At 39.5% G+C, this 576,716-nt stretch overlaps 11 protein-coding genes and 3 long non-coding RNA genes across 29 annotated transcripts; 6 read left to right on the plus strand and 8 right to left on the minus strand.

The window, feature by feature from the left end:
* Positions 1-3,183: 3,183 nt before the first annotated feature.
* On the minus strand, positions 3,184-5,809 carry LOC134217225 (uncharacterized). Its single transcript, XM_062695997.1, has 3 exons — positions 4,778-5,809; positions 3,822-4,286; positions 3,184-3,752 (listed from the first exon to the last, which is right to left on the minus strand). The coding sequence occupies exons 1-3, from the start codon at positions 5,686-5,688 to the stop codon at positions 3,362-3,364; spliced, it is 1,767 nt and encodes a 588-aa protein (XP_062551981.1). The 5' UTR covers positions 5,689-5,809; the 3' UTR covers positions 3,184-3,361.
* A 911-nt stretch (positions 5,810-6,720) lies between these two features.
* On the minus strand, positions 6,721-12,196 carry LOC134217226 (FACT complex subunit Ssrp1-like). 3 transcript variants are annotated; one of them, XM_062696001.1, is made up of 3 exons: positions 11,887-12,196; positions 8,778-9,708; positions 6,721-7,604 (listed from the first exon to the last, which is right to left on the minus strand). In XM_062696001.1, the coding sequence occupies exons 2-3, from the start codon at positions 9,007-9,009 to the stop codon at positions 7,342-7,344; spliced, it is 495 nt and encodes a 164-aa protein (XP_062551985.1). In that variant the 5' UTR covers positions 9,010-9,708; positions 11,887-12,196; the 3' UTR covers positions 6,721-7,341. The 3 variants fall into 3 exon arrangements, with proteins under 3 accessions (XP_062551985.1, XP_062551982.1, XP_062551984.1); XM_062695998.1 differs by lacking the exon at positions 11,887-12,196 and having other exon boundaries at positions 6,726-7,604; positions 8,778-9,963; XM_062696000.1 differs by lacking the exons at positions 8,778-9,708; positions 11,887-12,196 and adding an exon at positions 7,778-7,797 and having other exon boundaries at positions 6,726-7,604.
* Positions 9,580-19,796, minus strand: LOC134210109 (FACT complex subunit Ssrp1-like). Its single transcript, XM_062686129.1, has 4 exons — positions 19,622-19,796; positions 12,449-13,092; positions 11,936-12,135; positions 9,580-9,708 (listed from the first exon to the last, which is right to left on the minus strand). The coding sequence occupies exons 2-4, from the start codon at positions 12,858-12,860 to the stop codon at positions 9,580-9,582; spliced, it is 741 nt and encodes a 246-aa protein (XP_062542113.1). The 5' UTR covers positions 12,861-13,092; positions 19,622-19,796.
* A 7,209-nt stretch (positions 19,797-27,005) lies between these two features.
* Positions 27,006-27,683, minus strand: LOC134210110 (uncharacterized). Its single transcript, XM_062686130.1, has one exon. It carries the CDS (start codon positions 27,681-27,683, stop codon positions 27,006-27,008), a length of 678 nt encoding a protein of 225 aa, XP_062542114.1.
* A 6,645-nt stretch (positions 27,684-34,328) lies between these two features.
* Positions 34,329-36,073, plus strand: LOC134213066 (phosphatidylinositol glycan anchor biosynthesis class U protein). Its single transcript, XM_062691599.1, has 4 exons — positions 34,329-34,639; positions 34,698-35,331; positions 35,418-35,689; positions 35,755-36,073. The coding sequence occupies exons 1-4, from the start codon at positions 34,513-34,515 to the stop codon at positions 36,006-36,008; spliced, it is 1,287 nt and encodes a 428-aa protein (XP_062547583.1). The 5' UTR covers positions 34,329-34,512; the 3' UTR covers positions 36,009-36,073.
* LOC134210111 (immunoglobulin-binding protein 1) lies at positions 36,053-38,179 on the minus strand (the record flags this gene model as incomplete). Its single annotated transcript, XM_062686131.1, has 4 exons — positions 36,053-36,356; positions 36,418-37,033; positions 37,684-37,892; positions 37,985-38,179. Coding segments are annotated over 4 exons (1,131 nt in total), but the record flags the coding sequence as incomplete, so codon positions are not given.
* A 10,968-nt stretch (positions 38,180-49,147) lies between these two features.
* Positions 49,148-50,342, plus strand: LOC134217227 (uncharacterized). The gene is made up of 3 exons (XR_009980954.1): positions 49,148-49,223; positions 49,586-49,945; positions 50,006-50,342. It is a non-coding gene; the product is annotated as an uncharacterized LOC134217227 (long non-coding RNA).
* A 1,441-nt stretch (positions 50,343-51,783) lies between these two features.
* LOC134217228 (uncharacterized) lies at positions 51,784-52,440 on the minus strand. Its single transcript, XR_009980955.1, has 3 exons — positions 52,184-52,440; positions 52,032-52,122; positions 51,784-51,956 (listed from the first exon to the last, which is right to left on the minus strand). It is a non-coding gene; the product is annotated as an uncharacterized LOC134217228 (long non-coding RNA).
* A 2,345-nt stretch (positions 52,441-54,785) lies between these two features.
* Positions 54,786-55,307, plus strand: LOC134210112 (uncharacterized protein K02A2.6-like). Its single transcript, XM_062686132.1, has one exon. The coding sequence runs from the start codon at positions 54,786-54,788 to the stop codon at positions 55,305-55,307; it is 522 nt and encodes a 173-aa protein (XP_062542116.1).
* A 2,265-nt stretch (positions 55,308-57,572) lies between these two features.
* LOC134213074 (dolichyl-phosphate beta-glucosyltransferase) lies at positions 57,573-59,560 on the plus strand. Its single transcript, XM_062691630.1, has 3 exons — positions 57,573-57,917; positions 58,171-58,345; positions 58,404-59,560. The coding sequence occupies exons 1-3, from the start codon at positions 57,846-57,848 to the stop codon at positions 59,138-59,140; spliced, it is 984 nt and encodes a 327-aa protein (XP_062547614.1). The 5' UTR covers positions 57,573-57,845; the 3' UTR covers positions 59,141-59,560.
* Positions 59,561-71,990: 12,430 nt separating this feature from the next.
* On the plus strand, positions 71,991-409,853 carry LOC134213073 (tyrosine-protein kinase Btk). 6 transcript variants are annotated; one of them, XM_062691623.1, is made up of 15 exons: positions 71,991-72,519; positions 88,004-88,427; positions 146,097-146,192; positions 146,284-146,416; positions 146,482-146,625; positions 384,218-384,594; positions 395,377-395,499; positions 396,127-396,207; positions 396,277-396,536; positions 396,601-396,794; positions 396,850-397,021; positions 397,091-397,259; positions 397,333-397,570; positions 397,643-397,776; positions 407,087-409,853. In XM_062691623.1, the coding sequence occupies exons 2-15, from the start codon at positions 88,275-88,277 to the stop codon at positions 407,183-407,185; spliced, it is 2,373 nt and encodes a 790-aa protein (XP_062547607.1). In that variant the 5' UTR covers positions 71,991-72,519; positions 88,004-88,274; the 3' UTR covers positions 407,186-409,853. The 6 variants fall into 6 exon arrangements, with proteins under 6 accessions (XP_062547607.1, XP_062547608.1, XP_062547611.1 ...); XM_062691624.1 differs by having other exon boundaries at positions 71,991-72,319; XM_062691627.1 differs by lacking the exons at positions 71,991-72,519; positions 88,004-88,427; positions 146,097-146,192; positions 146,284-146,416; positions 146,482-146,625 and adding exons at positions 206,384-207,128; positions 263,741-264,817; positions 265,389-266,076.
* On the minus strand, positions 120,565-121,684 carry LOC134217229 (trypsin-1-like). The gene is made up of 3 exons (XM_062696002.1): positions 121,586-121,684; positions 121,066-121,523; positions 120,565-121,003 (listed from the first exon to the last, which is right to left on the minus strand). The coding sequence occupies exons 1-3, from the start codon at positions 121,650-121,652 to the stop codon at positions 120,722-120,724; spliced, it is 807 nt and encodes a 268-aa protein (XP_062551986.1). The 5' UTR covers positions 121,653-121,684; the 3' UTR covers positions 120,565-120,721.
* Positions 359,884-367,498, minus strand: LOC134217230 (uncharacterized). Its single transcript, XR_009980956.1, has 3 exons — positions 367,080-367,498; positions 360,159-360,304; positions 359,884-360,024 (listed from the first exon to the last, which is right to left on the minus strand). It is a non-coding gene; the product is annotated as an uncharacterized LOC134217230 (long non-coding RNA).
* Positions 409,854-450,230: 40,377 nt separating the features above from the next.
* On the plus strand, positions 450,231-556,176 carry LOC134213071 (uncharacterized). 9 transcript variants are annotated; one of them, XM_062691616.1, is made up of 12 exons: positions 450,231-450,485; positions 450,578-450,774; positions 506,335-506,382; positions 506,489-506,702; positions 508,262-508,564; positions 524,486-524,584; positions 524,648-524,950; positions 525,060-527,024; positions 527,119-527,217; positions 539,763-539,861; positions 540,088-540,792; positions 556,039-556,176. In XM_062691616.1, the coding sequence occupies exons 3-11, from the start codon at positions 506,380-506,382 to the stop codon at positions 540,516-540,518; spliced, it is 3,516 nt and encodes a 1,171-aa protein (XP_062547600.1). In that variant the 5' UTR covers positions 450,231-450,485; positions 450,578-450,774; positions 506,335-506,379; the 3' UTR covers positions 540,519-540,792; positions 556,039-556,176. The 9 variants fall into 9 exon arrangements, with proteins under 9 accessions (XP_062547600.1, XP_062547601.1, XP_062547598.1 ...); XM_062691617.1 differs by having other exon boundaries at positions 450,745-450,774; XM_062691615.1 differs by having other exon boundaries at positions 450,277-450,315; positions 450,409-450,774.
* The last annotated feature ends 20,540 nt before the right edge of the window (positions 556,177-576,716 follow it).

A 576,716-nucleotide genomic window follows, 5' to 3' on the forward strand; every position in this document is an offset into this window, starting at 1 on the left:
AGTGACGGACGAGAAAAATGTTGCTAGGAGTCGAATGCTAGTGGCTCGTACCCGTTCCAACAGAGAGCGGTACAGTGTAGCAAGGGCAAAAGAGAAACGAATCCACCGCAGAAAAAAGGCAACACGAAGAGAGTGTGATAGCTGAAGCGCAGGAGAACATGGATAGAAACGATATGCAGAGGTTTTACGCAACTGTCAATGGTTTTCGAGCGAAAAGGGTTGCGTACAATACAAACGCATGAATCATGAGCTGTAGTATCAAGCATACAAAGAAGAAAATATTGTGAATCGTATAAAATACGGCAGACTTCAGTGGGCACTTAGTGCGAATGTCGAAAGAAAGAATAGCGAAAACAATGTTCAACAGAGATCTGGAAGGCCACAAACACGCTGCACGCGGTGGAATCGGACCTGGGGACCCTGAACGTATTTATTCATTAATACATTTTTCTCAAGCAATTTTACTATTTGAGACAAAGAACTAAATTATTAAACTTTAGTTGAACTTGAAGTAGACGCCTTGATGTTGTTTCTAATCCTGCTTGCAACGAGCACACATCATTGGCTTGTGGTGAAAAAAGACGCACTGGTAGCAATACATTACATACTTGTAGGTAGTCCGGTAGAACAGTAGAAGCGAAAGTTATTCGAATGGCTGGTAAGGCTTTGTCTCTAACGGGATTGGTCGATCGCTTGTTGAGGCTGGCATATTTTTATCTTTGTAAATGCCGGCGCATAAAGGTAGAACGATGACTGTAAAAAAGATGCAGATAGCAGGGAATCGTTGACTTCTTTCCGATTATCGAATGTAATCTGAATTTTATCTTCGTTGTGATATTTTGTTTCACTCACAGATTTATAACTAGAGTTAAGAAAATCAGCAATTTCGAACGGATTGGGTGGACAATCCACTCGTCGTACATACACTATATAAGGGCCAAGAGTCATTTTCGGATATATTTTATTTCGTTTTACTGATGGAGATACTTTTTCCATTGTTGGAAATAATGTTCACAAGAACCACGTAAGCTACAAGAGCGGCAACGCCGGTAGAGGTTATGGACGGCCCATAGCTTGTGGGGGCTTTGAACCGCAAACGCGATGGGCTTTCGGCCTTCGAGGTGGTAACGGAACAGCTGAACGCCATCATTGACTTTGCGTCATCGAAGCATAATATCAGTAAGGACCTCAAGAGGAGCTTGTTGAAACTTCGAAAGTCGATGTTGGACACCAAGCTGGAGAGGGCAGTCGGGAAGGCGAAGTGTAAACCCGTGAAATCCGTGGAGTCGAGGTCTACCCAGACTGAGGCCCAAGGATTCGCGGACTCGGGCAAGATCGAATCGACGTATTCGCGGGCACGTCGGGGGTGATTGCTCCAACGGAGCAGACACAAAAACGGGGGAGACAGTCTCCAGGGGATGAGCTCCCTGGGGGGCGCTCCAAAACGCGGAGGGTTACTACCCCGAACAAAGGTAGTGCGGCTGGGAAGCTGAACCCCGGCCAGGTACCTCCAAAACCGGGGGAGGAAGGACCTGGAAAGGTACATCCACCCAGGAAAGACGGTGGTAAGGGGTTACTGCAGGCTGAGAGCTCTCAGCCGCACCAGACCAGGGAAATAGAGGGGGATGACGCCTCCTGGACCCTGGTCAAGAACTAGAGGAAACCGAAGACGTCAAGGGCCGAAAAGAAGGCCCAGGCGAATGAGGGTAGCAAGAAGTCTAGGGTAGGCGTCAATCGCTCCAGGGGCGATGCCCTAGTCATCACGACGGACGAGGCTAAGTACTCGGACGTCTTGAAGGCGATGAGGAGTGACGTCAAGCTCGGTGAACTCGGCGCCGACGTACGTCGAATGAGACGTACCCGGATGGGCGAGATGATCCTCGAGCTGAAGCGGGGCGTCTCGCAAAAGGGCGCCGCTTACAAGAAGTTGGCGGAGGAAGACCTAGGCGAGACGGTTAAGGTGAGGGCACTAACGGCGGAGGTGAATCTAAGGGTTAAAGACCTGGACGAGATCACCGAAGTCGAAGAGCTCATCACGGCACTGCGGCGACAGTGTGAAGTGGAGACGCCCACCGCAGCCATTCGGCTACGGAAGGGTCCGGCAGGGACGCAGGTAGCATTGGTTCGGCTATCTGCAGCGGACGCTTCCAAGGTAGTTAAGATAGGAAGCGTCAATGTGGGATGGTCGGTGTGCCCTGAGGGCATATACGAGCAACCCGAAGTTTGCTTCAAGTGCCTGGAACCGGGGCACAAGGAATGGGACTACCGACGCTGCGGATTGGAGGGACATAAGGCACAATGCTGCACGAACCCTCCCAATTGTTTGATTTGTTCCAGCAAAGCTGTGAACAGCAAGCACCCCATAGGGGGTTCGAAGTGCCCGGCGTTTAAGCGTGCTGCAAAATCACAGTGCAGGAAACGCAGTGTTTGGTGTGCGCAGGTCTAGAGGAAACGGCGGAACACGTGTTGTTCGTGTGCCCACGTTTTCGCGCAATGCGTGACCACATGCTTGCCACATGTGGTCTGGACACTACCCCGATCCTTTTATCAAACAAGTGGCCGCGCGAAGAACAACATGGTATCGTCGCTTTCGCGGCGTTGGTCAACCGGGCAGGTTCCGAGCCCGAGAACGGAAAGGGGTCCTCGTCAAAGCTGGGGCAGGCGTAGGCAAGTCCCTCTGTGTGTTGACGAATAGACCCTATCGCAGAGTGGTCAATTTGGGGTGCACGAGGCATCATTATACCAGTCGTGCAGAGGGAAGCAGGCGCGAAATCGACCCTTCCCACCTTCCGAGGACATAGGGTGTGGTAAGGCCACCTGGAAAGCCGGCAATGCGCTGGCTCAATACCATGGTGTTCTTCTAATGGAAACGGTTTAGCGGGTCAGGATGTAGTCCTGCCTCCCTCGTTTGCTGTTGGAGGTGGCCCCTAACCCCACACTTCCTGGACAACCCATGATGTCTGTTGAGCAGATTCCCTCTCCATAAAAATAAGGCTGCAAAATTTCGTTCAAATTGTATGCGGGTGGAATGAAGGTCATTAGGCTTAAAACAACGAATTCTATATAAACTGTAAAAAGTTTTGTGCAGCAGCTGATGCCGAACCCGTTACGTTACAACTATCGAACCGGTCACACCCCAAACCAACCTACTGTGTGCTTTTCGGAAGCGAAAACAAAACAAAATTTCAACAGTAAGTAATCTATTTCTCAGAAACATCTATTAACGTGATCTCTTCGTATGCAGCAACAAGTATATGACTCATATTCACATACTAAACGAATTCATCTCAATTAAACATAAATCAATAAGGAGTATTTAAAAACAAACTAATCCGAGCTCTCCACCTACCTCTTGCCCCATCTAAGTCTCGAGCGGTTGCACCCCAAAACGGAACCGTAAGACAGAGTTCGAGTAGTAGCCTGGATCGGCTAACAGGCGCTTACGTTCCATGAAGCTGTGCCAACCATACCCGGCATCGATGGTATCGAACGTACTCTCCGTGCACTGGATCACGTTCTTCTTGGGATCGGTGTGCAGCAGTTCGATGAAGTAGCGACACTTGGTGCGTGTTCCCTTTCGCATCACCACAAACACCTTCAGATTATTGTCCTGCAGGGTGAGCGCAAAAGGGTACACCCGAAGACACCACTGGCGCTCCATTTGGTCCACCAGATCGGGGGAATGGGTGGGATCGGGCGTTTTCTTCGGTACCTTCGAGACGCACATGTTGAAGTACATGATGCAGTATTTGCTGAAAGTTATTTAAAGTGTTTGAATTAGATCGCGCTTGAGGTAGGTATATTGAGAAGGTTATTTTTACCAATGAATATCTTTTCCGGTAACAGTCACCTGTTTTTCCAGATTGGCAACGGTGTCTCTGACCTTTTTGTAACGATTCTTGAGAAACCGATTCTCGGTGATAGCATTCAGAGGTCGCAGTCCAATCTTGATCGCAATTTCATTGTTATTGCAGATGAAATTCTCCACCTTTAACTGATCAATCGTGACGATCTCTTCCTCCTTGGGCGGACCATGAACGGTAAATGTCTTAGTAACAGTTTTGCGGATGTCTTTCGGGTGGGGAATTTCCACTAACATTTTATACGGATGTTCTGCCACGTCTTTTTCGTCCGGTGTGACCTTCACGAAGAGGGATTCATTTTTACGAATAAAAATGTTCCACATTGTATCACATGACGAGTTCATGTGTAATGGCCATCCAGCAAATGTCCCGTCAAAATTAGATATCGTGAACTTCTCCATCTGGTATGACGGCACCAACTCGCTAAAACGGATTGGATTAGTGTAATACATTAGTCAAACAAAACATTAAAAATAGAAAGTGTTATACGAGGAAGTTCGGGTAAACCATTTCGCGGTTGTTCTACACTGAATGAACCGAACAAAAGCGTGAATTTGAAGACGGCAAACCCCAATCGTTTCCGCGAATATTGTGCATATTGTCTGCAAAATGGGGCAAACCACCAAATAGTAAACCGCGGAATGGATTACCGCTAGATATCATACAACTGTATGGAATCAGTTTCAAGAAATTTGATTAACTACATACTTAGCATATTGTCTTTAATATAATGAATAGCATTAACCGTGAGTTAGTGCATGTTTCATATAGAATATTATAGATGGTTGAGATCATTCCTATAAGTCCTTGCGGCATCGTTTAGTAAATTTTTAAGCATCAATTCTTGTAGGAATAGTGACAATTATAATTATAATAAGATAAAAAGCTAATAATTCATCAAATTGGTGTCTTACCATCCAACATCTTCGAATTTTAGCACATTGAACCCTTTCGGTGAACATTCGGACATCAGCTCAGCGCACTGCTTGTAGACTGCCGGTTGGTGTTGGAAGAACTCCGCTGGACCCATTTTATCGACCATTGCCTGAAGAGCTGTTGTTAGTTTTTTCTTCTTGGCAGGAAACCCTGCCCGAGCCTCCAGTTTCCTCTTCCGATTGGTGGTCAAACGGGAGACGCTCATCTTTGCCTCCTCGCAAATGGCATCGATTTCGGCCAGAACGGCCTTCTCTGCGGACTGTATCAAGGCCAGATTCGTCTCGCACTGCAAAGCCTCCCGCTGTAGGACGCCCACTGTTTCCTCCAGGTGGACCAGCTTTTGCTGCGTTTCCAGGCGCTTCTCACGGAACACCGTCTCGAGGAAATCGATTTGGTGGCGCATGTGATCCGCACCGGTCAGAAAACAGTCCCCACAGATTATTACATTGCAGTTTAAGCAGTACAAGTTCATTTCCTTATTGTGCGACCAGCAGCGCTCTTGCTTCACCTTCATGGCTGCCGGATTTACCATTAATTGCGACTTACTTGGTTTGACATCCGGAAGCGCTTCGTTGGAACTAACGACGCTATTTTGATCACCGGGCTCAGAACTTTCTTGAACGTCATCAACGCTGATAACTTCCGGGATATCATCGGAGCAACACTCCACGATGTCATCAGATTTGGTGCAACTGGAGCAGATTCGAATTGACAGTAGCGACACAACGCTCACAAATTTTTTGACGCTATCTTCGGAAGAGGAGGCATCGGGATTCGGCTGAAAGCCAAAGCATTTTCCGCAAAAAATCCGCAAACAGTCCGAGCAGGAAACCGATAAAGAGGCCGACTTTTTACAGCCAAAACAAACTGGAACCGGTATAAGAGACATAGCTTCGGATATTATCGTAAATTCGCACAACTTTTCCTGATTTTTGAAAACCGTTGTTCAAAAATTGCCACAAACGCGATTCGCACGTGAAAAAATCAAAGATCGTTGAAGAGATCGACTGCGTACTTTGTTTACGAAGTACAAACACGCTCAGATCAAGCAAATCAAAATTAGGTATTTCGTTTTAAAACGAATTCGCGAAGTCGAAGCAAAATTCTTCATGAAAACAAATCCTACACGGAACCGCGAAACAACTCAATTTACGGTTCCTTTCACGGTTAGATGACTTTACCCATTAATGGGTACTGTGTTATTGTTGATATTATTCCGCCGTGAAAAAATTCACCCATTTTCTTCAAAAGCGCCACTACTCATTAAAATGGGTAGTGGCACTTTTTCAAGAAAATGGGTGAATTTTCACGGTGAATAATATCAACAATAGCACAGTACCCATTAATGGTAAACTCATCTAACCGTGTTCACTCAAATCCGCCCTTGCGTGCGAGAAGCCAAAAATAAGTAAAATGCTAAAAAATCCGTTGAGTACTTTCTCATTGAAAAACAATACAATTTATTGAAACATCACTATAAAACGCAATAAATTTACAATAGATTTTATTGTAAATGAGATAATAGAAATACATTAGAATGTATTGTTATGAACCATCCCGCTCGGAAATTTGTTCTAGACATCTCCGCGATATCTCTGAGACAAATGTTGAGTCTCCTAGATATTTTCTTCGATGTCTAGAACCTGTCACACCTCAAATCCGCCTCAAATGCAACAACCGTTTAAACCGGTGTCTACTTCAAATTTTAGACGAGTAAACCGTTTGAACCGAAAGGGATTTGACATATCAGTTCTCTTAGATAACGCAGAGAAATCTAAAAGACATGGGTACCACAGTTCTCTTAGATTTTCACTAGACATTATGGAGATACGGATCCCTCGATTCTTCTTATTTTTTTTATAAATATGTTTATATTACATTTCGAATTTGTAAAAAAAAAACATATTTAAAATGCATACATACAAAAAATATAATTGAAAAATTTCATTTTTTCTCTTTACATTTATTTTAGAAATAATAATATACATATATATATCGAGAATTGTGAGCGCTCGCATCTGGGAATCGCTGCATCATGTTCAATCAAATTGGTTATCCAGTTCCGGTACTCCGGTTCCATGGAAGGTGGACTGATTGTCTGGAACAGCGTAACCAGAAAGTGGTACCGAGTTTGAACTTGCTTGATCGGTGGGTCCAACGAAATGACAAAGAACATCTGTCGATTATCCTTGTGTGGAAGCAGGAAGAACCGCAACACCGGTGACGTGGGAATTTTGAAATCGTGTGTTTTACCGTGCAGCTTACCGGAAACTGGAACACCTTAATGTCATGGCGACCACGCGGCGTAAGACAATGAATCTCCCGGAAGATAACAATGGCATCGTAAGTGGCGGAAATGACCGAAGCTTGCTTCATGACCTGGTCCGGGGATACCTCGACCGGATCCGTTTCAGCCGACTCCGTCATAGGAATGTGGAAGCGCATCTCCATTAGGCTGACCGGTGCATCATCGTTCCGATGGAACTCCACGGTCACCTCGTTCTTGCCACTGTTGCACTGGGAAACGTGGCTCAGCGGAATCTCAATGTTGGTTCTGCTTTCCACATCGAATGACAGCACACTGCCCTTGAAGTGAATCGTTCCCCAATTCCAGCCTTGCGTTGGCAGTTCCTTCTCCAGCATGTCCAATCGGAAATTCATTCTTCATAAACACTCTCGATCCGTAGCTTCCCACAAATTTCAGTAGTTCAGGTCGATATCTAATGCGTTGATGTGCTCCACCTTTCCGGGTTTCTCGTTCTTGAATACGATGGCCGTGTCGGTCATCTTCTGCTTGCCGGGACACTGCAAAAATGAAAATCATGGGCATTGAATAAATTACAACTATTGATATTTAGAAAAATGACTGCTCTGGTTTTATTTTGATGACGGTTAATTTTCTTCCCCAATTTTGTTCAAATAATTTAATTTGGCCTAAACATTCTGAACATATGAGTGATAAAAGCAATATGGGTCACCTAATCGTTCCGAAAAGCGCTGAAAAGCTCCAAAATTTGCCATTTAAATGTGGTTGACTTATACTAAAGAGTGTTATCTTTCATATTACGTCGATGAATGATGAAAAATGTGTTTAAAAATTGTTGAAATGAACTTTTGAAAATGTGTTGTTTATAATGTGTGTTCTCGACTATACGGGGCAATCTTCTTCTTCTTCTTCTTCTTCTTATTGGCATTACATCCCCACACTGGGACAGAGCCGCCTCACAGCTTAGTGTTCATTAAGCACTTCCACAGTTATTAACTGCGAGGTTTCTAAGCCAGGTTACCATTTTTGCATTCATATATCATGAGGCTAACACGATGATACTTTTTTATGCCCAGGGAAGTCGAGACAATTTCCAATCCGAAAATTGCCTAGACCGGCACCGGGAATCGAACCCAGCCACCCTCAGCATGGTCTTGCTTTGTAGCCGCGCGTCTTACCGCACGGCTAAGGAGGGCCCCATACGGGGCAATATAGGCCACTAATTGAGGCAGTATGGACCACCCATCCAAAACGTTCTTTTGGGAGAGATCTCTCCCAAGACCTGAAACTTTGGAAGAAATTCTAGATTGAACCCAAAACAAATTTTAATTGGATACCCAGTTGGATTTTAAAATGTATCCTGACATGCCTTCAGAAATAATCGCGAAACCTATCTCTAATTCGGCACCAACATTTCAAAAGGGCAAAATTGCTTTTGTAAACAAGAGCTTTTTATGTGGCTGGTGGGCTAACTTGCGCTCACCTAAACGCAATTCAGCGCCATTTAATGAAAGAGGAGGATTCGAGTGCAGCAGCGACGTGAGAAGCTATTGTTTACAGAAACAGCTTCGCCCTTTTGAAATGTTGGTGCCGAATTCTAACATATACATTTACTATAAACATCCTAGCTATAAACTAAGAGTCTTATAAGACGCTTCGCCTTAAGTTCGGATTGAGTGAGTCCTTGTAATCCCATCCGATTCCAAACTTACCAATGAATGTTCCCGAACCCGTCATCTTCCTGTTGTTGATCACCTTCACCTTCACCAGCACTTCGTACACCGGCCCGGACAAGTGTGTCAGTGTGTCCTCATACTTTTCTTTCATCTCATCCTCCGGTAACTCAATACCTGCTTCCTCTTCCATATGTAACAGCGTAATCAGAAAGTTGTACTGAGTTTGACCTTGCTTGATCAGTGGGTCCAATGAAATGACAAAGAACATCAGTCGATTGTCTTTGTGCGGAAGCAGGAACAACCGGAACACCGATGACGTGGGAATTTTAAAATCGTGTGTTTTACCGTGCAGCTTACCGGAAACTGGAACACCTTAATGTCATGGCGACCACGCGGCGTAAGACAATGAATCTCCCGGAAGATGGCAATGGCATCGCAAGTGGCGGAAATGACCGAAGCTTGCTTCATGACCTGGTCCAGGGATACCTCGACCGGATCCGTTTCAGCCGACTCCGTCATAGGAATGTGGAAGCGCATCTCCATTAGACTGACCGGTGCATCATCATTCTGATAGAACTCCACGGTCACCTCGTACTTGCCACTGTTGCACTGGGAAACGTGACTCAGCGGAATCTCTATGTTGGTTCTACTTTCCACATCGAATGACAGCACACTGCCCTTGAAGTGAATCGTTCCCCAATTCCAGCCTCGCGTTGCCAGTTCCTTCTCCAGCATGTCCAATCGGAAATTCGGACATTCTTAACAAAGTCCGCAATTATCTGTTCGTCTCCCGTGAACCCAATAAACCTGTGCAGTAACTCATTCTTCATAAACACTCTCAATCCGTAGCTTCCCACAAATTTCTGTAGTTCAGGTCGATATCCGATGCGTTGATCTGCTGCACATTTCCGGGTTTCTCGTTCTTGAATACGATGGCCGCGTCGGTCATCTTCTGCTTGCCGGGACACTGCAAAAATGAAAATCATGGGTATTGAATAAATTACAACTATTGATATTTGGAAAAAAATTAAGGCTTTGGTTTTATTTTGATGACGGTTAATTTTCTTCCCCCAATTTTGTTCAAATAATTTAATTTGGCCTAAACATTCTGAACATATGATCCGAGACAAAAACTCAAATTAATTCACCTAGTAGCGTGATACTATCTTTTACGTGTCTTTGGCCAAGGTGCCTACTAGCCTGGTTTCTGGGTTGAACCACTTTCGAACGCAATTAGCAATCAGATAGGCCAAGCCCCTGTCAACTGCCACTTTTTGCGAGAAAGTCGAAACGATGACTAATGTTTTTATTAGCTTTTGTTTGCGCACACTGTAGGACTACGTTCAGATTATGAGCTATATCACTTGATATAGAGCATCTTGACATCAGTGTTTGTACATCTAGTTTTCACTGGAAATAATGCATATGGCATCTCATGTCAAGATTCGCTATATCAAGTGATATAGCTCATAATCTGAACGTACTATAGGGGTGATAAAAGCAATATGGGTCACCTAATCGTTCCGAAAAGCGCTGAAAAGCTCCAAAAATTGCCATTCAAATGTGGTTGACTTATACTAAAGAGTGTTATCTTTCATATTACGTCGATGAATGATGAAAAATGTGTTTAAAAATGGTTGAAATGAACTTTTGAAAATGTGTTGTTTATAATGTGTGTTCTCGACTATACGGGGCAATATAGGCCACTAATTGAGGCAGTATGGACCACCCATCCAAAACGTTATTTTGGGAGAGATCTCTCCCAAGACCTGAAACTTTGGAAGAAATTCTAGATTGAACCCAAAACAAATTTTAATTGGATACCCAGTTGGATTTTAAAATGTATCCTGACATGCCATCAGAAATAATCGCGAAACCTATCTCTAATTCGGCAAAATTGCTTTTGTAAACAAGAGCTTCTTATGTGGCTGGTGGGCTAACTTGCGCTCATCTATATGCAATTCAGCGCCATTTAATGAAAGAGGAGGATTCGAGTGCAGCAGCGACGTGAGAAGCTATTGTTTACAGAAACAGTTTCGCCCTTTTGAAATGTTGGTGCCGAATTCTAACATATACACTCAGAAATAGAAAAAACCTATAATAGTATAAAAATTAATCTTTTTTTATATTTGCAAAGTTTATTCTAGGCTTAGTTTAAAAAGTAATCTATTCAAAAATATAATATAATCTACCACCGAATAAGGCAACACTATTTTACTAATGCATTGATCGCCTTGTGATATTTATTGAAAGAGGTTGAAAGCACATTTTTTCCATCTACTGCAAACAATTGTTCATGTTCCTTCATCATTTAAAGTGGCGTTGGCTGGACCCGGATCTGTTCCCACATTATCAACTGCCACCGAATCAACGATAACCCACCATCTTTTGATATGTTTGATATACGATGTTTTAGAAGACGCAAAATAAAGGTAAGCTCAAAATGGTTTTCGACGAAATTATCGCTTATAGTGCTTATTTTTAGAAAACGACGCTTCCGGCACGTTGTTCGTTCCAATACGTTTCCGGTGGATCCGTAAGAACTAACTATGAAAAGGTTACGCTAAGTCACCAACGAAGGGTCAGGGAACATCTAACGCCAACCAGAAATGATCGTGGTGCCATCGGGTGCGATGCCAGCAGTCAGAAAATGGATCTGCGGCACTTTGACCAGAAAAATATAAATCGATCTTTTGTTTTGTTGCGTTGCCCACTCGGTTGCTCATATCGCCTCGAAACATTTTTTGTTTAAAAGTTTTAAGTATATAGTACATATTTTTGTATATCCTTGAATAATAAAATTTTTCTGAAATGTTTCAAAGCTGTTTGTTATTTTTGTAAACAGTAAAAAGTTCAAAACAAAAATAAAATTAGGCCGGCAAATACTAGTTTTAATATACTCGCTTTATACTATTGTCTTATAAATGAAAGTTATACTAATCAAGTATAGCCTGCACTTAAACGAAGACGGGGTCAACCAGGCGAATAGCGATTTAGAATGACTTTGAATCTATTTAGTATAGATTTTTCTCAGAGTGTACATTTACTATAAACATCCTAACTATAAACTAAGAGTCTTATAAGACGCTTCGCTTTAAGTTCGGATTGAGTGAGTCCTTGTAATCCCATCCGATTCCAAACTTACCAATGAATGTTCCCGAACCCGTCATCTTTCTGTTGTTGATCACCTTCACCTTCACCAGCACTTCGTACACCGGCCCGGACAAGTGTGTCAGTATGTCCTCATACTTTTCTTTCATCTCATCCTCCGAGAACGGTAACTCAATACATGTTTCCTCTTCCATATGTAACTGCGTAACCAGAAAGTGGTACTGAGTTTGACCTTGCTTGATCAGTGGGTCCAATGAAATGACAAAGAACATCAGTCGATTGTCTTTGTGCGGAAGCAGGAACAACCGGAACACCGATGACGTGGGAATTTTAAAATCGTGTGTTTAACCACAGACAAACAGACGTAACACTAGAGAAAATGCCATCGACCATGACTTCAACGATCAATTCGAATTTGATTGATTACGCAATTCACAACTAGAGGCGCCAGTGTCGTAATCCTTCGGGTTTGACATTTCACTCCAGCGCCTTCTGGTGACGATGTCATACGAAACATCGTTTCGTGTAACATGTTCGCCAGATGGTGGTAGATGAGTTGAGCGATGGATTTTTCAGAAAAAAGTTCAAGCTGTTACGTCTGTTTGTCTGTGGTTTAACCGTGCAGCTTACCGGAAACTGGAACACCTTAATGTCATGGCGACCACGCGGCGTAAGACAATGAATCTCCCGGAAGATAGCAATGGCATCGCAAGTGGCGGAAATGACCGAAGCTTGCTTCATGACCTGGTCCGGGGATACCTCGACCGGATCCGTTTCAGCCGACTCCGTCATAGGAATGTGGAAGCGCATCTCCATTAGACTGACCGGTGCATCATCGTTCTGATAGAACTCCACGGTCACCTCGTACTTGCCACTGTTGCACTGGGAAACGTGACTCAGCGGAATCTCAATGTTGGTTCTACTTTCCACATCGAATGACAGCACACTGCCCTTGAAGTGAATCGTTCCCCAATTCCAGCCTCGCGTTGGCAGTTCCTTCTCCAGCATGTCCAATCGGAAATTCGGATATTCTTAACAAAGTCCGCAATTATCTGTTCGTCTCCCGTGAACCCAATAAACCTGTACAGCAACTCATTCTTCATAAACACTCTCAATCCGTAGCTTCCAACAAATTTCTGTAGTTCAGGTCGATATCCGATGCGTTGGTCTGCTCCACCTTGCCGGGTTGCTCGTTCTTGAATACAATGGCCGCGTCGGTCATCTTCTGCTTGCCGGGACACTGCAAAATGAAAATCATGGGTATTGAATAAATTACAACTATTGATATTTGGAAAAAAAATAAGGCTTTGGTTTTATTTTGATGATGGTTAATTTTCTTCCCCCAATTTTGTTCAAATAATTTAATTTGGCCTAAACATTCTGAACATATGATCCGAGACAAAAACTCAAATTAATTCACCTAGTAGTATAATACTATCTTTCACGTGTCCTTGGCCAAGGTGCCTACTTGCCTGGTTTCTGGTTTGCACCACTTTCGAACGCAATTGGCAATCAAAATTGCCATTCAAATGTGGTTGACTTATACTAGAGAGTGTTATCTTTCATATTACGTCGATGAATGATGTAAAATGCGTTTAAAAATTGTTGGAATGCACTTTTGAAAATGTGTTGTTTATAATGTATATTCTCGACTTTACGGGAAAATATGGGCCACCAATTGGGGCAGTATGGACCACCCATTCAAAACGTTTTTTCGGGAGAGATCTCTCCCAAGACCTGAAACTTTAGAAGAAATTCCAGATTGAACTCAAAACAAATTTTAATTGGCTACCCAGTTGGATTTTAAAAAGTATCCTGATACGCCTTCAGAAATAACCGCGATATCTCTAATTCGGCACCAACATTTCAAAAGGGCAAAATTGCTTTTGTAAATAAGAGCTTCTTATGTGACTGGTGGGCTAATTTGCGCCCACCTATACGCAATTCAGCGCCATTTGATGAAAGAGGAGGATGCGAGTCCAGCAGCGACGTGAGAAGCTATTGTTTACAGAAACAGTTTCGCCCTTTTGAAATGTTGGTGCCGAATTCTAAGGGGCCCCATACACGCTCCGACATGTTGTACAACTTTGACTTCGCCTCCAGGAAATTTGGTTCGGTCGGAGTGAAGTCGGACCGTTTGTGGACAAGTTGTACGACTGTTGGATAGTGGTTCTTGCATAAAGCATTCAGTGCGAATTAGTGTTGCTTGATTTTGTAATGAGCGCGAGTGGTTCTCGCATAAAGTATTCAGTGTGACTTGGTGTTGCTTGAATTTGAAACGAGCGCGAGTGGTTCTTGCATAAAGCACTCAGTGCGAATTAGTGTTGCTTGATTTTGTAATGAGCGCGAGTGCTGCTCGCATAAATGGTCAGTGCGAATTAGTGTTGCTTGATTTTGTAATGAGCGCGAGTGCTGCTCGCATAAAGTATTCAGTGCGACTTGGTGTTGCTTGAATTTGAAACGAGCGCGAGTGGTTCTTGCATAAAGTGCTCAATGCGAATTAGTGTTGCTTGATTTTAAAACGAGCGCGAGTGGTCCTTGCACAAAGTATTCAGTGCGACTCAGTGTTGCTTGAATTTGAAACGAGCACGAGTGGTGCTCGCATAAAGTGCTCAATGCGAATTAGTGTTGCTTGATTTTAAAACGAGCGCGAGTGGTTCTTGCATAAAGTATTCAGTGCGACTTGGTGTTACTTGAATTTGAAACGAGCGCGAGTGGTTCTTGCATAAAGCACTCAGTGCGAATTAGTGTTGCTTGATTTTGTAATGAGCGCGAGTGGTTCTTGCATAAAGCACTCAGTGCGACTTAGTGTTGCTTGATTTTAAAATGAGCGCAAGTGGTTTTTGCATAAAAAAATCAGTGTGACTTGGTGTTGCTTGAATTTGAAACGAGCGCGAGTGGTTCTTGCATAAAGCACTCAGTGCGAATTAGTGTTGCTTGTATTTGTAATGAGCGCGAGTGCTGCTCGCATAAATGGTCAGTGCGAATTAGTGTTGCTTGATTTTAAAACGAGCGCGAGTGGTTCTTGCATAAAGTATTCAGTGTGACTTGGTGCTTGAATTTGAAACGAGCGCGAGTGTTTTTTGTATAAAGTATTCAGTGCAACTTGGTGTTGCTTGAATTTGAAACGAGCGCGAGTGGTTCTTGCATAAAGCACTCAGTGCGAATTAGTGTTGCTTGAATTTGAAACGAGCACGAGTGGTTCTTGTATAAAGCACTCAGTGCGAATTAGTGTTGCTTGATTTTAAAACGAGCGCAAGTGGTTCTTGCATAAAGTATTCAGTCAGACTTGGTGTTGCTTGAATTTGAAACGAGCGCGAGTGGTTCTTGCATAAAGTGCTCAATGCGAATTAGTGTTGCTTGATTTTAAAACGAGCGCGAGTGGTCCTTGCACAAAGTATTCAGTGCGACTTGGTGTTGCTTGAATTTGAAACGAGCGCGAGTGGTTCTTGCATAAAGCACTCAGTGCGAATTAGTGTTGCTTGTATTTGTAATGAGCGCGAGTGGTTCTTGCATAAAGTATTCAGTCCGACTTGGTGATGCTTGAATTTGAAACGTGCGCGAGTGGTTCTTGCATAAAGAGCTCAATGCGAATTAGTGTTGCTTGATTTTAAAACGAGCGCGACTGGTTTTTGCATAAAAAATTCAGTGTGACTTGGTGTTGCTTGAATTTGAAACGTGCGCGAGTGGTTCTTGCATAAAGAGCTCAATGCGAATTAGTGTTGCTTGATTTTAAAACGAGCGCGAGTGGTTTTTGCATAAAGTATTCAGTGTGACTTGGTGTTGCTTGATTTTAAAACGAGCGCGAGTGGTTCTTGCATAAAGTGCTCAATGCGAATTAGTGTTGCTTGATTTTAAAACGAGCGCGAGTGGTCCTTGCACAAAGTATTCAGTGCGACTTAGTGTTGCTTGAATTTGAAACGAGCGCAAGTGGTTCTTGCATAAAGTATTCAGTCTGACTTGGTGTTGCTTGAATTTGAAACGAGCGCGAGTGGTTCTTGCATAAAGAGCTCAATGCGAATTAGTGTTGCTTGATTTTAAAACGAGCGCGAGTGGTTTTTGTATAAAGTATTCAGTGCAACTTGGTGTTGCTTGAATTTGAAACGAGCGCGAGTGGTTCTTGCATAAAGTGCTCAATGCGAATTAGTGTTGCTTGATTTTAAAACGAGCGCAAGTGGTTCTTGCATAAAGTATTCAGTCTGACTTGGTGTTGCTTGAATTTGAAACGAGCGCGAGTGGTTCTTGCATAAAGCACTCAGTGCGAATTAGTGTTGCTTGATTTTGTAATGAGCGCGAGTGCTGCTCGCATAAAGTATTCAGCGTGACTTGGTGTTGCTTGAATTTGAAACGAGCGCGAGTGATTCTTGCATAAAGCACTCAGTGAGAATTAGTGTTGCTTGATTTTGTAATGAGCGCGAGTGCTGCTCGCATAAAGTATTCAGTGCGACTTGGTGTTGCTTGAATTTGAAACGAGCGCGAGTGGTTCTTACATAAAGTGCTCAATGCGAATTAGTGTGGCTTGATTTTAAAACGAGCGCGAGTGGTCCTTGCACAAAGTATTCAGTCCGACTTGGTGTTGCTTGAATTTGAAACGAGCACGAGTGGTGCTCGCATAAAGTGCTCAATGCGAATTAGTGTTGCTTGATTTTAAAACGAGCGCGAGTGGTTCTTGCATATAGTATTCAGTGTGACTTGGTGGTGCTTGAATTTGATACGAGCGCGAGTGGTTCTTGCATAAAGTGCTCAATGCGAATTAGTGTTACGCGAGTGGTTCTTGCATAAAGCATTCAGTGCGAATTAGTGTTGCTTGATTTTGTAATGAGCGCGAGTGCTGCTCGCATAAATGGTCAGTGCGAATTAGTGTTGCTTGATTTTGTAATGAGCGCGAGTGCTGCTCGCATAAATGCACAGAAAGAAAAATCATTAATAACATTAAAAAAACCATTGGTAATTTTAAAAATTTGCGTTGGTTCTTTTTCGCAGAGAGTTGCATAGGTTCAAAATAAAAGTACGCCAACTTTTGCAACAATCATGGTTCAAAAGTGACATGCCGCTCTAAAATTAAAAGTTTGAACATTCAAAACTAAATTGCCGAACTGTCAAATGAAAATGTTTACACTAATTCAGAAAAGACTCGTACCCTTTATCCCTCCATTTTAAAAACAAATAAATAAATCGCAATGATAAACTTATAGTTTTTATAACCCATTTTATAGAAAGCTCAAATGACAGGAGACCTAACACTAATAAATAAAGGAAATTCGTTCTAGCTATCAATTTTTCTGGCGTATATATTACTTTGCACATGGAACAACTCTTAATTGAAGTAGCCAGTATTCTTACTGCTCAATTCCTTGAAATCCATTCTTATGAAAGAACTTACCTATATATTCAGCGACATTCACTCAATTTAGCCAAAACAATTGGCTCAAGGATGTTGGAAACAACGACGAACAAAGTACCTAGCCTAGACCAACTGCATTTGGTGCTGATGCTCGTTAAAAAGCGCAACGTCAAAAGGGCAATTTGGGCACATCCTAAACATCCTACGGGGTTTCAGTTGAACGTCCGATGAACACCCTATTTCCATCTTTGCTTGTTTCGATTAAACTAAAATCCACCGAAGGTTTCGTATGCTGTAAGACAGCATGACAGCGGAAAACCGCTTCCTCCAGAGGACCAGGCATGTTAATCGACATTGGACTTTTCGTATAGACCATATATTTATCGAACGCATCCAGTCCCACTTCAAATGCGTAAGGTTTCACCTGCCGGTTGGTCATGGCCCTTGGTCCTTTACAGCTTGTCTGCGCCAATCTGGGACAGGAAGAAGGTTGATCTTTTATGCCATTTACGCCGACCAACAGGCGATTTATTCGTTCCTGTTGTACGTACTGCTCCCAGAAACGGTTCAAGGACACTTGTCCACAGGGACGATCGGCGTATAGTGACCAATTTGCAATGCGGCGGCTTCCACTTTTTTCGCGGGTAGAAACGGTTGAACACTCGCGATCGTGATGAGATTTTTTCTTTTATTTATCACAATCGAAGGATGCGAAAACAAAACGAAAAAATTGCTGTCATATTTTTGATTCCGTCCGAACTATGGGAATGTGTTAAATAACCTCGTGACCAAAAACCAAAATAACTAAATTAAAAATAAATAATAATAAATGAAAAATAAATAATTTCTTTATCTAAATGAACCATTATTGATCAAATTAAATCCAAAACTTTTAGATTTGTTGGTCAAGGTGGATTTAATGTCGAGCCGTAACGCCGTGACGAATCCTGACTTTGCCAGTGAAGCGAATTGTAACAGTTCAAAATAAATATGTCAACCAAATGCTTTACATGCACAATTGGAACGAGCTGAAATATTTTAAAACAGCATTTCCGTTTGCTGATTTTTTCATATATATTTGATCAATAAGGCAACCATGTTAATTAATGCCTTATTTTGTAGAAACAAAATGCTCAATACTTTAGATTTTTCCCAGCATATGTTGCTACTTAAAATATTAAGAATAAAATGAAAGGTTTTTGCCACTTATTATACCAATGTCCCTGCGATGTTAAAAAAGTAAGTGTTTGGTGGACCGATTTGATAATTTGATTTCTACAATTATTGTTTTGAAAAGAAGAACTTTTAAATTTACAATCTGGATCGGAGAGAATGAGTTTCAGTAAAATATTTTACTTTTGTTTTTAAGAAAAAAAAAATGCACTTTTTAAACACAAAGTGCATTCTATTTGATGAAACAACGTTTGTTTTTTCTGTGTAGGATTGCTACTCCTAGACTTCATCTCATAGTTGTTGATGATTCTTATGTTTGTGATTTTTTCTGCAGTAAGCATGCATCTTAGGGAGATGGTAATGTTTTTATTTTAACAGTTCAAGTTTTTCCATACAATCATCAGTCAATTATGAAAAAACCCTGATTAATCGACCTAGCGGTAAGGGTGGCTTGCGCGTGCAATATAGAGATAGTATTTTGGCCATTACTCTTGAGCCCATAGTCCGATCTGGCCAATTTTCAATAGGAAACAATGGTAGAGTATTCTGCGTCGAATGCAACTTGTTGCGAGTAAATCGGTTAAGGATATGTGCCTAAAAATGAGTGACATTTTTTACTCAATTTTTCTATAAAAAGTAGTATTTTGGCCATAACTTTGAGCCCATAGTCCGATCTGACCAATTTTCAATAGGAAACAATGGCAGAGTATCGAGTCGAATGCAACTTGTTGCGAGTAAATCGATTAAGGATAAGTGCATGAAAAATGAGTGACATTTTTTTCTGTGAAAAAGTGGTATTTTGGCCATAACTTCCGAGCCCATAGTCCGATCTGACCAATTTTCAATAGGAAACAATGGCAGAATGTCCTGCGTCGAATGCAACTTGTAAATGTGAGTAAATCGGTGCTTGAAAAATGAGAGACATTTTTTTTAGGGTGGGTGCGCACAGACACACGAACATCACCTCAATTCGTCGAGCTGAGTCGATCGGTATATAACACTATGGGTCTCCGGGCCTTCTATAAAAAGTTTGTTTTTGGAGCGATCATATAGCCTTTACCGTATACTTAGTATACGAGAAAGGCAAAACCTGAACTTTAACTGTTTCCAACAACTAGTTTTCGAGAAATGAAGGTTTTAAAATAGGTGGGCGAAAACTGGGGGGAGGGCGATTTCTGGGTGTCTTACCCTACGCTTTTTCTACCGAAGTTAATTTTTTCTTGCGTGAGCGTTTTAGTAAAAAGTTACTAACCTTGCTTTTGAGCTTGTGCAGGAAAATGGACAAAAAATACAATTCGTAACTTTCCACTTTGCGATTATAAATATTATTTTTCACGCGAATTTTACACTACCGTTCACTTTTTTTCCCGAACACGCGCGACCGAAGCGAGTCAAACAGAAGAAAGTAATGATGGCGGCCGTGGCAATTGAACAGCCTTTGAACCGCACAGCAGTGCCAGTATTAGAGTGTACCGGTAGATACACACACACACAAGATGAAATTGAAGCTTGGCTAAGATGGTTTGCCTCTTATTCAGGTAGATTCCTGTTCGCTTTTAGACTTCCTTCCGTGCGGGATTCATTAAATTGTAAATGAAGTTTTCGCATTAGAACGTACGGGTTGTTAAGTATCGTAACTATACAAAATCTGAGATTTTTTCATACACTTTTTTTTGTCAAACAATAGAGTGTATCGTAAATATATTGTTGAAACAGCCGAAGAAAACCGTTCAAATTACATTAGATTGAATTGTATTTTTATAGTAAAACAATACGATATTGGATTTCTTAATTATGACGGCTTTACCGTTCAACAATGGAATTTTAAGAAAAATAATGCATATTGGCGGCAATGGGATAAATATTGTTATATTGCTTATATGCAATTTGAACAAAATTTTCAGAAGTTATCAATGATTAAAATTTATGCACTAAATGTTCTAAAAACAATTGGAAGTATTGTTACATTAGAGAACTATGTTGACGTATTATATCCACGGTGTTGATACAATATGGACAACCATCAAGAAACTATATATCCTATTGTAAACCGTAGACCGTATGGTAATTCAACTGTTTACACTGTTGAGCCTATGGTACACTTTTATCCGGGTTGCCTTGACTCCCGTGTTGAATTTTCAGCCACTATGAAGTTTCACCAACTCAAATTTATGTTATTTTTACTCACCCGGAACTATGGTGAAAACAAATCAAAATTTGGCTTCTTCCACGGAACAGCACACGTTGAGTCGATGTAGCTCTCTTTGTTTATAATAACATTCAAAAGAGAGAGTGAGAAAGCTACCTACTATTGAGTTAAAAATTTAAACTTCGAACTCAAAGTTGAGTTTTTAAAAACTTTTGACGTAGGACTTACGTCTCTCTTTACTATACCGGGTGTCATTTCAAAATATTCAAATCGACCGCGTTACGCTGTGTTGAAAGATTTTAAACGTTAATAGCGTTCGTCTCAGTGAACGAATTTCTACGGTAAGCTCCTCAATTGACAGATTTCAAGTATGCCTTTCGGGTCCATGCTTGAAAAGATCCGAAAAACTTGTTTCAATAGGCATAAAACTGTTTTCAATGATAATATTGAGTTCGAGGGAACCTATAAATATGGGTACCGCATTATTCTTGCATCATTCCATTACCACGTTCTGATTGGTGCAGACACCACCGAATGAGCTGCCGCTGGGTCTGCCGAGAAGCCATAAAATAGCGCAACGCGATTTTTTCCTTTCATTCTGACCGAGACAAGCGAAGCAACCGCATCATCGATTGAACAGCACTCACACCTTTTAGCAGGGAATGAAGTCTACACCGACCGCTTTTTCGGCTCGACACCATCGAAGCCACCATCATCAGCCGAAACCTAGCCAGTACAGCAGCAGTCCACCCTACAGACCCGACAAAGCAGCAATGCTGAGCAGATACCGGCAGCAGCAGCAGCAGAGTCGAGCCGAGACCGGCCGGCATCGGTGCTGAGCCGAGACAGGCTGAAGAAAAGCCACATGATGCAGCATGTATGTCCAAAAAACAAACGGTTCTTCAGAGAGCCAATAATAGAGATCAATATCAAAGCTTTCAATACCCTTCGGGATAGAAATTGTACTTGGGTGCCAAATCCAATATTCTAGAGATAAAATTTTATGCGTGATTTTCATAAATAGCATCAAAACTAACAGTGGATAATTTTTCTGATTTAACCGCGAAGTGGACCGAAGTGGAATGCCTAAAAAAATATAGGATGTCCAAATCTCTCACATAATCTTATTTGGATAAAAAAAATACACGGATAACAGCTCAAACATTAATAAACTATCAATAGATTTTTCATCAAATGTTCGATTTTTTGGCATTATTCAAGAAATATCTAGATAAACATTGTTTGATACTGACCGCACACAAAGCGAACGTGACTGAATGATCGTCCCATGTTACCAATTCTAAATCTTATCACCCGAAATCCCTTGTCCGGGTGTTTTCTTCCATCTACTACTAACAATGTTGTCTCAGAAAAGAACACGTACTTCCCACCTGAACTGCAATTCTAAGCTCGCTTGCCCGTCTTATTGGCCTGTATCTAGCGAAAAGTCCCGTTAGGAAATGACGCCAGCAGCGAGCAACAAGGGTAAAAAAGAAGATGCCCTTCTCGAACGCGTTGATTATGATGACGCTTTGGCTGACAAAGAAGCGGGATACAAGAGATTAGCTGATTGGCCCACCAATTGGGAAGCAGAGAAGATTCAAAATAAGGTATAAAAGAAAAGTGTATTCGCTTGCAGAGCATTCAGTCTTTTTTATACCATCACTAGAAATTCGCGGTTATTTGAAAAGAAGCAAACAGCCTTTTTCAAGGCTCTAAGAGTTAAAAATAATGTTCTCCTTCAGTCGCTATCGCACGGATTAGAGATACAGTCTACATCCCCTGCTGAGCCAACTTGTAGTTTATTTCAGGCAGTCCTTCAATATGAAGGTTGCCACTGTCGAGGCTAATATTTCGTGACCGGACAGATACTTCCTGAATTTTTTTTTGATGATTCAAGGTAGATTTGATTTCTGTGTCGGTTTGATGAGAAGATTTTGTCAAGGAATGGTATGCAACGCCGATTATTTATCCAAAATAGTTGATGTGAGAAATTTGGACATAATGTATCTTAAAGGCATGGTCAAGTCAAGTCCTACGTCCACTTAGCGGTTATGTCACAGACATTGCCCACTGTTCGTTTTTTAAGTTTTTTAGTTTTTCTGTGTATCCTTTCCGTGCGCGAGCAAGAGAAAGGTGATTAAACGTCAGATAGCCTTAGAGCTTAGAGCGCTGCTATTTGATAAACTGTCAACTGTCAAACGTCACCGACTGGGTGGTGCGGATAGAATCGATTTGGTTGTCAAACTGAAGCCAAAATTTTCTATTGTGCCGGAGTCAAACATTGAAGATTGTGGTTATGTTCGTTTCTGATCTAATATTGAGAAGTATTGTTATTATTTGGGGAGAAAATAAAAATAAATTATATAAACATATTCTCACATTATATTTCGAGTGGAAAATTAGTAGGAATGCAACTAAAAAGTACTCACGAAATTTCACGAGATTCAGCAGCTGATTGGAGCACGAATGTATGTAAACAATCGTAAAGTCATGTAGAGTCTAGCGCATTTGTAAGCCCTCATGCAGCGTGGAAAGAGAAATTCGAAGAGCGGGAAATGTTTGACAGCCAAGTAACTGCAAAATAATTTTGTTTATGGGAGTGATTTCAAAATATCCCATTACTCGCTTGAGCGCAGAAAAGCGGCTCGAGGTCACCGATACGGAATACAGCAACCAAATTGAGAGCCGAAAATATATAGTGACCGATACGGAAACGAGTGACGAAACTAAAACTGAAAGCGCTGCGCGGGTGATTAAAATGCTCGCGACCGATAATGATAATAGAGGTAATAAACTATAGAGGAAGATTGTCGCTGTCGTCACTGGCGAAACATCTTTTGCTGGCGAAGATAGGGCACTAAATGTCAACGAAGGAAAAATCAGTACGTTTTGACAGATAGGTACCCAACATGTTTGGGAACGATAACAAAGGGAACCGCAGCGACAATCGTCCTCTATAGTTTATTACCTCTATTATAATGATGCTCTGAGTGAATATGAAATATTGCCGTCTCTTTTTTTCTCACTGAAATCTCACTCATTTTTCGTAAAAAGTGAAGCTATCCAGCATTTTACGTGCACTAATGGCCGCCACAATTTAACTCATGTTCTGGTAGGGTGCAATCGATTTGACGTTTGGCTTGTGTCGTTTGACATCGCAACAATCATCATCATAATGATTCAATCATTTTGATGATGCAAACTTATCGTTTTTGTGTCAAACGACACAAGCCTGAAACTTCAAACTGTTTCCATCCTACCAAAAACTGAGCTTGATTGTGGCGGCCATTATCCGAATAAAAAAGTCCAATAGAATTACAATAGAAATTATTGTAATAATACGATAAATTCAATTGTAATTACAATAAACTCTATTGCTGTTCACAATAAAATAACTGATGAGAGTCAGTAAAAGACGTCTGCTTCGATTAAACGTTAGACAAAGAATGATTTTATTATACTCCATTAATAACTACTAATTAATATCATGGCATGCTACTTCCGTTGCTACTTCATCACTCCTCCTCAACGTGAAGTCCGAGCTTACTCCGAAAATACTCAAATTTTACACGACCAAGTGGTTTGGTAAGGATGTCAGCAACCATTTTGTTCGTTGGAATATATACAACATCGATAGTTCCATTTTGGTATAGATCCTTGATGAAGTGATATTTAGTATCCACATGTTTAGACCGTTGCCTAATAGAATCTTGTGTGAACTGTTTCATGCAACTTTGATTGTCTTCTCCTATTACCACCGGATATTTCACTTCTTGATAAATTGATTTAAAAGTTTCAAAATCCAGAGTAGCTCCTGTCCACTTTCCGCAAGAGAAATGTATTCCGCTTCTGTACTTGAAAGTGCTACACATAACTGCTTTCTCGGTGCCCAAGTAATTGGTGCTCCACCAAACAAGAAAAAAAGCCGGTATTAGACTTTCTGTCGTTCGCATTGCCTGCCCAATCTGCATCGGCGAAACTAGTCAGTTTGTCATTGGTTCAAGTCGTAGCTTCATCTTGCATGTCATATTTAAATAGCGCAACGTACGCTTAGCTTCATTCCAATCCGCAATAGTTGGACTACTTACTTTTCTTCCAAGAATCGATGCAGAAATAGCTATATCTGGTCGAGTATTGACTGCGATGTACAGCAGACCACCAATCAAACTTTGGTATTTGTCTTTGGATGGTAATTGTTCGCTCTCGTTCTTTGCGGAAGCAGTGAATACGGCCAACTATTTGCAAAATCTGCTTCCTACAGCTGTTATAAGTCAAACACCATATGAACTCTAGAACAACAGGAAACCCGATTTGGCGCATTTGGAAATATTCGGAAGTCCAGCTTCTGTTCTTGTTCACAAAGAGAAAAGGACGAAGTTGCAGCCCAAAGCAGTAAAGATGATTTTTGTTGGATACTCGAACTATCACAAAGGGATACCGCTTAATTGATGCAAAGTCTCATAAATTGGTAGTAAGTCGTGATGTAAGATTTGTTCCGGATGAAACGATATGTACAGATGAAGATGAGGTCATTGTCGAAGACCAGTTTCAAGAATCACCAAATCCTGAGCAAAATGATTATAATTATGTGGATAATACTGAAGAAGAATCTCAGAGCGTCATATCAGATCTAGAAGAAGAGTATTTCGATCTTTCCAGTGGGAACAATACAATAACAATGGAGGATACAACAGATGAAGAAGATACTGCTGTCCAGAGAGATATTCAGGAGGAGCAGGAGGATGTAATAGAAAATCCGGAAAGCAGTTTGAGGCGTTCGTTGAGAAGCAACAAAGGTATTCTGCCATCTCGATACCGTGACGCGGCATTAGCAGCACATTTAAAAGATCCACGTACCATCGCGGAAGCTAAGAACAGTCCACATTGGAGGGAGTGGAGAGCTGCAATGGAGGATGAAATGAATTCTCTAAGAAGTAACAAGACTTGGAGTATGATGAACTTGCCAGCTGGAAAACGAGTCGTAGGGTGCAAATGGATTTTCAAAACAAAGGAAAATGATCTAGGTGAAGTTGTACGTTATAAGGCGCGCTTAGTGGCACAAGGATATACTCAGAAATACGGCTGTGATTATGATGAAGTGTTTGCACCTGTTGCAAAGCAAGTTACTCTGAGCTACTATTAACAGTTGCTGGAAGACAGAACTTATTGGTGAAGCACGTAGATGTCAAGACAGCGTATCTCTATGGTGAATTAGATGAGACGATTTTCATGCAGGAGCCTCCAGGTTTTGAAACTAACACTGGACAAGTTTGCTGCCTCAAGAAAAGCATATACGGTCTCAAGCAATCTGCGAGAATGTGGAATAGGAAGATTGATTCTATTTTTCGTCGAATAGGATTCAAACCATCAATTGCTGACCCATGTTTGTATGTGCGCCAGGAGGGTGGAAAAACCAGTTACATTCTATTGTATGTGGACGATATGCTGTTAATTACCCCTAGTCAAGAAGAATACGACGAGCTACTATCATACCTCGAACAACAATTCGCTCTGACGGTGCTTGGAGATGTGAAACTTTTTCTTGGGATACAAATCGAGCGCACTGCAAGAGGTTTTTCGTTGAGCCAGGAGAACTATATAAAGAAAATAGCGAATCGTTTCGGCTTAAATGATGCAAAACCTTCGAAAGTGCCGATGGAACCTGGCTTTATTCAGCAGAAGGAGGAGAGCGAACAATTACCATCCAAAGACAAATACCAAAGTTACTATCATCACTATTACCAACGATCGATTTTTCCGTTCCGCGACTCCGTTCTGTTGAGGAGTGTATGCAGTCGTAAACTGTTGTTGTATGCCTTCAGATTTGCAAAACGATTCCATTTCAAAGCTCTTGAATTCTCCCCCTTGATCGGATCGCAGAATTTTCGGTTTCCTTCCTAAACGATTCTCCACAGCGCGGACGAATTGCTTGAAATAATCAATAACCTCTGATTTCTGCTTCAAAAAATATACCGTCGTGTATCTACTGAAATCATCTATCAGCGTTAAGAAATACCGGCATCCTCCAGGAGTTTGAGTATTCATTGGGCCACATACATCGCTGTGTATTAAGTCCAAAATAGCCTTCGATTTACGCTTTGCTTTCACTGGAAACGGCAATCTCGTCATCTTTCCTTCAATACAACATTCGCACGTACTTCTGCTTAAATTACAATCACGGATTCTGATACCAGATGCAAGTTCGTACTTTTCCAGTTTCAGTATGGCCTTGTTGTCTCGATGTCCTAACTTCCTATGCCAACTATGCAGGCAGTCAGACTGATGACAAACCTTCATGGCCTTCGCCGCAGTGTGAATGTTATTCACGTAATATAAACCGCCTCTCGTGGTAGCTGTTGCCGCAATCAAACCCCCCTTCTCGATGACACATCCGTCGGTTTCAAAGATAACCTTACCCCTTCACTTGTGAGCTTCTGAGCTGACAACAAGTTGACTTCTAGGTCCGGCATTAACAAAGTTTCGCTTAACTTGAGTGAGTTTGTGTTTCCTTTTCATCCATCGATTCCATCAAGCATGTCCCAATACCTTTCGATTTGATTTGCTTTCCATCAGCTAAAGTCACTTCTACGACAACACTTGAATCAATATCTAGAAACTTGGATTCTTCGTTACACATGTGGCAGGATGCACCAGAATCAATTATCCATTGTGGCTTTCTGTATTTGCTATCTCCAGGTCTAGATAAAAATGCAAACTCTTTGCTACCTTTCTCCGCTACTTTTGCTTTTTGCAGATTTCTCGATTTCTGGACAAATTTTTCATTTACTTCCACCGCTTTTTGCTGTTCCATCCACTGACGACAATCTTTGCGCTTGTGTCCAGGTTTCTGACAGAAATGGCATAATATTGGTTTTCTCTTAAACTCCGTTTTCAATGCTGATTCTGCTCCACTTGAGCTTCTTCGTCGAGTAGCTTCATCTACTAGCTTACCACGCACGAATTCCATCGTTAAATCAGCATCTGGATGACCCTCCAAAGCAGTGATCAGAGTAGCGAACGAATCCGGTAGACTACTGAGCACAATGTTCACCTTCAGATCCTTACCAAGCTCTTGACCAGCGATCGCGAGTTTCTCGAAATGATCTTCCATCTGGCTAACATAGGTCCCAATATCTTCACCTTCGACGTACTGCATTCGCATTATTTTTCTGAGTATCGTAGTTTTGCTTGTACGTCCCTGCTTCTCATGAGCGCCACGGATTGATTCCCAAGCTTCCTTTGCGGTCTTCGTCTTCTTAATGAGGATGTACTGTAGACTCAACTAGTAAACCGATCGTGGCTCTTGCTCGTTTGTCTCCGTCATCCCATTCGGCGATATCCGCTTCATTGCCTTGAGCCATCGCTGTCGTAGGTCGCTCAACAGGTCGCATACCAGGTTCAACAAACTTCCATAGCTTCTCGCGGACAAGTAGAAGTTCTACTTCAAACTTCCAGTCAGAATAATTGGTGTCATTCAATTTTCGTACTCCAATTTTCTCCATATTCTTTTTGCCTGTCAATTTCTTTCAATGCAGACTTGATGCTTCCAGGCCCATAACCTGATGAGAGTCAGTAAAAGACGTCTGCTTCGATTAAACGTTAGAGAAAGAATCATTTTATTATACTCCATTAATAACTACTAATTAATATCATGGCATGCTACTTCCGTTGCTACTTCATCAATAACAATAAAGGATATTGTTTTCCACCATAAATCTTATTGTAAATAGAAATTTTACAATAGGAAATAGGGGTTGTTAGTTACCGTAACAATAAAAAAAATCGTTTATTTCTCGAATAAATTTTTGCCATTACAATAGAATTTATTGTAATTCTATTGTCAAAATTTTTTTGTCAATAGATTTTATTGTACGTTTATTAGAACAACAATAAGGCAATTTAATTGGTACAATAGATTAACTATAGAAATGAATGTTCATCAATAAAATGTATTGTAATTTTATGATATTTTAATGTAATTCTATTGTATTTTCTATTCGGGTATTTAATGCTACACTCCAAATAATCTAAACGTTGTTTCCACCTGAATTTTCAGGTACATTTTACGTGCACACGTAGCTGCAAATGCTTCAGAAAATTCAGGTGAAACTTACGTGTCCGGTGAATTCTATCCAAAACTCAGGTAGAACTTACCTGATTTTCACGTAGAATGAGAATTCTATCAAAAAGTCAGGTAAAAGTTACGTGAATTTCAGGTGGAAAAAATCTACGTACTTTTTCAGGTGGAAACAACGTGCAGATTTTTTTGGGTGTGGATTCAAAATTTGAGTAGCTCCACTTTTTACGAAAAATGAGTAAGATTTCAGTGCGAAAAAAAAAGACAATACAATTTCACTCAGTGTCTGAGTGATTTGAAACGGGTGTGTAAAGGCCACCTTACACCTCGGGAAAATTTTCCGCCGGTTTTTGGTCCCCGTGCATTTTAAATGGGGCCGGGATTTTGATTTTCCGTGCCCAAATCCCGAAAACATCGCATATGTAAAAATGCATGGGGCAAAATCCGCTTATCAAATTCCCGAGGTGTGAGGCTACCTTAAGATGAGGGTCACTTTGACCAGGGGGGGAGTACGCCTGTCATCCACGAACAAATCAAGCCTATACCTAAGATGTGTTATCCGGGCCTCGCCGCTTGGGAAAGGCTGCCTTACACCTCAGGAAAATTTTCCGCCGGAATTTGGTCCCCGTGTATTTTAAAGGGGGCCGGGATTTTTATTTTCCGTTGCCAAATTTCGAAAACATCGCATATGCAAAAATACATGAGGATAAAATCCGCGGACCAAATTCCCGAGGTGTACACTACTAAAAATCCACACATATTTATTGGCAAAAATCCATAGATTTAACTTATGATATATATCAGCGCACACATAACCATTCTTCACGAGAACCACTTATAAAATATATATTCAAATAAACTTTATGTGTGGTCTCGAATTAGCAATTATTTAATTTATGTGTGGTTCTATATCGATTATATTAGGATGGAGCTATTGCAAAAATTTATAACGGCGACACATATATCTTATATAGATATTTTTGGCAGTGTAGGGTGGCCTGAAAGGCAGGCCACCTAGGCCACCCTGCTTGGCAAGTGTAACATTTTTCGAACTGGAATCTTGTAGGATATTGGTTAACCTACATTACTGCTGACTAACGAAAAAATTGTGGGATTGTTTATTGCCGATTTCACCAATTTGAAGAGTTATGTGTAGATTGTGATTTGCCCGCTTCTTTATCTCACACTCACTCTCATTTCGGGTTGATCGATTTTTGTTACTGAAATTTACCTAATTATAACCCATTACTCGTTAGTCACATGTAAGCGTGTACACTAAATCGATTCCCGCCATGATTTGACGTCTATTTGTTTTCAGATTGAGCACTCACACACAAATATTATACACGGAAAATCAAACTTTTTTGAGTGTATTGAGTGAGAGAAAAAGATGACTGTGAGAAAAAAAATCTCGCAATACTCTTATAAAGCGCAATATTTACATTTGCTTCATACTTCATGCAGAGGAGGCGCGATGCACCGCATATTACCCCCCAATAGAGGTAATAAACTATAGAGGACGATTGTCGCTGCGGTGCCCTTTGTTATCATCCCCAAACATGTTGGGTACCTATCTGTCAAAACGTTCTGATTTTTCCTTTGTTGACATTTAGTGCCCTATCCTCGCCAGCAAAAGATGTTTCACCAGTGACGACAGCGACAAGCGTCCTCTACACAGTTAGAAAAAAGTACCTAATTTTAGGTACTTTTTTCTCTTGCATCTCCCCCCTCTTCCTTTTGTTGTCATAAAATGAAGAGCAAAACCACTCAACAAGGGCATTAAAGTGTGGGAACCCAACGTTGAGTAATCTCATGTTTACAAAAGTTGAGTGAAATTTACCTAACTTTTGGTTAGTTTCTATTTAAAATTAAGTATATTTTACTTAATATTAAGTGAATTTTATTTAATTTCAAGAAAAAATACTTAATTTTGGGTTCCCACACTGAACCCCCGATTTGAGTGAAAAGTACCTAATATTAAGTACTTTTTTCTAACCGTGTATGGATGTGTTGAAACCAATGGGCCTTTTCACGAGACGTTTAAAAACAGCTGATTTTATCGTCAATTGATAGTTCTTCTATGAAAGTGACAGCTTCGGACTTGCAGGCCTGTTCAGCGGTTGTACACAGAAAAAAAAAGAACCTAAAAAAAAAGTTTAAAGAACTCAACTTTGAGTACGAAGTTCAAATTTTTAACTCAATATTAGGTAGTTTTCTCACTCCTTCTCATGAATGTTATTATAAACAAAGAGAGCTGCATCGACCCAACGTGTGCTGTTCCGTGGAAGAAGCCAAATTTGAGTTGTTTTCACCATAGTCTCGAGTGAGTGAAAATAACATAAATTTGAGTTGGTGAAACTTCATAGTGGGTGAAAATTCAACACGGGAGTAAACACGTAAAAAATAACCTTATATGTTATGGCAAAAACCCATTCGAAAATGCTTATACTCTTCATTATGCCACCTAATGAGTGATCCCATATCAAAAAGCTAATAACATTCATAAGTTAATGAAAAGTATAAGTTTCCGAATGTATGTGACTAATGCGATGTATAAGTTTTTTCTTATACATGTCATTAAACGCTTGCTTTGGCAAAAAAGTATTAGAAATATTAATAATAAACAACATTAATTTTTTTTACGTGAAGGCAAAGTACTCACCGGATTTTTTTTCGCATTTTACTTATTTCTAGATTGCTTTGAGAATAGGTCGTATGTGCAAAAGAGAGATTCTCTTTGATCACGCTCTCTTTCGGTAATATTTCGGCTAGTTTTGCATGCTTTGCTACATTTCCACTTCAGCATGATAGACAAAACTATTGTCTTTGGATTTCTGCCAAGAAATTCGAAGTGAACTTTTGTATAGTTTCGTAATAATCGAAAGAGAATAGATCCAAAGAGAGACTCTCTTTTGCACATACGACCTATTTTCAAAGCACTCTAGATTTTTGGCTTTTTCCACGCAAGGTCGGATTTGAGTGAAAGGAACCGTCAAGTGAGTTGTTTCGCGGTTCCGTGTAAACAAGTGCAGTCTCGGCAGTGTCTGAGACGAGACCTGCAAAGAGGAAAAAATGTAACTTCAGCTGCTGCCAGTCAACTGCTGTCACGAACTGTCAGGTGCAACCAGCAGCTTTTTGAGTGAAAGTATTGGTATCCCAAATAAAATATTCCACATCATTTTTGCTTTACCATGACTTTTTTACTTTAACGAGTATTCCAAACCTTCCGTTTAGCTTGTTAATAATCAGTAATAAACCTGTGTTTTGTTCCCGGTATAAAAATCCTTATGAAAATGAATTAACATATTTCGTGAATTGGATACACTTTTATTGTGCTCAGAACCCGGATAAAAATGTACTATTGGTTCAATAGTGTAAACAATTGAATTACCATAAAATGTACGGTATACAATAGGATACATTGTTTCTTGATGGTTGCACAGATTGTATCAACACTGAGGATACAATACATCAACATATTTCTCTAATGTAACTATACTTGCAATTGTTTTTGGAACGTTTTCGTACATAAGTTTCATACATTGATAATTTTTTAAACGTTTCTTTACATTGGATATAAACTATATAACAATATTTGCCTCATAGCGCCAAATATGCATTTTTTCCCTTTAAATTGCATTGTGAAACAGTACACTAATAAAAATCCACACATTTTTATTGGCAAAAATCTAAAGAAATTTCCAAATAAATTTTATGTGTGCGTTAATAACCACCCGCTATATGAGAATCCACATAAAGTTTATTAGTTAATAACGGTTATGTGTCTTTCCACATACAGTGAACGTTCGCTAATTGGGGGTTTTCTAGTTGGGGCGCTTTTTAGTTGGGGGTTCGCTAATTGGGGCGAAGTAATTGGGTTAAGCAGCTAAACGTCAGAATGTGATGTCAAAAACGCGTTGACGTTTTGTTTCCGTGTTTGGCGGGATCGATATTTTCTGGCGCGTAAAATTTTCCTTTGTTCAATTTTTGCATTGTAAACAACATTGACGCTTGTCAAAAGGCCGAATTAGCGAACGACATTCGCTAGTTGGGGTGAGGTCATGCCCCAATTAGCGAACGATCACTGTATATGCTATGCGAATTCACATAGCCGTTATGTGGGAAATGCTATAGTCAAAATTTATGTGTGCCACACATAATGGATATGATTGGATTTTTGTCAGTGTAAAGCTGTCACAACTGAGAAATTTAAAATCGTATTGTTTTACTATACAAATACAATACAATCCATTGTATTTTGAACAGTTTTGTTCGGATATTTCAACAATATATTAACCATACACTCTATTGTGTGACGAAAAAAATGTATGGAAAAATCTCAGATTTTGTATAGTTACGATACTTAACAACCCGTACATTCTATTGCGTAAACTTCATTTACGTTTGAGTAAATGGTTCATAACAATGCATTCTAATGTATTTCTATGGTTTCATTTACAATATAATCTACACAGTAACTTTTGATAACCGAACTCGGTAAAATTTTACTGAGTTTTTGAACAGCTGACTTAAGTCGGTAATTAGTTCAATTACTGAAAACTCGGTAATACAAAATTGGTCCGGAATTGTCAAAAAGTACCGATAAAGTCAGTACATGTTATTACTGAGTTATTCGGTAAACTTTTTGTTTACTTTTCGTTTGCTGAATTTTTCAGTAAAAAATATTTCTAAATTATGATCCAAAATTAAAAAAGAAAAATGTTTCGAAACTTGAAAAAATCTATAGAGCATTAATTTGATAGCGAATTTAGAAACGCAGCGCAATGAAAAGATGTTTGAAAAGTTTTCCCTGGTATTTATAATTTTTTTCACTGAGCAATTGAGGTTATGTTAAATTAGTTTTAAGTTCTGGGCCCCAAACAGGAGTCCCAGAATAACAAAAAAAAACTCCTCCCAAAAAAGCTCTTCGCAGCAATATTCCGGTGCGCTATCCTATAGCAGATTCCACTGGTATATAACTTTCTGACTTTCTTGCCAAACAATGAAGAGCAGATGAATAATCCCAAATTGGCTAAATTCTTTCGTTCCAGTAGCGTTGATAAACTGTGAAACATGATGCCATCGTGATGAACTTCGAAACGCGCTAAAAATGTTTTGATCGAAATTGTCATTCTTTTTTGATGAAAACTCAGTAAAAAATTGTATATGTCGGAAATTCAGTACTTCTTTTTACTGACTCCTGATGAAATGTCAGTAAATAACAAGCATTACCGAAACCCAGTACTAAAAATTACTGTAGACTGTAAACAATTACAGAAAATCAGTCATATCCAATGGAACTGCTGATTTTCTCGGTAATTTTTCTGGTTTACGGAGCAAAACCGTAAAAAAAAATACCGAACACGAGATTCGAGAATAAGTGTGTATTGCCAATTTAATGTTATTAATAGTAGTGTTACAATAAATTGTATTGTAATTCTACTGTATTTTTTATTCGGGAAGGGTCCACCTGGGGCTTAGGTGAAACAGTCAAGTAAACAGTTGAAACTCGATGGTCAACTGTGATGAAAAGAAGAACAAGTGTCAAAACAAGAGAAAAGAAGCAGCGTCTTTGCAGGTCTCGTCTCAGGGCAGTGTCATATGAAAAGGCCTATTACCTCTATTTACCCCCTGACTTTGACCTAATTCTGGGTAGATTCAGGTTAGCGTTAATATTTTATTTTGGAAACTTCAAGTTCAGCGTGTTTTGGCTGCGTACCAAATTCATGACATCTTGTTCTTGTCAGATATTTTCAAAACAAAACCATTTTTACATTGATTTTGTATTATTTAGCAAACATAAATTAAAAGTTATGTAGTTTCGCTTTAAAAAGCTTATTATAAGAGACCAAAAACATAAGCATTGAAAACGTAACAAACCAAAGACTGAATAAGACAAGTTGCAGCTATATCGATGATGAAATGGATGACGACTGTTATTCTGGGCGCCGCCCTGCGGTATTTGCTTATGAACTCGCACTACAGTGGCACGATTCAGAATCGAGTTGAAGTGGCCACTCCGCTTAATTCGTGGAAGCGAGGTAAATTCAATTCAATTTTTTTTAATGAAACGTTATTTCATCTTAACAATATTTTCAGCAATTGAAGGCGCGTTCTTGTACGCCAAAGGAATTAATCCGTACGACGGAGATCTGTACCACCAAAATCCGTTCGTTCTTGTTTCTGTGTGGTTTGTGAGGGAGAAACTATCCGCTTTCGTCAGTGCTTTGTTCATCCTCTTGGAGGTGGGAACGATTGTTATGCTAAAAAGCACTGCCGGAATTTTCCTTCGAAAGCTTTATGACCTTCAAAGAGCGCGGATCGCTGGATTTGCCAAAGGAACGAAGGAGTTGCAGATTTCACCGGATGACGTGCGGTCAATTCCGTATTATGTGGCTCTGGCATACATGTTCAATCCTTACTCGATATTGAACTGCGTGGGACAAACTACCACAGTGCTCAGCAATTTCCTGTTGGCGCTTTTTCTGTTGGGAATGGCACGCCGGTCGCGACTTGTGGCTTGCGTGCCCCTAGCTCTAGAAACGCAGATAAACATCTATCCGTGCGTACTCATAATTCCGGCAGCATTATACATCGCCCAAGACGATAAACAGAAGACAAGCAGCATATTCTTCACATGCGGAATGTTTCTGATGACATTCTTGGGAGTGAATTATGCCGCATACGTTATTATTGGAGACTGGGGCTTCCTAGACGCCACTTATGGATTCATGTAAATTCACTTTTTATTCTATATCAATGACATGTTAAACAGTATTCCCTCAAATTTATCAAAAAAAAATCATTTTTATTTTACAGATTAAACTGCCGTGATTTGCAGCCGAACATTGGTCTGTTTTGGTACTTTTTCACCGAAATGTTCGACCACTTTCGGACACTATTTCTATATACATTCCAAATCAACGCCACTCTGCTGTACTTATTTCCCTTGACGTTCAAGTTGCATAAGGAACCACTCATGTTACTGACCATGCTGCTGGCTTTGGGGGTCGTTTTCCGACCCTATCCTTGCGTAGGAGACATCAGCTTGTATCTAGCGCTGCTCCCTTTGTGGAAATCGATTTCAAAGTGTAATACATCAATTCGAATATCATTGCATACGTATATGTATATCGGTTTCTTTTTCAATTTTCAGTCATGGGCCATAATTTCATCGTGGGAGCAACGATGCTGGTGACGAGCATTCTAGGACCCACCGTTTGGCACCTGTGGATTTACTCCAACTCGGCAAATGCTAATTTCTACTTCGGGATGACTCTAGTCTTCTGCACAGCGCAGATTTTCCTCATCACCGACTTATTCTTTGCCTACATTAAACGTGAGTTTTGTCTCAAGCATGGAATGAACATCATGATAGACGGGAAGGAAGCGAGAATCGCGCTAGAGTGAAAAGAGTGGAATGAATTCTAATTGTAATTGGGACTGAATAAACATTCTTTTTTCTGAGCGCTTAATCTTTATTTAATATTATTTCAGTATCTTCAAAGCCCTACTCAGTTTTGTTTCACGATTTTTACTAACACGCAGTTAAAAGTCACGCATGAATTTACCAATCAGTTCGTGCTTGCATTGATGATGATGATAATTTCATCTTTGATAAAGTATAAACCCATCAAAATAAATAATTTAGCTGCGATTGTGGCGATTACCGTAGCCCCGGCGATGGTCGTCCTTGAACTCATCCTTTGCACGCTGCCTGGCTAGATATTCTTCATCGTCCTCCTCAACCAGTTTTTCCTTGAAATAATTGTAATTCAAATGATTCATCGCTCCGCAAGATAACTAATAACCATGGTACCTTTTCTTCATCTTCCTTATCCTGCTCCGCTGCATTGTCCTGATAGACGCGATTCATCAGACTGTTTTTGTTAATTTCCTTCATCCGCTCGGCATCGGGGAAAATTCCTTCAGCAACACGCTGCTCGTAAAACTCTGCCACTGTCATCGTCGGCAAACTTGGATAACCCAATCCGTAGACGGCCTTCTGTAGCGCATCCTTCGTAATGATGATCGGTTTCAGTGGTCTCGGTGCTGGGCCCTTCGGCGGGTGCATCTTCGACTCCTCTCCCCCGCTGGCCCTCCGCATCACAGCAAGGTGATCCAGGATCTGTTTCTCTTGGCTAATACTGACCAGCTCCTCATGTGCCTCAATGATGCAGGAACTTAACAATTTTAGGTAAAAATCTCTCTTGATCTCATCGTCCACATGTTCCTTTTCCATTGCTATCTTTAACTTTTTGATTTGATCATCCAGCTCCTTCTTCTCTTGGTACTTTCTCAGCTTTGCATTCCGCTCCTGTGCCATTCTCGTCAACTCCTGGAACTTATCTCCCTCGTGACCGCTGTGGTCTTCCACCAACACTGCGTTTGGTTTATCGCACAGCTTGTAGTCTTCACAGCGTCTCAAAAAATCGCTGGAAAACACATTATGGGCTTGTAGCATGTAGTTGAATAAGCTTTTCTTTTAACGAAATTTAAATAAAATCGATTGAAGTCAAGTATGTACCAGACAACGATGACATTCTTGCAAACTTGTCTAACATAAATAACATGTTTCAACTAAGATCTATGTTCTCTTTTAAAATGATTCTAATTGTGACATCTCGATCATGTATGCTATTTGTACAACACTAGTAAAGACAATAAAATAAAATGGATGCATTATGCCTAGTGAGTGAGAATGTCAGTCCTAAAGTATTAGAAGAAATGATGAAACAGCACAGTTGTGAAGATGTCCTTTAGAGAACAGCTTCCAAAAAGGATTCGTTTCTAAATTTCAATCTGGCGTTGCTAAATAGGAACATTAAATGAAATGACAGAACAAGTTCAATAGGAATTGTCATGCAAGATGAATCCGCTAACTGACCACATGTCTCGAAAAAATTTCGGGGCAGGACAACGTTCTGCTGTCAACGTTCTTCCATACAAGCATCAGTCAATTATGAAAAAAACCTGTAACTGTTTCCAACAACTAGTTTTCGAGAAATGAAGGTTTTAAAATAGGTGGGCGAAAACTGGGGGGAGGGCGATTTCTGGGTGTTTCACACTAACGACAGAAACATACTTGTAATAAATCTCCGCCACCTCAACAATCTCCTTCCGCTCGGCATTGCACAACTTCAGCGTCAACTGTGCCAGAAAGAACGGCAGCAAAAAATAGCGCAAGTTGTCCGTGGCCACTTCATCGTGCGTTTCGTTCCTGCTGAACAGGCCACACAAGCTCACCAGACGGGTAGAATCCTCGAACAAAGCGATGCACTTTTTGATCTTGGCCTGCAACCATTCAGAGGTGAACATTCCCGATTCAATTATTAGGAAAATAAAACTCAAATTAAACAGGTCCCAATTCAAAACTTTTAACCTACCTGAACCTCGGGGCTGTTAGTTGGATCGTAGCAGGTGTCCAGGGTGCCCATCAGGGCGTACGCCTCCTGGAATATCTCGGACAATTTGCGATCGATCGGAATTTCCTGAGTCTCGGCCATCTTTTTGTTTACAAATAAAACAATGACTTTTACGCCGCTAACAATTTGCCCGCCTTGCCAGAGTGGCCAGATTATTTTTTGATGAATCGGTCATTCATCGAATCGGTAAAAATAAAAAAATTTAGGCTGTGAACCATTCCACCGATTCGTTGAATTAAAATCGAATTAAACTTAGGCTTTGGTCCGATTCGCGAATTAAAATCAAAAACTTAAACTAAAAATGACAGTTCAGTAATTTCCAAATAACCCTGCCCGCAGAGCAAGCTTACTTTTGACAGATGTTGAATCATTTTTGTTAGATGTTCTGTTGTTCTTGCTGGGTAGCACCAGCCATTCTTATGAGCGGGGGATTTAATAATTTCTGAACTGTCACTTTGAAGTTGAATTTGATTTTAATTCGCGAATCAGACCAAAGTCTTAAAAAGTGGCAATAAGGAAATTATGAAATCCCTCGCTCATAAGAATGGCTGATGCTACCCAGCAAGACCAACAAAACATCTATCAAAAATGATTTAATATCTGTCAAAAGTCAAAAGTAATCTTGCTCTGCAAGCAGGGTTATTTGTAAATTTTTGAACTGTCACTTTTAAGTTTAATTCGATTTTGATTCATGAATCGGACCAGTGATTTTAGCCTTAGTGATTTTTTATATTTAAACTTAGCTTTGTATGAAATTATAGATAGTATTTAGTAGAATCTATAGATGAGCGAAAGCATGGCTGAGTCGATGAGCCGTGCACACGCGCATATGACGTCACAGCCCTTAACGTTTCTATTGAAATCGTGATGCTCGTTTGGAGACACGTTTGACAGTTCGTTTGGAGACAGAGGATTTATCTTTGCTCATCTATATATTCCACTATCTATATATGAAATGTATCCAGTTTTCCGCGAGCGGTAATGGACGCCAGCTTGTCTGCGGGTTAGTCTCTGATTTGACGTTTCTGGAGGTCAACTGTACCCACCATTCGAGCATTTTGATCAATGTGGTATATAAGAAGGCTTGAATTCATTGAATCAGCACCTTCTTATATGCAACATTGGTCAGAATTTTCGGAGCGGTGGGTGCAGTTGACCTCCAGAAACGTCAAATCAGAGACTACACTGTAAACCCTACAATACTCTTTAAAGAGTAAAAATAAACACTTTTTACCGATATAGGTGTAGGAAATAGAATAGCATAAAAAACATAGTAAATTCATTCATGACACTAATAGAATATAACATTAAAACATTTTATATGGTTGCACATTTCAAATATATTTGATAAATTATTAGGGTGTCAGTGGAAAAAGCTAAACGAGTTGTAGAAACCCGTCGGGAGAGCAAAAGATAATTGAGAGGAGAGTGGAGAAAATTATCCTCTTGTGCTCTTCATTCAGCGTTGGAAGCAACGCATTCAGTTTTGTGACGAACGTAGTTGCGGATGGATGTGTGATATGTAAAAGAAAAAAAAAAGAAAGTAACCAATAGAAGTGAATGTTTCAATCCAATTCCCTAGTGCTGATATCTGTGTTAAAATTTGAAAGAAATCCCGACAATGGCATAGTCGGTATTAATTTTACGCTCCCTAAGTGTTTGTTTTTGGTGAAGTGAAAAAGTGCCTGTGCTTTGTTGCCATTTTGATTTCATTTGCTATTGAGTGATGCTCCGGAACACTTCGTCAGAATTTTCTTCTGCCACATCATTTACGTAAGTATTGTCATTTCCTTTTGCCGGATTGTGATGAATGAAAAAAGGGCATAGAGAAAAAAAAACTGAGAGTTTCATTTGTTGTTATGTTGTTATGCTTTGGGCTAACAGCGAGTTGAAAGTTGTATAAGCAGACGCGCGGTACAGGGTTGGTTACGAATATTATTGAATGTGAAAACAAAGGGCTGTTTGAGACCGTTGTTGTTATTTCCTTCTTGGTAATACCGTGTTGATATTTTAATGTACAACATTTGGGTTAAAAATTTATGAGATTTTGTAAGATTTTTATGACATCTGTTGCAAAGTTGTTCGGAAAGTCGAATACGTCATATTAAATATTAGTTCGGTTCAGAATTACCCACTTGGCGGCGCTAGAGTAAATAGAGTTGTCATCTATTTACTCGATAATGGGATGTTTAATGAAAAAGATAGAAATTGTTGATCAAGTTTGGAATTCTAGAGCATTTTGTCAAAAATATACAAGGGAATTGTTATTATATCAATACCTTTTATTCTAACCAGATGGTTAGACTGTTCTTCATGACTTCATGAACAAGAACAGAATTCAGTAAAGTCAGAAAGTGTAAATTGAGATGTTCTTTTGAGTATTTTCCTGGTTGGAAACGCTTGTTGTATTTATAACGTTTTGAGTAGATGATATGGAAAAATCCAATCTCCGAGTGGGTTGGTGCGTCTCTGAGAAGACGTTTGATCCGGGTGGATCACATGGAAAAAGTCCAATCTCTGCACAGAGAAAAAAAAGTTGGGATTCTAACATTTTTCTAATTTCATTTTAAAGTAAGGGAAATTTGGTATTTTTAAGAGCTAAAACTTTCCACTCAAATGTTAAATTGATAGATTTGAAAGTTTTTCTTTCAATATTGAATTCTGATTCTGACAGTGAAACTCTTAAATCAAAATTTTAAAAATAGTCGAACAAGCTTCGAAATTTCACTTTTCTGGCCGCACTGACAGGCAGAAACAATGTAACTGGCAGCCCACGACCATGTCAGTTCAGTTGCAGTTGAAGAAAAAATGAAGCAAGTGCTAGCGGCAAGAAGCGTTTTCTTTTCACTTGATCAGGTATTTACTTAGACAATTTGTTTAAAAGGCAAGTAATTTAATAAAACGTGTTATGTAATTTTCAGTACTGCACTCCGTCATGCCTCAGTTTATATTCCCGACATCCCAAATGGCTTCCCGGTGGAAGTGAAGATGCCCAATAAGACACAGAACAGCATAATCGAACGCAACTCAGCATCACAAATACGATCCCCATAAAGATGATGTTTTCATCGACGAATACGGTTTCTATGGAATCGGCGAAGGTGGCAGCAAACTTGGCTATGGTCGAGGGAAAGATCGTAGTCCTAGTGGAAAAGTAGATCGATAATCCACATGAAGTAACAGCAACGGAACGATGTCAACGATGCTTTCGGAGGGGTATCGGTCGTTAAATGAGTGGCATGAAAGTAATAGACGAAGTCCCATGTAAATAAATCTAAATTAGGAAAATGAAAATAAAATATAGAATTTCACACACATAACCTTGTACAAAATAATTTCATTTGATTATTTTACAATTTTATTCACAAAATTTAGGCTTAAAATGAATTTTCCCATCTTGTTGATTTGAGAGCATAACTTGTTGAAATAAATAGATAAAACGCATTTAAATTTGAGAGGAAAACTTTTATTTTAAATAACAGTTGGGTTCTGGCAAATTAACGTTTTTTGCATTGGTAAATTTAACAATCCTATACTTTCTACTGAAAATCACTAACTCATTTTCTTAATTTTACCAACGATTCTTTTAATTTTACCAACGATTTTTTTTTGTGTGTGGTAAGCTTTGCGCATGACTGCATAAACAAGATCAGCTATTGCGTTATGAATTGAGTTAGAAAGTGTAAACTGAGATGAACTGAGAATATTGAAGGATTGTTCCTGGTTTTGATGCAAGATTGACTTTCTAGAGCCTGGTAAGCTTTGCTCATGACTGCATGAACAAAATCCGCTTTTGAGTTGTGTTTAGTTAAAAGTGTAAACCGAGATGAACTGAGAAAATTGAAGGATTCTTTCTGGTTTTGATGCAAGATTGACTGCATGAACAAGATCAGCTTTTGAGTTGTGTTGAGCTAGAAAGTAAAAACTGAGAATATTTATGGATTGTTTCTGGTTTTGATGCAAGATTGACTTTCTAGAGCCTGGTAAGCTTTGCTCATGACTGCGCATGAACAAGATCAGCTTTTGAGTTGTGTTTAGTTAGAAAGTGTAAACTGAGATGAACTGAGAATATTGAAGGATTGTTCCTGGTTTTGATGCAAGATTGACTTTCTAGAGCCTGGTAAGCTCTGCTCATGACTGCATGAACAAGATCAGCTTTTGAGTTGTGTTGAGTTAGGAAGTGTAAATTGAGATGTTTTTGAGTATTTTGATATTTTCCTGGTTGGAAATACTTCAAGACAAAATTTTCAAAACGACTTATCTGCTTTTGTAAACAAAGATACAAACGTCGATTTGACGAATATGATAGCACTTCCCCGCAAACCAACACCATCAATAGGTAGTAAAGGTCTTGGCCTTCATGTTGGTGGTGTTGGTTTGCGTGGAAGTGCTATCAGATTCGTCGAATAGACGTTTGAAATCTTTGTTTACAAAAGCAGATAAGTCATTTTGAAAAATTTTGTCTTGACTTGTTGTATTTATAGCTTTTGAGTAGATGATATGAAAAAAATCCAATCTCCGAGTGGGTTGGTGCGTCTCTGAGAAGACGTTTGATCCGGGTGGATCACATGAAAAAAAGTCCAATCTCTGAGTGGATTGGTGCGTCGCTAAGAAGACGTTTGGTCCGGGTGGATTACATGTAAGAAAGTCCAATCTCCGAGTGGATTGGTGCGATCCGGTGAGGTCGTTTGATCCTGGTATATCCTAGAAAAGCAAATTTGATCTCCGCTTTATAAGTTATGAACAGAGTGTATTGATGGATTGTTTCTGGTTTTGATGCAAGATTGACTTTTTAGAGCCTGGTAAGCTTTGCGCATAACTGCATGAATAAGATCAGCTTTTGAGTTGTGTTGAATTAGAAAGTGTAAACTGAGATGAACTGAGAAAATTGAAGGATTCTTTCTGGTTTTGATGCAAGATTGACTTTCTAGAGCCTGGTAAGCTTTGCTCATGACTGCATGAACAAGATCAGCTTTTGAATTGTGTAGTTAGAAAGTGTAAACTGAGATGAACTGAGAAAATTTAAGGATTGTTTCTGGTTTTGATGCAAGATTGACTTTCTAGAGCCGGGTAAGCTCTGCTCATGACTGCATGAACAAGATCAGCTTTTGAGTTGTGTTGAGTTAGAAAGTGTAAACTGAGAATATTTATGGATTGTTTCTGGTTTTGATGCATTTTGATGCTTTGCTCATGACTGCATGAACAAGATCAGCTTTTAAATTTTGTAGGGTTAGAAAGTGTAAACTTAGATGAACTGAGAAAATTGAAGGATTGTTTCTGGTTTTGATACAAGATTGACTTTCTAGAGCCTGGTAAGCTCTGCTCATGACTGCATGAACAAGATCAGCTTTTGAGTTGTGTTTAGTTAGAAAGTGTAAACTGAGATGAACTGAGAAAATTGAAGGATTCTTTCTGGTTTTGATGCTAGATTGACTGCATGAACAAGATCAGCTTTTGAGTTGTGTTGAGTTAGAAAGTGTAAATTTAGATGTTTTTTGAGTATTTTTGATATTTTCCTGGTTGGAAATACTTGTTGTATTTATAGCGTTTGAGTAGATGATATGAAAAAAAAATCCAATCTCCGAGTGGGTTGGTGCGTCTCTGAGAAGACGTTTGATCCGGGTGGATCACATGAAAAAAAAAGTCCAATCTTTGAGTGGATTGGTGCGTCGCTGAGAAGATGATGTGAAATGTGAGAAAGTCCAATCTCCGAGTGGATTGTTGCGATCCGGTGAGGTCGTTTGATCTGGGTATATACTAGAAGAAGCAAATTTAATCTCCGCTTTATAAGTTATGAACAGAGTGTATTTATGTATTCTTTCTGGTTTTGATATAAGATTGACTTTCTAGAGCCCCACAGATAAAAAAAAAGTTGGGATTCTTACATTTTTATAATTTCATTTTAAAAGTAAGGGAAATTTGGTATTTTTAAAAGCTAAAGCTTTCCACTCAAATGTTAAATTGAAAGATTTGAAAGTTTTTCTTTTAATATTGAATTTTGATTCTGACAGTGAAACTCTTAAATCAAAATTTTAAAAATAGTCAAACAAGCTTCGAAATTTCACTTTTCTGGCCGCACTGACAGGCAGAAACAATGTAACTGGCAGCCCACGACCATGTCAGTTCAATTGCAGTTGAAGAAAAAATGAAGCAATTGCTAGCGGCATGAAACGTTTTCTTTTCACTTGATCAGGTATTTACATAGATAATTTGTTTAAAAGGCAAGTAATTTAATAAAACGTGTTATGTAATTTTCAGTACTGCACTGCGCCATGCTGCCGTTTATATTCCCGACATCCCAGATTGCTTCCCCGTGGAACTGAAGATGGCTAATACGACACAGAACGGCATAATTGAACGCAACTCAGCATCACAAATACGATCCCCATAAAGATGATGTTTTCTTCGACGAATACGGTTTCTATGGAATCGGCGAAGATGACAGCGAACTTGGCTATGGTCGTGGGAAAGATCGTAGTCCTGGTGGAATAGTAGATCGATAATCCACATGAAGTAACATATCAACGGAACGATGTCAACGATGCTTTCGGAGGGGTATCGGTCGTTAAAGGAGTGGCATGAAAGTAATAGACGAAGTCCCATGTAAATAAATCTAAATTAGGAAAATGAAAATAAAAGATAGAATTTCACACACATAACCTTGTACAAAATAATTTCATTTGATTATTTTACAATTTTATTCACAAAATTTAGGCTTAAAATGAATTTTCCCATCTTGTTGATTTGAGAGCATAACTTGTTGAAATAAATAGATAAAACGCATTTAAATTTGAGAGGAAAACTTTTATTTTAAATAACAGTTGGGTTCTGGCAAATTAACGTTTTTGCATTGGTAAAATTAACAATCGTATGCTTTCTACTGAAAATCACTTACTCATTTTCTTAATTTTACCAACGATTCTTTTAATTTTACCAACGATTTTTTTTTGTGTGGTAAGCTTTGCGCATGACTGCATAAACAAGATCAGCTATTGCGTTATGAATTGAGTTAGAAAGTGTAAACTGAGATGAACTGAGAATATTGAAGGATTGTTCCTGGTTTTATGCAAGATTGACTTTCTAGAGCCTGGTAAGCTTTGCTAATGACTGCATGAACAAGATCAGCTTTTGAGTTGTGTTTAGTTAAAAGTGTAAACCGAGATGAACTGAGAAAATTGAAGGATTCTTTCTGGTTTTGATGCAAGATTGACTGCATGAACAAGATCAGCTTTTTGAGTTGTGTTGAGCTAGAAAGTAAAAACTGAGAATATTTATGGATTGTTTCTGGTTTTGATGCAAGATTGACTTTCTAGAGCCTGGTAAGCTTTGCTCATGACTGCATGAACAAGATCAGCTTTTGAGTTGTGTTTAGTTAGAAAGTGTAAACTGAGATGAACTGAGAATATTGAAGGATCGTTCCTGGTTTTGATGCAAGATTGACTTTCTAGAGCCTGGTAAGCTCTGCTCATGACTGCATGAACAAGATCAGCTTTTGAGTTGTGTAGAGTTAGAAAGTGTAAATTGAGATGTTTTTTGAATATTTTTGATATTTTCCTGGTTGGAAATACTTAAGACAAAATTTTCAAAACGACTTATCTGCTTTTGTAAACACAGATTCAAACGTCGATTTGACGAATCTGATAGCACTCCCACGCAAACCAACACCATCAATAGGTAGCTGAAGGTCTCTGCTAACTGTTGGTGGTGTTGGTTTGCTTGGGGGTGCTATCATATTCGTCAAATCGACGTTTGGATCTTTGCTTACCAAAGCAGATAAGTCGTTTTGAAAATTTTGTCTTGACTTGTTGTATTTATAGCGTTTGAGTAGATGATATGAAAAATCCAATATCCGAGTGGGTTGGTGCGTCTCTGAGAAGACGTTTGATCCGGGTGGATCACATGAAAAAAAGTCCAATCTCTGAGTGGATTGGTGCGTCGCTGAGAAGACGTTTGGTCCGGGTGGATCACATGTAAGAAAGTCCAATCTCCGAGTGGATTGGTGCGATTCGGTGAGGTCGTTTGATCCTGGTACATCCTAGAAAAGCAAATTTGATCTCCGCTTTATAAGTTATGAACTGAGAAAATTGAAGGATTCTTTCTGGTTTTGATGCAAGATTGACTTTCTAGAGCCTGGTAAGCTCTGCTCATGACTGCATGAACAAGATCAGCTTTTGAGTTGTGTTGAGTTAGAAAGTGTAAACTGAGATGAACTGAGAAAATTGAAGGATTCTTTCTGGTTTTGATGCAAGATTGACTGCATGAACAAGATCAGCTTTTGAGTTGTGTTTAGTTAAAAAGTGTAAACTGAGATGAACTGAGAAAATTGAAGGATTCTTTCTGGTTTTGATGCAAGATTGACTGCATGAACAAGATCAGCTTTTGAGTTGTGTTGAGTTAGAAAGTGTAAACTGAGAATATTTATGGATTCTTTCTGGTTTTGATGCAAGATTGACTTTCTAGAGCCTGGAAAGCTTTGCGCATAACTGCATGAATAAGATCAGCTTTTGAGTTGTGTTTAGTTAGAAAGTGTAAACTGAGATGAACTGAGAAAATTGAAGGATTCTTTCTGGTTTTGATGCAAGATTGACTGCATGAACAAGATCAGCTTTTGAGTTGTGTTTAGTTAGAAAGTGTAAACTGAGAATATTTATGGATTGTTTCTGGTTTTGATGCAAGATTGACTTTCTAGAGCCTGGTAAGCTTTGCTCATGACTGCATGAACAAGATCAGCTTTTGAGTTGTGTTTAGTTAAAAAGTGTAAACTGAGATGAACTGAGAAAATTGAAGGATTCTTTCTGGTTTTGATGCAAGATTGACTGCATGAACAAGATCAGCTTTTGAGTTGTGTTTAGTTAGAAAGTGTAAACTGAGAATATTTATGGATTGTGGTAAGCTTTGCTCATGACTGCATGAACAAGATCAGCTTTTGAGTTGTGTTTAGTTAAAAAGTGTAAACTGAGATGAACTGAGAAAATTGAAGGATTCTTTCTGGTTTTGATGCAAGATTGACTGCATGAACAAGATCAGCTTTTGAGTTGTGTTGAGTTAGAAAGTGTAAACTGAGATGAACTGAGAATATTGAAGGATCGTTCCTGGTTTTGATGCAAGATTGACTTTCTAGAGCCTGGTAAGCTCTGCTCATGACTGCATGAACAAGATCAGCTTTTGAGTTGTGTAGAGTTAGAAAGTGTAAACTGAGATGAACTGAGAAAATTGAAGGATTCTTTCTGGTTTTGATGCAAGATTGACTGCATGAACAAGATCAGCTTCTGAGTTGTGTTGAGTTAGAAAGTGTAAATTGAGATGAATTGAGAATATTGAAGGATAGAAACTTCTGGTTTTGATGCAAGATTGACTTTCTAGAGCCTGGTAAGCTCTGCTCATGACTGCATGAACAAGATCAGCTTTTGAGTTGTGTTGAGTTAGAAAGTGTAAATTGAGATGTTTTTTGAGTATTTTTGATATTTTCCTTGTTGGAAATACTTGTTGTATTTATAGCGTTTGAGTAGATGATATGAAAAATCCAATCCCTGAGAGGTTTGGTGCGTCTCTGAGAGGACGTTGGATCCGGGTGGATCACATGAAAAAGTCCAACCTCCGAGTGGATTGGTGCGTCGCTGAGAAGACATTTGGTCCGGTGGATCACATGGAAGAAAGTCCAATCTCCGAGTGGATTGGTGCGATCCGGTGAGGTCGTTTGATTCAGGTATATCCTAGAAAAGCAAATTTGATCTCCGCTTTATAAGTTATGAACAGAGTGTATTGATGGATTGTTTCTGGTTTTGATGCAAGATTGACTTTTTAGAGCCTGGTAAGCTTTGCTCATGACTGCATGAACAAAATCAGCTTTTGAGTTGTGTTTAGTTAAAAAGTGTAAACTGAGATGAACTGTGAATTTTGAAGGATTATTCCTGGTTTTGATGCAAGATTGATTTTCTAGAGCCTGATGAGCTCTGCCCATGACTGCATGAACAAGATCTGCTTTTGAGTTGTGTTGAGTTAGAAAGTGTAAACTGGGACGAACTTTGGAAATTATTGGCATTTTCCTGATTTAATAGAACTGCTGTATTTGAATCGTTCAACAAGAGCCTCGGTTAGTACGCTGGGTGATTTCTATGGAAGCAAATTTATTCTTCGATTTGTAAGTTCTCTCCGTGATTACATGGCAAGATCAAATGTTACATTGTGTGCAGAATTCGAATGTGTAAGATAAAATGAGAATATGGTTGGAATTTTTCATGTTTTGATACAAGATTCATACCCTTGAGCCTGTGAAATGTTACCAATGACAGCATAATACAAGATCAGCATTCAATGAGTGTCTCATCAATCGTCAGCTCTTGCTGTGTCACAACCTTTTTACTTTGATATTGATATTTTTATGCTGGTTTGTAATATAAATTTAGTATCCTTTAGTACATTAAAAAAATCAGCGATTTGTTTGTTCGTATATTTAGCATTGTCTTAAATGCTTTGAAGCTTGATGCATGTATGGTGTAATTGGTAAGTCTCGTTTCAAATAAATTTTATTATACATGATGCTAATGATTCTTCTCTTTTCAGAAATATCCAATTCAATATGGCGAATATATTAAATCTATCTTCGTATCCAATAAACTGTTACTGCCATGTGATTTTTTTTGAAACGTCAAGAGTAGAGGAGAAGAAGGATGTAGGAAATAGAATAGCAAAAAAAATATGATAAATTCATTCCTGACACTAATAGAATATAACATTAAAACATTTTATATGGTTGCACATTTCAAATATATTTGATAAATTATTAGGGTGTCAGTGGAAAAAGCTAAACGAGTTGTAGAAACCCGTCGGGAGAGCAAAAGATAATTGAGAGAAGAGTGGAGAAAATTATCCTCTTGTGCTCTTCATTCAGCGTTGGAAGCAACGCATTCAGTTTTGTGACGAACGTAGTTGCGGATGGATGTGTGGTATGTAAAAGAAAAAAATGAAAGTAGCCAATAGAAGTGAATGTTTCAATCCAATTCCCTAGTGCTGATATCTGTGTTAAAATTTGAAAGAAATCCCGACAATAGGGAGCTGTCAAAATAATGGGTAATTTATTTTTCAAAATAATGAGCATTTTGTGCCCATTTTCATGTTGCCTGTTTTTACCCATTAGTGGGTGAAAAACAAGTTAAATTACAAATAAACAAACGATTTAGAAGCTCTTGGCGGAGGAATGGTAAGAGTTTTGTTTTTACTATTAATATATTAATATACCTGTCATAAGACGAGTTTGAACAATCCCATTGAATTCCACCACTTAATTGTATCCTGACAGATACGTATTTCGACCTCAACAGTAAGGCCGTCTTCAGTGTCTTGTACTTGACTCGACTCGAAGTCGAGTCAAGTACAAGACACTGAAGACGGCCTTACTGTTGAGGTCGAAATACGTATCTGTCAAGATACAATTAAGTGGTGGAATTCAATGGGATTGTTCAAACTCGTCTTATGACAGGTGATATCCACTAAAAAGCTCAAAATAATTTTCTTATATTAATATATTTAAAATGATCGAAAAATTAATTGATTCTTTTTTAGTTCACAAACGCCTTGTCTCGTTCCCGAAACGAAAAGTCGAAGTATCAGTCGTCGGACTCGGGATTATTCTGGAGATGCTGATTTCCTTTGATGTACACTCTCCGCAGAAGAAGTCACGGATTGGGGTGGACTACGTAGCCAGTATGTCCCAAGGGAAACAAACAAAAGTTCGATTGTCGCGGAAAACCAACTTGCGCAACATAGCGCTATTGAAATACTCCATCCTCAGGTCAACATTATGCTGCATACATCATGCCCGTCGTCCACCAAATGGAACCGAATCAGGCGGTCTAGCGCGGTGCTGATTCCCTCCGTCGGCAGCTTCCGGTAATTCAAATTTAGGAGGAGGAATTGTAAAAGGTAAATTGGATACTTCCAAATAAATGCTTTTCTAGTCTAACTGTTTTTTTTTTACCGTAGCACTAAAATAACATCGGATCGTGCGCTGACCACTATTGTATGAAAAGCCATCGATTGCAGGATTGAATTCTGAGGCTGCTGCTGGAAGTACTTCCATTCTGATAGATCCAGTGGTGGATTCGGTGGATTTATCTACGACGAGAACTAAATGCAATCTGGTACGTGATTCGGCAAAGCAGCAAAAAAGTCCGTCGACTCTGTATTTTCACTATTGATAAATTATAAATAAAGAACAACTATTCCATAAGCCCCATATAAATGCGTTGCTTGTTTTAATATTTTAGTAAATTAATTATTATATTTTTTTGTATTGCCATCAAGAGTAAAAAATACTCATTTTTGGGGATTCAATTTTTCGCATAATGAGTAAAAATTACTCCTGAATCTGACGTACAGGCCTATTACTCATTAATGAGTAAACGCTGTTTACTCTTTTAATGAGTTGAACTATTTAACTTCATAATGGGTACTTTTTTACCCATTAAAGAGTACTTTGGTGGCACAGTGTAACCCGCAGGCAAGCTGGCGGCCATTACCGCTCGCGGAAAACTGGATACTATCAAATATTGCGCATGAGCCCCAAAATTTTATTCCCACCTTTGGGCTTCCGCGCCGAGCACTCAGCGCCAGACTCGGCGACAAGGTAATAGTCGCCAAGTTGGTACAGTGAACGCTCGCTAATTGGGTTTTTTCTAGTTGGGGCGCTTTTTAGTTGGGGGTTCGCTAATAGGGGCGAAACCCAATTAAAAAGCAGCTAAACGTCAGAATGTGATGTCAAAAACGCGTTGACGTTTTGCTTCCGTGTTTGGCGGGATCGATATTTTCTGGCGCGTAAAATTTTCCTTTGTTCAATGCAAAAAGTAAACAACATTGACGCTTGTCAAAACGCCCCAATTAGCGAACGACATTCGCTAGTTGGGGTGAGGTCGTGCCCCAATTAGCGAACGATCACTGTACTCCTGATTTTTTGACAACTGATGTCGATTGGTTGTGTGAGTGCACCGGTGTCAAAAAATAGAGCTTTTACACACAAAAAAAAATCGTTGGTAAAATTAAAAGAATCGTTGGTAAAATTAAGAAAATGAGTTAGTGATTTTCAGTAGAAAGTATAGGATTGTTAAATTTACCAATGCAAAAAATGTTACTGTGACAAACCCCAACTATTATTTAAAAATAAAAAATTTCCTCTCAAATTAAAATGTGTTGCTATCTATTCATTTCAACAAGTTATGCTCTCAAAACAACAAGATGGGAAAATTCATTTTAAGCCTAAATTTTGTGAATAAAATTGTAAAATAATCAAATGAAATTATTTTGTACAAGGTTATGTGTGTGAAATTCTATATTTTATTTTCATTTTCCTAATTTAGATTTATTTACATCCCGCATAATCCTGAACCGTAAGTGGATTATTTCTCAAATAATTCATGATTATAACAAACTTTGACTCTACTATTCTGTTTATTGTACATATTTAAGATACACCCACCTCTCCATAAATGGTATTTACCGTATGGTTTGTTGTTATTGGTAAATCGACCATATGAGTAATAGGCGGTTAAGTATAATTACTGTATAAAAAAGGATATTTTTCAGTACATTATTTTCGTGATACATCATGTGGTATGGTCCATTTATAATCCGTGTTTCAAATAAGAACAGTAGGGGTTGTTATTTGTTAACCATAGAATGATATATGAAAAAATGACGCACCGTATCCCTTATCTTTCATCAGAAGGAAACATTTGTAAATTACTCCACATATTAAATGAAAACACTTGTATTTTACACTCACATTGTATATTTCCACATTAAATTCATGTTTTCCGTGAAAAATTATGTTAATTTTACGTATAATTTAACATTTATATCAGCGAGTTCTGCATCGTTTATGGTTTTTCTCGAGCATCCGGGCCCGGGAAGCCGCATCGGAGGAGAATACGATACTGACCTGCAGAATACACAGAAGAGCAACCACTGGATATTAAATATGAAGAGCATATCTAATAAATGTAAAAATACTTACCAAATCATGTCCAAGAAAAATTGAGTCGGTTCCTTGGTCGGTTCTCCAAAAGGTATTTGCTTCCATTTTCTTCCGCAATAGCTGTTGAGAACTGTTGAAACATTTTATTATGCAACAGTATTTGAACACAATATGCAATTTTCATTACTTACCCCTGTTTTTCAGCACGAGAAATTATTTAAAACTGGAGAAACAATGATTCAAAATCAATCTGGTTCTAGTCAACCAGTTTTTTTTTCACAACAAAAACAAAGGCAAAAACACGGAAAAATGATTCTGCGGGATATAAAAATCTGAACACTCCACTCATCATAACGTTTATCGCGTTTGTATCATTGGAGGATATTATTTCTAATATATGTGCGGAAAAGCAAGGAAACAAAGCTAAATTTAGATGATACATAATTATTTCACAGCAATATTTAATATTGTTGATATTATCAGTTATAAGTCTTTCACAGTATATTATCGTTTTTCATCGAAAGGATGGAAGATAAAGTAGTATAAATAAACAATGAATTATGAGATTATTGCATATGGTATTGTAGATTAAACATGATGTATAGTATTTATTCTACTTCAACATATAGTTACATTGTAAAGCTACTATTATACAATTAGTAACAGTATTCCTTAATGAAGATGAACAGTAACAAGAGTACTGTAAATCGTTTTTAATTATGCGGGATGGGACTTCGTCTATTACTTTCATGCCACTCATTTAACGACCGATACCCCTCCGAAAGCATCGTTGACATCGTTCCGTTGCTGTTACTTCATGTGGATTATCGATCTACTTTTCCACTAGGACTACGATCTTTCCCTCGACCATAGCCAAGTTTGCTGCCACCTTCGCCGATTCCATAGAAACCGTATTCGTCGATGAAAACATCATCTTTATGGGGATCGTATTTGTGATGCTGAGTTGCGTTCGATTATGCTGTTCTGTGTCTTATTGGGCATCTTCACTTCCACCGGGAAGCCATTTGGGATGTCGGGAATATAAACTGAGGCATGACGGAGTGCAGTACTGAAAATTACATAACACGTTTTATTAAATTACTTGCCTTTTAAACAAATTGTCTAAGTAAATACCTGATCAAGTGAAAAGAAAACGTTTCTTGCCGCTAGCACATGCTTCATTTTTTCTTCAACTGCAACTGAACTGACATGGTCGTGGGCTGCCAGTAAATTGTTTCTGCCTGTCAGTGCGGTCAGAAAAGTGAAATTTCGAAGCTTGTTTAACTATTTTTTTAATTTTGATCTAAGAGTTTCACTGTCAGAATCAAAATTCAATATTGAAAGAAAAACTTTCAAATCTATCAATTTAACATTTGAGTGGAAAGTTTTAGCTCTTAAAAATACCAAATTTCCCTTACTTTTAAAATGAAATTAGAAAAATGTTAGAATCCCAACTTTTTTTTTCTCTGTGTATGTAAAATTAGCAAACCATGTTTTGTTTTCTTTGTAAACATCAATTAGGAAGTAGCTGATCGAAAACGGAAAGGAATCATAAGCAACCAAGGCCCTTCACGTCAATCAAAGTTTCTCCGTCATTCCTCTCGACCGGTTTACAAAATTGATGAACACAATAGTGAACCAGAAAGCGAAGACCTTCCAGTGTATAATGTGGGAGAGACCGATGAATTGATTACATGTTGCATTGGGGGCGTAGACATTACTATGCTCATCGATTCAGGATCGAAGCATAATTTAATCGATGACACAACATGGGAGATTATGAAGTTACAAGATGTAAAAATACGAAATCAAAGGTTCGATAACAGCAAGCGGTTTTTGGCTTATGGTCGAGTTCCGTTAAAGCTAGTTACAGTGTTCGACGCTGATCTAGAGATTAATGACGGGGGAAAATTGCTGAAAACTACTACTTCTTTTTACGTTATCGAGAGAGGACAGCAACCGCTACTTGGAAAAATAACTGCACAACAAGTTGGGGTGCTGCAAATTGGCTTACCTAGTTCGAGAAATACATTGGTTCGCAGAGTGGATTTGATTAAAGGGTCATTTCCAAAAATGAAAGGAATATCGCTGAGTTTACCCATAGATAGATCAGTTTCGCCCGTCATTCAACCTCTTCGCCGCTGCCCCATACCGCTTTTAAAGCAAGTTGAAGCTAAACTGAATGAACTATTGCAGCTTGACATTATTGAAAAAGTCACTAAACCAACATCATGGGTCTCCCCGTTGGTACCGATTTTAAGGACAATGGCGAATTGCGCCTTTGTATAGATATGCGTAGAGCGAACCAGGCCATTAAGAGACTCAATCATCCACTGCCAGTATTCGACGATATGCTCCCTAGATTTCGAAACGCCAAGCTGTTTACATCGTTGGATATAAAACAGGCATTCCATCAGGTGGAGCTTTCGGAAGACTGTCGCGACATTACTACATTTATTACGAATTGGGGACTGTTTCGCTATAAAAGACTACTCTTTGGTGTGAATTGCGCTCCGGAGCTGTTCCAAAACTTGATGGAGAGCCTTCTCGCAGAGTGTGAAAACACTGTAGTGTTTATCGACGACATCATGATATTTGGATCTACTGAGGAAGAACACGATAAAGCAGTAAAACATACACTGAGTGTTCTGAACCGCTATGGTATTCTACTGAATATTCATAAATGTAAGTTCAAACAAACAGAGATATCATTCTTAGGGCACATGCTTTCACCAGATGGAGTAGCTACCTGATCGCCCATGGATCGATATAGCGATAGATTTCCTTGGACCAATGCCATCCGCTGAGTATATTCTAGTGGTTATCGACTACTACAGTCGCTATATGGAGTTAGAAGTGATGAATAAGATTACCGCTCAGGAGACAATCAAAAGATTGAAACGAATTTTTCGTATCTGGGGGCCACCAAGAACGATCACTTTGGACAATGCTAAACAGTTCGTATCTAGTGAATTGGAAGAGTATTGTAAAACAAATGGCATTTACCTAAATCACACGTCTCCATACTGGCCACAAGCAAATGGCGAGGTCGAACGCCAAAATAGATCATTATTGAAAAGAATGAAAATAGCTAACGCTCTGTATGACAATTGGAAGGCTGAACTTGACAACTACCTGGATCTCTACAATAATACTCCGCATACAATTACTGGCAAGGCGCCTAGTGAGCTTTTACAAAACCGGAAGTTGCGCACAAAACTCCCTTGTGTCGACGACATCGAAACCATGCCCCCAGTACCGATTTCCGAAATCAGGATCACGAGAAAAATGTCATGCAAAACAGTGGGAGGATGAGAAGCGTAGAGCAAAACCAAGTTCTATTTTACCTGGCGATACAGTCCTCATGAGGAATCTCTGCCCGACGAACAAACTGTCCACTAATTTCTACAAGGAGAAATTTACAGTTGTTGACAGACAAGGATCGAACGTCACCGTTCAATCTCAGGAAACAGGAAAAACGTACGATCGTAACTCGTCTCACCTCAAACCCATTTCTGACCCTGTACTCGTTGAGGATAGCACAGGTAACAGAGATCGTAGTGGTTACTCTATACCAGCAATGTCTGAACAATCACCGGTTGATGGAGAATCGCTGGAGATCGCTGTGGATCCTGATGCTCCAGAGTCGGGAGATTTGCCACTACCACAAAGGCAACCTAGACGGTCAACGCGAACACACAAGCCTAAGGTAATGTACAGTCCATAATGCTATATTTCCTCATAAGTTTAAATAGTTGAAAATACAACATGAAAAAGGAATAATAATAACTCCATTATTCGAAAGAAAAGGGGATGTGGTACTATGGTATGAACAACTGTTACGTATGTATTGGTGTGGATCCAAGAGGTTCACCCTGATCTCTTGAGAGTCGTTGCAGTCAGTCATACTCGGTTCGTCGTCGTGTGTAGTTCACCTTGCGTGTTAGTCCATACTCTTGCGTGCTAGTTACCACACTATCTATACGCAAATATACACCTTGTAGTCGAATATTACCTTGATGGTTTTCATCGAAATCTATCGCTTTCCGGCATCATTTGTCCGTTTGGCTACTAATGCTGGTGGCCGTTACTGATGTCAGTGACCGTATATCGAAGCCGGAGGAAACCGGATAATGTTGATTCACAGGCATAGGATCATTACACTGTATGGACGAGAAGCTGGACCTGGAAGTCTTCAAACCTTGTACAAATTGTGCACAGTAGAGGACACCGTACATTGTTGATGGAGGCAAAACTAAAGGACTTGTTGAGTTGTTTCCGCTTTCGGAGGTCTTCGGAGTGCCTTGGTCGAATCGATTGAATTACCGAATTCATGCACAGGCAGTTGTTTTCAGATTTTCAGTCATCCTTCTAACATTCCAGTTGTTGTAATGTTGCTGAAATAGATATTAGAAGGAAATAATTTAGAATTCGTAATTATTGTCGATTTCACCAATTTGAAGAGTTATGTGTAGATTGTGATTTGGCCGCTTCTTTTTCTCACACTCACTCTCATTTCGGGTTGATCGATTTTCGTTACTGAAATTTACCCAATTATAACCCATTACTCGTTAGTCACATGTAAGCGTGTACACTAAATCGATTCCCGCCATGATTTGACGTCTATTTGTTTTCAGATTGAGCACTCACACACAAATATTATACACGGAAAATCAAACTTTTATGAGTGTATTGAGTGTGAGAAAAAGATGACTGTGAGAAAAAATCTCGCAAAACTCTTATGAAGTGCAAAAAGCGCAATATTTCAGTCGAAATAAACTCACATTGATGGCGTGGAAAAAATGCAACCAGAAGTGAGCCATTTTTTGCTAGCTGTCAAGATGGTCAGGATGAACGCTGTAATGAACAGGGTTTGTTCATAAGAATACCTTATGAAAAGTTTACACAAAGTATGAATTTCATAAGGCAAACTTATGATTCCCATTGGCACCTTATGAAATGAAAATATAATGAATTCATATGGTTTCATAAGGCAAGACTTATACTAATGACACACTGGTGGTATTCGTACCATGGTACAAGTTGTACCACTAGTGTGTCACCTTGTACCATGCTGGTACAACGTGGAAAACCATGGTACAATATGTACTAGGGTATATAACCGTGGTACTTGTACCACCAGTGTGTCTTTAGTATTATGAAAATCAAAATGTTTTTTCTACCAGTGCACGAATCGGACCAAAAGCCTAAAAAAAGATATTTTAGTTACTAGATAAAGATTGTCGCTGTCGTCGCTGTCCGAAACATCTTTTGCTGGCGAGGATAGGGGAGCTAAATGTCAAAGAAGGAAAATCCATACGATTTGACAGGTATGTACCACACATGTTTCGGACAGCAGAACAAAGGGAACCGAAGCGACAATCTTTATCTAGTAACTAAAATATCTTTTGCCTAAAAAGATCAAAATTTAAACTATTTGCGTTTATTTTAAATTCTGAGTGTAGTTTGAGTGTGTGAATCGGTGATTCAAAAATCGGTAGGTTTGGCCACCTTGCATAAAACTCGCCGAGTCTGAAAAGGCTCATTAGCTCTGTCTCTTTTTGTTTTTGGCATCTGCCGTTCTCTCAACTGTCGATGTGTCCGGGCAGACGTTCCCATGTTTTCATTTTAACTTCTAATCTGTTTGTGTACCCGGAACACAATATCCAGATTGAATACGTGTTTAAAGCTAGTGAAACTGGACAAAAATACAAATTTATCATTACTAAAAACTTTTGAATTACCGAAAACACTATTAGGTACTTAGAACAAAAGTTTGTTAACAATCTGAGAAAAGTTTCAATTGCCACGACGGTGGTGCGGATTCTGCTAACCAGCGAATCCACAAACACGATGTCGGTTACGGAGTATGTCCAGCTGGCACTATTATTCGGCTCCGGCTTCATATTTTTCCTATTGATTGTGGTAAGTATGTAACAGTTTTTGCCTTCGTAAAAGTTCAAAATACCCGAATTATTAATGAAGTAAAATGTTTGCCATGTATCGAAAATAATTGCACAATATTGTGGTTGGTGCTAACCAGCGTGCATTTTTTATGCAAAACTTTTGAACCCTTTGAAGCTATTAATCATTTTTGTTTTCGAATCATATTTAAATGAAACATGCATAAAATACTACTATTGAAACTATTGTTAATAATATTACTTTATTTTGATAGGTAGGAATCATCCTAAAGGTAACAACCACACCTTTTCCGCACATTGTCCGTCACAAAGAGGAGGAGCATTTCTTAGACTCAGTCACGGATGAAAAGAAACGCTTCCCTTCGCTTGAAGATCAACCAACCTTAGAACTTAGCGTGATTGTCCCTGCGTTCGATGAAGAAAAACGACGTTGGTTGAACCTTTCAACTTATTGTAACAATGGTCATTAATTCTTTCCCACTTTCAGTACCGGTGATGCTGGACGAATGCCTTGAATATCTTGAATCAAAAACCAAATCGAAGAAATCATTTTCCTACGAGGTGATTGTTGTCAGCGATGGCAGCCGAGACAAAACCGTCGAAGTTGCACAAAAATATTCCGCAAAGTATGGATCTGATAAGGTTCGGGTGATGGCTCTGGTACAGAACCGTGGCAAAGGTGGAGCTGTTCGAATGGGGATGCTCAGTGCTCGGGGTCGATTTCTTCTGTTTGCCGATGCGGACGGGGCGACAAAGTTTCCCGATTACGCCAAACTTGAGCAGAGTATGGTGGAACTGTGCGGGAACGACCACACCAAAGATGCCATCGCCATCGGTTCCCGCGCTCATTTGGAGCAGGAGGCTACCGCTCAACGAACCCTCTTCCGGACGATACTAATGCATGGGTTTCACTTTCTGGTATGGGCATTCGCCGTCAAACGAATTCGCGACACGCAGTGTGGCTTCAAGCTGCTGACCAGGTCATCCGCACGGAAGGTATTCTCCGTGATGCATGTCGAGCGGTGGGCATTCGACGTGGAGCTTCTCTTCATTGCACAAACGTACAACATTCCGATTGACGAGATTGCGGTTCGCTGGACCGAGATCGAGGGGTCGAAGTTAACACCGTTCTGGTCGTGGCTACAGATGGGGCGGGATTTGATTTTTATCTGGTTCCGCTATGCGATCGGAGCGTGGCAGCTGCGGAAAGAACACGTAAACTGAATGATCTCATTTTATTCCCGATTGGCTTTAGACCGATGAATGCTGCGAGTGGTTTTACTTAAAATTGCATTTATCTTTTTTAATATATGAAACTTGCATCGAAAAAAAAACTCCCAACAAATTTATCCCGCACGATTTTTATTTTATTGGTGAAATCAAGATAAAAATCGTGTTGCAATTAGGATTGTTTTTATCATAAAGTGCATTTATCCCTATCGTCGAGCAACAGTGCTCACTTCGTTTACACCATTTGCGCTGTTTTCCGTTGGATAGAATTAGCGCACATCATGGTATTCCTATTGGAGATGATGCTTATGATAAAAGAACTACATTATTGGACATATATTCTAATTATTAAAATAACAAGAATAAGTGTTGTAAGTGAATATTGAAGTACAGAACAGTGTTTAAACTGAAAAATATGACTTAATTTTTCGAAAGAAAATTCATTTTTGAAAAATATTTAAACCTGATAAAAATGTAGCAAGCGTCAGAAGTGAGTAGAAGTAAGCACTGTAATAATATACTTACCTAGATAGTATTCCTACGCCTAGTACACATAATATGAACTGCGATCATTTTCTTTAAGTCGAGTCAAGTACGAGACACTGAATACGGCCTTATTATTGAGGTCGAAATACGTATCTGTCAAATTTACAATCAAGTGATATAATTAGATGGGATAATACGAAATCGTCTTATGACAAGTGAAGACATTCCACTAAAAGTTCCAAATAATTTCAAAATGTAGCATTGTATAAACATTATACAATAAAATTTATTATTTAAATGTTCATTATTTATGTCAGGATGCTGGAAAATATTCGGCTTTTGTAGGTTCATCACATTCAAAGTTAATTGCCTATATGCCGGGTATTAAGCCACCCGGTGTGGAAATTAATTACTATGTCTGAAACTTGGAATTCTGAGCTGCGGGGCTGAGGAGTATGCGAAACGATTTGTAATTAATCAAAACTGCAGCACGAAAAATTGGACAAAAAAAAAGGGATGGTTTTTTCAATGGCGCTTAACCAATTGGTGCGATTTAGCAGGACACCGACCACATGTAGAACGTATAGGGGTAACGGCTCAAACCTTGGCCCATTATGCTACGGTTGAGCACATTATCGTTATAAATCCTCATATATTGCATTTCCAACCAGAATTATTTCAATAGCCAGCTTGCTTACATTTGGTTTTGACGCCAAATAGCAAAAAACGACAATGAATGTCCGCAATATATCATTTTAACCAGCGAAAGTCTCGAGAGAAATGGACAAAAGGTCGGCATCCTTGTCCCAATCAGGTGGATAATTTTTCAGCCCACTTGGGACGAGTGATTGTTGATTTCGAACATACGAGAGATAAAGATGGGTTGCTGTTTATAGTACCAGTCATTTTGCTTGCGTTGAACAAAGGCAGCATGCAAACAAATAGAGAAAAGCAAATCATCTTATTGAGCATGAATTCTAATTGGTTGCATGTAAAATACTACCACATTGATTGTGAGAGTGGGTTTCAGATTCCCCCAATAGCGCGCTTACCAAGGACATGCTAACGAAAATACTGTTATATTATTATTATTATTATTTAATCAGACTAAGGCCGAAGTGGCCTGTGCGGTATATAAGAGTCTTCTCCATTCGGCTCGGTCCATGGCTACACGTCGCCAACCACGCAGTCTACGGAGGGTCCGCAAGTCATCTTCCACCTGATCGATCCACCTTGCCCGCTGCGCACCTCGCCTTCTTGTGCCCGTCGGATCGTTGTCGAGAACCATTTTCACCGGGTTACTGTCCGACATTCTGGCTACGTGCCCGGCCCATCGCAGTCGTCCGATTTTCGCGGTGTGAACGATGGATGGTTCTCCCAACAGCTGATGCAATTCGTGGTTCATTCGCCTCCTCCACGTACCGTCCGCCATCCTGTACTGGTCCTGTTGTTTACAGACGACTTTATTTTAATTTTGAGATTCTTCTATGATTCTTTGGATTTTCTGATCGATAATTACCTAAACTTATCGATAATTACCAATATTTGAATGCGGAATGTACAGAATGTCTTCAACAACGTGCAATATGCAGATTTAATTTGGATAAAAAAAATCTAAGTCCGAAACGTAAACAACAGGACCAGTACCTGTCAAAATAGTGAGGTTAGGTTTGCCGCGCGCAATGACCTGTTGAAACCATGGCAGTTGTGTTGCTCTCGCTCTCGCGATACTCTCAAAGAAACTTGTTTCCAAAACGTAAACAATGGTTTAGTTGGGGATGATGCATAACGCACTACTGAAGAATGCCAATTGTAAAACTTATTCTAGACAATTCCTTGCTTTGTATTGTGCATAAACAGTTATAACTGTGCCAACTACCTAATATTATTACACAATTATTCATAAATACAATTATTGGATGCTTGTTTTTAACTCTGCCTGCATTGAAGTTTTATGATTGGTACGTGCGTTTGATTCCACTCCTCTCTATATCGATCAGCTGTTGTGAATCCTCTCAAAACTCTCACGTGTTTCAACTTCCCGAGTTGAAAAGAATACTTTTTCGGTAACATTTTACAGATCAAAATACTTTTTGCTAGCAATAATAAATCTAAATTATGATGAAGGTATTTGTCACGTAATTTGACTTGAAATTATTCACATGAAATGACGTTGAAAGTTTATCTAATGAAACATACGATCCATTGTATCTTTCCATTATTAAATGAGAAAATGTTTGTAGGATTCGTGCGAAAGATGATAAAAATAAATATTACACTAATTGAATTATTTATTTGCGAAATTATGAAGAAAATGGGGTATCGAACCACGAAAGGTTGATGCTTGAATCGCTTTTGCTTGAATAGTGTTGAAAGCCGTAAGGTAGGCAATTATTTTTGGTATGTTCTGCGAATTGAAGCGAATATATCATGATACGAGAAAAGCATCATGAGGGCCCATTTACAAACTACATGATGTTTTAGGTTGTGGAGGGGGGGGGGGGTACTTGTCTGAACGTTAAGGACTTTATAAATTTCAGAACCCTACCATACATGAAGCATTACTAGAGGCTTGGTGTGGGTTGAGTTTTGCGTTATGTAATTTGCGAATGAAACTTAACCGCTGAGTGGATTAACCTGTTTTTACAAAAATTCTATCTGCAGCTTTCGGTTATTTTCTCCAGTACGGGTTATTGGTGAGAATGTTTTGATTTTAGAGTTTCACCTATACTAACGTTGTGCTACAAATCGAAAGCGCATGCCACCATTTGGCTACGGGTGCCCCCAGTATTGTCCAAAAAAGTTTTGGTTAATTATGTCGCTATACTAATAGAAATTGTGAAATAAAAATGATAGCTGACATAGTGTGGTTGTTATCCATTCATCTGATATGCGAAAGCAGGTATGTTCATTCAGAAAACTCTTTTATTGGGCAAAAGAAAAACTCTAGCACAGCCAGCCTGCATAAGTCAATGAAACATGGCTGCTAAAAAAGTGATTTTTTATGCAAGATAATTGCTTTTAATAGTTTAAGAAGTGTATAAATCTAGAGTTATGAAGCAGATATACTGCCGCTAACCGCAAGTCGAGCACATCTGTATATGGACGCCCATATACAGATGTGCTCGACTTGCGGTTAGCGGCAGTATATGTTTGATACACTTTTCTAAAGAAGCAGTGGGTAGTATCTCCCTACAAATCGACGTATTATCGCTGAAATATTGATTAATTTGCGTGATGAGCCAATGTTACATCCAGGGCCAACATTACCGCCGGTTACCCTAGGTTTGTTGTTCTTGATTATTGAAATTTGAGATAAAGCTTGAATTGTACTTCCTTAATGAAATTGCGCAAAGTTTTTTTTTAATTTTTTTTTGTGGCATAATCGTATACAGGTTGCTCCTGAATCGATTTCAAAGTCAAAACAAATGTACTTCTTCTTCTTCTTCTTCTTATTGGCATTACATCCCCACACTGGGACAGAGCCGCCTCGCAGCTTAGTGTTCATTAAGCACTTCCACAGTTATTAACTGCGAGGTTTCTAAGCCAAGTTACCATTTCTGCATTCGTATATCATGAGGCTAACACGATGATACTTTTATGCCCAGGGAAGTCGAGACAATTTTCAATCCGAAAATTGCTTAGACCGGCACCGGGAATCGAACCCAGCCACCCTCAGCATGGTCTTGCTTTGTAGCCGCGCGTCTTACCGCACGGGAGGGGACAAATGTACTTACCAGCTGGATTTTTCAACCCCTTGCTTCAAAAATTTGTGTTATTATATCAGGTTCCAGAACGTCGGCTCCAGGGGCACGTTCACCTCAATTTGGGAGATATGTGCCATCGCCTTCGCAGCCTTTTTCATCACACACCTGACGGAAATGGAAGTGAACAAAAAGGGAAGGAATGTGGATGGGAGAACAAAGGGAATGTTTGGAAAAGGGCCCTTGAAGAGGGCATACAACGCATAAGCGTACAAGAGCTTATACAGTGAACGTTCGCTAATTGGGGTTTTTCTAGTTGGGGCGCTTTTTAGTTGGGGGTTCGCTAATTGGGGCGGAACCCAATTAAAAAGCAGCTAAACGTCAGAATGTGATGTCAAAAACGCGTTGACGTTTTGTTTCCGTGTTTGGCGGGATCGATATTTTCTGGCGCGTAAAATTTTCCTTTGTTCAATGGAAAAAGTAAACAACATTGACGCTTGTCAAAACGGCCCAATTAGCGAACGGCATTCGCTAGTTGGGGTGAGGTCGTGCCCCAATTAGCGAACGATCACTGTAGCTCCTTGCTACAACGGGTTATGAACAACAAAATACTCTGAAGGTTCAGGTTTCTGAAGTAATTTTCACTAAGTAAGTGTTTACCAATATCTGGAAGCGCAATTGTGCATAGACTAGGCAGTTACATATGAGATAATATTCCATAATCGGATTCACAACTATCACAAACAGATGATTCAACACGTTGAATATTTGCCATGTGATAGTTCAGTCGGCAGTGACCTGTCAAGGCCTTGACTAAGACACTGTAATTCTGTTTAGACAGATTAGCTAAATAACTTGCTACTACCGGAGATGGCTCCCGGATGTACAATTTTGTTTGATGACATGAATCCAGACTACTCCAATGCCATTTGTGCTGAGTGACAGCCCAAGAGTTGATCAGGCTCAGGACCAATAAAGTTATGTTATGATCCATTACGAGCTAACTCATCAGCCAATTCGTTTCCAGCTATGGAAGAGTGGCCAGGTACCCATATAAGGTGTAAAGTATTAACTGAAGTATTCCTCAATTTGAGTTCGACATGCGCAGTGTTGTGCTTAATCATTATCAGACGATCATGATTGCAATTTTCATGTGAAAACTTTTCACGTGAAAACAGTAGGCGAGTTGTCGCCGGCGACAACTTCTCAAATTTTGTACTCAAACGATAATAAACACAGAATTTTCATTCAATCATTAATCTTCACTAATAATAGCCAATTGTCAACAGTCCCGTTATATCTTCTATTTGGCGTTATAGTTTCATGCTAGTAAGGAAAAATAGTTTAAAAGGTAACGGTAAATGCTTCAAATCAAGATACGATTTTCAAACGATTCTTAATCGCTGGCGAGTTTTAATCACTTGATAATTTAAAAGTAAAATCGCGGGTGAGTTTGATCATTCTCGATTTTTTCGAAAATTTGATTTTTCCCAACCCTGGACATGCGATTACTAACTTCGACCTTGAGTTGCCCGAGGCGAGAGCTTTAATAGCTGCTTGGCTATCTGGACAGAAGTATATTACTTTGCCTGTAATGCGTTGCTGCAGTGCAGATTGCACTCCACACATGATGGCAAATATTTCCGCTTGAAAGACAGTGCAGTGTGTACCCAGTGAGTGTGACTCGTGAGCGTGAGCCTCGTGACAAATTATTGTTCTGTAGCATCAGATTACAAATAACGGGTATCAGTGCCTACAGCTGTCAAAGAACTCCAGTGATGATTTTTACACTTACGCAGAAATCGTTAATCAAAAATGTGAAAAATTCAACACGCATTATGTACGTGTGCGGCCTCAAATCACACCGGGATGCAGACATTCGCACCACTCTCCTGTCCAGAATTGAAAGCAATGAGCCTGATGATGATATGACGGTACATAGGTTAGCAGATGAATGCCAGCGACTGATCAATCTAAAACGCGACACAGCAATGGTAGAGAAGCATAGCAGCACGGAGCAAGCAGTATGTGCCATAACTCGTACAAATCCATCAAGATTCACTTACAGCGATAAACCTAATGACGTTCCAAGATAGCCATGTTGAAGATGTGGAGAAATGCACTATTCGAAGCACTGTTTCTTTGTCAATCATGAATGCCACACATGTAAGAAGATTGGTCATAAAGAGGGTTATTGCGCCTGTTTTGAGAAGCCGATCAAAAAGCAGACAGATAAACGATTCAAGCAAAAGTTCAAGCACAGGGGGTGTTCACTGTCAATCATGTAGAACTATCGGATGGACGGAAGTATGTCACAGTGGAGATCAACGGAGTACCAATTAAACTTCAGCTCGACTGTGCTTCAGACATCACCATCATTCCTGAAGATGTTTACGTTCAACTAGGTTCACCTGTAGCAAAAGTACCATCCATTGATGCAGTTAATGCTAGTGGCGAAGGGGTTGGACTTATTCGTGAATTAGAGTGCAGCGTTTCTTTAAATGGAACGGTAAAAAAAGGAAGATGTTTTGTGACAACAGGACCAGAATTGCCTCTTTTTGGGATTGAATGGATTGGAATGTTCAAGCTATAGGACGTTCCAATAAATGCTGTGTGTAACACTGTACAACTACAAAAAAAAATCCTCGGACGAAGTGTCTTATTCAAGAACTTCAACAAAAATATGACGCAATTTTTAGTGATGAACTTGGACTTTGCAAAAAGAAAAAGGTATCGTTCACAGTCAAACCTGGTATCAAACCCATATTCCGTCTGAAACGACCAGTTCCTTATGCATCTGCAAGGAAGATTGAAGTAGAATTGAATCGTCTTCAAAAACTCGGAATTATCATATCTGTATCGTATTCAGAGTGGGCTGCTCCGATAGTAGCTGTGACAAAACCAAATAGACGTGTCAGAATATGTGCCGACTACTCAACAGGATTAAATTCTGCATTGGAGCCACATCAGCATCCGTTACCTCTACCTCAAGACATCTTTGTCAAGCTGGCCAACAAGAAGGTGTTCAGTCAAATTGACCTATCAGACGCCTATTTACAGGTCGAGATTGATCAAGATTCACGAAAGCTGCTCACAATCAATACTCACAAGGGACTTTTTGAATTCACACGACTTTCTACTGGTGTCAAGACAGCTCCAGGTGATTTTTAAGAAATTGTAGACAACATGATCGCTGGTTTGGACGGAGTAAGTGGCTATTTAGATGAAATCATCGTGGCAAGTGATTCAGTAGAAGAACGCATGATTCATTTAGAGCGTCTATTTGCACGTATTCGCGAATATGGTTTTACTCTCAAGATTGAGAAAAGCAATTTCTTCATGAGTAAAATTAAGTATCTGGGGTTAATAGTTGATTCTCAAGGTATACGTCCAGATCCAGAGAAGGCTCGAGCCATTAGTGAGATGCCGGCACAGCATGATGTCACTACCTTACCTACCTACTTATTTTTTTGGATGCGGTGAATTATTTCAGCAAATTTGTGTGTGGTATGCATAAACTACGTGAACCGATGGATGCATTACTGAAGAAAGACGTCAGGTGGTACTGGTCTCCAGCTTGTCAACAATCTTTTAACCAATTCAAACGGATTTTGCAGTCAAACTTGTTACTCACACATTATGACCCAAGCAAGGCTCGAGATTATTGTTGCCGCTGATGCTTCCATGAGTGGAGTTGGAGCGGTTCTGCTACATCGTTTGCCAGACGGCACAATTAAGGCGGTTTGTCACGTTTCCAGAACCATGACTCAAGCGAAAAAAGGATACTGTCAAGGCGAGAAAGAAGCATTGGCGCTAATTTTTGCCGTTATCAAATTTCATCGAATGTTGTTTGGACGTCCATTTACATTGCGGACAGATCATAAACCTTTGGTTTCCATGTTCGGATCGAAGAAAGGAATTCCGGTTCACACCCCGCTTCCGGTTCACGGTGGGCGCTAACTATGTTGTTGTATAATTTCAAAATCGAATTCAAATCAACGGAAAGCTTTGGATACGCCGACTTTCTATTAAGACTCATAAATCAGCATGCTAAGCCTGAAGAGGAATATGTTATCGCAAGTACTCGAATGGAGACCAGCATTAGAATAATCCAAACCAGACCGCATCGTGCTTTCGTGCTGTGCGGTTCTTTCTCTCTTTGCGGAAGGAAGTTTTTAATACTACCCGAAGCTATTTAAATTTCAACGGTGCTTCTTAGCGCTATTTGTACCCACTGATCCCGTTACGATCTTTGCAAGGACCCGTGCCTTCGTTTTACGTTGGACCCGTTTGCGGAAGTAAAATTCCGACAAGCGGTGGTAATCCTGCAGGGACACCGTTCTGGGAAAAACCTCTTAGAAGGTCACGTCTCCACGCTCAGCCATGAGCATTAATAAAAACAAGAGGAAGGGGGAGTCTCTGAATTCTCCACTTCCTTTAAAGAAACAAGGTTTCAAGACCGTCCTGCCTAAGCGCGGAAAAAATAGAAGGAAGCTGGAGAATTCAGATATTCCTTCTAACTCTAATATCGGAAATAATTCTTCTCCAATCGCACTGTTCGCTCCAATCGCAATCAGTTCGATTTGATTAATGATGCAATTGAGCAAATCGAATATACCTCTAGCCCAGGTGATTCGATTCATGCGAAAAGGCAAAGGATTCCGCCAATTGTGGTATCTGTTGCCGAGTTTTCTGGCTTCCGGAATGAGATTTTGAGTAACCTTCAGGGGATAAAGGTTTCATTTCAGATTGCTAGGAAGGGTGACTGCCGCGTTTTGCCGGGATCCTTTGACGATCGCAAACGTCTTCTTCAGTATTTAACTGAGAAGCGCCATAAATTCTTCACATACGACGACAAAACTGAGCGATTGTTCAAAGTCGTCTTGAAAGGTCTCCCCAGTGATGACAAATCACTGGATGAAATTAAAACTGAAATTTCTCAATTACTTGGATTTTCACCAGTCCAAGTAATTGAGATGAAAAAGAAATCCCACTCTGGTACTTCCCAGAGGGCATTTCTCAGAATTTTATTTAGTTCATTTTAACAAAAGTGAACTAAATAATATGAAAAGTTGGAGTTATAAGTTTGAGAAATAAATGGAAAAACGCCAAAGTTGTTCCAATTTTGAAGCCGGACAAAAATCCAGCTGAGGCTTCTAGTTATCGCCCAATCAGTTTGCTTTCTTCAATAAGCAAACTGTTTGAAAAGATTATTTTAAATAGAATGATGGTTCATATTAATGACAATTCTATTTTTGCTGATGAGCAATTTGGTTTTCGCCATGGGCATTCAACCACTCATCAGTTATTAAGAGTAGTGCTGTCCAATGAGCAGCTCGAAGTAGCTCGAAGTTGTTCTCGTCCTGCTCGTTCTTTTTTGTCAGCAAATGGGCAAGAGCAGGACAGGGAGAAAGTTCGAGGTACTTCAAGCTCTCATTGGACAGCACTAGTTACGAACTTAATTCGGCTCAACAAATCTGAAGGATATTCGACTGGAGTTGCTCTTCTTGATATAGAGAAAGCATTTGACAGTGTTTGGCATGAAGGTTTGATTGTAAAATTGAATTCTAAATCTGATAGATTACCTGTAAGGGCTGGTGTCCCCCAAGGCAGCATACTGGGGCCCATTTTGTATAACATTTTTACTTCTGACTTACCTGATTTACCACCAGGGTGTCAAAAATCTTTGTTTGCAGATGACACAGGTCTCTCAGCCAAAGGGCGTAGCCTTCGTGTCATTTGTAGTAGATTGCAAAAAAGTTTGGATATTTTCTCCACTTACTTGCAAAAATGGAAAATTTCCCCGAATGCTTCCAAAACTCAGCTTATAATTTTCCCACATAAGCCGAGAGCTTCTTATTTGAAACTTTCTAGCAGACATATTGTCACTATGAATGGTGTTCCAATTAATTGGTCTAGCGAAGCTAAATATTTAGGACTTCTGCTAGATCAAAAATTAACTTTTAAAAATCACATTGAAGGCCTTCAAGCCAAATGTAACAAATATATTAAGTGTCTATATCCACTTATAAACAGAAAATCAAAACTTTGTCTTAAGAACAAACTTTTGATTTACAAACAAATTTTTAGACCTGCCATGTTGTATGCTGTGCCAATATGGACTAGTTGCTGCAATACCAGAAAGAAGGCACTTCAGAGGATTCAAAATAAAATTCTGAAAATGATTCTGAAGTTGCCTCCGTGGTATAGTACCAATGAACTTCATAGAATTTCTAATATTGATAAATGTCCAACAAAATAATTTCCAATTTTAGCCAAAAATCGTTGCAATCTTCTATTGCAACGATTAACTCCTTGTACCCTTAGTATAAAATAGGTTAAGATTAGTTTAAGTTGAAAACATTGTAATTCCTACATGGTTCAATTCAACCAGAGGAAAAATTCTAACTGCTAGAGGCAATTGAAATGTATTAATAATAACTAAAACTATAACATAGCAAATAAGGATGATAGTGTTAAGAAAACACGGAACACATAGTCTAAGAGATGAATGCATGTATTAAATAATTAGCAAATAAAATTAGTTAAAAAAAAGGCAAAAACCTCTTTTAATCATAACAAGCCATAAAAATAAACTATCGCGCTTGTATACAAGTTGAAAAAAAAACTGATTCGGATAGGCGGCCCCATCGAAGAGGTTTGATAAAACACTTTGTTCTCGCTCATTCTATGTTGGGGACCATATTTTTTTCGCACAGCTGTGTAAAACAAGTTGAAATGCATCATCTGAACCAGTGCCTTCCTCCGAATCAGTGCTTTATTATGACAGTTTGCGAAAAAAAGGTTCACGGTATGCTACATAAGATAGATAGGTGAGAGACTGTTTCATTCTCATTAGAATTCAATCCCTGATAATATTCCAAAATAATGAAAGATACTCAAGTTAATTATCCTGAAAATTAAATAACTTAATAATGTTTGTTAGAAATAAATGGCATTTACTAAATTATGCTAGTAATGGACCCCTTAACAACTGCAATTAACTTCAAGCGCTTCCCTTTAGAGTGAGCCTCGTGGCAAATTGTGGTTCTGCAGCATCAGGTTACAAGTAGCGTATATCAGCAACATGTTTCGTACATACAACATGGTTCTTACCCAGTCATTTTTACTACTAAAATAATCATTTTAAAATTATGTAGCTAGTGTGACAAGTATTTGTGCCTAATCGTAACGAAAAAACCTTATAAGTTATGGCAAAAACCTATTGGATAATACTAATACCATTATGCCACCCAATGAATGACCCCATACCAAAACGCTAATAATACTCGTAAAGTTAATGAAAAGTACAAGTTTTGGAATGTAGCTAATAATCTGATGTAATAATTCTGATATAATTTTGTTTTGTCGTTCATTTGTTGTCCGTGCACCCCACGAATTGTGTAAATTGATCACTTGCGGCAATGCAAACGATGCTTCTAAGCTATACCACGCTATACTATTATGCCGAATACTTATTTTATTTGAATTATTATTAGCGTTTTGCTAAAAAAAACCCTTCACCCCATAGTGCCTTCTTTCATTGACATTTCGCTAGTTAGCACCAACTATTAGGATGTAAACAAACGCGGTGAACGCAACGGTGATCGGGCTTTTGTTTTGCGTCTGTTGAGCCTGTTGAGCTGCACCGCGGATCGGCATCAACCACAATTTCAGTAGGGCAGAAAGAGAGACAACGTGTTCATGCTGCTCTCCTCTCGCCTTTGGTTGAGAGCAGTTTTTTCGGGCCGCGTTGCAGTGCTAAAGTAACTGTCAACACTCTGGCTGTGTCTGCGCTGGACGGCGAAGGAATGGCCTGGCTGGAACCCGTTAGAAGTGTGTTGGTGCTTTACTCGCATCGCACAGTGGCTCAATTGTGGTGCGATAAAAAATATTTTTCTTGCAAATTTAAAATGTGTTGTAAGTTTGATTACGAATTAAGATAGCCCCGCAATTATTCAAACCAGTTTTCTTCAATATTTTTGCATACATTGCGTATGTTTATTTATTTTAAGAATTTTTAACACACTTATTTCACAGATTTTGTGAATTTTGTCAAATAGTTAGTACGTAAAACTGTTCGGTAATAAATAAGTAAATTTTCTGTGATACAATATTTCAATAGAAACCTTGTTTTTATTTAGAACCAACAATTGAACACACATATTTTACTGCAGTGAATGATAAATACCCTTAGAGAGATCCTGTAATGCAATCTCATGGAATCTGTGTGTTAGATTCAATTGCTATTGCTTCCGTTATTCTTTTGCGAATATAATAGGACCAGAAGAGGATGAGAATTGAATAATAAATAAAGAAGTTGATAAATGAACAAAATCAGTTTTCTTATGGAACTTTTAATGAATTAGGAATCAGAATTGCTATACTTTATAGCTTACAGCTCAAACATTCGTCAAATCAAAATCGAACAAACTAAAAGAATTATCTTATTGTTCAATGAGATGAACTTATTTTTATTCAACGTACTTAAAATTGTATGTAATGGAAACTTGTAGGTTTGTTGCTCGAACAAAATAAACGTTATATTTTGTATCTTAAACTCAAACTTCTCCATGTTTTGAGCGTATATTATCCAAAAACCTTCCACTGTGCATCGTTTGTGGTGTCAAAACTATCAGAACATACGACCGACGGTCGACGGACGGGAGTTTTTGACGGCTGACTTGTTGGTTTCTTCGCGAAGAGTGTTTCACATCTGATGATGTTCCTCCGGGTGATTGTTTTCGGGCTGTGATTGTGTATCTGCGTGCGATTGTGGACAATGTTTTCGATTCCGTTCGAGTAGAATTTCCGGCATTGACTGGACGCGTTCGTGTGCCGCACGGTACGCTCTGTTTTCGGGTATAACCGGATCGGTGATTCGCACTAGGCAGACCGTGTAGGCGAGAAAATAATAAAAACGAAAAACCACAGGAAAGAGTTGCAATTCGCGGAATTGCGTGTGCAGTACATTGTGACCGAAGTAATGTACCGAAATTGGAAAACCTGAATTATTGTGATTGGAATTGGAACTCTGTGATCGGTGTCGAAGTTAAAGTGAATCGCGAATTGGCAGTAGTTTTGATTAATAAAATATCAGTGTTATCAGAAGGGGATTCTTCCAGAGGAGAAAAAAAATCAAAAGTGACGAATGCCCTTCCGGAGAGAGAGCGATAAGAAGAAGTAAATCATTGTTTATCATTCCTGGCGCTGGTGTTGTAAATATTTTGATTTTCTGAAGGCTGGCCTTGTATTATTATTCTGCTTGTCCAGGCCATTGGCGATTGTTATTGCACTTCTATAAAATTACAGCATTTGTTATTTCCGAGGGATTACATTTCATAGCAGATGAATAATGAAAACGACAAAATTTATGCCAAATGCAGCTATTTGATCAGGTTGTAAATTATAACTGGCGATAGGTCTTCATAGTTTAAATTCACCTGTCTGTAACACGAGTTAGTACTATTCCGTTTAATTCCATTACATAGTTTGTATAAATAATCGAGTGGTGAGGCAACTTCAAAGTATAAAAACCGAGAACTCGTAAACGGAGGGATGTAAGCATTTTCGGACATTGTAAATAAAACGTGTCTAATTTTTAGATGTATCGACAAAATAGTTTTGAATAAAACTGTTGAGTATAAACATTTTTGAGAATTTTGAGTGATCGTAAATGAATAACAAAAATTGAGATAAAAAATATCGGATATGTTAAAGACAATTAACATTTTGGAAAGTCATAAAATTTCTTCAGAGATTCTTTTAGAAATTCCTTCAAATTCCTTTGAAGTTGTTTTGTTTTTTAAATTAGAAACTTCCTCCAGGAAATCCTTTGTAACATATTGTAGTAAAACCATACGAAATTTCCTCCGAAATACCTGCAGGAACTATTCCAGAAATTTTGTTGGAAGAATTTTTCCGAGAATTTTATAAAGTATGAAATAAGAAATGCTTAAGGAATTTTCTAAAGTAAATTTCCGGATAAAATTAACGAAATTTCCAAATGATCCTAAAATAGTTTCTGAATGAATTTCAGAAGTGATTCCCGAAAAAAATCGTCAAGGAATATCCGAAGATATTAAGGTATTTCTTATTAAATTTCCGGAAGAATGCCCAAAAGAGTTCAAATAACAAAAAAATCGAAAGAATTCCTGGATGAAGTTCTGAAGAAATTTCGTAAGAACTACAAGAATAGCTTCCTAGTGTTTTCGAAGGGATTTCTTAAGACTGGAAGAATTTATTTAAGAAATTCTTGAAATAATTGCTGAAGCAATTTCTTTAAAAAAAAGTTTGAAAAAATTTCCAAACCAATTTTTGTTGACATTTCTAAAGCCATTTCCAAATAAAATCATAAGAAACTTTGAAGGTATTTCTAAATTTATTTGTGGAGGATTTTTGAAGAAATTCCTAGAGAAGAGAGAAGAAACTCACGATGGAATTCCTGAAGGAATTTTTGAAGATATGCCTGAAAAATTTTTGTGTGACTAATCGAATTAATTCCTGAGGGAGGATTTTCCGAACGAACTTTTGAATAAATTCATGAAATATCACCTGAATGATTACTGAACAAATTTTCGAAGTAACTTCTGAAGTAAATTCCCAAGGAATTCTCAAGAATATCCGAAGAAGTATGATGATGGATCGTATGCCATCCCGCTATTTTTGGTTTTTTCGCCATAATTCCAGATTCGAAACAGGGTTTTGTTTTACTACTGTCCAAATTTTTGAAGGACTTACCGGAGAAATTCCTGGCAGGATTCCCGAAACAATTCCTCAAGTTGCTCCTGAAGGCATTCTGGTATGAAAATTGCAATAGGAAATTTCGAAAATTCTGACTCCCTAAAGACCTTTGTAAATTTCTCCAGAAAATTCTTTTATAAACAATGTAGAATTTCTTTGAAAATTCTTGCAGGAATTATTTCGAAAATTTTGTTGAAAAAGCTTTCGGAATATTATGAAAGATTTTTTCAAAGGTTTTCTTAAAGAAATTTCGATTGGAATTTTAAAAGAATTCTCAAAGAAATTCCCAAAATAATTTCCAAATAAAATTTACGAAGGATTCCTAAAAGAAATTCTAAAGGATTTTCTGAAGAGATTCCCGAAAGAATGCGCAAAGGAAATTTCGAAGGAATTTCAAAAGGAATCTCAGAAGGTTAAATAAAATCCGGAGGAACGACCGAAGGAATACCTAAATGAATTTCGATAGAAATCCTGGAGGAAATTCTGAAGAAATTTCTGAGGGAAATTTGTTCCTAGAGCTTCCAAAGGCGTTTCTTGAGAAAGTGGTGGCAGAATTCTTGGAATAAAATATCCGATTTGGTGGGTTACGTGCCCCAGCTTAACTTCGCCAATGTTTAAACCGACACCATGACAACATGTTCTGAATGGAGAACCGCTATTTTAATATTATTAATATTATATATTCAAATTTTAGGTTCAGAGTAAAATTAGATTTGAAAATTAGATTTGAAAAATTAGAATAAAATCTAAAACCCTTTTTTGGTAATCTTAACAAGAACTCTTAATGTTTTCTGTTCTAACAGAACCACAATCAAATTAAAATAATTGAAACAAACGAGCCATTTCCAACCGGAAGATTTGTCATCACCAACGGTTCTAAAATAAACACCGTCTGAAACCAATGTGGCAATGTAGTGGTAATCGTCCTCGTCTTCCTCGCGGCCGGCCAATTTTCGTTCCCACAAAATCGCATCAGAGCATTGCACTGGAGCAGAACAAAAAATGCTAATGACAAAGATTGCCTTTTGATTTTATATTTTATAATGGCTGGAACTCCGCGGTGGAAGCTGGTGGAAGCGTATCGGGATCCACACCGGCAGCCCCAACGCCGCCACCACCATCCACCACCGCGCGGAGATTGGTTGTGTCGTGGTTCGAACTTTGTCGCTCTGCTGACGGCTGACACTTTCCACTTTCGAAAAAGGAAGAACAAGTTCCTATACCGCTGGCGCTGCCGCTGCTGCCGCGTCAGTTGAGATGTTCTTGGCCGAAGAGTAAGATCTGGATCGACGACACGTTGGAATATTTTCTGCACTTGAGCACAAAGTGTTTGTTGCCAACGCCAAAGACAGTGATGGTATGCAAAACAGGAATACAAAAAATAATACATTGGCTTGCTTTTAGTTGCATTTGGCGAGAGAAAAAAAATAGAATCTAATTTCTGATCTGAACAGAGCAATGGTATCATTCATTGCTAGAGCGATGGCATCAACGATGTCGAGCGCGACAAGTGTACAAACTTGGCTACAGTCTGGCGGATAGAAAGACGATAAATACTTAACATTGTTGGTATGAAAGTAGCAGAATAATTTATGATTGTTTTTATTTATTATATATTTTTTATATAATAAGGCCGTTACAAATATTTAATTAACTTTTTGTCCTACTGGTCTCCGAAAGGTCAAGGGGGGGGGGATAATAAAAAATAAATATTAAAATGAAAAAAATCAAAAAGCTCCTCGGATTTGTTAAAGAATGTTTTGGAAATCCTCAAAATTATCCGAATTTTATTTTGTTGCCCCCTCAAAATATTATTTTTTGGCAAAAAAATCCGAGGGGGGGAGACAAAATAGATTTTAAATATTTGTATCGGCCTAATTTGAAGAAAAAAACATAATTATGTGGTTATATTCTAAGAGTAGAGTGACACCAAATAGTTTTTGTTTATTCTACCAGGCTATGGTAAAGTGACTGCATTGTTCACCACAGACCTCGAATCGTAGAGAATTAGTTTCCATATCCCTTTCAGGCCCATGGGCCCAACAGAAAAAAGGAACGTATAGAATCGCACGATGGATAAAAATTAATACTGTCTATAACAAAGTTGCTTGAAATTAACTCAACTATCAAGGAAAAATATCTGGCATGGCCGATCAAGGCTTTACGACAACCTAGAACGTCATGAATATGGCGAAGTTAGGAGAAAGAAAAAAGATGACTGACAGCAGATTGTACTGTTTCAAAATAAGATTTTTATTCAAACGTATCTGTAGAGTCGTCATACACAATAAATTATTTTTAATCTTCCTTGGACGTCCAAGGCCATCCAAACTATCCATGAGTTCAGGATTTGAATTCTACAGTTGCAAAAAAGCTTTTTTGGTACTCAAAGCTTCGAAATGTATTTAGTTATATCCATCACATTTTCTGAGTGGTCATTAGATATCGTAAGATGGTTTTTGGATATTATACCGCATCCTTACTATCCTTGAGTATTGAACTTAAGATCTGCAGCTGCAAGAAAATCTTTTTTTAGTGCTCAATGCTTCAATATGCAGTTAATAATAACCATTACATCTTCTATGAGGTCAACAGATATCGTACGATAGTTTTGAGATATTCTGGGCAATCCAAACTGTCCCTGAGTTCGGGAGTTAAGATCAACAGCTACAATAAAACCTTTTTCCAGCATTAAAAGCTTTAATATGCATTTAATCCATTATATCTCCTGAAAGGTCAACAAGCACCGGAAGACAGTTTTGGAATATTCTAGATCATCAAAACTGTCTTTTAGCACAGAATTTACGATCTTAAACTTTCAAAGTAGCGTTTCTTGTCACTCAATGTCTCGAAATATGTTGAAACCTGTTCGTCACATCAATTGGAAGGTAAAAATACCGCTAGATTGTTCTGGGAAAGTCTGAGTAATCCAAACTGTTTCTTGAGTTCGTGACTTGCGATCAAATCAACAATTGTCAGTAGCTTATTTTCCTTAAACAAAATTTTGATACATGTTGGCCAGTTTGTTTAGATGTTCTGGGTCATCCAAACTCGGTGTAAATCCGGTCATATCGCCAGGTTCGGTACAACACTGAATCTGACAATATGACGTCCCTAACCCCGAATCCCCGACACTTTTTCGTGGTGCATTACGGAGTAAGATCTACCACACTGTGCTCTAGTAGTTCTTACTATTCTTGTTAATACTTATGAGTGATGGTCGGAAGAGTATGGAAAGACTATAATTTGCTTTTAGATGACCCATTTTTTGCGCCGTTTTGGATGGAGTCAATGGAGTAAATTATAAAAACATAACTCAATCTTAGGCTGGTTTCGAAGCCGACGACATTAATATTCAAGCTCCAAGGCGCTGATTGATTAGGAAATAATAATTATTATTATTTATTCAGACTAAGGCCGAGGAGGCCTGTGCGGTATATAAGAGTCTTCTCCATTCGGCTCGGTCCATGGCTACACGTCGCCAACCACGCAGTCTACGGAGGGTCCGCAAGTCAACTTCCACCTGATCGAGATCCACCTTGCCCGCTGCGCACCTCGCCTTCTTGTGCCCATCGGATCGTTGTCGAGAACCATTTTCACCGGGTTACTGTCCGACATTCTGGCTACGTGCCCGGCCCACCGCAGTCGTCCGATCTGCACCCACCATAGATGGTACGCAGCACTTTCCTTTCGAAAACTCCGAGTGCGCGTTGGTCCTCCACGAGCATCGTCCAGGTCTCGTGTCCGTAGAGGACTACCGGTCTAATGAGCGTTTTGTAGATTGTCAGTTTGGTACGGCGGCGAACTCTATTCGATCAGAGCATCTTGCGGAGTCCAAAGTACGTACGATTTTCAGCCACTATGCGTCTCCGAATGTCTCTGCTGGTATCATTTTCGGAAGTCACCAGTGAGCCCAAGTACACAAATTCTTCTACCACCTCGATTTCGTCACCACCGATGCAAACTACAGGTGAGTGGCTCACATTGTCTTCTCTTGAGCCCCTTCCTATCATGTACTTCGTCTTCGACGTGTTGACGTGTTGGATCCGGAAAGAACCGGATACGAATTTGGTGGATCTGCTGTAAAGCTCTGTGTAAAGGTGAGATTCAGAAATACCAAAACGCAATGAAATCAGATCTCTGTGCGAAAACGAATTCGGAACTCATAATAAGAAGCAACATTATGTTTGAACTTCAAAGGAGGAACCAAAGAGGCCTTACATTAAGCTTGAGAAAATATCTGAATAAAAAGCAACTACTTCATTTCTTCTCAATAAAAATGGAGCAGAAAGACAAGCACTAAACAAATGACACGGCACACGGGTATACTACAAAAGTTCAATGAATTGTTTTTTTCACTACTAGTTTTTTTATTCATATTCAACTATATCCATTACCTCTCCTGCAATTCTACAGAAATCTTAGGATAGTGTTTAGTATTATGGCTCATCCAAACTATACTTTTATTCGGGACTAGAGGTGTGCGCAAGTTCGAAAATCGGCAGAGTTTGTCACAATTATGGTCGACGGCGTGAATCCGCGTGGAGATTTTCTCACGTTCGTTTCTAGAAGATTTTTCTGCATTTTTTCAGGGTGTTTTCGAAACATCAACGGGAGAATCTTTTAAATTTCGTCGATAAAATTTAATAAACATTTCAAAAATATTAATTTGAAAAATATTTTTGGATTTTCCATGGCAACTACTTTAAAGTTTTGAGAATTCTTTGAATTGTTTGAAACTTCTACGTGATTTTTTTTTTATTTTACAATAAACTGTTCGGCATTTCAACGAAAATAAATTTGGAATTTTGAAGGAATTTCTTTGTATTTCTACAGATAATTCCTTGTATTATCCATAAGAAATTCTTCGGATGAAAATGACATGATTTGTATAAAACAAAGTTTCCCAAAGTGATGGGTCGCCATCGCCAGCCTGTATTTTGAACAGATTTCGAACTATTTTTGAATAATTTTGTTCAAAAAAATCTCCAGTTCTTGAAAAATTTTTGGTAATTGATAAAATTTTAATTAATTTTGATTTATTCGAGAATTATTTTTAATCCAACATATTTATCTAGTTTTTTTTACCCAGAAAATAAAGAATAAGTACCACAACTTTGAAAATTCTAATATTGCAATATCCAGCTTTCCAAGCTAGCTATAATGGCGGCTTTTGACAGTAACTGCTTCCGACGCCGAGCTGTTCGCGACGCTGTTCGTATCTCAGCAACCAATTTCATTTTGTTTATTGATAATATAAAAACGAAATGAAATCAAATGAGATCGAGGAATCGAAGGAAAACTGAAATGGGTACTAGATCCAAAAAAGCTCGTTGCTATGAAAACGACAACACAACAAATGTCATTTCTTGTTGTTGATATGTTTGTTATTGTCCAAAGATGGTCTAGTAGCCTAAAAATTTGAACATATCGACATATGGAGAGTGAATCCAGAACAAAATATGATCAGAACACATCGAGATAGAGAAATATCGAGATAGGGAGGTTATCGAGATGTAGAATGCCCAAATGTATGTAGATTGAAGGGACCGAGGAAACCATCGAGATAGGGAGAGATATCGAGATACAGAACATCGAGATGTAGAGAGTCGACTGTATTAACCTAAATACCTAAGGGGCCCCATACACGCTCCGACATGTTATACAACTTTGACTCCTCCCCCAGGAAATTTGGTTCGGTCGGAGTAAAGTTGGACCGTCCAACTGTCCAACAGTTGTACAACTTGCCCACAGACGAGCCGACATTGCTCCGACCGAACCCAATTTCCTGGGGGCGGAGTCAAAGTTGTACATCATGTCCGAGCGTGTATGGGGCCCCTAATAGGGCACTGCACGGACTGCTTTGTCTCTTTCTCGCTGCAAAGAAATTAGAAAACAACAAGGCCAGTAAACGTCAACATTTATGAGGAACGAAAGAGAAAGAGATGGTTCCGTGCAGTGCCCTATAGTGCCCTATAGGAATTTCTCATGGAAGAGCGAAAACTCCTCTTCTGTCATTCCTGTGGAAATGTATCTGGCAATATTTGCACAAAATTTCTCTTAGAATTCCTTTGGATTTTGTTACGGGCATTCCTTTCCTTTTTCAGCAAACCCTTCGGCATTCTGCGGGAATAACTGCAACAGTTAATCCGGAAATTACTGCGAAAATACCTGCTGGAATTCCTGCAAGAATTTATTCAAGAGTTGCTCATATCGTTGAGAATATTCTTCGGCAATCCCCTCGACAATTCTTTCGAAATTTCGTGAATCTTGCGAAAATTAATTAAAAAGTTGCTTCGTAATTCCTTCGGGAATTCCACCGGAAACACATTTGAAAATATCAAATCGGCATTTATTATAAGATGTTATATGTGTATCATAAATGTAAGAATCACTTTTGATTTAGAACAGGAACAAGATCCATCTGCATCCTTCAGATAACATTCTATACTGCTCAATATTAGTCAACTTTCAAATTCTTGACACAACAAAGAATTCTATGCGTAATACGACAGAACGCAATGAACAAAACAACTCATGTCTGCTTCTTCCACTTATACTGTTTTCAAGATATTTCCATTCAGCTCTTCATTCAGATTCTAAGACTGATTTTCAGTCAAAATTCGCAAAAATTTAAATTCGTCTAAATTCGTCGGATCAATGAGGACTCAATGCTAATGGATTTTTTGAAAATCTATTTCAAATGAATTAGAACATAATACACTGGTATCGGTGTTGTAATTAACACCTTTTTTCGATCTAAAACATAAATATGATAGGTATTAGTATTGATTCAATAAATCAAATCTCCCAAAATAAATAAATAAATAATGGGAAAATCGTTGCGTCGGAAGCAGTTAATGTCAAATTTATTTATGGCAGACGCCATTATGGCTAGCGTGGAAAGATGAAATATTTCAAGCTTTAAATGTGGTGGGAAATCAACATGAATAAACAATCTTGAAAACAAAATTCTAAAAATTTAAAATTTTAACGCACTAGGTAAGATTGAAGAAAGTGTTTTCGAGCAATGAAAACAAAAATGTGGGTCTTAGAGGGTTCAAGAACATCATCAATCAAATTCTGAAGCAATTCCATGGGATCCTGGAGTTATTTTTAGAAGATTATTTGAGATTAATCCTGTCTTGAGGAATTGAGAGGAAAATCTAAGCCGAAGTTCCTCAACAAAGAGTTGAGTTAATTAATTGATTGTCTTTATTAAAGAGACTTTCAGCCCTTGGCTGGCTCATCTTTGGAAATTCTCTTTTGTAGAATTAGAATCTACAAGAAACTATATATGTTAAAACTGGGATTGATTCATACTGAACAGGTCTAAGAACTTTCTAGTTCTTCTTTTAATAAAACAAACAAAAATTTTATGCTAAGACAAGACAAGACAAGACATAATTAAACAAACAAAAATATTAGCTGACTTTTTGTTTAGATCCGCTAATGTGATATTTTAGTATCAGTTCTTCTAATCGGGAAAACCCTGGAATCTGAAAATCGATTTTGAATGGATAGGGGAGACTGGGTAGACTTGATCCCCTTTTCTGATTTCCGATGTATCACAGCCAAAAATAAATAAACATACGCGATTTCCTCACAGGCTCTCTAAGAAATATAGTATTTAACTTTACTGATGTATGACAGTCCTTAAATTATTGTTGGTATTGATACACAATCGATTTTTTGGAGTGCTGTCAAAAATCGACTTTTTAAATTTTCGGGGGAAATTGATCCCTCTCCAAGAACTTGCTTTGATAAAATTAGAAAGGTGCCCTCAGATTTTTAAAATATTTTTTCTTCAAAATACGCAGAATTTTCGAATTGCTGTGCGTATACATGAACGATTTTTGTTATTGAATTCGACAGCACATGCAATTTTAAAATTTGGGGAGACTTGATCCCCTTTTTATGATATCTACGCAATATTTTTTCCCGCCTAAACTTCATTAAATCTGTCAATTAGAAACCTGAATGCAGAATTATATGTTTCTGAATTTTTTCGCCAAATTTTTGTATGGGTGACTAATGGGGGATCAAGTGTCCCCATATTGAGGCAATAACTTCAAATCCAAATATCCTAAAACTTTGATGGAATGTTGACATTTTCATCAGTACAGATCATTAAGCACATTTATGACTTTGTGCTGTGAAAAAACGAAAGCATTTGGTCATTGTTATGAAAAGTTGTTCAAATTTTACGTGGCCAATAAAAAAATCTTTGTGAAGGTCAAAACATACAAACCGCCCTGCAGAATAAATATAGTTTCAATCCAATAAATAACTCAACACATAAAGGTCATTTGTTTAGAGGATCTATACAAAAAAATACGCTAGAACAAAACTACTTTAGTTTTCGATAAAACAGGGGGTGATCAAGTCTCCCCGGGGATCAAGTCTACCCACCTTCCCCTACCCTGAATACGTTAACTCGAAAATCATCAAGTCGAATTGGATTTGGCCGAAATGAACGTTTGAGCGAAACAGTTTTGCCAAAAAATTTACTTGGTCAAAGCGACATATGGCCGAATTGGTAATGTGGCCGAAAAAGCACTCTTCCGTAACAGGTCGTTTGGCCGAATAAGATATAAGACTGAAAATGTTGTTTGGTCGAAAATGACATTTGGTCCAACGGCCAAATGTTGGTTACTGAACGGTTTACCCATCCGTTTGGCCATATAACATTTTCGTCCAAATGGCCTTTCTGCTAAACGACCATTTCGGCCAAATGGCCAGTCGGCCGAACGACATTTACGACCGTATGCCCATTTCGGCTAAGAAAAATTGTCGGCCAGGTGGGTTTTGGCCCAATAGTTTGTTCGGCCAAATGACATATTCGGTCAAACACCTACCAAATAGCCCTACCTGTCGTTTAGCCGAAAGTCATTCGGCGAAAAGTCGAAAGTGGTTTGACCGAAAAAGTTGTTTGCCCTTACAATTCATTTGACTGAAAATGTCATTTGGCCGAAATGGTCGTTTGCATTAGCATGAGCATGAGCAGATGACCGTACATTTCGTAGTTGCTACCCCGTGATCGACCAGAACAATCGCAATTGCACATGGAACCAATGGATGGAAGCTCTCCAACCTCAATGTGCACAGTCCGAGAGTATTTTGGATGGTCGATAACAGCGCTCGTCACGTCCTCACGGTCATCGGGGATGGGAAGGAATTGATGATGCATTTACACGCCCACTGCAAGCCGAGAACACCTCTGCACTCGCAACGAGTTCCTGCGGAATTTTATTGCAATCTGGGGGTTAGGTTTTTTTATGGCAGAGGTTCGTCTTGGTTAACGGGTTGCCAATGTGATAGTAATGAAAGGGAGGTGTATTCTAATTGGATGCCGAAACGAGCTTTTTCGCTCATTTCGAATTCTAACAGTTACCTGTTAGAACTAGTCAAGTTGTTGGTTTAGGATAGCAGATGGAAACGGTACGAAAGCCCATTTCCAGTTCTAGCGATTGCTAGAACATGAGAAATATATGGAAAGATACAAAGTAGGAAGTATGGAACGGGCCTGGGATTGAACCCACGACCTCCTGCGTATGAGGCAGAAGTGGTAGCCATATGACCACCAAGCCCGTTTCATTTGGCCGAAATTATCGTTTGGCCGAAAAAGTAATTCCAACGAATAGATCATTGGTCGAAAATGCCGTTTGGTAGACATGGTCATTTGGCAGAAAGAGCAATTTGGCCCGAAAATGTCCTTTCTGCATAACAACCATTTAGGCCAAACGGCATTTTCTGCCAAATGACCTATTGCCTATTGCCACACGATCATTTCGGCCAATTGAGCCAACTGTTTTTTTCAGCCAAAGGAACTGATCGACCAAATGACATTTTCGGCAAAATAATTTTAGACTGGATGAACTTCAGCCATGTCATGTAATCCATATTCGGTGTTCCTGGCATCAAGTCTTAGGAACTCTCATTGTCGAAGGACCCGCTCCGGAGCATATAGGCCCAGCTGAGACAATATGGTCGGCGAATCCTCTCCTAACAGTATTTTTGCAACGAATACAGCTTGTGAGCATTTCCTTCTTTGCTCAAGGGTTTCGATTCCCAGAAGTCTACAGCGATCTTCATACTTACTTGATCTTCATATCGTGACAAATTTAAAGGATCCCGCCATGGAAGACCACGGGCACCATAAAATGGCATTCGATTTGAGTATTAACCTCACTAAGGCACAGTATAAAGATCGAAGGCATAGCGGGTCACGAAATTCCTCAGTTATTTTGAAAATAAACCCGAGCTGCCGGATGGCTCTAGAGATCATGTCGTTATAGTATATACATAATGTGAGTGCCGAATCAAGTGCAACCCCCAAATCACGAACTTGCGAAACACGAGTGAGAGCCTGATTTGTGATTGAATAATCTTAGTTAATGGGCTGTTGTCTACGGTGGAAGGATATGACGTAGCACTTCTGTACACTCAAAGTCAGAAAGTTGTTCGAGCACCTTCACCCAGGCAGTCAAGAAGTAGTTTTTCGATTTTCGCAGTCTTGCAATTTTTTTACAATCATATACAGCTTCAAGTCATCAGCATAGAATATTCGGCGATCATATGGAAGCACAGTGGAGAGTTCGTTGATGTAGAGCAGCGGTTCTCAACATTTTTCTTGAGAGGTACCCCTTCGAACCTTTACATTCATTGAGGTACCCCTTTTTTTCGCTGTGAAGGAAAATAAGCATTACTTATGAGATGTATAAAAAAGGGAACTGAAAACTAACGAGATATATGGCTGCCTATAATCGCATATCAGTCCCATCTTTGCCGGATTTCCTATCCATATGGGACAAATGTGCGATTTTGGGTAGTATGGCTCTCCATAGAGTTGACTGAATTTTTGTTATTCCGTGAAACTTGAGTCTCTTGAAAGTAAATTTCGGAGCATCCGAGAATCTCTAAAATAGGCTTCCAAAACTCTTCTGAGTCTCTTAAAAGTGGGCATGAGAATTTTGAAAGGACGGTTTTAAGTCTCTTGAAAGCAGGCTTCCTGGCCTTTTAATCCTCGCCAAAGAAGTCTTTTCAGCATCTTGGTAGGACGCTTCCGAGCCTCTTGAAAGAGGTTTAAGCTCCTTGAAAGACGAATTCCAAACCATTTGAAGGGGAGCTTCCGAGTCTCTTGACAGTAAGTAAGTTTTTTGTGCCTCTTGAAAGAAGGCTTCTGTTCCCCTTAGAAGGAGGCTTTCAAGCTCCTTGAAAGAAGAATTCCAAATCTTTTGCAGGGAGGCTACCGAATCTCTTGAAAGAAGTTTTTCAAGCTTCTTGAAAGAAGAATTACAAACCATATTCAAGAAGGCTTCCGAGTCTCTTGAAATGAAGCTTAGGGGTCGTACACTTATTACGTAAGCAATTTTTCTGGGTTTTTCGTAGCAGTTGACTTTTTAGGATAAAATCCATGCTGATCCGGAGATATATGCTTTACTGGCCCATTTGGCCGAAATGGTCGTTTGGCAGTCTGTCGTTCATGATGATTTCAAACATTTTGGAACAGGAGCATAGGGATGTGATGCCTGGATAGTTTTCAATGTTTTGCTTATCGTTCTTCTTATGCACTGGAAACATTACGGAAAATATCCATGATGAGGGAAACTTGCACTGAATTAGCGAATGGTTGAAAAATAGTGTTTAAAGTAAAACCAATGCCTCGCTAAACTTTTGGAAAATGCATAGCGGAATGCCATTAGGGCTGGCTGAGGAGGAATATTTGAGTTTACTTATGGCTGAACTAACTTGACGATGAGTTATCTGCAGCTGTCTAAGGGCAGACACAGCGCTTGGAGTGTCTAGACAAGCACGTTCAATTTGCCTCGCTGATGCATGACATACGTTGAAGGCATCCATAAAATGGGTTGCAAATAGATTGCATTTTTCTGCAGCGATATTGACGTACTGATCTCCCAGGAACATCTCAATCGGTAATCCAGCTTCTTTTCGATTAATGTTGACAAAACTCCAGAATAGCTTCGGGTTTCTTCGCAGATTGTCTTGCATTCGCTGCGTGTACCTTTTGTACAAGAAACGACTGTAAATCCTATGATTGTAGCTAGCACGATTGAATTGCTGCTTGGTTAACGGGCATCGTAATTTGCAGTACTGTCTAACCGATTTTGATCTTATTTGCTTGAACTGTCGAAGGCGTGCATTACTCCACGGAGGCTTAAGAGCAGGGTAAGGTGGGACAAATTCAGTTTCGGTATCGAGCATGATGCTTGTAAAACAAGATGCAGCACAATCGATCTCTATAGTATCTAGGAATGTCCAGTTAATCTGATGAAGTGCATCAAGCAATCCGCTGTAATTTGCTTTTCAAAAAAATCTATTTCAACAACACATTTTTTGGATTTCAACAGGAAATCCTTCGAAATTTGCCCTCGAAGTATTTCTTAGTTTCCACGGAGAGATTTTCGAAATTTTCAATGGGAAATTGTATGAAGTTTTTAAGAAAATCATTGGTATTTCCACGAGAAACTCTCTGGAGTTCTAACGTGATGTTTTAGGGATCAATTGGGAAAACCTACGGAAATTCCCCTGAATTCTTCGGAATTTTATTGGAAAATTCTGCGGACTTCTTCAAATTTGAATCGGTGTGAAAAATTATGTAAAGACGTGACAAATTTTAAACGGCAAAAAATGTCGGTGGTTCGCTAAACCTCAAGCTTCAAGTGACGAAAAAAACTAATGTCGTGGCTGTAGATCACACATTATGAACGCAAGGACAGTTTGGATGACACTCGATATCTCAAAACCCATCTGACTATGCCTCTTGATCTTCAGAAATACGTTATAGATATGGTTGAATGCATATCCAAGCTTGGAATGACGAAAAAAGCTAGTGTCGTGGCTGTAGATCACAAGTTCTGGACTCAAGGATAGTTTGGATGATCCAGGATATCCTAAAACTATCTGACCATGTCTCTTGATCTTCAGGAATATGTTATGGATATGGTAGAATACAAATCCAAGCTTGGGGTAACGAAAAAAGCTAGCATGATAACTGTAGATCACAAGTTCTAGACTCAAGGACAATTTGGATAATTCTAGCACATATAAAAAATCAGCTTGTTTGGTCATTTCTCTATTATTATCCACGAAAACGAAGGATACGTATCAATTTTGGTGGGTAATACCGCTTAGACAAATTTGGGATTTTCTTGTGTTCAGATTAAAAGTGTTTGCGATTCTTTCTCGTGTTGGTGTTATGAATAATGTTGCCTCAATTTCTCGATTCTGTTTCGTTCTTTTTTAGTGTTTTTTGCCTACCGTTAAATTTTCTTTGCCTCAAAGGTTGGCTATGTAAATTGTAGTATTTTTTTACTAGTAGATAGTTGTTGTTAGAAGTACACACTTAATTATTTTTTCGCACCGCTGAATGGTATTATCGGTTGACTAGAATTAAATATTTTTTTTGGGAAAACACTTGGTTTCGGATCTTGTAACACAATATTGAATAAAAGTAGAGTTTATTGCAAACTTTTCTGTAGCTCAATTTTTGTAAAATATTTTGGGGTTGGTTAAAATAAGAATACTTAGTCAGAATACTAGTCATTTACGGATTCTATTTATCTATCTATTTAAAAAGGATGATATAAATTGATATATCGATTATATTTCAGTTTGAAGACATTGTTGTTACCTTCAAGTCGGCTTCAAAAATGTGGGAAATTCATTGAATATTCTATGAGAAGCAAAGCCATATGTTTTATAGAAAGTAAAGCAAGGTCGTTTTTTTACAGTTGAATTTTTCTTATCAATGTATGTAAAGTTTTGAATCTCTTCCGTCTGATTATTCTACAAAATTCTAGTCCATAATCGAGAAAAACAAACTGTGTTAACGAATCTGTGTGTGATCGAATACTTTCTCTAGCTCCTAATTGAAAATAATCCATTTCCTCATTGTTTACAGCACCCCGCAAAATGTGATCCGTCAAAACAGGGAACTCCATAGTGTGTAAGGATTCAATGTAGCAACTACATTAAAATCATTATCCAATTGTGGCCATAGAAAGTTTATAGTCAAGAAGAAAGAAGATTAGTCTATATTTGTATATATGTTTTTTTTGTTTAAATCGTGACACGAAGAGTCCTCGTCTATTAGTATACAAGATTTCAAATCAAAATTCATACCGATTAAGTTCAACGCCAAAAATTACAAAACGAAAAGTACATCATTCAAAATGAACGAGCGCCGCAGTGACTTTGTGATACATTCCGGCTACATGGTCAAGCGGTCCCAAAACAAGAAACGCTTCACCCCGGTCAACTACAAGACGCGCTGGTTCGAGTTGACCCGGCTCTATCTGTCCTATTACGATATCGGTAATTTGGAGGTAAGTGCGCTTGCGAATTTTCTTCACTCAATCTCGTGCCGTGTGTTCCCATTTTCGTGTGATGATCATTACAGCCATACTCATACGAAGACACCGTCCACACACACCACACTGACCATGTGTTTGTCGCTATATAGTGTGCGCGATTCTTCATCCTCCTATAACACCTTTGAGAAACAACACCCCGCAATCATCAGCCGTGTTAACAAACAAGCCCATCACTCGAAGATTGTTCGAGCGCCTCAATTAATCCATCGTCAATCAAGCGCCCGTCGTATAGCAGAACATTTACCATTCACAACTCACTCAGTGGAATGATCTCGTTGTTGAGCTCGCTTGCTGTCCGAATTTCACATCAATCATCTTGTAATGCTGGAGTTTTTTGATTAACTGACAATACTAATACGGAATCATAACCAATGAGGTAGATAAATAATCACTTCATGTTTTAATAGCAAAATAATAACTTCGTCCAATAAGTTTTAATTCACATCTGATTCTAATCTGGATCCTTCGACAATCTTATTTGAATAGTATGAGCCTAAAAATGAGACAAAGCAATTATAATATGTAGGGGAACTGTTCCGTTTTCCATCTAACTGAACATATTTACAACTCATCGCAAAACAGAGAAATGTAGCACCAACTGCTGCTGCTCACTGCTGAAAAAAAATCACAAAAATAAAAAAACAAATCAAATACCTTTCCATTGCTTTGCTTTTGATGGGATGAAAATGAGAGCTATGAGTTGAAGTGCCGAACCGTTCCCCTATTCCAATTGATAAAAGAAAATAACACTTCTAATCAAGTCTTTCGTTCTAACAAATAACCAGCGATTTGATTATATAAGAGCTTGTTTAAAACAATCACGTTTAGGTAATTAATTATCATTTTTGATCCAAGTCGTTATTCGTTATTCTACTGATGAGAAGCCTTTTCATACACCTAAAATTATTTTGAAAATCTTATTTTTAGTCGTTTGTGTAAATGAGCGTTTGTAAATAACTAAAAGCTATAAACGATGAATTAGCCAAAGACCACACCTCCACCGATGTATGAAGATTATTTACGTAGTTAGTTTTCTTAAAATCAATCTTTTTATTTTTTTAAATTTTAACTATCTTTTTGGGAAAGGCCAAATTTATTGAAAAAATACCTTAAGGCTGGGAAGTCCTAAAAGCACAGTTAGGATATCTATTGACGATTATCTAAAAATATTCGGTATTACATCTCTTATTGGAATATTGCTGCTTTTCGCATTATAGGAGAATAAACGTATGAGAAGGTATAAATAATACGATGAATGATGATATTTTCATGCCCTGGACAGTTGAGAAAATTTCCAAACCAGAAGTTGGGAATTGAATCCACAAAAGTAAAGAAAAAATCAACACTGAACATTTTTTTAAAAAGTTTTGAAGTCTTTCAGGCAAAAAAGTTCCTCGCCAAAAGGTGTTGATGAATAGTCATATGGCTATCGCTTTTACCTCATACGCAGCAGGTCGTGGGTTTACTCCAAGGTCCATTACATTCTACTACTTTGTACCTTTCTATATGTTTTCAAGTTCTAGCAGTTGCTTGAAACGGAAATGGACTACCATACCGTTTCCCATTCTATACCTTCAACTTGACTATTCTAGCAGTAACTGCTATGATTGGCGGCACTGAACAAAAAAGCTCGTTTCCTTCATCCAATTATAGAAATTCCATCTCAATTGCTGTCTCCTATCACTTTGGCAACTCGTTTACCTGGACGAACCTCTGCCCCTCGAACATAGCTCGCATAAACTCGTGGCAAGTGCAGAGGTATATTCGACTTGCATTGGGCGAGTGATTGTAGGTATCATCATTTTCTTCCCCTTCCCTACATTGACCCGCATTCTGTCGTAGCAGGCGCCAGTGTGACCTAACAAATGAGATCACCTGTACTTGTACGTTGAAGATGAGTGCTAGTGCCAAACAAACATCTGTTGGAAGAACAGGAACAGCTGGTCTGGTTATAATAGAGTAGCAACTACGGGCAGTCAATCAAGCTTAAGTTTAAGCGTTTCGACGAAATCCTAGATGTGTTAATATTTCCAATGTCGTCTCAGAAAATCTGTATTGGCGTGATCCCCAATTCGAAATCCGGTTATAATTTTATTCAGAATCTGGTCAGTTTTGCATTCGCAATCAGGTGAGGATTCCATTCGGAATCGAATCAGGACAGGTCAGGATTTCATTCAGAATCAGATCAGTATTCCATTGAGCATCCGAACAGAATTTCATTCGGAATCCAGTCAGGGTTCTATTCGGAATCCGATCAGAATTCCATTCGAAGTCTGATTAGAATTCCATTCGCGATCCGGTTATAATTCTATTTGGAATACGGTCAGGATTTCATTCGAAGTCCTTTCAGGATTTCATTCGGATTCCGGATAGGATTCTATTCGGAATCCGGAAATTATTCCTTTCGGAATCCAGACAGGATTCTATGTGGGTTCTATGTGGAGTACGAACAGAATTCCATCTGGAATCTGGTAAGGATTTCAATCGAAGCTCGGTCGACTTTCCATTCGTAATCAGGGCAGGAATATGGTCAGGAATCCGTTCAGAATCAGATCAGGATTTCATTGAGGATCCGGTCAGGATTCCATTCGGAATCGGATCAAGATTCTACTCCGAACATTTGATTCAACATTCCATTTGAAATCCAGACAATGCAATTTAAAATCCGGACAGGATTCCTTTTGGAATTCGGAAAGGATTATATTCGGAATCCGGCAGCCGGTAAGGATTCTATCTGGAATGCGGCCAGGATTTCAACCGCAATCCGATTAGGATTTTAACCGGAATCCGGTTAGGATTTCATCCGGAATCCGGTCAACATTTCATCCGGAATCCGATCAGGATTTTATCCGGTTTCCGGCCATGGTCCCATATGTAATCCGGTCAGGATTCCATCCGGAATTTCGTCACGATTCCATGCGGAATTCGATCAGGATTCCATCCAGAATCCGGTCAGAATTCCTTCCAGAATCTGGTTAGGATTCCATGCAGAATGCGATCAGGATTCCATCCGGAATCCAGTCAGGATTTCGTTCGGATTCCGGCCAAGATTTTATTCGGAATCCGATCAAGATTTTATCCGGAATCCAGCAAGGATTTCATCCGGAATCTGGCCAGGATACCATCCGGAATCCGGTAGGGATTACATCAGAATCTGGTAGGGATTCCATGCGGAATCCGGTAGGGATTCCATGCGGAATTCGGTAGGGATTCCATCCGGAATTTGGTAGGGATTCCATCCGGAATCCGGTTAGGATTCCATCCGGAATCCGGTTAGGATTCCATCCGGAATCCGGTTAGGATTCCATCCGGAATCCGGTTAGGATTCCATCCGGAATCCGGTTAGGATTCCATCCGGGATCCGGTAAGGATTCCATCCGGGATCCGGTAAGGATTCCATCCGGGATGCGGTTAGGATTCCATCCGGGATGCGGTTAGGATTCCATCCGGGATCCGGTTAGGATTCCATCCGGGATCCGGTTAGGATTCCATCCGGGATCCGGTTAGGATTCTATCCGGAATCCGGATAGGATTCCATCCGGAATCCGGTTAGGATTCCATCCGGAAGCCGGTTAGGATTCCATCCGGAGGCCGGTTAGGATTCCATCCCGAATCGGGTTAGATTCCATCCGGAATCGGTTAGGATTCCATCCGGAATCCGGTTAGGATTCCATCCGGAATCGGTTAGATTCCATCCGGAATCCGGTTAGGATTCCATCCGGACTCCGGTTCGGATTCCATCCGGCATCCGGTTAGGATTCCATCCGGAATCGGTTAGGATTCCATCCGGAGTCCGGTTAGGATTCCATCCGGAGTCCGGTTAGGATTCCATACGGAGTCCGGTTAGGATTCCATCCGGAATCCGGTTAGGATTCCATCCGGAATCCGGTTGGGATTCCATCCGGAATCCGGTTGGGATTCCATCCGGAATCCGGTTGGGATTCCATCCGGAATCCGGTTAGGATTCCATCCGGAATCCGGTTAGGATTCCATCCGGAATCCGGTTAAGATTCCATCCGGAATCCGGTTAGGATTCCATCCGGAATCCGGTTAGGATTCCATCCGGAATCCGGTTAGGATTCCATCCGGAATCCGGTTAGGATTCCATCCGGAATCCGGTTAGGATTCCATCCGGAATCCGATTAGGATTCCATCCGGAATCCGATTAGGATTCCATCCGGAATCCGATTAGGATTCCATCCGGAATCCGATTAGGATTTCATCCGGAATCCGATTAGGATTCCATCCGGTTAGGATTCCATCCGGAATCCGGTTAGGATTCCATCCGGAATCCGGTTAGGATTCCATCCGGAATCCGGTTAGGATTCCATCCGGAATCCGGTTAGGATTCCATCCGGAATCCGGTTAGGATTCCATCCGGAATCCGGTTAGGATTCCATCCGGAATCCGGTTAGGATTCCATCCGGAATCCGGTTAGGATTCCATCCGGAATCCGGTTAGGATTCCATCCGGAATCGGTTAGGATTCCATCCGGAATCCGGGTAGGATTCCATCCGGAATCCGGGTAGGATTCCATCCGGAATCCGGGTAGGATTCCATCCGGAATCCGGGTAGGATTCCATCCGGAATCCGGGTAGGATTCCATCCGGAATCCGGGTAGGATTCCATCCGGAATCCGGGTAGGATTCCATCCGGAATCCGGGTAGGATTCCATCCGGAATCCGGTTAGGATTCCATCCGGAATCCGGTTAGGATTCCATGCGGAATCCGGTTAGATTCCATCCGGAATCCGGTTAGGATTCCATCCGGAATCCGGTTAGGATTCCATCCGGAATCGGTTAGGATTCCATCCGGAATCCGGTTAGGATTCCATCCGGAATCCGGTTAGGATTCCATCCGGAATCGGTTAGGATTCCATCCGGAATCCGGTGAGGATTCCATCCGGAATCCGGTCAAGATTCCTTTCAGATTTGGTTAGGATTCCATCCGGAATCCGGTTAGGATTCCATCCGGAATCCGGTTAGGATTCCATCCGGAATCCGGTTAGGATTCCATCCGGAATCCGGTTAGGATTCCATCCGGAATCCGGTTAGGATTCCATCCGGAATCCGGTTGGGATTCCATCCGGAATCCGGTTAGGATTCCATCCGGAATCCGGTTAGGATTCCATCCGGAATCCGGTTAGGATTCCATCCGGAATCCGGTTAGGATTCCATCCGGTTAGGATTCCATCCGGAATCCGGTTAGGATTCCATCCGGAATCCGGTTAGGATTCCATCCGGAATCCGGTTAGGATTCCTTTCGGTTAGGATTCCATCCGTAATCCGGTTAGAATTCCATCCGGAATCCGGTTAGGATTCCATCCGGAATTCGGTTAGGATTCCATCCGGAATTCGGTTAGGATTCCATCCGGAATCCGGTTAGGATTCCATCCGGAATCCGGTTAGGATTCCATCCGGAATCCGGTTAGGATTCCATCCGGAATCCGGTTAGGATTCCATCCGGAATCCGGTTAGGATTCCATCCGGAATCCGGTTAGGATTCCACCCGGAATCCGGTTAGGATTCCATCCGGAATCCGGTTAGGATTCCATCCGGAATCCGGTTAGGATTCCATCCGGAATCCGGTTAGGATTCCATCCGGAATCCGGTTAGGATTCCATCCGGAATCCGGTTAGGATTCCATCCGGAATCCGGTTAGGATTCCATCCGGAATCCGGTTAGGATTCCATCCCGAATCCGGTTAGGATTCCATCCGGAATCCGGTTAGGATTCCATCCGGAATCCGGTTAGGATTCCATCCGGAATCCGGTTAGGATTCCATCCGGAATCCGGTTAGGATTCCATCCGCAATCCGGTTAGGATTCCATCCGGAATCCGGTTAGGATTCCATCCGGAATCCGGTTAGGATTCCATCCGGAATCCGGTTAGGATTCCATCCGGAATCCGGTTAGGATTCCATCCGGAATCCGGTTAGGATTCCATCCGGAATCCGGTTAGGATTCCATCCGGAATCCGGTTAGGATTCCATCCCGAAACCGGTTAGGATTCCATCCCGAAACAAGTTGGGATTCCATCCGGAATCCGGATAGGATTCCATGCGGAATCCGATTAGGATTCTATCCGGAATCCGGTTGGGATTCCATGTGCAATCCGGTTAGTATTCCATCCGCAATCCGGTTAGTATTCCATCCACAATCCGGTTAGGATTCCATCCGGAATCCGGTAACGATTCCATCCGGTTTCCGATTAGGATTTCATCCATCCGGAATCCGCTTAGGATTACATCAGGAATCCGGTTAGGATTACATCCGGAATACGGTTAGGATTCCATCCGGAATCCGGTTAGGATTCCATCCGGAATCCGGTTATCCATCCGGAATCCGGATTCCATCCGGAATCCGATTAGGATTCCATCCGGAATCCGATTAGGATTCCATCCGGAATCCGATTAGGATTCCATCCGGAATCCGGTTAGGATTCCATCCGGAATCCGGTTAGGATTCCATCCGGAATCCGGTTAGGATTCCATCCGGAATCCGGTTAGGATTCCATCCGGAATCCGGTTAGGATTCCATCCGGAACCCGGTTAGGATTCCATCCGGAATCCGGTTAGGATTCCATCCGGAATCCGGTTAGGATTCCATCCGGAATCCGGTTAGGATTCCATCCGGAATCCGGTTAGGATTCCATCCGGAATCGGGTTAGGATTCCATCCGGAATCCGGTTAGGATTCCATCCGGAATCCGGTTAGGATTCCATCCGGAATCCGGTTAGGATTCCATCCGGAATCCGGTTAGGATTCCATCCGGAATCCGGTTAGGATTCCATCCGGAATCCGGTTAGGATTCCATCCGGAATCCGGTTAGTGTTCCGTCCGCAACCCGGTTAGGATCCCATCCCCAACCCGGTTAGGATTCCATCCGGAATCCAATTAGGATTCCATCCGGAATCCGGTTAGGATTCCATCCGGAATCCGGTTAGGATTCCATCCGGAATCAGTTAGGATTCCATCCGGAATCCGGTTGGATTCCATCCGGAAACCGGTTAGGATTCCATCCGGAATCCGGTTAGGATTCCATCCGGAATCCGGTTAGATTCCATCCGGAATCCGGTTAGGATTCCATCCGAATCCGGTTAGGATTCCATCCGGAATCCGGTTAGGATTCCATCCGGAATCCGGTTAGGATTCCATCCGGAATCGGTTAGGATTCCATCCGGAATCGGTTAGGATTCCATCCGGAATCGGTTAGGATTCCATCCGAATCGGTTAGGATTCCATCCGGAATCCGGTTAGGATTCCATCCGGAATCGGTTAGGATTCCATCCGGAATCCGGTTAGGATTCCATCCGGAATCCGGTTAGGATTCCATCCGGAATCCGGTTAGGATTCCATCCGGAATCCGGTTAGGATCCCATCCGGAATCCGGTTAGGATTCCATCCGGAATCCGGTTAGGATTCCATCCGGAATCCGGTTAGGATTCCATCCGGAATACGGTTAAGATTCCATCCGGAATCCGGTTAGGATTCCATACGGAATACGGTGGCTTCCCATCCGGAATCCGGTTGGGATTCCTTTCGGAATCCGGTTGGGATTACTTCCGGAATCTGGTTGGAATTCCTTCCGGAATCCGGTTAGGATTCCATCCGGAATCCGGTTAGGATTCCATCCGGAATCCGGTAACGATTCCATCCGGTTTCCGATTAGGATTTCATCCATCCGGAATCCGCTTAGGATTACATCAGGAATCCGGTTAGGATTACATCAGGAATCCGGTTAGGATTCCATCCGGAATATGGTTAGGATTCCATCCGGAATCCGGAATCCATCCGGAATCCGGTTAGGATTCCATCCGGAATCCGGTTAGGATTCCATCCGGAATCCGGTTAGGATTCCATCCGGAATCCGGTTAGGATTCCATCCGGAATCCGGTTAGGATTCCATCCGGAATCCGGTTAGGATTCCATCCGGAATCCGGTTAGGATTCCATACGGAATCCGGTTAGGATTCCATACGGAATCCGGTTAGGATTCCATCCGGAATCCGGTTAGGATTCCATCCGGAATCCGGTTAGGATTCCATCCGGAATCCGATTAGGATTCTATCTGGAATCCGGTTAGGATTCCATCCGGAATCCGGTTAGGATTCCATCCGGAATCCGGTAACGATTCCATCCGGTTTCCGATTAGGATTTCATCCATCCGGAATCCGCTCAGGATTACATCAGGAATCCGGTTAGGATTACATCAGGAATCCGGTTAGGATTCCATTCGGAATATGGTTAGGATTCCATCCGGAATCCGGTTAGGATTCCATCCGGAATCCGGTTAGGATTCCATCCGGAATCCGGTTAGGATTCCATCCGGAATCCGGTTAGGATTCCATCCGGAATCCGGTTAGGATTCCATGCGGAATCCGGTTAGGATTCCATCCGGAATCCGGTTAGGATTCCATCCGGAATCCGGTTAGGATTCCATCCGGAATCCGGTTAGGATTCCATGCGGAATCCGGTTAGGATTCCATGTGAAATCCGGTTAAGATTCCATGCAGAATCCGGTTAGGATTCCATCCGGAATCCGGTTAGGATTCCATCCGGAATCCGGTTAGGATTCCATCCGGAATCCGGTTAGGATTCCATCCGGAATCCGGTTAGGATTCCATCCGGAATCCGGTTAGGATTCCATCCGGAATCCGGTTAGGATTCCATCCGGAATCCGGTTAGGATTCCATCCGGAATCCGTTAGTCACTCCATCCGGAATCCGGTTAGGATTCCATCCGGAATCCGGTTAGGATTCCATCCGGAATCCGGTTAGGATTCCATCCGGAATTCGGTTAGGATTCCATCCGGAATCCGGTTAGGATTCCATCCGGAATCCGGTTAGGATTCCATCCGGAATCCGGTTAGGATTCCATCCGGAATCCGGTTAGGATTCCATCCGGAATCTGGTTAGGATTCCATCCGGAATCCGGTTAGGATTCCATCCGGAATCCGGTTAGGATTCCATCCGGAATCCGGTTAGGATTCCATCCGGAATCCGGTTAGGATTCCATCCGGAATCCGGTTAGGATTCCATCCGGAATCCGGTTAGGAATCCATCCGGAATCCGGTTAGGATTCCATCCGGAATCCGGTTAGGATTCCATCCGGAATCCGGTTAGGATTCCATCCGGAATCCGGTTAGGATTCCATCCGGAATCCGGTTAGGATTCCATCCGGAATCCGGTTAGGATTCCATCCGGAATCCGGTTAGGATTCCATCCGGAATCCGGTTAGGATTCCATCCGGAATCCGGTTAGGATTCCATCCGGAATCCGGTTAGGATTCCATTCGGAATCTGGTTAGGATTCCATCCGGAATCCGGTTAGGATTCCATCCGGAATCCGGTTAGGATTCCATCCGGAATCCGGTTAGGATTCCATCCGGAATCCGGTTAGGATTCCATCCGGAATCCAGTTAGGATTCCATCCGCAATCCAGTTAGGATTCCATCCGCAATCCTGTTGGTATTCCATCCACAATCCTGTTAGAATTCCATCCGCAATTCGGTTAGGATTCCATCCGCAATCCTGTTAGGATTCCATCCGCAATCCGGCTAGGATTCCATCCGGAATCCGATTAGGATTCCATTCGGAATCCGATTAGTATGTCATCCGGAATCCGATTAGGATGCCATCCGGAATCCGATTAGGATGCCATCCGGAATCCGATTAGGATGCCATGCGGAATCTGATTAGGATGCCATGCGGAATCCGATTAGGATGCCATTTGAAATTCGATTAGGATTCCATCCGGAATCCGATTAGGATTCCATCCGGAATCCAGTTAGGATTACATCCGGAATCCGGTCAGTATTCACAACAACTAAAATTTTCCAAATTTTATGAGAATCATAACCGGTGGTTAACTGGTCAATCGAGGCCCACAAAAATGTTTGAGAAGTTGGACAAACAGTTTCATGCACCGTTGAATTTTTTTTCAGTTTTCGGAAGTTTCGGAACTTGCTCTGCGACCATTGATAAAGGTTTTAGATGAAAGAGTTCCTTTACCTTAAAATGTTCACCTCGCTTTTTCACCGGAGATAACATAACAATATTCTAAATAGTTTGAGAAGTCGGGTAAACGATTTCTTGCGGTGATCAGTTTTGGTTTTTTCCGCAAAAATTCCGGAAACTGTTTCGTGACCATCGGACGACCAGTTCCATTGCAAGAGTAATGTCACTTGGTAGACTATACTTACTCCTCTTTCACATAGGAGGTTCCAGGAGTTCCGGAACTTGTTACGTAGTCACCGGATAACCTTTTGCACTACTTGAAGAAACGATGAGTTTCTTTGTCGGATAAGTTTGATTAGTAGTGAAGTGATAAGTAGTTTAGTAATGGTCCTTTCTAACAAAGACTCCAGGAGTTTTGAAATGTTAGAAATGATGAAAGAACAAATTCGTTTCTTGTATAATTGATTGTTATAAGGCCACAGGTTCTCGAACTCATTTCGGGAAGGTCAAAAGATATCCGTTTGGCCATTTTTATTATGCGATCTGCAATCAATGTACTCTGTACAGACTCGAACCAGTTTTGGCAAGATTCGATTTTGGCAGCCTAAAATCCTGAAATCCACGTAAGAAAACCTCTAAACTCCAAAAGCAATCGCCCGGATTCCAGTGTTTGCATAAAAAAGGCATTTATCTCAAAAAATCCCCGTAAACAATCCATGTTTAATGAAAGGCTACGATTTATATCAAAATACTCTATATAAAGTTATAAAGCTTGTACATATGTTGCCTGAATAGCGAATTTTACTAAATGCAGGTGTTTCTGGGTGCAATGCTTCTTTCGTTCTCTGCCGATAAAAAACTATGGTCGATTATGTTAGATAGGTGTTGTCCATCGATCAAAACTTGATCGATGGTCTTGGGTGTACTTACATTTGTAGGCGACAAGTTAATCAGTACCAATCTATTGTTTGTGGCAACCCTTAGTTGTAATCACTGAAATCGTCGAATGATCCATATTTTTTACTAACACTTTTCGATAACAAGTCTGGTGATTGATATATCATGAGTGGAATCTCTTCAAAAGATGGATATAAAATCAAAAGAAATGATTCAAAATTCATAACACCAAGTGTATCCATAGACTAAGTAAACTCATTAAGTAAACTCATACTATTGCTTGCTTTAAAAGACAGGCCAAGGTGAGGGGAGATACTAATGTAATTGTTCTACAAAGAAAAATATAGTTTTTTTAGCTATTCATCAAAAAGAGTATAGATTAGGTAAGGAACATTTATTTTATTCATAAACCTGTGTTTTGATTTATATATAACGAAGAATGATGTCCTGAATTGTTAGAAGTGAAAATCTTGTGTGTCTTTAATGGCCGGCCACACTATGTTACTCTAGATGTTCCGGATCTAGCGTAAAAATTCCCGAATCGAAAGATTGTTTTCATTTGATGATATAAGATCGAAATTCAGTTGAAATTTAAATTTTAGTGAATGTGATAAAATTTGGGTTGTTTTGGACCTCAATACATAATTTGTAACCACATAACTTTTTTTTTGCAATTCCTGATCATCATGCATTCTTCTTCTCCTTCAATGGCTCTACATCCCAACTGGAGCTTGGGCTGCTTTTCAACTTAGTATTCTATTAGCATTTCCTCAGTTATTAATTGAAAGCTTTTCTATGTCCGCCATTGCATGAGTATGTATCTCGTGTGGCAAGTACAATAGATACACTATGCCCAGGAAGTCGTGACCGAGGATCGAACTCGCCATCTCCGGATTGGCAATCCTGCACCTTTGTTGTCAAGGCTACTGGAGAACCCATCATCATATCTGGTTTACAGTTCGACTTTGAGTGATAAAACGGCCTACTTTTCCACAATAACGAAATGGGTGCTTCAATGACCATTATGCAACTCAAATGAGCTGCATAAAATTTATTATCACCCATTTGGATTCTATAATGAATCCAAATCGGCAAGCCTTGTTGGATAAACGTGCAACTCGTACTGATAAAAACACATTTTTGCAATTAGTTGCACAAACTATTGGAAATTACGGGTATTTCTTAAGATCTGTATTCAGTGGCGAAATTGAATACAATATCATTACTTTGTTCTATGTACAGGCTTTCCAAATCGATAATTCTACAACGAATCCATAAATTCAACTAGGACGAATGTCAATTACCAAAACAAAAACAAACCGATAACCCGTCAACTTTATGACCGAGCGTAACTGAGAACTGATGACTCACACATCAAAGTGCTCAAATCACACCCCAATCGACATGAAGTGAATCTCTTTGTGATCCTTAAAATTTTCTCCATCATCGACCAATACTTCAGTACTGACGTAAACGGAGAGCCAAAATTAAATCAAAGCCCCTTTTACAGAGAGCGAGAAAAGTTCGGAAAACTCACCAACACGTTTGAAAACTGAATCTCCGGTCTTGATGCCCCTGCCATGGTAAGTAGGGTTCGTTATGCTCGCGTGCCAGCCAGACAGCTAGAAGGGCTCGTGCTCAATTAAATATATTTTTTTGCCACTTCAACTCTCAACTATGTGGCCCGAAACGTTCCCCCGTGTTGGCTTGGCAGTGCTTCGATGCCCCCTGGTACCGGTTCGAAAGATTCTTCAACACGGAAGATTAAAGGCATCCGTTCGATTTTCTTTGTGGAGGTTGTGCAAACGGCATTTAACCAAATTAAACGCATGAAACGTAGAATTAGCAAGGGAGTCTTTTGAGTATATAGTCTGTAGAAGTTTCACTTAAAGCAATTTTGTGGAGGTAGTTCTTCCGGTCTTTGTCCAATTGATTCAGTATTTAGTGCTTAGGAAAAAATTGAGACTCAGGGCTAGCCTAATCAATCCGGAACTAGTGTATGAAACAATTATCAATTTTAGACAAACTTTTCAAGTAAACAAATAAGTAATTATTCAAATTTATAAAAGCCAAAAAAAAATTGAAAAATGTTCATCGAACAAATTATAAAACAACTGCGCCCTGTTGCTGAGGACATACGTACCTCGATAAGGATGGGAAGCGATGTAGGAGAAGAATGATTGAAGAGAGTTGAATCAGTTCGACAGGCTTTTAAAGAAGGGATGCACATTACATCAATTTAATTTCCCAATGATACCCCTTATGATTCACATGATAGTCGACTCTGTGAATCACTATCACTGTGAAACACAACCGGCAGTGTGTAATCATCAACTGAATCAACCAGCGTGGGAAACTGAAAAGTCAATAATTTGGGTCCCATTGCCATCTCTCTGTTTTACAGCTTCACGGCATTCATCGAATTGTTGGCTGAATGCAGAGTTACCATTCGCATAATGCAGTGAAAGAATACGCGAAAGCCAAACAGCAATTTATCACCTAACCGCAAAGTGTTTCCAGTATAATACACGTACTGCATACGTATTCAAATAAATTGGAATTCCTCAAGTACTTAAAATCATAATGGCCTGGCAGTCTGGCACTCGGGTCCCGCTCTTGTAGGTATTCGTCATCGATGGTTGTCGCACGCCACGGAAGAGCTCTGTCAACCAGCCGGACCCGATTCGCTTTTTGAGCAGAAGCTCAACGCACCACAAACAGTGGGGGTTTTATGAATATTCAGAAAGATTCATGAGTAACTTTTCAACACTCCATCTTATGCTCTTATACATACAGTTTTTTTTTTACGCGATTGGAATTAATTGATTTCTCGGTTAACCTGAACTTTCACAGCTTTTTAAATACCCCCTGAAATTTCTTTGATTTTTTGTGAATTTTTTTCGTGGGGTTAACTCATTGACGCTGGTTTGGTTTCATTGACGCTGAAGGTCTTAAACGACTAAAACCAAACCGTGTAAAAACCTGGGTGTATTTATCTTATCTAGAAGCTGCAGTTATCAAATACCACCGCTTATTTTCATACATAATATAATAATAATAATAATTGTCTCGACTTCCCTGGGCATAAAAGTATCATCGTATTTAGCCTCATGATGTACGAATCCAAAAATGGTAACTTGGCTTAGAAACCTCGCAGTTAACCCTTCCGTTTGGCTGTAACTGTATCTTTTTGGCTGTAACTTTTTTGTCTTTCGACATTTTTTTTCGCAACTTTCACCAAACGAAGCGGAATTTATTCAAGTTTCAGGGACTTTCCTGGACCGTATTTGAACCGATTGGAACCGGTAAACGGTTTTATCATGTACCGGTTCAAGGATTAATTTTGGGAAATAAGTAAACCCCATCATGCGGCGTATCAAACTTCATGATTTCAAAAGTAATGGCACTCTATAGTAGTTTTGTACTTCCTGGACCGTATTTGGAACCGGTAAACGGTTTTGCCATGAACCGGTTCAAGGGTCTATATACCGCCGGAAATAACTATAAAGACAAGCATGATTTTCATATATTTTCATCATGTTTGAGGATCGAAATTTCGATTCGTAGCGATTCGATTTGACTAAAATTTTACTAGGCACCTGCTTTTAACTTGAACTTTTGATCGTTGAGTGAATTTTATACATATCTATTGGTTTTGACCTCCGAATCTGGAAATAATTATAAAGACATCACTTTTTTTATATGGGGCTCCATACAACGGAACTGTCTTTATAATTATTTTCAACAGAAACGCGTATAAGTAGAATATATGCATAAATGTAACTTTCATCGAATAAAAATTCAAGTCATTTTAGGTCTGCTGGTAAAAAATCAGCCCAATCGAATCCCAATATGGCCATTTTGTATGGAAACCGAGCTTGTCTTTATAGTTATTTCCACCAGTGTATTGGAAAATAAGCAAAACCCATCATGCGGCATGTCAAACTTCATGATTTAAAAATTTATGGCTTTTTATAGTAGTTTTGTATTTCCTGGACCGTATTTGAACTGATTGGAACCGGTAAACGGTTATACCATGAACCGGTTCAAGGATCAATTTTGGGAAATAAGCAAACCCCATATGCAGCGTATCAAACTTCATATTTACAAAAGTTATGGCATTCTATAGTAGCTTTGCACTATTTGAACCGATTGGAATTAGTTGACAGGTGAACTTGGGCACTTATTCAAAGGTCAATTTTGGGAAATAAGCACCGGAAATAGAAAATAAGCACCTTATCCAGTTGGCCTAGCGAACAATACCGTCGCATTGCCAATCCGAAGATGGCGAGTTTGCTTCTCGGTCCGGTCCAGGATGTTTTCGGGTGGAAGTGCTTAATGTACACTAAGCTGCGAGGCGGCTCTGTCCCAGTGTGGGGATGTAATGCCAAGAAGAAAAAGAAGAAGAAGAAGATTATAATTATAATATAATAATATGTTTTCAATTTCAATGATAAGGCTCTTTAGGTAGTATGGACACCATGAGCAAATATTATATACTAGTCGACCCGGCAGACGTTGTCCTGCATAGTAGGCGAAAATGCGCTTTGTGAACTTCCCATGCGAAATTTCCATACGATTCTTAATTTTAGTTTTTCACGATTTACTCCATCTTGTGATTTTCGCATGAGTAAATATCATATAAACCCGTCGGAAACGATAACGAAAATATCTGCTGAGAGAATGAAGAAAATCTATCTAGCCGTTTTTGAGTTATGCGGATACGCACACAGACCATTTCATTTTTATTATATAGATAGAAGAAGAAGGATAATTACTTTAACATTATTGCCCTATTAGAAATACTGGGACCTAAACCAAATCTTTTATTCAAGCACTACGAAGCTTGAAGTCAATCCAGTGAAAAATAATCAACTTCTATTTATTGAACGGCTACTCAGTCTTGCACTTATTACAACGTTTTTTTTATTTACCCGACGTTTCGACACGGGGTCGTCGTCGTCGGGTAAATAAAAAACTCGTTGTAATAAGTGCAAGACTGAGTAGCCGTTCAATAAAAAAATAAAACGTACAGTCGATCCATAATCAGTAAAATAATCAACTTCTACGCTTGTTTTGAATTTGAAAATCAAGCTGACAAAGTCCCGTGTCAAATGTATGTAAATAGACATCGTGTGTCAGTAATACGCACATTAGTGTGGCTTAAATTAGTATGAAGAAACTTACTATAATTTTTTTATGGGCCGCTCTCTAATTTCGTTTCGATTCGAAATCCGATCAGGATTTCATCCGGAATCCAGTTGAGATTTCATCGGGAATCTAGTTAGAATTTCATCCGGTATCTAGTTAGGAATTCATCCGGAATCCGGTTAGGATTTCATCCTGAATCTGGTTAGGATTCCATCCGGAATCCGGTTAAGATTTCTTTCGGAATCAAGTTGGAATTCCATCTGGAATCAGGTTGAGATTCCATCCGGAATCCGGTTGGGATTCCATCCGGAATCCGGTTGGGATTCCATCCGGAATCTGGTTGGGATTCCATCCGGAATCCGGTTGGGATTCCATTCGGAATCCGGTTGGGATTCCATCCGGAATCTGGTTGGGATTCCATCTGGAATCCGCTTGGGATTCCATCCAGAATTTGGTTAAGATTCCATCCGGAATCTGGTCAGGGTTCCATCCGGAATCCGGTCAGGATTTCATCCGGAATCCGGTTGGGATTCCATCCGGAGTCCGGTCAGGATTCCATCCGAAATCCGGTCGGAATTCCATCTGGAATCCGGTCGGAATTCCATCCGGAATCCGGTCGGGATTCCATCCGAATCCGGTCTTGATTCCATCCGGAATCCGATTGGGAATCCATCCGGAATCCTGTTGGGATTCCATCCGGAATCCGGCTGGAATTCATCCGGAATCCTGTCGGGATTCCATCCGGAATCCGGTTGGGATTCCATCCGGAATCCGGTTGATTCCATCCGGAATCCGGTTGGGATTCCATCCGGAATCGGTTGGGATTCCATCCGGAATCGGTTGATTCTATCCGGAATCCGGTCTTGATTCCATCCGGAATCCGGTTGGGATTCCATCCGGAATCCGGTTAGGATTCCATCCGGAATCCGGTTAGGATTCCATCCGGAATCCGGTTAGGATTCCATCCGGAATCCGGTTAGGATTCCATCTCCGGAATCCGGTTAGGATTCCATCTCCGGAATCCGGTTAGGATTCCATCTCCGGAATCCGGTTAGGATTCCATCTCCGGAATCCGGTTAGGATTCCATCTCCGGAATCCGGTTAGGATTCCATCCGGAATCCGGTTAGGATTCCATCCGGAATCCGGTTAGGATTCCATCCGGAATCCGGTTAGGATTCCATCCGGAATCCGGTTAGATTCCATCCGGAATCGGTTAGGATTCCATCCGGAATTCGATTAGGATTCCATCCGGAATTTGATTAAGATTCCATCCGGAACCCGGATAGGATTCCATCCGGAACCCGGATAGGATTCCATCCGGAACCCAGATAGGATTCCATCCGGAACCCGGATAGGATTCCATCCGGAATTTGGTTAGGATTCCATCCGCAATCCGTTTAGGATTCCATCCGGAATCGGGCTAGGATTCCATCCGGAATCCGGTTAGGATTCCATCCGGAATCCGTTTAGGATTCCATCCGGAATCCGATTAGGATTCCATTCGGAATCCGGTTAGGATTCCATCCGGAATCTGGTTGGGATTCCATCTGGAATCCGCTTGGGATTCCATCCAGAATTTGGTTAAGATTCCATCCGGAATCTGGTTAGGATTCCATCCGGAATCCGGTCAGAAGTTCCATTCGGAATCCGGTCAGAAGTTCCATTCCGAATCCGGTCAGAAGTTCCATTCGGAATCCGATCAGAATTTCCATTCGGAATCCGGTCAGAAGTTCCATTCGGAATCCGGTCAGAAGTTCCATTCGGAATCCGGTCAGAAGTTCCATTCGGAATCCGGTTAGAAGTTCCATTCGGAATCCGGTCAGAAGTTCCATTCGGAATCCGGTCAGAAATTCCATTCGGAATCCGGTCAGAAGCTCCATTCGGAATCCGGTAAGAAGTTCCATACGGAATCCGCTCAGAAGTTCCATACGGAATCCGCTCAGAAGTTCAATTCGGAATCAGGTCAGAAGTTCCATTCGGAATCCGGTCAGAAGTTCCATTCGGAATCCGGTCAGTAGAAGCCATACTAACATTTACATTGGATTTTCCAGCACCGATCTGAAGAAAATAGCTTTGTCTAGTGTGCTGCGGTGAAAATATTGCAACAAATTTTAAACTAGCCTAGATATTAGCATAAGAGAGCGTAATGAAAGAGAGTCTCTCATTTGGACTTACGACGTTTTCAAAAATCACGCGAGAAGTCTCTCACTTATCATCTCTGTATACATATACGATATGCAGCTTACTACGAGAGACTTTTTTCACACACGCTTAAAGTCATTCACACAATTTTGTGTTTCGTTCACACAAAACGGGCCTATCCTGGAACAACACATATTATGAGTAACTGCCATGTTACTCATTTTAGTGTAATTGACGGTTAACGATTTCCGATGAGTTCATTTCACACAGCGAGAGAGCGGTCGGAAAACGGACCTAACCTCAATTATATTTTTTCATGTAAATTGAAAATTATCGCAACATTTTTATACTATTTCAGAGGAGTCCCCATTTGTTTCGATATGACCAAACTAAAGTGCTATGTTTATTGTTCATAGTCGCACATTTTAGTTGTATCGTATCGAAACATAACGAAAATCCACAGAAAAAGTCATTTTCGTTGCGGTGCATGCCGGACGCAACCGCTATCATGGCGATCAAAATGGACTTGACAGTTCGAAGCAAAGTTTCTTACACATATTAAAAGAATAAAAGTCATTACACAGCGACTGTGCATGTCTTACACATAATTTTCACACAGATTGCTATTCTCTCGTGTCATCGTCGTCATGTGTGAAAATTATTCATGCGATGTGTAATTTACTTTAAGCGTGCAAGCTGTCATGATAGAGAACTGATTCGGGAGGCTATACCCCACGATAAATTTCTTTTAGAAAGCTCCAAATGCGGGGAGCACTAGCTCTGATGATGCATTTCAACTTGTTCCACACAGATGTGCAGTATCCAACACGAAATGAGCGAAAACAAAGCGAGAATCACCATTTTTCTGTGGGGGCTGCCTATCCGATTCTGTTTTTTCGCACTTGTATACAAGTTTGATAAATTTGCTATCATGGCTTGTTATGATTCGGAACAGTTTTTGCCTCTCTTTTATCGTTGATCGTTATCTGTTGAGAGCGATTTCTGCAAACCCTGCATTACCCAATATGTTGGTATACATAGCATGAGAATTTATAATTATCAAAACAAAAATAGTCCAGCATGGTCTTAGAAACTATCAACTATACAATAATTATTACAATTTAGGGATTAAACTGACAAAAAGATCCCACTGCGACTTATATGGCGTAGTAGGTACCCCATCGAAAGGCTTTCGAAACAATTGATCGGCAAATATTTTGCTTTCGTTTGGTGTCTTCGGCGAATGAACCGATTGCAGAGGATGCGGCAAAACCGCAAAGTACCATACAACACTTTAGAAAAACACAAAACTCAAGAATGGGAATGGCTCTCGTGCGGAACAATTCTTCCCTTCCGCAGAACGTAAGCACGGCTTATTTCCATAAAGTCGCGTCGACGGCGATCGCGGCGGCGGCAATTTGGACCACCTACAGGTCATCGCGCCACGGTTAACCACAATCATCATTGCCGCACGTCGCGTTCGCACACAGAATGGATCTCTTTGGAGCGGCGCGAACTGTGGAATTGATTAACTCATTTTTGGACGAAAGGTGACGTTTGCGGGTTTGTTTGATTTTGCCGAACACTAACAACACTTGAGGACGAGCGCTCCAAATGATTCATCAAACGATGTACCAAATGAGCGAGAGTCGATTGGCCGATGTGCGGCGGCGCGTATGGTCCAACAAATCCGAGTGCCAAAACCGCTGTATATCATGGCCGATTATATGGCGGATTTACGATAAATGGGTGGCCTAACGTTCGATATGTGGATCTGCGATTTGTGGTGAATATCAAACAGGATGCTCGGAATTAGGTGCCTTTGATGGCATTATTTTTGCCGCCGCTGATATTCATATTCCAGACGGATATATTAGGGTCGGAATTCTTTTTCGAATTAAAGAAATTTCGCTCAGAGAAAATGTGTTTCGTTTTCTTAAATTGTTCTAATTCATGTCATCAGGTTTGTCGTTCGTTGCCTATTGCTTATCGAAACCTATCAAATAAATTCACTTCCCGACTCATGCGAAAACAGATCCGGCATTCAAAACGCAATAATCTCATTCTAATTCGTTCACCACGGAATCCATGTATTGGTACCTTTGACTCGCCGCTAATCTTGCAGATATGTGCGCGCGTACAATTTACCGAAAACCATATGATTACTACCGCACCAGATCCTACAAAGGAAAATCTCTTTCCGGCTTGACTTCCACCCCAAACGAGGGTGAAAATTCTTCAATGAAAGCTGAGAGTATGCCCGCTCTCCGGTGCTCTCTTTGGTCCTCAATTGGCACACAACTTCGCGTGTGTAGTACTACGAGCACAACGACGACGGCGACCAGCCGAGGAGATGTCATTGCTGGCTGACTGGCACTGGGTGGGTTGTTGTTTGCATTTTCCGTGCTTATCACCTCCTCCGAGGGATTACGGTCAATGGGACCGTGTTATGACTGGAGGAAAATGCTTAGCAGCGCTCTTCCGCCGGCGCGTGAGGGAGAGTTGCGGTTTGTGTCCGCTGGTGTGTCGGTGTTGGTTGATTCGGCATTGCTGCGGTGGTGTTGGTGTTGGTGGAAAATCCGAGCGAGCCAGGAGCCGCCCTATCCTTGCGTTGGGAAAATTCTCTATTAGGATATCAGTTTTGTTGTTGTACACCGAACGGTGGTCGTATTTTTCGTCTTCGTCGTAGTTGCCGCCGCTGTCGCGAATTGTGAGTTGTGAAAAGTTTTCGCCAAATTCGGTTCTCGTTGGTCGATTTTATGCGGGTGGTGAGGATTAGGTGTTGGGAAATTGTTTTTCCATCGATGCCGTCGACTGTTGCGATTTGAAAATTCACGTTGCAGTCGTGAAATTCGGCGTTTTTCTGTGAAAGTTAGAAGTCGTTTTCTCGAGAAGATATTGCGTCGGAGCCGCCATTAAGTGTTGGGTGTGTGACATGGGCAAATGTCCTGCTCGGCCAGTGCAAATCTAGGAAGAAAAAGGCGTGATGTGTGTTGTACCTTATTTTAGCAATTCTCGATTTTTATGAAAATGGTGTCAGCGGATTTCCGCCAAGAAAGCATTCAGTAGAGTTCCCTACGACTAAAAGTGTTCGCCGGATGTGTCGGTGAATGTGATTTTTTTTATAACGCTTCGGATAACTTTTGGATTAGCAGCTGCTGGCAGAGAATTTCAGAACGAGGTCAGTATAAAATATTCAAAAGCATGGAACCAATCGACCATTTGAAAGCGATTACAAAATTTCAAATCCTATGCACATCCGGTTAGCCACAAATGGTTTCCAACTGCGAATGTATTTTTTATTGCATCTCTCTGCACCATAATCCTGAATTCGGCTCGTTTCGTCTTCATGTATCCTGCTGGTGGACTACATTTTTCATTCCGAATCATAAATATGTTGCGAATATAGTGCTCTCATGGTACACAGCAATGGGAAAACTTTTTGTCTGGAAAATTACTTTTATTTGAGCCACGTCCGTTTCACCATACATATAGGATGCGTATTTGCATATTTAGTAGTCGTCCTTCCCTAGTTTTTATCCATCGTTGTTGTTGTTTTCAACGCTCGTCGTTCTTTGGCATTAGGTATGTCATTGTCCGTTCAGTTTAGTCGGAGTGGTTGATGAGTGCTGTCCTTACTGCCTTTGCCCTGCATTTTTTTGTTGGTTCATTGGAGAGATTACTTTCCTCCGACTAGAGAAAGAGAGTGACACCATGGTACTCGGGAAGGATTCTCATCTACTCAACTCAGCTGTCATGTACAAAGATCCATCAGAAGGAATTGAATTATGAAAGGGTGAAAGTCTGGAAAGTATTTTTTTATACTTCTTTTACGAGACTATGGACTATGTTTTATAGACTATGAACTGTATTCTAATTAAAAGTAACAAAAATGAAGTTTAGGCAAAGTAAACTTTTTTGTACCTATTTGAACTACGAAGAAAGATCCCTATTCTCGTATTTAACGTTTATTGCAATAGCTTCTTCTCTACTCCAACTAGAACTTGTCATGCTTTCCAACTTAGTATTATCTCCCCATTTTCAAGCAACATGAAATCAACTAAAATAAAAACGCCTCCTGGAAAATTAGAAAGTTTTCATTGAGAATTTAAAAAAATGAAATGAATCAGGATGGAAAATCAAATTTGCCTAAATGATAGGAAATAACCTTAGGCACGGCAAATGCTGGGTAAAGCGTACCATTGGTACTTCGCGTACCTGAAGGAATAAAATAGACCCCATCTCGCGGTCCTTAGCCTCTTACCCAGCAACTCCTATCCCTACCTCCCCGCGGTCGGGATACGAGCAACCTTAGGGAAGATCGGGTAACCAACCCCGGTGGGAACTATGGTCGTATGCTGACGGGGGGGGGGGGGGGTCTGCTCCTCTCCGGAGGTGCAAATCTTATTGAGCGTCTGTTCTCCATGTCAGGATCGGCTCACAACAGCGTCTGTTCTACACGATAGGGGCGGCTGAACATCGGCCGAGTGCCAGCGAGGGACTCTAACTGAAACTATGCACCATGATCCACTGTAAATAAGGAGGAATGGTCGTCCGGAAATTTAGGGGGTTTGGTGTCAGGCCCTGCAAGCCAGCCTTTCAAAATCATAAGCAACGAACAATCAACAAGAGAGTACGGACCGGAACCATCGGCGAAGACCACTGCGACGAAAAGGGACTAGCGATTGGAAACTCGGTTCGTGGAACTGCAAATCTCTCAACTTCATCGGGAGCACACGCATACTCGCCGATGTGCTCAAGGACCGTGGATTCGGCATCGTAGCGCTGCAGGAGGTTTGTTGGAAGGGATCAATGGTGCGAACGTTTAGAGGTAATCATACCATCTGCCAGAGCTGCGGCAACACACACGAGCTGGGAACAGCTTTCATAGTGATGGGCGATATGCAAAGGCGCGTGATCGGGTGGTGGCCGATCAATGAAAGAATGTGCAGGTTGAGGATCAAAGGCCGGTTCTTCAACTTCAGCATAATCAACGTCCATAGCCCACACTCCGGAAGCACTGATGATGATAAGGACGCATTCTACGCGCAGCTGGAACGTGAGTACGACAGCTGCCCAAGCCACGACGTCAAAATCATCATAGGAGATTTGAACGCTCAGGTTGGCCAAGAGGAGGAGTTTAGACCGACTATTGGAAAGTTCAGCGCTCACCGGCTGACGAACGAAAACGGCCTACGACTAATTGATTTCGCCGCCTCCAAGAATATGGCCATTCGCAGCACCTACTTCCAACACAGCCTCCCGTATCGGTACACTTGGAGATCACCACTGCAGACAGAATCACAAATCGACCATGTTCTGATTGATGGACGGCACTTCTCCGACATTATCGACGTCAGGACATATCGTGGCGCTAACATCGACTCTGACCACTCTGTGATGGTTAAACTGCGCCCAAAACTATCCGTCATCAACAATGTTCGGTACCGACGACCGCCGCGGTACGACCTAGAGCGACTGAAGCAACCTGATGTCGCCACTGCATACGCGCAGCATCTCGAGGCAGCGTTGCCGGAAGAGGGTGAGCTCGATGGGGCCCCTCTTGAGGACTGCTGGAATACAGTCAAAGCAGCCATTAACGACGCAGCGGAGAACAACGTCGGGTATATGGGTCGAAGTCGACGGAACGATTGGTTCGACGAAGAGTGCAGACAGATTCTGGAGGAGAAGGACGCAGCGCGGGCGGTCGCGCTGCAGCAAGGTACCCGGCAGAACGTGGAACGTTATAGACGGAAGCGGAGACAGCAGACCCGCTCTTTTCAGGAGAAGAAACGCCGCCTGGAAGAAGCGGAGTGCAAGGAGATGGAACAGCTGTGCCGTTTTCAAGATACACGTAAATTCTATCAGAAGCTCAATGCATCCAGCAGAGGCTTCGTGCCGCGAGCCGAAATGTGCCGGGATAAGGATGGGAGCATCTTGACGGACGAACGTGTGGTGATCGAAAGGTGGAAGCAGCACTACGAGGAACATCTGAATGGCGCTGAGAGTACAGGCAGTGAAAGTCAAGACAGCGGAGGAGATGACTACGTCAGTTCAGCGGACGATGGAAGCCAACCAGCCCCCACCTTGAGGGAAGTTAAGGATGCCATTCAACAGCTAAAGACCAACAAAGCCGCTGGTAAGGATGGTATCGGAGCTGAGCTCATCAAGATGGGCCCGGAAAAGCTGGCCACTTGCCTGCACAAACTGATAGTCAGAATCTGGGGAAACCGAACAGCTACCGGAGGAGTGGAAGGAAGGGTTATATGCCCCATCTACAAGAAAGGCGACAAACTGGAGTGTGAGAACTTTCGAGCGATCACCATCCTTAATGCCGCCTACAAAGTGATATTCCAGATCATCTTCCGTCGTCTGTCACCATTAGTGAACGAGTTCGTGGGAAGTTATCAAGCCGGCTTCGTTGACGGCCGCTCGACAACGGACCAGATCTTTACTGAACGGCAAATCCTTCAAAAATGCCGTGAATACCAGCGAAGCTTACCAGACTGATCAAAGCAACGGTGGATGGTGTGCAAAACTGTGTGAAGATTTCGGGCGAACACTCCAGTTCGTTCGAATCGCGCCGGTGACTAAGACAAGGTGATGGACTTTCGTGCCTGTTGTTCAACATTGCGCTAGAAGGTGTCATGCGGAGAGCCGGGTGTAACAGCCGGGGCACGATTTTCAACAGATCCAGTCAATTTATTTGCTTCGCGGATGACATGGACATTGTCGGCCGAACATTTGCAAAGGTGGCAGAACTGTACACCCGCCTGAAACGTGAAGCAACAAAAGTTGGACTGGTGGTGAATGCGTCAAAGACAAAGTACATGCTTGTGGGCGGAACCGAGCGCGACAGGGCCCGCCTGGGAAGCAGTGTTACGATAGACGGGGATACCTTCGAGGTGGTCGAGGAATTCGTCTACCTCGGATCCTTGCTAACGGCTGACAACAACGTTAGTCGTGAAATACGAAGGCGCATCATCTGTGGAAGTCGGGCCTACTACGGGCTCCAGAAGAAACTGCGGTCGGAAAAGATTCGCCACCGCACCAAATGTGTTATGTACAAGACGTTAATAAGACCGGTTGTCCTCTACGGACATGAAACATGGACAATGCTCGAGGAGGACTTGCAAGCACTCGGAGTATTCGAGAGACGGGTGCTTAGGACCATCTTTGGCGGTGTGCAAGAAGACGGTGTGTGGCGGCGAAGAATGAACCATGAGCTCGCCCAACTCTACGGCGAACCCAGTATCCAGAAGGTAGCTAAAGCCGGAAGGGTACGATGGGCAGGACATGTTGCAAGAATGCCGGACAGCAACCCTGCAAAGATGGTGTTCGCTTCCGATCCGGCAGGTACGAGACGGCGTGGAGCACAGCGAGCGAGATGGGCAGACCAGGTGCAGAACGACTTGGCGAGCGTGGGGCGTATCCGAGGATGGAGAGATGCGGCCTCGAACCGTGCATTGTGGCGTCAAATTGTTGATTCAGTGTTATCTGTTTAGATGTTAACTAAATAAATGAAAATGAACCTTAGACAAAAAAGAATTTTCTAAAAACATTTATTTTTCATTTAATTGTAAAAATTGCAGATAAATATCTGATTAATCGATCTAGCGATACATAATGTTGTCTTTCTCGTATATTATAAAAAATAGTATTTTGACCCTAAATAACTGCCTGTGTTACGGAGGTACGCCTTAGGAGCGTTAAAAAAAGTTTCAACCATTTGTATGAGGCAAATTTGAACTCGTTTCAGAGGTTGTTTCGGACATTTAATAAGTGCTTCTGATGTTCTAGGAACGGAATTTATGGTTGCTTGCGAAGTGGTACTAACTGTTGTCATGAGTTCTAGGTAGTCTAGTAGTCTATAGAGCCGTAACGCAGGCAATCATTGAAGAATAAATGAGTAGATTTTTTTTATTCCTTTCTTTATTTGGTAGGCACTCTGTGTTACTTAACCGCTACTGTGCCGAGATCTACTGAGGTATTCAGCTACCAGAATCCAGAGAGAATCTATTTTTTAGATTTTCCATTATTCATTGTTGTTGTCGTTACTTGTCCATCTCACCGTGTGTCCATTGTTCGGTTGCCATTTATCCGGGTAACGTTGGAGGAATGCCTCCGAGAAAAACAAGTTGTCTGTCGACATCAGGCAGCCGTGACGGTAAGGCGCGTAACCCCAAACGCCACCGTATGGGCTGCGACTAACGAGGGTTTGATGAAGGGGCTGGGAATCGAACTCATGACCATCCACTTGTAAGGCGAACGTGTAGCCAACTACGCTACGGGACTACACGGGACCCCCTCATAATCGAGTTGATATTTGTTTGCATTCCATGTAATTCTTGTTGTCATTGTTTCAAAACAGTCTACGAACTCCTTAGGCTTTGGTCCGATTCGCGAATTAAAATCAAATTAAACTTAAAAGTGACAGTTCGGAAATTATGAAATCCCCCGCTCATAAGAATGGCTGGTGCTACCCAGCAAGACCAACAAAACATCTATCAAAAATGATTCAATATCTGTCAAAAGTAATCTTGCTCCGCGGGCAGGGTTATTTGGAAATTATTGAACTGTCATTTTTAAGTTGAATTTGATTTTAATTCGCGAATCGGACCAAAGCCTTAGAGTCAGGTATCAGAATTCAGAACATCGGCTCCAGGGGCACCTCAATTTGAGAGATTTGAGCCGTCGTCGCCTTCACATTCACAGCCTGATTCTTCGCACATCTGACGGAAAAGGACATGAACAAAAAGGAAACGAATGTGGATAAGAGAAAAAAGGGTAATTTTGGGGATGGGCTCTTGAAGAGGAAATACAACACATAATGTTGTAATGTTGTCTTTCTCGTGCATTATAAAAATAATGTATTTTGGTCATAACTTTTGAGCCCATAGTCCGATCCAGCCTATTTTTAATAGGGAATAATGAAACAACATTCTCTGAAGAATGAAAGTTACGAGTAAATCGTCTTAGGGTAAGTGTCTAAAAAAGAGTTAAGATCACCTGTCATAAGACGAGTTTATACAATCCCATTGAATTCCACCACTTAATTGTATCTTGACAGATACGTATTTCGACCTCAAAAGTAAGGCCGTCTTCAGTGTCTCGTACTTGACTCGACTACGAGACACTGAAGACGGCCTTACTTTTGAGGTCGAAATACGTATCTGTCAAGATACAATTAGTGGTGGAATTCAATGGATTGTATAAACTCGTCTTATGACAGGTGAAAACATTCCACTAAAAAGCTCAAAATAATTTTCTTATCAGAGTTAAGATCATTTTTGCTCACACACTTACAGACATTACACACACGGCAGCTTAATAGTGCAACAGTGTAGTGCATGGTGTTTTACGGCGGGCTATTGCGGGCTGTTTTGTTCGTTAAATATTGCGTAAAATATGCTTTTCCAACACTACTGAAAACTAAATTCTTGACGTAGCTATTATTATTATTATCAAGCCTATTGCATAGATCTGTTTAAGGGCTTTGTAACGATATATAAATATGTTACTTTTGAGATGAAAATATGGCAAAGCTGCCCGTTTTCCCAAACAACGTAAACAAGTTATTTTTAGGAGGGACCAGTTTGAACGCCCCCACCCCTCGTTAAAAAATCTTAAAAATAAAAACCGTCCTGATTATAAAAATATAGGTTATAAGCTGTGTATTCATAACCCGAGTAAGATCGGGCCGGTTCGACTAGTTTTATGTAGTTTAATATAGAAAACTTTGAGTTTTCCATGAGACGTTTTTAATTTAGTCAATTGCCCCACATCACCCAAGCTATTTGGTATACACATTTCTTGACTTTCACCAGCGAAATTTAATTACAACTACACTGCTAAGGACCTTCTGCGTTCTGACTGGGATTGCGGAGGTTTTCCGCACTGGAAAAACTATACGAATAATAGTTTCGTTATTGCGTCCTCTAATATATATATATATATATATTATACGGATCCTGTACACCTCCGGTGGTGCAAAGGGCCGACTTGAAAGATCTCCATCCTGAGCGTTGCCCGGCTATCGCTTTAACCTGTTGCCAGGTTAGATTTCGGTCGACTTCTTTGATTTCTTTATTGAGGCTTCGCCGCCATGAGCCTCTGGGTCTGCCTCTGCTGCGATGTCCCGCTGGGTTCCAGTCTAATGCTTGTTTACAGATTTCGTTTCCGCCCCTACGTAGAGTGTGGCCGACCCAGCCCCACTTCCGATCCCGAATTTCTGTTGCTATCGGCCTCTGGTGACAACGACGATGGAGCTCATTGTTTGAGATCCAGTTGTGAGGCCACCAGGCCCGAATTATATACCGCAGGCATCTGTTAATGAACACCTGCAGCCGTTGAGTGTTCTCCACTGATACACACCATGTTTCGCTAGCGTATAACAGCACAGATTTCACGTTAGAGTTGAAAATTCGAATTTTGGTGCGTTCACTTATCTGCCGGGTTTTCCAAATATTTCGTAAACTCGCAAAGGCAGCTCTTGCTTTCTTGATCCGTGCGCCTATGTCGATCTTGGTACCGCCGTCTGACGTCATTTGGCTACCAAGATATTGGAAGATTTCAACATTCTCCACTGATTGCCCGGCTACTGCGAAACTGTAAGGGTCGCCGTGTTTACATCCAACGATTTGGTTTTGTTGACGTTGATGACTAAACCTGCCGAAGAGGAGCGCTCGGCAAGGTCGTTGAGCTTACTCTGCATATCAGAGCGCCGTTGCGCGAGGAGTGCAACGTCATCAGCCAATTCGAAGTCGTTTAGATGCTCCATGGTTATAGGCTGCCATAACAGCCCGCGGTTTGGTTCACGGTCAATCGCACCTACCAGAATCTCATCGATTACGATGAGGAACAGTAACGGTGATAGGATACATCCTTGCCTCACGCCAGCTACGACCCGGATAGGGTCGGACAGGACCCCATTGTGCAGCACTCTACACGAAAAGGCCTCGTACTGTGCTTCGATGAGGCCGATGATTTTCTCAGGAACTCCCTTGCGTCTCAGGGCGCCCCACATATTCTCGTGATTGAGACGGTCGAAAGCTTTTTCGTAGTCAATGAATACCAAGTAAAGGGACTCTTGGAATTCGTTGACCTGCTCCAGAATGATGCGGAGCGTGACAATATGGTCCACACAGGATCTTCCGGCACGGAATCCGGCTTGCTGCCGCCGGAGAGTCGCATCGATCTTCTCCTGAATCCGGGCTAGGATAATTTTGCACAGAACTTTGAGAACGGTACACAGCAACATTATGCCTCGCCAGTTATCGCATACAGTCAGGTCACCCTTTTTGGGCACCTTTACTAAGATACCTTGCATCCAGTCGACCGGGAAAGTTGCGGTGTCCCAGATATTATGAAATAAACGATGCAGTAGTTGAGCGGATGTCATGGGGTCAGCTTTGAGCATCTCGGCTGATATGCGGTCGACCCCTGGGGCTTTATTCGATTTCATGCTTTGGATGGCTGTTTGAATCTCTAGCAGTGATGGAGCTTCGGTATTGACGCGTGTTATACGTCGGATCCTAGGCAGATCATGCCGAGGTGGTGATGGCCTGGCTGGCACTTGAAAAAGTTGTTCGAAGTGCTCGAACCAGCGTTTCAGCTGGTCAGTTGGGTCGGTCAATAACTGATCATTCGCGTCTTTCACAGGCATCGTTGCATTCATCTTCGCCCCGCTTAAGCGTCGTGAGATATCGTAGAGGAGGCGAATGTCCCCGGTTGCGGCGGCTCTCTCTCCTTCGTCGGCCAGAGAGTCTGCCCACGCTCGCTTGTCCCGTCGACATGAGCGTTTTACTTCCTTCTCAAGAGCCGCGTATCGTTGGCGGGCTAGAACTTTGGCTCCTCTGGTTTTTGATCGCTCTATCGCGGCTTTGGCTTCTCTTCGCTCCTCTATCTTCCTCCAGGTCTCATCGGTGATCCATTGTTTTCTCTGGGTGCGTAGTTCGCCCAGATTGTTCTCGCTGGTGGCGATGAAGGCATTCTTGATGGCGGTCCATTGGTCTTCCACGCTGCCACCTTCCGGAATATCTGCAGCACGCGTCTCCAGTTCTTCAACGAAGGACCGTTTCACCGTGGCATCTTCCAGTCGGCGTGTGTTGAATCGTCGTCCAACTCTTTCCTCCTGCCGACGAATCCGCGCAATGCGCAGGCGTATTTCGCCGATGAGGAGGTGATGATCAGACGCGATATCCGCACTACGTTTATTCCGTACATCAAGAAGGCTCCGTTTCCATTTTCGGCTGATGCATATGTGGTCGATTTGATTTTCTGTAAAGCCGTCACGGGAGACCCACGTGACCTTGTGAACCGGTCGATGAGGGAAGAGCGATCCCCGATCACCATGTCGTTATTACCACAAAATTCTGCGAACAGCTCTCCGTTTTCGCTCATTTCTCCGAGACCATGGCGTCCCATAATGCGCTCATGGTTCGAGTTGTCGGATCCGATCTTCGCATTGAAGTCGCCCAAACAGATCTTGATATCACCCTTCGGAATTTTATCTACGACGGCATTGAGTTGACTGTAAAAGTTCTCTTTGTCTTGCAGATCGGCAGCATCGGTTGGCGCATAACATTGGATTATAGTAAGGTTTCGGACCCGTGTTCTAAATCTGGCAACGATTATCCTTTCACTTAAAGGTTCCCACTTCATAAGCGCAGAGTGTGCCTGAGCGCTTAGTAGGAAGCCAACTCCGCGTTGCCGGGGAGCGTGTTCACCTCGTAAACCAGAGTATAGCAGAACTTGTCCCGACGGCGTTCTGTGTTCTCCAAAGTTTGGCCAACGGACTTCACTCAGTCCCAGGATCTCAAGCTTCATGCGGCGTGCCTCATTGGCAAGTTGTGCCAATTTACCCTGCTGGGCTAGGGTTAAAACGTTCCATGTTCCTATTCGTGTCCGTTGTTTCGCGCTAAGAGTCGTCGCCGTAAAATCAGTCCGTATTCTTTCATTATCGGATTCTCGAACAAATTGATGTTTCGGGAACAGTAGGTTGTTGGCCCAAGGTTCCCTATCCACCGGGATGGGGCTGCCATCTTAGGTATAGCTTCCGGGGAATAGCATTTCATACTCAGCCGCTGGATACCAGAACAGACGCTGTTGGAGCCGCACCTCCTTGGTGGACAGACGCTCGATCAGTCGGGTCAAATTTGTTTAAAGTCCTACCCAACACCAGGACTAGGCTAGTGCGCTTTGAGCGGCACACGGTCGCTTTGATAGGGCCTGCTTGGGGACACATGCAGCTTTTTTATAGAAGTTCAACAGAGCCCACTGTCGAACCCCACCACATCCTAGGCAGACCCCACAGGACGCACCCTCTCACTCTAGCTGATGTCAGAAGGACAACAGTGCCCAGGCTGCACTACCAGCTAAGTACGCAACCCTTAGCTGGCGGTCAATTGTCATCGGAAGACCCGTGGAAGCGTGAGTATTGGAACTTGTGGAGGACCAGAGCTATGTTAGGCGCCCTTCCCGGATGTCAACTCACCATTTCGCAGCCCAATGGTAGTCCTCCAATGGTAGGAACTAGTAAACGAAGGGAGTCTTGCGTTGCACTTCAGACCAGGTGCATCGTTGTCGTCGTCACCACCGTAGGATGCTAATCAAAAATTGATTATGTGAGGTCAAGGGGTGGCGATGCGAAAGCAAATGTCAGTCACCTAAAGCATGGCAAAAATGTTTTCTATTCGCCTGCTTCTGGGGAATTAGAAAATAGCATGACGGCTGGTTGGCACTCTTCCAAATGGGGAAGTATAAAATCTAGTTTAGGAACGAGGATATATGGCTGACTTGGTTTGCTGGTAGTTTGCCAAGTGGAATTGTGAAAGTTGAGCGCTGGAAATTATTTTCAGATCCTTGTAATCAACCACCTCTTGTATTGAAACTAGATCTAGGTTGGGATCTAATCTTAGAACGATGGCTGCAATTCCGTGAACTTACTAATATTCGGCTACTATTTTAGTCTTTGATTGCCTGAAAGAGCACTTGAACTAATTTTGTCTCATTATGAACGATTGCCTATATCATATTTTTGATACATTTTTTTATTTGTCCTTATTCAACAATTGCTTTGGTCAAAACTCAATAACACATTTCAAACATGGAGCTGCTTTTCGATCCAGTCGACATACCAGGAAACACCAGCGAACACGGTCGGCCGGTATGGGGCTCCACATGGCACGGCACCCCACGACACAACACCGACTAGAATCACTTCGTTACCGGACTGTTTCACCAGTGGGCCACCCGAATCAGCCGAACAAGCCGATTTGGAGCCATCGAGCGGTCCGGCGCAAACATTACTCTGCACCAGCACACTGTCGAATCCCCACAGTGCGTGGCATGAGCTGTAGTCTACCAGTGGAAGCACAGCTTTCTACAAATTTATTTGCAATTAGAATGGCTGTTCAACAAACATAAAACGACTTAGTCACTTACCCTCAACTTATCCGGATATTCCGGTAGGTAACTCGTCGAAACGGAACCCCATCCGCTCAGGGTTACATCGCCTTCGAACTCTTCAAACTGCTCAGGCAATTTAACGGGTTTCACTTTGTCGTTCAACTCGAATGGTTTATCCACCCGAATGACGGCAATGTCGTCGGGACTGACCGATCCTCCGTACCCTTCGTGAACAGTGAATCGTTCCACCAGGCGACGCTGCTCCGGTCCTTCTGCAACAGCTACATCGTGATCAGCGGCAACTACTTCGATGAATCCATCATCGGAATAGCTGGTCTTGCAGTGGGCAGCCGTCAGGACAAAGTTTGCATTCAGCAGCGATCCTCCACAGAAGTGCATTGGTTCTTGCTCTCCATCATTGAAGTTCCACTGTAGCGAGATTTGATAGGGGAACTCGTGTGCCGTAGCTTCCTCTCCACCGACAATTTTCAGGGCTGTGGATGAAATTCTGCAATTAATTTGTTCTACTCTTAGAAATTTAAGTTCTGGATCTTACTGGGTTTCGTCGATATGAATGCAACGCTGGCGACCAGCAGAAAAGCTATCGTGAACTTGAAAGTCATCTTCTACTGTTCGATTGAGGACTGAGTATGCCGATTGCACTCTTCCCATGATTTATATAGCGAAAGTTGAAAATCCGCTAATCCGATTATTGTTATCACATGTTATAAAGAAAACTACTCGAATGATAACACACTTGAGCATTCGGTTGGCGGAAAATACGGCTGAGTTTATCAGAGTGCTTCAAGAACATCTCTAATTTTAGTGATATTTTGCGGTTATCCCATGGGTGGTCTGAGATAGAAGTCATGCATAAAATAACTTCAATTATGATTTTTTTCTCGTTTGACACGCGGCTTCCTCCCAGCCAAGGAAGGAATGCGGCTCCGTTGTGCTCGGTGTGGTTTGTTTGTCGGCAGAACAAAAGCATTGCTGCGAACTCGGAAGGTGTGTGGAAGAAAAGTATGATAGGATCATTTGTTATGTGAGAGATCTGACGAATTCGAAAAAAAGGCATACAAAACTTTTGAACAGTTCTACAATGCGGGTATTCAATGTGACCGTGTCGTGTGTCTTGGTCGCACAGGCGAACTTGGCTTCTGAAGATGTTGTGGAGGAACAGTTTTTGTGGTTTATTTTTTTATTGCAGTACTAAAGCTGTATAACTTGTATTCATTTCTAAAACACCAAACATAGCTTTGCAAACCACATATGTTGATGACAATTAGTATCACGTGTGTTTTATTGTTTATTCTTATAATAATGGAATGAACACTTGAAAATGATTATAAACAGCGATAACATTCCATAGTAGCGGTTTCATTCACGGTTTTTTTCACATTCCAAGTGTTTAGAAATCACTGTGGCAGTTTTCAAGTACCAGATAAAATGTTTATTCGTTGATATACAAATGAAAAATATTCGCAAAATTAAATCAAAAATTCAATATATATTAAATAACATTTGACACATTACTTTACACATAGTTTAAATACCATTCTTAAAATACGAGTTTAAAGGGGGAAAATCACAGATCATTGTTGTTCTTCTGTACTATCAGCTCTTTCTACCGATTATGTCTCGTTTTCTGATCTCAAGTTCAATATCTGGTTGTATCAAGAACCAGGTTTAAACTGTTTTTTATGTACTATATGTTTTTCAACGCTTTAATCTGTTTGATGAAAAGTGAAGATTTTTTGACCGTCAACCCTAGCAAAGCTTGAGATCGAAACGAAACATGTTTCGATATTGTGAATCGATTACTTAGGTTGACATCATATATTGTTGGTCGTTTTAACGGTTAAAATAATCTAAATCTATAGTAGAAAAATCTGTGATATCAAATCGAAAACCATTCCTGCCGTCAATGAAAGTAAACTAGATTTAAAAAAATATTTTAAACTTGGTTTTCAGATACCATCTGAAGCTGGTGCATAGTCTGACATAGTTTGACCAATTTCGGAAAGATATTGACGAAACTTCTGCAAACAATAACCGAAAAAATATGCCGAATTTAGCAATATAATTTAAGTGTGTATGAAGCAATTTTCGGAATAATATGAGTTTCGTTATTCTTAATTGTTATAAGTTATAAGCTTCCATCAATTATTTGTAATGCTTGAAAAGAAATTTATGGAGAAACATGTCGAAAGGTTGGACATATGGAATACCTTTGTAATTCTATCACTGAGTTGCTTGAGTTTTCTGGAATTAATTAAAAAATATCAATTTTTACCCATGCAAATATAAGCAAAAGAAAATTTTGCATTTTTTTCCGAGTACGACCTTGAGGAAAGTAAAAATAAAAATCGTTTGCTCAAACGATTTTTTTTGCTTGTTGAGGGTTAACTTTCCCAAAAAAAATCATCTCATTTGACGCTTCTAATTATTTCTAAAGTTTAACAAAAACAATAATAAAATACCGCAATTTAATATTAACATTAGCCCAATTTTTCTTCCGACCTCATGCCAAAAATTCAGACCGGTTCACACTGCTTACCTTTTTTTTCTTTGATTTTTAAAATAGTTATGGCCAGATGAGTCGGATGTCAAATTTTTTATTTTACTTGCTTGGTTTGGTGTTTGTAAGCAAAAATTCAATTCTTGACGGTTGCTGAAGTCTTTTTTGATAATTATCATCCTGCTTTGAAGATCTCTATCTTGAACGGTTTTATTTGAAAATAGAAAAAAAAAAGATGTTTGCTTGAATTGATTTTGGATTCGTTAGACGTGGTTTGTCTCGATTTATCTGGGACGCTCGGAAACGCTAAATTGTTGATAAGTCGGTTAGTTGTTTCAACTGTTTTCAACGGTATCTGCCTTTGTACCGAAGCACCATTCTCCAAGAAAACCACTATGGATAATTTCATCTCAACGTAAACCTAAAAGGGAATGCGTTAGAGCCGTTCGTAGGAGGAAAGTAATTAGTATCCCGTCAATATTGTTTTTTGACAGCGACGTTGCACTAAATGCTGAGGACAAATCTTCTTCTTGTTCTTCTTCTTCTTATTGGCATTACATCCCCACACTGGGACAGAGCCGCCTTGCAGCTTAGTGTTCATTAAGCACTTCCACAGTTATTAACTGCGAGGTTTCTAAGCCTACCATTTTTGCATTCGTATATCATGAGGCTAACACGATGATACTTTTATGTCCAGGGAAGTCGAGACAATTTCCAATCCGAAAATTGCCTAGACAGGCACCGGGAATCGAACCCAGCCACCCTCAGCATGGTCTTGCTTTGTAGCCGCGCGTCTTACCGCACGGCTAAGGAGGGCCCCTGAGGACAAATCACGAATCTCAAATCGTCACCATCTCTGTTACTGATTTTTATATACATGGCCAAGTAAGAAGTTAAGTTTGGTGAGTGTTCTCCATGATTTATCAATTTATATTACTAATAATTGTGGCGTTTATATCTTTTCTTGAGATTTTATGTGTCAAATTATGGAAAAGGGTAAACAATTATTTAAAAAAGTTTATCCACCCCAAACGGATTTAGCATTTAAGTGTGTTTTACAGTTTTGTAGTGTGTTTTCTGCAACTTACTTGAATATAAACATTGTGTCTAGCAGTCATTCAGTGCTCTTGAAGTTTTCTTGGCCAATATTTCAGTTTCGTGTTTAAAATTAAAAGTTATTTTTTGTAAAATGCCCAAAAAAGAACATCACAAAACTGGCAAAAGCTACCGAGATATTTCCGATGTCCAGCTTCACAAAGATACTGTCGCTAGGATTGCGCAGATGTAAGGTACACTGGGGGAAGTGGAAAAGGAAAAATCGATAGTGCATGTTTGAATTAGTGTAAAACCAGTTAAAATGATCTAAATGCGTTCAATCAAAATGGGCTATCAAGAACAGTCAATTTTCCACCAAGTGTGCGGTATTTCATACCATTTTGGTCGCTTGAAATTTATGGAAAAAGATTTTGAAATTAGGAGTTGTTTTTCCACTTACCCTAGTGGGATGGGGTAAGTGGAAACCCATGTTACCTTGACCTTCAATAGTGATGAGTAGTTACATATAACTAAAATCAATACGATAATTGCTCCGAGTATCTTTTGTGGAATAATTTCATTACCTTAACGGAATAGATCCTCAAGGAATTCTCGTAATAGAGGGGAGGGCTGGTTTTGCCTTCTCGAACACGAAGTGTACGTAAAGTCTATATGTTCGCCAAAAGATGAACTTTTTTAAGGAAGAATGGGACTTACAGTGTTATAAACTAATAAAATTAGTTTAATGAATTGAGATGATGTCTGTATGTGCGTATTTGTATGTAAGTGTGTGCGCAAAGCACGTACAAAATTATCAGCTAGTCTTAAGCACTTGTCCTTAACCAATTTGTTCGCAAAAAAATGCATTCAACGGCGAAACTTGTTATGAATAAAAATTAATGTGAATTATACAATATATTTACCTATCAGTGCTATTTTAACTTTCTTATACATTTTTTTTCATATGTAAAACATGTGAAAGGTATCAATACCGATAGGTGGATTAATCAGGCATTTTCTCATTTATATTAGTCCAATCACCACTGGAATCACAATGATAACAAAGAAGGAACATATTTAGATTCACAGCTATCGAAATAAACCCTGGAGGGAAGAAAAAAATTGCGTAATTAGAGTATTATCCACTTCCCCCGCAGTGTTTGATACCTGGGGTAAGTGTAAAATCTTTGAATTATTTGCTTTCTTGGTACAAACCACTACCAATTGAATGGGATTAGTTTAATTGTATTGTAACGGTCACCTGTGATATAAATTCACTTGAAAAAAAGGACAATTGATGCAAATAAGAATTGATTTTATGAATGCAAAAATCAACTTTTCGCGAAACCTAAAATTACAGTTCCAGCATTAACCGTGTTAGTGTATGTATTATACAAATTTCAACATAGTATTAGTGTGAGCATCAAAGTATATTCTTGCATAATGTTATGATGTGGTAAAAACTGTAAAGTATGTACAATTCCAATTTTTCGAGTCGATTTTTACACTTACCCCCTTTTTCCACTTCCCCAGTGTACCTTACACGGTTAGAAAAAAGTACCTAATATTAGATTGTTTCACTCAAATCGGGGGTTTAGTGTGGGAACCCAAAATTACGTAATTTTTTCTTGATCTTCTTCTTCTTGTTCCATCTTTTTTTTTTTATAAAAACCAATCTATGTATGTATGTTCGCTAACTACTTCTGAACCACTTGGCCGATTTCAACCAAATTTGGTACACACATTCTCTATCCTCAGGTAAAGTTAACAAAGGGGTGGGATGGTCATTTGGAAAAGGGGGAGGGGTGGTGGGAGGTGTTTTGTTTAGAAAACGAACAATTCTGTGTAACTTTCAACTCCCAGGACCGATTTCAACCAAATTTTGTACACATATTCACTGTGAGGAGCCGATCATATGGGATAGTAATTTGGGAAAGGGGGAGGGGTCTGGAGGATTGGGTATTGTTCAGAAAACGGGCAAATTAGGTGTAACCTCTGAACCCCTGTACCGATTTCAACCAAATTTGGAATACACATTCTTTATCTTAAGGAGACGACGATAGGGGTGTTAGGAATGCTCTTTGAAAAAGAGGGAGGGTGTGTGGGGAGGAGTATTGTTCAGTTATCGATCAACTCAGTGTAACTTCTGTACCCCTTGGCCGATTTCAACCAAATTTGGAACACACATTCTTCATATTAAAGAGACGACGATAGTGGGTTAAGGATGGAAAAGGGGAGGGTGTGGGGAAGTGGTATTGTTTAGTTATCGATCAACTCAACCCTTCATCGAAATCATGGTTTGTCCAGTGAAAAGCAATGATTAATGTGTTTCCTTCTGGATAATGAATGTGATCCCTTCTTTAAAAATAGACGTTTGCCCGGAATAAGGCATCGGTGGCTGTTTTTCCTTTATTAGAAATAGACGTTTGCCCGGAATAAGGCGATTTTGGGCTTGATCCCTTTCACAAAATCAGTCAATGTTTTCAAATGAAATCTGCCTTCTTTTATTCAAATAATGGAGTATCAATAAGAAAACACAATTATCCTGTTGACCAATTGGTTTATTCATTTTTTGGGAACAAAATTCAAATCAAACTGGCAACTCCTACCAATGCCGGGTTCATAAAGCTAGTATTAAGTAAAATATACTTAATATTAAATAAAATATACTTAATATTAAGTAAAATATACTTAATTTTAAATAGAAACTAACCAAAAGTTAGGTAAATTTCACTCAACTTTTGTAAACATGAGATAACTTAATGTTGGGTTCCCACACTTTACTGCCCTTGTTGAGTGGTTTTGCTCTTCCTTTTATGACACAAAAGGGAAGAGATGCAAGAGAAAAAAGTACCTAAAATTAGGTACTTTTTTCTAACCGTGTACAAAAATCGTGGTTCTATCTCACCGGCCAAGCGAATTGACAAAACTATCGTAAAGAAGGCGCAGCCGGATCGGGGACTATTAGCTCCGAAAATTGCGAAACAGATTGATGGTACAAATTTGATGGAAATTTGGTGCAGGATGTTGTTAAAATACCTATCTAAATTAATATAAAAAATTACACTACAATTTTGTTATAATTATATTTTCAAAATAACATATTTTGTTAGAAATTTATAATAGAATCTATTTTGATTGCCTACTGTTGGGCGATTCGGTGTTAAGCAATCCTGTTACAACATTTGAAAGATAGTGACTACTAAGAACAAAATTTTATCGAAATAAGTTATAAATATCACAATATGTGATGACAGGAATAAGGTGTTTCAATCGGAGGAGATGATGTAATGCTTTGGGTTTGATGGTATAACAAGAAAATGGCGGCGAACCGGTGAAAGTTTGAAATACGGTGTTTGCGGCCACAGTCAAGCATAGCAGTGGTAAGTTACATTACCAACATTGCTTTTTCAACCAACTAAGCATGAATTTGATTGTTTTTTCTGTGGGTAGAGTCATGGTGTGGGGATCTATGGCTGTATCAGACCAATCAGGTTTATTTGGACATTTTGAAGCAAAAACTATCAACGTCTGCATGAAAGCTGAAGCTTTGGCGCAGGTATACGTTCTAAAAAGACGAAAATCCTTTGAACACCTCAATGCTGGTTTCGCAGTGGTTCAAGGAAAAGCGTCACTAGGTGATAAAGTGGCCAGCACAATCTTCCGACCTCAATCCGATCGAGATCTTTGGTAAACTTTAGAAATTAAGGTCAAGGAGCACAACTAACAAGCGCCCACAATTGCGGCAGGTATTATTTATTTATTTAGTTTACATCTAAACAGATAACACTGAATCAACAATTTGACGCCACAATACACGGTTCGAGGCCGCATCTCTCCATCCTCGAATGCGCCCCACGTTCGCCAAGTCGTTTTGCACTTGGTCTGTCCACCTCGCTCGCTGCGCTCCACGCCTTCTCGTACCTGCTGGATCGGAAGCGAACACCATCTTTGCAGAGTTGCTGTCCGGCATTCTTGCAACATGCCCTGCCCAACGTACCCTTCCGGCTTTAGCTACCTTCTGGATACTGGGTTCGCCGTAAAGCTTCGCTTCGCCGCTACACACCGTCTTCTTGCACACCGCCAAAGATGGTCCTAAGCACCCGTCTCTCGAATACTCTGAGTGCTTGCAAGTCCTCTTCGAGCATTGTCCATGTTTCATGTCCGTAGAGGACTACCGGTCTTATCAGCGTCTTGTACATGACACATTTGGTGCGGTGGTGAATCTTTTTTGACCGCAGTTTCTTCTGAAGCCCGTAGTAGGCCCGAATTCCACAGATGATGCGTTTCCGTATTTCACGACTAACATTGTTATCAGCAGTTCGCAAGGATCCAAGATAAACGAATTCCTCGACCACCTCGAAGGTATCCCCGTCTTTAGTAACACTACTTCCCAGGCGGGCCCTGTCGCCCACCTACAAGCATGTACTTTGTCTTTGACGCACCAGTCCAACTTTTGTTGCTTCACGTTTCAGACCGGTGTACATTTCTGCCACTTTTGCCAATGTTCGGCCGACAATGTCCATATCATCCGCGAAACAAATAAATTGACTGGATCTATTGAAAATCGAACCCCGGCTGTTACACCCGGCTCTCCGCATGACACCTTCTAGCGCAATGTTTAACAACAGGCACGAAAGTCCTTCACCTTGTCTTAGTCCCCAGCGCAATTCGAACAAACTGGAGGGTTCACCCGAAACCTTCACACAGTTTTGCGCGGGTCCGCGTTAGGCATAAGGACGTTAGGCATAATGGACGTTAGGCATAACGGACGTTAGGCATAATTTACGTTAGACATAATGGACGTTTGGCATAATTCTGCCTTCTTTATGTCATGGGCTGTTCTTTGGGTAATTTTATGCCTAACGTCCATTATGCCTAACGTACATTATGCCTAATGTCCGTTATGCCTAACGTCCGTTATGCCTAACGTCCGTTATGCACAATAGTCGGTCTAAACTCCTCCTCTTGGCCAACCTGAGCGTTCAAATCTCCTAGCTCTGGTAGATGGTATGATAACCTCTAAACGTTCGCACCATTGATCCCTTCCAACAAACCTCCTCCAGCGCTACGATGCCGAATTGCGGCAGGTAATCTCATCTGAATTGGACAAAACCACCACGGAAACAACTGCTAAGGTTGTTGAATAGATGCCACGACGATGTTGAGCAGTTATTGAGGCCAAAGGTGTTCACACGAAATACTAAAACTATGTGAGCCAGAGGGGTAGATAAACTTTTTTGTGTAATTTTTTATCATTTTTCATAATTCACCACATAAAACCTCAAGATTATAGCTTATCGGCGTATTTTAATAGCAATGTAATAAATAAACATAAATTTTCTGTATTTCATCAGAAAAACAAAAAAAAATGGAATGGAGGATGAATAACTTTTTTTACGTGCAGTAGATGTACTTTATTACTATTAAGAATATTCTGTCTTATAATATATTATTCAGAATTTATCGGTTATGCTGTTGATCTTAATTCAATTTTGAAATTATTTGAAGAAAAATGATCATAAAACATAATTTACGTCATTAGTTTGCCATTTTGACTCCAGCTGAACTTTTGACAAGGGTCTAAGCAAAAACACATTTAACATGTTCAAACAATTTTCTTTTTTACGCATATTTCGGAATAATTAGAGATAGCATATTGTCTGAAAATTATGATATCCTTTTCTTCGAGATACAATAATAAAACATTTATTATCTTCACGTACAGTAATTAAAAAAAATATAATTAAAAAAATCAGCAAGAAAAAACTCGCGAACAACATTCGAAAGCTTTAAAGGTGACGAGCGTTTTCATTCGATTTTAATCGTTTTGCAGTATGCTATAATGTACCAATATGCCAAAACATCTAGATATTTTCGTATCATCTCGAACATTTTCAAACTATAAGACGTTTTCGAGAAGGAATTGAAAGCCGCAATGCCAAACATGTTCAATTCGATAGAATTTCGTTCGAATCGAGAAGCGCAATACCACCCCTGGTATCCATCGTTTGTTTAATAGACTTAGTTAACGGACGAATGTGGCGCCAGCAATTTTCACCGCTAATCTATTGTCGTACTAGATAGGATACAACGGTACTTTATTTTGTTAGCAAAGAATCATTCTGTATGTGCCTTCTTAATTGCTTTGGTGCCCTCTCGATTGCTTCGGAATAAGAAATACATCATTATTTAACGGTTACGCAGTCTCATACGATTAAAAACGAGTTTTAAATTCGTCCGACGTTTCGACACGGGATTAGTGTCTTTTTCAGGGAAAGAAAAAAAATCCCTGAAGAAGATACTAACTAATCCCGTGTCGAAACGTCGGTCAATTAAAAAAAACTTGTTTAAATCGTATGAAACTGTGTGGCCTTTTATTAATGATCTTTGGTTAAACCTCACAGTCGTCCCCAAAATTTGGTAAATAAGAAATAAATAAATTTAACAACACTCAAGTAAAGGCCGTTTTATCACTCAAGCTTGATCTGTGAAACAGATATTTCTATGATCTGGAACATCATACAATAATTAAAACAAGCAAATTGAGCACATATTCATGCATTTAACTCCAAGTCTTTCGAAAACAAATGTTATTTAGTAATTTTCATTGTTCCGTAAATCATCTGTCATCGCCATCGCCTCGATTTGCTCCAGTTTGGGTACATCTTTTGCCTGTCCATTTAAACATTTCGAAGCGTGTCACCTACTGCATGAGGCGCACAGAAGAAGTGCCTCTAAATATATAAAATCTTCTCAATGTCTCCTTCCAATGGAGGACGTAGGCGGAAGTACATCCTTTTCCGTTTGTCGCAAGTGTAACTGGGGCACACTTATAATAGCATCGTCATCATTCTCGGTTACCGGGTCCGGAACTCAGTTAAATTGAATAGATAAATGTATTCCCAGCTGCGCGGTTGCTGTGTGGGTGTGCTGGGTGAGGATGAGATTGATTTCACTTCAGTTACCAATACACCACATTCAAGGAAAATTCAATTGTACTCCGATTGCTGCTATAGCGTCAGAATTGAACGCGCCGTAATCGAATATTCTACACCGCATGAGAAATGGAAATCGTTTCTGGATTTGAAAGGCCCTGCATCCTCTGCATATGGCGGCATGGGCCGTGCAAGACGGAATATGCCACAAAAACGAATACCATTTTTCTCCGTTAGCGTGCCGCATATTTTTTGAGCGATTTGCTGTTCGCGGTCTATCCGTCAAATTATGAATGGCTCATAATTTTCTCGCCAGAGAACAAATTTGAGTCGGGAGCTTTCGGGACAATTTATTAAGCCTATTAGTAAGGTGTAATATGTTACACACTGGAATGCAATGAAGCGGCTTCAGTTTGGTGCAGGGTCATTGTTCTCATTCTATTTCTTTCTTTGACTGTAATTCAAAATTTTCTCCAAACGATTCAAGGTCGAGTTGAACATCACTTTTTATAGCTCTTTAGGTATATAAAAATCATTACCGGAGCATACCTGTTCTTGACATAAGTTACTCGGTGGAATTTTAATCAATTGCAAGTTTAGTAAATGAGTTTGTTTATTAATCTTAAGATTAAGGCTAGTTTGATTTATTTATTTATTATAAAAAATGACAAGCACATTACGAAAAATTATTTTGCCAAAACAACATTTGTTTGGCATGTCGGCAGTCACAGTCTTAAAAAAGATCCACAAATATTCGAATCTTACACGTTGCGTGTCTTCTCCGACATTCTGGCTACGTGCCCTGTCCACGTAGTCGTCCGATTTTTACTATATGAATGATGAATGGTTTTTTATCCTTTCATTCCATTTGCACCACATCTTAGATCGTATGTCGACCTTTAGTTTTCAATTGTCGATGTTTTATTTCTAAAATTTATCCGGATTAAATTCATATTGGAAAAAGCGTTAATGACTGAAAAATCCTGACCCTGAACTTTTTCAAGCTGTTTCTCTTAAAAGTAGCACATTCAATGCTTCTTCGATTTATTTCATGATTTGAGACTCGTAATTGAGCAGATGTTGCCACAAAGGATACTGTTTCTCATGCACACCCTTTCTCTTGACATCATAACCCACTCACTGAGGACGGTGACGATAGCGACCATTCGTCAGTGACAAGAAACTGAAGATAAATCATTCCCTACATATTATGACGACTCGAAACAATGCATCCTATATCTTAGGGTTCCAAAAGCAGCCGCGGTACTTGTGGGAGCACAGCTTCCCGTTTTTTATACACTAATCCTTCTATGTAGTGTACGTTTCTCCTCCTCTATATAATAAAACTAGAACACAACCTTCCCGGTCAAGCAACAATACCAACCGGCGATGGAAGATGATTTATAAGGGACTACAAATCTCGCGGTTCAACAATGTAGGTTTCAAACACATAATAGGACACTTCTCGTTTGAATGAACTGCTGCTGCGGTGGGCGGACGTCGCTTGGTTAGGGAATGAGGTAATGTGACAGCAGTCGCCAGAGCTGTAGAGCGCCCGTGGAATGCTACAATAATTCTTTTAAAATGAATGGCATGTGAAAGAAAAGTGAACCGGAGAAAGGTTACCGTCTTCGGTGGTTCTCTCCTTTCCTTAACCAGCATTGTCGACGCATCTGAAGGCTTTGTTTGGCGGAATAAGTTTTTTTTGTCGAATGTGTATAGGAAACTTTAGGACCATTGTTGGATCGGGAACAGCTCAATTTACAAACATTTCTGTTTGTATTTTTTTACCCACTTACATTCCTGAGGAAATTTAAGGCTGAGTGTCCTACAGAATGGTGATTGGTGATGAATTATATTTAAATATGGTAATATAGATTGTTCTAAACATCTTCATCGTTTTTTTTTTCAAGCTTGAATTAATAACGAGGACTTCATTTGGAGTGCATTCTATTTTGCATGTTAAAGATCTAGAACATTGCTGGAGAAATAACCGCTTTTTGTATATCGATGCTTTTTTTGAAGGGACGTGTTAATCTTGATCTAAAACAGCGGTTCTCAACCTTTTTCTTGGGAAGTACCCCTTCGCAATTTTGCTTTAATTGAGGTACCCCCTATTTTTTTTAACTGTAAATGAAAATGTTTGTAACTCTTGAGATATATGAAAAAACTAAAATTAACGGGATATATGACTCTCCGAAAAGTAGGCTGAAATTTTCATTATTCCAAGCTCTTGGAAAGAGGTCTTCGAGAACCTTGAACGTGTTGGCCGAAGAAGGGAACCCCCTCACAAAGAACAAACAAATAGATTTCCTTCTCTACACCACGGCAGGCTACTGACTGATAATTCTGCCAGCAGCTGCAGTTCTCTTTATTCAACAATAGGTATATACCTGATACTTCAACAGAACGTAGGCTTCCAAATCTCTAGAAAGATGAATTCCGGGCTTCTTGAAAAGAGGCTGCCGGGCCTCTTGAAAGGAGGCTTCCGGGCCTCTTGAAAGAAGGCTTCCGGGCCTCTTGAAAGGAGGCTTTCGGGCCTCTTGAAAGGAGACTTTCGGGCCTCTTGAAAGGAGGCCTCCTTGCTAATCTCTTGATAATTCAGATGATATGATGATATAAATCGCCATGCTGATCTTCTCCTTATTTGGTTTTAGCTTAACAGATTTTAAAGTTTTTGGCCATTCGGACCGCCTTTACAATTCAGTACTGAGCGTGAGCATTTTATTAATCGTGATTACCGCAAAATAGTTACAACCGAACATTTTTCTACGACCGACGTCATCCCAATCTAACAACAAAATCAATCATCAACGCTCACCTGCATTTTTGACAGCTTATCCAATAGCCCGATTCAACAATGGTCCCTGATGTGCTTTCAATGATTGTCTTCGTTTCTGGTTATTATCGTCTCGTGATGGTCACGACATTTTGCAAGACTGAGCCGGATCGGTTGTTTAGGTACCAAATTTCACCAAATACGAGATGTTCAAGATTCTCCAAAGCTTTCTCCAGCTCTGCCCAATGTATCTTCCAGATCAAGCGGGACTTTCGAAACGTACTCATCATCAATATTCACCCAATCCGGTTCAATGAGCATATGTAAATCTGATTTCCATAAAACTGAGATATTCAAGGTTCTACTAAATGATCTTGAGTCAAGATCTAAGTATGCATCTGATTCATTATGACTAAGGAGGTCTTAGTGATGAGTTATGACCATTCGAATGTAGCTACGACAGAGCAGAGGAAGATAAAAACCGGCAAAAATGTAAATCATGGATAGAATATGTCCAGGAAGTCTAGAATGTATCATACATACTAGGCCGGAACGAGAATTGGACTCGTCATCTCCGTGTTCGAATACTAAATACGCATTGGCTTGCAAGGGTAACCATCGATGTCTATCGCGATGTATTAGGATATTTTTCGCTATATGGGTGATTTTTCAAATAATATATTTATGTCGTAGAACTAATGACCTAAAAACCTTAGATTTTTTTTGGAGGATCTGAATGAAATCATTTGGACGTGCTGCGATTTTTAGCGATGCATGAATACAATAGAGGTAATAAACCATAGAGGACCATTGTCGCTGTGGTTCCCTTCGTTATCGTCCACAAACATGTTGGGTACCTATCTGTCAAAACGTACTGATTTTTCCTTCGTTGACATTTAGTGCCCTATCCTCGCCAGCAAAAGATGTTTCGCCAGCGACGACAGCGACAATCTTCCTCTATAGTTTATTACCTCTATTATGAATACATCATGCAGGAGTTTGTTGCTAGGATCAAATATTACGAATTCCTGGATGTTTAGGTGAACCAAAAAGGTCTTTGGTTCTGAGCTCCAGAATGTTTAGTGTAATCCAGTCTTTAGTACAATCGCCCCCCCCTCCCATAAGTCGATATTGAAGGAATTATTGATTCAAGGATATATCAAGAGGTGAAACAAAAGCTCCTTGGAAAACTGTTCGAAAGGACCATCATGGTAACCGAGACACTATTTTTTAGTCTTGCAGCACATTACACGAGTCGTGTCGTAGAGCATTGACTCTTTTTAAGGGGCCACTGTAGATGTAGAATAGAGTGGCCCAGCCTAGTATGGGGAGAAAAAAAGTCGTCGGATTCTACGGGGCACCCTCCAGGATTTTGCCTTTGGGTAAGAAAATCATTCTCTGAAACCTTCGATTACATGCGCTTGTTTTCAAGGCAATTAATGAATTTCAAAGTGCTCAACCAAACTCCAAATAAATCAGCTAAAAACTAATTTAAAGTTTATTTAATCATAGTAGAATTTTATGTGGAATTGTTCATTGGCATGTTAACTTCATTTCCTGCAAATCTGGGCTCAATCGGGCTTTTCCATCCAATTTCCTGTAAGAAATAGTAACAGAAGTGTATTTTCCCATATATTTCGACTGAAACCCCAATATTAACTTCAAATCAATTGCGCCAGCTTATGCAATAACCGATCAGGCTGAAATTTTCAGAGAATGATTTTCTTACCCATAGGCAATATCCTGGGGGTGCCCCGTAAAATCGGACGACTTTTTGTATCCTGGACCAGTCTAATGTAGAAGTAACGAATAAAAACTTATCAACACAATGGACCTACTGAGATATTTAGCAATGCACGGATTACTAGAGATGTACACTAGGGTGGTTCAAAAAATTGATTTTGCTCCACAATGCTCATCTGATTCTGTATCATGTTCTGAGCGTCCTCCGAAAATTTGAGCTCATTTGAGTAAAAACTGATTTAGCACAAGCTGTTTCATGTTTGGAATCAATATTCGAACAACGCCTAACAATATACCATTTGTCATCAACAGAGTTTGTTACTGACAACGCACCTCGCAACAAGCCTTTATCAGAACCCGAACACAATATGACAAGAATCATTTGCCTTGCATGCTCGGATATTCCGAGAATACGATGCTATTTTTGTAATCAGAGTTAGATTCTCGAATATTTCCATAAAAGCAGAAACTACGATAGCATAAAACCGTAATTTGCTGTAGAGGTAATGCAAAATAACGGAAAAAATGAAAAAATTGAAAAAATTGTCTTCTTTTTTGTGGCTGACAAAATTTTTCCGATCTTTGTCATTATTATCTCCGATAAAAACAAAGCTTTGTCGTTGGTGCTCTTTTGTCTCTTGTTTCGCATGCGCATCCAAGGAAAATTGATTGCCTGATCATGACTAAAGATTCGCAACCTGTATTAAAATCGGTTACTAATTATTGGGGACATTAATCAAGACGGTTTTCGTTGAGTGAAAGATCTTGAGTATTCCTTTTAGCTATGTAGGTTTTCTTTTAACCTGCGCTTAATAGGGAAGCGCCATAATCAGCATAATGAAAAAATAAATTTCCCCATACTAATTTGCATGCAAACTTGAAACGGTTTGTGCTAAATCAGTTTTTATCCAAATGAGCTCAAATTTTCGGAGGACACTGAGAATATGATACATAATCTGATAAGCGTTGTGGTGCAAAATCGATTTTTTAAACCACCCTAATGTACACTGTTCCGAAAACCGTCAGCGGTGCCGTTTTCGGCGTCACGCCAGTTGTTATTTCAGCCGGCGTTGACGTGAATCGAGGCATTTTTTTAAATTTTAACCACTATTAGATTTTTTTTAAATTCTTTATTAAAGTGATTTTTAAGGTTTGCACAAAGTTCATCACTACCACTATTAGATGATTTTTTGTGTTTTCTTTGATATTTCACTTGACACTTGACACTTCCCCGGAAAATTAGGAAGTTGTCGAAAGTTGTCACAACAATTATATGTTACTCAGAATACAATTCGTTTACAATAATCGCTATTTTTGTTCACTTTTACGATTATTCCGTTTCTTCCGGATGACCTCTGATGGCCACTCAGGTCCATGAGGATTAGGGGGCACCACACTTATATGAAAAAATTCAAAATATTTTTTCGATGCGTATACACCCGGAAAATAAAGTTTTTTTACTCCCAGAAGCAACTGTGAAAATTTCAGTCAGATCCGTCAAGTCTAAGTGGATGCTCAACAAGCATAAAATTGATATCGAAAAAATCGATTAAATATATCAGTCTTCAAGGTGCAACATGTGTGAGATGTTCACCTAAGTTTGTGCACCCAATCAAACATTGCTTGCTATGTTCGAACTTGCACATAGCAATCTGAACACGAGCCTGAACTCTGACACACCCAGGTGCAATGTACAATGTTCAAACATCGAGTTTAAACTTGGGTTCAAACATGTGCGCTTGCACACGAGAATGCTACGCTTGGGTAAATGAACGGGTTGCTAGGGTAACTATTGTTGATTCTTCACGTTTCCCAGCCTTGTTATTCATATCTCGAATAAGAGAATTTAACCAAACTTCAATGAAGGTATGATTGAAAAGTTGAAACATGTTGTGCACATTTTTCGCACTTGCATAACGAAGCGTTTATAGAGGTGAGGTCTTGATTCAAGCCTTTCATTCAGGACGTCTTAGGTTCGAATCTGCTCTGAGCTGAGCTTTTTGTTCCATTTTCGTGGTTCTGAAAGCAATTCATCTTAGGATTTCGGGATTCTGCAACCAATAAAAAACTGATTAGTTCATATTTCTAAAATTTTGGGATAAGATTTTTCTGGCACGTTTATATGGGGATAATTCATTCTACTTACTTTGCGGTGGTACTTGATAAATATACCGAGAATCTGAAGCGAAGTTCTGGGTTGCATAGAGATTCCTTTCTTCCAGAGAGAGGGTTTGCGACCTTTTTGAAGAACCTTGTGATCAACGGGGCTTTGATTCCAGTTTCGTATTTTTTTAGATTTTCATAATTGGAGATTTCATCTTTTATGAGAGCCATGTAGTTTATAAGACTTTTATGAGTAAGGATTTGTGGGCTCATTTCTGACCTGGAGCTCCATCGTTTGTGAATTTTCTTTGAATTGCATAATGTCATCGGCGTATTATTTATACATAGCAATATAGAATACATTATGAACAGACCCCCTACTATCTTTATAAATTTCTATCAATTTGAATTTGGTTAACAACCTCCCTCCCCCACTAAAGTGTGTCTTAGAACTTTTTGGAATCAACATCTATATTTTATTCACGATATGCAAATCCCATCGTATCAAATCCCATCGTAACAAAACAAAATGCATGCTTGCATATGCAACGGATATAAAATATTTAGGGGCTACATTTTAGACAGACGAACAGAGACTTATGTATTTTACCTTGTTTAGAACATAAACGCAAGGACACTTTAAATAATCATTACATTGGAGGCTGCCGGTTGTCTTACCGGGAAAATGCACATAATATTCAGTTGTTATGAACATTAAGAATAATATCTGAAGATTGTATGCAAAATGTTGAGTAAACATATTGTTGTGATATTGAGATATCGGACCAAGCGCAAACCACCTAAAAAGTTTAAAAAGTGACATTTATAAAACTAAAACTATTCATGTGCCATTCCTAAAAAAAATCCAAAGACAAGGATTCAAACCCTAGTGCACTGAGTAAACGCCAAACGAGTTACCATTAGGCCATCACCGCTACTCAAGAATAGAAACCACTTGACCAATATGAACAGGTGAACAGCATGCTGTGTGTAAACTGATGTTTAAACTTCCATGTTCAAACCCGTGTGTTTGAACTTGGGCGCACACTCGTGTTCAAACCGGGTGCGATTTTGGTTCGGTTTATGATGAACTCGGTTTGGATCTAGTATGCATGTTTAAGTGCGAACTTGCACACGGGAAAACTGCACTTGTTCAAACGCGGTTCATGTTTTCGTGAAGACTGAAATATATAGAAAAATGCATATTTTCCACTCTTTTACCTTTAGGTGGCGCTGTAGTATATAATCCCGCTTATTAGGGACATTCACAATCTTCACATTATAACGAAGAGGGTCTCGAAAATTGCGAGTGATTCTGTTATTTAATTGTTAAATTATAATGAAAGGGGTTAAACGCAGAGGGGTGTAAATTGCATTTTGGTCAAAATTGAGTTGACTACAACAAAAAATGCTTTGGCTCTTGAACTTTGCGGCAATATGTTCTTGAAAATCTTTTTAGAAAATTAACTTTGTATGAAGCGAAAAAATATTGAAAAACTTTGCACACGACTTTCTCAAAACTAACTTTTTCTCACTTAACCGCTTTGCGTTTGACCCTCTGAATTATTAAATCAATAAATTGGTAAATTTATAAACTAAAAAAAGAAAAAAAGTAATAAATAAATTAAATTGATAAATTAATAAATAATGAATAAATGAATGGAAATGAATGAAAAAAAAGTTAATTAGTTGATTAATAATTAAATTAATAAATTCTAAATAAGAAAAATATGAAATTTAAAGTATTAAAAATAATTATAAATTGTTTTTTTTAGCTTTTTAGAGAAAATTTAACACAATTACAAGATTTTTTTCTTCCATTTACTTTCTCTATTATAAAAATTGTATTAACAGATATGTACATATTTCGTTTTCTTGAAAACTTCACCATAAAACACTGAATTAGTTGTACTTAAAATAATTGTAATAAATTAACTCCCTTCACTAAAATAATTGTTCTAAAAATGTATAGTTTTAAAATTATTTATATCGGCCTTATCAAGCATTTATTGCTACAACTCCATCAGGGCTTTCAGTTTTGTTAACAAAGCCGTTTCAAATTTTTTAAAAAAATATTCCTCCCTCCCGCTTCCAAAGATAATAATTTGAAGGGGCAACAAAAAAAAAATGCCGATAAATATTGAGGACTTTCAAAACAATCTTCAACTAATCCGAGGAGTTTTATGATTTTTCCCATTCCATTGAAACTGTGATTCATATGGTCGGAATTCTACCAAAACACACCAACCACCTACAAAAAATTACTTATTTTTCTACCCAAGCTTTCGTTTAGTGGATCTAATTGATCGCAAATCGTATCGAATATCCCCCAACCCAATAACTGAGGATATCGTACAACAAATATACGTATGAATTGATATGAAATGATTCCTGGTTTCCTTGTACGAACAGAATATTACAAGTCAGTCAATTATCCGCTTGGTGCGGTTTGGCTGAACCCAGACCAATGTTCTCTTCATCTTTATACGAGGGAACTGGAAAACTTTGGAAAAAACATTACAAAGAATTGATTTGTGAACAGTCTATACTGAATTGTAACTAAAACTAAACTCATTGGTAATATTCGTATCTGATAACGATTAAATATGAAACAAATAAAATTATACCATTTATATTTCCAAATATATATTTTCTCCATCTTAAAAAAAAAGAAAATATGACCAAATAATATAAAAGCAACATAACTCTATTCTGATAAACTACTGAGTTGTTTCTTTTCGACACGAAATTGAAATGAGCGACAGCGACAAACAAAGCAGAAACCCACCCCGAATCCGCTTTAACGAGAAAAGTAAACACTCTCGAATGATCTGAACTTCCAATAAATATCAATATTTTTTTGGATTCACTACAGCTCCACGTTCATGTTCACCGTCGCGTTTACACTCGCGGTGAGTTCACCACAGAGACGATTTTACGATGGTTTCACAGACTTGACAGACTCCGGCATACGAACAACGTGACCAGCCCACCGTAGTCTGCCGTGTTGTATAAGCTTAATAATATCCAGTCCTTTATACACCTGGTACAATTCGTGATTCATGCGACGCCGCCAGATACCGTTCTCCTGTTTACCGCCGAGTATTGTCCGCAGCACCTTACGCTCAAACACTCCGAGAGCTCTCCGATCAGCCATATAAAGCCACCGGAAGAATCAGAGTAGTATACAGCGCGAGTTTTGTTTTCGTTTGCAGACTACGGGACTTAAGCTGGTTACGAAGTCCGTAATAAGCATATGTGCAAGATACACAAATTTTTCTACCACTTCAAATTTTTCACCATCCAGCACCATTTCGCTACCACCACCACTCATGAACCTACGTTGATTGCCAGCGACCATGTACTTCGTTTTGCTGGTATTGATCGTTAGTTCAATCCTCGCTGTCTCCCTCTTAAAAGGCACAAAAGCCTCTTCCACGGCACGGCGATCAATTCCGATAATATCGATATCGTCCGCAAATCCCAGGAGCATATGCGATTTTGTGATAATGGTACCGCTTCTTTGCACACCAGCTCTCCTAATCGCTCCCTCGAGCGCTATATTGAACTGTAGATTCGAGAGTGCATCACCCTGCTTTAATCCATCTAAGGTAACAAATGACGTCGATATTTCATCCGCAACCCGTACACATGATTTCGATCCGTCCAACGTTATACGAATCAGCCGTATCAGTTTCGCCGGAAAACCATGTTCAAGCATAATTTGCCATAATTCATTCCGTTTCACTGAATCGTACGCCGCCTTGAAATCAATAAACAGATGATGTGTCTGCAAGTTGTACTCCCGGAATTTATCAAGGATTTGTCGCAGGGTAAACATTTGATCCGACGTTGATCGGACCTCTCGAAAACCAGCTTGGTATTCGCCGACGAAGGACTCTTCAAGCGATCTTAATCTATTGAACAGAATACAGGACATAATTTTGTACGCCGAATTAAGGAGGGTTATTCCTCGGTAATTGGCGCACTCCAGTCTGTGCCCTTTCTTAAAGAGAGGGCAAATGAGGCCGTCCAACCAGCTAGCAGGCATTTCCTCGTCTTCCCATATTTTCGACATAATGTGGTGCAGAACTTCATGAAGCTGCTCACTCCCATGTTTGAGAAGTTCAGCCGGGAGCTGGTCCTTCCCCACAGCCTTATTGTTTTTCAGCTCTTTAACAGCTTTTTTAACCTCATCTAGTGTAGGTGACTCCACAGCTGGTCCATCGTCGCTAATATTTATTCTGTTTACCGATGCACCGTCACTTTCACTATTCAACAAAGTCTCGAAGTGTTGCTTCCACCTGGCAGCCACTTCAGTTTTATCTGTCAGCAAGTTCCCTTCTTGGTCGTTGCACATGACGGGATATGGCACTGTCTTTCTCCACACGCCATCGACAGACTCATAAAACCTCCGCATATCGTTCTGCTCCATTTTATCCTGCGCCTCACTAATAACTTGTTCTTCGTACTCTTTTTTCTTCCTGCGGTGGGTTCGTTTTTCGGCTGCTATTGCTTCCTTGTACCGATCTCTATTCGATCGGGTACCCGACACCAACGTTCTTCTCGTCTGTCACTCTCTGACACTCCCATCGAACCAACCCGTCCTGGGTCGCCTCTGTGCAGTGCCTACCATTTCTCGTGCCGTTGTGCTCACCGCTCCATGGATCGACTCCCATAGATCGTTGATGTTGTCGCTAACGTTGATTGCACTTATCCGTTCGTCGAGCTTCTGGCGGTACTTAGCCGATACTCCTTCCGCCGACAATCGCTGGATATTGTAACGCATGACAACCGTGATCGAATTTTACTGACAACGAGGTAGTGATCAGAGTAAATGTTCGGACCTCTGAATGTTCGCACATCGATAACATCCAAGAAATGGCGCCCATCCACCAGAACATGGTCTATCTGGTTGCAAGTTTCACCATTTGGGTGTCTCCAGGTGTGCTTTTGGATGCTCTTTCGTGCAAAGTAGGTGCTACTGATGGCCATCCCTCTGGCAGCAGCAAAATTTACTAGCCGTAGGCCGTTGTCATTGGTAGCGGAGTGAAGGCTCTCCCTACCGATTATGGGACAGAAAAAGTCCTCTCTACCGACCTGAGCGTTAGCGTCTCCGATAACAATTTTCACGTCATGCTTTGGGCACTTTATCAAGACATTCATAAAACGTGTCCTTCACGTCGTCGGATTTATCGTTTGTCGTAGCGTAAACGTTGATTAGGCTGTAATTGAAGAATTTGCCCCATATCCTCAACACACAGATTCGTTCGCTAATGGGTTTCCACCGCATCACTCGCTTCATCTGCTTGCCCATCACTACGAAACCAACTTTATGCTCTGCTTTTTCACCGCCGCTGTGATTCTCCGGATCTAGACCATCGGACTTCTTGAATAGCAGCCACGTTCACTCCAACCTTCTGCAGTTCACGAGCCAGAAGGCTCACTCGTCCAGGTTCATTTAGGGTCCTGACATTCCAGGTACCGAGTTTCCAATCATAGTCCTTATTTCGTTGCCGGGTCGGTTGCCAAAAATAACGTTCTCTTTTTCTTCTATCTCCATTTTTCGTGGTATTTGAGAGGCTTCAGTAAGCTACCTTACCGGGGTCGCGTTACCTACATCGCGATGATGGGGCTGCCACCTTAGCTGACGCGATACAGCATTTCGTTAATCAGCCGCTGGGTACCAGGCAGACGCTGTTTGAGCCGCACCTCCTAGTGAACAGACGAGTCGAGGCGTACCTTCTCACTCTAGCTTATGTCAGAAGGACAACAGTACCCAGGCTGCACTACCAGCTTAGTACACAACCCTTAGCTGGCGGTCTTTTGTCATCGGACGACCCGTGGAAGCGTGAGATAGGGACTTGTGGGGACCAGAGCTCTGTTGGGCGCTCCTTCCTTGATGTCAACCCACCATTTTGCAGCCCACTTGACCGTTTAATGTTCATAAATCTGATATTATTGATATTTTTAAGGTTTTTATGAGTCTCACTATTAAATGCAGTATCTACTTTTCATTTGAACATGATTCCCTTACGATTTGGGTATGTATCAAGAAGATATTATCAATAAACAGTTTGTTCACGTTCGCGGGAGGTGTACAGCGGGCTTTACTCAAAGTACGATAATGAAAAAATTTAAATGATCTGCGCTCTTCCGTATCTTCTGGAGGGACAATAAACCATCCGCGGTATTTTCTCGAGTAAATCTTTCTGAATTTCTTTCTGAAGTTCTTCTGAGCTCCATCTGGAGATTCATCTTTTTAATCCAGCATTGTAATAAAACGCTACTGAATAAGGTGCCACCAAATTGGACCGGCGTGAGGAATTATAACATATTTTGAACAGCGGTGCGCCGATGCAAAAGCATTGGAAGCAGCGTAACGCCAGAAGCTGTATATAGTACCGTGCGGCATCGAAATCCGTACACTTAAGCACCTTAGTATATGAAAAAGTCATTGGAAAATAGGAATCGAATGTAAATAAAACCTTTGTCATTGACACAGGAGCATGAAGGCTTCTACTCTACTACTTCACATTTACTCATTAAAAACTACAATCAATCGTGGACGGATTTCGAATTAAAGGATCAAAATCCGTACAGCTATTTTTTAACTAAATAGCTAAATTGAAACAGTCTGACCGCTGTAAATAGTTCGATGCGCACCTTGAGAAGCGATGCCTTCGATTTGTATTCCGCTTATCTTATGTAATGATTCGCAATTAGCAATTAAAACACAGTCACTTTTGGTGCAAATATGCTCTACCTGAAACAAAATGGCGGCACAAACTGCACGTTTGGTGGGTGGAGATTTCTTTTTGATTTTTGTTGTTTTAATTTCAAACCCTTCTTTCCAATTCTATGCCCTAAAAGCTCACTGCCATGTATCTGAACAGGATAAGATTAATTATTCCTACAATTATTACCTTTAACCTCTTTAAATTTATTGATATCTCAAGAGGTGGACGGATTTCGGTGCTGTACGGATTTCGGTCCCGCACGATAACTTGTAAAAGTAATAAACGTAGTCATATCAGCTCAACTGCTGGGGTGTTCATCGATGCACGTATACATCATTCAGAATTTCGTTGATTGGATTGATAGAATATTATGAACTCCATGTCGTTTAGGAGAACCTGAAATATTGATGCTTCCATACATAGTTTTGAAAATATATCTTTTCTTGGGAAATTTTGGTCCTAGACATGTCTAGTCTTTTCGAGGTGTTTCTTCGGGAAACACAGCAGACATTTCTGCAAGCAATTAATGCTTGCCACACCAGATAATATTGTTAATATTCACATTTAATGGAGGCAAAACTCCTTTTAGGTCTTGGGGAACAAAGTACCATGTGTCGACTAATCTCTTGCTTGTGTGAACAGTGCGTAGATATACATGGAGGCGCCTGGTACTTACATAGTAGGAACGTGCCACTAGGGCGTTTTGCCTTCAAGAAACGTTTTATGTTTCATCGAAATGTATGTTGACACTTTTTTCACTTAACCTACTACTAGTTTCGTTTGCCACGTTCATCTCAACCACGATGAATAAGATGGAATACCTATAGACCGTTTTGCCTCGAGGGAGTGAGTGGGAGTTGCGTTATGTGGCCTCTTTTTAAAAAGTGGGAAGAAGGAGTAAGAAATGCAACGCAAATCCGACTTTTTCAATAATTGACCACTTCAGTAGGTGTTGCATGAATTTGCATGATATCAATTCTTCTAACAACTATTAAGTATAAAACTAAGCGCACAACCTGCACCAATCGGATAAATTCTTTTGCACCAAATATTCTGCATCATACTAACCCGAGCTTGAGCTGATACACGCACAATTCACACTTTCGTACACGCTTATCCTTTCGCGCTTATTACATTTTCGTATCTGAATAAAACCAATGGTTAAGTTATTTTAATATTTTCCATAATTCTGTTCTTCTTTCCAACAGAAACGCCGTGAGCGTGGTCGCATCAGTGTTCGAGGGGTGCGATTGGTAGAACCTGCGACACTACACGGCGAGGGTGGTGACACTGCAGCGCCTGAGGTAAGCTCCATTTGCTACAATAAAAAATAATTCGATGCAGCGTAAACTGTGGTATGATCGTTCGTGCTTTTTTTTATCTTCTACTTTTCAGGGTTATCCCTTCCAAGTTGGATATTGCGAAAGTGACGGAATTTATCCGGGTACCACGCTACCGCAGTACACCTTGTACCTGGTGGCCGATAGTGAAAAAGAGCGATCCGACTGGATAGTGTCCATACGAAAAGGTGGGTTATCATCAGAGATGAAATTCCGATCGGATGCAATGCTAATCGAAACCTTTCCGTTTCAGTTTGCGAGGAGTTCAGTCCGAAATCGTTCCGGTATCATCCCAGCCTCTGGCAGGGTCGGAAGTGGTCCTGCTGCAAAAGTCTGAATCGACGAGCGCTTGGCTGTCAGGTGGCGACGTTATGGCCCGAGTACAACAATAATCCAAGTAAGTTCACTACTCATAAAGGGTGGGAAGTTCAGTAAGCGTTTTTGTGGGCGCAGAGCAAAAGTCGACCCGAATGTAGGTATTTGCTTATCGTTGGCGCTCAATCTTTTCCAAGATAACTATGACAGCCGGAACGTGAGACGGCGTCGTCATTTACCACAGTTATTAGTTTGGCACACGTTCTCCAAATATGGGAAACGATGAAAGGTTACTGCCAATTTTCTAACGATAAATGATTATTGAACTGTGGTCGGTGTGCTGAATGCAAGACTGTGCGAATTGCCCGGTCAGCTGGTCCCGGACATGGCAAACTGGTTTCGGTTGTACTAATGATCATAATTACGTTTAACTATTTTCGGAAATTTGGATTCAATGCATATGTTGGTTTCTGTGCATATATACATCGTGACATTGATTCTTTAGTCGTTACCTATGTCCGGTTTCAAAATTGTGAAGTTCGTCGAAGGTGAAAGAGCTTGAAGTAGTGGGTTAATATCAATATGGACGTCGTTTTTGTTCTGTCATCATTCAGCTGACGAATTAGAGTCGACTAAAAAAATGGTACCAATGTAGAGTATTATTAGTGGTCCACGCGGAACTGGAACATTCTGTTCAAAGGCAATCGGCTAAATAAAAGGTAATGGAAAACGATAATTTAAGTTTATGTGGCTGAGCGGAGCGCTGATTCGCCTTGGGAAACTTCTAATTACTTGATGTTGTTGTTTTTGCTCTGGATTTATGGTGGGATGATGATGAGTTGCGGGAAGTATATCGATGTGCTGGCGCTGTTAGGCCTTAAGCCAAGTTGATGTTTTTTTCTCTTCATTCAATGTTGATAGCATGAATAAGTTGGTTCAGTTACGGCTCATAAATAATTGGTTTTCCATATCAATGACTTCCTTGTATATTGAAAAGAGTAAGAAAATGTTTTGTACTGAACTCGGCAGGAACTCGTGCACCTCTCTGGACGACAAGTCATTTGTTGTAAAATTCAATTTAGATAAGCATCGTAGATTCTTGAGTAAGCACAGAAATACGATGTAATTTTGGCTAGAATATTTGAACCGTTTTATTGAGAAACTATATATGTGACATTTTTTTTTATCAAAATGAGGTTTTTATATATTCTGAATCCTCGTCTTTCAATAAGTATTCTAACATGTAAAATGAAAAAAAAAATGTTCGGAAATGTACTGAAATTTATTCGTTCGCTTGTGATACTACTATGTACATTGTACGTACATGCACTTTGGAGAACAATTATGGAGCACTACCTGCATTGAATATCGCCCAAATCTTTTGATCTGTATTGAAGAAATCAAAAGATTCAGTGCGAATTTGCTCAAAAACAGTTTTTCGTTGTGTTCATGTAATTATGTAAAATGGATGTATGAAATGTCACAATTATTTAATTCAATACAGTATAATGATATGATGTTATTAAATTTTGATTTGTTACATGATGGGAAATAAATAAATTTTTATGTTCATCCGCTTATGCAACAATTTTAGTGTCAGTGCTGGGAAATGATTCTGAGTAATGATTTACTCGTAAATAAGGATTTTGGATTAGAATTTTCAATGCTTCCTTTTGCTATTTTTGTAGTTGCTCGGATTGCTAAATTTCAATTTTTACTTCAGAATTTCCATTAATTACGTAACGCAAAAGTTGGGCATTTTCAACTCCCCTCCTCCTATGTCACACTTTTTGAATGAAACATCTGAAAGTTTTGTATGGACCGTCACACTTCGCTCAACCCCCTCCTCCTCAAAGCGTTACGTAATTTGTAGACGCTCCCTTATATTATTTTCAAAACTGATTCCACGTTATACGGATTCCAACATGGAATGCATTTTATATCGGTGTGAAATATCTGCAGAATCGTTTTCAGCACTTTTACTTTTTGCCACCGTCATCATTATCATTATGATGGTTGATGCTGTTGGTGGTTTCCATATGCAGCACGTGGTGAGCTAAATGATCAGCACGCGCACTGTCAGTGGTTTTTCAATTTTATTCTACAGTTTTTAACACTAGGATTGATTCGCTAAAAAAACTTACGCGGATACATTCGTTCAGAAAATCGTTGTAACTAAATTTTCAAATGACTATATCTCAGTGGTTTTTCAACCGATTTTCTCAATTTTTTCACCAACCTCTTAGCCATCTCTTCTAGTTTCTGGACATTGCAGAATATTGTATCTAGGGGTGTTCAATTTTTCACTTGAGCTGTGGGAGTAAAGCAACGGATTTAGAAAAATGCGATTTTTGAGATATACTTATATTTCATTACCAAAAATGATATCTATTCATATAGTGATGATGAAAATGAAAAAATAACACATAAAAGACATCACCTGGAACATGAGAACACATTTTGAGCATCCCTACTATGCATACGATGATAATTCGGTGCCTTTAGGAACCACTTTATGCTACAGGATGTATGAAGCCTCAGAAAATGTTTTCAAGCATGTTGTCTACTGTGAGCTTGTTAAATTAAATGTAAACTATATACGAAACATGTGTGATAATCTATTATGATGTTCTAGGATCTCCAAATTGTCCTGGAGTTTGAATCAAATGGTCAACCGAATCAACCAAGGCTTCCATGATGTCCCATACCGCGGTATCAACCCAATTATGTCCACCGAGTCCACTTGCGTCTCAAATCCAGGCATTTGAGATGTTGTAAGATCTCCAAATTGTCCTGAAGTTTGAGTAAAATGGTCTATCGAATCAACCAAAGCATCCATGACGGCCCCAGCCGCAGTATCAACCCAATTATGTCCTCCGAGTATTTGTCTTTCACTTGCGTCTCAAATCCAAACATATGAGATGTTGTAAGATCTCCAAATTGTCCTGGAATTTGAATCAAATGGTCTACCGAATCAACCAAGGCTTCCATGATGTCCCATACCGCGGTATCAACCCAATTATGTCCTCCGAGTATTCATCTTCCACTTGCGTCTCAAATCCAGGCATTTGAGATGTTGTAAGATCTCCAAGTTGTCCTGGAGTTTGAGTAAAATGGTCTATCGAATCAACCAAGGCATCCATGATGACCCCAGCCGCAGTATCAACCCAATTATATCCTCCGAGTATTTGTCTTTCACTTGCGTCTCAAATCCAAACATATGAGATGTTGTAAGATCTCCAAATTGTCCTGGAATTTGAATCAAATGGTCTACCGAATCAACCAAGGCTTCCATGATGTCCCATACCGCGGTATCAACCCAATTATGTCCTCCGAGTATTTATCTTCCACTTGCGTCTCAAATCCAGGCATTTGAGATGTTGTAAGATCTCCAAATTGTCCTGAAGTTTGAGTAAAATGGTCTATCGAATCAACCAAGGCATCCATGATGGCCCCAGCCGCAGTATCAACCCAATTATGTCCTCCGAGTATTTGTCTTTCACTTGCGTCTCAAATCCAAACATATGAGATGTTGTAAGATCTCCAAATTGTCCTGGAATTTGAATCAAATGGTCTACCGAATCAACCAAGGCTTCCATGATGTCCCATACCGCGGTATCAACCCAATTATGTCCTCCGAGTATTTATCTTCCACTTGCGTCTCAAATCCAGGCATTTGAGATGTTGTAAGATCTCCAAATTGTCCTGAAGTTTGAGTAAAATGGTCTATCGAATCAACCAAGGCATCCATGATGGCCCCAGCCGCAGTATCAACCCAATTATATCCTCCGAGTAGTTGTCTTTCACTTGCGTCTCAAATCCAAACATATGAGATGTTGTAAGATCTCCAAATTGTCCTGGAATTTGAATCAAATGGTCTACCCGATCAACCAAGGCTTCCTTGATGTCCCATACCGCGGTATCAACCCAATTATGTCTACCGAGTCCACTTGCGTCTCAAATCCAGGCATTTGAGATGTTGTAAGATCTCCAAATTGTCCTGAAGTTTGAGTAAAATGGTCTATCGAATCAACCAAAGCATCCATGATGGCCCCAGCCGCAGTGTCAACCCAATTATGTCCTCCGAGTATTTATCTTCCACTTGCGTCTCAAATCCAGGCATTTGAGATGTTGTAAGATCTCCAAATTGTCCTGAAGTTTGAGTAAAATGGTCTATCGAATCAACCAAGGCATCCATGATGGCCCCAGCCGCAGTATCAACCCAATTATGTCCTCCGAGTATTTGTCTTTCACTTGCGTCTCAAATCCAAACATATGAGATGTTGTAAGATCTCCAAATTGTCCTGGAATTTGAATCAAATGGTCTACCGAATCAACCAAGGCTTCCATGATGTCCCATACCACGGGATCTACCCATTTATGTCCTCCGAGTATTTATCTTTCACTTGCGTCTCAAATCCAGGCATTTGAGATGTTGTAAGATCTCCAAATTGTCCTGAAGTTTGAGTAAAATGGTCTATCGAATCAACCAAGGCATCCATGATGGCCCCAGCCGCAGTATCAACCCAATTATGTCCTCCGAGTATTTGTCTTTCACTTGCGTCTCAAATCCAAACATATGAGATGTTGTAAGATCTCCAAATTGTCCTGGAATTTGAATCAAATGGTCTACCGAATCAACCAAGGCTTCCATGATGTCCCATACCGCGGTATCAACCCAATTATGTCCTCCGAGTATTTATCTTCCACTTGCGTCGCAAATCCAGGCATTTGAGATGTTGTAAGATCTCCAAATTGTCCTGAAGTTTGAGTAAAATGGTCTATCGAATCAACCAAAGCATCCATGACGGCCCCAGCCGCAGTATCAACAATTATGTCCTCCGAGTATATGTCTTTCACTTGCGTCTCAAATCCAAACATATGAGATGTTCTAAGATCTCCATATTGTCCTGGAATTTGAATCAAATGGTCTACCGAATCAACCAAGGCTTCCATGATGTCCCATACCGCGGTATCAACCCAATTATGTCCTCCGAGTATTTATCTTCCAATTGCGTCTCAAATCCAGGCATTTGAGATGTTGTAAGATCTCCAAATTGTCCTGAAGTTTGAGTAAAATGGTCTATCGAATCAACCAAAGCATCCATGATGGCCGCAGCCGCAGATCAACCCAATTATGTCCTCCGAGTAGTTGTCTTTCACTTGCGTCTCAAATTCAAACATATGAGATGTTGTAAGATCTCCAAATTGTCCTGGAATTTGAGTCAAATGGTCTACCGAATCAACCAAAGCTTCCATGAGGTCCCATACCGCGGTATCAACCCAATTATGTCCTCCGAGTATTTATCTTCCACTTGCGTCTCAAATCCAGGCATTTGAGATGTTGTAAGATCTCCAAATTGTCCTGAAGTTTGAGTAAAATGGTCTATTGAATCAACCATGGCATCCATGATGCTCCCAGCCGCAGTATCAACCCAACTATGTCCTCCGAGTATTTATCTTCCACTTGCGTCTCAAATCCAAACATATGAGATGTTGTAAGATCTCCAAATTGTCCTGGAATTTGAATCAAATGTTCTACCGAATCAACCATGGCTTCCATGATGTCCCATACCGCGGTATCAACCCAATTATGTCCTCCGAGTATTTATCTTTCATTTGCGTTTCAAATCCAGCCATTTGAGCTGTTGTTAGAGCTCCTAATTGTCCTGCAGTTTGAGTAAAATGGTCTATCGAATCAATCAAGGCTTCCATGATGTCCTCTGCCGCGGTATCACCCCAATTATGTACTCAGAGTGTTTGTCTTCTAATTGCTTCTTAAATCCAGGCATATGAGATGTTGTAGGATCTCCAAATTGTCCTGAAGTTTTAATGAAATGATCTACCGAATCAACCAAGGCTTCCATGATGTCACATTCCGCGGTTTCAACCCAATTATATCCTCAGAGTATTTATCTTTCACTTGCGTCTCAAATCCAGGCATTTGAGATGTTGTTAGATCTCCAAATTGTCCTGAAGTTTGAATCAAATGTTCTACCGAATCAACCAAGGCTTCCATGATGTCCCATACCGCGGTATCAACCCAATTATGTCCTCCAGTATTTATCTTCCACTTGCGCCTCAAATCCAGGCATCTGAGATGCTGTAAGATCTCCGAATTGTCCTGAAGTTTGAGTAAAATGGTCTATTGAATCAACCATGGCATCCATGATGCTCCCAGCCGCAGTATCAACCCAACTATGTCATACCGCGGTATCAACCCAATTATGTCCTCCGAGTATTTATCTTTCATTTGCGTTTCAAATCCAGCCATTTGAGCTGTTGTTAGAGCTCCTAATTGTCCTGCAGTTTGAGTAAAATGGTCTATCGAATCAATCAACGCTTCCATGATGTCCTCTGCCGCGGTATCACCCAATTATGTACTCAGAGTGTTTGTCTTTTAATTGCTTCTTAAATCCAGGCATATGAGATGTTGTAGGATCTCCAAATTGTCCTGAAGTTTTAATGAAATGGTCTACCGAATCAACCAAGGCTTCCATGATGTCACATTCCGCGGTTTCAACCCAATTATATCCTCAGAGTATTTATCTTTCACTTGCGTCTCAAATTCAGGCATTTGAGATGTTGTAAGATCTCCAAATTGACCTGGAGTTCGATTAAAATGGTCTTTCGAATCAACTAAGGCTTCCAAAATGTCCTCTGCCGTAGTATAACACCTATTATGTCCTCCGAATATTTGTCTTTCACTTGCATCTCAAATCCAGGCATTTGAGATGTTGTAAGATCTCCAAATTGCCCTGGAGTTTGAGTAAAATGATCTATCGAATCAACTAAGGCTTCCATGATGTCCTCAGCCGCAGTATAAATCCTATTAAGTCCTCCGAGTAATTGTATTGCACCTGCGTCTCAAATCCAGGCATAGGCGATGTTGTAAGATCTCCAAATGGTCCTGAATTTTGAGTAAAATGCTCTTTAGAATCTACCAAGGCTATCATAATGCCCCCAGCCGCGAAATCAACCCAATTATATCCGCCGAGTATTTATCTTTAACTTGCGTCGCAAATCCAGGAATTTGAGTTGTTGTAAGATCTCCAAATTGTTCTGGAGTTTGAGTAAAATGGTCTATCGAGTCAACCAAGGCTTCCATGATGTCCTCTGCCGCGGTATCACCCCAATTATGTACTTCGGGTATATGTCTTTTACTTCCGTCTCAAATCCAGGTATATGAGATGTTGTAAAATCTCCTAATTGTGTTGAAGTTTGAATCAAATGGTCTAACGAATCAACCAAGTCTTCCATGAAGACCCCAGCCGCGGCATAAACCCAATTATGTCCTCTGAATATTTTTCTTTCACTTGCGTCGCAGTTTCCTTGAGTTTGAATCAAATGGTCTATCGAATCAACCAAAGCTTTCATGATGTCCCCAGCCGCGCTATCAACCCAATTATGACCTCCGAGTATTTGTCTTTTACTTGCATTACAAATCCAGGCACATGAGATGTTGTACTTTATTTATGATGTTTATTGTTTATTATTATTATTATTATTATAATCATCCGACAGTGTATGTTTGTCTTAATGAAACTTTACTCTAAAAAAGATCATTACATCACAACATTACAAGTCTCGTTAAATCCGATCATCATTGATCAAATTGGTACAATCAGGTCCTAGTAATGGCGTCCTCGAGGTAAACGGAAGAATACACTAGAATTGAACGTATAGGCAAGCACATTGATGTCCATTATCGCCAAAAATAGGGGAAGAGGGTGGTTACCCGATACACCAACAAGGACTTTGGTAAATCTGCAAATTATACTCCCGGAATTCATCAATGATCATCCGCAGGCTAAACATCTGATCCGTCGTTGATCGACCTCACGAAAACCTGCCTGGTATTCGCTGACGAAGGACTCTTCTAGCGGTCTCAGTCTGTTAAACAGGACACGCGACAGAATTGTGTACGCCGAGTTCATAAGGGTGATCCCTCTGTAATTGGCACATGGCATAGTCGACTTTCAAAAGTTATGAAGAGAGGTGAAACAATCCAAAAAGGTTGGTGTCTTGGTTAAACGCAAGAGAGGAAGGATCGCTTACTACCTGGTTTATTTAGGTTTTTTCTTTTTGAATCGAGAAAATGAGGAAATTGAAAACAATTCAGAGAAGCATCGTAAAGCGATAGATTTTAATCGATAGACCATTTTACTCAAAATCCAGGACAATTTGGAGATCTTACAACATCTCAAATGCCTGGATTTGAGACGCAAGTGAAAAATAAATAAGGTAGAGACTTAATTGGGTTTATACCGCGGCAGGTGACATCATGGAAGCCTTGGTTGATTCGAAAGACCATTTTACTCAAACTCCAGGACAATTTGGAGATCTTACAACATCTCAAACGCCTGGATTTGAGACGCAAGTGAAAGACAAGCTAGATACTTCATGGAAACCTTGGTTGATTCGATAGACCATTTTACTCATACTCCAGGATAATTTGGAGATCTTACAGCATCTCAAATGCCTGGATTTGAGGCGCAAGTGGAAGATAAATACTCGGAGGACATAATTGGGTTGATACCGCGGTATGGGACATCATGGAAGCCTTGGTTGATTCGGTAGACCATTTTACTCAAACTTCAGGACAATTTGGAGATCTAACAACATCTCAAATGCCTGGATTTGAGACGTAAGTGAAAGATAAATACTCTGAGGATATAATTGGGTTGAAACCGCGGAATGTGACATCATGGAAGCCTTGGTTGATTCGGTAGATCATTTCATTAAAACTTCAGGACAATTTGGAGATCCTACAACATCTCATATGCCTGGATTTAAGAAGCAATTAAAAGACAAACACTCTGAGTACATAATTGGGGTGATACCATGGCAGAGGACATCATGGAAGCCTTGATTGATTCGATAGACCATTTTACTCAAACTGCAGGACAATTAGGAGCTCTAACAACAGCTCAAATGGCTGGATTTGAAACGCAAATGAAAGATAAATACTCGGAGGACATAATTGGGTTGATACCGCGGTATGACATAGTTGGGTTGCTAGTGCGGCTGGGAGCATCATGGCTGCCATGGTTGATTCAATAGACCATTTTACTCAAACTTCAGGACAATTTGGAGATCTTACAGCATCTCAGATGCCTGGATTTGAGGCGCAAGTGGAAGATAAATACTCGGAGGACATAATTGGGTTGATACCGCGGTATGGGACATCATGGAAGCCTTGGTTGATTCGGTAGAACATTTGATTCAAACTTCAGGACAATTTGGAGATCTAACAACATCTCAAATGCCTGGATTTGAGACGTAAGTGAAAGATAAATACTCTGAGGATATAATTGGGTTGAAACCGCGGTATGTGACATCATGGAAGCCTTGGTTGATTCGGTAGATCATTTCATTAAAACTTCAGGACAATTTGGAGATCCTACAACATCTCATATGCCTGGATTTAAGAAGCAATTAGAAGACAAACACTCTGAGTACATAATTGGGGTGATACCATGGCAGAGGACATCATGGAAGCCTTTGATTGATTCGATAGACCATTTTACTCAAACTGCAGGACAATTAGGAGCTCTAACAACAGCTCAAATGGCTGGATTTGAAACGCAAATGAAAGATAAATACTGGAGGACATAATTGGGTTGATACCGCGGTATGGGACATCATGGAAGCCTTGGTTGATTCGGTAGAACATTTGATTCAAATTCCAGGACAATTTGGAGATCTTACAACATCTCATATGTTTGGATTTGAGACGCAAGTGGAAGATAAATACTCGGAGGACATAGTTGGGTTGATACTGCGGCTGGGAGCATCATGGATGCCATGGTTGATTCAATAGACCATTTGATTCAAACTTCAGGAAAATTTGGAGATCTTACAACATCTCAAATGCCTGGATTTGAGACGCAAGTGGAAGATAAATACTCGGAGGACTTAATTGGGTTGATAAAGCGGTATGGGACCTCATGGAAGCTTTGGTTGATTTGGTAGACCATTTGATTAAAACTCCAGGACAATTCGGAGATCCAACACGTCTCATATGCCTGGGTTTAAGACGCAAATGACAGACAAATACTCGGAGGACATAATTGGGTTGACACTGCCATGAGGCCATCATGGATGCTTTGGTTGATTCGATAGACCATTTTACTCAAACTTCAGGACAATTTGGAGATCTTACAACATCTCAAATGCCTGGATTTGAGACGCAAGTGGAAGATAAATACTCGGAGGACATAATTGGGTTGATACCGCGGTATGGGACATCATGGAAGCCTTGGTTGATTCGGTAGACCATTTGATTCAAATTCCAGGACAATTTGGAGATCTTACAACATCTCATATGTTTGGATTTGAGACGCAAGTGAAAGACCAATATTCGGAGGACATAATTGGGTCGATAGACCATTTTACTCAAACTTCAGGACAATTTGGAGATCTTACAACATCTCAAATGCCTGGATTTGAGACGCAAGTGGAAGATAAATACTCGGAGGACATAATTGGGTTGATACCGCGGTATGGGACATCATGGAAGCCTTGGTTGATTCGGTAGACCATTTGATTCAAATTCCAGGACAATTTGGAGATCTTACAACATCTCATATGTTTGGATTTGAGACGCAAGTGAAAGACAAATACTCGGAGGACATAATTGGGTTGATACTGCGGCTGGGGCCATCATGGATGCCTTGGTTGATTCGATAGACCATTTTACTCAAACTTCAGGACAATTTGGAGATCTTACAACATCTCAAATGCCTGGATTTGAGACGCAAGTGGAAGATAAATACTCGGAGGACATAAATGGGTAGATCCCGTGGTATGGGACATCATGGAAGCCTTGGTTGATTCGGTAGACCATTTGATTCAAATTCCAGGACAATTTGGAGATCTTACAACATCTCATATGTTTGGATTTGAGACGCAAGTGAAAGACAAATACTCGGAGGACATAATTGGGTTGATACTGCGGCTGGGGCCATCATGGATGCCTTGGTTGATTCGATAGACCATTTTACTCAAACTTCAGGACAATTTGGAGATCTTACAACATCTCAAATGCCTGGATTTGAGACGCAAGTGGAAGATAAATACTCGGAGGACATAATTGGGTTGACACTGCGGCTGGGGCCATCATGGATGCTTTGGTTGATTCGATAGACCATTTTACTCAAACTTCAGGACAATTTGGAGATCTTACAACATCTCAAATGCCTGGATTTGAGACGCAAGTGGACTCGGTAGACATAATTGGGTTGATACCGCGGTATGGGACATCAAGGAAGCCTTGGTTGATCGGGTAGACCATTTGATTCAAATTCCAGGACAATTTGGAGATCTTACAACATCTCATATGTTTGGATTTGAGACGCAAGTGAAAGACAACTACTCGGAGGATATAATTGGGTTGATACTGCGGCTGGGGCCATCATGGATGCCTTGGTTGATTCGATAGACCATTTTACTCAAACTTCAGGACAATTTGGAGATCTTACAACATCTCAAATGCCTGGATTTGAGACGCAAGTGGAAGATAAATACTCGGAGGACATAATTGGGTTGATACCGCGGTATGGGACATCATGGAAGCCTTGGTTGATTCGGTAGACCATTTGATTCAAATTCCAGGACAATTTGGAGATCTTACAACATCTCATATGTTTGGATTTGAGACGCAAGTGAAAGACAAATACTCGGAGGACATAATTGGGTTGATACTGCGGCTGGGGCCGTCATGGATGCTTTGGTTGATTCGATAGACCATTTTACTCAAACTTCAGGACAATTTGGAGATCTTACAACATCTCAAATGCCTGGATTTGGGACGCAAGTGGAAGATAAATACTCGGAGGACATAATTGGGTTGATACCGCGGTATGGGACATCATGGAAGCCTTGGTTGATTCGGTTGACCATTTGATTCAAACTCCAGGACAATTTGGAGATCCTAGATCATCATAATAGATTATCACACATGTTTCGTATATAGTTTACATTTAATTTAACAAGCTCACAGTAGACAACATGCTTGAAAACATTTTCTGAGGCTTCATACATCCTGTAGCATAAAGTGGTTCCTAAAGGCACCGAATTATCATCGTATGCATAGTAGGGATGCTCAAAATGTGTTCTCATGTTCCAGGTGATGTCTTTTATGTGTTATTTTATCATTTCCATCATCACTATATGAATAGATATCATTTTTGGTAATGAAATATAAGTATATCTCCAAAATCGCATTTTTCTAAATCCGTTGCTTTACTCCCACAGCTCTAGTGAAAAATTGAACACCCCTAGATACAATATTTTGCAATGTCCAGAAACTAGAAGAGATGGCTAAGAGGTTGGTGAAAAAACTGAGAAAATCGGTTGAAAAACCACTGAGATATAGTCATTTGAAAATTTAGTTACAACGATTTTCTGAACGAATGAATCCTAGTGTTAATTTAAACTGAGCTGTCCTACTGTTCATTTTTTCCGAAAAATGTTTGATGAAACTCCTGCAAGAGTAATCGTTCTTGATTTGGTCGAGCTTATGACTACCACTCGTTTCTATTGCCAAATGATTTCAATACTGTATCGAATTTGCGTTTGAAAACGTCTGGATGTCTCGTATTATAATAAGATGCAATTTCGGTCATGAATAGCGTCGATTGTTTTTGTTTCTCAATCCATTTTCCCAATTAGGTTTTGATCTACTCCCTTTCTTCCAGAATTCGTATTTTCCTTCAACCTCTAATTCCTAATTCGCATTTTCTCTCCACAACGGTTCTATCTCCCACTTCGAAATGGAGCTGACCATTTCGATTTCTCATCTCACCACCTGTCGGTGAACGAGGGCAGATGTGGTTTTGTTCCCAAACTTCAAATAATTTTCTAAACGAAAAACACGTGCCCTGACCCGTGCCACCTTCTCGAGCAGTTCTTGGAACTATTCGTTGTGGCGGTATCAACAGGCTCTTGGGTCGTTTTTAGTAATTGATGAGGTGTGAGGTGAGCATGAGTGGAAAGTGCATTCCCTGCGTGCATTTCGGTATACGGGTGTTCAACAGCCGGTACTCGGATGTACCCGGGCAGCTTGTTGTTATTTTATGTGTGCACATCATCGGACACGCAAGCGAAGGTTTTCTTTCCGATTATCGTGCATCGGAATCGGAAGAAAATTCGCTACGCGCCCTCGTCGGGTCGTACCGCCGCATCGCATCATGTAGGTAGGCGCGTGGTGCAACAAGTGGTGCGAAGGTTTTCCAATTCAACAATCGTGTTCTTGTAAGGGCAGGTCTACGAATGAAATGCGAGCAAAAAATTCGATTCGATTTCAACATCGTGATATGAGGTTGGGTTTATTGCGTACCTCGTACGTTTGTACTTGCCCTAAATATAGGGCGGGATCCGAAAGGTTCGTCGATAGCCTGTCAAATAAAGGCAGTTTGCTGGAGATGTTATTATGGCAATAAAATATCGAAAATTATAGGTGAAGAGTGCAATGCTAAATGGGGCTCGATAAAATTAGGGTGCTGATTGAGCTATTGACAGTCCGATGTTGATGATATCAATTAGATAGCTGGAGATTATTTAGAATTTATCCTCTACAGAATGTATGTTTAATCTAATATGAGAGCTAACTGTGCTGGGGTTTTTGACAGATTCAGTAAAGATGGGTCATAATTGAATCATTTGTTTGATCATCCACTAAAGACCATTTCTTACAAATCTTTTGACTTCTTCGATATAAATCAACAATTATTGGCAACATTTAATGCTCGGATGCCTTCGTAGTCCAAGCATTTCCTTAAAAATAGTCAGAAGTAATCGTTTTTTATTCATACCCAGAATCTCATGTAAGTGCATCCCATCTGAATGTGACTATCAATGCGAGTGTTAAATCACTGCAAAGTTGCGGTTTTTTTTCTAGACCGTGGCTATCAAATGGCCCTCCGGGACCATCCAGAGAAGTGGCTGTCTTGACCCGGACGACGTTTCTAAGCCTGACCGTTCGCCGCAACAATATGAGGCGTTAACTTGGAGCTTAAATTAATGAGCATTAATCGTTTGTCAAAGCCGTAAGGTAGACAATCATAACGAGCTGCTTTAAAAGAAAATCGTAAGCTGTTTTTTTGGGTACAAGTACTTCAAATACTATCCAAATAAGTTTTGGTTAATCGTGTCACTATACTGATGAAAATTCTGAATTAACTATGAATCCAAAAATAGTCTGATTGTTGTCCGTTCATCTAATGTGCGAAAATAGGTAAGTCCACTCAGAATCCTACCTTATTGGGTAAAAGAAAAAAAAACACGCATACAGAATGCCTGCTTAAGTGGCTGCTAAAAACCAAGTCATTATGATGGTTGATGTGCATGAATCTAGCGTAATGTAACTGAAATATGCTTGATTTTTTTTAAATCAATGGTAAATATCTCTCTAACGATGTATTATGGGCATTATTAATGGTGATCCGAACAAGGATCGATTTATCTCTTGTGAGAAAATTTCACTGACGCCAACGTCAGTCACTCGATGAGTTGCTGCTGAACCTCAATAGACGCCAACCATGCAAATGCATTTTTGCAGCGTCCTCCTCCGACGTCTACCGTTGGTAATTTTCTGCCGTTTAAAAATACGTCTTGGCTCAACGTTCCCTTGATTAAAATGGTGATTCTGGAAAGTAACGATTTATTTTTTAATAATGCGCCTTTCCAATCAATCATTAACAGCAACAAAACCAAAATCAGAATCTTGATAGAAAATTTCAAATTGAACAATCAAATCCTTTCTTTTTATTAAATCCTGATCCTGCAAAAGCTTTTTTTTTTCTTTTTAATCACGAACAGTAACTAAACGTTAGTCCGTACCTTGCGTTAAAACTTCACTTTAATGTTGCTGCTGTCCGAAATACATTTTTAGCGTCACTGGTTTCGCGGGATCGCAACCAACGTAGGCTAACCATACGTACCGTATTTAACTGGACAGGCTTTTTGTGATTACGACGGATCTAAAAAATTCTTAATTTGTCCCGTTTTTCATTGATTCTTCCAAAGAGCTCCAAAATGGCATTAAAATTTGACCAATTTCATTAGTTGATTGAACGGAACCGGTAACTTGGTAGGCAAGTATGGTAGGCAGAATCTGCTTTACCACATATTTTTCAATCGTTTGATTCTTTTCGAAATATTAAGAATCATTCGAAGTCTTTCTGAATAATCCAGAATATTTCGAATTCATCCACTGTAAAAAAACCACAATGTTAAAAAATAATAATAATCAATAAACAAAATCAAATCTAGTTTAAGACGGTTTCAAACCAAGTGAAAATTTGGTCAGATTTCGGTCCTCACGTACTTTAAGACTAGTTACAGATCAGGAGTTTCCATATGTGTGCGCCTTTTTGGAAGCACATGAGAACAAAATTAATGAACATGATCCCCGAGATGTGATGCTTCATTTAGCATCATTTAAATCAATTTCGATCAAAAAGGACTGTGAATTGATTATATTTGATATTTATTCACATGCGCCAACCATATTCATGGAAATAATTAAAATTACTTCTTAATGATGTTCTTTCCTTATAGAGTCTTGTTCCGCAGATTTTTTATAATTATAATTATATTCATGGAAGAGGGTTTTGACACGGGAAATCAATAAGCCCACCTTATTGCTCTTCTCGCATTTGTTTTATTTTTTTCCTAAAATTATTTTTTTAACTCTCTAATGCCCACACCGGCTTTAAAGCTGAAAAATTAAAAATAACAAAAAATAGTCAAAGTATCCTTTCTGAAGGCTTGTTTACAGTTCGGAAAACGTGTCACGGGATTTGGTTCCCCATGCATTTTTAAAGGAGCGGGATTTGGGCTAGGAAAACGAAACTACCCCCCCCCCATTTGAAAAATGCATGAGGGACCAACTCTCGTGTCACGTTTTCCACGTTCGACTATTTTTTATTATTTTCAATTGCTCAAAATGAAAAAGTTTTTGATATTGGTCAGTAATAAAATCCTTAAAAAAAACTTGGAAAAAAAAATGAAATATTAGACTTTGATGTCAGACGAGCAAAGAAATGTATAGATAGCCAACATATATACCATATCGCGGTGCCGCAAAACACCTCTTACTTCCCTGCAGGGTTGTTTACCTCGGGCCACAAGGGTATCCAATAGTTGCACTCTGGAGGCGTCGTTTTCCGAGCAATACCAAACTTCGTGATCGATGTAATCGCAACCAGTTCCACAACTACATAAGTTGCTATCGACAAGGTTTATTCTTAGTGATGTGCGTTTAGTGAATAGTGATTGGACATAAGCCTTGACATCGTGCGAATGCAGCCTCGGCTTAAGTTCTCACCTCTGAATCACGCTCGCGAAGAAACCTTAGGAACTATGGAAAATAGCCACCTCCAAGTTCATTGTATGACCAAATCATTTGCCAATTTTGAAGAGTACTCTGAAGGACTAATGAGAAAATCCCCTTGTTCCAGATTTGTCTATCATAAAATTCATAATAATGATAGCCATGCAATTTTCAGCGCTGTAAGACTGTTTTCAGACCAAATCAAAAACCCACGAAATTCGTAGATTTCGACATTAGCCCAGGACAAGGACAAGGGTAAAACTTCCATGAAATAGTAATACAATGCACATTGGTCCAGGTAGGAGACAAAGTGGTAATAAGTTTTTCAAGCCGAAAAGGAAGATCCATTAATTACGTAACGCAAAAATTGACCATTTTGACCCCCCCACCTGCTCCCTATGTCACACTTTTTGTATGAAGCCTCTGAAAATTATGTATGGGTCGTCACACTTCGGACAAATCCCCTCCTCCTCACCTCCAAGCGTTACGTAATTTATGGATGTTCCTTAAATAGCAGAGATAGAAGAAAAACTTTGTTCTACAAAGTTGTTCTAACGGTAAGGGGCTTCTTAAGGTTTTCATAAAATTTTGGGTGGGCCAAATAAAAAAAAATAAAATAAAACTTTTTTCTTTGCAGAGATACTTGTATACAATGTTTCGCGAAGTTGTAGTTAAGCTAGGTTTCAAAAATTTTCCGAAAAAAAAAATTTAGCTCTTAAATTGACTGATTTGGAGCAATTTTCACAAGTTTACTTAAAGTGACCCTTGAAAAAGCAGTTTTTTGCTCTAACTTTTTGTTTCAAATTTCTCAGCAATGTGCTGTTCAGACCATTTTTTGAGCTTTGCAGGGCCCAACTTTTACGGAATTAGCGTTGCCATATCTCATGCGAATAAAAGTTATTGAGGTTTTTCTTTAAAAAAAACAAAAGTTGTCTTCTAACAGATGTATCTATGCTGCCTCGGGCTGAAAGTCTCTTTAATAAAGACAAAAAAGATGTATCTATGAACGGCGCAAAAAAAAATTCAAATTGTTTTCTCGACCTTATTCTTCTACTTTCAGGCTCCATTTTAGGGTGTATAAATCAAGGGGATATTGAAAAAAACTTCATATTGTTATCGAGCCTGAGCAGAAGCTAATATCTTGAAAACAGCAGTTTGTATCAACTTGATATGAATAAGAGGTAACATGACAAACATAATAACAAAAATTAATATCCAAAATACTTTAGGCATAACATGATCAGATATTTCTACATTAGTTTGGATATATAATCAAATTTTATTTTATCTGTGAACTTATTTTTTTCATTCGTATAATCAGAAGTAACAGAGATTGTACGGAAAGGGATTTTTAGTAAAAAAAAGTTTTGTAAATATCGTGAAAACTATGAGGTATAAAACAAATGTATCTTTTATCGATTGTACCACTTCTGAGTGCCAGGTAGTCAACCTCGATATTATTTTTATGGAGAATGGCCACCTATTATATTGTCCAGCAGTATAGCCAGACCATGCTGAGAGTGGCAGGAATCCCGAACAGAAAAAAAAAAACTCAATTGTAATACCTAATTCTGTTATTGATTTTCAGCTCTATTATGGACTTGTATAAGATGTGAAATAACAAAAATTAATATGCAAAATATTCCAGGCATAACATATTTTGTTATTACTATATCAAAGGCATAACAAAATTATATTTCATTAAGTATTAAAATTTCTGAACTTGTTATGCCTAAAGTATTGGATATTAATTTCTGTTATTATTTTTGTCATGTTACCTACCTGGAAGAAGCAAAACACCCAACGAACTGCTGTTTTCGAGATATTAGTTTTTGCCAAGGCTCTATAACAAAATGGTGTGGCGTTTGCCATATCACGAAGTATGCCATGGAAGAAGCAAAACACATGAAAATAACAAAATAGTGCTTGAAAATGAAGAAAACCTCAATAACTTTTGATCCGCATAATATATGGCAACGTTAAGTCCATGAAAAGTTCTGCCCTGCAAAGCTCAAAAGCTGGTCATCACATTGCTGATAATTTGAAACAAAAAAGTTAGAGCAAAAAAACTGCTTTTTTAAGGGTCACCCTAAGTGAAAATTGGGTAAATTGCTCTAAATCAGTCAATTTAAGAGCAAGGGAAATATTTTTTTTAGCAAAATTCTTGGAAACCGACTGAACTACATATTTGCGGAACATTGTATACCCGTATCTCATCAATTTTTTTCATTTTGTTTTAAATTTGGCCCACCCTAGTTTTTATGAAACCCCAATTAAAGTTCCTTACCGTTAGGAACCTTACCCGTTACGCTGGGATATGGGTTAGGCTCGGTTAAACACTGAAACACACCCTGAGTCCCAAGGTGTCAGTCGACACGTGTCGAGGGGATGAACGGAAACGATTGGCCAGGCAGTTAACGGACCCTGTGGAGGTTCCAAGACCCTGTGGAGGTTGGTGGCAAGTGGGTGCTACCTGCACACCCCCAAGGGATACACATGTGGTGCAAGCAAAAGGGAGCTGGGGGTATTACAGAGCGAGGGACCGAATGTATGGTCGAGTACACAAGGAAGCCTCGCATGATACGTGTAGTAAGTAGTGTAATAAAGTGAGTGAAGTCTCGCTAGGACTGGTGTTGGTTGTTGATGCTTCAGCGGCGCCTCAGAAATAGGAGCGCAATGCTCAATAGTTATCTCCCTAAGTATTGCTTAATTGCGGGCCGGGAAAATGATTGGAGAAGGGTTTGGTTTTAGTGGGCTGACTTACCTTCTGAACTGTACATACGCGGCGCACACACAATTTTGGTGGGAGCCCCCTTCGGACACCTTGCGATATCTGTGGTGTTCATAATTCGGTAGAATATTATCTATGCCAGTATGCCTATAAATACCACATTTGTTAGTGTATGGAATCCCTGTCGCGTCAGTATAAAAAAATGCCCTTGCCACTGCCAGATTTTCTCACAGCAAATAAATTTGACTTTTACTGGTAATGTAATCAATAAAACTAATGTGAATACAGATCATGTAATCGTTTTTTCAATGTAATTATGCGTTGAAAATCATGCACATAAACGGAGCATGAATCAAACCGTATAGATACATGACCTTACCATTATAACTACACTCTATTGAAAACAATACTTTATCCACCGTGAAAATTAATTTATAAACCATTAAGTTTACATGAAATTATGTGAACCGAAACAAAAGGTGGCCACGCTTGCGACGATCTCGGTAGAATGTAAACAAACCAACAGTTCCATCAAGGCAGCTGCAAATGCAGCGGGAAATCATCGTTTTGGACCACCGTCATACTAAAGCGAATATTTTCCATTGCGACTACAAAGCAGCATCCATGATGCTGCATTTCATTGGTGTACTTTATCAGGCGTTTTCTTAAATCGATGGAAAACTTCAACTTCTTGCACTTTATCCATCAGATATTTTCCCTTGATGATGCGCTTACTCAGAACATGTAAATTTACATTACCTAGCCAGAACCCGATCACGACGGGTTCGGTACTGTATGTTAGAATCGCCATAACTCAGAACATGTTACTCTTTGAGCAACATTGGTTTCAAGAAGTGAAAACGGTAGAGTGGTATCAGAACGGACTATCACTCTGCGGGCCTGAGTTCGATTCTCATGTTGATTTTTTTTTATTTATACAGCATAAAATAGATTATGTAAATTTAAAACAACACATAAATTGGAAATGATAAGTGATGTAAAAATGAAATGCAAATTTCTATCGTTTATCATGCTCCAATTATGTGCATGCTATTTGATGTAAATGTACATGATTCGTTCGAACTGTGATACCATCACCTGCTTCCTTAAAAATGATGGGGCCTGTATTGTCATATTTAAACTAAAGTGCTTTTATTGACCTCCCGAGTTGAGGCCTGGGTGAAAGGCCCGCAATCCGACGCGTTGTAAATCCTTCCCCCAGTGACCGATCCTTAATCATTGGTATGTTCTGTCGCTGCCTGCAGTGCTCTGCTAAGGGGCTGTCCATATACCACGTGGATAGATTTTGATCAGTTCCAGATATCCCCTCTCCAAGCGACAGGGCAAATGAACATATAAGCACATATAAGTTCAGTTATTCCTATTATTATTTAAATTACTTTTAATTTGTATTATTTTGTAATAAATTCTTGCCTATGCATATTGCACAATGGTCGGATTCGTCGAATTTCACGACATAATTCGATAACTCGAAAACCAACAGCGCCATTGAAAACCATTTGTGAAATAAATTCTTTAATTTTTCGAATTATAAGGAATTACAAGGCGTGTATAACACTTTACGGATCCACGATTCTTTGTGAGATGTACCATCGAAAACATTTTATTATTTACTGTTAGTAAGAAAGAAATAAAGGCCAATGTACTCGTGGTGACTTGAGGTTAGGCTTACAACGTTTGAAGATGGATGGGGCGTAGGATTTTGCATCAGGGAATTTCAGCTGCTCTTCCGGGCTTTTAGCGTCAGGGACTGTGTGGCGTGGCGTCATGCTCGATGTATGGTTCGACTGGGAGCATTTTCCGGATGGTCGAAGCTACAGAACATGAAAGTAGAGACAAAGTTGTTAATTCTAAGCAAAGATTAATGTTTTCTCATATAGGTTCTCTGCCCATGATCGCATAATTGTAACACTTGCATTTTTGTTCATTTTGTAAAAAGCTTGTGAATCGTTCAGAAACCTATTGCAACTAATCCCACAACAGTAAAATAGGCTTTACTATTTTGCTAATCTGTGGTAAGCTGGAAATGATTAATTTTGAGGGGAGGACAAACGATGTACAAAATAAACCAAAATGCAAATGTTACAAATACCTATGCGATCATGGGCAGTTCTGTTTTATGACAATTACTAAATTTAGGTAGAGTGGTCCCGAAAAATCTGTTTTTAGCTTTTACTTTCTTCATTTCAAACTATTATCTAATATTTATATGAAAAACTGTTTTAGCATCGCCTAAGGTGCCCGCCAGAGTAAACGCAACGTGCGATGCGACGCGACGCGACAGTGCAATTTGACAGCCTGTTGATAATGATTGTTATTCTTTTACGTGAGTCGCGTCGCATCGCATCGCTCGTCGCGTTTACTCTGGCTTGCCCCTAACGGTCTTTGGATAGCGCATCTTTTGGTAACATAAGATGTAGGAGGATACTCACTTCACTTCATACCGCTAGGCTGTGGGTGGCCCCAAAAGAGAAACACTAAATTTACTACTACGGGAATGTTAATAAGGACGCTAATGAAAGGCAGGCGTGTTTTACATCATCTGGTTTTCAATATCCCCCTGCTCAATAAGATACTCACTCCATTCAGTTAAAACCACAAAGTTTGAAAACAAATAAATTCCACTTAAAACTTCACTCGTACGAAAAAAGTGAGCAATCAACCCGTCATTGCTATCCAACCACGGACGGGCTTCTGTATTACATCATATTTCTCTTACGGTCGTTAACCTCATTTTCCACCCGCAGTTCTTCCAGCAGACCCTCGAACTTACAAACGACCGTAGACAATCGCTCAAGAAGCATAACTTTTCCAATTCCAAAAACTTTACCGCCCCTCCTTCACTATTTATCGCACTGGAGAAACTTCCTACAAAAATACGCAAAATAAAAAAAAACAGACCAACAGGAACGAAGGCAATCAGCCGGTACAAAAGAGGTTGCCTCCTGTATTTTCTCCAGAACCGTGGAAAATTTTACAAATAAATCGCATTAGCCGGCAGCGAACGGCACCGATAGTGCAGCACAAACCGAACGGTGGAAGTCTATTGGAATTTGTATTGGTATGAAGTCTCACCGCCATCAACTTTCGTCCTACGCATAAATGTACAACGGGATTGAATTCTTGGTCAAAAATAAAACGTTATTATCTTGTCAACTTTTATTTTAGTTAATCAAAAATTTGTAATGTTTTCAATATATATAAGCTTCCTTTGAAAATCACATTTCATATTTTGCCAAATTCGTTTACTCATTTTCGTTTACTAAATTTACATTTTGGACTTCTCCATTGAAGCATCTTACTGCTGAACCATGAAAAACGCTATGCACCCTTACATCCAGTACGGGTCACACGTAAAGGAAATCTTTTGCGTCGACTCTAAGCAGCTCTTTTGAATGTATGTCATTTAAATGAAAAGTATTAAACAAGTATTTATAGATAGTAAGTGAATTGATCAATTTATAGCTTAATTGTTATTTGAATAGTAGCTAATAAAAACCTTTTTTTTGCGAATTTTCTGGTTGACGGCATCATGAACACTTTGCTTACGTCGCTGGAAAATTTGACCGTCTTTCTCTGAATGACTCCTTTGTTTTCCAGTAGCGTGTTGTTCATGGCATGCACCGGCCGGCAGTAGTACCTACCCTCCTGGTGAGGATTCTTTTTTCTAATCATCCTGAACGAACAAACGACGACAGCGGACGATGATTGCAGTGTCATAAAACAGGTTGCTTGCAGCAGAATGAAAAAAAAGGGCACAACCTTAAGCCAGAAGCAATCAGGAAACCAACACAGGTAGTTGAGTTTAAGGTACCCAACCGAGCTCGATACCTTGAAGCGAAAGGTTCAAAGGACAGGTGAACGAATTGGGTGAGGGCACTCCCTCACGTATCCGCTCCCGCGGCCCTGCTAGCGGTACGCCAAGTCCTAAATCGAAAAGAAAGCCGTAAAGCATGTTTATGTTTACGACAAAGCTTCTTTGCCACTCGTAGTGCTGGCCCTAGGTACCCGGTACAGAGAGGCAGTTAAAAGTCTATAGCGGCCAAGTGAAGCCCTAAAGCTGGTAATGTTTCGTTTGCGGATAACACCGGAGTGTCAAGCGGAGGTTAATTTTCCAGGCTATTGTGGTGTCAATTATCGTCAACTCGTAGTTGACGTAGCCGTAAAAAAGGCCCGGAGCTCTCCGATTGACCTTGGTGACAATCGGACTTGTGTGTTGGGATTCGAGACATAACAGTGGAGTAGTAATTATGCTTCGTCTTTTTTTGTTGGTTTCCACTACTGTCCATAAACATTGTTATTGTTGATGCTCGTGACGACGTTCCACTTATGCAATTCGGAGCAAGCGAAACAAAAAATAGGATCTCATTAAGCGAAGGGACATGTATAAGTGCAACCGTTGCCATTTACAGCGCTTTAAAGTGGTCAGGGAAACCATCATTTTGTAACGTGTGATTTGGTGTAATTAGAGCGGAAGTCATCTGGGGCATGATAATTGGTAACGTTGTCTGGACAGGCTTAATATGGTCATGTAGGAGGCGATAAATGTTCTATTATTAACCACAATAATTGAGTTTTACGACAGTTATGTTTGAGAAACGGCATACCCTAACACGACGTCTTATCGTACAGTGTCAATTATTTGCATCATTATAAAAAACGGGTTCTACGCCCTCGAATTACTAAACTGAACTAAACAGATCTAAAAAATCAAAAGCTAATTGTTTCAAACAAAATATTAAGCAACACACCTTGAAGGCTTCTATGTAGCTCATTAAAATATTGATCATATTTGGCGATAAAACAACATGCCATTTGTTCGATAAAAAAGCTAATGACATGTGTAAAATAAAACTGCAATCCATCAAACGTCGTCAAATTGTCCGAGGCTTGACCTAGAAACAAACCACCCTCCCATGCATGCGGACCTGCAGATATCGTTTATGATATTGCCAAACCGATTCCACCCGACAGTTTGTGTGATTGGGTGGGCAGTGACCCAGTAAATCGCAAGCCAAAGCCACCCATCCAATCGAGCTCGCCAATCAACCATTAATATCTATCAGCAGCACGCTCAATCAAATCCGCACTATACAACGTGGTTTTGATGCGTGTGGCGAGTTGTCCAGTTTTGCTGTGATTCAAATCAGTTCTCGTTTCACATGCTGCAAGATTGATATAAATTTTTTTATGTTGGCATAATCATTAAACTCGCGTAGATATATTCCTAATTAAAAGCAAGACTCTAAATTGGACTCGTAGGGGGACTACTCCAGCTACACTTTCTTCAACTAAGTGAAGAATTTTTAAATTCTTATTTGTCAAGCATTTCAGAAAAAAAATCCTGAAGGAATTTCCGAAGAAGTTCCTTAAAGAATTTTTGGAGAAGGGAATTTATGGAGAACTGCTGGAAGAACTACCAGAGGAATTCCTGGAGAAATTCCCCAATAAATTTTGGATGAGTTTCCGAATAAATTCCTGAAAGAATTTCTAGAGTAATTCCAGGGGGAATTTTAGGAGGAATTACTGGGACAATTTCCGGAGTAATTCAGTAAGGGAATTCCAGAGACAGTCATGGAGAAATTTATGGAGGAATTCCTGGAAGAAATTTCGGATTTGTTCTGGTTGTTGAAAAAAAAATTGGAACAATTTTCGGATCAATTATTAGAGATTTAAGAAATCGTTCTTGTTGGAATTTACGGAGAAATTCGTAGAGGAATGTTCGGGGGAATTCTTGGATGAGTTTTCGGAAAAATTCCTGTATAAATGTTCGGAGAAATATCTGGAGGAATTGCCAGAGGACTTCCTGTAGGAATTTACGGAGGAATTCCTGGAGAAATTTTAGCAAAGTATTGGAGGAATTTATGAAGAAATTTCCTGAGCAAATCTTAAGGACAGGCATCACATAATCCAAAACTAAATTCACTCACATTTTTAAGGGCACACGACTCAATACGGAGGCAACATTTGTTTTTATTATTTCAGCTTTGCTGCGTCGCAGCATGCATGGAATAACGAAAATGACAGTTGTGCGATACTTTCATATTGAGTGGTGTGCCCAAGAAAACGCTAGTGAATTTTGTTTTGGATTCAGTGATGCTTGTCCTTAAGAGGCATTTGCGGAAAAACTTTCGTGAATTCTTGAAATTTCTTCATAATTTCCGGAGAAATTCCAGAAGGAAACTTCAAAGATATTTCTGGAGGTATTTCTTGACAGATTTGTCAAGCATTTTTCGAAAAAAAACCTGAAGGAATTACTGGGGAAACTATTGAGATAATTTCTGTAGTAATTCTTGAGGAAATTTCTAGGGAACTTGTGGAAGAATTTCCGGAGGAGTTCCTGGGGAAATTTCCTGATAAATCCTGGAAGGAATTTAGGGAGGCATTTGTAGAGGAATTTGCTTAAGATTTCTTGGAGAAATTCCCAAAGAAGAATTAGTGATTCAGGGAATTAGTTCTGGAGTAATTTCCGTAGCGCATCCTGGAGTTTTCAAGAAAACTTCTTGAAGGAATTTCCGGAAATATTTCATGATCAATTCTTAGAGGATTCCTGGATGATTTTAGGAGCAAAATTCCGGAGGAGTTTTTGGAGGATTTTATTGAGGAGTTCATGGAGGAATTCCACGACAAATTGCCTTTGGAATTACTGGAGGAATTTCTGGAGCAAGTTCTGGATATTCCCAGAAATTTCTTGGATTTCTTGGAGTATTCAAGAGGAGTTTGTAGAGGAATTCATGTAAGAATATTCAGAGGAATTTGATTGAGAAATGGTTTACTCCTCAAGAAGTAATTATCAGAGAAACTTTTAGAAGAACTTTCGGATGAGTTACTGGAAGAATTGCTGAAGCAATTTCCAGACGAATCTGCGGAGGAATTCCTGGAGAAGCTTTTGGCGGAATTTTCGGAGTTATTCTAGGAGGAAGTTTTGGAGGGATTTCCGCAAATCATCCTCCACCCGATCGATCCACCTTGCCCGCTGTGCACCTCGCCTTCTCGTTTCCATCGGATCGTTGTCGAGAACTATTTTCACCGGATTATTGTCCGACATTCTGGCTACGTGCCAGGCCCACCGCAGTTTTCCTATTTCGGTGTGTACGATGGATGGTTCTCCCAATAGCTGATGCCATTCGTAGTTAATTCGCCTCTTTCACGGACCGTCTTCCATTTGCACCCCACCACAGATTGCACGCAGCACTTTCCGTTCGAAAACTCCCATTGCGCGTTGCGTCGTCCTCCACGAGCATCGCCCAGGTCTCGTGTCCGTAGAGGACTACCGGTCTAATAAGGGTTTTGTAGATAGTCAGTTTGGTATGGCGGCGGCGGAACTCTATTCTATCGGAGCATTTACCGGTGTCCAAAGTACGCACGATTCCCTGCCATGATGCGTCTCCGAAGTTCTCTGCTTGTATCGTTATTGGAGGTCACCAGTGAGTCCAAGTACATGAATTCTTCAACCACTTCGAATTCGTCACCACCAATACAAACTCGTGGTGGGTGGCCCTCATTGTCCTCTCTTGAGTCTCTTCCTATATTGTACTTTGTCTTCGACGTGTTGATGACTAGTCCAATCCGTTTAGCTACGCTTTTCAGTCTGATGTAGGCTTCCTCTATCCTCTCAAAGCTACGTGCCATAAGATCTATGTCGTCGGCAGAACCAAATAACTGGACGGACGGAAAATCGTACCACTCGTGTCAATTCTTGCCCTTCGTATTACTCCCTCCAGAGCGATGTTGAATAACAGACACGAAAGACCATCACCTTGCCGTAACCCTCTGCGCGTTTCGAAGGGACTCGAGAATGCCCCTGAAACCCGAACTACGTACATCACCCGATCCATCGTCGCCTTGATCAACCGTATCAGTTTAGCCGGAAATCCGTTTTCGTGCAATAGCTGCCATAGCTGGTGCCGATCGATTGTATCATATGCGGCTTTGAAGTCGATAAATAGATGATGTGTGGGTATGTTGTATTCGCGGCATTCCTGCACTATCTGACGAACGGCGAGCACCTGGTCTGTGTTAGAGCGTTCGTCCGTAAATCCCATCTGGTACTGCCCCACGAAGTCTCTTGCAATTGGTGTTGGTCGGTGGCATGAAATTTGGGAGCGTACCTTGTAGATCGTGTTCAGCAATGTGATTACACGGTAGTTGCTACATTTCAGCTATTCGCCCTTTTTGTAGACTACACCTCCCATCCACTTCTGCGGCTAAACCTCATCCTCCCAAACCTTGGTAATTACCCGGTGTTTCAACCCACCATAGAAACATAACTTCCCTTCCAAATCATCCACATCTCAGATTTGGATCCATTTGTTTGATCAATTTTCGAGCTTTGATGAAATTGGTGCTTCATTTGTATGGGAGCTCCCCTTTCCAAAGAAGGGAGGAGTCTCGAACCATCTCAAACCTCTGCATACAAATTTTCACGCCGATTAATTTCCGAGTCTTTGGACAGAAATTCCTTTTTTGTATATAGAAGAAGATATAGATTTTGTGGGCTCGATTTCAAGACAAACTAACATATTTTCACAACATAAATTCAAGAAAAATGTGTATCTTTAGATAATATTTTAGTACTTACATGAAAAATTTAAAATTGTTTGTTCTAAATACCTACGATGCAAGATCTGCTCGTAGTCTTTATAAGTACTGAGCTAACAATATTCTAATCCGGATGTAACCCGATCAGCAATGCATAAAAAAATTATAAGTCAATTCTTTCAATGGTTGTTATTTAAAACAACGTTGTTATAATTAGATAATTCGATAAAAATATGTCTACGGCTAGTTTTATTTCATATACAAACTATAACAATATTAGTTATGTATATTTACACAAAATAATTACCTACATTTTTGTAGATATTGGAAAATAGCGGAGGTAATCACATCCTACCCGTAATGCTGGGTAGACACCTTTACGTGGTGTGTTACGGGGTAAGATCTATCACGGTTACATTGCCAGCTACAGGCAAATCCTAACCCAACGAATACCTTCCTCATTATCCAACACGGTGGTACTTATGAGGGTGTCGCTAAGTCGGTGGCCTCTCGTTATGTGAGTACTACATCAACACTCCCTTCCTCTCCCTAGTTACGGGGCGTGGCCAGGAGTAGTAATCCTCATGCTTTTGTTATTTTTGTTTATGACTGGGATCAAGGACCACTCCACTTCTTGATGTCTGGTAGCGTTCTAGATAAGGATCTCAAAAGTAAAACATGAGTATCACTAGTGTCCCATCTACGAATTACACCGTACCAATGCTAATGCTAATGCTAATGTTAATAGCGGAGGTAATCACCTCCACTATAACTTGAATCTATGTTCGATATTAATAGCTGTACAAAGTTAATTGCCTACATTATGGATGGAAATCCGTCGTTGTAGCGTACCAGGTTTGTTTACGTGATGTAGCAATTACCCTCTCCTTCTCCTCCTCCTCCTCCTCCTCCTCCTCCTCCTCCTCCTCCTCCTCCTCCTCCTCCTCCTCCTCCTCCTCCTCCTCCTCCTCCTCCTCCTCCTCCTCCTCCTCCTCCTCCTCCTCCTCCTCCTCCTCCTCCTTATCCTCCTCCTCTTCCATCTCCTCTTCCACCTCCTCTTCCTCCTCCTCCTCCTCCTCCTTAGAGGGAGGTTTGCCACCAACAGTTGCCCTTGCCATCTCTTCGTCCTTTCCACCTTCTCCTCCTCCTCCTCCTCCTCCTCCTCCTCCTCCTCCTCCTCCCCCTACTCCTCCTCCTCCTCCCTCTCCTCCTCCTCATCCTCCTCCTCTCCCATCTCCTCTTCCACCTCCTCTTCCTCCTCCTCTTCCTCCTCCTCCTCCTCCTCCTCCTCCTCCTCCTCCTCCTTAGAGGGAGGTTTGCCACCAACAGTTGCCCTTGCCATCTCTTCGTCCTTTCCACCTTCTCCTCCTCATCCTCCTCCTCCTCCTCCTCCTCCTCCTCCTCCTTCTTCTTCTTCTTCTTCTTCTTCTTCTCCTTCACCTTCTCCTTTCCCTTCTCCTCCTCTTCCTCCTCCTCCTCCTCTTCCTCCTCTTCCACCTCCTTAGAGGGAGGTTTGCCACCAACAATTGCCCTTGCCATCTCTTCGTCAGTTGCTCCTAACCTCGCTGTTGACCAATGGGTTGGGTCCTGGTACGGAATAGTACTTCAATTATCGCCGTCAGCCTCATGGGACATCGCTCGGAAGGGTTAGTGCTCCTCTTGTTTTAACCATCACCACCGTCTCCCCATGGGCTCAAGTTGGCTCTCTGGTTCTTGCCCTTTTTGATGACCTCGCTGTTTTGAATAGGTTGACCGGTTGAATTTTTGTTACTTTTGGAAACATGAATGGTCTACTGTACAGTCAGGGGTAGACGGAAGAGCCAGTGTGCCTCATTTAATTTAGCATGATTGTGGGGTCTGTGTACTCCATGAATTGATATCTAGCATCATAAAAACTTTTCTGTAAACTATACAAATGATAGCCAAACATATTTTACAACATTGGTTATGACACTTAACTTATGTATAGTAGTCACATTACTAAGCACAAACTTGTCATTTACTCATGAAAGATATTTTTGTATTCAAAAATTGAAGCGTATTGTCAAAACGATCGATTTTGACTCCTCCCGACTACAGTCAAGTGAATATAGATTAGTAGCATCATACTCTCCCAGCTCAACCTGTCTAACATCACAGCTAGAGCTGCTTGATAAATCGAGTTACTCAATTAGCCGCTCAACCGACCGACCAAATGCGCGCAGCTAGTGGCGACGATAATTGCCCGAGCAAATGTTCCCAATAAATTTGATAAGCAGCGTCAAACGCCTCGACGGGTTCTGCATATCCAGTCACTTTCCATCGCCTGGTAATAATTTAGAAAGCCATGCAAAGCAAATGACGACGACGTCTCTGGTTACTCGGGAGCTCCCGGTCCCCATCCATACCGTATCCATCGGCTTGGGACCGTGGATTGCGACGGCAACGACGATGTGTGTTCTGATCAGTGCTACGGCGTATACGGCGCACACACAGTGCAGTGCGGGTATCTAACGATTGCGGTCCCGGTGTGAGAGTTATTGCCGCACCGTCGTCGCAGAGTTTCTGCCAGCCCCAGAAGTCGAACGGATGAAACAGAAGAAAAACAAGAATGCGATTTCTTATGTAAATAAGCCTGTTTTATGGCGATATAGTTTTATCTGCGGCGCTGTGAACTGAACCAGGCAGCGAATGTGGAGATAGTATCCAATGACTAACTTAAGGAACTTTTGGACTGGTCTTTTGTATGTCGGTTCGTGGTAGTAGCGACAAATTAACAAGAGACGAGAACAAATATTGCTTTTGTTGCGGACAAAGGCAGTCCAGCAGACTCCCACGGAAGAATACTTAAAATGGACAGGTTTCCCGCACGTTTTGTTGGGTGCTTTCATTTTATCGACTTACAAAATAAACTTCTAGCATGGATCAAAATGTACACGTTCTTAGTCTTGAGAAGAAAAAGAAAATACAGAAGTGCTGAAATTTTTGTATGTTTAGAATGTGAGACGAAACGTCACCATGATATAAGTCAATAGACAGGGTGTCGACTCAAATTTGAGAATAAAATTCCCTGACTTTCCCTGACTTTCCAGACCATTTCGAAAAATTCCAGGTATCAAAAATGTTTTTTTTTTTCAATTCTCTACAGTCTTACATGTATAAATGCTTGAAAGTAGTTTCACCGAAATAATTTCTGGACAAAGATCAATCAGAATATTTCCTGATATGATATTTTTCCTGATATTTTTATGAAGTTTCGAGTAACGTTTAATTGAGACAATCGCCACCTACGTAGATGAGATGGACCATATGATGGTTTTATCCACTATTATTCTCTCAACGTGACTAATAATTTGACCACCTAAGGAAGTGAGGATCGGCCAATGACTTTATAAGCTTATCATCAATGGAAGTTTACGAAATGTTTTGCCGATGCTTTGGAGTGCCGCCATAGGTCCACAAAGATGGTATTCGGCGTTTTCTTTGAACAAGCTTCCAAATATCTAGTTGTTGGTTGTAGGTTGATGATTGTTTGTTGACGACGGTTCTGAACTATGGCCCATTTCAGCCATTTGATTCAGTTTCGACTGCTTTCAATAGAAAATTTTCAAAAATTTGGGCAATAAATGTTCATCAAAAGGTAATGTGATATTTTAAGTTTTCCATTAGAGTTGATTATGTACTGGGGAGCAATTTCAATTACTGGGGAGCACATCAAAATAATTTTATATGGACTGACTCTCGCGATTGATAATTAAGTATGTATTTGAACGAACTTTTAGAACTTCTTTTGTTTGATGGGAACATGACTTGAACGCTACTGATGAGAAAACTGCAAAAAAAAATTCAAAACGACTCCGACACAAAACCACTCAAACTAAATAATCTAAACAATTTAGGGGGACTTTTTTACTAATTAAAAAACTATTTGGATCAGGCCTCAACAGTGACCATTTGAGCAACGTGGCTTTGGAACCTCTGTTATTGATTAGAGATTAATAGAAACAAACTCGATTATCATGGTGAACATGGAATGGGCCCGCAGTTAACTTTTCTAGGGACTGCCAACGGTCACACAAAAAATAAGCTTTATGCCTTGATAGTGTATATGGTTGTCGACTGTAATTGACTCGGAGTATTGTTTATCGGTTATGCAGTCTGATAACCAGCTAAAACGCTATATTAATTCTGATCCGACGTTTCGGTACCTTTATTGGTCCCTCTACAATGGATTAGAAAGGCTCAGCGTTTCATTGTCATAAGTGTCCTTAGTTTAATTTATAGGTTGAATTTAAAAAAAATCACAACAAACTTTCAACATTAGGTTTTGTGATTTTTTCCCTGACCTCAATCAAAATTCCCTGACTTTCCCTGACATTCCAGGTCCAAATTAAAATTCCCTGACTTTCCCTGACTTTCCAGGTTTTTCCAGGTAGTCGACACCCTGATAGAATTGATCCTTGGTCGCTCCGTGTTTTCTATATTTTTAACTTGTACATTAAAGACTATCGTTCTATCACAGGCGGTTATTACTGGAAGAGTTGTGGAGACGATGTTCTAAATAGCAGTAACAATGACTTGACTTCAAAGAAAATAATTCAAATAAATCTGAACTTTGGAATATATGTTTGATTTGGATCTCATAAGGATAAAAGAAGAAATTTAATCTTTTCTAAATTGAAATGTTTTCACCGCAACACCGGTTTAAGATTAATAATGTACAAACCCGATCAGGAATGCATAACAAAATTATATCTCAACTATAACAATGATTGTTATATAAAACAACGTGTGTTTTAATTAGATAATTCGATAAAAATGTGTCTTCCGTCAGTTTTATTTCATATCAAAATTATAACAACATTAGTTATGATTATTTTCACAAAATAATTGCCTACATTTTTTGTAGACATTGGAAACAAAATCGGAGGTAATCACTGAGGAAAATGGACCTATGATTTTCAATCAAATGCCTTATGAAAATTTGCCACAAGGAATCGGTATGAATTTCAATAAGTTGCCTTATGAATGATGATTTTCATTTGAAAAAAAGTGAAGTGCGGCAGACTGGGTTCGAACCATGGACGTCGGGGTCGGAAGGCCGGTATGTAGACCACACGCCTAACGACGCTTGATTACTCACGAAGGTAACTGCGTATAAGAATCACTGTTGGTGGAATAATCAGTCGAAGATTCATAAGGCGACAGTTATGAATTTCGATAGTCCAGTTCGCTGAGTGATCACCTTCAGTATAACTTGAACCCGCTCGATATTAATGCATAGCTGGAACAAAGTTAATTGCCTACATTATGGATGGAAATCCGTCGTGGTAGCGTACCAGCTTTCTATCCGTGATGTAGGCAATTACCTTGAAAGTAGATTTTTGTACAGAAAAATCATATCATAATCAAATCATATGTTATAATGATGATATGAAGGTATCAACCTCTGTTTTAATTGTGTTATGGCTAGCGGTATTTTTGATATAATTTTTGTTATTATATCAACTAATCAGCAAAATTTATAACACATTTTGTTACAATATTTTTCTGAAATAAATAACTCCCCTTGTTATAATTTTGTTATGCATTATTAATCGGGAAGTAGATGTACCTGCTCAGAAGAATGTATCTGCTTTAATTTAATTAGTAGTTTGGCATTGGTTGCGGTTACGTATTCAAATATTCTCGCTGTATAAGCACCCATGTCAAAATTATTATATGTAAAACAGATCATAATAAACGCCTTAAGTGATTGGTGAATAGATCTACATATGTTGCCGAACTCGCTGCTTTGGCATCCAGATTTTCCTGATACTATTTATTTCAAGACATGTAACTCACAACTTTGAAGCATCATGTATTTTTAATGATCAAAACCAGAGTGTAAAATAATCGAATTTTTTTGGTGAAGTCCACCTTTCTTCACTTGTCAGTTCACTTCTAGACACATTCAAAGTCGGCTCTGGACAGTCAATATTCAGTTGAATATTAGTCATTGCATATTTATGCACATTTTACAAATTGATAAATTATCTGAAATCTGAACACGTTTCAAATGAGTAAAGTGATTTATCACACAGGACTGAATCCGATTTTCATCCGCGAGGCACTTTCAACGGTAAACATCAACATAAACAATGCTAATTATGTTTTTTCTGCACATAGTAAACACACTCAGTGACAGTCGAATGAATGAGTTCGTGGAGTAGTCGTCTGACTATGTCATTCTATGTTTTGAATATTCATGCGATGTTTGTCAAAATTCGGACCGAAGTTACTTCATGAAGATGAATATTTTAAGCTCTGTTCAAAAATATTACCTTTTCCGAGTATTGAATGTCACATAATGTTTACCTTTAAACTGTGTGTTTTTGACGCGACTTCTTGCTCTAGCCTTTTAAATATCTATCAATCTCGAGTGTAAAACACAATAATGACAATCCGCTCTTCATGCAAACACAGTTGAGGAACACATACATTTCTATGTTAATTTTTTTTGTGAAAATCTGAGGCAAAGTATCATTATCCTGATTATTATTGCTGAAATAGTGAAAGATTATTATGGATTTGGAAAACTGTTCTTTTTACATTTACTTTCCTATTTCTATAATATTTTCTATATAAATGTTTTCTATTAAGTTTATGATTGTAAATTGCTTCCAGGCTTAACCCTTTAGGGACGGATGGGTCATATATGCCCAGCATTTTAGATTGGCTGTGTAAAATCACAGAAGAGAGCTAGGATCCCACTTTCTTCAGCAAAATTGTTCATCAGGATGTTGCCTTCACATGAAAAGGAAGATTTTGCCTCTGAAAGCATGCAAATGAATATGAAATTTTTGAATGCTATACCACATTGTTTGATAATTTTGAACACTCAATCAAGTTAAGTCATCCTGAACGTCAAGCCGGTGAACGAGTTGCTCAATGTTCTCTAAAACGTTCTCGAGTTCAGCCCCCGGTATCTATCAGATCAACCAAGGTTTTTGCAATGTCCTAATCGTCGGTGAATACCCAATTCGGTTCAACAAGCATATACAGTGAACTCTCTCTAACTCGATGTTCTGTAACTCGATATTTTCCCTTAATCGATGAAACTCAATGTCCTTTGAATCTAGCATACTGCGTTCCCTCCGTAAGTCGATATCTCTCTTACTCGATATTCTCTGAGCCGAAGTAATTTTCCAATGCATTCTAACCTCGCTAACTCGGCGCTGTCAAAAATAGTTACATGCACGATATAGTTAGAAGTTAGAAGCGAAAAGTGATAAGTTAGAAGTGAGAAATGAGAAGCGAGAAATAACAACTTAGAAGTGAGAAGTGAAAAGTTTGAAGTGAGAAATGAGAAATTTGAAGTGAGAAGTGAGAAATGAGAAGTGCAAAGTATTGGGAGTATTGAGTATTGGGAAGTGAGAAATGAGAAGTGAGAAGTGAGAAATGAGTATTTAGAAGTGCGAAGTGAGTAGTGAGAAGTAAAAAGTAAGAAGTGAGAAGTAAAAGTAAAAAGGCAAAATTTATAAGTGAGAAATGGGAAGTTAGAAGTGAGATATAAAATGTTATAAGTGAGAAGTAAAATGTGAAAAATAAGAAGTGAGAAGTGCTAAGTGAGAAATTCGAAGTGAAAAGTGAGAAGTTAGAAGTGAAAAGTAAGAAGTGCCAAAAGAGAAGTGAGTAGTGGGAAGTGAGAAATGATAAGTGAAAAGTTAGAAGTTGAAAGTTAGAAATGAGAAATTCGAAGTGCAAAGTAATAGTGAGAAATTGAAAGTGAGAAGTGAAAAGTTAGAAGTTAAAAGTGAAAAATGATAAGTGAGAAATAAGAAGTCAGCAGTGTGTTATAAGAAGTTATAAGTGGGAAATGAAAAATGAGAAGTGAGACGTTCGATGTGCAAAGTAAGAAGTGAGAAATAAATAGTTAGAAGAGTGAAGTGAGATGTGAGTAGTGGGAAGAAGGAGATGAGATGCGAGATGTGCGAAGAGCGAAGTAACAAGTAAATAGCGAGAAGTGGGAAATGAAGAGTGAGAAGTGAGTTATGAGAAGGGAGTAGCAAGAAGTGAGAAGTGAGGATCGAAGAACGAAAATAAATGAGATTCTTTCTCTTCTCTTCTTTCTTGTTTCTTCTTCTCACTTTTTTCTTCTGTTTATCTCACTGTTCATATCTTGCTTCACACTTCTCAACTCACAACTTGACATCTCACTTCTCACAACTCACTTCTCACTTCTCATTTCTCACTTTTCGCTACTCACGTGTTACTTCAAACATTTCGTACTCAATACTCATTTCCGTTTCTCAGTCTTTCACTACTCTGTTTTACTCATTTTGAACATTTCATTTCTCACTTCTCAGTTCTCGCTGTTCACTACTCACTTCGTACATCTCACTTCACTTGATAAGGAACTAAATTTTAACTATTCGGCCAAATAAAAAAGTGTTCCTCATAATGAAAAATCCCAGGTTCTCCAAAACATTCTCGAGTTCAGTCCACTATATCTAACAGATCAACCAAAGCTTTTTGCCAAGTCATCATCATCGGTTAATACCCAATCCAGTTCAAAAGCATTTGTGCATCATGTAAACCCAACATTTCTTGAATAAGGGTTGCTCTTGGATCTCCAAAACAATCTCGAGTTTTGCCCACATTATCTAAAAGATCTACATGAACACAATCCGAGTCAATAAGCTTATGTGTATAAAGTAAAATCCTATTTTCATGAATACGGGTTGCTCAAGTTACTCCAAAACGTTCTTGAGTTCAGCTCTCGATATCAACGAAGGCTTTTTGCAAAGTCCTCATCGTAGGTTTACACCCAGTTCAATAAGCATATGTGCAAGGTACTCGAGGTATACCAGATGTGCGAGGTACTCCAAAACATTATCGAGTTCAGTCTACGTTGTCTACGAGATCAACCAAGGCTTTTGCAATGTCCTAATCGTCGGTAAATACCAAATCCGGTCCAATAAGCATATATGCATAATAAAAAAAACATTTTCATGAATACGAAATGTTCAAGGTACCCTATAACATTCTTGAGTTTAGTCTACGAGATCATCCAAGGCTTTTATACCCAATCCGGTTCAATAGACATATGTGCATCATGTAAACCCATTTTTTCTTGAATACGAGTTGCTCAAGGTTCTCCAAAACGATCTCGAGCTCAGTCTACGTTATCTACCAGATCTACAAAGGCGTTTGCAATGTCCTCATCATCGGTATGTACACAATCTGGTTCAATAAGCATATGTGCCTAAAGAAAAACCCAATTTTCATGAATACGACATGTTCAAGGGGCTCCAAAACATTTTCGAGTTCAGTCTACGTTATCTGACCTGGTAGACTTTTGCAACGACTTCATCGTTGGTATATACCCATTTCGGCTCAAAAGCATACGTGCATCATGAAGAACCCAATTTTCATGAATACATAATATTCAAGTTACTCCAAAATATTCTCCAGTTCAGTCCACGTTATCTACCAGATCAACCAAGGCTCTTGCAATGTCCCCGTCGGTTTATGCCCAATCCGTTTCAATAAGGATATGTGCATCGAGTTGATATCAAGGTATCTATCAAATGAACATTGTCGAAATGGATGTTTGTGTCTAGCAATGTCTATTCGACGTCCATAGCCACGGACTTTTTTCTTTCACCTTCCACTAGTTGACATGGAGTCTATCCTGAGTAAAATCCTATCGACTCAATGGACCTGCTGGGATGTTTAGCGCTGACCGGATACATATTTTAGGACTTGCTTGAACGAGTAGATCACATGTTCTAAGCGTTTTGGAGAACCAAAAAGGCCCGTAGTAGCTTGAAAAAGTAAGCAGCTAAATTCTATCGGCTCAATGGACCTGCTGGTATGGTCACCGATGAACGGATACATTGCCCCGGACTTGGTTGATTGGGTTGATCATTTGTTCCGAACTTCAGATCGTTTTAAAGAACCAAATAAAGCCTGTAGTTTCTAGTAAAAGTAATGAGTACAATCCTATCCTCACAGAGGACCTGTAGGGATGTTTAGCGTTCAGGACTGTGTTGATCGGGTAGATCACATGTTCTGAACTCCAGGACGTTTTGGAGAACCAAAAAGGTCTGTAGTAGCTTGTAAAAATAATCAGTGAAATCCTATCGGCTCAATGGATCTGCTAGGATGTTTAGTGCTAAACGGATATGTCTTTCATGACTTGATTGATCGGGTAGATCACATATTTTGAACTCCAGGACGTTTTGGAGAACCCAAAAGGCCAGTAGTAGCTTGAAAAAGTAAGCAGCTAAATTCTATCGGCTCAATGGACCTGCTGGAATGTTCAACGATGATCGGATACATCGTCCAGGACATGGTGGATTGAGTAGATCAAACGTTCTGAACTCCGTTTTGGAGCACCAAAAAGCCAAGTAGTAGCTTGTAAAAGTGATGAGTGCAATCCTATCGGCTCAATGGACCTGCTAAGATGTTTAGCGATGCACGGATACATCAATCAGGTCTTGCTTGATCGAGTAGATTGCATGTTCTGGTCTCCAGGACGTTTTGGACACTTTACATTTTTCCAAAACTAGATTAATTTATATATTATGATCACATGGATATTTTTGGACATACATCTCAGCTTAGGATATTTTATTTCTTGGCATATGTTCTGATACATTCGAGGATATCTACTCTAGAACAGTTTGGACGGCCTAGGACACCCGAAAAAAAAATCTATACCAGTTTGGCTGGATCCAGTGAAAAAGCCCAAATTAGTACGTTGAATCTGCGAAAAAAAAAGTCGTCCTGAAAGGGTTAAACCAAAACAAAGATTCCAGCAAAACTGGATCGCTGGTTTTAAGCGAAATAATGAAAATTTACAACTTCGACAGATGTTCGCTAATTTCAGAGAATTATTCGCGTTTCTTGCAACGTCGTCGCGATTATTTCTTACCTAAAAAAAAAACAAACATATCGCGCGTTATATCGCTCCCCAAAGTCACACGCTTTTATCGAACAACAAACGCAATAACAATAATGATTGCACCACTAACGTCTGCGCACAGTCAGTCGTTGTTGTTCATCGCATGTTTGAACTTTATTGGGAGACGACATAAAAACCGAAAATTAATGGTTCGAATCTTGTGCATTGGGCCAAGACTTGCGCGAGTTGGGACTGCCCCGTCCGTCGCCGCACTCGATGGTGACGATGAAGGCGATGAGAAGCTCCGATAGGGAAATGTGGGATGCCATGCCAGCCAGACACCGAACGAACGGAGCCCACCAAGGGGTCATGAAATTTTGATTTGTTCCGGGAACTATTAAACAGTAACAGGGAAATTCTTCATCTGGATTGAGGCGTGGAAGTTGGGTATTTAAATGAAGAGAAATCCGACGGATAATTTGTCCATGTCCGAGCCCTTACTAACAAATTGATGTTGATTCTGATATTTGGAATTTGGTTCTTATTCTGGTTATTTTTAAGCTGTGGTTCTGACAATTGAGCGATTCCAAGCAACAGCATCAAAATTTAAGAAAATTTTTAATTCATGATTTTCTATTGAGTTGAAACTTTGCACAGTTTTTCAATTTCATCTAAATCGTCATTTTTCGATATCAAATCTTCATATTGAGTCACGACTAACTTTTCAAAAGGGTGTATGTGAAAATGGTTCAAAAATATTTAAAAAGCTGCACAGCAAAAACGGAATGTTCGATTGTTATGATTTTTTCAGCAAAGTTAGACAACAAAATGGTGATTCTTAAGAAAATGTGCACAGTAAAAAAAAAAAATTTTTTGCCTTTAAAAATATCATTTTTGTCACAAAAACTCAAATATCTCAAAACCCTATCTTTTTTCGAACGTAATTTTTTTAGGGAAAACGGTCCATTATATTAGCTATCTACCATAAAATTGGTGATGGTAAACTAATAAACAAGAACGTTATGACATTTCAAACATTTCACAATTTTCACATATAGTAAACAAAAAAAAATTTCCGTGTATTTTTTTTTCAAGAATCGCAGTTTGATGCTGATTTTATTGTTAAGGGCCTTGCGTGAGTTAAACAAGTTGTTTGTATGATATTCCATATTTATGTATTCATCGATATTATGTATAAATATTATATGTATAAATAAATAAAAATGAATTAATATTATCCTAAGTATTAAATTAAATGTGGCAGTTACACAATGTTGTTATAGAAACTCTAAGAGTTTTGGGTTTGAATTTTGGTATGGGTTATGATATCATGAAAACAGTTTATTAATACTTATTTTTTATTTATTTTTATTCAAATTTTTTTAAATATCGAACATTTTTGAATTATTATCAGCACAGTTTGAGTATAGTTTTGCTTTAATTTTATTTTCCGACAATGGAATGAAACAGTGAAATTTTTGGGTTCCTTGGATCGTTTTCGCGTTATTAAATTGCTCGCTGAGCTCTGAAGCCTTTATTTCGTACTCTTCAGTGGTAGTAAAACAAAATGATAATTTGGTTAAATCTTTTTCTTTTCTACGATTTGCCCAATCAAAAAGTTCTTTCGCAGTTTTAATTGGATGCTCACGTTCTTTGGCTAAACTTGCTCTTGTGGCCATGCGCTTTATTGTTCCTCCAATAGCATCACAAGGACCTTTGCCATGTGATGTAGCAAAAAATGCCATTCTGCATCAATTCCGTACATTGATTTAAATTGACATAGGCTCGAAAAATTCTTACGATTTTTGTACTGCGACGCTGCTCCATCAGACATGAAATATATCTTTTTGACTTCTTTATGCTTATCAACGCGTAAAAGTTAATCATTTTTCAATGAACAAGTTTACGGATACTGAATCGTGTCTTAAATCTTCGGAAATTATAATAAAACTTAAGTGTTCAATTTGCGTACTTCCATTAAAATAAATAACGAATGGATGAATTGTAGCTTGTTGTACGTTCCAGTGATGGGACTGCACTTCATCTTGCAATACAAAGCTGTAATTTTCAGAAAAATCACAAATGACTAAAAATTCACCATTTTGTAATGTATTTTTCGTATTTTTTAAAAAGCTGGATTGTTCTGTTTTAATGAAATCGTGAGGATTAAACTTTCTAATTTCAAGCAAAAAATATGACACAAACTCATCTACAGGTTTTACAATAGTTTCTATGTCACACCTATCCGTGGTCACCCATTGCTCAAATGATAACTGATCAATATATTTTTCTTCAAACTCAGCGAATAAAGTATTTTCCAATGATGAAGAATCTGGACAATCCGAACAAGATCGTAGATAGCAATTTGATGTTGTATTTTCACACAAAAGACTACCAGTTAACATTTTAATATCCTTTGTTAAATTGATTCTTTTCAAACTATGTAAAATAAGATTAATATTCTCATGGGTTGTGCACACACACACATTATGTGTTCCTGAATTGGAAAGAAGCTTACATTGCCTTGGCCGAAGGCTTGCAAATGAGGAAAAACCTATTTTAATATTATCGTGAATTTCCTTGAAGCGTGTGTACGCTTCTTTCAAAGTCGTCATCATTAATCGTTTTTGGATTGCTTGACGCTTTCCATCTTGTTTTACTGATACATACTCCTTTTCGCCAGGCATAGCTCGACTTACTTCATCATCTTCAAAATATTGAACTACTATTTCTTTTGTCTCATCTGTTAATGCAGTACTAGACCTAGTATTTTTGGTTGAAAGACAGTTATTCTTCAATTGTTTTGCCTCTTTTACTGTATTTCTATTGGTTTTGAACTCATCAATGGCATCCTGAATAGACCACGAACTTGGCAGCATCGACAAAATCAATAATTTTTCTTTCCTTGTCGTGGCTGCATTCGAGAACCTTTCCTTCATATTTATAATTACCTCATCGTAGTCTGTATTTTCCACATCATCAGGCCCTAATTTGAAGAGGTTTCTTCGTACAGCTTCGTTTATTTCACGGTATTTTTTCTCCGGGTAATAAACGTAGTCCATCTTACTCCATTTAATCGGAGTCACTTTTATCCCAGCTATGCCCTCGTTAAAGCGTTCGATGTTGACCTTTTGGATACACTCATCTTCCGATTGATTTGTTGAAACAGATTTCGCTGATGGTACGGTGGCAAGGCTCTCAGCACTTAATACTTCTGGTAATTCCTCAGTTGTTGTCGATACATCTGGCAATTCCTCAGTTGCTGTCGTTTTCGAACTTCCTGCGCTCTGCTCAACCGATGATATACAGATTGCTCTTTTGTCAACGTTTAGACGGCAGGACGTGCAAATGCGTAAATTTGTATTCAATGTGGACATTGGAGCATAACCAGTCGCTTTCAGTTTATCTATGGTGCTTTCGGTGAGATTTCGTAACTCTTTTGAACACTTTTTCCATCAAACGGCCTACAACAGTTGAGAAAGCGGCTACTCATGTTGTTCGTAATATTTCAATAAACAAAAATCACTTTTAAGTTTTTACTGACTAGTTTGGTGTCATTTGCTTGACTGAAGAAAAAATTACTATAAGATCTTTAACAACCTTAGTAGTAGTAATTTTTTGCTTTTTCGTGAGCATTGTCATGGTATGTACCTATCATGCATTTGTTGTTGTTGAAGATACCCGTTTCCTCCCGATCATAAAGTCTATTCTCTAAGAGGTATATTTTTGCAGGTAAACTATAGACGTACACGTGTATATAAATCTTTGATTTTGCAGCTTTTGTCTTAAAAATAACATTTCTGATATGTTTCTATCAACGTTATTATCAACAGGTTTCAACACTATTAAAAGAATTTTTCGCCAGTCACGTGCAATGAAAATTATGACACTATCAATACTTTTGATCACAACACTGGATCGTGTCTAAGTTTCTTATAGATGCTATGAATAATTAAATCAAAATATCATGAAAACAACTTGTTTAAATCACGTCCCTTAACAATAAAATCTGCATCAAACTGCAATTCTCGAAATAACTTACACAGAAAAAAATTTTTTTTTACTAAATGTGAAAATTGTGAAATGTTTGAAATGTCATAACTTTTTTGTTTATTAGTTTACCATCACCAAATTTTTATGGTAGATAGCTAATATAATGGACCGTTTTCCCTAAAAAAATAGGGTTTTGAGATATTTGAGTTTTTGTGACAAAAATGATATTTTTAAAGGCAAAAAAAATTTTTTTTTTACTGTGCACATTTTCTTAAGAATCACCATTTAGTTGTCTAACTTTGCTGCAAAAATCATAACAATCGAACATTCCGTTTTTGCTGTGCAGCTTTTTAAATATTTTTGAACCATTTTCACATACACCCTTTTGAAAAGTTAGTCGTGACTCAATATGAAGATTTGATATCGAAAAATGACGATTTAGATGAAATTGAAAAACTGTGCAGAGTTTCAAATATTTTCGAAATGGTCGCTCAGGATCGACTGACATGCCCCCGTGGAATGCCTCAATTGTTTAACTATCATTTTTATTTTGCCTCAGTAGACTTTTAATTTACATAAATGCATTAGAATTTAATTCAGGAACCGTGTGTCGTTGTCCTTCATTTACATTATCAACGCATTCAAATTCAATCCAAATAAAAAAGAAAATTACCATAATCAACAAGATGTTATTAATTGCTGTAAGACACATTTATAACGATGAATAACGAGCTCCAAACCTGCAGCTTCAATTATTCAAGTCGAAAAGAGTGAAAGCTAAACCATCTCCGCGAGAAATTGGAATTCCTGGAGACATGATGCTGCTCATGTCGTCAATTCGCAGGTTTACAATTATTTTTATTATCTGTTGACATGATTTTACTTGTTGCGATTTTGGTCACGACTGTTTTGTATTCATTGTTCCACACTTGATTCTGGTACCTAGTTGCGAAATGGTTCCCTACGAATTTGGCGAGATGAAACAGCAATGAATGTTAGTGCGTGCTCGCAACGCGGCTTAGATTGTCAAATAGCTTTATTGCGGTATAAATTTTAGAAGAAAGTCAATCATCCCACTATGTTACGACGTGGTTGCACATAATAATAAATCTAATTTTTAAATTACAATTCGGCTTTCAACTTTATTTTGAATTGAAAGTATCAAATTCTTAAATCCATTAAATCGAGCTATTTGCTTTAATGCTGTTTAAATTTCAGAAGTCGAGCGCATTTCGTTTAGTTCTTTGTTCAAATTAGGCAAATCAAAAGTTCCTGTTGCTTTTTGTTTATCTATTTATGTATTCAAATTATTTCATAATTAAAATGGCAGTAGTTCAGATTTCGAGCGATTAAAAATAGATCTCAATTGCTACCACGTGCGATTTTTTTGTTAACGAGGCAAGATGCATTTGATAATGTACAAACTCAAAAACAAAATTAAAACGATCAAGGAAATCAAAGAATTAAAACGCGGCTATACATATTTTACCATTATTGTCTGAGTGCATCACATCATCCATTGCTACAGTTTTCGAATCATGTCTGCAAGTAGGTGTATACCTCTCACTCGCTACTCACTACGCCGTTCCATTGAACAGACAGCCAGCCGTTCGGCGACGACGATAAGCTGGATTAACGTTAAGTATAGCGGGACGATGATGATCGATATGCTAGACCCGTTTGAACGAGTGTGCTGTGCACATGCTTCTAGCTTACAGGCTATTTGATAGTCATACAACAGGAGGATGGATGACTGTATGCAGCTATAGCTTGCGATTGTAACGCGCGAAGAACGCGACGATGAACCGCAGAATTAATGGTCGCTCAACATTTTCTCGGCACATTTATGCAAAGCCGATTATGACGGCAAATTCAGCTCCGACTTAAAACTGTGGATAAATCGCTTAACAAAGCACCACTGAAACCGTGTCTTCAACAAACTCACTGTTTATTCAATATTAAAACCAAAAACGAAAATCACCTGTTTCTATCATTAGTCGATCATAAAATAATGACATTAAAAACAAACGATAAAACTAATTGCAAGCTCGCAGACCCCGCGCGAACGAACCATGGCTGGCAGGTAAGACCTTGGGTGCATATGGGGAGGGCAGAACAATTTTTGTGTTCGTTCGTCCGAAGATGTAGCAACGCCATAAAATTGCTTTATCGTCCCGGTTCAGGACCAGTGTGTGCCATTTGACACCATTCGGCGCAGGTTCACATTGTTATTGGTCACCGAGGCTGGTTGAACTCCTGTCATTGACGGAGCAGTAGTGTGTCAAAACCATTTCAGCGTCATCAAACCCATAAAAATGCACACTGTGTAGATAGATGGTAGGAAATTTCGGAGGAAACGAATGTGTGTTTAAGCGGCTCACTTATCGATAACAAGGACCTCAGGGGCACTAAACTATGTGAAGAATTTCCTCATTTACAAAGTGGTTCCCGTTCGGGTCGGTCAATTATCGTCCTGTTTGCTTTCAAGGGCGATAAACAGGTTTGCCGTGATTTCAGTTTATTCGGAGTGCTCGATCGACTTCTGAAATTGATAAAAGTACGTCGGTATCACACAACATGTGATATGTCGAAGCTGAGAATTTTTAATAAAGTACAATCAGTTCACGAATTAAAGTGAAATACGATGTAACAAATAGTTTAGATCAGCTTAAACTAGGTGACAGTATAGTTCGTTACTTTCGCTGCTCTAAGATTGATAAGAATATTTAAAAATACACAAACCAAAAGTTTGGGCTCAATATATTAATATATTAATGTATCATGAGTCGAGTTTAATACTATTCCATTTAATTCCACCGCGTAAGCAACTGTTTAGCAACTGTAAGGCGTGTCTCTGTAAAGATTACAACGTGGAAGAATTAAATGGAATAGTACTAAACTTGTCTTCTGACAGGTGAAGACATTCCACTAAAAGAGCTTGGTAAAGTTATTAAGAGAGGAATGTTAGTTTGACTATTTGTAAAGCGGGATCACCTCTGCTTCACCACACTTTGTCAAATGAAGAGAACGACAGTGTGTGTAGGTGTCAGAATAGAACGTGTTCGATCGTCGCTCGTACTAATTTAGCCTCACGTTAGTTATTTTTATTCAATAAATACATTTTATGTTTGTTAAATGATCTTTAGTTATCGATAAAATTTATGAAGTTCGAAGGGTCCGTCATGGCCAGTTTTTTGTAAAAACATTTTCGTGTTTTTTTAGCATTATTGACCGCCCACGGTTGCTACTCCGTTATTGCCAGGTCAGCTGTAATTACACAGGGAACCAATAGATGATGTTTGGGACTAACATCATACTCAATGTGTAAGAACTGGTGACCCAAAATTAAGCAATACCAGCGCCGGTCGTGTCCGAATGCAGGTCAGTTAGGGAAAAGGTAGGATAATGTTGACGTGATACTCGCTTTGATGGAAGCCGACGAGTCATCTGCACTTCCACGAGAAATCACTGGGATGTTGGATATATAGGGTAGGGAGTATAGCAGGGTTCGTTTTGGTAAAGGGTATGCCGTGTGCAGCGTGTATTTTTATCGAGATTACACAAAAACTCAATCGAGCGCGCACTAATCAATCGGCTTTTCGACCGCACAAAGCAGAACAAAATATTTTGACGATCGCGCGATCGTTCTGCTTGCTGAAGGAAACACGATCGAACGCGCATTGAACTTTCACTTGTTTCTAAATATATTAACCCGCACAAAGCAGAAAACAAATGTCGATGATCGCGCTATCGTTCTGCATACTAAAAAATCTCAAGTTTACACGCGCACTAAATTCACACAATTATCAATCACTTTGGTGGAAAAAGAGATTACACTTTACATAGGTAAATTTATGCATAATAGTGATGGTTTCCGTTATATCAAAAAATATTCAATTTATATTTGTTGGTCATTATGGTGTTATTTCTGCAATTTTACATCAGTGCATATAAAACTATATTATTTCAATTATGTCACACGTCCTAAAAACTGAAAACACTATTGCTCTTCTTCCTTTTTTCTTTCTTTTTATGTCGAACACTTTTATTGTATTATAAAATGTTTACGCGCGACTTGGACGATTCAGTTAAAAAAGCCAGAAAATCCACATGTGAGACGTTCGGAGTTATTTGCGGTTACAGTTACAAAGTTATAGACAATTTTCACATGTTCCGAGTTACTTATTCAGTTCATGCGTACTGCATACCAAATACGTCAAAAAACTATTTGTTTGTCTGGTTAGATTCCCCAATATATTACCGCACTTTAAATAATGTTCATGGCTCATAATACACTGCTCGAAATAAAAATAGCGCCATGTAAATTTTCATCAATATATTTGGAATTTCTATATTATACTAGTCGACCCGGCAGACGTTGTCCTGCGTAGTAGGCGAAAATGTCCATGTGAAATTTCCATACGAATCCTAATTTTAGTTTTTCATTATTTGCACAACCTTAAGTGGAACTTAAGCGCTGCACTGGGTCATTACCAAGATTTGGGAGGAGGAAGTTTTGCCGCAGGAGTGGATGGAAGGTGTCGTGTGTCCCATCTACAAAAAGGGCGATAAGCTGGATTGTAGCAACTACCGCGCAATCACATTGCTGAACGCCGCCTACAAGGTACTCTCCCAAATTTTATGCCGTCGACTAGCACCAACTGCAAGGGAGTTCGTGGGGCAGTACCAGGCGGGTTTTATGGGCGAACGCTCCACCACGGACCAGGTGTTCGCCATTCGCCAAGTACTGCAGAAATGCCGCGAATACAACGTGCCCACACATCATCTATTCATCGACTTCAAAGCCGCATATGATACAATCGATCGGGACCAGCTATGGCAGCTAATGCACGAACACGGTTTTCCGGATAAACTGATACGGTTGATCAAGGCGACGATGGATCGGGTGATGTGCGTAGTTCGAGTTTCAGGGGCATTCTCGAGTCCGCAACCCGCAGAGGGTTACGGCAAGGTGATGGTCTTTCGTGTTTGCTATTCAACATCGCTTTGGAAGGGGTAATACGAAGAGCAGGGATTAACACGAGTGGTACAATTTTCAATAAGTCCGTCCAGCTATTTGGTTTCGCCGACGACATAGATATTATGGCACGTAACTTTGAGAAGATGGAGGAAGCCTACATCAGACTGAAGAGGGAAGCTAAGCGGATCGGACTAGTCATCAACACGTCGAAGACGAAGTACATGATAGGAAGAGGATCAAGAGAAGACAATGTGAGCCACTCACCGCGAGTTTGCATCGGTGGTGACGAAATCGAGGTGGTAGAAGAATTTGTGTACTTGGGCTCACTGGTGACTGCCGAAAATGACACCAGCAGAGAAATTCGGAGACGCATAGTGGCTGGAAATCGTACGTACTTTGGACTCCGCAAGACGCTACGATCGAATAGAGTTCGCCGCCGTACCAAACTGACAATCTACAAAACGCTCATTAGACCGGTAGTCCTCTACGGACACGAGACCTGGACGATGCTCGTGGAGGACCAACGCGCACTTGAAGTTTTCGAAAGGAAAGTGCTGCGTACCATCTATGGTGGGGTGCAGATGGCGGACGGTACGTGGAGGAGGCGAATGAACCACGAATTGCATCAGCTGTTGGGAGAACCATCCATCGTTCACACCGCGAAAATCGGACGACTGCGATGGGCCGGGCACGTAGCCAGAATGTCGGACAGTAACCCGGTGAAAATGGTTCTCGACAACGATCCGACGGGCACAAGAAGGCGAGGTGCGCAGCGGGCAAGGTGGATCGATCAGGTGGAAGATGACTTGCGGACCCTCCGTAGACTGCGTGGTTGGCGACGTGTAGCCATGGACCGAGCCGAATGGAGGAGACTCTTATATACCGCACAGGCCACTTCGGCCTTAGTCTGAATAAATAAATAATAATACGCGTAATTTTCGCATGAGGAAATATCATATAAACCCGTCGGAAACGGTAACGAACATATCTGCTGAAGAAATGAAGAAAATCCATCCAGCCGTTTTCGAGTTATGCGGATACGAACACAGACCATTTCATTTTTATATATATAGATGTGCTAATTTCAGTTTAGAATGCTTATAGAGTCTGTGCCTTTTCTTTATTAGAAATCAGTCATAATACTTCATAATCACATACTAAAATCGATTAGTTTAAAAAAGTCGATTATGATTATGACAAAGACAAACGAGGGAGGAAAAGTCAGCCTAAATTTTAAGAATCCCGGACCAATCCCGAGCAATCCATGATCTTCGCTCGTATTATTGCCATATAGTGTAAAAACATTTTTGTGTTTTGTATAGAAAGTAAAGCTTCATGCGGTAAGTGTTTGTAAAAGCGGGTATGTTATTACATGTACAAATATCTATGCGAATATTTTTGTCTTATCTCTTGAGTATCATTGTATCAGTATTGCTTCTCAATTAGTTCATATTGTGCGATCTGTTCACTAGTGTGATTGATTCCAGTTGACTGTTTGTGTAGTGTGCAAATTGTGCTGTTAATACTAATATGTACATGATCGAACCGATCATGGCCAGAAAAACAGTGTTATTCAAAAATATAGTTTTTTTTAACTCTCTTAGCTATATTTGATAGTTATTCTTATGACTTTTTGTAGATAATAATTACATAATTTATCATATTGTTATTATTACCTATTGGATTTATTAATTGAGTTGCTTCTATGAGAAATCGGTTGTACCACTATTACAAGAAATTAACCTATAATTCAGTAATATTTAACAGTGTATTATAGGTACTGCTACCCTACTTATGGCACTACTACATTATCACATGTACATTATCTACACAATGTTGAGCATGAGCATGAGCATGAGCATGAGCATGGGATGACCGTACAATTCGTAGTTGCTACTCCGTGATTGACAAGAACTAGCGGAATTGCACAGGGAACCAACAGATGGGACTTGGGATTAGCACTCCATCCTCAATGTGCACGTTCCGAAAGCTCAACTATTAATGGGTCAATAACGGCGCCGGCCACGTCCTTACGATCATCGAGGGAAGGGAAGGAATGTTAGTGTAACAACCGTTGTTTTAGAAACCGACGAATCGTCTGCATCTCTACGGTTGTTACGGGAAGGAGTATTGTAAGTAAGGAGAGGAAGTGTCATTACTTAGATAAGGATTCACCTTGGTAAGTGATGTAATCCAAGTAACTAGCATGTTAATGTTGACGCGTGAACAAAGTATAGATTAGTTATGACGTGTTTTGTTGTGTCATTGTTCACCCAACGTACGGGTAGACAATCAATCGCTCCGGTAGAGCTATTGTTAATTTATCTTTTAACTGTCCGCGATAATAAGCTAGCGTGATTGTTTTATATTCATCTAAAGCGAGAAAAAATAATCAATATCTTAGCAATAGACTTGTTTATTTGTACTTTGGGTTTACCATACGATGATTATGAATTACATATATATGTTTCCAACGTGATTTAAAACAATCATTCGTTCGCGGCGACTTATTATTTATTAGTGTTTTCGTTAAACTGCGGCGATGTTTTTTAGGTACTCAGTAGTTATTTTCTCAACTGTTGCCCCTTGTCTTTATTGCCCCATTTATCTTCAATTTACTGTTGGAGGCAGTATTGGAGTCGTAGTAGATAGTCGGGCGTAGCTGCCCGACTAAGAGCTTCTCTACTTCGCTCTTGTCGGCCAAATTTTACATGGTGGGACGTTCTGAATCAGAATATATAGCGGTACGGAGATTTAACGTATGAAGAATTGAAGCAATTGTCATTGGAAATGGATTGGTTCTATATCAAATTGGAGGAGATTTACGATATTGAAGAGTTTTTGAAGAGAGAGAAATGAATTCTAGTATCAATTGGTAAAGTTCTAGAACGAAATTAATTTAAAGAAAAAAACAATCTCTCCAACCTTCACAGATTAGCTAAACATTATCACTCGTTCACTGATTACACCTTCATCTATGTATTCGCAAATTTCAAGAGATCAAACTGAACATTTAAGAGAGAAATACATTACTTGTTTCCAGCTCCTGCATTAATGAAGTTGAAATAGCTCTCTCGATTCTCTGTTCCATATTCTGTTTAGTCTAGATTGGCTTGAATAAGAAGAGAACGCCTAAAACATCCTAAATCCGGTAATAAATTCTTGAAAATTTTCACTTCAAAACTCCTGTGTTAGCCATGATATACAAATGCAAAAATCACAACTAATAAAACCTATTCGTTATTAGTGCAAAATGTTTATTGCAGTTCAAGGAAGTGAATATTTAAAACTTGTCAAAAATCATATGAAATATTAAAATGTATCGAACATGTAAAATAAGAATAGGTATAAATAAATTGATCTAATAAAATTTAAGCGATCAAAACTTAAGTTCAACGGATTGGTATCTTTTTAAAACTATTTTCTAACTAGTTTCAATCCTATAGAAACTGGGTTTTACTTGAAATTTGCTGTATGAGATATCCTAGGATTACCGTGACCATGATTTATTTTGAATTATGTACAAATGGTTTAAAAGGGTGAATTGGGTAGATCTCATCAGCTATGCAGGGTTTTCGTTATAATCCTCCTCCCATCCAGTTTTATGCGAAGGATCTTGACAAAAACCTTGACATGAACCTTCGTCAGCATGTATTCTCCTCTCAGCCTCATTTTCCAGAGTAACGCAAACTACACTATTTTCACAACACATACCGAATTCAAAGTTTTTTTTAACAATTCAACAAAAAAAGCTAACGGTAATTGTTAAAGAAAATTTGACGGGAGCAGCAGCAGAAAATAATTTGGCGACCTATCTCAAACGCGGCACTCTTCGATCTCCTTCATTATCTACACAATGTTGAAAATACAAAAGGTCTCGTATTCTATTCTAGCAGACTTCTTTTATTTAGTCGTACAATTGATCGATCTTTCAACTCGCGTCGGCCTACAAATTCACAACGCTACCGTGAATCTTTAATTTAATTTATTCGACATTCGTTTTTTTTTCCTAAAAATTGGCTTTAACTCAACCATCCCTTCGTTCCTTAATTCGTTCACTGGTTCATTATTTATTTGCTTCATTACTTCATTATCTCATTACTTCAATCGCTAATTCCTGATTTGCTTCATTCTTTCATTCCTTTATTCCTGGATCACTTAATTTATTTATTCCTTCTTTGATTCATTATTTTATTCCTTCATTAATTCACTCCAGCTTTCCGTTAATCCTTCATTTCTTCATTCTTTTTTTGCTCAATTTCTTCCTTATTTCATACTTACCTAACATACCTAACTTTATTGCTTTTTATGCAGACGAGTGTTTGACTGTGATATCTGTAATTTTGGTTGGTATATTCGGCTGTGTTCTTTGTTGATTTATTCCTTCATTGCTTTATTTCTTCATTCCTTTATTTATTCTCTCTTTCATTGTTTCATTATTGTATTTCTTCATTCCTTCAACCACTAATTCTTCCACTCTTTCATTCCTTCATTCTTTTATCTTTTCATTTCTTCATTCTTCCATTCCGTAATTTCTTAGTATTGCGACTTGCATAACCCTGAAGAATTGGCTGATAAAAAACATACTTTTCAATATGAAATAAGGTTCAAGTTTTGTGTGAATTGTCATGTAGGGCAGCGGTTCTCAATCTTTTTCATGACTGGTACTCATTCAAACCTTTACTTTGCTTGAGGTACCCCTTGTTTTTTTTAAATGAAAATTGAACTAAAGGGTCATACTTCAAAAAAATTATCGAGCTACCGACGAAACACTTAAAAGTTGGATCTTGGGTTTCGATGAAAAATGTTTGTTGTCAAAAAAAAATTAAATAGTTCCTGAAATAGGCCAGTACTGTGATATCACGATTTGTAGTGTTCCGTAATAATGTACCAACATAAAACAGTTCAGACAGTTCATACGAAACCTTAGACGTGAAACGATACAAATAATTACCCACTGAGAAAGACACAATCCCCGTGTTGAAACGTTCGGAAACGAATAAACCCGTTTTTATCAATAAGGACTGCGTAGACTAGTTATTGAAAGTGTAGTCGCTGCAAGACCTCGGTGTAGTCGGCTGGGTTCAATTCCCAATCAGGGTGAGGACATTTTTTTTTAACTTTCCTAAGCATAACAGTTTCATGTCAACGTGTTAACCTCAAGATATATACATGAAACAATAATAGATTGGCTTTGAAACATCGCAGGTAATAACCATAAAAGTACCTAATAAACACTGAGCTGCTATTTGGAAATGCCTCAATATGAATATAATGCCATTGGAAAATAAAAATAAACGTTATAAATTCTTGAAAATTTACGAAATTCGATTTTTATTAGTATCAAAATATTATGAGAATATGAGACTATAAGTGAAGCTGTGGAATTTTGTACGAAATTCCAGCATATAAATGGATATTACTTGGTGTCCATTTCTGACACACTTTTTCTGACATTTTTGTTTTGTACTTCAAAATATGATAGAAGTGTTGATTTTTGGTGGATCTTTAAAAAATTAAGTTACTTGGGCTTTTAATTGAAAAACTAAGATTATAATACTACGCCGTGCATCTTGAACCTTCCATAATTCAACGGAAATATGAATTGCTACAAAGCTGCTGATCATGCTGAATGTGACTGGATTCAAGAAGAGACCCAGATTGGGCTAGTCATTGTTCATACCTAGAGAAGTCAAGTATGTAGATATTTCGATTGTTCATATTATTTTTCATTCACAAACCGATAGCATAGCATAGCATATGTGATTGTACAAATCGTGGGTGGCTATACAATGCTCAATTGAGCAATCTACTGTATACTGTCGCAAATTGGTACTTGGGATTAGTACCTTTTCCTATACAGTAGCAGTTGTATACCTGGCCACGTCCTTACAATCAAGCCGCCCTATCCTTGCGTTGGGAAAATTCTCTAGGGAAGGAATGTTAGTTCAACATCTACTAGTGAAGATGCAGGGAACCGATACTACCTGTATATATGTAACGGGAAGGCAAATTTGTGTTAGTGGGTAAGGTGAATAATATTATATTCGACAATATAGAGCGTTTGTCAATAACAGTATATGCTGAAAAAATAATAAAATATATTCATCAATTTACTTACGAACCGTAAAAAGGAGGACAAAGTTACCTTGTTTTTCTCAAATGTTTCGCATTATATACAAAACACGTTCAACCGCACACTTATTCACTGAACATTAAAATCAGAACCAAAAACTCGGATTTTACTAATGTTCTAAATCCTACCTAAAACACGTCCGATCACGCACCGATTGTTTACTCACTCGGCCGCACGAACTATCTGCTTACTTAGCAGAAACACGGCAAAACAGGCACTGACGGCCGCGCAATGCAGAACACAATATTTCGGCAAATCACGCGATCGTTCTGCTGTCCGAAACAAGAGCCAACAGGCACTGAACTGGTTAACTTTATTACCGGCCGCGCAATGCAAAACACAAAATTTCGGCAAATCGCGCGATCGTTCTGCCGTCCGAAACAAGAGCCAACTCGCACTTATTATTTTTCATTCACAAAACGATATAGCAGAAATCTGATACTGAAGCTATGAAATAATAGTTTCAAATGGTTTGAAAATGATGCCTGCTTCTCATGAATCTATGACAAAAGGTCGAAAGACAAAAGGTCGAAAGGACAAAAGGTCGAAAGACAAAAGGTCGAAAAGACAAAAGGTCGAAAGGACAAAAGGTCGAAAAGACAAAACGTCGGAAGGGACAAAAGGTCGAAAGGACAAAAGGTCGAAAGGCACAAAAGGTCGAAAAGGACAAAAGGTCGAAAATGACAAAAGGTCGAAAAGGACAAAAAGTCGAAAGGGACAAAAGGTCGATCAAGTACAAGTTGATAACAAGTTGGGTGTATTCCGAAAGAATTTATGAAATGCCTTTGACTTCAAGTAGAAATAACACGCTTATCACATCATTCAACGTTGAAGAATGAGCAATTTTCAAAGAAGGGGTAATTACTATGAAACAATATTATGAATATCTAGATGGTTCTATTAGAGATAAAAAGATTGTTGATTTAGGAAATGAATAAAACTTGTATTGCGCGAGACAGAGTTGTCCTATACAGTTGCCATAAAAAGTTGCTCTTTTATTTTAAACTATGTTTAGCAATTAAATGAAATTCATTCAATGAGTGCAAATAATAGATGAAAATCTAGGTTTTCTAAATGTCGCTTCGATCTGTCAAAATAGTGCACTCCGCCGCCATGCAGGAGAAGGCATTGAAAATACATCGGCGTGTAATATACGCCGGTGAATTTGATGTACGGCGTGCACTATTATGACAGATCGAAGTGACATTTAGAAAACTCAACATCCATCTATTAGTTGTACTCACTGAATGAATTTTATTTATTTGTTAAAAAATGTGAAAAATAAAAGAGCAGAGTTTTTGTTTACTGTGTAGGGCAACTCTGGTGCTAGATTGACTCTCTCCATTTTAGTTCCTTGTCCATTCCGACCTTTTGATCTTATTGATCTTTAGTTTCTTTCGACCTTTTGTCCCGTTCGACGTTCTGTCCGTTTCGACCTTTTGTCCCGTTCGACGTTTTGTCCTTTCGACCTTTTGTCCCTTTCGACCTTTTGTCCTTTTCGACCATTTGTCCCTTCGACCTTTTGTCTTTCGTCGTTTTGTCTTTCGACCTTTTGTCCTTTCGACCTTTTGTCTTTCGACCTTTTGTCCCTAACCCGCTTCTCATAGGTGTGTGTCTGGGCTCAATCTCAGTCTCCGCTGTTGGTAATTTAAGAGATGAAAAACGTTAGATCATGCTTTCTTTTGAATAGAAATAGATCACAATCATATACTTTTTACTCCGGGCATCTATTGTGCGGTACACTAATTACGTAATAATTTTTTTGTTTTTTTGTAACCTCATCTGCGCTCTACTTTTTTAGTATGCAGTGTAATAAAATGACAAACCCTTATGTAATTAGCACATGGTCTCTATAAACTCCAGGACTCCAATTTTTAAGAGAACTTGCCTTGAATTCATCTAGGAAAACTAGTTCTCGCCAATTACGAAGTAAAAATTTAAAGTAGTCGAGATACCGTTGTGCGGGACTTCTTTTGAAACTGTGTTTCAAAATGTCCACAGTAACCCCTGATTTTTCGAAAGAAGCTCTGCACGACAGTACTTGTTATGTGCAACTGTACATAATAAATAACCATATTAAGTTAAGATTGATTTAAAAATTCTATTGAAGTAGCTCACCGCATGGACATAAATCCCACTTTGTTTATGCGAAGAAGGGTGCTTAATGTATTGAAGCGTATTCGAAAAAAGTTCTTAACATTAGTATTCTTTGCAATTTTAATACAACATCCGCCAATACGCAGTTTTTTCTCAGGTACCCCCAGAGACCATCAAAGGTACCCCTAGGGGTACATGTACCCCAGGTTAAGAACCGCTGATGTAGGGGAACAGTTCCTATTTCCATCTCACTGCACATATATTTTCTCTTCGCGGATAAAGAAAAAGCACCAGTCTCGTTGCTTTTTTTTTGCTAACTTGCTTGCTGAACACGGGAGCTATGAGATAAAGTTCATGAGCAATAACCCTCAATGTTGGGGTGCATGTTTATTTCTTTTTTGGATTACTTGTTAAGAACAGTGGCTGCACCTCAATTATACTGATTCAGTCTGCTGTGGAGAAAACTAGAAAGGTGTAGAATTTAACCCACAGGATTTTTGATAAAGGGTGATACGGTCAAAATTTGGTCAATAACAACTTGACGTATTTCTTTCAATTTTGCATTTAAAAACCTGAACACCCCTCATTTTGAAGGTGTGTGTAGAATGTTGCTCCTATTTTGATTTTGGAATTCACTCTTCAGTTGTCAAAATGCCGTCCAAGCAAGAAGAGCAGCGTATCAAAATTTTGCTCGCGCATCGCGAAAATCCGAGCTACTCGCACGCAAAGTTGGCAAAATCGCTAAAAGTTGCAGCTTCCGGGACAGGAGTTTTATACGGCAAAAGGAAGGGGAAAGGTAGCAGATATTTTCAAGCACATGAAACTGTCAAAGTTCGCAAAGAAATATCTGGTTTGGCAAGCCATCTGTACCTGTGGCTTGAAAAGCAGCATTTTCATAGCTTCCGGGACTGTCAACCAAGAAATTTACGTGAAAGAGTGTTTGAATAAACGTCTGCTGCCTTTCCTGAAGAAACACGGTTGTTCCGTACTGTTTTGGCATCTTGCCATTACGGTAAAAAGGCCATGGAGTGGTACGCCGCCAACAACGTGCAGGTGGTTCCCAAGGACAAGAACCCTCCCAACACGCCAGAGCTCCGCCCAATTGAGAAGTACTGGGCTATTGTCAAGCGGAACCTAAAGAAGACCAAAAAACTGCTAAGGACGAGCAGCAGTTCAAGGCAAACTGGCTTTCTGCGGCGAAGAAGGTGGACAAGGTGGCTGTACAAAATCTGATGGCAGGGGTCAAGCGTAAGGCCCGGCAATTCGGATTTGGAAAAGCGGAAGCCTAACTGAATATTTTTCCAGAATTTTATACTAATTGAACTTGAAAAGAAATTTAATTTGATTTTTTAAATAAACGATTTCACCTAATTTTGACCGTATCACCCTTTAAGTAAAGCATTGGAAATTGGTTCGAAAAGCTCGATAAAGCTCATGCCTCAGAACTGCAAAAAGGTTGTTCAATTCCACAGTACGATGGTCTTTCGGCTGTTTCATAGAGTGCTTGGTTGTGTACTTTGTAATCTATTTGTAATCTGGATTACAATGTGTAGTGAGCGACATCTGCGATGTGTGCGTTAACAGACACAAACTTGTACCTACTCCTAACATGTATAAATCGTTTTGCAGTATCTTTTTGTCCCACGGAAATGATTGAAAAATCGATTTCAAATTACACAACCCGATCCAATAAAACAGTCGGAGACTAAGGAGTTCACTCATCGCCCCGTTTTTTGCGGAATTGATCTTTCATAAACCAACTGACTTTTTACGATTTTTAGCTCAGCCCCATAAAAACTTTGAATGAAATGTGCCAGTTTATCCAACAACTGGTTGAATTTAAGTTTTTATAAAATGTTATAATCACCCAAAAAAGTGGCCAATAGAATTCGTGAACTTTGGTTTCCAGAGCCTGTTTGTATGTTCATATGATGATGAATATTTTAAAGATTCCTATCCTAGATTACATTCGCCACTTGAACTTTGCCGCCTAGCTGCTTAGTGTTCATTCGGCAGCTAAATAGAATTTCCATGAAAAATTAGAAATCTTCCATAAAAAATTAGGAAATTGCCAATAAAGAAATCAGGGTATGAGCAATAAATAGATATAAAATTTTCACACATAATGCGTAATTTCGTAATTTTGAGAATTTTCCACAAAACAGAAATAAATGAGCATTTTTTAGATCAAAAATTACAATTATTAAATAAGCAATTTCCATAAATAAATCAAAATGTTCCACAGAAAAAAAATAAAAAATTCCATAAATAAATCAATATTGGCAATAAACAATTACAAAATTTTCCACAATATAATAAAAAAAAATCCACAGAGAATCAATAAAGAGCTTTTCATTGCTAAGAAAATTTCCAATAAAAAATAAATGAAAGCAATAAAATTGATAAAATTTCCCATGAACTTTAAACGTTTTTAAAGAAGGGGTAATCTATGGGAAAATGCTCAGTTTTATTGCTTTTTTGTATTTCTTTGTGGAAATTTTCATATTTTTTTATTGCTCTTTATTGATTTTTTCGTGGAAAGTTTTTAATTTTTTGTGGAAAAAAAATATTTATTTTGTGGAAAATTTTGTAATTCTTTATTGCTAATATTGATTTATTTATGGAAATTTTGTATTTTTTTCCGTGGAACATTTTGATTTCTTAATGAAAAATTCTTCTTTCATAATTGCAATTTTTGCTTTTCAAATTCTTCTTTCATAATTGCAATTTTGCTTTTCAAAGCGCCCTTTTTTTGTTTCCACAGTTATGACCTGCAATGTTTCTTAGCCAACCATTTTTGCATTTATAAATCATGATTCATGAGGTAAAACGATGACACATTTATGCTCAGGGAAATTGACACAATTGCCAATCCGAAAATTTTCTAGACCGAACCGGGAATCGAACACAGCTTTTTTTCTATGCATTTTCGCGCATCTTATAGCACCGCACGAATAAAACAGATTGTCGAAATCACTACAAGTCATCTGAAATACGCAAATGATTAAAATGTGCTTGAAGAAGATTCACTAGCGACGAACCCTCTTTGTAATCAAGAAATCTCGAAATTTTCCAAAGTTGTAGTCACAAGTCACAAGCCCTTGATGAAAAATGCTTAATGAAAACTAAGTTGCTAGGCGGCAATGTCCCAGTTGTGGGATGCGATGCCAGTAAAGAAGATGAGAAAAATACAATTATTACAATTCTATATTTTATTACAGCCACTTAAAAAAAAAAATCTTTTTGTTGCATACTACGTTTTTGTTCCACAAATTACAGTTATATTTTCTTATTTTTTTCAGGTAAGTTGCAACCCATCTTGCAGGAATTTTCTCGAATGATATTGCTTGAGGTAAGCTAAAATCGAAAAATGTATGTATCATGTGATTCTACCCGATAAAAGGAATGCATTAATTACGCCATGCCGATATTAGCCATTTTCAACCACAGTCCCGTCGTCACGATTGTTGACCCTTGAACATTTTGTATGATTGTTATACTTCTCGGAACACCTAAAAAGTGTGTCGAAATTTATGGACGTCTCCATATCTAGGTATATTAATTATTACATCGATCGTAATTAAAATTTATTACAAACCTTAATAGCGGTACCCTCCCCAAAACATCCACACAAGAAACCCTATTCAAAATCCTTATATAGAAAACACACACCCCCACAAGAACCTGTTGGTAGACCTAAGAAGAGTGGCGTTTTCTTGCTCACCACTCGTCGTCGTCGCGGAGACACATTGATCCGTTCCCGGTCCTAACCCTCTTCTATGCGCAAACCGTATTCGAAAGATCCAGCACAGTAACCACAACACAAAAAAGCACACATTCAGCCGTACAGCGAAGCATAAAAGCTTGAAAAGCAAGTTTTCGCTGCTGTGGGTATTGGTGTCAGTCTGTCTTTCTTCTGTTGCCTATCGATGAGTAGGGTATACCACTCTTCATGATCACCGTACGTGATCGTGTGGGTTTGTGTTCGATCCGGCAGCAGCGGTGCCGAACGGATCGGCAGTTGTGTATGTTTTGCCAACATTGCAGCCTACTAACCAACCAGCGCAACGCAGCGGTCGGTGGGTGATGACGACGACGACGACCGTGATGATCATGTTTTGATCCAGCTCGCGCAGTCCCAAAGTAGAGTTCCCGACGATAAGCCGTGTATGGCGTACGATTGCTCCCAAATTGGGTTTCGTTGAATTGCATCCCCCCATGTTCTTGCGATCCTTTGAGATGATCGAGTTTAAAGAGCTTACATGGAGTTCGGTTCGAAGTGAAACGGTGGTCACTGTTATTAATTCGTCACAACTATCACTCACGAATGTTGAGTGATAACATAAGGGGATCGTGTTCAAAGTCGAACTATCTGAAGATCTCGTGCAAATATCCAAGGCGAAAAACTCGTTTCCGAATTGATGGTGTATAGTTATTATTAGTAGTACTGGTTCAGCTGGTGGTTTGGAGTTGAAGGCGAAGTTTCGAGTGAGAAAGAGGGTGGAGGTCCCTACCCCGCACGGCCTGGCGAGCTCCAAGAGTGTGTCGATCGCGGGTCTCCGCAGTGCCGTGTAGTGCGAAGAAGAAATCAAACAGGAAAAACCAGTGATACTGAAATCGAAAAGATTTGTGGAACGTGCGCTAAAGAAGTGCGATTGGTCAAAAGTTGCCAATATTTTTGTTGTTGCTGGAGGTTGGCGATGAAGAAAGAATCGCAGTATTAACAAAAGAAGGAAAAGAGTTGCACGGGGCCAAGCATTGAACGCCGTGTGCAGAAGTGAGGTGTTTTTGGAGTCGCCGTTTTTGCAGTTATCTTATGCAGTGATCGTGTGAGCAGAAAGAGAAATATCGGAGCAATCTTCTGACAAAGGCAGACGTAAGCAGTTTTCTGATTTGATTTTATACTTTGTGGCTGTGATATTCCCAGAGCAGTTTGAAATAATCAATAGTTTTATGTATTGAAGTGGTATCCATATGTCTTATATTATACATGCATCGAGTCTTCGGCAAGTAATTGGGTATAACTGCCATAAAGTCAGTATTTTTTACATTACCTTACCTTATTTAAAGTTTCTACCTTAAACTAAATGAGCAATCCATAATGATTGCTATTATATTTTGTATTTTCTAACCACCATCTAGAACAATGCAATGTAGAATGAAAATGAAATCTTTATCATAGTCACTATTTAATCAATTTCAGAACATTGGTTGATAGCAGAAGAATGTCTAATATTGCAATAATTTTTCTGTTATATATCGATGGGAATCGGCATATGCCGAATAAAAATCTATCTATATTCTATAACGAGTGAAGAAAGTGGTGCGTGAAATTTTTGTTAGAATTTGTTCCTATCATACATAAATAATGCACCCAACCAGTGATTGTTAGATTTTCTAACAATTCTATATAAGAACCTACCGAAACATGTATAAGAAGTGGGCATGTGCGAAATTGTAAGATTCTTATACAAAAAAAATGTTGTACGAGAAAGGCAAAAATGTAAGCTCACAAACAAATATTGTAAAAAAAGCTTGCAAAATTCTAAGGTCTCAAAGCGTTGCGTTTTATTGATCTCATACAATATTTGTATAAGAATCTAGCATTTTCGCATATGCGCAGTTCTTATACAGAATTGTTAGAATATCAAACAATCACCGGTTGGGTGTGGTTATAGTTAGATCTCATTTAATGAAAAGATACTTATTTTTTTATTTTTTACTAACATCTTATCCTCATCTGGGGTATTACCGCCCTGCAGTTTAGTGATCATTGAAATCTTTCGCAGTTATTAAGCCTTTCCTGTTCATACTATCTGTAGAGTATCATCATTGTTTAGACTGCTTAAACAATGTATTTGTTTAATAATTTATTTGTCAGAATTAGGCCGCTACAAATATTTAATAGAAATCATGTCCTACTGGTCTCCGAAAAGTCAAGGGGAGGAATAATAAATATTTAAATGAAAAAAAAAATTAAAAATTAAAAAACTTCTCGGATTTTTTAAAGCGTGTCTTGAAAATCCTCAAAAAGTACCGAAATTTTTGTTGTTGCCCCCCTCAACCCTGTCAACTTGAGCATAGTCTATTTTGTAATTGCGTGTCCTAAAGCTAAAGAAGGCTCCCACTTTAGTATGGGGAAATTTTATATGAATGAACATTTCAGTTGAATGCTATTTAGTCAATTTCTATGACTATAAATGTAAAACCTCCTAAATATTAACTTTCACAAGAAGCAGAGGGGTGTAAGTGACATTTTGGTCAAAATTGAATTGACTACACCAAAAAATACTTTGGTTCTCGAGCTTTGTGGCAATATGTTAATATAGTTTGTACGATGTTTATAAAAAATGCGAAAATTCACAGAAAATTCGTACTTTTTTGAACTTTTATAGAATTTGTATGAAGCAAAAAAATATTGAAAAACTTTGCACTAATTTTCCTCAAAACCAACTTTTTGTCACCCCTCTGCGTTTGACCCCCTCAAATTTGATTCCTTTTTCAATGACTATCGTGACAGCAATTGATTACGATGTTGCTACGGGCTTCACCATCGTCACCACCCGCATTAGGAGGGCGTCATCTTAACCAATCGAGCGTTGGTCATACAGAATAACCCTGTAATGCTATCCGTAATGAGGTACTATTTCAACTGCCCGGGATCAGGTTCATTTAATTGCATTCACCGGAAAACATCTAGCTAATGGATTATCAATATTTTATGAGCAATTTTTTTTTACATCGTTCAAGGGTTAACAATTGCAATTGGTACTTTAAAACACGCATTGCCATCGTTCTGTGATCGCGCTTATATAGGTTGTAGGAGAAAGATCCCAAGTACACAACCAAGCGGACAAACGGGAATATCATTTACACACTACCGTTATTTTTGTTTTCGTATTCTGCGGGCAAGGTGTGCAAACTTTGGAGGATCTACAACGACGGCGATCGGTGGTCTTCATAAGGCTCGAACCGCGATTGGTAAGCAGAATGCTGCGGTGCGTTGTGCAAAATCGCCCAGGTCCCACTTGGCGGAGGCGGTTTGGAGGCCTCACACTGCTACAGCTGCTGCTGCTGCTGCTGATGCTGTGTTCACAACTGGTTTGCATATGTGACCCAAGTGTGTAGTATCGAGCAGAAGTAAGAAGGAATTTGCCGATTTCAACACTTTTACATCATCGATTCGCAGGCGGCGATGGTGATGATTTCGAATGATTTTTAGAATGCGATTGAAGGTGACCTTTGATTGCATGCTGATCTTAATGTAAGATATTTTGTTTCATCCTTTATGTTTACAATAACTTTATAATTAGTTGTGAAAAAACATGGGGCAGCAGATATTTCTATTTAATGTCAAGGAGGTTAAAGGGCACTCCTTAGGAGGGAATATTTTGTCTTATCCTCTATCCATTGGCGTAGCTAACTCCAATATATAGGAGGGTCCATCTATTTATTTTCCCAACTGGAGTGGAATCAGTTCGCTTTTACGTGTTTCTGTTAATCCCTGAAGAAATATCTGGAAACCCCCCAATCTGTAGGTTCCGGAACACCGGTCGTACATATGGAATTTTGGGAGAATTTTGAAAAAGCTCCTCTCTCGAGAATTTATTTAAAAAATATCTAAATCTAAATTCCTCGAACCTTTCAAACACCTCCAACTGGTGTGATTGTCAGGGATGTCGGATTCAATAATCATACTCTGAATAAATTTCTAATAAAATCTGTTTGCAGAGCAAGATTACATTTGACAGATATCGAATAATTTTTCATCGATATCTTATTTGAATTGCGGGTAGCACCAGCCATTTTTATGATCGGGTGATTTTTTTAAAATTTTTGAACTGTTATTTTTAAGTTTAATTCTCTAAATGAGACAAGTTGACAGAATTTTGGGCAAGAACTATAAAAAATCCCAAAAAATTGAAGTCAATACTGTTTTGACTCGACTTTCCTCAACCCCCTTCATAATGGGAAGTGTTATCTCATGGAAATTATTTTTTTTTGTTTCGGCTTCCCCAAGAGCGGATCTGGGTCTGAAACATACAAATGTTCCTGGATTTGATGCAGAGGCCTCATTTGAATTAGTAATTCTTCCAACTCAGGATTCTGGGTTGTTTTCCACGAGACTTAAGAAACTATGTCTTAACGCAAGTTTGTTTTGTGAACTTCAATTACAACAAAGTTGCATTTAATTCTGCCACGTTGTAATCTTGTTTGTATGTAAGTGCGAAAAAAACTCACTCACTTTTTAGGCACTTATCCTTAACCGATTTACTCGCAACATTGATACTTAAATTCGACGGGGAATCCTGTTTCCTGTTTGATTCTCATTTGAAATTGGTCAGATCGGTCTATGAGCTCAAAAGTTATGGCCAAAATACTATTTTTCAAAAATGTACGAGAAAGGCACCATTACCGCTAGGTAGAATAATCAGAGTTTTCATATAAATAGTTGCAAAATAACAAAACTTCAGTTAATTATTTTATGCATAAATATGTATATGCATGAATAATGTAGACATATGTATTTATGTTAGCCCTGTTTGCCAATACAAGCCATTAGTATGCAAATTATTTGCTCGCAACGTAGGGTAGATCATTTTGACTGGGTGTGCTACATGGTAACTTTTTCTTCTAATCAGTGTTTCTGAAGAATATGAAACGACTATAGCAATAATCAATATGAAACTGCGATTTTTTTGTGGTTCCAGTTTCGTAAGTTATCAACGATCTTCGGTGCACAAAAATTTAAGCGACGCTTCGGCATGTAATCTATTGATGCCCCTTTGGAATTTTTTTTAGCCCTGGTGTCATGGCAACGTTTTCGTTTTTGTGCTTTAAAACAGTCTACAAAAATGGAAGCTAACTCGGTTCTGCTAATACTGAGAGAGACTACATATGATTCTGATTACTACCTTACAATAATTAAACTCGATAAAATGATAGCTTGTTTGATCATTTTAGCTCGTCATGTGTCTACAAGGGTCTGTTCAATGTGAACACCCAGGAGAAATTGTCGCATTGTTCGAGGCTGGGGTAATAAAAATTAAATAAGAAATAATTATCGAAGACAATGAAAAATCCTGTTTCAATCAATTTTTTTTCATGCAAGCACCAGTAAAATTAAAAGCTTTATATTTATTTATTTTGTATACAATTTAAAATGTCATAATTCATTTTTAAAATCCTAAATTTCATGCGTAAACATGTAGAAAAATAGATGAAACAAAAAAAAAAAACTATCAATCCATTGATATGTACAGTCAGTCTAATGTCGAATTCGTTTTTGAAAAGTTCCAACCTAGGTTGGAACTAGCAACCCTATAACCAGAGACCGACGGAGTGAAAAACTGTCGAAAGGGCAACGTATAAAAATACATGAAATCGTGAAAATAATACTGGCAGCACTTGAACTTTTTGCTTGCAAAATGTAAACAAGTTGAATTGGAACCGCTTTTGACGGTTCGATTGGAAATAACAGAAGGGAAAAACAAAACTGTCTGTTTATTCAAATAAAATGCGCGTTTAAATTCTTTTTTTTCGGGAATTTTGTTATATTTGTTATTGCAGTTTTAAATGAAGTTAATCCGGTAATGTTGTCTAGATTCAGCTTTTAAAATGATTGTTAGGGAAGTTGTTCAGAAGTTTATTCAGGGTGTTCCTCACAGATTGTGTCCTAAATTAGGTCAATTAGTTTGGGATTTTCTCTTGAACCCCGTTCACAAAATCCACTAAGAATTGTTAGAAAAGTATATTCGAGGGATACCGAATAGAATTCATCCGTAAATAATATCCAGAATTTCTTTTGAAATTCCAAAAACTCTCTTTCAAAAATTACTCCAGCTATTCTTCCAGGATGTCTTGAAGTCTTGTATGCATTCATTGGCGATATCTTTCAGACATTCCTCCATTTTTGTCCAATCCATTCCTTGGAAATGATTTCTTTTGGAAATTATTCTATGAATATCTTATTTGAATACTGTTCCAGGATTTTCTCCGGAAGTTGCTCCAGGAGTTAATTTGGAAATTCCTGCAATAACTCCTCCTTTTCCTCCAGGAAATCTTTTTGGAATACAAGAAGGATCCGGAAGATTCTTGAGGAATTCCTATGGAAATTCTTTGAGTAATTCCTCTGGAATTTCCTTGAGGAATTCTTTCGGAACTTCCTTGAGGAATTCCTCCAGTAGTTTCTTGAGAAATTCCTCTGGCAGTTCCTTGAGGAATTCCTCCGGAAGTTCCTTGTGGAATTCCTCCGGAAGTTTCTTTAGGAATTCCTCCGTAAGTTGATTGAGGGATTCCTCCGAAAGTTAAGCATTAAGGTAGCCTCGGGAATTTGGTCCGCGAATTTTTGCCCATGTATTTTTAATATCTTTTCGGGATTTGGGCACGGAAAATCAAAATCCCGGCCCCATTGAAAATGCACAGGGCCCTAAATCCGGCGGAAAATGAGGCTATCAGGAGGGGTGGCGAGGAAAAAAAATTAGCGGATCCTGAGAATTTTTATTACATGCTTCTGAGTGTTTTCCGGAAAAAACTTTTGCAGAAATAGTGATTGGAATTTCAATATGATTTATTCGATAAATTCTTGTAGAATATAAAATCTCCTATACATAAGTTCTATACGGAGTTCTTGGTAAAAAATGTGTACAGGATTATAGAATATAATTATAAATACAAATATCCGCCCAAAAGTAAATTTCACTATCCGAAAAAATCAGTACGCACTTGAGCATTTTTATTCATCATGATCTGATTAGTCAAGGTCAACGCACTCCCAGTGCACTGGATGTTCTGGATCATATGTTTCAAATCAAAACAAACACGATGCTACGCACACCACCATATCCAATGACAGATGGAACTGAAAAAGTGTTTTCATTGAGGTCTCGCCTCGTGCGACAAACCTTGGAGGAAGTGATTTCAGTAAAACTGCTTTCTTTCCCCTTAACTACTTTCTTGAACTGGTCATCAAGGTCGAACACCGCTTATAAAGTACAACCGAACCATGTTTTCGAAACCCTTAAACATTGCGGTTTTTGCGCGATAGAGGTCTGTACACTCGCCATCCCATCAAGGGCTGGATGGCTTCCTACGGGACGGAACTACTGGAATCGACTGGTGGCGCTGTCCTTGGAGAGCACTGCTATGAATCAATTCGGATATAAATTGGAACTCTTCTCACCGTGGAATGGAAGTACGTCTATAGACTGTTCACCACCGACAATTATCTTTAACATATTTGCCCCGTCAAAGAGCTTCGTGAGGTCATATGCCATATCGACCGGAGGAAACGCATGTCATGCCACGAATGTTTTTAACAGAAGCCCTCCACGCAGCCGATGCGCCACCTACCTTTGGGTGTACAGATCGTTGAGCTTTATATTTAGAGCTTCAAATGAGTACCACGGCAGATTACATTCAGATTTCTGGGCATCTGTTACAACCTCACTCCTAATTCCTAGTAACAATTTAGTTTTTCCGCAAAATCGGACAATAGCCACAGCAGCGAAGAGAAACCCGTTGGTGCAAATGAGAAGGAATATGAATTCAATTGTTAATTACAATGTCAATATGTAGGCTTTGTGTGCGGGGTTTGGGTTCAGAAAGTTTTGATAAAATTGAATCAGGCCGTTTCCTTCGTTCATCGGAAAAGCTGAAAAAAGTGACCGTTCTAGACAACTTGTAGAAGACTTAAACCTAAAAAAGAGCTAAGTTAGCAAAAGGTCGGGGAAGTAAGTTTTTGCATAACTTGAACAGATAACTTGTGAGATAGTTTGAACTATTATTACAAATCAGGATAATTTTTCAAAATGAAAAACTCAATCTGTACCCTAAATAGCTAATGTAGCTATAGCTGTTAGGTACAGGTAAGCAAAGACACTGTCAGATGAGTAATAATCAAGTGAGTTAACAAGAATGATTTTGCGTTAGACAGACCTCACTGTTCGACGTGGGTGTTTATGCGAAGAGGTCATCTCGTGGAGTTCGGTCGAATTGAAGTCAATTTATCATCAAACGCATGCCTCTACGACGGTGTAACTATCACGCGTACGCCTCGCTGTGTGTGACACAGCTCTTGGCGTTTCCAACGGTTAATATCGACGTGTATGTCCTAGAAACCATGCCGTTGAAGCTCAAAATGTTCGCAAAGTTTACCGCTCCTCGAAAGTAGCTTTCGTCGTAGAAGCTACAAGGTGAGACCCAGCTAGTTATTAAGTTTCATAGAATAAGGATCCAAAACCGTTATACTACCAAGACAGTTAGTGTTGACGTCAACTAAGGAAGGAAGTTTATTTGTTGCAAATACAAGAAAGATCTTTTTTTAACTGGTTCGAGTTTGACATTTTTTCCTTGGACTAGTCTCTGTCGTTTTCGATTGTATTTCCCCGCCGAAATTACATTAGAATCCAGCAAATAAAAGGATTCTGAATTTGGTCTTCTACAAGGTTGGAAAGTCAAAGTGAGATCGGTGTTTGAAACTCATATCAACCCGCCCGAATAGATTTAGTCTTAGCCGCGCTATCCAAAATGCCTCAATCCGACTGGAGAAGGGCGTTAAAGTGCTGATGGTCTAGAGAACTAAAGCATACCTATTATAAAGCATACCATAGGAAGGAAAATAGTAAATAAACAGCCAAAATGATTACCTTGACAACAGTAGAAAATTAGCACAATTTAAATTTATGTTGAAGCGTCGCTTTATTTCACTGGGTACCGAAAACTTAGTGCATGGAACCATAAAATGAGAACTACGCTGGTCTGACCCCAACATCTTGATTATTATATCTATGAGTGTACCGCGCTCGCGAGTTGACGCGATCAATTTTCTTCTGCGTTGCCCAGTTGATTCAAAAGTATAAGGTTGCTAATGTCGCTTCAAATCGCGTGACCAACATCTATTTTGCCTGGCAGCCAAATTAATTCCTCAAAAATGAGAACGTACGTTTGAACTAAATAAAGTATTTTTGAATCACGATCAGATGCTAATTCTAAGTACTTCTTCTAGTGAACCAGTTGATATCCTCGCGTTGAATAATCAATTGAACACCTATTTTGAAAGATCAGGTTAGGATATGCTTATACTGTTGGATGAATTTCGACTGCGAATGGCTTTCATTCGTGAACAATAGCGTTGACAATTTTAATTCATCGCCGACGTTTAGATCCGGGGATGGGATCTTCTTCAGGGCCTGTTTAATTAAAATTTTGATTTTTAACAAACTCAAACTATCTTCTTTTCATATAAAATTAATCGATGGCAGTCAATTTGTTAATTACTTATACTGTTGTTTATACAAATATCCGTATTAATTAGTAGAATAAAGGTAGCATATGTCACATCACTTTCCATGGTGAATCCCGATCTATGTTACTGATTACCCAACCCAGCTGACACAACTTCCTTCCCGTAGTAATTGTGGAGAAGCAGAGGTATTCTCGGTTTCTAGTAGCAATAATAATCACAGACTAACATTTCATTCTCAAATGACTGTGAGGACTTGGCCGACGACGTTCTTATTCAACATTTGAGAGCTGCTGACACGTGCACTTCGAGAATAGGTGTCAAAGTGGTTGGCGACTTTTCACTTGGATCGAAGTGCAATTTGCACCAGCTCTTGTCAGTCATGGAGTAGCAACCGTCAGTCTAACCTAAGCTATGAATTTAAAAAGACTATAGTATACTTTTTGAGGATTCTATATGTTTATGTGAAGGAGTTCAATGAAGTAGACTATATAAATGCAACTCAATAAACCTTACACTGATTTCTGAGCCACTGAAATAAATTAAAAAATCCGGAGCTTTTTTCAATCAAGACTGATTTGAGTACTTCGAAAAGATTTTGAAACTCCAAACGCAATCAGATCAGATCTCTGAACAGTTTTAGGAATCTTTCATTTGTCCATCCGCCACAGAACAGCATACGGAACGAAAAGGAATTTTTTCAACTAAATTGATGTGCAACAATAAATTTTACTCTTTCTCGTTCCTTTCTGAATCTCTCAAGCAGGAATCCGCTATTAGTCTTTCCAGAATCCTCAATTATTACTTTCAATAAAATATCAAGACGTAATTCTGATATTATCATATAAATCCAAGAGTTTCCCTAAAATCTGTCCATTTTGTGGTAGAGGAACTGTTCCGATCTTCATCTCACTGAACATATATTCATCTCATCGCAAAACAAAGAAATACGGCAATAATTACGTCGCTTCTTTTTGCTAACAAGCGTGCTCACTGCTGAAAAATCACAAAAATAATAAACAAACCAATTTTTTTTTCATTGCTTTGTTTTTGATGGAATGAACATCGGAGCCATGAGATGAAGTCCAGGAACAGTTCCCCTAGGACATTTTCCAATTCCCATAAGTGGTTTTCTAGAATAGATCAATTTTATCTTTATGCTCACCGTCATCGGGGGTGACAATGGGTCAAATGGGGGTGAGAATGGGTCACTGTTTCAACAACTTAGAATGCTTGTAGAATGAATTGAATGCATCTGAGGGCAAGAAGACTAAAATATAAGAGACCTTTTTAAACGATTTTGCTCTACGACCTTCAGGCTGCCGGTGAGAGCGATGACCCATTCTCGCCCCAGACCCATTGTCACCCCCGATGGCGGTATTTTCGTTTTTCGGCTGTCAAACAATTTTGAGAAATAAAAATTCCGCTAATTTTTAATATTTTTTATAATTCAGTTTCATATTCTCGGCTTTGAGTTGTAAAATTGAAATTACTGCCGAAGCTCTAACTTCAAACAAAAAGCTTTGGTTGAGCTGGAAATCGTTGCGGACAGTTTTTTTAAAGGGTTATGAATGCCACTGTTCAGAATATGAACCTTATTAGAGTCAGTAAACTTTCTTGTGCAATCTGTTCTATGGAAAAACAAATAATAAATTCGTGATTATAAAATTGGCCAATTATAACATTTTTTTTAGTATGCTTAACCAATGAAAAACAAACTATATTTAAATCGAATAAATCAAACAAAACAGGTTTGACCGGCTTCTCTGGTGAATCCCACATGGATCCACCGGAGCCGCTAATTTCACCAGAGAACGAGTTCTTTTGCATCTTCATCAATTAGCCACCTCGGAAGCGAAGCTTCACGCCAAGAGCTGTTTGAATAATTAAATAGACTATCATTAATGGCTGTGTTTGTTGTGTATTCGCAAAAACCATCTTTTTTTCCTCCGCCACCGCACTTGGCAAAAAACGTAAAAAAAAACTTAACCCATCGGAACAGGAACTAGTGCCGTTGCCGTACACAAATCAGCAGTAAACACTTCGACGGCGCGTGGAAAAAGATTTCAAGGACTAGTTTCGAGCCAACGCACGTCACTCGGTTAGCCCCAATTTGGGCTGTCGAAACCACGCGGGATGGGTGACAAATCCACACGACTTCGCACTTGTTTTCGCCACTCAGTGTGATCTATTGACATTTCAGAAGCACCTGCTTTGAATCGGCGGTGATCGATACAGCAGTCAACACCTCCACAGCTCTCGTGCGTGCAATTTTGGGCCGTTGATTGACACTGGGAATGTGCTAATTTATGACACAACCATCAATCCACAGAGGCGACCATAAACGTAGCCAAGTGGTTCCGTTTGACGGTTTCGGTTTCAAAAATGTGCTTTCAATGGAGTAGTTCAACGATTGATCTCCGAACTCTTGGTCATAGACCTTCGGGTGAGCGTTTGCAAATATTTGCTTCCATATTCCAGCTCGGCTGGGTTGTTTCTGCCAACGGTACTTATTCATTTGACATGGCTTGACATCTGTAGCAAAATTGACGATGCCGCACTCGCATTTCAAGCACGCATTATACGCTATCTTTGTCGCCATAAAACCTTCTTCCGCTTCATTAAGATCTTGTGCGCACGACGGGTAGCTCCGTGAAGCAAGTGGTCAAAAAATGTTAATTTGCAACTTGTGTTGCTGATGTCAAATACTATCCATATTCCAACCTCCGATATGTTTATTGGTAGGTGTTTGCTAATTTATGATTCATTCAGATAATATCGTATGACCTTTTGATTCCTACCAATCAATACAATGAAAAATGCATTTCAAAACATTTATAAGCCTCAACTACCCAATGTGAAAAGTTGAATTGCAAATAACATGGTAGGTCAAACCAATTTACAAACTATACACAAGTTGTATTTATTACACCTTCAAGTGGTTGACTTACTTATTCGGCCTTTTGAGATAGCTTGTCAAATTTTTCTGATTTTTATCAAGATAATGGAAATAAAAATCTCCGTTAAATACAAAATAGCCTCTGTGTTCTTATTCGGAAGACTGGGTCAGAAAACACTTTACCAATTTGATTCAGCTTTAAATTTTGGTCACATGGACTACCCGCTAGTGCGCTGCTGCCAGTCCAGCTTGCGAGTGGTGAAACGTGAAAGTGAATGAAAAATCACTACTCGATCAACCACATCGTCGCCAAGTTGCTGGATAAACTACAACTACAACACACTTAGCACTTATAATCAACTCGCCGCTGCTGTTCAAGTTTTGGATAGCGAGACACACTGCGCAGTGACCCCGATTTGGTGGGGCCCGCGGACAAAACAGTATTGTCGTTGTCGTTCCATGCTTGTAGTAGGACACTGACTGGGTTCAGTTCCAGCCATAACGAACAGTATGGCAAGTACGTGCACGGTCGAAAAGTTGCAAATAAGACAACAACGGACAATGACAACGACGATAGTCATTCGGGGCAATGAGTGACCAGATGGAACTCGCCTCCAAAATGTAGACCCAACTCGGATCGTAAAGAGCGATGTTCTTTTTGTAAGGCCAAAATGTGAAATCGATTAAACAAGCCGCTCTCTGCGGCTCGTGATATGCGGGAAGAGGGATGGTTTATAGTAGTAGACAGTCTTGAAAAAGTGATATATTTGAGTTTTTTTTATACAAATAATTGTTTTTACCATTTCTACAGATCATAAGGGAAGATTCAATAATTACGTAACGCAAAAATAAGCCATTTTCAACACCCCCTATGTCACGCTTTTTGTATGAAGCATCAACGGTTTTTTGTATGGATTGTCAAACTTCGGGCGACGCCCCTCCCCCCTAAGCGTTACGTAATTTGTGGATGCTCCCTAAGTGAATTTCTTTGTCAACCATTTGTTACAAAAAAATTATTATATATTTGGACTTTGAGAAACATACATTCTTCAAATAAAACAGATATTGCATTCTCAGTTTTTGGGACATTTCGTCGAATGTCATTTCGGTCAAAGGATGATTAGTCGAAAGGACATTTGATCGAATGGACATTTCGTCGAAAGTAAACTGCAGCATATTTTTTTTTTCAAAAATACTCTTTTCTCGCTGAATATTGACACAGTAAGTCATTAGGACCCTCCTTAGCCTAGCGGTAAGATGCGCGGCTATAAAGCAAGACCATGCTGAGGGTGGCTGGGTTAGATTCCCGGTGTGGAAATTGTTTCGGCTTCCCTGGGCATAAAAGTATCATCGTGCTAGCCTCATGATATACGAATCCAAAAATGCTAACATGGTTTAGACACCTCGCGGTTAATAACTGTGGAAGTGCTGAATGAACATTAAGCAGCGAGGGTACAATGTCCCAGTGGGGGATGTTATTCCAATAAGAAGAAGAAGAAGTCTCAGTATACAAATCACTTCGAACCATAATTCATTAATGTTTACCCGAAAACTTAATTTCGACCTAATGTCTCATCGACGTAATGTTCCTTCGACTAGATGTTATTTGACGAAATGTCTTTCGTCCATATGGTATAGATTCTCGTATCACACCATTCGTTTCGTGGGGTGTTGTCTGCTAGTGAACTACCAGAGGGGAACGATAGTTACATTCCCGTTAGCCCGAATTTTGCCATCAGGGCGAAGTTCTTCACACCCGTTAGTATTTGACCCTGAGGTGAAACACATTTTGTCCATGATATCTAGTTGATAGTCCGGTTTCCATCTCTTTTAATAGTCATCACAAGTTTTTCGCTGTTACTTGTGCGGAGAAGCAGAAGTGATCGAAAATTATTTTGAAAATGAAATTATTTTTTGAAATTATGAGATTTACATTTTTCATTTTCTTATTTTACCAAAAAAAAAACAAAACAATACGAAGCAGTTGATCATATCTCTTATTTGTGTGCCTTTGTTACTACAGTGAGCACGCATATCAGCAAAAAGAATCTTTTTTTTGCTATAGATGTGATGAATTTGTAATCGTACGATGGGACTTAAAACAGTTTCCACACCTGTCAATACTTCCTTTTATTTGAATAGGGAGCGGGACCATTTGGGCAGCACCTCCTATTCCCGTCCGCAACGTTAATAACTCGACCGCGTTACAACCAAATAGCTTGATTGTTTGTACATCACTAGATATTGACAGAAACTAACCATGTACTAAAAAACATGTAATTCGGTTGTAATGCGCTCGAGTAATGAACGTTGCTGACGGGAATAGGGGGGGCTGCCCAAATGGTTCTCTACCCTACTAGCAGACCCGATGAACTTAGTTTCGCCCAGAACTGATTTATTCTCTGATTAGTTCTCAAGTTATGCAGAAATTTCTGGTCCATTTGTTTGGGAGCCCTTCAAACCAGGTTGTAGGACAAAAGGTTGAAGGTCAAAAGGTCGAAGGACAAAAGGTCGAAGGTCAAAAGGTCGAAAGGACAAAAGGTCGAAGGGTCAAAAGGTCGAAGGGACAAAAGGTCGAAACAAAAAAACTGCGTCAAAAGGTCGAAGGACAAAAGGTCGAAATGAAGAAAGACCCTTCTTTTTTCTTTTTTTCTTTATTATTTCGTCTCCCTTTCAACCTCTATTTTCTTTCTTCTTTATTTTTCCTTCTTCCTTCTTACTTCATATGCTTCTTTCCTTCCATTCTTCTTCCTTCTTTCTTACTTCTTTTTTCCTTCCATATTTCATCTTCCTTATTTCTAACTTCTTTCTTCTCTCTTCTTTCCTTCTTCCTCCCTTCTTTTTTTCTTGTTTCAGTTTTTCTTCCTTCTTTCTTCACTCTATTTGGCTTTTTTTTTCTTCCGTCTTTCTTCCTTCTTTTTTCCTTTTTTTCTTCCTTCTTTCTCCCTTCTTTTTTCCTTCTTTCTTCCTTATTTCTAACTTCTTTCTTCCTTCTTTCTTCCTTTTTACTTCCTTATTTCTTCCTTCTTTGTTTTTTATTTCCCCCATCTTTCTTTCGTCCTTCCCTGTTACTTGCTTCTTCTGTCTACCTTATTTTTTGTTTCCTTGTGTCTTCCTTCCTTCTTCTTTTCTTCTTCTACTTTCCTTCTAACTTCTTTCTTCATTCTAACTTCTTTCTTCCTTCTTTTTTTCTTCTTCCTTTCTTCCGCCTTTTTTATTTTTGTTTCTTTTTTCTTTCTACCTTCTTTCTTACTTATTTCTTTCTTCCGTCTTTCTTCATTCTTTCTTCCTCCGTTTTTCCTTCTTACTTCTTTTTTCCTTATTTTTTCCTCTTTTCTTCCTTCTTTCTTCTTTCTTTCTTCTCTCTTCTTTCTTTCTTTCTTCTTGTTTCCTTTCTTTATGCTTGTTTTTTTATTTCTTACTTCTTTATTCCTTCTTCATTCATTTATTCTTTTTTGCTTCTCTCTTCATTGTTTCTTCTTGCATCCTTCTTCATTCCTTCTTTTTTCCTTCTTTTCTTCCTTTTTTCTTCTTCCTTTCTTCCTTCTTTCTTTCTTCTTTTTTTCCTTTTTTCTTCCTTCTTTCTTATTTCTTTCTTCTTCTTCCTCTTTTATTTCTTTTTCCTGTTACTTGCTTCTTTCTTTTCTTGCATCCTTCTCTCCTTCCTCATTCTTCCTTCATTCTTCTTTATTCCTTCTTCTATCTTCCTTCTTCTTTCTTTCTTTTTTGTTCTTTTTCCTTCCTCTGTTCTTCTTCATTCTTCTTTTTCCTTTCTTACCGTATATTTTTCCTCCCTCCTTCTTTCAATCTTTTCACTTCTCATTTTTATCACTCCTGATATCCCATTTCTCACTTGTCACTTTCTACTTCTCATTTCTTCCTTTTTACTTTTCACTTCTCACTACGCACTTCTCACTTCTCACTCACTATTCACTGTTCACTTCTCACTTTTCACTACTCACTATTCACTATTCACTTCTCACTACTCACTTCTCACTACTCACTTATCATTTCTCACTTCTCATTTACCTATGCTCATTACTCTTTTCTTACGTCTTTTTTTTCACTACTCATTCCTTGTCATTTTGTCCTTTCGACCTTTTGTCCTTCGACCTTTTGACCTTGGACGTTATGATACAAATTCGACCTTTTGACCATTCGACCTTTTGACCCTTCGACCTTTTGACCCTTCGACCATTTGTCCTTTGGACCTTTTGTCCTTCGACCTTTTGACCTTCGACCTTTTGACATAGATTCTCAAACCACCACAGAAATATATCTTGTTTGATTAATTCTTGAGTTATGCAGAAATTTGTGTTTCATTTGTATAGGAGCCCTCCCTTCTAGAGTGGGGAGAGGTCTCAAACCATCTTGAGAATCTTCCCCGGCCCCATAAACCGCTGCATACAAACTTTCACCCCGATCGGTTCAGTAGTTTCCGAGTCTATAAGGTTTAGACAGACAGAAATTCGTTTTATGTATATAGATTAGAAGCGAGGGCAAGAAACAAATGTAAATATAATATTAGTATATTTATCATTTGAACACATTATAAAAATAATTATTTACATAAATGTTTTAGCTGAAATGACGCATTTCAATGTATTAAACGTATTGATTCTTTGCTGAATACAAATACTTTTAAATGGATTTGGTGCGCAATGCTCGCACAGATGTTGAAACTTTCATCTTATAATAATGATTTTATTTTGAATTATGAACAAAACTTAACTACGACTGAAGATTATTGGAAGAATTTCTTTCTACATTGACTGTTTATAGCGCGACCAAATAAAAGACACATGTCTAACTTGATCTCGCAAAATGTGAGTCGACTCGTTCGGTTGCAATTTGCTGTCGATGGCTCTTTGTTGGCGTATAAAATTGCTTGTTGCCATATTCACTTGGTTACAGTGTGCTAAGGCAAGAACGAATTATGCAGTTTCAGAAGAAGTCTTTTAACCACAACTGCAATAAACACGCAAATCAATATTCAAAACGCAACTTCGGTGGTTGTTTCCCGTTCGCCATCAGTCAGCCATATGTTTGGCGGATAAATTTGAGTGATCTACCTAACGATAATAATGTTTTACTTAAAGTCATAAGTGAGTGCAACGAAGTGCTTCGATATACAAACATTATATCAAGACAAAATTTTCAAAACGACTTATCTGCTTTTGTAAACAAAGATTCAAACGACGATTTGATAAATCTGAAAGCTCTCCCACGCAAACCAACACCACCAATAGGTAGCTGAAGGTTTCCGCTACCTGTTGATGGTGTTGGTTTGCGTGGGAGAGCTATCAGATTCGTCAAATCGTCGTTTGAATCATTGTTTACAAAAGCAGATAAGTCGTTTTGAAAATTTTGTCTTGATATGGTAGTAATAATCAACTAATATTTTCATCGAATGATTTTTGAACATTGCTGTCATTTATAAGGGGATGTTTATCTCTTATCTATTATTACCACTTTACTGTACTTCTTTATTACTTTCAATTGAAATAAATTAAGATGTTTTCTCCATCCTTTCTATTATTTACAAAAGAAGCAAAGATATAATCCGCAAAACAGCTAACAATAAACACAAAAACCATCATCAAATGCAAAACAACGCCAACCATAAAGCATTACAGCAGTTGTTGTTCTGGTTTTAGCAGCAGCAAATTGCATAAATTGTCGTGGTGGTTGTATGCACGTACGTGGAGCCTGCGGAAACAAAAGAAAACAACTTTAACGACGACGCAAAGAGGCAACATTTTACAGACAAATTTATGCGTACCGGAGACATATGTTTTGTGAGGTGGGAGATAGCTCGTTATGAATTCCAAAGTACACAAGTTTTATAGTTGTGCTCATTTGATGGATTTGAAGAACTTTGTATTGCGCTGAATAATTTATTTGTTCTTGTGAAAGTGGCTTAGCGAGTGTGTACCAAAGAAATTGATGACCTACAGTCATGAACTTTAAACTTGCCAAAATATTTTATTTGCTATGCTTTGGATTGGGCTGATTTGGCAATGGTTACAATTTGGCAATTCATTTGCAAATTTGTATCTTTCCTATTTTGAAAGCATGCCTGTTCAATTTTGTAAAACCCTTTACAGCCACAGGTTTCGACTGTTGGAAAGTGTCTTGCTTTGTCCCAAAACATAATCTGCGATAGTAGGTACAACAATCTAGATATGAACCTCACATAGTAATCAAATCGTGGAAAAAAAATTCCTAAATGTAAAAAGGAATACAATTGCTTAATGCAATGTTATGTCATTTGCCTCTTAGGTGGCTCAACGGATCTGTGCCAATCTGTCATATACTGCAGATGATAAAGCAAATTTCTTTAATTGTTGGAAAGTGTTCAGTCGCAGAAAAGATAAAAGACGTTCATTAAATGGAGTGTGTTAGAAAAAGCTGCACCTAACTGCGGGTAGCAATTTAGATTAAATTTAATACGTTTGCGACGTAGAAAAGCTGCTGGCTAGAATTTTCTTCCCCACTTCATAGTCATTTGATAACCACCTAATAATAGCACATTTCTGCCAACTCGACAGCTGAGGGTTCCGAGCACACCTTCATCACCACGTCTCCACTGGAGTTGACAATTGCCGAAGTGTGCAACAGAACCCCTCGAACGTAACATCACCGCGAGTCAGAGAAAGATCGATGCATGAGAAGTATCGTTAATTATTTTACACCTCCAGCATTGTTTTGGCTTTGGTGCATTTTATGCACAACCACAACCCAACCCATATGGCCCGGCATCGACACAATGAGGACCGACGCGACGGTGCGGTGGTCGCACTCTGGATGTTGAAAAGAGGGGTACAAAATGCACCGGTAGGATACGTAGTCAAACTATAGTTTTAAGGATTGATTTAAATCATGTTTTCTTCTGAAATTTAGCCAAGATATAATCATGTTTATAACACAGATAGCGTTGAATATGAATAACATTTTAATCCAATAGATTCTAATTAAGGTCACATGGTGCGTATATTACTATCCTCCCTAGCCACGATCATTACAACCCGGAGGCGAACAATTACCAAACATTTAAATAGTAAAGAGAAAAAAAGCAACAACCACTACTTGCGGCATGTGGCTGATAGCCACAGCACACGGCAGTGGCTAGTCGTCGATCAGTTTGAAACACGTTTCTGCCAATATGCGCACAAATTAAAAGAACTTCATCGATATAAGCACAACCTTCGAACTCGCAAGTTTTATGTTCATCGGACGCTTGCGCCACACGCCATCCATACGCATCGTTTTTGTTTTCGTCGGAACAAACTTTCGATGGATTTCCGATTATTGATTGTTAGGCCCAAATGGGGCTTATTTTATTGTAAAGCAATTATGGTATTGATTGGTCAGCGGAAGTACTGCGGTTGCTTAAATTATTGAATTGAAAAACGTTGTCTGGGGTGGTCAACCCAACAGTAGTCAATAGTCAACAATGATTTCAACGAGCTTGTGGGGAAGATTTATAGCATGCATGAAAAATCCTGCGAATTAATTAAAATTAACAATCTTTTCTATACATAAAAAATAAGTTTACGTTTCTTTTGAGGCAATATAACTCACAAACGGATAGACGGATTTGCAAGATTTCCTCACTTGAGATCAGTTGTGTTTATACGTATGAAAAGATATACAACATTTCGCTGGGAAAGTTGAACAAATGCAAAAATACTACATTTTCATGAGTTCTGAAAAAACCGTTAAGCCTGAACTGAAATCTGGGTTTTTACTTAATCATGTGATTTTTTATTAAGAAATAAGTTTATCACCCGTAAAATGAAATCGACCTAGAAGGCGACGATGCAATCTACCAAACGACTGGCAGTTAAGTCGAAAAAAAAACTCTTTTTTAAATTTTCTTTCTTTAGAGATGTTGATGCTTCTAAGTGCCTGAGGAAAGTTTTTGTCACCCATCAGGAAAAAAATCGGTTTCATTGGCCATTTATTCAGGAAACACAAACATCTAGTAACTGGTATTCATTCCAATACACAATGTGGAGAGAGCCTGCAGAAGTATAAATCATCATGTCAGCGATTTTTTTCTCAGCTTCCGAAAAGAGAACTACAAGTTTTTAGAACGACTATATTTTACGCTATACTCGTTTAGGAATACGAATACAGTACCTACCCATTTTGATGAATACTTTTTCAATTAATATTGAAAGCCCAAGTAACATTTTAGGTTTTGAAAATTTTTGATTCGGCCGGTTGTGTCGTCGCTGTGATGAATCTATTTAGATTTTGAGATTCTAGAGATAGTGTAACGAAGTGATTTCAGTGGTTTTTATGCCGGTTTGGAGAAAATAGAATTTTGGGGTTTTTTATAACTACCCGAAATCCTGGTTCATCGAGACTAGGCTGTTCTTACCACGAAGGAAAATGCCTAGAAGATTATAATGGGTGTAATAAAAAGCAGAATAGAAAGTGAAAAAAAATGTTGTCAAATTTAAATAAATAATTCATTTGTTTTCTACCGGTTTCCGTCAATGAATATGTGTATGTTTGGAAGAAAAACGGAGTTGCTTGACTTTTTAATCTTTTGTTCAGTGTTAATACAGTGCTAATTCATCGAAAATAAATTTCATGTGTAGCCATTCTAGGATTATTTGACATGATCCAGAAAACCTCTGTGCTGAATGAAGCTTCTTAGAAGACGTGGTGAGATCTTTCCTTGTTCTCTTATAATATTTCAGTTAAATAAACTATGTGTTCTTTTCATGTCTCTTGAAAACCTTTTGTAGAACGTTTGTCCATAATTATATCTCTTGACAAATTATTTGTTGTTCGTTCTATCAATACTAGCAGTATTAATTAATGTCAATGGGTCTAGAGTTAGATTGGATCATCGCTCTCACCGACAGTCTGGAGGTCAGATAGCAAAATTGTTCAAAAAGATCTCTTACAATTTAGTTTTCTTGCCAATCAATCAATTCCTTTGTCTTAAATAAATTGCATTTGCAAGTAACTTTCACTCTTATATTCTATAGCTTGATATAATCTCTGAACCTCTTATTATACTCATTGTGAACATTGTATTCTTCAATTTTATGATTTGGTTATATTTGTTATGCTCTCCATATTACTTATTTTTCCTCATATTTTCATGAATGGATGATCTCTTAATTAGACTCTTGCAGATCTGACTGTATTTATGGTAGTTCTATTTTTTAAGCAAATAAAATGTATTTAGAAAACTTACTATTATATTTATAACTAATTGAATTTGACTTTATAGTGGACGATCTAAATTGATGTACACGTAGTAGCTCTTTATATTTCTAACCTTCATCGTTTTATCAATTTAAATATTCATAAAAATAACCACTAAATACGTACAGGGCATCGTTTGCTGCTATTGCCGCGGATATTGTGGGAGTCCCAGGTATCCGGTTCACGCTTTAGTTAGCAACGGTGGCTCTTCTCGACCTTCTACTTCCTTAGTAGATAGTACGAATAAGGGCGTCCTTGTGAAGTTTTGCTGTACCTGTTATGAACAACTAGTACATCCCATTCCCTACACTTTCTGAAGAAACATTTCGTGCTTCAGAAGTGAATCTTTATTGTAGTACTAGTCTTCGTAACAAATAGGGCACCATAACGGAGCATGCGATCTGATCAAATTATTCGTAGTACTACTTGATCAACGCCCCAGATGGGTGAGGAATAGAGGATGACGCACACACACACCCAAGTAACATTTTAGGTTTTATAACGCTCTTGAAGACCATAATTTACTCTTCAAGAGTGTTTTAAAACCAGCATAAAATCAAAATGTTACTAGAGAGCCTTGTTAATATTTATAGTAATTTAAGTTCTATTTCATCGCAATGAAAGATATATAAACAATCTATTCAACTGGTTTGAATGCAAAAAGAAATCAGACAACAAGCTTTATTGTATTGTCCTATTCTGAATATGAAGTGAATGCATTTACTCCTCGTTACCATTATAATTTAGTAGTTTCTCCTTAAATAAAGAGCATATATATCCAGTACTGTTTCCAAGAATGTAAATCGTATAAATCCTCTATTATTATTATTAACTGTGGATTAACTCTGTGGTTCTCATTCGCTCGTTGACTTAAAATCCCATAATAATAGCGTTTCCGCCAGATTTATGTATTAGCTAGAAACCGACGATATGCGGCAAGTTCTAAGAATCATTGTTTTTTTGGATGCTATGGCGGTTATGAGATAGTTCGAGCTCTCCTCCGAACAGATTTCGTGGCGATTCCGGTTGCTCTTGTTGGAGAATGTTGCTTGGACATTATGGTCAATGCGAGATGTAATATAAAATATACTTCTCGCTCATACTTTCGTTTCAACAGAAATACTCAGTATAACTGAGACAAGAGAGTTACATATTTTTTCCATAAGGAGGAATTTGTTTACGCTCCCAGACTGTTTCGGTCGTCTTATAGGAGTAATAAAAAAGAGGTGAGCCAGCCCAGGGCTGTAAATCTATCTAATAAAGACATTTTTTTTCATTTATTCTATCTATTGGAATTTCTTTATTCTTTATTTAAACCTACTCAAACCCCACATTCCCCTTCTTCTCTCATAAATAAGGCAAAAAACCTCTAGCATAGGACGCAATGATTTTTTCCGTTATTTGCGCGAGACGAAGATGAACATTGACCATGTTTCTCTTGAGAAACCGATTAATTCCTTTGAAAACTGAAGTCCAAAATAAACTTGTCTGACCATCGTGGTTTTTAATAGCAGAACCACGATATGGAAGTCAATAGATTGTATCTTTTATATGTTAAGTACCTAGTGTTATGATATTGATTTCCCAAGACACATATGTATTGCAACAATAATCTAAATATCTTATTCCGTTAATTAAATCCAACTATCAGCCTTGTGTATAGTAACATCATCAAGCTGACCTTTAACATATCGATGTTGTACTTCTGAACAACGGCCTAGAAAATGATATTTATCTAAAATTTCGCAGAGATATTATATTTGAATGATATATAATAATAAAATTTTAGACTTATGTCTAGTACTTTGAGCAAATAACTCAAAATTAAAAGCTTTATTAATGTTGGCAACGTTTATAACTTCAGGAATTTCTGATATCTGATCCAACGGTTAATTCCGCTATGACTACTTACCTAGCTAGCTACATACCTTCTTTGGCAAAGTCTTTCAGACTACATGCTAACGTATTGAGTCACGTGATTGACGATAAATTGAAGCCGCTACGTATACTAATCTCCATATAAATTTAAAACGCGATACGGATGCAACCAATCTAGCCCATATTTTGCACAGTTGATTGGGGTCCCAAAACGGTTGAGAAAAACCATGATTGGATGAAGTTTGCGTTTTTCCATACAGCTGCGCCCCACTTTAATAAGCATACAAGCATAAGGAGACGCATGGTACATTGGTTCATCAACTCCTTGAGTTGGGAGATTAATGTCTGCTTTGCATAGTAGGAAATGGTTTTTGATGAAACATTCCTCACATTCGCTTACAACTCTACAGTTCGGGTATTATTTTAAAGTTCATTACTTGTACTTTGTTATGCGTATGAGAATGACTTCGACAATTTCTCCCGTTGCACAGTGGCTAAAATCGTGTTTTGAGCGCATTTATTTAATAGTACCTTCATTATTCAATTTAGCGTGATGGTGTCTTCGAGACATTTTATCAGTAAGTTAATGCGCTTCTTTGGAGGTATTCAGCTTACTGATCAATCCCCCTAAAAGTGACATGAAAAATTTAATTTGCAAGGTAGAAATCAATCACCCATCACAAGGAGTTGATGAACCAATGCACCATGCGTCTCCATATGCTTGTATGCTCATACATCGAACATGTTCAAAACTTGTTGGCATAAAAATAAATAAATCTCCAAAAGTAATGAAATTACGAACTTGGTGTCTTCGACAAAGTTTTTCAGGAGAACTTTTGCTACAACTCTCGCTAAGACGTATACATTCCATGTTGTAAAGTGGAAAAAATAAATTTAGGGGGATTGATCATATGGTTGAATACATCCAAAGAAGCGCGTCGACTTACTGAGCAAATGTCTTGAAGAGGCCATTATGCTAAATCACATAATAAAGGTACTATTAAATAAACGCGCTAAAAACACGAATTTAGCCACTGTGCGTTGTCAAGTTACAGTTAAATATGACTAAAAATTCCAAAAAAAACTGTTTTTTTTTAATCTTTCGTTTATTTTGGAGGCTCAATTGCCGTGAAGCGTTACGGAGCCGAAATCAAGTTTAACAATTCATTTCTTAAATTTTATACATAATGTTAGTTTTGGGGAACCGAAAGACTCGCGGTTTGGTCGAGGTTAGGGAATACAATAATAGGTTAGGGAAAGGAAGGGAATTTAGGGTGCTTAAGTAATTACGATGCTGATCTTCATATAGTTGACATTCTTGGCGCTGTTTCACATATGTAACGGGACTAACATTTTTTTGGAAGACAACCATGAGAGGAAGAAAAAAACTGTTATAACTTCTTTATTTTTCAAGTTTTTAAGTAGCAATAGCTACCAAATAGCTTATTTAAATATTATCTAAAACTTTCTGGAACATGCAAAAAATATAGAAATGAGAATGAAAAAGATGTGATAAAAATACCATTTCATGGGCGTCAGCATAAGACGTAAAAAATCTCCAAAAGTAACGGAATTACGAACTTGGTGTCTTCAACAAAGTTTTTCAGGAGAACTGTTGCTACAACTTCAATGTGTGATCAAACCTTATATGTTGTTAAGTGGAAAAAATACATTTTTCAGCTCACGTTTAGGGGATGGATCAGTAAGCTGAATACTTACAAAGAAGCGCATCAACTAACTTACTGCGTCTCGAAGATACCATTGCGCTAAATTGAATAATAAAGAAACTATTAACGCGTTTACTAAAACACGAGTTTAGCTACTGTGCAGTGCCGGCAACTGACCACTTTCACCTACATTACACCCCGATCACAGGTCGGATGCCAAGCAACGATATTTCAACTCATCAAAATGCTTGCGTAGTATTTTTGCCTTTCTCGTACAACAAAGTTGTGCCGAAATATATGATCACTCCAAAAACGAATTTATGATAGGAGGCCCGGAGACCCATGCAGGGTGTCTACTACCTGGAAAAACCTGGAAAACCTGGAATTATCAGGGAATTTCTCCTCACCTGGAAAAAACCTGGAATTATCAGGGAATTCCTGACATAATCAGGGAAATTTTAATACCCGGTGATCATGAGTAAAATTCGCTCAAAAGATGAAAAAAATCCTTACAAATATTTGAATGAATATTCCAATCGAATCTATTAAACATGTAGCGAACATTAATGGATCGTTGTTCCGCAAAAAACGTTTTGCCATCTTCAAAATAATTCCTTGAGAATTTCCGAAGCTATTTTTGGTGAAATCTAGGAATTTATTCGGGGAATCAATTAAACATTGCTTTGTAAATTCTTTTGAGTATTCCCTCGGAAATTCTTTAGGAATAAATAAAAAAATACTAAATTAGTTAGGATTTTTCAAAGCAATTCCTGGAGGAACTTCGGAAGGAATCTCGGGATCAGTTTTTCAAGGAATATCCGGAGGAATTTTCAAAGAAATCACCTGAAGAGATTTTTGAAAAAAAGTGTAAGTGATTTGTGAAGAATTTTTGCTAAAGGAATTCTTGAAATAATAGCCGAAGGAATCCCGAATGGATTTTTCAACGGAGTTTCTAAAGGTATTCTCGTCGAATTTCCAAAGAATTTGTAAAAAGCAAAATATCCGGAAAAACTCCTCCAGGTGTTTTCTAAAGTTTTCCTCAAGATACTTCTGCATGAGTTCCTAAAAAATCGCAAGGAATTTCAAAAGAATACCCGAAGCATTTTCCGAAGGTTTTTACAGTAAAGCCATAAGTAATAGAACGCTGGTGGCGCTTTGTAACCATTAAAATTTTTCTGCCAAAACCTACTTAATAACCTACTCAGATTACGATTAGATTATTTATCGTAACAAATATCGCGTTAAAGTGGAAAAACAGAATTGAATGTATGGGGATGGCATCAGGTTGTTGTTTATCATGATATTGATCATAAATGGCGTTATCTAAATAGGCTATAAATTGATCGGGACCGCTTGACACTTATAATACCGGTACCTTGGCTGCTAGGTCTAAACAAACTAGATGTTGGTCACAAACAAAAACAAACTAGATGTTGGTCACGCGAACAAGAGCCACAATAGTAATCTCAGGTATACCCAGTGTCAGGTATAAGGACGTTAGGCATAAAGGATGTTAAGCATAAATGCCCAAAAACAACCCACGACATAAAAAGGTAGTATTACACCTAACGTCCTTATGCCTAACGTCATGGACACCACCCAATCTCATATTTTTGCATCAACACATTTACTGAAGGAGTTTTCGCAAGAAGTTCTGAAGGAATTCCTGAGGAAATTCCCAAACATATTTCCGGAACAATTCCTTAAGAGAATTTCTACCTAAGCTACCTACCTAAGCATTTTCCGGAACCATTCCTTGAGATGTTTTCTAAAGTTTTGCAAAGAAATATGCAAATGAAATCCTGTACGAAGTTCTAGGGGAAGTTATGAAGCAATTCTTAATGTTCCCTCTTTGAAGGAATTTCTGTAATCATTTCGGAGGATTTTCCGATGGTATCTATGGAGAAATTTTCGAAGGAATCCTGGAGGAATTTCCTATGCGATTCCTGTAGGTATTTTTGATTGAATGGCTGAAGTAATTTCTGGGTGAATTTGCAGAAGGAATTCCTGGAAGAATTTCTTAAATAATTTACAACATTGTTTTGTAAGGCAACTAAATTTCGCAATATTTACTTGTTTGAATCGATTATTTTACTTCTAAAACCTATATATGGGAAGTTTGTTTTTATCTGGATATGGATGTAAAACACCTGGAAAAAACCTGTAAAAATCAGGGAATTTTGTTTTTGCAGATGAGTAGACACCCTGCCATGGTGTTATATACTCAGCTCGACAAACTGAGATGATGTCTGTATGTGTGTACGTGTATCTGAACAAATTTTGTAGATACACTTTAGGAACTGTCCGAAGTTCTCGCAACAGGTTTCATTCGATGGGGAATCTTGTCCCATTGTTTGCAATATGAAATTGGCCAGGTCAGACTATGGGATCAGAAGTTATGGCCAAAACACGCTAAAAATACTCATTTATATATTTTTTAGTATTTTTTTTTGCACGAGAAAGGCATCAACACCGCTAGGTGGAGTAATCAGGGTTTTTTGTTATCACGACCAGACGATGGATGTTGGGAGTTTCCTTCCTAGCGGGAAGGAGTTAAGAATCATCCGCATCAGGAAGGAATTTATTTTGAATTCATTGAAATTTGAGATGATTGGTTTTTGTTTAGCTCTTCCAGAGCGGCATGCCGTATTCCCCAAGCAGCACGCGCAACATCTTTCAAATAGGTATTTGTTCCTAATAAATTGCATTGAAGACACGGGCAACACATCGAGTCACATTAAAGCCACTTCCCAGTTTCAGAAAAACACAATGTTTCATTTCCGTTTAAGTGGCGTCGCAATATTCTACCCATCTGACTTCTTGCGTGGTTTAAAATTCGATGTGTTTCATATCAGAAACAAAACAGATAAGTTGCAGAATTAATAACACTTCGTTTCATTGCTGTTACGACAATGTTTCTGATATGTTGCAAAACACTTCGAACTCAGCTGAGCAGTATTTTATTTTTGACAGTCCCCTGCATGTTCCGTATAAGGTACTATAAAGTTACAAATGACTTTGTTGTTTATGTAGTGCACTTGTAGCAGAATCTTCAAATAGAATTGTTGGTGTGATGGTTATAGTAGAAGGTTGCAAATCTCAAGGTCCATGGTTCGATTCCCGGTTGGTTTTTGTGTTTTTATTTTCATTGTAGCCGCAAGATGTTGCAAATAGGCTCCACCTCTTGCGCTTTTTGTGTCACAAAGGAGTTCCAAATACGATGCGTTGTGCATAAGTCAGACCTTTAGAAAGTCACACCACAGTTGTTGTTACTCACTGAGAAACAAGAGGTGTTGCTTGAGCGATTACGGAAGGATGATCTGCTTTGTAGGCAGCAAGATTATTTTTCTTTGGTGAACGCTTCAAGGTACTTTGTCATGACATCCAAGCCTTGTTGGAGTTTTGTCATTATCTCTCTGATCACTCTAACTATAGGAGAGACGTCATCTGTCATCAGAGACAAAATACTGTCTTCTGGAGGTTCTGGTATGTCGCAGGTGGACAGATTAAACAGCAGGGGTCTGAGTATACTGCCATGGGAGACGTCGTGATGATGTCGTGCGCATTGGGATTCCTGGTCGACAGATATTTGGTCGACATGACCAAATGTCATGTGTCATGTACAAGACGTTAATAAGACCGGTTGTCCTCTACGGACATGAAACATGGACAATGCTCGAGGAGGACTTGCAAGCACTCAGAGTATTCGAGAGACGGGTGCTTAGGACCATCTTTGGCGGTGTGCAAGAAGACGGTGTGTGGCGGCGAAGAATGAACCATGAGCTCGCCCAACTCTACGGCGAACCCAGTATCCAGAAGGTAGCTAAAGCCGGAAGGGTACGATGGGCAGGACATGTTGCAAGAATGCCGGACAGCAACCCTGCAAAGATGGTGTTCGCTTCCGATCCGGCAGGTACGAGACGGCGTGGAGCGCAGCGAGCGAGATGGGCAGACCAGGTGCAGAACGACTTTGCGAGCGTGGGGCGTATCCGAGGATGGAGAGATGCGGCCTCGAACCGTGCATTGTGGCGTCAAATTGTTGATTCAGTGTTATCTGTTTAGATGTTAACTAAATAAATGAATGAAATGAAGAGCAAAAATGTAGAAAAGTACGTTTTCCCAAACTAATCTCCATGTAAATTTAAAACGCGATGCGGAAAGTGAGTACGCAATCAATCGAGCCCATATTTTGCACAGTTGATTAGGGTCCCAAAACTGTTCAGAAAAACCTTGATCTCACTTAATTGGATAAAGTTTGCGTTTTTCTATACAGCTGCGCCCTACTAAAGCATATGGAGACGCATGGTGCTTTGGTTCATCAGCTTCTTGAGATGGGAGATTGATTTCTGCTTTGCATAGTAGGAAATGGTTTTTGATGAAACATTCCTTACATTCGCTTACAACTCTACAGTTCAGGTATTAATTTAAAGTTCATTACTTGTACTTTGTTATGCGTATGAGATTGACTGCCACAATTTGCCCGTTGTCAAGTTGCAGTTAAATGACTAAAAATCCAATAAAACTGTTATACATTTTTAATTTGTCAAAATTTTAAGTAGCAATAGCCAACAGCTTATTTAAATTTCATCTAGAACTTTCTAGAATATGCAAAAAAAATATAGAAATGAGAATGAAAAAGATTTGATAAAAACAACATTTTAAGGGGTTGTCAGCATAAAACGTAAAAAATCTCCAAAAGTAACAGTATTACGAACTTGGTGTCTATAACAAAGTTTTTCAGGAGAACTGTTGCTACAACTATTTTTTTCATTACGACCGGACGATGGATGTTGGGTGCTTCCTTCCTAGGAGGGATGTTAAGAATCATCCGCATCAGGAATTCATTTTGAATCCATTGAAATTTGAGATGGTGGGGCTTAGTTCAGCTTTCCCAGACCGGTATGTCGTATTCGATCACGGAAGGATGATGTGCTTTGTAGGCAGCAAACTTATTTTTCTTTGATGAAAGCTTCAAGGTACTTTGTCAGGACATTCAAACCTTGTTTTGTCACTATCTCTCTGATCACTCTAACTATAAGAGAGACGTCATCTGTCATCAGAGACAAAATACTGTCTGGTTCTGGTATGTCGCAGGTGGACAGATTAAACAGCAGGGGTTCTAGGATACTGCCATGGGGGACGTCGTGATGATGTCGTGCGCATTGGGATTCCTGGTCGACAGATATTTGATGATCACTCATATCAGGTAGCTGGGAAAATTGTAGCGATACTTTTTTTTACAGCAGGCCATTCTGCCAAACATTGTCGAACGATTTTTCGATATCAATGAGGGCCATGAGTTGGACGCACTGATTGAAGATCATCGAAAGGTGCTCGAAGAATGCAACACTCATGTGTTTGAGTTTGAGGTTCAGGTTGTTATCAAAGCATGGTGCCTCCATGTTTTTTGATGTTTTGATATCGGTCAACAGTTCGTCAGCTGAGATCTCCAACTACTCCGAGAGTTTATGATTATTCTTTATTAAGGTGACTCAGGGAGGCACTAAACACCGTGTTATTTTTCCTATCTTTCGTCTCTTTCTAGCATTATCACCTCGCAACTTTGGAGCGGCGTATTTCGGTTTTCAGTTGTTCGATGTAACTGTAAATGTATCAGCATATAGATTGCGAGTAAGCACGCGCCGGTGATACTTTTTCAAAATCATATTTGTTATAGAAAAAAAGTTAAGCATTCAATGATGAAAATGATGACGATTTGATGATTGTTAGTGCTTCCCGAGTCACCTTAAAGTGATTTTACAAAAATAATTGAGAGTACATCACGAGAAGTCATTTTTAGAAGATGGATATTATTCGCATGCTCATTACCTGCTTCTTAATGTGGATTGACGATGTCCTGTCCAAGAAGGTGTAAGCTGACGAAATGACGATTTATTTGCTGGCTTCCTTTGCAGGAGTTATCAAGCGATCCATAGAGCCATTGTTGTCTAATGGAATTAAATGTGAAATAAGTCGAGTCTTGGAATTTGACCGGACCATGACCGCTGGGTGGGACTGTTAGGAATCAGGATGTAATGGCCCTCTATCTCATCGTTGCACCAGATCATGCCATTTAGAATAGAGCGAGAGGTGCCTCATGCATGATGCTTGACGTTGAGGTCTCCTCTGATGATGAACTGCACATGGCGGTAGAGCTTGACGAAGTCCCTTCCTAGATCACCCGATGTTCCATCAACGGCTATGGTTTGCGTGGAGCAATAAGTTACGATGAACTTGAGGACGCGATAGAGGTAGTACATAATGGAGATTCAAATGGCTTCAATGTTGCTCTGCAATGCATTGTCCACTCCTCCTTCATTAAATTTTGGTTTAGATTCAGCCTCACCAGCCTGAAATCTGGTCGGTGCAGGATAGCCGGCGGATTTTTTAAATGTTGGAAGGCTGGCGTTGTCCTCAGAATTTCTTTTAGTTTCTTCTCATCCACATCGTCGAAACCACGAAACACGAGTTCGACCTGCCCTCGGCTTGAAACCTTTGACACAGAGCCGAGAGGGTCTTTTGAGGTCCTGTGCGATCAGCTTTCGCAGGTTGATGTGTCCACTTGACAAATTGCCCTTCATAAAAAAATGTTTTCACTTCTCCTTCGATTTTTTTTGAATCAGTGGCTGGTATTTCTTCTTTTGCTTTGCCGTTCCTAGCGAATTGCCGGTGTCTTCGTTTTCTAGCATATAGAACTTGCTCGAAAGAAGCTTAGTATTTTCCTCTTCAGAAGCAACCTCCTTCGATGACGGCTGTGTCTCCCACTACTATCACAATAAACAATTGCTAAACTTTTCACAAAATAAATAATGCAATCTATAAAATTTTCAACAAATAGCTCGGAATACCCAATTTCCACCAATAGGCAATAAAATATAAGAAAAAAATCCAAGGAAAAAAAATAAAATAAGAAATTATAAACTTAGCTTTTTTTTTCTTTAAAAGCATCCATTGTTCATAAAACTTTACTCAAGTTTATTGCTTCTTCTGTTTTTTAAATGATTTTTTTTGCTGTTTAGTGATTTTTGTGACAATTTTTTTCAAGGATAATTTATGTATTTGTTTATTGCCAATATTGATTGGTTATGGAAATTCCGCGGTTTTATTTTTTTAATTTTATTATTGGCATAACATCACCCACTGGGACATTTCCGCTTCGCTGCATAATGTTCATTCAGCACTTCCACAGTTATTAACCGCGAGGTTTCTAAGCCAAGTTATATCACGCGGCTAAAACGATGATACTTTTATGCCCAGGGAGGGAAGTCAAGACATTTTCGAAACCGAAAATTGCCTAGACCGGCACCGGGAATCGAACCCAGCCACCCTTAGCATGTTCTTGCTTTATAGCCACGCATTTTAACGCTAGGCTATGGAGGGTCCCGAAATTTCGGTTAGGCCGTTACAAATATTTAATTAACTTTTTGTACTGGTCTCCGGAAGGTCAAGGGGGGGATAATAAAAAATAAATATTAAAATGAAAAAAATAAAAAAACTCCTCGGATTTGTTAAAGAATGTTTTGAAAATCTTCAAAATTATCAAAATTTTATTTTGTTGCCCCCTCAAAATTTATTTTTTTGCAAAAAAAATCTGATGGGAGGGGGGGAGGTGTAGACAAAAAAGGTTTTAAATATTTGTATCGGCCTAATTAGAAAAAAAAAATTCTTATTTATTGCTTTTTATCAATAGCAATTTCTCAGTTTTGATGTTTTTGCCTTTCTCGTATACTAAGTATACGTAAAGGCTATAGGATCACTCCAAAACCGAACTTTTTATAGAAGGCTCGGAGACCCATAGTGTTATATACCAATCGACTCAGCTTGACGAATTGAGATGATGTCTGTATGTGTGTATGTATGTGTGTGTGTGTACAAAAATGTGAGACACACTTTTTGGTACTTGACATTATCCGATTTGCTCACAACAAGTTGGATTCGACGCGGCTTGAGGCCTAGTTGTTTCCTATTGAAAATTGCCCCGATCGGTCATTGCGTTCCAAAGTTATTGAAAAAACGTTGTTTTTTGCCAAAATTTCAAAAAAAAAAAAAAAAAAAATTTTTCATAGCTTGCAACAATGCATTCAAATGACCGTAAATGGATATGAATTGATGGAAAAAGTAAAATCTATCCCCCTGAAGCGCTATTTCGACCTCTTTTATGTGTTTTTCTTATTTTTATTTAAATACGCGAGAAAGGCACCACCAACGCTAGGTGGATTGATCTGGTTTTTTTTTTATATTCTCTGGCAATTTATTTTTCTTTTCGATATATGTAACGTTTTTTTTGTTCAAAGAAAGTAAAATTGACATGATTTCTTCGATTACGCAACCGTTTTGTAAGAAACATCTTGAGAAGAGCTTTATCTAGGTTTAAATCTATCTGTTTATTATTATACTATTCATTTTCGTTGTTTCATAACGATTTTATAGAGGTCGATAAAGTCAAATCATGGACCTTAAGACCGATTTTAATACCGCTGGAGTCCTTGAAAAAATGCTTAGTTTAATTACATTATTTGTTCATTTATCTAATCACTTCTACTACTGTTCTATTGTTTATTTACATATTTGATAGGAACAATTTTATTTCGTATTAAAATTTTCAATTGTTATAATATTTTGAAGGTTAGTTACAATTTATTTATATATATTTCTGATTCATCTGTTTTTTTCAAGGTACAGTTTATTGACAAGAAATAATATAGGCATCAACTTCATTAAATAACAACATGCGGAAGATGAATGAAGAAGTGAAGCTAAATATTCCCATAACTATCTAACATTAACGAAACGCTAAGAATTTAGATTGATTAACTTATCAAGCACACCCAACAACGCTTAGTAAACACAGCTGCAGGCCCGCGTGTGTATGTGCGTATATATGAGAGCAACTAATTGTACCGCTTTGCTTATGTTGCGCCATAATAGCTAGGTGTGCGCTTTGCTAAAGTCGGCCACCACTATCATACGATCGCACATTTCTTCTCAACTTTTTAGTAGCATTTTTCTTCTTATGTTACGCGAACAGTTTCCAGCAGCCTATCATTTTGTGCGCTTCGCCACCCATTTTTTTTTTAGTGCACTACTAGTCCATGCCCGTAGAAGGAGTTATGCAAACAAAACACATATCGCGGTTGTCGGTCGTTGAAGCCGTCCCCACGCGGGCTCCCGTTTGTTTTTGCTTTTCTTGTCCCCTAAAAGATATCATAGTTGGGGCCTTTCTTGAACTTAGCAATATGTGGCGACGCTTCAAAGCAAATTATGCTAAAAGTGTAATCAAATAGAATCGGTCTACATACTTTTGGGTAGAAGAAGTTAGAACTTGGTTTAAAATCCTTGCTGTTAACTGAAGGAGTGCCTAAATAGAACTAAGCTGCGAGACAGCAATGTTTAGGTTGGGTGATGTGAAACATGTTATAATCAATCGATAGTGGTGACTTCGGAAGCTAGATTTAATTTAAATAACAAATAAGTAGCCGGTGATTATTTGTTAAACAATTTCGGGTTCTCCCAAATCTAGATATATGCGCAAAAACTTGAGCATCCTGATTAAAATGTTGAAATGGTGATCAGTCGATATCTTTAAAATAGGGAAATGACCTTCTATCTATTTATATTTTTCGATTCAATAAAAATTTCAGGTCAGTTGATAATCATATACAATACTACCAGAATAATTGCATATCGATTTGAAAGTTTATGAACTGCTTTGCGCTCCTAATGTATGGTCTAGGTTTGGCTCATGTAAATTTGGGCGAGCTCAGTCGGCTCTTCAATGCAGAGAAATGGAACAGTGTTTCTGCTTTGATATACTAATAATTGCTTTTTTGCGGTCAAATTAAGCTATCAGTAAAATTTGATGCTTACTCAACTTTCATTAGATAAATCGCTTTCATCAAAGTCAATTACACCTACTGATGCGATATACGGGCCCAGTCATTTGTGGTGCTAGAAAACGGCTGTTCATTAAATTTGTTTTGTTTTGATTTCCCTCTCGACTAATTTCGCGCAGCCAGCGCATGAGAAAAGAAAAACAGAACAATACAATAATGTCTGAAGAAAGTGAGCGTGTGATCAACGGACAGAGGGCCGCAGTGCTCTTGATAGTTTGGCCGTCGTCGCCGCTGTGATACAACAACGGGGGCAATGGTCTGAAATGCAACGTACAACGTACAGATGCCCAAATCCGCATAAAGTTTATTTAGTGAAATAATTTATAGTTGAGGTCAGAATACACTTGTCTGCAAAATCCATATAAAGTAGTGGAAATAGATGGAATGCTACGATTTTCTGAATCCATTTATACATGTTTGGATATGATAAAATGGAGCAGCGTGGTACCGCACGCGAAATTTACATATTGATACGAGTTAATGAAGACGGCCTTTCTGTTGACATCAGATAATGTACTTGTGAAATTAGCACCAACAAGTTGAATTGAAAGGAATAATACTAACTCGTTCCACAGGCAAGTCATGTTTTTCGAATATAAAAACGAAAACTGTGGGACCTGCACATAATGCCATCTTCCCCTACACGACACAGTCACGCAGTCAGTCAGTTGGTCGAACATTCCTACAACCATCAATTAGTTTTGCACATGTTATTTATTCCACGCTGCTGATTGAAGTGGTTTGTCCCGGTCCGAATCGAGAGCAGTCACCGACCGCGAAGACCACCATCGATCGCGTAGCGGTAGGTTGGTTGGACTTCATTTACAAGCGAACAAGGAAGCTTTCGTATACCTACATATGAGTTTCGTTCGAAGTTGATCACATTGAAGGGGGGTGGTAGTAGGTACTCTCTTTTTTCTGCTGTCGAAAAATGTAGGCAATTTCCGGCCAGCTTTTACTTTTGTTTGGGCGGTTAATCGACTGTAGTAATTCAAGTCGGTCTTGCAAGTTGCAATTATCAGATGGCATTTAAATCGAAATTTTTCGTGTGAAATGAGGAGCTTTGTCGCAGGGAATAATTCCAAGTGTCACTTATTTCTCGAAATGAAAGTTTACATAACACGATTCATTCAAGTATCACTATTGATTTTGAGATTTATGACATTACAAATCTGTGATCAATTCCAACTCTGTCTCACAGTCTGATAGACTTACAGAGTAAACCATGATAAAGTAAAGAACAACCATCATAAAAACAGAAAAGTAATTCCGGACGATCATGTGTCCGTTCTGATTTCAATCCAACAACTGGATCTCATTTTCAAGCATTATATGTAACAACCAAAGTTTTGATAAAATAACAGTTATCCTTCCCGGCCACTCAAATGTTGATGCTCTCTTTAGTCAGCTGACCCGCGCGCAACCTAAATAATCGGTACCGGTTCATGTTGGTTCCTTTGGGCTTGTGCCACATACCGCGCAACCCGTGCCACCATGGACCATATGCTGGAGGCCAGTTTCACGCGCCAAGAATCAATAAAATCGCGTTGCCGTCATGGTCGAGCGACGTGATCATACTTTCTGCCGACGGCGCGTACCGACTAGCGAAATTTATTGTACCTTCAATACCGGATAACGGCACGCTTAACATTTAATAAATTGTGATTAAAAAATCATTACCAGTTCTTCGAGCGGCATGTTGATTGTGTGTCGTATTCTACACACCTAGCCGCGTCTACGAAGTGGGCACGAGTGCGCATACCTTAAATGAGTACACTCGGAGGAATTAAAACAGCATGCCTCGTGGCGGAGAAGGTTATAGCTTTCAGGTTTTCAGCGGCGCATCGTCGCCGCCGTCTTAGCCGCCGATTGCATCATATGTCGCGCGATCGGTGCCCACAGCTCTGAAACAGGCTACAATAATGCACAATCGCGTGCATGATGATCGGCTAGACCAGGTGAGAAGCTACGCGGGATTGTAAAATATGTGCCGCTATGGAGAAAGGGACGCTCTGCTGGGGCTTAAGTTGCGGCTGAAGTTCTTAGAAGCAGGTCGCCATGGTCTTTGCTAGAATGTCATAGAACAGTGGTTCTCAATGTTCTCTATTTTATAATTATAACATCCTAAAGTTGAAACATTGTCTGCTAGCTAGCCAGCTTTCATTAAGCACTTGCGAAGTAATCAACTCTGAATTTTCTAAGCGAAAGTTACTCTTAATACGTTTGAATATCTAGCTGCGAATCTATGAATAAGTATTGAAATGCAAGGCCCCTGTAATGGAAGATGGACCGTTGCTTGCAAGGATCATCGAATAACAGATCTTAATAGAGAACATTTCCAACACAGAAATTTCTTAAACCAAACCTGGAATCGAACCCAACCATCTTCAGCATAGTTTTGCTATATAGCCACGCATCTTGCCACTAGGCTAAGGAAGGTCAACATTACTAGACATTATATTACTAGACATTCAGTGCGTCTAATCTTTCTTCCTTGGAGGTGATCAGGAACTCTGCGACGTGACACTGAATGCGATTCAGTGACCTATTCTTTTAAATTATCCACGTAGTCCCTATGTATAGTTCGGAACTGTTCTGCAAGAAAATTGCTTGCCCCTTTGAAGCAGGTTCAGTTATCAGAATAAAATGATGCTGGGGCACGCACAGCCTGAGACACGATTGGGTCAACAAGTTGTGGACAATCTCCAGATATACTTCAGCGCAAGCTTCAGCCTTGTTTCAGCTGGAAGTGGCGCCATTATCGGTGGACAACGATCTGCTCTGTGTTGACAAGTGTCGACAATAGCTGGGGTTCCGCAAAATAAGCTGACAAAACTATGGAATTCGAAACCTGACCTCCATTCAGCTCGGTCCACGGCTGCACGTCGCCAACCACACAATCTGTGGAGGGTCGTCTGCGTTTTGCAGAGAGTCAGTTTGGTACGGAGGCAAACTCCATTCGATCGGAGCGTTTGCCATAATATCTATGTCGTCAGCGAAACCAAATAACTGGACGGACTTCGTGAAAATCGTACCACTCGTGTCAATCCCTGCCCTTCGTATCACTCCCTCCAAAGCGAAGTTTTTTTTTTTTCTGATTTTATTTGCTGTATTTTATTTGCTATATTTTATTTACTAATTTTATTTGCTAATTATCTAATACATGCATTCATCTCTTAGACTAGGTGTTCCGTGTTTTCTTAACACTATCATCCTTATTTGCTATGTTACATTTTTAGTTATTATTAATACATTTCAATTGCCTCTGGCAGTTAGAATATTTCCTCTAGTTGAATTGAACCATGTAGGAATTACAATGTTTTCTACTTAAACTAAACTTAACCTAATTTATACTAAGGGTACAAGGAGCTAATCGTTGCAATAGAAGATTGCAACGATTTTTGTCTAAAATTGGAAATTATTTTGTTGGACATTTGTTGCAATGTCTCAATATTAGAAAATCTATGAAGTTCATTGGTACTATACCACGGAGGCAACTTCAGAATCATTTTCAAAATTTTATTTTGAATCCTCTGAAGTGCCTTCTTTCTGGTATTGCAGCAACTAGTCCATATTGGCACAGCATACAACATCTGTTTGTAAATCAAAAGTTTGTTCTTAAGACAAAGTTTTGATTTTCTGTTTATAAGTGTCTACACTTAATATATTTGTTACATTTGGCTTGAAGGCCTTCAATGTGATTTTTTAAAGTTAATCTATGATCTAGCAGAAGTCGTAAATATTTAACTTCGCTAGACCAATTAATTGGAACTCCATTCATAGTGACAATATGTCTGCTAGAAGGTTTCAAATAAGAAGCTCTCGGCTTATGTGGGAAAATTATAAGCTGAGTTTTGGAAGCGTTCGGGAAATTTTCCATTTTGCAAGTAAGTGGAGAAAATATCCAAACTTTTTGCAATCTACTACAAATGACACGAAGGCTACGCCCTTTGGCTGAGAGACCTGTGTCATCTGCGAACAAAGATTTTTGACACCCTGGTGGTAAATCAGGTAAGTCAGAAGTAAAAATGTTATACAAAATGGGCCCCAGTATGCTGCCTTGGGGAACACCAGCTTTTACAGGTAATCTATCAGATTTAGAATTCTGATAATTTACCTGCAGTGAGCGATCTGATAAATAATTTTGGATCAGTTTAATAATGTTCAGAGGAAAATTAAAATTCATCAATTTTACAATCAAACCTTCATGCCAAACACTGTCAAATGCTTTCTCTGTATCAAGAAGAGCAACTCCAGTCGAATATCCTTCTGATTTGTTGAGCCGAATTAAGTTCGTAACTCTTAATAACTGATGAGTGGTTGAATGCCCATGGCGAAAACCAAATTGCTCATCAGCAAAAATAGAATTGTCATTGATATGAACCATCATTCTATTTAAAATAATCTTTTCAAACAGTTTGCTTATTAAAGAAAGCAAACTGATTGGGCGATAACTAGAAGCCTCAGCTGGATTTTTGTCCGGCTTCAAAATTGGAACAACTCTGGCGTTTGTCCATTTATCAGGGAAGTATGCCAATTGGAAACATTTGTTAAATAAAATAACCAAAAAGGATAAAGAGCTCTCAGGCAGTTTTCTGATAAATATGTAGAAAATACCATCATCACCCAGGGCTTTCATATTTTTAAATTTTCCAGCAATAGATCTCATTTCATCCAAATTAGTTCCCAACGAAGGGTCAAAAACATTCTCTTGATTGAGAATGTTTTCGAAGCTCCGTGTAACCTGATCCTCAATTGGACTAGTGAGACCTAGACTAAAATTATGGGCACTCTCGAACTGCTGAGCAAGTTTTTGAGCCTTTTCGCCATTTGTTAATAAAATTTTATTTCCTCTTTAAGCGCTGGAATTGGCTTTTGAGGTTTTTTAAGAATTTTCGTTAATTTCCAAAAGGGTTTTGAACTGGGATCCAACTTCGAGACATTATTCTCAAAGTTGGTATTTCTCAGAATAGCGAAACGTTTTTTAATTTCATTTTGCAAATCTCGCCAAAGCGATGTTGAATAGCAGACACGAAAGACCATCACCTTGCCGCAACCCTCTGCGCGTTTGCAAGGGACTCGAGAATGCCCCTGAAACTCGAATTCGAATTACACACATCACCCGATCCATCGTCACCTTGATCAAGTACCTTGTAGGCGGCGTACAGCAATGTGATTGCGTGGTAGTTTCTACAATCGAGCTTATCACCCTTTTTGTAGATGGGACACACAACACCTTCCATTCACTCCTGCGGCAGAACCTCATCCTCCTAAACCTTGGTAATAACCCAGTGCAATGCTCTAGCCAGTGCCTCACCACCGTGTTTAAACAGCTCTCCTGGTAGTTGGTACCACTCCAGGGGTTTTGTTGTTTTTCAGCCGGCCGATCTCCTTCTGGATTTCCTGGAGATTCGGAGCCGGAAGCCGTATGTCCTGCGCGGGTGATCCTGGATTCGATACCACACCGGCACCGTTGTCTCCCACATCGCCATTCAGGTGCTCTTCGTAGTGCTGCCGTCACCTTTGAATCACCTCACGCTCGTTCGTAAGAAGGTTCCCGTTTATGTCCTGACACATATTGGGCTGTGGCTGTGGTTTAACTTCTCATAGAACTTTCGTAACAATATTCTAGAGGCTGCCTTGAGATGGTATGGGTGCGAATGCGCGTGGTAAATCGTAGAACTATGATGTTGGGTTACGGCAGATTTTTCCGTTTGGGATGCTATTTTAATTTCGAATTTAAGCTGGAACGGACGTATACAAATATTAGGAGCAGAATAAAACTCCGCACCTGTGTTCGCAGTATCACAATGTCGACTCAAGGAGGAACATTGGTACGGTAGACGTAAGTTAAAATAATTGGTTATTGAAACAACGATGTTGAGTTTGGGTTGTCTTCTTGGCATTATAATTCAATCTATATTTTTGAAATTTAATGAGTAGCAAAATTTGACCATGCCGGTTGTTCTGTAGGACTTTGCTTCCTCTATCTTGGAACTCAACCGTCGGAGGAGAAGTACAGTAGAACCAAACCGACCAGTCTGGTTAACTGAAAGGTTGAAGCTCATAAAAGCCTACCTATCGTATTCCTGGCGACCGAGATTTTATCACTATCAAATATTGGCTTTGGCAAGATCAGAATTCTAAAATGTTGTTTCACTATTGTATTGTTTTTGGACGCAGTTGATATGAAAACAGTGGGAGGGATACTTAAAGGATAGTTCTTCTATCAATAATAGAGATTGCTTCACTGTCTGTCATTGCGTTTGAGTGATAGACTAGAATGCAGTATCAGTGCAGAGGTGATAGTTGGTTTCAATAATTGATATATAACTCAGCCTAACTCTGCCTTTGAGAGGCTCGGTTACCTTATTTCAAAAGGCTTCCAGAGGCTCGAACGCCTCCTCTCAAAAGACTCAGAAGCATCCTCTAAAGATACTAGGTAGCCTCCTCTCAAAATGCTTTAAAGTCTCCTTACAAGAGGCCTCCTTTTAGGAGACTTGGAAGCCTCCTTATCGGAGACTCGGAAGCCTTCTAAATATTAGGAGACTTGGAAGCTTCCTTTCAAGAGGCTGGGAAGCCCCCTTTCAAGAGGTTTGGAAGCCTCCTTTCAAGAGGCTTGGAAGCCTCCTTTCAAAAGTCTTGGAAGCCTCCTCTCAAGAGGCTTGGAAGCCTCGTCTCAAGAGGCTTGGAAGCCTCCTCTCGAGAGGCTTGGAAGCCTCCTCTGAAGAGGCTTGGAAGCCTCCTCTCAAGAGGCTTGGAAGCCTCCTCTCAAGAGGCTTGGAAGCCTCCTCTCAAGAGGCTTGGAAGCCTCCTCTCAAGAGGCTTGGAAGCCTCCTCTCGAGAGGCTTGGAAGCCTCCTCTCAAGAGGCTTGGAAGCCTCCTCTCAAGAGGCTTGGAAGCCTCCTCTCAAGAGGCTTGGAAGCCTCCTCTCAAGAGGCTTGGAAGCCTCCTCTCAAGAGGCTCGGAAGCCTCCTCTCAAGAGGCTCGGAAGCCTCTTCTCAAGAGGCTCGGAAGAATCCTCTCAATAGGCTCGGAAGCCTCCTCTCAATAGGCTCGGAAGCCTTCTCTGAAGAGACTTGGATGCCTCCTCTAAAGAGACTTGGAAGCCTCCTCTCAAGAGGCTAGGAAGCCTCCTCTCAAGAGACTCGGAAGCCTCCTTTCAAGAGGATTGGAAGCCTCCTCTCAAGAGGATTGGAAGCCTCCTCTCAAGAGGCATGGAAGCCTCTTTTCAAGAGGCTTGGAAGCCTCCTCTCAAGAGGATTGGAAGCCTCCTCTCAAGAGGATTGGAAGCCTCCTCTCAAGAGGATTGGAAGCCTCCTCTCAAGAGGCTTGGAAGCCTCCTCTCAAGAAGCTTGGAAGCCTTCTTTCAAGAGGTTCGGAAGCCTCCTTTCAAGAGGCTTGGAAGCCTCCTTTCAAGAGGCTTGGAAGCCTCCTTTCAATAGGCTCAGAGCCTCCTTTCAAGAGGCTCAGGAAGCCTCCTTTCAAGAGGCTCAGAAGCCTCCTTTCAAGAGGCTCAGGAAGCCTCCTTTCAAGAGGCTCAGAGCCTCCTTTCAAGAGGCTCAGAAGCCTCCTTTCAAGAGGCTCAGAGCCTCCTTTCAAGAGGCTCAGAGCCTCCTTTCAAGAGGCTCAGAAGCCTCCTTTCAAGAGGCTCAGAAGCCTCCTTTCAAGAAGCTCAGAAGCCTCCTTTCAAGAGACTCAGAAGCCTCCTTTCAAGAGACTCAGAGCCTCCTTTCAAGAGGCTCAGAAGCCTCCTTTCAAGAGGCTCAGAGCCTCCTTTCAAGAGGCTCAGGCCTCCTTTCAAGAGGCTCGGAAGCCTCCTTTCAAGAGGCTCGGAAGCCTCCTTTCCAGAGGCTCAGAAGCCTCCTTTCCAGAGGCTCAGGCCTCCTTTCCAGAGGCTCAGAGCCTCCTTTCCAGAGGCTCAGAGCCTCCTTTCCAGAGGCTCAGAAGCCTCCTTTCCAGAGGCTCAGGAAGCCTCCTTTCAAGAGGCTCAGAAGCCTCCTTTCAAGAGGGTCAGAGCCTCCTTTCAAGAGGCTCAGAAGCCTCTTTTCAAGAGGCTCAGAGCCTCCTTTCAAGAGGCTCAGAGCCTCCTTTCAAGAGGCTCAGAAGCCTCCTTTCAAGAGGCTCAGAAGCCTCCTTTCAAGAGGCTCAGAAGCCTCCTTTCAAGAGGCTCAGAAGCCTCCTTTCAAGAGGCTCAAGCCTCCTTTCAAGAGGCTCAGAAGCCTCCTTTCAAGAGCTCAGAAGCCTCCTTTCAAGAGGTCCAGAAGCCTCCTTTCAAGAGGTCCGGAAGCCTCCTTTCCAGAGGCTCAGAGCCTCCTTTCCAGAGGCTCAGAGCCTCCTTTCCAGAGGCTCGGAAGCCTCCTTTCAAGAGGCTCAGAGCCTCCTTTCAAGAGGCTCAAGCCTCCTTTCAAGAGGCTCAGGAAGCCTCCTTTCAAGAGGCTCAGAGCCTCCTTTCAAGAGGCTCAAGCCTCCTTTCAAGAGGCTCAGAAGCCTCCTTTCAAGAGGCTCAGGAAGCCTCCTTTCAAGAGGCTCAGAGCCTCCTTTCAAGAGGCTCAGGAAGCCTCCTTTCAAGAAGGCTCAGAAGCCTCCTTTCAAGAGGCTCAGAGCCTCCTTTCAAGAGGCTCAGAAGCCTCCTTTCAGAGGCTCAAGCCTCCTTTCAAGAGGCTCCAGAGCCTCCTTTTAGGAGGCTCAGAAGCCTCATTTCAAGAGGCTCAGAAGCCTCCTTTCAAGAGGCTCAGAAGCCTCCTTTCAAGTGGCCCAGAAGCCTCCTTTCAAGAGGCTCAGAAGCCTCCTTTCAAGAGGCTCAGAAGCCTCCGTTCAAGAGGCTCAGAAGCCTCATTTCAAGAGGCTCAAAAGTTTCCTTTCAAGAGGCTCAGAAGTCCCCTTTCAAGAGACTCAGAAACCTCCTTTAAAAAAGCTCAGAAACTTCCTTTCAAAAGGCTCAGGAACCTCCTTTCAAGAAGCTCAGAAGCCTGCTTTCAAAAGACTCGGAAGCCTCCTTTCAAGAGGCTCGGAAGCCTCCTTTCAAGAGGTCCAGAAGCCTCCTTTCAAGAGGCTCAGAAGCCTCCTTTCAAGAGGTCCAGAAGCCTCCTTTCAAGAGGCTCGGGAGCCTCCTTTCAAGAGGCTCGGAAGCCTCCTTTCAAGAGGCTCGGAAGCCTCCTTTCAAGAGGCTCGGAAGCCTCCTTTCAAGAGGCTCGGAAGCCCCCTTTCAAGAGGCTCGGAAGCCCCGTTTCAAGAGGCTCGGAAGCCCCGTTTCAAGAGGGTCGGAAGCCCCCTTTCAAGAGGCTCGGAAGCCTCCTTTCAAGAGGCTCGGAAGCCTCCTTTCAAAAGGCTCGGAAGCCCCCTTTCAAGAGGCTCGGAAGCCTCCTTTCAAGAGGCTCGGAAGCCTCCTTTCAAGAGGCTCGGAAGCCTACTTTCAAGAGGCTCGGAAGCCCCCTTTCAAGAGGTTCGGAAACAATTTTTCAAGAGGCTCGGAAGCAATTTTTCCGAAAATTGTAAGTCATTATAATATCACTGAACAAGCAAATCCAATAATTGGCGATCGGCCAAAGATAAATCCGTGATACTCAATTTTACTACCATAGTTTGTAATGTTGTATGAAACATAAAAGATTGAAAGATTCTTCGCCCTCTCATTGTCATGAAAATCTTTAATGTTCTATCTTTTCCTTTTCCTTACCTTCTTTCGTCATAATTTGAAATTATAAAGAATACCTTAATCTGAAAAAAATATCGGCGTATACCGAGTGTTAACGACCAAAGCACTAAAGCGGTTGAGAACCACTTCACAGTACGGGCCGGTAATCACGCAGCTGTGGCATTGCCATTCGAATGCGTCAAAGACCGTTCCACATCTAAAGTAGATGGCACATATTCCACTGATCGACTCAGAGTGTTCTTAACGAACGCTTGAAAATAATTGTTATTAGGGTGAATGGGGGACCGGTTACCTTCGTGGGTCATTTGTCACGAGACACGATACTCATATCGATGCCCAACCCACACATTAACTACCAGGTTGCGCTTCCTGTTGTTCTTAGAACGTGACCGGAGTGGTCGACTAAACAACGCAACGGTACCGTTACGCATGTGCCCCTTAGTTACGTCGCTCTGTGTCGATATGCTTGACAACGGGCGCAACGCCCCCCAATTTGGGTGACATCGTGTGCCGACTTCGACACGTTTGATTGTGACGTTCGTTAGGAAGCGTCAGTTTTAACTACACCGTTAATTACTGCCTGCAGGGGTGAAATGGGATAATGAGTGTAACTATCTGGGAAAGAATCAAATCTTGCTCTGGAACATTCTTAGCCTCTACAAGTGAGTACAATGCTAATGGAATGGCAGTGGTTAGTTTTCCTAAGATAGCTCTAGATAATAACTTTTCCAATACGATAAAGGCCACATGCCACTATCCGCGTGGCATTAATCAATTGCAGAAATCTGCATCTAGCCAATTTACGCAGAAACAACGTGACAGATAATCGGACAATCCACCAGCCATGAGTAGCGCATGATCATTAAGTGAATGTGCGATTGTTTATGTTGGCCAGGGCAACGTTGGTTGACGACGAAGACGTACACTCGAATCTACCAGCAGATCCCGACTTTCTTGAGGCTGACGTTCCGACTAATGGATAATGATTGTAATTATCATTACGTTCCCTCTGTTTACACGCCTGGTTGAAGACAGAATCTACGACGGCGCGTCTCGGCGCATAAAGCAGATAGCAGATAAATGCAAAAACATTGAGCGAGCGTGAAAAGTAGGACGATAGGAGTGGCGCGCATCTTGATGATTGCCGAACGACCGCCGACAATTGCACGCGGCGCGCGCATATGTTCGTATCGGTGTTCCACTGGGGCTTTCCTCCTGCACATTGCGCATATGTATGTGCATTCGATCGAGGACATTGTGGCGGAGGAACGCTCCTCCGAGGACACAGAGATTAAGATGATTGATTCGACTCAACAACAACGACGGACGGGAAGATTTGCTTGAGTGCATCATCGCTCCCAGCAGCGGTCCTGTCCGGTTTCCCCTCGAAGTGTTCTGATGAACCCAAACGAGCGTGTGAAACGGCCTCCAGGGAAGTTTAGATTGGTCTGTGGCCTAGAATGCTGGTCGTTCAACGGCTGCAACAGGTCGTTCCACCGAGCATCTGAATAAGTAGTCGCACACTCATCCCTTCGCCGATAGCTAGCGGGCGAGTGGTGTTGAATCTGTTGTGCATAATGGCTGGCGGCGGGAGTGACGGACGACCATTCGCCTACCTATCGCTGTCTTATGCAGGCTTGTTTTACACACATCTTTTCCAGGTATCAGGGAAGAACTGTACATTTTCTTCTCGGTCTTTGGGCTATTGGCTGCGCGCGCGTTCGATTTGTTCCCGCGATAAAGTTTTAATTAGTGATGTCTTGTACAGCTAGGTACATACATCTGCTGGGAAGTAGCAGCAGCAGCAGTCGATGGATGAACTACGATAGCGGGTTGATGGTAGAGATCGATGTTCTCTATCAATTGCATTGCCGTTCGGACAATCTTAACGCAACTTAATTACACCGGCTGTGCGTGATGTCATTGTTTGGTTCTGTGATTTTTTTCATTTTTGTGAAAAAATGAATCGATTTCAATTGAAAAGTAGGCAATATTTCCTGTTTTATTATCTATGATTATTTATCATTCCACTATTTTGTCTTTCTCGAATACACAAGTTTATACTACATATATGTTTATGAGCATGAGTATAATTTGTGGTAGCTACTCCGTGATTGACTAGAACTTGCGAAATTGTACAGATAATCAAATCCTGCTCAAACCTGAAATCTAGGAATTTTTTTTTCATGATTCGTCAAAAGCTAAAGATAGGATTCTTTTTTATAATCTACCAAGAAGATTTAACTAATAGAACATTGTTGGTATGATTTTAGAAAAATATGCTTCATACCAAATCTACGACTGATTTGAACAAATGCGTTACAAAGATGTTTGAAAACCGTATATTTGGTGTTAAGTAATAAACGAAAGCTGTTAAACCTTTACCAAGTCTTGTTTACAATTCCTGCTAAAAAAATTGCAATGTGAAATATTTCCACAGTTGTTTTGTGAGTTCAGTCTTCAATAAATGCTACTCCTTTTAAGACATATTGGTGGGCATCTATAAATTGATATTTTAATAATTAAGGAGTATGCCTGGGAAGTTTCCTGAAATAACTGATCTGAATAATCAAACAATAAGCATTGCTACCGTTTTGAAAATGTTTTGTAAAGGGCGAACACGAAATTAAGGCAACACCGTTAGTTTGCTTTTACTTTCCATTCATTCATCGGATGAAAGCCAAAATTGCAAAGTAGATGATTGCTAATTATAATAATATATTAATTTCAGCTCACATACATTGAATCAATATTGCAGGTTATTAGGTCACTCCTTGACACTTTCGCTTCACAACATCAAAAAGAGCTTGTACAGTCATATCTGTTACCTTCTACTCATTTTTCAACCACTTCATACGCATGTTTCTCGCATCATTGACTATCTTATTGGTTTTCTTGAGTTCCCGCTGCATCATGACCCAATAAGTTTTGATCGGACATAGTTCAGGGAAATTCGGTGGAATCATGTCCTTGGGCACGGAATGCACCGAATAAGTCTCAAACCATTCCAGCACGCTCTTAGAATAATCACATGAAGCTAAACCAGCCAAAATAAAGGTTTTTCATTGTGCTACTCCAAAAATTGCAAAAGATGTTTTTGTTGGCACTCAGTGTCACGTATGTTTTGTATTTGGTCAATAGCTCCGTGTAGAGCTTCCTAGCACGGGTCTTGGCAACAGTTTGCTAGGGTTTGGGACGTTTTAAACCTTTTAGACTTTTAATCCAGCTCTTGTCTACACCTTCGGGACTAGGGCTTCCATTTTTCCCGGGAATTAACTTCCCGGGAATCGGGAAATAAAATATTAACTTCCCGGGATTTCCAGGGATCCCGAGAAATTGAAACATATACGAAACTATAATTCAAATTCGTTACTTTCATTTTGTCGTGAAATATGACCTTGAGAAAAAAAACCTTGCGATGAGAATATACACTCGAAATAGATTAATTGGAGCTACGTTGGCCGCAAATGATCAAAGATTTGTTGAAAAGTCTGACATTTTTCGAAAAGCGTTAACTTCTTTTGCAAAACTTTTGCCGTGCCATAAGCATCAGTATCTGCAATGATATCCGGGCCAGAGCACTCAAAAATAGAATCTGTAGCATCTTAATGAGCTCTGATATGTGGAAATAAGGTAACAGCATCGTCCTACTTTTCCATAATGTCCGTATTCTTCCTTAATAGGGGAACTGCTCCTTGAATTCATACCATGTACCCAAATCAACACCATTCGAAAACGAAGAATTGGTGCAAAATTGTGATTTCGGCAGTGAGCACGCTGGATAAAAACAAAACACGACACAAATTGAGCCTAAATTGCCTGTTTTGCGAATGTTTATTGATATAGGAGCATGTTATTAATAATGGAACAGATATCATATGTAGGAAAAGACGGCTTAGAGAGGTTTTTCTATTATATAATTGGCGGAGGGCTTTTAACATCAACAATTCTGAAACGCGGCCACATAATTTTGTTTAATACAAACAATCTTCTGGTCGAGTTGGAGCGAAATACCGAATTTATATATAATACGAGCACGAACACAAGCAGAAAAATGAAAATAATAAAATATAAAAAATAATTCAAGACTGCGTAGCCGTCCTTAAAATCGAAATAAAAAATAAAATTGTTCCATCTGAAGCAAGGAAAAATTCAGGATGGTGCTCGATGATCGTACTTTACTGATTGTGACTATTAAAATTGAATGATTTTTTTCAGTCAAACATTATTTGGAATTCTGAACAGGACTCAGAATTAACTATTCTGGACATGTTATCATGGAATGTCTCAACAAAAAATGAGTGATTGGAATGTTATTCTGTTCGGGATTTGAATCAAAACGGATTGAAGGTCTTTAGAATCTCTGAAAATAATACGACTAACCTACCAAAGTCGTCACTGTATTTGTTTGATTTTTTGCATTTCTGCAATCTAGCTGGGCACAAATAAATTACAAGATTTTTTATTCACCATCGTGACGTCTACCAGCGTTTGGACCTACTAAATAAACCAACAATTAAGAAGCCTTCGTTTTTTGGCACTCTTCATTATACGCATTATGATTTCACCGTAGAATCCTTTAAAATGTTCTGTTGTTACTTTATTTTCTAATAATATGGGAACGGTGAGAAGATGCTAGCCAAAGAATTTAATTGATGCTCCAAAATCAAGTATCATCAAATTTAAAAAAATACGAGAATGATAACAAAATATTTCAGTATTTTAATTTCCCGGGAAATTCGAGAAACTAATGTATACATCCCGGGAATCGGGAATCCCGGGAAATTTGATTTCCCGGGAAATCGTTTCCCGAAATGGAAGCCCTAATCGGGACGTAACTTTGGAAAACGCCGACCTATTTGGCAACATAAATGTTGATATGTTGGGATTTCTGGTAAAATTACTTCAAACCTTTCCCTCCGTCTTCCTACATGCTGCTCCCGGTTTCCTTCTTGCTCCATGCTTGTCATCCAAAGTCAATGGATCATTGAACCCTTTTGGCACACTTGAAACGGTTGAGTTTCAGATTTTCGGCATTTTGCCTAACGCAAGATAAGATAAGTAAGCTTACACATTTTTTCACGCTTTTCCGCTTGACTCACTTCCATCTTGAGCGCAACAAACCACACAACTATGCCATTTTTAGGATGTAAACAATACACTTCAAAGATAAATTGTGTAAAATTTGGTTGATTTCCGTCCAGTGGGAAAAAAAGCTACACATAAAAAAATCCGTGGTAAAAACTACTATTTTGTAGACTACGCTCTATTTTAAAAACTACCATGAAATTTTACCATGGTAAAATGGTTTCAGAGAAATTCACCACTGTTTCAGTTCATGACAAGTTCATGACAACATTCCGCATGGGCCACAGTTGATTTTTACTACGCACATAATAAAATCAAACCGGTTTGCTATCTGCTGAAAATCGTTGGTGCATATTCTTAAAATAACCCTCGGAATGGTAGTTTCGACTGCAATATTTTTTTGCGTGTAGGCAATAATTTCGTGTTCGCCCTTTAATAGAATTTGACACCTGAAACACATAACACTATTTGTAAAACAAAAAGAAAAAAGCCAGGATTTTACGTTTGATTGGTTTGCAATGCCTTTGGAGAGAAATGAAACCATCCTTCTGCGTTTTAATTTTGCAGTACAATCGATCATGTGGCCCCAAATGGCCGGAGCGAATTGTTGTGACAGCAGCTCTCCATGGGTGCGTGTGCACGCTGCGGAGGTCTGACCAGAAGAGGCCGAGTCATGGCTTGCTGCGCACTTATCGACACGCTGAGGTGTTAATGTATAATCACACGCTGATGGTAATATACTCAAACCCCACATTTCCCTTCTTCTCTCATTAAAAAAAGGCAAAAAAAATCCTCTAGCATAGAACGCTTTGATTTTTTTAAGTTATTTGCGCGAGACGAAGATGAACATATTGCTTTTGAAAAACCGATGATTTTCTTTGAACTCCAAAATAAACTTGTCTGATCATAGTGGTTTTTAATCGCAGAACAACGAAATGCAAGTCAATAGGTTGTATCATTTAAATGTTAAACTAAATTGGTTATTAATCTCACAAAAACATTTTATATTGTAGCAATAATCAAATATCTTAAACCTTCCATTAAATCCAATTATCAGCTTCATATATAGTAATACCAGCAAGCTGACCTTCAGCATATCGATGTTGAACTTGCTAACAACCGCTTAGAACATGTGTTCCCAAACTATGGGCCGCGACTCTTAGGGAGGTCGTGGGCTGATCAATGACGAGTTGCAAAAGACGAATCTTGATTCATTCTTTTGTCCCTATTTTGTCCCACAAATCTATCACAGCCATTAGATTTGGATCTATGTAGTGAATGGAGAACAATAAATTTTGAGATTTTGTCAAATACAATGAAATCCAAACAATTCAATCCAATAAAAATCCAAGCCACATTCAATCCAATTCCAATCAACATCCAATCTCAATTCAATCTAAATCCAACCCAAATCCAATCCAAATCCATTCCACAGTCAATCCGTATCCGTTCCATATCCATTCCAAAACCGCTCCAATCAAAATCAAATCCAATCCAAAACCAATCTAAATCCGTTCCAAATCCAAATTCAATCAAATGCAATTCTAATCCAAATCTTAATCAAATCCAATTCAAATCCAGTCCAAATCCAACCAATGTCTAATCCAAATCCAATCCATATCCAATTCAAATCCATTCCAACCAAATCCAATTCCAACCAAAATCTAATCCAAATCCTATCTAAATCCAACCCAAATCCAATCCAAATCCATTCCATATTCAATCCAAATCGAACCAAAATCTAATCCATATCCAATCCATATCCAATTCAAATCCATTTCAATCAAATCCAAATCCGTTCGAATTCAAAGTAATATAATGATGAGATATGAAGCAATTCATAATGGTTTGTTCAATCTAACGCAAACTTATTTTTATCCAAATTCTAAAAGCCAATGTGGGAGGGTCAAACCAATATGCGATTGTGCTAAGTGGGTCGCATGTGCCAGTAGTGTGGGAATACCTGGCCTAGGATATGATATTTATCTAAAATTTCGCAGAGATATAATACATGAATGAGATAGCATAAGTATATACCTAAATTTTAGACCTATGTGGTTAACATATATGTGGTTAAGTCCATTTAGCCAATAACTCCAAACTTATGACATTGTGAATGCTAGCAACGTTTTTGAGCTTCGTTGGATATCTCATCCAACGGGTAATTCCACTACGACTACTAAGTCAGTAGATTCCAAAATAAGTTTCAAGATAATATATTAAGCCTTCCAAACAACTTTGTAGCATACGATAGATCTCCATATCTCTCAGATTTCGATAGAACTAGCTTTACTGGTAGTCTCATGTACACTTCGCCAAGTTGTACATTTCAATCTAAATTTATTTTAACAAAAATAAATGCTTCCATGACCCACTTTGGGATTTTGTAGATTGTCAACTTTTTTTTTTTCTCGGCAGTCTTCCAGACACGACTTGTGATATTGCAAACCACAAACCAGCGGTCTCCCATGCTTTGTGATTTTCCAAACCACAATCCATTTTCCAGCGGTCTTCCAGACGCGCTTTGTGGTTTTCCAAACCACAAACTATTTTCCAGCTCTTCCAGGCGCGCTTTGTGATTTTCCAAACCACAATCCATTTTCCAGCGCTCTTCCAGACACGCTTTGTGATTTTCCAAACCACAATCCATTTTCCAGCGGTCTTTCAGACGCGCTTTGTGATTTTCAAACCACAATCCATTTTCCAGCGGTCTTCCAGACGCGCTTTGTGATTTTCCAAACCACAATCCATTTTCCAGCGGTCTTCCAGACGCGCTTTGTGATTTTCAAACCACAATCCATTTTCCAGCGGTTTTCCAGACGCGCTTTGTGGTTTTCCAAACCACAATCCATTTTCCAGCGGTCTTCCAGACGCGCTTTGTGATTTTCAAACCACAATCCATTTTCCAGCGGTCTTCCAGACGCGCTTTGTGATTTTCCAAACCACAATCCATTTTCCAGCGGTCTTCCAGACGCGCTTTGTGATTTTCAAACCACAATCCATTTTCCAGCGGTCTTCCAGACGCGCTTTGTGATTTTCAAACCACAATCCATTTTCCAGCGGTCTTCCAGACGCGCTTTGTGATTTTCAAACCACAATCCATTTTCCAGCGGTCCTCCAGACGCGCTTTGTGATTTTCAAACCACAATCCATTTTCCAGCGGTCTTCCAGACACGCTTTGTGATTTTCCAAACCACAATCCATTTTGCAGCGTTCTTCCAGACGCGCTTTGTAGCAATACAACCCTTTGCCTTGTGTTTTTTTAAATTATCAGATATTTTAACACATTAGCACATTACCGATTCAACTTACCTTTTGAAATCAGCGTCAGGATCCAACAAATCTCCTGGCAGGATCGCCAAAATGTTTGGCCCCAAATGGCCGGAGCGAATTGTTGTGACAGCAGCTCTCCATGGGTGCGTGTGCACGCTGCGGAGGTCTGACCAGAAGAGGCCGAGTCATGGCTTGCTGCGCACTTATCGACACGCTGAGGTGTTAATGTATAATCACACGCTGATGGTAATATACTCAAACCCCACAGATCATATAAAAATTATGCTGCAAAACTTCGCTAAAAAGTGAGCTATTTTTTTTATTAAGGAAACTTTTCAAAATGCCGGGAGAAAACCGGGAAAAACCGGGAATTCGAAATCTAATTCAGCTAATTCACTGGCCAGCCTGACATATTGAGTGAAAGAAAAAGTATCAATGAAAAGAAAAAGAACCGACCAAATCTCGCGTAACATATGATTACGGCTTATAAAAGAAAACCATGATTTTTGATTTTCTAGCATAAACTATTGATTCTTCATGCTTGGTAAAACTCCGTTCTTTGATATCTCTTAAGAAATATATTTATTTCTTTTTTTTTGTAAACGTCTCTTGAACCATTTGCACCATAGTGGTTTTTAAGTCCTTTGTTTGGCGCCTTTAACTACCATGCGGAGTATTGCTTCAGTTATTAAGCCGTTCACTTTATTTTGTTTATTTAGAAAATCTAGCTTCAAGTTATTTTAAAATGTATATTCTTACTAGGTTTTCAATATACAACATAGCAGAACTGCACTGGTTAACATATTTAAACAAACCGAGTCTACCGAGTTGCTGTTCGTTTGTGTAACGATCGGATTTTGCACACTAGTGCGTTGTACGCCGAGTCAATTCCACCGCATTCTCGTTGTAGGTTCACCGTTGCATCGTTTCCCATCATCTTTATGTGGAAGGCCTCTGCGATGATCCTGCTCTCCTGGTTTTCTAGCCGTTCTAAAATTTCCGTATTTCGCAGACACGATGATGCACATGGTACAACACATAGAAGGAATTCGATAGTATAAGACTCAGGGGGGTTAGTTATTAAACCACACTGGTGACAAGTGTACGTTTTTCAATGTAAGTGGGAGAAAAGAAAATTGTAATTAATTAGAATATTTTGAACTAATCAATAAAATTTGATCACAGATCTGATGATGGCTGAATGGAGTAAGCCGAAACGTTGTTAAAAAACTCGTGGTTCATTCGCCTCCTCCACGTACCGTCCGCCATCTGCACCCCACCATAGATGGTACGCAACACTTTCCTTTCGAAAACTCCCAGTGCGCGTTGGTCCTCCACGAGCATCGTCCAGGTCTCGTGTCCGTAGAGAACTACCGGTCTTATAAGCGTTTTGTAGATAGTCAGTTTGGTACGGCGGCGAACTCTATTCGATCGAAGCGTCTTGCAGGAGTCCAAAGTATGCACGATTTCCAGTCACTATACGTCTCCGAATTTCTCTGCTGGTATCATTTTCGGTAGTCACCAGTGAGCCCAAGTACACAAATTCTTCTACCACCTCGATTTCGTCACCACCGATGCCAACTCGCGGTGGGTGGCTCACATTGTCTTCTCTTGAACCTCTTCCTATCATGTACTTCGTCTTCGACGTGTTGATGACTAGTCCGATCCACTTGGCTTCCCTCTTCAGTCTGATGTAGGCTTCCTCCATCTTCTCAAAGTTACGTGCCATAATATCTATGTCGTCGGCGAAGCCAAATAGCTGGACGGACTTATTGAAAATTGTGCCACTCGTTTTGTAGATAGTCAGTTTGGTACGGCGGCGAACTCTATTCGATCGGAGCGTCTTGCGGAGTCCAAAGTACGTACGATTTCCAGCCACTATGCGTCTTCGAATTTCTCTGCTGGTATCGTTATCGGCGGTCACCAGTAAGCCCAAGTACACGATTTCGTCACCACCGATAGAAACTCGTGGTGGGTGGCTTACATTCACCTCTCTTGAGCTTCTTCCTATAATGGACTTCGTCTTCGACGTGTTGATGACTAGTTTTCGTTTACCTTCGCTTTCCAGTCTGATGTAGGCTTCCTCCATCCTCTCAAAGTTACGTGCCATGATATTAATGTCGTCGGCGAAACCAAATAACTGGCCGGACTTGGTGAAAATCGTACCTCTCGTGTCAATCCCTGCCCTTCGTATTACTCCCTCCAAAGCGATGTTGAATAGCAGACACGAAAGACCATAACCTTGCCGTAACCCTCTGCGCGTTTCGAAGGGACTCGAGAATGCCCATAAAACCCGAACTACGCACATCACCCGATCCATCGTCGCTTAGATCAACCTTATCTGTTTATGTGGAAATCCGTGCTCGTGCATTAGCTGCCATAGCTGGTCCCGATCGATTGTATCATATGCGGCTTTGAAGTCGATAAATAGATGATGTGTGGGCACATTGTATTCGCGGCATTTTTGCAATACCTGACGTACGGCGAACACCTGGTCTGTGGTGGAGTGTTCACCCATGAATCCCGCCTGGTACTGCCCACGAACTCTCTTGCAATTGGTGTTAGTCTGCGGCATAAAATTTGGGATAGTACCTTGTAGGCGGCGTATAATTAGAATAGAGGGTATTTCACCACTAGTTCCTAAAGTTTTTCAATTTTTTTATAATCCATCAGGCTGCCCTTCTACGCACAATTGTCCCATGTTAGTTTTTGAAAATTTTGACTTTTTATTTCAGAGCACTCTATTTCGATGTTCTTTTTCCGAAAATAATCGAAAATATTTAGCATTGTTCGAAAAATCTGTGAATACAACATCAAGTCGATTTGTCTTATTGTTGAATTTCTACGCATATTTGTCTCATGGGAAATAAGCTCATCATTATGACATTGAAACGGTATTCAATACTTAGTTCTCGCGCAAGGCTAGCCATTTGTAATGCCGGCTGAAAGAATATTTATTCTAAGTGATATCACCTGGGTTTATTTTATTTTTCGAGGGGGGAATTCAAAATTTGATTGAAAAAATAAATAAAATATTGAATTTTCCCATAAAAAAACTGATGAGTCTTACGATTTTATCAATTTATCCTTTTATTTTTTATTTACCTACCGTCCCCGTTGTTATCCAAAGACCAACATGACAAAAAAGGAATTCATATTTGTTTCGGCCTAAATCACCTATTACAGGGTGAAATTTCCTTTCAACATTTGACTAAATTTCCATTCGACTAAATGTCTATTCGACCAAATGTCATTCGACTAAACGTCATTCGACGAAATGTGCCAAAACCATGTCCAGGGTGTCGAGAGTTTTTTCTCACCGGGCTTCGTGGCCGTGCATTAGCGACGTTAATTGTCTAGACGCATGTGCTGTGGAGTGTGGGTTCAATTCCCGCCCCGGTAAGGAGAAAACTTTTCGTAAAGCGAAAAGTTCTCCACTGGTCCACTGGGTGTTGTGTAAATGTCCTGTCCGTTGTCTAATGCTAGATGTTAAGTGTTCAGTCTGTGCGACCTCTGGTCGAAGATGATGACCCTGTCATTAAAAAAAAATCCTAGACCGGGACCGAGAATCAAACTCGCCATCTCCGGATCGGCAATCCTACGTCTTTGCTCACAAGGCTAACTGGAGAACCAATCGAACATATATACCCTACGGCCAATTAAAAACTTATAAGCTTCAAAGTAGCACTATGTGGCCGATTTTTCGAAATATACGGCTTACTGGTTGCTTGTGTGTGAATGTCTGATAGGCCCTATTTTCAATAGCAAGCAATGCTACCGAATTCCCCGTCAAATACATCTTGAATATCGGTCAATGCGTTGTCCCAAAAAGTATGTAAAGTATACATTAATGTACAAATCCTGTAGTGCAAAAAGATGACAGTGTCAGAATGATAGCATCTGCTTTCTGTCAAAAGGTACGTACGGATGCTCATAACTGAACCACTTTCCTTACTGTCATCGACCACAAGAGAAAATATCCGATTTGCGAAAGGCTTGTAATTAATAATGACTAAATAAATAAAAATAAATATAATGACTGATTTGCATAATAATTTAGCAATTTTGTATATGACAAGATTTTATACTAATTTTGCAAAGTTTGAATTAAGAATTCTAAGAACATTTGGCATTGGTCGGGAAGTTGAATCATAGTGAGTTGTATTGGCTTCTTATAAGTTTCACTATTGACTGGAACATTTTGACTGCCGTCATACGCATATTTCTCCCATGTTTGCTGGATTCCCTATATACATGCGACAGTTATGTGTATAACGGCAGATAAGTTATTTGTAAAGAACAGCCAAAAGTTAACCTTTCAGTATACAAACGCAGCTCCCACCGGGATTGGCTATCCGTATCCTAGACGGTATTACGGGGAGCTTAGGTTAGACAGAAGATGCTGTGTGAAAGGCTAAGGGCCACTAAGTTGTGTCTATTTTACGCATTACCCAGCATTTACCATGCCAATTGAATAAATTAGATTAGTACGACATGTGTACCACTTTTCGTAATTACTTTTAGGTTTATTTCAAACTGCTCCGGAATGCACTAAGTATACAACTGATAAGAGCCACGGCCCCAGAATGGGTTTACGCAAAGCACTTAACGTATTTGGGCACTCGTATGTATAACAATGAACCTCCTTGTCTTCACAGATCCAACGCATTCTTCTCTAACGGTTCGACCGTCATCTATGGCATAATTGAGGACACATCCATCGCAATTACAACCGATACAGTTGTAACACGACACCTATGTGGACGTAAATTGAAGTGTTTTTCTCCCGATTAATCATTCGAAGTGGAGTGGCGCGTGGTGGCTGAAAGAGTGGATGATTGAGTTGGGCGACTGATTGCAGTGTTTCAGATATCAAACAAAAAAACTGTTTGAAGCACCCTCTCGTCTGCCCAAAACTCCCCCAGAAGAGGTTGTTTTTATTTGACAAACACCGGATCACTACAGTACGAGCGATTGTTATTGGTGCGTAATTACAAACCCGTTCCAGCAAGGGCCACAGGCTACGCGTGAACTTGCCCAAAACGGAGCTAAGACAAATTAAAAGTGCGAGTGAGGAGAGAAAAGTGAGAAAGCAAACAAAGAAGGTTTGAACCTCAAGCCCGAAATCAACCGTGAACCCGATCCGGGCCAGACCACAGCGCGCTGGCGAGGAGAACATACGAAGAGGGCTCAACAACATATCGCTTCTTTCGCTCCCTCGTTGCTGGTGTGGAACGAGCGAAACGAGAGCATCACGAATCCTCCCGCGGGACCATCATCAGTCATCGTCGGAACGGCCTAGGTGACGCGCACGCTTTTCCGCTTGCGCTGGGATCCCATTTCTCCCAAGTTGGACTTCTTGAACGATCGATGTCGAGTGTGCGCGCGTGCATTTACAAGCCCCAGCTGCTCACGGGTAACGCTTTCCAGATAATTTAATTCACACACCCGAAACACGGTTATGTATTGTTGTTATTGGGACCTCGGTTGGATCACCATAAGAAAGTGGCAGCAGCAGCAACTGCGGTCGCGGAACAGTGAGTGGTTAATCAGATCCGGGCACACAGTTGGAGAAGAAGTGATTGTTTTCTAGAAGGCCTTCCCTGGCAAGCGAAGAAACAGTGAAGAAGCGGGTGGCTGGTTGCAGCCACTCCTGAAGTAGAGGAAGATAAAGTGATTTCATCCACCACTGAGAAAACCTGTTTTAGGTCCGTGAAAGGGCAGCTGCGTGATTCGTACGTAGGAAATCGAATAAAGTGCACTTACGTGAAGATTTGTCCTATGTGTAGGATGTTTGACATGAGAACCGTAGTAGCTCAAACTGTATATGGCCGTTCTTGATTTAGATGAAACATTGCATATGAATTACCCAAAAAAAATGACCAAACAATTGTTGCCATCTAAATTATTCATTGATCAAGTTGCGCAACAATGGCTTTATTTTGACCCTTCGTGTACCTGTAATACTTGACATTGAAACGATAAAATGTTGTTGGATGAGTTAAATGACAAGATTGGATGAAAACTTTTGGATAACTTCGCACGAATTGTTATACATCGGTCAAAAGTTTGTTTCTGATCTCATGGAAGCTAACTCACATGGAATGTACTGACTTTCTTCGTGGTTGCTACATACTCACTTTTAAAAAAGAAGCTCGATTAGTGAACTTTTTCATATAAATTTAACAGCATCTTTTCGAACAACATTCAGCAGAGTTTCATCAAAATTAAAGAATATCGTGTTAAGGCCTAAGTGGATTTAACTGAGAAACGGTTAAAATTCTTTTCCAATATTGAAAAAAATAGCACTTTATGTTCCGTCTAGGTATCTGCCGGTCTCCAGTAAGGAGGTTGCACCACTCTCGAAAGTGTTGTCCGTGTGTGCAGAGACTTGGTCAATCCAGTGTGACCAAGATGTGAAACGAGCGAGTACGACTGAGCTGGAGTGCGCGATAACGCCTTGAAGTGAAGTGAAGAACTCTCGTCGTCGATAGGCGGTAAACCATCGACTAACTGCGCAATGCCCTATCAGAGCGGCCGGTGGCACCACCCTACTATATTAGGTGCTTGATCTGAAGAGGTAATTCTGGCGAATCGGTGTGCCAATTTGAACCACCTTGTGCTGCAGAATTGGTTTTGTAGAAAGTGAGAAGCTGACTGCACCCGCACTAGCAGGGGTACACATCGATCACAACAAAAGTGCCCTTCGGTGCAAGTGAAGTGAAACTGAAATCGAGGTCCTAGTGCCCGTACATGAAAATACAGGTTTTCAACGAAAAAGTGGTTCGAACGGGAAAGGCATCTGGAAGGTGATCCGGTTTTTTCGGACGCCGGGAAGCCCGACAGCCCGGCAAGGCCTCCTAAATGATTCCGTGCGTGAGCTTGACCGAAACCAGTGTCCTTGGTAATATGAAAGAGCGCGTTAAAGAGATGCGCGTCTTCGGTTGTCGATTAAACTTCTGGAACAATGTTACCGCTAATTTTAGCAATAAAGGTAAGGCAATCACGTGTATAGTTGCGGTGGTGGACTAGGACTATAGATTAGAGCCATATAAATTTATATATGTTTGTTTTGTTGGTTTCTTATTTCTGAAGAATAAAACAATTACATAGTCAATCGAATTACGAATCTTAACACGTCAAATTGAACTACTTTATTGTTACAATCCCACTAGTATACAAATGGAAATTTCGTGAAAAACTAAAAATGATTACCAAAACCGCACAAATAAAATAGCACTTTAATAAAATAGGAAAAGATTGAAATATAATTTTAACCATCTATGATTTGCGATTGTGCAGAACGCATCAAAGCAGTTTTAATAGCATCCTCAAGCAGGAGACGGTGAAATATTGGCAAAAATTTACTGTTTGCATTGGTTTCGATTCTGTGATGAGAATAGTAACCAGACGGAAATACTTGCATTACATCTCATTTGCTTGGAACGAATTAAAGAGAAAATTTATTTGGGCAGCATTTTTGTTCCCCGGCGCATATTAATTAACTTTATTTCAGCAAAACTAGAATATTGGATATATAATTAGAATGGAATTGAAATCGTATTTTCATTACTAAGTCAAAGATAATCGTGGACGGGGATAGAGGTACTAGCGAATTCATGGTTGGCTTAGCAGCATGTGATGCTGAATATGACTTCATTTCATGCATTTATAGTCAGTGACTGGTTATCATTCCCAATAAATCTGTATTTACTGATTGTTCTGAAATAAATGTGGTGGGGTGGGAGCTGTTCTGTATCGTTCTTTTTATTGCAAGGGATTATGTTAGTACTGGAGTGTGGCTTGTCTTTCTTGGCATGTTGTGATTATTCTAATTGTCTACAATTGTGTAAATTTCAATTCAGGGTTGAATAAAATGACTTCAAACTTGTTTTAGTTTCATTCTGTGATGAACATTTTTGATCTACTCTATTAAAGAACTATAGTTCTGATATAGAACTGATTCCCTACTAAAAATTCGCAATTAGAAGAGCTCGGGCGGTGGAAGTGGCTCTACAACAGATATTACACTTAAATTACGTAGCTGACGTAACAAATCTACCCATTTTTTATATCTTTATCGTGATTTTTAAATTGAATAAAGTTCATCACTATAAGGAAAAAATCTACCCATGAAAGTTTGCCTAATACATATTTTAAAAATCTGTACTGCAGAGATCTTTTGAAACCTTAGGTTCCACATAATAGAGCAATATTCCTATCTAGAACGCACCAAGAAGGTGAGATGAGGAGTGAGGGTTTCAGATAACAAAACGGTCGAAAAAAATATAGCGAATTTATAAATTATTTTGGAGACAAGTATATGCTTCCAAAAATCCCGTTCTTGTGAAAAGGTTAGGGTAATTCTTAAAGTTCCGGAACTGACCACTGCTATTTAAAGCGTTTAAAAAGTCCTCTGTTGAATCTGATGGTATCAAAAACTAGGAATGATGGTATAAAAAGACGTTCAAGTCAATGTGCACTGCACATCTATAAATAGACATAATGACGCTCCTTTCCGAGAAAATTAATAGTAATCGGACAAAAAATGAGCTCATGCCGATTATTTAGTTTTCATTCAGTCCTTAACAAAACGGAAATAAAATAGCTGGGCTTTTGTTTCGATATCATGTAGGGGGAATGACGGCTTTGGCAGGTTTTGTTCTATTATTTTCAAGGGTTTTTTAAAGACTGTTTGTAGATTGTCAGTTTGGTACGGCGGCGAACTCTATTCGATCGGAGCGTCTTGCGGAGTCCAAAGTAAGTACGATTTCCAGCCACTATGCGTCTCCGAATTTCTCTGCTGGTATCATTTTCGGCAGTCACCAGTGAGCCCAAGTACACACATTCTTCTACAACCTCGATTTCGTCACCACCAATGCAAACTCGCGTTGGGTGGCTCACATTGTCTTCTCTTGAGCCTCTTCCTATCATGTACTTTGTCTTCGACGTGTTGATGACTAGTCCGATCCGCTTGGCTTCCCTCTTCAGTCTGATGTAGGCTTCCTCCATCTTCTCAAAGTTACGTGCCATAATATCTATGTCGTCGGCGAAGCCAAATAGCTGGACGAACTTATTGAAAATTGTACCACTCGTGTTAATCCCTGCTCTTCGTATTACCCCTTCCAAAGCGATGTTGAATAGCAGACACGAAAGACCATTACCTTGCCGTAACCCTCTGCGGGTTTCGAAGGGACTCGAGGATGCCCCTGAAACTCGAACTACGCACATCACCCGATCCATCGTCGCTTTGATCAACCGTGTCAGTTTATCCGGAAATCCGTGTTCGTGCATTAGCTAGATTCTCGGAATATCCGGAACCGGATTGTAATGACCCAACAGATTTTGGGATCAGATATTATTGACATTTTGGGCATTATCGCTTAGTTATCGATGGCTTAAAAAAATACACCCTCGCTAAATCTGACTGGGTTAACACCAGGGTCCAATCATGCTGACGTCTTTTTTCTGAACGTTTATTTTTTTTTTCATTTCTTTATAAACGTGATTTTTTAAAGTTTGACATAAGTTCATCACGGGAACTGAACGTTTAATGGAAATCGAACAAAAATGAGCCACGAATATTTTTAAACGGCTATTTCTAGCCCAGACCGAAATGGTTATTTCCCGGGAAGTACTGGTGAATACATTTTCTGTATTATGTTGATGTTAACTTTGTTCTGAACGGTCTGAGGTTATTGTATACCGATGGCTTGAATCCATATTTCCGGCCTGGAGAATCATCTTAATGCTTTAAAAAAAAACTGGTGGATATCATAATTAAATTTTATCATTTTTGAGTTGATTGAGTTGAGTTGAGATGATAGATGCGCCAAAACATGTGGGTTCTTAGGGAAGTCAACCTGAATTAGTCAAAAAACCCTGATTGATCCACCTAGCGGTGTTTGTGCCTTTCTCGTACATCAGATAAACTAAAAAAAAAATTAAGTGAGAATTTCTTAGCGTGTTTTTTTTTTGTATTTAAATCGTATTTTGGGCATAACTTTTGATCCCATAGTCTGATCTGGCCAATTTTTCAATAGGAAACAATGAGACAGAATTCCCCTTCGAATGCAATTTATGCAAGCAAATTGGATCAAGATACATTGGATCGCTCATACATACACACACGCACACACATACACACTAGATCTGTTCAAATTTCAAAAAGTTTCTTAAAATCGACCGTTCAACTGGTATTCACAATTTTTATGCTAAGATAGACTTCCGGTGAAAATGTCAGCTCAATTGGTTGAAATTTAGGTGTGCTTCAAATCGATTTATTGTTTTTGGCATAATTTTGCCCCTTAAATAATCTACCCGTAATGCTGGGTAGACACCTTTACGTGGTGTGTTACGGGGTAAGATCTACCACGGTTACATTGCCAGCTACAGGCAAATCCTGACCCAACGAATTCCTTCCTCATTATCCAACTCCGTGGTACTTATGAGAGTGTCGCTAAGTCGGTGGCCTCTCGTTAAGTGAGTACTACATCAACACTTCCTTCCTCTCCCTAGTTACGGTGAAGATGGGCGTGGCCAGGAGTAGTAATCCTCATGCTTTTGTTATTTTTGTTTAAGACTGGAATCAAGAACCACTCCCCTTCTTGATTTCTGATAGCATTCTAGATAAGGATCTCAAAAGTAAAACATGAGTATCACTAGTGTCCAATCTACGAATTACACCGTAACAATGCTAATGCTAATGTTAATGCTAATTTTGCCCCTTAAATAATCGTAACTCTGAATGGGATTAACGATACTCATTGCAATAACAACTAAATGAAAGCCATACCTATCCTCGAAAACTTTGTAGAACATTGTGTTATAATCGGAACAGATCTTATACGCGTTTCAACAGATTTCGTCCTTCAAGATATTCAAAAATAATTAAATCATGGGCGGGTGTCAAATAAAAATTATAGAAAATTGAGGAGTGGATTCACATTTTAATTTGCTTAATTGATTGCCTTATTACAAAGACTTGCACGCTAGGGCAAAATTATGCCAAAAACACTAAATCGATTTGAAGCCAATTGAGTTGAAATTTTCTCCGGAAGTCTAGTTTAGATTTTAAGAAACTTTTTGAAATTTGAACAGATCTAATACACACAGACAGCCATCATCTCAATTCGTCGAGCTGAGACGATTGGTATATAACACTATGGGTCTCTGCACTTTCTATCACAAAATAGTCTTGGAAGTGAATATATAGCCTTTTCGATACACCTTGGTTTACGAGAAAGACAATAATATAAACGTTGATGTTAGCTTTATTACAAAATTATAAAATTGACACTGGAGACTAATTCAACATTTAATGTTCCGAAATAATTTTTTTTCATGCTTCCGATAGTGATGTTGAGGTCATTGACACGAAATTGGATTGCTTGTATTTTTTCATAAGATGATGAGGTGATAATGGAACTCACGCAGTGCAAATAGCACATGCTGAAGCAATCTCCGACCAAAATTCATCATTATCAACCTAGGAGGTTTCGAGACGAGCCAGCCTAGGGCTGAAAGTCTCGCTAATAAAGACAAAAAAAGGACCTAGGAGGTGACATGCTATCGACCTTTGAAAATGATGCAATTTAACTATGGACGCTCTTCATCAAGCACCCTCAAGATGCAGTTCTTCTGCAACAAATTTGAATCTTCTGAAGAATGGTGCTACTGCTCTTGCATATCTTTCATTTGGCCGAAACTCATCTGGCAGAAAGATATTTGTCCGAAATGGACACACGGTAGAGATTATCGTTGGGCCGAACTGGCCATTTGGCTGAAAAAGTCGTTTGGCCAAAAAGGCTATTTAGCTGAAAATGCAATTTCTCAAAAATGGTCTTTTGGAACATAGGTCATTTTCGGCAAAATGGCACATTCTGCTATTAGGCTATCCAAGAGGACATTCAGCGATGGGACTGACAATCGAAATCAAAACAAAGTGTGTATGCAGTTGAACGGAACTCACTTCTGGTGTAAAGCGCGCTTAACAAATTCCTTTGAATTGTTCTGTCAGTCCGGTCAGAATCTGTCAAATAATCAAGGTAAACAAAAATCGTCAGCTGTTCGCATCTGTCTTATGGATTGCCTTATACTACCATTTCGGTCGAATCTGATCAGCCAAATGACATTTTTGGTTAAACGATCATCTCGACCAAACGATATTTTCGGTCAAATGACCTGTTAAGGCAAATGACAAATGACAAATTCTACTGTATATCCCTTTAGATTAGCGGTTCTCAACCAGGGGTACATATACCCCGGGGGTACCTTTGCCGGCCCCAGGAGTACCTCGACGCAAAATGCGTAATACCGGATGTAATTCCAATAAAAAAAATTGAAACAGTTTTGATAATTGTGTAACTTTAGATTCCAAAACATTGTAGTTTACAGAGTATGCATTGCGATCAGTAAATCAAAACCACATAAATCCTTCCCATCACAGAGGCTCAGAAGCCTCCTTTCAAGAGGCTCAGAAGCCTCCTTTCAAGAGGCTCAGGAAGCCTCCTTTCAAGAGGCTCAGGAAGCCTCCTTTCAAGAGGCTCAGAAGCCTCCTTTCAAGAGGCTCGGAAGCCTCCTTTCAAGAGGCTCAGAAGCCTCCTTTCAAGAGGCTGGAAGCCTTCTTTCAAGAGGCTCGGAAGCCTCCTTTCAAGAGGCTCAGAAGCCTCCTTTCAAGAGGCTCAGAAGCCTCCTTTCAAGAGGCTCAGAAGCCTCCTTTCAAGAGGCTCAGAAGCCTCCTTTCAAGAGGCTCAGAAGCCTCCTTTCAAGAGGCTCAGAAGCCTCCTTTCAAGAGGCTCAGAAGCCTCCTTTCAAGAGGCTCAGAAGCCTCCTTTCAAGAGGCTCAGAAGCCTCCTTTCAAGAGGCTCAGAAGCCTCCTTTCAAGAGGCTCAAAAGCCTCCTTTCAAGAGGCTCAGAAGCCTCCTTTCAAGAGGCTCAGAAGCCTCCTTTCAAGAGGCTCAGAAGCCTCCTTTCAAGAGGCTCAGAAGCCTCCTTTCAAGAGGCTCAGAAGCCTCCTTTCAAGAGGCTCAGAACAGAGTTACTTTTATCTCATGCGTACAAATATGTGCTACTGAGACTCTTACCAATTTAGCTCATAGAACATTAGAATCAAAGTGTGCTGAGCAGTAAAGGGACGCATGAATAAAAATTTTGAGCGAGCAGGAAATGTGACACCTTAGACCTTAAATGTGACACCTTAGCTCGTCGCCGGGCGCTGTCCCATGCGCCCCATCGAATTAACGAAATGTTTTTGGATGATAATGCTAGTTCGTATCCATGGTTTTTTGATGCATCCACCAACAAAAGTGCATGATGCTTGTTTCAAATGAGGCTCAAGCTAACAAATTTTAATAGCTTGAACGCCAATTTATAAGTTTCTTATAAGCTTCTGAAAAATAATTTTACGAAGAATCACATGCTCTCTAGATGGCCATATCGTGGATCCTCAAATCGACAAATATAATGAGCTTGACTGAGCGCAAGCGGAACAGGAACAAAGCGAATTTGTGGTGTGATCCATGCATATTCAGGCTCCAGGTGTTGCATCTTTTAATCGCGATAATTTCGGAGTCAACCATTTGTTTGACAGTAGACGGAATGCGATCAAGAAAATTAGCAAGAGATTCAAGTAGTTTAACGTTGGAAAGCATATATTACCGTCACATATCAATTCAGGTAAAGGATTATCAGGATTAAAACAACTACTTCTAAAGAAAATACTTCTACAATCCCACAACTCTATCTATAAAACTTCAAAGTATATGTGCACTTATTTCACATGCATATACCTAGTTTGACTATTTCATCAATGAAAAAATTTCGCTGCGGTCAAAACGAATAATTAATTAATTAATTAATGAATTAATAAATTAATTAATTAATTAATTAATTATTAATTTTTCGTTGACATCCAGCGTCTAGTCCGTTCTCGCCAGGTAACGATGTTTCGCCATTAAATCAGCTGCAATCATCCTATAATTTATTAGGAGCTTCATCCCATCCCATGCCTGTGTGGTTGTCAAAACGCATCAGTGCATTTTTTCTTGCCTTTGTTTATTTTTCTTAGCGCTTCGTCACTAGGGTCACTAGGTAATCAGCTCCTAGGATATCAACTCATGCGACGAGCGCATGAGACGGATCGCATGTGCTGCCCTGCCCATGAGGTACATAGCAACTAGCAAGAGGCGCACGATTTAGAAGCGCATCACCTACTTCGCTCATATGAGAAAGCTAAATACGCGTCTCATGCACCACCAACTGAAGCACGTGCACAGTAACTCTGCTCGGAAGCCTCCTTTCAAAGCCTCCTTTCAAAAGGCTCGGAAGCCTACTTTCAAGCGGCTCGGAAGCCTCCTTTCAAGAGGCTCAGAAGCCTCCTTTCAAGAGGCTCCGGAAGCCTCCTTTCAAGAGGCTCAGAAGCCTCCTTTCAAGAGGCTCAGGAAGCCTCCTTTCAAGAGGCTCAGAGCCTCCTTTCAAGAGGCTCAGAAGCCTCCTTTCAAGAGGCTCAGGAAGCCTCCTTTCAAGAGGCTCAGAAGCCTCCTTTCAAGAGGCTCGGAAGCCTCCTTTCAAGAGGCTCAGGAAGCCTCCTTTCAAGAGGCTCAGAAGCCTCCTTTCAAGAGGCTCAGAAGCCTCCTTTCAAGAGGCTCAGAAGCCTCCTTTCAAGAGGCTCAGGAAGCCTCCTTTCAAGAGGCTCAGAAGCCTCCTTTCAAGAGGCTCAAGCCTCCTTTCAAGAGGCTCAGAAGCCTCCTTTCAAGAGGCCTGGAAGCCTCCTTTCAAGAGGCTCAGAAGCCTCCTTTCAAGAGGCTCAAGCCTCCTTTCAAGGGGCTCAAGTCTCCTTTCAAGGGCTCAGAAGCCTCCTTTCAAGAGGCTCGGAAGCCTCCTTTCAAGAGGCTCGGAAGCCTCCTTTCAAGAGGCTCGGAAGCCTCCTTTCAAGAGGCTCGGAAGCCTCCTTTCAAGAGGCTCGGAAGCCTTCTTTCAAGTGGCTTAAAAGCCTTCTTTCAAGAGACTCGAAAGCTTCCTTTCAAGAAGCTCGGTAGCCTCCCTTCGAGAGGATCGCAATTCTTATTTAAAGATGCTTCGTAACTTCCTGATAAGAGGCTTTAAAGGTTCTTTTCACGAAGCGCGGAAGCCCACTTTAAAGAAGCTGGAAAGCCTCCAAAAGTCATAGAAAACTTGATTATAAACTTAATTTGATTTGCAAGAATTCGCAGAATAACGATGATTTCAGACAACATTTTTGAGAGCCATATATTACGTTTGTTTGCAGGTCCGTTATATCCGTTATATGACATTTTCGGCCAAACCGTTTAAGACCTAATAACCGTATCGGCCAATTTGAATTCGACTAGATGGTTTTCGGCTCAATGGGTTAATAGACCAAATGGTTTTCGGCTAAACATCATTGCCCCTTTTCGAACAATTTCCCGTGGATATTCCGGAGATTTTTTTCTGTTTCCCGGATATTTGCAGATATTTGCAAGATATTTCTGTGAAAATTTCGCCGATTTATTATTGTTGATAAAATTACGAAGAAAACTCAATAGAAATTATCAAAGTTTATCCCATGGAAATTGAGAGCAACTTCCTGTAGAAATTTGGTATGATTTTCCCTGGAAATTCTTTTTTCCATGTCAATTCCGAAGAATTTTCCGCGAAAAGATTTTCCTACACAAATTACAATTATTTACGTTTGGGAATTCCAAACAATTTTCTTCGTGAATTTCAGAGTGATTTCCTTGAAAATTCCAAATAATTGTAAACATGAAGTAGGGGAAACTGGGGTAATATGCACCCCGGGCAAAACGACCCTTTGGCATTTTTTAGTACAGTTTTTCCAGAGTATTTACTACAGTTTGGATCTCGAACACCAAAATATTCCTGGGACATCGCTTGAAATGCCAAAAGGTGGTTTTGTCCGGGGGTGCATATAACCCCAGTTACTCGTTTTTCTCTTGGTAAATCCGAAAAAATGAAATAAATATTTTGGGAAAACTTCTGAGGATGTACATTAGCTTTTCTGGCAAGATTCCAAAGATTCTTGAAAATCTTTAAAAAAAACGAACGCAATGAAAAATTACTATGCCAATTCACGCCGACGACCAGAATTATGACAAACGCCGCTGGCGACGATTTTCGGACCGGCGCACATCTCTATTTTTGGTGCATTCAAAAAAAAAGGTATGTTACAGTAGGGAGCATGTAAGAATAGTCTAAGACATCTATATATAATAATTTGCCTTATAAGCGGATGATCATGGGTTCGATTCCAGTTACCCAACAGCCTCTCGTCATGCCGCTGTAAGATACATACAGCACAAAGCTTTGCGGAACGCTCATTCATAACATGTATCATCTGACAACGGATTTGGTTAATTGAACCAAAGATGACTAGACAAAATGGAACCCGCTAAGAACATCAGCAATCAACCTAATTGGAATGTCCAACAGAAATTATAAATGAGATTTTAATAATAATAATGATAATAAATGATTCACTCTACGTTACAGAGCTAAAAATTTGCTCACATTGTATCCGCTATAAAAATCATTTTAGGGAAAATCGAATAATTTATTTTTTAAATTAATTAATTTCACTTTAAATTAGAATATGTATTGAAATCAATTATTTTGCAACTTTTAAGAAAATTAATACCAATGACTATGGTTAATTATCCACTGCTTCTGCTAACGGCTAAATATTATATTACTAAATCCGCAGAAATCAATTATTAGTTAGGTACTATATAAGAGAGAATAGTGTATTTTCACACATAACTTGTGACTTCACATAAATGTGAAAGGCTACATCTGGTACAGAGAAATTCTGAATAACGTCAAACCGAAAACTGTAGTTGATCGGTATATTGCCTGGTGGCTTTCGATTGGGCATGTAGCATCGGCTGCCTTGCATGTTGAAATGTAGTCGCCCTTTTTTCGTAATATTTCGGCAGGAAATAACCTTTGATTCAAATGAATTTGGTTCCGACATATGCAGATAATTATAATTTTGAATGATTTTTTCTGCATTTTGCAATGCATTTTCATTATCTTTTGTCATCACATAACCGCTATCTGGTTTTTAGCATTTTTCACTGTGAGATGATTTGCTATTATTATTGAATATTTTTGCCTTTCTCGTATACTAAGTATACGTTTAGGCTCGGAGACCCATAGTGTTATATAACCAATCGACTCAGCTCGACGAATTGAGGTGATGTCTGTATGTGTGTATGTATGTATATGTGTGTGTACAAAAAATGTGAGAGACACTTTTTTGTACTTAGCCTTATCCGATTAGCTTGCAACAGGTTGCATTCGACGCTGGAATCCTGCCTAATTTTTTTGAAAATTGGCCCAACCGGCCATAGTATTCCGTAGTTATTAAAAAACAAACATTTTTTTGTTTTTCTCCTTTTTTCCCAAGGAAAAAAAATTTGAAATTGAAATCGAAATCGATATTTTTTTTCAAAAACTAGCAATGCATTCAAATGAATGGAAATAAATGTCTTTCTAACGTGAAATTTTAACCTCTCTTATGTGAATTTCTCGTAACATTTTAAAATACACAGAAAGGCACCATCACCGCTAGGTGGATTATTCTGTTTTTTTTTCTTTTTTTATGTTTTTATTCAATTTCAATATATGTAGTTGAACATAATTTTGAACTTTAGCAGAAACGGTGCAAAAATTAGAAGTGAAATGAAAAAATGGAATTCGTTTTGAAATGCTAAAGATTTAGTACCGTCAACTGGGGGGAAGATGATCATTGAGGTGAAGATGATCATTTGATGTGTCAGTCAAAAGTGCCAAACAATATTCTCCGTTCAAGTGATGTTACCGCTAGGTAGAAATCCGAGTTTTTCGATTATAATCATGAAAAAGTATTTTGTGGAAGAAAGAGAGAGATAGTCATAAATGACGCTATTTTCGTTTCAAATATTGACTTCGTAGACTTCTTTACGTAGTAAATTCAACATTCATACAAATAACCTAGTGTATTTTGACTACTAGGTCATAATGGTTTTAGTAGAGCTGTCTTGATCAACTTCACCCCAAACCAGATTACTCAAAAAATGTGTGATAAATTAATTTATTTTAATAAATGTGAATTTTCAAAAAACTAAAGCTGTTGATTATTGCAACGTATAGCAGTACATGTTTTGAAAATATTTGTTTCGATTTAAATTGTGAACACACATTGTTATTGCATGTTTTGTCTTAAAAATGATCATCTTTCCCCCAGTTGACGGTATTTGAAATAAAAAAATAAGGGGTGGACAATTTCCACTGCTAGTCACTGTATATTGATTTAATACTTGTTCGGTGAGCATGTAGGTTGGTAAAATCTGCGTCATTGGTCATATTTCGAATGTCGTTACAAATTATTCGTTGCTTCAATATCAAACTAGAGCATGTTGTTAAGTTTGTTCAGAAAATGAAGCATTGTGTTCAAATAAAACTTCAGAAGGGCAGAATATCAAACGAAGCTCGAAAAGTCTTGACATAATTTTTTAACATGACCAACAACAAACTAGGAGAATTCGACAAAATTGATCGGGGAAACCAGTGCATTAAAATAACATACAAAAGGAACCATTAATTACGTAACGCAAAAATTGGCTATTTTCAACCCCCCTATGTCAGACTTTTTGTATGAATCAATGAACATTTTTGTATGGATTGTAACCCCCTTCCTCTTCTAAGCGTTACGTAATTTATGGATGCTCCCAAAAGGTTTCAAAAACGACACTTTCAAATTCAAAATTGGGTAAACCATGTATCAATTGTACAAGGCTTCTCTTTCACAGCACTAACCTGTGATAAACCATGCGGCTCCATACGCCTCCACGTACTAACCAAACAAAGAAAAGCGGACGCATGATTCATTGTGCCGTGAGAGCTGCTGGATGAAGAATCCCCCAAACACGATTCTGTCGATTCTATCGTTTAGCGAATGCGATTCTGTCGCAATTGGTATGGAAGCGTAAATGGAACATTGCCTGCAACGGCCCAATGATAGAATCTCGGAGACTAGTTGTCGCCGTCGCGGCGATGAAATCGCTTAGGTCCAGGGTAGCCTTAACAGGCATTTTGTCACCATGCATTTTTCCGGCAACATAACATACACTGAATTGCTCTTCACGCGGCTGGTTTTCATCATGTTATTGATTTTCATTTAATTCTACAACCTTCCACATGCTCCCACAATTTTTCGATTTTTTGTAGATTTTTTAGGGGGTCTCGGTGTTTTATAATTAGCCAAAAATACATCTGTGAAAAGCGAACCTATTGTAACCGTTTTTGAAATATTAGTCAAATGCAAGCAATTTGTTGCACGTAGTAAACATGTTCTAGAACATAGTAATAATTTAAATACTTCTGAAGCAGTGCAGCAGTATCCCCTAAATCAGTTCACCACACCAAGTTTCATTTCTTTACATGCCCAGTAAGGTAATGCAATTTGCTTTAACAATTTATGTTTCGAATTAGTTTTTCTTATAGGCCATATATTTAATCGATGTTCATAGAATGTTCAATATTTCGCATCAAATAATCCCCTATCAAGGTCATGTCGCAACCATATCGAACATATGTTCAGCAGTTCCTGAAAGTACCGACTATAATCCGCCGCAGTTCCAACTGGTTTATAATCGAACCTATAAACAAAGTGGCATAACTTTGACTGTGAACAAGTGTTTCAACGATAAACATGCCACCACAGCTACAGCGGGCAACACACAACTAAATCCCAGTTCCAATAATGGGAAACGCAACCAAAAAGAACTGCCCGACTTTATCTGGTTCCATTTATCATAAACCAATTAAATCTGCGTGCTCGCACAACTGTTGTCTGCGGTGCTGGCAACTGTAGCTTAGTCACACCGCACTGCAGCTGCTCCGTTAATTTTCCTTTCGATTCCTTAACTTTGTGTGAAAATGGTCGATTTTTACGGGATTTTTGACAGCCCTATCGTCTGGCTATCGTTAGATCAATTTCGTTACCTTAAAGCTCCCCAATCTGCGCAGGGCTACATCAATCATTGTTGTTGCGCGCGAAGACGAGTTAAGATGGACCATATAGATTCACTGCTTTTCAACAAGCGCAGCGTCGTGAGTTTTAACGATCAAGTTGTTTGGACTGTTGTGGTGGAAATAAAAAAACATTCAATTAAGATGCTTAACGTCTCACTCGCACAGTTCATTACGTTGTGTCAAATTATTTCGATAGAAGAAAGTATAGCAGAAATATATTTGGCACGCAACTTTTTTGAAGACAGGCAACATTAAGTCAAAATTCAAATAGCTTGAAATAATTCGATTAAAATTGATCATACGTCATACGCATAAATTCTTAATTTATATTAAAATACTTTCAGTTGCCTTTTTATGAATTTAGTACAAGTAGGTATGTGTAGAACGTTAGTATGGACGATCGTTCTTTGTCATTATATGACTCTATTTACGAGTCATCTGAATAGGCCGCACAATTTTTCCATTACCGTTGATTAAACTTCCGGAAAATCTTTTGAAATTCTCAGCTATTTGAAGTGTGAAAATGTGGTGAAGCGCAAAATGTATCTTTGCATTTCATTTCGTCTTCACGCTCTAAATCTAGTTTTTTTTCAAGTTGGTGGAGTCGATGGGAAGTACGGTGCTGGCGATGATGAATTATGTAAATTCGTTTGATTGATCAAGATCCGCCGCTCGCGCTACTTCGGTTTGGGCAGATCTTAATGTGATTCATTTGTTAGTCCGCCTAGATTGGATCATCTCCGTAAACGATGCATCAGAACGCCGCGCCGCTTCTCCGAAAGCACAAAATCCCAATCGATTTTATGTTTTCTGTGGGAACTTTTTAGGGTATTTTTCTTCCACCGAGATGATCAATAAATACGTACTCGGACTGTGTCGAATGTGTGTTTAAATAGCGGCCTCCGCCCGAGCAAATCGAAACGGAACGAACATGCTAATTGAGGGAAAGTGACTTAACGTTTTGAATCTCGCTTGATTGCTACCTACTACTATACAATATACCTACATATATCTGGATTGAACTTACGAGATCGCGAAGAGTGACTCATTTGCCGATAATTTCGGAAAAAAGGTTGCGACTTGTTTTGGAAGGTTGCTTTTGCCGCAGCGCACATTTTTGAGAAAGTGAAACTGCTGCCGGTTGGTTCGAATAATGTGATCTGATTATTCATGAATAGGCCATGGTGATTTGTTTATATGTAAATTATCGACCGTTTAAGGAGAACGAAAATTTGCAAACCAACCATCAATCGATGTGTTCTCCAAACGTGTTCTTTGACTAAACGTCTTTTTGCTATTTCTGTAGATCCGGTAATATTTATTATGTAAGTTAGGTGATACCAAAATATAAAGATAGGTATACAAACAACTCGAAAGCCTCACATTCCACGACACGAACCTCTACCTTGTTTCCTAAGAATTTCATTGGGTTGACATCAAGCAAATTTTTTAACATTCCTGTTATTTTTTTAGCTTTATTTCTGTGATCTTTTTATATATTAAGTGAAGCACAGCTCGCCTACACAACAAACTTTGCGTACGATGTTTTTGTTTTTATATCCCTTTTTCACATTAGAAAACAATAGAGGCAGCTATTTGTTATTGTTGTTTTATATAAAACAGTTATAGAACAAAAGCCAGGAAAAACAAACTAATTGCAAGGTTTTATTAGGAAAAGTTTAATTGCCAATAACCAGTACTAACTACACACGAGTCGTTCGATCAAATTAAGCAGCTAAGTTAGAGTATACCACCCTTCTTCTTCTTCTTCTTCTTCTTATTGGCATTACATCCCCACACTGGGACAGAGCCGCCTCGCAGCTTAGTGTTCATTAAGCACTTCCACAGTTGTTAACTGCGAGGTTTCTAAGCCAGGTTACCATTTTTGCATTCGTATATCATGAGGCTAACACGATGATACTTTTATGCCCAGGGAAGTCGAGATAATTTCCAATCCGAAAATTGCCTAGACCGGCACCGGGAATCGAACCCAGCCACCCTCAGCATGGTCTTGCTTTGTAGCCGCGCGTCTCACCTCACGGCTAAGGAGGGCCCCTGCTAAGGAGTATACCACCCAGGGGTACCAAAATCAGAAGTACACAGTCAATGTGACATGTATGACAGGCAGTGCTGGTAGTTTTCATGCGAAAGCGAAAACAGCGACATTTCAATGTTCAAGAGGAATGCTTGCCTTGTTTAAATCTAAATTTCGACCAAAATGAAAGCTCCCCTATTAAGTTAGAACAATTTCAAAGAAAATATGAAATTACCCATAAAGATAGGGATGAATGACCATCTGGGTTAATATCCCTCAAATATAAATGTGCAAGCAGCACATATGAAATCAGTTTAAACGCTAAAAATAAAAGTACTAATATATTTTTGTTTCTTGGAAAATCTTTGTTTATGGAAATCATGCATTATTTATGGTAATTTTATATTTATCTATGGCTTCTAAACTTATTTCTTCATGGATATTTTATCAATTTTTTTATTCTTTATAAATTTTTTATCTTGTTACCCTGAATTTCTAAAACATTTTAATAGATTTGAGTAAACAACGATGTCTAGTCTATAGAATGTTTATATTGTTCTTGATTTTGCGTTATTTAAGCAGAGACAGCCTGTTTACAATACTTCGACACTGTTTCATGAAGTACAAATCTATGTAAATGCAGTGATAACAATGAAGGATTGTTCATGTTTTCCAAGAGTGTAAAAAGAAGCTGTATGTAAATATCACGTGAAACTCCTCGGATTTGTTAAAGAATGTTTTGAAAATCCTCAAAATTATCCGAATTTTATTTTGTTGCCCCCTCAAAATATCATTTTTTGGCAAAAAAAATCCGAGGGGTGGGGGACAAAATGGATTTTTAATATTTGTATCGGCCTGAATTTAAACGAAATATAAACATATGTACCGTTTGCTTAAGAAAATCCAAGTATGAAATTTTTGACCGAAATGATAAAAATCTGTGCGTATAATTTTGAACAAAAAAAACATGATTTTTCTAAAATGTACTGTTTGAGGAACTGCATATGTTCATGCACTTCGGAGAGCAATAATAGAGCACATACCACTTGCAGTTGCCGAATTGAAAGGCACTTCTAGGCAGATTTGATTTAGCTGGATTTTAAGACAATTTGTTCAAAAACAGTCTTCTGTCGTTTTCTCGGAATCGTGTCAAATGGATATATGCAGTTTTTCAAACAAATTATTAATTTATTCTTTAGCGTAATGACAAATTTTTAACATTGTTTCTCTTTTATATTTCAGGTAAGAGTCTACCACGTAATGAGACAAAATGAATACCGTAAGTTACATTACATATATTAATTAAGGCTTAGACCTTTTGATTTTTCTAAAAAAACAATGTTTCAATATTTTGAAAATCCCATATTGTGTTGAATCCGAAGTTTTGTTAACCGGAAGCAAAATACCTAATAACTTTCTATATAAATCCATTTGCAAGGTTTCGGCTTTTCAGTCTGGATATTTTGATAGCAACCGTTTAAAATCTGTCCCAACGTTTCGACAACTTTTTGTTGCCTTCATCATCATATTTAAATTGAAGCAGACTGATTGACTAAACTTCCACTGTAAATAGTTCAATACGCACCTTGAGAAGCATTCCGCTTATCTTATGTAATGATTCGCAATTAGCAATTTAAATTTTAGGGCATTGAAATGAAAAGTAGACTTTGAAATTAAAACAACAAAAATCAGAAACATTTCGCCACCCGCCGAATGCGGAATTTCTTCCGCCATTTTTTTTGCGGATAGAGCAAAATTGCACCAAAAGTAACTGTGTTTTAATTGCTAGTTGAGAATCATTACATAAAATAAGCGGAATATAAATTGAAGGGATCGCTTCTCGCTTGTTACCAAAGTGTTCATGCAGAATTTTTATAAATATCCCGACCAGTCGGATGATCTTAGATGATGGTGTCCTGGGAGGGGTGTTGAGAATCATACTCAGGAACTTATTTTGAACCTGTTGTAGTTTCAGATGATGTGTTTTTGGCGCAGCACCAACATACCGTATTCGATCACAAGGAGGATAATTTGCTTGTAGACAGCAATCCTATTTTTCAGAAATACTGACGACAGATGGTCGATCAAAAAGTAAACCAGTTTAAAAAAAACTTCAAACTTCGTCACCGTTTTGTCAACCTGTTGCCGGAAAAAAAGCTGGCTGTCGAGCGAGGATCAAGTAATAAACCGATTGACCCGCGCCCGCGGAACACGTGTTTTTTATGCACAGATAAAATAAAAAGATGGATCATAAGGCCCGCGGCACGTCGATCTGATGTCCGTATTGGTTCGGAAATTGTTACCGGGTTCGGATAGAATTTAAGTTTTCAATAGTTTTACGTTTTTGTTAGATATATTTATTTGTTATATTTTATATAATATTTTGTTATGATATATTTATTCTAATGTGCATGACTGGTGAACAAAGGCGTCAAAATACATAAACTTTCCTTAAAAGAGTATGGTTACCGATTCAAATACTTGAATAAACCAAAAACAATCAACCAACAAAAATCAAGCAATGTATTCATTTATTAGGCTCAGCTGTTTGATAAAAAAAGTAGAGGGTTGTATCAAATATACGACCGCAAATTGAACGTAGAATTACGTACAGTGCGATAGTGGATGCGAAATTTGATCATCAACATTTTATGTATGTATGTTTATGCCGGATGGCTAATAGCCGAAATAAAGGCAATTTACTGCTAAAGTGCAATTTTAACATTGGTTGACAAAATTGAATTTTTCAATAGTTAAATGCATTGAATCAATTGTTTACAATAGTTGTATAGAATCTTAGAGAGTTTACTGATCGACTCATACCAAAATCTCCGGAATCCGTTGAAAAACGGCTGAGTTATTGGCTCGTACTTCCTGACCTCTTTTCGTGATGGTCCCAAATTTGAAACTTTGGGATGACCCCCCTGTCTTACCGAAAGACGTGATTCTACGTCAAAAAACTCGACGCAGCCGTGAGCAAATAATCGATGTACAAAAAGTGAGATAAAACTGCATCGGTACTAAAGTTCAAACATATTTTTGCTTCCTCTTATGATTCCCGAGTTCGTTTTTGTACAGATATCTGATTTCATCGCGTTTGGAATTTCGAAATCTCACCTTTATACAGAGCTCTAATCAGTCAGAGGGCTGAAACCTTTGATGCAACAAATTCGTCTCCGCTTCTTTCCTAATTAATCAGTGCGCTGGAGCTTGGAGATTCATGCCGTTGACTTTGAAACCAGCCTAAGTTTGAAAAACGTTTTTATAAGTGACCCCATTGACTCCATTCAAAAAGTGCAAAAGGAAGGTGGGTCATCTAAAACCAATAATTGTCGTTCCATACTCTTCCGATCATCACTCATAAGTATTAACAAGAATAGTGAGAACTAGAGCACAGTGTGGTAGATCTTACTCCGTAATGCACCACGAAAAGGTGTCTACCCAGCATTACGGGACAAAAGAGCATCATAGGTCCACAAGGATACTATTCGGCAAACCGGTCTGACCCTTATAGACTCAGAAGCTACTGAACCAATCGGCGTGGAAATTTGTATGCAGGGGTTTTTGTGGCCGGGGAAGGTTCCTAAGATGCTTCGAGACCTCTCTCCGTTCTAGAAGAGGATGGGGGGGCTTCCAAACAAATGAAACACACATTTCTGCATATCTAGAGAACTAATCAAGCAAAGGTTTCAGAAGTCAAGAAATGTTTCTATGATGGTTTGACGTTTGAGACCCCTCCTCGATCTAGAAGGTGAGGGGAGGGGGTCTCCCATACAAATAAAACACTAATTTCTGTCAAACTCAAGAACTAATCAAGCAAATGGAATCCAATTCGGTGTGTGGAGGAAAAAAGAAGTTTTGACGTATGATCTGCCAAATTAAATCAAATCGAAAGTAACCAACTCTAATGAAAAACCTAATATATCACATTACCTTTTGATGAAAATGTATCGCCCAAATGTTTGAAAATTATTTAGTGAAAGCAGTCGAAACTGAAACAAAAAACTGAAATAGGCCATAGTAAACAAACAATAATCAAACATGTTCAACCTATAACCAACAAATAGATATTTGGAAGCTTGTTTGCCGAATCGTATCTTTATGGGCCTATGACAGCACTTCACATCATCGGCATCATCTACAAACAAGATTATGTAGGTAATGTTTTAAAAACATTTCCATGAACTACCATTTGATGATGGGCTTATAAAGTCATTGGTCGATCCTCACGTCCTTAGGTGGTGAAATTAATGGTCATGTAGAGAAAATGATAGTGGATAAAAGCATTACATGGTCTACCCAATGTACGTAGGTGGCGATGGTCTCAATTAAATGTTACTCGATACAGGTAAACTTCAATATAACGGACATATCGATTTCAAAGTTGTACGTTATATCGAATTGTACGTTATATCGAAGCATAAGTAATCATCTCTATTTTACACTGCTTAAATGTTGTACTATTATGTACTTTATGGGCGAATATTTTTTTTTATATATATAAGGCCCCCCGTAATGCTGGGTAGACACCTTTGCGTGGTGTGTTACGGAGTAAGATCTACCACGGTCAAATTGTCAGCTACAGGCAAATCCTGACCCAACGAACACCTTCCCCAATATCCAACTCCGTGGTACTTATGAGGGTGTCGCTGAGTCGGGGGCCTCTCGTTAAGTAAGTACCACATCAACACTTCCTTCCTCTCCCAAGTTACGGTGAAGATAAGCGTGGCCAGGAGTAGTAATCCTCATGCTTTTGTGATTTTTATCCTAGATTGAAATCAAGGACCACACCCACCTTGATTTCTGATAGCAATCTGAATAAGAATTTCAAAAGAAAAACATGAGTATCACTAGTGTCCAATCTACGAAGTACACCATAGTTACGGTGTGCTATGCTGCTATGATACACACAAATAAAAAATCGTTGGTAAAAGTCAAAGAAACGTTAGTAAAATTAAGAAAATCAGTTAGTGATTTTCAGTAGAAAGTATACGACTGTTAAATCTACCAATGTAAAAATTTTACTTCTGTATAAACTCTAACAAGTGCCGACTTTTTAAAATGACATTTTCTTCTTAAAACTAAATATGTATTTTACATTAGAATTTACCAATGAAGCATTCAAAACAACAAGTTATGAGCGCTTTCAATTTGAATGTAGCATGCTAAAATAAAATTGTACACAATTCAATTTCTTTCTATTTTGTTTATTGTTGTCATTCTTATGTTTATATGTTTTCAGATTTTACAGTTTAGATTTCGGATCGATTCCTTGTCATACTGCTTTTGTTGTCCGGGCTAGAAAAGGCGTAGCCCACCAGTTCGAAAACGGCCTTTATTCAGAGCTCCGAAAGCGGCCGGTTATGTGTCCCTTTCGTGGCTAAATTTTACAGCCTTATCTGTTGGGTCCGCGTTATCCGGCACTCTCCGCAGCAGTAGTCCATCCTAACCCGGGACATCTTGTGGTCAAAAACCCGCTCAAATGTGCTGCAACATGTTGTCTTCCTCGTTCGCCGAAATTTCTTGACCTGGTGCCACAGCTAAAGTTGTGGGGAGATTTTTTCTTCTTATCGTTCTGGAATGGGAGGAAATGTGTGGTCAAGACAATTAATAAAATGAGGAAAATTCATATTTTTAACTTACAGCAGAAACCTTGGCAGAAATTTGCTTGGATCATTTTTTGTTTTGCGGGAGCGGTGACGGCATTCGAAACAAGATTTCAATTTTATTCTTTTTCTGCAACTGTCACTGACAGTGATGGGCTGCCAGTTACATTATTTTATCCTGTCAGAGTTGCCAAGTGTGTTCAAGTATGTTTGATTATTTTACAATTTTTATTCTGACAATTTTCGCTGTGAAAGTCAGAATATTAAACTGAACAAAAACTGTCAGATCTATCAATTTTGCATTGTACTTGAAAGATTAAGCTTTTAAAAATACCAAATTTCCCATACTCTTAAAATAAAATTAGAAAATGTTGGAATCCCAACTTTTTTTTTCTCTGTGTATGCTATGAATATTTTTTTTTTATATAAGGCTCAGCTAGCAGTGTGAAACAGCTTTTCTTGTGAACAATTCCTACAAACTTGTTCGTTGCTAAGAAAAATGACCCGAAGAATTGAATAATTAGAATTATTAATTTTTTTTCATTTTATATCTATAGGAAATAAAAGACTAAAAGGCACAATAAACACAAGGTTTGCTTTTCGTTGCACCGTTTGCATGAATATTAATTTATTGAGTATCCGCGATCTTCGGTGGATTTAAACTAAAGCACGATATAAGGCACGTTACTTGCCAAATTGAATATTTTCACTGAAATTTAGTCCTATATACGAACATTATTCTGAAAAAAAAAAAAATCTGATATCACGCCAATTTTGAACAATTTTATTCGAAATTTCCGAAGGAATTTCTAGAGAAGTTCCTGAATATAATTCTGGAGAAATGTAGGATTTTTTCATCGGAAATTCCTTTGATAATTTCCAACATAATGTTTGAAGGATTTTGGTGGAATTTTCAACGAAATAGTCAAAGATTCCTTAAAGGGATTTTCCAAGAAATTCCAAATGGTATTTCCAAACTATTTCCCAAAGAAATTCTTAAAATATCGATTCGAAGGATTTTCCGCTGGTATTACCGAAAAACATTCTAAAGGAATTTCCTCAGAAATGTTTAAAGAAAGACGCAGACGCAAAAGAAGGATAATGTTTCAGATTTACATTCGCTGCTTTTAATGTTTTTGTTTAGAAATTACTTCAGAATTCTCACTGGAACATAAAAAATCCCAAAGGATTTAAAAAGCTGCTCGATTGTTTTTATCCTGGAGCTTCTCGATGGATGATGGATGAATGTCTTCGGGAAGGGATTAATATAAAAAATATGCCAAGGAATCTTCAAAAACTTTATAAGATGTTCCTTATAAAGTTTCATTGCTTGTTGCAGTTGTCTAATATCTAGTTGATAGTACTTAAACTTTCTATAAATAAAACAATGCTGGAACTTCAAGACCATTTTTGACAAACAACTAAAAATCGATAAAATAAATGGAGTCGGTAGGTGTAGCCTACTGCCTACGACCTATTTTTATTTTAGATATTTTTCCATGGGACCGACAAAAAATTGAACGACCTGAGTGTATGCAGACCAAAATATCTAAAGTATTGTAGTGGTTAGAATGTTTTTCTGGGCTTACTGTGCTGCATAGATTTATGTCAGCTTGTAGGGATTGCATTCTTGATTATCTGAAACATTTGAACTTGAAAGCAGTGGCTTTAAGCTAAACGAAATCATTACGCGCAAAAAATTGAAAATTCGAATTCGTTGAACAGGTACTTTGAGGTTGAGGAATCGCCACTGCTTGAGAGAGCCAATGAAGGTTTCTCGAAAATTACGAAAATACCTAATTCGTAAGTTTACAATGTTCTGAAAACTCAGATGCGAATATGTACTTTATGTGGAAGATTTTGATTTTAAAAATGGATTGGAGGTAACCACTTCGTAAAATTTTTTAACGGCATTAGAAGGATTTCTACAAGCTTACACCATTGTTTGGCAAGAGTTCAAAAGTTGTGTCAAAAAATACAAGGTTTCACACAGGCTTCAACGATTTGAAGATGCCCGTCAGTAGTCTTGGAGGTCTATTGCGAGGGAGTCCGTGAGACTTCCAATGGTGGATGAAAGCACTAGAAAGTTTTTAACATTAATTGAAGCCAATTTTGGAAAGATTCTTCTTCTCTTCTTTGGAAAGATATGAAGTATGAAAATCTTTCATGAGTTCTGCGCATTCACTTGAATCTTTGTGAACGACCAGAATTATCAACGATATTCTACAAATCATTAATGTTCTGTTTCTAGTGATTAGGCTTCCAGTAGCTCAGGAACTCATACGGACTTTAAGCATTCATACATGAAGAAATTTTCATACGCTTCTAGGAGTTGAAAAAAAAAAACATTTTTCATACCTGGAATCTTTTGAGCAATGGTCTGGAAAATCAAAAAAATCAGGGAATTTTACAGTCAAATTTCAGTCGACACCCTGTGGATGAGACAAAGCTTTCTTGATTGCGATTGTCAACTCCTATAGTGTAACATCACCTTTCTTCAGACGATTTATTTTTCTCCGGGCGTGCTTTTATACGTATTTCCGACTAGGTCCTTAGTTTTTTGGTTGCGGATTTTCTTCCGGAACTTCGATAAAGGTTTCCGTCGACATCCCAACTTTTTCGTTTCCAGAATGTACGCCAGTATATGCAGTATACTGACCTTAAACCGTCTAAGACGAATTAAGTACTGTCCATTTAATTCCACCAGTTAATTTTCGTTATCTTTGCAGATACGTATTTCGACCACAACTGTGTGGTCGTCTTCAGTGTCTTGTACTTGACTCGACTTGTGTGAATGGACAGTACTTAATTCGTCTTAGACGGTTTAATTCATTCCACTAAAAGAGCTTAATATATTTTTCTGATACTGACCTTGTTTTCTTGCCTTCTTCCGTGTCAGCTGGGGACAAGAAACCCTGCGATGGCCTACTGGTTATCAAAAGGAGCATGTATCCTTAAGTCCGTCGTATTGCTTTCAGACCGGCTATTTTCATCGATGGAGGAATGCTCCTTCCCCCATAAGACACCACGGACCCCAGTACACAGGTGGTCTAGACCCAATTCCGAGGGAAACTTTTCAAGGACAACACGATTAACTTTCCCAAACAATCTTAGCACCAGCGATAAGCTTTCGTCTGTAACCTCCTTTCGTCTGTAACTCGGACGTACCGCTTATGTGTTCCTGTGATTTGCATCCGAACTTCAACCGACGTCCCACTCGAATAAACATACATTCTCGGGTTCATGGTTTTCTTCATCGATTCCTCCATAGCGGGAAACAAATTTGATGTACAGCAAACGATCTTGTGCTGTTTTGTACGCAGTGTCCAAATTACCTATTTAACCGATTTGAACCGAGTCTTTATTTTTGAACTTTAATGACAATTCTGTTCTTCACATTAGATTTGATTTTCAAGCTATTTAACTTTTCTGAGTTTATTTCAATGTTGCCAAATAGCTAATGCCAATAAATCAAATCAGGAAGCATTTTTCAATTCACATCCACTCTCCAACTACAATGGTTTTTCAATTCTGCCGTAGCATCCGATCGCCAGCATAATTATGCTTTTGAACTTGACCATCGAATTCAATCCATCTCCGTCAGCTTCATTTCTATACTTAAACCCTTTTAGCACACAAAAACCGAAAATAAACTACCTCTCAGCACAAGAGCAGTCATCATCGTTAATTTCGATGAACTACCTGATATGTTGAACAACGCACATCTCGAAATTACGCGATTCAATCCATCATCGTGTTAAATCATGCCTCCCGCACCACTCGCTGCTACCACGCCGCCTGTTCGTACACCAAACAACCACCACGCACCGGTGCGGCAGCTGCAAATTTACAGCATTGGACCATTCAAGCGTTGCCGAACTGGCACCTGCCCCGTTTGAATTTTCGTTCAAGTACCAAAGATTGTTCTCCGACTCGGCGACAGTAACTAACGACCAAAGGTGTCCGCAGTTAGTACGGCTAATAAACGTAATATGATGGTGCCTTTCGGCTTTGCTTTAACTTGATTTTCGGTGTTCTGTGCTCAGCTTCCGAGCGAGGACGACGGTGGATTCTGAGAACCGCGCAAGTCCTTGAACTCCAGAGTCCGATTATGTGCATTTTGCTTTTGAGTGGGTAAGTGTATGACCCGAGTACGAATTGAAGGATTTTGTCTTCTCATTCATTATTTAAAATACATCATCCTGAGATGAATATGGTAATTATAGTTAGGCGTGATAGCTATATATATTTTTTTGAATCCAGCCTTTTTGCCATCATCCACCATTCGGAGAAGTGTAGGTTCAACCGATTCATTCGATGATCTTTGACTGTGCGGTGTAGCATAGGCTTTTCACGGTTTTATGAACCGTAACTGAAGAGCCAACCAGAGGCCGATCGTTGGTTGTTGTAGCACAGAAAACAGACATTCAACCGAATTTTTAAAGTTTGTGAAGTAGCTCGTGGATATTTTGGTGTTAGCCCTAGTTAGTTTGCTGAATAGCTATGTTCATGATAGTTATAAATATATTTGGTTATATTCACATCTGAGTAACGCAGTATGCAGTTGCAACTATTAATAAAAAATACATTTCAACTTCACTATCTTGGATGTCTGTTATCTGTGGTCGTAAGTACCGATATTCGAACAGCTTTGCTCCCACTGTTGATTTTCAGTTTTTTTTTCTACGGCTATGTTTGTGCGCTGTAACTGGGTTCGTATTTGTCTAATGCAGGTGCTGCATACATTGCGGCGATTTGAATTTTTGTGTTTTTCCTCTGGTGCTGAATGCGGATGAGTTTGGCTGAAAACTAGCTCGCTGAATTTTCGGTTTTCCAATGATGCTTTATGAGATTACGTGGAAGTGAAGATGGTACAGTAACCATTCACACTTATTAAATTCATTACCATATTAATTGAATTAAGCCTAACGTAGCAGATGAATACTTCATTGTAAAGAGTAAAGCAATGTTTTATCATTTTGTTGTTGGCAGGTTTCGAATTGGCAAATAAAGTACATCTAAGAAATGCTTGAAGTTGAAAATATATCGGAATCATGCGTATTTCTCTTTTGAGTTTTCAACAGACAGATTTATCATCCACCTCTTCATTTCTGTTGCATGATACGCACCGAGCGAATTGCTTTATCATCCTCTAAAGTGCATCGTTTACCTTTCCTTTCATTCATCATAGCTGTGGAGTTAGTTTGAGAGCCGATCGTTCTAGCAGTAGCACGCGCGTTCCATCATATTTGCACTCAGGGGCTCTCCGACGTGGAAGACTTCTTCCAACTAGCTCGCTGATGGTTGCGATTGGAATGGGTATTAGTCAAGAGATTGATGGCATTTGAGGAGATTTTCAATGCATTCCCCTGTGCCTGAGACCTGTCGACGACGGTGGTGTGGAGGGATGCCGCCATCGTGCCTCGTTGAAATGCGCGGCTATAAAACGACTAGTTTTATGGCAACCTGATAAATGAACCAAAGCATTAACGGATCGTTACCTTCGTCGAACATCAAGGTTTTCCGAAAGGCTATATGATCATCCTGAAAACCGCTAGTTGAAGAATGCATATTCTAATTAGAAATAAACCCCACTGTATGGGCATTGACAATATGTTTGTCGTTTTTATTTCCAAAAAACTGATGATCAATATATTTCTAGTTTTGTTGCCTTTTACTGAAAATGACATCAATAGGTGGATTAATCAGGTTTTTCTATTGATGATGAGATGGGGATTTATTGCATACATCTTTTATTTCGTTCTTATTTTTCCTGTGGTGAAGATAGATGCGTGACTGAGTGCGTTTGAAATAAATGGTCATCCGTGATACGCTTCTTCGGGATTTTAGATTGATTAATGGGAGAGATCCAACCACTAAGTGAGAGGTTTAGTTTTGTAATTAATCGTGCTCCAAATCATTCTTTATATTTATCTCCTATTAGGCTGTTGCAAATATTTATAAGAAAAATATGTCATATGGTGCTCCTGCATTTGCCAAGGAGGTAGATTATAAACAATGTGTTGGAGATTCATGCAGTTTTTGTTAAATCAAGCACGGCGTAGTTTTGAATCAAATATTTTGATCGGTTTGTTTGAAGTTGACGAAGTGAGTGAAAATCATTTGATAAATTTTTGTCCACGTATCTTAATGTTAACACCCAACTGTCAGTAAAAGTTCTCCGTTTATTTCTTTTTCTTGCAGAAAGTTCAATGCTAAACAAAATCACAAAAAAATTAAACTCCAACCCGTGTGATCGTGTTATGTCCATATGTTCATCAATCTTCTTTCATATTTCCGTCAGCTGTTCAACTCAGCTCCAGTATGCAGGAGATTGACGCCCTCAATTATTCCACCACCAATGCCTCCCGCCTTTTCATGAATCAACCTGAAACAAGATGACCTTTTTCCATTATCCTTCACCATAGCGAAAGCGTCTCGAGAAAGAAAAAAAATAAGGAACACCAAATAGGCGGCCAACTGGAGGTCAACAACAATTTTAAACGAAAGACCCACGATGCATTCTGGTGCATCGCGTCAACGAAAACAAAAAGTTGTGCAACAGGTTTCCATCGCGCAAAGCCTCTCGCTACTACTCTCGTTGGAGTCACCGTGAGCAGCTCGTCGGTTTTGTTGATTTATGGGCTTATCTCCCTCTCTAGAGGCAATATTTCATGGCAAATAGGATCCGAATGAAAGCCGATCACTGCGTCGAATCCTTGATGGGCTTGGTTACAGAGGATTTGTCAATCGCGAGAGGTGTCGTGTTATCTATGAGTAGGATCAGCTCTTTGCCGGGTATTCTTTTTTATTGTGTAAATGTTGCGTTGAAATAGGGTTTAAGCTGGAATTATAACCCCTCTCACCCGGAATTTCAACGACCACGACTGATCGCATCCCATCCAAATAGACGACAACGACGACGATGACGATAATATGATTGATGGCTGAATGGCGCTCATCCGGTGCTGGTCATTGATTCTCTAGTTTCATTCTCCACTTTTCGACATTTACTCGGGAAAGTTTTTTCCCCTGGGTCATTGTTATGCATAGCACGATGAGAGTGCTGGAAATCGAAATCACTTCATCGAGATCGGAGAATATCTTATTCCTGTTTCGATATTCGGTTGTGTTCATATCGAAAGACCCAACCAGCCAATCGATTTCGTTTCAAGGTTGCGTTCCTCCACATCCACCCTTGTCATCCAATCACATACATATGCGTGATCGCAAACGATCGTGCAGCACCTTAAACGTACATTTCCTGTCCCGCGTTTGTGCGTTTGTGGGTCTGCCTCTTCAGGAACAATGACGATCATAATGATGCAGCTTTTTCAAAATGATCAGATCATCACCGTTGCCAGGCCCATGCTGTATCGGGCATTCGAGCTGAAATGGGTAACAATGCAAAACCGACAACGATAACTCCTAAGCGTCGGTGAAAGGGGGGCAAAGATTATAGGGTCCACCCTTTCGCGCAAGTCGAGAGATGCAATTGGGCAGGCACGACACGCGAAGCTATTGCCCTGTTGTACTTACGTTGACGATGGTTGGCAGCGGCTGTATGTTTGCTTGTATGTCACCACACCTCTTTTAATGATGCACTTTTGTTTTACTTTACGCTGACTGCCAAAGTGCAAGTGGCGAACGTTTTATGGACATACAAACGGAGGTTTCACGGGGGTGAACACAATATAGACGCAAATGCTTGATGTGCTTTTTCAGACAAATAGCGTGACACTGCAAAATGGAGAAACGGCTGAAAATCAGTAACAAAAGCTGCACGTGCCCGCTGTGCTTTATGATCTCTTAATTATGCGGTTGGTAGTTATTCATTTTCCAGGTTTATTCCGTTGTCACTCGATGATATTTATTGTGTACATCGCTTATTGTGTGATTGATAATTTATTTGATTACCAGTTATGAACAGTGCTCAAAGAATTTTTCATATGATATAGTAGTTTAGCATAGATTGGGGTTTGAAATGTCTATATAATTAAGTAGTTCTTAAGATTGCAAACGGCTATGTTAACCAGTTTCAGAAAATTGTGTTACAGTATAAGAAGAAAATACTTAAAGCTAGAAAATACTTAAGGAATTATTTATTATTTAATGTTATATGTTATATGATGACGATTGCGCTACGATCAACATTTTAGTGGTAATGAAGCAGAATACGAAAGAGCGATTTGATCATGGGTCTCGGAAAGACTCACATCCCCGTTCCCAGATCTTCAGTAAATCTAATACAAAAAATCATTAGTTTCTGGCTTCTTGACTTCTTCCTTTTCTTATTGGTATTGCATACCTCACACATTCACAGCCATTACTTTCGAAGTTTCTAAACCAACATTCAATATTTGCATTCGTATATTATGTGGCTTAAACGGAAAATCCCGAAACATTTCCCGAGGAAGTTCCAAAGATTTCCCAAGGAAATTCCGAAGACTCCCAAGGAAATTCCGAAGACTTCGCAAAGGAAATTCCGAAGAATTTTCGAAGATGTTCCCAATCAAATTCCGGAGAATTTCCCAATGAACTTCCAGAGAAAAAAATCTCCGGAATTTCCTTGGGAAATTCTCCGGAATTTCCTTGCGAAATTCTCCGGAATTTCCTTGAGAAATTCTCCGTAATTTTCTAGGGAAATTCTCCGGAATTTCCTTGGAAAATTCTCCGGAATATTCTTGGGAAATTCTCCGGAATTTTCTTGGAAAATTCTCTCGAATTTTCTTAGGAAATTCTTCAGAATTTCTTTGGTAAATTCTCCGGAATTTGATTGGTAAATTCTCCGGATTTTTTTTGAGATTTTTTCCGGAATTTCCTTGGGAATTTCTTCAAAATTTTCTTGGGAAGTTCTTCGGAATTTCCTTGGAAAATTCTTCGGAATTTCATTGGGAAATTCTTCGGAATTTCCATGGAAAATTCTAGGGAATTTTTTTTGGGAAATACTCCGGAATTTCTTTGTGAAACTTATCGGAATTTCCTTGTGAAACTCTTCGGAATTTTCTTGAGAAATTCTTTGGAATTTCCTTGGGAAATTCTTCGGATTATCCTTGGAAAATTCTTCGGAATATTCTAGGGAAATTCTTCGGAATTTTCTAGGGAAATTCTTCGGAATTTCATTTGAATATTCTTCGGAATATCCGTGCGAAATTCTGCGGAATTTCCTTTGGAAATTCTGCGGGATTTTCTTTGGAAATTCTTCGGAATTTCATTGGGAAATTCTTCGGAATTCGTTGTGAAATTACGCGGCAAATGAAGGCAAATGAAAATCTTCGGAATTTCCATGGGAAATTCTGCGGAATTTCCTTGGGAAATTGGGAAATTCTTCGGAATTTTCATGGAAAATTCTCCGGAATTTTCTTGGGAAATTCTCCGGAATTTTCTTGAGAATTGGATTTTTTTAGGAAATTCTTCAGAACTTCATTTGGAAATTCTCCGGAATTTCATTGGGAAATTCTCCGGAATTTCATCGGAGAATTCTCCGGAATTTAATCGGGAAATTCTCCAGAATTTCCTTGAGAAATTCTCCGGAATTTTCTTGAGAAATTCTCCATAATTTCCTTGGGAAATTCTCTGGGATTTCCCAAATTAAATTCCTGAAAATTTTCCAAGGAAATTCCGAAGAATTTCCCAAGGGAATTCCGAAGAGTTTCCTATGGAGATTCCGAAAAATTTCCAAAGGAAATCCCGAAGAACTTCCCAAGAAAATTCCGAAGAATTTCCCAAGGAAATTTTGAAGAATTTCCCAAGGAAATTTTGAAGAATTTCCCAAGGAAATTCCGAAGAATTTCCCAAGGAAATTCCGAAGAATTTCCCAAGGAAATTCCGAAGAGTTTCCCAATGAAATTCCAACGAATTTCCCAGGAAAATTCCGCAGAATTTCCCAAGGAAATTTCGAAAAATTTCCCAAGGAAATTTCGAAGAATTTCCCAAGGAAATTCGGAAGAATTTCCCAATGAAATTCCGAAGAACTTTCCAAGGAAATTCCGAAGAATTTCCCAAGGAAATTCCGAAGAATTTTCCAAGGAAATTCCGAAGAATTTCCCAAAGGAATTCCGAAGAATTGTCAAAGGAAATTCCGAAGAATTTCCCATGGAAATTCCGAAGAATTTACAAAGGAAATTCCGAAAAATTTATCAAGGAAATTCCGAAGAATTTCCCAAGGAAATTCCGAAGAATTTTCCAAGGAAATTCCGAAGAATTTTCCAAGGAAATTCTCAAGAATTTCCCAAAGAAATTCCGAAGAATTTCCCAAAGAAATTCCGAAGAATTTCCCAAGGAAATTCCGAAGGATTTCTCAAGGAAATTCCGAAGAATTTCCCAAGGAAATTCCGAAAAAATTCTCAAGGAAATTCCGAAGAATTTCCCAAGGAAATTTTCTTGGATAAATTCTTTGGAATTTCCTTGAAAATTTTTCGAAATTTTTCCGGAAATTCTTCGAAATTTCTTCAGGAAGGTCTTCGGAATTTCCCTAGGAAATTCTAAGGAATTTCTTCGAATATCTTCGAACTTCCTTGGGAAATTCTTCGGAATTTCCTTGGCAAATTCTTCGGAATTTCCTTAGGAAATTCTTCGGAATTTCCTTGGGAAATTCTTCATATTTCCTTGTGAAATTCTTCATATTTCCTTGGCAAATTCTTCGGAATATCCTTGGGAAATTCTTCAGAATTTTCTTGGGAAATTCTTCGGAATTTCCTTGGGAAATTCTTCGGAGTTTCCTTGGGAAATTCTTCGGAATTTCCTCAGGAAATTCTTCGGAATTTCTTCGGAATTTCTTGGGAAATTCTTCGGAATTTCCTTGGGAAATTCTTCAGAATTTCCTTGGGAAATGCTTCGGAATTTCCTTGAAAAAATCCTTCGGAATTTCCTTGGGAAATTCTTCGGAATTTCCTTGGGAAATTCTTCGGAATTTCCTTGGGAAATTCTTCGAAATTTCTTTGGGAAATTCTTCGGAATTTCCTTGGGAAATTCTTCGGAATTTCCTTGGGAAATTCTTCGATTTTCCTTGGAAATTCTTCGGAATTTCCTTGGGAAATTTTTCGAAATTTCTTTGGTAAATTCTTCGGAATTTCCATGGGAAATTCTTCGGAATTTCCTTTGAAAATTCTTCGGAATTCTTTGGGAAATTCTTCGGAATTTCCTTGGGAAATTCTTCGGAATTTCCTTGAGAATTTTTTCGGAATTTCCTTGGGAAATTCTTCGAAATTTCCTTGGGAATTTTTTCGGAATTTCCTTGGATAAATTCTTCGGAATTTTCCTGGGAAATTCGTTGGAATTTCATTGGGAAACTCTTCGGAATTTCTTTGGGAAATTCTTCGGAATTTCCTTGGAAAATTCTTGGGAAATTCTTCCGAATTTCCTTGGGAAATTCATCGAAATTTCCTTGGAAAATTCTTCGGAATTTTCTTGGGAAATTCTACGGGATTCGAAGAATTTCCCAAGGAAATTCGAAGAATTTCCAAGAAAATTCGAAGAATTTCCCAAGAAATTCCGAAGAATTTCCCATGAAATTTCGAAGAATTTCCCCAGGAAACTTAGAAATATTTCCTAAGGAAATTCTGAAGAATTTCCCAAGAATTCGAAGAATTTCCCAAGGAAATTCGAAGAATTTCAAGGAAATTCCACAGAATTTTCCCAAGAAAATCCGAAGAATTTCAGGAAATTCGAAGAATTTCCCAAGGAAATTCCGAAGAATTCTCAAGGAAATTCGAAGAATTTCAAGGAAATTCCGAATAATTTCCCAAGGAAATTCCGAATAATTTCCCAAGGAAATTCCGAATAATTTCCCAAGGAAATTCCGAAGAATTTCCCGAAGAAATTCCAAAGAATTTCCCAAGGACATTCCGAAGAATTTCCAAGGAAATTCCGAAGAATTTCCCGAAATTCCGAAGAATTTCCCAAGGAAATTCGAAGAATTTCCAAGGAAATTCGAAGAATTTAAAGGAAATTCCGAAGAATTTCCCAAGGAAATTCCGAAGAATTTCCCAAGGAAATTCCAAAGAATTTCCCAAGGAAATTCGAAGAATTTCCCAAGGAAATTCGAAGAATTTCCCAAGGAAATTCGAAGAATTTCCCAAGGAAATTCCGAAGAATTTCAAGGAAATTCGAAGAATTTCCCAGGAAATTCGAAGAATTTCCCAAGGAAATTCCGAAGAATTTCCCAAGGAAATTCGAAGAATTTCCCAAGGAATTCGAAGAATTTCAAGGAAATTCCGAAGAATTTCCCAAGGAAATTCGAAGAATTTCCCAAGGAAATTCGAAGAATTTCCCAAGGAAATTCGAAGAATTTCAAGGAAATTCGAAAAATTTCCCAAGGAAATTCCGGAGAATTTCCCAAGGAAATTCGGAGAATTTCCCAAGAAATTCCGAGAATTTCCCAAGGAAATTCGAAGAATTTCCCATGAAATTCCGAAGAATTTCAAGGAAATTCCGAAGAATTTCCCAAGGAAATTCAAGAATTTCCCAAGGAAATTCGAAGAATTTCCCAAGGAAATTCGAAGAATTTCCAAGGAAATTCGAAGAATTTCCCAAGGAAATTCCGAAGAATTTCCCAAGGAAATTCGAAGAATTTCATGAAATTCGAAGAATTTCTCAAGGAAATTCGAAGAATTTCCCAAGGAAATTCCGAAGAATTTCCCAAGGAAATTCGAAGAATTTCAAGGAAATTCGAAGAATTTCCCAAGGAAATTCTAAATTTCCCAAGGAAATTCCTAAGAATTTCAAGGAAGTTACGAAGAATTTCCCAAGGAAATTCGAAGAATTTCAAGGAAATTCGAAGAATTTCCAAGGAAATTCGAAGAATTTCCCAAGGATATTCGAAGAATTTGCCAAGAAATTCCTTAGAATTTCCCAAGGAAATTCGAAGAATTTCAAGGAAATTCGAAGAATTTCAAGGAAATTCGAAGAATTTCAAGGAAATTCCGAAGAATTTCCCAAGGAAATTCGAAGAATTTCCCAAGGAAATTCCGAAGAATTTCCCAAGGAAATTCGAAGAATTTCCCATGGAAATTCCGATGAATATCCCAAGAAATTCGAAGAATTTCCCAAGGAAATTCGAAGATTTTCCCAAGGAAATTCGAAGAATTTCCCAAGGAAATTCGAAGAATTTCCCAAGGAAATTCCGAAGAATTTCCCAAGGAAATTCGAAGAATTTCCCAAGGAAATTCGAAGAATTTCCCAAGGAAATTCGAAGAATTTCCCAGGGAAATTCGAAGAATTTCCCAAGGAAATTCGAAGAATTTCCCAAGGAAATTCAAAAGAATTTCCCAAGGAAATTCAAAGAATTTCCCAAGGAAATTCGAAGAATTTCCCAAGGAAATTCCGAAGAATTTCCCAAGGAAATTCCGAAGAATTTCCCAAGGAAATTCCGAAGAATTTCCCAAGGAAATGCCGCAGAATTTCCCAAGGAAATTCCGAAGAATTTCCCAAGGAAATGCCGCAGAATTTCCCAAGGAAATTCCGCAGAATTTCCCAAGGAAATTCCGCAGAATTTCCCAAGGAAATTCCGAAGAATTTCCCAAGGAAATCCCGAAGAATTTCCCAAGGAAATTCCGAAGAATTTCCCAAGGAAATTCCGAAGAATTTTCCAAGGAAATTCCGAAGAATTTCCCAAGGATATTCCGAAGAATTTGCCAAGAAAATTCCGAAGAATTTCCTAAGGAAATTCCGAAGAATTTCCCAAGAAAATTTCGAAGAATTTCCTGAGAAAATTTCCGAAGAATTTCCCAAGAATACTTTGAAGAATTTCCCAAGAAAATTCCGAAGAATTTGCCAAGGAAATTCCGAAGAATTTCCCAAGGAAATTCCGAAGAATTTTCCAAGGAAATTCCGAAGAATTTCCCAAGGATATTCCGAAGAATTTGCCAAGAAAATTCCGAAGAATTTCCTAAGGAAATTCCGAAGAATTTCCCAAGAAAATTTCGAAGAATTTCCTGAGATAATTTCCGAAGAATTTCCCAAGAATATTCCGAAGAATTTCCCAAGAAAATTCCGAAGAATTTGCCAAGAAAATTCCGAAGAATTTGCCAAGGAAATTCCGAAGAATTTCCCAAGGAAATTCCGAAGATATTCCCGAAGAAATTCCTAAGAATTTCCCAAGGAAATTCCGAAGATATTCCCGAAGAAATTTCGAAGAATTTTCCGTAGAAATTCCGAAGAATTTCCCAAGGAAATTCCAAAGAATTTCCCAAGGAAATTCCGGAGAATTTCCCAAGGAATTTCCAAAGAATTTTTCGAAGAAATTCCGAATAATTTCCCGACGAAATTCCGAAGAATTTCCCGAGGAAACTCAGAAGAATTTCCCGAGCAAATTTCATAGACTTTCCCAAGGAAATTTCGAAGAATTTCTCGAGCAAATTTCTAAGATTTTCCCGAGGAAATTTCGAAGAATTTCCCATGGAAATTAGGAAGAACTTTCCAAGGATATTAGGAAGAACTTCCCAAGGAAATTCCGAAGAATTTCTTAAGGAAATTCCGAAGAATTTCCTAAGAAAATTTCCGAAGAATTTCCCAAGGAAATTTCCGAAGAATTTCCCAAGGAAATTTCCGAAGAATTTCCCCTGGAAAATTCGATGAATTTCCTCTTCTTGTTTTTCTTTATTTTATAATTTTTTATAAATATCCGCTTAGTAGCCTAAGGAAATTTCGACTTTCCTAAGGAAATTCAGAATAATTTCCCGAGCAAATTTCGAAGAATTCGCGCAAAATTTCTAAGATTTTCCCTAGGAAATTTCGAAGAATTTCCCAAGGAAATTAGGAAGAATTTTCCGAGGATATTAGGAAGAATTTACAGAGGAAATTCGAAGAATTTCCCAAGGAATTCCGAAGAATTTCCCAAGGAAATTCGAAGAATTTCCCAAGGAAATGCCGCAGAATTTCCCAAGGAAATTCCGAAGAATTTCCCAAGGAAATGCCGCAGAATTTCGCAAGGAAATTCCGCAGAATTTCCCAAGGAAGTTCCGCAGACTTTCCGAAGGAAGTCCTGAAGAATTTCCGAAGGGAATCCTGCAGAATTTCCCAAGGACATTCCGAAGAAGTTCCCAAGGAAATTCCGAAGAATTTCCCAAGGACAATCCGAAGTATTCCCCAAGGATATTCCGAGAATTTGCCAAGAAAATTCCGAAGAATTTCTAAGGAAATTCGAAGAATTTCGAGAAAATTTCGAAGAATTTCCTGAGAAAACTTCGAAGAATTTCCCAAGAATATTTCGAAGAGTTCCCGAGAAAATTCCGAAGAATTTGCCAAGGAAATTCGAAGAATTTCAAGGAAATTCGAAGAATTTTCAAGGAAATTCCGAAGTATTTCCCAAGGATATTCCGAAGAATTTGCCAAGAAAATTCCGAAGATATTCTTAAGGAAATTCCGAAGATTTTCCCAAGGTAATTTCGAAGAATTTCCTGAGATAATTTCCGAAGAATTTCCCAAGAATATTCCGAAGAATTTCCCAAGAAAACTCCGTAGAATTTGCCAAGAAAATTCCGAAGAATTTGCCAAGGAAATTCCGAAGAATTTCCCAAGGAAATTCCGAAGATATTCCCGAAGAAATTCCTAAGAATTTCCCAAGGAAATTCCGAAGATATTCCCGAAGAAATTTCGAAGAATTTCCCGGAAAAATTCCGAAAAATTTCCCAAGGAAATTCCAAACAATTTATCCAAGGAAATTCCGGAGAATTTCCCAAGGAATTTCCAAAGAATTTTCCGAAGGAATTCCGAAGAATTTCCCGACGAAATTCCGAAGAATTTCCCGAGGCAACTCACAAGAATTTCCCGAGGAAATTTCGTAGACTTTCCTAAGGAAATTTCGAAGAATTTCCCGAGCAAATTTCGAAGAATTCCCGAGCAAATTTCTAAGATTTTCCCGAGGAAATTTCGAAGAATTTCCCAAGGAAATTAGGAAGAACTTTCCAAGGATATTAGGAAGAACTTCCCAAGGAAATTCCGAAGAATTTTCCAAGGAAATTTCGAAGAATTTCCTGAGAAAATTTCCGAAGAATTTCCCAAGGAAATTTCCGAAGAATTTCCCAAGGAAATTTCCGAAGAATTTACCCTGGAAAATTCGATGAATTTCCTCTTCTTGTTTTTCTTTATTTTGTGGAATCGTTTCCCTCACTATAAAAAATTTCCGCTTAGTAGCTTGGAATTTTTTAAGCCCAGATAATTCGGGATAATTTTCAACCTGATAATTTTCTAGACCGAACCTGGAATGGAACCCAGGCTTAGTCAGCATGGTCTTATGCACCGTACCGATAGGAGCCAACAATGAGCGTATTGGACGTGAGTAAGCAAACTTCGGAACTTCCATACAATTGCATCCGGAGCAACGGTTTAGGTAATATTGAAATGTAGATACACACGAGAAAACCAAGACCGATCACAGAAGCCTTTCGGAAGATATCAAGACCTAAGAGCAGAAATGATAGCCACTAGACCACACAGCTCGCGGAATAGCGTTGAAAATTAAATAAAAGATGTGAAAATATGATTGACCGTCTGCCATCCCACATGGTGTGATGGCATCAAAACATAACATCAGACAGTCTGTAGTGAGTAAGCCTTTTAATCTCAATTAATACACGCTTTCATTAACCCAAATCGAAGTCCTCGAACATTGCCACATTGCCCTCCCTTGCTTGCTTGACAGGCCACTAGGTGAAGATTTCAATTTCGTGCGTTTACGTCCGTACCAAACCCTATCAATCATCGCACCACAGGCAGCAGCCCTGCTGTGACTGTGATTATGGTTGATGCCACCTATCAGAAGGACAACCTAATTTGACGAAACTGTTGCGCTTGCTTGTGGGTAGTCGAGTGCCATCACCGGCATTAGACCCTAATGCCAAACAATAAAAGTCACTACTGAACTGTTTCGTGGCACGTTTCTTCCACCATTCCGCGCTGGAGTAATACGCAATGAATGGAGAAGCAGTGAAAGGGGTGAATGACACCAAGAGGTCCCAAAGTAAGCAAACATAGCTGGCGTATGTAAGTTCGGTGAAAACCGTCTCTAGTGTCGGCTACCCATCTTTGCCGAAAACCGATGGAAATGGCAAAAGAGCAAATGACCTTTACCGTTTTGCAACAGCCACGAAATCGTTTCGCACAATGAGCGAAAGTGAAATTTGGTAAATGGAGTTGGAAGCGCTGGCTTAGATTGTTGCGGTATGCGATGACTATTAGAAGACGCTATACATACTTTGTTTGACTGGTTTTAAATGGAAAATATTAATTTGATGTTTATGTATTAATCAAGAATCATATTGTGTTATAATTTGATTAGAAATTGTTTTAAACACTATTATAGAAGAACTCCGATTCAAATAAATACAGTTCTTCAACCTTTATTGGCCAAGAAAAACGATTGCAAATATGTGTACACCATTGGGAGACAATTTCATGCAAGAAAAGTGAAAGGCAGTTGCCAAACCATTGGTTTCAATCACTTTTAGTGGTCAATTTTCATGAATTAGCTACGTCAATTGGTTCATTAGGCAGTGACCGACAGACTTACATTTTCCTCTATAACTAAGTTCGTTGGGCTCCTCCGTTGCAACTTCTATTTATTATTTTCTTTTGTGATTAGCATTATTTGATTTTACCAGTGCGTCATTGATGGAAGAGATGCAAACACCAATCAAATATGCATTATGAATTCCACAACATATCTACTTTTTATACTGTTTTCAGAAACAAATGAGATCAGATTAACCTTTTTTCTGATATTGAAGGATTTATGAAACAACAACCTGCGTCATCATTGGTTTGCTTTATTGTTTTAGATACCTTCGGAAGACCAACCCAGTACCCTTTAGTTACGCCGCGCCGCTCATCCAGTGATCAAGAGCTAGTGAACTCGAGTGCAATTGATTTACCGACGCTGACTGTGGATGGGCCAAACACAATTTTCTATTCACACAATCTCTATCGCTCTATAGTCTTTAGTGTAGGCACCGTAAAATGGAATCGTATATTTCTCCCTAGCATAATTTGTTGATATAAGTAAATATAATAATTGTTTTAAAAATTGAAATGGTTAAACAATTAGTTATCTACAAAATGATAAACATTCAGCTACTCATTCAATTCTAATTCTATGAATAATATCAAACGATAAACTCTTTTATCAATTATCAACTCGAAATCTCAAAAAAAAACTCTCCTATACATTTGGTATATGATTACGATCAAGCAGCAGATATTTAGGCTTTGGTTATAGGACATGCCATGCTCGATAATCGCAAAAATATATTTTACGATATAATATGCATTAAACAATTTGCCAGCAGTTTACGGTACTTCTAATGTCGACTATAGGACAGAGAGCAACCAACTCCCAAGATCGCACTTCCACAAACCCGAAACGTTTTGCATTTGAAGCAGTCAGAGTAGCACGAGCATTGTTCATTCATTTCGTTTACTACGACGAGTCACTCCGCGCCTTGACTAGACAAACAAAAGACCCGTTGAACGAAGTGGTGCTCTAGTCAGCACCCTGCGCAAGTGTGCCAGCGGCAAAACGATGGGGTTCGGAAGAGGAGCACTTTCGTGCCATATAACGTACCTTCGCATATGCCTTGTTGGAGTCATTGTGGCAATGTTCGATTCATTACCCTAGCACCCTGAGCCATTGTAATTGAAATACCATATCCATGGAACTGCCTATAGTCACTTTACCGAAGTAAAGTGACTCTATAGCGTTGCCCTTCTCTGCTCTGGTCTAGTCTACTCCGAAATGGTGCTTGGAGAGTCTGCTCGTCCGATAGCACCGACCGGCTTCAGCTGCACCGCACTCTCTCACAATGACTGGCGGACTGACTGGCTGGTTACATCGAAAAACGAGTGAAGGGTAGTTTGGAGCAGTGCTCCAAGAGGGTACAGCTAGCTGCCCGCGCCGTGGAGTTTCCGAAGATACATCAAGTGCAATGCTGCAGCTAATAAAAAATGAATTAGATCAGGGGTGAAGCTGGTATTGTGTAGAAACTAATATTCTTCACTCATCAAGGGGCAAGTGGGTTTGGCATTTTCGCAATAGGCCAAGCATTATTGATTATTTTCAGGATATCTTTTGTTTTGAATAAAGGATAAAGCATTATCAAACCTTCCAAAGCTCCGAAATCTGCTAGATACTTGTCGTCTGGAAAGGGCCATGAGAATGATCGGAATAGTCGAAAAAGTTTCCTAAACCTAACCAGACTGTGCTAAATGCTTATTAGTGTTGATCTTATGCCAACATGTGTATATCAATGTAAAGCTTGACAAGTTAGGGGACAACTACAGCGATATTTATTGATTTGTCAATAAAATGAGATGGCCCACAACCGAATTTTGCAGCCTTTTTGGAAAAAGAATGTCTCGATTAAATTTTGATGGCAATCGTCATTGAACCTCAAAATAGATGAAATTTACTGTTTAAATACGCATTGGAACTCACCTTTTCAATTAAATCACTTTAATTTGTGACATTTTGAAAAAGTGTAGTGTTGTTTATCTTGTAAAAATATTATTTGTTCTTAGTTAAAGTAGAGATGTCTATTTGGTTCAATATTGGGCACAAAACATCATGTTATCTGTTAACTCTTTATAAGACAGACGAATCTAAATAATAAATTATCAAAAACAACAATAAGACACAAGGTTTACATGGAATTAAACTCAAATGTATGTTTGTTATACATTAAACAGCTTTGAAACATTGAAAAATTGGTGGCAATATAGTTGCCACTGCCTTGCAAGCGGTACAACATTGGTGGCAATATAATTGCTACTGTCTTACAAGCGGGAAAACAGCCATCAACAAAAATAATTAGAAGATTTTTTGACATTAGGTTTTATGTAAAACAAATCAAAACAAAGGCACGCTACATTTTTGAGTGAAAAATAGACGAAAAACGCATTAATTGAAAAAAAATTTGCACTTTTGTTCCCAAGGGGGGACCCTAGAGAAAAAAAAACGCAATTTCGTCAAAATTCAAAAACCAAACATACCGTGCGGGACCGAAATCCGTACAGCACCGAAATCCGTCCAGCTTATTAATTAACCTTAGTTAATTAATGTAGAAATAATTTATCTTATCCTGTTCAGATACTTGGCAGAAAGCTTTTAGGGCATAGAAATGGAAAGAAGGCTTTGAAATTAAAACAACAAAAATCAAAAACAAATCGCCACCCACCAAACACGGACTTTTTGCCGCCATTTTGTTTTCGGGTAGAGCATAATTGCACTAAAAGTAACTGTGTTTTAATTGCTAATTGCAAATCATTACATAAGATAAGCGGAATACAAATCGAAGGGATCGCTTCTCAAGATGCGTATCGAACTATTTACAGTGGTAGTTTAGTCAATCAGACTGCTTCAATTTAAATATTTAGTTAAAAAATAGCTGTACGGATTTTGATCCTTTGATTCGAAATCCGTCCACGGTGGATTTTCATTATTTTATCATGTTTTATGTAGTTTTTAATGAGTAAATGTGGAACACTTCAAAAGTAAAAGCCTTATGCTCATGTCTCAATGACAAATGTTTTATTTACATTCGATTCCTATTTTCTAATGACTTTTTCATTTACTAAGGTGCTTAAGTGTACGGATTTCGATGCCCCACGGTACAAGAAAGGCAAAGCTTTTTTCATGCTAATCACACCATAATCTAACACAGGAGATTCAAAATAATCAATACCAATGGGAAAAAATATATGTTTGTCGTTTTTTAACGAATTATCACTAAAAATCCTTCTTCCACTCGAAACTTACGATATGTTTGTAAGAAAACTGTTCTCAAACAGTGTTGGAAATCTCAAAACTCATGAACGATTCAAATCACTCTTGAGTTGAAACGCACCCAACTCAGCACCTAAAAAGTCATGGCTGAGTTCAATCATCCATTTGAATCATCGTAGATTTTATTTTGTTCTCCTTCGTAATATATGATGGTAATATAGTTGCAATATAGAAAACTTGCAATACATAACACAGGCCATTCCGGCCTTAGTCTGGTAATAAATTAAAAATATAGCTGCCACTGCCTTATAAAGGGTAGGGGTTTCTATAACCGAACGGTGCCCACAACCGAAACACTTCCTCTAGAGTTTCTAACAATTCTGTGTAAGAGCCTACCAAAACCTGTATAAGAACTGGACGTATGCGAAAATGCCACATTTTTTATATAAATGATGCATGAAACTTTACAATTTTACAAGCTTTTTTTACAATATTTGTTTGTGAGCTAACATTTTTTTTGCAGAATAATCTAACAATTTCGCTCATGCCCAGTTCTTATACAGGTTCTGGCAGGTTCTTATACACAATTGTTAGAAAATCTAACAGTCGCTGGTTGAGTGAGTTCCATGTTTTCAGTCATTGTATAAACAAAATCGTCAAATTTTGAATCACCCGACGTTCCGGTTGGATGTTTTTGAAAATTTTAAATGGACTGGCCGTGTGGAGAGTCTCACCTGGGCTTTTGAAATTGAGCCTTTGTATGCTTATTGGAGTGGAGCTTAGCTTGTAATCCATCATGGATTACGAAACGCTATCCGAGACTCCTGAAGACATCGTCCGACTTCTACTCACGAGTGAGAAAGCTTGCACGAGAACATCATGTATACCTTTCATTGCATATCCTTAAGGACATAGTTGGAAGAGTACCACGATGGCCGTCAATATGGCACCGGACCTTCCACGGGTCGTTACCACACCTCCCGCACTCCTCTCCCACCAACATTCGAATGCATCGAACAGCATCGAACAAAAGTATAATATTCAAATTACTAACCTGCTCACAGCATATTTATTTACTTCCCGTGATAATTAACATGTTTCTTCAAAGAGTCCTATGCATTTCGGCTCGAATTATAGAATAAATCAGCAGCTTCGTGCCAATTTGATAGCCGTTCGCGATTTGATGGGCTTATCACTGCACTTCACTTCCTCTCAAAGGGCATTGAAAAAATCAAGTTTTCACACACTTCTCCGCACATGAGCAGCCCGAAATGTTGATGGAATGCCAATTAAACATCACGTTTTGAAATCAGTCACTTGTTTGAAGCGAAAACTTAATATAAACTGCTATTTTTGATCGAAAAAAACACTAAAAACGGATCGTGGAGCGAAGCTAATGTAAACACCGTAACTGGCAGCAGCAAACTAATATTTAGGGTGGCTCAAAAATTATTTTGCTCCGCCACGCTCAGTCGAATATGTTTCATATTCTGGGTGTCTTCCGATGGTTTGGGCTGGTTTGAATAAGGGCTTACACTGCACAGGTCGTTTCAGGTTTGTATGACAGTTGATATGGCGAGGTTGAATTTTACATTATTCTGATTGTGGCGCTTCGTCATTGGGCCATGGCGAGGGGGGAGACCATATGATTGGATGAAATATTCAAGAGCTTTGACTCCATAGACAATGCATATTGAATTGTCGTTCCGATAGTTGTGAGTCGATTTTATTCGAGATTGCCAATCCTTAGCATGATAATTAGGCTTCTCAGAAAGCATCAGTGAAACGTGTAATTCAACAAAATAGCCAGAATTTGTCTGTGATATCTATCACACCAGAGGCAGATACTTCATACAAAAAGTGTGGCATGGGGGTGAGCGGGGTATAAAATGCTATTTTTTGCGTTACATAATCAATGGATCTTTCCCAAGATGCGGTTTTCATTCAGCTATGCGGGTTCTCGTTTCGCCAGTGTTTGGAGTATAGGCAGTAGGCACTGTAGTCAGTGTAATGAAATGTTTAGTTTCCCATACTAGTTTTCATACAAACTTGAACCGGCTTGTGCTCAATCTGTTTTTGTTCAAATTGGCTTTTGGAATACTCGGAGCATGGGACGGAATCGATTGAGCGTGGTGGAGCTGGTCGTTTTTGAACCACCCTACTAATATTCTTTGCTTTTTTATAAATACTACACCAATACTACTACAGTATATGATAGTTTTCATTGTACCAATACTTTCAAAGCTTTGTTTTGGTACTCAACCCACCTTCACCTTAAGCGGAGTGTAACAGGCTGGCAATATCAATTGCATGACCGAAATAAAACCAGAATCGCCGATTCGATATTTTTCAATGCCCTCCTGTACTATGGTGAAAATTATTAAAAAAAACATGAGTGGTTCACGGTGGATCTCGTTAGACCACAATGCCTCAAACAGCACACTAGTCATAGACAAGTTTCTGTGACTTTTGTTTGACCAAATAAAGTCAATCTTACACAAAATAACATCAGTCAGCATGCAAGTAATTTTAACATAGACTGTTCCGATAATAATAAATACACTTTGTTTATTGAATAATTCCATTTTTTTTTCAAGCAGCCTACTGTTTTATGGTTACATATGGCCCAACATTTTATTTACTTTCATATAGCATCGAGTATTCGAGAATGTTTCGAATATTTGTCATGTTTTATGAAATTTTACTTCCCATTGTTTTTAGGGTTTTGCACAACATGCTTTTCAGCTACACCCAGTTATTTTTTTACACGGGTGGGTTTTAGTCGTTTTAAACCTTTGGCGTTAATGAAACTAAGAGCTGACCCTATGAAAAAATTCACAAAAAATCAAAGAAAATTCATGTGGTATTTGAAAAGCTGTGAAAGATCAGGTTAACCGGAAAATTAAAGTATACCAACCGTGTAAAAAAAATTGGATGTATTACTTAAACATTTTCATAAATATTGCTACTTAATCCATCCAATCTGTTTTGTGCTCATTTATGGATTTTGAAAATTAAATAATTGCAATCGGACGAGAATTAGAACAATTTAAAATTAATAGCGACTAGCCCCAAAAAACATTAAAAAATATTTCGATCGCTCGTTTTCACTAATGCAACCATTATTTACTTTTTGGAGCAATGTGGTCTGTGTCAATAGTGTCCAGATCAAAACCCAAGATATACCGTACCTGAAAATCGGTTTTTCATAATTTTCAGGTCATTGAAATCATTTTTCAACCAGACCTCGTCGTTAATGACATGACGGACATTTTAAAACATCTCTATTGAAAGCTTTTTTTTTTCCAAGTTCGTTGGTAGGCTCAGGCGTGTATAACACTTTACGGAGCCATGGATCTTTGTGATATGTACAATCAATATCATTTAATTTTTCAGTTAGTAAGAGAGGGGTAGAAGCCAGCGTACTCGCGGTGACTCGAAATTGAAAACTTTACTAATATAACAGTTATACGTTTTTTCTAGGTAATTTACGAAAAAAAAACACGTTCCAAAAATATCTCATCTAACGCAAAAAAAAACCAAAAATAGAACCTTCATATTTTCTTTATTTTCAGCACTAAAATTCGGAACTAATATACCACGTAAAAGAGTTGGATGTAATCTATAGAGCAAACAACATTTTCATGAAATATCAAGCGCCATTCCAATTGTCGACTAGGGGAAAAGACGACTTTGGCAGGTTTTGTTCTATTATTGGCAGGGGGTTTTTGTTGACCAAATTTTATGAAATTTGGCCACAATATTCTTTGATATGCAAAGAATGTTTAGGCCAAATTTGAGCATAATCAGTAATAAAAAACCCCTCTGACAATAATAGAACAAAACCTGCCAAAGCCGTCATTCCCCCTATTTATTAGTGTATTTATAATTATCGGAACGGTCTATAAGCATGTGATCAACCTCCTGATCTTTGACCAAAGTTTCCGGTTGAGCTACTGCTCATGGTCTTGGAATTTAGCTAAAGTAATACCTATCCGACAGTCTTTAAATCATGGTTGCCCAACATTTTGCCCGCGGGCCGGTTGCAGCTCGCGGCCTAATTTTTTGTGGGCCGCGGTTTGTAGGGACAAATACTTCTTAATTTTCTATCTATTCAAGAAACTACTTATTTGTTATTTTTATAAGAAAATTATAAGAAAAAAATGGAATAAAAATTATAAATAGAAAACTTCAAACCGATTTTTTTTTAAATTTTATATTTATTTGTGCCTACTCTGTGTTCTTAACCGCTACTGTGCCGTGATCTACTGTGGTCCACAGAGAATCCACACAGAATCTATTTTTAGATATCCCTAAGGCCGTTACAAATATTTAATCAATATTTTGTCCTACTGGTCTCCGAAAGGTCAAGGGGTGGGATAACAAAAAATAAGTAATAAAATGAAAAAAATCAAAAAACTCCTCGGATTTGTTAAAAAATGTTATGAAAATCCTCAAAATTATCCTAATTTTATTTTGTTGCCCCCTCAAATATTATTTTTTTGGCAAAAAAAATCCGAGGGGCGGAGACAAAATAGTTCATAAATATTTGTATCGGCCTAATTTGTTATTGTTGTCGTTTGTCCGGTTGCCTTGTCCGGTTGCCATTTATCGAGGTACGTTGGAGGAAATGCCTGAGAAAAACAGTTTTGACACTCGTCATCAGACAACCGTGTCGGTAAAACGCGTTCCCAAAACGCCACCGTATGGACTGCGCTTCCGGCGACTGACAAGGGTTTTGGTGGAGGGGCTGGGAATCGAACCCATGTCCATTCGCTTATAAGGCGAACGTGTAGCCAACTACGCTACGGGACCCCCAGGCTTCAAACTGATTTAAAGAAAATCTATTCGGAGTTTTTTTTACTGGTTTTTTTTTCTTGTCTTTATTATCGAGACTTTCAGCCCGAGGCTGGCTCGTCTCGAACTTTACTGTTTTTACTTCAATATATCTTTAACTTAAAAACTATTTTGGCACAACTGCTGTTTACGCTGGTGTCAAGAGAAATCTAATCATAAACATCATAAACAAGAACTCAAAATCCAGCTGCAAAACCATTTATTTTATTTTGAAACAAAAAAATAATATCTAATTTCATTCTACGAGACATAATATTTATGGATTGATTAAGTTTGAGTCTTATGGGAAATTTACGCAATCATCATTAATCCTGGACGCCTCATCAAAACATACATTGTAAACAAGAAATTGCATATCACATTATAAAATGTGGAATCAATCTTACACCATATGGCTTTAATTATAATGATATTTTCTACTACGTTCTATATGATCCATTTTAATCTTCATATAATTTGAGTTGTATATCCATGTAATTCTTCAAGACTGTCTGCTAATTAATTCCTCAAATTACAATTAATATTGGTACTCAGTGTGAGACAACTTGTGACGTTCATTCCAACGCTTTTGTAGAAGTTCTTCGTATAAGTGACAATTTAACACATCCACAGTAGAATATACAGTGTTGGGAATAAAAAAGTGAACAAAGTCAATTCAAGTGAATCATTCATAACAAATTGTAGATTTTGCGCATCAAATACAGTTTTGACCATTCCTGTATAAGAACAAATTACTATTTCTATCACACAACGCTAATGTGCAGTCTTTGTAATTTTGTGTTCGTGTTTTTGACATTTGTCTGTGATCATGCTATAGCGGGCTTGGAAATGAAAAGGTGAACAGGGAGTCAATTCAAGATTTAAAAATTTTGGTTAGTGAAAATTCTCATGTCGTCGCATGACTACTGCGATTCTTCAGTGCTGCTATCAATTTTTGGATAAATTTCTACAAAATTATGCAAAATTTCCTGAAAAATCGATGCCTAAACTCATTATTCATATTTTTCACAAGATCTGTCATCCAGCATGTCCCAGGGATTTCCGATGGGGTTGTAATCCGTCGATTGATATGTTCTTTCAAGCGTTATACTCTTTTTGAAGTAGTTGCAAAGTTGCTCCATTTGGATGATTCGTCGAGAAATCATTAAACTTTTTTTACACGGATTTCCAAATTTTGAACTGAAAACTTTTTTTTACACGGAACGCATCCCCCGTTTAAAAAAAAAAATCGGGTGTACACATTTATCCCGTTTGACTGTTGGTTGCAATTTATCCTTCAGTGTTCGCAAGTAGAACTATCCATAGAACTTCCTAGTCATTTTTTTTTATCAATTCTGTGAAGATTACTATCCACTTGCCAAGAAAAATGTCCTTCCACTATGAGAGATCTACCTCCAAACTTTGTGATGGCTTAAGTAAATTCTTGCTGTAGTCCCTCAGTTTTTGAAAAACGTGTTACCTGCCGGCTCTTAGGGGTTTCTAGATCAAACTCGCTCTCGTCTGTCAAAACAATACTTGTTGAGTAATAATTTGGCTTGGAAACTTGGAAAATTTGGTTGCAAATTCTAGGCTTTTATTGATATTTGCTTTCCTGGACAAAGGCTCCTAATTCTTGAAGAATCCCAAAGGCAATTGATCACAGTTTCACTACTTCATCACGAATGCAATTGATCACAATTTCAGTACTTAAATTCAGGTTAAGCATTTTTTTATCATCCCACGGGCCTGTTTAGGAATCTCACCTACTAAATGACGCATAATGCAATCTGTTTGAATACATGTACTACTTTGACTTTCAATTATTGGTTACAGCATCACACTACTATACGTAGGGGAAACTGGACACACATGATCCCCACTTTTTGTTTAGGATATTTCTCGATGTAACATGCACCGATTTGCACGCTTTTTGATGGATTTGATAATGAACTTAATAAGCTATTCAAAAACGTCATTGGAAGTAATTATTTGTCCATGAAAGTTACCAAAAAATCGATTTTGCTGAAAGATAGAAAATTTGGCATTTTCAAAACTTGCGGGAGATTTGATCCCCATATAGGGGGAAATTGATCCCTTTATGACCTGAACATGTTAAGGTTCTTCCAAGTCTAATGAAAGTTTGAACTGGTCTAGCTTCAAATCCTAATAATTCTTCAAAGTCTGCCGTAATATTAGTCGTGCGAAAATTAAATATTGTGGGTATTAAGCAAGACAAGTATTTTAGTTCTCGAATAGAGTAGTAGTGACAGATAGAATGTCTGCTATAGCAACAAAATTGGCATGGTGATGATGATTTATCTGCAAACCATTCACTCCACTAACAGACAGTGGTCATATCACGACAACCATGATGTTCCCAAGAGGATCTCTCTTTGTGATTGATACAGATGATACCAAAAATGGTTGATCGATACATAAATATATCTTTGTAATTTTGGAATCTAATTATTCTATTAAATTGTTCAGGTCTCTTATATTTTGATCTTCTTGCCCTCAGATGCATTCAATCTATTCTACAATCATTCTAAGTAGCTGAAACAGTGACCCATTCTCACCCCTATTTGACCCATTGCCTCCCCCGACGACGGTACTTCGAGATCGCCAGACTACTATCAATACCACAACCGTGATCATACCAGGATGATGACTTCATACATCAATATGGCACTATCACGTATCAGCATTTTTGTAGTGCGTGTTATCATTACACAAATGCGATTTCTCTTAAACGGGTGACCAAAAGATGTTGAATGAGACTATTATTAAAAATTCTTTAAGAAGGTTTACAACTAAATGGTGATTGTAAGCAAACTTCTCCTCGTTCAAAAGGAAAAAAAGTTAATACCAGATCGAACAATACTGATTTTAAGCCCAGTGATTTGTTAAGTATTTTTAAAGCCTAATTTATACTCTTTTTTATTAAAAAAAATGTTAAAATGCATTTAATAATACTAATCAAAACTAAGCATGTATGTTCAACTACACTTTGTTCTGGTTAATAAAATAAGGCTATTGAAAAATTCAAATTGCGCGTGTATTGCCTGTTTGACAAAATTAAAGAGAAATTAGATTTATTTATACTTTTTAACTAGAAAATAATTTTAACAGATCAATTAGTTGCATACAGTTCATATAATAATATGCGATGGTATACAACAAACACCTTAATGTGCGCAATATCGGGATCAAGTGTGTACAAACTGTGGGGGATCAAGTGTGGCCATGTTGAGTATTTATCTTGTTTTGTTTTTTGTATTCAATGGAAAATAAGCAATAGTTAATTGAATGCATTTATTCAATTCTACAATAATAAAATTTTGTCTAGTAAAAATTTGACACGTTTTGGTTGAACATATTCAAAGTTATTAAACTTTTCTCCTTTGAAGAGAAAAAGAATTGAGAACACTAAAATAATAAAACCTCTGTAAAATCCATATACATAAAGTAACTAATATCAAATGTTACTCAGATTCAATAATCTATCTAACGGATTCGTTTTGCACATATCACTGGTATAAAATGTGAATAGTTTTCGAGAAAACATGGGGGATCATGTGTCCCCGGGGATCATGTGTGTCCAGTTTCCCCTATTGTTTGTTTTGCCATTATTGTGATGACACCAATTGATTCTCAGAATATTTCAGCAATTTTTATAACAGCTTGATAACAACCTTCAGGAGAAAATGAAGATTACAGATGTTACAGGCTGGAATCCGATACGTGTGTAAGCATCCACAACCGTTAATTCAAATGTATTTTAAAATTGGGAACGCGATTGGAGATGACGCAAGGATAATTTTTATTAAAAACGCAGTCCAAATGCATTGGCTGCGTTCGACGGTATGTACTTCCGCAATCCGTTGAGTAGATGGCAGTAGTGAGCCAACGTTTATAATTTCAAACGTTTACACAGGACTTTCGATAAAAATTTGCTCTAGCCTAAATATCTGTTATCTGTGGCTAAACTTACTTTACCGACCGAAAAATCTGTAAAATCGCTATTCGGAATTCCGTGAACTCCGCTCATTTGGTAAGACATTATAACGATATAACTGCAGTTTGACAAGGGGTAAATTGTGGCAGACAATCTCATACGCATTTCAAAGTACAAGTAATTGACTATGATTTAATACCTGAACTGTCGAGTTGTAAGCGGATGTAAGGTATGTTTAATCAAAAACCATTTCCTACTGTTCAAAGCAGAAATCTATCCTCGCCTTGGTATTTTGTCATTACTCTTGTGTAACCTCAAGTAGGCCTTAACATCATGCCAGGTTGTTTTGATCATAACTTCAAGCAAATATGCTCTCACAGATATGCAGAATATTAAAAACCTTTAATTTTTGCACAAAAAGTTTAGTTCCAAGGAGTTGATGAAACAAAATACCATGCGTTTCCATATGCCTGTATACTTATATGATGAACATGTTCAAAACTTGTAGACATAAATAGTAATATATCTCCAAAAATAATGAAATTAGGATCTTAGCGTTTCGTCAAAGTTTTTCAGAAGAAGTAGGTTTTTGTAGAGTTGTAAACTTTTGTGAAGACACAAACCTCGCATGTTGTAGAGTGAAAAAAAATTCATCTCACTTTTACGGGGATCGATTATTAAGCTGTATATCTCCTAAGAAGCGCATTAACTTACTGATAAAATATCTGGAAGACACCATTAGGCTAAATCGTATAATAAAAGTATAAAAAAAAACCATTTTCACCACTGTGCGCCGAGCTAAATCACGAAAACACTACTGCCGACTATTTTAGGACCGGTGCACTTAGGTATAATAACAATCCTTTTTCAAACCTACAGATACAACAAGGAGCAATTTGTATACCTATGTTCAAATCAGTCTGTATCGAATGCCAATACAAACCAAAATATGTCTTGTGTCGATAGGTGTTGCGACTTTTTAAAAGAAAAATACGAAACACGGAAAAATTTATATTCTATTCTTCATGTTTCTCTATGTTGGAAATGGCAGACATAAGTTTTGATCAAACAAATTCATATGGTCACATTTTAGCTAATTTTACATCGGCATAACTGTAGATCAATTCATTAGGTCAATAGGCTGCATAAATTCCAGATTTTCATGTATTTTCTTCTAGTTTATGAAGGGCTGATTTATAGAATCAATTAAGCTTCACTCAACTAGCTTCGTAATGTGAATAAAAATAATCCACGAATTATCTAAATTGTCACATGAGAATGCCTGTTCCGCATGTTACATGTTATAACTTGTTTGATGCCAAATTGGTGTCCCAGATTAACACAGAACAAGATTATAGCACAATTGTTACAGCTTCATTTATCAGCCATAATTGAGTTAATAATTTATTTCAACATTTCTTCCCAATTTAATTTTATGTTATTATTTTAACAAAAACAGTTATATTTCAGTACTAAGTTTAACAATTAGTAATTGTAACACAACCCAAAAACATTTGTTACAGTCTTAGTTTGTTAGGAAAACCGTTGAACTCAGTATTGCAACATGTATCTCTTCTTCTTCTTCTTCTTCTTCTTCTTCTCCATGGCTCTACATTCCAACTGGAGCTTTGCCTAGCTTTTCAACTTAGTCTTCTATTAGCATTTCCTCAGTTATTAATTGATAGCTTTTCTATGCCCACCATTGCATGAGGATGTATCTTGTGTGGAAAGTACAATGAATACACTATGCCCAAGGTGTCGAGAATGTTTCCAACCCGAAAACATCCTAGACTGGACCGAGAATCGAATTCGTTATCTCTGGATTGACAATCCTAGGCCTTTGCTCGTAAGGCTACTGGAGACCCCTGAATAAAATCTGTTATTCAGTCCTACATGGGCCGTAATCAAGTTGCAGCAATCTCCAATTTATAGATCTATGTCATTAGGCTTAAAGCGTCATATGATTGGATTGAAGGTCCAAACTCGAGAAAGATCATTGATACCGAAGTTTGTCTTGTTCCAATAAGAATTTTATGATACGAATAACTATATAGTTATAGGTTATAGTCAAAAGAAAAAGTTTTTCCTTTTTATACCCTCCTGACATCACCCCTGTACTGCACTGCTTGCATAGAATTAATAGGTTTGTACACAGAAGCTCACGAAGCACCTCGCCAGCAGCGAGGGAGCGAATCAGAGTCTCAGCTTTACATCAACAGTCGCGAAAAAAAAAGCTAGAGAAAAACCATATTTACATTGGTGAACAACGTTCCGGATCGTGCGGACGCTCCATCGCATCTATCGTCGTCGTTTGTTCGGATCTTACCTCTTGTTGGCGGTCGTTTTTCAGATCATATTAGTAGAAGACTCCTGCTTTGGTCTACACTTTGGCTTGCTTTTTTGAGAAACTGAACCGATTTTCTTCTGGCTGTGCTGGCGGTGGCACGGCGGTGCAATGTTGTGGCCTCTTCAATCGGTCGGTTGCCCATAGCTCCGCTCCGGCATCATAGGTTTCCGCGGGCTTTTCGTGATGACGGTGTGGTGGGTGAAGAGTTGCAAAAGCGAGTAGTACGCGGTGTGCTGTGTGGTGGAATCGTGCAGTGGAACGTTTGCTGCAAAAGCGAAAGTAGTCTTGAACGAGCGATCCCATCGAGTGGCCGTGATCAATCCACACGCGGTGCTGGTGTGCGGAACAGATGCCCCGAATCTTCGGAACAAGTTCTAAGTTGGTTCTCGAAACGGTTGTGATCAGAGCGGGTTTGCAGAAGTGTAGTGCGACCCTGGGAAGCGAGTGATTGTCGCGCTGATTTTGGTGAAGTTGTTGCTCGGTGGCGCCAAGTGACACTTGGTGTTTAACTATTGTGGTTTCCTCACTTCAGTCGATTTAGAAAACGGTGAAACTGTTGAATGCGACTGCGGACAGCAGATCTGATGGAGTGACTCGAGTTGATTTATGTTTTTACCCTGCCTTATTGTTACCTAAACGGCGAAAGAGGCAAGAAGTGGAAGGATAATTGACGATTAAGAGCACAGTACACAACTCGGAGCGGCTAAGCTAATCAATTTTATACCACCGCAATCCATTTACTATTGGGTCGCGAGCTCGGCTGTTGTTGGTGATTGTGAAAAATGCAATGAAACTGGCGAGTGTGCAGGAAGAAAGGTTTTGTGTTCGAAAAGCCGTTATTACACTTCCTTGTAAAGTGATTTGATTCGACCACAGAGGTGTTCCCAGCGAAACCGAATCGCCGTTGTTGTTATCCGAGCGAATGTTGTAGGCGGGTGAACAGCAATAGAAAACAACTTTAATGCCGACTACATAAAGTGTATCGTTTAAGCGAGTGGATCATCGGCAGAAGTTTGCTGTTAGCGAGAAGTGCAGTGAAGAGGGCTGGTGTGGAGCCACCCAGCTTGTTTTTTTTCTTCCAGGGTGCAATGATGCTACTGTCTGCTAGAAGATCTGGTAAATATTTTGCTATGCGATGGAAGTTATTGATTATTTTTATTTATCCTTAACTGTTTTGGAGAAGGGGAAACCTTTTGTGTGATATCCTTTCAATCTCGTTCTAAAAAAACACACACTTCACTTTATTTTCAAAAAATCATATGTATAAATATAGTACAATAAAGGTACAATAAAGTGGTGGAGGAATGGGATAGTACAAGCTCTTCTTATGATTCACAATATTTTCTCTTTGTAAACTTGATACAGTTTGTAATTCAAATGACTGCGCTACAGACGATTTTCCACACTTATAATGTATATAAAGGGCTACTGGTAAAATCTGAGTTTTATACAGAGCAAATTTCGTTTCCATCTGCATGTCGCGGGACCTAAGCTGGTTACGTGAGCTGTAGAAGACTCTATTTGCAGCAGCAATAAGTTTTCTCACTTCACGTAAAGGTTAACAAATTTTTCAACAACTTCAAGCACATCCCCATCAAGGACTAACTCAGCACCAACAGCACCAGGTCTGCCTCTATCTCTACCCGTGACCATGTGGTTTGTCTTGGTAGAGTTAATGGGATAGCGTAATCCTTCTCGTAATCTCCCTTTTCAGTTATTCAAAAGCCTACCCTACGCCTACTGCCCTGCGATCGATTTCAATGAGGTCTACGTCTTCCGCAAAGCCCATAAGCAACAACAAACAGTAAATCAGAAAGCGCAGCATCCTCTTTTGATCCATCTGAATTGCAAACAAGGCCGTCTGCAATTTGATCACTTGATTTCAAGTCATCAAGCACGTATCGCCCATATCAGTTTGTCGGAAAACCATGTTCAGAAATTATCTGCCACTGCTATTTTTTTCACTGAACCGCACGCTGCTTTGAAATTAATTAATAGATGTTGTACTCCCGGAATCTATTAAGGAAAAACCGTAGGCTAAACATCTGCTCTGTCGTTGATCGTAAGCGTAAGCGGTCTCAGTCTATAAAACAGAACAATTGGCTTACTCTAGTCTATGCTCTTTATTACAGATTGGGAATATGATGCCATACAACAAGCTTATTGGCAGTCGTCAATATTCGCATATTTTCTAGATTGATTAATGCAGCTGGTCACTTCCTCAACTAAGAACCAGAACAAATTTGAGAACCCTGACCGGGATTTTGTTCTTCTCAGCAGCTTCATTGTTTTTCAGCTCATTTGGAACCTTCTCGACCGTCGTCGTCTATGTTTATTCTATTTCTTAACACACCTTCGTTTTCACGTTCAACAAATCCTGGAAATCGAAGAATGCCCCGTTGTTAAAATCCAAAAATTTCGAACGAAATTCTGAAAATATTCCCCTTCCAAATCCTGAATTAATTTCCATCAAAATTCCGTCACCGATGCCAATCAATTTTATGCAAATGACCGTCATCGATACAGGTTAAATGGTGGGGCCACTATCGATGGAATCATTACGATCATTACGAAGTCGTCACAGTGATGCCGTTTCTGCTGTTTTGAATTATTGATCAAACTGAGGATTATAACTACCGGAACCCATTGCTAAACAAATTTTCAAAAGTAAATAATTATAAATCAATATTTCAATACATTGGATATGAAGCGTTGACTCATCCCTGATCAAGAAGTCCAAGTTCAAGAAAATTGAAAATTCATTAAAAAAAACGGCCGAGATATTACGTTTAAATTTTATCGTATTTTCGTGATGTTTTTCGATTTTCCGCAATCGCAGGCTGTTGTATACCTGTATAGAAAACATAGACGTAATCCCACGTCGAAAATATCCATGCAAATTTCTAACAACTTTTGAAATTCTGAAAATTTTCCTTTTCCTCGCAGCCCTGAGCTGGCTCATCTCTTGGTCGTTCATTCATTTATTTAGTCTACATCTAAACAGATAACACTGAATCAACAATTTGACGCCACAATACACGGTTCGAGGCCTCTTGGTCGTACGACTCTTATCGAAAAATCCACAACAGCGTACCTAGAGCGTTGCTATAGGCTTGTATTTATTTTTTCTGCTGATACTCATGCCATTTTTTTGTACAATAATTCAGAATTATTAGTGAAATGAACTTTATGACAATTGAGGTTTGATAAGAAACATTGAATCATGGTTGCTTGACAGAAAAGGTCATTTGGCCAAAATGAGCATATTGCCGAAAGTGTGGCCCTCCTTAGCCTCAGACCTTAGACCTCAGAATTAGGGGATACGAAAGTCTCGCCATGCCTGGCAGGAGTGTCGGGGTTGAGACTGTATGTCAGAAGAGTGGTGCACAAGTGGTGCAAGTGAATGAGAGATGGAGGTATTACAAGTAATACCCCCACAGAGTGAGGGACCGAATGTATGGGCGAGCACACAAGTTAGCCTCACATGGTACGTGTGGTCAAAGTGACTGCTTAGGCAGTAGTGTGATCCGAGAGCCAGTGACGGATTGAGTGAAGTCTCGCTAGGCCTGGTAGGAGTGTCGGGGGGCAGATACCTCTGGGGCATCTTAGAATTAGGGGACACGAAAGTCTCGCTATGCCTGACAGGAGTGTCGGGGGTTGATGCTTTTACGGCACATCATAAATAGGAGTCGTGAAAGGGTCTGCCTTATAGCTGAGGTACGAGCGGCATAGGAATTACCAACCTAGGGACGCCTCCAGCTTGATGCCACCTTGTTACAGGACGGGGTGATCACCATACTGAATGAGGACTCTAGGAAACCCAATAGTCATTCCCCGAAGAATTGCTTTATTGCGGGTCGGGGGAATGACTGGAGAGAAAGGAGTTGGTTTTAGTGGGTCGGAAGTGGTGATCTCATCCCCACACTACCTGGGTACGCCTTCCCAGGTGGTTGCAGATTTCGTTAAAAAATGTTTGACCTTATAACCGTTTCTGCCAACTGCCAACTGTTTCGGCTTATCATGTTAATCGGCTTTGGATAAATAGTTTTTTGCCGAATGACTTTTGGCCAATCAATGGGAAGAGCCGTTTGACCGAAAGTTTTCGATTGAACCCCTGCTGTTCGAAAATGCCATTTGGCCGAAATGGAAATCGGCTTATTTTGTCGAAAAAATAGTTTGGCTGAATAGGTCATTAAACATTGCATATGTGATTGTACAAATCATGGGTGGCTATACAATGCTCAATTAAGCAAATTGTCGCAAATTGGTACTTAGGATTAGTACCTTCTCCTATACAGTAGCAGTTGTATACCTGCCCAGGTCCTTACAATCACGGAAGGAAGGGAAGGAATGTTAGTTCAACAACTACTAGTGAAGATGCAGGGAACTCATACTACTTTCATAGATGTCTCGGGAATGAAAATTTTTGTTAGTGGGTAAGGTGAATAATAGGCAGCTCTATTCGACAATATAGATTCATTAATTTACTTACGAACCGTCCAAATCAAAACAAAATAACTGGGATCTTGCAAATGTTTTACATCATATACAAAATACGTTCTATCCCACACTTATTCACCGAACTTTAAAAACAGAACCACAAACTAGGAATTCACGAATGTTCTGTGTCCTACCTAAAACACGTCCGATCGCGCACCAATTATTTACTCACTCGACCGCGCGAACTATTTGCTTAGGGAGCGTCCACAAACTATGTAACGCTTAGAGGGAGAAGGGGATTGAGCGAAGTGTGACGGTACATACAAAATTTACAGATGTTTCTAATCTAATCTAATCTAATCGAACACAAACGCAGCCAGTACAAAGAAAGCATCATGGAAAATTATTGAGTTAGATGACGCCCAATAATTTTTCTTGTCAATATTGAGGCTCACAGCATACCAGTGGTATGACATAAACTTCAAAGCGGTTAGGCCCACTGCGTTGTGTTTGCCGCAGAGATGATTCTTCGAGATGTATCGTGTTCAAGTAGTCACTTCAACATGATACATATCACGAATCTAAAGGGGTTGAAGGATGCGTGGACATACCGTACCATACGCACCGCGTTCTTTTTAAGTTCTTATTTTAGTAGTTGTATATAAATAAATATGTAGTGAAATGATTAACATTATGATAAGAAATTATATCAAATTTTATATATATATTTGTGGAGTACAACGTCAACTAGAAGCCGAAGTTGACTCGGGATGTACATCTCTTGTAGAAGAAGCGGCAAGTTGTAAAGAATTTATTTATTATTTAGAATGTTTTATATCAGATAGTAGTTTATGTGCCAGGAAGTCGTCTACATAAAGGTTACATGTCAGGTTGTGAAGCTTTCCTTCCTGGGATGTTTTGTAGTGGGCTATGAAAATATTAAATCAGTATGAAGGTACATAATACAATAATATAAACATATATATAAAAGCATAAAAATATGATTTTTTTTTAAATGAAAATAAGGCCGATACAAATACTTGAAATTTATTTTGTCCCCCTCCCCCTCGGATTTTTTTTGCCAAAAAATAATATTTTGAGGGGGCAACAAAATAAAATTCGGATAATTTTGAGTATTTTCAAAACATTCTTTAACAAATCCGAGTTTTTTTATTTTTTTCATTTTAATATTTATTTTTTATTATCCCTCCCCCCTTGACTTTTTGGAGACCAGTAGGACAAAATGTTAATTAAATATTTGTAACGGCCTAAGAAACATAAAAATATAGTGTAATAATAGAATAAAAATTGCTATATGAAAATTAAAAAAATATGAAACCATGAAAATAAAAAATTAAGATACAAAAATATGAGTACCTAAAAACATGAGAATATGATAATATTGCAAATGTTAAAATATAAAATGTGATATTAAAGTATTAAATTTTGAGATCTGAAAATAAGATAATATAAAAATATCAAAACACAAAAATATAGAAGATGGAAATATGAAAGTATAAAAAAATACAATAAAAATATAAAAATACAAAAAAATTAAAACGGAAACATGAAAATATAGAAATATGTAAATATGCTAATTAAATTATAACAACATGAAAGTATGAAAATATAAGAAAGGCAAAAAAATTAAATATTTCAAATTACTACAATATGAAAATATGATATGAAAAAAATACAAATATATGAAAATACAAAAGTATAAAAATACAAAAGTATAAAAATATGAACATATACAAGTATAAAAATGTGAGAGCATAAAAAAAGGCAAAAAAAGGTATAAAGTATAAGTATAAAAATAGGAAAAATATAAGAGTAAGGAAAATATGATAATATAAAAATATTATAATATGAAGGTGTAATAACATGAAATTATATAAATATGAAAATACAAAAATATAAAATATAAAATATGAAAAATATTAAAACATAAAATATCAAATTTGAAAGTGGAATGTTAAATTTAAAGAAATATGAAAATATGATAATATTATAACATAATAATATGAAAATTTTAAGACACAAAAATAATAAAATGTAAAATATGAAATTATAAAAATATAGAAATTGAAAAAAATAAAATGTAAAAATATGAAAAATAAATATAATGAAATATGAAAAATAAGTATAATAAAATATGGAAAATAAATATATTACGAATATATAAAAACACGATAGCATGGCATTGCGTGGACTGGAAACTAGTGATACTCATGTTTCCTTTGAAATCTCTGTTCAGATTGCTATCAGAAATCAAGGTGGGTGTAATCCTTAATTTCAATCTGTGACAAAAATGACAAAAGCATTAGAATTACTATTCCTGGCCACGCTTGTCTGTACCGTTACTAGGGAGAGAAGTACCACGGAGATGGATATTGGGAAGGAATTCGTTGGGTCAGGCTGTAGCTGGCAATGTGACCATGGTAGAACTTACCCCGTAACACACCACGAAGAGGTATCTATCCAGCATTACGGGTACGGTACATACAAAATTTACAGATGTTTCATACAAAAAGTGTGAAAATGCCCAATTTTTGCGTTACGTAATTAATGGATCTTCCCTTTCTGAGCAGAAACACGAAAAAACAGGCACTGATTGGTTTTCATTTCGGCCGCACAGAACAACAAAATCGCGTGAACTATCTGCTTACTGAGCAGAAACACCGTTTGGCCGAATAGGTCATTTGACCAAAAATGCTGTTTGGCAATAAAGGACATCTAGCTTGAAAATGTCAAATGGACACGCCACCAAAATGTCGTTTGGATTAACTGCTCCTTAGGGCGATTAGTAAGCATATGCGGTATTTCAAAAAAAAAAAAAAAAAAAAATTGTTTCAGGTTGTTCGAAACGGAATTCCGCGGAATTTGAGCATGACGAAATTTGATTTCTTGATTTCGTTTCGTATCGTAAAATTACTAAAATTAGGCTAGAAAAAAACTAGTTTTTAACGACATATAACGGAATTCCGCGGAATATCGAAACAAATATAAACCGTACTATCTCGCACGGTCGTATATTATCAAAAATTATGGCTACGCCGCTGAACAAAATCATAAATTGTATAACTTAATGTTATACAATTATTTCTATTAACGATTAGTACATAATCCCATTTTGAGTCGACAAATACGTATTTAGATTTCTTCTATAAAACGTCTTCAGCGTTTTGTTATAAATGTCCAACAGAAAACTAACCTATTTTTTTCAGAAGAGATTCGACTCAATATTTAAGACGTCATACTCGAAGTGTAAATGTAATCATATATGGATCGGATCAGTAAAACTTTGTCAAAAAGGCAAAGCCGTGACGTGGATTCCTGAGGCCCTTGTGAAGTATTTTTAGAGCGCCTCTTTCTCGTTAAAGCCCAACTTCTTCACCTTTTATGCCTCAAACCAGGTTTAAGCGCATGACTAATTAAAGAAGGCCCTAAAGAAAACATTATTATTAAACTATGCAAATGATTTTGCGTTGGATTTATTTGAAACACGGTTTTCGTCTTTGAGTTTTCAAAATAACTTCGTTTACAATAAATATGTAGTCGCTCTCCAAGGTGGCTTCCCATGAATTACCTTTTCAACAAACCAAAGATTCCTTTCCCATGGCGCTCACGAAGATGCATAGTATTCCTCGGTCTCTTCTAAGAATGTCAAGTGTCAAACTTATTTTCCTCTCCTACACAGCTATGTAAATTTACGTTTATTTTAATGCACATTAGGGTGACTCAAAAAACACTTTTTAAAATTTTCCGATGGGCCGCCCTTTTATTCGGTTGTATTTGATGCCCTGATGCTCTGGACAAAATTTCAGCCAAATCGGTCAACGTTTGGGCGGTGCTAAACTCGTTGGAAGTTTATATGGAAAATGTATGCAGAAACATCCAAAAACAGTGATTTGCAGTTGGACGGCACAATTTACGATCAAGAATCATGATACTCATTCAGTTCTTGTAGAATTAAATACAGAATGTTATGCTGAAAACCGCGAGAAGATTGCCCCATTTAAAATACACGAAGACCAAAATTCGGAGAAAATTTTCCCGAGGTGTTAGGCTACCTTTAGATGCTTTCAGAACAAGCATACGTTAAGCGGAGGTGAAGAAATTGGCCCTTAGTGAGTTGCATCACAATCGATTGATGTATTCAAAAGTGGTGGATAAATAAAGGTTTACTTTTGAGTTTACCAAATGTTACTAACTTCACGGTTGAGAGTATTCTTTGTAAGTTTTTAAAAGTCGTTCTATAAAACAACAACTTTTCCATTACTCGTTTTTGTGACCGGCTGAGCTTACTGTGAAGCCTCATTGAGCATATAAACTTTCCCACAGCGTGGCACAGGCTCGAATACGCCAACCAGCTTCAACTTTATTTGCAGTAGCAACTTTTTTTTTCTTCTGACAGAATTCAAGCCCTTTATGGCCGTAGTAAGAATGGACATGATACATGCATTCAGCCACCGATGCTACGAAATCCGCACAAAAACAATGGTGACACTCCGTCGCAGCTTTGCGACATCGCCCCACCATCATCGAACGCTGTTTTCAATTACTCGCATTTGTATGCATGTCCGTTGGAGACACAGACTAAATACGCTGAAGATTACTACATCATCCAAGTTAGGGGAACCGAAGCCACGTCGAACCTCCGATCGAGCACCATCTACCTGTTCAATTGAATGATGATGAAATCGAGTACCACTTCTACTTCCAGCAATAATTTTACTCAAGAATTACCGTCAACATTGTCCGTCTCCGCCATCGTGCATAGATATCCCCTTCCACAATAGCTACATCACCGAGAATGGAAATCGAAATCACGAACTAATCTTTTGCTCCGTCGACCCGTTCTCCGATGAGACTGTCTGAGCGTCGACCCAAACGATGGCTATTGGTGTGCTATACGATACAACAACACAAGAGTCATAGCTGCGAGAGACTCTATGTACGTACTTGCAACAAGATCCGTGTCGCCATGTACAGATGGCAGTATGGTGTACATGCCATCTCGAGTACCCCGAATCATGGGCTTCGAAAGGGACAGGTGAGACGAACTTCATTGAACTTTCATCAGCACACCGTCGTCGTGTTGAAGCTGTGCACGGCGCTCGATCTATCAAAGATCACACACTGGTGATGTGTTCCTTCACGGCACCATCGATCATAACATTGAGTTGACCCTTTTTGAGCGAACCCCTCATGATGGTCGCGTCGCCGTCGCACCATATGCTATCTGATGGCACAGTGTGTGAACAAACCAACGAACAACTAGCCTCCAAACTATAATGAAGGCGTTTAATGGCGAAGATGGAAATCTGTTGACTTCGTATCCCAGGTGCATGCAGTTCGTTCGAGTGTTTCGCTTTCGATCGAACAACTTGTCTGGGCCACAGTCAGAGGTCACCATCAACCGTGTGCACCGATGATGATGGTAGTGACGTTGAAGGTGGCGTCAAAGAAGGGATCGATTCGTGCAAAATAATTGCTTGTCCTCGATTGGAGTTCAGTGTTGGTAAGACTGGTGACCTACATTTGTACCAACTCATTGCTCTCGGCTCCCAGTGTAACACGGCTTTTAGGCATGTGCGGTTTTTAGACAATTATATATGATATAGCATATGGGGAGAAGCAACCAAGTCAGATGGATTATGGGGTTGCCTTGTATGCCAAAACTGATCACGGGCAACTACTAGAAACACAGGCACAAATGACAACTTTCCGCAGCAAATGAGGGATTCATGTTTTCAACCGCGAAGGTGTCAAGTTGATTAGTGTTTTTGCACTTTTTAATGACCTGTCAACTGCATTGAAGGAGCTGGCAATCGGTAATGTGGCAGTGCGATTATCCCTTGTCGAAAAAGGTGTACGAGACGTATCAAGTTTCGCTGTCTGTATATAGGTCATAGGACCGTAATCAGATACGCCGATGCCTATCTGATTTGCGGTTTGTCGTTCGTCACGTCACATTCGTCCTCTACCGTACAGATTCGGTTCTCTGAGATTCACATTTACCGGAAGAAAACGGCACCGGCGAAGCAACCATCAACGCAATGGGATGTAAAGCTGGCTGCGACTAATTAGGCTAATTAATCAAAGCCATATTATGGTTGGCAGTACCGAAGCTTGTTATGAAGCTAGTGTTGGCTTACGGCAGGTGTTGATGGAAGGGTGATTTTTCGATGACAATTAAATCACAATTTTTGCGTAATAAGGAAATTGTTAAAATTTTATTGCTGCAAGGAAGCAAACATCAGCAAGCCAATTAGTTTGCAATTTAGAAGACAACTTCATATGGGAGCAAAGGTTGATCTACAAATGACAATGTCGTTTATAAACAATCTTGAATAAAAAGCATTTTATATATATTTGGTTTCAGTAGTAAAAATAGTAAATCATCCAACTAGCGATGATGGTCTTCTTCTTCTGCTTCTTCTTATTCATTAGCTCCACATTCCAACTGGAACATGGCCTGCTTTTCAACTTAGTATTCATTATTCATTGAACATTTTTCTATACCCGCCATTGCATGAGTATGTATCTTGTGTGGTATAAACAATGAATACAGTATGCCGAAAGTGTCGAGAAAGTTTCCAACCCGAAAATATCTTATACTAGACCGAGAATCGAACACGCCATCTTTGGAATCCTACGCCTTTACTCGCAAGACTACTGGAGACCAATGGTGGTGTAATTCTCGATTGTTATGATGAAATGGGAAAAAAATCATGAGAGATTGATTACATTATTTCTATCAAATGACATTTATTTGCATTCATTTTGATGAAATATGAAAATTGTGATTAAAACCTCGAAAAATGTCTATTGTAGATACCAAATTTTTAGAAAAAGAAAGCTATAGATCCTCTTCGATGAGCCTATGCCGAATAACAAAATGCAATGGAAGTATAAACATATTTCTATTTTGAATTGATTTTAGTTTATTATTTATTTTATGTTTTTTGTTTGTAAAAACTTCCATTTATCTATTTTTAATAGGGATTTCAATTTTGTATTTTTAATGGATTTCTTTATTTTATTAAAAAAAATATTCCACTTGACTTACCGACTTTCAGCATTTTCGTGATTTTAAAATAATCCTAGATAGAATCCACAGGAAAATTATGCGTTGTTCTATATATTTAAACAATACGGAGTTCAAAGAGAATTAAACAATTGCTAAATCGTGATGAAGGAAACTTCAACTCAGTCATAATGCCAAACATTGTAAAATCTATAGAATTTCGTTTGAATCGAGATGCATAAAGCCACCCATGGCCGGTTCTTTTTTGGCGCATATGTCAGATTAAGGCCACAGGTACATGTTTACTTTCTACCCTAGAGGAGGCGCGAGAGAACATATTTGTTTTAAAATTTTGGAAATGGCCAGTGATTCCTGTCCATGAACAACGAATTCCTTTCGTTATAATAATAATGATAATAATTTTATGCTAATTTATGTTAATTTCTGGTAAAAAGTGTATGCTATTTTATGCTAAACTGCTGATCCTCTTTCTTTGTTTCTTATGATAAAAATAATTCTTTCCAAAATAGACTATTATGCAATTCATCTGGACTGATGCTTTCTCTTTCGTTTTCTCTTTTTAGGTAAGATATATTCCATGGAACAAAAGTTAATTCAGAATGGTAAGCTTTTTATTCAAACATTGAAAATATTTCTACTGTTGCTAGAGCGACATTTACCGAGTAAAAATATAAAATAAAAATTTTAGATTAATATATAAACTGTAGGAGTGCATTTTTTCGTCATTCAATCAACGCTCTGTCGCTTGTTTAAAACTTTACGGAGCCGATGACAATTAAAATAAATTTATTTATTGATCTAGCGAGAACACTCTCTCGGTGGAGGATACTCGGTGGTTCCTGATGACCCGAATTGACCCGACGCTGGCTTGTCTCTAGCTTCCGTGTCTTTTCCTTTATAACTACCTTGAAGTCATTGACAAGCTGCGAACAGTTAGAAATTCCAATTTAGAACTTCTCTCCAAAAATATATTTTTGGACATTTCAATTTTGTGGTTCGATTTTTGGCGCGGAGCCTTATTTCTGTACCATTTTAAAATAAAAATTGATTAAATATTAATAATAAATTTAAAAAAAAAAATCACTGTTTCCGAGTGTTCTTCTTGGGGGTGATTGTACATGGTCATTCACTGTTGCTGCGTGGCGCTGACATGATGAATCTCGTTTGATTTTTTCCTGGCGACTGTCCCTGTTTGTTCCGTGTGTTCCTAATTTTCTCCAGTGCTCTCTTTGCTCCTTCTCTCATCCGCCTAAATTTAAAGAAAAGGAATAATTTATTTATTCAAATAACCTGAAGGCACTAACAAACCCAGATCAATCCGCAGTGATAATGCCTTCCTCAGTGCATTAGGGAGACTATTGAAAACAATCACATAAGAAAGGTCTAAAATAACACTTTATGTGAATGAATTTCATTTTTTCCATCGATTAGCGTTTATTGCATTCATTTACATACATCACAATCCAAGAAAAACCTGACTAATCATCCCTGCGGTATTGGTGCTTTCTCGGTCATTATAAAAAAGTATTTTGGCCATAAATGTTGTTCCCATAGTCCGATCTGACCAATTTTCAATAGAAAACAATGCGACAGGATTCCCCGTCGAATGAAACTTGTTACAAGCAAATCGGTCTACGCTTAGTTCCAGTGTGTGTAGAATAGCTAGACATGCCCAAAAGAAAACAAAACTAAATTACGTAACACTAAATTTGGTGTTTTGGACACCCACCCTTCCCCTCGTAACACTTTTCGTATGGAATGCTTAATATTTTGGTATGATTCGTAACGCTCGGCTTGAACCCCTCCCTCCCTCTTCGGCGTTACGCAATTTGTGAAAGGACCCATATATTAGACTCATTATTTCAATCAATATTGTCTAAATAATTATAAAAAATGCACTAAAACTGCATTAAAAATAAGTTATATGGCAACTAGTTGACTTCGTGGCCGTGCGGTTAGCGACGTCAATACTCTAGGCGCATGTACTGTGGAGTGTGGGTTCGAATCCCGCCCCGGTAAGGAGCAAATTTTTCATTATCGAAAAATTCTCCACTGTTCCACTGGGTGTTAAGTGTCCTGTCCGTTGTCTCATGCTAGATGTGTTCAGTCTGTACGATCTCTGGTTGAAGACGGTGTTCCTGTCTTTTTAACTACAGTGATATTGAATGATTTGTCAATAAAATGAGGGTGCACACAACCGACCTACCATGCGGCCCGCTACCAGGAATCAGCAAAAAGGCGAGTGAAATTATGACCCACTCTCTCCCTATTCCTCTTGGGTGACATAAACGTGTACCACCCGGCCTGGGGTGTTCTAAGGTCTGATCCCCGATGTGTCGACTTACTGGAAACTGTTGAGTCGGATAACCTGATGCTTGGTGCCAATAATGTTTACCCACCTTCTTCAGCGGCCATTTGACCACCGCCAGTCTATCCATTCTTCTCGTACTCAAATAGGAAGTGTCTTTCTACTTTCTCGTGCTCAGCTGTCATTTATATTTGTCAGGAGTATCGGGAAGTTTGCCAGGAGTTCGGGAAAATGGAATTTATTTTTATTTTTTGAATTACTTTATTAACGTGATTTTTTATCTTAAAAGTTAGTTCATCACTGACCCAGATAGAATAGGGTACCCGATAATTTGAAATCTTTTACCTTCCTCTTCCCGCTAGACGAGTGGCCGCTCAGTCACGTCATCCCAATACCGAAAGATAACGTCTCCTTTCGGTATGTCGCAAAATACCGTACTAACCTCCGACGTCCTCAAGGTTGTCGAAAGGCTAGTTAACCGTCGTTTACGCGAGAAACTTAGGCCGACAGCATGCTTTACGTCCTAAGCGCAGAATCGGGACCTACTTCGCTGGTCTGAAAGACGTCCTTCAGATCGCCTTCGTGGAGTAAACACGATGATTTGTATCCTTTGACAGCTCGAAAACGTTTAATAGGAGCCGAACACCACTAGTATTGCAGCAAATCAGCGAATGGGGATTCTCGTGCAACATACTGGCTTGTGTTCGGAATTTCCTCAACGGGCGATCATTTCAAATTTTCTTAGGAAATCAATCTTACCTTACCTTACAAGAGTCGAACCTGGCCTACCCATAATTTCATAGTTGACGTATCAGCCATTTAAAATTTCAGCGAATTTGACTTATTACTCATTTACTACGGTAATTCAACAGCTACAACATCGATACGTTGCATGTTTCAAACCTCTTTTAAGTGTTTACGGGTTGAAATGTTTTAAATTTGTCCTTAAATCATTCGAAATATATGCGAAAGTGCAATGGTTGTTACGTCAACTATGAAATGGGAAATGGGTAGGGGTGGTCACGTTATTTTTGGTCGCCATGAACGGGGTCTTTTGCTTCCTACTACCCAACGTATCCATCGGAGCCACACCCGGACGCACTCGTATTAAAGCACAATCCACCGAAAGAGCCATCCTCTATTGGGTCACTCGGTATGATTTAGCATGACCGTCAGCGAATGCGGTCTCGGCTAAGTCGCATCCAACGACCGTGGACTCGTCTTTCTGCATCCTAAACGTTCCGTTAAACAAACAGGATCAACTACAAACGCTCTTGAAGCCCCGCAGGACCAGGAACAGTTGTATTCCTCTCCGTGTTGGGCAAGCCATTATAGAGCTTATGTAGGGTTTCGGGCAAACCTGCGTTGCATACTGTAACCTCCTCAACGTCCTGTCCGCGACCTTCAACAGCTATGTTCGAATCGTCTCTGGTATGGAACGAGAAGCTGGTATTCCTCCACAATCGACATCCTTCGCCTGGTTCTCGGAGCAATGACGTATAACAATCATCAAGGTCAGCGTTTTACCGAAGTTCCCCTGACTGACGCTTAAAACTGGATTAGGATAATCGTCAGTTAGGATTGGGAGAACCAGAGGGTTGCTTCCAATTCCAGGCAGCTACGAAGGTTAAACCCGAGTAGACGAAAATAGCTCAATAATATCAAATGTTGATAAGATAGCAAAATGAGATATGGATATGATTGATATAAGAGATAAAAGATCAGACGATAATATCAATATTTTGCACTAAAATATCATGAGAAGATCATGTTATGCTATTTGTAATAAGTGATCAATATCATGTGCCATTAGTTTGTTCTTATCCATAGCATATCTTGATATTCAAATGATATTTCGGTGCAAATTTTTGATATTGTTGCCTGTTCTTTTATCTCTTATATCAATCAAGTCCAAATCATGTTTTGATATTCTGTTCATGGCTTCTGCCCGGGAAGGGATCAACGGTTCCCTGGAACGACGTGCCCAGCCATGTTTTAAGTTTCCCGATCCAGCTTCGGAATCTCCTCTAGTATTCGTGACGCATTGACTGATGATATTGCCAACATATCAGTCCCCGTCGGTTTCCTCAAAGACGAAGGACTATATCAGCAAATTTAGCCACCGTCTTGGACCTCCCGGGCGTAGGTACCAGTGTCAAGTGTGTAGTGTCGAATTGGCTGAGAAATGTGTTCTACCAGGATTTGCGGAATAAATGCTTCATGTGTCGAGAAGGCGGTCAGCGAAAGGATGCGTGTACACAAAGGAATAAAGTGAACCAGCAGAAGGATCATACAGCGGAAAAGTATAAGGCGAAAATGCAAGATAACGGATCGGAAAGACGACAGAAATCATACTCCGGGGTCGTTATTGGCTTCGGAGCAGCAAGCGTAAAAAACACGCGGAAGCAAGGAAGCATGTTTTTTGAGTTTGTTCTAAAAAAAGAATGATAATTAGGCTGATCGTGGGGTTTTACCAAGGCTTTCAAAATATTTATTAGTGGATTTCTTGAAATTAAGTAAAAAAACACTGATTAGAAAAATATTAATAACTTACGAATGGGCAGATGGCGGCAGCTGAAAATTTGTCTGAACATAGTTCAAACTTATATTTTTGATTTCTTCCAATTCTACAATATTTGGTAGAATCGTCCTTTTGCGAACATGTATTTTTTGCTCCACCACTAGGCTGACCAATTTCGGACAGGGTGATCTAGAAAATCAACGTTTTTTCAAAAATCAGTTATTTAGCCTAACTTTCAATATACTTGTCCGATTTTTGATCTATGGCCTTCCAACTTCACATATTATTTAAAAAATAAAGATATAGGCAAGCCTTCTGAAGATAGATTTTTTAAGAAATAAAGTCGTTGATTCGCCATACGAACGCACAACATGGTGGACAACCATGCGTCTCCATGTTCGTGTGGTGTATATATTAGAGTGGGGTGCAGTTGTATGGAAAAACACAAACTTCGTCCGATCAAGTGAGATCAAGGTTTTTAAGAAACGTTTTGGGACCCCAATCAACTGTGCAAAATATGGGGTGGATTCGTTGCAACCTCGCATGCCGCATCGCGTTTTAAATTTACATGGAGATTAGTATGGGAAAACGTACTTTTTTACATTTTTGCTCTTAGCGGCTTTAATTTATCAACAATCACGTGACTCAATACGTTAGCATATAGTCTGGAAGATGCCGAAAGACTTTGCCGAAGAAGGTAAGTAGCTGGAAGCTCTACAAAAATTTTTATTATGTTTCGAAAATTGATTGTTCAAACCATATGCAACAAATCAATGTTTCTGCCAGCACTACCGAACAACCTATAGTTATCGAACACTCAAAATAATTTTCACTTAGAAGCTACTTGAAAACATATGCAGATATTTTCCATGTAGTTTCGTGTGTAAAAGTTAAATGATTTAGTGATGGCACTCATTATTCTCAATTCACTAGAAAATAAAATAAAATTTATGTGAATTTTTGTTTGGCCATGTACTTAAATTTTAAGTGAAACTTTGATAATTTTTTTTCTATAGTATCCCTATTAGTGATGTGTATCCCGTCCACTAGAAGCGGACGAGGGCAAAAATAGGAGTACAAAACTATTTCATACTCAAACATTTTGCTTCACAAATCGTTCTTATAATGCTTTTGCAAAATGTTTCATTAGCGATAGTTGATAAACATACATTTCGGCCCAGAACCCCACTCATATATTTTTCATACATTCATTTTGAGTAGAATTCACTAGAAGAGTATATAGATATTATTTTCAATGTTTTCTAATGAATTCCACTACATTTCTCATTAAGATGTACTTGTGATTTGAGTAAGTTTCATTTGATTCCAGTAAGGCCGATAAAAGTTTCGATTTTTAAACTCTACGTGACTTTTTGTAGTGGAATCAAAGTGACAATTATTTTGAGTGAAGGGCAAAACCCATCTTCCTTCTTGTCGGATTGTTTTCTTTGTGAAATAATTCCGGATAGCCCCCATTAGTTCTAAAGCCCAATAAGATCAATTATTATGAAATAACACTCAGTTAAATTATTGGTCTACGTAGTACGGCAGTGCTGGCAGAATAAACGATTTTTTGCATATGGTTTGAACACTCAATGTTCGAAGCGTTATAACTTTTTCGTGGACGTTCCAGAAACGTGCCTTCTTCAGCAAAGTTTTGGGCATCCTTTGGGTTATACTTTAACGCAATGTGCCACTTGGTTCACGATGAACTGAAACCTCTAGTAGTAGAAATGCGAAAATATTCGTTCTCCCTTACTAATTTCCATACAAACATCAAACGCGATGCGGAAAGCGAGGAAGCAACCAATCGGTCCTAAATTCTGCACAGTTGTTCAGGACCCAGAATGGTTTCGAAAAACCATTGATTTGAAAAAATGACCATGACGCCCCACTCTAGTATATATGTATTGTGTATCTATGGTGTTGATGATAAAAATAAGTGTAATCAATGATTTTTTATTTCTCAAAAAATATATATCTAGAAAGCGGCTTGTCCAACATCTCTATTTTTTTATATATAATAGGAAAAATTGTGGGAATAATTTTTTTTACTATAGATTTCGGAAGATGCTAAAAAAGTTTGCTAAAATGGTCACCCTAGTGATGGAACAAAAAATACAATCTATTTAATCTCACTTTATCATAATACCTACTACTGATCCCTACAATACATTTATCGACAATTGAAAGTGATTCAATTCAACTGTGGACACTAGAATGATTCAAATTTTGACTTTTTTGCTCCCCTATGCTTAAACGATGGCATTTGCCATTTTAATAATCGTCCTAAATTTTTAGCTAATTTGGATGTAATTTGACTGAGCACAAGCAGTTTGAAGCTTGTATGAAAATTACTATGAAAACAGTAACTTTTGTGAAAAACCGTTCCCCATCATTGCCCATTAAGCTCTAAAAATGTATGAATACGTTAGCAACATAGAAAATTTAACAAAGGAAAATATCGTCGTTGTTGCTAAACGATTTGATGCTGGCAATAAAAGTTATTAGGGAAATACTGAATTGTGGGAAATTCAATTTAATAAATTCAATTCAATAAAAGAATAACATCAATATCAATAATGAGCATTTCTGTTTTCTTTATAGTTTTGCTCACAAAGGTCAGATTGCTTCGCAACAACAACTGACTTTCAGCTTAGGATCTATTTTATGATGGCGATGCGTTAAATATATTGAAATAGATTCTGGGCTGCTTTACGAAACGATCCTTTACATAAGTGGAAATTCTCATAGTAATTTTCATATAACCTTCAAACGGCACGTGCACAACCAAATTACATCCAAATCAGCTAAAAATTCGGGAGGACTATTAAAATAGCAAAAACAATCCTTTAAGGATAGGGGAGCGAAAAAGTCAAAATTTGAATCACTCTAGTGGACACTCTTATTTAGTTCCAGTCTAAATATTTTCTTAGAATGTTTCCTCAATACTTTTCATTTTATACAATTTATACTATTATCACTTTAATAAAGAATTAAAAAAACATTTTATACTAGCTCATCGAATTTCGTCTCGCCCAAAATCAATTAATTAGCACGAACATTAGTTTGTATTTGCAATTTACAAAAGTTTTGACGTTTGCTCTGTGATTCGATTTCATCCATCCAGAAACCTCTTTATCGAGAAAGACGATGAAGTATTCTGAAGGAGCAAATATAATTGCAAAGCAAACGTCAAATCTTTTTTTCCACACGTCAAATATGGTTCATATTTTTTGATGAGTTTTGTATCAAAATTTTCAGGTTTTGTGATTTTTTGGAACTTTGGGCTTGGAAATTTAGACATAGTTAGTATATTTTAGGCTGAAAAAATACTGCGCCAAGTCGGTTTTTGTAATTTGATGAAAACAATCTGAAAAAACTTCGATGTGAATATGTACATTATATGGAAGATTTTGATTGGTTACCTCCAGTACATTTTTAAAATCAAAATCTTCCTCATTAATGTTTTAGAGTTTTTAAGAACATTGTAAATTAATAACCATGTCGGTGGCCAATATCCGAAATACAGGGAACATGTACCAGTCGTGGTAATAATACCAATTGTCGCAATAGTACATTAAACATAGCCGAATGACACATCAAACCACCACAAAACATGTTTAGATTGGTGAATCATATATAGGGTAAATCACTACTTGGGCCTATGGACCCCATTCCCGGCTCACTGCACAGAAAGCTAATGATTTATACTGTTTAGTAGCCGTAGGTTTATGATTGATCATGTTAAAAAGTCCCTATTTATCTCGCACAATACTCAATATTTTTCAACCATTTATTTCACTCCTAATCGATCCAATTATAGAAAATAAAAATGTAGATTTCAAACTTTTGCTCTTCGTTGCAACACCACTGAGCCGGAGTGATTCTTTCCACTTTTACAAAACGGTATCATCAAATAAACACCTACCTGAAAATCGTCACAGTGCTCGATACAACCATTGCTTCAGGCTGTTTATCACCACACAATAATGCTAATCTCACGCACTTCAATCTTTTGTAATTGTTCGTATCACTAGATTTTATATAAACATATTGGAATACATTTAAAAATGTATCCTCAAACCGAACAAAAAATCACCTCGGCCCAAGAACTTCTAGCTGTACAGTGCTGCCAAAAGGCCATAAGTCTTATTTTAGTATGAAGATAATCCTTCATCGTTAATAGAAAAACTGTCTAATACGTTGACGCTATCATGTTATTTAAAATTATCTCGATTTCAAAAGGTGGAAAAAAAATTGGTTTAAGTTTTTGGAAAAAATTTGGAAGAGTAATTATATCTTCTTAACCAAATAAAATGATTATGAATAATACCATCTGGCATCTTGTTGACGTGGAACGTGCATATTTTTGTTTACGTCGCATTTTCTACCGTCGCGAGAGAGAGAATGAGAGTAAGATGTTGAGAGATTGAGTAAAATATTGCGTATGCCGAGGAGATTTGGGGTATGCCGGATAAGCAATCGCCTATGACTGAAATGAGTGCTGCACCATGTTAATTTAAATCAAATAAAAGCTTTTTCAAGCGGTGTTTAGCAAGAATAACTATTTTTGAAGCAGAGGTGAACCCCATCGCAATATTACACGGCCCACAAAATTCAGGAAAAGTTGCTTACTGTCATGAATATCAATTAAATAATGCAGTCGTGCGCATGTTAGGCCGGGAATGGGGTGAGAAACCCTATAGGATACGCTAAAACCCTTCAATTTTCTTCAAGAGATACAAAACATGTAAAAAATCATTTCACTTGATTTTCCATGTCCTCCAGTTGTCGCACTGTTGGTCTTATTATGGCCAATACCATAACAAAACAATGGGATGTGCCATAATAGGAAACAAAATATGGAATAGTGCAAAACTGGTGCATGCGTTCTTATTATAGAATAAGCGATTTTGAAGATAATAACATTTTTTTTTGGTTTTCATAACTGTTCTAAGGGACAGAAAAGGAAACCTTTTGTTTGACATACATACAACAGTAATATTCCTTTTATTTATTTTTAAAAATTAGCTGTACTTAAGTATGCGGCGATTTTACACCCACCCCAGGCAATCAACTTTGATTGAACCGAAAAAAATTTTTTTTTTCTTCAAGATCCTAACATTTTCTATGTCCCAAGAATATTTGGAGTGAATTATTTTTTCGAATGGCTTAAAACCTCGACGTTTCGTATATTTTAAAGTGGTGTGGCGTCAAAAATAAAACTTTGGTTTTCGATTTTTAAAAGAAGATGATATTTTCATGGACTAGACGAGCTCGGTGGTCTATGGGTACCGCTTCTGTCTTATAAGCAGGAGGTCGTGGGTTCAATTTGGGCTCGTCCCTTTCCATCTTTGTATTTCTATCTTCTTTCTGTGTTTTACGTTCTACCAATAACGATACCTACCTACTGTTATAACCTCCCACGCTATTTATTCCAAAAATCTTCAATGGCACCTATGAAAGGTCGTAGAGTTCTCTGCATCTTTCTTAAGTAGGTGCCCAACTAACCATCCTTACCCTTCCTCAGCATTCGCAAGGACGTGTCCAGGACAGATCTCGACTATAGTAGAGTGCATTGCTTTCATTTAAGAGGTGGTGATTAGTCCCAAATGCTAATACTTATGCTAATGTTATAATAATGTTTAGATAAAATTTTCATGGGTGAAAATGCTAAAACTTACATCGATTAGACGCAGCGGTTTTCAACCTGGGGTACATGTACCCCTGGGGGTACCTTCGCCGGGCCCAGGGGGTACCTCGGACAAAATTGCGTAATGGCGGATGAATTACAATTTTAATCAAAACTTATTGACCTATTGGCCTATTGAATCCTGCCCTTCACAACCAGCACAATGGATGAAGGGCTGTGGGACAAAAGATCAAAAGGGTAAAACATCGAGTGAACAAATTTTTAAAATCTTCTATGCAATCTACCTGATCAAAACAGAATGTTGAATATTATGTTAAGAATATGATTCTTAACTAAAATCTAGAGTCTGTAAATTCAGAAGCTTCCATTTGAGAGACATGAAGGCTTTTTCCAGAAAAACTCAGCTGCTTCGTTGCAAGGAAATTGGTAGCATCCTTCTACGCTTCTCGATAGCCTCCATCCAAGCAGCTCGAAGGACTCCTTTCAAAAGGTTCAGGAGCCTTTTACACGAGGTCCGGTAGCCTCCTTTTAAGTGACCCAGAATCCTTCTACTAAGCTTTTTTCTATAAACTTTCTTGCTTTTCTGCTTATTTTAAAAGCCTCGGAAGGATCTTTTCAAAGAGCTAGGAAGGCATTTTCCAACAGGCTCGAAATCCTCCTTTTAAAAGGCTCGGAAGCACTTGAAAGCCTCCTTTTTAAACTTTTTTTAAGGCTCGGAAAGCTCATTTTAAAAGGCTCGGAAAGCTTCTTTCAAGAGGCTCGGAAGCAGGCATTGCAATTTATCCCATCATTCGATCTTCTGAGCAAAGATACTGATGATATGCTGGGATATCGATCTTAGTTATCTATCTGCTCAGTAAACAAAGTGCAATGTTCGCCATGGAGAAAAGTTTTTTCACTGCTTTTGTTGTAGCAACGCCCTCGCAACGTGAACAAACCCCGAGCCGCGCTGGCTATCAGGATCATCATCAAATGCTCAAATGATAATATCTTTCCAGAGTGCTCTTTGATTAGGGATAATATCTTTGCACAAGCAAAGATGATATCCTGTGCTCAGATGATATTGCAATGCCTGCTCGGAAGCCCTCCCTAAAAGAGGTTTGGAATTCATCTTTCAAGAGGTTTGGAACCGTACTCTCGAAATCCTCAGAAGCGTTCTTTCAACATACTCAGAAGCTTCATTTTAAGTGGCTCGAACGCCTTCTTTCAAGAGGCTCTTTTAAAGTAGTTTGGAAGCATCCTTTCATCCAAAAGGCTCGGAACGCTCTCGTAAAAAGCTTGGAAGGTTTCTTCCAAGAGGGTTGGAACCCTTATTTCGAGTGATTCGGAAGCCTTCTTTCAAAAAGCTCGAAGCCTTCCTTTAGGAGGGTCGGAATTCTTTTTTCAAGAGGCTTGAAAGCGTCCATTTAAAATGCTCTACAGCCTCCTTTTAAGATGGCTTGGAAGCCTTCTTTTAAAGGCTCGGAAGACTCCCTAGCAGCACAAATCTTACTGCTTTGGTTGTAGCAGCACTTATGTGACTCGATTTGGTCGTATATGAGTTACAGAAACTCGTGTATGACAAGTGTACTACTCGGGCTCTTTTGAAAAGCTCGAAAGCTTCCTTTCAAGTGGCTTGAGAGCCTCCTTTCCATTAGCTTGGAAGCCTTCTTTTTGAAGGCCTGAAAAATGGCTTGTTAGGTCTTTCAAAAGACTCGGAAGATTACTTTTCAAGACGCTCGGAAGCCTCCCTTGAAGGTGTTTAGAAGCATTCTTTCAAGAGACTCGGAGCCCTCTCTTCAAGGGGCTCGGAATTCGTTTTCCAAAATGCTTGGAATCATACTTTCAAGCAGCTCAAAGGCGTCCTTTCAAGATGCTCGGAGACCTCCTTTTAAGTAGCTTAAAACCGCCTTTCAAGAGACTCGGAAGCCTTTCTTTAAGAGGCTCGGGTAGTTCTCTAGTTCTCTCGGAAGAGGCGCAGAATCCTACTTTCAATACGCTCGGAAGCCTTCAATAGTCAAAAAAGTTGGGAAGTTTCAAAGAAAATGAAAATTTAAGAAAAGTTTATGGAGAGCCATGATTAACGGAGCCATGATTAACGGAATTCATTTTTATTAGATTATTTTCAGTTACAGCTAAAAACAACATAGGGGGTACCTCAATTAATGCAAAAGTTCTAAGAGGTACCTTTCAAGAAAAAGGTTGAGAACCGCTGGATTAGAGGCACTCCTACACCATGATCGATTAAGCTTTGCATGGGACCGTACTTTTGGCTAATAAAACTTCCGAGCAATGTCGAAATTCGATGGAATTATATAAATGTGCATTATTCAATTTATTGATCGGTATTTGATCGGGAAATTATTAGCTACGTTTTGTAATCATGAATAAAACATTGTGTTGCCACAGGGTTACAGTTTTTGACACAGCTGTAAAACATTTAATAATTTGAATTAATTGTAAGAAAAAGAGACATAAATTATATTAATTTATGATTATGAATAATGGAATTATCCTATAATAATAATATTGACTATTTTGAAATTTAAATGCACAAAAAGTTTTTCAATGCAATATAATTTACCATATAGTAACAATGCGTTTCTCAGCCATGGTCCCATTTCCGGCACTATTTGTAAGCTTTTATGGACGTGAGTTTTTTTTGCGGATAATAGATGAAGAAGACAGCGATACCATCATTATTTCATTTCGTTTCTACCCAAACCATATACGAAGTCTTGACATAAGTCGGCAAATTCAAAATTAATGTCAATTAGCGTAACATCATCGCAAAATACGGTAACTGTTTCTAGATGAACGCGCTTTATTTAGAGTTTTTTTGCCTCGTCCATCGAACAATTGAAATCTACGTCAGCGGGCGCTTAAGCGCTATAATTGTGCTACTTGGTTCGCGGCACATTCAAATAAAGATATATTCTTCCTATGGCTTTTTTCAATGGTGGCACCGTCAAAAATTGTACACAATGTCCTTCTGTTCATTTGTGTGCCACCATCTGTTCATTCGATAATTCACGAGGATGGCAGTGACGCAATTGGTGATCTCGTCACGCTTCGAGAGGATTTCTTGATCATCGTATCGTTATTCGCAATCAGCACAGTCGCACTATAGGAATGCAAGTGGTCGAAATTCACAAAATATATATTTTTTGCCGAGCATTAGTAAATGCAATCAATGTTTGTCAATAAATTTATAACAAAACAATTCAGAGACCTTAGATAGCTACTTATTGTTATAATTTTTGACCTCAGTAAGGAGACATTTACTGTGAAATTGTAACAGAACTAACACTTTTGGACACCGCCTGTATAGGGGTCCTCCATAGTGAACCGGTGACCCCATCGATTGCGTGTTTAAGGATGCCACTTCCCCGGCTTTATATAACGAGACATGTAATGATGATCACAGACTCGGCATACTCATTATTCGCAGATCAAGCCGCCATGGTGAACGATCACAACAAGCCGCCGCGCCGCATCGTATGGCAAATTTTGCGCTTGTCGAGGACTCGTCCAGTTGATTGTTAGTGGCGTCCACGGACCATGCGATGAGTCCAATCCAATAATCATGCGCAAACGTGAATGATTTTTTTAACTCAAGACAAGAGAAAAAAAGCCAGATTAGATCCATAGGTAAATTACTAATCATGTGACCTCCATATGCGGGCACGGGTGCTGGCTATACATAACTGAACATTAAAGATTGGACATCAACGCGTTTAGCTTATACGAATTCTAATCAAAACTTGATTGATTGTTTTCTGCGAATGTTGACAGCATCAACACAATGACTGTTTATTTGAATTAATTCTTTTTTGATTAACTGCGCCAGAGCAGAATACATCGAATTCCAAAATTTTTGCATTCTGAGGCAAATCTTCAAAAATCTATTATAGTTCATTATTTGCAAATTTTACTGCCGAAATCTATCTATTTTCTATCAGAGTAAACATTGAATAGCCGTGAACCGCATCTAAATCTTTAAAAAAAATCTGTTGCAAATAAAACATTCAAGGTTTTGAGGATTAAATGCCAATCGCACATCTCATTTCAAATCGCATTTTTAACAACAACAAAAAACGAATATTTTATTCTGCTCACTACTACCGGATGGTGCTTACTGAATGCATGATGAGCCCAGATGAAGTCGAATGCATTCTGTCTACCTTGAAAATTTCCACCGTACCACCACCATCCCGTGATGGAGGAATCGAGTGAAGTGCCCGTTAGGCTTTAAACGGTGCTTGTAGCTAAATCATCTCCTGATAAGGTTTTATTACAGAGTTGCTAATGTACGAGAATTCTCCGAGCCACACGGACTGCGTCACGCAACCGAATGAAATAAACGCGTGCGCTGCATCTTCGGCGTGACCTTAAGTACCTATCTACATTATGAACCACTTTGAAATTACCATTGAATGGAGTTTCTCTCACAGATGATCGCCATGCTCGATGATGTTGATTTACACCTAGCGACCTGTTGAAAATTTAATGTTTGGAAATTGCCGCCTTTGAGTATGAGTAATAGTTCTTAAGTGTTTCGCCCTATCGTGTCTGGCAACGCAACTACGCAGCTCAGCCGTCATGAATCTCGGTGTGCTGCATCCTATTGCGATAGCAATCGATCGCCTATACTTCATGGGGAAAATAGACATTATAAAAAATCAATGATGGCACTTGGTGTGATCGATGCAATTAATCACACTCTGGGGAGCATTTAATTAAGGAGAACATCAATATTGTGTTCCCATTTGTTTTGCATTGATCTGCAAATTGGCTAATCTTCAACAACTACCATCTACCAAAACAAAAAACAAGTTTTTTGTTTTAATCAGAGGCTCCACGTTGCGCTAATGAAATGGATCTCCGATGTCGATCAGCAGTGCGATGTCCAGTAGCAAGCAGCCACCGACCGGTGTAGGTAATGATGTTACGGACGTCTCATCAGATAACAACACCTCTCGTGACTGACTGACGGAATGAGGTGGCATCGCTAGCAACAGTGTCGATATTATCTTGGATTCAATTGTAGCGTGAAGATGTTATTGGGCCTTCCAGAGTAACAAAATGATCGAATGATGATGGTGACTTGGCATTCAAAAATAGCTCCAGCGTGAGATTTTAGTAACGCGAATCAATCAGCGGCACGGGAGCGGTTTGTCTGACTTTTTGCAAGATTGAACGAGAATCAAAGAGTAGTGTGCTCGTTTCGAATAGATTCAATCGACTCTTAAGCGTCCGGTATTTATTTTTAATATGTAATTTCTTCATTTCTTTTATTATACGGTAACCGCTTTGGGCAGATCGCGATTATGATTATTGTGTAGCGGCCGCAACAATAATTTTAATCAGAATCGCTCGATTATTCGTGTACCACAGAAGACGGTCAAAGTTGGAATTGCATTGGCTGAATAACTGTAATTGCAAAGTGAAGGTTTGCTATTATTAAGGTTATGGCAATCTTTTCAAAGGTTTCGAATGAAATATGGTACTGGTGATGAATTATGATTGAACTAACAAAGCTTTTTGTTTGTTGATTATCTCGGATATTATCACACAACAGTTAAACAGTTTTGACCAAACTTTCCAAATCAAATTCTTTACAGAAGAAGACGAAGAAAAAAAATGCAAAAGTGGTTGTAAACTACATAAAAAGAATTGTCGCTGTCGTCACTGGTCGGTATGGTCGGTATATCTTTTGCTGACAAGGATAGGGCGGGAGCGAAATGACAACACAAAATCGAACTATTTGACAGTTCTGTACCCAACATGTTTAGGAAGAAGAACAAACATAATCGCAGTTACTACCTTTCTCTGTAGCTCTTAATCTCTTTTGGTTCGACTGGCTTAAAAATAACAACAGCGAATGTTAAACTGGAACATTGCTATGAGAACTTTGTTCCCTTAGACAAATGTCACTTTAAACTCAATTCGAGCAGACAAAAATTGCTTAATAGTAACAAATGATTTGATAGCAAAGTAATATATAAACAGGGAGTAAAAAGAAACAATTAAAGTTAGTTTTGGCATCATTCATTTAATTTATTTCGGCTTTTTTTATCCGACTGTGTGAACCTAGGCCTTACTCCCAGTCATAAGCTTCGGCACGATCTTAGACTACTTATATCACTCTACCACTCTACCACTCTACCGTGTCCTTCGTGTAGTGGCATTACGCCAAATTCGGCCAGAAAATCGAACCGTCGTGAGCCTTCAGAAGGGGGAAAAGTCGCTTTTGGATACACTCTTCCAAATACACCTATTCATTCATGGTGCTTGCGGTAACGAGAGTTGTACTATGCTTTCCACAAGTACTAATCGCTTGCCAAATTGAGAACTTCTTGGGGAACTGTGTCCGAAGGTACTCTGGTTGAAGTCCGCCTTCACATATGTCTTGTCCTCCATTATGCAGCAGTTTGGTTTCGTTAACTTATGGTTGTATAACTTCCTGGCACGGCTTTTTGTGATCCTATTCTCTTTCTCTTCATGGTTTAGGGACTTTTGAACCTTAAACGTTAGTAGTCCAGCTCGAGTTTTGGTGTTCTGCACAAAAGTTTTACTCACATGCAACTTTTAGCACATCTCGAATTGAGGCTTCCAGTTTCCGTTCAAAGGTTCAAACCACACGTTTGTGATCGTTCTCGTTGACCTGACGGTTTTCCTATCCCCTTCGCTTCCGATTCACAGACATTCTTCGAACCGTTTTATGATACCAGACACCGTGGAATTCGTGATTTCCAACTTTTTGGAGGGTACGATGCGTCAAATCCTTATTCTCAAAGAACTTGTGCAAAACTTTTTCGCGCACGCACTGTTTTTTCGTCAGCATTTTCAAAAATTTTGCACGCCTGTTGAAATCAACTTACAGAGTATAAACCGTACAAATAAAAATACCTACCTGGTTAGCTACAGCGTCGATACACCTATGCCTGGCGTATTGTAGAGCTCCATAATCGTCGGTCTTGGGCGATGTTGCTCCAGTTTCCCCGAACGTTCAAGGTGCCCAGGTCCGATCCCAGGCCACGAAATCTGGTCCTCTGTTGAATATTGTTTTCGATATTCTTTCTTCCGACATTCGGACTAAGTGACCAGCCCACTTAAGTCTGCCGTATTTTATACGATTCACACTCCACTTTCTAGTTATCCTCCGAATATTGTACGCAGCACTTTTCACTCGAAAACCCCGACAGCTCTCCGGTCTGCCTCTTTTAGCTTCCATGCTTCATGTCCATAAAGGGCCACTGGTAGAATCAGAGTTTTGTATAGAGCAAATTTCGTTTCCGTCTGCATGCTGCGGGACCTCAGCTGGTTACGTAATCCGTAAAAGGCCCTATTCGCAGCTGCAATACGTCTTTTCACTTCACGGAAAACGTCATTGTCATATGTCACAAGCGTTCCAAGGTAAACAAATTCTTCAACAATTTCAAACACATTCCCATCAAGCACTACCTCAGCACCAGCACCACTAGGTCTTCCTCTATCTCTACCTGCTACCATGTTTTTTTTGTCTTGGTAGAATTAATGGTTGATCCTATCCCAGCCGTCTCCCTCTTCAGTGGGACAAAAGCCTCCACTACTGCTCTGCGATCGATTCCAATAAGGTCGATGTCGTCCGCAAAGCCCAAGAGCATATGCGACCGTGTGATGGTAGTGCCGTTCCTCTGCACGCCAGATCTCATAATAGCGCCTTCGAGTGCAATGTTGAACAATAAATTCGAAAGTGCATCATCCTGCTTCAATTCGTCTAAGGTCACAAACGAGGTTGACACAATCGTATGCTGCTTTCAAATCAAATAACAGATGGTGGGTCTGCAACTTGTACTCTCGGAGTTTATCAAGGATCATCCGCAGGCAAAACATCGTTGATCGGCCCTCACGAAAAGCTGCCTGATATTCGCCGACCAAGAACTCCTCAAGCGGTCTCAGTCTGTTAAACAGGATACGCGACAGGATTTTGTTAACCGAGTTCAGAAGGGTGATCCCTCTGTAATTGGCACACTCTAGTCTGTGCCCTTTCTTATAGATTGGGCATATGAGGACAACCAGCCGGCAGACAATTCTTCATCCTCCCATATTTTCTGGATAATGTGGAGGATTGATTGATGCAGCTGCTCACTTCCGTGTTTGAGAAGCTCGACCGGGATCTCGTCCTTCTCAGCAGCTTTATTGTTTTTCAGCTCGTTTAGAGCCTTCTTTACCTTGTCCAGCGTTAGTGATTCTACCGTCGCCGACTATGTCCACCCTGCTCCTTAATACACCTTCATTTCCACCGTTCAACAAATCTTCGAAGTGCTCCTTCTACCTGACTGCCACCATAGTCTTGTCTGTCAGCAAATTCCCCTCTCGCTCATTGCACATGGCGGGCACTGGTGCAGTCTTATGCCGCGCGCCATTGACAGTTGCGTAAAACCTCCGCATATCGTTTATATCCATGTTCTCCTGCGCTTCTTCTATCACACTCTCTTCGTGTTGCCTTTTTTGCGGTGGATTCGTTTCTTTTCTGCCCCGAAGAAGCAACAGCGAGCAACAGAGTTCGCCAAGCCAAACTTGGTATGGTATCCAGGGAAGCTACGACTGGAGCATTTGTGTTACGCTTGCTCTACTAGAGTAAAACCAAAACACATCAGATGTTCTGCTTTATTCACTCTGCTTTCAAGTTGCTGGGATGGAGGAGAGAAAGTATCAAAGCCTTCCGTGCAGTGTATCAGAGTTCCATTCTCATAGCGGATTTAATTTTCCTAATGTCTGAAAAGATTTTTCTAACAACGTGTGGTAACAACCCTCATTGTTAGGTTACCAAGTGATTTGCCTCGCTCGGTTGTCTCCCATTGGTGAGCGATGAAGATCTTTAAACATTGAATCAACGAACGCCAATTTTCAACGATCTAGAGAGCACCAGCGATTAGGCTGCTGTAGAGCATCAAGTTGGCATAAATTTAGCCGATTTTTTTCAATGCCTGATCTACATAGAGGGCCGAGAACATTATAGCTATGCTCTTTTGTAGCTTTTTTTCTGTGTTCCGAACAATTGTACTATTTGAACAAAAGGATAATATTATTCGCATTGTTAAGCCATCTGCACAGCAAATAATTTTGAAAATTCAACGACGTGTAAAATTGCAGCTTATCCCATCAAACGAATTAACATTCGATATTATCACTTGTCATAAGACGAGTTTGTACAATCCCATTGAATTCCACCACTTAATTGTATCTTGACAGATACGTATTTCGACCTCAACAGTAAGGCCGTCTTCAGTGTCTCGTACTTGACTCGACTCGAACTCGAGTCAAGTAAGAGACACTGAAGACGGTCTTACTGTTGAGGTCGAAATACGTATCTGTCAAGATACAATTAAGTGGTGGAATTCAATGGGATTGTACAAACTCGTCTTATGACAAGTGAAGACATTCCACTAAAAAGCTCAAAATAATTTTCTTAATTCGATATTATATTAAATTTGATTGAATTTTACAAGCAAGCACCGTTTACATTTATTTCGATTTAAAAGAATAGTGAGATCGATTGAATGTTACGTTTATTTGCATGCTCCAAATATGTGCATGAAAATACATTTAAAATCACAACATATTTTTAACTCCATCAAACTCCAAATAAGTATGATAGTTAATTTAATAAAAAGGGGGAATTATTAAATTTATATCATACTTATCGACTTAACTATCATACTGTACGAATTTCGGCCCCATACGGTAATTGTAACATTGCTACACGCAAAAAAAATGTTGCGGTCGAAACTACCATTCCGAGGGTTAATTTAAGAATACGCACCGACGATTTTCAGCAGACAACAAACCCGTTTGGTGGAATGTTGTTACATGAACTGAATCAGTGGTGAATTTGGCCGAATGCGTGGTTAACTTAACTGAAAATTTGTGGTTGTTTTAAAAACATGGCATAGTCTACAAAATAGTAACCGTTACCATGGAATTTTTCTCAGTGTAGTTTTCGGTTTAGTGTTAATTTAACATTTCCGGTTTCATTAAGTCCGTCGTTTCCGTTCAAGACTATACTTTGTTTGTCTCAAAATGTAATGTGGATAGCACGATGTATCGAAAAACAGATTCCAGTCTTAAATTGAAAGGAATTTGTACCTTTTAGTTAATTTGTCATTTACTGAACTTTGTTATTACCGATTATTATCTTGAAGACGTCTTAACTGCCCATCACATAAGCCGAAATAGATTGAACCATTTATTTGATACAACCGCTCAATCAAACTTCATTTCAATGTTTATTACAAAAAGCCCCACGTTCTCCACGTTCCCACGATAAATCCGACAGTCTTTAAGCCTCGCGCCGCTGCTTCCATAATTAGTATACACTTCCTAAGAACTTTATTTTATTTTATCGTACGCATCGCACTCCATTAGCGTGCCATTCCGTTATTCTTTGGGCCTGAAACATGGAACGCAAAAGCTGCCATTTTACGAGCGCGCGCTTCTATCCCCCACACCGCGTTCCAGCAGACACACAGCTTCTGGTGTTGCTTTTCTCCATTATTCAAACGTAAGCGGATTAAATCACTGGAAACTTTCTAGGAGCCGAATGTGTGCAGCAAATGCTGGCTGCTCATCACTTTGATTGGGGCACTCTGGGATATCAGACGGACAAAAGTTAGTTTTTTCCTGTTGATGGAGCAATCGCGCCATGTCATAGGCTCGAAAGTCGAAAAAAGAAAAAAAATCTGCTCAGGAGGTGATCTATGGTCTAGTGGAGTAATTGCAAATAAAGTTGCATGAGGGATAACTATCGGACTCTGTATGGAAATTCTTGCCGCCTATATTTATTAATCTTTTTATATTGTTTAAGTACAATAAACTAACTAAATTTAACGAAATAGGTTTTGTTAGAAATATTTGTCAAAGCACATCAAATAAATATTTATTCATTTTGTAGAACTGATGAGCGCCTGCTTGTATCGATGTCTTCCGCAGAGTGAAGATACCACATAACCGTTTAAAGTTTTACATAAAATATCGCTTTGTTACATCACCTCTAATAATTTTCCCGCACGTTGGAGTTGACTACAGGCGAAGAATTTGTTCGGTGTAAAAGTATTTCGAGTCATTTAACATCGCTGCTAACAGTGCCGGTGGATACAAACGGAGTGTTAAGTGGGCTCTGATCCATATTTTCCTATGATAGTTATTTCAGTGATGTAGCCAGGTTCATTTACTTCAATATTATGTGTAACTTTCTGACAGCTTTAGCATGTTTACTATTAATATTGACAGGGATGCTCCTTCAGATCATTACTTACTTCTTAATGTTAGAAACGAGTTCGTTAACATATTTATGCAATTATTGACATCTCTCACCTATTGATTGTTTTTACTCCCCGCTAGATTCCTACTGTTTTCAAACGTTACATAATTTGCTGCATCCTTATACAATATAGAGCTTTTGGAAAGTTTGAATATTTAAATTTTTGTATATAATTTGCATTGAATTTGTATGAAAATTTGGTAGTTGCTGGTTGGGTGTTACAATGAATTGAAAATTTCACCAAATTTGGCATACCTGTTTCGAAGCCTACCATGGAAAAACCTACAAGGGATCTGACGTTTCTAACTATGCCAATGTTGTCGCTCCAAAGCCGCTAGGCTAGATTCTTCGAGCGCCGTCGTGTCCAAACGCATTTGGCTCTAATCTTATGCAATCGTCGACCAACAGCGTAGCGTACTGACCAGTTGCTCAAAACGAAACATAGATAAAAGAAATCTTCCAAAGGTTATAATTTATGCTTCTAAATTTTTATTAATTAGTGCATTTATAATAATTCTCGTCTTTTCTTCTCTTTTTCTTCTTTCTTACAGGTAAGTTGCACAGCCGTGCCCGATAGATGCGAGGGGAGAGAGTTCATCGCTCCGCTGAGTTGTGATCGTCATCGTCTTCTTCATCGTCGCTTGAACCAAATTTATGACACTTTGACGAGTGTAAGCTATGTTGGGATAAATAATGTCGGGCAGCATCGGGCGGTACTTTATCTGCGTGACTAAATGGGTGGAAAAATGTGTTGAAAAAGACCCCAAAGACCTCAGCATTATTGTCAGGCTAGACGGTTGTCGTAATTTCAAGGCAGTGGAGACTATGGTTGAGAGAGCAGTTTCACTGTTTACATATTTGAGTGAGTGTGGATTGTGGAATGATTTTTAATGGTAGCCTGCGCATACAGCTAATATTTAGATAGAGAGTCTTTGAGATAAGTTCATACTACATTTTCCATTAAACTTCACCACTTTTTTAGTGACAAATATCAATCGTAGAGTCATTATTTCATAGTGACTTGTCCTCAATCGTAGGTTATACTATTCATACTTTGACTAGGTACTCCGTAAAGCTATTTTTCAACTGTTTATTATCAGTATATTGCTTCCAAATTTATTATTTTAGTAGCACTTTTTAGAATAGTTAGTCAAAAATTGTATCTCGTGTTATTGTCTTAGTCGATTCTTTGGAAGAACTCATACTTCTGGAAGCCTCTAACCATTTTAAAAATCAAAAACAAAAACCCGGCCTGAAAAATTTACGCCTGTTCAATTTTGAAAAAGCAGCACTTTTTCGATTTTCTGTTTTAAATTTTGAAAATACTTAGAGGCGTCAAAAATATGGGTTATTTGGGAAAGTTAACTTTGAATGAAATAAAAAATAGGTAGGCTTCCAAGGTAGATAGAAACAATTCTTCAAAGGCGTTGGATTGCCAATCAAGGATATTTTTGGGTAGAGAAAGGTTTCCGGCATCCTGAGAACCACATGTTCCATACTAGCTGCCAGTTAAAAAATCATTTAATAAATAAACGTAGAAGTAGCATAGGAACACTAAGGTAGCATAGGTCTATTACGAACGTTGAACCAAACAGCCGAAGGTAAAAAAAGAAGATCCAAGATAACCATTTGTCATGGGAGTTAAACCCGCATGTAAAGCACTTCAAATCTTCCCACATCAAAAGCACACAAATTATTATTAAGCCATTCGACACGATCGACCGGAAACGATTATGGCCCTTGATGGAGTCTTTATCGCAGTGTAATCGCATTCAACACGCGCAGATGCAACTCTCGCGTTTGCCGAAATTCCTTTGTTTAGCTGGTTCCTTCTTTAATTTTTGTTTTTTTTTTCTGATGCGTCGCAACGTGTTCCCCATCAGACAAGGGTGCGATTCCCGTGGTTGCCTTTGTTTGTCATCCCGAGACCGTCGTTTGTGGGTAAAAAAAAATGCTTGTCGCTGTTATATGCTGGTTCTTTCTAATGTTAGATTAAATGATATAAGTAATAGTTTGGACGCAATTAGATTCAAAATGATAAATATATAGGGTGGCTGTGCATAATTCATCAAAAATTCATCCAGGATTTATAAGGGGTTCGAATTCATTGATTTCTTTCAAAATGAAAAATATATAGGGTGGCTGTGCATAATTCATCAAAAATTCATCCAGGATTTTTAAGGGGTTAGAATTCATTGATTTCTCGGTTAACCTGAACTATCACAGCTTTTTAAATACTATTTGAGTTTTATTTGATTTTTTTTACTCATTGTTTCATTGACGTTAAAGGTCTTAATCGACCAAATCATGTAAAAAAACAATGTAGCTCATTTTTTCAAAAGATCCGGATCACCAGATCAGCAAATTATCTGACCATTTGTAAGGAAATGGCAAAATGAAAAGTTTATTGTGGATTCTTCACACGTATAATATATGCTTGTGAGCGAAAGAGCGGTGAAATTTTGGTATTTACAGACCAAAAACCAAATATTTCACCATGTTGCATTCTCCTAACGTTTTGTTCTAAAGATCCGATCCGGATCATTAGACTGAATGACCCAGATCTGAATCGTCCAACAAAGTGATCCATTTTGCACATCTCTAAGTCAGTGAACCACTTATGCACGTAACATAGATCCAAACACTCAATTCAGCATAGGCTGCAGGCTAAATATATAAGTATAGGCTAGCTTTTGAATATGTTTTTTTGCTTTGAAGTTAAAATATTTCAAGAATTAATAGCCAAAACTCTTGTGCACTTCTGAAATCCTTGCCATTATTGCGTTGCCAAAGAAAACAACGCATGAATGGCAATTTGTATGTAGTGTTTTAAATTGTCCTTTTTTCCTCTTTATGATCTATAACACAACAAATTTCAAATGTTCACCACTGTATAAACTAGCTCACTACATGATTGTCACAAGAAAGAGAAAATATATTAAATATTTGCGTTAATTTATTAAAATAAAATCGTGAAATGAAAATATTCATAGGAATAGAGTGTGAGTATTTGTGAAGCACACGATTAATAGATACCAGGGAGGATTCACGATTTGATCTTAGTGCAAGTTATTAACAAGATTGCCGAATGCCGGCGATGGCATCTATCTTTATATTATATAAAATTAGTTGAATTGCAAAAAAATCACTTTTGCATAGAAAAAAATGACGAAAAAATCTTTTTTTTTAATTCTTTATTAGAGTGATACGAAAAAATCACTTTTGCATAGAAAAAATAACGGATGAAATTTTTTTTTGTACTTAAATAGCCAGAATTGTTCTAAAAATAACGGTTTTGATTTATTATGATAAACAATTCCTAAAGACATTTCTTGGTTTGCCTGAAATCATGTCCGAAGGAAGTCCTGCAGGACTTCTGAAGGAATATCTGAAGAAAATTCTTAGAGCCTTGAGAAATTTCTGAATTTATCTTCGTCTGGAAGATTTTCTGAAGGAATCCCTGGAGAAAATTCCGAAGGAATTCTTGGAGGAATGTCCAAAGAAATTCTTTAAGAAATTTAATCATATCGGTAATTCCTTTAGGAGTTCTTTTGGAAATCTCTCTAGGAATTCGTACGGAGATATCTGAAAATTCGTCTTAGAATTTAGGAATGAAATGGCGGAGGAAATTCCTAAAGAACTACTAGATGAATTTCCGAGGGAATGGAATGTCTTACCTGAAAAAAAAAACAGTGGAATTGTTAAAATAATGCTCGAAGGAATTATGTAGAAATTTTTCCTGACTTGAGTATTGCTCTGTATACGGCGCCATCCAATATTACAGTCGAATTTAATTACCATTCTGCTTTCAATGCACTGCTGTGTGAAGGGCAGAACACAGAGGTGGTGGGCCCTTAAGCAGAGACATTTGCGCGAAGCCCGCGGGGTAGAGAGAATCTCCTTTCAACAGTGTAATCCAACAAACTAATAAATAGATTCGCAATCTTTTTTGAGCCTTTCATGAGATGGCTTTTTTGAGGAAGGGTGCGTCAAATCCATTGAAACTGTGGGGAAGTGACATTTTTAAAGGTAGACAATAGACATTTTTAAAGGTATTCCAAAAAGAATTTCTGAAGGAATTCGTGATGTAATTATCAGAATTAATATTAGGAGAGTTTTGAAGAATCTCCAAAAAAATTGGTTTCATTTATGGAGGTTTTTTAAAGGAATTCCTTGGGAAATTCCCGCTCGAATTCTTGACGGAATTTTTGAAGGTATACTAGAATGAGTTTCTTGATGACTTACCGAATAAATTCCTGAATGTATTCCCTTAAGAATTATTTGAGGTATTTACGAAAAAAAATCTGTAATAATTTCCGAAGGAACTCCTGCAGTAAGTTCCCAAGGAATTCTTGAGAATAATCGAATATCCGCAATCACGATATTTTGGGAATTTTTCTTTTTGCTTCTAGAGTCAAAACTGAATTTGTTTTACTACTGTCCGGATTTTAAAGAATTTCCTGGAGAAAATAAAAATGTCTATATAAATTCCAATAGCTGTTTGGAAATTCCATTCAAAATTCCTTCGTAAATTACTTTAAGATTTCCTTCGAATATTCCTTCAGAAACTCATTTAAAAATCCTGTTTGAAAATCTTTTCAGGATCTTCTTCGGTCATTCCTTTAACAATTGAGTCGTCAATTCCTCCAGCTCCAGGAATTTCTTCAAAAATCTCTTTAGAAAAGCCACCAGGAATTAACTTGGACATTCATCCAGGGATTTTTTCAGAAATCCCTCCGGAAAGGCATTTGTAATATTTTCAGAAATTCTTCTGGAACTTCCTCCAGGAAGTTTTTCGAAAATTCCTTCAGTAAACCATACAAAATTACTGCAGGAATAGTTCCGGAAAGAATTCGAATTTGGAGAAACTTTTTTAATGGAATTTTTGAAGAAATTTATAAAGGTATTTGAGTTTTAAACTTATTTTCAATTACAAAAAAAACACTTAAAAAACGGTTAAAAAATGAAGAAATTTACAAACAAAGAAGAAGAGAAGATTTTCCAATAGAACTTCTGAAGAGATAGAATTCTTAAAGTAATTAAAAAGGAAATTTTCGAAGGTCTACAGGAATTTCTGGAAGAGTTTCTAAATTCTTATAAGAATTTTTAATTCATATAAGACATTCGGAAAGAAGTCCTGAAGAAAGTTGTAAATAAATCCCTCTGTTTTGCTTTTCTGGTCATAGAATTTATAAAGCGGAGTGATTCTATAACATCCGACGTTTCGACACTTGGTTTGGGCCCAAACAAAGGGTCGAAACGTCGGATGTTGTAGAAACACTTCGCGTTATAAATTCTATGACCAGAAAAGCCAAAACAGAGGGATTTTTCGTTATCTACCTATGGTCGTTCCTAATATAAATAGTTGTAAATAAATTCCAGAGAGAAATTTCGAAAGAATACCAAAAATATCTTCTTAGACTTTCCGAAGAATGTTTTAAAAGATTTACTGGAAGATTTTCTATTAGAAATTCCTGACGAAATTTCTAAAAAAAATCCTAAATCAAATTCTGAAAGTTTTCTCTTAAATGGATTTTCGAATGTATTCCTAAAACAGTGTCCGTAGGTATTCTCATAGAATTGGGATTTTATATGGGTATTTTCTAAGGAATTCTTAAATGAATTTTCAAAGGAATCCCAAAACATAGTTTCGAATGAATTACTGAAGAAATTCCCAAAAGACTCCGTAAAGGAATTTCCGAAGCAATCCCTAAAGTAGAAGGAAATTCCTGGAGGAAAGAATTTCTGAAAAAATACCCTAATAAATTTTCAAGGGAATTGTCTTAGGAAAATTCTAAATTAATTCTTAGATTTCGTTTCTGGAATTTTCTGAGGAATATCTTGTACAAAAGCTCTAAAATTCATAAAAAGCATGATATGCCTTGCTGCGTGTTTTCTTCTCAACTTAAAATTCTTCTCGTCGATTCACGCTGCCGCCGCCGACTTAAAAATGACCTTACGCCGCCGCCGTTCACAAATACTTTGGCGCACAGGTCTACATCAAGGAAGAGCTTACTAATGTGTACGCTTTAAACTTCATCCGTAGTTTGGGGTAAATATTTTTTTTAGTGTTACCATGTTACCATATCAATCTAATAAAGTCATAAATATATGTTTTGGAGCAGGGACTATGTTTTAAGGGCTTGACGATCCCTCCCTACCAGGGATTGAATTCTAAAGAGAAAGAGCAAGTCTCTCATTTATCATCTCTGTATACATATACGATGTGTAGCATAGCGCGAGCAACTTTCTTGGCAAGTTGTCATGATAGAGAACTGATTCGGGATGTTCTACCCCATGATAAATGTCTTTTAGAAAGCTCCAAATGTGGGGAGCACTGGCTCTGATGATGCATTTCAACCTATTCTACACAGCTGTGCAGTAACCAACACGAAAAGAGCAAAAACAAAGCGAGAATCACCATTTTTCTGTGGGGGCTGCCTATCCGATTCTGTTTTTTTGCAATTGTATACAAGATTGATAAATTTGTTATCATGGCTTGTTATGATTCGGAACAGTTTTTGCCTCTCTTTTATCGTTGTTCGTTATCTATTGAGAGCGATTTCTGCAAACCCTGCTCCCTAGGCCATCTGCGAGCTGTGGCGCCTGCCTAGGATGTGGTGGGGTTTGACAGTGGGCTCTATTAAGCTTCTATAAAAAGCTGCATGTATCCGCAAGCAGGCTCCGCCAAAGCGACCGTGTGCCGCTCATAGCGCACAAGCTCAAGTCCTGGTGTTAGGTGGGGCGTTAAACACACCTGACACGACGGCCCTCCGGCGAGACAAGAGGTTTGCGCAGGCCCAATAAGCCGCCTTTAAAAACAACCATTACGAACGACATAGAAGATAGTCCAGGAGGAGATCGGCCGGCTGAATAACAATAAAGCCCCTGGGGTTGACCAACTACCAGAAGAGCCGTTTAAACACGGTGGTGAGGCACTACAGTTAAGAATTTTTCTTTCAGAAGATTCAAAAAAATATATTTTAAGCCAGAGCTCCTTCTTTATTTGAGGTTTACTTAAGACTGATATTGCTATGAGGTTAGTTCTAGATGGGAACTGCAGTGTGGGAACAATCGGATGTTTATGTTTATTAAATTATGCTGCATCTGTGATTTGGGTAGTCTGTTGATAATTCGGGTCTGGCAATCAATATTGGTTCCGAGAAAGTGATGATATGGCGTGAGCCATGAATTAACGGGAATTGGTTGTGAACGTGGGATTTTGTTGATAAAGCGGCTCGCGTTTGCAGTTAATTATGAATTGGGTCACGTCGCTGCTAACTCCTCCCTTCTTAAATGACTTCGTCCTCGAATTCTACAAGTTGATTGTCCGTAACGGTATTGGCGTGTTGAACAATGTTGGTAGTGCTTTCTTCCTAGCTTCAGATAATTCTTCTTGATCTTCAGTAGATGGTTTTGTTGAGGGTAGTAATGGTGTTGGTGCTAAACCCTTTATCATGATGGCCTCTGCATGCTTTAAAGTTTCCAGCGTCTATCGATGGTCTAACGTGAGTTTCCGTAAGTATTCCGCAGGTGGTTCATCAATGATGTATATTTCTTCTACGTGTTATCCTGTAGTTGGATGATATGTTCTTCTAGGTATGCTGATGTCATAGTTGGAATATAGTTCGCCGTTGATATGTATCGCAATTTGCGAATTGGATTAAAAATGAACCATTGCATTGAGTTACTAGAGTCTAGAGTACTAGAGAGTACTAGATTTGGTACAATTTGAAGTTACTTCGGCAACAGCGTTGTTGATAAGAATAGTTCCATCGTTTATTCTTTTGATCAGTCCTGTAGAATAGACTTTTTCAAAAGTACAATTTGAGTGCAGGCCAAGGATTAATTTATGTATGCATTCGTTGGCGTGGCTGAGCTGTGAACTTTCGCATAGAACGTAGTCATTTGATTCTTCGCAAGGTTCGCGTGCTTCAAATACATCGCTGAAATTTCGTTCGTTTCGATTTTAAGGACTTGATTAATTATATCTGTAATTTCTTGAATTCGTTGATCGATTGCTTTATAGATGCTTATTATTCTGGGAGATTAGCGCGTTGATTGATGAATTGATGACTCGAAGATCCTCAGCATCTGGGCTTGCCGGCAATCCATTTCGAAACTGTTCCGATTGTGTCCCATCTTTTCTGTCTTACAATAAATGGTTTTAGTTTCAGGAAAGTTTCGTATAATTTTTGGTATTTTATTTGGATTAATTCGTACAAAGAGTTAGCTGAAGAATTACTTTGTATATCAATATTTACATTAGAAATTGTATTACCAATTTGAACAAGATCAATAAGATGTACTATGCGAATGTATCCGGTTTTCACTTTAGCTTCTCCGATGGGTATAATAGCCAAGAGGTTGTTTGTTAGATCATGAATTTGGATTCTAGCCTATATGATAGACACGCAGATGGCGAGACTGAAAAGATACAAAAATAGGTTTTCAATGATTATTATTTTTCCTCAAATTGCATTTGTGTATCTTTCTATTGTTTGAATCTACGATGTATGTATTATGATCTTCTTTGACTTTTATCATAATATATTTGCTTTTTCTTTTATTATTGGTTTTGTTTTTTCGTATGCATAGCTGTTTGGTTCGTAATTTTTATATGTTTTGGTACAATGTTTTCATCTCTCTGTTTGAAGAGTTTTGTTACCTTTTCGTTGTTGTTTTTACCTCGCGATTTAGCCATTTCTTCGTAATGTCGCATTTTCAGTGGTTTCTCCAATATAAATATGTTTTGGCGTATTCTTAATGAATGAATATATCGAATTATTATACTTATGTGCGGCCTCTTGAATTAAATTGAATACAGTTTCATCCGGGTTAAAAGCTTTTATACATCTTGCTATTTCTCGGATAGTGGAGTGACATCTCTCTACTTGTCCGTTGGTTTCTGATCGATTTACGATTTACAGTATAAGTTGTTCCATCACATTGAAAACGAAAGAGCTTTCATTGTCAATTACTATTATGGCAGGGAGATCTCAATCGTATAGAGGTTGCAATAATACATCTTTTATGTCGGAAATGGATTTTGACTTGATAGGTATAATTTTCAAATATTTTGAGAATTTATCCATTGAAGATATGAACAGGAAGTTGGCGTTATACAGAAATATGTCTAGATGTACAATTTCTCCTGGGTATTAAGTTATGGGTGTTTTCACAGGAATAAATTTCTGTGGTTTTCTTTAGCATTCCGATGTGCAAAATTGTGTACATTTTTTACTTCCTCTAATTGCCTTTCTTCTTCCTTAATGTCGTAAATCGACTTATGATGGCGAAAATCTAGCTATGACGGTTTTTGGGTTGAATTGGGATTTATAAATTTCTTGGATGATTCCCATAGTAGGCTCGTCGATTAGAATTCCAATGAGCACTCCTGGGTTTAAAATTTTAAATGCCTTTGGAGTTTTGTTTTTAAGAAGTCTACTGAGAAATTTGGTTCTGAAAAAAGGTGTCTGTTATATTTTTCAAATGGGACATTAAACTCGTAAGATGAATTTGGTCCGATCTGAAAAATTAATTGATTTCGAAAAACATTGATTGGTGCTTCCGTTGAAGGTATGTAGGAACTGTCATCATCTTCGGCCGAATGTTGTGTGGGAGTTAATGAATTGATTTGGATGCGTGATAGGGGGTAACGGTATCAATAGTCGAAGTATTAGTAGATTCACAAAAGAAAATATTTTTTGAAAATTGATAATTATGGGAAGAGCACTGCTTTAATATCTTAGTCAATAGATAAACTAATAAATTTGCTAACAAAAATGAGATAGATGTCATTAAACATCAACAATTATCAAATATTGCTTGCACCACTATGGGTACACTGTTCCTTTAGTGGCGGTAAAATTAATTTTGGTTCCTATAGTGGTGCTATCCATTGGTTTCTTATGAGACTCGCCACTATTGGTACACTTGCACCACTATAGGTGCAAGGGGGTCAATTTTGTTAAGGAAAATCATTGTTTTCAATAGTTTTTCAAGCGAAATCTTAAGATAAGTTGCATTTAACAGGATATTTAAAGCACGACGCATCAACTGAAACCATCGTAAACTATATAAATATGATAAATCTCATTAAAACCCCACTACCTCCACTATTCGTGCTACCTCCACTAAGGGTACGGTTACCCTAATACATCGGCTACTACGTTGGACTTTCCTGGTTAATAACACATTTTCATAGTCGTGTTCTTTTCAGAAAGACTTCCATAGTTTTAGCTTCGCGTTAGGCCGTTACAAATATTTAATTTAAATTCTGGTGTTCAAAGGGTCAAGGGGGGGGATAATAGAAAATAAATATTAAAATGGAAAAAATCAATAAAACTCCTTGGATTTGTTAAAGAATGTTTCGAAAATCTTCAAAATTGTCCGATTTTTTTTGTTGCCCCCTCAAAATATTACTTTTGGGCAAAAAAAAACGAGGGGGGGAGACATAATTGTTTTTAAATATTTGTATCGGCCTTATTGTTTTTAGGTGAGAGAGTGAATGTCAGTGGTAAATGATCAGTAAATATTTTTAGTTTGGCTCCATATATGAAGTTCCTTAAGGTGTGGAAAGCTCATACAACTCCAAGCATCTTCTTTTCATTCGTTGCGTAGTTTTCCTCAGTCATGGAAAGAGTCCTTGAAATGAATATTATTGGTCTTTCTCCATCGTTGAATTGTTATGATAGCACAGCTCCAAGTGCTATGCCTGACGCATCTGTTGTAAGGATGAAGGGCTTATCGAAATCTGGAAAAGCTAGAACACCATTAGAAGATAATTTTCTTTCAATACGTTGAATGAATTTCGCGCTTCTTCGTCTAAACTGATAGAAAAGTTTTTGACTGATTTTTTGGAGATCTGGCGATGGCCATCCTCCCTCTAAAGAGTTTTGTTAAGGGTTTTGCGGTTTTTGCATAATCCCTAACAAATCACCTATAATAGCCCGAAAGACCTAAAAAGGATCGTAGGACTTTTAAGTTCTTCGGTTCTGGATATTTTCGAATGAATTCTACTTTTTTCATGTTGGGTTTTAATCCCTTTTCCTAAGAAATCCCTAAGAAATTCGGATTTATCCGGTTGAATCTTAACCTTCCTGTGCGACGGTGCGACTCGCACCGTTGTAAAAAGAGATATTCCACAGTTCTTGCTCTGCTATAACCGTAGGTGGCCAGAAGGCGGCCTTCCGGAAAATCCGGAACGTCCGTAAAAAATGGTCTTTTTGTGGAGTTCGTCCTAGAGCAGCGCAATTTTTTCTAAACCTTTTTGATGAGGATGTTTGAGCTAAAACACATTTCTCACAATGCTATGACCGCAGGTGGCCACCAGGCGGCCTTCCGGAAAATCCGGAACGTCCGTAAAAATGGTCATTTTGTGAAGTTCGTCCTAGAGCAGCGCAATTTTTTCTAAACCATTTCTGATGATGATTTTGGAGATATTCCACAGTTCTTACTCTGCTATAACCGTAGGTGGCCACCAGACGGCCTTCCTTATAATCCGGAACGTCCGTAAAAATTGTCATTTTGGAAAAATTGTCCTAGAGCAGCGCATTTTTTTCTAAACCATTTCTGACAATAACCTTGGAGTTAATTCGCAGTTCTCACTCACCTATGGCCGTATGTGGCCACCAGACGGCTTTCCGGATAATCCGGAACGTTCGTAGAAATGGTAATTTTGAAAAATGTATCCTAGAGTAGTGCAATTTTTGTAAACAATTTCTGATGGTGATATTCGAGTTAATACACAGCTCCTACTCTGCTACGACCACAGCGGCCAACAGGCCTTCCGGAAAATCCGGAACATCCGTCAAAAATGGTCATTCTATGAAGTTCGTCCTAGAGCAGCGCAATTTTTCTAAACCATTTCTGACGGTGATTATGAGGAAATTCACAGTCATTACTCTGCTATGACCGCAGGTGACCACCAAATGGCCAATGGGATAATCCGCAACGACCGTAGAAATGGTAATTTTAGAAAGTTTTTCCTAGAGCAGCGCAATTTTTTTTTAAAACCATTTCTGACGGTGATCTTGGAGATATTTGAAAGTCTAAATCAGCTATGACTACAGGTGGCCACCAGACGGCTATCCGAATAATATAGAACATTTTGTCATTTGTCATTTTGGATGGTCCGACCTAGAGTAGTGCAATTTTTACTAAGACATATTTGATGGTTCATATACACTAGCGCTGCCTTAAGGCTGAATTCTGAACTAAACAGTATCTCAACATATTGGTTTCCAATCTTCAAACAACTTTGTAGAAGACGGCAGCTTTCTTATTCCCACAGATCTATGACTGCAGGTGGCCACCAGACGGCCTTCCGAATAATTTAGAACATCCGTAAAATGGTCATTTTGGATGGTCCGTCCTAGAGTAGTGCAATTTTTTCTAAGACATTTTTGATGGTGGTCTTAGTGTTAATTCACAGTTCTTACTCTGCAACGACCGCAGGTGGCTACCAGACGGCCTTTCCGCAAATCTGGAACGTCCGTGAATGGTCGTTTTGTACAGTTCGTCCTAGACCAACGATTTTCTTCTAAACCATTTCTGATAATGACCAGGAAGTTAATCAATGCTCTTTACCATAAAATATTGTATAGAGTTTTCCACCTTCGCCAAAGGTATAATAATAGCCCAAAAATATATGTACTACGCAAACCAATGAATGGCGAATTTTATCATAATAATACTTAAATAGTAGTCATTGATGATAATAACCACAAGGGGGTCCCGTAGCGTAGTTGGCTACACGTTCGCCTTCCAAGCGAATGGTCATGGGTTCAATTCCCAGCTCCTCCACCAAACCCTCGTCAGTCGTCGGATCCGCAGCCCATACGGTGGCGTTTGGGATACGCGCCTTACCGTCCCAGCTGCCTGATGACGACTGACAACTTGTTCTTCTCGGAGGCATTCCTCCAACGTTACCCGAATTAAATGGCAACCGAACAATGCAACGATCATTGAATACACGACATGGACAAACGGACACAACGGCAACTTTCTAAATCCCCAGATCCCAAGATTCGAAGAACTGATATCTCATATTCAATAGCACCTCATTGCGGATGAATTTTGAATTATTCATTTCCAACATATTGGTTTCCAGTCCTCGAACAATTTTGTAGAAGACGGCAATTTTCTAATTTCCATAGATCCTGAAATATCGAACTAAACTGATCTCTCATATACACTAGCGTCGCCTTATGGCTTAATTCTGAACTAAACAGTTTCTTAACATATTGGTTTCCAATGCTCGAACAACTTTATAGAAGATAGCAACTTTCCAAAACCAATAGATCCCGAGATATCTAACCAAACTAATAACTCATATACACTAGCGCTGCCTTACGGCTGAATTCTGAACTAAGAAGTTTCTCAACATATTGGTTTCCAATCCTCGAACAACTTTGTAGAAGACGGCAACTTTCTAATTCCCACAGATCCCTAGATATCGAACCAACCTGGTATCGGTAGTTGTAATGTTTGCTTTAACTCTGGTTGTGAATGGTAACTTTTCATCGGGGGGTTGGAATAAGTCTCGAAATTTTTTCAGAGGTTTATTAAGTTCAGTTTTCTGGTGTACTTCTAGGTGATCATTGCGAATTTGAATTTTGTTAACTTCTTGCAGTTTGCATTGAAGCAGAGGAATAACACATTTATTATTAAGAATAAGTTTTTCTTTGGAAGTGTCTCTGACGGCTTTCAGTTCCTTTAGAGTGTCATGACCTATGATAGCATCGAACGATTTTAATTTATCCATGTGGAAAACTTTTACTTCTAATTCAGAGTAAGGTCTGAAGAATTTAGCCATTGAGAATTTGTCAATTTTGATATCTCCGCCAACAAATGAAACCGAAAATGGTTTCCTGACGTCGTGAGATATACTTGCGAATTTAGAGTGAATAAAAGTTTTAATTGACCCTGTGTCGATCAGTATTTTCAATGGTTCTCCGAATCTATCATAGAATAAGAAATATGGCAGAGTAGAGTTTATCCTAAAAAATATAAGTTCTGCCTTTTCTTCAACTTCTTCGATTGGTGCGTTATTCATCTCCTGTTGGGCCTCGACCGTTTTCGAATATCTTTCGAATGTTTGCGTTGGCTCGGGGTAGTATTCTTCGTCTTCAGATGGAAAGAAATCTGATCTCTCGTTGACTGGCTCATCAACATCATCATTGATGTATTGGTAATTTCCGGTAGGCACGTGGAATAATTAGTGGACGTTTAAGTGGGGGTCTTTGTTGATTGGATAATTGGGATCTGTTTGAGTAATTGACGTTTGCCGTCCGCATAGATATATCCGTGTTTAGGGTCTGGGGCTCTAAATAGATTTCTTTGTAAAACTTGAGGTGGAGCTATGCAGGTTTGTCTTGGGGTGCCTGTGGGAAAAGTAAATAATTGCTAGATGTCGATGGCATCTGTTCACTAATAAATGGTGCTTGTTTTGGAGGATAGTAATATAAACGTGGATGAACGATTGGTCGCATCGGTACTCTTGGTGGATGATTTGGTTTAAGTGGCAAGGGTGGCATCACATTTCTGGGTCTCGCATGTAATTCTGGAACTTTATGACTAGTAATGTTTGTAGTAAGAATATGCGTGAGCGTCTAGTCCACGGATGAAGGCGTCAATAGCTTTTCAATTATAAGTACGTGTCAATCATGGCCTTCTTAGCTTCGGGGTGGTATAACATAACATGGTATTTATTTTTATCGTCAATTGTACTCCTAGCGGTAGGAGTGTATCTTTGCACAAGTGTTTCTGCATCTTGAATGAAGAAACTAAGTTCAATGAGATCACCGGTAAAAGATGGTAGTCCCTTGACTAGGTCGGGGATGCCCTTTATCGAATCGAAAATCGGCTTATAGGAGACCCATCGGCTCTTACGAGATAAAGTGGAGGATCTGAGTAATATTCCTGGTTTGAGGCTGTCGTTACCTCTAGGGTATCCTAGATACCCTAGTATATCCGGTTAACTGTCTAATCTGGTCAATAAATTGTTCCATTTTTGATAATAAATTCAAGTGGTAATTGTTTTAAATAAAGCGATCGTTTAACGTGCGATTTCTCACGTAATTTATAATTAAAAGTAGTGGGGATTATTTATAACAGCACTTTTATTTTAAACTATTTTTCACGTTTCACTTTTTTCTTTCTAAATCGGTATGATGAAAAATATAATTGGTTTACTTACAATATAAGTCTGGACATCTCCTGGGGACTCCAAAAGATTGCGGGATTAAAGCCTGTCGCTCTTCGTGGCTCTAACGTGGAAGATGTCGATGGCTGCGGAACGCGTGTCCAGTTGTCGAATCCTATTACTTCCTATTACCGGGTACGGTAGAGACTCGTTGGGTTGGGACCAGAAGCGTGTCTTCTTCCTTCTCAGTACGGTAGCGTGATCCTTTTCAGCCAGGGCGAGTGGTTAGCCGTTCTGGTCTACTGGTGGCGCTGGTCCGTACGGCTGCGTGATATCCTCTAACAGATCACTGGTTCCTGGTGATATGGTGTTTCTTTCGACTTAGCGTCCACGCAACTCTAACGTTGTGGGTGGACTAAGCTTGTCTCTAGATCACTAAAACTTCACTTTTTACTTGCACTACTCCTGGTCCCTATTCGAGCGCCAGTTGAGAATTCTCCTTTCAGAATTTTCAAAAAAATATATTTTGAGCCAGAGCTCCTTCTTTATTTGAGGTTCACTTAAGACTAATTTACAAATCATCTTATTGCTATGAGGTTAGTTCTAGATGGGAACTGCAGTGTGGGAACAATCGGATGTTTATGTTTATTAAATTATGCTGCGTCTGTGATTTGGGTTTCATTCATTTATTTAGTCTACATCTAAACAGATAACACTGAATCAACAATTTGACGCCACAATACACGGTTCGAGGCCGCATCTCTCCATCCTCGTATACGCTCCACGCTCGTGATTTGGGTAGTGTGTTGATAATTCGGGTCTGGCAATCAGTATTGGTTCCGAGAAAGTGATGATATGGCGTGAGCCATGAATTAACGGGAATCGGGTGTGAACGTGGGATTTTGTTGATAAAGCGGCTCGCGTTTACAGTTAATTATGAATTGGGTCACGTCGTTGCTAACTCTACGGCTAGTAAATTTCGCTGCTGCCAGAGGGATGGCCATGAGTAGCATCTACTTTGCACGAAAGAACATCCGAAAGCACACCTGGAGACACCCGAATGGTAAATCTTGCAATAAGATAGACCATGTTCTGGTGGATGGGCGCCATTTCTCGGATGTTATCGATGTGCGGACATTTAGAGGTCCGAACATTGACTCTGATCACTATCTCGTTGTCAGTAAAATTCGATCCCGGTTGTAAACTGTATTGAATGAAAGATCACAGCGAACGATGCGTTACAATATCCAATATACATATATCGATTGTCGGCGGAAGGAGTACCGGCTGAGTACCGCCAGAAGCTCGACGAACGGATAAGTGCAATCAACGTTAGCGATCCATGGAGCGGTGAGCACAACAGCACGAGAAGTGGTAGGCACTGCACAGAGGCGACCCAGGACGGGTTGGTTCGATGTGGACTGTCAGAGAGTGACAGACGATAAGAACATTGCCAGAAGCCGGATGTTGGTGTCGGGTACCCGATCGAATAGAGATCGGTACAAGGAAGCAAGAGCAGCCGAAAAACGAACCCCCCGCAGGAAGAAAAAAGAGTGTGAAGAATAAGTGATTACCGAGGAGCAGAATGATATGCGGAGGTTTTATGAGTGCGGAGAAAGACAGCCCATCTCCCGTCATGTGCAACGACCAAGAAAGGAATTTGCTGACAGATAAAACCGAAGTGGCTGCCAGGTGGAAGCAACACTTCGAGACTTTGTTGAATAGTGGAAGTGACGGTGCATCGGTGAACAGAATAAATATTAGCGACGATGGACATGCTGTGGAGTCGCCTACACTAGATGAGGTTAGAAAAGCTATTAAAGAGCTGAAAAACAATAAGGCTGAGGGGAAGGACCAGCTCCCGGCTGAACTTCTCAAACATGGCAAATATGGGAAGACGAGGAATTGCCTGCTAGCTGGTTGGACGGCCTCATTTGCCCTTCCTTTAAGAAAGGGCACAGACTGGAGTGCGCCAATTACCGAGGAATAACCCTCCTTAATTCGGCGTACAAAATTATGTCCCGTATTCTGTTCAACAGATTGAGACCGCTTGAAGAGTCCTTCGTCGGCGAATACCAAGCAGGTTTTCGTGAAGGCTGATCAACGACGGATCAAATGTTACCCTGAGACAAATCCTTGATAAATTCCGGGAGTATAACTTGCAGACACATCATCTTTTTATTGATTTCAAAGTACGATTTTAAACGTATGATTCAATGAAATGGAATGAATTGTGGCAAATAATGCTCGAACAAGATTTTCCGGCGAAACTGATTGGCTGAGTCGTATAACGTTGGACGGATAGAAATCAAGTGTAAGGGTTGCGGATGAAATATCAACATCATTTGTTACCTTAGATGGATTGAAGCAGGGTGATGCATCGACTGTTCAATAGAGCGCTCGAGGGAGCGATTAGGAGAGATGGTGAGCAAAAAAGCGGTAGCATTATCACAAGATCACATATGCTTCTAGGATTTGCGGACGATATCGATATTATCGGGATTGATCGCCGCAGTCTAGAATGGGACGGTTTTGTCGTGAACCGATCATTGTGAGATATCCTAGTGTGAGATGTGAGCAAAATGATAATCTAGTAAACCATAAAAATCATAAATATTTGTTAATCTATTGCAATTCATCAATGATTACATGTTGTCATCAAGCTACGAAATATACCGTAACTATTTAGGCTAACTTTCATGCTTATTTGTGAGCGGCCCTCCTTAGCCGTGCGGTAAGTTGCGCGGCTACAAAGCAACACCATGCTGAGCGTAAGTGGGTTCGATTCCCGGTTGATCTTGAAAATTTTCGGGTTGGAAATAGTCTCGACTTACCTGGGCATAAAAGTATCATCGTGTCAGCCTCATGATATACGAATGCAAGAATGATAACTTGGCTTAGAAACCTTTCAGTTAATAACTGTGGAAGTTCTTGAATCACACTAAGGTGCGAGGCGGCAATATCCCAGTGGGCGATGTAACGACCCAGTCGAACAAAACAAATACTTACATTTCTGTCGAACAAACTTTTCCATAAGTATACTTATATTATCCCATTTCTTCACTCAATATATCTCACTGACAAAAAGTGTATATTGCCTTATAAAAGCACTCGAGGCAAGAAACCCAAATAAGCTTCATATCATGTGCCGGTTACAAGAAACTTTGCTTTATTTCACGCTTGGTAAAGTCGGAAATTAATATATTCCGTTGCATAGCTGGGCTGTTAACGCTGCAGGATGGAGCACACGGGGCACAAACGACATCGTCGTCAACGACGTACTCGGAACACAGGTATGATGTAGTCAAGTCACTGACAACGATAGCATTCGACTGTAGATAGCTTTGTTTTTGTACGGTGGCTGGCAGCATGCAATACTTAAAAGCTTTCTGCCTTCATGCTTCCCTGACATGCAAACCACCCCCGACAACGATGACGACGATTTGTTTTGGCTTTGCTGCGAAAAGCTGAGTCGAATGATGGATGAGCAGAAGCCGGTCTTATGGCGGGTGGCGCTTTCGTAACCCGCATGTCGGTAGTCGTCGGTAGCTTGCAACAACATACAGTTGCATGCATTCGTTTCAGATTTATGAACTGGTTTGCACTACCCGAAGCACTCACCCTTCGAGCACTCGCCAAATGAAAGCGTTTAATATCGAATCGGAAGTTAAGTGGCGAAAAAATGTATCCGATGGACACGCAATGCTCTGTATGCGGTTTAATGTTGGCACTGCATAATTGTGACTCACCGAACTGAATAATACCTGCCAGATATGCTACTTGCAACAAAGAAAAACATCGCGATGGCTCGAGCCAGTTGATGTCATAATGTTTTATGCTGTGCACAGATGGTCGCGACCTCAATAACGGCTGAGAAAGGTATGCCTTCTGATCGTGAGAAATGACGAATGCATTCCTTTTGATGAATTTGTCGATGATGAATCAGTCCAGCCTCACGTTGTGACTCATTGTGGCGTAAAAGCGATCGATTTTGATTCAATCTCCGGCAAACATCTGATGATAAATTGGGAATAATTACTACATCGGTCTAGGAATTAGTACGAATTAGTTGATCAATTAAGGAAACCTCGCCCGTCAAATCCCCAAAGTATACGAAAATCAGCACTAATTAATTGAAGCAATTAGTGTGGCAACGTGACAGACAGCTTACATATCGAGAACAACAAAAACCGAATTCGAAAGGCACCTGTTTGGCCATGACTTTCCACAGCCGCTGGATCGGCCGCAACCACAGAGAGCCGTCTATCGCCTGGAGGCATATTAATTTTTGAACTTTATTGCATGGCAGGCTCGGTTTGCATCTCCAACCGCTTGCGCCAACTACATAAATGATCTAGAGTGCAGCAAAGTATCCACCGCGTAGATCAGCGGGTGCTCGAAAATGGTCGTGTTCGACCTGCTCCAATCTTGGGGTGGCAAGTTGTCAGACGCCTATTTTTTTACGGTACAGGTATTAATGTTATATTATATTATTGCCTCCTGTGCGAATGTGGACTGACTAGACTTGATCTCAGACATTGCGTGCGGTCGCGTTCGGTCGGGGTGTTCCACTGACATTGAGCCAAGTGAGAGAAGTTATCCTTGGATGGCGCGAAAAAGTGAAACAGTTTAGGAGTGAGATATTAACACTGGGTCGCTGGTAATATGACTTAAAGTTGTCTTTGTGCAATATTCAATAATGATGGATATTAATAGTTCTTTAAGCAATTCATTTCAAACAAATCTTTTCTTCAGCATGAGTTGTACGTTTCATATACCATATTTTTTTGGCGAGTTTGTCGGAACCAATATTCATTTTCGGATCGATGATAATTATATTTACCCTGAATCAAGGGCCAATTCAATACAACTTTGGATATCCAAAATCCTTAATTTGTCATTCTGACATTCTGCTTTGGGTATTTTTATTATTCCTCTGGAACGTTTGTAAAGTCTTCTAGAAAAGATGGTTTTTTTTTTTGTTGATTGAAGAAACGTATCATGACACTTTAGATCCACCAATTCCTTTATATGTCATGCGGTTTCTTTTGAAAATCATATTCTCATTAATATAATGCATTTCTAAGGAATGTCATGTCATCCGTTACGCATCACATCTCCCTCCGCTGAACGTGAGAAATCAAACATATAAGATCACCCTTCCGTTACGAAACCAGCCAAGTGAAAATTCTACCTTACATTAACGTCTTGTTCTCAAAACCATGATAGCCTACGATGCTTTAATGTTCCAGTTAAAAACTCTTGCCCACACCCCATGAGGGTGAGATCGGTCCGAGAAGAAGAAAATTGCCTTTGTTTGAATTTCAAAAAATGATACTCACACCTCGAGGTCGCGCAGTCGGAAACCAATCCCAAAGCTTCTCCCACATTAATGAGGTGTGGTGGCAGTTCGGCTAAACATTCACTCCGGTTGATGATGATTACGTGGGGTCATAATTTCTCGCAGAAGTGTGAATCGAACAAAGCTTGTGGAACAAATGCTTATTTCGTTCTCGTCGTAGGTCCGTGGCGATGGTTCCGTGAAATAGATGCGCCAGTGTTTTTATTTGTTCGCGTCAAAGATAGTTTTTTTTTTCGGGGGACACCGCTCAAAGCAATTAATTCAAATTACAAGCCTAGAAATAATATATTGCGCTTGAAAAACACAGGATACTCGCCTGGGAATCGTTACTCTTTTTTGCCGCAACGGTGATTCTAAAATTTGTTCTCAGTCCCTCTTTCAAAAACGAATCGTCTTCATTCAAATGTGTCTGGGTCAAAGTCAAGCAACGAGGAACCAATCACTTGTCGCCGGATCTTGGTCTGGTACTTCATAAGAAACACCTCTAGATCTGAAGTGAGCGAAAATCAATAAAAAACGATCCAAAACAAAGACCGCCGAACAAAAGAGACTAATGCCTTCGCCGCCTGCAGTTTCGCTTTGGTAGCACTTGATCGGCATTAACTTGTTAAATATCAAAATAATCACCACTCTTGTTGTTCACACTATTCAAAGCACTCCAGCAAAGGTGTTTACCAGCAAAGCTTTTCTGAATGGTTGGATATTTGTTCCGAGATCGACGATACGACAACGCTGCTATTTTGTTAACAAACACTTCTATATTTCGTATGCCTCCGACCTTCTAATCGACAAATCTCGCAAAAGCTGCATTATCTCTCCCACTAGTGGCGGGTTTTAGTTTCGAGGCAGACATCACCATCCGCGATTTTTTTTTCCAATTTCAGAGTCGAATCGAATTGGTTTGGATAATTTATGCGTTTACCACATTAACCAGTGGAATCGACTGCGACAGCGAACGTAAACAAATCGCACATTGATATTCAGCTTTTGTTTTGGTAATTGTTTCCTACGTGAACGAAGTACAGATGCAGCATAACCTCAGAGCCGAATCAGCGCGCGGCGATGGCGGTCTTTGCGGGGCAATCGAACTTGATTAATGGTTTCATGCTCAGCTGTTTGTAGGTTATAATGGTTTCTATTTCGGCTAGTTGCACTTATGCTGCCGCCATGTGGTACTCAATAAAAGCCAAGGATGTTTGAATTTAATGTTGGGGTTGAAACACAACGAGTAGTATTCGAAGCACGTAGATCACTTCGAGCCAGGGTTATCGGTAATGTTGACCCGTGTATGGGTTTCAGCTAAGCTTATGTGCTGTCTACTTTGGTTAATTTATACTTGTTGGATTGCATAAATTGGAACTGTTCCTTTAGTTCCTGTTTTGGAAGACTGTTTTTTTTCAAAGTGAATGTTTTTCTAGCTGTTTTTGTAGGTAGAGACAATCTGGTAATATCCAAAGTATTCCTGTATTACCATCTTTTAATAATTAAAAACTAATATTCATTGAGAACACGTTTTCCACTTTTATACGCTAGTTGCTTTGTGATAAGGTGCGCTGTTTAATGCAGATCATGATCAAGTTGGATTAGAAGCCTCTCGAAAGGATGAAAGCAGGACCTGAAATAAATATTGATTCGTTCTGATCTTTCAGTACCAAAATCTTATCTTCTAATGCTTGAACTGTAAAAAAGTTGATATCGTCATTCATTATTGCTCTACAATTAACTAAATTTAAAACTGGATTTGCTCGGGATTGAAAAGGAAAATATGAAATTAAATGTCCAATGCTGGAGCTTATAATACCACGGTATCGTCATACATTATTATTTATTACTAGCAGACCCGACGAACTTCGTTTCGCTTGAAAGCGATTTATACTCTGATTAGTTATCGAGTTATGTCGAAATTTCTGTTTCATTTGTATGGGAGCCCCCCTTTCCAAAGAAGGGATGGGCCTCGAACTATCTTAAGAACCTTCCCCGGCCCCAAAAACCTTTGCATACAAATTTTCACGCCGATCGGTTCAGTAGTTTCCGAGTCTATAAGGTTCAGACAGACAGAAATTCATTTTTATGTATATTACTAGCAGACCCGACGAACTTCGTTTCGCCTGAAAGCGATTTATACTCTGATTAGTTATCGAGTTATGTCGAAATTTCTGTTTCATTTGTATGGGAGCCCCCCTTTCCAAAGAAGGGATGGGCCTCGAACCATCTTAAGAACCTTCCCCGGCCCCAAAAACCTTTGCATACAAATTTTCACGCCGATCGCTTCAGTAGTTTCCGAGTCTATAAGGTTCAGACAGACAGAAATTCATTTTTATGTATATAGATTATTATTTATTCAGACTAAGGCCGAAGTGGCCTGTGCGGTATATAAGAGTCTTCTCCATTCGGCTCGGTCCATGGCTACACGTCGCCAACCACGCAGTCTACGGAGGGTCCGCAAGTCATCTTCCACCTGATCGATCCACCTTGCCCGCTGCGCACCTCGCCTTCTTGTGCCCGTCGGATCGTTGTCGAGAACCATTTTCACCGGGTTACTGTCCGACATTCTGGCTACGTGCCCGGCCCATCGCAGTCGTCCGATTTTCGCGGTGTGAACGATGGATGGTTCTCCCAACAGCTGATGCAATTCGTGGTTCATTCGCCTCCTCCACGTACCGTCCGCCATCTGCACCCCACCATAGATGGTACGCAGCACTTTCCTTTCGAAAACTCCAAGTGCGCGTTGGTCCTCCACGAGCATCGTCCAGGTCTCGTGTCCGTAGAGGACTACCGGTCTAATTAGCGTTTTGTAGATTGTCAGTTTGGTACGGCGGCGAACTCTATTAGATCGGAGCGTCTTGCGGAGTCCAAAGTACGTACGATTTCCAGCCCCTATGCGTCTCCGAATTTCTCTGCTGGTGTCATTTTCGGCAGTCACCAGTGAGCCCAAGTACATAAATTCTTCTACCACCTCGATTTCGTCACCACCGATGCAAACTCGCGGTGGGTGGCTCACATTGTCTTCTCTTGAACCTCTTCCTATCATGTACTTCGTCTTCGACGTGTTGATGACTAGTCCGATCCGCTTAGCTTCCCTCTTCAGTCTGATGTAGGCTTCCTCCATCTGCGTGCCATAATATCTCTTCGTATTACCACTTCCAAAGCGATGTTGAATAGCAGACACGAAAGAACATCACCTTGCCGTAACCCTCTGTTGGTTTCGAAGGGACTCGAGAATGCCCCTGAAACTCGAACTACGCACATCACCCGATCCATCGTCGCTTTGATCAACCGTGTCAGTTTATCCGGAAAACCGTGTTCGTGCATTAGCTGCCATAGCTGGTCCCGATCGATTGTATCATATGCGGCTTTGAAGTCGATGGATAGATGATGTGTGGGCACGTTGTATTCGCGGCATTTCTGCAGTACTTGGCGAATGGCGAACACCTGGTCCGTGGTGGTGCCACATCGCCATTCAGGTGTTCTTCGTAGTGCTGCCGCCACCTTTGGATCACCTAACGCTCGTTCGTAAGAAGGTTCCCGTTTATGTCCTTACACATATCAGGCTGTGGCACGTGGCCCTTACGTGAACGCTTTAACTTCTCGTAATACAAGGGTAGACAAAAAGGGGTTAGACGAAGGATGAGATAGGCGAAATTTTGTCTACTTTCAAATTAGCATAACTTTGCAGTAAATTATCTGATTTCGGTCAAACCGAGAACATTGAATGCAGAAACTCCTGTCCTGACATGCAGAAGATAAAAAAGCATTTTCAACATACCCTCGGAATATTCGAAACATCTCCAGTTCCCTTGAACCGATGTAAGATTCAAAATGACGACCAAAAACTTTAAGAGTTTCTGCGTATGATGGTCCCGGTTTTATCAAAATCGAATTATTTTAAGCAAAGTTATTCTGTTTTGAATTTCGACAAAATTGTGCCTGTCTCAACTTTTTTGTCTAACCTCTGTAGGTAGATAGATTGATAGAAAGAAGGTCGAAGTATAGAAGGCATTCGATGTGCTCACTGTGAAAGGCTTCTCAATAGGGTGGCTGTAGTGTTTTAGGCCTTGTGTCCTACTCGTTGGTGTTTATTGATTTGGACGAATGCCGTTCGGCGTTATACAACAAAATTTAATATGTTCAAAAAACGTAATTCTCGGGCTGAACATTATGCGGGCTCTTTCTTTATTTCGCTTCCTTTCTTCTTATTTATTTCGTTTCTTTTCTTTCTTTCACCTTCCACCTTTTTTTTCTACCAATTTTATTCTTCCTTCTTCTACATTCTTTCGTCCTTTTTTCTTCTTATTATTTTTTTCTTTCTTCTCCGTCTTTTTATCTTCTTTCTTCTTCCTTCTCAGTTTTCCTTTCTTTTCCCTTACTTATTTCTATTTATTTTTTCTTCCTTCTTCCGTTTTCTTTTTACTCATTTTCTCTTCCTTATTTCCTTTTTTGAATTTCCTTGTGTTCTATTTTTTTTACTCCTTTATTGCATTCTGTTTTTTCCTTTCTTTTTCTTCTTCTTATTGGCATTATATCCCCAACTGGATCATTGCCGTCTCGCAATGTTCATTAAGAACCTCCACAGTTATTATTCGAGGTTTCTAAGCCAAGCTACCATTTTTGCATTTGTTTATCATGAGGTTAACACGATGATAGTAATGCCCAAGGAAGTCGAGAAAATTTCCAAACCAAAAATTTCCTACTCCGGGAATCGAACTCAGCCACCTTCAGCATGGTCAGGTCATGCTTTGTAGCCGCGCATCTTACGGCACGACTAAGGAAGGTATTTTTTCGCATATTTTTCTTCATTCTTTCTTTTTCTTTTTTGTTCTTATTTTCTTGCATCTTTATTTTTTGTTCCTTTTATGTTCACCAATTTTTTTGTTTTTCATCCCTTCTTTTCCTGCTACATTTTTCAGAGATATTCCACTTTCTTCTTTCATTCTTGTACCTTATTTCTTATTAAAATGACCTCATTTGTTTACCAAACAATTCATTTACTGAAAAATACTCCTCCTCTTTCTCCCTATAATGACACCACTCCATATAATCGTCTCCATAAGTAGATAAAATGTTCCTCAAATTTGGTTCTAGGGTTGGAAAGTTACACTGAATTGTTCGTTTTGTTAACAATATCACTCCACCCTCTTCATCTCCCTTTACCCTCCAATCTTTGTTTCTGGTTTTTTATTTGGTTTGACTCAACATAGCTTCTGCTAGACTTATGCACCGATAAAAAAAACATATCGGCTGCGGCGTGAAAGATCATTTTCAGTCAGCGGTGACACAAGGTCTGAGGGAAGGGTTTTCCGTTAAAAAAGCACGTGATATCTTTCTCTGAATGGCCCCCCTTAGCCTAGGGGTAGCGCGGCTATAAAGCAAGACCATACTGAGGGTGGCTGGGTTCGATTCCTGGTACCGGTCTAGGCAATTTTCGGATTGAAAATTGTATCGACTTCCCTGGGCATAAAAGTATCATCATGTAAGCCTCATGATATACGAATACATAAATCCCAGTGCGGGATGTAATGCAAATAAGAAGAAGAAGATTTCTCTGTGAGAAAAAAAATCGCACGATTTAACCCGCCAGAATAAAGCTGTCAGTCTCGCCAAAATTATTTCTTCATTGTTCAGTTTACAATTCTCGCTTAACTTTTTAAAAGGACTTAAGTAACATTTTTTTCATGAATTAATTTGAGTACTGCAATCAAAAGCTTTCATGTTGTTCTATTGATTGCGCTATTCAAATTAATTCATGAAAAAAATGTTACTTAGGTCCTTTTGAAAAGTTAAGCGAGAATTACTTGAGAATTTGCAGCAAACGTAGAACAAAATAGACTGGCAACAATGGGGAAGAAATTTATCGCTCGTGCAGTGGATCAGAGAAGAGAGAGAAAAACAGCAGCACCGACCAATCACGGATTGAAATTGAAGAGATCAAAATAAACAAACTCCGATGATTTATAAATTAGAAAACATGAGTGTTTTCTGGATCAACAGTTCTGGATATCACCTTAGATAATTCTCCGGACGTTCCTTCAAAAATTCATTTGTATTATTTGTCTAAGTCTATTCTATTCCTTTAGGAATTTTTGCGGATATTTTTTTAGGAATATCTACAGGAATTTCTCCAAGTGATCCTCCGAGTATTCATCCAGGAATATTTCTTTAGGAATTCCACTAGATATTTCTCCAGGAATTCGTCCGGGTAAATCTTCAGAAATTCTTTTGAACATTCACCCGGATATTCCTTCAGGAATTCCTTCGCATTTTCCTTCAGGAATTTCTCTTGATATTCCTCACGAATGGCTCCGTATATTTCTTCAGGAACTCTCCCGGATATTTTTTCTGGAACTTCTCTGGATATTTCTCCAGTAATTCCTTCTAACATTCCTCCAGAAATTCCATGAGATTTTCCTCTAGGAGTTTGTCCGGATATTCCTCAGATATTCCTCTCAACATACCGTCGTCGGGGTGACAATGGGTCAAATGGGGGTGAGAGTGGGTCACAGTTTCAACCACTTAGAATGCTTGCAGATTAGATTGAATGCATCTGAAGGCAAGAAGACTAAAATATAAGAAACCTTTTTGAACGATTTTGCTCTACGATCTAAAGACTGCCAGTGAAAGCGATGACCCATTCTCACCCACCAGACCCATTGTCACCCCCGATCGCGTTATTCCTTCTGTTATTCCTTCAGGAATTCCTCCGGATTTTCCTACAGGAATTTATCAGGAATACCTTCGGATATTTCTTCAGGAATTTCTTGGGATACTCCTCCAAGAATTTCTCTGGATGTTCCGATAGGAATTACTCTGGATATTCCACAAGGATTACCTCCAGATATTCTTCCGGATATTCCTTCAGGAACTTTTCCATATATTCCTCCGGAAATCCTTTAAAAAAATATCTGGAAAATATCTTGAGGAATATCCGGAAAAAATACATGAGGAATATCCAGAGGAGTTCCTGGTGAAATACCCGGAGGAATTCCTGGAGGAATTTTTATAGAAACATCCGAAGAAATTCTTGGAGGATTATCCGAAGAAATTCTTGAAGAGTTATCCGGAGGAATTCCTGAAGATATATTCGAAGGTATTCCAGAGAAATAGTAAGAGAAATTCCAGAAGTAAAATCCAGAATAATTCCTGATTCCTGAAGAAATACTTGGAGGAATATACGATTTTTTTTGGAGGGATGTCCTCAATAGTTCGTGGTGGAATATCCGGACGAATGCTTGGAGGAATATCGGGAGGAACTCCTGAAAGAATATCCGGACGAATTACTGGAGGGATATTCTTCGAGGAATATCTTATTTGTCTTATTCGTCTTATTTGTTTTATTTGTGTTATTTGTCTTATTTGTCTTATCTGTCTTATTTGTCTTATTTGTCTCATTTGTCTCATTTGTATTATTTGTCTTATTTGTCTTATTTGTCTCATTTGTCTTATTCGTCTTATTCATCTTATTCGTCTTGCTTATTATCAATTATTTGTCTCCTCCCATTCCTACATTTTATTTTTAACTTATATATTTGGTAACTTCTTGTTTGCAAATGTGAATGCGCTAATTCCTAGTGTCACGCTAGATACAAAATTGATCGCTCTTATCGCTCCTATCCTGCTGTGCGCCACGAGAAAATGTACTGTTCGCTGCTCTCCCAAAATGGTAATTTTCGTATGGGATTTGGACTTGGTTGAAAGTTTCCTTCAAAATGTTATGCGGTAACATATAGGGGGAAAGACGGCTTTGGCAGGTTTTGTTCTATTATTGGCAGGGGTGTTTTTGTCGACCAAATTTTATGAAATTTGGCCACAATATTCTTTGATATGCAAAGAATGTTTAGGCCAAATTTGAGCAGAATCAGTCATAAAAAACCCCCCTGACAATAATAGAACAAAACCTGCCAAAGCCGTCATTCCCCCTACTTTTTATTATTCCGAAAAGATCGTTGGACAATTTTAAAACTTCTGTCAGTTGGGTTTTGCAAAATTCGGTTCCTTTATGCTTCAAATTTTTTGGAGAAAGGTACCGAAAAGCTAAAATTTTTAGTTGCACAATAGCTCAGTATTTAGAGCGCAATTCGAATTTGAAAAAATAAGGCCCACGACACATTGAACCACGAACATTGCTTCCAAAGAGATTGTCAGCGGCGATAAGCAAAGGCGTAGGATTGCCAATCCGGTGATGGCGAGTTCGTTTCTCGGTCCGGTCTAGGATGTTTTCGGGTTGGAAACTTTCTCGACACCCTGGGCACAGTGTATCCTTGAACTTGCCACACAAGATACTTATTCATGCAATTTTTTTTTATTCTTTATTTAGGTGTTTTTTAAATTCTAGATTAAGTTCAACAGCGGGGGCATATAAAAGCTTTCAATAAATAACTAAGGAAATGCTAATAGAATTTTCGAAAAGCAGGCCAAGTTCCAGTTGGAATGTGGATCCATTGAAGATGAAGAAGAAGCGAAATTCTCTCCCAATTACGAGTTCGGAAAAAGAGCTCTACCTCGAGAGAACTATCCTCAGACCTTAATATGTCACTCGAATGTTCCACCAAAGAGTAACCTTGAATCGCTGAATTCATTTTGGGGTTAAAATTGTTATCCGACATATGCTATGCTACTAAAGGACTTCCTAAAGCCCATGCCTTAAGATCGGTTACTGCTTCCGAGTTCTCATGCTTCAAGAGTTCTCATTCTAACTCTGAAAAAGTTGATTTCCAGCTTTCGCGCAGCAGTTCACCACATTAACCACCAGAAAGTAGACCTGTGCGCCGATTGAAATTTTTTCGGTGGCGGCGTGATAGATCATTTTCAGCCAGCGGCGGCGGCGTGGTTCGGCGTGAGCTTATTTCAAGTAATAGAAATTTTCCGAATTTTTTCCACAAATTCCCCCGTATTTCCTTCTTGAATTCCACCGGAAGTTCCTCGAGGAATTTCTCTTGAAGTTCCTCGAGGAATTCCTCCGGAAGTTTCTCCAGGAATTTCTCCGGAAGTTTCTCCAGGAATTTCTCCGGAAGTTTCTCCAGGAATTCCTCCGGAAGTTCCTCCAAGAATTCCTCCGGAAGTTCCTCCAAGAATTCCTCCGGAAGTTCCTCCATAAATTCCTCCGGAAGTTCCTCCATAAATTCCTCCGGAAGTTCCCCCAGGAATTCCTCCGCAAGTTCCCCCAGGAATTCCTCTGCAAGTTCCTCCAGGAATTCCTCCATGAAACCCTCCGGAAAGTCCACCAGGAATTTCTCTGGAAGGTCTTCCAATAATTTCTCTGGAAGTTGTTTCAGGAATTCTTCCAGAAGGTCCAACAGGAATTCTTCCGGAAGTTCCTCTATAAATTCCTCGGAAGGTTCCTCCAAGAATTTCTCCGGAAGTTCCTCTAGGAGTTTCTCCGGAAGTTCCTCCGAAGGGTCCTTCCAGGAATACCTCCGGAAGTTCCTCCTGGAGTTCCTCTGGAAGTTTCTCCAAGAGTTCCTCCGATAGTTCTTCCAGGAGTTGTTCCGGAAATTCCTCCAGGAATTCTTCCGGAAGTTCCTTCAGGAGTTACTTCGGAAGTTCCTCCAGGAGTTCCTCCGGAAGATCCTCAAGTAGTTCCTCCGGAAGTTTATTGGGATATTCTTCCGGAAATTCCACCAGAAGTTCCTCCAGGAATTCCTCCGAAATTCCTCCAGGAATCTCTCTAGAAGTTCCTCCATGAACTCCTCCGTAAGTTCCTCCTGGAATTCATTCCAAAGTTCCTCCAGGAATCCCTTCGGAAGTTCCTCCATGATTTCGTCCGGAAGTTCCTCCAGGAATTTTCCCAAAAATTCCTTCAATTTTTTCCGGAATGCCTCAGGAAGTTCCTATATGAATGCTTCAAGATTTCTTCTTCTCTCTGGAGTTCCTCCAAAAACTCCTCCAAGAACACGGAAAGTCGTTCACAAATATATTACTCTGGAAATAAATTCTCCGGAAATCACAAATTTATTCTAGAATCTCCCAGGCAATTCCCACTGAAACTTCTCCAGAATTTCTCCAAGAACTCGTCCAGAAAACCTTACAGGATTTTTTCGGGAAATTCCCTTGAAAACTCCTCCGAAACATCATAAGAAAAATATTTTGAATATTTTCGCGTTTTCTTCAGACATCTTTAGAAAATCTCCAAGAATTCACTCAAAAATACCTACAAAAATATCCGCGAAAATTCCTTCAAGAGCTCTTCCAGAAATATTTCTATATGTTCCCCTGAAAATTTCTCTGGAGAATTCTCCATTTTCTCTCTTCCATGAAGAATTCACGATGGATTTTTTGAGGAAATATCCAAAGGAGTTTATAAAAATTTTTAATGATCAATGCATGAAATATTTCTTGAAGAATTTTGCAAAGGAATTCCTGATTTGAAACTCAGGTTTTTTTTTAATGGGTCTGCGCCCCCACCGGCAGTCTGTAGATCGTATAAAAAATCGTTCAAAAAGGTCTCTTTTAATTCAGTTTTATTATCCTCAGATACATTAAATCTGTTCTACACGCATTCTATGCAGTTGAAACAGTGACCCATTCTCACCCCCATTTGACCTATTGTCACCCCCGACGACGGTACTCCAGAATTTTTTTTACATGATTTTGCTTAGAAGTTCACCTGGGAATTCCTTTCAAATCTTACACGGATACTCCACCTGAAATTACATTAAAAACAAAATATTTGGAGTGCCTTTAGGAATTCCTCCAGGAAGTTCTCATAAATTACTTTGATAACTCTTCAGAGATTCTTCTAAATTCCTCACATGAAATTTCTCTTAGCACAATATATGTTTTTCCGACAAGTAACCGAAATCTATTTCTTCAATAGTCCATCAACAACCATCAGCGTGGTTAAAAAAATATTCGGCGTTATATTTTCACACGGCGGCACTGAGATTCGTTTTTTACAGCGGCGGCGGCGTAAGAAAATCATCAGCAGCGGTGCACAGGTCTAGCTTTTTGAAGGCAATGGTCGTTCGTGATAAAAAAAGTAATTAATCAATAGGCTTATTAATAATTTTTAATCCCAGTTAATCTCAGATAGGCAGTATCTTTACTACGAGAATCAAATGTTTCGACAAATTATGTAGTTTGATGCTATTTTTATTTCTTAGAAGTTACTGGAAGCTACTTCTTGGAAGTTTATAACTCGAGTCAAATTCATTATTATTTTCGAGTTCAAGTTTCTAATTGTTAATTCGATATTTACCTTGCTATGTCATAATGAACAAGAAACCCTTGAAGTATAATTGTCTAATTACATCTAACTCAAACGCGTTTCCTGCCATCTACATACTCCGTTTCTGCTTAATAACCGCTATTTGTTCTGATATAAATATCATATCAAGCAATTCCCTTAAGGGCATTCCCAGGATCATCACAAAATGCACCTACCACTATTACCGGGAATCGTGACTGTATCACACCCATCGTCGCTTCCATAATCGCCTTTTTTGTTGATCATGTTGAATTTCTTTTGCCTCCCATCCGTTGTTGGATGTGGCATACCTGCGTAATTGCCTACTCGCACATTCCATGCACGCGCGATCTCATCTTGAAAGAATGAATGAAAACGCGTCCTCGCGTGGCTCACCAAGAGCAGCAAATCACCCCGTTCACTCTTCCAGATCACCGAATGCCTACAGGCATACGGTCAGTAAAAGATGCCCAATGCAATGCATTATTGAATGAATGTCGACCATCCCTCCCGATGGGTACGGGCGGCGAAGGTGAATTATCTCCCGGCCATCCATACGCTCGACCAACGAGCAGGCCGACATTCCAATGTGATGAGCACGCAAATATCTCATGCATTCTTTTCGCTTCTCCTCCTCCTCTCCAAAACCAGGTAACGGAAGTTCACCCGCCCAAAACTCGTCTCGAAGCATCAGCCCCAACACGCAGACCCATCATCCGAACGGTCACCTGCAGCAGGGGTCGCATCTCATCTCGGGCACCGGATCGGATCGAACGTCACAGCAGCAGCAGCAGTCGCCGAGCCAACCCGGCAATCAGTCACCGCAGTTGCTATCCCATCAGCATCCGAACCAGCAGAATCCGCAGCAGCAACAGCTTCAGCCTCAGGGCCCCAACTCCCAGCAGTCTTCCCACTCGCCCTCGCTGCAGCATCAACAGCTACAGCATCAGCAGTCTTCCCAGTCACATCACCTCAACAGCAGTTCGAGCAGTTTAGGCAACATCACGCCCACCTTTGCTCAGCCCCAGGTGAGTTACGATCAGAAAGGCGAGTCTTTTACCTTGATATATTTATTTTTCATTATTTTTATTAGACAGACAATTCTGAAAGTGTTTGAATGACATGAACTAAAAAACTTAGAGCCATCCACAAAAAACGTCATGCTTCTAAGGCGAGAGGGGGCTTAGAACGGCATGGCGATTCATACAAAAATTTTAATGATTTTACACAAAAAACGTGTTGAAGGATAGGGTGAAAATATCTTCAATTTTTGCGTGGCGTGCTTTATGGATTTTCCCTTAGTTTCCGTTTGCTGGCCATGATATATGGGGGGATATAGGGGGGTGTTTGTATGTCACGTCACACGTGCTTCTGAAAATGTATAGAATATTGAAATAAATTAGAAAATTAAACAATTTTCAGCAGTTGGAATTTTTTATGAGTTTTTCAAATGTATTTAATTACTTAAGCAGCTTTGTAATACCGCCATCAATATTCCAGCGGTTCGACCGGTACGCAGTTGAAAAACAAATTCGTTTAGGGTCGTCTGGAAATTTAATTCCTCTTAGACCAATTATGCTTTACTACCAATAATGATTTAATTATCGTCGGGGGCAACCTTATCGCTGTTCGTCGATCTTTCCTCGAAATGAAAATAGAATCAAAACGGGAACCATAAAAACGCCAACAAAAACTTTTACTAAATCGATCATCGGATGCGCTCGCAGAAGACTTGTCGATGCTTTCGTATTACTACACCCCTTTCATCTCCGTTCCTCCTGTATGCTTCCATCAGTTCAAATTTTCAAGATCTAGAAGAATAAATTACGAGTCGTAACGCACCAATCTCGAAAGCGTGAGAAAATTTCTACTGGCGCGACGACCTGTGTTATGCGCACTGCACAGGAGTTATAAGAATTTGATAATAACATAGTGGTCCGAATCGAACATTTTGCTTCGAGATGGGGGACCTCATCCATTTGCACACAGACGTTCACCGTCTCGTCGTTTCCGAGAGTGGAATGTGTAGCATAGCAAAAAATGTGGGCAGATCTGCTGATTCGGGAGGATATCGACGATTTTGATCAATGGCAATGGCTCGACCTTCTTATGGTTGCGCAAAAAAAGAGCAGATTGCGATTGAAGATCTTCGCAGGAGCGGGAGCAAACTTATGGCAAACATATTTTAAATGGGTATCCGAACCAATAAAAAGCCGAAAGAAAAAGTATCGAATATCGCGAGGTTCTGTGGAAGGTTATTTTTTTGTTGGAGAACTTATCCAATCGTAACGGATGTGTTGAATCAGCTAATTTTTAGCTAACTTTTGGTGATGATTTATAACACCATGCTGAAAGATCTATTCTATAACTATCTTTATTCCAAAACAACCCAATTTTGGAGTGGGTTGGTTTATGGCCGGAATTGTCATCGGGCTTATTCGAGCAAGAAAAATCCAAAGCTGGTGTGTTCTACTCGGATCAACTCTGGAGTGAGCTTAGTTAGTTCTATGAAATCCAGGTTGATCGATGTTCGGGATCGCTATTGGACCTAGTCGGACCAAGAAAAACATAACTTTACAGTAAGTTGGTTGGCACTAGAGCATAAAATATTCACCTTACGAAGTAGGGTATATGCTATGTTCTAGAAACTTCGGCCTAAATATTGACAACCATCGCTTGACTATTCAAAACATAGAATGACGATCAGTTTTCTTCTTTAAATATTCACTCATATGACTGGTATATAAGTATTGAGTTTCACAGTAATTTATTAGTTTACGAAATCTGAATTTAACCTACTCATGGACTGATATTCGATTGGAAATTGAAAATGTTCAGCTTAAGATAAATAAGTTAAGATGTGAGGGTGACAAACAATGCCGATGGGCTTCACCAAAAACATTCGATTATTTAAAGTTCTGGGTGGCAGTAATTAACATCGGATTTATTCAGACTAAGAAAAAACATAGAAACTGTCTGTTACTCCTTCTAAAGAAAACTCTGTACCTTCGAAAATAGCTTAAACGCTGATTTCAGTATAAAATGGTCATGATAGAGCGGCGGTTCTCTACCTTCTTCTTGAGTAGTACCCTTTCATATTGCTTACAGTGATCAAGATATTTTGCTCTGAAAATTTGAGCTCTTGTCTAAATAGAAGCTTTCAGTAAAAAAAGGTGTTTAGTTTTCCCATTTGTTTAAGTGAACACCTTTTTCTTCTTTTTCTTCCAATAGGAACTTGACTTGCTTTTCAAGTTAGTGTTCTATTAGCATTTCCTTATTTTCTAATTGAAAGCTTTTTTATATCCTTTTCATTGCTTGAGTATGTATCTTATGTGGCAAGTACAATAGATACACTATACCCAGGTATTCAACATTGTTTTCCACCCGAAAACATACTAGACTGGACCGGTAATGGAAATAACCATCTCCGGATTGGCAATCCTACACATTTGCTCGCAAGACTAACTGGAGATCCCAAAACACATTTTTACCGAGTAGAAATTCTATTAGCGAAAAAAAGAACTGAGTAACAGAGTATATTTAGATTTCAGTGCATAAGACACGTGAAATACGGACCAAAACTACGGGTAATTAGCTCTTTACTATTTACAAATTTATTGAATCTCGAGTTTTCGACAAGACTTTGGAGATTCATGTAAAATTTAGAACATGTTTTTTTCCGCAGTGCTGATCCTGGTATGAACATTACGTTTCCGCTAACAAAATGTTTGATTGCATATGTTCTTCGGCATTTATTTTTCGAATATACTGCTATGCGAAACTCGAAGGATTTTAGTTGAGTTTGGACTATACAAATTATATACGATGATTTGAACAACTTTTCGATTCATCTTTCACAGTTCCATGCAAAACTATACGGTTTAGATACAATTTTTTAATAACTTCAAAGTTACCTGAAAAAAATTGCAGAATCTATGACTTTTAGAATTTATTAGGAAATAGGGGAACTGTTTCGATCTCCATTCCACTGTACATATATCCATCTCATCGCTAAACAAAGAAATACGGCACCAAATTCGTCGCTTCTTTTCGTCAACATGCGTGCTCACTGCTGAAAAAAAATCACAAAAATAATAAAGAAACCAATTTTTTTTCCATTGCTTTGTTTTTGATGGGATGGAAATAGGAGCTATGAGATGAAGTGGGATCCGTTTTCCTACTCAGCGGTAAAACGCGTTGCCACCAATCGGAGTGCTTGAAGTGGCTGGGTTCGATTCCCTCTGCGGACTTGAACATTTTCTTACGACTAAATTTTAGCAACACTTTTGGAATTATTATAGTGAATCGTATTCTCTCAAAAATGGCTGCAGATTCATCAATGGAACCACTATTTATTTCTGGAAAATTATCCACCGATTTGTACATGTACTGCTGTGATATAAGAACATACTCTCAATTATTAGCTATTGAGTAGATTGAGTTAAATTTTTACGAGTTTTATTGAGTAAAATCTTACGTTTCTCTGGCGGTCAGTAGCGATTCCAGGGATAAGACATTATTTTCTGGAACAGTTTTAGCTCCCATGTTAAAATACAGACCGGAATTTCGATTCTCTGTGTCAGAACTCTATCAAAAGCCTTCATCCTGCCGTTTTGAAAATATTTACTTACTTACTTATGGATCCTGTACACCTCCGGTGGTGCAAAGGGCCGACTTGAAAGATCTCCATCCTGAGCGTTGCCCGGCTATCGCTTTAACCTGTTGCCAGGTTAGATTTCGGTCGACTTCTTTTATTTCTTTATTGAGGCTTCGCCGCCATGAGCCTCTGGGTCTGCCTCTGCTGCGATGTCCCGCTGGGTTCCAGTCTAATGCTTGTTTACAGATTTCGTTTCCGCCCCTACGTAGAGTGTGGCCGACCCAACCCCACTTTCGATCCCGAATTTCTGTTGCTATCGGCCTCTGGTGACAACGACGATGGAGCTCGTTGTTTGAGATCCAGTTGTGAGGCCACCAGGCCCGAATTATATACCGCAGGCATCTGTTAATGAACACCTGCAGCCGTTGAGTGTTCTCCACTGATACACACCATGTTTCGCTAGCGTATAACAGACACAGACTTCACGTTAGAGTTGAAAATTCGTATTTTGGTGCGTTCACTTATCTGCCTGATTTTTCAGATATTTCTTAAACTTGCAAAGGCAGACCTTGCTTTCTTGATCCGTGCGCCTATGTCGATCTTGGTACCGCCATATGACGCCATTTGGCTACCAAGATATTGGAAGCTTTCAACATTCTCCACTGGTTGCCCGGCTACTGTGAAACTGGAAGGAGTCACCGTGTTTACATCCAACGATTTGGTTTTGTTGACAAGTTGCTCGGCAAGGTCGTTGAGCTTACTCTGCATATCAGAGAGCCGTTGCGCGAGGAGTGCAACGTCAACAGCCAGTTCGAAGTCGTTAAGGTGCTCTATGGTTATAGGCTGCCATAACAACCCGCGGTTTGGTTCACGGTCAATCGCATCTACCAGAATCTCATCGATTACGATGAGGAACAGTAACGGTGATAGAATACATCCTTGCCTCACACCAGCTACGACCCGGATAGGGTCACACAGGACCCCATTGTGCAGCACTCTACACGAAAAGTCCTCGTACTGTGCTTCGATGAGGCCGATGATTTTCTCAGGAACCCCCTTGCGTCTCATGGTGCCCCACATATTCTCGTGATTGAGACGGTCGAAAGCTTTTTCGTAGTCAATGAATACCAAGTAAAGGGACTCTTGGGATTCGTTGACCTGCTCCAGAATGATGCGGAGCGTGACAATATGGTCCACACAGGATCTTCCGGCACGGAATCCGGCTTGCTGCCGGAGAGTCGCATCGATCTTCTCTTGAATCCTGGCTAGGATAATTTTGCACAGAACTTTGAGAACGGTACACAACAACATAATGCCTCGCCAGTTATCGCATACAGTCAGGTCACCCTTTTTGGGCACCTTCACTAAGATACCTTGCATCCAGTCGACCGGGAAAGTTGTGGTGTCCCAGATATTACGAAATAAACGATGCAGTAGTTGAGCGGATGTCATGGGGTCAGCTTTGAGCATCTCGGCTGATATGCGGTCGACCCCTGGGGCTTTATTCGATTTCATGCTTTGGATGGCTGTTTGAATCTCTAGCAATGACGGTATTGACGCGTGTTATACGTCGGATCCTAGGCAGATCATGCCGAGGTGGTGATGGCCTGGCTGGCACTTGAAAAAGTTGTTCGAAGTGCTCGAACCAGCGTTTCAGCTGGTCAGTTGGGTCGGTCAATAACTGATCATTCGCGTCTTTCACAGGCATCGTTGCATTCATCTTCGCCTCGCTTAAGCGTCGTAGATATCGTAGAGGAGGCGAATGTCCCCGGTTGCGGCGGCTCTCTCTCCTTCGTCGGCCAGAGAGTCTGCCCACGCTCGCTTGTCCCGTCGACATGAGCGTTTTACTTCCTTCTCAAGAGCCGCATATCGTTGACGGGCTAAGACTTTGGCTCCTCTGGTTTTCGATCGCTCTATCGCGGCATTGGCTTCTCTTCGCTCCTCTATCTTCCTCCAGGTCGCATCGATGATCCATTGTTTTCTCTGGGTGCGTAGTTCGCCCAGATTGTTCTCGCTGGTGGCGATGAAGGCATTCTTGATGGCGGTCCATTGATCTTCCACGCTGCCACCTTCCGGAATATCTGCAGCACGCGTCTCCAGTTCTTCAACGAAGGACCGTTTCACCGTGGCATCTTCCAGTCGGCGTGTGTTGAATCGTCGTCCAACTCTTTCCTCCTGCCGACGAATCCGCGCAATGCGCAGGCGTATTTCGCCGATGAGGAGGTGATGATCAGACGCGATATCGGCACTACGTTTAACCCGTACATCAGGAAGGCTCCGTTTCCATTTTCGGCTGATGCAGATGTGGTCGATTTGATTTTCTGTAAAGCCGTCACGGGAGACCCACGTGACCTTGTGAACCGGTCGATGAGGGAAGAGCGATCCCCCGATCACCATGTCGTTATTACCACAAAATTCTGCGAACAGCTCTCCGTTTTCGCTAATTTCTACGAGACCATGGCGTCCCATAATGCGCTCATGGTTCGAGTTGTCGGATCCGATCTTCGCATTGAAGTCGCCCAAACAGATCTTGATATCACCCTACGGAATTCTATCTACGACGGCATTGAGTTGACTGTAGAAGTTCTCTTTGTCTTCAGATCGGCAGCATCCGTTGGTGCATAACATTGGACTATACTAAGGTTTCGGACCCGTGTTCTAAATCTGGCAACGATTATCCTTTCACTTATAGGTTCCCACTTCATAAGCGCAGAGTATGCCTGAGCGCTTAGTAGGAAGCCAACTCCGCGATGCTGGGGAGCGTGTTCACCTCGTAAACCAGAGTCCAAAGTTTGGCCAACGGACTTCACTCAGTCCCAGGATCTCAAGCTTCATGCGGCGTGTCTCATTGGCAAGTTGAGCCAATTTACCCTGCTGGGCTAGGGTTAAAACGTTCCATGTTCCTATTCGTGTCCGTTGTTTCGCGCTAAGAGTCGTCGCCGTAAAATCAGTCCGTATTCTTTCATTATCGGGGAACAAAATCCAAGGGCAAGATCCCCGTGGTGTGATGTTACATTCACGAAATCATCGAAAATCATCAAGAAACTTTGTTATGAACTGCTTGGAGGCTTGATTAGGTGATATGGAGATTTGTAGATAATTTAAAAATTAAAATTAGCGGCAGTCATAGAATTGACGTGCCTTGTTCACTGCAAATGATAGTTGGGTAGTTCTTCATCGATGTCTTATTGGAATTGCTAGGTAGCACCAACCATTCTTATTGCCGGATGATTTTTTAATTTTCAAACTGTCACTTTTCAGCTTAATTCTTTAAATGAGACGGACCCTAAATGTACAAGGGTTTAGACGAACTTTTGACTAAACGAATTTGTATTTATAAACAAGTACTTCAACATCAATAAAAACACAGTTGAATATACAAGACATCATAAAACAGTTTGCTTTTATGCTTCATTTGCAAAAATTAATATGTCAACGAGCCTTTCAAATGAGTCAGCTCATTCAAGTGAATGCTTGGCTCTGAGCCGCTCACTTAATTGAACCATTTTGCCCATCACTATCCATAAGTGCTTACATAATTAGTGTGCGACCCCTAATAGTATCCTCAAGACGATACCGGAGCTAGAATGCGCTTTTCGAACCTAGTGTTCCGACATCGGCTACCATGTGCATATTATGGCTGACGTTAGGGTCTTCACACAAGGGTGCGATGGTTTGCAGGCTCGTGCTTCAACATACACCCCAATCGTCTAACCCAACGGATTAAGATCCAGACTGCTAGGGGGTCACAAATCTTCCGACCAAAATATCATGTTGTTCTTCAGCCATTGTTGGGTCGATTGGACGTGTGACATGGCGCTCCATCGAATGGCGAATTTGGCCTTCCCCCAGGGAATTGCTTGTTTCAGCAATTATTAGTTACCGAAAAATCGATTTTGCCGAAAGATAGAACATTTGACATTTTCAAAACTTGCGGGAGACTTGATCCCTTGTTCTCGAATAGAGTAATAGTGACAGATAGAATGTCTGCTATAGCAACAAAATTGGCCATTTTCTCCACTAACTCCACTTTTCTTTCTAACCATTCACTCCACTAAAAGACAGTGGTCATATCACGACAACCATGATGTTTCCAAGAGGATCTCTCTTTGTGATTGATACAGTTATGATACCAAAAATGGTTGATCGATACATAAATATATCTTTGTAATTTAAAAATCTAATTATTCTATTAAATCTCTGAAAATTGGCCACACTGCAAATGCCATGGCCATCCCTGAGTACCTGTTTTGGGACCAATGAAAAAAAGACTGTGGTACCGCCATCGGGGGTGACAATAGGTGGGGGTGAGAATGAGTCATCGGTCTCACCCGCAGTCTAGTGGTAGTAGAGCAAAGTTGTTCAAAAAGGTCTCTTATATTTTGGTCTTCTTGCCCTCAGATGCATTCAATCTATTCTACAAGCATTCTAAGTAGCTGAAACAGTTACCCATTCTCACCTCTATTTGACCCATTAATGCCTCCCTCTCGAGATTGCCAGACTACTACCAATACCACAACCGTGATCATACCAGGATGATGGCTTCATACATCAATATGGTACTATCACGCATCATCATTTTTGTAGTGCGTGTTATTATTACACAAATGCGATTTCTCTTAAACGATTGACCAAAAGATGTTGAATGAGCCTATTATTAAAAATTCTTTAAGAAGATTTACAAATAAATGGTGATTGTAAGCAAACTTCTCCTAGTTCAAACGAAAAAAAATAAATTAATACCAGATCGAACAATACTGATTTTAAGCCCTGTGATTTGTTGAGTATTTTCAAAGCATAATTTACACTCTTTTTCATTGAAAATAATGTTCAAATACATTTAATAAAACTAATCAAAACTAAGTATGTTCAACTACACTTTGTTCTGGTTAATGAAATAAGGCTATTGAGAAATTCAAATGGCGCGTGCATTGTCTGATTGATTAATTAAAGAGAAATAAAATGTATTTATACTTTTTAATTAGAATAGAATTTTAACAGATCAATTAGTTACAGACAGTACAATAATATGAGTAGATGCATAAGTATTAGATTGCTAATGTCGTTCCTGTTCGCGTGACTAACATCTAGGTCCCTTTGATCTGGCAGCCAAAGTACCGGTACTACAAGTGTCAAGCCAATGTTGATGATGAAACAAAACATGTACTACAGCATGATGCATAATTAACGGCCAAGTTAGGCTTGTGGAAGCATATTTTGGAAAAATGCTTTTAATGACTACAGTGCCACTAGCGTTCTAATACTTATGCTTCTACTATAATATGCGACGGTATACAACAAACGCCTTAATATATGCAATATCGGGATCAAGTGTGTCCAAACTGTGGGGGATTAAGTGTGTCCATGTTGAGTATTTATCTTGTTTTGTTTTTTGTATTCAATGGAGAATAAGCAATAGTTAATCGAATGAGGGTCTACTACGAAATGCCGAATCACAAAAGGCCGAATCACGAATGGCCGAATTACACAAGGTCGAAAGCAAAAAAGGCCGAAACCACAAAAGGCCGAATGAAATCGACAGACCAACAGACTTTGTTGGTCTGCCGATTTCATTCAGACTTTTTTTTATTCAAATACTTAATATAATTAATTATTTTGTGATTTCTCAGTGAAGTCTTGTGAAGTCAGTTTCTATTAAATTGGGAGAAAATGAAATACATTTAAGAACACCGCGTTAGCGTAAGTTATACAGCTTTTAGTTAGAAGCATAATAATTGGAAAAGCCGATTTTGTTTAGCTTCTGATGTCGCAATTAGATCATGAGTAGTGCGCATCATTAGCACAACCATGCGTCATGAAGCGCACAACTCCTACATTGATGCAAATCGGCAATTCTATTCTGCATTCTTGCAGATTTAACTTTTCCCAATACTACTGATAATGATTACTACATCACCAAAGGAAGAAAAAAGATAGCACTTGGATTACTCCGTTAATTTAAAGTGCTAATATTTAAACGTATACAGTGTTCAGGTATGTTCATCCTTTCATTACTGCAATGAAAATTGATCTATTTTGGAATATATAAGGATTCAAATTGACTCTGTAAACACCGTCATACAACTTCTTTCAATTGAAAGATTGAGTTTCGACGTTGAACTAACGTTAAATACCTCAACTGAATAAGATTGATTAGATCTCTGCTAGTAGTTGCAAAACACGTGAACAAGTTTTTCTTAATGGGGTAGCATAATAAAAGTAAACGTAAATTTGTGAGTATTCCAAGTTCTCTTGGTTGAAAGATTGAAACTTTTGTAATGATTCGGCCTTTTGAGATTCGGCCTTCTGGGTTTTCGGCCTTTTGTGGTATGCTAGAACATTTTCGGCCTTTTGTGATTCGGCCTTCTGTGGTTCGGCCTTTTGTACTGATCCCGTTCTGGAAAATGGTCAAAACAAAAGCTAAAACCAATTTTAACTCCGGAGCTAAGTGGCCAATTCTAGAAATCTATAAAGTCCCTGAAATTTGAATAAAGTTCGCTTTTTTGTGAAAGTTGCGAAAAAATGTTGGAAGACAAAAAAGTTGAAGCCAAAAAGATTTCTATTTTCGTTTTAAAAAAGTGGGATTTGTAACGTTAAACAAATTTCATTTATTTTACACTAGAAAAGTAATAAATTCATTCATACAACACTTCAGTAAAATACTAATTCTTTCGCATGGTTACATTTTCACACTTTATGTGGCGCTTTCAGCGTGTTTCAACTCTGGTCTACATACAGCAAGTAAAATTAAGCGAAAAAATCAAAACTATTTTCGCTTACCCTATTACATCGTCACGATTCATAGATAACGATTTACTGAAATAATTCAATGGCTAAAAGCAAATTGTCCCTGTGGTTGTTTTTAGTGAATCTGCTTACAAAACTTACAAGGTAACGAGACCCTGGTAAGGTAGCTTACTGAAGTCTTACATACCACGAAAAATGGAGAAAGAAGAAAAAGATAACGTTATATCTGGCAATAAAATAAGGACTATGATAAGAAACTCGCTACCTGAAATGTCATGACCCTAAATGAACATAGACAATAAGAAGCTTACAAAATGTGAAAAAATGCAAGACTTAAGAACCAACTATTTGTAGAATTGTTTCGGTCGCATTTAGCATATATATTTTTTCCCCTAATAACTCATGAAGTGCACATTTCCATACAATGCAACAATCTAATTTTCTATCACCGGATCTTTCATTTCAGTCCCCCACACACTCATTCAAAACGGCGTCCATCAACGGTGCAGGTCATCATACGAACGGAGGCGAGCTAAATATGCCCGGTGGTCCGACTGCAACGCCCGGAACACCAAATTCAAAGGCTAAGGTAGGTGTACTCCGTACAGGGGCGGCCGCGTAGACGTTTCATGTCAGTCATGCTACAATATTGTGGATCTTGGAGAAACTGGTTGTCATCAGGTGCATTGTGACGCGGTTTTCTTTCGTTAGCTAATTTAATTTATATTCAAATTTAATGCTTCTTTCCCGTGACGATGACTTCTGAAATGGTTGCGAGAGTCATCCACATAACCAAAGTGCATTCACAGGAGCTTGGCTCACATAATTGCAACATACGCCGCAGAATTTAATTGTCACAATCACAGTGGGGAATGTTAAAGTTTTGCTAACTAAAATTAATGAATCGTGCTCGAATGTGAAAGGTTACTTGAATATCCCAAAATGAATACACAACTCAAATGATTGAACTGAGGAATTTAGCAATTAATGAATTTAGATCTATTATGAATTATTAAACCTATCACATTTTACGAACTTTGCGACCGAAGTGATCCTGTATAGGTATTAAAAAAACATTCCTTTCCAACACCGGAAATGACAGTCTGGAACTTTGTCTCGCACTGATGGACTTAATTGAGAACGCGGAGCGATTAAATTTTCGGCTAATTAATGATTGTTTTTATTTGTCTTTTTTCTTCTTGCTTCTCCTCATAAGGATGTCTCGCCTCGGGTCAAGATCGTGGTAGCACTGTACCCCTTCAAGGCAATCGAAAGTGGCGATTTATCGCTGGAAAAGGTAAGAATGCTTTTTATTTCATTTGCTTTGCTTTACTGTTTCCGGTTAATTAATATTTCACCTATTCAGAACGCCGAATACGAGGTGATCGATGACTCCCAGGAGCACTGGTGGAAAGTAAAAGATCAGCACGGTACCATTGGATACATTCCCAGCAACTACGTCAAGGAGAAAGAATTGCTTGGATTGCAAAAATATGACTGGTACGTGGGGGACATGTCCCGCCAGAGAGCTGAGTCGTTGCTCAAACAAAACGACAAAGAAGGTTGCTTCGTGGTGAGAAAGTCATCTACCAAGGGCCTCTACACTCTATCGCTACATACCAAAGTGTGAGTTGATGGTAATGAAATTATTCTTGAATATTTAGAACTGAAGTAAGTCTTTTCTGTTCAGACCCCAATCCCATGTAAAACACTACCACATCAAACAAAATGCACGCAGTGAGTTCTACCTCTCGGAGAAGCATTGCTGTGAATCGATTCCGGATTTGATCAACTACCACCGGCACAACTCCGGTGGTCTGGCGTGCAGACTGAAGACTTCCCCCTGCGATCGGCCAGTGCCGCCAACTGCCGGTCTATCTCATGGTAGGTAAACAAAGTATTCAAATATGCAACATGGCTCATTTCCTAATTTTTAAAGACAAATGGGAAATCCATCCCTCGGAACTGATGATTTTGGAGGAGTTGGGTTCCGGCCAGTTTGGCGTCGTAAGACGAGCCAAGTGGCGTGGTTCCATCGATACGGCCGTCAAAATGATGAAGGTCGGAACCATGTCCGAGGACGATTTCATCGAGGAAGCAAAAGTTATGACGTGAGTTTAACTTAACTTTTTTTTCCAATTTGTGACGAAATATTCAATGCAATCCATTCATTCACACAGAAAACTCCAGCACCCGAATCTGGTACAACTGTACGGCGTATGCTCCAAGCACCGACCCATCTACATCATCACCGAGTACATGAAACATGGTTCCCTTCTCAACTATCTGCGAAGACATGAGCAGTCGTTGATCGGAAACATGGGTCTCCTGCTCGATATGTGCATACAGGTAAATCACGAGAGCTTTTAATTCTCATGAAAATAAATTACAATAAATATTTTTTTTCCTTCCAATCGAACAGGTCTGCAAAGGAATGTCTTATCTCGAACGACACAACTACATCCATAGGGATTTGGCCGCGCGTAACTGTCTGGTTGGATCGGAGAACACCGTCAAAGTGGCCGATTTTGGATTGGCCCGGTACGTGCTCGACGACCAATACACCAGTTCTGGCGGTACCAAGTTCCCGATCAAGTGGGCTCCACCAGAGGTACTGAACTACACCCGATTCTCGTCCAAGAGTGATGTTTGGGCGTACGGTAAGAATAAGATTTCATAGTCCCCATACAAAAAATGGTTCTTTGAAATGGTTTGCATGATCATTTTTTTAGGTGTTCTAATGTGGGAGGTGTTCACGTGCGGAAAGATGCCCTACGGTCGCCTAAAGAATACGGAAGTGGTGGAACGCGTTCAGCGAGGAATTATTCTAGAAAAACCCAAAGCATGTGCAAAGGAAATTTACGACGTAAGTACCCAATTAGGAAAAATATTGAAATAGATGAACGTAAAACAGTTTCTTGAAGAATATCTCCAGGAACAGTTTTTGATTTAGCAGCTTTGCATGAAAATTATTTAGTTTTTTTAGTGGAATGTTTTCACTGTCATAAGACGAGTTTAGCACAATTCCATTTAATTCCACCAATTCGTATTACTTTTACATATACGTGTTTCGACCTCAACTGTAAGGTCGTCTTTAGTGTCTCGTACTTGACTCTACGGAAGTCAAATTAATCATGTGAAAAATCGACAAAATTGTTATTTGGACTTTTTATTCACAAACACTCTCGATGATTTCTGTGTAAATGAGTCTCTATCGCCTTTATGGAAAAATGAAGCATTCCACACATCAATTGAATATTCTGTATTTGTACATCGGAACAATGATCCTTACGGCTATGATTTTCCATAGGTTTTTGAAGGTATTTCCGATGAAATTCGTTTCAAAGAAATTCCTAGTATTTCAGATGGAGTTCCTAAGAAAAACAGGATACTGCCTTAAGGGGAGGTCCTGTTAAATTCAACACAAATTTGGATTTTGTATTTTTTTAAATATCTGATTTTTTTTCGCAAAATGTCAAGTCATAATCTTAATATTATTTCAATGGTGAAATCGCTTCTGCAAAATGCACGTAGGTACTTTGTTCACGATGCAGTTTGAGGCATATTACCTGCAGAATGGAAAGAAATAACAAAATCGAAAGAATATGTAAGAAGTAGAGAAAAATTTAGGAGAGAATCATTCACCTCCAAATCCTTTTAATATATTTAGTCTGTCGTGTATAAATACTTGACTACAAATATTTCATTCTTGAAAGGGTTGCGGACAAAAACACGAAGGAACAAAAAATTACGCATTTTTCAATATTTAAAAAAATGTGGACTTTTCGAATTTTATTTTAATCTACTCTTACTCATAATTTAAGAATATTAATATTGACCAATATCAAAAACTTTTCCAATCCTGAATAATTGAAATTAACAAAAAAAAAAAATAGCCGAACAACCGCGTCTAAGGCCGGTTTTGGGCATTAGAGGTTTGAAAAAAATATTTTTACGAAAAAATGTCAAAAGACAAATGCGAAAAGAGCAATAGGGTGGGATTATTGATTACCTGTGTCAAATCCCTTTTATATGAATATAAGTGGGTAAAAATCTGCGGATAAGAATAAGGGGCCGTACACTAATTACGTAAGCAATTTTTCTGGGTTTTTCAACCCCCTCCCCCTGTAGGGTTTTTCCCATACAAATCAATTTTTATTTGTGAAAATCGCCGAAACCCCCTTCCCCCATAAGTGCTTACGTGATTAGTGTACGACCCCTAACAAGAATCTCAACAAGGGAAGAACATTAATAAAATGTAACTTAAATACGGTTGGCGTACGAGAATGAATGTCAAATCTAATCAATTCATAGTCCTTTTTGATCGAAATTGATTTAAATGACGCTTAAAGTAGCCTCACACCTCGAGAATCTTGCCTAATTATATTGTTCCTATGTGGTTCCCAGAAAGACTTATGGGACTCATGCAATTTCTTCGCGAAAAGTAAAAGAAAAATCCTGGTTAATTTATAGCCTGGTTTACTGCTCGGACTTTCGGAGATTTCCGCCGATATGTATTTTAAATCTGGCTTCTTCTTCTTCTTCTTCAATGTCTCTACATTCCAACTAGAATTTGGCCTACTTTAGTAATTTTCGTACAGTGCTGAAATTGAAGTCGATTATTCAGCTGAAGTAAGCAAAATGATCTACCATTGTTTCAGCTCTATGCACGTAACGGTTCTTTCAACTCGTGCTCTTGAAAAAATACTGGAAAAAGTACGTGGTTTCTAAGATGGTCGATTTCTGGCTATATGGGTATGTTGTATAATCAAATAATATGATCGATTTTGTTCAGTTGATTTATACATTATTTTTCCACGTCGTCGTTTTTTTAAAGTGGATGATTTTGAAATATTCAGAAAGACTTTGAATGAGTTATTGATGTTTCGAAAAGAATCAAATGATTGGAAAATATAAGGTAAAGCAGATTTGAAAAAAAATATAAAATTACCTGCATCGGGAGATTCTAAAAGAATAATCGAAAATTAACTTAATCTGAAATTAGAATGTCTGTCTCTGCAATTCATTCAACTGATGTTGAGGTGTGACTTGATTCTCAAGAAATACCTACTTGCCTATCAAATTACCAATTCCGTTCCGTCACTGATGAAATTGGCCGAATTTTAATGAAAAAAAAAACGTTTAAATACGCTTTTAGTGGAATGCCTTCAACTGTCTAAGACGAGTTTAGTACTTTCCGTTTAATTCCACTACGTTTTGTTATCTTTACAGATACGTATTTCGACCTCAACTGTGAGACCGTCTCCAGTGTCTCGTACTTGACTCGACTTTTTTAATGCCTCCGGAATAAGCAAAGAAAAAATCATTGAAATGAAGCTGTATGAAAAAATCTCCCGGAGAAGCACCTATTGTCATTTACTGTTAAAAACCTTAAGAAATGTCGAAAATGAAAATATAAACAGCAACACCAATAACATAACATTTCACATTTTTTAATGGGTTCCGTCCACTTTCTTTGTTGAGAGATGGGTCAGCCGAGGGCTGCAAATCTCTATAAAAAAGACACACAAAAACACTCTCTATGTATTTGATTCAAGATTTCTGCCTAAACTATTGAATTTGTTTGAATAATATGTTGAAGCTCCTTGGAAGAATCATTGAAAAACGGGACAAATTAGGGATTTTTTAGATTACGACGGGACCCCACAATAAAGGCTAAAAACCGAGACTGTCACGTTAAATATGGTACGTTTGGTCAGCTATGCTTTAAGTGTTGTTTATAAAACCAATGTTGACGTTTAATGTGTGTTGGACAAAATAAATGCAGGGCTGGTAGCGAGTCACTTTTTAGTAACTTGGTTACTATTTTCAGCCTAGTCACTAAAAAGTCACTATTTGCATTCAAAAGTCACTAAAATCACTATTTTTCAGAAACACGCATTTTCGCGCCGTCGATTGTAAGAAAAGTTCAAAATTAAATTCTTTTTTACCTACTATTATTATCAAATGTAAACCTGGTAGCAAAATATTAAATCTGAGAAATTGCACCAAAAAAGCTCCAAATATATTGTGGAAATCACCAGGTTACTTACTGAATAAAGGTTGTTAAAATACGTAGTGCTGAGTTCAAAATTGAGGAGTACTGAGAACAATGCGTAAATACCCTAAGGTAGCTAAGATAAAGAAAATAGGTTTAGCTGCATCGCATGACAACACCGTTTTCGAGCGAGCTCTCCTTAAGTAAGGGAGAATAGGGTGTCGATAACGGAAAGTAAATTAAAATCGTTTTTTTGTACTAATAGTCTCGAAAACAAAAACAAGATATGTCAGAAGTAATTCTGCACTGAGAAAAACTGGACGTAAGAATTTCAATCAAACGCCTCATGGAAGTTCGTCACAAAGAAATCTCCTTACGAAAAATGATTTCAATTAAAATCAGGATCGAGAGGCTTGCATGCAGCCCACATAGCGAAGCTTATGCATACGCACATAACATATAGGCATTTTTACCTTGGAATGTGATTCTTCAATGATGTATCATGTGAACATGTCATCAGTCTAAAACCTAAAGAATTCAAGATAATTATAGTGATAATACAACAAAGCCGCAAATTAGCCATCTTGGAAAGTGCTTTTTCAAGTATTTTTTTAAGAGCACGAGCTGAAAAACCATTACGCACCAAATGGGGGTACAATGGTAGAATCATTTCCTTATTTATGGTGAACAATCGATTTAAATTTCAGCACTGTACGAGAATCATTTAGCAAGATTTGGACTTTTGGATATGGGAATAAAAAAACATGTAGTGAATTTTAAATTCACCACGGGACTCATTGTATAATCTCCTTAAAACATATTTTTACGTAAAAAAATTGTTCTGGTTTCACCGTAATATTATTTCACGCTGTGGAACAATATGGTTGGAACTAAGGTAGGGTAACGGGATGTAATGTTAGGCCTGAATGCGACGTTGGCTCATCACGCAAATTAATCATTAATTCAGCAATAATACATAGTTTTGTACGTTTTGTAGATATTTATTAATGCTTCTTTGAAAAAGTGTGTCGACTTTATTTATATTACGCAAGATTCATGCACTTCTTCAACTGATAAACGCAATAAATCTGCATGAAAATTGCTTTGACTCGGTTTGTTAGCAACCACTTAAGTAGGCAGGCAGTGCAAGAGATTTTTCTTTTGCCCAATAAAGTAGTTTTTGGAATGGACTTACCTATTTTCGCACATTAGATGAACGGATAACAATCACACTATTTTAGCATTCATGTTAAATTCACTATTTTCATTAGTATAGTGACACAATTAACCAAAACACACACAATGAGCAATATTAGAACACTCGTAGCCAAAACTCGGCAGACGATTTTCACTTGAAGCAGTACATTATAATAACCTACCTTACGGCTTATACAAACGATTTACAGTGAATAATGCACTAGCATTTCACGGGTCGAAAAAGCATCCAACACCAACACCTACATAAGGAAAATTGGCCGAATATAAATTGCATTTCGCACGAAACTTTTGATGGATTAAATGATAGATTTTGAACCATTATTGTTGTTTTTGAATACTTAGCGTAATAACCAAAAGTAAGAAAGCCGTTTGGTGGCATAATTTCGGTATGATATTCAATATATGAATATTTAAATCAATAAATGTGCTCAACCACAGCATAATAGGCTAAGGTTTGAGCCATATACCCTATAGCAAAATTTATGTTATATCTGAATTCTGATCAAATTTTTAGTAAAATCGGTTCACGGGCAACCAAAGTTGACCGTTTTGTATGAAAGCGGAAAATGGGCACTTCATTTTGCTTACCACTATATGTACTTAAATTATTAGGCCGCTAGAAAAATCGTATTTTTTCTGTAAGTTCAAATAATTTTCTGTCTAGGAATTATTTAGATCATTTTTTTGCTTTTTTCACCGAAGATCCGAGCTAATTTTTCAACGTGCCAAAACAAATGCTCACACGTTTAACTACATAGAATAGAAATTAGCGAAAGCACAATCCAAAACATCGTTTTTGCACTCTTTCGCACTTTCCTGCAGCATATTTTGGTGGGACAATATGTTTTGAACGGGAGTAGAACACGGTTTGCTATAAATATAATTCTGCCATTTTCATATATACAAGTTGCAGTTTTACGAAAACTTTGTGCCTATGTTAAACATTATCATCAAAGAACTTGCAGAGCTTGCTTGAAAATCGTTGTTGAAATTATAAGCTACGCCACTGGTAGCCAGAAAATTGGTCCGGGAGGGGGGGGTTGTGGTTTTCTGAACATTTTTTTAATTCGAGAATGTTCGAAAAAAAATGTTGTCTCTGGTTTATGTCCAAAGCCACCCCCGTGGCTACGCCACTGATAAGCACGAATGCCTTCTTGGTACTTATGAGAGTATCCCTAATTCGGTTGCCTCTTGCTAAGCTCCCTCCATCATCTCACTAGTTACGGTGATGATGGGTACTGTAATTTTTGTCTTTTCTGGATTTCTGATAGTATTCTAGATAAGGATTTCAAAAGAAAAACATGATATCACTAGTCTCCAAGCTACTACGAGTTACACAGTGACAATGCTAATGCAACTCAGCTCTCTATGTATATAAAAGTCACTATTTGGTCACTTTTTCTACATCTGAAAGTCACTATTTGGCACTTTTTTCGTCATCGTTGGTCACTAAGTCACTATTTTGAACGGCATTTATCGCTACCAGCCCTGTAAATGTATTAAAGTGTAAAGATTTGCTGAAGCAAACCCGCAAAGCGAACTACCCGAAATCCACCTGGAATAAAAGCCAAGTCCAACTCAGCCCCAAGGATCGCTTTTGCAACGCCGGCAAATAAATACAGTCCACATCGGAGGTGCAGGACCAGCCCCCAAACACCCTTATTGCACTCATTTGGGTGCTATAATGAAAAACTATCATCAGAACAGTAGTTTCATGACTACATTTTCCTAGATTAGCTTGGGTAAATGTTCAAATAATGTTTTCTCTGTTGTCGAGCTATGCAATGATATTTTAGTTACGCATATGGTATATTTTTACCATAATCATGGGTAGGACACTGCTTCGACTGTCCTGCCCAGGTATTTTCATGCGTAGGACATGTCCTACTTGTCGCACTCACTCCCGGTGCCACTGCACTTATGGTATACCAGCCTAAATATCTGTTATCCACGGCATACAAAAAACAAGGCAGGCTCATCACGTATGTAAACATTCAGTTTGAATGTAAACATGTGACGTCACTGCTATCTTTGCACAAGCTGGACCGAGACGATGCTATACGGTCGCAGCATGCTTACTTTTGTACTCCAACATGTGGCGATAAAATATGCGTCACATATTATTATTTATTCAGACTAAGGTCGAAGTGGCCTGTGCGGTATATAAGAGTCTTCTCCATTCGACTCGGTCCATGTCTACACGTCTTCAACCACGCAGTCTACGGAGGGTCCGCAAGTCATCTTCCACCTGATCGACCCACCTTGCCCGCTGCGCACCTCGCCTTCTTGTGCCCGTCGGATCGTTGTCGAGATCCAATTTCACCGGGTTACTGTCCGACATTCTGGCTATGTGCCCGGCCCACCGCAGTCATCCAATTTTTGCAGTGTGAACGATGGATGGTTCTCCCAGCAGCCCATGTAGCTCGTGATTCATTCGCCTCCTCCACGTACCGTCCGCCATCTGCACCCCACCATAGATGGTACGCAGCACTTTCCTTTCGAAAACTCCAAGTGCGCGTTGGTCTTCCACGAGCATCGTCCAGGTCTCGTGTCCGTAGAGGACTACCGGTCTAATGAGCGTTTTGTAGATTGTCAGTTTGGTACGGCGGCGAACTCTATTCGATCGGAGCGTCTTGCGGAGTCCAAAGTACGTACGATTTCCAGCCACTATGCGTCTCCGAATTACTCTGCTGGTGTCATTTTCGGCAGTCACCAGTGAGCCCAAGTACACAAATTCTTTTACCACCTCGATTTCGTCACCACCGATGCAAACTCGCGGTGGGTGGCTCACATTGTCTTCTCTTGAACCTCTTCCTATCATATACTTCGTCTTCGACTTGTTGATGACTAGTCCGATCCGCTTAGCTGCCCTCTTCAGTCTGATGTAGGCTTCCTCCATCTTCTCAAAGTTACGTGCCATAATATCTATGTCGTCGGCGAAGCCAAATAGCTGGACGTACTTATTGAAAATTGTACCATTCGTGTTAATCCCTGCTCTTCGTATTACCCTTCCAAAGCGATGTTGAATAGCAGACACGAAAGACCATCGCCTTGCCGTAACCCTCTGCGGGTTTCAAAGGGACTCGAGAATACCCCTGAAACTCGAACTACGCACATCATCCGATCCATCCTTTGATCAACCGTGTCAGTTTATCCGGAAAACCGTGTTCGTGCATTAGCTGCCATAGCTGGTCCCGATCGATTGTATCATATGCGGCTTTGAAGTCGATGAATAGATGATGTGTGGGCACGTTGTATTCGCGGCATTTCTGCAGTACTTGTCGAATGGCGAACACCTGGTCCGTGGTGGAGCGTTCGCCCATAAAACCCGCCTGATACTGCCCCACGAACTCCCTTGCAGTTGGTGCTAGTCGACGGTATAAAATTTGGGAGAGTACCTTGTAGGCGGCGTTCAGCAATGTGATTGCGCAGTAGTTGCTACAATCCAATTTATCGCCCTTTTGTAGATGGGACACACGACATCTTCCATCCACTCCTGCGGCAAAACTTCCTCCTCCCAAATCTTGGTAATCACCCAGTGCAGCGCTCTAGCCAGTGCCTCACCACCGTGTCACAAAATAGCTCTCCTGGTAGTTGGTCAACCCCAGGGGCTTTGTTGTTCTTCAGCCGTCCAATCTCCTCCTGGATTTCCTGGAGATCCGGAGCCGGTAAAATTATGTCCTGCGCGCGTTCTCCCAGGTCCATCATCATACCGCCATCTTCGTCTGCCACATCGCCATTCAGGTGTTCTTCGTAGTGCTGCCGCCACCTTTGGATCATCTCACGCTCGTTCGTAAGAAGGTTCCCGTTTATATCCTTACACATGCGTCACATTCCAAGTCTCATTTTTCTAACGAGCCTACACACTTAAATTTTTCCACCGATCTCGGCTGTGCAAATCTCGGTTTAAGTTCGTTTGCTGGAATATCGGCTGAATGTACGTATGTTTACGGTGGCTCCTTTGAGTGCCGTAGTAAACAAACTAATTTTTCAGCTGAGATATCAGCAGTAAGTCACGAACCGAGCGCTCGGCTGTGCGAATCTCGGCAAAAGAATCAAAATATGCCGAGCTGAACTGAGTGTGTACCTTGTTTTCTGTATACCGTGCTGTTATCTGTGGGTTTAGCTATCGGATCCGAAATTCACATCAAAGTCACCCTTGATATCACTCTACCAATAACGGCATTTAGATGGCTGTAGAAGTTCTCTTTGTCTTGCAGATTGGCAGCATCGGTTAGTGTATAACCAAAGACTAATTGTATAACATTGAATTGGATTATAGTAACGTGTTCTAAATCTGGCAACGATCCTCCTGTCTAGCGTACTAAATTCGTGGGTTCAAACCCCACCGAAGGAAGTGGTTACTCTCTAATAAATTTTTCAAACTAAATCTTTCACATGTTGTGCGATTGCACAAATCGAGCTTCAAACATTTTTATTGATTATAAAATTGTTTTGTGAACGTCATGTAAATAATGACCAGGTTTCAACGAGAATTGGCTTTTCCCGTCAAAAATTGTTTCTCGGTTCATTGTCTCAGCCGAAGAATCGGCTTATTTAAGAACCCATATTTTGTGAAGCATCAAACTATTTTTTAAATAGAAAACAAAAACCGAAAAAGTGCTGCACGTGTGAACCGGCCTGAAAAATTCACCCGATGTTCGTTCAAAATCGGCAAATCCTAAAAAACAGCTTTTTTTCGATTTTTGTTTTTAAGTAACCTCCAAGTATAGGTGTCAAAAAATATAAGTTCTTTGGGAAAGTTAACTTTAAATATGCCAAAGAATCGATCGAGCGAATAAAAATGTTTGACGGGAAAGGTCAATTATTGCTTATGTCGATCATGTTGGACCAACAATTTGTTTATTCTACTAATTCAGAATAACAGTTCCCATATGAACTTGTTTGGAAGGTACGGTGTTTGAAAATATTCTAACATTTTCTACTTCTTTGGTTACAGGTGATGAAAAAGTGTTGGTCCCACGGCCCCGAGGACAGACCTGGCTTCCGGATACTCAAGGATCAGTTGGCAGCCGTTGCTCAAGGTCTCACCGATTAAGCCAATCTCTTGCTGCAATGCAGTTCTGCAATCTTCAACCACAAATACATAGACCCACAGCCACACCCACATACACACAAATACGTCGTATATAATATACACATATGGAACAAGAATGAAAAAAATACCAATTTTATCCTAGAGTCAGTAGGGAATTCTGTTGTCTTTTCAAAGCATCTCTATACGTCGTGCATCCTACTGCTGAACGATATTCGATAGTGAGTTTGTCCATTTCTTTATTATTATGAAGACCGATATCGTGCGCTTACACAAAAACAAAGCGTGAACTTGACCATATCTTTGAGATAGCGAAGAAATGCGGTTTCCTACCGCTACCACCACCACCCAGTACATAAACCGATAGCCAAAACTGAATGCAGTTCCCAACAACTGAGAAAAGTCGAAACAGACGTGAGCAAAAAATTTAAACACTCCAGTTAATAGACTTTACTAGTAGATATTACATAACTTCAAGTGTTATACAAAACTGTTTATTACAGTAATTCTAACTTTCAGTATGAAGTCCTTTTCGGTGCTGATATCGTTTAAAATTGAAGGGACTTAATCATTCCTTTGCAACTCGAACTTCTCATATTTTTCAAAATTCCTATAGTTTTCGTTACACATTCATTGACTGATGCACACAACAAAACCGTTCACACAAAATAGGAAGCGTTATCGTGGAGCCAGTTACTAATACACACACTAAATGCAAATGTTAATCAAAATCAAAATAGGTTTTCCCCCCCAATTTGCCAACTGATAGTGTTATTGGAGCAAGTTGGTTAGCGAAAAGGAACATGAATAAGCAAAAAAGATACAATAATTTTTGTGACTATTATTGATTAGGAGAAAAGAGTTTTGGATAACCGATGAGTGATGAGTCATCTGGTCCACGGAATGAGCTAAGGAACACGGATAATAGATTTTTTGTCTTTTCCAGTCCTCAATTGGGGTTTTAGCAAACGCTCAATGACTAGAACTTTTTTATTTTGTATTAACACCCGATAGTCTAGGTCTTTTGGAAAGCAAGGAAACTCATTTTGGTTTAATTTAAACATTATTGTAATGCTTCAATAAATTTTATTCTTTTTATGTACGGTGAATTTCATTCAAACCCCAAATTTCTAGGTATGTTGGTTGACGATAGAATGTAAAGGTTACAGCATTTTTAAATCGTTAATTGTGGATGGTTTTCAACATTGTTTTCTAAGAAACATAATTACATTCAGTATCTGTGGACCATGGCACGTTAATGAGTAACTTTCTTATCATTGTTATCTACAAATCTTTCCAATAACATTTTATTAATATAAATTAGGGTAATCGGTTTAGAAATACCCTACTCAATATTGTGCTTGTTTAGATCAGAATCTTCAAATCGTCCAAGCTTTGGTGGTTCAATATGAACGAGCAAAATGAATTTTGTTCTCAAAGTTCGTCAATGAGAGTAGAAAAAAGCAGAGCTATGTTTATATTACGAATTGGTATTTACTTTCTAGGAAACCTTGATTTTCTGGTGTTAAAATGCATTATCTCTCAGTTTTTGAGCAAACATTTAGTAGAAAACGGTAGTTTGTAAGGGAGACGTCATAACGTGACGAGAAGCAGAAGCAAGAAAGCATAAGTGATATTTAATATCTTTAGTTTACTTTTAAGAGATGTTTATTTAACTGTACCGTGTTTGTGTCTACTCGGAATCGAATGCATTATTTTAGACGATCCTAGTGTTTTCTTTACCAGATTTTCCTTCGTTCTGTCTCCCATCACTAAAGCCATTTATTCTGAATAAATTGAGTGAGCTTATCATTTTTTGTGTATGCATAGTTCAAGTACATTTCTCGTAAAAGTTTTTTTTTGTTTAAATGTAGATCATCATTTGATTATTCATTTCTTCCAGTTAGCAACAAACAAAACAATAACTAGACCACGGGTCACATGAAAGCAAACGTATTCGCATGATTACATGTTTCATGTGCACGAGATAGTTAGCATTATTTAACGAATTTCAATAATGCTTGTATTCGAAAAAAAAACACAAATATGCAAGAGAAATCAAGAAATGCCATTTTTACAATACTTGAGTATAGGACTTTAATGTTTAAAACTAAACAAAGCAAATTATAGCAGAAAGAGAAAATCACACAAACAAGCATATAAACCTATTAAAACATAAGCGTAGAATTGTACGGATTTAAAATCGAGTCAATATTCGTAGGATTTGAAGCAACCGATAGTTCCAGTGAGAGACTATCCCGATACAGAAGAGCAACATGCTATTGAATCAAAAGAAGGTAAAAACCATTATACCTAAAACAGAGTACTCATGATGAATTGTCGAATACCACATTTTTCGAATCATATTATACATCGTTTTTACGTAAAAGAAAAGCAAGTCTACTGCTGTATGGATTTCTCATCATTGAGATAAAAAAGGAAATCAAATTGAAACCGTTAGAGTAATATATCTTAACCCGAGCATGGTGGTACGATGCGTGCCAGGCGTTTCTCGCCTGGTATGTATAAACAGAAAACAGGATTGTAACAGCAACAAAATGAAAAACAACAGCAACAAACAATATGGATGGATGTCTTTTATTCGCAATCACAACTAAACCAATACGAATGAAACAAAATCGAATGAAGATTATATCTTGTATGAAAAATAGTTACAACTTGAGTGTAAAACGATGTCGATAGAGATGTGAAAGAAAGCCGATTATTATTATTTATGCGGTATATAAGAGTCTTCTCCATTCGGTTCGGTCCATGGCTACACGTCGCCAACTACGCAGTCTACGGAGGATCCGCAAGTCAGCTTCCACCTGATCGATCCACCTTGCCCACTGCGCACCTGCGCACCTGTCATCTTGTTCCCGTCGGATCGTTGTCGAGAACCATTTTCACCGGGTTACTGACCGACATTCTGGCTACGTGCCCGGCCCACCGCAGTCGTCCGATTTTCGCAACTCGTGGTTCATTCGCCTCCTCCACGTACCGTCCGCCATCTGCACCTTACCATAGATGGTACGCAGCACTTTCCTTTCGAAAACTCCAAGTGCGCGTTGGTCTTCCACGAGCATCGTTCAGGTCTCGTGTCCGTAGAGGACCACCGGTCTAATGAGCGTTTTGTAGATTGTTAGTTTGGTACGGCGGCGAACTCTATTCGATCGAAACGTCTTGCGGAATCCAAAGTACGTACGATTTCCAGCCACTATGCGTCTCCGAATTTTTCTGCTGGAATCATTTTCGGCAGTCACCAGTGAGCCCAAGTACGCAAATTCTTCTACCACCTCGATTTCTTCACCACCGATAAAACTTGGAATGACTGCACCGTCAGTTTGTGGTCGAATTTAGAGACGAAGTGTCGCACCGCTATTCAACAGCGGATTCCATTTAGCCGTTTTCGGTTGGAATACTACAAGTGGCTCACATTGTATTCTCTTGAACCCCCTGATTTTTCACATTTGTCATCTTTTCTACAGTTGTCAAACCAGCAGAAATATAAGTTTTTGCTGAATATTGTAACTTGCTATCTCTTATAAAACAAAAGTTATTCAAATATTATGATTTTTCATAGGTTTACAAATTTTTAACACAGCATTTGAGAAGACTCTTGTCGACAAAAGTTTTCAATGTCAGTATGAAAATGAAATAAGCGATTTTCAGCATATCGTGAAGAAATTTGCGACTTTTTGCAATTAAGGGAGTAATCACAGGTGGAATACCTCTAAAAATATGTATAATTCAAAGATAACTTTTATTGTATGTGAGATGGAATGTTACAACGTTCAGCAAAAACATGTAGTTTTGCTTGTTTAACAACTTTGTAGAAGAAACGGAAAATGGGAAAAATCATTGGAAAGAGTTAGAATGTAAAATAAGATTTTAATGGGGTTTTTACATAAAACGACTTAAGTTTGTTATATATAAGAGATAGAAACTCGGGATGTTCAGCAAAGTTGCTCGTATTAACATTTACTACAACTTTGCGGAAGACACTACGTGGCTATCTCATTCTGGTGGAAACATAATTTTCTCGACTCACTTTTAGGGGGATTAATCATCAAACTGTTTTTATCGAAAGATGCGCTCCTAAATATCTTGAAACTTCTGTGAACAAACCCTATATCCAAAATCAACACTTTTCGAGTTTTTGAATTTCGATCGTGAAAATGACGAAATAAAACACTGTGTGCTGTAACCCTCGGCGCGTTTCGAAGGGACTGGAGAATGCCCCTGAAACTCGAGCTACGCACATCACCCGATCCATCGTCGCTTTGATCAACCGTGTCAGTTTATACGGAAATCCGTGTTCGTGCTTTAGCTGCCATAGCTGGTCCCGATCGATTGTATCATATGCGGCTTTGAAGTCGTTGAATAGATGATGCGTGGGCACGTTGTATTCGCGGCATTTATGCATTTTATTCGCGGCATAAGGCGAATGGCGATAACCTGGTCCGTGGTGGAGCGATCGCCCATAAAACCCGCCTGGTACAGCGGTTGCGGTGCTACCAATGGCGGATCGAATATCTCTCCAGCCATCTTCAAGAGACGCTGCGCCTAGTTTATTTATTTATTTATTTATAGTCGTCAATCATAATTGTAGACCTATTTACATTTGTATTCTTAACTATTCTAAATAACATTAAATAATGTTGATACTGTTTAAACTTATTGTAAAGTGTCATTAGCTTATAATACGAGAGAAGATCTATTTCAGCTGTGTTTTGGACATCGATAAGTCAATAGTGTCACAATGTTTATTATAAGTGATCATCATTTGATTCATTGGGCCATATTTTGCATAGTTTGTTCGATGATAATTTACGGAGAATATTTGACGTAAAGATCGTAATGGAACATAAAAATTAAGTTTTGATAATAGCTCCGTTGAGTCAATTCTGTTTGAAACTATATTGTTTATAAAAGTTACCATTGCTAAATCTCGAGCAATTCAAGTGAATGGATATTGATGAGCTTACAACGAGCTACATATGGTGGCAATGGAAATTCGGTCCACCCTAACTTTCGTAGTGCATATAATAAAAATTGTTTTTGAACTGACTCAATTCTGTTGGCATGAATAGCTGAAAATGGGGACCAAACTATGCTGCAATATTCTAAGATTGGCCTTACATAAGCTGTATATAGTGTTTTTATTGTGTATGGGTCCTGAAAATTGTAACAGAATCGTTTTATAAAACCTAACATGTTGTTGGATTTGCTTACAATTAAGTTATAATGATCGATGAAAGTGAGTTTTGAATCCAATATTACTCCCAAATCTCTTACTCTATTGCTTCTTACTACGTTCTGATCATCAAAACTAATATTTGCGCTGAGTATGTTTCTTTTTCTGCTGAAGGTTATTAAGTTGCATTTTTTTATATTCAACTGTAGAAGACTTTTTTTACGCCATGTATGGAATACCAATATTTCATCTTTGAATGTATCGATATCCTCGACAGTTTTGATTTTTAGGAAAAGTTTCATGTCATCTGCATATTAAGACATTCAATTTATGAAGCACAAGAGGGAGGTCATTTACAAATAAAATAAAAAGTAATGGACCTAAATGAGATCCTTGAGGAACTCCAGAAGAGGCTTGTATTGGGGTTGATAATTTTCCTTTGTATCTTACAATTTGAACACGACTTGTTAGATACGATTCAAGCCAATGAAGAAGTTTTGGTTGAATTCCCATCTTCTGCAGTTTGAACAAAAGCATGGGTAAATCAACGCGATCAAAAGCTTTGCTAAAATCTGTGTACAAGGCTTCTACATGGTGACCACTATCCATTGCATCCAAAGAATAATTAACGAATTTTGTTAGATTTGTGGCTGTCGAACGACCTTTAAAAAAACCGTGTTGCTTAGATGTGATTCGATTTTTAATTTGAACAAATATTTTTTCATTAACAATTGCTTCGAACAATTGTACAAACGATAGTTACAAACATTGGATTTTATACCGGATTTAAAAATTGGAACTAAAAATGATTTTTTCCATATTAACGGAAAACGTCCTGATTCCAGTGACATGTTGAAAATCCAGAATAATGGAGCAGTAAGTTCAATTGCTAGAGTCTTAATAAACACTGGAAGTATTCCATCGGGTCCGGAGCTCTTAGACCCATCTAGATGTTTCAGGGCATCACGAATTTCGTGTACATTCAGATGGTTGACGCAAACGTCATTTGAAAACTCAGGATAAAAATCGAAAAAGTCGCGATCTCGATCATCTTCTGAGTGGGTAGTGTATACAAATTACATATTTCCTCTGGACTATTACCTGTTCTACCATCTAAATAAAGTTTCGATGGAAAATTGGCTGATTTTAATTTAGTGTTCACATAGCTGAAAAAATGTTTTGGACTAGTCTTGATTTCACGTTCAGTTTTTAAATTATATTCATTGTATGCGATATTTATAGCACAGTTCAGTTGATCACAAATATTAAGATACTCCTCTAAATAATGTTGAAGATTATGCTTCTTGTAGTTTTTATGTGCTTTCTGCTTGCGATTTTTAAGATTTCTAATATCTCTTGTAAACCAAATTGGATTTTTCGATACAGCATGACTTCTCCGTCTTTTAACCGGCACTTCTTCCATTATTATATTCTTCAATACTTCATTTCGCCAAAGAGGAGCTAGTGATTCATTTACACAAAAATCTTCATAACAGTTAGTCAGCAGTAGATCTAGATAACACTTTTGGATATTCTTCACATGATTGATTTGATTTAATCCTAAGTTAGCAATTTTATCGAATACAAAATGCAATAGCTCATTTTCCCCTATGACTGGAAGTAAAATGCTCTCATTGTCACAGTCCGGTACGAAATCTACATTTCTTTGGTTAAAATCACCATATATATTAGGGTGGTTCAAAAAATCGATTTTGCTCCACAGTGCTCATCTGATTCTTTACCATGTTCTGAGTGTCCTCTGAAAATTTTGGCTCATTTGGATTAAAACTGATTTAGCACAAGCCGTTTCAAGTTTGCATGCAAATTAGTATGGGGAAATTTATTTTTTCATTATACTGGTTATGACGCTTCCCCATCAAGTGCAGGTTAAAGGAAAACCTACATAGCTAAAAGGGATACTCAACAGCTTTCACCCAACGAAAACCGCATGTTGATTAATCGTTCCAATAATTAGTAATCGATTTTAAGACAGGTTGCAAATCTTTAGTCATGATCGTTGAACTTCTTTGAGGGCATCACTGAAACGTGCAGTGCAACATAGTAGCCTGAATTTGTGTGTGCTATCTTTCGCGCCACGAGCAGCAATGTTGCCTGTTGATGAGTTATGCAATTAGCTCCAGAAATCACGGTATAGATTAAATTCGATTACTAATTATTGGAACGATTAATTAAGACACGGTTTTCACTGAGTGAATGTTGTTGAGTATTCCTTTTACCTATGTAGGTTTTCTTTTAACATGCGGTTGATGGGGAAGCGTCATTAACAGTATAATGAAAAATAAACTTCCCATACTAATTTGCATGCACACTTGAAACGGCTTGTGCTAAATCAGTTTTAATCCAAATGAGCTCAAATTTTCAGAGGACACTCAGAACATGGTAAAGAATCAAATGAGCACTGTGGAGCAAAATCGAGTTTTTGAACCACCCTAATATGCACTTTTACTTCAGGAGGCAAGCCAGATAAAACATTCTCGGCGATACCAAAAAAATTATCATAAATATCTCTGCGAGCATTATTTGGAGGAATATAAACTGAAGCAAAAACATGAGTTTCACCTGAAATTTGTACCTTGGCCCACACTTGTTCAAAATCATTGAATTTATCCGTTTTAATTATTTCTGAATAATGAGGTGAACCGGTCAAGGGCCGAAAACCTCATTAATAAAGACAATAAAAAAAAAAAAAATCTGAATTAAAAATTGTGGATACTGCAACCAAAACACCTCCTCCTGATTTTTTTCCAGACCGTTCGTAGTCTCGGTCATCTCTGTAAACGTTGTAACTATTACCAAAAACTTCTTCATTTTGAACACTATCGTCCCAACTTGTTTCAGTCGCTAAAATCATTTTGAAAGGTGTACTTAAACCATTATTTTGGATTTCAGTCATTTTAGCAGCGCTTCTCATCCTATTGAAATTTTATACCGATATCTCCTGAATATACCGATATCTCCTGAATATTGCTATTTGTAGCACTGTTTTCATTTATTACATTATTAGTGTGATTTTCGCCATCGTCATTAATAATAATACAATCACATATAAAATTAGTCCTATATCTGCTTCATCTATGGAGTGCGACAGTTCCGGCAAAAACACTGGCAGGATCGGCGTCTTTCAGTTGCACTTGTTCGGTTTAAATATGTTGGCCGTTCATCAGTAGGGTAGGGGCTCAATACTTCACCTCTCTGAAAATTAATGTATGGCCCATGAGGTCCATACGATCCATTCGTTGATAGCGGTGGTCCCGAAAATTGAATTTTGGCTGCAGCTAATAACTCTCTGTCCAAAGGGAGGCTCGCTGTATTTGGCTATGTTGCTCTTCCGTTGAGAGTTTTGCGGGGAAAGAAGGTGCTTCGGACTATCATTCCGCAGGAGGCTGCGAAGGTTATGCATCGTTGGCCGTTATCATTCGATACAGTGTGCAGACTATCCGGTCCGATGACCGGTCTATACATTCCCTCTATTCCTACCTGTGCGTTCATGTCGCCCATGACGATTTTGACGTCCCGCAGTGGGCGTCCGTCATATGTCTGCTCCAGCTGTGCGTAGAACGCTTCTTTCTCGTCGTCGAGTCTCCCTTCTTGTGGGCAGTGCACGTTGATGATGCTATAGTTGAAGAAACGGCATTTTATCCTCAGCTTGCACATGCGTTGATTGGCTGCCACCCAATCACATGTTGGCGCATCTTATCCAGCACTATGAAGCCGGTTCCCAGCTCGTTGGTGGTGCCACAGCTTTGGTAGAAGGTAGCCGCTCGATGTCCGCTTTTCCACACTTTCTGTTCTGTCCAGCAAATCTCCTGCAGCGCCACGACGTCGAAGTTGCGGGGATGTAATTCATCGTAGATCCTCCTGTCGCAACCTACGAAACCTAGCGACTTGCAGTTCTATGTTCCAAACATCCAATCGTGATCCTTTCTTCGTCACCTAGGTCTTTGCCGATTATATCGAGTCGTATTATCTCTTATATTGGTCTTAATCATTGGTTTTCCAGGCGGCTGATTGGCCTGCGCAAACCTCCTGTCTCGTCGGAGGTCCGTCGTGTCTGGTCTTTTTTGTGTCCCACCTGACACCAGGACTTGGGCTTGTGCGCTTTGAGTGGCACACGGTCGCTTTGGTGGGGCCTACTTGCGGATACATGCAGCTTTTTATAGGAATTTAACAGGGCCCACTATCAAACCCCACCACATCCTAGGCAAGCCCCACAACTCGCAGATTGCCTAGGGAGGGATCGTCAAGCCCTTGAACATAGCCCCTGCTGCTCTCTGATTGTCCTACACTTTTTAACGGTCATTCGTTTTTGGGGGCGATCGCTCCTGTCAAATGAGCTAAGACACAACTCCGCTGGAATGTTAATACACATAGGTTGGCTGAGCTACGAAAACTTCTCGAGCCATTATGGGGGTGGAGGCTGATTTTTCATCATGCCGTCGTGGAGAGCAAATTTGAATTATTTTCCATGGAGTGACACCTCGGTTGGTCGGTGATTATAGACCAGTGTATAGGTTGACAGTTCACAGAGCTTTTTCACCAGGACTTCTCCGGCGAAGCTTCCGATAAAATTGTTTCGTCATTTTATTCGCATGTGGATGACGGTGGCGATTGATTTCATGCTGATTGCAAAGAATATCGCTGAAATATTCGGATCACAGCAATTTTAAACTAAAAATATGAAATTTAATTTCCCCTCATTGATTTTTCTTATAACACTTTGTAAACAAGCTATGTGAACTGTCAAAATAAGTGAGGCTAAGTTAGAGTTTGCATTGGTATTTTGTGTACCATGGGCCCCGATAATTTGAACGGTACCTCATTCAAATTAGCGGGGTTCATTTTCAATTTGAACTTCTGGTTACTTTATTGAGTAGCATGAGCATGAGCATGAGCATGATTGACCGCCCACGGTTGCTACTCCGTTATTTCCAGGTCAGCTGTAATTACACAGAGAACCAACAGATGAAGTTTGGGACTAACATCATCTTCAATGTGTAAGAACTGGTGACCCAAAAATAATCAATACCAGCGCCGGCCATGTCCGAATGCAGATTAATTGAACAATAAGTAGGAAAATGTTGACATGATACTCGCTTTGATAGAAGCCGACTAGTCATCTGCACTTCCACGAGAAATCACTGGGATGTTGGATATAAGGGTAGGGTTTGTTTTGGTAAATTGTATGCCGTGTATAGCGTGTAGTTTGATCAATTCAAAACAAAATCGAACGAACACTAATTATTTTAATTACCGACCGCACTAAGCAGAACAAAATTGTCGATGACTAGCCGATTCCTCTGCTAACCGCACAAAGCAGAACAATATTTTCGATGACCTGCCGATCATTCTGCTTACTGACGCGAACCGAATCTTCACTTTTTAATTAATTTACTCTCCCGCACAAAGCAAAACAACATTCCGATGATCGGGCGATCGTTCTGCTAACCGGCAAAAGCAGAACAAATTATGTCATGACCGGCCGATCGTTCTGCCTACTAAATAAATCACGACTGTACGTGACCTCTGAATGCTGAACATTTATCTTTCAAGCAACAAACAAACATGATCTACTTTTTTCACTCAATTCCGACAGAAAATTTGATACTCCTAAATAAACGTCTCTGAGGCATGTTTCCAAGTACAGCATTGCGATTAATAAAATTTATTCACATATCGAGCGCATAAGAAGATCAAAAGCTTCTGATTCTCGCGAACAATCTGCATATCATATGAAAACGCACTCTGATCTATTTTCTTACCAACCTAATAGGTACTAGCATTTCTACCACTCTTCAAAGAATTAGCTATGTCTAAAATGCATTTTCTACCAATAAAATGGAAAGCGAGGAAGATAGTTGTCAAAAGAGATATATTTGAAATAGGCTATGAGAAGGAAGATTTGAAGATAGTCAAATAGAAGGCAAGCAAAGGCCAGAATAAATATATATTGTGATCTAGGGCTGAAAGTCTCTCTGAAAGAACTTCCGTTGGTATTCAAACAGAACTCCATTCGGAATTCGGAAAAAAATCCGTTCAAAATTCGGACAGAATTTAATTCGAAGTTCGAATAGAAAAATCCATTCAAAATTTCATAAGAGCTCCGTTCGAAATTCAGACACAATTCCAATCGGAATTCGAACAGTATTGCATTCGAAATTCGAACAGAAATCTATTAGTGAAATGACCGGAACAGCAGCTGAGGTGGATATACAGTACCCCCCCGGTAATCCGACAAATGTATGGCCGGATTATCGGGGTTGCTCTCGCTAATCCGACAGTCAACCTCATGACGACGATGCGTTGACGTTTCTCCATGTTTACATTAGTGATTGAACTGATTTGGTAACTTTCGTACTATCGTGAAAAGTTTTTGTAAAAGGTATTTTTATTCGTTGACTTGTAATTCAATTATATCAATATATCAATATTACCTTTACAGGAATCATGGAAAAGCAAACACCGGTTCAATCCAAGCGGAAGCACACCACTTTGTCGTTGAATAAGAAGCTCGAAATAATAGAATCAATAGAGAAGCGCGGTGAAAAAATCGAAATTTTGGCTAGATCCTACGGCGTTGGAAGGAGCACAATTTATGACATCTATAAACAGAAGGAAAGGATCAAGTGCTCTTCAGATAAGCTGAGCGCTTCAGGGCTTAAAACCAGGCGTACCACGAAGCTGGCACTCTACCCACAGATGGAGGAAGCTTTGTTTATCTGGGTACTGCAACAACGTTTGCAGCAGAACGTTATCACACCCGACGTAGTGAAAACAAAAGCAGAATTTTTTTTCGCGCATCTCCAGGATCCATCCGAAAAGTTTACGGTTTGCTCGACATGGACTAAAGATGATTTCCCTCTCCGGCGAAAGAGCGTCCGCGGATATAGCAGCATTCGAGAATTTCCGTGAACTGTTTTCAGATCTCGTTGCGACACTAGATCTGTCTTCCTCGCAAATATATACAGTCGGGATTCGCTGGTTGGGATTTTAATACTTTGGTCACTTTTTAGTTGGGCCTCCGCTGGTTGGGCCATGGCCCAACTGAAAAGCAACCGTGCGTCAAAATTCAATGTAAATACGGAAAACGGGATTGTGCGTCACTGGACATCATTTCTGATGTTCAAGTCGAAATACACGTGTTCAAATGGCTGTCAGTTGGCCCAACTAAAAAACCGAATTCGTTAGTTGGGCCGAGGTCGTGGCCCAACCAGCGAATCGCGACTGTAATGCCGACGAATCCGCTTTGTTTTTGAAGCTTCTACCAAATCGCACAATCGCTCTGCAAGATGAAGATATTGCTGTCGGTCGGAAAGTAATTAAAAATCGTTGTACTTTCATGCAATGTGCAAACAGCGATGGAACGCATAATCTACCACTGATGTTCCTGGGAATAGCGGAATATTCCAGATGCCTGCCACGTGATAAATCTCAATTGTCTGTGTATTACAAACACAATAAGAAAGCCTGGATGAATAGATCGCTTTTTAACGAGTGGTTTCACACGCAGTTTGTTCCGTTGGTTCAAGCGTTTTCGATCCAACAAGGAATTGAACCAAAAGCATTACTCCCATTCGATAACTGTACGGCTCATCACGAGGGATCAAAAGCCTTGGAATCAGGAGACGGGTTGATCAGTGTCGTGTTTCTTCCTCCAAATTGTACCTCTGAGGGACAACCTATGGATCAAGGAGTAATCAATGCGATCAAAAAAAGGTATAAGATAAAGCTTTTGTTGAATGTGGTCTTGGCAGCCGATGAATTCTCGGTAGATGACCGATAAAAAGATATCACTGGCGGAATCGATTGAGTGGGTGGCAGAGGCTTGGGATGAAGTTTCTGCATGTACAATTTCTAATTCTTGGAAGAAATTGAATAAGGACGATCGTAAGGAGGAACCTCCACCGAATGAGCTGAACGATTCGATCCCTCTCAACACACTTGTGAAATCAATTGGGAAGTTGAGTAATTCAGTGTATACGGAGGAGGAAATCAGATGCTGGGAAGACGATTGGGTAAGAGATGCATCCGGTAATTTGGTTACAGGTGATAACTGTATTTATACGGATCTCGAAATAATCGAGTATGTTAACGGAACAGAAAATAAGGAAAATGAGAATAATGACGAAACTATGGAAGAAGAGTGGTTGGAAGAACCCGAGCCAGTCACTGATTTCCAGCGTGCAATTGGGTCAGTTGATTTTCTTATCCAATATTTGGATAAGGAGAATATGTTATCGGAAGTTGCTAAGCTTCGTTTTACGAAGAATAAGTTAATGGAACATGAGTATAACAAACGATATTGAGTGTCGTCAGTATGATCGTTGAATTTATAACATTTGCTTTATTGAATAAAGTTCTCTTCTAATTACAAATTTAAAATCTGATGTGATTTGTTTTTTACTTTGTACGAAACAAAAAACTATACCAAGTTAAATTATTTTTAATCCGGAAAATTCCGAATTAGCGAGATCCGGACTAACGAGTCGTCGGATTAGCGAGGTCCGGATAAGCGGGGGGATACTGTAGTACCGCGGAAGACTTATTAGAACCGGAGAAGAATTACACTTGTTTAAACTGGTAAAAGGGTTTCGGAGTTTGCAAACACGTACGGTGGTTGGAGATGAAAGAGGCCAACAGTCGCCGGCTCATTTTATTCAAGCGGTCTCGGTTTCATACCGCTAGCTATAAAACATTTTATAGAATAGTACACGGAAATAGTTAAGAAATGTTAAGGTACATATTACTAGAAATTAGAAAAAAAAAAACATTTAGAATTCAAACAGAAGTAAATTCAGAAAGAATTCAAAAAGAATTTCATTCGCAATGCGTAAGGAACTCCATTCGGAATCTGAACAGGATTCCATTCCAATTTCAAGAAAATTCTATTCGAATTTCGAAATTCGGACAGAATTCCATACGAAAATCGGAATTCAAACAGAACTTTATTCGGAATTTGAATAGAATTCAATTTGACAATCGAAACGATTTTTTTTAAAACTCATACTGACTGACTGTAAGCAAGCATTAGACTGGAACCCAGCGGGACATCGCAGCAGAGGCAGACCCAGAGGCTCATGGCGGCGAAGCCTCAATAAAGAAATAAAAGAAGTCGACCGAAATCTAACCTGGCAACAGGTTAAAGCGATAGCCGGGCATCGCTCAGGATGGAGATCTTTCAAGTCGGCCCTTTGCACCACCGGAGGTGTACAGGATCCATAAGTAAGTAAAAAGTAATACTGACTGACTGACTGACTGGCTGACTGACTGACTGACTAGCTGGCTGGCTGACAGTTAGTAGTAGAGCACAAATATTAAAGAGAACTTCATTCGGAGATCGACAGAATTCCGTTCAGAACAGAACTCCATTTGGAAAACCAACTGAATTACATTCTGAATTCAAACAGAATTTCATTTATGAATCGAAAATAATTTGATTTGGAGTTCTAACAGAATTACAATCAAAGATATGAAACAGAATTCCATTCGCAATCCGAACAAAAATCCATTCGTTGCGTCCTACATTTCAATGATTAAATATAAGCCATTAACTGTTGAGATTACGTTCAACACATTCTGGCTACAAATAAATATACGACAAACTTGTTGCGAAAAATATATCTTGCACATGATTTAAAAAAAAATGTCGATTGTTAAATTGACACATAAACCACGCTATGAGCCTTTCGTATGTATTCGAACATTACGATTATTACCGATTGGTTCAACTTTATGCAGCCGAAGATCGAAAGCGTAGATTAGTATAAAACAAATAATTTCAACAATGACATGATTATTAATTCAATCTAATGTACTAATTGTAAAAGCAAATCGTAAAGCGATCACGCATAATGCAATCAATATAAATACAACTTCATTAAAAACTGAACCACAACGTGATGTGCAGAAAGCAGTGAACTACAATAAGTTTTTGAATATGTAGATTTGTAGAAGACAAATCAGTAGGGTCTAGAATTTTGTCATTTGAAATTAATGAAAATTGTACTTAACAGACTCGGTGTTCCTGTCATGATCTTGATTGTCGATGATCACTACTTTCACATGCTTGTATTCTGCACGCGAAGCTGTTAAAATTAAGGGGAAACTGCTTATCCCCTTGCTTCAGAAAGGAAGCTGCCATTACAGAGCCCGAAAAGTTACTCGAGGTTGATCCAGTACATTATTCGTCCAGTTTTGTCCTGCTATCAACGATTTAAAGAACTGTCCGCTACACTGCTCTCGATGTACGATGTACGATTATACGTGCTAAATGACGTTTGAACCATTTTTAATTTGAACGATGTTTAAAAGAATGAGGTTCAGATTAAAAAGTGTTCAGTTTAAAAACGGTCATATTACCGGGGGTCCACTGTATTCTGAACTTTAATAAAAACTCATGATTATTAGTGCTTGGCTCTATTTCTTTCTAAGTTCGAAAAATTTTGAAACCAAATCCACAACCAACAGTAACTGACCAACTGAGGACAGAAGAGACCATCCGGCAATCCCATGGTCGGGTAGCTATTAGGATTTCATCAACACAAAAAAACTCAACTACTTCACGGACAATCGTCGTGGGTGTTTCTGGACCGTACGGAACCAAAGTCTTTTCTTTCTGGTACAATTGGTAGACCCTGGTTTAGCCATCTTGGCTTAGAAAATTATTTTGAGCTTTTTAGTGGAATGTCTTCACTTGTCATAAGACGAGTTAATACAATCCCATTGAATTCCACCACTTAATTGTATCTTGACAGATACGTATTTCGACCTCAACAGTAAGGCCGTCTTCAGTGTCTCGTACGTAAGTCGAGTCAAGTACGAGACACTGAAGACGGCCTTACTGTTGAGGTCGAAATACGTATCTGTCAAGATACAATTAAGTGGTGGAATTCAATGGGATTGTATTAACTCGTCTTATGACAAGCATCTTGGCTTGTCGAGAGGGGCCATTCTCCAACGGCCAGCAGATTCGTCCGATAATGAACAATCGATGGATCCTTTAAGGTTTATGAGAGTCTGACTGCTTCGCAGACCGAACCGAGTTCTGGACGGATTTTCTTCATCTTCTTCAATGGCTCTAGCATTCTATTAGCATTTCCTCAGTTATTAATTGAAAGCTTTTCTATTCCCGCCAATGATTGTATGAGTATGTTTCTTTTGTGGCAGGAACAAGGATACACTATGCCCAGGGTGTCAACCCGAAAACATCCTAGACCGAACCGAGAATCGAACTCGCCTTCTCCGGATTGGCAATCCTACGCCTTTGTTCGCAAGGCTAGTGGACGAATCAGCAGTTTAAAACGAAATCCAAAGGGACAGATCGTTGATAACACCGGGTTTTTTTGCACTCCCTCTTTTTTTCCAAGGAGTAATGCATTATGCACTGACCCAACACACGCGTAGTAGATGCCAAGCTACCACATGCAGGGTTGTTACAACTACGTGAATTTCGCGGATCTCTCGGTTTTCGTGGATTTGGTGCGGAATGGAATTAGGGTTTCGCGCGGATTTGACGCGGATTTAGTTTTAGGTGAAAATGTAATAAATAATATGCTAGGTCTAAGGACGTTTATTTGGAAATTAGTTTTATGTCTATCTATTGAAGCCTATTAATATTATTTTTCATATATGTCAAAGCTCTTATTGAATGGTATGCATTACACTCTTAAGCATTCATTGAACAAATGTTATGAGGAGAAGGATGCTACTTGTCATTTTTTATGATGAACACCTATTTTCATCTTGTCAATTTCATTGTAGTTCTGTTTCTGATTGATTTTTTCTTTACCAAAGGTGGGAAGGGTCGACTTTGCGCCTGTTTCCCTCTGCACGACTGGTATCAAGAATGATGATGCCGCGTGCACTCCAAATTGACCTCTCTGCGATAGGGCCTATTCGCCAGCACACAGAGGGACTTGCCGACGCGGTGCTTACGCCTGCCCCAGCCTTGACGAGGACCCCTTTCCGTCCTCGGGCTCGGAACCCGCCCGGTTGACCGACGCCACGAAAGCGACGATACCATGTTGTTCTTCACGCGGCCACTTGTTCGATAAAAGGATCGAGTTCGACCACAGGGCACCGGTATGACCCATGAAGCCGACTCCGAACCCTTGGACCACCTCTTATTGGCGCCTGAAATAGCCATTCCTCGAGTCCACGCGCCACCTTATGTGTAGCTCCGAGACGATTTGGACGATAGCCGATAAAACGGCGTTCCAGCCAACTTCATCTTTACACATCCTCCGGACTAGGTTGTCCGGGGTAGTGTCCAGACCACATGTGGAAAACATGTGGTCACGCATTGTGCGAAAACGCGGGCACCCGAACAACACGTGTTCCGCCGTTTCCTCTAAACCTGCGCACACCGGACACTCGGGCGAGGCCGAGTGTCCGAGCCGGTGTAGGTACTGTCTGAAGCAACCATGGCCTGTGATCTGCGTGTGTTGAGGCAGGAGTGTCATAGTGCGTGACCTCTATTGTCATTTCGAAGCATGGCAGAAGTTTGAGTGTGGACTGCGCATGCTGAGACGTGTCATAGCGTAGTATCGTTGATTGGTCCCTACGGGCTCCTGTGCGCTTTGAGCGGCACACGGTTGCTTTGATAGGGCCGCTTGCAGACACATGTAGCTTTTTGTAGAGGTTAAACAGATACCACTGAAAAACCTCACCACGTCCTAGGCAAGCCCCCTAACTCGCAGTGGCCGTGGGGAGGGGTCGTAAAGCACTTGGATATAGTCCCTGCTGCCCCGTCTAAAATGAACTGATCGGTTCAATGTTCCATCTAGCTTCTGCTAGGAGAGATTGTGAAGGGCGGTTCTCACACAGTTCGCTGCACTTGAAAGTCACGTCTTTTGCATAGGACTTCGGCTCATAATCAGAAATGGCTATATTGGGCACCGTTCCCACCGTTTTTCATTTTATTTAAATTTGTTTTCGTAGGACATGATGCGGCACGAGCCCATACGTTTCTGTGATATCAATCAATAATTATTGCACAAGAATCGTGAAGGCTCCGAACAAAATATTAAAATTTTAATGAGGCAAAAATTAACAAATTCTCACGCTTAGTTTAGGCGTAACTATATTGGTTGATTTTTCTTAATCGATTTTATTTTATTAATAACTCACTTGTTTCAAGAGCTACAACCGTGATTATTGATTCTGGTGCAAGATACCATCATCCTTTATCACACCAATCCATTAAATCATCGTGTCCGCTAGCCATACATCATGGCTAGGCTTGCTAGCAATCCTATGTAGTTCTTAAATTCATTGCAGAATTCTTTTGTTGGCCACCAGGGCTGCAATAAGGCCATCAACTGAAAACGACATGGGACAACTATACTTGGGACGGCAGTTCAGTACTAAGTGAGTCCCGGGAAGTTAAAATCCCATGATTTCCAAGGAGATTTCTAGAATCCGCGTAGTGTTCATAGATTTAGAAAATAATACTGACTTAGTATTTAAAAGCATCCTCGCATAAAACCTTTTTTTTCAAAGTTCGTCTTCCCTGGACATGAAAGTATCATCGTGTTAGCCTCACGATATGCAAATGCAAAAATGGTAATTTGGGTTAGAAACGTCGCAGGTAATAACCGTGGAAAAGCTTAGTCAACACTAAGAAACGAGGCGGAAATGTTCCAGTCTCCCGCTGAATAAGAATATTTCTGAATATGATTGGATTGTAAAGTGCACATAATTAAGGGCATTCATTTCAGTACCCGTTCAATCTTTCCACCATTCAGAGGGAAGCGATGCCCCCCCCCCCTGCTCCCTTGTGGCTACGCCCTTGGAGTGAATAATATCTTTATTTAGTTGAAATGAATCACATCAATCATATGATCTGTAAATTCATTCTAATAATAGTATTCAGTGAATTCAGTGATTGTCATCATAAGAAAGACATCTTATGCTATTCTTTAAAACTCTACATCTGCATGTGCTAGTTTGAAACGAGTTTAGTCGATTTCACAACATCTAAATCTTCTTGATTAATTCAAAATCATGCCCACTTACATTTTATTATTTCCTTTTATGTTTATACTTAAGTAAATATGCAATATGGCTCAAAATAGTCCTAAAAGTGAAATCGAAACTGGTTTCTCGAATACTCCTAAATGGCTTCTCCGAGGAAATCAGGTATGTCACGTGAATGACGTTGTAAAAATTTTGCTCCAGATGAGTTTCATCACCCACCCAAATCGAGCATCTCACATCATTTTGCTACTTGTGCTCCGATCCATAAAAGACCTGAAAACTGCCAAACTCAAAATCAACCGATCATCGCCATCTCCAGCAGCCTGGAATCGTTGCCTGAGATATGACAAATCTTTCCCGATGATGCTGACCAAAACCGAACGTTCACCAACCGCTTCAGGCAAATTGGTGCGTGGTGTCCGCGGGGGCGTTGTTCCTACGATATGTACACGGAAACCGCGCAGCGACGCGACGCAGCGCCAACGAACGTAAATTCATTAAACTGACTGCTCTCGGGAGGTGATGATCGCCAAAAATGGTGCCAAAAAAGTTGTTCCTCGCTCGAAACCGGCCCCGACCGGGTGGGTACGCGGTGATGTCGTCGATGTCGCGTTGGATTAAAATCTATAAAAACAGTCGATCTAAAATCTACCGGTTTCGAGAAGAGTTCAATTACAAAGTGTTAGTGGATCTGATCGTTTGGAGATGCATGATACTCCTACGTTTCAATCGCTGGGATAACTAATGAAGACTGCTTATTCACTAACTAGCGGAAACGCATTTGGAACAAAAGGATAGCGTTTACTTATATTTTGCTTAAATGCACTATAAGCTTTCTGCACAATGTATTAAATTTTCCGGAAATACAGCATTGCGGCAGGATCAATCGAAATAACTTTTCATTTGTCGAATCGATGTTGGTTATTAGCAAGGGATGATCATGGGATCGAAAATATTGCGTTTTGGATTCCAGCATAGCAAAACCCTAACCGTGATGATGACAAGCGCCTGTATCATGTGTAAGTCTTGCTGCTAGTTGTGTTCAAAAACAGCAATATAGGAGAACTGATCCCACTTCCATCTTACTGTAACAATTTCATCGCTTCATTTTTGCTAGAATTCCTGCTTACTGCTAAAAATAATATCGCAAAAATCAGTAACAAGTTGAACTGTTTTTATTTCTTTGTCTTTTATATGATGAATATGGGAGCATCTCATAAGAATAGGAACATTTACCCTACCGACCAACCTACACTGTACCATGCACCGTTACATCGCAGACCGCCGGGATCAATATAGAGAGGAGGCGTAATAAAACAATCTTCAGAAAGCGGAAGATTTTTTATTACTGTAAGATTTTGCAGAGGCTAATTTGAAATAGGCGGACAACCCGATCGCACTTCCTCACAAATGAATTTTACGTTCGGTTAATTGAGTAGGAAGATTATGGAAATTGTCCATTTAAACCTTGTTAATCCTTTGAGTGTCTGCAATACGTGAGCAGAGCAGTTCGACAGTAAGATGAAAGCTGAACCCAATCGTAATTAAATCATCATCGATTGCTATGCGGTTGTTTTGAAGTATTAACTTGGGTCAAGCTGGGTTAGACGATGCGAGTAAATTGAACAGACACGAAGAAAGAAAAAGAATATAAGAAGAAGAAAGAAGGACGAAGGATGAAGGAAGAATTTCTCTTCTATCAGTTCTCAGTTCACTTTTGTTCTTCCACTTTTCACTTCTCACTTCCTACTTCTCATTACTCACTTCTTATTTCTCACTCTTCACTACTCGTAATCTGAGGTCAATTTTTTTAACTATTCGGCCAAACGGCACTCGGCCAAATGGCCAGACACCACACAATGGGTTTTTTCTTCCTTAAAAAAGGCATTAAATTCAATATCTCAGGATAGATTTTTCGATAAGGACTTTGACCTCCACCCGTTTGTTTACGGCACGCATCTATTTCCGGCAGTTTTGGTCGAAAAGGGTGTTTTACCCTATTTTTACTCATTACATATTTTTTGTTGGGTGATTTGACATAGTCAATCTTTATCAATTTTCGATCAACCGGCTCCAATCGAAAGCTGTTATGTTCCTTCATTATCCAGATGTATTAGTTTTAATTTGCACCTACTGCTCTTAAGGTACAATATGTGTGGTATTTATGCAATGAATGCATTGAAATAAACTATCTCAAGATTTTTTTGAGCTAAATTCATTTTCTTATATTAAAAGAAAAAGATTTTTTGAGAAAACTGATAACAATATGCTTGCTTCTGGCACGCACCGGTTCGTGGCTGTTTTGAAGAGAAAAAAAACAGAACTGTCATCCTATTTTTGATTATTCACACCCAAAAGACGATCAATTTTGAAATTGAGCATAACTCTCCATGCTGATTGTACGACAATTCCCCTAAAACCAATTCCCCGAGTGCAATTTCCCCGAATGCAATTTCCCCGAATAACAATTCCCCGAATGCAACATTTCCCAGAATGTAACAATTCCCCGAATAACAATTCCCCGAATGCTTCTCTTTTCTTTTTGAGTGCAGCACAAAGCGATAAGTAGCAGCGGTGGTGGCGAGCAAATGCATAGAAAGTTGAAGAACAGTCCAGGTTTCAGATATGTAGAATGTAGAGCCATTTATGTTGAAGACAATGCGCTGAAATAATGCGATGCTTTCTTAGAATGAGCTTATTTGGTCGGTATAAGGTGAAGTGAGAAAATAATGCTTTCTTTAAACGAATAAGTTTGCTCGGCATGATGAACGCATTTTCCCGGTTCTAAGCAAAGGGAAAAGATAATTGTAGTGTATAAGATCAAGATTACAAAGCTTAATCTTATACACTAAGAATCTGTCTCATTTGGAGAATTAAACTGAAATTAAACTTAAAAGTGACATTTCAATAATTAACAAATAACCCTGCTCGCATGAGCAAGATTATTTTGACAGATATTGAATCATTTTGCATCGATGTCTTATTGGAATTGCTGGGTAGCACCAGCCATTCTTATGACTGGGTTATTTGCTAATTTTCGAACTGTCACTTTTAAGTTTAATTATCCAAATGAGACATAGCCTAAAATAATGTCCTCTTAAAATCAACGCGTGTGCCCGGTATAAGACGACGGTGATAATGCCTTCTATAGGTGATAGCATCGCCCGGTGTTAGGGGAAAGGAAGGGATAATGCCTTACTCATGGTACATATATATTTGCCCGGTATAAGGCAAAGAGGATAGATAATCCCTTCTTCAAATGAGCTCGTTTGTCTGGAATAAAGTGAAAGAATGAGACAATGCCTTCTTTAAATGGTGTCTGGTGGCGTCTGCCGGTGTAATGCGAATGGAGGAGATAATGTTTTCTTTAAATAAACTCGTCTATCCTGTATAAAGCGTCTCGAGAGAGAACATCTATCCGCAATTAGGCAAGAAGAGGAGATAATTCGTTCACTAAAAGAGCACGCTGGCCAGGTATAATAAAGGATAGATATGGAGCATTTATATGTTTCAAAACTGCAGCTATACTACACCACACTTATCTAAGAATATGTCAATTTGTTGATTATATTATTCTAAAAAACGGTATTCTGCCAAAGGTCATACTGAAAAAAATTATAATCCATTAAATGTCACACCGCGTAATGCTATTCTGAGAAAATGGATTCGGAAAAATGAATTTCGTGGAAATATTATACATTCATTGCATATTGCTTAAGAAGGGACCTTATATATTTTTTCCTTACTCTAGCTCACTCACATAATCCGTATTCTCATTCTCAATTTATTCATCTTCGCCTTATTTTGAGCTAAACCGGATTCTAAAGAATGGATCGCATCTACCATTTCTTTACTTCGTGAAAATGCCTTCTTTTAAAGAATGGATCATTATATTATTCCGGGCATATACATGTTAATAAAGAAAGAATAATAACATTCATTATCTGGGGAAACGCATACTGAAGAAGGGACACATTTACGATTGCATTATTCCAAGCAGATGCATTCTTTTTAAAGAAGGAATCACATTCACCATTGCCTCATTCCGGGCAAACGCATTATATTTGTTTACAAGGATTCAAATCCACCATTTCCTTACATTTCTTAAGATATGTTTAATATGTTTAAGATATGTAAAAATATTTTGTCGTTTGAGATTTTCCCTTTTTGTTTCCAAATACAGCCTTTGTTCGACTATTTAAAAAAAAACTACCTTGGAAAACACTGTACTTTGAAACAAAAAAAAAGATTGCGAAAGTGTGTTTGGAAGAAGTACTTTAAGATACTTTATTTTCGGGGAATTGTTCCATTCGGGGAAATGTTACATTCGGGGAATTGTTACATTCGGGGAAATTGCATTCGGGGAATTGTTACATTCGGGGAAATTACATTCGGGAAAATTGCATTCGGGGAATTGGTTTTCGGGGAATTGTCGTACAATCCTTCTTGCTTTCAACAGATCAATGAGATAAGGACCAGTTTTTATCTTAGTTTCGATTTCATTAAGTGTGGTGTCAAGATACCGGATGATTCCGGAATTATTCCAGATTCCGTTGACGATTTGGCATTTGGGAAATTTCGACGGAAACTTTGTTTTTATATGCAACTCAACTCAACCTTAGAACAAAGCTACATCTAACACGGTTCTATTAGTAATTTTTCTGAATTTGTGAAGTGCTTGTGAGCGTCTCTAGGATGTTTTCCCGGAAAAGTAGTAGGGAGAGGACATTCTCATTTTAACCAAAAACATGTCATGCGATAGCTCATTATTCATGATTTCTCTCTTCTTGCTTCGAATTCGACTCCGGACACATCCGACCAAGATGAATACACTACTAAGTGCTCCAATCTGCCAAGTTAAAACGAAAACAAACCCGCTGGCTCTCCCATACTAAAATCCAAGATGACTGAATCGTGAATTTGGCAGATTGGAACACCTAGTGGTGTATTCATCCTGCATCCGACATACGAATGGACACCCATCTAATAGAAATAAAAAATAGATAAAATAGGCGACAATTGTGTTTCAAAATAAAGACAAAATAAAGCTCTGTTGACGTTTAGGCTGTTCAACAAATCTACGAAGGTTACTAGGATGAAAAATACTATAAAATCCGTACACAGCATGTGTAAACATAAATTACCATAGTTGGCTATAATAAAAAGCTGCATATACCTGCCAGTGGTCTTATACCCGAAATATTACTCGGAAGACCCGGAAGAAAGTTGTGTCTACATGTGACGATATAGGCCCCCAACTCTCAGAAAGCAGATGAGTGCGATAGTACTACAGTAACGTCTGCAAGAGCGTCTCTGAGGCTTGTGGGTATCCCAGAGATGCATCCTGAACAGAACATGAGCCAAGAGCGTGCCTTGGTGTTCTTAGTTTTGAACTCTGAACCATTTCAGTGTGCACTGGGTTTGGTATGCAAACAAAACGATCATGGTAACTAAGATTCCTTAGATTTAGAACTATGCAAACACATGCATGCATGCTTGATTTCTATCCGTTAGATGCCCACGTGTTCCATTACAAGCCGAAAAGCATGCCGCCACTTGAATTTGTTTTCCTAGCATACAAGTGCCTTTTACTTTGCGGAGTAGCGTGTTGCGACCCAGTCTTTCCACAATACCTTTCATATCCAGGTTTTGATATCCCCCAGAGGTACGGTTGTTGAGAACCGTTGACCTTGGTGTCTAGTTCCCACAAAACGATCCGCGGTGCTATTGCCAGGTATTACGCAGTGCTATGGGATCCAGGCAAACGACGTATTCGGGCGCTTGTTGGCAAGGAAATTACGCTGGCAGAATCTGTAAAGGTTAAGATCGGTTTTCTCGATGGATACGTAGCGGCGACGAAGATTGCAGCGCCCTCAGCGGAAAAAAATTTGCAAATGTCCGGGAGGCTGCATGAGACTGCCAGGTTTGTCCCTATGACCTCGATCCCGTCTCCACGGCCTGAAACCGATCCATTCGTTAACCTATGTTCGTGGCTCCTGTACTCTCCATATAAAAGTTCGGCCACCGACCTCTTGAGTGCCTCTGAGTTATCACCTCTGCCGAAGTTTCTAGCTATGGAACTGTTTATTGTGGCTGTAGAGGAGTACCAGTTACTAGCTACATGCCAGTAGTCTCGCGCCACTGGAAGAAGACCGACACGATGGTAGAAAGGCACGATGCCTGCCTCAACACAGGCAGACTCGACTGATGTGGATGGTAGTAACCTGAGTAGAAGAAAATAGCAAATGAATAACAAATTTTACTGTTAATATATTAATATATGAATAACAGAATAGCAAAATCTGCTGTTAAATAACAAAAATAATATCAGACAGTATTCGAGCAAATACAGGGGTTAGACAAAAAGGCTCTATTTATTACCAGACTAAGGCCGGAGTGGCCTGTGCTGCACATAAAAGTCTTCTCCATTCAGCTCGGTCCATGGCTGCACTTCGCCAGCCACGCAGTCTGCGGAGGGTCCGCAAATTGTCCATTTTCACCGGATTACTGTCCGACATTCTGGTTACGTGCCCGGCCCACCGCAGTCTTCCGATTTTCGCGGTGTGAACGATGGATGGTTCTCCCAATAGCTGATGCAACTCGTGGTTCATTCGCCTCCTCCACGTACCGTCCGCCATCTGCACCCCACCATAGATGGTACGCAACACTTTCCTTTCGAAAACTCCCAGTGCGCGTTGGTCCTCCACGAGCATCGTCCAGATCTCGTGTCCTTAGAGAACTACCGGTCTTATAAGCGTTTTGTAGATTGTCAGTTTGGTACGGCGGCGAACTCTATTCGATCGGGAGCGTCTTGCGGAGTCCAAAGTACGTACGGTTTCCAGCCATTAAGCGTCTCCGAATTTCTCTGCTGCAACACTGTCTCGAACATATGACCACTAGATCTAAAGGCAGATACTCTACCCTTGCAATACTCAATAACTCTTGAAAAGCAGTAAAATTTTGACAATTATAAACATAAAATAGGTATACGATGTATATTACATTGATACGATTTGAGTACCTTTGCTGTTGTACGTACAAATGTGGCTTGAATCGTATATGGACACAGCTTTTGATTGTGCTATAAATGCTTATACAATATACATAATAACGACTCATAAAAACGATAACGAAATGTCAACATCAGTAGTGTTTCACATCTCCGTGTTGATACCAGACACATTTCAATTTGTTGTATTTTAATTGTTTTGATCATATTTAGGGAATGATATTTGGCAGTAAAATAGCACAACAGTGAAATTCAGCATTCAAGAACATCGTATAGATTGAAGTAGGTAAGTGAAAATGGAATCAATTTCATCAGTAATGTGCAGTGCAGTGGTCTTTGATAATCGTAAAAAGTAACAAAGTTTATACGTACAACGCATTTCTATTTACGATTTGCAAGACAACATGCGTATGTATAAACGATATTTGCGATTCAATCAGATTACATTGATATTGTTTATATCGATTTACAACTTTTTTAAAAAGAATCGTAAATATTCCATTCCCAGTTATTAAATACGACAGTAACCATGTTTTGACCATCTTTATAAGTAGTCATATATGAGTGTGATATAAAATAGCAATATATGCGATTGAATTTCTCTTTTCATATACGATCTGTGGTTGACTGGGTCACCGATGACGATTTTGACGTCTCGCAGTGGGCATATATCATATGTCTGCTCCAGCTGTGCAAAGAACACTTCTTTCTCGTCGTCGGGTCTCCCTTCGTGTGGGCAGTGCACGTTCATGATGCTATAGTTGAAGAAACGGCCTTTTATCCTCAGCTTGCACATCCTTGCGCTAATTGGCTGCCACTCAATCACGCGTTGGCGCATCTTACCCAGCACTATGAAGCCGGTAATTCATCGTAGATCATCCTGTCGCAACCTGCGAAGCCTAGCGACTTGCAGTTCCATGTTCTAAGCTTCCAATCGTGATCCTTTATTCGTCGCCTAGGTCGTTGCCGATTGTATCGAGTCGTATTATCTTCTATGTCGTTCGTAATGGCGGCTTATTGGGCCTAAGCAAACCTTCTGTCTCGTCGGAGGGCCGTCATGTCAGGGCTGTTTAGCGTCCCACCTAACACCAGGACTTGGGCTTGTGCGCTTTGAGCGGCACACGGTCGCTTTGGCGGAGTTTACCTGCGGATACATGCAGCTTTTTATAGAGGGTTACCAGGGCCCATTGTCAAACCCCACCACATCCTAGGCAGGCGCCACAACTGGCCTGGGGAGGGATCGTCAAGCCCTTGGACATAGTCCCTGCTGCCCCCAAAAAGGTTGAGATAGGTAAAATTATGTCGAAATTCAAATCAGCATAGCTTTGCGTAGCATAATCCGTTTTTGATAAAACCGGGACCATCAGAAGCGGACACTCTTCTAGTATACTGTCCTCCTGCAAAACCTGAGATTGGTCCTTGGCCACCGGAGATGTTCCGGGTTTTCCGAGGGTATGTTCAAGATGCCTTTTTTCAACTGCTTGTCATTTTATGTGACGTTTCCTTTCATCATGTTTTATGCTTTCTCCAAGAACTAGAACTAATATGCCGACCAATGGTGGCTGTAGATCGAGAATCCATCAAAACTACGCAGAGATATGAGCATTGCCGTAAAAACGGTTCCGGAAACATGATGAAATTATAACAGATCGGGATAATGCAAATATGAGTATGGCTTTGCAAGACGAGGATTGCAGAAACATTTCCAGAATGATAGTGTCCACTGCCACCCTTATAGACAGTTCCAAGGGCCTTCCAGGAGGGACCGGTTTTGGCACCATCTGGAACCATGCTTATATGGGTGTCAAAATTCATGTTTTCCCAAGACGATGAATATACGATCTTCCGGGTTCCGGGTGTTCTGCGAAAGTGACATTTGTTCAAGCTGTATGGCCAATCCCGTACCATTTTCACGAAAATGGTCATATCTCTGCGTATGCCTAACGGATTTCCGATCTACAGCCAGCATTCGCCAGCATATTAGTGCTCGTTTCTAGAGAAAGCATAAAACATGATGGCAGTAAACGTCATATAAAATGACAAGCAGAAGAAAAATTCCTTTTTAACATACCCTCGGATAACCCGGAACATCTCCGGTGGCCAAGGTCCAATCTGAGGTTTTGGACAGTATACTAGAAGAGTTTATGCGTCCAATCGTCCCGGTTTAACCAAAATCGGATCATTCTACGCAAAGTTATGCTGATTTGAAATTCGACAAAAAAATTTCTATCTCAATCTTTTTGTCTAACCTCTGTGCTGCCTTGAATCGCATATTGTATATGAATAGGAAACCCAGCAACGATGGGACAGATATGCGATTCACGGCAGTGTAGCTCAAATCAAACATAACTCAATTTGCCATTTGCCAAAATATTGACAGATAAGGAAATATCAAAATCAGTCATTATAGATATGTTAAAAATGCAAATGATAAATGATTAACAAACTTTGTTATGATTGCAAAATGTGTTCTTCATTTGTTGTTCTGCTCTTTCTTACAACTCCAACTAACCCAACCCTGGCTCTAATGTATTGATTGAATATCGACGATAAACTATCTATGAGATAGCCGTGACGGTAAGGCGCGCACTCCAAAATGCCACCGTATGGGCTGCGGATCCGGCGACTGACGAGGGTTTGGTAGTGGGACTGGGAATCGACCCCATGACCATCCGCTTGTAAGGCGATTTGGTTTGTTAGGTGAACTAATCTGGTCATTCTATTTAACCTGATTTTTTATTAAAATTTTAGATATTTGGTATCAAAAACCTTCAAATTCTTCGAATTCTGAAAATGAATTTCACAACATTGAATATTAAAAATCTTTATCTATATTTCATTTTATTTTGTCTGTATTTCAAGAATTATAGCACCAACCCAGCAACGATGGGACAGATATGCGATTCACGTCAGTGTAGCTCAAACATAACTCAATTTGCCATTTGCCAAAATATTTGCAGAAAAGGAAATATCAAAATCAGTTATTATTGATATGTTAAAAATGCAAATGATAAATGATTAGAAGTGAAGAAGTGGTATAATTCTGGTTCTAATAAGAATATACCAATACACATGTTCTAAGCAAGATCTTACTTATAATCTTAAAATCTATTTTATTTCAAGTTATAGCTTCCAGAACATTTTATTCTGATTTTACTATTATTAAAACTGCAAAATCATCAAGCCAAGATAGTCGAACATTGCGTGTTTTGCGTAACGAGTTTGCTATTAAAACATCAACTCTACTAAGAAAAACAACTTGAATTACGCTCACATCCACCCACGTTTTGTCTATAGTTTACTTCGAACCGATTGGCGCCAAACATGTCTACTCGTGAAGCGGATCGGCATCGACAACCACTGCAAATGAGGAGCGTCGTTCAATGGGATCGTTTGCAGTAGCGTCGATGAAATGAATGAATGATGCTAGCAAATAAACCCATATCCAAAATACCGGTCATCGCGCGTCGTGGACCTTTATATGTAAGTATTGAAAACTTAATCGAGCTTTTACTAGATAATCCACATATACGAAGGGCAGACGGCGAACAAAGTAATATTTGAGAGACTAAACGAAGAGCTTCTACCCATAAATAGGAAACCCATAACACTACGCGTTGAAATCGCATAGTCTTCTCAGTTAAACTAAAGACGACCTCAGCTTGAGTTCATTGAAAAATAGCGATGAGTCAATATAAACTAGAGTAAGGAAGCTAACAACAAATGAATTCAGTGTTTGACTGAAGAGAACATGATTAGATTGCTTCAAAGAAGTGTTTATAAAAGCTTCGACTCATAGACTGCCTCGTCAAAGAAATATAGGTACAAGTTTCAGAAGATACTTTATCAGATAAACATCTGATTCACTATCAATAGGGGAAACTTGAACCTCTCAGCAGGTCTCTGAATTTAATGGTGATTTTATCAAAGAATAATGTTTAGTGTATATAAAAATCTAACAAATCACTTACTATCTATCTTCTTCTTCTGTATATACATATAAAAATTAATGTGGTCTTCCTTTGAGGCGATATAACTCACGAACGGATGGATTAATTTGCAAGAATTTCTCACTAATCGATGCGTTTTGGGATCAACTGTGTTTATATATACAAAAAGTTTGCAAATTTGACGGGTAATGGTCAAAATACTATATTATAACGATTTGGGAGAAAACCTAATGCGATCGCACAAAAAAATAAGCTTGAGAGCGGCGCTACAATTGACAGTTAGAATGCAAAATATTACAACCCGAGAAAGCTTGGGTACGTTCAACGTGAACGATTTTATTTCAAAATTGTGTACTTCCATATAAAATAACGTACACAGAAAAAAAAATCCGTGGTAAAAACTACTATTTTGTAGACTACGCTCTGTTTTTAACACGTACGTCCCCAACCCCCATTTTACGACAAAACTCAAAATTCAAAACCATGCAGCTCAGCCAATTTCTAACGGATTTTCAAGCAATCTTCTGGAATCGATCACAAAATTCCTATAGTTTTAGGAACCGAGGTCAATTTTTGTCCAATGGGGGAGTACTGGGGTTACCTCCCTCCCGGAAAAAATGGTCACTGGCAGATCGGCTTCGAAATCCATCGTGCGACATGTCAAACTTCATGATTTTGCAAAACAAGTACACTGGAGTACATTTTGGCGATTTTCGATCGAATTGGCCACCCTCCGGGTACTTCCAGGGCCTGGTTCCCTTGGGGAAGTGGCCAATTTTCATTCGCTTTTGGAACCCATTTTGCGACATATCAAACTTCATGATTTTGCAAAACAAGTACACTGGAGTACATTTCGGCGATTTTCGATCGAATTGGCCACCCTCCGGGTACTTCCAGGGCCTGGTTCCCTTGGGGAAGTGGCCAATTTTCATTCGCTTTTGGAACCCATCTTGCGACATTTCAAACTTCATCATTTTGCAAAACAAGTACACTGGAGTACATTTCGGCGATTTTCGATCGAATTGGCCACCCTCCGGGTACTTCCAGGGCCTGGTTCCCTTGGGGAAGTGGCCAATTTTCATTCGATCTTGGAACCCATCTTGCGACATGTCAAACTTCATGATTTTGCAGAACAAGTACACTGGAGTACATTTCGGCGATTTTCGATCGAATTGGCCACCCTCCGGGAACTTCCAGGGCCTGGTTCCCTTGGGGAAGTGGCCAATTTTCATTCAATCTTGGAACCCATCTTGCGACATATCAAACTTCATGATTTTGCAAAACAAGTACACTGGAGTACATTTCGGCGATTTTCGATCGAATTGGCCACCCTCCGGGAACTTCCAGGGCCTGGTTCCCTTGGGGAAGTGGCCAATTTTCGTTTACTCTTGAAATCCACCTTGCGGCATGTCAAACTTCATGATTTTGCAAAACAAGTACACTGGAGTCCATTTCGGTGATTTTCGATCGAATTGGCTACCTTCCGGGTACTTCCAGGTAGACCTGTGCGTGAAATTGGACCGGCAGTGGCGTGATAGATCATTTTCAGCCAGCAGCGTCACGCCGTTGGTGATTGGCGGTGGCGTGGATCGGCGTGAACCAGTTTCAAGCGCCAAAATTTATTCAGAAGTTCCTCCCGGAATTCTTCCAGAAGTTCCTCCACGAGTTTTTTCAAAAGATCGTCAAGAAATTCCTTTGGACATTCCTCCAGATATTCCTCTATAAGTGCCTCTGGGAAATTCTTCCAGATACTCCGCCCGGATATCGTCTGGAAGTTCCTCCAGGAATTCCTCCGGAAGTTCCTCCAGGAACTCCTCCGGAAGTCCCTCCAGGAATTCCTCCGGAAGTCCCTCCAGGAATTCCTCCGGAAGTTTCTTCAGGAATTCCTCCGGAAGTTCCTCCAGGAATTCCTCCGGAAGTTCCTCCAGGAATTCCTCCGGAAGTTCCTCCAGGAATTCCTCCGGAAGTTCCTCCAGGAATTCCTCCGGAAGTTCCTCCAGGAATTCCTCCGGAAGTTCCTCCAGGAATTCCTCCGGAAGTTCCTCCAGGAATTCCTCCGGAAGTTCCTCCAGGAATTCCTCCGGAAGTTCCTCCAGGAATTCCTCCGGAAGTTCCTCCAGGAATTCCTCCGGAAGTTCCTCCAGGAATTCCTCCGGAAGTTCCTCCAGGAATTCCTCCGGAAGTTCCTCCAGGAATTCCTCCGAAGTTCCTCCAGGAATTCCTCCAGGAATTCCTCCGAAGTTCCTCCAGGAATTCCTCCGGAAGTTCCTCCAGGAATTCCTCCGAAGTTCCTCCAGGAATTCCTCCGGAAGTTCCTCCAGGAATTCCTCGGAAGTTCCTCCAGGAATTCCTCCGGAAGTTCCTCCAGGAATTCCTCCGGAAGTTCCTCCAGAATTCCTCCGGAAGTTCCTCCAGGAATTCCTCCGGAAGTTCCTCCAGGAATTCCTCCGGAAGTTCCTCCAGGAATTCCTCCGGAAGTTCCTCCAGGAATTCCTCCGGAAGTTCCTCAAGGAATTCCTCCGGAAGTTCCTCCAGGAATTCCTCCGCAAGTTCCTACAGGAATTCCTCCGGAAGTTCCTCAAGGAATTCCTCCGGAAGTTCCTCCAGGAATTCCTCCGGAAGTTCCTCCAGGAATTACTCCGGAAGTTCCTCTAGGAATTCCTCCAGGAAGCTCCTCCAGGAATTCCTCAGGAAGCTCCTCCAGGAATTCCTCAGAGCTCCTCCAGGAATTCCTCGGAAGTTCCTCCAGGAATTCCTCCGGAAGTTCCTCCAGGAAGTAACTGGAAGTAACTTCCGAGGAATTCCTGAGGAACTTCCGAGGAATTCCTGAGGAACTTCCTGGAGGAATTCCTGAGGAACTTCCGGAGGAATTCCTGGAGGAACTTCCTGGGGAATTCCTGAGGAACTTCCGGGGAATTCCTGGAGGAACTCTGGGAATTCTGAGGAACTCTGGGGAATTCTTAGAGGAACTTCCGGGGAATTTCTGGAAGAACTTTTGAGAAATTCCTGGAGGAACTTCCGGAGGAATTCCTGGAGGAACTTCCGGAGGAATTCCTGGAGGAACTTCCGGAGGAATTCCTGGAGGAACTTCCGGAGGAATTCCTGGAGGAACTTCCTGGAGGAACTTCCGGAGGAATTCCTGGAGGAACTTCCGGAAGAGTTCATGGAGAAACTTCCGGAGGAATTCCTGAAGGAACTTCCGGAGGAATTCCTGGAGGGACTTCCGGAGGAATTCCTGGAGGAACTTCCAGACGATATCCGGGCGGAGTATCTGGAAGAATTTCCCAGAGGCACTTATAGAGGAATATCTGGAGGAATGTTCAAAGGAATTTCTTGAGGATCTTTTGAAAAAACTCGTGGAGGAACTTCTGGAAGAATTCCGGGAGGAACTTCTGAATAAATTTTGGCGCTTGAAACTGGTTCACGCCGATCCACGCCACCGCCAATCACCAACGGCGTGACGCTGCTGGCTGAAAATGATCTATCACGCCACTGCCGGTCCAATTTCACGCACAGGTCTACCTGGAAGTACCCGGAAGGTGGCCAATTCGATCGAAAATCGCCGAAATGTACTCCAGTGTACTTGTTTTGCAAAATCATGAAGTTTGAAATGTCGCAAGATGGGTTCCAAAAGCGAATGAAAATTGGCCACTTCCCCAAGGGAACCAGGCCCTGGAAGTTCCCGGAGGGTGGCCAATTCGATCGAAAATCGCCGAAATGTACTCCAGTGTACTTGTTTTGCAAAATCATGAAGTTTGATATGTCGCAAGATGGGTTCCAAGATTGAATGAAAATTGGCCACTTCCCCAAGGGAACCAGGCCCTGGAAGTACCCGGAGGGTGGCCAATTCGATCGAAAATCGCCGAAATGTACTCCAGTGTACTTGTTTTGCAAAATCATGAAGTTTGATATGTCGCAAGATGGGTTCCAAAAGCGAATGAAAATTGGCCACTTCCCCAAGGGAACCAGGCCCTGGAAGTACCCGGAGGGTGGCCAATTCGATCGAAAATCGCCGAAATGTACTCCAGTGTACTTGTTTTGCAAAATCATGAAGTTTGATATGTCGCAAGATGGGTTCCAAAAGCGAATGAAAATTGGCCACTTCCCCAAGGGAACCAGGCCCTGGAAGTTACCGGAGGGTGGCCAATTCGATCGAAAATCGCCGAAATGTACTCCAGTGTACTTGTTTTGCAAAATCATGAAGTTTGATATGTCGCAAGATGGGTTCCAAAAGCGAATGAAAATTGGCCACTTCCCCAAGGGAACCAGACCCTGGAAGTACCCGGAGGGTGGCCAATTCGATCGAAAATCGCCGAAATGTACTCCAGTGTACTTGTTTTGCAAAATCATGAAGTTTGATATGTCGCAAGATGGGTTCCAAGATTGAATGAAAATTGGCCACTTCCCAAGGGAACCAGGCCCTGGAAGTTCCCGGAGGGTGGCCAATTCGATCGAAAATCGCCGAAATGTACTCCAGTGTACTTGTTTTGCAAAATCATGAAGTTTGATATGTCGCAAGATGGGTTCCAAGATTGAATGAAAATTGGCCACTTCCCCAAGGGAACCAGGCCCTGGAAGTACCCGGAGGGTGGCCAATTCGATCGAAAATCGCCGAAATGTACTCCAGTGTACTTGTTTTGCAAAATCATGAAGTTTGATATGTCGCAAGATGGGTTCCAAAAGCGAATGAAAATTGGCCACTTCCCCAAGGGAACCAGGCCCTGGAAGTACCCGGAGGGTGGCCAATTCGATCGAAAATCGCCGAAATGTACTCCAGTGTACTTGTTTTGCAAAATCATGAAGTTTGATATGTCGCAAGATGGGTTCCAAAGGCGAATGAAAATTGGCCACTTCCCCAAGGGAACCAGGCCCTGGAAGTACCCGGAGGGTGGCCAATTCGATCGAAAATCGCCGAAATGTACTCCAGTGTACTTGTTTTGCAAAATCATGAAGTTTGATATGTCGCAAGATGGGTTCCAAAAGCGAATGAAAATTGGCCACTTCCCCAAGGGAACCAGACCCTGGAAGTACCCGGAGGGTGGCCAATTCGATCGAAAATCGCCGAAATGTACTCCAGTGTACTTGTTTTGCAAAATCATGAAGTTTGATATGTCGCAAGATGGGTTCCAAGATTGAATGAAAATTGGCCACTTCCCCAAGGGAACCAGGCCCTGGAAGTTCCCGGAGGGTGGCCAATTCGATCGAAAATCGCCGAAATGTACTCCAGTGTACTTGTTTTGCAAAATCATGAAGTTTGATATGTCGCAAGATGGGTTCCAAGATTGAATGAAAATTGGCCACTTCCCCAAGGGAACCAGGCCGTGGAAGTACCCGGAGGGTGGAAAATTCGATCGAAAATCGCCGAAATGTACTCCAGTGTACTTGTTTTGCAAAATCATGAAGTTTGAAATGTCGCAAGATGGGTTCCAAAAGCGAATGAAAATTGGCCACTTCCCCAAGGGAACCAGGCCCTGGAAGTACCTGGAGGGTGGCCAATTCGATCGAAAATCGCCGAAATGTACTCCAGTGTACTTGTTTTGCAAAATCATGAAGTTTGATATGTCGCAAGATGGGTTCCAAAAGCGAATGAAAATTGGCCACTTCCCCAAGGGAACCAGGCCCTGGAAGTACCCGGAGGGTGACCAATTCGATCGAAAATCGCCGAAATGTACTCCAGTGTACTTGTTTTGCAAAATCATGAAGTTTGATATGTCGCAAGATGAGTTCCAAAAGCGAATGAAAATTGGCCACTTCCCCAAGGGAACCAGGCCCTGGAAGTACCCGGAGGGTGGCCAATTCGATCGAAAATCGCCAAAATGTACTCCAGTGTACTTGTTTTGCAAAATCATGAAGTTTGACATGCCGCACGATGGATTTCGAAGCCGATCTGCCAGTGACCATTTTTTCCGGGAGGGAGGTAACCCCAGTACTCCCCAGAATATATCCGGAACCATGGCCATTGGACAAAAATTGACCTCGGTTCCTAAAACTATAGGAATTTTGTGATCGATTCCAGAAGATTGCATGAAAATCCGTTAGAAATTGGCTGAGCAGCATGGTTTTGAATTTTGAGTTTTGTCGTAAAATGGGGGTTGGGGACGTACGTGTTAAAACTACTACACCACTGCTTCAGTTCATGTGACAACATTCCGGATGGGCAACAATTGATTTTTACTGCGCGCATGGTAAAATAAAACGGGTTTGTTATCTGCTGAAAATCGTTGGAGCATATTCTTAAAATAACCCTCGAAATGGTACTTTCGACTGCAATATTTTTTTTGCGTGTACCCTCTTTTTACGTCACTTATTGGGAGGACGTAAATCAAATGTGACGTAAAAAGAATTTTCGCTGAAATTTCTAATATTTCACTTAATTTCTTGATCGTTGAATACTTTTAAATACATTAACTTGCGTCTTACATGAGGTATTGTAAGATCTCACCAAATTCAGGCATATGGGATGTTTTAAGATCTCCAAATTGTCCTGGAGTTTTCCTCCTCGTTTGTCGGGTGAAGATCACTGCGTCCAGATTTTAGGACTATTGTGATATACCCTTTTATCAGAATACGCAAGTTATCTCAGTAGCATGTTTGTCACTGAGATACCTTGGTATCGACTGAACTCAAGACCATCTATTATTGATGAATAGAGATCCTGAGTTACAGTATGTGACTCCCCCATTCTGGCGAGACTAGCTTTATGAAGCCAACCACGTCCTTGGGGGATAAGATCCATATGTCAGCAGGCCCTAAAAGGGCTTGCTGAGAACTTTGAACCTACGTTGGGTGAGTGCACTGCAATAGCAGAGGATGTGTTCTGATGTTTCTCTCTCCTCGTCACAGAAGCGGCAATTTGAGGTTTGGATTGCTCCGATCTTTTGTAGATGGTATCTGCAGGGGCAGTGTCCAGTTATTAGACCGGTGTAGATGTTGAGATCCCTTTTGTTGAGACCTAATAGTTGTTGGGTTTTCTTGGGGTTAATCGTTACGAGCCTTTTGGATTGGCTCGTATGGGGAAGTGCATTCCAGTTTGATGTGATTTGACTGACCATATATTTGTTCAGTTCCATTTTTACAGAGCAGTCTGAGATCCCGCAGAAGGGCTCAGGGCCAATGAACCTTTCATTAGATCCATTCCTGGCTAGCTCATCAGCAATCTCGTTTCCCTCTAGACCCGTATGTCCTGGGATCCAATATAGGTAGACTCGATTGCGTATGGATAAGTTTTTCAAAGCCAGAATGCATTCCCACACTAGCTTTGAGTTACAAGTGTAGTTATTAAGCGACTTAAGTGCCGCTTGGCTGTCAGAGAAAATACATATTTTTGCAAATCTATACTTTCTCCTCAGGCATAATAACACGCATTCTAATATTGCATATATTTCCGCCTGAAATACTGTGGGCCACTGTCCTAAGTGGACAGAAATTTTTGTTGTAGGGCCATAGATTCCGGATCCTGTCAGATTATTCATTTTCGAACCATCTGTGAAGAAATTTATAGAGCCTGTTGGAACGCTGGGTCCACCCCCTTCCCACTCCTGGCGGGAAGGAATGAACACATCGTAAGGTAAGTCATAATTGACTACCGTTTCCATCCAGTCACTACAAATTCCTATTGCGGGATTTATGGCAAATTCATTTAATATGCTGAGGTGACCCGTAAGGTCTCCCGACAGCAGTGTTTTTGTTCTCTTTAACCTTAGAGCACTTTTTTCCGCTTCCAGCTTTATGAATTGATCTAACCGGGGCAGGTGAAGCATTGCGTCTAGGGCCAAAGTGGGTGTACTACGAACTGCACCAGTGATGGCTATGCAAGCGGTGCGTTGGATTTTGTTGAGCTTAGCCCTTGCAGCAGCCTCATTAGTTTTAGGCCACCAGACAAGGGAAGCGTAAGTTGTCCTGGGACGGACAATGGTTTTATATATCCACATGATCATACTTGGTTTTAGGCCCCATATTTTACCAAGGGTTTTTGAACAAACCCAAAGTGTATAGTACCGCGTACTCGCATAGTACCTTTTCCATAATTTTGAGCATTACAGAGGATAAACTTATCGGCCTGAATGCTTTGGGGTTGGTTTTATCTCTCTTGCCTGCCTTCGGAAAGAAGACAGCCCGGATTTGACGCCAATCGTTAGGTATGTGCCCCAAAATCAGACTCGCCTTAAAAATCTCAACCAAGGGTGGAACCAGTGTTTTCTCCTCTTTTTGGATCAACGCTGGAAATATTCCATCCATGCCAGGAAAGAGACTTAAATGGCTCGAAAGATCTCACAGCCCTCTCAACCCTGGCCCGAGTGAAAGCTTCCTTTGCAACCTTTATTGCGTCTTTTTAGACCCAGAAACCCATGATTGGATCTCTTGTGGATCTGAGACAGCAATTCCAGTGCCTTGGTCGCCGATGCTCGACTCAGGGATTGAATCAGGGAAGTGGATCTTTAACAATTCGCTCAGTGTATCGCTAGGCTCTACAGTGAGCGAACCATCCGTCTTTCGGAGGCTACCCACACCATTGGAGTGGTCTTTTGAAAGAGTTTTTGGAGTCTGGCCACTACGGATGTATTCTCTATGCTTTCACACATTAGAATCCACGATTTCCGTTTGGCTGACCTTATTTCTTTGCTGTAGTTGGTCAGGGCCTTTCTGTATAAGCTCCCATCGCCGGTTCGCTTAGCACGATTGACCCCCCTACGCGCAGTTTTCCTAAGCTTCTCAAGAGTTTTATTCCACCATGGAACGTCTCTACTCGAACTAGTTGATTTAGTTGGACAGCTCTCTTGGTAGGCGTTAAGGATTTTGTTTTTAATGGATTTGGACGCATCTTCCAATTGTGTTATGGACTTGATGTGACTTTCTATGATGTACTCTTCGGATCGTAGGATAGCTGAGTAGGATTCCCAATCAGTTTTCTTAGGATCTTTAAACGTTTTTTCCATCGTTAGACCCCCTTCCCATTCGAAGATGATGTGTTTATGGCCTGACATTGATATTTCTTCAGAAACATGCCAGTTTTTTATTTTATCAGAGATAGACCGACTACATAGAGTCAAGTCCAAAACTTCCTGACGAATGGAGTTTTCAAACGTGGGCTTGTCACCAACATTACAAATGTCAATGTTCTTGGAAGAGAGAAACTGTAACAGGTACTCACCTCTGGTGTTTATATTGGTACTTCCCCATACGGTGTGATGTGCATTTGCGTCGCACCCTATGACGAAGGGGATGTTGTGTCGGTGGCTGTAGGCTACGAGCGCAGCTATTTCTGGAGGAGGGATTTCGTCCACGTCACCTGGGAAGTATGCCGAGACCACCAAGATCTCTCTACTCCCTCTGGCGGAAGGTACCTCCATCCTGACCGCTACGATGTCCCTTTTTATGAATTCTGAAATTGGAAATTATTTACAGTTGTTATGTAATAAAATAGCCGCTCTAGGAGAAAGCTGGCTGTCATCATATACCAACTTACCTGAGTGTTGCGGTATACATTGTATTCTGGATTTATTGCCCCATGGCTCTTGAATGAGGGCCACGGTTAAATTCTCTTTGGTGAACCTCCGACAGAGCACACCCGTGGCGCTCTCAGCATGGTGGAGGTTCACTTGCAGAACTTTAGTCGCCATTTCCGGGGTTCCTGCTTTTTCCGGACGACGACTGTCCGGCTTTGGATGTTGCGGATCATCAGGATGTCGTTTGGTATTACAGTCTGGGTTTCTCTCTTCCCTGTAGCAACCTGGCCCGCCAGTTTCGCCTCTGTGGTCAAACTGTCGCTTTTGCACCCCCTTTGCCCTGTTTAGATACCTTTGGTTTGGTACCACTAGAGCAGGGAGTCGCATGTAAGCTTCGAGCTTTTCCTTTAGAGGCGGACAGACTAGCCTTTATGGTGCTTTTGGGGTGAGATTTACTAACCTCGCCTGAACCGGAGGCTTCCTCAGATTTCTCTTGGGTCGGCCTTCCAGTTAGCCGAACCTCGCCTGAACAGGAGGCCTCCTCAGATTGCTCTTGGCTCTTGGGTGGAATCGCCACTTCGTCCGTTGCCATCAGCTCTGCACCTTCCCAGGGTTTCATGGATGGGGATATTCTCTTTAACCACTCAGCAGTCTCTTGATCCTTACAGATTAGAACCATGTAACCGGACTTGTAGATGAGGTTGTTGAATTTGGGTTTTATTGGCTCGTTTCGCTGTTGAACTACTCTGAGCAGGAGTGCTTCTTGTAGAAGGTCTAGCTGGGCTGTAGTGAGTTGGACGGTGGGAAAGTCTTTGGGTATTATCCCGACCTTCACGCTTTTGGCCATATCACTGTAGCTGATACCAGCTGTTTTCCTCATGGGTGGGTTTTGTTGTCCAGACACGTTTTTCTGAGGCGCGCGGTTTGAGGACTGCTGGGCGCGCTCTCTCGGATCCAGATGGTGCTTCACCCTTTTTTGTTTTGTTTTCCTCTGTGGCGGATTTGTCTAGGTCGTTTCTCGAGCGTTTTGAGGAAGTGGGCTCGCTCTCCTTATTCAGGATTATGGACAAGGCCTCATTCCGGTCTGTTCCCTTCTCCCGGAGAGTTCTAAGCTGCTTCCTTTGCGAGCGTGTGAGTGTGGGGATTTTCTTTCTCGGAGCACCCTTGGCTTCCGTAGAACCCTTGTTATCTTCGGATCCTTTGCTACTTGCTAAAGATTTTTGGGGGTTGATGATGATCCTTATACCATCATCTTCGTTATCTTCCATGTCCAACAGGTTGGAGTCGGTCGATGAGGGGTTGTAGATCTGGATCAGCTTTGTCGAAACATGTGCTGCTCCGGGAGATAGGCGTTGAGGGGCAGGATATTTCCATCTTCTCCTGCGAACTACTGAGTAGCTGGTCTTCGGTAAGGCCAAGCTGACTCAGAGTGTTCTCCACTTCGCTTTCACACGACTGAGAGAGGCAGTCGTCACCTTGAGGGTTGTTTGTAGAATTTGTACTCATTTTTGGTCCCACGAGTAGCTAGGGAAATAAATGTCCGCTGCACCAGTGCCCCGCCGTAGTGCAGTAAGGGCTGCTTACTGGGGTGTTCGCCCTGGTGCACCCCAGGCTCCGTTCGCGGTTGAGCATGTTTAGAACCCCCTCAACCATTCAGCCCTCGGCACGGGTCGCATGACACCTTGGCATTGGGGTTTATCCATTTTTGCTTTACACGATGGCCATGAATAACAGCCATCGCAACCTTCCTCCTTTACCAGGGCTTAGGACCTGTAGCTCAAGTTCTCAATAGTTTCACAATCTTTCGGACATGCAACTACAGCGAACCATCATTGCTAGCGGAGTTACTGGAGTTTGAATCAAATGGTCTACCAAATCAACCAAGGCTTCCATGATGTCTTCAGTCAATTATGTCCTCCGAGGATTTGTCTTTCACTTGCGTCTCAAATCAAAACATATGAGGTGTTGTAAGATCTCCAAATTGTCCTGGAGTTTGAATCAAATGGTCTACCGAATCTACAGAGGCTTGCACGATGTCCTCAGCCGCGGTATCATCCCAATCATGTCTGCCGAGTATTTGTCTTTCACTTGCGTCTCAAGTCCAGGTATATGAGATGTTTCACGGTCTCCAAATTGTCCTGGAGTTTGATGCAAATGATCTAATGAATGAACCAAGGTATCCATGGTGCCCCAGCCACAATATCGATTATTTGTCTTTCACTTACGCCTCAAATCCAGGTATATGGAATATTGTAGGATCTCCAAAATGTCCTGGAGTTTGAATCAAATGGTCTCAATTAATTGCATATTATTCGGCAACTCGGCCGTACGAAAACCATTTTTTTGTTAAATATCTTGGCTGTGCATATGCACAGCACATGTTTCGAAATGGACAAATTGATATGAAATTTGTGAAAAAGAATCCACGTGTCTTGGAGGGACTCGAACCCTCAACGTCCTACTCTCTAGATAGGCGTGATAACCCCTACACAACAAGACCACTTAAAGGTCACGTTTGCGGAAAAGCCATCAGAATCCGAGTACCAACCTCCACCGCGGTTAGAATTTGCAAAATACAGCAGATTACAGTAGGCTGGATATGTAGTGTGTTTGCCAAAAGATAGACCTGCAAGCAGAGAAACTGGAAGAGGACGTCGACTCTTGGGTTGTTTCCAAAATCGCTGGCTGTTTGCATTCGAGGAAAATGCGCGATCGGCCGTTGTACAGGGAGACTGGCGTTTGACAACCAAGGAACGAGAAACCTGGAATATAACATTATATTCGGTTTTGCTTCAGATAATACTGAGTGTACGACCGCCATAGGTAAAGGTAGGTAGCAGTTGAAAAATAAGTAGTGTTAGAAAAGGTTGAATAATTGAAAATTGATAATAAAGTACTTAGAAGTTAAAAATGAAATAAAAATTTCAATTGGCAATAGATGTAATGTACAAATTAAAACTAGAAATATTTACATGCAAACAATAGTAAAAGAAGAAGTAAAGTAAGTCAATGAAGCTTAAAGCAGAAGTTGAAGCTGTAGTAACAGTAAAAATAAAAGTAGCTGTGAAAAATGAAAAACAAAAGCAGAAGTCAATGTGGATATAATTGGACGTAGAATTAGGAATTAAATTAAATATTCAATAAAACTTGTTCCGCATATGAGGCATCCCTAGTCACCTAGTCCGTTACCTGCTGATGATGAGGAGGCGGCAAATAAACACCACCGCCATCGTCGATGTCGCTAAACACCAAGCGGCGACGCCAATGACAGCGACGGCGATGACGACTCACAGGCTGACTAGTGCTGCTGGTGCTCGTGCTAGTGAACAGCAGCGCCGCACAATAATTCGCGAAGAAACCAGTGCTTCAGAATAGCACCGAACTGCAAACCAGAGCATGGCTGTGTGTGCCAATGGAGCCAGAGCGAATTAAATAACAGCGAACTGGTTGGGCGGCGTTTCATTAGTAAACGAACCGTCAATCCGAAAACAAGTGCCATTCTTCTGCTCCTTCGAACGCGCGCGCGGGTCTTTTCTGTATCCGTTTTTTGATTTTAAAGTTCTCCACCTTTCACCCGTTGGCCACCGCCCTCGAACTTGTTTTAGTTTATTATTTTTTATTTTTTTAAGTTTAGTGGAAGTGAATGCATTATAAAACCTGAAGCACTGGTTTCCGTTCTGATGCGTATAAACGCAGTGTAGATTAGGTGAAGTATCGTTCAATTTGAATGTTGGTGCTTTAATGCACAAGTTTTGAGTGAAAAAAATACGAACAGCGAATATCGAATCATTTCATTAGTTAGGGGAAACCATAATCGACCATTATCGAACATTTTGGTGAAAAACTTTGAACATTTCTGTTCTGTTAATTAAAAGTGAAAAATTTATTGCAACCAGTGCCTCATTAGTGACTTCAGCATATCGTCAGATCATCAATCAACGACAATTCTGCTTAGCTGTTTTCAGGATTTTGGAACTTTTTGAACAATTTGAACGGTAAGTTACCAAAGCGAGACGCCTAATACTTCGTTAACAGCTTTAACCGTTTCTGCATTATACCATTTGCAATCATCACTAAGGATATTAATCTAGATAACGCATCCTTGAGCTATTTTGGTCATCTGCAATAATCAAAACCATAATTATCATGTTCAAAAATATTCATGCTCCAATGGAATGTGAAAAAACACACGAGTCGTTGTTATTGATTTATCTAGCAACCGAATGTCTAGGATACCCACCTGGGTTGAAAAAAAAGGATGAAACAATGTTTGGAGGCTCGACTGGAATACGAATTCCCCAACGTGTTTATTGCGGGTAGCCGTAAACATAGGAATGACGACCCCACAATCGCAAGGATTCGCTGCTCGTAAAACCAAACGTAACAACAAAAGCAACAACACTGATACGGAAAACGGATGGAAGATTTCCACGTTGCTGAAACTGTGATGTATAGAAATTTGGTATTCGGGCGGTCGACGGAAGCGATTTTGTTTGTGTTGTCTATGAATGAAGTTATGTGTTAGTATTTTCAAATAGTGATTCTTCCTTGACATAAGGCGTCTGGTTGATAGCAAGGTTTGGCCATGTAGCATGTTGGGTTGAGTTCACGAATTCGCGTTTTCCGAGTGTTACCTTGCTTACCATGTTTTGTCATGTATTTAGTTTGGCCAGCTGGATTCATATTCTGTAGCATAATTATCTGATTATTAGAATGGAAAACCTTATTCAATAGAATCATCTAAGTAATGCATTTCTTTGAAATAGAAGACAATAACAATGAAAATTTGACCCATTAATTAATTTCTAAAATTTAAAGTTTAACTTTTGAGTAGAACCAACAAAATAACTCGAGATATTGATTCGTTTAGCTTTTATCAATGTCATAATCAGGGTTGTTGATTGATAAATTATCGTCGTTAATTCAACGCCATCTTCATTTTATTATTTTACATTAATAGATTTGGGTTGATTATTAATTTACACAAAATCTTCATGAGTTTTTATTAAAGGTTTTCTGAAATTTCATTAGAATCAGTGGTACATTTCACCAGAAAATTCCCAAGGATTTTTTTTAGGAAAAGAGGTATATTTCCTACAAGATACAGCGATTCAAGAATGTTCCTAATGTTTTGTTCAATTGTAGTGTGTTTTACTTTGCGCATACTGAGAATTTTGACTATAATTGAATCATTCCCGAAATAATGAGAGAATCGAGCCTGTGACAAGCACGGCCATCATCATCAATAGACATAGCCCGCTGTCATAATTGAAAAGAAATATAAAAAAAAATAGTGCCCGGGACATCCTGGCTACGATCTGGCGATGGGCTAAACAATAGGATGTCAGTAGCCTGGAGAGAATAATGAAAAACTTTTTGTAGTGGTCACCGTGCCGCGGCTATTCTTGAAGGATTTGTTCAACGAATGGATTACACTCCCCCTCCGAAAAGGAACATTCGTCGTTTTATATTGCCCGGCTAAAAACTGGTCACTGAATCAGCCTGAAAATTGTTCAACGAACCAGTAACATGCATAACCGACCACACACACTCGAATTGTCTAACCCAAGATGACAACAGCCATCGTCCTGCAAACCTGACCAACAGAGCCCAGCACACTCCCAAATCCTATCACGTGGTCACAGTACAATAAAGTTATCATCACTAGAAACAACCTTCCTGACCCATCTTTCCCTCTCACTGCGAAAGACAAAGCAACTCGAATAAAAGTAGGCAGACAGGACAAGAACTAACGCGGAACGTGAAGTGCTATTTAGACTATCTCAATCACATCTAATAAGCTAGTAACAACGATTAACAGAAATTAAGAAATACACTAATTAATGATTTGAGTGTATTACTTCTACGTGAAGTTGATATTAGAAAGAAGTACAGTTTATTTCGGCAGCAACACTTTATATTTTTTTGTTTTCTGGCCAAATTTTCCAAAATATCAAAGTAGCTTTCTGGGAATATGTTTTGCTTAGGCGACTATCTGGTGCTTTTTTTCGTTGCGACTAAACATAAGCGCAGAAGTAGCCTTTTTTTATTAGCGGTACAATATTTATCGAATAATACGTTGGCCTGTAGTAGGTACATTACTTTCAGTCAGGTCAAGGTAGGAATTACTTTCTACTTCTAATGCTTTTCGAATTGTGCCGCTTGTCTTGCATGCAACTTTTACTACTTGGGCACTTATGCCACTGCGATGCACTCTGACTGGCGTTTTACGATGGAGGGCACACTGAACCGCGAACGGATCCGGAAAAAATGTTTTGGGATGACTTATTATATGACAAGTTCGGGATGACTCGATCGGCCAGGGTTTTGACTGAAGTCGCCAGCTGGAGTGCGATGGTGATGGCGCGCAAGCTTTGTAATCTCTGCTATTCAAAACACGTAGACCATGAATAGGCCATTGACACAATTAGGCTACACAAATGACACTCAATCCTTGGTCTGGGTTCCTTCAAGACCCAAGACAGTCGCACAGGTCACATTGTCACAAAAACTTTACCGCACAATCTACATCTACTCTAGCCTATACAGGAAACTATCCAATACTTCACGTTTAAAATCACAAACCAATAACACCACAGAACAAACTAAAGGATCGCGCTTTTCTTTACTCACGGTCAAGATCAAAGTGGACGAGCTGATTGCAAGGAGTCATCAGATTAACGTTCTTTGGCAATGTAAGCGGCAACATGTAGAAGTGCGACGGATTTCATTGACTCTGATTGCAAGAAATACAAGATTGTAAACATCTCTCTTCTTCCATTCGAAGTGGTCTAGTGTGCGACTCATATTCCCGAACCCTTTCTCATCGCTCGGATTTTATGTAACGGTGTCACGAATGGTGATCAGCTGTTCACGCAACGTTCTCTGCTCCCCGTAACGCTGGTAGATCACTTTTTCGTAGTGTGTTACGGAATAAGATCTATCAAACTGAGCCATATTTAATCCATTTTCTAGCTAGGGCAATAAGTTGGGATAAGGGATTTATCGTATATTATACTCGAATTCCACCATTTATGGCTAAACTATACGCAGCGGAAGCAACTTTTCAAGCAATTAGTTAAAAAACCTTGGTACCCATCGTTCTAGACTGAAATTATTGCTAGACAAAAATCGAGTTAGGGGTTTTAATACGTACTTACTCTTCATGTATTAACAGTTCATGAAGAGTTGGTACGTATGGTAGTGAGAGGAACACACGAAAATTCTTGTTACTGAACAAACTCTTTAGCATGAAATGGTTTTGTAGATAGAACAAAATCCCGGGTTTGGAGCTTTACCGGTGATATTCTAGAAGCACGATAAGAATGTGGCTAGGGCTAAGATGCAAGGCCAAATAACAGTATTATTTTTATTATATTTTCAATATATTGACAAGGGGCGCGGCCAAATAACAGTATTATTTTTATTATATTTTCAATATATTGACAAGGGGCGCGCCTTCAATGAGATTCCTCTCTGTGAAGGGCCTAAATAGTGGGACATTGTCATGATGCTCTTGACAAAACAAAACAAGAACTGTATCGAAATTGATACTGCATTGTTTTTCAATAGTAATGGAGCAATGCACTTATACACTAAAGATACTGGGAATGCTACAATAGATCTAATATTACTGGTCACAGTAGAACACCCGAACAGGAAAAAAAATCTTCTGTTCTTCCACATAATGCACATTGCACATATTCGCATCGGATTTATTCAGAACATTGTAAATTAATGGAAAAAATAATGGAAAAATGAGCAAAATCCCTTCATATTCACTCAAATTCAGCGATTTGCGATACTTCCACATGATCGGTAAAACTGTCGTTCAATCCATTAAGAAAAAAAACAAACAAACATGCGTACGCCATAATTTTACACCACCATTCATTCAGGCGTTTTTCCCCAGGCCCATTTTTTAAATATTTTTTGTATGCGTTAGAAAGTAATGAAAACCTTGTTATTTTGAATAGGAGATCATTGTGAAATGTTACTGGTTTTGTATATTTTGCATCTACACTTTGAAATGTTTCGGTATTCTTCTTTATATTGGTGAAAACATCGAAAAAGCTTAAGGAGTGCATTTTGAACTGTTCTCCCCTCCTTGGTTTTACAGTTCGTGTTTGAGTCACAGAATGGCTTACTTTCCGAGTCCAAAGAACTGAATGCTTTAATGACCATTATACAGACGAATTGCCACCCCTCGTTATTTAAGGGTCTATCAATATGAAGAGAGATCAAGGAATGGGAGAACATTGAAATAGTACTAGATTCGGTGCACCAGTAGGGGAAACTGGACACACGTCCCAAGTAACATTTTTAGTTTTAAAACGCTCTTGAAGACCATTATTTGCTCTACAAGAGTGCGTTAAAACCATTATAAAACCAAAATGTTACTGGGGGTGATCCCCGGAGACACATGATTCTCCCCTGTTTTCTCGGAAACTAATAACATTTTTATAACACTAATATGTATTAGCAGATCCGTTAAACAGACGATTGAATTAGAGTATCATTTTATATTACTTACTTTATGTATACATGTTTCAGAGAGGTTTTATTTAAGAAAATTATTTTGATGACAAGTGAGGCTTTATTATTTAAGCCAGTGATCCCCAAAGTGCGGCCCTCGAAGCCTTTTGTTGCGGCCCGCGAAGGATTTCAAAATATACACTTCATGTGGCCCGTTGATACGCATTAGATGTCAACAAATGCTTTTCAACATGCTAAATTGTTTGTGCTTCTCAGGGAATCTGTCAAGTTCACATCATTTTGATGTTTAAGAACCATCGTGATTGATTAAATTCATCACTTCATATGTTACGTAGGACAACAACAAACAACTGTGATGGTATTGCCCCGGGCTATGAAAATATTTTTTTCCACATATTCAAACGAACTAAATGTTGGACTTGAGGTCAAAATAATGTTGTCATACACTGCTCTGAGGGGGGCAGCAGGGACTATGTCCAAGGGCTTGACGATCCCTCCCCAGGCCATCTGCGAGTTGTGGCGCCTGCCTAGGATGTGGTGGGGTTTGACAGTGGGCCCTGTTAAACCTCTATAAAAGCTGCATGAATCCGCAAGTAGGCTCCGCCAAAGCGACCGTGTGCCGCTCAAAGCGCACAAGCCCAAGTCCTGGTGTTAGGTGGGACGCTAAACAGCCCTGACACGACGGCCCTCCGACGAGACAGGAGGTTTGCGCAGGCCCAATAAGCCGCCTTTAAAAACAACCATTACGAACAACATAGAAGATAATCCGACTCGCTACAATCGGCAACGACCTAGGCGACGAATAAAGGAACACGATTGGAAGCTTGGAACATGGAACTGCAAGTCGCTTGGCTTCGCAGGTTGCGACAGGATAATCTACGATGAATTACATCCCCGCAACTTCGATGTCGTAGCGCTGCAGGAAATCTGCTGGACAGGACAGAAAGTGTGGAAAAGCGGGCATCGAGCGGCTACCTTCTACCAAAGCTGTGGCACCACCAACGAGCTGGGAACCGGCTTCATAGTGCTGGGAAAGATGCGCCAACGCGTGATTGGGTGGCAGCCAATCAACGCAAGGATGTGCAAGCTGAGGATAAAGGCCGTTTCTTCAACTATAGCATCATCAACGTGCACTGCCCACACGAAGGAAGACCCGATGACGAGAAAGAAGCGTTCTATGCACAGCTGGAGCAGACATACGATGGATGCCCACTGCGGGATGTCAAAATCGTCATCGGTGACATGAACGCTCAGGTAGGAAGGGGGGGATGTATAGACCGGTCATCAGAACGGATAGTCTGCATACCGTATCGAACGACAACGGCCAACGATGCATTAACTTTGCAGCCTCCCGCTGAATGGTAGTCCGAAGCACTTTCATCCCCGTAAGAATATCCACAAGGCCACATGGAAATCACCTAATCAAGTAACGGAAAACCAAATCGACCACGTTCTAATCGACGGTAAATTTTTCTCCGACATCACGAACGTACGCACTTACCGCAGTGCGAATATTGAATCCGACCACTACCTCGTCGCAGTATGTCTGCGCTCAAAACTCTCGACGGTGATCAACACGCGTCGGAGTCGTCCGCCGCGGCTAAACATTGGGCGGCTACAAGACGGTAGACTAGCCCAAGACTACGCGCAGCAGCTGGAAGTGGCACTCCCAACGGAAGAGCAGCTAGGCGCAGCATCTCTTGAAGATGGCTGGAGAGATATTCGATCCGCCATTGGAAGCACCGCAACCGCTGCACTAGGCACGGTGGCTCCGGATCAGAGAAACGACTGGTATGACGGCGAATGTGAGCAGTTAGTTGAGGAGAAGAATGCAGCATGGGCGAGATTGCTGCAACACCGCACGAGGGCGAACGAGGCACGATACAAACGGGCGCGGAACAGACAAAACTCGATTTTCCGGAGGAAAAAGCGCCAGCAGGAAGATCGAGACCGTGAAGAGACGGAGGAACTGTACCGCGCTAATAACGCACGAAAGTTTTATGAGAAGTTGAACCGTTCACGTAAGGGCCACGTGCCACAGCCCGATATGTGTAAGGACATAAACGGGAACCTTCTTACGAACGAGCGTGAGGTGATCCAAAGGTGGCGGCAGCACTACGAAGAGCACCTGAATGGCGATATGGCAGACAACGGTGGCGGTATGGTAATGAACCTAGGAGCACGCGCGCAGGACATGCGACTTCCGGCTCCGAATCTCCAGGAAATCCAGGAGGAGATCGGCCGGCTGAAAACAACAAAGCCCTGGAGTTGACCAACTACCAGGAGAGCTGTTTAAACACGGTGGTGAAGCACTGGCTAGAGCGCTGCACTGGGTGATTACCAAGGTTTGGGAGGATGAGGTTCTGCCGCAGGAGTGGATGGAAGGTGTCGTGTGTCCCATCTACAAAAGGGCGATAAGCTGGATTGTAGCAACTACCGCGCAATCACATTGCTGAACGCCGCCTACAAGGTACTCTCCCAAATTTTATGCCGTCGACTAACACCAATTGCAAGAGAGTTCGTTGGGCAGTACCAGGCGGGATTTATGGGTGAACGCTCTACCACAGACCAGGTGTTCGCCATACGTCAGGTATTGCAGAAATGCCGCGAATACAACGTGCCCACACATCATCTATTTATCGACTTCAAAGCCGCATATGATACAATCGATCGGGACCAGCTATGGCAGCTAATGCACGAAAACGGATTTCCGGATAAACTGATACGGTTGATCAAGGCGACGATGGATCGGGTGATGTGCGTAGTTCGAGTTTCAGGGGCATTCTCGAGTCCTTCGAAACCCGTAGAGGGTTACGGCAAGGTGATGGTCTTTCGTGTCTGCTATTCAACATCGCTTTGGAGGAGTAATACGAAGGGCAGGGATTGACACGAGTGGTACGATCTTCACGAAGTCCGTCCAGTTATTTGGCTTCGCCGACGACATTGATATCATGGCACGTAACTTTGAGAGGATGGAGGAAGCCTACATCAGACTGAAAAGCGAAGCTAAAAGGATTGGACTAGTCATCAACACGTCGAAGACGAAGTACATGATAGGAAGAGGCTCAAGAGAGGTCAATGTGAGCCACCCACCACGAGTTTCTATCGGTGGTGACGAAATCGAGGTGGTTGAAGAATTCGTGTACTTGGGCTCACTGGTGACCGCCGATAACGATACCAGCAGAGAAATTCGGAGACGCATAGTGGCTGGAAATCGTACGTACTTTGGACTCCGCAAGACGCTCCGATCGAATAGAGTTCGCCGCCGTACCAAACTGACTATCTACAAAACGCTTATAAGACCGGTAGTTCTCTACGGACACGAGACCTGGACGATGCTCGTGGAGGACCAACGCGCACTGGGAGTTTTCGAAAGGAAAGTGTTGCGTACCATCTATGGTGGGGTGCAGATGGCGGACGGTACGTGGAGGAGGCGAATGAACCACGAGTTGCATCAGCTGTTGGGAGAACCATCCATCGTTCACACCGCAAAAATCGGAAGACTGCGGTGGGCCGGGCACGTAGCCAGAATGTCGGACAGTAATCCGGTGAAAATGGTTCTCGACAACGATCCGACGGGAACAAGAAGGCGAGGTGCACAGCGGGCAAGGTGGATCGATCAGGTGGAGGACGACTTGCGGACCCTCCGCAGACTGCGTGGTTGGCGAAGTGCAGCCTTAAACCGAGCTGAATGGAGAAGTCTTTTATGTGCAGCACAGGCCACTCCGGCCTTAGTCTGATGATAAATAAATAAATACACTGCTCTGAAATGAGAAATCTTTAAATACAAGTTAGGGTTTGGCAAAATTTGAATTGGTTTTCTAACTCCAGAAAAAAAGATAAATATCAACGTACTTTTCGCTACCTAAATTGTTTAACAAAGTCAAGATTTTGTCCATGCTCCGATTAGTTGATGAAGGTTTCAGTAAATTTCAATTGATCGAAAATCTGGAAACACGGTAAATAGTGCGGGATCCAGATTTATTCAACTTCTATTCAAAATTGCTGGCAAGTTCACCTGGCTCCGAAACATGTTTGATCAGTGGAGTCTCTTATCTTACTTTTAATCTATTCAATGACACAGAATTGGGAGATTTCAATATTTTGACTACCCAAATTGGAAATAAAATTATCAGAGTCAAATCATAGCTAATCAATGAGGTTAAGGAATCGTTACTTATATTTATTAAAATAATTAAATTATTAAAATATTTTTGTTTTCCCCTTGAAAAAGACACAATCCCCGTGGCGAAACGTCGGGTCAATAATAAACTTGTTGTAATAATTGTAAGATTGAGAAGCCGTTCAATAAATATAATTAAAACGTACAGTCGATCTATAATCAGGAATCGTTACTCCTTTGTAGTGAACAATAATTCTTGAGCTTGATTGACTGCTCGTAGTTGCTACTCCATTATGACCAGATCAGCATTATGCACAGGGAACCAACAGATGTTTGCTTGGGACTAGCACACATCTTCAATGTACAAGTACTGGTGATCTCATTTGTTAGGTCATACTGGCGCCTGCCACGTCAGAATGCAAGTCAATGTAGGGAAGGGGAGGAAATGATGATGCAATCACTCGCCCGCTGCAAGCCGAATATACCTCTGCACTTGCCACGAGATCATGCGGAATTTGTTGGAATTTCTGGTTTAGGTTGAGAGGCAGAGGTCCGTCTTGGTTAACGAGCTGCCAATGTGATAGATAGGAGAAGGTAACTGATGGAATTTCTAATTGGATGTAGGAAACGAGCTCTATAAGTTCATTTCCAATTCTAGCAGATTACTGTTAGAATACTCAAATTGAAGGTATAGGAATAGTAATGGAAACGGTATGGAAGTCCATTTCCAGTTCTAGCGATTGCTAGAACATGAGAAATAAAGAGAAAGATACAAAGTAGGAGAATGGAACGGACCTAGGATTGACCTCCTGCGTATGAGGCAGATGCAGTAGCCATATGACTACCAAGCCCGCCTCGAAACAAGAGAGATCACGCACTGAACTGATTAATTTTATTACCGGCCGCGCAATGCAGAACACAATAATTCGGCCGACCGCGCGATCGTTCTGCTGTCCGAAACATGAGAGATCACGCACTGAACTGATTAATTTTATTACCAGCCGCGCAATCCCTTTGTAGTGAACAATAATTCTTCAATAAAAATTCAAAATCGTAGTATCGGGTAACATTATGCGAAAATATGTTTCTCGTGCCAAGTCCGCTACCACAAAAGTATCTGTTAGTATCAACTAAAAGTCAGCTACGGCAATAAAACCCGTAGAATAAAATGTGCTTACTAGTATGTTATTTGAAGAAGATTCATCGCAACAAGTTTTATTCAAATGTGAAATAGGTGTATTAAAAATAATTTTGATTAAGCTTTAAAATTCTACATGAAATGAAAATCAAATGTTGCATATGTGTAAGTACTGCGGCCCGCTTCTGCAGTTCAAAATTGCTATGCGGCCCTTGATTGTAAGCATGCTGGGGACCACTGATTTAAGCGTTCTCATTTTTTTTTGAAGAAGAAAAGTTTATTAACGTTAACGCTGATTAATGATTTATTAAGAAGTTTTTATGAAAAAATCCACGAAAATGGTAAAAACATAACAAATTGTATAGAAAAATACCACCTCTCCAACAGACAATTGAAAACATAAACGACAATACGACACAGAACAACAGTGTAGGTGTTAAAAATGATCGTATGTTCGGAGTTATGATAATAATTAAGAATTAAAACCCTTTCAGTTTCCCCGGAAGAAGGCTGTCAAACACTACAGAAACGTCGGGCAGTTAAAACAATATTGCTTGCATAATTTAGATTGTAAAGCAGAATTACATAACATAACATAGTTTTGTATATATCTAACCAAATTGTCATGTCATTTCAAATTTTTACTGGACATAGTTTTGTTATTGTAATAAACTCATTCAATTAATCGTCGCTCATTTTCATTCAACATGAACACCTTGATTACCAACAGTTTGGATACACTTGATCCCGATATTTCATATATTAACCCTTCCGTTACCAACCCCCTTTTTGAAAACGAAAATAAAAATCTTTTTGGCTGTAACTTTTTTGTCTTTTGACTTTTTTTTCGCAAAAGAAGCGGAATTTATTCAAGTTTCATGGGCTCTATGGATTTTTAGGACTGACCACTTGATACCGGAGTTATTACGAATATAAAATGGGTTTTAGCTTTTTGCCATATGCCAGAACGCATACTTCGGAAATGATTATTTTAGATATTTTGGGCAATGGCCAAAAGCTAACATCCATTTTAAATCCGGAATAACTCCGGTATCAAGTGGCCAGTTCTAAAAATCTGAACTTGAATATATTTCCTCTATTGGTGAAAGTTGCGAAAAAAAAATGTCGAAGGACAAAAAAGGTACAGACAAAAAGATTTTTATTTTCGTTTTTAAAAGGGGGGTTGGTAACGGAAGGGTTAAGGCAATATATATTTGTTTTATTCATTCGCATATTATTGTATTTCATGCAACTAATTGATCAGTTATATTTTTTTTCTGGTTAAAAAGTTTAATAAAATTTAATCTTCAATTTTGTCAATCAAGCAATACACGCATAATTCGAATAGCTTTATTTTATTGACCAGAGCAATATGTAGTTGAACAAACTTAACTTCGATTAGTTTTATTAAATGCGAGTTAATTTGTGCAAAATTGCAATATTGAATGACAACAAGATATGTGAGCCTAATTCTGCCAAGCAATAAAAACTTGAAGTGACGAGGAATGCTCGGCAAAACCACAACCTCAATTTTTTTTTATGTACATTACCTGCACAAACGTATTGAATCATGTGCTTCCTTCGGTCGAAAAAATCAATTTTGATGGTCTTGGTGGTTGACAATAGTAGTTGTGCGATGTGCACCAACAACTGGTTGTCACAATTAGCCGATATCTTGGCGATGAAGTAATGATGATAATGAATTCGGGTAAATCTTTTACTGGTGTGCTTATCGACTAGGATTAATTCAGAGGATCACATCGCAATGCTAGAGATAAGCTTAATCAAACATGGCGAGTTATCCATGGGCCCATAACTAACTTTTCAGCTTGATAATGCAACGTCTCTCAACTTTGAATTGACTTAAACATGTTTTTTAAAGGAAAATATAGAATATTTTGAGACATAACCCTGTTCTCCGGGCCCTAAATCCTTAAAAAACCATTGGCTCGATACTTTTATTAAAAAACAACATAATTATGATAATATTGCATTTTTGAAAAAGCTGGGAGTGTTCGAGAGACGCGTGCTTAGGACCATCTTTGGCGGTGTGCAAGAAGATGGTGTGTGGCGGCGAAGGATGAACCACCAGCTCGCCCAGCTCTACGACGAACCCAGCATCCAGAAGGTAGCTATAGCCGGATGGGTACGATGGGCAGGACATGTTGCAAGAATGCCGGACAGCATCCCTGCAAATATTGTGTTTGCAATCTATTGATGTGATTTTTGAAATGTAGCACATACCTACACTACAATTCATCCCAGAAAATTGTATATTGTTCTGAGTTGTGCCGATGTTCTATATCACCCAAGGACTCCATTGGAGTGTAGGCCTTGAAATTCTTCAACGAAGTCATCATTTATTTCTTTAAGATCGATTGACTTATCGGATAGGGCATTTTCCCTGTACTCGTATCTGTTGTACTGCAGGAACTTTAAGTCACTAAACAAATTTGAACATTTAGATATTCTAGATTAGATTTATTTTGAAGTAGGTTACCTAAGTTGAGCGAGCTTATCAAGAGATCCAGCGAGTTCATAGTTCATTTTCTCTTTTGGATCTATAAGCTAGTCATTGATTTTTCTACATTTAGTGCGGTCACTTAAATCCTCAAATTTGTTTATGGCCTTCTACGAGATGTCAAAGCTACTGGCTCTGGTTTAGCATGAAAAGCTCTTCTAAATAAAATTTTGTATTATTCCACTCCGCATTATCTATATAGAAAAGTAAGTTTTCGACCTGTCATATCTCAGACTTCAAATATAGATTTCTAAATTTTGAATGGAGTTGACTCCTTTATTGTTTATCCTCAGCGAAGCTTTGGCAAATATATTCTAAAGCTTTTTCAACACGATCTACCTGACGTACCTCGTGAGCTCTGAATAATTAAATGAGTTGCCTATAATTCATGCTTTACAAAATAATAACTACAAAATCTTCACGCGATTCATCTTTGCTATCACAGCAGATTCACTCAGATGGAAATTCATAAATGCTCTGTTTATTGTACAAACATTTTCGTTTCTTATATGTACAATAGAGTGATTCGAATTTTGACTTTTTTGCTCCCCGAAGCTTAAAGGATTGCATCTGCCAATTCAATAATCTTCCTAAATTTTTAGCTAATTTGGATGTAATTTGAGTGAGCACGCGTGGTTTGAAGTTTGTATGAAAATTACTATGAAAACAGTAACTTTTATGGAAAAACGGTCACCCACGCTTCTCATAAAGGTCTAAAAACATATGAGTAAATCGGCAACATAGGACATTTTATATGGAAGCAGGCGGTCTTCGTCGTGAAGCGATTTGAAGAAATACTGAATCGTGGGAAATTTAATTTAACATCAATATGAATAATAAGCATTTTTGTTATCTTCACAACTTCGCTTCCAAATGACAACTCGCTTCGCTACAACAACTGCCTTTCAGCTTGAGATGTATTCTGTGTAGTCAATTTAATGATTATATTTGAATAGTTCATGGGCCACATCACGGAACGATCATTCACCTAAGGGTCAGTTTTCATAGTAATTTCCATACAAACTTTAAATGACGTGTGCACAATCAAATTACATTCAAATTTGTTAAAAATTTGAGAAGATTATTTAAATGGCAAATGCAATCGTTTAAGCATTGGGGGGCGATAAAGTCAAAAATTTAATCACTCTAATGTACATCTTTCTAAAATTAACATAAAAATTTCTCAATTTTATAAAATAAATTCAAATATGAACCCCTGGGTATTTTCAGACTTCTGCGGGTTTTCATATTTACTTTTTTGATACTTGATAGAGAGGGCTACTTCCTCTTATACTATGTTCGCACTACAGCCTGAATAACATGTTATTCGAATTATCGACAAAAGAAAGCTCATTAAGATAGCCGAATAACATGTTACAAGGTGCGAACATAGTATTAGTGAGCCTACGCCTAATAAAGTATCATTCATCAGCTGCATAAGCCATTACACGAAACCTATGGCATCTTCCAAGCTATCTATTTTAACTGCTGTTGATGTTATTTTGGCATACGTATCAAATTAGTTTCTAGCCCATCACAGTCTGCCGTGTATTATAAGAACACCCATGTTTAATGTTTCAAAATGCATGACTTTTTTTTAAGCAGCTGGATTTGGATTTCAATGCCTTCTGGGATGTCCATAGAAAGGCGTAGGGGTTGTCCCTAAGTCATGGGTTCCCAAACTGTGGGTCGCGAAAGACTAATTTTGATTCATACTTGCACCACAAATCTATTCAAGGAATTAGATATGGATCTACGGAATCAATTGGTGACTAGAGAACAACCAATTTTACGAAGTCAATTACCTCTTTTCGTTATCCGTAAAAGATGGAGTTATGAATGCTGGACAGAGGCAAACAATCCGAAATAGAATAAAAAATTGCAGAGATTTTTGCAAATACAATACAATTAAAATCTAAACAAAAATCCAAACCAAATCTAATCAAACTACAATCCAAATAAATCCAATCCAAATTCAACCCAATCTTAATCCAATCCAAATCCGGTATCGGTATTTGATGGCTTTTGGCTGTTGCTCAGCAAACGATATCCAGCTGTAAGTCCGTCCGAATTATAAATTTTAGACATCATCTGCGACATTTTGCCTATACACAACACGTTTCCAATTCAAATCTAATTCAAATCCAATCCAAATTCAATCGAAATTCATTCCAAAACCAATCCAAAACCAATTCAAATCCAAAACAAATTCAAATTGAATCCACATACAAATCCAAATCGAATGTAAATCCAATTCAAATCCAACTTCAATCCAAATCTAATCCGAAATCCAGCCCAAATCTGATCTGTATCTAATCCAAATATAATCCATATCCCATTAAAATCCAATTCAAATCCAATCTAAATCCAAATCGAATGTAAATCGAATCCAAATCCAACCCAAATTCAATGTAAATCCAATCCAAATCGAATGTAAATCCAATCCAAACCCAAGTTCAAATCAAACCCAATCTTAATGCAATCCAATCCAAATCTGATCTAAATCCAATCCAAATCGAATAAAAATCCAATCAAATCAAATCCAAATGCAATCTAAATCTAATCTAAATCCATTCCAAATTTAGTCCAAATCCAATCTTAATCCAATCCAAATATAATCCAAATCCAATCCAAATCTGATCCAACTACAAATCCAAATAAATCCAATCCAAGTTCAACCCAAATCCAATCTCAATCCAAATCGAATGTAAATCTAATCCAAATCTAATCTAAATCTAATCCAAATCCATTCCAAATTCAATCCAAATCCAATCTTAATCCAATACAAATCCAATCAAAATTCAATCCAAATCGGAATCCAAATCGAATGTAAATCGAATCCAAGTCGAATTTAAATTCTATCCAAATCCAATTCAAATTCAATTCAAATTGAATGTAAATCGAATCCAAATCCAACGTAAATCAAATCCAAGTCGAATGTAAATCCAATCCAAATCTAATCCAAATCCAATCCAATCCAAATTCAGTCTAAATTTAATCCAAATGCAATTCAAATTAGATCCAAAGCCAAATCCAAATCGAATGTAAATCGAATCCAAATCCAACCCAAATCCAAATCCAATTTATATCCATTCCAAATAGAATTAAAAAAATGCTGAGATTTTGACAAATATGTACAAAGCTTAAGCTTTTAGTAAGTCAACTCGAATTACGAATTAGAGAAAGTCGATTTTTGATTTACGGCCACCTAATTCCCCGTAGTGCTGGTACAGAACGACTTGACGAGCGTGGGCGCACTCGAGGATGGAGAGATGCGGCTACGAACCGTGTATTATGGCGTCAAATTTTTGATTCATTTTTATCAGTTTAGATGTAAGCTAAATAAATGTAATAAATAAATGGAGGAGTGGAAAAGCCAAAATTGAACGCACCCGACTTTTCATATGGTATTACATGTGATGATTAAAATATATTCGTACTTTTGATCAAGCTAAATTTATAGCAGCCGGCTAACTGAAGGTTACCTTATTGAAATTTAAAAATGAAGGTCTCCATAGACAAGTTCGCATAAAAACTAATGATTATTTTCGGTATGGAAAATGTGCGACCGAATCGATGACCGACATAACTTAGTTCATATCGTCAGACAATATTGAATTGATATCGGTCATCGCTGTAGTGAAGACATTCTAATCAATAAAACAGTTGTATTCGTTTGCAGCAAATGGTGTTTTCATGCCGCAGCTCAAATAAAGGGTCAATTGTGATAAATTTGTCTTCAGCGCAATCTTTGATTCAGTGTCACCGTGAATGGGGAAGTGTAAAAATATAGCCATAAAATGCAAATGTAGATTTTTGGTGATATTTCGTCAGCTTTTATTTTTGCCGTTTGATATTTGGGATGCAGATCACAGAAAATAAGATTTGATCGAATGAATCAAACATGTTTATTGTTTATCTTGGTTAATTAACTTATTTTTTATGTTTATATTATTTTATGTTTTCAAAAGTCACAATTTAAGTGCTATGATAGAACATATCGAAACATCACCCTTAGTGAAGAACTTATAGAATAAAAAAATAAAAACCATGGTAATGAAAAAAGAAAAAATACACCAACCAACGCAGTTAACACTCCATGAAAAAAATACAAATTTTTCATTAAAGAAAAGAAAATCAAGAAAAAAAGGGTGGAAACAATAACTATTTTGCATTTTTCTTTAGGTCGCTATCTTTGAGTTGACGTGGATAAGAATAATTAATAATCGGATCTCAAGAATCAGCATGCTATCCTATTAACATCAAATATCTTAGCTAACATGCCATCAATAAGATTGAAATTTGCAGACTTTATTAAAATATTTACCGTCGGTATCCTTTCCAGCTCTAAAAAAGTCCGTCATTATGATTGGGTGCAGTTTGTGTAGTGTTTTATCTGCATGATTTCACCACAAAATTTCCACTTTCATTGGAGAATTTATGTATGTAGTTGTTCACGCCAATCCCATGTTGTATGTAGTCAAAAACTTCCCGACAACTTTGTTAATGGTAAATTTACAGACCTGAATGTATGCTGATAATTTGTCAGTCACATAAAGTTTTGCGTGCAGAATTGGGCTTGTAGGTAAATATAGGAATGTTTGTTTTGCTTCCAAACAGCTCGGTACTATAGGAACGACAGCGTTCTAATTTACTGCAGAAAAATATATTCACTGTAACTTGTTTACGAATAGAGAAGTAGGTGTTTTGCAATTTGCGTGGTTCTTACTGACTAAGTTAGGTTCATGGTTGAGGTTGACAGATAATCGAATACACATAAATTTCAACGATATGCCAACAGGATTTTCATTTTTTAGATTTGATATCATAACCAATTATCTTTGATTATTATAACAGTTGAGTAATGTTGACCGAATAGCGTGATGCTAGTTAATTATCGTCAATGTAAAAGAATTTCTCCATCGTCGCCAATCATGATGAAGAACTCCGACATTTTTCACAATGCAATCTTTTGATTCTACCTCCGAGAATACTTCACGTTTTTACTCGTGTCAAATGTTCGTACTACATCAGCGTATAATTAAACGCCCTGTCATGGTAGGGCAAACAAGAGTTTCGTTGAACAAAATGCGTTCTGTCGTCGCGAGGAATGCCATATTGTCGATTTAAATGTATAAATGGATAGAGTTATGCGAAACCGCATCAAACACTTTTTGACTGAAGTGGATGTTTTCCATTTCATTTTAACGTGGAACTGCGTCTTTGTTTTCTATATTGGGGTATTTATCCTTTATTACTGGTTAGTGGAACATGTGGTATGATTTGTAATCAATACAAACTGTATTTTTAAATGGGGGCTTGGTTTGGTTTAGCAGAACTCCTACCAAATCAAATGAGTGAAGAAAAAAATATTTTGAATTGAATGCGAACTACGAAGTCGATCGAATATGCTATCTATTTTTTTTAATCTGAATCTAATCATCGAATTTCTGACTAATTCTCTATCGATTGCAAAAACAAGGGTCAGATTGTTCTACAATAGCTACAAGTACAAGTGCAACATTGTGAAGGAAAATTGTTTTTAATATTTTCAAGAGTAAAGCAATCTACAAGAAAGGGAACCCTTTGACCACAAGGTATTTCTTTTCAGCTCGCATTTTCCGTCTCCAGGCTTGTAGTCATAATACAGAACACGGAACGTTACTTCTTCCATGTGGGTGGTATGTAAGCAACCGCCTATAAGCCATCCAGTCAGATGGGTAGGCGGTCAGCTGGAATTGATTAAGCTTCACGGATCATGCGTTGACATTGGCAATGAACGACGGCTACGAATCTGTAACAACAACTGGTGACGAACTTGACGTGGTTGTTGTCGCAAACTCATTTCCATATTGCAGGCAAATGGCAAACACCGAGATGTAGTTGATGGCGTGTGAAACTTGTATATGAACACGATATGATCACGGAATTCCCTTCCGGTTGTACAGTTATGCACTATTGCAAAAGCTTTCGATGCGTGACATCTGGATCCGATTGCAATCTTATTTAGTGGTTCCATTACTTATGCTTAAAATTGAAATGCAAAGCTACACTTTTATAGTAAGTGGGCACTGAATCGGAGCTGTCAAATTCCCACTTCTATCTGGTAAAGTATAGCTCAATTGCCCTAGTTTCTGCACACGACTTTAACTTGCTGCAAGTTTTGCACCGAACCAGTTACGAATCCGGTATCTGCATATATCTGACACAAAAACAATTCACATTATGAAGCGAAACAACCGAACAAACTAATCACAACTTTCCTCATTACGCTTGTGAAATAGGCATTCTGATGAAGACAACATCCAAGGATTGTCCAACTGACACACTTTCGCTGTATATAATCAAGTGTGTTTTATATGTTGGTAGGTTGTTGAAATGAAAATAAAATTAACTAACTCCGAAGGGAACTACAGCTTTTGTTGTTTTTAGTTCATGATTACTGAAAAGTTTTTTTTTTCAAAATAAAACGTTCTGAAATTCTTTACATTTATTTCCATGAAGCACAAGTTTTTTTTAACAAATAATGTTAATTATTACAATGATTGTTATTACCTTGACATTTCGTTATGAGCCTACGCCCCAGAACCATATTTATTTTTCCAGTGTTCTTCTCTTTCTAGCTCTTGGTTTTCAACGTCTTCCTCAAATCCTCTGAGACACTTCATTTCTTGATGTTACCTGGAGATTAGGACAAAAATTTGAATTATTGTCCTAATTCCACGATATAAGGGAGTGTCTCCGATTGTGGGCGTAGTTGCGTGTTTCGCTCATTACTTTTTTATGCAGTCATATGAACATCGATGGAAAGCTACGGATCCTACCAAACTTTTCTCGTTTCTAGTTGAGTTGAGTTTCGAGTTGACTTCTAATTTTGGTTTGAAGTTTCTAGTTAAGAAATTTCAAAATAATCCATATTTGTATTAAACAATATATCTAACTAGAGTATGTCCAAAGTCCAAGTTTTTAACCAGTTTATAATTGTTGCCGTTATATTTTTTGTAAGGTTTATTTATTCTAATTTAGTTTGATACCTATGTTTGATGAAATAAGAGGTAAAAATGGATTTCAATTCAGTGTTTATTGGAGATATGTAAAATGAGAGTGAATGTAATATAATAGTAATTAGAAGCTTAAACATGTGATTGCAGTTATAGTTGATCACATCACTAAATAACCGATCGTTGTAAATGGGGGATGATTCGGGCGCTTTGTACCGCTACCGGTTTGCCTGCAAAAATCTGGAACATGGTAGGGTACCTGTTCCAATATTAATAACATGCAGCACTTGTTCATCCTTTATCTTCCAAGCAGCGATTTCTGGTTCAGATTCTTATCCTATACGGCGGTCCAAGATCCTTCCATGATCATAAGCAGTTTCATACACACTTAGAATATTATACCGAACTCGGTTATATTTGAACCGAGTTTTTATCTGCTGAACGCTTGGTTATCTTCTCGGTTCAACAAAGAGTAACCGATCGTTTGGTTATCATTTTGTCGAGATTGAACTGTCAAACTGAAACGTAACAATTAATGCTTGCTTCAAATGCTGGAAAATTTTTCAGCGTAAATATGTGGCAGACAGAATTTTCCAGCAATAATTTAAATAATTTTAAAAATCGAAATAATGGTAATAACGTTACATATAATCAATTCTCCAGATAATTTATACATTGGCGTAACTACAGGAGGGGTCTAGGGGGGGCTTTGGCCCCACCTAGGATCTCATTAGCCCCTCCTAGAAAACTTGCTACTTTACATATTAAGTAGGCATTACAAGTATCTAGCCCTCTGATTCTAAATAGGGGGTGATTGCAGAGAATAAATTGTATTCATTATCCCTTTCTTCGAAACACTACAGCTAGTTGAATGTACTCGATCAAGTTTTTTTTATTCGTCAAATTGTTATATTTTGCGATAATAATGCTAAACACGAAGGATATTGCATCATTATCAAATCATTTCAATGAGTTTGAAATTTCTTAAATTATGATTGAACAAAGTGAATTCAAATAAAATACTGAATTCTTTATTGTCTTAATGATAAGCTAAAAGGGGGTTGCACCTTTTTCGGGGATTTAGAGGCTGCTTGAAGAATGTGTAATACACACCGAAACGTCAGAATAGTAGACACAAAACCCGTTTTAGCATGTCATAAAGACTGAAAGAGCCGAAAAACACCGTCGTAAGTTATGATTGTAAATATTTAAAAAACCTAAAAATAGTTAGCCTCCCCTAGAACGATTCACTGTACCTAGTGACAACATATGGTTCTGGATAAATCACGGCGCTATGTGGTGAATTTAATGAAATGATAATTGTTACGAAAGCTCCGAATCTTTCCGGGAACTATTAATTTAGCACCAAAAACCGTTTGTTTGTCACAACATCAATTCCATACTCAGGGAACGACAAAAAATGGATTTACGGATTGAACATTTTTATGGATGTTCCGGACCATTCAGTGTCACACGCGATGGCCGCAATGGTTCATGTCTGGGTCACAAACTTAATTCTACATTCAAAGTTTGATAACAAATGGTTCTAAAAGATCCAGGAGTTCTACGTTGATTGGAATTAGCATTAGCATTGAGCATTTCGCACAACTTCGTAGGTGGTGCAAGCCAAGACTATTGTATGAGAGAGTACATCACTGATTTGGGACTAATCACTATCTCTTTGATGGAAGCAATGCACTCTCCAATAGTCGAGATCTGTCCTGGCCACGTCCTTGCGAATGCTGAGGAAGGGGAAGGATGGTTAGTTGGACACCTACTTAAGAAAGATGCAGAGAATTCTACGACCTCGCATAGGTGCCACGGGAGGTTTTTGGAATTGTGTTGGAGGTTATAACAGTAGGAATCGTTTTGGTTGAACGTGAAAGACACACAGATAGAAAAAGTTGTTGAAATTTACACGAAAGTAATTGCGTTGCGTTGCGTTGTAACGGAGTATTTCGTAGATTGCATACTGATAGTTGTCATGTATATTCTTTACCTTTCTTACCCCAATTGCTTATGGATTTCCATTTGGGATTCAATGGAAATCCAATTGAAATCCAAAATGATAAAACATGAAAGCTATCATTGCCGGCCACGCCCATCTTCTCCGTTACTAGGAAAGGGAAGGAAATGATGATATGACATCTACTTAACGAGAGGCCAGCGACTCACCGACGCCCTCATAGATGTCAAGGAATTGGATGGTGGGTAGGGTATGTGGTTTAGGAGTATCATTATAAGCAAATGATAGAAAATTTGTGGAAATACGTTGGGAGTGACTTTGCTAAGAAATTTATGTCACTCCTTTATCCTTGCCGATGATTTTCCTCAGGATGGGGCGAAGGTATTAGCCTTGCCCTGGCTAATAGCCTAGGTTTAAGCGCCTTTGCTCGCTATCTGAAACAAAAAAGAGCAAAAAGAAATTAAATTCCCCTTCCCCCCTGATATGATAATGGTTTTGATCAACAAATGAATTCTAAGTGGATGAATAAATGATCAAACGGCTGCAAACAAGCCTCTATTGTCGTAGCAGAAGCAAACCCGCCTCAATACGACAGGCAGAAGCACATGTTTGTGTTTCAAACGCGATCGACTGTTGTTCAATTTCGATACACATAGTTGGGTAGAGAGAAAAGATGTGAAATATTGCTAAAGTAGGATTCGATGGATACGGGGAATTGACTCATATGCCACCGTTATTACCGGAGTTAGTCAAAGATGTTTTTCACCACAAACAGAAATCATAATATTTATATTTATCAGAAAACAATGCAAACAAATCCTATCCTTAGTATGCGTTTGGAAAAGAAAGATGATTAAACAAGGTCTATGATACGTTTGAACCAAGGCAAGGTGTATGATACGTTTGAACCTACGGAACAAACCATCTGGATTATTGGAATAATTTGCCCAGCTTGGAACTGACCAACGACAGCTCGCCCTAGATTGTAGTTATCCAGGAGATCAACTGTATCTCACTAGCTTCCATAAATCGTTGCATTGGGGCAAGAAAACAAATGAGTGTTACTAAAAACATGTTTTAAAATAAACCGAAACCAAAGATTCACTCCGAATCTTCTTGTTTTATCATTGTTGTATAAAATAATATTGTTGAATTACCTAGCCCACATTTTATAAGTGTTTCAGAGATCTAGTGTATCCCGTAGAAAAAGTACAATTGTAATAAAACAATTACGAATTTTGTTTGAGATTGTAGATGATGGATTGTACAATGTTGTGAATAAGAATATAATTGGAAACGGCTCACCGGATATAACTGTCGAATCAACTTCAAATTCATGTCCTTCTAGTAAATGTTCCGTACATAAGTTGGTACAAACATCGAGTTCTTCTCCTGCGGTTGTCCGATGCGTCGAAGTCAACTCACAGCTTTGTTCGACTTGTAGATCAGCCGCCAGTCGTTGATGCGCTCCACATTTCTCGTCCCGTTCAGCGTTAGCACTGTGTTCCGCCATATTTTGCGTCTCACAATCAAATTTCTTCGTTTAAAATACGCTTTCCTTTTCTATATTTTCTTATTTTTTTGACAACGAGACATTTTCACGACTTGTTCGTATCCCCGGCACACTTCGATCAACAGCTTCTAACTCTTGAAATTTACACGAAAGTAATGCACATAAAGGGAATGCCAAAAAAAGCGTAAATTTAAACGATATTATTACCTGACTGTATGCAATTTGTATTGCATTATGACACTTTTTATACGAATAAGTGCTACGTAAATTGCATACATTTAGGGCGAACTTGTTGGGAAAGATCCAAGTACGCCCAGAATAGTGTAATTTTCCACGTCTTTATTATTTACGCGTCGATTACTTTTCATTATTTCTTTCTGTGCAGAAAGAACTAAGATAGAAATACAAAGTAGGAAAGGGACGAGCCTGGAATTGAACCCACGACCTCCTGCTTATAAGGCAGAAGCGATAGCCACTAGACTACCGAGCTCGTTAGATCCAGGAGTTCTACGTTGATATTTACGAATTGTCTATTTTTAGGGATGTTTTCACATGGGACCGCCCAGTCATTGTGTGGTCCAGTGTTGTCCTGAATCATTATCAGACGATAATGATTGCAAGTTTTATGTGAAAACTTTTCACGTAAAAACAGTAGACGAGTTGTCGCCGGCGACAACTTCTCAAATTTTGTACTCAAACGATAATAAACACAGAAAAAAAACCCGGATTTTGCATTCAAACATTAATCTTTACTAATATCCGCTAATTGTCAACAGTCCTACTACATCTTCTATTTCGCCTAATGGTTTTGTAGTAGTAAGGATAATAATGTAACGGTAAATGCTGGTTCGATTTTCAAACGATTCTTAATCGCTGGCGAGTTTTCATCACTTGATTATTTGAAAGTAAGATCGCGGGTAAGTTTTGATCTACAGCGATTTTTTGAAAATTTGATTTTTCCCATCCACACATCCAAGATGTTTTGGGGATGCGGGCACAGAAAATCAAAATCCCGACCCCATTTAAAATGCACAGGGGCCAAAATCCGGCGGAAAATTTTCCCAAGCTGTAAGGTAGCCTTAAGACACGTAAAGTTTTATGGTCAGCTTATTTTTGACTTCTACCTTGATGCTTCACAGCACTGGCGGCAGGAGCTACAGTTACAACAGAAAATCGTTTTGATTGTCTTTAACACAGTGGTAAGACGCGCGGCTACAAAGCAAGACCATGCTGAGGGTGGCTGGGTTCGATTCCCGGTGCCGGTCTAGACAATTTTCGGATTGGAAATTGTCTCGACCTCCCTGGGCATAAAAGCATCATCGTGTTAGCCTCATTATATGCAAATGCAAAAATGGTAACCTGGCTTAGAAACCTCGCAGTTAATAACTGTGGAAGTGCTTAATGAACACTAAGCGGCGAGGCGGCTCTGTCCCAGTGTAGGGATGTAATGCCAATAAGAAGAAGAAGAACACAGTGGCGTAGCCAGAAAATTGTTTTGGGGGGGGGGGGGGGGGGGTTTCTGAACATTTTTTTCTCGAAAAAAAAATTTCTTCTAAAAATTTTGTCTCTTGGGGGGGGGGGGGTTATGTCCAAAACCACCCCCGTGGCTACGCCACTGCTTTAACAGTATCTGCCGTTCAGCAGCGCGGACTCGATTATCCGGAGTATATTTTTACCCATCTTACAAAGATAGAAATATTAGCCGTGTATGGCACAACATCACACAAAATCAAGGCGTAACGTATACAATATGTGCCAGATTTAGATTAAAAGCCACATAATTCCACCTAGTGGTGATAATGCCATTCTCTCTGGCCAAATGGCTATTTCAGTAACGGTGTGCCATAGGGTAACGGTACCATTAGTGGAGGTATTAGTAGATCCACAAAACAAAATATTTTTTAAAAATTGATAATTATTGGAAATTTACAGCTTTAATCTCTTAGTCTAAATAACTAATAAATTTGATAAACTAATAAATTTGCTAAAAAAAATGAGATAGATGTCATTTAACATCAACAATTACCAAATATTGCTTGCACCACTATGGGTACACTGTTCCTTTAGTGGCGGTAAAAATTAATTTTGGTTCCCATAGTGGTGCTATCCATTGGTTTCTTATGAGACTCGCCACTATTGGTACAGTTGCACCACTATAGGTACAAGGGAGTCAATTTTGTTAAGGAAAATCATTGTTTTCAATAGTTTTTCAAGTGAAATCTTAAGATAAGTTGCATTTAACATGATATTTAAAGCACGACCCATCAACTGAAACCATCTTAAAGTGTATAAATATGATAAATCGCATTAAAACCCCACTACCTCCACTATTGGTGCTACCTTCACTAAGAGTACGGTTACCCTATATGAATTACAACACCAGTTCCATACCCCTAGTAAGAGAAAATGGTGCTGAAAAATCGTTGTGCTTACGATAAAATGGATGTTCCGGATTTTCTAAAGGATCGGTGGCCAATGTATAAAATTTATAAAACACAATGTCAGAATATCGGACAATAATCCGGTGAGCTGCAAAATGGTGGGTTGACAACAAGGAAGGAGCGCCCAACAGAGCTCTGGTCCCCACAAGTTCTCACGCTTCCACGGGTCGTCCGATGACAAAAGACCGCCAGCTAAGGGTTGTGTACTTAGCTGGTAGTGCAGCCTGGGCACTGTTGTCCTTCTGAAATCAGCTAGAGTGAGAAGGTACACCTCGAGCGTCTGTTCACCAGGAGGTGCGGCTCAAACAGCGTCTGCCTGGTACCCAGCGGCCGATTAACGGAATGCTGTATCAAATACCACGAAAAATGGAGATAGAAGAAAGAACGTTATTTTTGACAATCGACCCGCACATGAAATAAAGACTATTATTGGAAACACGGTACCTGGAATGTCAGGACCCTAAATGAACCTGGACGAGTGAGCTTTCTGGCTCGTGAACTGCAGAAGGTTGGAGTGAACGTGGCCGATATTCAAGAAGTCCGATGGCCTAGATCCGGAGAACGTGAATTCCGAGCCGTGGACCCCACGGCCAATACTGCATTCAAGTATAACATCTATCACAGCGGCGGTGAAAAAGCAGAGCATGGAGTTGGTTTCGTAGTGATGGGCAAGCAGATGAAGCGAGTGATGCGGTGGAAACCCATTAGCGAACGAATCTGTGTGTTGAGGATACGGGGCAAATTCTTCAATTACAGCCTAATCAACGTTTACAAACGATAAATCCGACGCGATAAATCACCGACAAACGATAAATCCGACGACGTGAAGGACACGTTTTATGAATGTATTGATAAAGCCTATGGAGAGTGCCCAAAGCATGACGTGAAAATTGTTATCGGAGACGCTAACGCTCAGGTCGGTAGAGAGGACTTTTTCCGTCCCATAATCGGTAGGGAGAGTCTTCACTCCGCTACCAATGACAACGGCCTACGGCTAGTAAATTTTGCTGCTGCCAGAGGGATGGCCGTCAGTACCACCTACTTTGCACGAAAGAACATCCGAAACACACCTGGAGACACCCAAATGGTGAAACTTGCAACCAGACAGACCATGTTCTGGTGGATGGGCGCCATTTCTCGGATGTTATCGATGTGCGGACATTCAGAGGTCCGAACATTGACTCTGATCACTACCTCGTTGTCAGTAAAATTCGATCACGGTTGTCAACTGTATCGAACGGAAGATCACAGCGAACGATGCGTTACAATATCCAGCGATTGTCGGCGGAAGGAGTATCGGCTGAGTACCACCAGAAGTTCGACGAACGGATAAGTGCAATCAACGCTAGCGACAACATCAACGATCTATGGGAGTCGATCCATGGAGCGGTGAGCACAACAGCACGAGAAGTGGTAGGCACTGCACAGAGGCGACCCAGGACGGGTTGCTGTGGAGTCACCTACACTAGATGAGGTTAAAAAAGCTGATTAAGAACTGAAAAACAATAAGGCTGCGGGGAAGGACCAGCTCCCGGCTGAACTTCTCAAACATGGCAGTGAGCAGCTCCATGAAGTTCTGCACCATATTATGTCGAAAATATGGGAAGACGAGGAAATGCCTGCTAGCTGGTTGGACGGCCTCATTTGCCCTCTATTTAAGAAAGGGCACAGACTGGAGTTCGCCAATTACCGAGGAATAACCCTCCTTAATTCGGCGTACGAAATTATGTCCCGTATTATGTTCAACAGATTGAGACCGCTTGAAGAGTCCTTCGTCGGCGAATACCAAGCAGGTTTTCGTGAGGGCCGATCAACGACGGATCAAATGTTTACCCTGAGACAAATCCTTGATGAATTCCGGGAGTACAACTTGCAGACACATCATCTGTTTAATGATTTCAAGGCGGCATTCAATTTAGTGAAACGGAATGAATTATGGCAAATTATGCTTGAACATGGTTTTCCGGCGAAACTGATACGGCTGATTCGTATAACGTTGGACGAATCGAAATCAAGTGTAAGGGTTGCGGATGAAATATCGACGTCATTTGTTACCTTAGATGGATTAAAGCAGGGTGATGCACTCTCGAACCTACTGTTCAATATAGCGCTCGAGGGAGCGATTAGGAGAGCTGGTGTGCAAAGAAGCGGTACCATTATCACAAAATCGCATATGCTCCTGGGATTTGCGAACGATATCGATATTATCGGAATTGATCGTCGTGCCGTGGAAGAGGCTTTGCGCCTTTTAAGAGGGAGACAGCGAGGATTGGACTCACGATCAATACCAGCAAAACGAAGTACATGGTCGCTGGCAATCAACGTGGGTTCATTAGTAGTGGTGGTAGCGAAATAGTGCTGGATGGTGAAAAATTTGAAGTGGTAGAAGAATTTGTGTATCTTGGAACATTAGTGACGTGCGATAATGATGTTACCCGCGAGGTGAAAAGGCGTATTGCAGCTGCAAATAGGGCTTATTACGGACTGCGTAACCAGCTTAAGTCCTGTAGTCTGCAAACGAAAACAAAACTCGCGCTGTATACTACTCTGATTCTTCCGGTGGCTTCTGGTGGTTTGAGCGTAAAGTGCCGCGGACAATACTCGGCGGTAAACAGGAGAACTGTATCTGGCGGCGTCGCATGAATCACGAATTGTACCAGGTGTATAAAGGGCTGGATATTATTAAGCTTATACAACACGGCAGACTACGGTGGGCTGGTCACGTTGTTCGTATACCGGAAGAACGTCAAGCGAAGATAATATTTAGTAGAGAACCCGGAAGAGGTCGCAGGCTTCGTGGAAGGCCGCGTACACGATGGCTTTTTGCAGTTGAAGAGGACCTGAGGGCGCTCAATGTTCAGGGCGACTGGAAGCGATTGGCCCAGGATCGAGTCCAGTGGAGAAGGATACTCCATTCGGCGTAGGTTCATCGAAGAGCTGTAGCCCATCAAGTATCAAGTATCAATCCGGTGAAAACTGGTTCTCGATAGCGATCTGACGGGGACAAGAAGGCGAGGTGCCATGCGAGCAAGGTGGATCAGTGGAAGACGATCTGCGAAGATGAAACAAGACAAATTTTATGTACTGCAGAAGCCACTCTGGTCTTAGTTTGAATAAATAAAATGAAATAATTTCCATTCTCAGAATGTCACATCACAGAAATTGGCGAGACAAATGGTGCTTTGCGATGAAATTTATTAATTCAGCATTTTACGGCTGTTCCCTCCGGACTACGGTAAACATGCAAAAGACACAACATCAAATCCATACTCAGAATATAAAAATAAATGCATTAAAAAATCCTCGTGCTAACTAAAACAAAACTTTAGTTCAAGTCCTACGCTGTCCATGATTTCATAATTGACGTAGGGGGAATGACGGCTTTGGCAGGTTTTGTTCTATTATTGGCAGGGGGGTTTTTTATGACTGACTAGGCTCAAATTTGGCCTAAACATTCTTTGTATATCAAAGAATATTGTGGCCAAATTTCATTAAATTTGGTCGACAAAAACCTCCCTGCCAATAATAGAACAAAACCTGCCAAAGCCGTCTTTTCCCCTATTAACAATTGCGCTTTCCGATGCACGGACAAACATCACAATTTTAACCCAGTTTTAACCCGTAAAAGCTTAAATGAGATTTCTCGCTTAACTTTTCAAAAGGAACTAAGTAACATTTTTTCGTGAATTAATTTGAGTACTTCAATGAAAATCTTTCATATGTTCTGGTGATTGAGCTATTCAAATTAAGTCATTAAAAAAATGTTACTTAAGTCCTTCTGAAAAGTTAACCTAGATTTGAATCGTGCGTATCGTAACAGCGGTTGAATTGCCCTTGTAAACGCGTAGTAAGTCAAATTAGCTGAAATTTCGAATGTTTGATACGTCATCTATGAGTTCATGGGCAGTAAATCTATTCTGTACACAATATTGGCATATACCGAATTGCTAGATTCTTATGAAGACATCTGAAGAAATCCTCGATTACTATATAATCAATTCTGTAAGGAATACATTTTTTAAGCCTTATGCTCCAACTTTAAGGTCGAGAAATTTATGCTAATATATGAATTAGACTTCAAATAAATTCTGGTTGGTCAGAAACAGAAGTTTTTGGCTAACATCACAAATTCTACACAGATTTGCCTTATAATGATGCGTCAGCATCATTAATAGGTGTTCCGTAACCTGTGCAGTGTACAGCTACATAGTAGCAATGCCAAAACTGGAATCATCATTCCCCCAACTTAGTTGTCTGACCAAACTCTACTACGCTCGCGAAGCCATTAATCATCTGCGTGATCAGTGTTGGACTGAGATCACTACATTCTTGATTTGTATCTTGGCCATCGCGAATGCCTTTATTGGAGATTGGATTGCGCCTATATTTCACCATGGTCCGTTGGTTACTCTTGTGGCACATATCACTTATCGGGAGTGGTGATTAATTAACCTTCCACTGCCTAAGCGTGTTACTTGTTGGGGTAATTCTAGTAGACACAACGAATTTTTTACACCTTACCACAGAGAACAGACGTTGAAGCTGCACTCGCTATGTTGTGATAACTTTTTACTGTTCCTTTTGAAATAACTTTGGAATGTCGACGTTTTCCCGTGCATAATCAGCGCTAGCGTCATCAAGAAATGCCACTGTGCGCTAGTGTCGTTATGCATGCAAGAGTATAGCAGCGCCATCGTGTTGTCAAAATGAGATTGTGAGTTGCAATGTCGACGTCGTTGGCGTTGCGGTTCGGTGTGTTTGTTTACACATGTTTTGCAAGAAATTTTGTTCGAGCCTCCATGTCTGTTCTCTGTGACCTTACTTTTGTCATCTAATAACTGAAGAGTATGAAGTAGCATGATAGTTGCACTGTCGGTTTTGAAATTTAAAATAAGTATTAATTAAATCAGAGCTTCCCAAACTTTTGGGTATGCGACCCACCTAACAAATTCTATATGTCTCGCGACCCACCTGTGAAAAGATGCATTTTACCAAGTAGTTTTAAGCATTAATTGAATCAGAATGTCATCTGTTTCGGCAAGTTTTACAAAAATATTCACGTTACCTTCATGTACAAATGCAAAACATGACAAACATGATATTGTTTGTCAAAATGTTTTTATTTTACTTCATTAAGAGGACAGCTTTTAGGCATAAATGTTTTCCAAAATAGCGTGGTGATGAATATTTAAAATAAAATGCGGTTTGAACTTGAAATTTCGTTGCTGAAAAAAATGATCAAAAGGTTCGGCATTCGAGCTGCAATTAATATTTGTTCTACGCGACCCACCAACAATCCGCTCGCGACCCCCCTGGGGGTCGGGACCCACAGTTTGGGAAACCATGAATTAAATAATTAATACAAATAAATCAACAAGGTGACAATATTTCTTATTTAGTCATTTAGACAGGCGCTTGCTGGATGGCTAACAATCTAGATGTTTGTGGGTCTTGGATGTGAAAATCTAAGCCAAGTTAGACTTGATTTTTTTTATTAATTCATAGCTGTTCCTTGGTTACATGTATTAGAAATCTTCAAAAATATGATATCGTTGATATAAAAACAATTGTGTGAAACCTAACAAAAGCATATGCATAAGCAGCTTTTTCAATACTAGCAATTATTCTTTCGTGTTCGTGTAAGGGATACATGTTCCCCTGGTTGAGAACCACTGCTTTATACGGTCACTAGGGCTAATCGGAAAATGTTATTTAGGTCAGTTCCTATTTCGATTTAACACTGATTTAATGGCGTCAAGTGACATGGAAAAAAGTTAAAACTACACATTTTCTTCAATGTTTTACGCCCACGCCCTCGAAGTTTGGAATGACACAGCAACGGTGCACGGCGGCTGCCTCAATGATCGCGGAAATGACTCAGTGACTCCGACGCAAATGTTATTTACTGTTGGTTGGTGAAGAATCAACACAGACAGTTCCTACAAGCAATGTTCTCAAAATGTCGGTTTACATTAAAATCGCCGCTGGATCTTGATGGGGAAACGACGAACGGAAATGCAAGTTGTCGCATTGTATGTAGACCAGATCGCTATTGCCCGGACCAGTATTGAATCAGCTCACCGACGGCCGGCGGTGGCGCGGATAGTTTACACATTGCAATGGATCCTGGCGGGTGAAGAACCGCATGGCTTGCGTATGCAGGACAGGTATATTGAATTTCGCGACCTCGGATACAGATCGCTCAGCCGGTTGTTGGCGGGAGCGCCGTAAAAGGAAATCCCGCTTTCTTGTTTTCGTTTTGCCTGATCTTGATTGCAAAAAATGCGAATAAAATGGATGGCAGTGTTGCAGATGGTAGCGGAGGTGGATTGGCTGGCGCTGCCTGATTATACAATTTATTACATTGCTGCCATACTGACATACAGGCAGGCAGAGGCCTAGCGCAGGTAATGCAAGATGAGGTATTGGAGCTCCCATATCTCAATGAGTTGATTGTTCTAGAGAGACTGAAGGTGACTGACTCAACCCGGGAATACGGTGGCAATTGGATTCATTTAACTTTCAGATTGACGGCATTGAGCAGTGGTCGTCCTTGTCTGCCAGGCTGTCTAGCTTTTGGAATACAACTTGACATAAAATAACTTGCAGCTAAGAAGCTTCTCCCATCTTAGAGGTTGTATGCACGAGAGTAAAGCAAATCATTGCGACTGGATTCGAAAGATGTTTGTGAATTGATAATTCTTAAGACTAGTTTTTAAATGAGTTAGGTTGGGTATTGTTCTGTTCCTACAACTTTTATCACACTTACCAACATCTCATGAAAAATTATTTAGCTCTTTTGTAGTGGAATGTTTTCATTGTCATAAGACGAGTTTAGCACAATTCCATTTAATTGCACCACCTCGTAATACTTTTACATATACATATTTCGACCTCAACTGTAAGGTCGTCTTCAGTGTATCGTCGAGTCAAGTCAAGTACGAGACCGAAAGAGACTGAGAGACCGAAAAGAATTCTTTCGGAAGATTGAAGAGAATCCTTCTGGGAAATCTTCCAGGGCTTCGGCGGAGGTTCGATGGGAATACTTTCGAGACTCCTATGAAAATCCCTTCAAGATTCCAATCCAATTCCTTTCGGGATTCTGACGGAAATCCTTCCGAGGAAATATTTACGTGATTTCGAAGTAAATTTTTCGAGGATTTGAAAAAGTCCGAGTTTCTAGAGAGAATCCTACCGGATCTTCAGAATCCAGCCGAAATTCAGAAAGAAATCCTGCCGAGTTTCTAAAGGGAACTCAAAGGAAATCCTGCCGAGATTCCGACGGAATTCTGCCGAGATTTCGAAGGTAATCCTGTGCTGATTCATACCGGGATACCAAATATAAAACTCCCGTTAGAATCCCTAAACACTTCCCGTTGGAATCCCCAAACGATTCCCGTTGGAATCCCTGAACGATTCCCTTTGGGATTCCTAGAGGATTCCCGTTGATATCACTAAAGGATTCTCGTTGGTATCACTAAAGTATTCCCATTGGAATCCCTATAGGATTCCCATTGGAATCCCTAAAGGATTCCCATTGGAATCCCTATAGGATTCCCATTGGAATCCCTAAAGGATTCCCGTTGCAGTCCCTGAATGATTCGCGTTGGAATCCCTAAACGATTCCCTTTGGAATCCCTTTACGATTCTCGTTGAAATCCTTAAACGATTCCTGTTGGAATCTTTAAAGGATTCCCGTTGGTTTTACTCCCATTGGAATCCCTAAAGTATTCCCGTTGCAATCCTTAAAGGATTCCCATTGCAATCCCAAAAGCATCCCCGTAGGAATCCCTAAGCGATTTCTTTTGGAATCCCTAAACAATTCCCGTTGAAATCCCTAAAGGATTCCCGTTGGTATCACTAAAGGATTCCCATTTTAATCCATAAAGAATTCCCGTTGGAATCCCTGAAGTATTCCCGTTGCAATCTCTAAAAGATTCCTATTGCAATCCCTAAAGGATCCCCGTTGGATTCCCCAAAAGATTCCCGTTGGAATCCCTAAAGTATTCCCGTAGCAATTCTTAAGGTCTGAGGGAAGCTCTCTCGCGGTAGAGCGCTATTTTCGTACTAAAATGTTTATAACTCGGAACTGGGAACGAATTTCGCTTATCCCGTCCGACAATCTCTTTAAAATTTATTAAGGAATGTTCCTAGAAATTTCCGTAGACCCACTTTTTCCCAAGTTTTAAAGTTCTAAATACTGAACTATTGTACAACTGTAATTTTTGCTTCTCATTACCTCTCTCCAATGATTTGAGGTATTAAGGAATCGAATTTTGCAAAACCCAACTGACAAAAGTTTTGAATTTTTCCAACGATCATTTTGATGTAATAAAAAGTATATGTCACCGCAATAAATTTTGCAGGAAGCTCTTTTTACTTCAACCAAGTTTTTTAAATTCCATACAAAAGTTACCATTTCGGGAGAGCAGCCAACAGCATATTTTCTTGTGACGCACGGCAGGAAAGGAGCGATGAGAGCGATAGAAAGTCCGTCAACTTTGTATCTAGCGTGACACTAGAAAAAAGCGTAATCCTATTTGTGAACACGAGGATACCAAAAATATAAATTGAAATCAAATATAGAAATGAAATAAATAAGACAAATTCCTTCGGAAGTTCCTCCAGGAATTCCTTCGGAAGTTCCTCCAAAAATTCTTTCAGGAGTTCCTCCAGGAATTCCTTCGGAAGTTTCTCCAGGAATTCCTTCACAAGTTCTTCCAGAAATTTCTTTGGAAGTTTCTCCAGGAATTCCTTCGGAAGTTCCTCCAGGAATTCCTCCGGAAGTTCCTCCAGGAATTCCTTCGGAAGTTCCTCCAGGAATTCCTTCGGAAGTTCCTCCAGGAATTCCTTCGGAAGTTCCTCCAGGAATTCCTTCTGAAGTTCCTCCAGGAATTCCTTCGGGAGCTCCTCCAGGAATTCCTTCGGAAGCTCCTCCAGGAATTCCTTCGGAAGCTCCTCCAGAAATTCCCCCGGAAGTTCCTCCAGGAATTCCTCCGGAAGTTCCACCGGAAATTCCTCCGGAAGTTCATTGAGGAATTCCTCCGGGAGTTCCTTCAAGAATTCGTCCAGGAGTTCCTTAAGGAGTTTGTTCGGAAGTTCCTCCAGGAATTCCTCCGGGAGTTTGTTCAGGAATTCCTCCGGAAGTTTCTTCAAAAATTCCTCCGGAAGTTCCTTCAGGAATTCCTTCGGAAGTTCCTTCAGGAATTCTTCCGGAAGTTCCCAGGAATTCCTCCGGAAGTTCCCTGAATTCCTCGGAAGTTCCCAGGAATTCCTCCGGAAGTTCCCCAGGAATTCCTCGGAAGTTCCCCAGGAATTCCTCGGAAGTTCCCAGGAATTCCTCGGAAGTTCCCCAGGAATTCCTCCGGAAGTTCCCAGGAATTCCTCGGAAGTTCCCAGGAATTCCTCCGGAAGTTCCCCAGGAATTCCTCGGAAGTTCCCAGGAATTCCTCCGGAAGTTCCCCAGGAATTCCTCCGGAAGTTCCCAGGAATTCCTCCTGAAGTTCCCCGGGAATTCCTCCGGAAGTTCCCTGGAATTCCTCCGGAAGTTCCTTCGGAAATCCTCCGCAAGTTCCTTCAGAATTCCTCGGAAGTTCCTTCAGGAATTCCTCCGGAAGTTCCCTCAGGAATTCCTCCGGAAGTTCCCAGGAATTCCTCCGGAAGTTCCCAGGAATTCCTCCGGAAGTTCCCCAGGAATTCCTCCGGAAGTTCCCCGAATTCCTCCGGAAGTTTCCCAGGAATTCCTCCGGAATTTCCCAGGAATTCCTCCGGAAGTTCCTCAGGAATTCCTCCGGAAGTTCCTCCGGAATTTCCTCCAGGAACTCCTTCGGAAGTTCATCCGGGATTTCGTCCGGATTTTCCTTCGGGAATTCTTCCGGCAATTCCTCCGGAAGTTCCCAGGAATTCCTCCGGAAGTTCCCGGAATTCCTCCGGAAGTTCCCCAGGAATTCCTCGGAAGTTCCCAGGAATTCCTCCGGAAGTTCCCCAGTAATTCCTCTGGAAGTTCCTCCCGAAGGAACTTCCGGAGTAATTCGGAGGAACTTCCGGAGTAATCTCGGAGGAACTCGGAGTAATTCTCGGAGGAACTTCAGAGTAATCTCGGAGGAATGCCCGAGAAACTTCCGGAGGAATTCCCGGAGGAACTTCCGGAGGAATTGCCGGAAGAATTCGAAGGAAAATCCGGACGAAATCCTGGATGAACTTCCGGAGGAATTCCCGGAGGAACTTCCGGAGGAAATCCCGGAGGAACTTCCGGAGGAACTTCCGGAGGAACTTTCGAAGAAATGCCTTGAGGAACTTCCGAAGGAATTTCTGGAGAAACTTTCGAAGGAATTCCTGGAGGAACTTCCGGAGTAGTTCCTCAAGAAACTTCCGGAGTAATTCCCAGAAGAACTGCCGGAGGAATACCCGGAGGAACTTTCGGAGGAATTCCCGGAGGAACTTCCGGAGGAATTCCCGGAGGAATTCCCGAAGGAACTTCTGGAGGAATTCCCAGAGGAGCTTCCGGAGGAATTCCCGGAGGAATTCCCGGAAGAACTTCCGGAGGAATTCCCGGAAGAACTTCTGGAGGAATTTCCGGAGGAACTTCCGGAAGAACTCCCGGAGGAACTTCCGGAAGAATTCCTGGAGGAACTTCCGGAGGAATTCCCGGAGGAACTTCCGAAGGAATTCCCGGAGGAACTACCGGAGGAATTCCCGGACGATTTTCCGGAAAAAATCCCGGAGGAATTCCCGAAGGTACTTCCGGAGGAGTTCCTGGAGGAACTTTCGGAGTAATTCCTGGAGGAACTTCCGAAGAAATGCCTGGAGGAACTTCCGAAGAAATGCCTGGAGGAACTTCGGAGGAATTCCCGAAGGAACTTCGGAGATATTCCCGGAGAAATTCCTGGAGGAATTTCCGGAGGAATTCCCGGAGGAATTCCTGGAGGAACTTCCGGAGGAATTCCTGGAGGAACTTCCGGAGGAATTCCCGGAAGAACTTCCGGAGGAATTCCCGGAAGAACTTCTGGAGGAATTCCCGGAGGAACTTCCGGAGGAATTCCCGGAAAAACTTCCGGAGGAATTCCCGGAGGAACTTCCGGAGGAATTCCCGGAAGAACTTCCGGAGGAATTCCCGAGGGAACTTCCGGAAGAATTCCCGGAGGAACTTCCGGAGGAATACCTGGAGGAACTTCCGAAGGAATGCCTGGAGGAACTTCCGAAGGAATGCCTGGAGGAACTTCCGAAGAAATTCCTGGAGGAACTTCCAAAGGAATTCCTGGAGAAACTTCCGAAGGAATTCCTGGAGGTACTTCCGAAGGAATTCTTGGAGAAACTTCCGAAGGAATTCCTGGAGAAACTTCCGAAGGAATTCCTGGAGGACTTCCAAAGGAATTCCTGGGGGAACTTCCGAAGGAATTCCTGAAGGAACTTTCGAAAGAATTCCTGGAGGAACTTATGAAGGAAATCCTGGAGGAACTTCCGAGGGATTTGCTGGAGGAACTTCCGAACGAATTCCTGGAGGAACTTCCGAGGGATTTGCTGGAGGAACTTCCGAACGAATTCCTGGAGGAACTTCCGAAGGAATTCCTTTGGGAACTTACTTTATTTTTCTTCTTAGTCTTATCTATCTTATTTGTATTATTTGTCTTATTTGACTTATTTGTCTTATTTGTCTTATTTGTCTTATTTGTCTTGTTTGTCTTATTTACACCAGCACCACTGTTATCACCCAAATATTTTTCAAAGCTTGTGTGGAAACCTTGTACAAAAATCCTCTGACGATATTTTCTAATGTTGTTCTAGAAACGGCTCATGTTTTCATTTACCAAAACCAGCTGGAGTTTGTTTATTTCGATTTCCTCATTGCGTGATTGGTCGGCGCTGCTGCTATTCTCTCGCCGAACTACTGCATGAGTGATAAATTTCTTCCCCATTGTTGCCAATTCCTTTTGTTCTCCGTTTACGGCAAATTCTCAAGCAATTGTAAACTGTATAATGATGAAATCATTTGGCGACACTAACAGCGTCATTCTGGCGGGCTGAATTGGGCATTTTCTATCTCAGAGAGTGCTACCACGTGCTTTTTAACGGAAAACCCTTCCTCAGACCTTAAAGGATCCCCGTTGGAACCCCTAAACGATTCCCATTGGAATCCTTAAACAATTTCAGTTGGATTTCCTAAACGAAAGAAAGAATTCCTAAACGGTGGAAAGTATCAAGGTTTTCCATCGGAATTCTAAATGATTGTTATCGCAATCTTTGAGAGACAAAATTCGTCGTAAAAAGATACCCGTTGGAAGCCGAGAAGGATTACCGATGAAATCGGTAAACCTCTGAACGATTCCGATTCCCATCCCTAAAGGTTTCCAGTCGATATCCCTTGGGGATTCTTCGGACTCTTTGGATTAAAACCGAGGGATTGCTACTCACAGTCCCATTCATATATATTCATGTTCATATATATGTCGAATATGTTCAGAAAATTATTTGCATGACTAACTTTCGATCCGGAACAGTATACGGTACATACGTTACGTCCACACCGCGGACCAAACTTCTTTTTTTTTTTTTGTCTTTATTATCGAGTCTTTCAGCCCGAGGCTGGCTCGTGTCGAAGTGGACCAAACTTATTTGCAGGGTTCGTATCGCTCACTCAATCTCAGGAGCACAGGATGCTCCCTCACAAAAATTTTCGGGAAGAAATCGCTTTTCGGGAAAGAAAAACAGCCTGGAGAGTGATAACCATTTTTCGCTCACTTCCATTGCCGCCAAACGTTGATTTGCTCTTTTTCTTTCATATTCGAGTCTTTTAGACTAGAAAGGCAACAAATTTCAAAATTAAATATTTTCATCAAAGGCTCCCGTAAAGATTTTGGATTTGAAATTCGGTGAGTGATTAATTAATCTAAAATATAATTACGTTTTATTCAAGTGAAATATTATTATTGACTGAGCAATATTTTCTCTTACAATATATCCGTTATACCAAAACTCGCGTTATCATATTCACAGTATTGAAATCAAAAATAAAGGAAAAAACTCGTTTAGTAACCAAAATATAATACACAATAATAATTACCTAATTCCTTATTATCTTACACTTTATTTATTTTGTTTTTTCCCTCTATTTTCTTTTCAAATTAATAATTTTTCATTCAATTTTGTTCATAGTATTGAAGACATATTCCAAATTTTATCAACTAAATAACACAATAAGAAAATCATTATTCAAAATAATAATAAAACAAAACGTTAAATATAGCTATAACATTTTAAGATTGATAAGTAATATTGTTGAATTAAAATAAAAACGTATTCATTTTATGTAGTACTATTTAATCATTCATTTATAATTATTAAAGTAATTCAATACTAACAAATAAACGTTAAAATAATAGATAAAAATAGAGTGATTGTTTTAGAAATTATAAGATTTCCTGCATGATGCTGTATAATTAAGTATAGTGTAATATCTCTGACAAAATCAAATAAAAATAAAAGGAATTGAATTTTTATTTTGTGAAAATGAATTGTTCAGTAAAAAAAGTATTTTTCAATTATAAAATAAAAGTTGTCAAAGTTCCTGCAGGCGGAAACTGCATGTTTTACTCAATTCTGCAACAATTGATTGGTTGGAGTATGTTCACCATTGAATTTAAGGAGATGGCAAATACATTGAGAAAACAATTAATAGATTATTTATGGGATCATAGAGTGGAATTGAAGGACATAATAATGGCAACAATGCAGGATGATATTAAAGAAATACCAGAAGAAAATAGTGAAGAATAGATAATTTCATTCATAATCTTGCTAAAAATGGTACATGGGGAGGCACTGAATGATTTATAGCTATCAACCGTTGCATTACCAGTTTGGTAATGAGTCAAAAGGAACAATTGAAATTTACTATAATGGAATTAATCATTATGAAAGTGTTTACAGTAAAAATATAAGGAAAGCGGAAAACTCAAGAACACTTGTAGAAATGTAGAAATGAAATCGACAGAAGAAAAAAAACTAAGAATCATAATGTGCTGGATGAAATGAGTATGATGGAAATTGTTGAGAAAATTGATGTTATCAATAAAAATTTCTATTGTAATGTTAAAGAGGGAAGAATAGTTGCGAAAAGGATAGTCAAGGGACCACAAAGCTTGATTTGGTTGGTGTGCCATTAAGTAAGTAAAATTTCTCCGGAATTACCAGAATTCAAACCAATTACAATAGCTCTACAGACAGATATTAAGAGAATATTGAACCTACAGGAACAAACACTTATTCCATGCACAGAAATTTGGATGGCAATAGCAAACATTACCGGAATGAACATTAAAGTATATCAAGAAAACACGAAAGTAAGGATATTTGTTAATGACAACCAATTAAAAAAAATGACATAATATTATTTGAAAGTACCATAGATAACGAAATACAAATAGATAGTGTGGATAGTAATGTACTTCAAAAAGGAAAATGACATCAGGTAATGTAATGTGGAAAACAATAAGAAAGAATCAATGGTCGAAGACACTACGTTTAGAAATAAAGAATTATAATATCAGAATCAAAGAAGAATGAATTCCAATATTTTCAAAATAGCAAGCTTGAATGTGAGAGGTTGCTGCCACAAAAGTAAGAGAGAAGAGATAGACGAAGAATTTAATCAATCAGGAATAGACATAGCGGTATTACAAGAAGCAAATATAAAAGGTATGATGGTAGAGACGAAACATTATGAATGGAATAGATATATTAAAACTAAATTTTCCACAAAATAATCAATAAAGAGCAATAAAGAGAGTGGGAGGGTTTCCATGGAAAAATACAAGAAAGCAATAAAGCTAATGAAATTTTACATGAACTTTGAACGCTTTTAAAGAAGGGATCACCTATGGAAAAAAAAGCACAGTTTGATTGCTTTTCTATATTTCTTTATGGGAATTTTCTTATTTTTTTATTGCTCTTTATTGATCACTAGCAGACCCGACAAACTTCGTTTTGCCTAAAATTGATTTATTCTCTAATTAGTTCTCGAGTTATGCAGAAATTTCTATTTCATTTGTATGGGAACCCCCCTTTTCATAAGGGGGAGAGGTTTACAACCACCACAGAAACATATCTTCCCTTCCAAAACCTCCACATGCCAGATTCGGTTCCATTCGCTTGATTCGTTCTCGAGTTATGAAGAAATTGCTGTTCCACTTCTATGGTGGCCCCCCTTTTAAAAGGAGGGAGGGGTCTCGAAGCATCTCAAGAACCTTCCCCGGCCTTAAAAAACCTCTTCATACAAATTTTCACGCCGGTCGGTTCAGTAGTTTCCTAGTCTATAAGGTTCAGACAGACAGAAATTAATTTTTATGTATATAGATTTCGTGGAAAAAAAAAAATTTTATGGAAAAATATATTTATTTTAAGGAAAATTTTGTAATTTTTTATTGCTAATATTGATTTATTTATGGAAATTTTGTATTTTTTTTCGTGGAAGATTTTATTTTTTTATGTAAAATTCTTCTTTTATAATTGCAATTTTTGCTTTTAAAAGTGCTTATTTATTTTTGTTTTGTGGAAAATTTTTAATTGTTTATGGAAATTTTGTTTTATGTGTGCAAATTTTATATTTTTTTATTGCTCATACCCTGATTTCTTCATTGGCAATTTTCTATTTTTTATGGGAATTTTCTAATTGTTTAGGGGGAGTATTTATTTTAGTCATCACTAAAAGCTAGGAAAAAAAAATAAAGAGCGGCAACAGATAAAGGAATAAATATGGAATGGTTCAATGAAAATATTAATATTAGGAAACAGGAATACAAAACAACAGTCAATGAACACTACGAGTAAAGAATATTGAAATTTTACAATGAATTACAAGATTATGAAATTGGAGATAGAGTTAAAATATCATACAGATATTTAAGACAGTTTACAGTTTACAGATATTTAAGACAGTTTATAAATGTACTAGCAAACGGTAAGGCAACAGGATTAGATAAAAAAGAAATGAATATATTAAATATAGTAATGAGGAAAATATAGAAGAACTATATCAAATTATAAGGAAAGTATGGATAGATAACAAAATGCCAAAACAATGGACATCAGTTCAAATTCCAATTCCAAAAAAGAAAGGAGCAAAAATACCAACAGATTTTAGACGTATAACTTTAAGTAATTTAGGTGCAAAATATATGCTAAATGGCTTGTAACAAGACTGAAAAAATATCCAGGAGATCCAGGATTCCACCAAGCAGCTTTTACACAAAACAGATCAACAGATGATCAAATATTTTTTGCGAGAAGATATATGGAAGAAAATTGGAATAGTGGCAATAATATTATTTTAATGTCAGTGGATTTAAAAAAAGCATTCGACTTTGTTGATCTATCATCAGTGGAACATATATTGAGTCCAGATTTGTTCGTGTTTTGCATTGAACGTAGAACGATCGGAGATCGCGTCCAAACGTGTTTTCTTCAATAATCAGAACGATAGGCCGGTAACCGATATTTTATTCTGCTTCGTGCGTGTGAGTGAATTAATTATAAAGGTAAAGTTTGAATCGAATCCAGATATGTTTTCTTCAGTAAGCAGAACGATCGGCCAGTCATCAAAGTTGTGTTCTGCTTTGTGCGGTAAGCAGAACGATCAGCCGATCACCGAAATTGTGTTCTGCTTTGTGCGGCCTTCAATATAAAAAAAGTTTTGTTTTCATCGATCAAACTACACGCAATACACGGCATACCGTTTACCAAAACGAACCCTGCCACACTCCTACCCCCTATATATCCAACATCCCAGTGATTTCTCGTGGAAGTGCAGATGACTCGTCAGCTTCTATCAAAACGAGTATCACGTCAACAATTTCCTCCCCTTTCCCTAATTGACCTGCATTCGGACACGGCCGGCGCTGGTATTGCTTATTTTTGGGTCACCAGTTCTTACACATTGAAGATGATGTTAGTCCCAAACTTTATCTGTTGGTTCTCTGTGTAATTACAGCTGACCTGGCAATAACGGAGTAGCAACCGTGGGCGGTCAATCATGCTCATGCTCATGCTCATTACGAGTGGTTGCAACCTGATTCCTTCTGCTATTCCTACTGTCAATGTTCCGGGTGTGTTCGGGTGTATTTTTGTGGCGGAGCGAGTATTCACCTTTCCTCATCCGATTTTCCGACGGTCGTCTCAAAATTATCGGACGTCAATCCTGGTCGAATCTGTAAATATTTAGGTTCGAATTTCAATTAACTATATTATCTTCTATATGGTCGGGGTTCAGCCAAAACACACCAAGCGCCAACGAAAAATTACCGATTTTCCTGCTCAAACTTTCGTTTATCAGATTTAATTGATCGCAAATCGTATTGGATATCCCTCAACCCCATAACTGAGGATATCCTACTGCAAATGTATGCTTAAATTTATATGAAACAATTTTCGTTGCCCTTAAACGAACAAAATATCACAAGTCAGTCGAAAAGCCGCTTGGTGCGGCTTGGCTGAACCCCGACCATATAATAAAAATGAGTTGAGATTTCCTTCCTGACGATTTAACTCGCGAACGGATTGACCGATTTGCAAGAGATTTTCCCTAATCGATTTGTTTTGGGATCCGCAAGGTTTGTATATACAAAAAGTTGTTGAATTTAACAGGGAAATGTAAAAAATCATTAGAACACAATTTTTAGTCAGCTGTTGAGGAAAACAAAACAAACGTACGGAAATTGATCTAGAGTGCGGTGCTGCAAATAGTTCATTGTGACATTTGCAACACCCGGGTATAGCCAATATGTTAGCATATTGGGGCAAAGCTATTGGGTATTTTTCGCTAGTACAATATAAAATAAAAACCTACCGAAATAGATGAATATTACGGAATTAGCATCAGACTGCCAGCGGTCTGACGAAAAAGCGGAAAACCGTCCTTTTTCGTGGAAACATTCCGAGGATGTATCCGGAGGATGCTTACTCAGCGTGAAATCTTCCCGAAGTTGCCCGTAATCACATTTTTTACAGTACTTTAAAGAAGCAACTTAGAGAAAAAAGTGTTTTTTTAAAACAAGATAAAAAAATGGCACCGCGCCGCTCGAAACAGGGATAGGACAGGGTTGCGAGATTTACAATTAATGTTCAATTAATGCGAAATTACATCATTTTTGTGTTATATCAACTCAAACCATATTCAGTCGATGGGTTGCATTTGTTGCAATGTAATATTGAATAACATCCGCCGGTAACATTGCATTAAATGTTATGTAATATGAAATGATGATTTAGGTTTTATGTAATTTGATGAGTGATGTAGGATTACATTAAAACAATGTTTTTTTTGCATATTATTTTCTTGATTACATAGGTTATTTCCACATTTTGAAAGGAAGATCCATTTTTACGTGAAAAGCTGGAAAAACTTTCCGATTTTTAAAGAATTTTTCATGTCCTGAAATGAAAACTTTTCACCAAACTTCCGAATCACATTACAAACTGCACCCACAGACAAACAGACATAACACTCGTCAAATTTACATCGTTCACTGATTTACTGGTCAATTCAAATAATCATTAGTTGGCCAATCAATCACTCGTAGCGCGCGCATCGTCTTTGCTCGAGTTTGACGTTTGCTCACTACCGCCATCTGGTTCGTGATTTGCCCAACTAACTAAAATCAACAGATGTCGTTAGTGTTTGAACGACGATGAATTTGATGAGTAAATGTTCAATGTGTTATGTCTGTGTGTCTGTGCTGCACCGATGCTCTTATCTTTCTTTTTCGCCATCTGACTCAGTGAATATTGAAAATAGTGCAACGCATGTGTGCGCTTTTCAGAGAAAGGGTTCGCCTTTTCATATTTTTTTTTTAAATGGCGCTTATAAATCACAGAGCGAAAGATTAAAATGTAATCAATGAGGAACAGTAAATGATCTGTTGGTTAAACGTCATCTGAAATCAACAGTAGCGCATCAAAATCGTGCTTATACTTTCTGGGACACCCTATACCACATTTATTAAGTCCTAATTAAGGGAAGCAATACGAAGGAAACGACCAGAACTTTATTGCTTCCGTTTCCCGTGTTCCCTCTTTCAACATTCCTTCCGTTGAACGTCAACATGTTCCTTAACTTCATGATGTATTCTCTGTATTATTGAGCCGTTGTCGAGGGTTGAGCTGATTGTAACCTGTGCTTTCTTCAATTATAAAACTATGCTAATGAGCATATAACTGTTGCATTGCATGTCTAGTGCAAAGCTGATGGAATGAAATAGAAACTCAATCGACTGCTTCCCATAGCCGTAAGATTTTAAAAATTGGAGCAAGGGTATCGGTAGGTAGCTTGCATAATAGAAAAATCACACGACTTTTACACATAATTCAATGCGATAGGTAATCACCGTGAACCAAAACAAAGAAAAATGCTTGTTTTTGTTTCGTTTTTAATTTTTATACGTGAAAGGTGCTAGTGCGAGTAAAACATAAAATCCGTTCAGCTCCTTACCTTAGGTGCCTTACCTTTCCCATTTCTCGATGATGATTGTTATTCCTACTATGCTCCAGTGTTTTGCATTCACATACAAATAATACCAGCGCCAACTGTTCAATGTCATTGAATTTGCATAAATAAACACCTAAGCACGTGAGGAGTGGAAATCCAGCCTACCTAGGTTATGTGACTGTGCAAGAACGTAAGCTCTAGGTCGAAAGGCATGCTTGGATCTCCACTCGCCTTCCCCAATCCACACCAACGAAAGTCACTCGTTGGCCAGGGTGAAGGTCAGTTTTCATGGAGATTTGCTGCAATTTGCTTCACGCTATCCTACCAGAGGGGAAGGATTCGCTCTAACGCTTTTCCGATTTTTTCGAGCGGGCTATTTACCTACCTCTTTGCATGACAAGAAAGAGTAAGCCGAGTTACGTAATTCAGGGCCCATGGGTTGTTAGCTGGTCGCACCCAATGGAAGCACCATGATGGACAATCAATGGCTCTTTCCACTGGTTATTATGAGAGTACTGCATGTACGTGTAAGAATTTTCACTTAGTATACGAGAAAGTATTTTTATACGAGAAAGGTTTCTCAGTATTTATTCAGTATTTGTCAAATTATTTTCTCTCAATATTCCGTTAATTCTCATACCGTGACACTTTTTGGAATAATTTTCTCAACCTTTTTGATAATAGGTACTCCTTTAGACTTTGGCATTGCTTGTGATACCCGGATTTGTTTGGACACATCTTGCATGATTCAAATTAATGTGCACATATATAGTATATGGACAGTACTTGGTATCATAGATTCCATTTGAATGTAAACATTCAAAAGATTATTACGGAAAAAACGAACGTTTTTGCATTGTATTTATGATTACTAAAGTTAACAGATTTTGAATGAGGTACTCAATTGATTCAAGTACTTAAATTCGATACTTACTTGGTATCGGATATCATAGTATCAATACCAAAAGTTCTTGGTCTCGAATCAAAAGTATCGAAGATTTATCCTAGTGTCTTATTTATATCAATTGAGGACATATGCATATCGTTGTTTATTTTGAGATTAATTGTGTATAAGCTATTCCAATTATTGAAAAACACAAATAAACAACACTAAACACTAAAAGTCTAAAGTACTCCACTTAGCCGACATATATATATGTTTCCATTGCCTCATTTCGAACGCACCTTTCATCAAGCTCCGAAAAAAGAATCAGCACTTAAAGTTGCACCAAGAAGTAGTTCTCAAGCTGTCGCAATGCGTCCACTCATCGACATCTCAATGAATGGCAAAATTAATGGCGAAACTGGAATGTAGCGACATAATACACATGTTGTCCTAGTAGCTGCGATTACCGAATATGGGTTTGCAGCAACAAGACGACTGCAAGGCTTGGTTGCATTAGTTGTCTGTCTAGCTTTTTCGACAATTATCTGCTCCTGATTGAGACTGGCATCTCGCTGTATCGATGTTTGTCGATCAAATCTTATACATTTCAAATGATAAATTGGCGGCTTTCATCAAACGGATACGATTATGGGAAAAAGGTTTCATTCAATAAAATCCTTAGATTATTGCATCGCATTTAGTCATTATTAAATTTTGACCATTAATTAAGTTCAACAACGATTAGTAGAACCCCGTTCCCTGATAACTGCATTCTCTGTTTTATCGAAAAAGATGGATGCAGAACCTTATAAACCGTGTATGCTTCTAACAAATCGAGAAAATTTGCTACCATATGACGAGGATTCCTATAGTCACGCTCAGCATAAGTGTGCTTTGTGGCCGCACATCTTATCGTTGAGCCACGAAAAGTCACACACCGATTCAGTATTTAAGTTTCAAAACGAATATGGCGATATTGGCGAGCAAATGTATTATTTTCAATAAGAGTTTGTATTTTTTTTGAGTAAATTTATTTTATTCGCATACCACCATACATGGGTATTTCTATTTAGCTATTTTAGCCGTTACTGTACCGCTCATAAAAAAATCTATTAGGGTAGAAGTACTATATTTCGCCACCCCAAACGAATATTTTCCGATATTTGATTGTAACATAAAGGATTTTGTGAAAACTTCGAAAAAAAAACAATACATTATACGAAGCAAACCTTTTTATGCGTATTCCTTTGAGTTTCAATATTAAATTGTAACTTTTCGATAAAAATCATGTTTATTCTAAAGTGCGTATTTGTTTTAATTATCGCCACATGTTTTTAATTTTCGCCACTTCTGGGAGTCAATTTTCGCCACCCCAAATCAATATATTTAAAGAATAGCAAACAAGCATTAAACTTGTACAAAAAAGAGAATAAATAATAAAATAACAGTCCAGAATCAATTTCAACGTTTATTTATAACTCAGTTATAACAATTTATGATAACATTTAAATGAAAATATATAAAATGCGGGATAATAAACATGAGCTCACCTCGAAGCTATCTAAGCCTTCTTCTTTCGAGCTTTTTCCTTCATATCTTGCTTCAACTTCTTCTCTTCTTGTTTCTTGTTCTTTTTCGCTTCTGCTTCTACCTTCCGTTGCATTCGGATAACCTTACGATTCTCTTTTTCTTCCTCGGCGCGCCTTTTGTCTTCTTCCTTCTGCTCAAATTCCTGTATGAATTCATCCGAAGTCAGCTCGTTTAGCTGTCCGTTTTGGCGTTGGTGGTGTATTCAGGAAATCCTTCAATGGGGTTCTGGAAGGGCCAGGTTTCGCAGTTTCAGGAACCATCTTCGACGGTTCTTCCGGGGTACTCTGTAATCCATCAGATGCTCCTTTCATACCTGAGGTTCTGGAAGGGCCAGGATTCGCAGCAACAGCAACCATCTTCAACGGTTCTTTCGGGGTGGATTCGAACTCATCCGCTACTCCATTCCCATCTGGCGCTCCATTGTTAATATCAGCATAAACAAAATCACACACCGGATCATTTTCGGGTACGTTATCCTCCATGATTTTGAATACATCTGGGTAGTTTTGTTCCAACGTTGAAAATATTTTGAACAATGCTGCATCTTCCTCATTATCCAAACAAACGAACTGCGACTTGTACTTTTTCACTCTTGTCTCACTAGAGTGGCCCAAGCTTATATGGAAAAAGTGAAAAGTCTGGAATTTCAAACCCTGCACCCTTAAATGACAGTTTGGGGGTCCCAGAAGCTCCCCTGAAAATTTCAGCTCATTCGGTCCAGTGGTTGGCGTGCGCAAATGGCTCAAAGTTTGTATGAGAAAAGTGATCCAAATGTATGGGGAAACGCAACCGCTTCAGTTTTTTGCTTCTAGGTGGCGCTGTAGTCGACGGATTCCTGTTGTGGACAAAATGTAGAACTTTTTTTATATAAGGAAGCGACTGGTGAAGACCGGATGTAAATCCCTTTGAAATTGGCCAAGTTATAAGCATCCAAAGTCGAGGGTGTCGAGCGTATCCCCCAGGGGTGTTTAAAATGAGAGCAACGTACCACCGACCATTGCGTCGGCGATGCAGGCGTATTCCGTGCCTCGCTAAATTAAATGCATGATTATCACGCAATCTCGCGAATTTTTATCCGATTGGTAAATACTTTCCGTGCTCTGTACAGTAGTGTAGCTAGAGAGGAAGGGGGTGACTTACCACTGAAGCCAACGAGCTGAAGTTTTTAAGGGGCGCCGAAATTCGTGAAATATTTGTAACGAGTTGTTTTCGGACATCGTGATGCCCGTTGCATCAATTTTAGAACGATATGATATAATCGTTACAGACAGCGGGACAGAAGGACAGAAAGACAGAGAGACCTGGGATATTATATAAATTATATATTTTTCAAACAACAGTTTTAATTTTTATAGCATAATTTATTAACTCTATAAAACCACAAAGTTATCAACAAACAACACTTATACCTATATTAATTATTTATTTCAACTGCTAGGCCTTCCTTTATAACAAAGCGAGTGCAACCTGGAAAATTTCGCCTATGCTGTTGAACAACTTTAAGAAGACATTGAAGCTGTTCTTCATTTTTTGTCAGTTTTCCACAAAAATCTTGAACTAGTTTAACTCCTCTTTCAGCACAATCATTCACTACCAAAAATGAATTAATTTTATTTCTACTTTCAACAAATTCTTCCAATTCATCCCATATACTAGGATCTTCTTTGAGAAAATTTGAAGATATTCCAGAAATTTCAAAAAAAATCATCGTATTTTGAGAAACAAAATCCGAAAGCGTACAAGAAGTCAACTTATCGATCGTAGATACTTTCAATTTTATTTTTCTTACTTCATCACCCTTACAAGATTTTAAATTGTGTGCCATTTCTTTTCTCTCATCAGTAGATATTTCTGGGTCGAAAAAAGCCAGAGCGACTAGTTCTTCACTCAAGTACCATAGATGATTTGCAAATCTTGAAGCCGCAGCCATATACACATTTCTTGATTGATCAGGGAAAGCATCTCGTAAAGTTATCATTTTTTTTTTGCCAGGTTTAGATCATTTCGTGCTGCTGATATAATAAATAAAAGCACACATTACTGGAATTTTTCGCCTTTCATCATCGGTCATGTCATATTGGCCTCTAAACAGCCATATTTTAAGACAATATATTGCTTTCGCATTCCTTTTGCCATTGCTATGTGCTCCTGGTGGCGAAAATTTAATTCTTTTCACAACAAGAAATGCTAAAGATAAATTTAGCAACTCTTTATAGTCTTGTCGTTGCTGTTGAATATTGAGTTGGTTTTTAAAAATTCAATCCAATGTTGTGTTTCATCACCAAGGATCTCAATAATGTTTTCGTCTACCATGTTTTCATCAAAGGATTGATCCATAGTAGGCCATGCCAATTTAAATTTTATAAAAATACTTGAAGAAGGGCCTTTTGAAGGAAATAGTTTTTCCCAAGCTGCTGTCATCAAAACTTCGGCAATATGATGCCTACACGCCAGCCATAAAAGATCTCTGCCAATCCGCTTCTCGATCAGGGTACAAGTGCCTTTTTTGATTCCTGTATTTGCTGCTGTTGTATCAAATCCCATTGCACTGATACGATCGCTTAGTTCCCATGCATTCATCAATTTGCAAACTTCGTTTACCTGTCTTTCACCAGTTCCAGAAGGGGGACTCCAAGCAGCTGAACATTTGCTCCAGAAGATACCAAAACTGGCAACCTTTTTACTTTGTCAGTACCTGAAAAGAAAAAAAAATCAGAGAGATTCTTAAAAAAAAAAATTAAAAATATGTTACAAATAGCTTCTTAAAAAAAAACACAAATATTACCAAATGCAATCTAAAATTGTAGGAAAGAAATTTCAAATAACAAAAAAACCTATCGATTACTTCAAATCATGCTTAGTTAGAAGATATCCAAAAATCATAACACAGAATAACACATTTCAATGCTATAAAAAATACTAAAATATATTACCTGTGAGATCTTGAAGCAGCTTTTCATCCCAATGTACAACAAGTGGACCATTTAGATCAAAATTGCTTTGGATATTTTGAGCAATCTCTTCGCGATATTCTGCACGGGCTCTTGAGATTGTTTGTCTGCTAACGGTAAAATCGTCTGAAAAATAGATAAAGTTGATAAAGATTTTGTTTTAGTTACAAGATACTATCAATATAATAAAATTAAACTCAAGTAGAAAGAACAATACAATAAAAGTACTGTTAAGGAGAACTTACCTAAGTTTAGTCCAGCACTTGTTAAAACCGCAGAAATAACATAAATTGCATTTCGGTCGATTAGTCCAATACGGTCTAGGGTGGCAGTTAGTATAGGAGTCATTATTTTTGATTTACTTCGCTCGGAAAACGCTCTACTAGTGGAGGGTTTCTCATCTGGAAGCAAGACATAAAAATATTGACATATAGTAGAAGTTACCATCTTATTTGATTATATTCTTACCTCCTCCATCAATAGTAAAAACGCTGATAGCTGATTGAGATTCCAAGGAAGGCTCTGGTTCCGTTGTTGGTTCTTCTTCGATTTTACCTTTTTTAACTCTCGCAAAGGCAGATCCAGGCCTTCCAACTTCCCTTTGCAGAATAAGGAACTGTTTATCCTTATCGTTTTTAATCAAATTTAATGCATTTCGTCGAGCAATGTCAAACAATCGATCCAAATTATTAATGAAACTAGACTCTTGCTCTTTCTGTTTATCTCCCGCGTGAGAAGATTTTTTGATAATTGCTCGCATTCTGTTAAATAATTTTAGGAGCTTAACAACAACATTGTAGTGTTGCATTAGAGGAATTCTATATCTCTCCCAAAAAATTTGAAGTTCAGTTACTACAGTTTTAGCAGCTGGTTTTATACTCAAGTGTTGATTTTTCATTATAAAACGCATCCGACTAAGCACATCACCGTTTGAAGGCAACTTTACACCTTTAAAACTTTCAATTGGGACAACAAGTTCCATACTTAATTCTTCCTTAGATTTTGAATCCATTTTATGTATTCCACTTGCACGATCAAATATCACTTCACAAAAGCAAGAAGCACATTTTTCTTGCAGGACCAGTGGTTTTGGAGATACAACGATTTGAAGAGTGAAAAATTAGTTATTATATCGAGGTATACCTGTAATTTTGAGTAATTTTTTTTAGCGTTTTAGCTCGAAGATAAAACGACGCCAGAAAATTGTGAGATTAAACATCGAACAATATCCCGGATGTGTTTTTCTCATAAAAAAACCAGATTAATCCACCTAGCGTTGGTGGTGCCTTTCTCGCATTTAGCTAAGACACCAACCTTATATGGGGCTTAAAAGGTTCGATGTACCATTTTCTTCATAACTTTCAAACGCAATGACCGATCGTTTTCAAATTCAATAGTGATCAACAAGGATTTGTCCCCTGTCGAATTAAACTTGTTGCGAGGAAATCGATTAAGGATTACTATGTGAAAAGTTGTCTAATGTTTTTTCAAGCTTTTGTGCACACACATACACACACACATACACACATACATACACACGGACAGACAGACATGTGCTCAGTTCATCGAGCTGAGTCGATTGGTATATAACACTATGGGTCTCAGAGGCTTCTATAAAAAGTCCGTTTTCGGAGTGAAATGATAGCCTTTCGGTACAACTTCGTTGTACGAGAAAGGCAAAAAGATACCCACCTGCCCCCCCCCCTCATTCACCCCCTCCCTCTCTAGCTACACTACTGTACAGAGTACGGAAAGTATTTACCAATCGGATAAAAATTCGCGAGATTGCGTGATGATCATGCATTTAATTTCGCACGGCACCGAATCGCCTGCATCGCCGCCGCAATAGTCGGTGGTACGTTGCTCTCATTTTAAACACCCCTGGGGGATACGCTCGACACCCTCGACTTTGGAGGCTTATAACTTGGCCAATTTCAAAGGGATTTACATCCGGTCTTCACCAGTCGCTTCCTTATATAAAAAAGGTCCTGCATTTTGTCAACAACAGGAATCCGTCGACTACAGCGCCACCTAGCTTGAGCTTGATTGACTGCTCGTAGTTGCTACTCCATTATGACCAGATCAGCTGTTCTTGCACAGGGAACCAACAGATGTTTGCTTGGGACTAGCACACATCTTCAATGTACAAGTACTGGTGATCTCATTTGTTAGGTCATACTGGCGCCTGCCACGTCAGAATGCAAGTCAATGTAGGGAAGGGGAGGAAATGATGATGCAATCACTCGCCCACTGCAAGCCGAATATACCTCTGCACTTGCCACGAGTTCATGCGGAATTTGTTGGAATTTCTGGGTTAGGTTGGAGAGGCAGAGGTCCGTCTTGGTTAACGAGCTGCCAATGTGATAGATAGGAGAAGGTAACTGATGGAATTTCTAATTGGATGTAGGAAACGAGCTCTATAAGTTCATTTCCAATTCTAGCAGATTACTGTTAGAATACTCAAGTTGAAGGTATAGGAATAGTAATGGAAACGGTATGGAAGTCCATTTCCAGTTCTAGCGATTGCTAGAACATGAGAAATAAAGAGAAAGATACAAAGTAGGAGAATGGAACGGACCTGGGATTGAATTCACGACCTCCTGCGTATGAGGCAGAAGCAGTAGCCATATGACTACCAAGCCCGCTTCGAAACAAGAGTGACCACGCACTGAACTGATTAATTTTATTACCGGCCGCGCAATGCAGAACACAATAATTCGGCCGACCGCGCGATCGTTCTGCTTTCCGAATCATGAGAGATTATGCACTGAACTGATTTATTTTCATTACCGGCCGCGCAATGCAGAACACAATATTTCGTCCGACCACGCGATCGTTCTGCTGTCCGAAACATGAGAGATCACGCACTGAACTGATTAATTTTATTACCGGCCGCGCAATGCAGAACACAATATTTCGTCCGACCACGCGATCGTTCTGCTGTCCGAAACATGAGAGATCACGCACTGAACTAATTATTTTTATTACCGGCCGCGCAATGCAGAACACAATAATTCGGCCGACCGCGCGATCGTTCTGCTGTCCGAAACATGAGAGATCACGCACTGAACTCTCCGTCGACTACAGCGCCACCTAGAAGTAAAAAACTGAAACGGTTGCGTTTCCCCATACATTTGGATCATTTTTCTCATACAAACTTTGAGCCATTTGCGCACGCCAACCACTGGACCGAATGAGCTGAAATTTTCAGGGGAGCTTCTGGGACCCCCAAACTATCATTTAAGGGTGCAAGGTTTGAAATTCAGGATTTCATGCATTTTGGGCCAGTCTATTGTCTCACCAATAGCTGCCGCGCATTCTTTGAGTGTCCTCTTCGCATTTATGAGTTGCGCAGAGGTTTCGGTGGATTCTCGAGTGGGTTCAACATCACCAGGCTCAAATAATTGTTCTTCAGGATCCTCGCGAACGGTAGACTTTCCCAAGCACTTAGATGGATCAATGGCATTCCGATCCCATGGGTAAAGTCCAGATGCTTGGAAGCCGTTTTTGATGGTTTTTACGGTTACCGAATTACGTAGGCAATCTTGCAACACTGTTGCAAAATTGTGCGCGTTCACGCAGCCTTCAGGGTTCTTTTCGCGAAATCTCTGCACAGCTTTCGGCCATGCGTTTTTCATTGGTTTGAAGACAGAAACATCTGCCGGTTGCATTACGTTACGGGTACAATGCGATCAAAACAATCCCAATATGTCGGCATAACTTTGATGTTTCAACGTTGATATGGCTACTGTGGCCGTCAATAATAAAAATGACAGGCATCCAGGACGTTTCTGATATAATCACGGAAGACAGGGGTGGTCATCCATCCGGTATCAGATTTAGCCACTCCCCACATTGAAGGAACTGAATCAGCCACATCTTTTGGGATTGTGTTGTACGGGTAGATGATGATTGGAGGGATGGCTTCTCCGGAAGCGAAAAACGAAAACATGGTTGTTATGTTGAGCTTACTAGAAGTTCTCTCGACGTCGTAGACGTTGCGGCTTCCACGCAAAGCGAAGACGGTTTTGTTTTTTGGGTTCAATTGAAACGAAGTCTCATCTCCATTCATTATGCGTCGCGGATCTTGAAGAATTTCCATGAACCCTTCCTTGGTCAGGAATAGTTTATTTTATCGTACCAGGAGCGTATATCCGAAAGAGAGACAGTCGCACTGGCCTTCGTAACGAATTCCGGGGTCCGCAACGACATCTTCGGATGTCGTTTTAAGTACAGTTTCAGCCATGTTCGACCTTGATGAAAATCGAAAGATCTTTGAATACTAACAGCCCTTAAAAGACAAAAATTGAACGTTTTACCTGGCATATTTTGAGGAAATTTGTGTTCTCTGGGGTTCGCATCCAAAAAAATCTTCACGTTACTCAGCAGCATCTCCTTGGTAACGGAAAACCCTCAGCTCTGCATATCGTACACCCATTCTTCCAATTCCGTCTCTTCGTCCTGCGTCAAAACCGTAGTGGGTCCTGGACGGAACACGATTTGGGGCTTCTTTAGAAGCACAAGTCTGGATCGGATTGTTGATCGAGGAATTCCATAGTGGTTAGCAGCTTTTTTAGCACTCATCTCCTTGCGCTGTATTTTATCACATGCAACAACTAGTTTGGTCTCGGAATATGTACTTCCGTATTCCTTTGGTCTCTGTGCTTGTTGGGAGGAGTGACCTTAAATTAGTAAAAAATCATACAAAAGTAGTAATTTATCCATACATAATTGCTGGAATCATCAGGAGTGGACTACTTTTGAGATGCGGTGAATGATCTGAATATGCAAATCGTTGGATTTAGTGATTTTCCGACAATATCCATATGTGCTTGTTTTTCAATGAGATGAAAAATTAGGTGGTAGATACAGGCTCGGTTTTAGGAAACATAATTTATCAATTAAAGCAACGAATTTTATTCAAAACCGGTGCAAACACGACCGCCGGGTACTAATATGTGTCGAATTATTCAATAGTCTGAGCCACAAACCAATTTATATGCTCAGAAATGCTGAATGTTTCACTAGGGTGGCGAAATATAACACAGTGGCGATTTATAATACATCTACCCTACTCCGCTTATTTTTAATCGCAACAGAAAATGAGCGCCAGGATAGTCGCCTAAGAAAATCATACCACTAGAAAAAAAAGCTACTTTGATATTTTTGAAAATTTGGCCGACACGTGGCGGATAGTGATAATGAATGCTTTGATAGCACGTGCGATTTGTACTGCGGACAGTCCGGAGCAGTCCGTGCATTCCCCTATAGAGCGTGTGACGATAAATTCATTAATTTGGTGTTTTTTTTTCTAATGCAAACAATAACAATAAACATTCCGATCAAAGTCACCTGAAGCACCTAACAAAATGTTGTCAAAATTAAAACACACAAACCATCGAATACAATCCTAATTTTTGACAATTTGTTCTGTTCTTTTTCTTGTTTTCAGTTCTTTGATATTCGTTTTCTTTGAATTCAAATTATACGTTCCAGAATGGTAAATGCAATCACGGTTTTACAACTACATAATTAATGTCCCGAGATGTTGTTAAATCTAACAACCCCATTATTTTTTACCCACTTGTATTGTACATATTCGACAGGTCATCCTCAAAACCGCACACAAATCGACGGCATCGATCAGCTCGGTGAGTCGCAAGAGCAGGAACACCAGCATCGTCCGGAAGAAGTACAAAGAATCGTACCACGTGATGGGTGGCTTCGAGCAGCGACCCTGGACCCCGACCAAACGGCGGGGACCCATCGCGGCAGAACACCGTGGCCCGGGACCACAATATTTGCTGCCACAGCTGCTAGGTGAGTCAGGCCGAATTAATGATGTTATAATCGGGTACCACAATGGCTATAAAGTGAGATGTTGTTGGCGGCACTGCTGTTAGTTGGTTGTCTAACTCGGATAGCGTGGGTTGTTGGAAGCACTCTTCTGGTCTATGGCGGTTGTCGGACGAAGTGCATTCCTTGTAAGGCAATATTGCCTGTGCGCGGTTTTGGAGTACGGAGACTCTTAAACCGAATCCATAAATAGCGGATATAAATTATTTAAATTAGAATCATTAGCGAATTTTCAAGAGCAGACAATTGGCTTAAGTTGTTTGTTTTTATATATGTACATACATGCAACTAAAACAAACCTTGAATAGTTAATGGGGAAAACACCCACTTGTTGGATTGATGCAATAACGGAGCAAAGAAAAACGTGACTGTTATTGTGATGACATCTACCAAGCAGCAAGTTTGCTGTGCATAGTTACTTGTGTAAACACAATATAAGTCGTAGTTTCTAGGTTTGACTTATCATATTTTTTCACAAAAAATCCGATATGAACTTTTTTAAACATGTTCCAGTATCGTTTCACAGGGCAAAACACCATTGCTATGTTCTAGAAATGTAAGAGATACGTATTTCGACCTTAACTGTGAGGCCGTCTTCAGTGTCTCGTACTTGACTCGACTTCTCGTACGAAGTCGAGTCAAGTACGAGACACTGAAGACGGTCTCACAGTTGAGATCGAAATACGTATCTGTAGAGATAACAAATCGTAGTGGAATTAAATCTAGGAACTTTTTTCAAATAGGCGTAACTGTATTTGACCTTGAAATTTGAAACGACTCATACATTCTCTATTCAGCATATTTCGTTAAACTGACGTTACTATCTGATAGATCGCAATCTATTCTTTCTGTTTGGTACATTAGCTGACCAAAATAGTTTGAATCAATAACATAATCGCCATTTCAAAATTCAAGGTCAAAATCAGTTAGGCCCATTTGAAAAAAAATTCTAGAAATGTAAAGTTCTAAACTCGTCTTAGACAGTTTAAAATCATAATTTTGATCACCAACCGCAGCAAGTAAATCTTGTAAACACGTTCTTCTAAAGGCATAGATTTTTATCGTAATATTTATTGATCCGATTTATTGATAGTTTTGCTTGCTTGTCACTTAACTATACGGTGATACTTGCAGAATATATCGTTGATAAATTATTGAATATCATCCCAAGTTATATGGCAGGACCAACTATCATGAGTGCGTGACAAATATTTAAAGTCATGTATCTTAGACTGGATACTCTAAAAGGAGATGACAAGCTGCGATACATTCTCATCAGACAAACGATTATTTCCTGTTACAGTTAACTAATAAATATGTATGCCCCCTAGACCTTCTAAATAGCTCGTACTTCCAGTTGCGACCACCCACGCGATATTACAACTTCCAACAACACTGCTGCTGTTTGCCCGAGAGAAAAGCACCCAGCAGCAGCTAGACACGAATGGAAATGACTTCATCCCATACTTCCTTCTCACGTGTAGCGCCAACAGAACAACACACTAATGCTAACTCCATTTTAGGCACGCGAGTAGTCGATTCCAAGAGGGCGGCCGCACCCGCATACAGCTTCGGTCAACGCCACCGACCCCGTACGGAATCCTTCAGTCCAGGCCCACTGTACAACATTACCGGGCTCGGATGCAAGGGAAAAGATACTCCTCCGGCTTATTGTTTGCAAAGTCGACCCAAGGAAATCCCAAAGTACCTCACACCGGCCCCCGGAGAATACAATGTAGAAAAGTCGGACAAAATGCTCGTGAAATCGGCTCCGCGGTACACCTTTGGCGTTAAAAAGCCACCGAAGTCCACTAGCGAAACTCCAGGTATTTTAGATCGCCGAAATCATACATTTATTTTAACGCATTTACACCTTTTAAATTGTTCAAGCATCATACATAACTCGTTTTACCTATTTTCAAATACCATCACATTAAAAATCAAAAGTATAATACAAATCATCCCGAAAGAGCGGTTAAGGATACAAGGGCACTAAAACAATTACCATCCCCTACCAATTATAATTTAATCCCCCAGGCTCAGAAGCTGATTTAAATGAATCTGGTTCAATTTTCATGCAAATTTGTCACACGTTTATTGAGAGCTAGATAGCTGGATTTATTTAATGCTGTTATACCCGCCCCTTCCCTTTCCGGGTTGTCTATGGGTATTTAACTTATGGGTGGTGGTAACCACGGTACTTACACAATGAACTTCACTTGATAGAGAAGCAACAGGTGATGTCGCGTGTTTTCGATTTCCCTCATTTTTGTTTTGTTTGATTAATGGCAATATTTGAGTTTGGTTTGGTAGATGTAGAAGTTAGCAAGTAGCACCAATAGTATTTGAATGAGCTTCGAATTTTTTGTTTTTATAGTCATGGCTACATTCAAATGATGGAAAGGCGGGTAAAATATGCTGAATTTCGGATCGTTTTTTGAATGTCTTCGTCAATTTATAGAACTTAGGGGTAGATGTGTGCGCCGCCGACAGTTTTGAATCGGCGCGCCGCCGGTTCACGCCGCCGATCTATGATTTTCCACGTCGATTTAAACTTACTGAAGTCTGTAGAATTTTCTAATTGTTATCTTTAAAACATCCATTGAATTTTCACACAATTTTTGTGAATCTGATTCCTTAAAAATTCCATTTTCTGTTGTAATTCTATAGAGCTATCCGAAAAAAAATGTTGAATTTTCTTTAAAATCCACAGAACTTTCTTCGAAATTATGATTCGTTTTGAGATGCGCAAAGTTTGTACATACGAAAAGGTGGTGAATTAAAGGAAAAATCATAGGAATACAATTTATGGGCAGCTTTTGAGGAAAACAAAACAATCGCATCGAAATTGATCTAGAGTGCGGTTCCGCAAATATTTCAATATGTGACATTTGTATCATAAGACATCCTGGGGAAGCTTGGTATGTTTCGCTAGTTTCAAATAACTTCTTGTGGAAGTATTTAAAAATTTCCTGTAGAATTTCCAAAGAATTTTCCGTAGAAATTCTTGAGGCTTTCCCATTGAAATCAAAAGAATTTCTCGCCGAAATCAAATTCTTAAATAGCGAAGGGCCGTTTTGCCGAAAGTCATTTGGCTGATGGCCATAAGTGTGTGGCTCCAAATGGCTGGAGCGAAATGCGATGACAGCCGCTCTCCGTCGGTGCGTGTGGATGCCACCGAAATCTGACAAGAAGAGGCTGAGTCATGGCTTGCTGCTCACCGATTGACACGCTGGGGTGGTAATATATAATCACACGCTGATGGTAACTTACTTAAACCCAACATTTCCCTTCTTCTCTCACAAAAAAGGAACAAAAAAATCCTTTAGCATAGGACGCAGTGTTTGTTTTTTCAAAGTCATTTTCGTAAAACGAACGTTGAACATGTTTCATTTGAAAACTGAACTCCAAAATAAACTTGACTTGCCATCCAGAAACCACGTGGTCAAATTTTTGAAGATTTTCAACCCCCCCTCCCCCCATGTGGCTTATCGTGGTCATTTGACAGACCTCCTCCGCCCACCCCCTATGACCACGTGGTTTTTTTCAAGTACAAAAATTAAAAAAAAACTTGTGTAACTAAAACATATGGTTAATCCGATCAATTTTGAAGATGGAAATTAAAAATTTTCATGAAGTCGAAAATTTTGATGATGTTATCATGTTGTAATGTGTATCAGGTATTAGGAAATCTAGAATTCGCACACCTTCACTGCAGCAGGAGGATATAAAAAAATGTGGACTCGCGAATATCTTATAAAAATTTCGAGAAAAATTTATAATGGTTTAGAAATTTTCCAAAATATCCCTATATTTTTAATTTATTTTTTATTTTTTATTAGTGTTTTTTTTTAAATATTTTTTTAGATATTAACCTCAGCGAAGCATCTGAACTGAACTCGTACAACGAAAAGTTTATCAGCGAATCACAAACTTAATATGTAATCTTAGAGATGCAAATAAAACCTCCTACTGTTGTTTCTTTTGCGTAGCATTCTTGTAGAAATTTCAGTATTGTTTTCAGAATCATCAATATTAGAAATAAATAATTATAAAATATTTTTTTTTTTGAATTGTTCATTGCTAACATTGATTTATTCATGAAACTTTTGCATTTTTTCGTTGAACATTTTGATTTCTTTATGGAAAAATTTTTATTTCATAATTGCAATTTTTGCTTTTACAAGTGCTAATTTACTATTATTGTGTGTATTATTGTTCTTTATTGGCAATTTCCTATTTTATTATGGAAAATTTCTATTTGTTGCTCTGCTAAAGAGATTTTCAATCCAGAGCTGGCTCATCTCTCAAAATTTCTACTTCTTCATTGAAATTTTATTTTGATATCGACTCGTGGAAGCCAATGATGCCATATTAAAAATATTTTCTCGGTCACTCTGACGGTTCTTTGGAATAATTTTCCAAGGAAAACGTCTTGATTGATCTGGTAGATTCGTGGGCTGAACTTGAGAGTATTTTGAAGTACCTTGAGCATCTCGTATTCCTGAACATTAATCACTGGCTTAACGTTCAAGATAACCCATCTTATCTGAGTGTTCAGAATGATTCAAACATTTAAACTTTATTTACATGCTCTTAGAATCGAAATCTTCCCAAGGTTTCGGATATCTGAGTTTTCATGGTCAGTCAAATTTGAGTTCCCATATTTTTTTCTGTAAAGCCAATATCTAGATGAACAATTTTACTGAAGAAAATGGTGGCCTAGTCCTCTTTTGTGATTTTATAGACAATCTAAAACGCTGGGCATATATGACCCATCATTACTGAAAGGGTTGTTGAGAGTTGTTTTGGAATTTAATTTCAATCGTTATTATAACACTATTTTTTAACCTAGATTGTTTTTAGGAATTGGAGTGTTTTTTTCTGGAACACTGCCACTTTTTTTTCATATCGCAGGAATCTCCTTAGTTCTAAGACCCTTTTATGAATTTAAAAGCATTTTATTTAGAATTTCATGTTGATTTTTTAAATGCAAGCTTCTCTATGTCATAACCTTTTTCATACGCACTACTAGAATTTTGTGTATTTAGAACATTTAGGTGCATTATTATTTTTTTCGATCAATTATCCTAATTATTCAATATCATAAAAACTAGGCTTTTTAAGCCTAAATTATTGCCTACATTTATTGCTTGGATTAATTTTAAATTCCAAGATCTTCTTAATTTTCAAGAATAATTATTCTGGAGTTGCAAGGGAAACCCTTCGGAATATTGATAAGAAATTCTTCGGAGTCTCCCCGAAATATCTTTAGAATTTCAACGACATTTTTTTCCGAAATTCTGTGGAAGAGCTCCGAAAAATGTTCGGTAGAAATTTTGAAGAACTAGAAGAATCCGTAGAAGGATCCGAAATGCATATTTACTATGAAAATTCCAATAAACATCATATTCCGAAGAATTTACAGTATAAATTAGAAAAAAATCCAGACAAGACAAGAATCTCTAAAGATTTTTTTCAAAATCCCGGGCAATTTTGATGAATCTTCAAAGGAAATTCTTATAAGTTTCCAATGGATTTTTTTTTTCGTTTTCCAAAAGAAATTCTTAGAAATTTTCAGCAGTTTTTTAATTTCCAAAAGAAATTATTCGGAATATGCCAAAATATTTCCGATGGAAATTCTCAAGATTTTCCAGTAGAAAATCGGAAAAAGTTTATCAGAAACACCAATAATGAATTTCCCGAGAAAATTCCGATGTTTTTACAAGTGGAAATAACGAAAAAATTGTATTTTTGTAGTACTTGTAAAGGTTGTACTTTTGAAGCTTTTTTAGTAGAAATTCCTTAAAAAATTAAATCCAAATTTTAAAGATTTTCTGATGTGAAAATTCCTTAAACTTTCTAAATCATTTCCTGTGCATCTTTGCATGGTAAAGATTTAAAGCAATGTTTAGCTGAACCTACAAAGAAATCAAAATGACATCCCGAAGAAGAATGAATTCCCGATGAAGTTTTTAAATGATTTCTGGTTCAGATTAAAAAAAACATGAACCTTGAGAATTCTAAAGATTTATTCTTTGAAAATCCAAAGAATTTTTTGAAGATAATCCATAGACTCTTACGTGGAAATTCTAAATAATGCCTCGAATAAAAAAAATACTTGGAAAATTTAATTAACAAATAGCGTAACAAAGTATTCTGAAAAATTTCCATTTCAAAATTCCAAAATTGAAAAAAAAAAATCAACGGAAATATCAAAGTGTTTCATGTGGCATTGGCTCCATATTCCAACTGGAAGTTGGTCCGCTTTTCAACTTAGTACATTCTATTAACATTTCCTCAGTTATAAATTGAAAGCTTTTATATGCCAGCCATTGCACGATTATATATTTTGTGTAGCAAGTACGATGGATACATTATACCTAGGGTGGCGAGAATGTTTCCCACCCGAAAACATCCTAGACAAGGACGAGAATCGAGCTCGTCATCTCCGGATTGGCAATCCTACGCCTTTGCTCGCAAGGCTAACTGGAGACTGAACATTTTGAAGTGCACTCCTTAAAATGTTCGAAAAACTTCTTTTGTAAATGAAGAAGAATTTCTGGCGAAGATTCGGAAGAACTTGTCGAAGAAATTTATTTTTTTTCGGAGTTTTAAGGAAAAAATTTCGGAATTTAAACTGGAGATGTTTTGTTTTTTTTTCATTATCAATTTGTAGCAAAATTTCCAAGAAAAAATTTTCAGAGGGAATTGTTCAAAAAAAAAATCTGAATGCCAGCACTTTATCAGGATTGTATGAAGTAACGTCAAAGTTTTCACAGGAAATTTCTTTACTTGATTTTTCCTGAATTCTTTTGAATTTTTCTTCTTAAGATTTTTTCTTAGATTATTGTAAAAACAAGAACATCAAAATTGTAGAGCTGCAGTCCGCTGATGCAAAAGTGTCGGCGGCGTGATGCCAAAAACCATCTGCGGCGGAATTTTTTTTTTAATTTTTTTTCCCTTTTTCCTTTCCAAATTTTTTTGTGGAAATTGAAACTGAATCGCAACCTGTTTTGGTTTATTTTTGTATGGATATAGGATCTTAGGCTAAGACGGTCAAATAATGCAGATATGCAACGGCGATGCGACCGACGCTGCGTTATCGATTTTTCTCGATGCACACCTACGTCTTTTTAACGCTGAGTTGAAAAGACGCTACGTAGGCATCGGCCCTTAGATGCCCTTTGCGTTTAATGATTAAATCATTAAATTTCAATGATATGTATATTTTACACCGTTATTGTTATTCACCAAAAGTTTTTCGTGCAAAAAAAAAACCACGTGGTTCGAGAGCAACACCCCCCCCTCCCCCATGTGGCTCATCGTGGTCATTTTCCAACACCCCCCCCCCTCCCCCCATATATGACCACGTGGTTTCTGGACGGCCCCTTAACATCGTGGTCTTCAATCGCAGAATAACTATATATTGAAGTCAATGGAATGTATCGTTAAATGATAATCTAAGTTGGTACGTGTTATGATATTGATCTCTCAAGACACGTTCTAGATTGCAGCAATTATCTAAATAATTTATTATGTTTAACAGAGATCATCACCGCTTCTAATCATGTGAGATTATTTTCATCGGCTTTTTTCGGTGAACATTACCGAAAAAAGCCGATGAAAATAATCTCACAAATAATTTATTCTGCCCAATTAGTCCTACTATCAGCCTCGTGTATAGTAACACCACCAAGCTGACCTTCAACATGTCGATGTTAAACTTCCGAACTTCCACATCGAAAATGATATTTATTTAAAAAAGATAGCGATACCTCAAATTTTGATTTTAACTAGTACCCTAGTACTATTATCTATTATCCAACAAATAGCTTTGTGAAAGCTGACAACGTATTTTTTGATTTTGTGATTTTTTTCTTTTGTTATCTATATTTGGGAGATTTTCAGCCGGAGACTGTTTCATCTCCTAAATACCAAAATACGCTTCAATATATGTAATCTATTTCGCTTTCCAAACATCATTGTCGCATATGATATTTCTCCATATTTCTCAGATTTTGTAGAATAAGCTAAATACAGCTAAGTACACTGTCAATTGTATAAATTTTAAACTAAATTTATTTTAACCAAAATCTATGCTTCCCGGACTCACCCTGGGATTTTCTAGACTGCCAACCTTTTTTCGGTAGTCTCTCAAACACGCTTTGTGATTTTCCAAACCACAATCCATTCTCCGGCCGTCGTCACAACGCATTTTTGGTTTTTCAAACCTCAATCCTTTTTCCACCGGTCATCCCGACGCGCTTTATGATTTTCCAAACCACAATCCATTTTCCAGCGGTCTGCCAGACGCGCTTTGTGATTTTCCAAACCACAATCCATTTTCCGGCCGTCGTCCCAACGCGCTTTGTGATTTTCCAAACCTTAATCCATTTTTCAGCGGTCGTCCCGACGCGCTTTATGATTTTCCAAACCACAATCCATTTTCCAGCGGTCTCCCAGACGCGTTTTGTGATTTTCCATACCACAAACCATTTTCCAGTGATCATCCCGACACGCTTTGTGATTTTCAAAACCACAACATTCACTTTCGCTTTGTGATTTTGCAAGCCACAATCCATTTTCCAGTGGTCGTCCCAACGCGCTTTGTAGTTTTCCACACCACAAACCATTTTCCAGCGGTCATCCCGACACGCTTTGTGATTCTCCAAACCACAATTCACTTTCACTTTGTGATTTTACAAGCCACAATCCATTTTCAGTGGTCTCCCAGACGCGCTTTGTGATTTTCCAAACCACAATCTATTTTCCAGCGGTCATCCCGACGCGCTTTGTGATTTTCCAAACCACAATCCATTTTACAGCGGTCTCCCAGACGCGCTTTGTGAATTTGCTAACCACAATCCATTTTCCAGCGGTCATCCTGACGCGCTTTGTGATTTTTTGAGCCACAATCCATTATACAGCGGTCTCCTAGACGCGCTTTGTAATTTTCCACACCACAATCCATTTTCCAGCAGCCTCCCAGACGCACTTTGTTGAAATGCTTATGATTCCTTTTGAACTCACCGTCAGGATACAAAAAAAATAACTTGGCAGGATCGCCAAAATGTGGGGATCCAAATGGCTGGAGCGAAATGCGATGACAGCCGCCCTCCGTCGGTGCGTGTGCACGCCACCGAAATCCGACAAGAAGAGCCTGAGTCATGGCTTGCTGCTCACCGATTGACACGCTGGGGTGGTAATATATAATCACACGCTGATGGTAACTTACTTAAACCCCACAATAAGGTCGAACCACTCGAACATTTATTGGTCAAATATATCATTTAGCCGAACAAACCATTAGATCGAAAGACATTTGGCCGAAAATGTCATTGGACTGAAATGTATATACAGACAAAAATATTGTATGTCTAAACTAGTTATTTCGTCGAGAAAATCGTTTGGCCAAATAGATAATTTGGCATAAGGAGCCATTGACGGAACGAGTCAACATTTTTTACCTTATGAACTGTTCGGCAAACCATTTCCGACCTAATAACCGTTTCGGCCATTCAACCAAAATTAATTCGGCTAGATGACTTTCGACCAAGTGGCATTCGAACAAACGTCTTCAACCGAAAATCATTTGACCGATGGCCGAAAGTTTTCTAGCCACAAATGTTATGTGGCCGAACAAACCATTAGAGCAAAATACATCTGACCAAATGTCATGTCATTCTTGGAAATTCTGAATAATTTCATGGGAAAGTTCCAGAGAGTTTCCCGTGAGTTACCGGTGGATATTGCAAAGAATTATCTGTGGAAACTCAGAAGAACTACCTGTGGGAATTCCGAATAATTTTTCTTTAATATTTGAAACAATTTCCCGTGGCAATTCTGAGAAATCTCAAATGAAAATTCCGAAGAATTTCCAGTGGAAATTCCAAACAATAGCTAAAAATATTTTGACGATAGAATTTGCCGAGAGAATAACGAAGATTTTTTTAAGGAAAGCCCAAGAAAATTGCCGAGTAGATCTCAAAGAATTTGCCGAGGAAATTCCAAATAGTTTGCCGACGAACCTTTAAAGAATTTTCCGAGTCAATACCGAAAAAATTCTAAGGAATTGACTCACATTTTTCAGTGGAAATTTTGAATGATTTCCAAAGGGATTTCTAAAAAAATTCCAAGAAACTAACTAGAAATGAGCTGAAAACAAACCGAAGAATTCCCAGAAGGAATTGCGAAGAATTTGTCGAGGAAACTTCTGCAGTATATCGTGAGGAAACTTTCGGAGAATTGACTGAGGAATTGCAAACAATTTGCCAAGGAAATTCAGAAAAGTTTGTTGAGGCTTCCCAAGTATTTGCTGTGGAACTTTCGTGGAATTTCTCAACGGAATTGCGAAGATTTTTTTAGAAAACTTTCTAATATCCTGTAGAAATATTGAATAATTTCTCAAGGAAATTCCGGAGAAATTCCCAAGGGGTCTTGAAGAATTATCCGAGGAAATGCTAAGAAATAGCTGAATAAATGTTGACGGAAATATTGCTGAGGAAATTTTGAAGAATTTTCCAAGGAATTAAAAAAAAATGCCGAGGATATTTTGACGAATTTGCCGAGAAGATCTTGAAGAATTCGTTGAAGAATTTCCCTTGGAAATTTTGAAGAATTTGCCGAAGAATTTTCAAAGAATTTCTCGAGGAAATCTAAAAAAAATTCGACGAAACTCCGAAGAATTTATCGAAGAACTTCCAAAGAATTTGCCGAGAAAACTCCAAAAATTTTACCGGGTAAATCCCAAAAAAATTCCAAGGATTGGCGAATAATTTCCAGAGAAAATTTGAAAGATTTTCTAGAGGAAACCCTGAAAAAATATCGTGGAACCTGTAAAAAATTTGCCGGAGAGAAGAGTTCGAAGAGTTTGCCGAGGAACTTTCCAAGAATTTATCGAGGACCTTTTAATGAATTTCTTTAAGGAATTGCGAAGAATTTCCCGAGGAAAGTTTCGAAGCATATCGTGAGAAAACTTTCGAAGAATTTTCTAAGGAATTTTCGATGAATTTTCCGTTGGAATTGCGGTGAACTTGCCGAGGAATTTCCAAAACAGTTTCCCGAGGAACTTTCTTAGAACATTGCGAAGAATTTCCAGAGAAAACTTTCGAAGGATTTGATGAGGTAAATCCGAAGAATTTCCTGAGAATTTTAACGTAAGATTTTGCCGAGGAAATTTCGAAGACTTTCAAGAAAAGTGAAAAGAAATTACCGAAAAGATCCCGAAAAATTTGCTGAAGTATTTCCGAAAAATTTGCCGAGAAATTTTGAAAAAAATGCTGAGAAAATTTCGAAGTATTTCCCGAGCTAATACCAAAGAAATCCTAGAGAAAAAAATTTGAAGAGTTTGCCAGGGAACTGCCAAAGAATTTGCCAAGTGAATGATAAAAACTCTCCAAAAATTGGCGAATAATTTCTAGAAGAAATTCCAAAGAATTTCAACGGAAAATTCAAAAGATAATTTAGTTACTAGATAAAGATTGTCGCTTCGGTTCCCTTTGTTCTGCTGTCCGAAACATGTGTGGTATCAAACTGTCATTTCTTCATTGACATTTAGATCCTCTATCCTAGCCAGCAAAAGATGTTTCGGACAGCGACGACAGCGACAAACTTTATCTGATAACTAAAATATCTTTTGAAAATTCCGAAGAGTTTGCAGTTAAAAAATGCCAAGGGTCTTCTAAATAATTTCCCGAAGGAATTGCGAAGAACTTCCCGAGAAATTTCCATAGAGTTTGCCGAGGAATTTGCCAAGAATTTTCAGAGGAACTTGACAAAAATTCCAAAGGAAATTGCAAAGAATTTCCAGAGAAAACTTTCGAAAAAAATGAAAATTTCGGTGCATTTACCATAAAAAGTGCGAAGAATTTGCTGAGAAAATTTCGAAGATTTTATCAAAGCAATGTTGAAGATTTTTCCGAACCGAGACGGGTCAGCTTAGTGCTGCACTGCCGTTCTACGCATAATTGTCCCATGTACATAGGAAATCCCAGCAAACATGTGACAAATATGCGTATGACGGCAGTGCAAGTCTCGAAAATAACAACAAAAAAAACAACCGAAGTAGGGGAGACCGGGGCTGGTTGACCGAGTTTTGCTTTCGGAATATCTGTATTTTATATCGACTTTCCAAAAAACGGTTTTCACTGTCATAAATATACAAGTCTTGAGCAGATTTGTGACAAATTTTCATCCATGAACGCAAATTGAGGAAAAAGTTATAACAAAACAAATGCGGCGGGAAAATTCGGCCAACCAACCCCAGGGCTGGGGTAGCTTGGCGGAGTTTGTTAAAATAAATAAAACACATCAGATCAATCAGTGGACAATGTTTAGAAGTGGGAAAAATGTAGTGTTTATAGTTTTGTAATTTTAAGGCACGTAAAAAAATCTCAACTCTTTACTTTAAAACATTTTTAGTGAAATTTTTCCAACTCCCGCTACGTTCATGTCCTCTGCCAGAGTATACTTACATTTGATATTATTTGATCAAGCATTTTCTCTTTTGTCTATTCTGCTTTTATTGGGGAATTGGCGTTTTCAACTCGGCCAAACAGACCACACAAAAGCCGGCCAACCTACCCCACGAGATGTTTTAAACCAGCGGTTCCCAACCTTTTTCTTGATAGGTACCCCTTCATGTTTTTGTATTCATTGAGGTACCCCCTATTTTAATAAACTCATAAGACTATTTTAAAAGAGTGCTTTTGAACCTATTGAAAAGAGGCTTTTGAGCATCTTGAAATGACGTTTCTGAACCTTTTGAAAGTAGGCTTCCAAGTCTCTTGAAAGAATAATTTCGAGCCCCTCGGAAGGGAGTTCCCAAAGCTTTCAAAAGGAGGCTTCCAAGCCTCATGAAAGGGGTCTTTCGAGCCTCTTGAAAGGAGGTACTGAGGATCTTGAAATTACGTTGCTGAGCCGTTTGAAAGTAATCTTCTGAGCTTCTTGAAAGAAGAATTCCGAACCACTCGAAAGGAAAATTCCGAGCCACTTGAAAGGGGGCTTCTGATCCTCATGAAAAAGGGTATTTCCAGCCGTTTAAAATGAGGCTTTGGACATCTTAAAATGACATTTCGAGCTATTTGAAAGCCCCCCAAAGGAAGTTTTCGAGCGGAGGGCTTCCGAGCATCTTGAAAGTGAGCTTTTGAGCCACTTGGAAGGGGGCTTCCGACCCTTTCAAAAAGAAGCTTCCGACCAACTGAAAAGGTGGCTGGCTGAAAGAAGAGTTCCGAGCTCCTTCGAAAGGGGTCTTTCGAGCGTCTTGAAAGGAGGCATTAAGCATCTTAAAATGATGATGCTGAGCCTTTTGAAAATAGGCTTCCAAGCTTCTTGTACGAAGAATTCCGAGCCCCTCGATTAGGTTTTCAAACCACTTCCGAGCAGCATAAAAGGGGTTTTCGAGCTTCTTAAAGGTAGTCATTGAGCATCTTGAAATGACGTTGCTGAGCCTTTGAAGAATAGGCTTCCAAGCTTCTTCGGGGAAAAACCCGAGCCCCTCGAAAGGAAGTTTCCGTGCCACTTGAAATTTCAATTATTTTGCTTGGAGGGAGATTTTAAGTTTTTTTTTGGAAAAAAAGGACTGGAAAAAAGGCCTTTATGCCTCAAGGCTTTTGATTCTTCAAATTTAATATTTTAGTTAAGAAGTATAGTCTTAACATATTTAACAATTTTGTTTCAATGATTTGATGATTTTTTTGATCTTTTGTCCCATAGCCCTTCATGTTTACAGTCTTGGAATATAAATTTGTACAATTAATAAAATTTTACCAATAGATTTTTCTATTGGAATTGTAATACGTCCGCCATTACGCATTTTTTTCCGAGGTACCCCCTAGGGTCAGCGAAGTACCCCCGGGGGTACATGTACTAAGGTTGAGAACCGCTGTTTTAGACAACAATCACAATTAACAAACACAAAAGTGAGGTTACCCTAGAAACATTTATACCGTTTTGTAGGATTTTCAATACCCTTTTCAGCGTACCACGTTTTTAGAATTCTGATGAATATTGATTCGTGTTACAAATATGACATTACCTGACAATAAATTTCAAGACAAAATTTTCAAAACGACTTATCTGCTTTTGTAAACAAAGATTCAAACGCCGATTTGACGAATATGATAGCACTTCGACGCAAACCAACGCCACCAACAGATAGCCGAAACCTACATCTACCTGTTGATAGTGTTGGTTTGCGTGGGTGTGCTATCAGATTCGTCAAATCGACGTTTGAATCTTTGTTTACAAAAGCAGATAAGTTGTTTTGAAAATTTTGTCTTGATTTACTCACTCGCACCAAAATAGCAAAAAAAATGTGATACCTGTATACTTGAAATACCTGAAATTACATCCGTACATAAGCGATCTAATACCCCACCCAACTCATGATAATGAGCCTTAAATGTGCCTCAAAACAAAGGCCACTCGGTCAACCTGCCCCTTTGGCCACTCAGCCCCGGTCTCCCCTACTTCCTAAAAAAAACTTTTTATGTTTCAACAAATTAATAAAATAAAATTCTAAAAAAAAATCCGGCGGTCAAATGCAACACAATAATGACACGCTAATTCACGCCACCGCCGGCAAAAATGACTCCCGGCGTGACACTGAAAACGCCGTCGCCGCCAAGCAAAATCACGACAAAGGCCGCCGTCGACGATTTCTGGACCGGCGCTCACCTCTAGATTACCATAAGTTCCAAAAGTCATCAGAAGAACATTCGTAAAAAAAAATAAGCGGATCAAAAATATTGTGTATAACACCTAACGGAGCCGAGACTTCATGATGTTCCCAATCGATATATCATCATCTTTTTATCAACAGTTATTAAGGGGAAAAGGGGCAAGATACTCGCGGCGACTCAAGGTTAAATTGCGTAATGTCAGGACAGACGAGGATGGGATCTCGGTTTGAGGTATTACAGCCACTCATCCGGGAATTTTACGTCATGAACGGTATGGCGTAGCGTCGAGCTCGAGTTGTAATTCGTCAGGGCAATCTTCCGGATGGCCATAGCTTCATGTTGCATGGAACAATAAGACAAAGACGAGAGAAAAAACTGAGAAAGGTAAAAATAGGGGAATTAGACTTTTATGTCAGACGAGCAAAGAAATGCATAGATGGCCTGCACATCGCGATATAAACATAAAGGCTCGAAGAGTTTCCGAGAAGAATTTTTCAAGGAAATCCCATTGAATTTGCCAAAATGAACCCTAAGAATTTTCTTATGAAGTTTCGAAGTTTTTCTCGAGAATTGCATGAACTCCGAATGAAACAAAAACAGACTGAGGTCGTCCTCATTTGCCTAGAAAATTTTGGAAAATTTGCCGAATGAATCCCGATAAAATCTCAAGTAATTTGCCGAGGAAATCCCAAATAGTTTCCCAAGGAGATCTCAAATAATTTGCCGGGGAAATTTCGAACAAACTGCCCAGGAAATTTCGAGAAAATTCCGGAGAATTTGCTGAGGAAATAATTTCCGAGGAAACCGTGAATTTTTTTTAAAAAGAAAATTCAGTTCTTCGGAATAATTTCGAAAAAAAAAATTCCAAGCAAATTTCGAAGAGTGCGCCGAGGAAATATCGAAGAACTTACCGATGAAATTTCGAATGAAATTGAATGAAACCCCAAAGAAGGAGTTAGGAGAATTTTCTGTGGAATATGCTGAGTAAATGAAATCTCAAATAATCTGCCGACGAAATATTAAAAGTTTGGCGATGAAATTTCAAAGAGTTCGCCGGTAAAACCCTTGCCAAGGAAATTATGAAACATTTGCCAAGGAAACTTCCGGAGAATAAGCTCAGGAAATTTCGAAGATTGTGCCGAAAAAATACGAAACAATTTGTCGAGAAAATTTCTCAAGGAGTAAATCTCGAAGAATTTCCCGTGGAAATTCTAAAAGAATATCTCGAGGTAGTGCGGAGGACATTTTGTGGAATTTTTCAAGAATCCTCCGACGAATTTCGAATAATTTGCCGAGTGAATTACCTGATTTGCCGAGGAAACTTTTAAAGATTTTGTGGAGGAAATTCCGGTGAATTTACCGAGGAAATAATGAATGTTTTGCGAGCAATTTTCGAAGAGAGTGCAGAGAGTGCAGTATTTGCCCAGGAAATTTTAAACAAATTCCCTGAAGATTTTTCTGAGAAAATTGAGGAGAATTTGCCGTGGAAACTTTTAAGAACATGTATAGTAAAACCTGAATTATATCCCGAGGAAATACGAAAGAATTACTCCAGGGAGTCTGAAAAAATTCACCGAGGAAATTCCAAAGAATTTACTAGGAAAGTTTCAAGATTTTCACGATGAATTATAGGAAAATTTGCCGAAGAATTTTCGAAGAGTTTGCTGATTAGCCGAGGAAATTACGGAGAGTTTGCTGAGAAAAAAAATCAATGAATTTGCTCAGGAAACTCCGAAGAGTTTTCTGAAGAAGTTTTAAATAATTTTCCAAAGAACGAAGGAAAAAGTTTTCGATGAAGTTTTAGTAAATTTCCCGAACAATTCTTCGTTTTGGAGTATTTTCCATAGTTGAACAAATTTCAAAAAAAGTGAGTAGTGCGAAGTGGGTAGTGTAACGTCTCACTACTATCTACGCACTACTCATTTTTGACAGCGAGAAGTGAGAAGTGAGACGTCTCACTATTCGGCCAAATGACCCTTTCGGTCTAATGACCCTTTTGGCCTAAGGCCCTTTTTGTCAAATGACTCTTTCCAAACAGCCTTCGGCCTAATGGTCTGTTCAGCCAAATGGTATATTCGGCTAAACAGCTGTCGGCCTAAGTAAAAAAAAAGCTGTCGGCCTAGTAGCATTCAGCCAAATGGCTTTCGGCCGAATGGGTTTCAGCCAAACGACCCTTCCCCACCAGCGAAGGCCAGTTCTGTTTTAGATAGGAAACCAGCTTTCACCTTTGGCATGAAAACAAACACAGCCAGGACAAATTTTAAAGAAATGGAAAGATTTATAGAACTAGTGGATTATTATCACTTGTTATAAGACGAGCCAGTACAATCCCTCTCAACCACCACTTGATTGTAACTTTATATATTATAAATCCCGGCAGTCAAAAGCACTCCGCCGCCGGTTAAGATGACTCACGACAAAACGCCGAACACGCCGAGCAAAATCGAGACGAACCACGCCGCCGACGATTTCTGGACCGGTACTAACAGATAAATTACAATAACTTTAAGCTGATTATACAAAATAGTCAGTAATTTTTCATTGAGCTCCTGAAAGCTATAGGTTACCAACATATCTAAAGATAAAAACTTGAGCCGACTTGAAAGATCTCCATCCTGAGCATTGCCCAGCTATCGCTTTAACCTGTTGCCAGGCTAGATTTTGGTTGGCTTCATTTATTTCATTTATTGAGGCTTCGCCGCCAAGAGCCTCTGGGTCTGCCTCTGCTGCGATGTCCCGCTGGGTTCCAGTCTAATGTTTATTTACAGATTTCGTTTCCGCCTCTACGTAGAGTGTGGCCGAGCCAGCCCCACTTTCGATCCCAAATGTATGTTGCTATTGGCCTCTGGTGGCCCGAATTATATACCGCAGGCATCTGATCATTTGATTGTTCCCTTCGACGATTTTTTATTTGCTTGTATAACTTTACTTTATTCATCGAGCTTCTCATGGTTTCTACTATTCAACAGTCATTATCTCAACATAGTTAATAATTTTTGAAAGTAGTCTTAAAGTAGTTTCAACTAAATTCAATACGCTGGAATAAAATCGGTTCATTTTTAGCTCCCTGTGATTACAAACCCGAGAAAGTAGTATTAGATAGCACACCAAAATTTTCATTTGGAATCAGGCCGGAAGTAAAGATTCGTAGTGAAACTCCAGGTACGGTTACTTAAGTTAACCACGCTCAGCTTTTGCACTTTACTAACCTATCAATACTTATAGCACCCGGCACATACTCCCCGGAAAAAGTATTACATGACAAATCACCAAAGTACAGCTTTGGCCTTAAAGTTATCCCTGAAAAGCACGAAGAAACTCCAGCACCAGGAACATACCAACCAGAGAAGGCCAGTTCTGTTTTAGATAGGAAACCAGCTTTTACCTTTGGCATGAAAACAATCATTGAGAAACCTTACAACACTCCTGCCCCAAGTGCCTATGAACCCGAGAAGGCCAAACTCGATAACACTCCTGCTTACAGCTTTGGTATCCGGCCTAATCTGGAAAAACCGAACACTAACCCCGGTGAGTTTTATAACCTTTACTCTAACTCCACGTCAATCATATCATCCCCAGTAGATAGCATATCATAGACCGCCATTTAAAACCCGTTGTTTCACCTCCATCTCCGCAGCACCATGTCAGTACGAGCCCGAGAAGGCCAAGAAACTTGATCACTCACCCGCATATCCATTCGGCATGCGTATCAATCACGACAAGCCTAGCAATACGCCTGCTCCCACGGCTTACGCAGTAGAGAATGTAAAGTTAGATCATCACCCCGCTTACAGTTTTGGACAGCGAACGAAAACCGAAAAACCGAACACCAACCCAGCCCCGGGAGCGTACGCGCCGGAAAAGGCCAATCTGGACGGGGCGCCGAAGTATAGCTTCGGCATTCGACCGACAATCGACAAGGTGGACTCCGTCCCAGCCCCAGGGGCGTATTCTCCCGAAAAAGCCAAATTAGATAGCACTCCAGCGTATAGCTTCGGAGCGCGGATCAACGTTGAGAAACCAAGTGCCATTCCCGGACCGGGGGCGTACGATGCCGATAAGATGCAGGACAAGAATTCACCAGCTTATAGCTTCGGAGCGAGGACTACAGTGGGCAAGATAAGTGACATTCCTGGTCCGGGTGCTTACGATGCAGATAAAGTAGTGGATAAGACTCCATCTTATAGTTTTGGATTAAGAACGAATGTTGAAAAACCCAGCATCGTACCAGGGCCTGGAGCATACGATGCTGAAAAGGTAGTAGATAAGAGTACGCCGGCGTACAGTTTCGGTCATAGGACAAATGTTGGAAAACATGACAATATTCCCGGACCCGGAGCTTATGACTCTGATAAGGTAGATAAAACTACTCCTTCTTATAGTTTTGGAGTTAAGGCTTATGTTGAGAAGCCCAATTCGATTCCGGGTCCAGGTGCTTATGATTCAGATAAAGTTGACAAGGGAGCTCCATCTTATAGTTTTGGCGTAAGGACAAATGTTGAGAAACCCAATTGCATTCCAGGTCCAGGCGCCTATGATTCTGATAAAGTTGATAAGGGAGCTCCTTCCTATAGTTTTGGCGTTAAGACTAATGTTGAGAAACCCAATACGATTCCAGGTCCGGGAGCCTATGATTCAGATAAAGTTGACAAGGGAGCTCCTTCATACAGTTTTGGAGTTAAAACCAACCTTCAAAAGCCAAATAACGTTCCTGGTCCTGGAGCCTATGATTCGGATAAGGTTATTGATAATGGAACACCAGCTTACAGTTTTGGAGTAAAACCCAATCTTGATAAGCCAAATACTCTTCCAGGACCAGGAGCATATGATGCGGATAAAGTAGTGGATAAAAGTACTCCCGCATATAGTTTTGGTGTTAAGACAAATGTGCTTAAACATAATAATGTACCTGGTCCAGGAGCTTATGATGCAGAAAAGGTAGTGGATAAATCTACCCCATCCTACAGCTTCGGACTCAAACCCAATGCTGAGAAAAAGGATAACATTCCAGGTCCAGGAAGTTACAACAATGATAAGGTTGTAGATAAAATTGCTCCTGCCTATAGTTTTGGGGTGAAAACAAATACTGACAAAGTGAACAACACACCAGCTCCAGGCTCATATTCTCCTGAAAAATGTAAACTTGACCAAACTCCACAATACAGCTTCGGTGTAAAAACAAACGTGGAGAAAAAGGACACGATCCCCGGTCCAGGAACATACAAACCCGAATCGGTGAATCCTGACACTACCCCCGCGTATTCATTTGGAGTTCGCCCGAGCATCGATAAAGTTGACACCACACCCGCTCCCGGTAGCTATTCACCCGAAAAACATAAAATCCACAATCCGGCATTTACGTTTGGAGTGAGACCCAACATCGACAAGATCCAACCAACACCTGCTCCCGGGGCGTATAATACAGAAACGGTAAAACTGGACAACACTCCGGCTTACACGTTCGGAGTGAGGCCCAATTTGGATAAAATTCTCGTGACACCGGCTCCCGGGGCATACGAAGTCGAAAAGGTAAAACTTGATCATGCTCCCGCGTACCAGTTCGGAATCAAAGTGAATCGTGAGAAGGCGAACGATGTCCCAGGTAAAAGAAGCACAAAGCACGCTTTCAGTGTTAGTTTTTTGGTCGCAGCTACCAATCATTGTACAGTACACTTAATAACGGTTCTCTGTTTTAGCACCCGGAACGTACAACCCCGAAAAGTTAAAGCTGGATCATGCTCCAGCTTATACGTTTGGTATTAAGCATAAAGGCGAAAAGCTGAAGGATACCCCAGGTAAGCATTGATCTAGATTTTGACAAATTGAACACTATACTGCCGTGAATCGCATAGTTGTCCCATATGCATAGGAAACCCAGCAAAGATGGGACAGATATGCGATTCACGGCAGTATAGGGTAGGCAAAAGCTGGTCTAGCTTAAATATCAATTTTCAGGGGGTTGTTTTTCGTACAAAATCAGAATATTTATGCGAGAAAAGATAGCCAAATCGAGACTCTTACCTTATAATAGAGAAAGAAGAATCAGGAAAGGCCGAATTGGTTGTTCAAAATATCCGCCTAAGTTAAAACAGTCCAATGCAATTCTGCCTTTCGTGATTCTGCCTTTTGTGATTCCGCCTTTCGTTTGTTTCTGCCTTTTGTATCGTCTCGCCTTTCGTTCATTCCGCCCTTTCGTAATCCGCCTAATGTGCTTTTCGCCTTTCGCAGGAATTTGGAAGGCAGAATGAACGAAAGGCGAAACCACAGACAAACAGACAACACATTGAACATTTACTCATCAAATACATCGTCGTTCGAACACTAACGACATCTGTTGATTTCAGTTAGTTGGGCAAATCGCGAACCAGATGGCGGTAGTGAGCAAACGTCAAACTCAAGCAAAAACGATGCGCGCGCCACGAGTGATCGATTGGCCAACTAATGATTATTTGAATTGGCCAGTAAATCAGTGAACGGTGGAAATTTGACGAGTGTTATGTCTGTTTGTCTGTGGCGAAACGATACAAAAGGCAGAAACACGAAAGGCGAAATCACAAAAGGCAGAATTGCATTGGACGGTTTAGGCGATAATTTTGAACCACCAGATCGAATGGCCGGCCGTTTGATCTGGTGAATCAAAATGTCCGCTTAAATTGAAACAGACCAATGCAATCCTACCTTTCGTGATTCTTTTTTCTTGTTGTTTAGCGGGGAGACCTTCTGTAGCTCAACGATAAGACATATGGCTTTGCACGAAGCATACCATGCGGAGGTGAATTTCTATATGGTCTGAGAAGTTTTTGGGTGGCAAATTCCTTCCCCTCGGATATGTTACCTTGCCGCGGTGGTTCGGCTTACGCCATTAGCACTGAGATGGCAACTAGAGACATATCCTGTCGTGATGAAATCACTGTTGACTATTTTTATTTAATGCCGCGTCACCTAACTCAAAATGCCTTTTGAGCCGAACTCAAAATCGCAAAAAATGCAATTGTTACAAATATGCGATCATGGGCGGTTTATATGTCAGATGTTCAGTGTTTTTTTTTCACAGTTACCCAATTCTGGACGGCAAAATCAGAACTTTTTTTTGTATTCGCGATGCTCATGTGTCGCATTTGTAGTTTTCGACCTCTAGAATCGACTGGTTACCGGCGTTAGTTGATTGATTGGGAAAATTGGGTGTTAACGAGTAGTACTCATCGTACTCTTTAACAGAAAAATGGAAAACATGTATGTATATTGTAAAATGGTGCATACGTCACTTTTTCTAATTAAGGCAGCATGATACTGCCGCTACTCGCATATCAGTCCCATTTCGGTTTTCATCACTTTTAAGTTAACACCGTGAATAGCATTTAATTTTATCATACTTTCACATAACATGATAAAAAATGAGACTTTGTTCGGGAGAAATGTGAAAAAATACCAAACAAACCTTGGCTCATATTGAATGTACCAGCATACCAGTCCTATTAAGAATTTACATAAGTGTATTGCTCAAAATTCAATTATGTTTCCATTGATTTGAATCGTTTTGCATTAACTCATTGAATGAGGAATGACTCTGCAAAATTTCAACCAGATCGCTTTGAATTTATTAGATTTTTCTAAAGTTTTGCATGGAAAATGCGTTTTGAGACTTCATCGGTTATTATCTCAGTATGCGAAAAACCAATATGGGACTGATATGAAAGTACCGGCAGGATACTTCTGTGCAATGATTCGTCTTGAGACTGAACTTTTCATGCAATTTTCACCTAATCCGTTTAATTCACTGCAATGTACAAGTGTGTGCAATAGGGCAGTTCACATTTCAAAAATGTTCGAAAATTCCAACTCCCATATGTCTATTAGCATCATTTTGATAATATAGGAGTCCTGGCAAAATTTCAGGCAGTCGGTGGCCATTTTTTACCCTCCGCTGACCCCTACACCAAGGAAGTCCTAGGGACTTCGCTGGTAATGGACACTTACTACAAATTAAACTAATGTCAAAACGCGGATAATTAATATACAAACAAAATAATTAATTGGAAAATCCCAGTGGAACTATAGTTCCTTTTAAGGGATTTACAATTAGCAAACACAAATGAAATTAATGAAAGGATGATAACGTTCGTGGCTTTCAGTAAGTTTAATAGCTAAAAATAATCCAAGTCGTAGGAAAAACTAAAAAAAACCTACCATAGCAAATAGTTGACACAATTAAAGAATAAATTCGATTACGTTCCTTCTTATATGTTGTTTTAATTTAGATTTAAATATAATATAATTCGAGATGGCTTTCAAGTCGTTTGGAACACTATTGTATTTCAGAGGACCATGACATGAAATACGACTTAGCCCTAAGTTCGTGTATGACCTACTTCTCGGTAGTTCGTTTGCATACCTAGTATTTTGAGTGATAATTCTTCTTGTTGGTAAATTAATAGTGCAATGAAAATTTCGGTTGTGTATGATATTATGTATGAAAATTATTGCTTGCAAGTCTCGCAAGCCAAGGACAGGGATTACTTTGTGTTCAATCAAAGGTAATTGCCTATTTCCGGGGATTAAACCACCCGACTTGGACGTTAAGCCAACACTTCCAAGTGTACGTGAGTATTCCAAGTGTTGGCTTGAGAAATGGATTGCGAGTGATTTGACTATGCGTCCAATTTGGGAATCTCGAGCTCGTTCAGTAGCCGCTAGGTTGCGAAGGCCGACGGAGGTCGTAGCTTAGTTGGTTAAAGCGCCATTTTAGCGTACTGTAGGCTCATGGGTTCGAGTCCCATCGAAGGGAAAGTAGTTACCTCCAATACATTTTCCAAAATCATTATCTTCCACATAACGTACATATTCACATATGAGTTTTCATAACATTACTTTGTGGTTTAAATCGTTGTAGAGAGAAAAAGTGGGGAACAGTGAAGGCAGGTTGTATATTATTTTCAAGCATCTGTTTTGAAGTGTTTGTATCTTCTTTATCTTTGATTTAGCGGCATGACCCCAAACAATTAAAAGGTATTAAATTATTGAATGAATACACGCATAGTAAAAATTTAACAAAATAAAAGAACGAACTCTTTTCATAAGACCGCATAAAGCAGAAATTTTGGTTGATATACATACATTATATGGATATCCCAAGTTAAACATGAATCTATATGTAATCCTAAGTATTAGAAAGCCTCAACTTTCTTAATCAGCAAGTTATTAACACTAGGATCAGTGTGCTGGAGGATTTTTTTCCGAAATGAATGAAAAATCATATATTTTGTTTTCTTTATGTTTAAAGAGAGACAATTACCATTAAAAAGTTGACAAGACTGTTGTTGTCTCTAATAACTGAATAAACACATGTATTTGGGTAAAACACCGCTGTGTAAACAGTTTTGGAGTTCCACGTAACTAAAAAATTCTCCAGATCATAATTAAAAATTTAAAAATAATAATGGTCCAATGATACATACTTCGTTGTGGGACTCCTATTAATAGACCGAATTCTGCTCCGGACATCATTTACTACTACGAATTGTTTTCGGTCGGTCAAATAGCTTCTTATCAAGTCACTCCTCTAATTTCATATTTGTCGAGTTTCTTCAAAAGTATTTCATGGTTGATAGTGTCAAAAGCTTTTTTCAGGCCAATCAATAATCCCCCAACTATCTTCTTCCGGTCAATTTCGTAGTTAGTTAGTCCATGAGCTCTTTAATAGCATTAATTGTCACACATCCTTCCCGGAAACCATACTGGTGCTTATATAACACATTGTTCAAAGTAAAACAGTTCACTAAACGACCAGTTAGAAGTTTTTTTAATACCTTATTGATAACTGATAAAGTTGCGATGGGTCGATAATTAGAAGGGTCAAAGACATCACCACATTTGAAAACTGGGGATACCTTAGCTATTTTCAGAATATTAGGATATGAACCAGTAGAAATGTTTGAAAAAGGGGTTATGTAATCTTTCAATAAGTAGGCTGGGAGACAATCTTGACCACTACTTCTATTAACGTCCAGTTGGCTTATTAACGTGCTAACTTCGCTTTCATTGGCGGGACGCCCGGTTGATCAAAATTAATGAGTTACCCACTGGTTGAGCTCAAATAGATTCCAAAAAGGGAGGTTGGGGATGTTTATTTGAATTCATCACGATTTGACAGTTGTAGGGAGACTTGAATAAATTTTAAGTTTTTCCCATACAAATTTTCATTTAAACATAAATTGACTTCGCGCCACCCCAAATGGCCACCGAATTACCTGACATTTTGCCAGGACTCCTATATTATCAGCGTACCATTGGTACTTCGCGTACCTGAAGGAATAAAATAGACCCCATCTCGCGGTCCTTAGCCTCTTACCCAGCAACTCCTATCCCTACCTCCCCGCGGTGCTGGCTGGGATACGAGCAACCTTAGGGAAGATCGGGTAACCAACCCCGGTGGGAACTATGGTCGTATGCTGACAGGGAAGGGGGGTTTGCTCCTCTCCGGAGGTGCAAATCTTATTGAGCGTCTGTTCTCCATGTCAGGATCGGCTCACAACAGCGTCTGTTCTCCATGTTAGGGGCGGCTGATCATCGTCCGAGTGCCAGCGAGGGACTCTAAGTGAAACTGTGCACCGGAAATAAGGAGGAATGGTCCTCCGGAAATTTAGGGGGTTTGGTGTCAGGCCCTGCAAGCCAGCCTTTAAAAAATCATAAGCAACGAACAATCAACAAGAGAGTACGGACCGGAACCATCGGCGAAGACCACTGCGACGAAAAGGGACTAGCGATTGGAAACTCGGTTCGTGGAACTGCAAATCTCTCAACTTCATCGGGAGCACACGCATACTCGCCGATGTGCTCAAGGACCGTGGATTCGGCATCGTGGCGCTGCAGGAGGTTTGTTGGAAGGGATCAATGGTGCGAACGTTTAGAGGTAATCATACCATCTACCAGAGCTGCGGCAACACACACGAGCTGGGAACAGCTTTCATAGTGATGGGCGATATGCAAAGGCGCGTGATCGGGTGGTGGCCGATCAATGAAAGAATGTGCAGGTTGAGGATCAAAGGCCGGTTCTTCAACTTCAGCATAATCAACGTCCATAGCCCACACTCCGGAAGCACTGATGATGATAAGGACGCATTCTACGCGCAGCTGGAACGTGAGTACGACAGCTGCCCAAGCCACGACGTCAAAATCATCATAGGAGATTTGAACGCTCAGGTTGGCCAAGAGGAGGAGTTTAGACCGACTATTGGAAAGTTCAGCGCTCACCGGCTGACGAACGAAAACGGCCTACGACTAATTGATTTCGCCGCTTCCAAGAATATGGCCATTCGTAGCACCTACTTCCAACACAGCCTCCCGTATCGGTACACCTGGAGATCACCACTGCAGACAGAATCACAAATCGACCACGTTCTGATTGATGGACGGCACTTCTCCGACATTATCGACGTCAGGACATATCGTGGCGCTAACATCGACTCTGACCACTATCTGGTGATGGTTAAACTGCGCCCAAAACTATCCGTCATCAACAATGTTCGGTACCGACGACCGCCGCGGTACGACCTAGAGCGACTGAAGCAACCTGATGTCGCCACTGCATACGCGCAGCATCTCGAGGCAGCGTTGCCGGAAGAGGGTGAGCTCGATGGGGCCCTCTTGAGGACTGCTGGAGTACAGTTAAAGCAGCCATTAACGACGCAGCGGAGAACAACGTCGGGTATATGGGTCGAAGTCGACGGAACGATTGGTTCGACGAAGAGTGCAGACAGATTCTGGAGGAGAAGGACGCAGCGCGGGCGGTCGCGCTGCAGCAAGGTACCCGGCAGAACGTGGAACGTTATAGACGGAAGCGGAGACAGCAGACCCGCCTTTTCAGGAGAAGAAACGCCGACTGGAACAAGCGGAGTGCGAGGTGATGCAACAGCTGTGCAGTTCCCAAGATACACGCAAGTTCTATCAGAAGCTTAACGCATCCCGCAAAGGACTCGTGCAGCGAACCGAGATGTGCCGGAATATGGATGGGAGCATATTGACGGACGAACGTGTGGTGATCGAGAGGTGTATGCAGCACTACGAGGAACATTTAAATGGCGCTAAGAATACAGACAGTGAAAGTCAAGGCAGAGGAGGAGATGTCTACGTCAATTCAGCGGACGATGGATGCCAACCAGCCCCCACCTCTAGGGAAGTTAAGGATGCCATCCAACAGCTAAAGACCAATAAAGCAGCTGGTAAGGATGGCATCGGAGCTGAGCTCATCAAGATGGACACGGAAAAGGTGGCCACTTGTCTGTACAAACTGATAGTCAGAATCTGGGAAACTGAACAATTACCGGATGAACGGAAGGAAGGGGTCATATGCAAGAACTTTCAAGCGATCACCATCCTTAATGCCGCCTACAAAGTGATATCCCAGATCATCTTCCATCGTCTGTCACCAATAGTGAATGAGTTCGTAGGAAGTTATCAAGCCGGCATTGTTGACGGCCGCTCGACAACGGACCAGATCTTTACTGTACGGCAAATCCTTCAAAAATGCCGTGAATACCAGGTCCCAACGCACCATCTGTTCGATTTCAAGGCGGCATACGACAGTATAGACCGCGTAGAGCTATGGAAAATTATGGACGAGAACAGCTTCCCTGGGAAGCTTACCAGACTGATCAAAGCAACGGTGGATGGTGTGCAAAACTGTGTGAAGATTTCGGGCGAACACTCCAGTTCGTTCGAATCGCGCCGGGGACTAAGACAAGGTGATGGACTTTCGTGCCTGTTGTTCAACATTGCGCTAGAAGGTGTCATGCGGAGAGCCGGGTGTAACAGCCGGGGTACGATTTTCAACAGATCTAATCAATTTATTTGCTTCGCGGATGACATGGACATTGTCGGCCGAACATTTGCAAAGGTGGCAGAACTGTACACCCGCCTGAAACGTGAAGCAACAAAAGTTGGACTGGTGGTGAATGCGTCAAAGACAAAGTACATGCTTGTGGGCGGAACCGAGCGCGACAGGGCCCGCCTGGGAAGCAGTGTTACGATAGACGGGGATACCTTCGATGTGGTCGAGGAATTCGTCTACCTCGGATCCTTGCTAATGGCTGATAACAATGTTAGTCGTGAAATACGAAGGCGCATCATCTGTGGAAGTCGGGCCTACTACGGGCTCCAGAAGAAACTGCGGTCGGAAAAGATTCGCCACCGCACCAAATGTGTCATGTACAAGACGCTTATAAGACCGGTTGTCCTCTACGGACATGAAACATGGACAATGCTCGAGGAGGACTTGCAAGCACTCGAGTATTCGAGAGACGGGTGCTTAGGACCATCTTTTGTGGTGTGCAAGAGAACAGCGTGTGGTGGCAAAGGATGAACCACGAGCTCACCCTACTCTACGGCAAGCCCATTATCCAAAAGGAAACTAACGCTGGAAGGGTACGATGGGCAGGACATGTTGCAAGAATGCCGGACAGTAACCCCGCAAAGATGGTGTTCGCTTCCGATCCGGCAGGTACGAGACGGCGTGGAGCGCAGCGAGCGAGATGGGCAGACCAGGTGCAGAACGACTTGGCGAGCGTGGGGCGTATCCGAGGATGGAGAGATGCGGCCTCGAACCGTGCATTGTGGCGTCAAATTGTTGATTCAGTGTTATCTGTTTAGATGTTAACTAAATAAATGAATGAATATTATCAAAATGATGCTAATAGACATATGGGAGTTGGAATTTTCGAACATGTTTGAAATTTGAACTGCCCTAGTGTGCATTGCTTTTGTATGGCAACTTGTATTAAGGGAAACCTGAACCTAACTATTTGTTTGGAAGTACATGTTCTTGGATAACTTGTCCAATAGTGCGATCAAGAAATCATGGTAATCATGATTTCAAACATCTGATTCCCGGTCGTCTTCTAAGCGATTCTCATAATCGTTTCACAGTTGTTTTATCCAACTCATCTGGTTTCGGATGGAGTACGGATGGAGAAAATGTACAAATTTTTGATTTACCAACTTCAATGAGAGTAAAATTTACAGATTCAGAAGTACTTCATAAGGAAAATCAAGCTAGCATGTTCATGCAAGTCACTAGAGCCCTTGCGTATTATATGCACTTCAAATAAGTTTAATGCAGGTGCTCTAGAGGCAGGGTAGAAATATTTCACAGTCAATGCAGTGAAAAACATGGATCTCAGTAGAATCTGCAGTCGCCTTCATCGTCGCCGTGGTGAGTGCGACTGAGTGTAGCCGAAAACTCATTTCCAACACCGACCATTCAATTTCGCATTCAGCCACTCACAAGTCGCTCTGACAGGCTGCTCAGTTCGCGCCTTACCGTATGACTGTGAGTGGCCCATTTAAACCCGTGGTGAATTTTTTCAATTTGCTGGGTGAATGTGTACATTTTGCTGTGGTAAATTTCATCTTCGCGGCGCAGTGGGTGATGTGAGTTCTGTTGTTTATTTTTCTGTCTCTCCGGGAATGTGAGGTTTGTTTCAAAGCAGGGAGAAAATAAAAAAATGATATAAAAAAACATCACCTTCATCCAGTGCTGCCGAATATTTACAAGCCTGCTCTAGGTTCTCCAAATTGTTCTGGAGTATACATTAATTAGTCTAACAGACCAACCACCCCTTGTATGAAACCCAAATCAACCCAGCATGTCCATACAAGTCCATAGAACCCCTGCGTGCTATATGCAGTTCAAATTACTTCAATGCAGATGTTCTAGGTTCTCCAAATTGTTCTGGAGTACAGATCAAATGGTCTACCAGATCAAGCGTTGGCTGGAACGCCGTTTTATCGGCTATCGCCCAAATCGTCTCGGAGCTACACAGAAGGTGGCGCGTGGACTCGAGGAATGGCTAGTTCAGGCGCAAATAAGAGGTGGTCGAAGGGTTCGGAGTCGGCTTCATGGGTCATACCGGTGCCCTGTGGTCGAACTCAATCCTTTTATGGAACAAGTGGCCGCGCGAAGAACAACATGGTATCGTCGCTTTCGCGGCGTCGGTCAACCGGGCGGGTTCCGAGCCCAAAGACGGAAAGGGGTCCTCGTCAAGGCTGGGGCAGGCGTAGGCAACGCGTCGTCAAGTCCCTCTGTGTGCTGGCGAATAGACCCTATCGCAGAGAGGCCAATTTGGGGTACACGTTGCATCATCATTCTTGATACCAGTCGTGCAGAGGGAAGCAGGCGCGAAGTCAACCCTTCCCACCTTATGAGGACATAGGGCGTGGTAAGGCCATCTGAAAAGCCGGCAATGCGCTGGCACGATACCATGGTGTTCTTCTAAAAAAGCGAGTCACGATGCTCGATGCTGCAAGGACACGCAGCTAATCTCGAGGGTGCGTTATGCACTGGCCCCCTTTGAAGCATTACTTTCTGGTTGTACCGAAGGGACGATGGGCTTGGCGGCAATGGAAACGGTTTAGCGGGTCGGGGATGCAGTCCTGCCTCCCTCGTTTGCTGTTGGAGGTGGCCCCTAACCCCGCACTTCCTGGACAACCCAGGATGTCTGTTGAGCAGATTCCCCCTCCATTGCTTAGGAAGAAAAAAAAAACAGATCAACCGCAGTTGGTATCAAACCGAAATCAACTCACCAGAACCTTTGCGTATTATATGTAGTCCAAATTAGTTCAATGCAGATGTTCTAGCTTCTCCAAATTGTTCTGGAGTACAGATCAAATGGTCTACTAGGTCAATCGCAGTTGGTATCAAACCGAAATCAACTCAGCATGCCCATACAAGTCCCCAGAGCCCTTGTGTATTATATGTAGTATAACTAAGTTCAATGCGGATGTTCTAGGTTCTCCAAATTGATCTGGATTTCAGTTCAATTGATCTAACAGGTCAACCACCTTTGGTATAAAACCGAAATCAACCCAGCATGTCCATACAAGTCCCTAGATTCCGTGCGTAATATATGCAGTTCAAATTAGTTCAATGCAGATGTTCTAGGGCCCTCCTTAGCCGTGCGGTAAGACCCCAAGTAGCACGCATGTGACAATTCAGTTGTTGCAACTTATTTGTGACCGAATACAGTCACATTGAAGTTGCTGCAACCAGATCTTTCGGAAATGTGCTGCTTGGGACGCGCGGCTACAAAGCAAGGCCATGTTGAGGGTTGCTGGGTTCGATTCCCGGTGCCGGTCTAGGCAATTTTCGGATTGGAAATTGTTTCGACTTCCCTGGGCATACAAGTATCATCGTGTTAGCCTCATGATATATGAATGCAAAAATGGTAACCTGGCTTAGAAACCTCGCAGTTAATAACTGTGGAAGTGCTTAATGAACACTAAGCTGCGGGGCGGCTTTGTCCCAGTGTGGGGATGTAATGCCAATAAGAAGAAGAAGAAGAAGATGTTCTAGGTTCTCCAGATTGTTCTAGATTTCAGATCAAATGGTCTACCAGGTCAACCGCCCTTGGAGACGAATCATTGCACAGAAGTACCAAGCGTCTCCATATGCTGTTATGCTCACATGCTGCTGAACAGTTTTCAACATCGCTACCTTCCGTTTCCCCTGGGAGGCCCATTTTTGCCTGAAAAACACGTATATACGTAATATCTTAGATAATCGTATTAAGTTAGTATTTTAACTTCTATGAATATTAGACCTCTTCATGTTTTCAAAAAGTATCAAAACTTCAACCAGTCAGCCCAGAATTACAATTCTTATGCCAAAATAAGCTTCCTGTCAAATTTTCAGCTAATTCGGATAAAATTTCGAGGTGGCTCAAGTTGATTTAGTGTTTTTGGGTTATTTTCAATTAAAAAAAAAACAACAAGAGATATAAATGCCGAAAACTATCGCAACAACCTCTATTCGGAAGCTTTAGGTGTGCTCTACAAGTCTTGTGAACAATGCGATTCGTTTCGTTCATGTTTTGACCATGTTAAAGTGATTTTCGCATAAAAACACTGTTTCCCTTTAAAAGTCGTTGTTCTATAAAACATAAAACACTAAATTGATTTAAGCCACCTCAGAATTTTATCCGAATTAGCTGTAAATTTGACAGGAGGGATATTTTGCATAAGAACTGTGATTCTGGGCTGACCGGTAGAATTTTAATACTTTTTGAAAACATGAAGAGGTCTAATGAATATGCAATCATGCAAACATAAAAATGACTTCAACGCTATTAAAGCGACGAACCTTCTCCAATTTTGTGACCAAATAATCTCTGAATTTTCCTAATCAATGAACTAACGCCGATAACCAGTCGATTCTAGAGGTCGAAAACTACAAATGTAACACATAAGTGTCGCGAATACAAATTTACTGTCGACCAATGAATTATGTTACTTGAGAAAAAGCAAACCAAATCAATAAGTTTGACCAGGAACCAGGTACCGACCAAACCCTTTATACAAAACACGGTTTACTATGGTTGAATCATGTTGATCACAGATGCTGTATGGGATAACAGCGCTTCTAGCGTTCTAATGCTTTTGATTCTACTGAGTATACGATCGCCATTGAACTTTTTTGAACTTCTGAAACGCATTTTGAGAGATTCTTTAGCATTTAGCAACCACTGTCCATTTTTTAGTTCTGGTTAAAAAAATCTTTCAAATATGAAGATTACTATATTTTCGTCGTTTTCTTTATAAGACGAGAATCAGCCCCGCTTCAATCGCCATCTTGTTATTGTCACAGAATTCTACAAACAGCTCACCTTTTTCATTCATTTCTCCGAGGCCATGACGTCCAATGGCACGCTCATAGTTCGTGTTGTCGAAACGTTCTTCGCACTGTAGTCGCCCATTCAGATTTTGATTTAATTTTTCTGAACTTTATCCACGAGGCATTCAGTAGAAATTCTCTATGTTCTGTAGCTCGACAAGATGCATCGTAAAATTCCTAGTCCGTGCTCTGAGTCTGGCAATGATTATTCCCTCATCAATTGGTTCCCACTTGATGAGTACCGCTTGTTCTTGGACTAAACAGGAAACCAACTCTGTAGTGCGTTGATCTCTCGAATAACCATTTCTCGACCTTTCTTTGTTGGTTCTCGACCGGTTTGTTATGTTTCGGGAATAATACGTTGTTGGCCCAAGGCTCTTACCGGGATAGTGCTGGTATATCTTCTAGGGAATAACATTTCATACTCAGCCGCTAAATGCCAGAACAGACGCTGTTGGAGCCGCACCTCAACGGTGAGCAGACGCTCGATCAGTCGGGTCCCACACCAGGACTAGGCTAGTCCGCCTTGAGCGGCACACGGTGGCTTCGATAGATAGATTCGATAGACATTATCCAAAATCAACTTTTTTTTTTGTACATAACAACTGAAAACTGTCGGCCCTCGTAATTTGTCCCGTTACTATCTTTGGTAAAATATTGAACTTTTCTCTTTTTCAGCTCCCTCGGCTTATCAACCGGAAAAGTGCAAACTGGAAATCGCCCCTGCGTTCACGTTTGGCGTGAAGGTAAATTGTGAAAAGTTCACTGATAGCCCAGGTAAACTTTACTTTTTATTTGCCCGTAACCCCAACCAACTGCCACTTAGAGCATGTAAAGAATTTAAATATCGTTCTCACAATTTTTCTTGTTTTCGTTTTCTTTTCAAAATTTTCCATTTTCTCGAAACACATATGTTTATGTTATGCTCACCACACCTCATTCGCTAAATCAAACAACCAAATGCAACCATCTTGTACCAAATAACAACGACGATGGCGTTAAGTAGTCATGATGAACGGCGGCACCACTTCCACTTCAGTCACCGCTACTAGTGCCACCAAAACCGCTGCAACTGCAGCAGTCACGGAAAATGGTGGCGGAATCGTTGCACTGCAGCAAACCAGCAGCAGCCAAAACAGTAGTGTACAGCAACAGCAGCAACAGAGCACCCAACATTCCCAGCGGGTGGTGACCAATGGGGGTGCGGCCATAACGACCACCACCACAAGCGGTAGCGTGAAAATGACCCGCGAGCGGAAAACTTTTTGCGAAGAGCACGTGACCTCAACGGCAGCCACCACATCCTCTACCAATGGGAATGCCGTGACGGCGGTCACCAACGAGAACCTGGTCCCAAATTGCATCGCTGGTGTCAAATCGCTGCAGAACGTGCAACATCAGCGAATGGTTTGCACCGGACATTTCCGGGCTTGATGTGATCAGTTTGTGGTTGTGGCGTGTTTTTTTTGAAAAGTAGATGGCTTTGTTTGTTAGTTTTTTTCTCGTAAGAGTTCTGGAGTGCTTTTAATTTGTGATTTGTTTATTGTTCGATAGCTTCATGGACATAGCTTGTTTGAAATAGCTTTTTATTTGATTTGTTAGTTTTCCCTAATAATAATGCACTGTTTTGAAGTAGAATTTCAAGTAGCATCTAGAATGTAGATATAAGATTGTTGATTTCATCGTTAAGTCCTGTTTAGAGTTGAAGGTAAGTTTCGATGCAATTTGAATAATATTGCACATCCACTATCTAGTTCTCAGTAAACAATTAACAGGTCTCTAATTAATAGTAAATAAATGGATAACAAACACTTTTAGCATCATATACGAATGATTTCACTATTCAATTTGCATTCGTCCAGATAACCGTCTGAGAACATACATTGTTTGGACAAGCCTAAAGATCTAGAAAATACCTGCTAATAGAAATATTTTGAAGCTAAATTGAGCAACAGTTGGTCTTGTTATGTCGATAGCGCTATTAACATGTTGTATTTTTGAAAATATCGATTTATATCCTGAAAAATACTCAACAATCCGAATTATTAGATTGTACCATATGCGTGATAATGTTTGCCCTATCGATCCCGGCCTCATTATTAGGATCTGCCATGCTTTATAGAAGCGTATGGAAACCGTAATTGCGGCAAGTTTAAACATGATCGATGATTAGCGTAGTTTTAAGACTATCACAAACACCTCCTTTTTGAATGAATTCTAAAAAAGAAACCGTAATTTTTACCTAAGAATGTTTTTTGATTTGACATTCCAAATGTGCAAATGGTGCAACACATACGTAAATTGGGCATTACTGTCTATAACAATTATGTTTTAGAATTTCATAAAATGGTATTGCTTTCCCAAAAATATTACCGAACTTATTACTCCAAAAAATAACCTTATGAAAAATGTAAGCTCAATTGGACATTGTAAGCGATCCCAAGTATCATTTTAAGTTTTATTACGCTCTTGAAGACCATAATTTACTCTACAAAAGTATTATAGAACCAGCATTAAAACAAAGCAAAGTTTTGAGATTTTTGGAATGCTGGAAGAAATTCCAGAAAGCATTCGATGCAGAATTTCTGGATAAACTTTCGGAGTAATTATTGAGAGAATTTCTGTTGGAATTTATTGGAGAACTTCTGAGAGGAATTATTGGAGGTACTTCCAGAGGAATATTCTCAATATAATACCTGGGGAAATTTCTGGATTGTTCACCGGTAGAATCACTTGTGGGGATTTCCAAGGAAATTTCTGCAAAATATTGGTTAATTTTCGGTAGAGTTCCTGAGCTGTGGAAATTTCTGTGGAGGATTTTCTTGCTGAAATTCCGGAAGGAATTCTGACAGGATATCCAAATTTGTTTCTGGGGCAATTTCAGAATTTTGATAAAAACTGGGGGGAATTTCCGGAGACAGCCCTGTGGTAGTTTTGAAGGAAACTCCAGGAAGGAATTCTTGAAATATTCCTGGGAAAATTTTAAGAGCAATTTCACGAGTTTCTCTAGAAATTCCGGGAAAATTTTCTGTGAAATTTGCACCGACGTTACTATGCAGTCCACACGATAGGGATATGAAATAGACTTCTGTTTGCATAACACTATGAGTTATGGTGGCATGAGCAAACTCTATTTCATTAGCATTAAAAAGCATTAGGCCGCTACAAATAATTAATTCATATTATGTCCTACTCGTTTCCAAAAGGTCAAGGTTGAAAATAAATATTAAAATGAAAAAATAAAAATAAAACTCCTCAGATTTGTTAAAGAATGTTTTGAAAATCCTCCAAAAACAATTTGCAGTTCCCTCAAAATATTATATTTGGGCAAAAATAAAAAGGAGGGGACACATTTTTTTTTAAATGTTTGTATTGGCCTTACTATCACTACTAGTTCTACTTTCTTCAAAAATCTTAAATGCGGGGTCCCACCACGCAGATTTGTGATCTAAACCACGCAGATTTGTGATCTAAAAAAACTGAATTGTGAAAAAAAAACTCGAATGCGAACGTATCTTCACGCAGAATCGTGATCATTCTGGTCCATAATAACACCACCTACTTGCGGGCGTTTCACCACGCAGAACTATGGTCATCCTGATCAGAGCATGAAATATTCAACGTCACGAAGCAACTTCGTCCTAAGTTTTGATAATCATAGCATGATTATTCCAAACATGGAATAACCTACTGAGGTTTCTTCTTCATAGACTCTTTCAATAGAACGTCGGGATTAGATCTATGAGGCAGAATTTTTGAATAATCAAAAATGTAGTTTTTTTTCGGAAAATCAGTAGCTTGTGAAATTTGAATAAATAGAGTAACCAACTTGATTTGGACCCCTTCATATTTTGGATCCTCTTCGTGATGTTATCTCAACTTCTGAGCTTGAATCAATGCCGCTGGTAATTCACTTATTGGCTCTAAATATTCAAGATTGTTTTTTTAATATTTATTTGACTAGTTTTTGTTGCAACCGTAATTTGAAAATTCAACTTCAAATGAACTAAATTGGGGGTGTCTAAAATGTGCACATTTGTGCGTCCAAAATATATGGCACTGTCCAAAGAATATTCCATTTCAGAATGTTAAAATGTTTCTCGATTTATCAACAACAAAGGCCCATTTCAAATTAATATCTCATAAATAAGACTTCCATCTATGAAATGGTGTGATTTTCACTTGTTTCAATGACAGCATAATAAAATTTCAATGAAGAATTAGAAATTATCCATAAAATATCAGAAAATTTCCAATTAAGAAATCAGGGTATGAGCAATAAATAAATATAAAACTTCCACAAATAATGCAAAATTTCCATAAACAATTAATAACTTTCCACAAAACAAAATAAATTAGCAAAAATTGCAACTATAAGAGAAATTTTTCCCAGGGAGAAATCAAAATGTTGTGGAGTTTGAATAAATTTGTCTATCAGGTCAACTGAACTCCATTTAAGATTGATAGCAACTAGTCCTGTCCATGGGCGTAGCCAGGATTTCGATTAGGGGGGGGGGGCAAATTTTTTAGGTCTTCTGAATCGTAATTTTATAAATATTAGTGCTTGGTACTTTTTCCTTCTAAGCTCCAAACACTTTGAAACCAAATCCACAACCAACAGTAAAGGCTGAATCTCAACAGCGCGTTGCGCATCAGCGTTGAAGTCAGCGTTTTGTACTAAAACGTAATGCCAATAAACGTGACGCATTCACGCCCGGATTCTTCAGGAATGCCTCCAGCAATTTCTTCGGCAATGTCTTCAGGAATTCCACCATCAATTTCGCCGGGAATTGACCGAAAATTCCACCATTATTTACTCTAAAAATCCTCCACGAATTCTTTTATAAGTTCTGCAGGGAATTCTTCAGATAATTCTCATAAAAAAATCTGAAAAACTGCACCGTGGAATTCCTAAGAATATTCCGTGGAAATTCCGCAGAATTGCCAATAAACATTCCTGAGAATTTCGCGAAAAATCTTCGAACTTCATGTGTAAATTCCATATTTTTTCCGTGAAAGTTTCGAATAATTTCTTGTGAAAATTTCAAACCAAAATTTCCACCAAAAATTTATACAGAAATTATATCGAAAATAAAATCAACAATGGAATTTTTGGAGGAGTTCCTAGATTAATTCCCAAAGAAATCCAAAAAGAATTCCGGTGGAAACTTCAAGATTTCCACTGGACATCCTGTAGGAGTTTTTTTCGCAAATTCCTCTGGGATTTCCTCCGGGATTTTCTCCGGGAATTCTTCCAGGAGTTCAACCGACAGATCCTCCAAGGAACTCCTGGAGTAATTTCCAGAGGAACTCACAGAGGAATTTCTGTACGAATTCCCGGAGAAAGTATCAGAGGAATTTTCGGAAGAACTGCCAGAGGAACTTCTAGATGAATTTATTGAAGAACTACAGGAAGAATTTCAGGAGGAAATCCTGGAGGAACCCTGGTAAGAACTTCTGGATGAATTCCAGGACAAACTCCTAAAAGAATTCTCAAAGGACCTCCCGGAGGAGCTTCCAGAGAAATTTTCCTAGGAACTTCTGAAGGAATTTGTAGATAAATTCCCAAAGAAAGCCTTAATGAACTCCTGGAAGAAAGTCTCAATGAATTTCCGTAGGAACTACTAGTGGAATTCCCGAAAAAAATTTCAGAGGAACAGCCGATGGAATACCCGGAGTTGAATTTCTAGAGGAACTTCCGAAATCCCATTTCCCTTGAAATTCCTGCCAAATATCCTCAAAGAATCCCCTGTGAAGTTCCTGCAGGGATTACTAGAGGAACTTTTTTAAAAACTCCTGGGGGAGCTCCCGGAGGAACTCCCACAAGCACTTCCAGAGGAATTCTCACAAGGTAGTACTGAATAATTATTGGAGAAGTTCATGAAGGAATTTCTGGAGAAACATCAGAAGGAATTCCCGAAAAAATACCAGGAGGAATTAATGCAGAAATATACCAGATGAAATCCAGAAAGTATTCCCACATGAATTGCTGTTCTTTGTTTGTTCTGAAGAAATTCCTGGAAGAACTCTTGGAAGACATCCTGGAGGAACTCTAACATTAATTTCCGAATGAAATTCTGGAGTATATTCCGAGTGAAGTCCGGAAAGAATTCTAGGACAATTTCGCGGAAAAATGCCGGAGAAATTCCTGAAGGAAGAGAAGAATTTCCGGGGAAATACTTGGACGAATTCGTGGAGAAATTCCTAAAGAAATTTCTAGAGGAATTCTTGAAGGATATTCTGTAATAATTGCGGAAAGAATTCCAAAATGTAATTCTAGAGGATTTCGCTATTGAATTTATAGAGGTATTCCCGGAAAAAGTCCTGGAAGTTATCCCGGAGGAATTTAAGGAAGAGTTCCTGGATGAATGCCCGGAGCAGTTTCTTATAGATTAGCAGATGAAATTATGGAGCGAATTCTAGTGAAATTTTGGGACGAAATTCCGTATGTATTCTTGGAGGAACTCTAGAATGCATTCCTGAAGGAAATGTTCAAATCTTCAAATCTTCAAGAAACTTCCACATAAAAAAAATAGTGGGGGGTTTCTAGATAAGGAGAAATTACAATTACAGGAGAACAATTTTCAAACGATTTTCAGAGGAATTTGTGGATAACTTTCCGGAGGAATTTAGAAGTTCCCAGGGGAGCTTCTAGAAGGATTTCTAGAAGAATTCTTGAGCCCGAAATGTTTCGAGTTGTTTTGATATTTCTTATAGTATGGATCCTGGATACCCTTTAAAGTTTTTTGGGAATCTTTTGAATTTCAAAAACCTATTTCTGAATATGATTGGATCGTAAAGTGCACATGTTTAACCGAATTCATTTCAGTACCTGCTCAATCTTTCCACCATTTATGATTAATGATTAACGATCCATATGATTAATGATTAACGATTATGAATAATCAAATTAAATCAAGTAACCTTTCTACCAAATTATGTTATTAAAGGTATAAAAATTGTATGATTATGATTAAAGATTAATGAAAAGCGATGTATGCAATGATTAACCTTTTGTCTGTGCTCTGGGGTCAATATGACCCCAGGCCACTTTGAGTGGTTGCCATTTTTTTTAGTTTTCAACTGATTCTCTTAATTTTTGGTAGTTTGGTAAAACTCGCCGAGATCTATCTCCAGGTGCAAATTCGCTTGAAAAATCTTAAAAATATGCGCTATAGTGTCATTTTTTCAAAAAAAAAATTACGTTGTCTGTGCTCTGGGGTCAAATTGACCCCAAATTAAAATTGCTATAACTTTTTTGATGTTTGGCCAATTTTGGATTTTTGGGGCTGTTTCGAAAGATAATTTAATCATCTTTCAGGTCGTTACCAAAGATTGACTATAGGTGGGCGGGTACATCGCGGGGAGGGGTTTTCGTAGCAAAGGGTACAAAAACAGTGATTTTTCATGCTTATTTTATTATATCTGAAAATCCTACCCATTTTGAACTGCACCTTTTCAAAAAGGTTATGCAGAAAGGTGTCTGCTTTGACATGAGGCATTGATTAGTTTAGCGCTTGGTCGCTAGGTGGCGGTATATTTGAATTCATTATTTTAGACTACTCAAGTAACTCCGATATATGGAATTTTCCTCATTGTAAATATTCTTATCGCACAATTTTGAAATTTGTAAAGATGACGTCTGTAACAAAGTTCGTCTGGTGGGAATAGACTGTCATGTGAGGGAATAAATAATAAGGAAATTTACAAATAGGCGGCGCTAGTGTACTTGCAATATTCTTGTATATATGAAATATTGCTTTAGCTTGAGATCCCTCATACCTACACCCAAGTTGTATTCGGCAACATTGTTCAGGATGTCTAGCACTACAAAGCGGTGCTCAATATAATGAGCACTTCTTCCCATTTTTTAATTTGTGCGATAAGAATATTTACACTGAGGAGAATTCTATATATCGGAATATCTTGAGTAGTCTAAAATAATGAATTCAAATATACCACAACCTGGCGACCGAGCTCTAAACTTATCAACGCTTCATGCCAAAGCACATGCCTTCCTGCATAGCCTTTTTAAAAAAGTTGCAGTTCAAAATGGGTAGGATTTTCGGATATAAGTAAAATAATCATGAAAAATCACTGTTTTTGTACCCTTGTTCACTAAAACCCCTCCCCGCGATGTACCCGCCCACCTATAGTCAATCTTTGGTTACGACCTGAAAGATGATTAAATTATCTTTCGAAACAGCCCTGAAAATCAAAAATTAGCCTAACATTAAAAAAGTTATAGCAATTTCAATTTGGGGTCAATTTGACCCCAGAGCACAGACAACGTAAGATTTTTTGAGCACAGACAAAAGGTTAAAATGATGATTATTGAATAAACTCAAAACAATCATGAATATGATTAGTGATTAATGATTAAATGCAAAAATCTATGATTAACGATTAGTGAATAATGATTGAATCGCATTTTTTGTATGATTATGATTAAAGAATAATGATTAAATAACCCATTATTCATTAATCATGATTAAATCTATGATTAATCACTAATGCTACCTGTCCATATAACTCCCTTGGTCCTTCGCATATATTTTGCAAGTTAGGTATACGCAAACCAGATGTTCTACACTCACAAAAAACTCCGCATTATATTCATGAGTTTACACAGGGATTTTTTTCAATGGGGGTAGCGAAATGGATTCCATATTTTCGACACATATATTCTATGTGCACACATACATTGCATGAGTGTTTACACATACTATCCATGTGGGTCATAGTATTCATGTCATCTTCATACAACTCCTTAGAGCTCACGCCTATGATTTGCTTTTCGGTTTTGTTCAGACCAGATGTTCTCCGAAATCTTCTGGACCTCGGATAAATTGATCAACAAGGTTAATTACCCTTGTTATGAAATTGACTACAAACAATCATGTCGAAACAAGCCCATTTAAATGATTCCACTCAGTTTTTCTCAAATGAGATGTTCTTCGTTTTCCAAATGACTCTGGAATTAAATCTTTCTCAGAGCCTTTGTACATATTCTAACTATGTAGATGAGATGCTCTTATCAAATTTGTTCTGAAGCAGATATCAAATAGCCTACTAAATTAACCTCGTCTAGTAAAAAAAACATCAAGTTGTGGAATTAAATGGCTTAGTACTATCTCGTCCTTTAACTAATAAGTATTAACTAGTGAACTAATTAGAATCTAGATTAGTGCTAAACTGAGGGGAAAATCATAAACATGAGCTCTAGGAACTACAGTCAAACCACCAAGAGTCGATATTGAAGGACCATCGACTCTTGGAAATATCTAGATGTGGAATATAAAATCATTGGAAAGCTGTTTGAAGAGACCATCACAGAAGCCCAGAAAATATTTTTTAATATGACAAAATTTGATTTTATGAGTCGATATCGAGTATAGAATATCATGGAGGTTTGACTGTAGCACGAAAATTATTAATAGCAGTTGAGAAAATGATATGAGTCTCACTCTCATAAGATATCATTCTAATAAGGAATTAGAAAAAAGAGCATGCTGGAGAATCTAAAACAACTGAATTAGACCAAATTGAGTGTGAAACAATTTTCTGGGCACTATGGAGTACCATAAACAATAAATTTGATCGAAACTCCTGAGCAGTTAGGAGAACCTAGAACATCTTAATTGGGTATAACCGAGATGCAAGTCATTCGCGTGAGCTGTAGGGACTAGCATGGATATGGCGGGTTTCCATTGGCATGTGTTTTCGTACATTTCTTCGCCAAAATATGCATATCGTCTTTCGTCAGTCTAGAGGCCACTAGGGATGTTCAAAAGGAACATATTATTCACAAATAGTATTGTCAAGACTAAACTAGTGTTAAAAGACTTTTTCGAACCTATAAACAACACTCAGTACTGAAGTATGTCATGAAAATCGAAATTTCCGGTATTTCGAATAAACCATTCTTACTCACGCCCCTCTAGAGAAAAAGTGAGCATCCCTAGAAAATGTTTTATTATGGCGAAACTAGATGAGATGGGTAAGACATCCGTGAAAGAGTTTTGAAAATCGGTCAAAACACGTCGGAGATACAGCTGTTTGAAAATTTATCACGGTAATCCGGGTTAGTTTTTTTATCAAGGTATTCGTTGTGTTAAAGAAGAAGTTTTGTGGAAAATTTCTAATTGTTTATGGAAATTTTGCATTATTTGTGAAAATTTTATATTCATTTATTGCTCATACCCTGATTTCTTTATTGAAAAATTTCTATTTTTTTAGGGGAAGTTTTTATTTTATTCTGTTTGTGCCATTTGATAAATACAGTGCAAGTTTTTGATAACCAATTTGCTAGTTAGCACATGTTTTAAGTAACACCGTTTAAATCACGATAAAGTGTAGCATTTCTTTGTGCACTATGTGTCAAATGTGTGCTAGTTATTGTATAAAATGTTTGCAATTTATGAAAATGTTCAGTTTCTATTTGACTCAATCCTCGAACCACAGCTTTACATTGGTTTCATATTTCGGACATAAAAATTTAAACTTCAAACACCTGATTACACAAAACCGAGAAGCAGAGCATAAAATAATCACCATCACGAAGCAACTTCGGGCCGAATATTGACAAACGTCGCATGACTATTCAAAACATAGACATGACATAGACATGACTATTCGAAACATGACTTACTCAGTTTTCTTCTTCACATATTCATTCATTTGATTGGTACTGAAAATGGTCACTGCGTTTAAAGAAAACATAATTGGCCTTGATTATGTTGAATTTTGGCACTAAAATTGTCCCTCAGTTTAACGTCGGGTTCAGATTACCCACAATTGTTGAAGTCATCATTTAAGTATTTAGTTTTACAGTAATTTATTAGTTTACGAAATCTAAATAAATACTCACTGAATGATATTTGATCGGAAATTGTCAATGTTCAGCCGTATATGAATATGTACGAAATGAGGGTGACAAAGAAGGCCGATGGACTTCACCAAAAATATTCGATTATTTAAAGCTCTGCCGAGAAGACCAATTCTCACTGCACAGCTCAGATTGCCTTTTAATTATTTCATCGCATTGAATCAATATGACTCAACTAGAATGGAACTATATTAAAATGAGCTGGAACTATCAGTCCTTTCTATCAATCTCGAGTTATCATTTTGATGAAATCTCGCTTAACTTTTCAAAAGGACCTGAGTAACATTTTTTTCATGAATTAATTTGAGTACTGCAATCAATAGCTTTCATATTGGTCTGTTGATTGCGCTATTCAAATTAATTCATGAAAAAAATGTTACTTAGGACCTTTTAAAAAGTTAAGTGAAAAATGTTATTTGTTTTTTTTTTTTGAAAAAAAAATAGCTCATACGAATTGAAGCGTCAAAATTTTGAAGAAGCAGAGGAATAAAATCTTGAATGCGGACATTTCACCACGCAGAGATGTGAAAATTCCAATCCACAATAACTCTATTCTTCTTGTCTACATCCCACCAACGTAGAGGAATTATAATTGTCTTTATTTAAGAGATTTTCAGCTTTTTTGAATGCGGTGTGTCGTTCATTGTGGGGGCCTCCTTAGCCGTGCGGTAAGATTCGTGGCTACATAGCAAGACCATGCTGAGGGTTGCTGGGTTCGATTCCTGGTGCCGGTCTAGACAATTTTCGGAATGGAAATTGTCTCGACTTCCCTGGGCATAAAAAGTATCATCGTGTTAGCCTCATGAGATATATGAATGCAGAAATGGTCCACTACGCAGAATTGTGATCCATCCTATTTATAATAATTTCATCCTTCTTGCCGGCACTCCACCAACGCAGAGGTGGATCATTCTTATCACGAACTCTAATGCGGGCGTCCAACCACGCAGCATCGTAATTATTTCGATCCACGTCAACACTATTCTTCATGCGGGCGTCCTAAAAACTCTTGACTGTGGTCGTCTCGCCACGCAAAATTGCGACTATTTCGATCCACAAGAACGCCATTCTTCTTGCAGGCGTCTAACATATACAGAGAAAGAAACTTATAGATGCAGGCGTCCCACCTCACAGAATTGTGATCATCCCGATCCCAAATAATACCTCTTTTTTGCGGGGATCCCACCAATGCAGGGGAATAATCTTTTGAATGTAGGCGTCACATAGCGCGATATTGTGATCGTTCCGATCACATTCCGATCATTCTTTTGCGGGCGTCTCATCAACGCAGAGGAATAAACTCTTTAATGTGAACGTGTTACCACGTAGAGTTGTGATTATTCCAATCCGCAATAACACTGTTCTTCTTATAGGCGTCCCACCTAACATAACTGTGATCCAGCTACATCCAGCAACTCTCTTTATTGAACTCCTTCATCGCACTCTGAGACGAGACATGCAAATAAGATATAACCATCGATTTTCAACTGTTTCACTGCCACGTAGGCTCTTCATAGTGTTAAGTGTTTCCAATTCTTGAAGGTTTAAATTTAGTATTGTGGAACGGGTCTCACATTTCTATCTCTACATATGAAAATGAGTTTGCATTTCCTTTGAGGTAATATATAACTCACGAATGCATGATAATTGCGATATTTTCCAAAGAATTGACTCGTCTTGAGGTCAGCTGTGTTCATATATAACAAAAAATTTGCAAATTTGACGTGAAAGTTGAAAAATTGTCAAAATACAATATTAGGGCGAGTTGGGGGAAAACCCAATGCGATGGCACAAAATGATCTAGAGTTTGGCGCTGCAATTTACTCAACAATTGAGAGTTGGAATTTAAAATAATACAAGCCCTAACAAGGTCAGGTACGTTCAATTATTAGAAAATAAAACAAATATTCGTAGCTGTTTCATATAAGAAAGCGCAGTTATTTTCGAATACTTTTTAAACTAGAGAAGTTTTCGTTAAACAAAGTGCTTGAAAAATATTTGATACAAGCAATCAATACGTTTCGCGGCAGTATTTCCCGGGTTACTGATGACGTTATATTTTTTTCCTATGCAAATCGCATCCTTAAACTTTCCAAATGATAGATCAAAAACCTTTGAACCACAGACAAACAGACGTAACACTTCAATTAAATTCATCGCTCATGATTTTTATTGCGCGATTCCGCTACCAGTCAGCCACTTTTGAATTTGACGCGTGAAATCTAATGTCATTTTCGTTATTCTTGGGTAGGAGCCTCGCTATAGCGCCTTTCTAAATGCTGCTTTAAGCCCCGAAAACTTTTCCGTGAATTGGGAACAAATGTGCATTTGAAAAAAGAGGTGTGACGAAAAAAGTTTCCATGATGTGATGTGAATCTGTATTTTAACTACAGCATGCTGTCACAAATGGGTTATTGGATAAGATTGAATCTGCCTGAGATCTGATTCAGCCTCAGAAAGGTTTTTCCATACTGGACCTATCATTATTATTCGTGCTGTATGCAATCCTAATTTTGGTCACAAAACTTATGGAGAAATATGGAGAAGTACATATATGAAGAGTTTATAAGCTTGGCAGAATAGAAATCTGGGAGAAAACTGTGAGCCAACTAACGAAGCTGAGTTTTCCATCAATCTGCACGTTGAAGAGATTCATTTGTTGCATTTGCTAAAGCTCATTACTTGTAGAATCTAGCGCTGATTGACTGTCGTTCTACTATCACTATTATCTGAAATAAGCTTTAATCGATGGATAATTTTATTGCCGTATCATTGAAACTTTCATAAATCCCGATTTTCTTATGGCTGCCATAAAATAAACATAAACAACGTATCACCATAGTACCAGTGATGATTGCTTCAGTGCTACACGCGTTGCATTTGAAAACAGTAATCGTATCGTAGGGGCCCTCCTTAGCCGTGCGGTAAGACGCGCAGCTACAAAGCAAGACCATGCTGAGGGTGGCTGGGTTCGATTCCCGGTGCCGGTCTAGACAATTTTCAGATTGGAAATTGTCTCGACTTCCCTGGGCATAAAAGTATCATCGTCCTAGCCTCATGATATACGAATGCAAAAATGGTAACCTGGCTTAGAAACCTCGCAGTTAATAACTGTGGAAGTGCTTAATGAACACTAAGCTGCGAGGCGGCTCTGTCCCAGTGTGGGGATGTAATGCCAATGAGAAGAAGAGAAGAAGAATCGTATCGTAACTTCTAGAAGTGGAACGGTCAAACGCAAATTCATCGTGGCTGCCACTGATTCGAGTATATTGTGCAACAGATGGCGCTAATGTTGTCGATAACGAGAAGTTTGAAACTGATTATCACTAAAAGTTACGTCTGTTTGTCTGTGTTTGAAGAATGCTCCAATCTTTCGAAGCTTAGCAATATTAGCCATCAACAAACTTCATCTAATCAAAATATTTTTTAATGATTTAAAATTCACCGAATCCACGCGGTGTTGTAGTAGAGGTATTCTATCACAATATCATTACATTTCATTACATATAGATTCTATGAACGGTGAGATTACGTGTTGTTGGTAAATTAAACTATTGCTGTAAATAAGAAAACTTCGAAATATTTTGATTTCAAAACGGAACAAATGCAATTTTATCTCTCAGTTTTGAATCTAAAACTTGTTTTGAAAATGTAAGTTATTAATTAAAAAACAACAATTTCTTATTAATTTATTCTGGAGCTTATCAGTTACTACTGAAAATCACTCCTGTATTCTTCAATAGTTCTCTCAATTTTATCAAACATCTTTCTTTCGATCCAGTTCGAGTACCAATGTTTAAAATGAAATTCGATTATGAAGAATTTCTATCTAAAAATTATAACTCGAATTGGATCGTATAACCTTAGCCGACAATATAGGAATCCAGGGCAATTAGTTCCGAACACAATTATTTTTCATTTATCTCATCCATTATCTATATCCATCAACAAACAAATCAAATCATACAGAGTGTCTGCAAATTATCCGTACAAGAAAATATGTTTACAATTATTTTTATAAATGAATTAAAAACCAACATGCATTGCATGTTATTATAATAGTTTTGCATAAAACAAGCTGCATTGGGTCATATCAAAATGACCACCATATCAAGCGTTATACACTTTTGGACGTGTCGAAAAATTATCCGATGGCCGCACGTTTTCATACCGATACCACTGAGATAATTCTGATAACTTTAAGATGATTTCGAATGTCTCAGTAATGTCTCTGTGACGAATTCGGTGTTCTGCTGGCTCTTGTTTTCAAGATGGGCCACACCGGATGATGAATTTGCTTCAAATCCGTTAAATGCCTTGTCTTTTTGTTCGAAAATCCTTATTGCCTATGAGCTGACATCCTGTATTGCCAGAAAATACATTTATTATAACATGCAGAGCTGTAGAACCCACAGAACTACTGAGTGAGTCAATTACTATCTTTTTTGCATTGTAGAAGCAAACTGCCAAAATCTGTACGGATAATTTGCAGACACCCTGTAGATTCGATGCATAAACAACTGGCAAAATTACTGACAAATCAACTATTTTAAAATGTTGGTTAAAATGTAAGAGAATTCGAATTTTTGCTTGCCACAAATTGTCGCCGTTAAAATATATTGGGCCTTGCAACAAAATGACAACTTTCGTGATCATTCTCCAAGGCTCTAATAGATGTAAAAAAAATCCTCCGCAGTACAGGTAGCACGTGCTATCCAAGCATTCACCGCCGGGATGCAACGTTACGTTAACGACCAAATTTAAAAAAAAAAACGAATTAGCTTTTTTTCTGGAGGTATGTTTTTCTTAGCCGACTATCTGGCGCGTATTTTTCGTTGCGACCAAAAATGAGCGAAAGAGTAGATTTGTTTATGAGCGGTACAGTATTGTATCGATCATAAAAAATCTACCTTCGCTCATTTTTGGTCGCAACGAAAAATACGCCCCAGATAGTCGCTTAAGAAAAACATACCTCCAGAAAAAAAGCTAATTCGATATTTTTTAAATTTTGTCGTTACGTTATGCATTCCGGTGGTGAATGCTTGGATAGCACGTGCTATTTGTACTGCGGAGAAGTTTTTTACATCTATTAAAGCCTTGGAGAATGATCACGAAAGTTGTCATTTTGTTGCAAGGCACAATATTGTTATATTGTAAACAAACACAGCCTTAGCCCTGTCACCCTATTATTGTTTTTCCACTAATTATTCAGCTGTGTACTATCCAAAATTTCAACGCAACACGTTTTCAAAATATGTATAAATTACCCGTTGATCTTCCAGGACGAAAGTTCAGCTAAAATTCAAAATCCACTCGTCATTTAAATTAATGTCTCGAATAAATTCTGTGGATCAAAATTAAGGCAAAATTGAGATTTGAGATTTTTCAAACCTTCACATAGGAGTTCATTTTCTAAACGCAAAAGTCTTGTTTTTTTCAAAAGAGATCCATTAGTCGTTTAGATGTCGCATTGTAATTAATACTAGTCTAAAGTTCTTATTTTATTACACCCGATTATGTTTTTACACGGATTTTTTTTACACGGCCGTGTAAAAGAAAATCTCACACAAAATTTTTGCAAAGTTGCTCCATTTTGCATGATTCGTCGAGAAATCATAAAACTTTTTTACACGGATTTCCAAATTTTGAACTAAAAACTTTTTTTACACAGAACGCATCCCCATGTAAAAAAAGAATCGGGTGTACTTCAAGTCAAATTCAGATTGAAATTTTGGTTTGTTCTGTAGATCGGAAATGTTGTGAACTTTTATGCATTTTTCATGCATTCAATTGTTCCTTTTTTATGTTATGAAAATTTCATCAATCCTTCTGTTCTATGTGAAAATTGATGCTCAGTTCAGAACAATTTTGAAATATCTCTAGTGATCAGTACGTTATTTTCATTTTACAAGAGCGATAATCGTGATCACGTATCTACAAGATCCTTTGAAAGAAAAAAAATCCCGTGATAATACTGAGAATAAACTAATAAAAGGATGTTTCAATCAGAAATATACCAATACGCCAAATATGATCACACCACTTCTCTCCGTTTTCCTCACGCAGCCCCGAATGAGTACCATATCCCAGATGTGCTCGGTTCAAGCAAAGAAGGCCCGATCAGATCGGCACCTGCCTACACAATCACGGGCCGCCAGAAACCGCGACTTCCACAGTGCATCACTTTCCCTGGCCCCGGTCATTACGATGCCAAAATCGATCCGCTGGTAAAGAAGGCCCCCATGTTTTCGATGGCCACCCGATTCCGAATGCCAACGGACGAAGCGATGAAACCGGGCCCCGCCGCACACCATCCGGAGAAGGTACATATCTGTGATTATTTTTTCATTACTTTTTTCTTGCTTTATTAGCCCTTTGTCCAACTTTTATAAAACAATTTCATCCACTTATTTAATGTAACTAAGCATTAGTTGTATTTGTGTCAAACGTCTATTTGTAGCCCCATTTTGAGTATGGTAATAAGTCTGATAAATAGGCATATCTTTTATACAATTATTTGTTACAAATTAAGAATCGTTGAAAAACGACTTATTAACCCTTTTGTTACCGACAGGGTACCCGGGTACCTTTTTCGTTTTCAAGTGAAATTTTTTTAGGGTTCTGAACATCGCAGGAAATTGAAACTCCGTGACATCTTCAAACTCGGCAAAATTAAGGTTTGGGTGGTACGAAAGTGAAAATCCAGTATGGGGGGGCTTGGGGAGGGGCTTCTGAATATTTTTACCCCGTAACGTACCGACAGGGTACCCGGGTACCCACGTTTTGGTATGACCATAACTTCGTCAGTTTTCAACCGATTTGGACGATTCCGTTAGCTATGGATTAAGAAATTCATTCTCTATCCGTTCCATGTCACATAGGACCGATCCGGATTACATGGTTACCGGAGTTCCGGATTTGCTAGACCATGTCTCAAAAATGGAGAAATTGATCTTATAGAATCCAAATGATGATTTCTTGTACCCTGAGCTACCAGTTTCGCAGAAAATTCGAGGATTATGACTTCCCAACGTATTAGGACCACGTGATCATATGGACTCGGAACGGACATCCCGGAATAGGTTCCCGTGGGCCCTATAGTGGCCGCAAATTCATTCCTGGCAATATGGGTATCAAAATTCTTGAAATTGTTTCGGGAACATGTTATTCATATAGTTGAAACCATAGGATAGATATGAACCGGAACGGTCATTCTGGAACAGGTTCCCGGAGGGCCCGTAGTGACCAAAAACTCATTTTGAATAAACCCTAGCAATATGGGTATCAAAATTCTTGGAATTGTTCCGAAAACATGTTTTCCATGTAGTTGAGACCATAGGATGAATATGAACCGGAATGGTCATTCTGGAACAGGTTCCCGGAGGGCCCGAAAGGCCCGTAGTGGCCAAAAACTCATTTAGAATAAACCCTGGCAATATGGGTATCAAAATTCTTGGAATTGTTCCGGAAACATAATTTCCATGTAGTTGAGACCATATGATGGATATGAACCGGAACGGTCATTTTGGAACAGGTTCCCGGAGGGTCCGTGGGGGCCAAAAACTCATTTAGAATGAACCCTAGCAATATGGGTATCAAAATTCTTGGAATTGTTCCGCAAACATAATTTCCATGTAGTTGAGACCATAGGATGGATATGAACCGGAACGGTCATTCTGGAACAGGTTCCCGGAGGGCCCGTAGTGGCCTAAAACTCATTTAGAATAAACCCTGGCAATATGGGTATCAAAATTCTTGGAATTGTTCCGGAAACATGTTTTCCATGTAGTTGAGACCATAGGATGGATATGAACCGGAACGGTCATTCTGGAACAGGTTCACGGAGGGCCCGTAGTGGCCAAAAACTCATTTAGAATAAACCCTGACAATATGGGTATCAAAATTCTTGGAATTTTTCCGGAGACATGTTATTCATGTAGTTCAGACCATAGTATGGATATGAACTGGAACGGTCATTCTATAACAGGTTCCCGGAGGGCCCGAAAGGCCCGTAGTGGCTTAAAACTCATTTTGAATAAACCCTTACAATATGGGTATCAAAATTCTTGGAATTGTTCTGGAAACATATTTTCCATGTAGTTAAGACCATAGGATGGATATCAACCGGAACGGTCATTCTGGAATAGGTTCCCGGAGCGTCCGTAGGGGCCAAACACTCATTTAGAATAAACCCTGGCAATATGGGTATCAAAATTTTTGGAATTGTTCCGGAAACATGTTTTCCATGTAGCTGAGAGCATAGATTGGATATGACCCGGAACGGTCATTCTGGAACAGGTTCTCGGAGGGCCAAAAGTGACCATTAATTCGTTTGGTAGAAACCCTAGCAATATGGGTATCAACATTCTTGGAATTGTTCTGGAAACATATTTTCCATGTAGTTAAGACCATAGGATGGATATCAACCGGAACGGTCATTCTGGAATAGGTTCCTCGAGGGTCCGTAGGGGCCAAACACTCATTTAGAATAAACCCTGGCAATATGGGTATCAAAATTCTTGGAATTTTTCCTGAAACATGTTATTCATAAAGTTGAAACCATAGGATGGATATCAACCAGAACAGTCATGCTAGAACAAGTTCCCGAAAGGCCTTTAGTGGCCACAAACTCATTTAGAAGACACCCTGGCATCAAAGTTCTTGAAATATTTTCGGAAACATGTTTTTCCAAGAAGATGGGACTGATGTTGGGTCATCAGCCTGAATGGCTGTTAGGCCGAATGGTTATTGGGTCGAATGAGAAGTGAGGAGTGAATAGTGAGAAGTGAGCAGTGAGAAATTGAAAGTAAAAAGTGAAAAGTGAAATGAGAGAAATGAGAAGAGAGAAGTGAAAAGTTACACAGTGTTGACCCGATTTTGTCACTCCCCGATTTTATCTACCTCCGACTTTATCACATTTTCGACCCGATTTCATCACGTTCCGCTTTTGTCACGTTTTTGACCCATTTTGCATCCATATTTTTTTTTGAAAATTTCAGTCGTTCTTTTTATTTTTGTAAATTATTCAGCAAACACCAATGATACTTACAGCGTCTGTGGTTCATTATAAATCATTTCTGAGTACCTGTCAAGGATTGTTAAGTCTTTTTGACAAGAAATAACGGGAAAAGAAGATACAGTCAAACCTCCATGAGTCGATGTTCTATGACTCGATATCGACTCATGGAAGCAAATTTTGCTATTTTAAAAAAATATTTTCTGGGTTACTGTGATGGTCCCTTCAAACAGCTTCCCAGGGATTTTCTTTTCCATATCTCGATATTTCCATGAGTCGATGGTCCCTTCAATATCGACTCATGGAGGTTTGACTGTAGCAAGTGTTTCTTCTAAATAAGGGTCCCCTCGGAAACCTGTGTGAGAATGACCGGTCCATTGTCAAACCATCTTATAGCCTAATAACCCAAAAGATCACGCTTCCGAGACAATTTCATGAATTTTGATACCCACATTGCCTGGGCTTCTTCAAAATGAATTTGTGGCCACTTTAGGCCCCACGGGAACCTGTTCCAGGATGACCGGTCCGTTGTCAAACCATCCACTGGTCCAATTACTTATCAGATCATGCTTCCGAAACAATATCATGAATTTTGATACCCATATTGCCAGGGTTTCTTCAGAATGAGTTTGTGGCCACTTTAGGCCCCACGAGAACCTGTTCCAGGATGACCGGCCCGTTTTCAAACCATCCTATGGTCCAATTACTTATCGGATCATGCTTCCGATACAATTTCATGAATTTTGATACCCATATTGCCAGGGTTTCTTCAGAATGAGTTTGTGGCCACTTTAGACCCTACGGGAACCTGTTCCAGGATGACCGGTCCGTTGCCAAACCATCCTATGGTCCAATTACTGATCAGATCATGCTTCCGAAACAATTTCACGAATTTTGATACCCATATTGCCAGGGTTTCTTCAAAACTAGTTTGTGGCCACTCTAGGCCCCACGGGAACCTGTTCCAGGATGACCGGTCCGTTGTCAAACCATTTAATGGTCCAATTACTTATCAGATCATGCTTCCGAAACAATTTCATGAATTTTGATACCCATATTGCCAGGGTTTCTTCAGAATGAGTTTGTGGCCACTTTAGACCCCACGGGAACCTGTTCCAGGATGACCGGTCCGTTGCCAAACCATCCTATGGTCCAATTACTGATCAGATCATGCTTCCGAAACAATTTTATGAATTTTGATACCCATATTGCCAGGGTTTCTTCAAAACGAGTTTGTGGCCACTTTAGGTCCCACGGGAACCTGTTCCAGGATGACCAGTCCGTTGACAAATCATTTAGTGGTCCAATTACTTATCAGATCATGCTTCCGAAACAATTTCATGAATTTTGATACCCATATTGCCAGGGTTTCTTCAGAATGAGTTTGTGGCCACTTTAGACCCCACAGGAACCTGTTCCAGGATGACCGATCCGTTGTCAAACCATCCTATGGTCCAATTACTTATCGGATCATGCTTCCGAAACAATTTCATGAATTTTGATACCCATATTGCCAGGGTTTCTTCAGAATGAGTTTGTGGCCACTTTAGACCCCACGGGAACCTGTTCCAGGATGACCGGTCCGTTGCCAAACCATCCTATGGTCCAATTACTGATCAGATCATGCTTCCGAAACAATTTCATGAATTTTGATACCCATATTGCCAGGGTTTCTTCAAAACGAGTTTGTGGCCACTTTAGGCCCCACGGGAACCTGTTCCAGGATGACCGGTCCGTTGTCAAACCATTTAATGGTCCAATTACTTATCAGATCATGCTTCCGAAACAATTTCATGAATTTTGATACCCATATTGCCAGGGTTTCTTCAGAATGAATTTGTGGCCACTTTAGGCCCCACGGGAACCGGTTCCAGGATGATCGGTCCGTTGCCAAACCATCCTATGGTCCGTCCAATTACTTATCGGATCATGCTTCCGAAACAATTTCATGAATTTTGATACCCATATTGCCAGGGTTTCTTCAAAACGAGTTTGTGGCCATATTAGGCCCCACGGGAACCTGTTCCAGGATGACCGGTCCGTTGTCAAACCATTTAATGGTCCAATTACTTATCAGATCATGCTTCCGAAACAATTTCATGAATTTTGATACCCATATTGCCAGGGTTTCTTCAGAATGAGTTTGTGGCCACTTTAGACCCCACAGGAACCTGTTCCAGGATGACCGATCCGTTGTCAAACCATCCTATGGTCCAATTACTTATCGGATCATGCTTCCGAAACAATTTCATGAATTTTGATACCCATATTGCCAGGGTTTCTTCAGAATGAGTTTGTGGCCACTTTAGGCCCCACGGGAACCTGTTCCAGGATGACCGGTCCGTTGTCAAACCATTTAATGGTCCAATTACTTATCAGATCATGCTTCCGAAACAATTTCATGAATTTTGATACCCATATTGCCAGAGTTTCTTCAAAACGAGTTTGTGGCCACTTTAGGCCCGACGGGAACCTGTTTCCGGAATAACCGTTCCGGGATTAATTCATAAAATGGTCCTGTAACGTAGTTAAGTTATATTCTTTAAATTTCCAACGAAGTTTATTAGTCATCACGCAAGAAATCTTCATTTGGTTGAATATATATCTTCAATTCACACATACTTTGGGACTTGGCCCAGTTAATCCGGAATTCCCGTTACCAGGTAATCCAAAAGATATTTTAGTTACTAGATAAAGATTGTCGCTACTGTTCCCTTTGTTCTGCTGTCCGAAACATGTGTGGTACATACCTGTCAAATCGTATGGATTTTCCTTCTTTGACATTTAGCTCCCTATCCTCGCCAGCAAAAGATGTTCCGGACAGCGACGACAGCGACAATCTTTATCTAGTAACTAAAATATCTTTTGGTAATCCGAATCGGTTCTCTGTAACATGTATCAAATAGCGGGTAAGTTCCTGCATCCGTAGCAACCAAAATCGTCGAAATCGGTGAAAAACTGACAATGTTATGATCATTTTAAGTCCGTGGGTACCCGGGTACCCTGTCGGTAACGTAAGGGTGTTTTTTTGTCGGTAACAAAAGGGTTAAGATAGAGTTTTACAAAAGTTGGATAGCGTGCTACGATTGTGTTTTTGTATATACTAACCTGATCTTGCTTTCTCCCGAAAATAATGCTTTAATTGCCACCCGCTCAAAACGATACCCATCTCCGGCGCATCAAATTTGAACAGGGTTATTACATCCACCGAGCCGTTCCCGCACCTTCCTTTGCCATTCGCCACTCGCAATACCTAGCGCACAAAACCCCCAGATTGGCAGATGATATTAAAACTACTTACTGGGATTGAATAAAATCCGCATTACAAATTCGCATTCCGTGTCATGTTATAATTTATCTCTGTTTTGCATCTCTTTTCTCTGTTGTGTCTTGTCCCCATCGCATGTCGTCCATGTGTGTCTGTTTATCTCGATGTCATTCATCCTTCCATCGTATGTGAAAACAAATACTTTGCACAATGATTCCCCGAACCACGACGACGACGACGACGACTACGGCTACCAGGTGAACCTAGGACACGTGCCGTCGTACAGCTTTGGGATCAAGCATTCGGAGTATCTTGGACAATTTCCGGAACCAACACGCTACCATAATCAACTAATCTTCTGAGTATTTTGGTTACAGAACGTAGAGTTTTACTTTTTGTTTATTTTTGTTCATTTTTAAATCCATTATCTGCTTCAAGGTGCTACGTGTTATAGTTTAATTATATTTGAAAACATTTATGATCAGCTACAAGTGAAGTGCAAACAATGTGATTTTATGTTCTGAAAAACATATTTTAAAAATTGGTAAGATGCGAGCTTATTTTGATTAATTTTTCCGTTTTATTTTCAACAAATAAATAAACTACTTACAATGCACACCGTGAGAATTATTTTTTTTGAAAGAAATTTTCCAAAAATTGTTCATTATTATAACATTACTTCACTACAGAATTATTATCAACTAAAAAAAGTCGGGAAAAAATTTTTTTTTTCAATGGTAGAATCTAAGATATTCTCATATAAAAATTACACTTAGGGCTAGTGTTCTGGTTCTTTATCTAATCTTCTTCTTCAATAGCTCTACATTCCAACTGGAACTTGGCCTGCTTTTCAACTTAGTATGCTACTAGCTATTCCTCAGTTATTAATTGAATGCCCGCCATTGCATGAGTATGTATCTTGTGTGGCAACCCGAAAACATTCTAGTCCGAATCGAGAATCGAACTCGCCATCTCCGGATTGGCAATCCAACGCCTTTGCTCGCAAGGCTACTGGATAAACTTCATATTTACCTTATTTAAAACTGGAAATTATGAAAGAAAATTAGCTTTTCGCTCATTTAAAAAAAAATCTTGCTCCCGAAAACTAGCAGAAATAACGGGCGGAACAAGTTTATGTCTTATTTCAAGATTAGATGAACTTGTTTTGTTTCGATGCAAAATGAGACAGCTACCCATATAAATGTATCAATTATTGTTTCAGGAACAATTCAAATTATGCAATGAACTGCAATATCTACAACCGCGGCCGCTACTGGAGAATTATAAAATACTCATCCAGAATGATTGCATACATTGAAATATTTTTTCTGATATTCCTAATGTGAATCCATCAATCTTATCTGACAGCCGACAAAAAGATCTGCGTCAATGCCGCGTTGATTTGGACCCAAGCACTAAGAACAAGATCAAAAATATGCGAAGAATCAGTTTTAATGGGATGCATTCAATATTTGTAATGTTTTTTTGCAAGTCATCTTAAAAAAATAGTTTATTTCTGGCGTAATTACAAACTCGATTTTGCCAGGTAATGATGATTATTCAAACAGATTAGATTCTTATGGTTTGAAATAGCAGCCGGCTTGTTTCACCTCTACACTAATAATAAAGAATCCTAATCCAGAAGATATTCCCGAGAGGAACCTGAACGGGATTATGACGCAATCTCGCCTGAACGAATCAATAACGTGCGGGGATGAATTCACGAATAATAATTATGTAATTGCAGCACCAATCACTTGTACATATTCTTGTTTATTTACCTCGATACGCAAATAGAACATTCTTCACAAAACTTTTACATACAAAATCTAAAAACACCCGAACAAAAAAAGCCCAAGAAGAAAAATACAGCCTCTGGAAACTTTAGGAGGCATGCCAGCCAAGGGCTGCAAGCCTCTCTAATAAAGACAAAAAGAGCCTCCGGAAAAAATCATGCCAGAGTTAACCAATTAAACAATTTAACAATTTTGGTTAAACTTGGGTTGGTATAAAGATCGTTCGACATAAGGTCGTTAGACAAAATCAAACAAACACAAAAACACATCAACCCTTCAGGACGACTTTTTTACGGAGATTTAATGTACAAATTTGGGAGTTTTCACTGGATCCAACCGAAACTAGTATAGATATAACTTAAAAAGTGTTGAAATATTTTTTTCTCATGTCCTAGGTCGTCCAAACTGCTCTGCAGTCTTGGTATGCATCAGGAAATATTTCTATAAACAAAATGTCATAAGCTGAGATATATATCCAAAGATATCTATGTAGTCATAAGGAATAAGCAGAATTTATGTCTGCCTTGATCGAGTTTTGAATAGACGTAAATTATAGCAGAATCTCCAAAACGTTCTTGAGTTCAGAACATGCGATCTATCCGATCAACCAAATCAATCCGATCAACCGTGAATCGCTGAACATCATAACAGGTCCATCGAACTGGTAGGATTTCACTCTTTTTTTTTTCTACAGTGGACCCTCTCCATGAGTCGATGTTCTAAGACTCGATATCGACTCGCGGAAACAAATGATACCATACTAGAATATTATCTCGGTTTTTCTGATAGTCTGATTCGAACAATTTTCCAAGCAACTTCTGAACCTTATATCGATCTCAACATCTCGAGGGACAACTGTATTACAGACCCTTTTTGGTTCTTAAAAACGCCTTGAAGCCCATATCATTTGACCCATCCAATGGTCCAACTTATGAATGATGTTAGTTAAAATATCCTGCAAGTCGTATTGTTTGATATAATCATCCTAGTCCGTGAACGCAGTGGTTCTTACTTGATACTTGATACTTACTTGATGGGCTACAGCTCTTCGATGAACCTACGCCGAATGGAGTATCCTTTTCCACTGGACTCGATCCTGGGCCAATCGCTTCCAGTCGCCCTGAACATTGAGCGCCCTCAGGTCCTCTTCAACTGCAAAAAGCCATCGTGTACGCGGCCTTCCACGAAGCCTGCGGCCTCTTCCGGGTTCTCTTAAGCTGGTTACGAGGTCCGTAATAAGCCCTATTTGCAGCTGCAATACGCCTTTTCACCTCGCGGGTAACATTATTATCGCACTAATGTTCCAAGATACACAAATTCTTCTACCACTTCAAATTTTTCACCATCCAGCACCATTTCGCTACCACCACCAATAATGAACCCACGTTGATTGCCAGCGACCATGTACTTCGTTTTGCTGGTATTGATCGTGAGTCCAATCCACGCTGTCTCCCTCTTAAATGATGATGATGATGATGATGATGATGATACTACCATCTATAATATCGATATCGTCCGCAAATCCCAGGAGCATATGCGATTTTGTGATAATGGTACCGCTTCTTTGCACACCAGTTCTTCTAATCGCTCCCTCGAGCGCTATATTGAACAGTAGATTCGAGAGTGCATCACCCTGCTTTAATCCATCTAAGGTAACAAATGACGTCGATATTTCATCCGCAACCCTTACACTTGATTTCGATCCGTCCAACGTTATACCAATCATCCGACTCAGTTTCGCCGGAAAACCATGTTCAAGCATAATATGCCATAATTCATTCCGTTTCACTGAATCGTACGCCGCCTTGAAATCAATAAACAGATGATGTGTCTGCAAGTTGTACTCCCGGAATTTATCAAGGATTTGTCTCAGGGTAAACATTTGATCCGTCGTTGATCGGCCCTCACGAAAACCTGCTTGGTATTCGCCGACGAAGGACTCTTCAAGCGGTCTCAATCTGTTGAACAGAATACGGGACATAATTTTGTACGCCGAATTAAGGATGGTTGTTCCTCGGTAATTGGCGCACTTGGAGGGCAAATGAGGCCGTCCAACCAGCTAGCAGGCATTTCCTCGCCTTCCCATATTTTCGACATAATATGGTGCAGAACTTCATAAAGCTGCTCACTTCAGCTCTTTAACAGCTTTTTTAACCTCATCTAGTGTAGGTGACTCCACAGCTTGTCCATCGTCGCTAATATTTATTCTGTTCACCGATGCACCGTCACTTCCTCCATTCAACAAAGTCTCGAAGTGTTGCTTCCACCTGGCAGCCACTTCAGTTTTATCTGTCAGCAAATTCCCTTGTTGGTCGTTGCACATGACGGGAGATGGCGCTGTCTTTCTCCGCACGCCATTGACAAACTCATAAAACCTCCGCATATCGTTCTGCTCCAATTTTCTTGCGCCTCACTAATAACTTGTTCTTCGTACTCTTTTTTCTTCCTGCGGTGGGTTCGTTTTTCGGCTGCTCTTGCTTCCTTGTACCGATCTCTATTCGATCGGGTACCCGACACCAACATCCGGCTTCTGGCAACGTTCTTCTCGTCTGTCACTCTCTGACACTCCACATCGAACCAACCCGTCCTGGGTCGCCTCTGTGCAGTGCCTACCACTTCTCGTGCTGTTTGGCTCACCGCTCCATGGATCGACTCCCATAGATCGTTGATGTTGTCGCTAACATTGATTGCACTTATCCGTTCGTCGAGCTTCTGGCGGTACTCAGCCGATACTCCTTCCGCCGACAATCGCTGGATATTGTAACGCATCGTTCGCTGTGATCTTTCGTTCGATACAGTTGACAATCGTGATCGAATTTTACTGACAACGAGGTAGTGATCAGAGTCAATGTTTGGACCTCTGAATGTCCGCACATCGATAACATCCGAGAAATTGCGCCCATCCACCAGAACATGGTCTATCTGGTTGCAAGTTTCACCATTTGGGTGTCTCCAGGTGTGCTTTCGGATGTTCTTTCGTGCAAAGTAGATGCTACTGATGGCCATCCCTCTGGTAGCAGCAAAATTTACTAGCCGTAGGCCGTTGTCATTGGTAGCGGAGTGAAGGCTCTCCCTACCGATTATGGGACGGAAAAAGTCCTCTCTACCGACCTGAGCGTTAGCGTCTCAGATAACAATTTTCACGTCATGCTTTGGGCACTCTCCATAGGCTTTATCAAGACATTCATAAAACGTGTCCTTCACGTCGTCGGATTTATCGTTTGTCGGTGCGTAAACGTTGATTAGGCTGTAATTGAAGAATTTGCCCCGTATCCTCAACACACAGATTCGTTCGCTAATGGGTTTCCACCGCATCACAACGGGGTCTTCTTCTGCAGCTGCTATGCGCCTCCTCGATGGTCGATCGAGCAGTTCGGTAGAATGCTAGATTGTTTGACGGCTAACTTGATGGGGTGTAGGCTGGTGGTGATAGCGGGGGACTTCAACGCTTGGGCCGTGGAATGGGGAAGCCGATCCACGAATCAACGGAGGCAGATCCTGCTGGAATCACTGGCCATGTTGGATGTGGACTTGGCTAATGTCGGTACCAAAAGTACCTACAGCTGGAACGGGGCCGAGTCGATTATCGACGTAACGTTCTGGAGCCCTGGCCAAACGAGTAGTTTGAACTGGAGGGTAGATGATGGCTACACTCACAGCGACCACCTGGCGGTTCGCTACAGTATCGACTATACGACCAGCATTCAGCGGACGGAAGAAAGAGCGAGGCCTAGCCCTCGTATGTGGAAGACATCACACTTCGACGACGAGGTGTTTAAGGAAGCGCTCCGCCGCGAGCACAATACTCTCGGTCTGAGCGGCGAGCAGCTGGTAACAGTACTCTTGCGTGCATGCGATGTCACCATGCCTAGGAAAGTCCACCCTAGGAATGGGAGGTCACCGGCTTACTGGTGGACTCAAGCAATTGCGAACCTGCGCCGCGTCTGCCTACGGGCAAGGAGGCGGATGCAGCGAGCACGCACAGAAGAGGAGCGTGTTGAACGACTGGTGGCGTTCGTGGCTGCTAGAGCCGCTCTGAAGACTGAGATTAGATCAAGCAAAAAAGCCTGCTTCGAGGGCCTGTGTCATAGTGCCAACGTGAATCCATGGGGTGACGCCTACAGGGTCGCAATGGCCAAGACACGTGGGGCGATGGCCCCTACAGAGCGGTCTCCAGAGATGCTGGAGAGGATCATCGCGGGGCTCTTCCCACGTCGCGACCCAAGTCCCTGGCCTCACTTTGTGGAGCTGCCAGGGGCCAGGGTGGCTGACGAGGAAAGGGTAACTGTGGCGGAACTTGCGGGGATTGCACAGTCCCTTAGTGTAGGTAAGGCGCCAGAACCGGATAGTATTCCGAACCTGGCCATCAAAGCGGCCATTGCTGAGGCTCCCGAGATGTTCAGATCTGTCATGCAGAGATGCCTGGACGAGAGAGTCTTCCCTGAAGCATGGAAAAGGCAGAGCTTGGTCCTATTGCCAAAGGCGGGAAAACCACCGGGGGATCCGTCGGCATATAGGCCAATTGCCTGCTTGATACGGCGGTGAAGGTGCTCGAGAACCAATTTGTTTTCCGAAAGGGTAAGTCGACCGTAAACGCTATCTTGTCGGTTACCAAATCCGCGGAGATAGCTATCCAACGTAAGAGGAGGGGAGTTCGCTATTGTGCAGTAGTGACTCTCGACGTGAGGAACGCATTCAATAGTGCCAGTTGGGCAGCTATTGCAGATGCGCTCCTGCGTCTTGGAATTCCCGAGACCTGTACAAGATTCTCGGAAGCTACTTCCAGAATCGAGTACTGGTATACGACACTGAGGCGGGTCGGAAGTGCGTTGACATAACCTCAGGGGTTCCGCAAGGTTCCATACTCCGGTCCGGTGTTATGGAACGTCATGTACGACGGTGTCTTGAGGTTGAAGTTCCCGGTGGGCGTGGTAATCGCTGGAGGTCTACGGCGAATCGATCGAAGAGGTGGAGTTGACTGCAGCCCACTCGATCGCAATTGTGGAGGAGTGGATGAGTTCCAGGAAGTTAGAACTGGCTCACCACAAGACTGAGGTGGTTGTTGTTAACAACCGAAAGTCGGAGCAACAAGCGGTGATAAGGGCAGGCAACTGCGCGGTCACTTCTGAACGCTCCATCAAACTCTTGGGGGTAATGATCGACGATAAGCTCACTTTTGGTAGCCACGTTAATTACGCCTGCAAGCGTGCCTCCACAGATATAGTGGCATTGTCCCGGATGATGTCCAATAGTTCTGCGGTTTATGTCAGCAAGCGCAAGCTTCTGGCTAGTGTCGCTCTGTCCATACTGAGGTATGGGGGCCCAGCTTGGGGCACGGCCCTGCGTATTAACTGCTACAGAACGAAGTTAGAAAGTACGTATAGGCTCATGTGCCTAAGAGTTGCGAGCGCATACCGTACCGTGTCGCACGATGCACTTTGCGTCATCACCGGTATGACGCCTATTGACATCATTATCGGTGAAGACATAGAGTGCTTCGAAATGCGCGGCACGAGAGGCATCCGTAGGACTGTCAGATTGGCCTCAATGGTCAAATGGCAGCGTGCGTGGGACAGTTCCACTAAGGGTAAATGGACACATACGTTGATACCGGAGATAGGTACGTGGGTCAAGAGGCGCCATGGGGAAATCACTTTCCACCTAACCCAGGTCCTTACAGGCCATGGTTGCTTCAGACAGTACCTACACCGGTTCGGACACTCGGCCTCGCCCGAGTGTCCGGTGTGCGCAGGTTTAGAGGAAACGGCGGAGCACGTGTTGTTCGTGTGCCCGTGTTTTCGCACAATGCGTGACCACATGCTTGCCACATGTGGTCTGGACACTACCCGGACAACCTAGTCCGGAGGATGTGTGAAGATGAAGTTGGCTGGAACGCCGTTTTATCGGCTATCGTCCAAATCGTCTCGGAGCTACTCAGAAGGTGGCGCGTGGACTCGAGGAATGGCTAGTTCAGGCGCAAATAAGATGTGGTCCGAGGGTTCGGAGTCGGCTTCATGAGTCATACCGGTGCCCTGTGGTCGAACTCGATCCTTTTATCGAACATTTGGCCGCGTGAAGAACAACATGGTATCGTCGCTTTCGCGGCGTCGGTCATCCGGGCGGGTTCCGAGCCCGAGGACGGAAAGGGGTCCTCGTCAAGGCTGGGGCAGGCGTAGGCACCGCGTCGGCAAATCCCTCTGTGTGTTGGCGAATAGACCCTATTGCAGAGAGGTCAATTTGGGGTGCACGCGGCATCATCATTCTTGATACCAGTCGTGCAGAGGGAAGCAGGCGCGATGTCGACCCACCTTCCGAGGACATAGGGCGTGGTAAGGCCACCTGGAAAGCCGGCAATGCGCTGGCACGATGGTATCTTCTAAAATGGTGTTCTTCTGAAAAAGCGAGTCACGATGTTCGATGCTGCAAGGACACGCAGCTAACCTCGAGGGTGCGTTGTGCACTGGCCCCCTTTGAAGCATTACCCGGGCAGAAGCCATGAACAGAATATCAAAACATGATATGGACTTGATTGATATAAGAGATAAAATAGCAGGCAACAATATCAAAAATTTGCACCGAAATATCATTTAAATATGAAGATATACTATGGATAAGAACAAACTAATGGCACATGATATTGATCACTTATTACAAATAGCATAACTTGATCTTCTCATGATATTTTAGTGCAAAATATTGATATTATCGTCTGATCTTTTATCTCTTATATCAATCATGTCCATATCTTATTTTGCTATCTTATCAACTTTTGATATTAATGAGCTATTTTCGTCTACTCGGGTACTTTCTGGTTGTACCGAAGGGACTATGGGCTTGGCGGCAATGGAAACGGTTTAGCGGGTCGGGGATGTAGTCCTGCCTCCCTTGTTTGCTGTTGGAGGTGGTCCCTAACCCCGCACTTCCTGGACAACCCAGGATGTCTGTTGAGCAGATTCCCCCTCCATTACTTAGGAAGAAAAAAAAAACACATACATACACACGAACAGACAGACATGTGCTCAGCTCGTCGAGTGAAATGATAGCCTTTCGGTACAACTATGTTGTACGAGAAAGGCAAAACGTTCATCGATTCATCGGCTGCCATAGTACCCACTTACCCCGTGTTTTCACTTGCCCCGGGGTACCAAATCAATTTTATTTAAGGATCCGCGATAGTCGCTATCGCTAGTCGACTGCGATTGTCTGTGGCGTTAAAGCCTGTCCACGTTAAATTTCGGACACCCATCTTTCAACTAGAGGTGTGCGCCGGTCCGATATTCGTCGGCGGCGGCGTTTGTCAAAACTTTGGCCGGCGGCGGCGGCGTTTTCGGCGTCACGCCGAAAGCCATTTTAGCCAGCGGCGGCGGCGGCGTGAATCGGCGTGGCGATTTTTTCATTACGTTTTTCTAAGATTTTTTTTTGCATTTTTTCGGAATATTTTCAAGACATTAAAAGAAGAATCTTTTGAATTTCGCATGAAAAATTTGGAAAATATTTTCGAGCAATCTTTGGAATTTACCTAGAGAAGGTCTTTGTATTTCCCAAATAAAATTGTTTGGAGTTTCAGCAGAAAATCGTTGCAATTTACATGAAAAACTTCAGAATTTTCACAAAAAAATGTTTTTCACTTCTATAGGAAAAACTTCAGAAATTTACGAAAAGTTCCTGTTGAGTATTCTTGGAATTTTTCACAGAAAATTCTTAATAATTGTAGGATAGTGCGGTTGGTAGAATGGGTGTTTAATCGTTGGCTTTCTCAGTCTAGAATAATAAGTTTAGTTAGTTTGGCATGGCCAACAATAAAACAGTAAATTCTTAAGAATTTCCGCGGGAAACTAAGGAGTTTTCAAGAGAAAATCTCTGGAATGTTCACGAGAAATTGTCCGTAAGTTTAACGGAAACTTCTTCAGAATTTCCATGGAGGATTGTTCAAAATGTCTCAACGAAAAATTGTTTGAAATTATTGGATTTCTACGGGAAATTCTTTGTGCATTAGACGTTTGATAACTGAAAATAATTTAACTGCAATGCTTTTAACAGTATTTCGATAGTTACATCAGTTTTGCAGTTATCGGACAGCTGAGCTTCAAAATGATATCAAAGTCGATAATAGCTGCATAACGCTGAACAATCAGGTGCACTTCTATTCTGACGTCGTCTGACAATTGTTTACCGTCTAGAATGCGTCGCAGTTATCGAACGCCATTCGCTACCTGAAACGAAAACATGTTGCAGTTATCGAACGACTCGTGTATTGTCCATAAGAAATTCTTGAAAAATCCCATTGGCCGCAAGCGACAGACGGCCGAACTGGTAATTTGGCCCAAATAGTCATTTGCCCTAACAGGTCGTTAGGCCGAATAGGTCATCAGCCCAAAAATGCTGTTTGGCCGAAATGGTCGTTTGGCAGAATGAAATATTTGTCCGAAAATGTAGTTTAGGCCAACAGGTTATACGGCCAAATGTCAATAACTGAACGGGTAATTTAATCCAAAATATTCAATATTCAAATATTCATATTTACGTTGAAAAGGATAATTGTCAAACGACCGTTGAACGAAAATTCGTAACCTCTCTACTTTTTGAGTTACATTTTCGGTCAAACCAGTTTTGACCTGATAACAGTTTCCGTGAAACGTTTAATTTTGCTAAATGGTCCTGGTTAGATGTCTTTTGGCCTAAAGGCCAGTATCGACTTAAAAATAGAGAGACCACGGAATTTTGTTCATTGGTCAATAGACAAAAAGACCATTTCGCCAAACAAATGGCCATTTCTGACCATATTACCCGTTCAGTACGAGGTTCAGTCATTGAAATTTGGCCGTATTACCCGTTGACGTTTCGGTCAAATGGCCCATTCTGTCAAAACACTATTTCTGCAAAATGGCATTTTTGGCCAACGATCATTTCGGCCGGACAACCTGTTAGGGCAAACGACTTTTTCGGCCAAATTGCCAGTTCGGTCGTCTGTCGCTTTCGGTCAATGGAACTTACCAAGAATTTATAATCGAAAATAGAAAGAATTTTCTGAAGAAATCCAAAAAATCCTCAAAAATTCCGAGCAGTTTTTCGATTTTAAAGTTGGTTATGTCAAACTAGCCGTTTAGTGATGAACTTCTCCCTGCGAAAAAAACACTCTAATAAAAAAAAATAACCGTCTTAAATAATCTAGATTGGGGAAGTCAACGTAAAGCATCTCTTTTACCAGTCACAATTTTCTATGTGAATTTCAAAAAATACTCACCAGAAACTCAATAGAAATTTGGAATAACTTCCCGTGAAAACTCTGAAGAGATTGTCATGTAAATCCCAAATAACTTTCCTTGGTAAATCCAAAGAGCTCCTCCTGGTAATTCCAAAGAGTTCTCGATACTTGAATGTAGTTTCCGTGGAAATTCTGAGAATAATTTTCAAATAAATATTCTGGAAAAACTGGAGATCTTTCATTAAAATTTTGAGGCGAAATTCAAAAGATTCTCCCGTTATTGTCTTGAAAATATCCAAAATGGCCAATTCAGCCGAACGACACTTTCGACCGAATGTCCTTTTCGATCAAACGACTATTTCAGCCGAAGGACATATTCACGATTTTTTAGCCAAAGGAACTGTTCGACCAAATGACATTCTCAGCCAAATAACTGTAGGCTAGATATCCTAGCGAAGTCTGAAAACATAATAAAATCATATAGAAAACATATTGTGATTTTGACATCAAATTGAGTCATAATTTATTTTCAAACATGTATAAATCATCATGATTGATTACATATTTTAATCTCATTTTGCTGTACATTACTAATTTTAATGATATGAAATCAAACTGTGTACTTATTTTGTTAGCGGAAACCAATATCAAAATTAGTTTTCGATTTGCCCTCATCGACAGCAGGAATAGTTTATGATTGAATGTCACAGTAAGATATTTCTGCTATTACGTTTTGTTTTTTGAACCGTTAAAACGACCATAAAGATATCAAATTAAGTAAACATAATCGATGATTAAAAAAAGTTATCGATTTGCTCGGAAAAGCTTCTACCAAATAGTCTTTTCGGTTAAACGACATATTCGGCCAAACAACTTTCAGCCTTGTGACTTTCTGACGAACGACTCTTTTCTGTTCAAAAATTAAATTTCAATTAGATTTTTTTGAAATTCAACGGGAACTCCTTCGTAATTTTTACGCCTAGTTTTTACGGAGAGCTTTTCAAAATTTCAACAAGATATTGTATGGGATTTTCATGGAAATAATTGGTATCTTCACGAAAAATTATCTGGAGTTCCAACATGATGTTGTAGAGATCTATTAGGAAATTATTCGGAAATTGCACTGAATCTTTGGAGTTTCCACTGAAAATTTGAATCGGCGTGGAAAATTATAGATCAGCGGCGTGACAAATTTGAAACAGCGGCGCGCCGATGCAAAAATGTCGGCGGCGGCGGCGTGCCAAAAACTGTCGGCGGTGGCGGCGTGGCGCGGCAGCACACCTCTACTTTCAACGCGATTTTTAAACATTTTTACAAACTACAGAGACAATCTATTTACATGTCAGCTAAATCTCTCCGGTCTATGTGCTGCCTTCAGCATATTTTCTCTCACTCCAAATTGATGGAATGGTGACAAATCGATTGTACATAATCGAACTGTCCGAAATCTAACGTGGACAGGCTTTAATATGGAATCTAGCATGCATAGACCCAGCTATAGTCTCGCGACGGCAGTCCCGTCACGTGTATTTGGGGGAACTTTTATCCTGATTTTTTTTTACGGGACAGGATGTGTAAAATTGTAAGATTGTTAATCTAAAGAGTGTTGAATGAAAGATGTTCCCCATTGAAAACTACGATAAAACGCTTTATTTGCTTTAATTTAGACGAAAAAACATTCCCGATGATTCCGTTAATCAATAAAAACGTAGATAATTTACGCATTCAGTCGTCTAAACGCATGATTTCCCAAGACATCTGATATTTTCATAGACTGACTCAGTTTTCCCACCATTGTGGCATTATCTAATGAAAGCGAAATTATTTCCCATACGACAGCTGGTTGGCCATTGTTTGCGTGCTTGGTGATTCACCTCCCATATTCTTGTTCGATCCCAAAATACACACGTTTTGCACTGACGTACTTAAACCCCGTTTGTTGTTATTTCAGATTATTCCCGTGATAGAAATCGAAATCAATCCAACATGAAAACAGGCGTGTAATTAGTTCCTTTGAATTCGCCAACTAAGCTCTGACTTGTGATGACACTAAATTCTTCAATATCTCATACAACTACGGAATTTGCACAAAAATGATAAAAAATTCCTCCTTTCAGCACTTCCGGCTTGATAAATGTAATTGAATGTTATTAATCCTTCCAGTCAATTGCAGCAGTTGAATAGGAACTGCTGAACTGCTAAGTACAACCACACCTGCATATTCGATACTAACAAGCATATTGCTTTTGCCAAAACAGCTACCCAAGGAGCACTCATATTGTAGAGAAGCTGCAGTAACCCATATGCAACAAAATTAGTTACATTTAAGAAAGTTGGTGCAACCAAATCAATGTGAGTTGTGTTACTCGGATGAACAGAACTCCGTAATAGGTAACAATTATTCACCAAACTTTGGTTAATATTCAAATAAACGCATCTGAATCTCTAGACAAATGACCTTTATGTGGGGAGTTATTTTTTGGATTGATAAACTTATTTATTCTGCGGGTGGTTTGTATGTTTTGACCTTCCTTCTTCTTCTTCTTATTGGCATTACATCCCCACACTGGGACAGAGCCGCCTCACAGCTTAGTGTTCATTAAGCACTTCCACAGTTATTAACTGCGAGGTTTCTAAGCCAAGTTACCATTTTTGCATTCGTATATCATGAGGCTAACACGATGATACGTTTATGCCCAGGGAAGTCGAGACAATTTCCAATCCGAAAATTGCCTAGACCGGCACCGGGAATCGAACCCAGCCACCCTCAGCATGGTCTTGCTTTATAGCAGCGCATCTTACCGCACGGCTAAGGAGGGCCCCAAGGTTTTGACCTTCCTAAAGATTTTTTTATTTGCCACGCAAAATTTGAACAACTTTTTATAACAATGACCAAATCTTTCATTTTTTCACAGCAAGTTATTGCCTCAATATGGGGACACTTGATCCTCCATTAGTCACCCATACAAAAATTTGGCGAAAAAATTCAAAAAAAATTTAAATTTGTTCTTAGGCTTCTATTTTTTTGTACATTTGACAGATTTGATGAAGGATTGTCAGGAAAAAATATTTATTGCTTAGATATCGTAGAAAGGGGATCAAGTCTCCCCAAATTTTAAAATTGCATGTACTGTCGAATTCAATAACAAAAATCGTTCATGTATACGCACAGCAATTCGAAAATAATGCGTATTTTGAAGGAAAAATAGTTTAAAATTCTGAGGGCACCTTTCTAATTTTATCAAAGCAAGTTCTTTAAGAGAGATCAATTTCCCCAGAATATTTTGAAAGTCGATTTTTGACAACAATCCAAAAAATCGATTGTGTATCAATAAAAACAATAATTCAAGGACTGTAATACATCAGTAATGTTAAATACTATAAATAAATATTACTATAAATAAATATAAAATACTATAAATACTATATTTCTTAGAGAGTCTGTGTGGAAATCGCGTA

Source organism: Armigeres subalbatus, chromosome 2 (genome assembly GCF_024139115.2).
Source record: "Armigeres subalbatus isolate Guangzhou_Male chromosome 2, GZ_Asu_2, whole genome shotgun sequence".
Lineage (NCBI taxonomy): Eukaryota > Metazoa > Arthropoda > Insecta > Diptera > Culicidae > Armigeres > Armigeres subalbatus.

Excerpts from the sequence above, each read along its gene's own strand:
- LOC134217225 (XM_062695997.1), bottom strand. The coding sequence starts at position 5,688 with ATGTCTCTTATACCGGTTCCAGTTTGTTTTGGCTGTAAAAAGTCGGCC. Across the intron at positions 4,287-4,777 it reads AAATTCGAAGATGTTGGATG|CGAGTTGGTGCCGTCATACC; the intron begins GTAAGACACCAA and ends AATCCGTTTTAG. Across the intron at positions 3,753-3,821 it reads ACCGGAAAAGATATTCATTG|CAAATACTGCATCATGTACT; the intron begins GTAAAAATAACC and ends AATAACTTTCAG.
- LOC134217226 (XM_062695998.1), bottom strand. The coding sequence starts at position 7,460 with ATGAATTTCCGATTGGACATGCTGGAGAAGGAACTGCCAACGCAAGGC.
- LOC134210109 (XM_062686129.1), bottom strand. The coding sequence starts at position 12,860 with ATGCTGGAGAAGGAACTGCCAACGCGAGGCTGGAATTGGGGAACGATT. Across the intron at positions 12,136-12,448 it reads TAAACCACAGACAAACAGAC|ACAATCGACTGATGTTCTTT; the intron begins GTAACAGCTTGA and ends TTCCGCACAAAG. Across the intron at positions 9,709-11,935 it reads TGTACGAAGTGCTGGTGAAG|TGTCCCGGCAAGCAGAAGAT; the intron begins GTGAAGGTGATC and ends TCATTTTTGCAG.
- LOC134210110 (XM_062686130.1), bottom strand. The coding sequence starts at position 27,683 with ATGCGAATGCAGTACGTCGAAGGTGAAGATATTGGGACCTATGTTAGC.
- LOC134213066 (XM_062691599.1), top strand. The coding sequence starts at position 34,513 with ATGATGAAATGGATGACGACTGTTATTCTGGGCGCCGCCCTGCGGTAT. Across the intron at positions 34,640-34,697 it reads GCTTAATTCGTGGAAGCGAG|CAATTGAAGGCGCGTTCTTG; the intron begins GTAAATTCAATT and ends CAATATTTTCAG. Across the intron at positions 35,332-35,417 it reads GACGCCACTTATGGATTCAT|ATTAAACTGCCGTGATTTGC; the intron begins GTAAATTCACTT and ends TTTATTTTACAG.
- LOC134210112 (XM_062686132.1), top strand. The coding sequence starts at position 54,786 with ATGCCATCCGCTGAGTATATTCTAGTGGTTATCGACTACTACAGTCGC.
- LOC134213074 (XM_062691630.1), top strand. The coding sequence starts at position 57,846 with ATGTCGGTTACGGAGTATGTCCAGCTGGCACTATTATTCGGCTCCGGC. Across the intron at positions 57,918-58,170 it reads TATTTTTCCTATTGATTGTG|GTAGGAATCATCCTAAAGGT; the intron begins GTAAGTATGTAA and ends TTATTTTGATAG. Across the intron at positions 58,346-58,403 it reads GTTCGATGAAGAAAAACGAC|TACCGGTGATGCTGGACGAA; the intron begins GTTGGTTGAACC and ends TCCCACTTTCAG.
- LOC134213073 (XM_062691623.1), top strand. The coding sequence starts at position 88,275 with ATGAACGAGCGCCGCAGTGACTTTGTGATACATTCCGGCTACATGGTC. Across the intron at positions 146,417-146,481 it reads GATAGTGTCCATACGAAAAG|TTTGCGAGGAGTTCAGTCCG; the intron begins GTGGGTTATCAT and ends TTTCCGTTTCAG. Across the intron at positions 397,260-397,332 it reads TGCTCGATATGTGCATACAG|GTCTGCAAAGGAATGTCTTA; the intron begins GTAAATCACGAG and ends CCAATCGAACAG.
- LOC134217229 (XM_062696002.1), bottom strand. The coding sequence starts at position 121,652 with ATGACTTTCAAGTTCACGATAGCTTTTCTGCTGGTCGCCAGCGTTGCA. Across the intron at positions 121,524-121,585 it reads ATTCATATCGACGAAACCCA|CCCTGAAAATTGTCGGTGGA; the intron begins GTAAGATCCAGA and ends TTTCATCCACAG. Across the intron at positions 121,004-121,065 it reads AATATCCGGATAAGTTGAGG|AAAGCTGTGCTTCCACTGGT; the intron begins GTAAGTGACTAA and ends ATAAATTTGTAG.
- LOC134213071 (XM_062691614.1), top strand. Across the intron at positions 524,951-525,059 it reads AAAACCGAACACTAACCCCG|CACCATGTCAGTACGAGCCC; the intron begins GTGAGTTTTATA and ends CCATCTCCGCAG. Across the intron at positions 539,862-540,087 it reads AAAGTTCACTGATAGCCCAG|TAGTCATGATGAACGGCGGC; the intron begins GTAAACTTTACT and ends GATGGCGTTAAG.